This window comes from Eschrichtius robustus, chromosome 16 (assembly GCF_028021215.1).
Source record: "Eschrichtius robustus isolate mEscRob2 chromosome 16, mEscRob2.pri, whole genome shotgun sequence".
NCBI lineage: Eukaryota > Metazoa > Chordata > Mammalia > Artiodactyla > Eschrichtiidae > Eschrichtius > Eschrichtius robustus.
Genome location: NC_090839.1, coordinates 13323988 through 13898732, shown reverse-complemented (window position 1 = coordinate 13898732; position 574745 = coordinate 13323988). Strand labels below are relative to the sequence as shown.

The 574745-nt window shown below is 45.4% G+C and overlaps 3 protein-coding genes across 11 annotated transcripts; 1 reads left to right on the top strand and 2 right to left on the bottom strand.

Moving 5' to 3' along the window:
- Positions 1-122805: 122805 nt before the first annotated feature.
- On the top strand, positions 122806-246488 carry NCOA3 (nuclear receptor coactivator 3). Of its 6 annotated transcripts, XM_068525295.1 has the most exons (24): positions 122806-122920; positions 185257-185338; positions 205975-206059; positions 217382-217486; positions 218371-218543; positions 219166-219266; positions 220467-220641; positions 221304-221492; positions 221667-221768; positions 222612-222752; positions 223024-223171; positions 223920-224311; positions 224492-225363; positions 226376-226511; positions 227492-227686; positions 228842-229099; positions 229198-229324; positions 230594-230765; positions 237775-238068; positions 239146-239250; positions 240836-241067; positions 241873-242047; positions 242538-242679; positions 242998-246488. In XM_068525295.1, the coding sequence occupies exons 4-24, from the start codon at positions 217401-217403 to the stop codon at positions 243007-243009; spliced, it is 4227 nt and encodes a 1408-aa protein (XP_068381396.1). In that variant the 5' UTR covers positions 122806-122920; positions 185257-185338; positions 205975-206059; positions 217382-217400; the 3' UTR covers positions 243010-246488. The 6 variants fall into 6 exon arrangements, with proteins under 6 accessions (XP_068381396.1, XP_068381398.1, XP_068381394.1 ...); XM_068525297.1 differs by lacking the exon at positions 205975-206059 and having other exon boundaries at positions 240839-241067; XM_068525293.1 differs by lacking the exon at positions 205975-206059.
- Positions 214360-214885, bottom strand: LOC137778830 (ubiquitin-ribosomal protein eS31 fusion protein-like). Its single transcript, XM_068566150.1, is given in 1 exon segment — positions 214360-214885. A coding segment is annotated over 1 exon segment (471 nt). The 5' UTR covers positions 214860-214885; the 3' UTR covers positions 214360-214388.
- Positions 246489-247109: 621 nt separating the features above from the next.
- On the bottom strand, positions 247110-390137 carry SULF2 (sulfatase 2). 4 transcript variants are annotated; one of them, XM_068524425.1, is made up of 21 exons: positions 389629-390137; positions 359287-359562; positions 343840-344079; positions 298241-298392; positions 285909-286078; positions 281086-281236; positions 279666-279841; positions 275370-275498; positions 273874-273930; positions 272542-272671; positions 270425-270620; positions 253941-254157; positions 253713-253809; positions 253153-253247; positions 252124-252183; positions 251524-251693; positions 251179-251321; positions 249974-250097; positions 249232-249265; positions 248937-248990; positions 247110-247967 (listed from the first exon to the last, which is right to left on the bottom strand). In XM_068524425.1, exons 2-21 carry the CDS (start codon positions 359459-359461, stop codon positions 247937-247939), a joined length of 2601 nt encoding a protein of 866 aa, XP_068380526.1. In that variant the 5' UTR covers positions 359462-359562; positions 389629-390137; the 3' UTR covers positions 247110-247936. The 4 variants fall into 4 exon arrangements, with proteins under 4 accessions (XP_068380526.1, XP_068380527.1, XP_068380525.1 ...); XM_068524426.1 differs by lacking the exon at positions 389629-390137 and adding an exon at positions 389400-389596; XM_068524424.1 differs by lacking the exon at positions 389629-390137 and adding an exon at positions 388870-388975.
- Positions 390138-574745: the final 184608 nt, after the last annotated feature.

Below are 574745 nucleotides of genomic sequence, written 5' to 3'. Positions count from 1 at the left end.
GAAGCTAAATAAAACACCATTCTTTAGAGGCTGGAGAAAGCTTCCAGAGGTGACACAGCCATATGCCAGGAGGTAAAACTATGGCCCAATAAAGTCTCCCCTTCTCCTCCTAAAATTAGGACTCGTGGGCTTTCTCGTCCCACACGGTTCGTTGCCACAAAGAAGCCACAAAGAAAACGGTGGAGCTGAGGCCCTGCTCACCCTGCCCACCCCCACGTGGACGACAGATGCCCACAGTGTGTACATAAATTCCTCCTGGCTGGGAACTTCTATCAAACAGGAGCAAGCCAAGAATCCAAGCACCCTGTACCGCAGGGGCAGGGCCCAGGCTCTAGGAAAAGGGAGGGGATTCTGTAGCCACTGTTGCTGAATTTTAGGCCGAGGAGGCCGGGACGCAGGGAGGGACACCTCCACCACCACTCGGTGGCCTGACAGAGGTCCAGCATTCAGGACAACAGGCCTGGGCCTCACCAGAAGGGAGGGGCCTCCTCTTCCTGGGGGTAGAACCATGTACGGGGAGACCAAACGGGGGACAGGAGGCCAGAACTAATCAGACTGCGCTCTCCCTCCCGGCAGTGCGGGGCAGCGGCCCGGCACCACCATCCTATAAGGGATACTGTTTGTGTCTGTTGGTGCTGCTCTGGGGAGGACAAACAGGACGACGAGTTTGTGGCGGATCTCGTGTACAACTACCTGACCGAGCCCACGAGGAAATAAAATACAGTGCTGGTTGGCGTGTTGGATTTTAGCCCCGGATTAAAGCCGGTTGCATAAGCAGCTGCAGCATCCTACCCCTCCCTCTCTCCCTCCCCCTGATCACTTGATCACTTGAAATGTTTTCTGGGGCAAAGAGCAGGAAGCTGCCGGCTTATTCTGGCAGCTCTGCTCTGTTTGAGGAATGCTGTTGGCATTCGGGTAGGTCTGAGGTTATCTAGAAAACAGCAATTCGGCTGGGGACAGAGACAAAGGTATGGTGGCAGATGGAATCCTGGGAGGGACACGGATTGAAAAAGGCTGCCCAAGGCAGGCCTACTAAGGGCCAATCCTGGGTTTGATGGAATGTGGCTGATAAGCAGGGAATAAAGAAAACCAAATGTTGCTGGCCTCAATCTAGAGATTGCCCCTCTCAAACCCCCACTGCAGAGAGTAGACCCAGCAGCTTCTGCATGCCTGGCACTGGCTAAATCAGCACTTTACACAGACTGACTCCATGAAGTATGGAGCATTGTTAAGAGAGCTGGAACTGAGCCCAGAGAGGTGAAGTGAGCTGCCCAAGGTCACACAGCAAGCCAGTGCCAGAGGTCAGACTTCCAATCCAGCGACGACTCCACATCCCTAAACCCTGTACTTTTGCCTGCCTCTAAAGAAGGAAAGAAATGAGAAGCCGAACCAAGCAGAGCGGAAACAAGGCTAAAGTCTACTAACAGCAACTGCATGATCTGTGTTTTCTTTTAGGAGCTGGACTCCTTCAAGAATGTTTTAAGTACTGAATGATGAACCTGGGAGATCTTTAGATCAGAATCATTCAAAGGCCCAGAGAAAGCTCCTCTCTCCCTACAAACCTCCAGCAAGATGTCGAGGGGGACACTTTGCCGTCTCTAAAATCAGGAATATAAAAATTCCTTGAGATCAGTGGTTCTCAACCAGGGGTGGTTTTGCCCCCCAGGGGATAGATGGCAATGTCTGGAGACTTTTGGGTTGTCACAACTTGGGGGGAGAGGTGCTATTGGCACCTAATGGGTAGAGACCTGGGATACTGCTAAACATCCTACCGCACACGGGACGGCCCCCAGCAAGGAATTATGTGATCTAAACGTCCACTGTGCCGAGGTGGGAAACCTTGGCTGAAGTGAAAGGAAAAAAATCCGACCATTGTGCCTCTGGATAGCAAAGCCAGCACAGGCCTAAATAAGCAGGTTCCGTGGTGATATGAATAAGCCATGAGCTAATAAAAATAGATTAATACGTGTCTCTCAGTATTTCCAGGAGTCAGAGAGAATCTGGGGATAGAATCTGGCTGAAGGAAGCCAGACAGAGTGTCTCAGTGATAAAGCTGGCCTCCAAGGAGAGCAAAGGGCTGACCCCAGCCCCCTTCCCCAGGCATCTTACTGGCCGAGGCCTGGCCCCACTGAAATGGCCCGCAGCCAGGCCAGCAGCCGGAGCGGCAGCCTCGGCAAGCTGCATCCCAAGATAGTCTGTTCGGCTGACTATGAAAATAAGCACACTTGGAGTTATCTGCCTTCAGTGAGCAACAGGCCTCTCTGTCCGTTACATGAAACGGCCGGGACTGAGGCCGGGAAGTGTCTTAAATATCTTGTTTTGTTTTGTTTCCTTTTGGCCAATTGGAACTGAGGGCAACTTCGGGCACGGTGACAGAAGGGCTCACCTTCAGAGCACGGAGCTGACCGAGTCATGTTACAGCCACAGAGAGGCAGTTAGGACTCGTCCCTGCCTTGGAGACGAGGTGTCCTCTAGAAGATTTTTTTATTTTGTTTTGTTTTTTTCTTCTTTCTAGGAGGGATTGGCAGGATTACGCTAATGGAGAAAGGAGGGAAGGAAGGGCAGGTGGAAAGCGGGGAGGAGATGCTACTTGACCATCAAGCAGATGGCGGCAGTGTGGGTGGGAAGAGATGTAAGGGACGCAAGAAAACACAAATCAAAAGGAAGAAGAGGGACTCCCCTGGCGGTCCAGTGGTTAAGACTCCGCGTTTCCACTGCAGGAGGCGCAGATTTGATCCGTAGCCTGGGAACTAAGATCCCGCGTGCTACGTGGCGCAGCCAAAAAAAAAAAAAAAAAAAGAAGATTCGGGACCTCCCCTGACCTGCTCTTTTTATATCTGAGCAATTACCATTATGGAAAGAAGCACACATATTTATTTGCTCTGTTTGTTTCTGTCTCCCACTAGACCAGTGCTGGTGTCTGGAGACATTTTAGGTTGTCACATTTGGAGGAGGGGTTGGGGGGGGTGCTACTGGCATCGAGAGGGTGAGAATCAGGGATGCTGCTAGATTCCCTACCGGAATCCCACAGCAGAGAGCTAGCCAGCCCCAAATGTCACCAAGGCTGAGGCTGAGAAACCCTGCATTAGCCTGAGACCTTCAACAAGGCAAAGACCTGGTCTGAATCCTTCACCATTGTGCCCTCAGTCTAACACTGCGACCGATATGTGTTAGAGCTCAATTAAACATCATCTCCCACCTGGGTGGTTGCACCTTTCTCCTACCTGAGCCCCCTGCTTCTGCCATTGCAAACGTGTGTGCGCATGCGCGCGCGCGCACGCACGCGCACACACACACAGAGAGGCAGCCAGGAATCCTTGTAAAACAAGCCAGATCTGGGCTTCCTGGGTGGCGCAGTGGTTAAGAATCCGCCTGCCAAGGTGGGGGACATGGGTTCGAGCCCTGGTCCAGCAAAATCCCCCATGCCGAGGAGCAACTAAGCCCGTGTGCTACAACTGAGCCTGTGCTCTAGAGCCCGAGAGCCACAACTACTAAAGCCCTCGAGCCTAGAGCCCGTGCTCCACAACAAGAGAAGCCACTGAAATGAGAAGCCCGTGCAACCCAACGAAGACCCAATGCAGCCAAAAGTAAATAAATAAATAAAATTTTTTTTAAGTTGTGGTTTTAAGAAAAAACAAAAAACAAAAAAACTTTCCAAGGAGGATAATGATAAATACTGATAGCTACCATGTTCCAAGTACTGTGTCAAGTACTGTTAGAAGCAACTTACATGAACTAACCCATTTACCTTCAGAACTCTGTAAGGTGGGCACCATTAGAATCATCAATCCCATTTCCTAGGTGATGAAACTCAGGTAGGAACTATTAACAGTCCAATTCTACTACGAAAAGTTCTCTTCCAGTCTCTTCTGCCTCACTACTCACCCACTCCTTAATGCCTTTCAGTTAACTATTTACTCAGAAGTCACCATGCCAACAGTAAGGGAGTAATTAGAGACTTCCCTGGTGGTCCAGTGGTTAAGTCTCGGTACTCCAAATACAGGGGCCACGGGTTCGATCCCTGGTCAGGGAACTAAGATCCCACATGCCACGCGGCACGGCCAAAAAAAAAAAAAAAGATAATAAGGGAGTGACTAAACAAACATGGTCCTGCTACACAACAGAATACTATGCAGCTGTGAAAAAAAGAATCTGGGACTAAAAAAAAAACAAAACAGAAACAGACTCATAGATACAGAGAGCAAACTGGTGGTAGCCAGAGGGAAGGGGGATGGGAGGGTTGGAAAAACAGGTGAAGGAGATTAAGAGGTACACACTCCCATTTATAAAATAAGTCACAGAGATGTAGTGTACAGCATAGGGAATATAGTCAATAATTGTGCCATAACTTTGTATGGTGACAAATTGTAACTAGACTTATCGTGATGATCAATTCACAACGCATGTAAATGTTGAATCACTGTGTTGTACATCTAAAACTAGTAAAATATTGTATGTCAACTATACTGCAATAAAAATAATCATAAATGATTTTTTTTGGCAGGTTTTTTTTTTTTTTTGGCCAGGCCACATGGCTTGTGGAATCTGAGTTCCTCAACCAGGGCTTGAAGCTGGGCCACCGCAGTGAAAGTGCTGAGTCCTAACCACTGGACCACCAGGGAATTCCCGTTTTTTTTAATCTTAAAAAAAAGAATCTGGGAGCCCTTTTATGGAACAATCTCTAAGACATATTGTTGAGTTTAAAAAACACAAGAACAGAACATGGAATATAATGTCATTTGTTTTTCTTAAATAGACAAACCTGTGTATATCTATCTTTTTCTTAACACGTTTGCTTATTATGCATAGAATCTCTTGGAAGCATACTTAAGAAATTGCTAGCAATGTTTGCCTCTAAGGAGTCCTGGGTGTCTGGGGGTCAGGAGTGGGCAGGAGACTTCACCATATCTTTTTTTTCTTAATTGGAGTATAGTTGATTTACAGTGTTGTGTTCACCATTATAACTTTTGAATTTCAACCATGCGAATCTATTACTTCTTCAAAAATAAATTAATAAATGTAATATTAGGAAAATTGTGAAAGATTGGGAAATGGGCAAAAAAAGATTAACGAACGTGTAGCTTGTCTAGCTTCCCCATTGGGTTACCTGCACCGTTCAGTGTTTTGGAGCTATTTACAACTCTGTAACTTGTAGAAGATAGTTATGCAAATGACTCTTCTCCATAGAAATGCAAATGTAATCCCCTGGAATGCAATTGATTATTGCCTGGTGGATACTGCACTGAGTTTTTGCCAGTTTTTGCATCTATTTGTAAATTCAGCATTCCTTCCTTAGGCTTGCAGTACTTTGAATCCACCTTTGAATTGATCATAACACCTTACAAGTATCCTCATTAATAATGAGTGAGACAAAATCTCTGATGTGTTCATTTTATATTTGCATTATTTTTGAGCAGTAATTTTTTAAAAGAAAAAAAAGTCATCACTGACCTCCAAGAATCTACTTCAACAAGCTTAGTTAGTATTGGGTCCACTTGACCTCTTGCTAACGTTTGATGCTGGACATTTCCGAGTTTGCAAACCACTGCCCCTCCCAGCGACCAGCTCTCCATCTGCACTGACACCTCTAACTCCAGACTCTGCTCTGTCTTTCTAGCCAACGATGCTCCTCATCTGGGCTCTGGAGCCAGCCTGATGGGGGAGAGGGGTCCATTCCGAGATTCCTCTCTTCCTACCTACAGAACTTGAGCAAGTTATTTCATGTTTTTGCGCCTCAGTTTCCAAGTCTGTGAAGTGGGGATTATAGTCCTCGCCTCAGAGACATTGTGAGGATTATTTAACACAGGCACAGCATGCAGGCTCAAGAAATGTTAGATGTTTCTTCTTTCCTCAAAACCTTTTCATGCAGTCATTTCATCCACTGCCACAGCAGATTCCAAATCTAACTACCCAGATCCAACCTCTCCCCTGGGCAGGCATCTTCTTGCTGTGGATCCAGGTGGTCTACAAATATGCAGGGAGCCCTTTTTGTACCTCTAAGATTTATTGTCTGTTGCTCCTGTCTTCCAGGAGCTGACAGCTGAGCAGAAGAGGTAATGAGCTATTAAACAAATATATGAATAACATAAAATATCAAATTATGAATGTTATGAAGAAAAAACAAAGCAGGGTGAGGGTATATGGAAGTGACAGGATGGGGGGGGCAGTCTGCTTTAGACAGGTGGGGGAAGGCTTCCAGTGAGGCTGTGACATAGCAGCTGAAGAAGATGGAGCCTTCCAGGTGGAGCTGGCAGCAAATACAAAGGCCCTGAGGCAGGCCTGAGCTTGGGAGCTTGGTGTTTCATAGGAACAAAAAAAGTCCAAGTGCGGCTGCAGTACTTGAGCATGGAGAAGTGAGACACAGGCTCACTACTTCCTCTGTCATCCTTCCGTTCCTCAGATGCAAAATCTTCCAGAACATTCTTTACCCTTCCACACATACTCACACACCCACACCTGTGCATACCATCTCCAAGTCTACCCCAAATGAGAGCCCCCTGGAACATGTACACTCAGGACCTGAGCTCCTTGGGACTATGTCTGTCACTGTCTAGTGACAAAACCCCAAGTAATTTCCATAACTCTCTACACCTGGCTCTCTACCTATAAAACAAGAACAGTACTTCCTATCTCAAAATGTTGTACTGAACAGTAAATGAATTAAAGGATATGAAGGGATAAATTAGGAGTTTGGGATTGTCAGATACAAACTACTATATATAAAACAGATAGGGACCTCCCTGGCGGCCCAGTGGTTAAGACTCCACGCTTTCACTGCAGGGAGCATGGGTTCCATCACTGGTCGGGGAACTAAGATCCCACATGCCAAAAAGAAACAAATAAAATAAATAAATAAATAAAATAGATAAACAACAAGGTCCTACTGTATAGCACAGGGAACTATATTCAATGTCTTGTAATAACCTATAATGAAAAAGAATATATATATGTATAACCGAATCGCGTTGCTGTTATTAACCAGAAACTAACACAACATTGTAAATCAACTATCCTTCAACTGTAAAAAATTGATTAAAAAAAGTAAAAATAAAGGGTATGAAAACACCTGCCATTAAACAAAACATTCAAAGCAAACGTTGGCTACGATCCTTTTCACTGCTGTTTTCCAAAAACTCTCAGCAATTCTCCACTAACTAAATGCAACCCTGACTTCCCCATCAGCACCCCTTTATCTGGCTCCATACCTGACTTGCCTGCCTCATCTCCCTCTATTTTTCAGTGAAGTTCGGAAGCATGACCCACCGTGGCTCGTTCTCCACGCTTGTTGACATAACAGCCACCCTAGGTGCCACCTCATGTCCAGAGGGTCTTTCCTGATTTCTCACCTGAGAGGCTTCTCAGCTCCCCAACTCCTCCAGCACCAGAGCCTACGTCCCCTGCCTGTGACTCCTCAGCGTGGGGCTCCTGGGACCTCCCAGTGAGCGAGGCAAGCCCATCTTCTACACTCTCCCAAACCGCTCCTCCAAAAGGCTCCCCATCCCAGTCAACAGAATCACCCTTCCACTGGTCGTTTGAAACTCCCACCCTCGACTCCCCACTTCCGCACACACCCTCATCCAAAGCATCAGCAAGAGAGGACTTCCCTGGCGGTCCAGTGGTTAAGACTCTGTGCTTCCACTACAGGGGGCACGGGTTCGATCCCTGGTTGGGGAACTAAGATCCCGCATGCCCCTCCACGCGGGCAAAAATTAAAAAAAAAAAAGACAAACCATCAGCAAGAAACCTGGGCACTCTGCCCCCCGCCTCCCCATCCCATCCCCCCCCCACCCCACCCCCGGCCAGTGTGTTCTGAACCTGGCTCTTCTGCCTGTCACCTAATCCCCTCAATCAGCATCATCGCCCCTGCTCACCCACAGGACCTCTAATGGCTTCTTCCCAGTGGTTACCAATCCTCCAGCCTTCTTCCCTTTAGAATCACCTGGGGATTCAGCTCCAGTTCTGCGGGAGTGCATGTTTCACCTCCCAGAGGTTCACCCTGCGCAGTCAAGACTAGGAATCCTGTTCTAATTGGTCTCCAGCCTCCCCTCCTGCCCTCTCTGGGCTCTTCTCCACACAGCAGCCAGAGGGATCCTGTTAACAAACTATCACCTGCCTGCTCAGAACTTTCTGTGGACAGCACTATTCGCAATAGCCAAAAGGTAGAAACAACCCAACTGTCCATCGACGGACGAATGGATGAACAAATCCAGTGTATCCACACAGTAGAATATCATTCAACTACAAAAAGGAGTGAAGTACTGATACACACATGAATGAACCATGAAAACATAATGCTAAGTGAAAGAACCGAGACACAAAAAGCCACAGATTATATGATTCCATTTATATGAAATACCCAGAAGAGGCAAACCCACAGAGACAGAAAGAACGCTGAGGGTTGCTGGGGGTGGGGGAGGGGAAATATGAGAAGTGCCTGCTTAACGGGTATTGGGCTTTTCTTTTGGGGTGATGAAAAAGTTCTGGAACTAGATAGTGGTGATTCTACAACATTGTGAATATACTTAATGCCACTGGATCGTACACTCCAAAATGGGTAAAATGGTAAATTTTACATTATATGTATTTTATCACAATTTTAAAAAACTTTCCACAGCTTTTTATCTCCCTTAGGATAAAATCACAACTCCTCCACATGCCCTCCAACTCAACTCCTACCAATTTGCCACTGGCTCACTGCACTCCCGCCACCTGTCTGCCCCCTTGCTGTTTTTTCAATGCCACTTTTGCTTTTTTGTGTCTCTCTTTCAGTATTTCTGTCTTGCTCTTGAACCTCTCCTGCTGTTATAAAGTCCGCAGTGTAGAATTGTGATTTACAGATCATGGGTCCCCTCCAGTGGCACCATGACTACCATGGGAAGTCAGTGTTCGTTGAATGACTGCTTGCTCGATTGGAATGGATTCCTTACATCCACTTTCTGGCATCACACCATGTCTTCATACGTTTCCCTCTTAAATCATACTTTTTCATTCCCTGACTCAAAACCCTCCAATGGGTTCCCATGGCTTTAGAACAGTAGTCTGCAAAGTACAGCCTAGGGGCCAAATCCAGCCCACCACCTGTTTTTGTCTGGCCCTGGAGCTAAAAAAGTTTTGTTACATTTTAAAATGGTTGAGGGACTTCCCTGGCCGTCCAGTGGTTAAGACTCCCAGCCCCCAAGGCAGCGGGCACGGGTTCGATCCCTGGTCGGGAAACCAAGATCCCACGTGCTGCGTGGTGCAGCCAAAAAAATAAAAATAAAAGTAAAATGGTTGAAAAAAATAAAAAATGAAAGTAATTTGTAGCATGCATGAATTATAGGGAATTCAAGTTTCAGTGTCCGTAAGTAAAGTTTTATTGGAACACGGCCTCGGGCACCCACTTATTATTCTCCAGGCCTGCTTTTATGCTACAGTGGTAGGGTCGCATAGTTGCAATAGAGTTCGTATATGGCCCTCCAAGCCTAATATAATTACTATCTCATCCTTTACAGAAAACCTCTGCAAATCCCCTTTCAGATGAAAATCCTATCTCTGAACATGGCCTGCAGAGCCGTCCCCAGGCTGGTCCCTAAATCTCTGAGCTCCAAGAGGCCTTTTCTGATTACCCATCTGACGCCAACTCCCTTACATTTCTGGGGCATCACCTGTTATTTCCTTCCTAGGACATAGCACAACACATAAGCACCTTATTTCTTCGTTTACTTACTTTTTGTCTGTGTACAAAGGAAGGAGCTTTGTGAATCTGTTCACTAGTGTTCCCCAGGCTAGCATAGTCCTGGAGCATAGTAGTTGCTCAATAAATATTTGTCCAATGAATGGCATTTTCTTCTTACTTGTAGTTTCTCTACAAGATCTTCAGTAGATCAATCATGGCCCTGATTTGGATTTTGAACCATCTTGCACAGTACGGAGTTATAATTTGTATACAAATAAAGTTGACCACCAGGAATCTCATCTGTGGCAATATATAGAAATGTAAATGAAATAGTTCTCCCCTTCAACTGTTTATTGCACTCCAGCCACCTTACCTACTTTGGGGTCCTGGAAATGTGCCACTTGTCTCCTGTCAAACTAGTTCCCACCCCTTCAGGACCTTTGCGACTGCTCCTTCTGCTTCAAAGCCAGGACCAAACGTCACCTCCTCCAGGAAGCTCTCTGGGATCATTGCATCAGGTTCAAACAACGGTTTGTCTTCCCAGCACTTAGTACATTCTAAAATTAAGTATTGGATCTGCTTTTCAAGGCAGGAAACTTGTTTTCATATATACAGTTTTCACCCCAGAGTCCAGAGCAGGTCCAGCACTCTGGACTCTCTCAATGTTTGTTCATTTGAGTGACTATAAATTCCTTGAGCTTCTGTGCACACTTTTTAAACAGTTTGCTTGTTACTGGGTACAGAAAGATGCTTCACATGTACTTGCTGAGTCGCTGGAGTGACTTCTACGGGCTTTCACCTCCTTCTACAACCACCCCTGCGTCCACCTCCCTCCTGGTCACAAGATATCAGCAGCGTTTGCAGCATCGTCTTTACCTTGAAGAGCGGCCTGCACCTACGGAGTTTACCACGTCCAAGCACTGTACGAAGCACAATTTATGTATCAATTAATCCTCCCAGTAACTCTGAATCAGGCACTATTATTAGCCTCATTTTACAGATGAGAAAACTGAGGCGCAGAGAGATTAAGTAACGTACTCATCTGAAAAAGGAAGACATTCATAAGAAAAATGAAGTCTAAGCCCTCTCAGCCTCTAATATTCCAAGCAACAAATACTTTGGAGAAGAGGAACTAATGTAGACAAGAAACACTCAAAGGTGATCCGAAACCAATTTCCCAACAACAAAAAAAGCGCACCAAAGCCCCAACAGAAATCCCAGACTTGGGCGATTTGGCCAACACTGAATACTCAGATGCTCTCAGGCCACCAAACCTCCTATTTCCCAGTCAGTTCTGCAAGCCCCAAACCTAGTCATTACCCTTGACCTCTCCTCTCCCACCTCCCATCCCGGAGCCCTGTGGGATTTACCTTCTGAGCGTCTTACACTGTCGATTCCGGCCACGTAACTCCATTCTGCAGAGCTGGTGGCCGGCTCCAGATCCACCATTAGCTATTATCTGGGCAGGAAGGCAACAGCCTCCCACCAGCCCCCAGGCCCCAGTCCGCTCCCATCCCCCACCTTCAGCAGCCAGAGGGATCTTTTGAAATTTCAATTTGGACCAGGACACACCCCCATCTCCCTCCCCCTACCTCTAAAAACCCTTCAAAGGTTTCCCATTGTTCTCAAGCCAAAGTCTTTAATTCTTAACTGGGCCTTCTGGGGTCTGCAGGATTCCCTTCCCCAACTTCAGCTTGGGTCTCAGCTCCAGCCTGACCCCAGCCAGCTTGGGAGGCTCTGAAGCCAGCTAGGCTTCTGGCTGGATTCAAATTCTGACTCTGCCATTCACTCACTGTGTGACCTTGTGCAAGTAACTTAACCTCTCTGGGCCTGTAAAATGTGGATAATGACACATCCCCTAGTGTTGACAGGAGTAAATTAGTTCCTTTAGTAATAGTGTTTATTTGGCACAGTGTCTGGCACCACTTAACTATCACTGTTGTTATTAGGTTAACTCCTACTCATCCTTCAAAACCCAGCACAAAATTCATTTCTTCAGGGTACCCTTCCTGGACTCATTTCCCAATAAATCAGACTGCCCCTTGCTATTTGCTGCCCTCATGCTGCTATGGCAATCATAAATGAATACTTAATACAAGTTTAATAACTGGATATAAATTCTTATCATTGACTTCTTATTTAGTGTCTGTTTTGTTCAATTCTGTACCTCCCTCTCAGACAGTAGGTGCTCAAAAATAATTTGGTGAATGTTGAACGAGGACTGGCTGAATGAATCAGCCATAAGGATGCCTGAATCCGCCAAAGAATTCGGAAACTCAAGTTTTAAGAGTCAGGAAAACTGAAGCCAGCCAGGGGGGTAACCAGGTTACAAAAGGAAGCTACAGTGATTGGTAGGTAAAGCAAAAGTTGGTGTGGCCGGAGGAGCTGCGTGCAGGGGCGGGTCAACCTAAACTGACTACTCAGAATTCACAAGAGAGCAGCTCAAACAAAGGAGCAGCTGAGGAGCTGAAGGCCCCCAGGCAGAAAAGGTTTTACCCTGGGGCTGGAAGTTACTTGGGTTTTGGGTCTTCCCATCCTTGCCCCTCTCCCTGCTGTTACTGGTACACACACCCCCACGCCCCCTCTTCCCCATCTCCCACCCCCCCCCCCCCCCCCCCCGGCTCACCAGGACCAGGAGCGCTGACTCGCCCCAACGCTTCTTGTCCCAGCTATACCCCAGGCCTCCATCAGCCTAACATCAGAACCTCTGTAGGGTGGCCAGGTTTAGCAAACAAAAATAGAAGACACACAATTAAAGTTGAACTTCAGATAAACAATGAACAGTCTTATAGTCTAAGTCCATCCTGTATTTAATCCGGCACCCCTAACTCTCTGGTCCCATCAAACTCTCCCCAGTAGGGTTTTCTCTTCCTTACCTTTCTGTTTTGGAGTCCTGAGCCTCCTTGGAAGAGTCACTCAGCCCCTCTGACCTGTTTCTGCCTCTGGGTAAGGAAGATAACAGCAAGAGCCACCCAGGGTGGAGTTGGGACTCCAAGAAAATGAGCTACCCAATTCTTAGCACCCAATACAGATGCCATAAAGAGCAACCAGTAAGGCTATTCTTCTACTGGATGTCATCTCCTAGGGCCTCACGACAAAGCTTTCTGAGTTACACAGCATGAGTGGCTGAACCCATTTAACAGAGAGGAAAACTGAGGACAGTTAATCAGTGGGAGGGCCAAGAAGCAAAGTCCCCGGTCTTTGGAAGGCTCATGCTAAAGCCCTTCTTGGCTCTTTGTCAGATGTGAATGTACAGTAAACTGTAAGCTACAGGAAGGCAGGGACTCATCTTGGGTTCTGATGATGGACTCCCAGAGCCTAACACAGTGCCTGGCCCTCAGGAGGTGCGCCATAAATATCTGTGGAATGAGTGAATACAGATCCACCAGAGTCCCCATGACGTAAGAGAGTGCACACTCTTGTGTGCTTGCTCGCTCTCTCTCTCCCTCTCTCTCTCTCTCTCTCTCTCCATTCTGTGGATCTTGAACCCAGGTCTGCCTTTCTGTACTTTCTCCATAGCCCCAACTACATTGGGTTGGTGGGGGGAGAGAAGGGGGATTAAGCTTAAGGCAGATTTCTGTTTTTTTTTCTGAAACAAAGCAAAATGACAAAATGGAGATTCAGAAGAAAAGAAACATGACCATGGGCATGTCAAAACAGCCACCTTGGTCGCTTTCTACCTGGGAAGAAAGGACTTCCAAGAACGTGATTCAACACAGTTGCATTCTGTGTTCATCAGACACCCCATACTCTCCCACCTGTGGCAAATTGCCCTGAAACAGTTAGGGGATAAAGGAATTTTCAGGAGAAAAGGATGTTCGAGGTTATCTGAGGAGCTGTGTTGAATCCAGCCCAGAGAGCCCACTGAAAATATGGAACCACCTGATGGTCATATGGATTAACTCTCTTTGAGAGTCACCAACGGGTATGCAGGGGCAACCACGGTACCTGTTCTTAACTGCTCCCACCTGGACCTAAAGTCAGACATAAACACTGGGGTCTGACTTACGGAATTATCTTCTATTTCTCACTGATGTTTTCTTTATTAGGAGGTAGGGATGGGATGGGGGATGATAAAAGAAGTCTGGGGTTTGAGACCAATTTGACCAGCATTCATGCTCTTTGTAATTAACCTGAAGTGACTTGCAGGTCTTCTTAGGTTCATTAAATTCTCACCTTTGGGGCACCGCCCCCTTGGCCAATGGCAGCCTAGTCATGGATCTAGACCTGACCAGTGGACCTTTCTCCACGGACGTCCCCTGGAGGAAAGAGACTTTAGCTCCAAGGTCACCTCCTCCAAGAGGCCTTCCTTGATTGCCTTATCTAGTGGCACTGCCCCAGCCCCACCCAGCAATCACCTTCTATGGCATCACCCTGTTGTATTGAGCCCTGTGGTTGTCAGCAATCACACCATAGGCTGTTCTTTGTTTGTTGACTTATTGGTCTCTTGGTCTCCCCCAGCTAGGTGTTCATCCCCAGGAAGACAGGTCGCTGTCTGGCTAGTTCATTCTGGATCCCCAGCCGTAGACGGCTGCCTAGTCCAGAGTAGACACTGAGCCAGAGCCTGTTATTCCTCTGATGAATAATAATAATAGTAATAATAATAATAACTCACATTAACTGCCTGCTAACTATATACTCAGCAGGGCTCTTAACTTTTTGTGTGTGTGTGTGCTCCAGGTGAGGCTCAAATTAACTTTTTTCATATATTAAGCCATTGAATCTTTCCAGCATTGTGAGGTAGGTACCCTGATTATGCTGCTTTGCCCTGGCTATTCCCTCCGCCTGGAATGCCCTTCCCCCAGAAAGCCACAGGACTCACCCCCTCTCTTCATTCTGGACTCTGCTCAAATGCCACCAACTCAGAGGCCCTCCCAGCACCCTTTCATCCCGTGCCCTGCTGATAGGGGCTGAACTTTGTCTCCCCCACCAAGAAGCATAATGAATCCCCCACTAGGTCAGAATGCGGCCTTTGGGGAAATAGGATCTTGACAGAGATCAAGTTAAAATGGGGTCATGAGGGTGGGCCCTCATCTAATAAGAGTAGTGCCCTTATACAAAAGGGACATTTGGACAGACATGCACAGAGAGAAGACAGACGATGTGAAGACACACAGGGAGAAGGCCTTGTGAAGATGGAGGATTGGTCTGAGGCTTCTACAAGCCCAGAAATGCCCAAGAGAGACGAAAAAACCACCAGAAGCTAGGAGGAGGCCAGGAAGGATTCCCATGCAGGTTTCAGACAGATCACATCCTTGCCGACAACTTGATTTCGGACTTCTGGCCTCTAGAACAGCGAAACAATAAATCTCTGCAGTTGTTAAGCCACCCAGTTTGTGGAACTTTGTTCACGGCAGCCTGGGAAACCAGGATATCTGCTTTCTTTTCTTCCTTGCACTTACTACCACCTGCTACTGCACGTATTCATTTGTCTGTTTACTCCCAGCACCCACCCTGGGATGCAAGTCTCTCAAGGTCAAGATCTAAAAGTTTATGCATCTGTTACAAAGCCTGGCATGGATTTGTTCCTTCCAGAAGCATTTACTGAGTGCCTACTGTGTGCCAGGTTTTGCTGTAAGTGCTGGGGATACAGCAATGAATGCAACAGACAAAAATCCTTGGCTTTTTGAGATGTAGGGTCTAATGAGAAGAGACAGATAATATACAGAAAATGGGGATGAGTGCTATGGGGAAAAATACAGCAGGAAAGGAAACGGGGAGTTTGGGGTGGGCAGCAGTGATAATCAGCGTGGACAGAGGCCTCCATAAGGAGGTGACAGCTGAGTGGAGACCCCAAGGAGATGAGAGAGGAGGCACAGGGATGTCTGGGGAGCATGTTACAGGTAGGGCCCTGGTTCCCAGCCTGGCGATTTTGCCCCCCAGAGGACACTTGGAAATTTCTGGAGATACGGAGCTGCTATGGGTGGCTAGTACGTAGAGGCCAGGAATGCACTGACATCCTACAATGCACAGGACAGCCCCCAACGACAAAACAAATTAGCCAGCCCCAAAGATCCAGAGCGTGAGGCTGAGAAGCCCAAAGGCACAGGGAAGAGGAAGCCCCGCGCTGAGAGATGCCTGCATGTGTTGAGTGCTGGGTGCTGGGTGTTGGAGGAATGGCAGGAAGCTCGGCTCGCCCTGCTGGAAGGATTTACACCAGTGGAGGTAATAGTGGTGGAGGAGGTGAGAGGGCACTGAGGAAGGGAGGAACAGGAAGGCCTTTGGGGCCATTTACAAGAGCTCAGTTTTTACTCTAGATGAGATGGGAACTCACTGGCAGCTTGTCAGCAGAGAGAAAGAGACACAGACTGACTTGTCCTGAGTGATCACCTCTGGCTGTGGGGCTGAAAAGAGACCAAATGACAGGGGCGAGGGCAGAAGGAGGGAGACCAGTGGGGAGGCTGTGGGAATATTCCAGGCCCCAGGGGAAGGTGGCTCGGACCATAGTGGAGACTGAGGAGGTGGAGAGAAGGGGTAAGATTCTAGATCTGCTTGGAAAGTCCAAGCAGACAGGATTCATGTGGGTGAGAGAGGCCTGGATGACTTCAGGGTTTTGGGGCCTGAGCTGCTGGAGGATGGAGTCAAAGGGGCCGAGATGGGAAGGCAGTGGGAGGAGCAGGTGGGGAGGAAGCGAGAGGGGGGAGGGACTGTCAGTCACCCAGCTGAGGTCAAGGAAGCAGTTGGATAGCCCAGGGCAGGAGGGGAGTTTGGGCTGGAGATATACATGGGGGAGGGGCACCAGCATATACATGGGACTTAAAGCCATGGTAGGGGATGAGATCACCTAGAACTGGGGGTTCTAAGGGACAAGAAACAGGTCCAGGGACTTTCCTGGTGGCTCAGGGGTTAAGAGTCTGCCTGCCTAACGCAGGGGACACAGGTTCGAGCCCTGGTCCGGGAAGATCCCACATGCTGCGGAGCAACTAAGCCCGTGTGCCACAACTACTGAGCCTGTGCTCTAGAGCCCACGAGCCACAACTACCGAGCCTGTGTGCCACAACCACTGAAGCCCGCGCGCCTAGAGCCTGTGCTCCACAACAAGAGAAGCCACCGCAATGAGAAGCCCGCGCACCGCAATGAAGAGTAGCCCCTGCTCGCCGCGACTAGAGAAAGCCTGTGCGCAGCAACAAAGACCCAACACAGCCCAAAATAAATAAAATAAATAAATTTAAAGCAATAGGTCCAAGGGCCAATCCCTGGGGCTCTCCACAGTTGGAACATTTGGCCCACAAAGATTCCAAGAAGCCTCCGGTGAGGTGGGAGGATAGAGGGGCTTCCTAGAACCCTAGGTAGGAAAGTGTTTGAAGGAGGAAGGCGTCCACCACCTCATCAAATGCTCCTGATCGGGCGAGTTGACTGAGGCCTGATAACTGACCATTGATTGGACTTAGCAACAGGGTGGTCACAGGTGACCATCACAGAGGAGCACTTGATATCATCTTTGTTGATGGAAAGTCTGAGACATCCTCAAAAGATGGGCATTTCAAGCTATGTGAAAGAAGCAGAGAAAGAGATGTGGATTCAGTCCTGGCTAGGGCATTTCCTAATTGTGTGACCTTGGACAAGTTCCTGCCTGCCCCAGTTACCCCCAACACTGTCAGGGTAGATGAGATAATGATAAGTAAAGAGGCTCTCAGCCCTGTAAACTTGGAAACGCCTTACAGGGGCCAGCGATTGTTGCCGACTGAGCATTTCTGTAAAGACACCACCGCTGAAATCAACACTCAAGGTCGTTCAGCTTCTGCTGACATCATTCGGCAGAGAACAGACTGAGAATTCTCAACCTTTCAAGAATTGCACGTGCTGTTAGCATGAGGTCCAAAACCTTCGTGCTTCCTGGCAAGGATATAATGCGTGTATTAATCTAAATGATTTTGAATAGGAAATGAATGCATACAGTAAAGAATTAAAATATAGAAAGGTATCGAGGGAAATAGTAAAGAATTAAAATGTAGAAAGGTATCCAGGGAAAAACTGTCTCCCTCCCATCTCTGATCGTTTGATGCCCTCCCCAGAGGCAACGACAAGCACCAGTTAGCAGAAAGTGCCTGTGCATCTTCCCCAGCGTGAGACCCTCCCCCTCCTCTTTCTGTTGACATAAACAGTGGCATGTCCCCCACACTGCTCTGCTCCTTGCTTTCTGCACTCATCAGTCTGTCTTGGAGAATTGCTCCCTATCCATAGCCAGAGACCTGGTTTACTTTTTTTTTTTTTAATAAATTTATTTACTTATTTATCTTTGGCTGCGTTGGGTATTCATTGCTGAGTGTGGGCTTTCTCTAGCTGCGGCGAGCGGTGGCTACTCTTCCTTGTGGTGCGTGGACTTCTCATTGCGGTGGCTTCTCTCATTGCGGAGCACGGGCTCCAGGCGCACAGGCTTCAGTAGTTGTGGTGCGTGGGCTCAGTAGTTGTGGCTCACGGGCTCTAGAGCGCAGGCTCAGTAGTTGTGGTGCACGGGCTTAGCTGCTCTGCAACATGTGGGATCTTCCCGGACCAGGGCTCGAACCCGTGTCCCCTGCATTGGCAGGCAGATTCTTAACCACTGTGCCACCAGGGAAGTCCCTGGTTTATTCTTTTTAAATGGCTAAGGAGTAGTATACATTGTGCAGCTGTATCATAATTTATTTATTTATTTTTAATATTTTATTGAAGTATGGTTGATTTACAATGTTGTGTTAATTTCTGCTGTACAGCAAAGTGACTCAGTTATACATATATATTCTTTTTTTATATAAATTAATTTATTTATTTTTGGCTGTGTTGGGTCTTTGTTGCTGCGTGCAGGCTTTCTCTAGTTGCAGCGAGCTACTCTTTGTTGCAGCGCACTGGCTTCTCACTGCGGTGGCTTCTCTTGTTGCGGAGTGCGGTCTCTAGGTGCACTGGCTCAGTGGTTGTGGCTCACGGGCTCAGTAGTTGTGGTGCACAGGCTTAGTTGCTCTGTCGCATGTGGGATTTTCCCAGACCAGGGCTTGAACCCGTGCCCCTTGCATTGGCAGGTGGACTCCTAACCACTGTGCCACCAGGGAAGCCCCACATATATATATATATTCTTTTTCATATTCTTTTCCATTATGGTTTATCACGGGATATTGAACACAGTTCCCTGTGCTATACAGGTAGGACATCATTGTTTATCCATTCTATATATACTAATAGTTTGCATCTGCTAATCCCAAACTCCCAGTCCTTCCCTCTCCCACCCTCCCTCCCCCTTGGCAACCACAAATCTGTTCTCTATGTCTGTGAGTCTGTTTCTGTTTCGTAGATATGTTCATTTGTGTCATATTTTACTTTTTTGTTGGCCACACTGTGTGGCTTGCAGGATCTTAGTTCCCTAACCAGGGAGTGAACCTGGGCCACAGCAGTGAAAGCACGGAGTCCTGACCACTGGACCACCAGGGAACTCCTTGTGTTGTATTTTAGATTCCACATATAAGTGATATTATATGGTTTTTGCCTTTCTCTTGCTGACTTACTTCGCTTAGTATGTGTCATAATTTACTTAACCATCTCTCATGGATGGACATTTGAGTTGTTTCCAGTCTTTGGCTATTACGAACAATGCAACAATAAAGATTCTTACTTGTCTGTCTTGGGCAAGGGTTATCCATAGGAAAAATTCCTAGAAGTGGAATTGCCTGATTAATGGGTCTTGGTATATTTCAGCTTTGGTGTAAATATAGGGTGTGTGTGTCTTGAAAATTTGATTTTTTTCTTTTTTTTTTTTTGACCACTCTGCGAGGCTTGCAGGATCTTTTTTTTATATATATATAAATTTATTTATTTATTTTATTTTTGGCTGCGTTGGGTCTTGTTGCTGCGCACGGGCTTTCTCTGGTTGCGGCGAACGGGGGCTACTCTTCATTGCGGTGTGCGGGCTTCTCACTGTGGTGGCTTCTCTTGTTGCAGAGCACGGGCTCTAGGCTCGCGGGCTTCGGTAGTTGCAGCACGCAGGCTCAGTAGTTGTGGCTCGCGGGCTCTAGAGCGCGGGCTCTAGATCACAGGCTCAGTAGTCGTGGCGCACAGGCTCAGTTGCTCTGTGGCATGTGGGATCTTCCTGGACCAGGGTTCGAACCCGTGTCCCCTGCACTGGCAGGCGGATTCTTAACCACTGTGCCACCAGGGAAGTCCGGCTTGCAGGATCTTAGTTCCTGACCAGGAATTGAACCCACACCCTCGGCAGTGAAAGCACGGAGTCCTAACCACTGGACCACCAGGGAAATCCCTTGAAAACTGGATGTTATTGCCACATTGCCAATGTGCATGCTACTTGATCGTATGAGAGAGGTACGTGAAGGCAATGTTTTAGGAGTTTCCTTTTGTATGCATTGGGGTGGGGGCAGATTTGGGGTGACAATCTCTGAGACCTGAGGAGGCTGGGCACTTCTGGAGCAAGTCCACAGCCTGGGGCTGGACATTCTAAGGAAGAGATGCTCCTTCTTCTGATAGAGCTACGGCAGGCCTGCTGGGAAGACAGCAGAAGATATTATCAGAATAGATATTTACCAAACCCACGCTGTATTAGCTCAGAGTTCAGCCCTTAGGACATGCAAAGAGCGATTCCTCAAAAAACAAACAAACAAACAAAGACCAAAAAAAAATCCCTAGCATGTAGTGCAAGGAGATGAAGTCAAAAGTTAATATGGGAATTAGATTAAAAGCTAGAGAACAGTAAGAATGCCAGGATGCACATCTGCTACCCACTGAGTAGCAGACACAGAATACTGGAGGTTTTTTGGACAAGAAATTGGGTGAGTTTGGATGTACAAGCTTATAGGAACAGGTGACATTTGTTCTACGCTGGGCAAAGCAGTGTCATCTCTCGTAAATGTCAGGACAATCCCCTAGGCTTGGAGCGCTTGTTGTCTCCAGCTAGCTATGGGGAAACTGGGGGTCAGAGAAGCTCAGCCAGTGGTGCCCAGCAAGTAAACGGCAGAATCAGGATGTGAACACTGTTCTTTCTGACACCAAGTCCCACTATTTTTTTTAAAAATAAATTTATTTATTTATTTTGGCTGTGTTGGGTCTCCGTTGCTGCACGCGGGCTTTCTTTTGTTGCGTCGAGAGGGGGCTCCTTCTTCATTGTGGTGCGCGGGCTTCTTCTTCTTTTTTTTTTTTTAATAAATAAATAAATATTTATTTATTTTTGGCTGTGTTGGGTCTTCGTTGCTGCGCGCGGGCTTTCTCTAGTTGCAGCGAGCAGGGGTTATGTGGTGCGCGGGCTTCTCATTGTTGTGGCTTCTCTTGTTGTGGAGCACAGGCTCTAGGCATGCAGGCTTCAGTAGTTGTGGCACGTGGGCTCAGTAGTTGTGGCTCGCAGGCTTAGTTGCTCCGCAGCATGTGGAATCTTCCCGGACCAGGGCTCGAACCCATGTCCCCTGCATTGGCAGGTGGATTCTTAACCACTGCGCTAGCAGGGAAGCCTCAAGGCCCGTTTTTTTGTTTTGTTTTTTTTAAAGATTTATTGATTGATTGATTGATTGATTGCTATGTTGGGTCTTCATTTCTGTGCTAGGGCTTTCTCTAGTTGAGGCAAGCGGGGGCCACTCTTCATCGTGGTGCGCGGGCCTCTCACTATCGTGGGCTCTCTTGTTGCAGAGCACAGGCTCCAGACGTGCAGGTTCAGTAGTTGTAGCTCACGGGCCTAGTTGCTCCGCGGCATGTGGGATCTTCCCAGACCAGGGCTCAAACCCGTGTCCCCTGCATTAGCAGGCAGATTCTCAACCACTGCGCCGCCAGGGAAGCCCAAGGCCCGCTTTTAAAGACACCCAAGGAGAGCTTCCTGGAGTGGGTCATGCTTGAGCTGGGAAGGACAGGTCAGTCTTCGAAACTCAGAAAGTACCAGGAGGCCCCTGCCAGGCAGGGGACACTCAGGAGGTCAGACTCCAGAAGGTGGAAACACTTCCTGGCCCAGGACCTGAGAGTGTGCGTGCTAGCACGTGGATGAAGCTCAGAGACATCACACTGAGAGAAATAAGGCAGACACAGGATAAATGTTGTATGATCCACTTATAAGAGGGACCTGGACAGGCAACTTCACAGAGACAGAAGGTAAAAAGGTGGTTACCAAGTTGTGGAGGGATGGGGGATGGCGGATGGGGAGTGAACACTGAATGAGTTTGGAGTTTCATTTTGGGAAGATGAAAAAGTTCTGGAGATGGATGGTGGTGATGGTTATACAACCATGTGAATGTACTTGGGCCTTCCCTGGGGGTCCAGTGGTAAAGAATCCACCCTACAATGCAGGGCACACGGGTTCAATCCCTGGTTGGGGAACTAAGATTCCACATGCTACAGGGCAACTAAGCCCAAGCGCCACAACTACTGAGCTGGAGAGCCTCAACTAGAGCCCGTGTGCCGCAAACTACAGAGCCCATGCGCCCTGGAGCCCGCACGCCACAACTAGAGAGAATCCCACTCGCTGCAACTAAGACCTGATACAGCCAAAAATAAAATAAATAAATAAATAAATAAATAAATCTTTAAAAAAACAATGAGAATGTACTTAATGCCACTGAACTGTACACTTAAAATGGTTAAAATGGTAAATCCATGTTGTGTATATTTACCACAGTTTAAAGAAAAAAGCCTGAATCATCCTTGCCTCCTCTCTTACATGTATACACACACACACACACGCACACACACACACACACCCCACCAGCAGATCCTAAGCCCTTCACTTCAAAATAAATCTGAAAAATAGATAACCAACAAGGGGGACTTCCCTGGTGGTCCAGTGGTTAGGGCTCTGCGCTTCCACTGCAGGGGGCATGGGTTCGATCCCTGGTTGGGGAACTAAGATCCTGCAAGATGCGCAGCACAGCCAAAAAAAAAAAGATAACTAACAAGCACCTACCATATAGCACAGGGAACAATACTAAATATTCTGTGATAACCTACAAAGGAAAAGAATCTGAAAAAGTATATATATATATATATATATATATATATATATATATATATATATATATATATATATATATAACTGGATAACTTTGCTGTACACCTGAAACTAACACAATATTGTAAATCAACTGTACTCCAATAAAAGTCAAACAATCAATCTGAGTCCAGCTTCTCCTCAGCACCGTCCCTGCTCCCTACCATAACACAATCCACACAATCACCATCTCCCGCCTGCCTGGGTGAGGGTGTCAGTTGCCTCAGTGGACCTGTTTCCGCCCCTGGTCAGGCCACAGTCCGTTCTCCACACTCCGGACAGCGGGACAGTCAGATCAGGTTCCTCATCTGATCAGAATCTGCCTGGGTCTCCATCCCACCGTGAAGTTAGAATCTTTACCATGACTTGAAAGTCATGGAAATGCTTTAGAACGAGAGAGAAGTGGAGGGTACACAGCATTGTGAACATACCATGTGCCACCGAATTGTTCACTTTATTTTTTTTTAGAAAGCAATTAATTTTTAAAATATTTCTTTATTTGGCTGCGCCGGGTCTTAGTTGCGGCACTCGGGATCTTCAGCGGAGCATGCGGGCTTCTTAGTTGCGGCATGCATGCAGGATCTAGTTCTCCAACCAGGGATTGGACCCGGGCCCCCTGCATTGGGAGCACAGAGTCTTACCCACTGGACTACCAGGGAAGTCCCCGAATTGTTCACTTTAAATGGTTAATGTTAAGCGAGTTTCACGTCAATAAATTATTTGCCAAAATATTTTGAAAGCTGGCTGCAGTCCAGCTAAAACACTAAGAAGGTTCTATAGTGTAGAAGTGGGGGCCACTGAACTTGTAACTCTAAAGAGGACCAGACAGGAACAAGCCTGCTGGAGAAGGAAGTTTGCACGAGTTAAGAAACAAGGCCCCCAGGCTCTATACGATCTGTCCTCCAAGCCCCATCTCTCTGGTGTCCTCTCCTTCCCACCCTCGCAGCTCACCCCACTCCTTCCGTGATGCGCCTCCACCTGTTCTTTCTCCACATTGAAATCCTCAGGCCTCAGGGCCTTTGCACTTGCCATTCGCTCTCCTTGGAATGCTCTTTTCTCATATACTTCTTGGCACCTCCCTCCTTCATTCAGGTTGTTGCCCAGGAATCACCTCCCTGGTTATTCCGTTTAAAATAGCACCCCCAGCCCACCCCATCATTCCATTCTCCTCTCACCCTGCTTTGTTTCTCTTCCTATACTTATAGTTACGGGCTGATTTGTGTCATCCCCACCCCCTGATTCATATATTGGAGTCCTAACCCCAGTCTCTGTAAATGTGACCTTACTAGGAGATAGGGTCTTTACAGAGGTCATCACGTTAAAATGAGGTCTTTAGGGTGGGTCATAATCTAATATGACTGGTGTCCTTATAAGAAGAGGAAATTTGGACACAGAGACAGACTCACACAGAGGGAAGTTGATAGAAACAGATGCAGGGCTGGGACTTCCCTGGTGGTCCAGTAGTTAAGATTCTGCGCTTCCTTTGCAGGGGGCACGGGTTCGATCCCTGGCTGGGGAACTAAGATCCCACATGCTGCAAGGCGTGGCCGAAAAAAAAAAAGAACCAGATGCAGGGAAAAGATGGCCATCTACAAACCAGGGAGAGAGGCCTGGAAAAAATCCTTCCCTTATAGCACTCAGAAGGAAACAACCTCGCCCACACACTGATTTTGAACTTCTAGTCTGTAGAACTATGAGACAATACATATCTGTGGTTTAAGCCACCCAGTCTGTGGCACTTTGTTATGGCAGCCCTAGCAAAAGAACCCACTTAACCACTATCTGTCCTATTCTGTATCTGTCTGTTTCCCATCTGTCTCCCCACCTGCTCCACCACCACTGGAAGACCAGCTCCATGAGCGCCATGGATTTCTATCTGTTTTGGTCACTGCTGTATGTGCAGGGCCTAGGATGTGTCTGGCAGGTTGCAGTGAGTTGGTACATTTCCGGGAAGGAATGAAAGAATGCATGTGTCTGCTCCATTCCTGGGGGAGTGAGTGTGTTGAGGTGAAGAGTTGTGTAGGGGAGCTGTGAGTTAAGTTTAGACTGAGGGGTGGGTAAGGATAAGAAAAACATGCTGTCTTGTCCTGTGTGGTCACTATTCTCCAAATACATAAAACCCTGTATGAAGTGTTACAGAGGAGAAAATCAAGGTTCAGAGAGGGGAAGTGTAGTAGGTTGATGAATGGCCCCCAAAGATATCAGAACCTGTAAATGTTACCTTGTTTGGAAAAGGCGTGATTGCAGATGTGATTAAATGGAGGATGTTGAGATGCGAGATTATCCTGGATTATCCAGGTGAACCCTGAATGCAACCCCATGTATCCATCCCTCTAAGAGAAAGGCAGTGGGAGATTTGAAGACGGAGAGGTGGAGGCCATGTCACCGGGGAGGCAGAGACTGGAGTGATGTGGTCATAAGCCAAGGAAAGGCAGCAGCCCTCAGAAGCTGGAAGAGGCAGGGAACGGATTCTTCCCTGGAGCCTCCAGTTCTGCTGACATCTTGATTTCGACCCAGTGACACTGATTTTCGACTTCTGGACTCCAGAACTGTGAGAGAATACATTTCTGTTGTTTTGAGCCAAACAAAAACAAAAGCAGCCTAACTCTATATAAGGAGTCTGAGTGTCAGGGACACTCCGCGAGCCTCTACCCCATCCGCTGCCCCCACTCTGGACAGAGCCACCATCATCTCATGCCTGGACCTCCATGTACGGCTTCCTTCCCGGTTCCCTCACATCCATGCTTATCCCCCAACCATACTACCTTCTCCATGCTTAGAGTGACCTGGGGATTGGGTTTCTCCTCACCTCAAAACCCTGCCTTCGGGGAATTCCCTGGCAGTCCAGTGGTTAGGACTCCTCGCTTTCACTGCCAGGGCTGGAGCGTGGTCCTTGGTCAGGGAACTAAGATCCTGCATGCCATGTTGCATGGCCAAAAACCAACCAACCAACCAACCAACCCTGCCTTCTCATTGCACTTTGGATCTCTTCCAAAATTCCTGACATAGCCTCTAAGGCCCAGCCCAGGGGTCAAGAACTTAAATGTTTACAGGGGTCCAACACTTTAAGGCCAATGAGGAACTCAGTTTTCACTTCATAAGTTAAAGCTCCATCTCCAGCCCTCCTCAGCTCCAACTGTTAGCTGCTACTCAGAAATGTGAGCCCAATATGGCCAGATCTTATGTTTTTTTAAGAAAATCTGGAAATTCAGATTTTTATGGAAAACCACTCAAAAAAAAAAAACAAACCACAAAACGCAGCTCAGTCCATTTTTAAAAAATATGGAACAGGCAAAAATTTACATGGCTGCTCCACGGGCGTCTCCGGCCCATGAACCACTGGTTCTTGACTTCAGGGCAGCTGCTATGAGCCCTGCTGGCCTCTCTCTCTTCCCTGCATGTCAGCTGGGCTACTTTTAGTTTTAGTTTTAGTTCCTAAAACTGAGTCCCTGCTTCTGCCTTCCAGCTCTTTCCTCTGCTCTGAACGATGCCCTGCTTTGCCTCCCTCTGAGCCTGACGGTGTACTGACTCATCTGCTTCTCAACTTCCACAGAATTCTCCCGAAAAAGCCTGCTCTGGCCGCCCCCAGCTAAGTTAGCCCCCTTGTCCCAGTTTGAATCTCCCTTTACTCTTTTTTGTTTCCTTTGTAGTGCTTACCGCATTGGGAAGAATCGATTCATTGGGGAAATCACTTATGGAATTCAGGGCTTCCCTGGTGGCGCAGTGGTTACGAATCCGCCTGCCAATGCAGGGGACACAGGTTCGAGCCCTGGTCCAGGAAGATCCCACATGCCACGGAGCATCTAGGCCCGCGAGCCACAACTACTGAGCCCGCGTGCCTAGAGCCCATGCTCCGCAACAAGAGAAGCCACCACAATGACAAGCCCGCACACCGCAACATAGAGTAGCCCCCGCTCACCACAACTAGAGAAAGCCCACATGCCGCAATGAAGAGCCAAGGCAGCCAAAAATGAAATAAATAAATTAAACTTGTGGAATTGAATCTCTCCCTCCCAGGATGTCACTTCTGAAATGCACCTATCTTTCTGCACATCTTTTTCACATCCTTTTGCAGGGCGTCCCTGGCCTGCCTGGCACAGGTCCCTCATGTGGTCCATGCACAGTTAGGTGTGACCATGTGACTAATGTAGGGCCACCTCAGTCATTGGGCTCAGAAGGGAAGTGATTTGCCCGAGGTCACATGGCCTGAAGGTGCCTAAGCTGGGTTTGAATCCAGGGCTGTCTGATTCAGGGCAGAGTTGCTTCTTTCCTGAGCAAAGGAGAGAACTCGTGTGACTCCTTTCTAAGCGTTAAGATGCTCTCCTGCTTGACTGTATCCAGGGTGGACCAAAGATGTGGGGATGGCCTGGCACTGACCACCCCGGGGATGGCAGAGCCACGAGACGGAAGGAACTGAGGGTCCTGAGTGACCATGTGGAGCTGAGCTACCCTTCAGGCTCCCATGAAGCCAGCATCCCTCCCTGCTCCTATGCTGAGCAAGTCTGGGAGCTGACTGATTCCCGGAAATCCTTGCTCCTGGAATATAAGACTGAACCCACTAAATTAGCTTACTTATCAAGGTTGAGACTCACCCTTGCTTTGTTGTGCCCAACCGTCCAAAGCTCTCATGTCAGAATCTGCCAGTTCTAACTAGTTCTCTGTCTGGCAAGACCTGTCGAGAAATCACCTAGTTCAAGGCCCTACGATCCTGTAAGTCTCCTCCCCTGCCTTCTGCCTTCTGAGATACTACTGACTCTCTCAACGTGCTTTGGCTTGAACAACAAGCTTTTTGGTGACTATTTTGAGGAGTCAGAAGCCGGCTCTGGAGTCCCTTGATGAGCAATCTAACTTTTACACCAATCAATCCATTGCCTGATAGAGAAAGAAACTCACATGAGCAAGTTGATGGTGATGTCAGCATATTAAGCATAAATCATATTCTGTAAAATTGCCCTGGGAAACCCTTCCTGGCACCATTGTTGAGAGTCCATACTACCTCTCAGTTAGTCCAGACCTGACAGCTCTCCCTCTTCCATTAGAACAAAATAACTGTTTCTTTGAGCTCTAGATGAAGCAGTTGTTTAGAGGTAAACTGTATGCAAATATGCATCTTTGATGGCTAGAATCACACTTACTATAAGGAGTGGACTGGGGTGACCAACTCCTCCTGGTTTGCTTGGGATTGTCCCAGTTTTCTAAAACTGAAAATCCCACATCCCGAGAACTCCTCAGTCCCAGGCCAACAGGGACCATTTGGTCACCCTGAAACAGAGCTGCCTGGAAGAGGCACACTTAAATCAAGGCCGACCCAAGGACCAAGAGGGATAAGTGTCCATCACTGCCTTCCTCAGATCCTCAAGCTCCAGTGGGTTGGTGGATAGACTCAACTATAAAATTTAAATTTTTTTAAAAAAATAAATTTATTTATTTATTTATTTTTGGCTGTGTTGGGTCTTCATTGCTGCACACGGGCTTTCTCTAGTTGCGGTGAGAGGGCGCTACTCTTCCTTGTGGTGCACGGGCTTCTCATTGTGGTTGCTTCTCTTGTTGCAGAGCACGGGTTCTAGGTGTGCAGGCTTCAGTAGCTGTGGAGAGCGGGCTTCAGTAGTTGTGGAGAGCGGGCTGTAGATAGCAGGCTCAGTTGTTGTGGCACACGGGCTTAGTTGCTCTGCGGCATGTGGGATCGTCCCGGACCAGGGCTTGAACCCGTGTCCCCCGCACTGGCAGGCGGCCTCCTAACCACTGCACCACCAGGGAAGTCCTGGCAGGTGGATTCTTAACCACTGTGCCACTGTCCCTTGTCTGTTTAAGAAAATACACCCAGCTAGAAATAAAATGTTATTTAACACAGATTTCTTTGTAAAGTGTGCAGATCTATGTCTTTGGGTAAATTAAAGGGATTTCGAATGAGGATCCACTACTTTGTCTCTGTAACTACACTCAACCTGCATGTGAGTTCTCGGAGTTAATCTGCTTTTCTTACCAGAAACTCTCCATTTCTTGAGTGTAGACATCAGCTGTGGGTCCCTTTGTTCTCTCCCTCTGTTAGGGGAAACACTGACTGAAACCACCCACCCTGGCCAGGCACCACAGTAACCATTTGCATGAGTTCCTTTAAGACAAGTTACTTTAAGACAAAGAGGTCCTGGTAAGGAACACGTAACTAACAAGCTACCACCAACGGGAAGAATTCGGGGAAAGGTCAAAAGGAGAGAGGAGACGCCAGTCCATATGTCCTATCAACCTCCCAGAGGCACCACAGTAACCATTTGCATGAGTTACTTTAAAACAAGTTACTTTAAGACAAGAGGTCCTGGTAAGGAACACGTAACTAACAAGCTACCACCAACCGGAAGAATTAGGGAAAGGTCAAAAGGAGAGAGGAGACGCCAGCATATGTCCTAGCAACCTCCCAGAATCCTTCTCGCTGGAATCCATCTTGGCTGAGTGATGCATGCACCACCAGGAAGGACCCTGAGTCAGAATTACTGGCCAGAGACAACCCGGAAACTAACCCCATTACCGTAAAACCCGAGACTGTGAGCCACGTGGCAGAGCAGTTCTCCTGGGGTCCCTGACCCTCCTGCTCTCCCCCCCGCCCCGGGCGCCCCTTCCCAATAAATTCTCTTGCTTTGTCAGCACGTGTGTCTCCTCGGACAATTCATTTCCGAGTGTTAGACAAGAGCCCACTCTCGGGCCCTGGAAAGGGTCCTCCTGGAGCTCACATCTAGGTACTTAGTAAACTGTTCCTTTATTTGTTCGTTTGTTCATTCATTCTAGGGACAGTGGAATGTAGACTTTGAAAAGTTTGCCTTAAGGGCCCCAAATTTAAATTTCTAACAGTGGCTACACTGCGGAGTCCACAGTACATCATTATTAATCATTAACTCACCTTCCTGGTGTGCATTTCTATTTTTGTATATTAATTTGTTCTCTGCTGAAGGGGAAGAAAATTCTGTTGCTGTAGCAAAATGTAGGCTTTTTAACAAGGCTGCCTTTGCCTGGCCCTGCCTGGCCACCCCTCCTCCTCCCAGTCCTTCATTCTGAGTGAGATCTACCCTAGTGACTTAGGAAGGCTGCCTCTGGAGCAGGGCTGGGACCTGGGGGAGACCAGAGAGGCCCAGGGCCCCACATTTAAGGAGGCGCTTGCTCTCAGGCACCCGCTCAGCACTCGCATGACCCTGAGTGGCAGCACCTCCTTAAATGCTGCCTTCTGGGTGCCTCCTCACCCCACCCGAGTCCCAGCCTGCTTTTCAGAGTCCAGGGCTGTAGAGACCTGGCTCTGTGACAGACCAGGAGGTGGCCAAGCCCAGTGACGGGGTTTTAGGCTAGAGTGAGGGTCTTGGTGAGGATTAGGGGAGAAGGTGTTTGTAAGGGGATTTGCACTGTGCTTTGCATACTGCAAACGCTTAACTGTTTGCCTCCCTTTTACCAATTCTTCCCCTAGCCAAGGCCCAGGCCAGGAGCCTTCTGGAGTTTCTCTAGTTTCTTCCTCATAAAACCCAGGAGAAGCCTGCATCTCAATTCTCATTCTACAGATGAGGAAACCAGGCTCTGAACCCAGGTCTCCCTCTAACTCCAGCTCTTTCCTAACTACCCAGAGTTGGGGGCTTTGTTATAAATAGCAAGTTAGGTGCTTCTTGGCTGGGGCTTTTCAATCCTCACTGGTGTCAATATCACCTGAGGAGTTTGTAAAAAGCACAGGTGCTTTGGAAAATTCTGAATCAATTGGTCTGGGGAGAGGACCATGCATTGATAACAGTTTTTAAAGAGCTCCAGGGACTTCCCTGGTGGTCCAGTGGTTAAGACTGTTTCAAATGCAGGGGGCGTGGGTTCATCCCTGGTTGGGGACTAGGATCCCACATGCTGCCTGGCACAGCCAGGAAAAAAAAAAAAAAAAGAGCTCCAGCTGATTCTAATGTACAGCTAGAGTTGAGAACAAAAAGCTTTTTAAGCTATCCCTAAAGAGAACTCCAAGAGGTCATTCCGAATTTCAGCCTCTCGTGAGTTGCGTGTGTGTGTGTGTGTGTGTGTGTGTGCGCGCACACATCCATGCAAGCTTTGCAGTTAGGAAGAGATTTTTTTTTTTTTTCCAATTTCAGCTCCACTTTTCAAACAGCTGTGATTTAGGGGAAATCTCTTTACCTCTCTGAGCCAACTTGAGTACCATCAGAGTCACCTAGAGACTATTAAACACTGAAAGACCTGCCCCATAATTTAATCAAAACGTCTTAGTTGGGGCTGAGAATCGCCAAGTCCCCAGGTGCTCTGCTGGTCCAGGGAACACAGTTTGAGAACCATTGCTCTGAGTCCATTGCCGCGGTAATAAACAATCCCTGATCAGGTCACCATCTCCCATTTCAGGCTCAATCCTTGGCACCTGCCAGGTATATTGCATTCCCTCCATGCAGCAATGGGGTCCCATGATTATCATTATTTTATGGAGGAGGTAACCCAGGCTCGCAAATGTGAAGTGACTTGGCCAGGGTCACACAGCTGGAAAGTTGCCAAAGTCTGGGTTTGAACGCTGGTCTATGTAATTAAAGGCAGGAGAGGACCTGTGCCATCAACTTCTTTGCAGGCATCAAGGCAAGCTCTCCCACTAGCTGCTGGAGCTCGCAACGAAATCCGCGCGGCACACTCAAGGCTACAACAGGCAAAAGCCTCCGGGCTTCTTACCTGATTCAGCTGCTTGCAGAGGCCAGCGCTGAACTCCGTGGAGGAATGGCGCCCCCTGGTGTCTGTTTGGAGAGCAGCGTTCCGCTCCCCTAATGGGGCGCTCTGGTCTTCTGAGTCATCGGCATTCTTGGGCCTCATTACTAACATGGAAACTATGATTCAGTTCATTCCATCCACAGAAAGAACTCCGGTTGTTGAAAGGGGGTGGGGACTTAAGAGCTGAGGAATGTGAAGGAAGGGCGGTGGACCGGGCCCTGGGGATCTCAGGGGGCTGGGGTAAAATGGTGAAGATGGTGAAAGCACAGCTGAGAACAATTGGGACTTTCACCTTTTGACCTTCCCCAAGACTCCTGCTGAGGAATTTCCAGTACTAAATCTCCTAGGGTTGTTATCAAAGTCCGGCGTGTTCCCTGAAGGCCAGTGTCCACTTCCTGATCTGGTCCATTTGTTCATTCATTTATTCATTCAACAGATATGTTTTGAGTGCCCACTATGTGCCAGCACTATTCTAGGTTCTGGGAATACAGAAATACGCAGGACAGAAGCCCTAGAATGATCTATGAATGAATGAATAGAACACAAAGAGAAAAATTAAAAGGGGGAATGGAGACCTCACTGAGATGACATTTAAGCAAAAACATGAGAGAGAAAGAGGCAGATATCTGGGGAAAGAATGTTCCAGGAAGAGAGAATGGTAATAAGAGCAAAGGCCCTGGGGCAGGGCAAGTATGTATGTTTGAGGACTTGGACTAAGTTCTTTTTTTTTTTTTTAATTTTTTAAAAATTTTATTTATTTATTTATTTACTTATGGCTGTGTTGGGTCTTCGTTTCTGTGCGAGGGCTTTCTCTAGTTGTGGCAAGTGGGGGCCACTCTAAATCGCGGTGCGCGGGCCTCTCATTATCACGGCCTCTCTGGCTCCACAGAGAGGAGCACAGGCTCCAGACGCGCAGGCTCAGTAATTGTGGCTCACGGGCCTAGTTGCTCCGTGGCACGTGGGATCCTCCCAGCCCAGGGTTCGAACCCGTGTCCCCTGCATTGGCAGGCAGACTCTCAACCACTGCGCCACCAGGGAAGCCCCAGGACTTGGACTAAGTTCTTGATGGCAGATTGGGATATATTTTTTCATATCAAGGAACCACTTGCCCTGTTATGAATGGAATGGTTTTCACTAAATTCCAACATACAAATACTTATTTCAGCCTGATCAGGGCGGGTTGAGGAGAGCGCAGGAGGTGAGAAAGGGGGAGATAGGAGCTATAAACAAGTCTTCGAGAGATTTTACTAAAATAAGGAGCAGAGAAATGGTGCAGTCCCTGGGAATGACATCTAGGAAGGGGTCCAGGTGGAAGACACATAGAAAGACTCATGTGTGTGTTGACCTTGGATGACCCCAGGATTTGGGTCCTGGATCCTGTCCTCCTAGAGGATTTTGTTTAGTGCCAAGATTTTAACTGGCATCTTGATGTTGATGACTTCCCCATTTATGTCTGCTAATTTATGTCCCCTAAGCACGTCCAAATCTACAGACTGGTATCTCCAACCATTGTCAATTGTCTCATTTTGAACGCTTGACCGCTCCATCGAAAACTACCCCCTTCCATTTGGCTTTGATAAGCACAAAAGTGAGGGCTGGTCTTTGTTCTCTCTTCCCTCCCACTCCACATCCAGGAATGGCAAGCCCTGTGGGCTCCAGCTCCCATGCATGCCCTTCCCCACCACTCCCCATCTCTCGGTCTCCTTGCCTCCCACCCTCGCCCACCAGAGTTTCCTACCCAGTAGTCAGGTGGATCTGAAGAAATAAATCATGCCAGACGGCTACTTAAAATTCTCCATTGGTTTTCCATAACAAAGAGAAGAAAACCTCTTTTCCATGGCCTCCAAGATCCTGCATGATGGTGACCTGGCCTCTGATTTCATTTCATACATCCTCTGCCGCCTCCATTACACTAACCCCACCTCGCATTTCTCAAAGATTCCCTTCCAAGGGAATTTTCCTTGAGATACTCTCTTCCAGTGTCTTCGCACGACCAGCTCCTTCTCATCCTGCAGTCTCAGCTTAAATGTCACCTCCTTGAGAGGCCTCCCCTGGTGCCCTTTCTATAGTGGCCTCCCCAGCGGATGCTTTTGTGTAAACGTAGCCTCTCTGCCCCGTAAAACACAATCTCCTACTCTAGTGCTCATTAGTTCCTACCACCTGGTTTCCTGGACTAGCCCCAGGTCCTGGTTTTCTAGAAGCCTGGTTCTTCAGCCTTTCTTTTGAGTCAATGAACTCCCCCACAGCCTACCAATACATTCTTTTGTTTTTGCTTAATTTAGCCTATTTTTGCTTAATTTAGTGGTTTCTGTCACTTGCAACTAAAGAACGCTAAGGATTATAGCCTCCACTATCAGGGTTTGAAGAGAATTCACTGAGCTGTACCTAAGAAGTGCTTTAGGTCAATAAAATAATAATAATGATGATAATTGAGGAGAGAGCAATAATAATAATATGAAATTCACAACCCTTATTGAGCACTGTATTAGCATGTAGGTTCTATAGCTGTACAAAGACCAAAAGAGAATAGGAGACTAAACAATATAGATTTTTATTTCTCACTTAATAGTCCATATGCAAGGAGTCAAGGGCTGTTTGGGTGGCTCTGTCTTGTTGCTCAGTATCATCAATATGTGGTTTCCACCTGATGGCGCAAAATGGCTATTTCAGCTCCCAAGTGGGAAGGGAGAGGTAGGGCGCTGTCTTCTTTAAGGTCTTGATTCAGGATGTTGCATACATTACTTCTGTTCCCATCCCATTGGCTGGAACTTTGTCAGGTGGCCACGCCTAGCTGCAAGGAGAGCTGGGAAATGTAGTCTTTAACTGGGCAGCTGTGTGCTTCCTTCTAGTCACATTCTGCAAGGAAAACGCTATCCTGATTACTAACAGTGTCGGCATACGTTTTGCGTTTACACAGTCTTGTGTAACAGAGTTCATTTTTTTTTTTCACTTTGTTTTTAAGACCTACTCATGTCTCTGTGAACATCTAGTCTGTTCCTTCTGAGTACTTTTCCATACTCTGTGCATCCGTCACATTTTACCAACGCACCGTCCTAATGATGGACCTTCATTCCTGCCTCCACCTCTACACATGTCGTCACAATGGGCATCTTTGTGCATGTCCCCTGTGGAGCAAACGAGCAGCTCTGTGGGTGCTATACTCAGGAGAGGAGACGCCAGGTCCTTGGGTGTGCAGGCGGCAAGCACCCCCAGGTTGCTCTCCAGCACAGCTGCTCCTGGTCTTTATTCCCACCAGCAGCCATGGGGGTTTCTACAGTCCCCAGAAGTTCTTTATTCATCTTTATTATATGTGTAGTTGGACATCTGTTGTTTTTGTCCTGGCCATATCCACTCTTCTTTTTCTGGTCACTGCACCCTAGTGTTCCTTTGGGGAACTACCTCCAATCTTAATCCATGTGATTCGCATGGAACTGACCTTGCTCTTTCACTTCCTGGTTTGACCATGTGACTGTGCACTGGCCCGTCAGCATGTTGCATCGCTCAATCAATCAAGTGAAGGCACCTGACTCAAGCTGGGCCAAATTAGAGCCAATTTAGCACTTCCACTGGAATTGTTGGGCAAAACGCTCTCTCCTTCCCTGGGGCTGGCTAAGCTGGCTAATCATCACTGCTACTATCTTAGGGGAGAAGCTGCTTGAGGGGTGCAGCCTTCACAGAAGAAAGCATAGCTGAGGGTTGAAGACCAAATATTGATGTTGTTGCTTGTGCCCCTGGAACCGACCATGCCTGAAGCTGATGTGCACTGAAACTGACATAAGCCAATAAATTCTTTCTCTGCTGAAGCCAATTTGAGGTGGGCTCAGGTTACTCACAGCCAAAAGGATTCACTCACAGCCCTTGCCGTACCCATCCTGTTGCCAAGCACACAGTGGGTCAGAGAACAAATGTTTGTTGAATGAATGAGTGAGTCCATGTGTGGGAATAAATAAGACATGAAAAACAGCCCCCATGGGCTCTCCAAGAGTTCAGATGAGGTAGTACTACTGGGAAGGCCCATAAATAAGAAAATGGACTTTTAAAAAATTCCTTTTGCTAAAGTCAAATTATAAAGCTGAACAAGACATAGGTAAGCTCATGCACTGCCGTTCACAGTTTTGTTCTTTTTGCTCTTAAACAATCAAGTAATCCTCATTAAACTAGGAAGGTAACTTAAAACCCAGCCACATTCCACCTAGAGGGATGGAGACCAGACAAGCAGGCACAAGACTTTCTCTTCTATAGCTTTCCAGGGATGTTTTCCTTTGTGCTTACTTTTATGAAAAGTGTGTTGGCATAGGTACTAAGAAATCCCAAGAGTGCCACCCACCTGACAATGATTTGAACTAAAAATAAAATTTGAATGTTTTAGTCTTTGAATTTTTTTATTCATAAAAAAGTAATATGTGGGGACTTCCCTGGTGGTCCAGTGAGTAAGACTCCGGGCTCCCAATGCAGGGGGCCTGGGTTTGATCCCTGGTCAGGGAACTTGATCCCGCATGCATGCCACAACTAAGAAGTCCGCATGCCGCAACTAAAGATCCCACAAGCTGCAACTAAGACCTGGCGCAGCCTAAGTAAGCAAGTAAATAAATAAATAAACATTTTCTTCCAAAACAAGGAATCTGGAAGTAGGTAGCTGCTGTCGCTGGGCGAATGATACAGAGCCAGCTACTCTGTGATCATCTTGGGCTTTCTCTCATGGTGCAACAAGATGGCTGTTGTAGCTCCAGGCATCACGTCAGTGTTCAAGGCAGGAAGAAGTAAGGGAAGGGCTGGAGCCAGTTTCATCTGTCCCTTTTATCAGGAAAGCAAACATATTCCTGGAAATACAACAGCATAGCTGGCAACCACAGCTGCAAAGGATCTCTCCAGCTTCTAAAATAGGAGGAAGAAAAGAATCAGAGGTTGGGAACAGTAGCTGGTTCAGCCAGTTGGCTATATCTGGCACAAGAAACATAAAAAAGCCATAGTGTTTTGGAATATTGAAATCTCTTGTCTTTTCTTCAGTTCTTGCACCTAAATGATGGACACTGCCATAATTTTTCATGTCTGTATACATCCCCAGGAGACTTAATGGTAATTCACTACATGAGTTATTAAGGGTTATTAAAATGCGGTATTCATGAACTAAAATAAGCCAATTTATCCACACCAGTGTTCTGCCTAATCCATCTGGCTGCCACTCAATGCTTGGTGGCCTTGCCTTTGCACAAATAGCTGAAATTCCTACAGTTTAAGGAAAAGACACTTTGTTATCAGTGTTATCTTGAATTAGTTATGGTTCTCAATAGCTGCTTCTATTTCCTGTATACAAAAAGATATTACACCCTATTGTGGTTGAACTGTGTCTTCCAAAAAGGTATGTCCAAGTCCTAACCCTCCTCCGTGTAAGTGTGACCTTATTTGGAAATAGGATAATTGCAGATGTCATTAAATAAAGATGAGGTTATACTGGGTTACTGTGGGTCCTAATTCAATGACTGGAATCTTTATAAGAAGAGAAAACAGACCTTTGTGCACTGTTTGTGGGACTGTAAAATGGTGCAGCCACTGTGGAAAATAGTTTGGCACTTCCTCAAAAAGTTAAACATGAAATTACCTTCTGACCAAGGAATTCCACTCCTGGATATACAGTTGGCCCTCCATATCAGTAAGATCTGTATCCTCGGATATGGAGGGCTAACTGTTAGTGACTTGAACATCTTCGGATTTTGGTGTCCAAGGGGGTGGCAGGGGTGGTGGTGGTCCTGGAACCAGTCCCCTTTGGACACTGAGGGTTGACTATATACCCAAGGAAACTGAAAACAAGTTTTCAAATACTTAGACAGGAATGTTCATAGCAGCGCTATTCACACAAGCCAAAAAAAAAGTAGGAACAACCCAAATATCCAACAGCTGATGAATGGATAAACAAAATGTGTTATATTCATACAATAGACTATTATCCAGTCACAAAAAGGAATGAAGTACTGATACATGCTACAACATAGATGAACCTTGAAAACATGCTAAGTGAAAGAATTCACATGCAAAAGGCCACTTATTGTGTGATTCCATTTATATGAAATGATCAGAACAGGTAGATCTATATATAGAGAAAGCAGATTAACAATTGCTGAAGGAGGGAGGAACAGCGAGTGATGCTAATGGGTATGGAGTTTCCTAAATTTTAGGGTGATGAAATGTTTTATTAAAAATTTTTTTTTATTATGAGTTCTTTTTTTTTTTTGGCCACACTGCTCAGCTTGCGAGATCTTAGTTCCCCAACCAGGGATTGAACCCAGGCCCTCAGCAGTGAAAGCACAGAGTCCTAACCACTGGACTGCCAGGGAATTCCTGATGAAAATGTTTTAGAACTAGATAGAGGTGATGGTTACACAACATTGTGATTGTGCTAAATACCACTGATGTTTAATTTTGTGTTATGTGAATTTCATCTCAATTTAGAAAGAGAAAGAGGAAGAGGAAGAGGAAGCAGAAGAGGGAAAGAAAGAAAAAGAAAGTCATAACATTTATTGCTGGTGGCCATATGGAGGAAATCCGTATACATTTGTATATTGTTACAATGGCCTTTGGGCAATATCTTTTAACATTTTGACACTTCTATGGGATAGTTTCCACTCTTAGGAACCAATATGTAAGGATATACATGAAAGATTTATGCAGTATTGTTCATAGTGGCAAAAGTGGCAAACAAAGTAAATACCCGTCCAAAGGGAGTGGTGAATACATTATGGTATAGCCACACCACAGAATACTACACAACCATCAAAAGGCTCTCTGCTATCTCACCTGGAGGGCTTTCCATGTGATATTGTTAAATGAGAAAATCAGGGTGCAGAAAAATGAGGACAATATGATCCTATTTATAAACTCCTCTGTATCCAGTATATATATGTGTGAGTATATATATATGTACTTGTATATGTATATGTATGCAAATACATATGTATATATGTATTTGCAAAAAATTACATAAGCATGAAGAAAAGATAGGACTATATCAACTAGAGGTGAGGAGTAGAGAGGAAAAGGAAAAAAGGGGAGAGAGAAGCCAACCAGAGAAAAGGAAGAAATTTCATTAGAAAAGGGAAGCACCTCAATATATACAATATGGTCACCTCTATGATTTTATGTAAAATTATAAACACGTGTATATACACACATAAAAATGTGAAATCAGTGCTTCCCTGGTGGCGCAGGGGTTAAGAATCCTCCTCCCAATGCAGGGGACATGGGTGGGTGTCCAGCCCTGGTCCGGGAAGATTCCACATGCCGCAGAGCAACTAAACTCGTGCGCCACGACTACTGAGCCTGTGCTCTAGAGCCCATGAGCCACAACTATTGAAGCCCGCGTGTCACAACTACTGAAGCTCCGTGCGCCTAGAGCCCGTGCTCCGCAACAAGAGAAGCCCCCGCTCGCCACAACTAGAGAAAGCCCGTGCACCACAACGAAGAGTAGCCCCCGCTCGCCGCAACTGGAGAAAGCCGGCGTGCAGCAATGAAGACCCAATGCAGCCAAAAGAACAAACCAAAAAACAAAACAAAAAAACGTGAAATCAAAACTTACTTTTAATGCATTATAATCAATTAAGCAGAACTTAATACAAAATTAAAATTACTGTTACTTTGGCTTCAGCATTATCAATTAATACATGACGCCTTCTTCATGTGGAATGTAAAGATGCATATTTGCATGAATATTATTTCTGGTGTATAATTTTCCACTTATCTGGTATTAGAATATGTATGCATTATGATTCAAATATGTATTATTCAGAATCACCCCCAATATATACCCAGAATTTTCCATAGTAATTTATGTGATTAAATAATTAATATAATCTCTTACAGCACCCTCGCCCTCAAAGAAAAGAGCATTCAGTCATTGGCTGCCCAACAACTGAGGCCCTGAGAGCAGATTTGTCTTGGCCGTATAGTTTCCCTGGACTTTTGTCATGTGGAGAACAAACCAGAAGACAGAGAGGGAGCTATGGAGTAGATGTCTGTATTTTTCACCTGCTGAGCATTCCCGTTAGAGGATGATTCCACCCTCCTTGTCATTCCATCCGGTTCTTCTAAGTCCGCACTTGCGTCCCTCAAGTCCCGGTGCGAGCCTGTGCCACAGGCCTAGCCAATCAGAGGACGTTAACCATCTGGCCACTGTGATTGGTTCAGGGCTGGGCACCTGACCCAAGCTGGACCAATCAGGATTCACTTCCTCCCCTAGACGCTGAAACTATCGGAGGACCTCTTTTCTTGGAACTGAGAGTGGGTGTGTTTTGCCACCACTTTGAGAACGAAGCCCAGACAGAGGGAAGCTGAGAGCCTGAGGGGGTAGAAGATCATGGTGGCGTCTTTGAGTACCCGGATCCGCCAGTGATGGAAGATAGGACTACTTTGGACATTTTATTTTAGTTCTACAAGTCATGAATGCCCCGTCCCCCACTTTTTTTCTTTCTTTTTTTTTTCTTTAACCAGTTTGAGTTTGATTCATTTATGGTTCTGGGAAGGAGTCCTGAGACAAGGGAAGAAGGATGAAGAACTAAGACTTAGACCAGTAGTTTTCAAACCTGGCTTCATAATAGTGAAGCATTGGTGCTTAACCACAGATTCTGACTTAATTGGCCTTCGGTGTGGACTGGACATCCAGATTTTTCTAAACTCCTAAGATGTGCAGCCAAAGTTGAGAATTACTGACACAGGTAAGGTGCTTCTTAAAGTTTAGTGTGCATAAGGAACACCTGGGCCCCACTTTCGAGATTCTCATTGAATAGGTCTTGGTGAGCGCAAGAATTTACATTTCAAACAAGCTCTCAGATAATGTTAATACTGCTGGTCCATGGACCACACTTTGAGAACCTCTCATCTAGAGGGCTGAGGGGAAGAAGGAAGAAAAAATCATAGGCTAGGGGGTGAATGAGGGGCTTGGCAAGCCAGGCACTAGAGTAGCTGAGGGGCATAAGGGGACAGGGACTTTTAATTAGTATTGCTGTGAATTTCATTTTATGTTCTTGAGAGATGGGCGTGGGATGGGAAATGTGATTCCTTTTTAATTACTTTCAGCTGTTGAACTGTGTTTCTCACGTGTGACTCCTCCAAGGCTAAGTTTACATGGATCTGTGAGTTCATGAGGGTTACAACTATCCAGTTACCCTCCATTGTTGTCACTAGTATTTCTGTCCATTAGAAAGTGGACACAGGTGAAGGGTGGGCCATGGAGATTTTGTCCTTTAGAGTGGATCACAGTCTAGAGAGTTAGCTCCTGTGGAAATGAGGGGTTTGAGGGGTCTTGTGGAGCCAGACTTACTTCAGAGAGACAACATTAAGTGATTTAACACTCACCAGGTATTGTTTTGTATTGTTTGCAATACATCAGTGCTTCATCTGGGTTCCCTTTGTCTCTCCAGATTAATGGTACATCTATCGTGGACAGGAATCTTGGGTTCTGTTTGTTTTTCCTTTGTTCTTTCTTTCATTAAACATTTCCTCAAAATTTACTATAGCCAAACCCTGTTTGAGGCTCTGCAAATACAGATCAAACCAAGTAATATGGTAGAGACAGCTGGTTGACCACTAATGTCCCCTTTCCCCTTCTTTTTTTCTTTTAAATTAAAAAAATTTTTTGTGGGACTTCCCTGGTGGTCTGGTGTTTGGGACTCCTTGCTCCCAGTGCAGGGGGCCCAGGTTCGATCCCTGGTCAGGGAGCTGGATCCCACATGCTGCAACTAAAGATCCCTCGTGCCCCAACTAGGACCCGGTGCAGCCAAATAAATAATTTAAAAAAAATTTTTTTTATTTTTTATTTTTATATTTTGGCTGTGCCGCGAGGCCTGGGATCGAACCTGTGCCCCCTGCAGTGGAAGCGTGGAGTCCTAACGACTGGACCGCCAGGGAAGTCCCCTCCCCTTCTTTCTTTAATAATAAAACTCATGAGTTTTATTTGGCACATGGTTGTCCAGTTGATGGCTACATTTCTGAGCTTCTTTTGGATCTAAGTGTTCATGTGATTAAGTTCTGAGATGTTCATGTGAGTTTATGTAAGATATGAGCAGAAATGATGCATGCTCCTTCCAGGTCTATTTGAAATATGGAGAAGGAATTCCCTGGCAGTCCAGTGGTTAGGACTCTGCACTCTCATTGCTGAGGGCCCGGGTTCAATCCCTGGTCAGGGAATTAAGATCCCACAAGCTGTGGCCAAAAATAAATAAATAAATTAAATAATGGATATGTTCTCTCTTTGCCCTCCCCTTTACCACTGGCTGGGATGAAGATCCGTTGGCAGGAGCTAAAGCAGCAACCTTGGGCCCAGAGGTTGTGTGTTGAGGTTGTCCATGTTTCTACCCTAGAACCACCTAAGTCTGGATTAGGTGAGAGAGAAATAAACTTGTTTTTGTCTGAGCCTCTGGCAGCCTGGATTGTACCCAGACTAATAAGTCTCTGACCTCCACCTCTAGTGAAAGAAACAAAGAAACAAAAGAGGCAGTTACAAAAAAAAAAAAAAAAAAAGTGTGGCCAGTGCTGAAAATAAAGATAACCCCATGGCGTTGTGGGGCTATAAATTAGGTCATGCTCAGCATAGGCTGAGATGTCCATTGATGAAGGCTAATTGAGAAGGATCCCCGAAAAGGATCCCCACAGATGGAAACTGGAGTAGGGTAGGACACTTGAATCAATTAGGATTCTTTGGCTTTAAGTAACAACAGCAATGAAATCCAACAAGGACTATCTTTAAGGGGTCATACATTTATTCAACAAACATTTACCTATCACCTACTATGTTCCTGGCACTGTTTAGGTGCTGGCGATATGGCAGAGACTAAAACAGACAAAACCTCCAAAATCAAAACAAAACTCTGCCCTCATGGATCTTATGATCTAGTGGGGAGAGATTTATTATCTCACAAAACAAGAAATCCAGAGATAAGTGGTCTTGGGCTGGTGGATACAGTCCCATATTCCTTCCATCTCTTCACTCTGCCATCCTCAGTGTGTAGACTTTGTCCTCAGCCTTGTAACCTCATAGTTGCAAGACTGCTGCCACTGCTCCAGGCATCACATTGCATGCACATTAACCCAGTGGTGTAGAAGAGAGACTGTTTCCTCCCATACAGCTCTTCTTTTATTATCTAGAAAGAAAACTTTCTCAGAAGTCCTCAGCAGACTTCAAGTCCCATTTTCTAGAATTGTATCACAGCCCTGATAAAATCACTGGCAAAGGGAAGGAAACAACGATGATTGGCTTAAGTCAGTGGTCTCAAACTCTTAAAAATTATTAATGACCCCAAAGATCTTTGGCTTGTGTGGTTGTATCAATTAATATTTGCTGTATTCGAAGTTAAAACTGAAAAATTTGAATATATGTGTTTATTAGTTCATTTAAAGTTACCCTTTACATGTTAACATAAGTAACATTTTTTAAATAAAAAAATACTATATTTTCTAAAAGAAAAAAAAGTAGTGAAAAAGTGGCATCATTTTACATTTTTCTGTATCTCTTTAATTTCTGGCTTAATAGAAGAAGCTGGATTCTAATTTCTGCTTTTGCATTCAATTCATTGTGATATGTTGTTTTGGTTGAAATATATGAAGAAATTCTGGCCTCACAAAGATATGTTGTTGCAAAAAGGAAGGCCTTGTGGACCCCTTAGAAGGGGTTCTTGGACCACACTTTGAAAACCAATGGTTTAGATCAATCAAAACTCACTCCCCAGGCTATGAAGCGGCTTAGCTCGCACCCCTAACTCCACACAGCTCAACCTAACTATAACACATGGCTGCTTCCATTCCTGAACAAAATCACAATTCTCTTAGCAAGGAGACAAGAGAGTGACTATTGGGTAGGCAACCCACAATCTTTGCCACAAACTGCTCTGTAGTAGTGTTTTTCAAACTTATTTGACTGTATTCATAGGAAGAAATACATTTTATTTTACTTATTTTTTTACAAATTTATTTATTTTATTTTATTTTATTTTTGGCTGTGTTGGGTCTTAGTTGCTGTGCTCAGGCTTTCTCTAGGTGCAGCGAGCAGGGGCTACTGTTCGTTGTGGTGTGCAGGCTTCTCATTGCAGTGGCTTCTCTTGTTGTGGAGCACAGGCTCTAGGCGCACGGGCTTCAGTAGTTGTGGCTCACGGGCTCTAGAACACAGGCTCAGTAGTTGTGGTGCACGGGCTTAGTTGCTCCGCGGCATGTGGGATCTTCCCGGACCAGGGCTGGAACCCATGTCCCCTGCATTGGCAGGCGTATTCTTAACCACTGCACCACCAGGTAAGCCCAAGAAATACATTTTACATACACTACACACATACATACAACAGAAAGAAAAGTTTTGTAAAATAATACTTAGCTTTACGGCATGCAGTGCACTCTGATATTTTCTATTCCTTCTATTCTATTTCTTTTCTTTTTTTTTTTAAGTGCTGGCTGTAATCCATTAATTCATTTCATGACTCACTATCACTCATGGGTCATAATCGTCAGTGTGAAAAATACTCCTCTCTAAGGACCTGTTGATTGATTGGATAGAGGGGCTGGACTGAGGTATCCAAGAGGAGGGAATTCAATACGAATTGTCTCAAAACTGACCAGAAAAATTTCCTGAGATGCCCGTGTTGACCCTGCCTTTTTCCTTGTTACTTGTAGTAATTTTTTAAAAAATTTATTTATTTTATTTATTATTTATTTTTGGCTGTGTTGGGTCTTTGTTGCTGCACACGGACTTTCTCTAGTTGCAGCGAGCGGGGGCTACTCTCCGTTGAGGTGCGCAGGCTTCTCATTGCAGTGGCTTCTCTTGTGGAGGAGCACAGGCTCTAGGCACGCGGGCTGCAGTAGTTGTGGCATGCGGGTTCAGCAGTTGTGGCTCGCGGGCTCTAGAGCGCAGGCTCAGTAGTTGTGGCTCACGGGCTTAGTTGCTCCGCGGCATGCGGGATCTTCCCAGAGTAGGGATCGAACCTGTGTCCCCTGCACTGGCAGGCGGATTCTTAACCACCGTGCCACCAGGGAAGCCCCTGTAGTAATTTTTATGTTTATTAGGAGGAAGTAGGCTCAACTCAAACAGTCTTAAGTTTAAAAAAAAAAAAAAAAAGAGAAATTTATTGACTCACAGAATTGGAAAGCCCAGGAATTTCATGAGCGTCAGGCCTGGAACCGGGTGCTCAAATGCTGGGTATCTATCTATCTCTAGCTATAAACTCCGACGCCCTCCACATTGACATCAATTTCAGGCAATAGTGGCCCCCTTCAGCTGCTCAACTTTAGAACCCACAGAGGAAAGAATCTTCCCAGTTGTTCTAGAAAAATGTCCCAGTGCTGATGCTCACTGGCCAAGCCTGGGTCGTATGTCCACCTTAGGAAGCGGATGTTGAGGTCAGACTCATCTGAATCACATGGGATGAGAGTGGACGGGCAGGAGCTCTCCAGTGGAGCATTGGGAAGCTGTCGCTTGAAGGAGGGGAGAGGATTCTGAGCAGGCAAAACCAGCAGATGTTCAGTATCCCACGTGTCATGAGGAAAAAGAAGGCATTGGGTCTTGAGCAACGTTATATTCCCAGGGACTGGCACAGACTAGGCTCAGAAAATACTTGTTGTAGGTACAAGTCCTATTTGTTTGCCTGACAGAGAACACTGAGCCAATTTGCATGTTTCAAAAGGTAAAAGAAGTCTGGACAGACCAATGAAAGAGAATAGAGAGGGCAGTTTAGACTGACACATACATGACAAACTTATTTTCAACAAAAGCACCAAGGTAACTCAGTGGGGGAAAAAAGAATTTTATTTTTCAATAAATGTTGCTGGAACAATTGGACATTCATACTGAAAAGAAATGAACTCGATTCGTACCTCGCACCATACATGAAAAATGTTTGAGATAGATCATAGGCCTAAACATAAAAGCAAAAATAAGAAGCTCCTAGAAGAAAATGTAGGACCCACTTGGAATGGACAAAGATTTCTTAGACAGGACATCATAAGCACTAACCTTAAAAGGAAAAATTTATAAATTGGACTTTATCGAAATTAAGAAAATTCTGCTCTTTATAATTCACTGTTAAGAAAACAAAAAGGCCACTGAATTGTATACTTTAAAATGGTTAAAATGGTGAATTTATATAATGTGAATTTTATGCCAATTAAAAAAGTTTAGTAAGTATCATATTGCTTGATTGCAAAACTTTAGGATTCTCAAGTACATAGAATATTATAAATTATATTGTTGTCAAGACGACTAGAGAACAAAATTAAATCACTTCAGGGAAAAAAGAAAGAAAAGGAAAAGGAAAGCCACAGACTTAGAGAAAATATTCGTAATACATAGATTTGATAAAGGAATTGTATCTAGAATATATAAAGAACTCTTACAATTAAATAAAACGAAGATGACCCAACAAAAATACTGGATAAAATGTGAATTCCCTGTCAGTCCAGTGGTTAGGACGTGGTGCTTTCACTGTTGTGGCCCGGATTCAATCCCTGGTTGGGGAACTAAGATCCTGCAAGCTGCATGGTGCAGCCAAAAAAAAAAAAAAAAAAAAAAAAAATACTGGATAAAAGGTTTGAACAGACACTTCACAGAAAAAAAAAAATGTATGTCCAATAAGTACATGGAAAAATACTCAACATCATTGATCTTCAGAGAAATGCAAACTAAAAACATAAATATCATTACATTCCTATTAGAATGACTTAAAAAAAAAAGCAAAACAGACAGTACCAAGAGGTGTCAAGGATATGGAGCAGCTGGAACTCTCATTCATTGCTGGTGGGAATGCAAAATGGTACAGTCACTTTAGAAAAGAGTTCGGCATTTTCTTATAAAGTTAAACGTATAGATACCATATGACTTAGCAGTCCTATCTAGATATTCTGTGTCTTGATTGTGATGGTGGTTACGTGACCATATACACTTGTCAAAACTCACGAAACTAAAAAGGGTGAGTTTTACTGTATGTAAATTGGACCTCAATAAACCTGATGACTTTAAAACAAAACTAACAAATGAACAGACAGAAAACAATTGACAATAACAAGCAATGGTGAGGATGCAGAGTGAGTAAAATCCTCCTATATTGTGATGGGGGTATAAATGGTAAAACAACTTTGGAAAACTCTTTGTTGATTTCTTATCAAGTTAAACATACATCTAACATATAACAGAGCAATTCCACTCCTAAATATGTACCCAAGATAAATGAGTGCATATGTCCACACAGGCTTGGGCAACAATGTTCAGAGCAATTCTTTCCATTGTAGCGAAAACCAGGAAACAACCCAAATGTCCATCAGTTGGTGAGTGAATAAACAAACTGTGGTATGTTAGGGACTTTATTTTATTCACGCCTCTGTCCCCGGTACCTAGGATACTTGCCTGCCCAGCACATAATAGGGTGCTTAATAAGATTATGTTGTGATGGTTATTGATTCTTAAACTTTAGTAAACAATGTCTATATGAATACGATTATGTAAATATTTTCCACCACAGAACAACGTTATTGGACCGACATAAAGGGAAATGGAACTTCCTCTATGGTACCATCTTCTACCACATGGCCCTGGTCCCAGGACTCCCGTAACATCTTATCCCATTGTCTCAAAGTGTGGTGGTACCTTTCCACCAATGGTGTGCTGGAGCTGCGGCGCACCAGCTCACAGAAACTGATTGTACACATCTCTTCCCAACTCCATGCTCAGTGACCTCATGTTTGCAGCTTGAAATTGGCCATGGTATTTACATCCCAAATTGGAAAACAAGACATATCAGGGCTTCCTGCCAGGAGCCAGTTGTTGACCACTTACTAGTACATCACTGCTTAGTCCTGTCCCTAATCCCTGGCCGTCTCTTGGTTTCCTTTTGGCTTCTCAGATCTTCCATCATCTGTGTAACAATTCCTCACACCAAATTCCTACTGTGAGTATTTCTGCCTTCACTAACAGGGCATTAAACTTGTTGAAAGAAGAGATGCATTTCTTTACTTTTTGCTTTTAGAAGATATAGGTCTTTAATAATATAATTTGTATGAAAAAAATCTTTCTTCTTGATGGCATTTTTCATAGAGCCTGTTGACTTCATGTTCTAATTTCTTGTTCTTACGTCTTCCTGGGCCTGGTGCCCATGTGTCATGCATTCTTAGGTTAATTCTACCAACTCTTGCGTACTGCGTCTTCTGCTTGTTTTGGTTTCCACTTTCAATTTTCTGGTGTCTATCTTTTTTTTTTTTTGAAGATTTTTTTGATGTGGACCATTTTAAAAGTCTTTATTGAATTTGTTACAATATTGCTTCTGTTTTATGTTTTGGTTTTTTGGCTATGAGGCATGTGGGGTCTTAGCTCCCAAACCAGGGATTGAAACTGCACCCCCTGCATTGGAAGGTGAAGTCTTAACCACTGGACCACCAGGGAAGTCCCTCTGGTGTATATCTTGAATTCACTTTTTTTATCAGGGTTATGCTTGTTGGATATGGAAATACAGGTTTAAAGCACTTTCTTGCTTAAAAACTTGAGCTCTGTATTCTGAAGGATTTCCTTGTCCTGATTTTTTTTTTTTTAGATATTTATTTATTTATTTATTTTATTTTTGGCTGCATCAGGTCTTAGTTGCAGCACTCGGGATCTTTCGTTGCAGTGCGCAGGCTTCTCTCTGTAGTTGTGACATGCAGGCTCAGTAGTTGCGGCGTGCAGGCTTAGTTGCCCCGTAGCATGTGGGATCTTAGTTCCCTGACCAGGGGTCAAAACTGTGGCTGCTGCATTGGAAGGCAGGTTAGTTTTTTTTTTTTAATTAATTTATTTTTTATTTTATTTTAGTTATTTATTTTTTGGCTGTGTTGGATCTTCGTTGCTGCATGCAGGCTTTCTCTAGTTGCAGCGAGCGGGAGCTACTCTTTGTTGAGGTGCGTGGGCTTCTCATTGCGGTAGTTTCTCTTGTTGTGGAGCACGGGCTCTAGGTGAGTGGGCTTCAGTAGTTGTGGCACATGGGCTTCAGTAGTTGTGGCTCGCTGGCTCTAGATCTCAGGCTCAGTAGTTGTGATGCACAGGCTTCGTTGCTCCGCGGCATGTGGGATCTTCTGAGACCAGAGCTTGAACCCTTGTCCCCTGTATTGTCAGGCAGATTCTTAACCCCTCCGCTACCAGGGAAGCCCGGAAGGCAGATTCTTAACCACTGGACCACCAGGGAAGTCCCTGATATTTCTAAACACTAATTTGGCGTTTGGCATGTTTATTCTATTTTGCAGCGTACACACAGATAGAAAATTGTTTTCAGTAACCGTATTTTTAATTTCCAAATTCTTGTTCTGAGGTGACTTCTTGAAATAAAGTTGGAGATGACTATGCTTGTATCTACAGAAAAAATATGGCAAAAAAGTTTTTTGCACAAACAGCATTGAACAGCAGTAATTAAAATAAGAACTGTCACACATACTGTGTGGGTGAGGCTACAGGAAAAAAGACACTGGCATACATTGATAGTACAAAGTGATACAACTTCTATGGGGATAATTTACCAATCTGTATTAAAAGTACACTGGCATTTACCCTTTGACCTAGCAATTTCACTTTCAAATATTTATATTACACCTGCATACATACAGAAGAAAGTGAGTACAAAGTTTTCATTGCAGTATTATTAGTCATTGCAGGAGTGGAAACAACCAAAGTTTCCATCTATAGGGAATGACATAGCCACACATGGAATAGTATGTAGTGATAAAGAAAAAACCGAGGAAGCTCTCTTTTTATTGATATTGAATGATCTTCAAGATATGATGTTAAGAGAAAAAAGCAGAGTGCAGAAAAAGTCTGTACAGGATGCCACCTTTTGTACAAGGGGACTAAATATTTATGTTTGCTTAAAGAAATACAGGAAGTGTTCACAAGAAACTAACAAAAGTGTTTATCAATGGTAAGGGGGAGAGAGAAGAACTAGGTGAACAGGGATGGGTGGAAGTCAGTTTTTTCAAGGTATGCCTTTCTATATCATTCTGCTTTTTGAACCTTATGAATGTATTTTCTATGAAAAAAAATTAAATGCAAAAAATTTAAAGCCAAAATATATCAATCACTTTTTACATGCCAGGTTCTATGCTGAGGGCATGTCATATAGCAGCTCATTTAAACCTCATGCTGAGAAGCAGGAGTAAAACCCTGACATCACAGTGGGCGAGGCTGACGCTCAGAGAAGTTAAGTTCCACTGTGACTCTGTGATTTGGACACGATATGTCTGACTCCAGAGCTTTGCTCTTACCACGCGGCTGACCACCTCTCAGCCACGTCTCGATTGTATATTTTATTTCCATTGTCCTGTGTCCGCACCCGGCCCAAATGAATATGTAATGCATAATTCTCATTGTAGGATAGATTCAATTTTATAACTAATATTTCTAACCACAGCAAAGAGAGCGGAGGAGAGGGGCAGAATCTGTACTCAAAAGCTTGTCACTTGGGCCACAATGAGAACTGCAGTGGTAATGGCTGATTAAGATAAGATGTCTCCTGAATATCGTATATTAACGCATATATGTGGAATCTAGAAAATTGGTATAGATGACCTTATTTGCCAAGCAGAAATAGAGACACAGACAGAGAGAACAAATGTATGGATACCAAGGGGGAAAGGGGTGGGGTGGGAGGAATTGGGAGACTGGGATCGACACATATACACTTTTTTTTTTTTTTAGAATTTAAAAAAAAATAAATTTATTTATTTTATTTTTGGCTGTGTTGAGTCTTTGTTGCTGCGCGCGGGCTTTCTCTAGTTGCAGCAAGCGGGGTCTACTCTTCGTTGCGGTGTGCGGACTTCTCATTATGGTGGCTTCTCTTGGTGTGGAGCACGGGCTCTAGGCGGTCAGGCTCAGTAGTTGTGGCTCGTGGGCTCTAGAGCGCAGGCTCAGTAGTTGTGGTGCACAAGCTTAGTTGCTCCGTGGCATATAGGATCTTCCCGGACCAGGGCTGGAACCTGTGTCCCCTGCATTGGCAGGCGGATTCCCAACCACTGTGCCACCAGGGAAGTCCCGACACATATACACTATTGATACTATGTATAAGATAGACAACTGATGGGAACATACTGTATATCACAGGGAACTCTACTTAGTGCACTGTGGTAACCGAAATGGGAGGGAAATCCAAAAGGGAGGGGATGGGCTTCCCTGGTGGCGCAGTGGTTAAGAATCAGCCTGCCAATGCAGAGTACACGGGTTTGAGCCCTGGTCTGGGAAGATTCCACATGCTGCGGAGCAACTAAGCCCGTGCACCACAACTACTGAGCCTGCACTCTAGAGCCCATGAGCCACAACTACTGAGCTCACGTGCCACAACTACTGAAGCCCGCGTGCCTAGAGCCCGTGCTCCGCAACAAGAGAAGCCACTGCAAGGAGAAGCTGGTGCACTGCAATGAAGAGTAGCCCCTGCTCGCTGCAACTAGAGAAAGCCCGCGCGCAGCAACGAAGACCCAATACAGCCAAAAATAAATAAATTAATTAAAAGAAAAAACTTATAAAAAACAAAAAACAAAAGGGAGGGGATATATGTATATGTATGGCTGATTCATTTTGCTGTGCAGCAGAAGCTAACACAACATTGTAAAGCAACTATACTCGAATAAAAATTAATTTAAAAAAAGATAAGATGCCTCCTACTAAGTGAAGTAAGTCAGACAGAGAAAAACGAATATCATATGATATCACATAGATGAGGAATCTAGAATATGATACAAATGAACTTATTTACAAAACAGAAACAGACTCACAGACATACAAAACAAATTTATGGTTACCAAAGGGGAAAGACAGGGGAGGGATAAATTAGGCATTTGGGATTAGCAGATATAAACTATTATATACAAAATAGATGAACAACAAGGTCCTACTGTATAGCACAGGGAACTGTAGTCAACATCTCATAATAAGCTATAATGAAAAAATCTGAAAAAGAATATTATATATATGTATTATAAATATATATATAACTGAATCACTTTGCTGTGTACCAGAAACTAACACAACATTGTAAATCAACTACACTTTTTTTGGCTGCGCCTCGAGACTTGCAGGATCTTAGTTCCTGGACCAGGGATTGAACCCAGGCCATGGCAGTGAAAGCACGGAGTTCTAACCACTGGACCGCCAGGGAACTTCCATCAACTACACTTCAAAAAAAATTAAAATTAAAAGAAAAAAAAAGGATAAGATGCCTTCAAGATAGGCATTAAAAAAAATGTGACTGGGGAATTCCCTGGCAGTCCAGAGGTGAGGACTCCACGCTTCCACTGCAGGGGGCACGGGTTCAATCCTGGTGGGGGAACTAAGATCCTGCAAGCCGCAAGTTGTGGCCAAAAACAAAAACAAAAACAAAACAAAACAAAACCAAAATGTGATTGATCTTGACTCAACTTCAGTTTGAATTGATAGTCCAAAAACCAATTCAGTAACACTTTCAGAAGAAAATGTATTTTCATGAACTCAAAAATGGGTCTGAATTCATTGCTCCCTCTTTAGAAATTGTAACAGGTGTGTATCAGTTTCCCGTGGCTGCTATAACAAGGACCTACCACAAACTTGGTAGCTTACAATGACAGAAATTTAGCTTCTCACACTTCTGGAGGCTAGAAGTCCAAAATTAAGGTGTTGCAGGTTTGGTTCCTTCTGGAGGCTCTGAGGGGGAGTCCATTTCATGCCTCTCTCCTAGCTTTTGGTAGTTGTCAGCCATCCTTGGCGTTCCTTGGCTTGTAGCTCCATCACTTCAATCTCTGCCTCCCTCATGCCACGGCCTTCTTCTCTGTGGGTCTGTGTCTCTCCTCTTGTTAGGAAACCAGTCATTGGGTTTGGGCCCACTCCAATCCACTATGACCTCATCTTAATGATACACTACCCCCCAAATATGGCACTTAGGCATATTGAATATTTTAAACTGTAGGAGTTTGAGAAAGAGCAGGAGCAGGAAGGACTCTCTGACCGTCCCTGAAGCAGGTCATGAGACTCTCATGTGAGAGGTACCCTCCCTCTACCTGGAGGAAAGGAGCATCCTTATCTCTGAAGATGGAGCAATCTGAACAAACGGGCTGTACTGTTTCCCCCAGTTTTCTACCTGGTAGAAAAACACTCAAGTTTAACTGTTTGTTTGGGTCTTCACTTCCTTATAAAGGCTTTTGTGTCTCATAAAACTTCTGTTCAGTACATTTTTATGCTTTTCTCTTGTTGATCTGTCTGTTACAGGGACTCCAGCTGAAAACTTAGAGGGGTAAGTTGATTACCTCAGCAAAGACCCTATTTCCAAAGAAGGTCACATTCTGAGGTTCTGGGCGGATATTAATTTTGGGGAGATACTATTCAACCCTTTGCAGGGTGTGACAGTATTAATATGCATTCCATTTTCCTGAAATTCCAGCTTCTGCTTTATGGTGTGTGCGTGTATGTGTGTGTGTGTGTTTGAGTATGGAGGGGCAGAGCTGAGGGGTTATGTTAGTGAAATCTAGAAAATCAAATTCTTTCTCCTGGTACCAGAAATAGTGGCCAGCTTACACCTAGCAGTGTGCTCAAGAAGATTATGTCGTGATGGCCACTGATTCTAAAATTTGAGTAAACAGCATCTGCAATACAATTATGTCGTATCAGCAGCACCCTGATTTGCCTCTGGGAAAATCACCTCCTCTTCACTCTCAATCCGTGCAAGTAGGAGGAGCTGACCCCATGCTTTGGCTCTAGGAGCGGGCATTTGATGAGGCCTGGTCAGTCAGAACATTCTGACATCCTGACCACCGTGATCAGTTCAAGCGGTGAACCCATGACGAGAATTGAACCTATCAGAGCCGTTGAGATTCAGTCCTGGGCTTTTGCCAGAGCCATTAGCACTAAGCTTCCATTTGCAGGGGTTACCAAACTGAATATAAAGTTGGAGCTCCAAGGGGCCCCTGAGTGTCTCTGAGTACGAGTCAAAACAAAGGAAATCAGGCATAAGGGATGGAGAAGACATACTCCTAATGACATTGTCTGAGCTCCTGGATCCAGCTATACCTGAAGTCAGTCCTCCAGCTGGACTACCCAAGGATAAGTCGAAGAACTCTTTTATGCTTAAGCCAGTTTGAGCTGAGTTTCTGTTATTTGCAACGGAAAGAGTTGCAAACTGAACATTCCTTCAATTTCCTTGAGTTTCCAGTTTATGTCTTGAAAGTAGACAAGAAGAGAGGATATGCTAGTGAAGTGTGGAGAAGGAAATTCCTTCCACTTAAAAAAGAACTGGGGAATTCCCTGGCAGTCCAGTGGTTAGGACTCTGTGCTTTCACTGCCAAGGCCCCGGGCTCAGTCCCTGGTCAGGGAACTGAGACCCTGCAAGCTGCACGGCACAACCAAAAAAAAAAAAAAAAAAGCTGGACACAGATTAATGAAGTGGAAGGAAGCTTGCATGAACTGTAAAGGGACTTGGTTTTCAAGGCATTTGTTCTTTGAACTATTATTTATAATTTATTTATTATTATTAATATTCTGTTATTTATCAGGTGCTGTTCTAGGTACCAGGGATACAGTGGTGAACCAGTGAGACAGTATGTCTACCTTCATGAAGCTCATACTCTACACAAAAGACAAGCAAATAAATCCATAAAATAGGACTTCCCTGGAGGGGTTAAGACTCCGTGCTTCTACTGCAGGGGCCATGGGTTCGATCCCTGGTAGGGAAACTAGGATCCCACATGCTGCGTGGCGTGGCCAAAAAAAAAAAAAAAATCCATAAAATAATATTAGTGGTGTCAGGAAAAATAGTAAAGGACTTTGAAATATTAAAAAAAAAAATACTGATTGTCCTTTGGAATGCTAGATATTGTTTAGGGAACCCTTTCAGGTTATCTGATTCTACAGGATTCTGTGCCTTTCTTTGTCTTTAGCTATTTTGCAATGCTATAATTTGTACAAAACTGATAACAATGAAAATGATTTTTGCCTGTAGAGATGCAAGTGAACTTTGTCCAATGGAAATTCAATTGATTTCCACCCTGTGGAAGAGATGGTTTCCACCATTACATGTGACCCATGGACATTGACCTGTTTTGCTTCTACTAGCAGTTTCATTTCAGCATTCTTTTTTCTTTTTTTTTAAATAAATTTATTTATTTATTTATTTATTTTTGGCCGTGTTGGGTCTTCGTTGCTGCACACGGGCTTTCTCTAGTTGCGGCGAGCAGGGGCTACTCTTCTTTGCGGTGTACGGGCTTCTCATTGCCGTGGCTCCTCCTGTTGCGGAGCACGGGCTCTAGAGCACGGGCTCTAGATCACAGGCTCGGTAGTTGTGGCGCACGGGCTCCGCCGCTCCACGGCATGTGGGATCTTCCTGGACCAGGGCTTGAACCTGTGTCCCCTGCATCGGCAGGCGGACTCTTAACCACTGTGCCACCAGGGAAGCCCCAGCATTCTTGACTGCCTAAATATAATTTGTCTTTGGTTTCTCCTTTGATTCAGTATTAACATCTTTCTGATTCTTCTATTAACGCATGAGTTCAATAAAATCTTTCACAGGTATTTGCTTGATATTTTTGAATGAATGTCATGATTTTACCTCTTCAGAGTTATCTTTTAACAGCGATGAGTGCCATGGAGACAAAGCAGATGAGGGGCAGACAGGGGTGGACTGGCGTGTGGGAACTATATTAAATAAAGTGATGAAGATGGCCTCTCTGAGAAGGTGGCATTTAAGCAAGGATGTTGGGCCTCAGTTTTCTCATCTGTAAAATGGCTCCTAGGCTCTCCAGGACTTACTTTCAAGGAATTTATTAATTCTTTCAGTGGAAAGGATAGCTCTACACTGGTCTCATTGGCAGTTTCTTCTTACAGACATTTTTGCGACCAGTAACAATAATTCAGAAGCCAGCTGGCAAGAAGCTGCCAAATCCTTGTTTGCTCATTTTGCCTGCCCAGCATCCCTTTTGTCCTCCCCTGGCAACAGCACCCCAGTTTTCTGCTGGGGAACCAGCCCTTCTCCACTCTTTGTCGTTGTGGTTTGGGAAGATTCCTTCTGTCCCCAGGATTCAGGAGTGAGCACGTGACCCAGGCCTGATGGATAAGAGCATCACATCTTACTGGCCAAAGTGATTGGCTTGGAATGATTCAGGCTGGGCCAGTGAGAGCCCTCCTCAGAACTTTTCTTGGAACTATCGTCAAAAGGGTTCTCTCTTGGGACGTCCCTGGTGTCCAGTGGTTAGGACTCCATGCTTCCATGCAGGGGGCCCGGGTTCGATCCCTGGTCGGGGAACTAAGATCCTGCAAGTCACACGGTGCGACCAAACGACAACAACGACAACAACAAGGGTTTTCTCTTTCCATTGGGGTCGCTGTGCTGGTGGGAGATAATCCTGGAAGCAGCGTGCAGAAAGCGCTTCAGGAGAGTGAAGCCAACATGGGGAGAAAGACCCAAGAGCTGATAGAGAAACTGAATACTGACAACTTTGAGCCTCTGGATTCAACTACATCTGCTATCCCACCAACTTCTGGTTTAAGCTTGTTTAGGCTGGGCTTATATTTCTTACAAACGAGACTCCTGACTCATATAAACCCCAAATCATTGTAGCAAAAGTCTCTGACCAACTGTGCTTCTAAGATCTGATCGGTTTACCTAGATTAGCTCCATAATCATTTTGTTATTGCTTAGTGATTCATAGCCTGCAGTGAAATCAGAAAGAACTAGGTTCATATTATATCTCTATTACCTACTGGTTGGATGACCTTGGAGAAGTTTGATCAAGCATGCAGAACTATTTACTGAGTACCTCCAGGCTCAAGGTGTGGAGTCATGAACAAGACAAAACATTGCCATGCCGGGACTTCCCTGGCAGTCCAGTGGTTAAGCTCCACGCTTCCACTGCAAGGGGTGTGGGTTCAGTCCCTGGTTGGGGAACTAAAATCCCACATGCTGTGTGGCCAAAACAAAAACAAAAATGAAACATTGCCATGCCTTTGGACTAGTGGGGGAATTAACTTTCCTGAATCTCGGTTTCCTCATCTGTAAAATGGGTATAAACACAGTATCTGATTCTCAATGTTGCTATATTAAATATTACTATCTTTTTGCTGTAGATGGGAGTTGAGATGAATTCCAAGTGGTCGAGAATTCTTGTAGATTTCTACACATTGGAACTTTCTTCACTTATTTATTTATTTTTATTTTAAAAAATTTATTTATTTGTTTTTATTTTTGGCTGTGTTGGGTCTTTGTTGCTGTGCACGGGCTTTCTCTAGTTGCGGCGAGTGGGGGCTACTCTTCGTTGCAGTGCGCAGGCTTCTCATTGTCGTGGCTTCTCTTGTTGCCGAGCACGGGCTCTAGGCTCGTGGGCTTAGTAGCTGTGGCTCGCAGGCTCTAGAGCGCAGGCTCAGTAGTTGTGGCGCACGGGATTAGTTGGTCCACGGCACCTGGGATCTTCCCAGGCCAGGGCTGGAACCCGTGTCCCCTGCATTGGCAGGTGGATTCTTAACCACTGCACCACCAGGGAAGCCCCTTCATTTATTTATATACAGTATTTATTAGTCACCCACTACATGCCTGTCAACCTGGTGGAAAGGGGGCTCAGGTTCAAATCTAAGCTCTGCCACTCCTTAGTCAAGGGGCTTAAGCCTCTGAGGCTTAGTTTCTGTAAAGGGGGCTGCCTCAAAGTGAAAATGAAAGGAGAGAAAAATAAGCAAAAGGAAAATTAAAAATGTAAGGAGAAGGTTGAAGAGAAAAATCTACAAAACCCAGGCATCCAGTAGGTGTTTCATGGTTGTTTGTCCCACCCGCCCTGTCTTTGGAACACAGATCAGACCACACTTTGTGTTTGGGATGTTCTTCCTCTGTCCCTTGGCTGAGGTGAACTTGTGCTGCTTCCTCTCTCCTTAAATATCCTCTCCTCTGGACAGGATGTTTCTGAAGGAGGCAGAACATCTCAGCTAACTTTAGTTTGCTATTTTCAGCCTGAATTTGTTCCTGGGCAAATCAACCACGGTCAGAGTATCCTCCCCAGGTTGGACGTTTCTTGCACGATGCCCTGGGGTTTTGTGGAATGCAAAAGCTTAGTTTTACTAAGATCTGAGTCATAAAACCTGGTATGTATCTGGGTTAGGGCAGCTCATCCAGTCTAAAAAAACCCTGAACTGCAGAAGGTATGGCAAGATGGGTGTATTGCTTAGATTCCTTTTTTGATGCAAGTAGAAAAAACCAAAAAAACAAAAACCCTAACCTCCTGAGAATTGTCCCTCTAGGGGACTGAGAAGCTGGGGTACTTATCCACTGACTCCTGTATCCCATCAGTTGAGGATGACCCCTGGTGGCATCAAGTCCCTGGCACTTTTTCTGGGCTGCCCTGCAGCCTGTGCTGAAGACAGTCCTCAGGCTGGGAGACCCAGGTGTGTGAAGTGGGAGGCTGAGAGCAAGCCAGTGCTGTCCACCATAGTTGTAGCTCACCTCAGAGGATTCGGCGTGGGGCACTGAGAGCATCGGATATAAAGAGAATACATATGTCGGCTTGTGGAACTGGAAATATGGGGGGAATTCCAGTTTCAGGCAGTGCTGGATCAGGGACCTCGAATCATGCCAACAGAACTTGGGTTCTCACTACCTTTCAGCTCTTCTCACACTGTGTTGGCTTTATGCTCCACAGAGGGCTCCTGGCAGCCCCAGGCTCAGTCCTCCCGGTCCAGGAACCCCAGAAGAGAAAGCCTCTTTTCTAACACCTGAGCTGACTTTCCTGGCCTGACTTGAGTTACATGCGCTCTATGGCTGGGAAGCTGTGGCCCTCTGATTATCCAAACCTGAGTCATCACATGCAGTGGTGTGCTGATAAATGTCTAACAACTGGCTTTTGGGGAAAACAAACAGTTTGATTTGTAGTGTTTGCCAAGTCCTGTGGTGTAAATACTCCTACCACAGCCAATTCAAGGTACCACCGTGATGTCAGCTAGCTTACAAAACTTTTGTAATTTCACCAGCAGCTCTTGTGAGCCTGTTGGAGCCAGCTCAGGCATAGTGCTTGCTCACATGTCTGCCCTTTAGCCCAGGCAGTTAAACCACCCCGTGCAATCCATGTGGACTGAGAGTGGGAAAGGGGTGGTTCCTTAGAGGAAAATCAGGGTGTGGCTATAAGAATAAGAGTGACTAGATGCTGGAGTGGCAAAAACAACGTATGTCCATCCAATGTCCAATGACATCTGTCCATCGTATTAGTTCACATTTGCAGGCTTAATGCTGAATAAGAAATGTCCTCAAAACCTTAGACTAATAAGCCTTTTTAAAAAAAATTTATTTAATTAAATTAATTAATTTTTGGCTGCGTTGGGTCTTCGTTGCTGTGCACGGTTTTTTCTCTGGTTGCGGCGAGCGGGGGCCACTCTTCGCTGAGGTGCGTGGGCTTCTCATTGCGGTGGCTTCTCTTGTTGTGGAGCACGGGCTCTAGGCGTGCAGGCTTCAGTAGTTGTGGCACATGGGCCTAGGTGCTCCGTGGCATGTGGGATCTTCCCGGACCAGGGCTCGAACCCGTGTCCCCTGCACTGGCAGGCAGATTCTTAACCACTGTGCCACCAGGGGAGCCTGACTAACAACCCTTTACTGTTATGCTCATGGGTCTGCAGGTCTTGGCTGGGCTCAGCTGGCCAGTTCTGCTGCAGGCTGAAGGTGTGCTGGGCTGAGTCGGCCCCACGTGTTCCTCATCCTCTTTGGAGCAGTCGCTACTTGAGACGTTCTTTTTCAGGCACCCACGGGAGCTCCTGAGGCCAAGTCAAACTCATGGAAGGCTCTGCTTGCAGGACATTTGCTAACATTCCATTGGTCAAAGCAAGTCACGTGGCCAAGCTCAGCTTTGGGACTGGGCAGTGCATTCCACCCACAGTGGGAGGCCCTGCAATGTTACTAGTTGCTCACAGGTTAGTGAAAAGCTACTATACATATTATTTATGTTATTCTGCAAATTTCTTTGTTCACTTAAAGCCTTATGGACGTTCATCCAGGTCAGCAGGTGCAGATCGCACTGGTTCTTTTGAACATTTGCATAAAATTCCATCCTATAAGCATACCAAAATTTATCAACCATTCCAGTAATGAACAAATGATGCATGTTTATGTTTTCAGGTATTTTTCCTTTTTTTTTTTTTTTCCGTCTCCCCCTCCTTTTTTGCTTCAAACATTCTGCAATAAACATCCTGGTACCTATATTTGTATATGTTCTTTTTCTAGAGCAGGGGTCAGCAAACCAAGTTTCACAGACCAAATCAAGCCCAGCACCTATTTTTGTAAATGAAGTTTTTTATTGGAGTGCAGCCAAACTCATTTATTTACATAATTTCTATAGCTGCTTTCCCAGTACCCCGGCAGAGCTGAGTCATTGAGACAGAAACTGGATGGGCCACAAAGCCTAAAATATTCACTCTCTGGCTCTTTGCAGAGAAAGTTTGCTAACCCCTGGTCCATAAGATGGAGTCCCCACTGTGGAGACGCTGGCTAAAAGGAAAAGGATATGTGTTTTAAAAATTTTAATAGATATTGACATAATTATTTCCCAGCAGTTAGAATATCCCTGCCTTATTAAAGTTATACATGCTTGTTGTAAAGATAAAATTAAATACAGAAATGTATAAAGAAACCCCACTCCTCCATTGCAGGAGTTATCAGTTTGGTGTGGTACTTCCAGTCAATACAATCAATGCAGACACACACACACAGACACAGTTCCTTCCTTCCTTTTTTTTTTTTTTTTTTTTAAGACAAGAATGAGATCAGTTTGTTCCTGTAGCTATTATCCCTGAAACATTTTTGTATTATCCTGCCCTTTTTCCAATGGCTCATATCCAAAGAGATCACTGCAGGTGTTTGGACACAAAAATCCTAGCAGTCAGTGCCCTTAAAAGTAGAATTTCAGGGGCTTCCCTGGTGGCGCAGTGGTTGAGAATCTGCCTGCCAATGCAGGGGACACGGGTTCGAGCCCTGGTCTGGGAAGATCCCACATGCCACGGAGCAACTGGGCCCGTGTGCCACAATTACTGAGCCTGCGCGTCCGGAGCCTGTGCTCCGCAACAAGAGAGGCCGTGATGGTGAGAGGCCCGCGCACCGCGATGAAGAGTGGTCCCCACTTGCCGCAACTAGAGAAAGCCCTCGCACAGAAACAAAGACTCAACACAGTCATAAATAAATAAATAAATAAATAAAAGAACGTGAATTTCTAAAAAAAAAAAAAAGGCATTGGATGCTGCTGGTGCTGGCCCTTCTTGCCCTTTCTTAAAAAAAAAAAAAAAAAAAAAAAGTAGAATTTCAAGGGACTTCCCTTGTGGTCCAGTGGGTAAGCCTCCGAGCTCCCAATGCAGGGGGCCCGGCTTTGAACCCTGGTCGGGGAACTAGATTCCACATGCATGCTGCAACTAAGAGTTCACATGCTGCAACTGAAAGATGCCGCATGCCGCAACGAAGATCCCGAGTGCCGCAGCTAAGACCTGGCGCAGCCTAAAGAAAAAGAGAAAAAAAAAGTAGAATTTCAATTCATCATGTTGAAACCTAGAATATTTGTTGGCTCTGAGAAAATAATAACCGCATGTTTCAATGCCCTCAGTCCCTGAAGAAGCCATGTTCATATGACTCTCGTGCTTCAGATCATCTGGTGGCTTCCCAATTCAGTGAGTTAAAAATGCAAAATGTATATTGTAGCCCGCAAGGCCTCTGTGACCCAGCCCTCAGCCACTCTGCTGGTGCTCTGCCCCTTGGTCTCTGTGCTGTCTTTCACTTCCTCAAATTTGCACCAAGCCCCTTCCGGGTTTGTCCTGGGTTGGTCAGAATTCTTTCAGTTGCAAGGGACAGAAACCCAATTCAAACTGGCTTATGCCCAAAGGAGTGTATTGACTCATGCGATGGAAAAGCCCCAGAGAAGGTTGGAATGAAGAGTGGACGCCTCATCCGCATTGGTGGCCTCTGGTCTCTACTGTATTATCTTCATTCTCAGTCTCTCCCAAAGGGATGTGAAGACTCAGCTTGCATCCTAATTAGCCACCCTAGTGGAAAGAGTGGTACTTTCACTTCCTCCCAGTGGCTCTAGAAAAGAGCCTGTGGATAACACTGACTGAATCAGTCAGGGTCAAGTGATATCCCTGAACCAATCGCTGTGATGATTCGCTGAGAACTAGGTATCAGGATACACTGATTAGCCAACCCAGGGTCTCGTACCGCCCACCCTCCCCACCAGAACTGGAGGAGAAATCTGCCCCACCTGAAACTCAAGCACTGCAGTCAGGGAGTTCCCCAAATGGAAACCAAGGTGATGTTACCCAAAGAGTGAACATGGCTGCTGGCAGGCAAAAACGACAGTTGTCCATGGCGGGCCCTTTATACATATTGTTCCCTCTGCCAGCAACACCCTTCCCCCACTTTCCACCATGACAACAGGGTTATTCTTTGTAGCTTGGTACAAGAGGCAAAAGATTGAAAGTGGCACAAATGTCTATTGAAATAAGGGATTGGCAAAAATTGTGGCTTTCTTTTTTTTTTTTTTGACATCTTTATTGGAGTATAATTGCTTTACAATGGTGTGTTAGTTTCTGCTTTATAACAAAGTGAATCAGCTATACATATACATATGTCCCCATATCTCTTCCCTCTTGCGTCTCCCTCCCTCCCCAAAATTGTGGCTTTCAAAATGTGGTTCTGAGATCAGCAGCAGCACCTGGAAACTTGTTAGAAATGCATATTCTCAGGCCCCACCCTCAGTCTACTGGGTGGGCCCGGCAGCCTGTGTTCCGATCCACACGTAAGTTTGAGAACCACCGAGTTTGAATATTAATGTTGAATCATAAAATAGAAAGTTATTCGGTATTTCAGTTTCAGAAACCATTCTCTAAGAGGCTGAGAATTTGAATGAGAGCAAGTTGCTCATTAGTTACAAAAGCTGCCATCCTTTTCTGGCGCTGAACTTAGCCATTCAGGTTGTTTGGTGCCATCACTCCCATAGCTTCTGTGGCAGCCACTATAGGTGGGCTGCTCTCCCAACATCCATGCTCAAAACTCTTCTCCCTTGCCTAGAGGCCAGAAGGCTGAGAATGACATTTCCCAGCCCGTTCTCTCCTTAAAGCTAGGGGTGTCTCTATACAAGGAAGCCAGCTGAGGGGTTCTGGAGAACGCTCAACATAAATAGGGACAAATGCAACTATTGTGGCCTTCCCTCAACGTAAATAGGGACAAAGGCAACTACTGTGGCCTTCTTGCCTTCCCCATTGTTCTTGTCTGGAATGTGGATGTGATGACCAGAGGTGCATGGCCACCTTGCAAGCCAGAATATGAAAGCCAACATGTTAAAGATGGTGCAGCAGGAAAGCAGGAACCTGAGATGAGACATTGATAGCCTCACTGAGTCGCTATACCAGCCTTGGACTGCCTTCTCCTAATTTCTTGGGAGAAAAATAAACCCTCTTTTGTTTAAGCCACTGTATGTTGGGCTACCTGTTACTTGCAACCAAGTGCATTCCTAATACATGTACTACAGTCTTTTCTGACCCTGTTTGAGATCTTAAAAAAAAAATGGCGGGGGAATTCACTGGCGGTCCAGTGGTTAGGACTCCGTACTCTCACTGCCCAGGTCCCAGGTTTGATCCCTGGTCTGGGAACTAAAATTCCACAAGCTGAATGGTGTGGCCAAAAAAAGAAAAAAAAAAGACAAATGTATTAACTTTAAACTACAAAAAAGAAAAACATAAAATAGGAATTAATATGACTATAGACCAGAATTTTACAGCAGCATTATTTTTTTTCATTATTTATTTATTTATTTTATTTTTTTTTGGCTGTGTTGGGTCTTCGTTTCTGTGCGAGGGCTTTCTCCAGTTGCGGCGAGCAGGGGCCACTCTTCATCGCGGTGTGCGGGCCTCTCCCGTTGCGGAGCACAGGCTCCAGACGCGCAGGCTCAGTAGTTGTGGCTCACGGGCTCCAGACGCGCAGGCTCAGTAGTTGCGGCTCACGGGCTTAGTTGCTCTGCGGCATGTGGGATCTTCCCAGATCAGGGCTCGAACCCGTGTCCCCTGCATTGGCAGGCAGATTCTTAACCACTGCGCCACCAGGGAAGCCCCTAGCAGCATTATTAACTGTGAAACTCAGTCTTCATAAAAATGCCCCTATATATGGAAAGCAATTTGTTGGTTAGATTACCTCACTTTGCAAGAATGCAAAGTGTTGTGTGGTGACTGCCAAGAAGCTGCAGCCACAGCAAATTCAATGAATAATAATCTAGTCATTTAAATTACAAAATAATGTCAAAATTTTCTACAACCAAATAAATTAATGCGAAATGTGGGTACATTTGAAAATCTCTCATAAGACATGAGGTTGGACATTCCAAAGTCAAAGGCCCTTAAAATAGCTGTGCTCACTGTCACACAGTAAGTGTGCTTCAGGATCATCATAGGACATCTTCTCTAGAGTCTGATGAAGTTGATTATACTTTAAGCCAATTAAATACCCAAGCTCCTAAGATGAGAAAACTTTGCCAAAATGAGCTTTAGGAGCAGGTAGACTGAGTGATTAGCTTTTTTGTTTGAAACATCAACCCTCCAGGGTGGGCATTGTGACTGTCCCCAGTATCAGTTCACTGCCTCCTCTGTTATTTAGGCCATTGTTATTTTGTATCATTTGTCACTCATAGCCAAAATGAGTCAAAACTGATACATAGCTCTGCTTGAGTTTTTAAAAATATATGCAAATGAAAAAAATATTTTATGGATAGTGGTGGTAGTTACACACTTGGATACAGGTGCACAAACTCATATAACTGTACACTTAACATTTTATTGTATGTAAATTACATCTCAAATAAAGTTGGGGAGAGAGAGGAAATAAACAAAAGAATATATATTTTTTAACGTAAAGAAAAAATATCTGTTTTTGTCAGGCTTTTCCAAAGAAACAGACCAATAGAAGATATATGTAGGGAATTCTCTGGTGGTACAGTGGTTGGGACTCTGTGCTTTCACTGCTGAGGGATCAGGTTCAGTCCCTGGTCAGGGAACTAAGATCCTGCAAGCCGTGTGGCACAGCCAAAATAATTAAAAATATATATAAAAAAAGAGGAGATATATATAAAATATATTTATTTATTTTGGCTATGCTGGGTCTTCATTGTGGTACACAAGATCTTTGTTGCGGCATGCAGGATCTTTAGTTGTGGCATGCATGTGGGAACTAGTTCCCTGACCAGGGACTGAACCCAGGTCCCCTGCATTGGGAGCACAGAGTCTTACCCACTGGACCACCAAGGAAGTCCCTATATTTTTAAATAAGGAATGATTATGGAGGCTGGCAAGTCCAAAATCTGCAGAGTTGATGTCCCAGTTCAAGTCGAAAGGCCAGCAGGTTGTTGCAGAACCAGGCAGAGCTGATGTCACAGTTTGAAGGCTGTCAGGCAGAATTCTCTTCTACTCGAGAGAGAGTCAGCCTTTTGTTCTGTTCAGTCCTTCAACTGATTGGATGAGGCCCACGCACACTTTGAAGGGCAGGCAATCTGCTTTACTCAGTCTGCCAATTTAAATGTTAATCTCATCTCAAAACACCCTCACAGAAACACCTGGAATACTGTTCGACCAAATATCTGGGTACCCCATGGCCTGGGCAAGTTGACACTTAAAATTCACTGTCACGCTGTGAGTATATTACCTTAGTATGAAAGCAAAACAGAAAAGGAAACTCACATTTTCTTTGCATGATATGTCTATAAGCTTGCTTTTCTTGTAATTTATCCCTGGAAAAGGTGTGCATATATATGAAAACTATTCAAACTGCAACAAAAAGTTATATAATTAAAAAATAAAAGTCCTAGACCCTCTGACCAGAGTCGTTCCCTGCTTTTTCTGTGTGTTCTTTTGAAATATGTTATGCATGTGCAAGTGTAACTCTGTATGTGTGTGTGTGTGTTTGGAGGATATTAAACCAATGTGTAGAAATACCTGGGTCCTAGGACTAGACACTCCATGGGCCCAAGATCCAGAGCCTGGCCTGGAGTGTGAGGTCACAGGGTCCCTTGCAAGGTGTAGAAAGCCTTCGTCCTTTGAAAGCAGGATCATGCCTGAGGCTGGGAGCCCTTGTGGAAAAGAGTCAGTGAAGAGAGTTTAAGGGGGACTTCCCTGGTGGTGCAGTGGTTAAGAATCTGCCTGCCAATGCAGGGATCACGGGTTCGATCCCTGGTCCGGGAAGATCACACATGCCGTGGAGCAACTAAACCCACGCGCCACAACTACCGAGCCTGCGCTCTAGAGCCCACAAGCCACAACCGCTGAGCCTGTGTGCCGCAACTCCTGAAGCCCGCATGCCTAGAGCCCGTGCTCCGCAACAAGAGAAGCCACCTCAATGAGAAGCCCGCGCACCGCAACGAAGAGTAACCCCCGCTCGCCGCAACTAGAGAAAGCCCGCGCGCAGCAACAAAGACCCAACGCAGCCAAAAATAAGTAAATAAAATATAAATTAATATTTGTTTAAAAAAAAAAAAAAGAGAGTTTAAGGGAATCCGTTTACAGCTCCTCAGCTTCCCTTTGTACCTTTCTCTCCAGTTGTTTTTCTCCTGCTGCCCCTGCACAATAACCTTTCTTTCCCTTTACAAAGGAAAGTCACACTTCTCCTCATTTCTGACTTTTATTATGGTTCATTGTCCCAAGATGTAAAAAATTCCAGGGCACCATGCCAAAGGGCACCTTGAAATATTGGTGACCATTATTATCCTTTAATCAATCCACAACAAAAATGTATTATTATTATTTTTCTAAACAGTAGGACCTTGTTTATCTGTTTTATTTTTATTTTTTAAATTTTATTTTTAATTAATTTTTATTGGAGTATAGTTGCTTTAGAACAAAAATTTAAAAACATCTAAATGTGAACGCTTTATGATCACAGGAAATTTTAAAAAATTTATTTCAATCCTTGAACACATTATTTCCAAGGACAGAAGAGTGATCAATAAAAGACTCTAAGGGCTTCCCCAGCTGTCCAGTGGTTAAGATTCCATGCTTCCACTGCAGGGGGCATGAGTTTGATCCCTGGTTGGGGAACTAAGATCCCACATGCCGCAGGGTGGCCAAAAAAAAAAAAAAAAAGAGAGAGAGAGACTCTAAAGCAAAAAGCAGGACTTCCCTGGTGGTCCAGTGGTTGGGACTTTGTGCTTCCAATCCAATGCAGAGGGCATGGGTTCGATCCCTGGTTGGGGAAGTCCGCATGCCACCCTCCAACCCTGTGCGGCCAAAAATAAATTAAAAAAAAAAAAAAAGCAAAAACATAATATCAATACATTAGGATAAAATTTTGTGGAGGGAGTGGAATGCAAATTAAAGAACCACAGTGGGTGAAGTAAAATTTCCATTCTGTTGTTCGTGGCTTCTTTTTAATGGATGATGGTGGAAATCAAATTATTATGGTATTGATATGCTTTAGGGATAATTACAGGGTGATGAAACTGTCTCAAGATGGCAATACTTGGACTTCCCTGGTGGTGCAGTGGTTAAGAATCTGCCTGTCAATGCAGCGGACACAGGTTTGAGCCCTGGTCCGGGAAGATCCCACATGCCGCGGAGCAACTAAGCCTGTGCGCCACAACTACTGAGCCCATGCTCTAGAGCCCACGAGCCACAACTACTGAGCCCATGCGCCACAACTACTGAAGCCTGCGTGCCCTAGAGCCTGTGCTCCACAACAAGAGAAGCCACCGCAATGAGAAGCCCACGCACTGCAATGAAGAGTAGCCCCCGCTCACCGCAACTAAAGAAAGCCCGCATGCAGCAACGAAGACCCAACACAGCCAAAAATAAATCAATAAATAAATAAACTTATTTTTAAAAAAAAGATGGCAATACTTATGGTATGCAAACATTACATCCTTTTCAGCTATTTTAGCAATTTGATTTTGTAATTGAAGTATAGTTGACTTATAATATTAGTTTCAGGTGTACTGATTTTTCTTTTTTAATTTTTATTTATTTTTGGCTGCATTGGGTCTTCATTGCTGCACGCAGGCTTTCTCTAGTTGCAGTGAATGGGGGCTACTCTTCGTTGTGGTGCACGGGCTTCTCATTGAAGTGGCTTCTCGTTGTGGAGCGTGTGGGCTTCAGTAGTTGTGGCACGCAGGCTCAGTAGTTGTGGCTCGTGGGCTCTAGAGCGTAGGCTCAGTAGTTGTGGCGCATGGGCTTAGTTGCTCCGTGGCATGTGGATCTTCCCGGGCCAGGGATCGAACCCGTGTCCTCTGCATTGGCAGATGGATTCTTAACCACTGCGCCACCAGGGAAGTCTGATTTTTTTTTTTAATGTGCCAAGTATCTGCATAATTTTTGAAAATGCCTTGAGAAAAGAGTGACCAAAAAGCTTGAAGACAATTAAGAGAGGGGAAGAGGAAGCCTGAAGGCCCAGTTTTCTGGCTTAGTGGGCTGTGATGGGGGAATAGACAGAGAGCTGAAAGCCTGGAGGGGAGATGGCGTGAGATGCAGGGAATGCAGGGGAGGAGGGCCTTCGCCCATGCCTGATTTGGACTCTGAGTGGAGGGAGCTCTGTAAAGCTGCCTCTGCTGATGAAAGACAGCACGGAGGCATGGACAGGCAGACACCAGGCACTCCCAAGACATTCCTGCATGCTACCTGTTATGGGGTAGATTATGGCTTGGCTGGAGGTGACCCTGTAGTTAGGCCGTGGGGATGGGCAGCCTCAGCAGGGCCTGGGGGGGAGGCTGCAGTGGAAACTTAGGGAGGTCTCCAGCACTGGACTGAGCCCACAGCCTAGACCTGGGCAGCAGATGCCAGGAGAAAGTCCTGGGATGGGACCCAACCAGTACTCTTCGGAGGATACCCATCCATCCTCAGCTAAAGACCAGCAGAAGGCGAGGGGCCCCCTTGTCCCTGGTGCCCCAACCCATAAACCACACTTCTTCTGAACATCTTAGAGAGGGGTTGTCATATGGACTGAATTGTGTCTTCCCCTCCTCCCCCAAATTCATACGTTGAAGCCCTAACCCCCAATGTGATGGCACTGGGGATGAGGCCTTTGAGAGGTAATAGGTTTAGATGAGGGCATGAGGGTGGGGTCCTCATGATGGAATTAGTGCCCTTATAAGAAGAGAGCTTGCTCTCCCCTGCCCTCAGTAATGGCAAAAGTATTTACACCACGGGAATTGGCAAATGCTATAAATCAGGCTGTTCCCCCTGTCCCTTACCCCAGAAAGCCTGTTTACCAGTGCACTCCTTCCGAAGAGTATTCTAAAGGGTTCCAAAGGTCAGGAGTCAGAGAGCAAAGCCAATTAGTACCAAGAAATCAGAACAAGCTTTGGCCAGAAGGGAGACACTTGTTGGTCAGGGAGGAATTGAGGTCTGGGTAGCTGATTGACTTTTCTTCCAAACTATGGACACTTTGAAGTAAAACCAGGGTACTACGAGGGTGGGGATTCTGTAAAAAAACAAAATTGAAGTATACTTGACCTACAACACTGTTAGTTCCAAGTGTACAACAGAATGATTTGATATTTCTGTATATTACAAAATGATCACCATGGTGGGGGGATTCTTAATCATATAAGGTGCTCACCGATTTTGGTTTAATACCCAAATGCCCTGGTCACTAGGACAGTGGTATTGCCTAGAGCTGAGGTAAAAGAGTATCACACAAGGTCAGAGATTCCTGCCCTGTTTGTGGTAGGGATCAAATAGGAAAATGGATGCTATTTTATGCTCGGAAAAGCATAAAATAGTTTCCCAAAATATTAGGTAAATGTTAGAAAATCCCCACAGGATGATTTCTGCTACAATAAGTACCACTTTTCTGTGGAAAAATCAAATCCTTCTTGCTCCTGGCAGAGTAATGTTGCAATGTACAGTGCTTTGTCTCTGCATTGCCCAAACTACCATCATCTCGTGCCCCCAGGAAAGGAAAGCTACAGGATTAGGAAAAAACCAAGAAGTCCCCACCGTTACTGTTGACTGTACTTGTGGAGGTTAAAGAGGCAGTTTGGCCTCATCTGACTATGAACTCGGTTCTTTTTATTTATTTATTAAGAAAAATTTGTTTTTGGCTGAGCCGTGCAGCTTGTGGTATCTTAGTTCCCCAACCGGGGATTGAACCCGGGCCCATGGCAGTGGAAACGCTGAGTCTTAACCACTGGACTGCCAGGGAATTCCCCTCAATCCTTTTAACAGCAGGAAAAATCACCACATTTTTGTGTAAAGCACGCTTGGCATGAAAAGCCAGAAAACAAAACATTTCTGATTTAAGATGTACTTTTCTCCTGGGATCTCAGTGACTTTCCATCCAATTCCCTGCATCCTTCCTCCTTAGTCCTAAGGACATCCAGGCAGGACAGAGAATCCCTCCCTCCCTCCCTCCTTTCTTCAGAAGCACTGGGAAATGCTAGTAGCTCTTTCTTAGTATGTGAATTGTCCCCACGTAGTAGGGGCTGGAAAGGGAGACAGTGCTGGGGGAGAAAACAGCAGCAATTTCGGCAGCTCTGAAACAAGAGCCATGGCACCAAACCCTGCTGTCTGTTATCACTCAAGCGAGGGGCTGCTCCGGGGGCAGCTGGACACAGCGGTAAGCTGGGTTCCCGAATGTGAGTTCAGGGTGGGTTAAAATGGCCCCTCGTATTATGAGATGTCAGGAGCGGGTAGTTCCTGACCAAGGAGGCCACTCAAGACAGATGACTTTGCTGGTGCGTGGAACCAACATTGTGAGTGGCTGCCGTGTGTCACAGCCCGGGCTTTGCTTCCTTCCTGTCAACCGCAGAAGCACATGGGTTGCTGGGAGACCAGAGGCAGGAAGAGAAGGGTGCCCCAACTCCATTATCAGCTGAAATCAGGTGAAAAAGCTTAACTGGAGGGGCCTGGCTGCTGAGGGGAGAAGGAATGACGTCCAGGCAGCCCCGTCCAGCTCCTCTTCCCTGGCCCTCCTCCCTCTCCCCCGTGGAAGCTCTGACCACTCAGGCCAGATCCTCTGCACAGGGACTAGAAATGTGAACTGTCTCAGGACTTAGCACGGGGCCCCGCCCAGGCCTCCCACTGCGGCCTCCAGACCTCACCGCACGGGGCTGAGCATTGACAGTCAGCGCAGCATGGGAACCCTGTGCTGGTATTTCTTCTGTTTTCTTTTCCATCAGTCGAGAGCCTCAGAAAATGGAAGTGGCTTGGGCTCCTCACAACCTCCGAGGGGCCCTGTGATCCAGAAGCTCCTGGTTTCTTCGCCGGGAAGGTCCAGCCTACTTCCTACTCCACAGCCTCGTTCCAGCTGCCGTCGTCAGCCGCGCAGCGAGATCGCAGGTGGGGCCTTTGGAAAGATGGTGTCTTGGGTGGGGTTCCTCCTCTTTGCCAGAAACAAAGATTCCAGTGCAATGGTTGATTTGGAAGGTGGTTCCACGAGGCTCCATGGAGGAATGAGGACGTAAGGCAGGGGAGGGAAGAAAGCCACCACAGGTGTGTTAATGAACAGGTTACTTCCGTGAGCAAGTGGGATGCAAAACCCTCTGGGGGCTTCTGGGAGACTCCAAGGCATGTAGAACGTATCACCGATTTATTCCACCCGAGGGGTGAGCGCCATCCGTGTCCCTGAGGGCTGCTCCTAGGAGAGCTCCCGAGCACTCACGCCTGCCCAGAACGAGGTCCACACATGCCAGAGAAGATTCTCAGGTGGAGAATCCCAGGTGCGTGCAGTAGGCACCCCCAAAACTCAGTGGCTCAGGTTCCAAGTCCATCACTGGTTTTTAGGGGGGCTCTGGAAATTGCAGTCACTCGTGGACCCCTGAGTCATGAAGTAGCCAGGAAAACCCGTTTACTCATGAAATTACCTATTTATTATAAAAGGATATTAAAGTCCTTCCCTGGTGGCACAGTGGTTAAGAATCTGCCTGCCAATGCAGGGGACACGGGTTCGAGCCCTGGTCCGGGAAGATCCCACATGCCGGGGAGCAACAAAGCCTGTGCGCCGCAACTACTGAGCCTGCGCTCTAGAGCCCGCGAGCCACAACTATTGAGCCCGTGTGCCACAACTACTGAAGCCCGCGTGCCTAGAGCCCATGCTCTGCAACGAGAAGCCACCTCAATGAGAAGCCTGTGTACCGCAACGAAGAGTAGCCCCCTCTTGCCACAACTACAGAAAGCCTGCACGCAGCAACAAAGACCCAACGCAGCCAAAAATAAATAAAATTTAAAAATAAATAAATAAATAAAAGGTTATTAAACGGTATAAGTCAACAGCCAGATGAAGAGATACATGGGGCAAGGTCCCAAACAAAGGAGCTTCTGTCCTCGTGGAGTGTCGGGCCCCGTACGATGGCATGTGGAAGCATTCTGGTTCCCTACATGGAAGCTCTCTGAGAAAGGACCACAGAGTTGTCCTTTGGGGTTTTTATGGAGGCTTCATGACGTAGTCATGATTGGCAAAGTCATTGGCCAATGGCAACTGGTTCAACCTCAAGTCCCTTCTCCCTCCCCGGAAATCAGAGGATGAGACTGAAAGTTCCAACCTTCTGATCACATGGTTGGTGCTCCTGGCAACCAGCCCCCTGCCCTTGAGTGGGGAACTGAGGACAAGAGCCCAAATATTATCCCATTGTTCTTAGCTTTCAGAAATGTCCAAGGGCTTTGGGGGCTGTGAGCCAGGAACTGTGGATGTATATTGGTCATCGAATGACCAAATAGATATTTTTCCTGTAAATTACAATATAGCACACTAACATTCTAAATTTGGGTGAGAGAAGTGGAATTTGCTTCTTAGGACCCCCAAAATCCCAGCAACAATTAAGGCCTGAATAATGCCACTGGTGGTTTTGATGGGGAGAAGGGAGGAACAGTTTCCAAAATCTATCAAAGTTCATTGATATGATTGCACAATTGCTTTCCAGACAAAAGAGCAAATTGAACTCTCTTTTTAATGTCAAGAGCTAAATAGCCTGGAGAAAAATATAATATGTTATAAGCAATAAGCAACAGCCCTAGACATACGTCAACCCCTTTCAACATAACAGCGTGGAGAGCCCTGGCTTAACATTTCCCACTTCCAACCTGTACCCACATGGAGTTAACATTCTCAGTTTGTCTTAACCAGAACCAGGGCTATGCATTCTTAGTCACTGGGGCATCTGATCTGAAAGCCTTCCCTTAAACTTGTCTCAATCTGTGGTTCAAAAAACGCTCAGATTACATATCCAGAGTGTCTGTGTTAATTAATGATGATGATCAGACTTAATGAAAGAGGGGGGACGTCCCTGGTGGTCCAGTGGTTAAGAATCCATCTTGAAATGCAGGGGACGCCGGCCGGTTCGATCCCTGGCCGGGGAACTAAGACCCCACATGCCGCGGGGCAACTAAGCCCGCGCATCACAACTGCAGAGCCCCCGCGCCCTGGAGCCCGCGTGCCACGACTAGAGAGAAGCCCGCATGCTGCAGTGAAGAGCGCGCGTGCCTCAACAAAAGATCCTGTGTGCTGCAACTAAGACCTGACGCAGCCAAAAAATAAAAAAATAAATACATTTTTTAAAGAATGAAAGAGGGAATTTGTAAGCCATTCCCTGGCTGCTTTCATAAAAAGGAAGAGTGCTAACAAGTGCTAATGGCTTGACACGGAGAGTTCACCTCCTTGGGAGCTTTCGACCTTCAGTCACATCCTGAAACATTACCCCCGAGGCTGCTCTAAGCAACTGAGGGTTTGATTTTCCTCATGTAAAGAGGGTCATATATACTCAGATTTCTCTACTGAATTCCCCCTAGAAAATAGAGAGTTTACGCCACAATGGGCAAAGTCCAACCACTCTGCCCCACTGACTTCATAGGTGCATTATCATGTAATATGTATTGTATTCTTATGTGTTGTTACATTGTATTATTTTATAGTGTTACGTTTTATATCGTTGTGTATATTGTATTTTATTTATTAGTTTGTCATCTACCTCACAAGAATTAAAACTCTGAGGGCAGGGGTTGGGTATTGTTCACCTCTGTAGCCTCAGTATATAGTGTACAGTAAGTATTCGTAATATATTTGTGGAATAAATGAGCGATCTGTTTATCATCCAAAATCAAAGAAATTTAAAGAAAATGTCTGAATTCAAAAGTACATTGTTAAATTGAAAAATTGGAGACAACTTAAATGTCCATTAATAGGGGAATGGGTATATAAATTATAGCATATCCATGTTGTGGATTATGGGGTCATTTAGAATATGTTAGGTCGAATGTAACAGAAAATCTAATTCAGAATGAATATGGGAATCATTGAGACAGTTACTCACAAACCTGGAAAGTCCATAGAAACATGTGTGTGTTTGGTTCAATTTCTGGAGTGGGCTTGATGATGTTATCAAGGACAAGGTTTCTTTCAATTTATCTGATCTTCTCCTGTGGCAGCAGCTATAAGCAAAAGCTGACTTTCAACCCCATGATCACAAGATGGCTGCCACAGCTCCAGTAGTTACATGATTCCTCAGTCATGTTCAGAGAGGGAGAAAGAGAGTTCCTCTCCCAGATGCCCCAGAAAGTCTAGATTCTCACTGGCTTAAATTGAGCTATGTACCTACCCTTGATCTGAGAATTGTAGCCAGGATATTGGCTTGTGTGAATTAATTTGGGTCTATGCTACATGCTCACCCCTAGAGGTGGGTGTATACTCAGCTTTCCTAAAGATACATGGGCTGTGCAAGGGCATTGTGGTGATCAGAATGAAAATTCAAGCATTTTCCAAAGAAAATGTGATCTATTTTCTATGGTTAAATTTCTATAGTTAAATGTTTACAGTTATGTGAAAAAATACTATATATTTCCGACGGTGGCATATATGTCTATGGAAATTAATACGAAGAATTCTGGAAGGAACCCCTGCAAACCTATATTAGCAGTTACTTCTGGGGAGGGGCCTCAGACTGCAAATTAGTCAAAGGCTATTTTGGATTTATCTAGAAGACTGTTTCTCAATCAGGGGCGATTCTGTCCTCCAGGGGACACTAGGCAATGTTTCCAGATATTTTTGTTTGTCCCAGTGAGGGGAGGGGTGCCGTTGGTACCTAGTGGGTGGAGGCCAGGGATGCTGTTAAATATCCTATAATGCACAGGACGTCCCCACAGCAGAGGAGCGTTATCTAGCCTAAAATGCCACTAGGGCTGAGGTTGCGAAACCCTGATTTAGAACATTTTACTTTTTATAAGGAGATGCAATGTTACTTGCGTAGCTAAAAACTGATTTTTTAAAAAGGTTGTAGTGCTGTGCTGTCCACATCCCCGTTCAGGACCCAGTCACTTATTCTCCCAGCTGCTGGGAGTGTTGGCTGCTGATGACTCACATTTCTGATGTGTCCCTCTTCAGAAACTGCCCTTAGCTGGAGGAAGCTACCTTGCCCAAGATTAAGAGAACTCTCCAAGGGCAGCCTTTATCTTTGAGAAACCTCAGGGGCTCTGACACTTTGGGATGATACTTCTTTGTGGTGGGGACTGTCCTGTGTGTTTGAGGGTGTGTAGCGGCATCCCTGGTCTCTGCCCAGTAGATACCCCTGCTCCAATTGCAATAATTAAAAATGTCTCCAGACATTGCCAAGTGTCCCCGGGGGGAAAAATTGGTCCCCCTCCCTGCATTATGAACCACCGCTGTATCCAATGCCTGGTTGATGCAGGAATCCAAAGGCTTGGCCCCCAGCCTCAATTCGGAACATCTCTGAGGGTTATCCCAGCTTCAGAGCTCCTCATGGGGCTGGCTGAGATCATTGCAATCGTGTCATTGTTCAATTTCTCCCTCTGTCCCATCCTGCTTCTCTTACCCCTTCCTAGTTGTTGTTTTCAAGAACACTCCCCAGTAAACATTCTACCTGCAAATCATCCTCCCAGGGACTGTTCCCTGGGGCAACTGACCCAAGACCAAGATCAAGGCTCAGAGGGGTTAAGCAGCTTACAGAAGGTCCCACAGCAGGAGCTAAGATGTGAGGTGTGGAGCTAGGACGGTAACCTGTGTCCTTACTTTCAAAATGATGCTCAGAAGTATTAAGCTTCCTGACCTTTTTATTATTGGGCTCTGCTGACACTGTATCTCAGTGAGCTCTGACTTTCCCACCCCCATGCCTACCCCAAGTGTGCTTCTCTCATTGAAGGAGCAGAAAAATGCATAGAATGTTAAACCTAATGGCATGAATTCAGTTGCTCTCTTTCTTGTTCCTAAGCTACATACCTTATAGTGCCTGCCTGCAAACTCTTTTGACTAGTTGACAGGCAGCAAGTCCAAACATGTAGACATTTCAACTACAAGTACTTCAAACAAGTCCATAAAGGCCTTCTGTTCAGAAAACTTTTTTCTTTGGATAAAAATACGGATGTGAGGTAAAAGGCCCCTATAAAGATCATGGTTGGGACAAGGTCATTCCTCCGTGTAATGGTCCATTTTCAATGACAATGGGATGGTTAGAGGATTAGAGTGCCATGGTCTGGCATGAGAGCTTTTACTATATCAATAATAATAATAATAAATATTATATAATAATAATAAGCACTAATTGAGCCATTGCTATATGCCAAGCACTACATGATTTTTATATATATTTATGTATTATATATTATCAAATATATACTATCTTATATTAGAATGTATTTTACATGTATTATATAATATTTATATCATATATAGTATAACATGTAGTATATCATAGATCTATGAAAGAAGTATTGTTATTTTGCCCACTTACTGATGAGGACTCTGGGGCACAAAGAAGTTAAGTAATTTCCTCAAAGTCACACAGCTAGTAACCGGTGCAGCTGCTACAGCCTGCATGACTGCTCGTAGTTTTCAGGAGCTGTGATTCCAACTTGGAGCACATTTATTCAATTGAATACATTTATTAGGGAGAGATGGAAAAATCTGTCTTCCTCCCTCCCACCTCTCCTCCCTCCCTCCCAGTGTATGGTAGGTGCTCAAAAAATAATTGAATGTAAAAAAATTGGATAGTCTTTGTGTTAAAGGGGTCTCTTTAAGCTGGTCAACGAGGTTCCATCAAGGAACATGTATAAATGCTGAAAATGGATCGCTGTCCATTATATCTTTTTTTTTTTTGAGTTTTTGAATTTTATTTATTTATTTATTTATTTATTTATTTATTTATTTATTTATTTATTTATTTATTTATACAGCAGGCTGTCCATTATATCGTAAAAGGAAAATATAATTATGGATTTGTGATATATTTTTAAGCATTGGAACTGGAAAGTCTCTTGTAATGCATGAGTACATTATTCAACTTCTGATCCTTGAAATGTCCCACTTTTTTTTTTTTCCAGTCATGCATTGTATGTAGAAAGCAGGGGAACTGGTCATTTACGCAGTGGTTCAAACACTTTCTGCATTGGATCTTTCTGTTTCTGTGGAAGGAGTATAGTGAGAACTGGGACTGACTTTGTCGCTCATCTTTGTACTCAGAAACTGTGACTCGGGTTTTGTATTGGTTTGTTTGTGCTTTACCACTGGCAAGCAGGATCTGATCAGATGGGGAACTTCCTGTAGAATAATTCACAGAAAAATTATTTATGGCCTCTTAATCTTCCTGATCTGAAATAGTAACTTAGGGTAAAGGAAGAGTGTTGAGGATGTGGAGCATAGGAAAAAAAAAAAAGGAAGAAGAAAGAAGAAAAGAAATAAAAGGTCAGGGTGATAACTAGCCTAGATGTTCTTTATAGGAAGAAACTGTTCGAAATCACATGCCGAGCGATATAGTGTATTTGTGTCTCATAAGTTAAAATCTAACAGAGGAAGGAAAAAAAAAACCCCAAACCTCTTAGTTCTAAAATTGAAAACTTCTGCCATCCTTTTTAGGCTTGCTTATTCAAGAAGCTTAGCTGAGTGGTCTGGAATCAGATCACCTGGGTCCAAATCCTGCCTCTGCCCCTTCCTAGTTGGAAATCCTTGTGCCTTGGTTTATCTTTAAAGGGTTAGCTGAATTAATCCACGTAAAGGGCTTAGAAAAGTGCCTGGCTCTAAGTAAACACTCATAAATATTATATAATAATAGTATGATTATAATAATAATAATATTAGCTGTTACTGTTTTAGAAGGAAACTTCTTTTCCTCACAGTTCATTTCAATTCATCAAATATTGGTTTAGTCCTTTCTTTTTTTTTTTTTAAAGAGTGCTTCACTATTGTCTCTGAGATTGTTTGCCAAGCTGACAACCATTCGGTAGGTCTTTATTTATTTATTTATTTATTTATTTGGCTGCATCAGGTCTTAGTTACTTTACGCGGGATCTTCGTTGCGGCATGCGGGATCTTTTGTTGCGGCATGTGGGCTCTTCATTGTGGCCCACAGGCTTCTCTCTAGTTGTGGCGTGAGGGCTCCAGAGCACACGGGCTCAGTAGTTGCGGTGCTCAGGCTCTCTAATTGTGGCACGCGGGCTTAGTTGCCCTGCGGCATGTGGGATCTTAGTTCCCCGACCAGGGATCGAATCCGAGTCCCCTGCATTGGAAGGCGGATTCTTAACCACTAGACCACCAGGGAAGTCCCTGGTTTAGTCCTTTCTAGATGCCCAAACTTGGGCTTGGAATCGAATCTGCTGAAGCCACCATCCTTTTTTTTTTTTTTTTTAATAAATTTATTTATTTTATTATTTATTTATTATTTTTGGCTGTGTTGGGTCTTTGTTGCTGCGCGCATGCTTTCTCTAGTTGCAGCGAACGGGGCTACTCTTCGTTGCGGTGCGCGGGCTTCTCATTGCGGTGGAGTCTCTCGTTGTGGAGCACGGGCTCTAGGTGCGTGGGCTTCAGTAGTTGTGGCTCGCGGGCTCTAGAGTGCAGGCTCAGTAGTTCTGGCGCACGGGCTTAGTTGCTCCGCGGCATGTGGGATCCTCCTGGACCAGGGCTTGAACCCGTGTCTCCTGCATTGGGGGGTGGATTCTCAACCACTGTACCACCAGGGAAGCCCCCATCTATTTTTATTTTTAATTTATTTTTATTTTGGCCGCACCAGGCGGCTTACAGGGATCTCAGTTCCCCGACCAGGGGCTGAACCCGGGCCACAGCAGTGAAAGCACTGATTCCTAACCGCTAGACCACCAGGGAGCTCCCCTGGAGCCACCATTTTAATTTTATTTGAGTTGTATGTTGGGCTAGGAAAGAAAGTAGACTTGGGGGACTAAAGACATATCTGATGAGCCTATGGTATCTAAATAGTGATGTCTGATTAACACAGTTCATTTGCAATGTAAAATGTGAGCAGATTCCAAATTTTACTGGGTTGAATAACGTCCTTCAAAAATTCAATGTCCGCCCAGAACCTGTGAATGTGACCTTATTTGGAAATAGGGTCTTTGTAGATGTCATCAAGTTAAAAGGAGGTCGTACTGGATTAGGATGGGCCCTAAATACGATATGACTGGTGTGTTTATAAGAAGAGAGAAATTTGGACATAGAGGCACAGACACACAGCAGAGACAGCCATGTGAAGACAGAGGCAAAGATTGGAGGGATGCATCTACAAGCCAAGGAACAGCAAGGATTGCCAACATCATCCAGAAGCTAGAAGTGGCAAGGAAGGATTCTTCCGTAGAGCCTTTGAAGGGCGTGCAGCCCTGCCGACTCCTTGATTTTGGTCTCCAGAACTGTGAAACAATACATTTCTGTTGTTTAAAGCCATCAGCTTTGTGGTAATTTGTCGTTGCAGCCCTAGGAAATGCCGCACGCTCATAATGAGAGAAATGAAAATTAAAATTACACTGACACACCATTTTTAACCTGTCAGTTTGATAAAGATCAAAAAGTCTGATAACACTAAGTCAGCAAGTGCATTGGGAAATTTATTGCTTTCATTTATTGCTGGTGGGAGCGTATGTAAATGGATATAATCTCTTTGGAGATAATTTGGCAATTTCTATCAAAATTACAAATGCACATACCTTTTGACCCAGCAGTTCCACTTCTAGGATACATGTGAGAAATGTGCATGGAAAATTACGCATAGACAGGTTATGCATTGCAGTATTATTTGTAATCACAAAAGACTGGAAACACTAAATGTTAGTGTCAAGTGATGTATGAACAAACTATAAAACACCTACACTAGGAGTCAGCAAACTCTTTCTGTAAAGGGCTAGAAAGTAAACATTCTAGGCTTTGCAGACCAAGAGGTCTCTGGTGCAGCTATAGCTCAAAAGCAGTCATACACTATATAAACAAATGGGCGTGGCTGTGTTCCAATAAAACTTTATTTACAGAAGACAGGCGATGGCCAGATTTGGCCCATGGGCCTTAGTTTGCTAGCCTCTGACTTATACAATGCAATTATGAGCTGAAAATTAATGTGACAGCTTTCTATGTCTTGCTATACAATGACTTCCAAGAGTAAGTGAAGAAAGCCAAGTTCAGAACAACATGGATTTGTAAGAAAAAAAATAACCTGTGTAAAAACAATTTCTTTGTATATTTATTGACAATCTACATAAGGATCCACAAGAAAGTAGACCCCAGTGCTTATTTCTGGGACAGGGAATTGAGTGGCTCAGGGATGGGGTTGGGGGAGTATTTTTCTTTGTACCTTTTGAATTCTGAACCATCGTAAATTACCTGTTCAGAAAACAAAGTAAACATTTAAAATTTAAAAAGTGGGACTTCCCTGGTGGTCCAGTGGTTAAGAGTCTGTGCTCCCAATGCAGGCGGCCTGGATTTGATCCCTGGTCAGGGAACTAGATCCTGCATGCCTCAGTGAAGATCCCAAGTACCGCAACAAAGACCCAGGACAGCCAAAATAAATAAATAAATAAATAAATAAATATTTAAAAAAATAAAATGTTACTAAAAATTATTGAATTGTATGTGTAAAAGGGGTGACTTTTATGGCATGTAAATTATATCACAGTAAAACTGTCTAAAAAATGAAAACAAGAAAGAGAGAATTCAGGAAGAGAGAGAGGAGGATGAAGAATCAGAGTCCAACCAATCAGTCTGCAGGATTTGGGATTCAGCTTTTAGAATCTGTGTACATTTGCCCAAGTCCAATCATCTAGCCGTTCCCACTTTCCACGATATCTCAAAGATTACTGACAGCGTTTCCTCGATCACATCTGCAAATTATTTCAGTCCTTTGGAATGTAATTCATCAGGTTATAAAACCTTTTGACAAGGTGAATATGATAACAGAGTCCAAAAGTTGAACGTTTTTCCGGGGGCTTTCTCAACCTCTCCCCTTCGTGTATGATTCTCCTCTGATTACTTCTCCTTTAGCCTGTGTTTACATTTTGTGATTTCTTAAAAGTGAGTTCCTAGGCAACAGACAGAGCTGGGGTACTTATGGTGCACAGGGAGCTAGGAATTGGGAAACTGGGCTCCTGGTGTGGCCCTGCCCCAATTCACCACATGACTGTAGTAGATGTTTGTAGTTCAGTCTACCTAGCAACTCTTCCTCCTTCTTCTAGAAACTTCACTCCAGGTTTCCTCAGGGAATTTCCCCTCCCCACTTGGTCTCTGCTTATAATGGGGCTGACCCTGCCCTCCCTGCCCCCCGCCCCCACCCCCCACCCTCGGGCTCCAGGATTAAGCAAGTGACTCAGGTCTGCCTGGACCCTAGCATAGCTCATCTCTGGCCGTGGTGATTGGCTCAGAGATGGACATGGGACCCAAGGCAGTCCAGTGAGAGTCAGTTCTGGGATGTTTGCTAGAAATCCTGGAAAAGAGGTGCTCTTTTTCTACCATGATATGATGGGATATAGGGTTGTATTTGCTGTGGGCTTTGGTGGGCCACCATATGAGGAAAGCCTGTCAAAAATGAAGCCAACACAAAGGAAATGACCAAGAGATGAGGAGAGAATCCTGATCTCACTGTTTGAGCCTCTGGATCCATCCATACCTGAAGCTGATCTTTGCAATTGATCAGTGATCTTTGCAATCCAGTGAACCTGTGAATTCTCTTTTCATAAGGCAATTTGATTTGGGTTTCTGTCACTTACTGTCAAGAATCCTGATTCATACAGTCCTTGGGTGAGTTATCTGTTGTTGCCTCTGTTTCCTTATCTGAAAAAAAGGAGTGATAGTGTGAGGAGAATAAAGTGAAGCAATTTATTGAAAAGCAACTGGGAAGAATATAAAGGTCATACCAATTTCTACTGTTGCCAATAATGTATCAGAAGGCCTAGTTACTTCCCAACATCCATTTTTTGGTCTTTCTTCATATTAACAGAACACCAACTTCTACTATAGCATATTATCACCTAGAATAATGGTTAAATTTCCCAACTTCCCTTGCAGTTTGGTATAGTCACGTGACTAAGTTCTGGTCAACCGGATGTAAGTGGAAGTGAGTGGGGGCTTCCAGAAAGGAAAGGGTGTACCTGTCTCTTTCTCTCCCTGCTTCCTGCTGCCAGGGATGCAGATGTGATAGGTGGAGTTCCAGCCACTATCCTGAGTCCTGTGACTTTAAGAATGGCTGGCTAGATGAAGCAGGCAAACAGAAAGAAACCAGGTTCCTTAGGCAAACAGACATACAATACCAGCCCTGGACAGCTGACCTACAGACTTCTTTTACATGATAGAAGAAATAAACGTCTACCTCACTTAAGGCACCAGTTTGTCATGTTTCTGTTACTTGTATCCAAACCTGAGTTCAGTTGACAGTGCCATTTTCCCCACACCCTTAGCAAATTTAAAAAATTTTTCATTTTATCAATTAAAAATTGGTAAAATGTATTAAAAATTATCATTAAATTAAAATTATTATTAAAGTCATTAAAATTTTTTAAGTTATTTAAAATTTATTATTAAAATTATTATTAAAATTTTTTTCATTTTACCAATCTGATAGGTGAAAAAACAATGCCACTTTATAGCTTTAAATACATTTCTCATAAGAGATGATCTTATTTTTATATGTTTATGAGCCATTTGCCCTTTTTTTGTCTGCGAGCTGTCTGTTTTCATTTTTTTCTTGACTCTAATCTCAGGCCGCCTCTTCCCTATGGTTGTAAAATGGCTGCCAGCTGCTCCTAGCTTCTATCTCATCTTCTCAGCAACCTCAGTAGGGAGAATAACACTTTCCTGGATGATCCAACAAAAGCTTAGGAATTGTCAAGGGAATGAGAAGACAAGGCACAGATGGGAGAAAACATTTGAAAAATGATATATCTGATAAAACACTCTTATCCAAAATAGACAAAGAACTCTTAAAACTCAACAGTAAGAAAACTAGGACTTCCCTGGTGGCACAGTGGTTAAGAATCCGCCTGCCAATGCAGGGGACACGGGTTCAGAGCCCTGGTCCGGGAAGATCCCACATGCCGCGGAGCAACTAAGCCCGTGCGCCACAGCTACTGAGCCTGTGCTCTGGAGCCTGCGAGCCACAACTACTGAGCCCGCGTGCTGCAACTACTGAAGCCCCTGCGCCTAGAGCTTGTGCTCCACAACAAGAGAAGCCACAACAATGAGAAGCCTGTGCACCGCAACAAAGAGTAGCCCTCACTCACCGCAACTAGAGAAAGCCCATGCACAGCAACGAAGACCCAACGCAGCCAAAAATAATAAATAAATAATTAATTAAAAAAAAAAAAGAAAGCTAACAACCCAATTACAAAATGGGCAAAGGATCTGAACACATACCTCATCAAAGAAGATATCCAAATGGCAAATAAGCATAGGAAAAGATGCTCCACGTCATATGTCATCAGGGAAATACACAGTCAAACCATAAGTAAATTCCATTACACACCTATTAGAATGGCTAAAATCCAAAACACCGACAATATCAAATGCTGATGAGACTATGGAACCACAGGAACTCTCATTCACTGCTGGCGGGAGTGCAGAAATGGTACAGCCATCTGGAAGAGAGTTTGGCGATTTCTTTCTTTTTTTTTAATAAATTTATTTGTTTATTTATTTTTGGCTGCGTTGGGTTCATCTCTGCGTAGGCTTTCTCTAGGTGCAGTGAGCGGGGGCTACTCCTCGTTGCGGTGCGTGGACTCCTCATTGTGGTGGCTTCTCTTGTTGCGGAGCACAGGGCTCTAGGTGCGCGGGCTTCAGTAGTTGTGGCGCTCGGGCTTAGTTGCTCCGCAGCGTGTGGGATCTTCCCAGATGAGGGCTCGAACCCGTGTCTCGGGCATTGGCAGGTGGATTCTTAACCACTGTGCCACCAGGGAAGTCCCTGCAATTTCTTACCAAATTAGACATGCTCTTACCATACAGTCCAGCAATTGCACTTTTGATATTTAACCCAAATTAGTTGAAAACTTACATCTACACAGAATCTGCACATAAACATTTATAGTTGCCAAAACTTGGAAGCAAGCAAGATGTCCTTTGTTAAGTGAATGGATAAATAACCTGTGGTACATCCATACAGCGGAATATTATTTAGCACCAAAATGAAATGAGTTACCAAGTCACGGAAAGACTTAAATGCATATTACTAAGTGAAAATGAATAGTTTATGTACTGTATGATTACAGTTATATGAAATTCTGAAAAAGGTAAAACTATGGAGACTGTAAAAAATCAGTGGTTGCCAGGGATTTGGGGGAAGGAGGGATGAATAGGTGGAACACAGAGGATCTTTAGGGCAGTGAAGCAATTCTGTATGATGGATGCATGCAATTCTACATTTGTCTAAATCTATACCACCAAGACTGAACCCTAAGGTTAACTATGGACTTTGAGTGACAATGATGTGTCCATGTGGGTTCACCGATAGTAACAAATGTACTATCTGGTGGGGGATGTTGAGGGCGGGGAAAGTATGTGTGTATTAGGAGGGAGGGTATATGCAAACTCCCTGTACTTTCTATTCAGTTTTGCTGTGAATCAAAAACTGCTCTAAAAAAAATAAAGTCTATCAAAAAACAAAACCAAACCAACCCAAACAGAGGGTTTGACTGACTAGATGAACTTAGGTCATGTGTCTCTCTCTGATCCACAGAGTGTGGTCAGGACCCTGAGCGTGCTGGTTGATGAGGCTCAGGTACATGCCCGTCTCTGCAGTGGAATCAACCCTCCAAAAGCAGGTGGGATGGGGGTGGGGAGAGGTAGACCCCTAGAAAGAAAATAAGTGCTTCTTTCCCGAGAAGAGGAGAATGGATATTGGGAGCTTAAATCAATGGACATCAGCTATCTTTGGCAAAGAGGAGAATCTGATCCTATAATCAGGCAGAGCAGAGAGTCCAGAGGCCGGGAGGTGATGAAAGAGATGGAGCTTTGTAGACGACTGACGCATTCTCTTTTTGGTGTCTAATGAACTCCCATTCAAGTCCACAACTTTATTGAGCACCAAATATGGGTCAGAGACTGTGCTAGGAGCTGAAGAGACTTTTGTAAATAATAACTCAGTGTGGACAAGTCCATTAATTTTCAAAGGCTTCCTGTTTGTTCAGTGTAGGAGACAGTTTCACCACTCCAAAATTAAATTACATATGGCCTAATTAGAATATCCATAAGCCTCCTAAATCACTGCGATTTCAGAGAATTCCAGGGTTCAGAAGAAGCCCAAGTAGTCCCATGACTCACCACGATCCCCCCACCCCCAGGCTCCCAGGACACATGGCTAACTTTTGAACTTGACCGACTACAGTGGCCACTTCAAGGAAAGAAAGTGCTCACCAAGTGTTGCCCATGGTTACTCTTGAGGAGCTGGCCCCCAAACTGTGTGTGTCAATCCGGAGATTTTGTAATTGTTCAAACGAGTGAAACATGAACCATACATTAATGAATTGTTTTCACACAGCCTTCAAAGTATTGTTTTTACATAGATCTTTTAAGGCCAACAAAACCAGCTTTTGAATATAATGTGTTAGATGAAACACAAACCCCTTTTCTTCTGAATTTTAGTCTCTGGATACTTTTGAAGTGGTTTTGTTAGTTTTTTACGCTTTGCTTCACCAAGTCCTGCATTGTTCCGTTACTGTCTGTGATAAAGAAGGCAACATCAATTTCTCTGCCCCCACCACCCCGAATTGTTCCAGTTTCTTGGTTAGAGAGACATTTCCTCAAATGAGAGAAAGATCTGCCACATCATTAACCCTTTCAGTCCATCTGCATTTATTAAGCACTTAGTATGGACTCAGTACTATGGAAAACATCAAAGAAATGGACCCTACAGCCTGTCTATTAAGGAATCAAGCCTCCTTCAGTCTCTAGCTGTGTGATCTTCAGCTTGTAACTTAACATCTCTGAGCTTCCATTTCCTGCACGTAAAATAAGGATGAAATATTACTCCTGCAAGAGTCTTATTTACTCATTTATTCGACAAATACAGTTGGAGTTTCTCCTCTGTGCCCCCGTACTCTTTTAGGAAGTAGGGACACCCAATAGCGCTTGGAGTTGTAGAAGGATTTTGGTGCGGATGGAAGCCAGGCTGCAAACAGGAAGCCTTTGTATGTGAGCATTTACGTTAAATTACCTGCAGAGACCTCAGAAGAACATGACTCTTGAAGGCCACTGTATTAGTTATCTATTGCTGTGGAACAAATTGCCTGAAAATTTACGAGTGCAAAACACTAAACATTTCTCGCACGATTTCCGTGGGTCAGGAATCCAGGAGGGCTTGGCTGGGTGGTCACAGTCTCCCATCTGGGGCTGCAGTCACCTGAAGGCTCAGTTAGGGCTGGGGGATGGTGTTTTAGCTTTTTCACGTGGTTGTTGGCAGGAAGTATGGTCCCTCGCCTCGCTGGCCTCTTCATAAGCTTGCTCCTGACAGGGCAGCTGGCTTCCCGCCCTAAGCAAGCGATTTAAGAAAAAGAGAAAGCAACCAAGACAGAAGCATCCATTGTGTCTTTTATAATCTAATCTCAGAAGTGATGATGTATTATCACTTCTGCAGAATTCTCTTGGTCTTGCAGGCCACCCCCGCTGCAATGTGTGTGTGTCTTGGGGGTGTGTGGGGAGAGCTATACAAAGGTGTGAGAGCCAGGGGGCAAAGGATCGTTGGGGCCATTTTGGGGTCTGGCTACTAAACCCCTCACAATTTTTTGATTTAGTTTCTCACTTTAAATCAATATGCACCTTTATACTTAATTTTGTACTCATTATTTTGTTCATTTGCTTTTTTTTTTTTTGAATCTTTTGGCCACGCTGTGCTGCGTGTGGGATCTTAGTTCCCTGACCAGGGATCGAACCCTCACTCACTGTATTGGAAGCACGGAGTCTTAACCACTGGACCGCCAGGGAAGTCCCATCGTTTGCTTGTCTTTATAGAAGCCTCCCCCAGATAGCATAAACTTCAGGTCCCACTAAACCTGGGTCTGTCTCTGGTCCTAAAACAAATCTGTTTTTTGTGATACTGGGAGTGTTAGAGATTTTGCATGCAGGGTTGGAAGCAGGACCCAGTTGCCAGCTGAGGACCTGCCCTGCCTGGGGGGGACCGTGTAGATAGCAGCTCCTCCCTCCCTGCCTTCACTCAACATTCCTTTGGAAGCTTAAACTGCTAGAATCAAACTAGAGGTTTCCATGAGTGGCAAAGAGATAAAGTCCTGTTTGCACACTGTGATGGTGTATTTAAACATTTTGACAATGATAGGTGAAACCTTCCTGGTATTGACTCTGCTCTCCTGTAAATTGACTGTGCCTGGCAGGAGGGCCCATTGGCCCAGTGATTGGAACACTCACTTTCAAGTTAATTGACTTGTTTGGTCTCTTTCTTCTTAAACCATGCAAGTGATGAAATGCAATTTTTTTCTCCTTTGTTTTCTTTCCTAATGCACCAAGAAAAACAAAGCTGGCTTTTAAACCCTAATGCATCTATTAACTTTTGAGGCTCGAGGTATGAATTAACAAAAACAAAACAAAACAAATAAAACAAAAAAACCCCAGCTCTTTTGTTCCTTGATTGAATCTCTATGATCTGAGATAAATTAGGTTTCCCTGACCTCGCACAAGGTAGATAGTGAATGGTGTGTTGTGATTTGTTTTATAAAAGAAATGGCCACCATTTATTGAATGCACACTTCTCGTGTCACGGTGTATGTATATATCGATATTATCTCATTTGCCACTCATTTAACGGGGTAAGTTTGATGATTCCCATTTTGTAGATGAGGCTCAGAGAGGCTATCTGACTTGCCTAAGGTCACACAGCACATAAATGATGAAATTGGGTGTGAATGGAGGTTTGTCTGGCTTAGGAACTCATGTTCTTTCTACTATGTGGCCCTCCTCCATCCCCTGATTAGGCCAGATTCTTCTACTATATGATTTGATAGCATCCAATAGCTTTGCTGCATAGTACGTATTCAGTTTCATTATTATATTACACTGTAACAGTACCTATTGCTGTGTAAAAAACTACCCCAAAACATAGTTGCTTAAAACACAGTAACAAACTACCCCAAAACAATCATTTTTTTCTTACGAGTGTTTGGGCTGGTGTGTGGACCTTCTGTCCCTTACACCTGGGTTTGCTCACGCAGCTGCATTCAGCTGGCGGGTCAGCCAGGACAGCCAGATGCCTGGGTCTCTCTCACCCTCTGGTCTTTCTTTCAGGGCTTTTGCTGGCATGGTAGACTCAGGACAGAGTTCTAAGAGAGTGCAAATAGAAGCTGCAAGGACTTCCAAGGTCTAGGCTCTAGAACTTTTACGGTATCCATTCTACTCATTATATTGATTGAAACAAGTTTCAGTGAGCTTCACTGTTTTTTTTTTTTTTTGGCTGCACTGGGTCTTCGTTGCTGTGTGCGGACTTTCTCTAGTTGCGGCGAGCGGCGGCTACTCTTCGTTGCAGTGCACGGACTTCTCGTTGTCATGGCTTCTCTTGTTGCAGAGCACGGGCTCTAGGCGTGCGGGCTTCAGTAGTTGTGGCTCTCAGGCTCTAGAGTGCAGGCTCAGTAGTTGTGGCACACAGGCTTAGTTGCTCCATGGCATGTGGGATCTTCCTGGACCAGGGCTAGAAACTGTGTCCCCTGCATTGGCAGGTGGATTCTTAACCACTGTGCCACCAGGGAAGTCCCATTCACTGTAGGTTTAAACCATGTCAGTTTTTTTGTTGTTGTTGTTTTGTTTTCTTTTTTTGGCCATGTTGTGTGGCTTGCAGGATCTTAGTTCCCTGACCAGGGATTGAACCTGGGCCCCCATAGTGGAAGCGCAGAGTCCTAACCACTGGACCGCCAAGGAAGTCCCTAAAATCATGTCAGTCTTTTCACAGATGTTTCCCCAGTGCCTAGAACAGAGCTGGTACATAGAATATTTGTTGACATAAATAAGATGATCACAGTGTATTTTTCTCTTAGCACTGTGGTACATAGTATTCAATAGAAGTCCTAAATGGTGGTTAGTATTTTATAGCTTTCCCATGGGAGATAAATCATGTAGATGATTATTTTGCTATGGGGACATCTCCGATTTCCACCGAATGGCACAGAATGATCTTCATGGTTCTCCCCAACCTATCCCCAATTCCCTGTTATCTGATATTCAGTAAATTGCTAGAGATGCATTACCAAATTAATAGAGAGGCAGTGGAAAATAAGGATGAAGAGTATGGTTGTGAAGTTTAAATCCTGGCCCTACCTCTTACTAGCTATGAGACCTTGGGCAAGTCATCAGAACTCTCTGTGCTCTTGTTTTTGCATCTGTAAAATAGGCATAATACTAGAATATATGTCTAAAGATTGATGAAAGAATCAAATGGTTTAATACTTGTGTGAAGTATTTACAAGAGGGGTTGGCATGCCATCACTGTTATATAAGAGTTAACTATTATTATAAATAATCTACAGGGCCTGACTTCAAGTTTCCAATGAGTCACTTTCTTAAGATACCACATGGTCTTTTGAGAGCTGTTGTTCTCTGCCTTATCCAACAGTCTTCAGAGAGTCAGGAAGCCATTGAGATGAGCTCCGAACAAGAGTGAAAGCAATCTTGCCCAGTTCATGGTTGGGTAGCTTTAATTCACCAATTTCTAATTTTATATATAGTGCTTAGATTTTTAACTGTAGTTTTCTATCTGTATGAAGGAAGATGCCTTTGATAGGGAAGTCAGCTTTACAGGTTTACACAGAAAAATTTTATTACAGCCTGGTGCTTTCCTTTATTGTATTATTATCTTATTATGGAAAATTTCAAACATATTCAAAAGGAGGGAAAATGGTATAACCAACCCCTGTATCCATCATCTGATGGTTTGAGAAACACCTAGTCGAATATATGGTGGTCTGTCTATGAAATGGCATACTGCAGTCTTTAAAAAGAGAAAAGTCTACTGGTATGGAAAAGATGTCTAAGAAAATTAAGTAAAAAAATTTGCAAAACTTCCCTGATGGCACAGTGGTTAAGACTCTGTGCTCTCAACGCAGGGGGCCAGGTTCTATCCCTGGTTAGGGAACTAGATCCCATATGCATGCTGCAACTAAGAGTTCGCATGCCACAACTAAGGAGCCCACCTGCCGCCACTAAGACCCAGCACAACCAAATAAATAAATAAATAAATATTAACAAAACAACAGTCTATGCCCTGTGTTTCAGTTTGGTATAAAAACAATGTATTTTACCAGCACATATTTGTAACATTGTCATTTATTCCTGCAGAGCCTGCAAGAGTAGGCTGGGAGACCAAGCAAGCACACCCACACACACACACACACACACACATCGTGCTGTGGATGGGATCAGGGAGGTGGGTCCCTCTTCTCTCTGCCTCTCCCCGACTCCAGCTCAGGCCTGGATGGAGCTTGCAATCTTGGGGTTCTTGGGGATGTTGTGGTTTGAACTGGCAACACTCTTGATTGCATTTTGGAACTGTCTTAGCAGGAGGTTACAGCTTTCTGAAGTTCTCGGAGGGAATGATTTTGTATGACCCACACCTCTTTCTCTTGCTAATGTTGGGTGCCTCCCTGGGCCCCACTTTCTTGCATTATCATTCTGGACCGAGGTGGGGAGAGAAGGAGGTGTGAAATCACTTTTTGCCTCCTAAAGGGCTAGGAGACACTGGAAGTTAACATCTTTGGAGTTAACTTTATACTTAAAAACTCCTTTGCTGTTTGCAACCCCTCTGTGGGATGGGTATTATTACTATGCCCAGTTTAGGGATGAGGTAGCTGCAGAGAGTTCAGAGATGTGCCCAAGGTCACATTGCTAAGTGTGGGCTGCCTTTGAACCTCAATCTCTTAACCACTATAACCCAGCTGCCTAAACACAAAGAATGTTCTAGAAAGACAGCAGAGACTGAGCTCATGGTGGTTACCTCTGGGGATGGAGCCTGGGTTGGGTGGAAGGGTGAGGGGCAGGGTGCAAGGAGGGTTTTAGTTTACACCTAATTCTTTGGCCAAACAGTTGATATAGCTGAGTTGTAGCTAAGGTCAGAGCACAAACTCAGGAGCCAGGTGGCCTGAGCTCCAGTGAGGCTTGACCACTGACTGGCTGGTGACTTGAGCAAGTGACTGCCCTCCTCTGCAATTCAGTGCTCCCCCTGTTCACGTGGAGCTGATGATGATCATAATGTCTGCTTCTTGGAGTTACTTGAGAATTAAATGAGTTAAGGTATTCCTAAGACATTTAGAAGAGTGCCCTGTCACATTGTAAACGCCAAACAAATTTCAACTATTATTATTCTGAACATTGACATTTTCCCATGAATATGTATTTTATTTTTTAATTTAATTTAATTTAATTTTATTTTGGCCATGCCACGTGGCATCTTAGCTCCCCAACCAGGAATTGAACCCACACCCCCTGCAGTGAACGCGTGGAGTCTTCTTTTTTTTTTTTTAGTTGCAGCATGCAGACTACCTAGTTGGGGCATGCTGACTCTTAGTTGCGGCATGCATGTGGGATCTGGTTCCCCGACCAGGGATTGAACTCGGGCCCCCTGCATTGGGAGCACGGAGTCTTACCCACTGGACCACCAGGGAAGTCCCAATATGTATTACTTTTAAAATAATAAAAATAATAGATTAGTTCTTTTGAAAGGCCGACTACAGGGAATTCCTTGGCGGTCCAGTGGTTAGGATTCTGTGCTTTCACTGCCGAGGGCCTGGGTTCGATCCCAGGGATTTAGTCCAGGAACTAAGATTCCACAAGCTGAGCGTGACACAGCCAAAAAAAAAAAAGGGGGGCCAACTACAATGTCTAATACAGTTAGACATATACCTTCCCTATGACTCAGTAATTCCACTCCTGGGTTAAGAGAAATTCGTGCACATGACCAAAAAAGACTTGTTCAAGAATGTTCATTACAGTTTTTTCTCGTAATAGATCAAACTGGAAATGTTCACCAACAAGAGGACAGGTAGGTAAATGGTGGTATAGTCAGAAAAATGGAATATTCAACAATAAAAAGAAATAAACAGTTAAAAAAGAAATTATTGATGCATCCAACAAACAACATGTTTGAATCTGAAAAAACATTGAGTGAAAGAAGCCAGATACAAAAGAATTCATTCTGTATCATTCCATTAATATGAAGTCCAAGAACAGGCCAAACTAAAAGTGATAGAGGTCAGAATAGTGGTTAACCGGTTTGGGGGAGGGGCAGGAGGGAACTTTCTAAGGGATGGAAATGTTTTGTGCCCCAGAAGACATGTGGCAATGTCTGCAGCCGATTTTGGGTGTTGCAGCCAGCAGAGAGGGTCAGTACTACTGGCGTCTGGTGGGTAGAGGCCAGACATGCTGCTAAACATCCGACAGTGCTCAGGACAGCCCCCCACCACAAAGAATTATCTGGCCCCAAATGTCAATAGTACTGAGACTGAGAAACTTTGGTTTAAATTGCTTAAATATGATCAAGGATTTCTGCATCCTAATAGTTACTTGCCATTATTACAGGCAAAATCTGAGCGGCAGAGATGGCTAGTCACCCTTGGGACAGAATTGTCACTGAACAGAAGCTGCTCGGCCGGGAGCATCTCCCAACCCCCTTTGCATCCGGGCACAGTCACTCGATTCATTTTCGCAAATAGAATGAGCAAAGTCATGTATGTTAGCTCAGGGCAAGGCAGTCAAGAAACATGTACGACTTCCCCACTCTCTTTCCTGCCTCCGCTGTATGCAGACAATGATGGAGAGCTGTCAATCAACTGGCAATCCAGCACAGGATAGCCATGTGAGCAGGAGATAAAATTCTGCTATGCAAACCATATGGTTTGCATATCCAGGTTATGCAAACCCTGGAATGTTGGAGTTTATTTGTTACAGTAGCTCATGTGACTCAGAGTGTTCAACCAAAACTATAGACTCCAAAGGGCAGATCTTCCAAGCTGATCTATTAAGGGACAGTTAATCTCACTTGTAAATTCTCTGAGAGCAGAGATCATATGTTCACATTTTCTTTCTTTTTCTAAAAAACAAATTTATTTATTTATTTATTTTTGGCTGCGTTGAGTCCTTGCTGCGCGGGCTTTCTCTAGTTGCAGTGAGCGGGGGCTACTCTTCGTTGTGGTGTGCGGGCTTCTCATGGCTGTGGCTTCTCTTGTTGCAGAGCACGGGCTCTAGGTGCGCGGGCTTCAGTCGGTGTGGCATGCGGGCTCAGTGGTTGTGGTACAAGGGCCCAGTTGCTCTGCGGCATGTGAGATCACATGCGGCTCGAACCTGTGTCCCCTGCATTGGCAGGCGGATTCTTAACCACTGCGCCACCAGGGAAGCGCAATACACATTTTCTTAATCCCCCATAAGGTGAAGCACCATGTTTCTTTGTTTTCCAAAGTCATATGACTCCGTGGATTGGAAGCGAATTTGTGTCCTTTTGTAGTCTTTCCAAGGCATGTTTATTGGACCAGAAAACACCGGCTTCCGCACTCTCATCCCATGTGTTCTGGGGTAGAAGTTACCTTACCAGATGCTCCAGACTTGGGTTCTGATTGACTTAAGCCAATCAATGTATTCTCATTCCCATAACATCAGTCTTTGGGTCACAGATGGGCAAATAACCAAGTCAGAGCCAATGTGATACAGGACAGTAGCTGAGGCTCCTGCAGGGAAACAATTTCTTCTCTTTCAAGAGAGAACCCTGTATATATTCTCTCTTTGCCCAGGTGGTGGTGTAGGTATGTGAGACTTCAGCTACAGTAAGTCCCCTACATACGAACCTTCATGTTGCAAACTTTCAAAGATGCAAACATATCCCTGTATGCCAGCTGTTGTACTGTTCTATTGTACTTTTCAAGGTACTGTAAGATTAAAAATGTTTGCTTTATTTTTGTGTTTGTTTTTATGTATTATTTGTGTGAAAAGTATTATAAACCTATTACTGTACAGTACAGTACTATACAGCCAATTGTGTTAGTTGGGTACCTAGGCTAACTTTGTTGGACTTATGAACACGCTCTCAGAATGGAACTTGTTCATATGTAGGGGACTTACTGTACTGCAGTCACTTTGCTAACAAGAGAGAAATGCTTGGAGCTGTCAAGGAGCCGCAGGTAGAGATGGTTCCCAGGGGCTCAAGCAGGGTCAGGATCTATGTTCTTTCAGCATTTGTTCTCTTTTTTCTCTCAGCATCTTAGCTTTGCTTACTTGTGGTGGCAAAATAATGCCCACGATTCCAAACGTTCTAGTCACAGTGTCACCTATCTCTGTTAATGAGAAACACTTTTCCCAGAAGCACTCAGCAAATTTCTCCTCTGTTGCTCTACAGAGCATCACATGACAATGCCCAACCAATCACTCTAAGGTGTCTGGATCCCCATGATTGGCTGTATCTCTCATGATTGTCTTCTTCAGGCTGAGGCTGGGACTGGGACCCATCTTCCTGAAAATACACGGCCACCAGGAGGAAACCTGATCACAACCAGAATTCTGATTTGAAAAAGGAGAATTTTTTTGAGTAGGCCAACAATAATGTCTGCAATTATAGATATTTAATTACAGATATTTGTATATAGATATATCAGTCAATTGTAAATAACAGAAAACCAAAAAGAACAAAAAAAGTTAGGGAGTAATTGATTGGCTTGCACTTCTCAAAAGTTCAGGTGCATCAGCTTCAGACATGGCTGGATCCAGGCAACAATGTCATCAATACGTGGTCTCACTTTTCATCTCGTCTCTGTTTTCCTGAGTGCTGGCTTTATTCTCAGGTGATGAGAATAAAGTGATGGCCCCAGAAGCTACAAGCTTATTCCCTACTTAACAACTCTTAGGCAGTTGTTCTAACAAAAGTTTAAGAATTGGCTTGGATCACAACGCTGTCCTTGAACCAATCACTGTACCCAAGCTCTCACTGGCCAAGCCTAAATCTTGCGCTTACCTCTTGAACCAGCAAGGTCATCACCATCTCCAAACAGATTAATAACGTGGGAAAAGAAGACAAAATGCTACTACATTGGACTCTGAGTAACTGAATGACCCTAAGGGCACCTCCTGGTCCCAACACGCTTTGCACCAAGGCAGCAGGGTTCTGAAGCTCCTCAGACTTTCTCTGGTTCCTTCACTGATTGCTACCTTAGGATGAGACTTGTTCTCTGTTTCTCTGTACTTAGTTCCTTAGGCCAGTGCTTCTCAAAGCCTACACCTGGGGGTTGGGGGTGGGAGTCTTTTTAAAATTCAGATTCTTTTTTTAAAAAAAAAGTTTATTTATTTATTTGGTGGCACCAGGTCTCAGTTGTGGCTCACCAGCTCCTTAGTTGTGGCATGTGAACTTTTAGTTGCGGCATGCATGTGGGATCTAGTTCCCTAGCCAGGGATCGAACCCAGGCCCCCTGCATTGGGAGCACGGAGTCTTAACCACTGCGCCACCAGAGAAGTCCCTAAAATTCAGATTCTGATTTAGCATATCTGAGTTGGAACCCGAGAATCTATGTTTCCATGGACCACACTCTGAGTAACAAAGGGTCAGCATGCTTCCTGGATATGATCTCAGCCTTCCAAAGGAAACCAATTGGGTTAGGAAGAAAAGCAGATCATATGAACTTTCCTTTTTAAAGAAACTTAAATTAAAAGGTGAATCAACTTAAGAAAAAAAAATTAAATAATTAATAATAAAGTGATTTGTGGCCATGGCAAAATTCCAAAAGGCATTACATGACCGTCTGAAATTTGGGGAACTCTGGTAGAGCCAGTCTTTCTTCTGGACTTTATTGGGCTGAACCAAGCTGGACAAAGATTCGTTGCATGAAAGCTGGTGCTAGAGAAATCTTTCAAAGACAGACAGCTGCTGCTTCCTCCAGGTGGAGCTTCAAAGTCCAAACAGCTTTTATTTATGGCCTCTTTAAACCTGGGGAGCTATTTTTTCAAAATAAGACCTTCATTTTTGGGAGAGAAGGCATTTTGTATACTAACTGCCAGTTGCAAGAACCAAGTGGCCAAGGCATCTGGCTTTTGAAGTCTTGCCAAACAGACTTATAAAAGTTAGCAGCCCAGGCAAGACCCAGAGAGGCATCAAGAATCTAAGGCCTGGAATGATCCTAGCTTGTTTATTTTCAGAAAGCTTGCCTTTGCTCACCAGGCAGATTTAAATCCCACTCAGTGGTGGAAAGATTGTGTGTGTGTGTGTCCCTCTTTCCTCTTCTTTTGCTTCATCCATTATGAACACCTAATTTCAAGGAACTCTGGCTCATGTCACCTAGGATTTACTTTTGATATACCCCCAGAGCATCAAATATTTATTTCAGAGGGGGTTGACAGGCAGAAAGAGTGCCCACCAGCCCCAGAGGGGAAGTTTAAGTATGTTTCTTTTGTCACCTCTGTTCGCACCAGTGTCTCCCTAAAATCACACCTCATTTGGATTAATTTGGTGAGAAGTGAAAACTGACAAAGAAAAAAAAAATGCATCTTTATTCTACAACATGTTTGCTAAATCTGGTTAAGAGAAACATACTGCTAAATCTGGATAATGGGGGATCTTTTTAAAATGCAGATTCTGATTCAGCAGATCTGAGTTGGGGCCTGAGAACCTATACTTCCACACTTTTTATTTATTTATTTATTTATTTATTTATTTTTATTGAACATAGTTGAGTTACAATGTTGTACTAATTTCTGCTCTACAGCAGAGTGACTCAGTTATACACAAATATACATTTTTTTTTTTTTGGCTGTGCTGAGCAGCATGTGGGATCTTAGTTCCCCAACCAGGGATCGAACCCGTGCCCCCTGCAGTGGAAGCGCAGAGTCTTAACCACTGGACCACCAAGGAAATCCCTATACATTCTTTTCATATATTCTTTTCCATTCTGGTTTGTCCCGGGAGATTGGATATATTTCCCTGTGCTAGACAGTAGGACCTTGTTCTTTATCCATTCTAAACGTAATAGTTTGCATCTACTAACCCCAAACTCCCAGTCCATCCCTCTCCCTCCCCGCCTACCCCTTGGCAACCACAAGTCTGTTCTCTATGTCTGTGAGTCTGTTTCTGTTTTGTAGATAGGTTCATTTGTGTCATATTTTAGATTCCACATATAAGTGATACTGTACAGTATTTGTCTTTCTCTTTTTGACTTACTTCACTTAGTATGATAATCTCTAGGTCCATCCATGTTGCTGCAAATGGCATTATTTCGTTCTTTTTCATGGCTGAGTAGTGTTCCATAGTATATATGTACCACATCTTCTTTATCCATTCATTTGTTTTTTTAATTTTTTAAATTTTTGGCTGAGTTGGGTCTTCATTGCTGCACGTGGGCTTTCTCTAATTGTGGCGAGTGGGGGCTACTCTTCGTTGTGGTGCGTGGGCTTCTCCTTGCAGTGGCTTCTCTTGTTGTGGAACACGGGCTCTAGGCATGCAGGCTTCAGTAGTTGTGGCACGTGGGCTCAGTAGTTGTGGCGCGCAGGCTCTAGAGCGCAGGCTTAGTAGTTGTGGTGCATGGCTTAGTTGCTCCGCGGCACGTGGACTCTTCCCGGACCAGGGCCAGGGCTTGAACCCGTGTCCCCTGCACTGGCAGGCAGACTCCTAACCACTGAGCCACCAGGGAAGTCCCTCCATTCATTTGTTGATGGACATTTAGGTTGTTTCCATGTCTTAGCTATTGTGAATAGTGCTGCTATGAACATAGGTGTGCATGTATCTTTTTGAATTATAGTTTTGTCTGGGTATATGCCCAGGAGTGGGATTGCTGGATCATGTGGTAGTTCTATTTTTAGTTTTCTGAGGAACCTCCACACTGTTTTCCATAGTGGCTGCACCAGTTTACATTCCCACCAACAGTGTAGAAAGGTTCCCTTTTCTCCACACCCTCTCCAGCATTTGTTATTTGTAGACTTTTTAATGATGGCCATTCTGACTGGTGTGAGGTGGTACCTCATTGTAGTTTTGATTTGCATTTCTCCAATAATTAGTGATGTTGAGCATCTTTTCATGTGCCTACTGGCCATCTGTATGTCTTCTTTGGAGAAATGTCTATTAAGGTCTTCTGCCCATTTTTCGATTGGGTTGTTTTTTGTTGTTGTTGAGTTGTATGAGCTGTTTATATATTTTGGAGATTAAGCCCTTGTTGGTCGCATCATTTGCAAATATTTTCTCCCATTCTGTAGGTTGTCTTTTCTTTTTTTGTTGTTTTTTTTTTATGGTTTCCTTTGCTGTGCAAAAGCTTGTAAGTTTTGGCATGAACATATATACACTACCAAACGTAAAATAGCTAGCTAGTGGGAAGCAGCCGCATAGCACAGGGAGATCAGCTCTGTGCTTTGTGACCACCTAGAGGGGTGGGATAGGGAGGGTGGGAGGGAGGGAGATGCAAGAGGGAAGAGATATGGGAACATATGTATATGTATAACTGATTCACTTTGTTATAAAGCAGAAACTAACACACCATTGTAAAGCAATCATACTCCAATAAAGATGTTAAAAAGAAAAAAAAAGCTTGTAAGTTTGATTAGGTCCCATTTGTTTATTTTTGTTTTTATTTCTATTGCCTTGGGAAACTGACCTAAGAAAACATTGGTACAATTTATGTCAGAGACTGTTTTGCCTATGCTTTCTTCTAGGAATTTTATGGTGTCATGTCTTAACGTTTAAGTCTTTAAGCCATTTTGAGTTTATTTTTGTGCACGGTGTGAGGGTGTGTTGTAACTTCATTGATTTACAAGCCCATGGGCCACACTTTGAGTAGCAAGCAAGAAAAACTGATCTTGTGCCATCTTCTATGCCTGGAGATTGAGGAAAAAGAAACCCATACTAATCGTTTGGCTTGCTGTGACCAAATCAAATCTCTGCTGGGCTGGCTTTCTCCTTCCCTCCCTCCCTCCCTCCCTCCTTCCCTTTCTTCTTTCCTTCCTTCCTTCCTTCCCCCCTTCCTTCCTTTCTTCCTAAACTTTATTGAATACTTCCTATGGCACTGCTTTTTGTTGGGGTATAGTGAAAACCAAAACAGTAATAATCTCAGTTCAGATGGAGTTCAATTTCTAGGTAGGAGTGACAAACTCAAATGCACGGTAGGAGCCAAGCATGTGATGGATAGAGCTGGCTCCTGTGAAGACAATAGGTGATAACCTTCCGTCAGCCTCTGTGTCTGGGAGACGTTGGGGAATGGTGGGGACCTGGCAAACTGGAGAGCCCATGCCCCTCTCTTGGTCCTCCTATTGGCCATGCAGGAAAGAAGACCCTGTTCTTCCACACCTTCGTATACATATCTCAAAAGGAGCCAGAAGTTGACTGCAAGTCAGATCCTTATATGAAATCTATAAATATTCAAATACTGGCAAGTAATTTAGACTTTTTAACAAGTCTAAAAAATTGTATGGGCCAAACAGAACATGTCTGTGTTCTAGATTTGACCAAATCTAAAAGAGCAGCTTCAAAAAAAAAAAAAGGAATTCCCTAGTGGTCCAGTGGCTAGGATTCAGTGTTTTCACTGCGGGGGCCCAGGTTCGATCCCTGGTCGGGGAAGATCCCACAAAATTGGCAGCCAAGAAACAAACACACAAAAATGAAAAGAGCAGCTTCAAACATTTTTTATCTTGATTCACTGTAAGAAATACATTTTATATCATGGTGGTACACGCAGACACTCGTGAAATGAAAGTTTTCAGAATCCTTTCCTTTACTACTTGTGATGTAGTATTTTCTTTTCTTTCATATCCTATCCTAATCTACTCTTTAAAAGACCGATTGGAAAGATTAAATTGCTTTCAAGACCCATTAATGAGTCTTTGCATGATGTATGGAAAACTGAGTCAGGGCATGAGTCACGATGGAGCTCTGCTCTGGCTACACATGAAATCAATTAACTGGAGAACTTAAAAAGAATACTGATGCTTGGGCTCTACCCCAACCAGTAAAACTAGATTGCCTGGGCATTGGAAGGTTTCCAGCGCTTCAGGTGATTCTAATTTGTGGTCGGTACTGAGTATCCCTGTTCTATATTCGTGGTCAGGACCTCTGACCTGAATTCTAATCAAGTTCTGGTATTTTCTAGCTGTGTGTCCTCTGGCAGTTTGCTTAGCCAGGGGCTCCTTTTCCCCAGCTGTAAGATGGGAATAATGTACAGTACATAGCTTGTGGAGTTGGTCAAGGTTTAAATAAGATATGTAAATAGTTTTGCCCTGGGACCTAGTACTGTACTGTATATGTGGCAGGTGCCCAGTAAATAGGGGCTATTGTTATGCATGGGAAAGACAAACTTAAACAAATGAGTTATTCAGGGCCTCAGTCAGACCTTATATTTAAAGACAACAGCTCCTGATTGCTGTTTTCTACCTGCTGCCTCTGACTATGTGGGCAAGTGCTAGGGCTTGTGGGCGGTACTGGAGTTAGAAGGAAAGATGCTGGCAGAGCTCTGAGTTTAGGTACATACCGCAGATGTGTGATTGTTGTTAAAATAATAATAGTGGTAATAATGGTAACACGTATATGTGGGGTGACCAACTGTCCTGGTGTCCCTAGGACTGAAGGGTTTACCAGAGTGTGAGCCTTATCTAAGTAGGTGTCCAACTCATCTCAATTTGCCCAAGACTTACCCTATTTAAAAAAAATGTTTTATTGAAGTATAGTTGATTTACGTTGTATTAATTTCTGCCTACAGTGAAGTGATTCAGTTATCCATATATATATTCTTTCTCATATTCTTTTCCATTATGCTTTATCACAGAATATTGAATCTAGTTCCCTGTGCTATACAGTAGGACCTCGTTGTGTATCCATTCTCTATGTAATAGTTTGCATCTGCTAACCCCGAACTCCCATTCCTTCCCTCCCCCCTCCCCTTGGCAACCACAAGCCTGTTCTCTATATCTGTGAAGACTTACGCTATTTTAGTACTGTAACCCACAGGCCAAATCCAGCCCACTCCCAGTTTTTGAAAATGTTATTGAGTTAATTGTAGATTCACGTGCAGTTATAAGAAATAATACAGGGAGATCTCTTGTGCACTTTGCCCATTTTCCCCAAATGATAACATTATGTAATACTATAGTATAATATCACATTCAGGGTATTGACACTAATACAGTCCACCATTTTACTTGCTATACTCATTTGTGTGTGTGTGTGTGTGTGTGTGTGTGTGTGTGTGTATTAACTCTAAACAATTTTATCACTCGCGGTTTGTGTATCTACCACCACAGTCAAGATACCACACAGTTTCAACACCACAGGGATCCTTCATTTTTCTCTTTATAACCACACCCACCTCTCTCCCAGGTTATGCCCCAATCCTCGTCCCTAACCACAGGCAGCCACTAATCTGTCCTCCATTTCTAAAAATGTCATTTCAAAAATGTTGTACAATTGGAACCATATAGTATGTAACTTTGGGTTTTTTTTTTTTTTTTTTTTTCTGCTCAGCATAATTCCCTGGAGATTCAGGAGAGTCATCTAAATTATCATGTGTCTCAATAGTTTGTTCCTTTTTATTGCCGAGGGGTATTCAGTGGTAAGGATGTGCCACAGTTTAACTCTTTACCTGTTGAAGCACATCTGGGCTGGTCCCAGTCTTTGTCTCCACCTCCTGTTTCTGTATACAGTTTTATTGATGCACGGTCACACCCATTCATTTACATATTGTCTACAGCTGCTTTCCAGAGTCGACTAGACCACAGACCATAGGGCCTACAGCCTGAAATATTTACTATCTGACTCTTTTTTTTTTTTAAACATCTTTATTGAAGTATAATTGCTTTACAATGGTGTGTTAGTTTCTGCTTTATAACAAAGTGAATCAGTTATACATATACATATGTTCCCACATCTCTTCCCTCTTGCATCTCCCTCCCTCCCACCCTTTTTTTTTTTTTTTTTTTTGGTTGTGCTGGGTCTTTGTTGCAGCACTCGGGCTTCTCTAGTTGCGGCACGTGGGCTCTAGAGCTTGCGGGCTCAGTAGTTGCGGTGCATGGGCTTAGTTGCGATATGTGGGATCTTAGTTCCCTGACCAGGGATCGAACCCGGCACCCCTGCATTGGGAACCTGGAGTCTTAACTGCTGGACCACCAGGGACGTCCCTACTATCTGGCTCTTTATAGAAAAAGTCTGCCAACTACTATTCTAAGCACTTAACATATATTAACCTATTTAACCGTTACAGCATTCCCATGCTATTGTCGGGATCATAATCTTCATTTTGCAAAGGAAGAAACTGAGGCACAGAGAAATGAAGTAATCTGTTGAAGGTCACAGAGTTGAGGCAGATCTTGAACCCAGACGGTCTGGCTCTGGGGGCTGCCCCTTAGCCAGTCCTCTCTCTTAACTCAAGGTATGGGAACACAAACAGGACAGGCAGGAAAGAGGCAGCAGCTGAGCTACCGGGGTTTTTCTTTGAGGGCTGAAAGGATAATAGGATTTAGCCTGTGGTCGTTTGCCTTCTTAGGAGAATAATGCTTGGAACAGAGCTAAAACTTCTCACTAATTTGAATTTAACAATTCAATATAGGGTTTCTTACATTTTCCCAGGATTTAACTAAGGCTCAGGCCCCAGGTCCTGGTCACCTGGTTTCCACAGCTTATTGGCAGCTGGAAAACTAGCACAGCCGTTGTTGTTTTGCTTGCCTCCCAAGGATTTTCAGATAAGTAGAGACCCGATCCTAGAGACAACTCTTTGGACCAGGGGGAAGCTAAATGGTGGCTTTAAAACGAAATACCTTCATTTTATTTTATTTATTTTTTGGCTGTGCTACGCGGCTTGCAGGATCTTAGTTCCCCGACCAGGGATCGAACCCGGGCCCCAGCAGTGAACTTCCTAACCACTGGACTGCCAGGGAGCTCCCGAAATACCTTCATTTTAGCTGGGCATAACATTATGAGATGAGAATATTTGGGTCTCCCTTAGGGCCATAAACTATCCTGATTTTCCCAGGATTGAGGCAGGTTTCTGGCAAGTAAGTGCTAAAACCAGGAAAGGCCCCTGGCAGACAGGGATGAGTTGGTCACCCTAGTCCCAGCCCAGATTTGGAGGGCAGAGGGGGGATTTCTATTTTTTTTTTTTAATTAATTAATTTATTTTTGGTTGTATTGGGTCTTCATTGCTGCGTGCGGGCTTTCTCTAGTTGCAGCGAGCAGGGGGCTACTCTTCGTTGCGGTGCGCAGGCTTCTCATTGCGGTGGCTTCTCTTGTTGCGGAGCACGGGCTCTAGGCGCGTGGGCTTCAGTAGTTGTGGCTTGTGGGCTCAGTAGTTGTGGCTCACAGCCTCAGTAGTTGTGGCTCGCAGGCTCTAGAGCACAGGCTCAGTAGTTGTGGCGCACGGGCTTAGTTGCTCCGTGGCATGTGGGATCTTCCCGGACCAGGGCTCGAACCCGTGTCCCCTGCATTGGCAGGTGTATTCTTAACCACTGTGCCACCAGGGAAGTCCCCAGAGGGGGGAATTTCAAAAGACAAAGATTAGGGACTCCCCTGGTGGTCCAGTGGTTAAGACTTCATGCTTCCAATTCAGGGGGTGCACGTTTGATTCCTGGTGGGGAAGCTAAGATCCCACATGCCACGCGGCCAAAAAATGAAAAAAAAAAAAAAGAAAAGAAAAGACAAAGATTAAAAGAAGCAACATTTCTATTCTTTCAGACGCTTTTGGTTTGTTCTCTTTTCATGGACAATTTGAGAGCTCCACGCACACAGAGAGGCTCTTCACCTGTAAGTAACGCAGCCTCTATCTCCTGAGGAAAAGGGCCCTACCCTACCTCATGGAATAGTCATCATCGTGTTCAGGAGATCCATCATGAACATAAAACTATTTTCTATTACACCCTCTCATGCTCAAATTTCCCCAACTGTCCCAATAAAATTCTTTATAGCTGCTTTAAAAAAACAAAAACAAAAAGAAACAAGAGTCAAGGATCACATATTGCATTTAATTGTCATATCTCCTTTGTGTCTCTTTTAATCTAGATGTAGTCCAGCTCCCTAGCCTTCCTTTGCCTTTCAAGACAATTATTATTATTTTTTCAGAGTCTAGGCCAGTTCTACAGGATGTTGCTTAATTTGGATTAGTCTGATTGTTTTTCCAGGTTTAGATTCAGGTTAAATATTTGGCAAAATACTACAAAGGTGATGGTGTGTGTGTCCTTCTTGGGAATGATTTTTAAATTTATAAGAGCTGGCAGCCCAGCCCCTTAGAGGGGAAAATATTGAAATCACTGAAAGGAGAAGTACCTTGGTCAAGGTCATATCTGCTCCTTTGTTGGTGACCCCAGACTCTAATTCTGGTCTCCGTGTCCCTCTGCACCTATGTAGTTGGTCTGTCTTCTCTGTTCTTAGAAATGGACTTTTTTAAAAAAAAATTATTTATTTTTATTTTTGGCTGTGTTGGGTCTTTGTTGCTGCGCACGGGCTTTCTCTAGTTGTGGCAAGCGGGGGCTACCCTTCGTTGTGGTGTGTGAGCTCCTCATTGCGGTGGCTTCTCTTGTTGCGGAGCACGGGCTCTAGGCACGCGGGCTTCAGTAGTTGCGGCGCACAGGCTCAGTAGTTGTGGCTCATGGGCCCTAGAGCACAGGCTCAGTAGCTGTGGTGCACGGGCTTAGTTGCTCCACAGCATGTGAGATCTTCCCAGACCAGGGCTTGAACCCGTGTCCCCTGCACTGGCAGGCGGATTCTTAACCACTGTGCCACCAGGGAAGCCCAGAAATGTACGTTTTTACCTCCCTCCATCGTATACTTTTTTTTTTTTTTTTTTTGGTCAGATCTCTGCTTTAAAAAACAGCAACAAGGGCTTCCCTGGTGGCGCAGTGGTTGAGAATCTGCCTGCCAATGCAGGGGACATGGGTTCGAGCCCTGGTCTGGGAAGATCCCACATGCCGCAGAGCAGCTAGGCCCGTGAGCCACAACTACTGAGCCTGCGCGTCTGGAGCCTGTGCTCCGCAACAAGAGAGGCCGCGATAGTGAGAGGCCCACGCACCGCGATGAAGAGTGGCCCCCACTTGCCGCAACTAGAGAAAGCCCACGCACAGAAACGAAGACCCAACACAGCCAAAAAATAAATAAATAATAAATAATTAATTTTAAAAATAAAAATAAAGGCTATCAGAAACTTATATTAAAAAAAAAAAAAAACCAGCAACAACAACAGCAAGAAAAACCTTTTTTCCTCATTACTTTTGCACAATAAGGCTTGGACTGCTATTGTTTGCTGCAAACTTCTTTGCATCCAATTCTTCCTCTTTTCAAGATAAGGCCTGTTTTTTTCCCAGGGCTCAGGGAACCACACCTATAAGAGCTGTTCCAGGCACTTCCAGCATTGTTTCGCTTTCACTGATAAGGTTCTTTTGCTAAGAGCCCTCCCTTTGTCTCTTACCTGTCTCCACTCTGAGAGTCACTCCTCTCTTAGTTTGATAGAATGGCCGTTTCTGTGAGGATGCTAGTCAGTCCTTCCTGTGTTGGGCATTCTTGAGAGCCAGTTAGCGACCATCCCCAGAATCGAGGCTTAAACCAAAGGTTCTAAAACTTGAAAATGCATCAGAACCACCCGGAGGGCTTGTTCAATCACTAATTGCTGGGTCCTACATCCAGAATTTCTGATTCAGTAGCTCTGGGGAGGGGTGGAGGATGTGCATTTCTAACATATTCTAGGCGATGCAGACTCTGCTGGTCCACAGGCTGTACTTTAAGAATCGTTGGCCTGGGGCTTCCCTGGCGGTCCAGTGGTTAGGACTCGATGCTTTCACTGCCGTGGCCCCAGATTCGATCCCTGGGCGGGGAACTAAGATCCCGCAAGCCACGCAGCATGGCCAAAAATAAATAAATAAATAAAGGCTTACTGGCTTAAGCTGGTGTTTATATAATATCCAGCTGCTTCGATTGAAGTATTTTAAAGTAAATTACAGACATTATAACACCCTCAAAACCTGACAATGCCCTCTTCCCAGGGGCTCAAAACCTCTACTTTCCCTTCTTCCCACATCTAATCCGTCTTGAAGTTTTCTCTGTTCTAGCATGCATAGATAGCCCAAATCCGTCCCTTTCTCCTACACCATCCAAGTCCAGGCTCACATCCCCTCTCACCTGAATGCTGCAGCCACTTTCTCTCTGGTGTCCTCTCCCACTCCTGCCCCCAACCTCCAGCCGCCCAAGGGATCTTTGAAACGTGCAAGTCAGATCATGTCACTCTGCTGAAAACACATCAGTGGCTATTGCTGTTAGAATAAATTGCAGACTTCTTTTACAACCAGCCAGAACCTGCATATCCCAGCCCCTGCCTCCCTGCCTGGAGTTATCACTTCTCCTGCACTGGAGTCCTCCAGGCCCTGTGCACACCAAACCGTTCGCTTGAAGAAATGGGTAACCCTGGTTGCCTCTAGGGAGGGAACCTCATTAATATATTATCTATTGAAATAAATAAACAAATAAATACAATAAAAAATGAACTAAAGAAGTAGTTCTGTGATTGCTCTCTAGCCTATCATAATAATCCATGTATTTCTTTTCTTTCTTTTTCTTTTTTTGGCCTTAACATGCGGCATACAGGATTCCCCCACCAGGGATTGAACTCGTGTCCCCTGCAGTGGAAGCATGGAGTCTTAACCACTGGACTGCCAGGGAAGTCCCCATGTATTTCTTTTATATAGCACTGATCATAATCTGTAATTAACTTGCTTCTGTATTCAACTTTTATTTCCCACCCCTCCCCCCATCACTAGATTACAAACCCCCTGAGAGCAGGGGGTGTGCTCCCTGGGGCTCACCATTCTCTTCCCAGGGGTTAGTAGAGTGTGTGGTGGGTGGTAGTAACTTCACAAATGTTTGTTGAATGAATGGATCTTGTACAATGGAGGCAAGGTGGGGAGGAACGTGTAATGAAATCACCTGGGGATTCAGAACCTGCATACCTGAACTCTAGACCTGTTGGGACGGAGCCTTCCGGGGTTCATTACTGTGTAATGCACTTTGAATGCCCGAACTTCCTCTGCCAACTCCCGTGCCAAGTGGTTGTGGCTGCTTGAACATGTCAGAGTCAGCAAAATAATGCCGGAATTGTGTTCGCCGCATCAGGCCTTAGGTTTCCTGCCTGCAAAATGGGCAGAGTGAATTGAAGTTGGCTTCAGTCTTTCTTATGCTGTCTTTAGGATTTTTGCCATATCCTTGGATCACCAATAATATTTTTATTTTCTTCGTTTTTATTTTTTTGGCCGAGCCGCTCGGCTTGCAGGATCTTAGTTCCCCCACCAGGGATCTAACCCAGGCCCCAACAGTGAAAGCACAGGGTCCTAACCACTGGGCCGCCAGGGAATTCCCTACCAGTAATATTTTTGTTAGTATTTTTCTTGAAATCAATTCACTTATTTTTACTTACATACATTTTATTTCAAAAGGAAATGCTCTATCAATGTGTAAGCAGAAAACTTGCATCAAAACAAAAAGTAGAGTAAAAATAAAAGCAGTGAAACAACATGTGATTACATTTTAGGTAGCTACTGCTGCCTGCTGGAAGCTTTAGCATTTCAGATGGCGTGTCCTTTGTAAAGAAAAAAGGAAATTACACTGAGATTTCTTACTAAAGGTGGAAGAACTGGAAGGTGATTGAAAAATGGGTGATTTTCTCACAGTGCTATTTAGTGATGTCTGGATATTTTACCAAGAATCATCTCACCTGCCCATGGGGAAATGTCTAATTCAAGCAGCTCATTTCAAAAGTGGAGAAAATGAGGCCAGAATGGGGAATGGAATTTCTCCAGGACACTCATTGGGAATTTATCAAGTAGTTTGGATTGTGAGCTTTGATAATAGGGGCTGCAGGGACTTCCTGGCGGTCCAGTGGTTAAGACTCCACGCTCCCAAAGCAGGGGGCCCGGGTTCGATCCATGGTCAGGGAACTAGATCCCGAGTGTCACAACTAAAGATCCTGCAGGCGGCAACGAGGACCCGGTGCAGCCAAATAAATAAATAAATATTAAAAAAAACAGAAAAAAGGGGCTGCAGCCACATGTGTCTGGGGCAGGGACTGGCACATAGTGTCACCCAAGAAATGTGTCTGCGATTACTAACATTTCTCTTATATAGTCATCATCGACTCCATGTACTTCTGGGGCAATTGACATTTGATCTTTTTTGTCCTTAACTGAACTTTCAGTTCTTTGAGGGCAGGGACTGTATCTCCTATTTTACGTAACAGCTTTTATTGAGATATAGTTCACGTAACATTCAATTCATCCACTGAAAGTGTAAAATTCAAATAAAAAGTATATTTACAAAATTAACATGGTTTTTAGTGTATTCACAGAGCTGTGCAGTTGTCATCACAATGTTACTACACTTTCATCGCCCCGAAAAGAAACCCTGTACCCACTAGCAGTCACTTTCTATCTCTCCCTCCCCTATCCTTTGGTAACCACGAACCTACTTTCTGTCTCTATGGTTTTGCTTATCAGGACGTTTCATATAAATGGAATCACAACATGTGACCTGTGTGACTGGCTTCTTTCACTTAGCATAATGTATCAAGGTTCACCATGTAGCATGTATCAGTACTTTATTCCTTTTTTGTAATGATTTTTAAGAAATTAATTATTTATTATTTTTAATTTTTGGTTGCATTAGGTCTTCGTTGCTGTGTGTGGGCTTTCTCTAGTTGTGGCGAGCGGGGACTACTCTTCATTGCGGTGCTCAGCCTTCTCATTGCGGTGGCTTCTCTCGTTGTGGAGCACGGGCTCTAGGTGCGTGGGCTTCAGTAGTTGTGGCACACGGGCTCAGTAGTTGTGACTTGCGGGCTCTAGAGTGCAGCCTCAGTAGTTGTGGTGCACGGGCTTAGCTGCTCCGGGGCATGTGGGATCTTCCCAGACCAGGGCTCGAACCCGTGTCCCTTGCATCATTGGCAGGCAGGTTCTTAACCACTGCGCCAGCAGGGAAGTCCAAGTACTTTATTCCTTTTTATGACTGGGTAATATTCCATTGATGGATATACCACATTTTATTGATACGTTCATTGGTTGATGGACATTTGGGTGGTTTCTACTTCTGTGCTCCTACGAAGAGTGCTGCTATGAACATTCATGGCCAAGATTTTGTGTGGACACATGTTTTCAGTCCTCTTGGGTAGATATCTAGAAGTGGATTGTGGAGTCACATGGTAACTCTAAGTTTAACCTTTTTAGGGGCTAGATTGTTTTCCAAAGCAGCTGCACTGTTTAAGTTGTACCTCATAATATTTTGTGTCTTATGTTACTTTGGAGCTTTTGGTTGCAAGGTATGAAGACTCACTCAATTGACTTTGGGAAAGGGTGGGTTTGTGGTAAAGATATTTGTAGGAATCTTACCTGTGGCTTCATCTTTATAGAAAGCCAGCAACAGCCAAATAAAGAGGCCTCGCAGGAGAATCAGAATCAGGATCATCTCACCTTATCCTGTTCAGCCATACTGCCTCCCTGCTGCTCCTGGGACGCCCCAAGTAAATTCCTGCCTTTGCTCCCTCTGTCGGCAGTTCCCTTTCCTCAGATATTTTGAGGGCTGCTGTCTTGTCATCACTTGTGGGTCACCTCAAATGTCATCTCCTTTCTGGAGTCTGACCTGACTTCCTAAAGTAGCCTCACCAGTCTCTGTTCGATCACGTGTATTATTTCTTTCATGACATTGATCACTTTCTTATATTATTTATGTGTTTACTTGGGGATTATTCATCCCTCTGCCCAGTCTCTCCACCCCCAGAACCTGAGCTCCCTGGAAACAGGCCTGTCTTGTTCACCCTTCCATCTTCTGTCCTGGAATAAGTGGCTGTGAGTATGTCACCTTACATGGTAGAAGGGACTTGGCAGATGTAATGAAGTCAAGGATTTTGACATGGAGGGATTATCTGGACTTATCCGAGTGGGTCCAGTGTAACCACAAGGGCAATTGTAAGAGGGAAGCTGGAGGGTCAGAATCAGAGATATGACAACAGAAGCAGAGGTGGGAGTGATGTGAGTGCTGGCTTTGAAGACAGAAGGAGGCCATGAGGCAAAGAATGTGGGCAGCTTCTGGAAGCTGGAAAGGCAAGGAAACTGAATCTTCCCTACAGCCTCCAGAAGGACGGCACCCTTTGATTTTAACCCCATAAGTTCTATTCCAAACTTGTGACATCCAAAAATGTAAGATAATTATTTGTGTTAAGCCACTACATTTGTGGCAAGTTGTGAGAGCAGCAGTAGGAAGTAAATACAGCACTCAAAAAGCACTTGGCAAAAAGATGGATGAATGAAGAAGGCCTCACAGACACTTAGGTCCTACAGAGAGCTCTGCTGGCATTGACGGCATGGTCGCAGGGCACCACTTACCACTGGCAAAGTTAGAGCCCTGCCCTTAACCAAACTCTGTTTTTTTCTCTATTTTGGGGTGTCTAGGGGTCATCTTCCTTCCCTTCTTGCCACCTACTAGTTTCCCTTACCCTCTACTGGCTTCCCTTACCCTCTACTCTGCTTGGTTCCTGGTCAAACTGGCTTGATGTTTATATATATATTTATATGTATATATGTGCATATGTGTTGTGTGTATATATATATATTTTTTTTTTCCACATATTTTGGTCCCTTCTGTGTCTTTATTTTATTTTAATTTTTTAAAATTTATTTAAAAAAATTTTTTTTTGGAGTGTAGTTCATTTACAATGTTGTGTTAGTTTCTGCTGTACAGCAAAGTGAATCACTTATACATATACATATATCCACTCTTTTTTAGATTCTTTTCCCATGTAGGTCATTACAGAGTATTGAGTAGAGTTCCCTGTGCTATACAGTATGTTCTTATTAGTTATCTATTTTATATATAGTAGTGTGTATATGTCAATCCCAATCTCCAGGGACTTCCCTGGTGGTCCAGTGGGTGAGACTCTGAGCTCCCAATGCAGGGGGCCATGGTTCGATCCCTGGTCGGGAAACTAGATCCCGCACACTGCAACTAAGACCTGGCGCAGCCAAAAAAAAAACCCAAAAAATTACAATCTCCCAATTTCTCCCTCCCCTCTTCTGTGTCTTTAATAATGATATTCTATCTCTTCCATGGTTTTGATCCTAGCATCCTGTCTGCTGAAGTTCCCGGGGTCTAATACCACCTTTGCTTGGTGTGCTGATTCCAAGGATTGTTTCTGTGGGTTGTAATTTAGTATTGTATGAGCCCAGCGCCTCATTTCCTGTCCTCGAATTTTCATTTCAACCCGAGACCCTTGCTCTCTGAGACATCTCTCTCTCCTGGCCGTCATAGTATCAGTTCGCACTTAACTGGTTTGGTTTTTTGGATCTTTTTTTTTTTTTTTTTTTGGCCTCTGGGAGTTTCCCTTACTTTCTTGCAAACTCAGTTATTCATTTGAAAGAATATTTGTTATCTTTTACCCAGAATTTTCAGATGTGTTTGTAGTCGGGGGTAGGGGGGTAGAGTGTTTCAGGTTATCTAAATCTGCTATATTGCTGGGAAAGAACTGCCTTCACTTTTCTTTTTTTCATATCATTTCTTCGAGTCCTTTTTTAACTAGCTGATTCACTCTATAGTTTCTGATTTACAGTCATCTTCAATGGAAATCTGACAAGTCAACCTGTTTGCTGTTTGGCCAAATATTTTTGTACCCAGCTACATCAGAAATCACTCACCAGCCCATGCATTGGCTGCCTTTGGGGCTGAGGCCCATATATGATCCAGTCAGCCATGGTGCGAGCAGAAGTGTCCAGTCACACAATACCAAGGTCAGTGACCTGCCCTTCCTTTAGAAGTGTCTGTGGGCGGGGCAGGTATCATGATTGGTACGTATGGCAATTTATCTTTAATAGACTCTGCAATCCAGTTGATTAATAATAGCCAGAGAGTTTTTTTTTTTAAAGCTAGAATCTTAAATTGGCTTATCCCTTCACCCCTGGCATAGATATTGTTTTTATGCCCCAACACTTCCATTTCTCTGATGTTCCTACTCTGTAATTACTAAATAATTAGAAGAGGGGTTAATCCTTGTAAATGAGCTCACTGTCATCACTTTAAAACTCAACTTCATTAAAAAAAAGAAACTCGGGCTTCCCTGGTGGCGCAGTGGTTAAGAATCCGCCTGCCAATTCAGGGGACACGGGTTCGAGCCCTGGTCTGGGAAGATCCCAAATGCTGCAGAGCAACTAAGCCTGTGTGCCACAACTACTGAGCCTGCGTGCCACAATTACTGACCCTGCATGCCACAACTACTGAAGCCCGGGCGCTTAGAGCCTGTGCTCCGCAACATAGAGTAGCCCCTGCTCGCTGCAACTAGAGAAAGCCCGCGCGCAGCAATAAAGACCCAATGCAGCCAAAAATAAATAAATAAATAAATAAATAAATAAATAAATAAATAAATAAATTTTAAAAAAAAGAAAAATAATGGGCCGATCCCATGACGTTGATTTCCAAACCCAAGAATGGGTTTTGACCCACCATCTGGAAAACATGATGTGTTCTCATGAAGCCAACTCCAGTATTGCCTTTTGGAGAAACTGATTTGGCCATCTTCAAGGATGTCCTTTCACAACTGAGCCCCAAAGCTCCAGCCTCGGTGATTCTTTCATTTTGAGGCGCTGAACTGCCTTGATCCAAAACACAGCCATTGGGAATTCCCTGGTGGTCCAGTGGTTAGGACCCTGCACTTCCACTGCAGGGGGGCCGGGTTCCATCCCTGGTCGAGGAACTAGGATCCCACATGCTGTGTGGCCAAAAACAAAGAAACAACAGCAAAACAACAACAACAACAAAAAACAACTGCCATTATGCTAAAGAACTTACTTCCTTGTCTCCTCCCCACGCCCCCCTCTGGTCCCATTCCTCTGCTGGTTCTGAGAAGCTCCTAAGCTTGACATCATTGAGGTCATGTAGAAAGAGTTTGTTAGTGAGATCTTTGCTTCCTTCTTTGTATTTTGTGATTACTAATACCTATTAAAACATTGCTTTAAAGTGAGAGGTACAAGGAAATTCACTGTAATAGTAAAGAAAGGAAACAACCTGAATGTCTACTAGTAACATCCACGTACTTATAACAGTGGTTAAAAAAAAAAAAAAGCCAGACAGCTCTCTATGAACCTTACCATAAAGGTCCTTGTGGGGCAATTTCCATGATACATTATTAAGTGATACAACAAGGGTTGAAACATGGTGGACAGTAGGCTCTTGTTTGTACAAGAAGCAACACACATAATAAGGTTGCGTATGCAAAGGACAAGTAAGAAATGGTGACAGTGGTGTCCCTGGAACACAGGTGGGAGAGACTTACTTTCCACTGTTTACCTTTTTATATATACCTTTTGAGTTTCTACCATTATTTAAAATTTCTTCTTTTTCATATCTCTGAACAAGATATGAAACAAGATAGGAAAATTTCACAATTGCATTAACCACAATAGGTACTTTAAAAAAACAGTTTTATTGAGATAGGATTCACATACCATAAAATCCACCCTTTTAAAGTGTACACGTCAGTGTTTTTAGCATATCCATAGAGTCACACAACCATCACCACTTTCTAATTTCAGAATATTTTCATCAGCCTAAAAAGAAACCCAGCACCCCGCCCCCAGCAACTGACCACCAGCCCCCCATCCTCTGATCCCTAGCAACCAATAATCTACTTTCTGTTCTGTAGATTTGCCTGTTTTGAACATTTAACCTAAATGGAATCATATAGCATGAGGCTGGCTTCTTTCACTTAGCACAATGTTTTCAAGGTTCACCTGTGTTATCAGTACTTTGTTCCTTTATTTTTTAAAAAAATTAATTATTTATTTATTTTTGGCTGCGTTGGGTCTTAGTTCCGGCACTCGGGATCTTTCGTTGCGGCGTGCAGGCTCCAGGGTGCGTGGGCTCTGTAGTTTGCGGCATGCGGGCTCTAGTTGAGGTGCGCAAGCTCAGTAGTTGCGGCACGCGGGCTTAGTTGCCCCACGCGATGTGGGATCTTAGTTCCCTGATCAGGGATCGAACCCGCGTTGCCTGCACTGGAAGGCGGATTCTTTAACACTGGACCACCAGGGAAGTCCCTTTGTTCCTTTTTATTACCTAATAATATTCCACTGTACGGAGACACCACTTTGGCTTAACCATTCAACAGTTGATGGTCACTTGGGTTGTTTCCATTTTTGGCCATTACGAATAATGTTGCTATGAAGATTTCTGTACAAGTTTTTGTGTGGACATATGTTTGAAATCCTCTTGGGTATATACCTAGGAGTGGAATTCCTGGGTCATATGGCAACTCTACATTTCACATTTTGAAGAACTGCCAAACTGTTTTCCAAAATGGCTGCACCATTTTATAGACCCACCAGCAGTGTATACACGTTCCAGTTTCTCCTCATCCTTTCATCCTCGCCAACACTTAAAAAATGTTTTTTAAGCATAGGGTAGCAAATTATTTCTTCCTAAAGCAAATGCATTTAAGAAGTAAATCTCAGGGACTTCCCTGCTGGTCCAGTGGCTAAGACTCCACTCTCCCAATGCAGGGTGCCCGAGTTTGATCTCTGGTCAGGGAAGTAGTTCCTGCATGCTGCAACTAAAGATCCCACATGCTGCAACGAAGATCCCGCATGGGGCAATGAAGATCCACATGTGGCAGCTAAGACCCGGTGCAGCCAAAATAAATAAATATTAAAAAAAAAAAAGAAGTAAATCTCAGAAAGATGGGACTTCCCTGGTGGTCCAGTGGTTCAGATTCCGTGCTTCCAATGCAAAAGGCACAGGTTCCATCCCTGGTTGGGGAACTAAGATCCCACATGCCATGCAGCATGGCCAAGAAAATATATTAAAAAAAAAAAAAAAAAGAAGTAAATCTCAGAAAGAAAAAAAGCCAAGAGTTAGCTGGGCTTAAAATTCTTCTAGCTGTGGAAAGTCATTTGCAGGTTGTAGGGAGGGGAAGGTCTGTTGCAGCCAGCTCCGGTGCCAATTTCAACGGGCTCCTGTGCCACCTCTGGCACAAAAATCACAGGTTGCCATCCCCTGATCTTGGTCTAAGGCAAGAGGCATGAATAAGGTTACTCTGGATTGAAAGGTTTGGACAGCTCTGTACTACCAGAAATGTGCCTTAAATGTGATTCTTCACAGAGATGTTTCCTCCATTTTAAGCAAAACAACACACTAAAGCATTCATTGCCTCTAAATCTCTTCTGTCTGTCTGTTCCCCCTCAGCTGTGTGTCCTACCTGGAGAGTGGAGTGGTTCAGAGTACAGTCTGGGCATGGGGCCTGGGCCAGTGCCAGCTCATTTTCAGATTAAGTATTTTGAAACAGAGTTTTAGGCATGTACAGGGTTTAGGTATCCACCCGAGCAATCTATTTTCACTTGCAGGGAAATTTCAGACTGTAATCACTATAATGAGGCAAAATGGGGAGAAAAGGAGGAAATTGTTCCTAACCTTTGGATATTAATCCCTGCAAGCCCCAACTTTGGAACTGCCATCCATAATCATTATTAACATTTATTGAGGGACTTCCCTGGTGGTGCAGTGGTTAAGAATCCGCCTGCCAGTGCAGGGGACATGGGTTTGATCCCTGGTCCGGGAAGATTCCACATGCCGCGGAGCAGCTGGGCCCGTGCGCCACAACTACTGAGCCTGCGCTCTAGAGCCCGTGAGCCACAACTACTGAGCCCATGTGCCACAACTACTGAAGCCCGTGTACCTAGAACCCGTGCTCCGCAACAAGAGAAGCCACTGCAATGAGAAGCCCGCGCATTGCAATGAAGAGTAGCCCCCACTCGCCGCAACTAGAGAAAGCCCGCACGCCGCAACAAAGACCCAACGCAGCCAAAAAAATAAATTAAAAAAATAAAATACATTTAAAAAAAATTTATCAGGGGTGTACTTTGTGTTTGACACTGTTCTTTGGGCTTTTACCGTATTGTTTTATTTAAATTCTCATAATAGTCCTATGAAATAGGTATTATTATCATTGTAGTTCCCATTTTGGGAAGTGGAGGCACAGAAAGTCCAAGTAACTGGTCATCAGCATACAGGTTTATAAGTAGCAGAACCAGCTAAGCAATTCAGGCAGTGAGTGCTAAAGCCCACACTCTTAGCCCCTAGGCTATATGGTCATACAATGAAAGAGGGAAGAATATAGGGGACTGTGAGAAAGGCAGGGACAGAAGCAGAGCCTCTGCTGGCTGGACCAGACAACTGAGAAGCATTCACTCATTCACTTATTTAAAGCCTGTGGCTGAAGTAGTAAATGCTTGGGTTCCCAGATTCCCTTGCAGCGAGGGTCACCCTGTGGCCTATACCTCCACTGTAATGAGGTGGAAGGGGATGTTTGGGGGGTGGGGGACACTGAGAGGGAAGGGAGTAATTTTGGGGAAGAGTTTTATATAGGAAAAAAAATTGAGAGATATAATGTCTCTCTTGACATCTATTCACTCTTCTGCTTCCTGCATTTGGACTTGATGGTGAGTTGATGTGATGTTTCAGCTGTGGCAGCCATCTTGTATCCATGAGGCTGTAAACTAAGGGCAGAAAGCAAATACTCTGAAGATGGTGGAGCAGAAGAGTTGTAATATTCTGTTCCTTAATGAACACACTCTGAAACTCTCTACCTTTAGACAAGTTTGTATGATAATTAAATGTCTTTATTGTTTTTGTGTCTCTGGAGAGGCAGTAAAGCATAATAGTTAAGAACATGAGCTTGTGAGCTCTGGTTTATATCCTCACTCTAGCAATGAGTGCTCATACTCTTGGGCAAATTAATTCCTTGTTCAATTCTCCCCTTTACTCATCTGTAAAACAGAGATAATAAAAGCCCATTGCTTAGGGTTACTGTGAGGGTTAAATGAACTAATATATGTAAAGGATTTGGAATAGTGCCTGGTAAGTATAGGGTTTCTATGAGTGCTGGCTAGTACAATCTTTTTGCTGCTATAAGTACCCCCTCCCCCTCTGCCCAAACTTTTAATTTTTATTTTGGAAAATTTCAGGTCTACAGAAAACTTGCAAGAATAATGAATAAACACCTATGTACCCCTGAAGCTAGATTTACTAATTGATAAAATTGTGTTGCATTTGCTTACATGCACTCTGTGTGTGCATGCGTGCGTGTTTGTGTATGTGTGTGTATTTTTTTTTTTTTCCCATGTGAATCATTTGAGAGTAAGTTGTAGGCAGGCTACTTAGCATTATTATCAGTCTGGTAATGTGTTACTTGCATATACGACATGTGACCCAAGCTAGACCAATTGAACAAATTCATCTTTTGAATTTGAATCTCAGAACAAGGTGATGAGAAGATGGGATAAAATGACTGATCTCTAGATTTACTTGCTGGTCCCAGATAAGATGTTCAGGATCTTCGTTTCCCCTAGTTTTTGACATTTCTGGCCCTGGTCCTTCAGTTGTCCCTTTGATTCTGTGAGTTCCTGTGTATCATTTTACTACATTCCAGAGTCTATCGTTGTTGCTGGCAACCCAGGAAACCTGACTGGCATCGCTGCCCTCGAGGAAGTGAGCACCCCTCCTGGGAACATGGAAGCAGAGGCTTTGTGCAATCAGAAATGCGGTAGGGAGAATCTCTTAATTTTTGGAGGGCTTTAGCTACATGACCTTCTAATCCCATTTGCACCGAGTTTATGCTTCTGTGTCTCCTAGGCCAAACAATTTTATTGGGGGTAATTTCAGAATCTGAGACTACTCTTCCTGCCTACTGAAAGTTCTCAAGCACAGTTCAACAGAAGTCCACACATGTAGACTGTTTGACTTATTAATGTTGCGTAATAAACCACTGCAAACTTTAGTGGCTTAAAGAACAACCATTTTATTATCTCTCATGATATTGTAGGTCGATTGGGCTCAGTGGGTGGTTTTTCTTTTCCAGATCTTATTGATGGGGGCTGTAGGGACTGGAATGTGCAAGAAGGCTGACTCACGTGGCTGGCAGTTACTACTGGCTTTTGCCTGGGACCTTAGCTGGGGCTGTTGACTGGAGTGCCTTAGTTTTCCTCCATGTGGCCTCTACATGTGGCTTGGCTTCCCACAGCATGGCGGCTGGTTTCCAAGAGGAAGGAAATGAAAGCTGCCAATCATCTTAAGGCATGGGCTTGAAAGTCCTACCATGTAACTTCCACCGTTTCCAGTGGTCAAACAGTCATGGGGCAAATCCCATTCAAGGAAGTGGAAATAAGGCTTACCTCTTGATGGAGGAGTGGCTTGTGCAAACAAGGAGGACGGAATGATGGCAGCCATCTTCATAGACTTTTTACTAGAGCGTGTCACTCATTTGCCTTAGATTTTAAGTCTATAGTAGTGTTTCCCAGGTGTCAGTGTGGGATCACGTACAGGTTCCATCCAAACCTTGCCAAGGTCAGCACTGAAGTCGCTTCCTCCTGGAAGCCTTCTCTGACACCCCTTGAGTTACAGGTGTGTCCTTGGGTTCTCAAACAACTTGTGCTTATTTTTTTTATTGTTAATGTCATTTATACTTCCTGTGAACATATATATTAATTAATATTGATAGAATAAATGGTTGATTTCCTTTATTTTTTCCCATTGTTTTCCTCCTCCCTCCTTTCTTCATTCGTTCTTTTTTTCCCCACAAACACTTACTAATTGCCTGCGATAGGTCAGATGCTAATCTAAGTAAGGGAGTCACTGCAGTGAACTAAACAGACAAATTTCCTACCCTCTTGGAGTTTACAGTCTAGAGAGGGAGACGGATAATTAAAAAAAATTCAAATACTGTTGGGACTTCCCTAGTGGCACAGTAGTTAAGAATCAGCCTGCCAGGGGCTTTCCTGGTGGTGCAGTGGTTGAGAATCTGCCTGCTAATGCAGGGGACATGGGTTTGAGCCCTGGTCTGGGAAGATTCCCACATGCCGCGGAGCAATTGGGCCCGTGAGCCACAATTACTGAGCCTGCGCGTCTGGAGCCTGTGCTCCACAACAAGAGAGGCCGCGATAGTGAGAGGCCCGCGCACCGCGATGAAGAGTGGCCCCCGCTTGCCACAACTAGAGAAAGCCCTCGCACAGAAACGAAGACCCAACACAGCCAAAAATAAATAAATAAAAATTAAAAAAAAAAAAAAAAAGAATCCGCCTGCCAATGCAGGGGACATGGGTTCGAGCCCTGGTCTGGGAAGATCCCACATGCCGCAGAGCAACTAAGCCCTTGCATCACAACTACTGAGCCTGTGCCCTAGAGCCCGCGAGCCACAACTACTGAGCCCGCATGCCTAGAGCCCGTGCTGCACAACAAGAGAAGCCACCGCAATGAGAAGCCCGCGCACCGCAACGAAGAGTAGCCCCTGCTAGCCACAACTAGAGAAAGCCCACGCGCAGCAACGAAGACCCAATGCAGTCAAAAATAAATAAATGAATAAATTTATTAAAAAAAAAGATTTCGTTAAAAAAAATTCGGATAGTGTTAATCCTAATGAAGAAATTAAGGCAAGGTTATGTGACTCTGGGCTGTGTGTGTGTGTGTGTTGCTTTAGAAGATCTACCTGAGGAGGAGATATTTCAGCAGAGATCTGAGTGACAGTGGGGAGCAAGACAGGAAGAAAGAAAATTCCAGACGGCAAAGGGAACAGCAAGTGAAAGGCCCTGAGGCATGCTTGGTATGTTCAGGAAACATCAAGAATGTTAGTGTCTGGCATGGGGTAAGAAATATGAAGAGATAGATTATAGCTAGTGGGAAGCAGCCTCATAGCACAGGGAGATCAGCTCAGTGCTTTGTGACCACCTAGAGGAGTGGGATAGGGAGGGAGACGCAAGAGGGAAGAGATATGGGAACATATGTATATGTATAACTGATTCACTTTGTTATAAAGCAGAAACTAACACACCATTGTAAAGCAATTATACTCCAATAAAGATGTTAAAAAAATACAAAACAAAAACAAAATCAAAAAAAAAAAAAAAAAAAGAAGAGATAGATTACTTGAGATCAGAGAGGGAAGCAGAGACCAAATCAGGTAGGGTCTGGGTTTTATCCCAAATGCCATGGGATGCCATTGAAACAGGAGGGAAGGGGGCAGGGCACAACCTCTAAAAGAATGACATAGCCATTGAGGACACGGCAAAAACTGGTTAGAACCAACTAAGTCCAAGACGGTGGAAGATTTGACTTCCAGTAGACCTTGAGCCTCATTATACGCTCATTGTAATACATTGGCATGTTAAATGACACAACCATCAGCGCCATGACAGTTCCTAGGCTAACCATAAAAGGCCAAAAAGTGGGCAGTGGCCCAATTCCTTGAAAACCCTGCCCCTTCTCCAAAAGAGGTGGAATAATCCTCCCACTCATTAGCCTATGAAATTACCCAGCCCATAAAAACTAACCATCCCATATTTTGGGGCCTCTCACCTTGTGAGATGGCCCACACTCTGTCTGTGGAATGTGTTTCTCTCTATAAATAAATCCACTTCTTACCCATCACTTTGTGTTTCACTAAATTCTCTGTGATGAGACATAAAGAACCTGAGCTTCATTAAGTCCTGAGACCAGGTGTGTGATCTCAATTAAAAGACAGTGGGTTCTCAAGAAACAAGAAAAATCTCAAACAATCTAACCCTACACCTAAAGCAACTAGAGAAAGAAGAACAAAGAAAACCTAAAGTCAGTAGAAGGAAAGAAATCATAAAGATCAGAGCAGAAATTAATGAAATAGAAATGAAGAAAACAATAGCAAAGATCAATAAAACTAAAAGCTGGTTCTTTGAGAAACAAAATTGATAAACCCTGAGCCAGACTCATCAAGAAAAAAAGGAAAAAAAGGGAGAGGATGCAAATCAATAATATTAGAAATGAAAATGGAGAAGTAACAACTGACACTGAAGAAATACAAAGGGTTATGAGACTACTACAAACAACTATATGCCAATAAAATGAACAACCACGAAGAAATGGACAAATTCTTAGAAAAGCACAACCTTCTAAGACTGAACCAGGAAGAAATAGAAAATATAAACAGACCTATCACAAGTAATGAAATTGAAACTGTAATTAAAAATCTTCCAACAAACAAAAGTCCAAAAACAGAAAAAAAAAAAAAAAAAAGAAGAGTGGGTTCTGGCTAGGTTCAAGTCCCAGCTCGTGGGTTCAAGTCCCAATCTGGGTTTTGGCTGGGTTTGGGTCCTGGCCTGTGGGTTCAAGTCCCACTCTGTGTTGTGCAGTTTCACCATTGGAACATGTTCAGGTTGGAAGTGACATAATTTAATGTATGGTTTTTGAAAGATCCCTCTGGCTACTGAGTGGGGGAGTGGCTTATGGGATGACTAATGGGAGAAGCAAGGAGAGCAGCTGGGGGATAGCTGCAGTTGTGCAGGTGAAAGGTCACCCAGGGTCTTAGTATTTCATCTCTGGATTCTCAACATATAACATGGTGCTTGGTATCTGTTGTTTGATGAGCAAATATTGACTGCATCCATACTATTGCTAAGCTCTGTTGTGGGTGTTAAGAATATATCAGAGAACAAAAGACACAAAAGCCCTACCTTCATGGAGCTTTCATTCTAGTGAGGAAAAGAGATAATTAGCACCATAAACAAAATTACATGGTGTTTCCAATGATAGAAAGTGCTACAGAGAGAAATGAAGCAAGGAGGAGGGGTAGGGGAAGCTGGGATTGAAGTGGGTGGGAATTTAAAATAGAGGAATTAGGGAAGGTCTCACTGAAGCAGTGACATTTGGACAATGACCATGGGGGAGGTGAGTGATTTGGATTTTCTGGAAAAAAGTGAGCTAGGCAGAGGAAATAGCAAATGCAAGATCTTTGAGGCCAGAGTGTGCTAGGTATGTTGGAGGGACCCCAAGGAGTCCAGTGTTCCTGGAATACAGTAATGAGTGGATGAGAAGTAGGTGATGAGCTTAGAAGGGGGAGGGGAGGGCAGAGACAGGTTGTATGGGGCTCTTCAGGTAACTGCAAAGAGTTTGGAAGACAGACGTAAAGTGACTTGGTTTTTACCAGGATCCCTCTGGCTGCTATGTTGAGAATAGACTCCAGGGGAAAGAGTGGAATGCAAGCAGGGAGAACAGTGAGGAGGCTACTGCAATAGTCCAGACGGGAAATGGCAGTAGTGGAGCTAGCAAGTGGTTATTTATTTTATTCTAGTCATGCTCAAGACATTTAATACTGATTAAATATTATTATCTAGTATACAGTCCATATTAAAATTTCCCCCCAAAATCCTTTTTATAATAAACAAAACCTGGATTCAGCCAAGGCCCACCTATTGCATTTTTTAAATAATTAATTTTTATTTTTGGCTGCCTTGGGTCTTTGTTGCTGTGCGTGGGCTTTCTCTCTCTTCATTGCGGTGCGCGGTCTTCTCATTGCAGGGGCTTCTCTTGTTGCGGAGCACCGGCTCTAGGCACGCAGGTTTCAGTAGTTGTGGCATGCGGGCTCAGTAGTTGTGGCAGGCAAGCTCTAGAGCGCAGGCTCAGTAGTTGTGGTGCACGAGCTTAGTTGCTCCGCCTCATGTGGGATCTTCCCGGGGCCAGGACTCGAACCCATGTCCCTTGCATTGGCAGGCGGATTCTTAACCACTCTACCACCACGGAAGCCCTGCATTTGGTTCTCACCTTTCATGCTTTGATATTTTTACGAGTCCAGGTTAGGCATTTTGTAGCATGCCTCACCATTCCGGATATGCCTAATTGTTTTTTTCATAGTTATGTTCAGGTTACCTTTTTTTTTTTGGCAAGAATACTACGGAGGGGGCGTTACATTTTCCCCACTGCATCATATCAGAAGACGCATAATTTCAGTTTGATCCATTATTGGTGATGCTAAGTGATAGTGACTGGTGATTTGATCGCTTGGTTAAGGTGTTGTCTGCCAGATCGCCCCAGTGCAAAGCCAGCTGTTCCCCTTTGTAGGTGCTGTGTACTCCGTGGGTTGATATTATACTTTGGGACTGAATAAATAGTGAATATACTATTGCCCAACAACCTTTCACCCAGTGACTTTAGCATCTAATGAACAGCCCCGCGGCTTCTGACCTTGTGCCTCAGTTTGCTCATTTGAACACTGAGTCTAATAGTGGTCCCTAAGCGACGCTTGTTTTGAGGATCAGTGCTTGGCACACAATAAACGCTCCATAAATGTTAGATATTACTGTACAAAAACAAGTATGAAAAAATTAAGGGCAAGACTAGGGTTGCACTCCAGTTCCCCTGACCCCGCCGCGGGCCCCAGGTGGTAAGTGAGCGAAAGCGGCCCCAGGGTCCACTCGGCCACGCCCTCGCGCCACGGAAGCCTGACCGGGCGGGACCACCCAGCGCCCCGGCCGCGCAAGGCCCCCTGGGACCGGTAGTGCTGGGCGTGGCCACGAGACTACATATCCCGGCGGCCCCCGCGCCTCGGCTCCCGCGGCTACTGCCTCAGCTCCTCCACAGCAACGGCGGCGGCTGCGGCTGCTGAGTCGGTGGCGGCGGCGGCGGCGGCGGCGGCGGCGGCGGCGCAGCGGCTGCTGGCTGAGCGCTGAGCGGCGAGTTTCCGATTTAAAGCTGAGCTGCGAGGAAAATGGCGGCGGGCGGTGAGTGGAGATAAAGGAAGAGCGGCGGCGGGCAAGGGGGTGGAGTGCGAGGCGGAGGGAAGAGGGCGAGTCTCCCGGGCTGCGGCGAGCCGGCGGCTCCGGCTCCGCCGAGGCGCTGCGGGGCGCGCCGTGCGGGGGGCGCGCGGAGATAGTTTCGGGGTGTCGGGGCCGCGCCGCTTCCCCGCAGCCTGGGGGCGGCCCGCGGCCGGAGGAGGGGTGTCGAGGTAAGGCGGCAGCTGGCTTGGGAGTGCGAGGGGCGTCCCCGCGTGGAGGGGTCACCCCGAGGAGTTTTGGGGGGGACCGCGGGGGTCCACTTTTCCCTCCTGTCCCTAAAGTTTTATCCTCCCGCAGCCCTCGGGGTGCTTTTGAAAGCTCCCCGCGACCCCTCCTCCCGCTGCCTCGGCGTCTCGTAGTTATTCGGAAGAATCAGGGGGAGGGGGAAGCCGCACAGACCCCCCCACTCACCCCCAGCCCAGCCTCCAAGTCGTACTGAGAATCGGGTTGGATTTTGTTGCCGTGTTTCCTCCTGCACTTGGGCATTTTAAATATTTTAACACGAATTATCTGCGGGATTTCCATTTTGGGCACGGGTAGGTTCTCAGCAGTTTTTCTCAGTAAAAAGGCATTTTGCTACCTCGGGTGTGAAGGCTGGGAAATGGCAAGTGGAAGTTAGTGAATTAAATTTGGGATTGGGCTGTCTTTATTATTACTCTTTTTTTCTTTTCTCCATCTCTAATCTTCTTAGGTACATTGATTCAATTTGTGATGGTTTAAGTAGTTTGTCTTGCACATGCTTTAGAAAAACAACCCACGAGTAGTTGGAGGGCTTAGTTGCTTCCTAGGCAGTTTGAGGGCACTCAGGGTGGAAAAGTTAACCAAAAGAGCAGCTGTGAGAGGCAGAGAGCATCGTCTCGAAATCTCACTAGCAGGAGGAGTTCGGGCTTCTCAAATGGAAAGACACGAAAGGTCTGAAATTCTCTCGAAGTCGGAACTTTTTTTTTTTCTCTCCCCTTCCCGAATGTGAAGACTTCCTTCTTGCACTTTTTGAGCAGCAGCGCTTCAAAGCCAACCTGTTTTTGTTATTAAGCCCGTACCGTAAAGAAACAGGAAGGCGAGTACCAGCTGTCTTGCAGCGGTTTGAAATGGAGTTGAATGAGATGAGTGAGAGTGCTAGTAGTATTGAGTGAGATTGCTGCATCTCCTTGATTCAGACGCCTGGTCTCGGATCCACCTAACTGGTCCCTGGCTGCAGGAACGCATCAGTATTTGTTGCAGCAGGTTATTTAGAGGATGATGGAAAAAAAAAAAAAATCGTAAGTCTTGTGATTGCCGCATAAACCAAAATGTTAAATGGAAATGTGTAAGTTTGTGTTCTTGAAAACAAATTCAGTTATTGCTTGTTAGTTTAGGATAGGTTATACCCGATATAACTGGTCTAGGGACAACTGGGCGGGTACAAAAAGAAAACCGAGCCTCTGTCCTACCCTAAACCCTCCAGTTCCCATTCCCAGGAGGCAACGACTGTTAATGGTTTCTAGAGTATTCTTGGTTTTTGGAATAATTAAAGAATTTTCATTCGAAACACACCCCTGTTGGCTACCAAAAGCAGGGAAAAAGAACGAACCAAAGAAAGGGAAGATGGGGTGGGAATACTGCTTTCTCTTTACTGTCTTCAACAATTGTTGATGGCGATTAGAAAAGCTCTTCCAAATTTACTGCTTATGTTGCCTTATCTATTAGCACCCTTAAGGAAATAACAATCTGTCGGGCTTTAGGGTGAAGAACCCTGCCAGGGTTCATTGTTTGTATGTAAGATGAAGCCTCTGTAACATGTAAAATGATATTGAACACTGTAGCTTCTGTTACTGGAGGTTGCTTCAGGTTCTGCATTTAAATGAGCAGTAATCTAGATTGCGATCCTAAATTATAGGGGAATTTTATGTATCGATAGAAATGACTTAACTGTCTAATCAGCATTAAAAAAAAAAAGGGCATAGCTTCTGGTATATATTAGTACATTTTGGACATGAGGATTGTGGACTAAGTGGGAAGCTGTGATGTTTCTAGAGCAGTTATAGGAAATGTTTTTATCATAAACCTTCACTACAGAGGCTTTGAAAATGCATAACAACCGTAGCATAATTAACAGGATTAAAAAAAAGTTTTAGAATGGTGGTTTTAAATTTATCAACACTGTTCATTAAAAAAAATTCAGTGATATTAAAGATTAGGGGATTAGGGATTATATTAAATATATTTTGAAAGTGAGTATGCTGTGTTTTCCCCATATAGAAATTATTTCTATACATTGCCACCCCCCACCCCCAAGCAGATAAATTAGAATTCATTCAATAAAGAGTGAACGTTCTGTTGGACCCTGGACCCTTTTTCTAGGAGACATGTAAATAAAAAATAGTTTCTGAAATGATTACTTACCAATGCCTTCTTGATTGGTCATTTGAAGTAAACTTTCTTACTATGTCAGGGACATATTAAAGATAAAAAGGTTTATTTTTCTTTTAAGTTCAGTCCTTTGAGCATTAGTAGTATGATTCTATATAGAATAGTTCCTTTTAACTTGAAGACTAGTAGGTTTTTGAGAAGCCTTCTAAAAGAATGACTTATATTTTCGTTTGGACAATAGGGTAAGATAAAAAGCCCAAACTACTATTGTACTATCCCTAATTGGTGTTAAAATAAACGGCTTTAGGGTTTCTTTCTACAATTTTTTTAGACTACATAATTTCAAACCTTGGCCAGAGGATGTGGACTACTTTTGAAAACTTTTAATTTGTTGCAAGTTTAGAATGAATATAGCCTCCAGTGACTGTCTACACAGCCAGGTGACCACAATTTAACACAATTGTTACTCTTTAAATGCTACCTAGGACTAGAAAAACAAGAGTTGTTGATCATGATTGAAGAGGAACTGGAGTTTCTCAAGGGTTAAACTAGGGAGTACCTTTTCCAGTTTGGTTTGAATTTACTATACTCTGTGGTGTAGAATATTCCTTTTTTGCATTATTGAGTGGTTAAAGCTCTGGGAGCAGGAAATTAGTATTGGAAATGTATGTTAACTTTCCTTTTTCCTCATAGTTCAACACTTTAAGGAAATAGGTGAGTGTATGTTAGTTTAGATTCTCAGGGATAGCATTGAGGTTGAGTGCTGCAGTAAAATGTAGGCGTTTTCTTTTCTTTTATGAGTGCTTTTTGGGGTGGGAGAAGGGGATTACAAAATGAACCTTTTACAGTTCAGGTGGAGGAGGGGTTCGATTGTAATGAGGTTTATTCCTTCACTTTGTTAATGATAGCTAGGTAAATTCATTTGGCCCATTGGTTTTCTGACAGGGTTTCTGGGAGAAGATTATTTTGGGTTAAGGATGTAATTTATCTAGAGCCTAACCTTATTTTCAGCTCCCTAACAAATGATGGAATTGACTTGAATTTAATCGCCTTTCCCTTTCCTACCTTCTGGTGGAAAGTTGTTAAATGAACAGGAAAATTGCCAGAAGATACACAGCAGGAGTTGAAAGGAAGACCTGCAGTGTCTAGAAGGCTGATTTATCCACAAACCGGATAATCTTAGACTACATACTGCCAGTTCCCAACTTCGTCAGCATTAACTCAGTTTGGTAGGTTCTTCGGTCTACGTCAGTTTACAGGGGGGGCGGTAATAAAGGTTTATTTAACTACCTGTGTAGTAAACTTTGTGGTCTAGAGGAAAAGGAAAGAAGTCCGACCTAACTGGCAGAGGCTTTACCTATTTCAAAGAATGGTCTAAGAGCAAATGGACTAGTGTTTCCTGTTTGTCCCTTTTCCTATTTTTCATTAGGAACATCGGTGTCCTATTTTTTCTTTTCTGTTAATATTTTTTATTGATATGTTCTAGGAAAGAGTGACTTTACTGTTCACCTATGAAGGAATTCTTCAGAAATTTTTAATCTCTTTAGTTAGAGACTGCAAGTGAGGGTTATGAAACTTCACTTTTTGGAAAGTAGGCTGACTAGATTACTAAATTTAACCTCTTCATCATCCACATGATGAGAGAATATTGGCCTGGGTATCCCATAGTAATGGATAATCTACTGCTCCCTGCGGCTTTGCTTTTGGTAGCTATGGCTGCTGAGTAGGAGTGGTAGATGGATAGATGGGAAAGGACTGCAGAGGTCAGCATAATCCTCAATTAGGATAAGCCTCATGGTTAATTGAACGTTGAGTGTACAGGTTAAATCCCATTATAACAAACTCCAGGGGACTAGCTAAATTATTTTGTTGTACTGGGATTGAGCTTTATTGAATATTGTTTGAAATAAATTGGTCTTTTTGTTTTTGTTAGAGATGTGGGAAAATTTTTTATTTGTTGCTTATGGCAAACTGTTTATTGTAACAATTTGACAAGTTGTTACTCATGAGCCAGTGTGTTTCACCTTCATTTTTAATGCTTTTGCCTTTAAAAAGGAACCCACTGTGAGCTAAGCAGATAATTTATCCCCCATCCTCCCCCCATGTCTCTGTCTAGAGTAGCTCCATTAGTTTATCTCAACAACCAAATAAGTTTATTAGTAAGTACTACTGCCAAGATCCAAGTGTGGTCGTAGGAAATGGGAAATTCCCCAGGTTTCCAGGTGACTGCTGCTGGTCATTTTTTTCTGCCCATGAAAACTTTTAAAAATAAAATACCCTTCATTTTAGTGTGAACTATTCTTTGTCAGTAATAATTAAGGTAACCCTTTTCTGTTCAGCTCAATGTAGTTTTAGACCTTTAGATTTCTATATGGTATTGTTAAAAAGCACGAGATGGTAATGTAATCTTCAAGATTCTTCCATATAAATGTGGAATTTTTCAGAAATAAGGTTAATAAACATATGAGAAAAAATACTGTTCTTATGCTTGGCCAGAAATACACTTTTTTCTTTCTGTCCTCTACTTTTAGATTGGTGTTTGTCAAACTTCAGGCATTTACATCCTACCTTCATATCTAAAGCTAACATTTTTAGTTTGCTTAGAGCATTTTGATTGGGTGCAGCAAGACATTTTTGAAGTCATTCTTTTAAATAGATGTCCCATGAAGGAGGGAAAATCTGAAAGAGGGAATTTCAAAGCAACCCAACCAGTGTTTTGAAAGTTCTCAGGTCTGAAGAATAATGACTGACTAGTAGGCAGGAAGCCTGCAGTTGTATTGTGGTATTGTTCCTCCATCTTGTGCATTTGAGAACTTGAGTACAAAAGAGGAGAAAGCTTGGGGAAGGGGAAGAAAGGGTTTTATCATACAAGAAAACGGGAGGGGGGAGACTTTTAGAGTAAATATTCTTTGCTCTTCTGTTTAAGTGAAATCTAAAACCAAGTAATTTTTACTTTGAGAGGAAATTTTATCAAAATCTTAAGTGTCCAAAACCGACATTTTTATAAATGAGAGTTAATTGTTATTGGTGGAAAGAGCAGTGTGATCATATGCTCACAGTTTTAAAACAATTTTAATTAAAAAAAAAACCCTACACGTGAAAACCTTTAAATATTTCCCCCTTTGTTACCTGAGCAGTATCATTTGTTAGCTTGTTATTTTGAAAAGAATAGTACCAGTGAAGAGTTTGAGAATAATTTGCAAGTTTGTACTCTGAGATTACAAATCAACCTCTCTAGGTCTGCTTTTAAATTTATAACACAAAGAGGTGGAGTATATGATCTTACAAGGTTCCTTGTATTAGAAAATCCTATAAACTTAAAACGTCGTATAGATATGTAGAATGGCCTTAAACATTTTTTTTTGGTCAAATATTGAATGGATTGAGCAGTTTATGCCAGATAATGGTGTGAAGATGCAGGTTTCTGTGCTGACTCATGAGTTTGGGGACAGGATGACTTTGAGATCCTGACTTCACTATAGTAATATATGCTACAAGGGCAAAATTTGTGTGTGTGTGTGTGTGTTGGGGGCCGGGAGGGAGAGACTTTTCAACCTCTTCCTTCTGGTGTAAGAAAATGAAGTCATATTTTCTTTACTCTCAGTAAAGCTGTCATCAGTGAAATGGATTATTGAATTTAAGTCACTCTGTAGAGTAGCTACATCAGCTTGGTTTTGTTTCTAGATTGAAATTTGGCAACTGTATTTGAAAATACTTTAAGGGTAACCCAGTTTTCTCTTAACCAGATTGTGTCTAAATTTAGTCTACACACTCTCTGCTCCAACCAGACTCATCTCTCTCCTCTTTTACCTGCCGGGTGGTGGTTGTGTTTTATGGCAGTACTTTCATCCCATCCGAGAGAGTTGGCTCCGTTGCTGTCAGAGCAAATATTTGGCTGCATCTAGGAAAATCTAACTTCACTAAGTGAGCAAAATAACTCCACACACACATTGCATCTATTGGAGGGTCAGTGGTATCTTTTCGTATGAGACAGGACTATTACTATATTAAGTTTTACACATAATTTCACTGGGAACCAGTAACGTTAATTCAGGAAGCTACTTTCAAAGTGCATAACCACATCTAGAATGGTGGAAGCCTTAGGTGTGTGGGCCCCAAATTAGGTGAACCTGAAACCATGAACTTGCCCAGTACCTTCAGTCTCCCCTTTTTTAACCATAGTACAAAATAGCTCCCACATGTGACTTCTAAAAACTGACTTTCATTCCATTGTTCTCTTACCTATGAGGCCTTAAGCGTCAATCATTTTTTTTTTACAGCTTCAATCATCTTTAATTGGCTACTGCTTGGCTGCTGCCCACTCCCCCATAAACACACATACTTAATCAGTGTTTATTAAGCTTGTACTATTTAAGGCACTCTGAGAGTTAAAAAGGTTTTGACCTCCAAGTGCACACAATCAATCAGGTACTCACATCACTTCAGAACAAGGTAATCTGTTTTGCCTGTAAAGATCTTGGAGAAGTTCAGTGGAGGAAAGGGACCAGGTGATCAGGATGCAGGGCTTTGAAGAATGACTGTGATTTTATTATGGAGAGAGCACAGTTCCTCTTGGTGGGAAATCATTAGCAAGAGTGCAGAGATAAAACATTTCAAGACTTGATTATTTAAATATTCAGTTATGGGGGCTTCCCTGGTGGTGCAGTGGTTAAGAATCTGCCTGCCAATGCAGGGGACTCAGGTTCGAGCCCTGGTCCAGGAAGATCCCACATGCTGCGGAGCAACTGAGCCCATGCGCCACAACTACTAAGCCTGTGCTCTAGAGCGGGAGAGCCACAACTACTGAGCTCACATGCCACAACTACTAAAGCCCACGTGCCTAGAGCCCGTGCTGTGCAACAAGAGAAGCCACCACAATGAGAAGCCCGCGCACCGCGACGAAGAGTAGCCCCCGCTCGCCGCAGCTAGAGAAAGCCTGTGCACAGCAACAAAGACCCAATGCAGCCAAAAATAAATAAATTAAAAAAAATGAATTTATATAAAAAAATTCAGTTATGGTATTGAATAAATGATTTTGCTTTTGTAGACTCCTATTGATACATTTTTCTTAAATATATTTTCATTCCAGTTTCTAAAAGTAGTCCAGACCCTTTATTTCTAGATTACTGTAATAGCTTTCCAGTTAGTCTCTGCCCTTTCCCTACTCCTATTCTTCTGCCAGTTTAAACTTTTTAAACATTTTGATCACATTTTTTGCTTAAAAATCTGCAGAGTACAATCCAAATTCCTTAACCTAATGTTCAGTTCTTATCACAGTCTTTTTTTTTTTTTTTTTAAATCAATCTTTCCCACTTTTGTTGCCCCTTGTTTCAGTCATGCTGATTTTTTCTGCTCTTCTCCCTTGCTATCTAGTCTAGTCATAAGGCCCGGCTCAGATCCTGTCTCATATAAGTAAATTTCCCAGACTACCACAACTGAAAATATAATTCTTATTTCCTGATATGAATCTTAATTATCTCCTTCTGTGCATGAGTATTTATTTTTTTAAGGGAGTTTTAAATTTTTTATTTAATTTTATTATTTTTAAAATTTATTTATTTATTTATTTTTGGCTGCATCGGGTCTTAGTTGTTGCGTGCGGGCTTTTCTCTAGTTGTGGCAAGCGGGGGCTACTCTGTTGTGGTGCATGGGCTTCTCATTGCGGTGGCTTCTCTTGTGGAGCATGGGCTCTAGGCACATGGGCTTCAGTAGTTGTGGCACACGGCTCAGTAGTTGTGGTGCATGGGCTTAGTTGCTCCGGGGCATGTGGGATCTTCCTGGACCAGGGCTCGAACCCGTGTCTCCTGCATTGACAGGCAGATTCATAACCACTGCGCCAGCAGGGAAGCCCAAGAGTCAGTATTTATTGATTGGTAGGACGGATTCAGTCAAATTGTCTATTCTTTGAGATAGGGACCATTAGTTTTATAAGCTTTTAAAATCCTTTTTTCAGTGATACTCACTTTAAGTCCCCCCCAAATGCTTGGTGTTTGAATGTGGAAGTTTCTAGAGTTCAACTCTCAAGTCAAACTTTCTACCTGGAAATCGAGATTAAAATTAGAGTCTTAACGATTTGCTTGGGACTTATGTCTCCCTCGAAGAGTTGGCCCAGCTAAATCGTGTCTGGGCCTTAGAATACCACATTCTGATTTGCCACTTGCCCTAGGACAGAGCAGTCCTTCTGTAAGTTGCTCAAATGTTTTTATTCAGTACCACCGTTCTTCAAAGAATTGTGTAAAATGTTGTGGGCATTAAAATCCCTTTGTGATCTAGGAGTTTATAATCTAGTTGAGAACTGAGTATAATTGAAAAAACATATTTGCAGCAACATAAAGTGGTTCAGAAGTTCAGAGGAAGAAAAGGTCATTTTCAGCTGGGATTGTTAAGGAAACTTCATGGAGGAGATGGAGTAGATCTGAACGGAACTAATTGCTGCTTCTAATCTTCTCCCTTGTCCACTTCTTTTATTCTGTAGTGTTTACTTAACATAAAATTATAATGTTTTAAAAATTTCATTTAAAAATATATGTGAAAAAGTGAAAGTAAGGCTCCTGGTACCCCTAGGTCTTTGGTCATTATAGCTAAACCCGGCCCCCCCCCCCCCCCTTCCAAGGCTACTACTGTTAGAGGATAATTCTGTACGTGGGATTATGGATGTCTCTTTAGTTTCATTTTTTCTATTCTCTCCCCCTCCCTTTTTATTTTTAATAAATGGGAGCTCCCACTATTTTTACTTAGCAAAAGAACTTGGAGAGTCTTCTATATCTCATATTTTGAAAAGGCTGTATAATATTCCCTTGTATGAATGGATATAATTTATTTAACCAGTTCCTCATTGCTGTTTCCAATCTTTTATTATTTTGAATGATACTACAGTGAACTATATGTAGATCTGTTTGCTGGTATGAGTATGTCTTAGTACAAAAATCTTGGCAATGAAATTTTTGAATCAAAAGAAACGTACATTTAAAACTTTAATACCTCTTACCCAGTTACCTCCAAAGAGGTTATACTAATGCTCTCACCTTTTGTCCATGAGAGTGACTGTTTCTCCTTTCTTATTTAATCCTTTAAAAGCTTGTCCTTTCATGTTGTTTGACTGCTTGAAGGCATGAAATCTTCTGTTGTTCTTTTGCAACTGAACTCCCATGGAGTTCCCATAGCCTTTCATAATATGACTCTAATCTACATTTCCAGCATCATCTCCTTAATTCTATCTGTATATCTTACACTTTATTTTTATTATTATTATTATTATTTTGGCTGCGCCACATGGCTTGTGGGATCCAAGTTCCCTGACCAGGGATTGAACCCTGGCCCTCAGCAGTGAGAGCTCAGAGTCCTAACCACTGGACTGCCAAGGAATTCCCATATCTGTATATCTTATACTTCAGTTGCTATTGTCTCCTTTGCTCTACATTCCCCCTCTTACCCCAATAAAATTCTCTTCCCTGTGTTCTGATTCATATTCTTAGATATGAAAGATAAAAGCTACCATTTATCGATTGCCTGTGTGCCTGGACATTGTTCTGTGCTGCACGTACATGATCTCATTTAATAGTCAGGTTTTTCGATGCAGAGCCCTTTTTTTCTTCTTCAGATGAAGTCATACACAAAACCCTATTCAACGTAGAAAAGGTGAGTTTTTTAAAATTTATTTTCTAGGTTGAAATTTAAACTGCTTACTGGTTATAAAGACAGTGAAGATGAAACTTGTAATGAGTATAAAATTTGAAATTCGGTTATGAAGAGCTATTATGGACCTAAATCCATCTCTGCCTCGAGTTTATTTCTGTATTAAAAAAAAACCCAACTCATACATAGATACAGTTGCAGATGGTCTCAGTTCAGAAATATTTTTTGAAATATGTAACAGGTGCACATGGGATAAATTCAAAAGGTACCAAAGGATATACAGTGGAAAGTAAGGCAACTTCCTCAGCTGACTTCCCTATCCCCTGCCCAGAGGCAGCCATTGTTACTCTAGGCATATAAATGCATGTGCTTAAAAACTTTAAGTTTAATGAATTTCTCCCATGTTTTGGGGTAAACTTTGTATTGAAGTGTAATATACATTCAGAAAAGTGCACAGTGCAGTCTGATAAATTTTCATAAAATGAACACCAATGTAACTGGCACTCAGAAGCCCTATTCTGGACTGTATACTTTTTAAATGATCTTGGAGAGGTTTCATATCTATATTTATAGCTACTAAGTTCTTTCTAATGGTTACACAGTGTTCCACTGTATGGATATATCATAATTTTTCCAGTTTCATATTACTACAAACAAAGCTGTAAGTGTATTCATACATGTTTCTTTGTTCTCATGTTTTGTTATGAAGTATATAAAAATTTGTAGATGGAGAATGCTACTTTAAAGACTATGAATTTAAACTTTTTATAGATACTGCAGCTCTCTCCCTTTAGGGATTGCATCAATTGACAAATCCACCAGCAGTGTGTGAAGTGCCTGATTCCCTCATCTCTGAGTAGTATATTGTGGCATCAAATTTTTTAGTTTGAGAAATTAAAAAAATCTTTTCATGTGTTTCTTCTAGTGCTTTTTTGTTTTTCTTTAACATAAAATAAAAAAATATAAAAATTAAAAAATGTCAAAAAAAAAAAAAAAACCCAGTTAGGATGTCAAACTGGTAGCATAGATTAATGAGGTGATAGACTATAATATGTTGTAACTGTATATATTTGTTCCTTTTAATATATTTAAAGATGTTTAAAATGTACCTAGATAACATTTGGGTATGCTGTTTTAAATTTTAGAAATCTGCTTTATCTAGGTGTAATTTACTTATAATAAAATTCAATCATTTTAAGTGTGCAGCTTGAGTTTTGATGAACGTAAACGGTTTTACCATCACCACAATCAGGATACAGAACATTTCCATCACCCCAGAAAGTTCTTGCTCATTTGCATTCAGTCCTGTTCGGGGTTTTGTATTCAATCATCCACTGTTCTGCTTTCTATCACTATAGTTTGCTTTTTTCCTTTTTTCTCCAACTTTGAGGTGTAATTGACAGTTAATTAATTGCATATATTTAAATTGTACAATTTGGGTTTTGATGTATATGTCTACCCATGAATCCGTCATAATTACAATAATGGAAATACCTGTTACCTTTGAAGTCCAAAATCTGATCCCTCCTGTATCCCTTTGTAATCCATCCCTCCCCCATCTTCAGGCAATTACTGATCTGCTTGGTGTTACTAAAGATTAGCTTGTATTTTTGAGAACTTTTAATATATGGAATTATACATACAGTATGTACATTTTCTTTGGGGGAGGCTGGCTTCTTTCACTTATAGTTATTTTGAGATTTATTCATGTTGCATATGTTAATAGTTTCATTTCTTTTTATTGTTTAGTACTATTGCGTTGTATAGGTATATCACAAGTTATTTATCCATTCACCTATTGATGAACATTTGGGTTGTGTCTAGTTTTTGGTTATCAAAAATAGAGCTTTTATGACATTTGTGTTGCAAGGCTTTGTGTGAACAAATGCTTTCATTACTTTTGAGTAAATGTCCAGGAATGGAATGGCTGGGTTATATGCTAAGTGTATGTTTAACATTTAAAAATTTTAAGAAACTGCCACCTGTTTCTCAATACGATTGTACCATTATATATTTCTCCCAGCAGTGTATGATAGTTCAGGTTGTTTCACATCCTCATCAGCACTTGGTATGGTCAGTCTTTCTAATGCTTGCCATTCTAGTGGGTATATAGTGGTAGCTCATTGTGGCTTTGAGTTTTCCTAATGACTAATGATGTTGAATATATTTTCATGTGCTTACTTGCCATTGGTATATCTTTTTTGGTGAAGTGTCTGTTCATACCTTTTGCCCATTTTTGAGTTGGGTTTATCTTACTGAGATGTAAGACTTCTTTTATTCCAGATACAAAACCTTTTTTGGATATGTGTTTTAGAGATATTTGAGTCTGTGGTTTGTCTTTCCATTTTCATAAGTGTTTTTGGAAGAGTAGAAGTTTTTAATTGTTATTGGAATTCAATTTATTGATTTTTGTGTTGCATTTAAGAAATCTTTGCTAAAGATTTTTCTCATTTTTTTTCCTGTAAGTTTTATAGTTGTAGCTCTTAAATTTAGGTCTGTGACCTATTTGACGTAATTGTTGTATATGGTGTGAGATAAGAGGTGAGGTTCATATTTTGCTACATTGTATTGAACTTTTCCAGCACCATTTGTTGAAAAGGTTATACATTCCCCATTGAATTGATTTGGCACCTTTGTTGAAATTCAAATAGTCAAATATGTGTAGGTCAATTTTTGGAGTCTCTTCTGTTCCATTGATATATATTTCAATCTGTCTCTACTCCAGCCTTGAAATCAGATAGGGGAAGTCCTCCAACTTTTTCTTTTTTCTTTTTTTTTTTTTTCAAATTATTTTGGGTATTTTAGGTCCTCTGCATTTCCATATATTTGTTAAAATCTTATCGATTTATGCAAAATGTCTGTTGTGATTTTGATTGTGATTGCATTGAATCAGTTGATCAGTTTGGGAAGAATTGATTTCTTAAAAATATTGTCTTCTGTTCCATGAACATGTTATATATATCTCCATTTTTTTTGGGTCTTCTTTAATTTCTCTTTAACAGTGTTCTGTAGTTGTCAGTGTACAATCTTATATAATCTTTTGTCAAATTTATCACTAAGTTTTATATTTTTTTAAATGTGATTGTAAATAGTATTTTTAAAATTTCAATTTTCAATAATTTGTATATATAAATATGATTGATTTTTGTATATTTCCCTAGTATCTTGTAACCTTGCCAAACTCACTTGTTTTAGCATCTTTTAGGTAGTTTGGTTAGGAGGATTGTATACATAGGTGCTCATGTTGTTTGTAAATAACGATAAGTTTTATTTCATCCTTTTCAATCAGTATGCCTCCTCTTCTTTTGTTTTTTTTTCTTTATTGTAATGGCTAGTGCTTCCAGTACAATGTAGGGATTTTGATTGTGATTGCACTGAATCATGTGACCAGTTCGATCAATTTGGGGAGATAGGTAGCTTTGTCTTGTTCTCAACCTTAGGGGGTAAGTATTCAATCTTCCACCATTAAGTAAGATGTTAGTTATTATTTTTAAACTAATTTTTATTGGAGTATAGTTGATTTACAATGTGTTAGTTTCTGCTGTACAGCAAAGTGAATCAGTTATACATACACATATATCCACTCTTTTTTAGATTCTTTTCCCATATAGGTCATTACAGAGTATTGAGTAGAGTTCCCTGTGCTATACAGTGGGTTCTTATTAGTTATCTATTTTCTTTTTCATTTTTTTCGCTGCACAGCATATGGAATCTTAGTTCCCCGACCAGGGATCAAACCCACGCCCCCTGCATTGGAAGCGCGGAGTCTTAACCACTGGACCGCCAGGGAGGTCCTAGTTATCTTTTTTTTTTTTTTTTAATTTTTATTTATTTTATTTATTTATTTATTTATGGCTGCGTTGGGTCTTCGTTGCTGTGCATGGGCTTTCTCTAGTTGCCGCAAGCGGGGGCCACTCCTCATCGCGGCGCGTGGGCCTCTCACTATCGCAGCCTCTCTTGTTGCGGAGCACAGGCTCCAGACGCGCAGGCTCAGTAATTGTGGCTCACGGGCCTAGCCGCTCCGCGGCATGTGGGATCCTCCCAGACCAGGGCTCCAACCCGTGTGCCCTGCATTGGCAGGCAGATTCTCAACCACCGCGCCACCAGGGAAGCCCCTATCTATTTTATATATAGTAGTGTGTATATGTCAGTCACGATCTCCCGATTTATCCCTCCCCCGCCTTTCCCCCTTGGTAACCATAAGTTTGTTTTCTACATCTGTGCCTGTTTGTTTTGTAAATAAGTTCATTTGTACCATTTTTTTAGATTCTACATATAAGCAATGTCATATGATATTTGTCCATCCATGTTGCTACAAATGACATTATTTCATTCTTTTTTATGGCTGAGTAATATTCTATTGCATATATAGACTGCATTTTCTTTATCCATTCATCTGTCAGTGGACATTTAGGTTGCTTTCATGTCCTGGCTAAACACTTTAAAAAAAAAAATTAATTAACTAATTTATTTTTGGCTTCGTTGGGTCTTCGTTGCTGTGCGTGGGCTTTCTCTACTTATGCCGAGTGTGGGCTATTCTTTGTTGTGGTGCGCGGGCTTCTCATTGTGGTGGCTTCTCTTGTGGAGCATGGGCTCTAGGCGCACGGGCTTCAATAGTTGTGGCATGTGGGCTCAGTAGTTGTGGCTCGCGGGTTCTAGAGCTCAGGCTCAGTAGTTGTGGCACATGGGCTTAGTTGCTCCACGGCATGTGGGATCTTCCCGGACCAGGGATCGAACCCGTGTCCCCTGTATGGGCAGGTGGATTCTTAACCACTGCACCACCAGGGAAGTCCCAAGAGGTTTGTTCGTTTGATGTTTTTCATGTTTATTCTGGTTATGTACATCTTTTTATCAGATGTATTTTGCAAATACTTTCTCCCGGTCTCTGGTGGTACAGATCTTTATTAGTTATTAGTGATGTCTTTGTATTAATGCTCAAGTTTTTGGTCATATGTATGTTGTTTTGGGGGATAACAAGTGTTTTAAAGCTTGAGGAACAGTTATACAAACATGTATTATAGATCCCATTCCTTAATTCATATAAATGCAAAGAAACTAAAATTATTAACCTGGGCCATATCAATTCTTAAATATAGTAAATTATTTTCTGCTGTGTTTAACTGTTATGAGTCATTTTTCATTTTTAGATAGTCTGGAACTTGATCTTTTTATCTCTTTAATAAAAATGAAACAAGTCCTTGTCTATTTTCTCATTTATTATTACAAATTAAGATGAAAACATCAAATATTTTGGTCTGGTATAATCCTAATGAGAAGGTGCCTAAGACCTGTATAAAAACTCTGAATCTTACCTGTGAGGCTTGTCATTGTTCTCTCTTTAACCCTTACTGAAAAACCCAATCTTCATGGCTCACCTCGATTAGTATGGAATGTATTCTTTTCTCACCAAGGTGTGCAGTCTTTTCTTTTCATGGTTTCTATGCTTAACTGTTCTACTGGTTGTATTAGCTTTTGAATGCCTCCACTATAAGCTAATGAGAAAATATCAGCTTCACAATGTGCTGTTTGTCACAGTTAGCATTAATATTACATTATTGTAACCTTAAATCACCTAAGTATCTTCCCAGACACTTTTTTTTCTTTACTCAAATAGAGTGACACCTTAATTTACTAACCAGTCCCCTTACCCTAATTTGAACATACGTATTTTAATTCTTTTCTGTCTGATTTATTCTTTTTGTCATGCTGGAATTTTGGAACATTTTGCAACTTACATTTAAGAAGGCTCATTTGAAAAACCAGTGGAAATTTCCAGCTTAAAAAAAAAAATCCAACTACTGGTCTAATAACTGCTTTGCAGGAAGAAAGAAATATGAAAAAGAACCACAGACATTCTGGATGTCAGCCTGTGAAATTTTCCACTATTTCCCGTAATAACATGCAGGCATGCTTATATTGCTGGATTCAGCGCAACTGCAGTTGCACTCTGAGTGGAATTTGAAGCTACTCTATCAATGATAAAATGGCATCTGGCCAGCTTTTAGTGAGCAGTGCATAAATTCACACATCATACTGTATGTTTGTTTCATCTCTGCCTGGATAGCGTGGCCATAAAACTGAACTTGCAAAGTTATTTAAAAATCTTGATTCCAAAATTTCTGTTAGTTTTAAGTGTATTTTGATTTTTAAATATTCAGTAGATTTATTATATAGCTGAGAATATATAAAGTCATTCTTTTAGTCATAATACTGTGTACATTTTTATTTTGGAGGATTTTATACTATATTGAAGAATGCTCAGAAAATTAAAAGAAAGTTTAAAAAATTTGCATAAGCTCAATATTAACTTGGTGTGATTCAAGAAACATTTTAACCTCTATTTCAGGTTCCTATTAATCTTTTCAAAGAGTCAGTAGGCTTTATATTAAAACTGATAACTGTGTTTTTATTTTGCTTTTTCAAATTTAAAGGCAAATAGTATTACACTCTTTTCCTAATGAGGGAAGTCCAGCTTGCCCAGTTCTATAAGCTGGCAAAGCAGAATGATGATGAGTAGATTACAAATGTTGTACTGTAATCACACACTTCTACCTTGTTTCATCACTTCACGGCAAATGCCTAACAGTGGTGTTAAGGAATGAAATAAAAAAATTCAAATTTCATGAATTTAAACTCAAGCGTTTCTGCAGTGGGGAATTTGAGCATTCAAAGTGATATAACAGATGTACATATCTTAGTGTGTTTTAAGACTTTGTAAGTCACGTTTTGGAAATAAAGGCATATGATGTGTATCTTTTTCAGGACTATTAGGTCTTACATTTGAACAAGAACAGTTTTGTGACATAACAGTGGCCTCCACCCCTTCCCTGTGATCTATTCCTCCTCCCTTGTACAGTCTCACCCTTCCTCTTGACCTCTCCTATCTGTAACTCTCCTCCTGTCCTATTCATGCACTTCCTCTTCTCAGCCCTCATGCTATCTGCGACTGTTTTATCCCCTTCCTCTCAGCCTAAATTTTCTTCTGGCCCATAACCTTTTTTTTTCCTTGTCAACTTTCCATCCTTCAAGTCTTGTCACTTTTTCTAGTGTCTCACTGTTAACCAAGTCTCTTCTTTACCTTTGGAAGGCTTCTTTGCTCCAAGTTTCTCTGCGTCTGTCAGGGTGATTTTCTTTCAGTCTTTGAACCATCAAACACACACATCCTCACACTCTCCCAAATCCTTTAACTCTTTATTTCTGCCTCCATGTTTCAATTTATTCTACAGAGATTTACTGAGTGCTAGCCATGTGTCAGGCTTTTCTCTAGATGTTAGGGATATACCAGTGATCAGAATGGCTGTGGGGAAAAAAAAGCTGCATAAGGGGACCGGAAACTGGTGTGTGTGTGTGTGTGTGTGTGTGTGTGTGTGTGTGTGTGTGTGTGTGTGTGTGTGTGTGTGTGTGTGTGTGTGTGTGTGTGTGTGTGTGTTGTGGGGTTTACATTTTAGATGGGTAGTCATGGTAACTGGTAACCTTCTCTGAGAAAGTAACATTTGAGCAAAGAGGCCAGGAAGTAAGCCTTGTGAATATTGGCAGGGTGGGAGCATTGGGTACAGAGGAAACAGCCAGTGCAAAGACCCTTTGCTGTATTTGAAGAATAGCAAGGTAGCCATTGGGCTGGAGCACAGTGAACAAAGGAATAAGTAGTGAGAGAAGAAATCTGAAAGGTAACAGTGGGACCTTGTAGGCAGTTGTAATGTCTTCAGCTTTTACTTTGAGCAAAGTGGGGAACCACTGCGGTTTTTTATTTTTGGTATTCCAAAAAGGTTTTGTGATCATTATCCTTCCCCCGCCCCGTGAAAGCATTTCCTTTTTTAAATTACAAAAGTAACTCATGTTTATGTGGAAAATACAGAAAAATACAAAGGAGAAAGTAAAGAAATCAAAGAACAAATAAAGAGGGACTTCCCTGGCGGTCCAGTGGTTAAGACTTCGCATACCAATGCAGGGGGTTCGGGTTCGATCCCTGGTGGGGGAACTAAGATCCCACATGCCTCAAGGCCAAAACATAAAAAAAAAAAGCAATATTGTGACAAATTCAGTAAAGACTTAAAAAAAAAAAAATAAAGATTACCAGTATAACTCATCATCCATTATTGAAGATTTTGTGTCTTATCTTCCCACTCATTTTTCTCTTTCACACATACCGTGCGTGCATCTCCTGCCCTGTAGGGTTTTAGCGGAGAGCAAATAAACTGAGTTAGGCTTTACAGAGATCCCTCCAGCTGTTTTGTGAAAAATAGCCTATAAGAGGGCAAGAGGTAGGGAGACCTATTAGAAGGATTTTACAGTAATCCAGGTAGGAGGTAATGTGGCTTGGACCTTGGAGGTGGCAGTGGAGGTGATAAGAAGTGATCCTATTCTGTATATATTTGAAGGGAGAGCCAACAGAATTTTGTGATGGATTCAGAGTGGGGCATGGCTGGGTGGGGTGGGGCGGGGCCTGGTGGGAGAGAAGGACGGAAGAGTCAAGGGTGACTCAGAAGTGTTTGGCTTAAGTGACTACAGACCTTTGGTTTCATTTTTCTTTCTTGTCAGACTACCCATCCAAGGTTCAATTCTGGCTCTTTTATTATGTGTTTTTCCTGTTGATTTAAGCTCGTGATTATTTCTTTCACCAAGCTTCTAGTCTGCTCTGCCCAGCTTGGCGCTTGGGATACACCACAAGATGCTATATATAACAAATTATTTCATTAGTATTAGTCTTCCTAACTAGGTAGTGAGCAGCGTTTTATTGGACTGTGCTGAATTTGTGAATCTGCTCTGGGACTCATAACTTTCTGAATACATTGTGGGCATTCAGTTAATGTTGCTTAATTGTACACTCCTCAGGCTTGAGAACAAGATATGAGAAAAATCTTAAAGTAAATGCCCACTTTAGCTTTACTTTGGCATCCTGGCATCTTTGCAGAATGAATTGTTTTGGATAGTTATTTTCTGTCTAAAAATACCATTATTTTTATTTCCATGAAATGTTATGTATTTTCTTGAATTCAGCAGTATGAAGACTTGTTTTTTAAATAATGAATGTTTATTGCTTACCTGATACACGTAAACCTTCTTTGGAGATAGAAAGATGAGTGAGAAAATGTCCCTGCCCAGGAAGGAGCTTATGCTTTGGTATGGACAGCATAACCTGTATACCAATGTATGTCTCCTTTATAACATAACACTGTATTATGATGTAATGCAAAACAAACTGTTATAATGCCTTTGGCATTCTAAAGATTGTAGGAGTTCTTTCCCTCTTTACTAAATGTTGCTAAACTTCTGTGCTTTGGGTTCTTATTTTTAAAAATAGTTTTTCAGACTGTTGCTACCCGCTGATGTCAAGTGTGCTTACCACCCCCTCCCCCGCTTTTTACTTTTATTTGCGTGAGATTTTTTGGGAAGACTTATTTTACATCAATATTCTTTCTTTTTTTTTTAATCCAAGAGAATCTGATGTTTAAATCTTTAACTACAGTTAACAACAAATCTTTAACTACAGGCTTTGGAAAAATGATTTGTTGACATACAATGTAAGATGATTTTTAAAAAATTTGCTTGGAAAATGATTTGCTGACACATCATAAGGTGATTTTTTTGAAATATAATTTGCTCTGTCTCCTTGAGTTGTGTTTTACAAATAACCAAAATTCCTCTCTTTCAAATAAATCTATGTTTTATTTTCAGTAACTAGAGATGACTATCCCCCCCCCCCTTTTTTTTTTTTTAACTTTTAGCATCTGTTCTGGCTCTTCTGCTTTTTCCTAAACCTTTACTTAAATAAGCAAAAAAAAAAAAAAGCTTGGATGCCCTGCTTTGCTTCCAGGACTTCATTTTGTGTTTTCGGTAAGATTTTCTCTGAAAATCTAGGTAGTGTTGCCTAGGAAGTTTTGTGTTTTAGTGTCTTTCTTTTTTTGCTTAGCTTTTTCAATTTTGGGGACAATCTGTTAACTCAGTTGTGCTTTTTGACTTTTTCCTTTTTATGGAAAGTATGTGTGCTAATAGAACGTAAACTCTTTGAGGGCTGGGAGTTATTTTGTTCACTGCTACTATATCTTTAGTGCTTAGAATGGTGGCATGCACATAGTAGGTATTCAAATATTAGTTGAATGAATTCAGAGTAGCAGTAGCAACAGTTCCTATTTATTGAGCATGTAGTATATGGCGAAGTGCTAGGCACTTTGAATGGATTAAGTGGCATGTACATCTTATTGCATGAGCTGTTTCCCAGCCATATGATAGTGTATGAATGGGTGTGAGGGAGGAAGGAGAACAGCTGCCAGCTGTTAACCAAATTTAATCAAGTTTAAGATGCCATGTTATACAATGCATTATTTTATCTACCACTATGTAAAGAAAAGTAAAACTGCCAACTATGGGATATTGTCAATAGCATGACACATTCTGATTTGAAAGATGTAAAAACATGAAAAAAAAATCTAAGAAATTCTGTTGTAAATCAACTATACCTCAATTTTTAAAAAAGTGAAAAAAATCGAAGAATCTCTAAAATAAGGAATATCAGCAGTTTTACATAAACTCTCATTTAAAGATCACAGAGCCTTCAATAGGTAGGCATTATTATTCTCATTTTAGAGATGAAGAAATTGAAGGTTAGAGGATAAGTTCATAGGTTCTCAAGCTAGAGGATCCAAATCGAGGCCATTCTCTTTTTACCACCCCACATTGCTTCAGGAGTCAGGGCAACAAAATAGTGCATTGGGCCATCAGCTCTGGCTTGAAGATTCTTAGTTGGCCTGGCTTTAAATGTTTTCTTAATGTAACTGATTTTTTCTCTTTTCTTTTTTTAAAATCAACAAATATTTTGGTATTTACTATGTGCCAGCTACTCTGTTTGTATTTTTTTTTTTTTTAATTAATTAATTTATTTATTTTTGGCCGTGTTGGGTCTTCGTTTCTGTGCGAGGGCTTTCCCCAGTTGCGGCAAGCGGGGGCCTCTCTTCATCGCGGTGTGCGGGCCTCTCACCACCGCGGCCTCTCCCGTTGTGGAGCACTGGCTCCAGACGCGCAGGCTCAGCAGTTGTGGCTCACGGGCCCAGTTGCTCCGCGGCACGTGGGATCTTCCCAGACCAGGGCCCGAACCCGTGTCCCCTGCATTAGCAGGCAGCTTCTCAACCACTGCGCCACCAGGGAAGCCCCTGTATTTTTATGTGTATACAAAACAATATAAGGCCTTATCTTTTTCTCTCAAGGAATTTACAGTCTATTTGGGAAGATGAGAAATAAACATGAAAGTTAGATAAGTAGAGAAGATTTAAACAACATTTCAGAGAATAATGAAAGAGGTTTAACAAGGCAGTGCAGGATTAATTGCTAAATAAATTGTACAAATAATTGCTTTTGGAGTTCAGAGGAAGGAGAGATCACTTGAGGCCTGAGTAATCCAGGGAAGGATTTAAGTGAATTCCTGGGAGATAGTTTCAGTTAGTGAGATTATTGACTTACTTTAAAATTATATTAATGCATGTTACACATGGAATTGCAAACTGTTGACCATGAAGAATTTTGGTACATTAAGTTTTTTCTCTCTGTATGAGAGTAAAGGAACTGCCTGCCATAGAAAAGTAGAAGGCATCAAGTGTTATCAAGGAGATAGGGAATGTACATTTAAGAAGAAGGACCTTTGGGTGAAAAAGAAGGAACTCTCCTTCCCAAATGCCTTGCGTGCCGTGCCCCTCTTGCCACATTTTTACAGTCAGTTGCACTTTCTGAACCATTACCAAGATACATTCTGTGGCTCCTAGAGTTCATGATAAACTTCTAAAGGTTGGAAGCAAGCATTAACTCCCTTTATGTTATTCATGTTTCCTGTATTTTGAAATAGGAGCTCTTAGTTAAAGATGCACAGTACACAAAGAATAGTCCACTGTGTTTCAGAAGTATATGACTGGCAGTGTTTCTGATTACATTCCTGAATCAGACACAGAACTCAACATTGGGTTGTAAAGTGTGTTACTTGTTTTACAGACCAGTCAAAAGCAAAACAGTAAAGGCTTGGAAAGCAAGAGAATTACATTTGGACCTTGTTGGATAGTCTTGGGCATTTTATTTAACCTTCTAAGTTAGGTCACATCTAAGCTTCTTTCCCTATGTTTTTTGGAACATTTTTTTCTTATTTTTAAAAAAATTGTTAATACATGTAGAAGGCTAACAAAATTCAAACTCTACAAAAGGCTATGAAGTGAGGGTTTCTTCCATTTTCTTTTGTTTCCTAATTCCTTCCTCAGAGGCAATCACTGTTACCTTTTACTTTTGTGTATATTTACAAACATCTATATATATTTTTTCTTTTTGTTGTAGAAGTTTAGTTGATTTACAGTGTTGTGCCATATCTATATGTTTTTATAATTATATATCTACTGTTTTTATAAGCACAAGTAGTAGCATATTAAAAAACATTGTTTTGCACCTTGTTGCATTTAACATTATATTTTGAAAATGGTTTCATATCAGTGCATGCAGATCTAGTTCCTTTTTTTTTTTTAGCAGATTGTTGTTTTATTAATGTGCTGTAATTAATTTAACCAGTTTATCATTGATGGACCAATATGTTGCATATAACAGCAGAGAGTGCTGCAGTGAATTTTCTTATATACATTTTATTGTAGTTTATATTTGCATCTCCAATATTAGGAATGAGATTAAACATTCTCCGCCACCTCCCAAATGTTTAAAGGGCATTTGTATTTTCTTATTCTATAAACTTTTTCTTGTCTACTTTTCTTTAGGTTATCGGTGTTTTTCTTACCAATTATTTTCATAAAATAAATTTTGTATATTGAAAAAAGGCATTTGCCTTTGAAAAATACCTGTTGCAGATACTTCAGTGCCTTTTTAAATAGTAGTTGTACTTTTTTGGCAGATAAATATTGCTTAATTTTACATTAAAATGCCCCTTTTCCCACTATTTTTCATTAAATTCTTTATAGTTCATTTGTACATTTTAAAATATTTATTTATTTATGTATGTATGTATGTATGTATGAATGACTGTGTTGGGTCTTCGTTTCTGTGTGAGGGCTTTCTCCAGTTGCGGCAAGTGTGGGCCACTCTTCATCGCGGTGCGAGGGCCTCTCACTATCGCGGCCTCTCGTTGCGGAGCACAGGCTCCAGACGTGCAGGCTCAGTAGTTGTGGCTTACGGGCCTAGTTGCTCCGCGGCATGTGGGATCTTCCCAGACCAGGGCTCGAACCCGTGTCCCCTGCATTGGCAGGCAGATTCTCAACCACTGCGCCACCAGGGAAGCCCTGTACATTTTTATACAAGATGAAGTTAAACTTTTTAATATACATTTTGTACATAATATCCCTAATTTTACTGTGTAAAATATACATAACATAAAATTTACCACTTTTAAGTGTACAATTCAGTACTATTAAGTACATTCACAGTGTTGTACAACTGTCATCACTATGCATTTCCAGAACTTTTTCATCATCCCAAACAAACCTACTATGTATTTAGGTAGCAGTTTCAGTTTATGACTTAGTAACTACCTCTCATATTTAAAAGGATACATGTGTGCTCTTTTCAACCTAGAGACACAGAACTCTGTATCCTTGCTTGAAGGAGAGGTTTTGAGAAAGAGACACAGCTCTAATTGGGTGAAAGTCTTTTGTACTTTGAAGATTCTCTTCTGATTCTTATCTCCAGTTTAGGTTATTTTCTTGATCCACTTTTAGCAAAACTGCTTTTTTTCTTATGCTTTATATTTTGGAAAATTTCAAACATAAAGTAGAATAGTATATTGTTCCCCATGTACTTATCACTCAGGTTCACCAGTTATCAATGTATGGCCAGTCTTGTTTCATCTGTATCTCAGTTTAATTCCTCCACATTATTCTGAAGCAAATACCAGGCATCAGATGATTTCCTAAGTATCTCTAAAAGATAAGAACTCTCTTTCAAAAAACAAAAAAAAAAAAAGCGTAATCACAATTCCATTATTAAATGATAGTAATTCCTTTAGTAGCACCAAAAATACAGTCACTATTCAGTTTTCCAGTTCTTTCTCTTCTCCTTTTTAAAAAATGTTTGTTTAAATTAGATCCAAACAAGATTCACACATTGCAATTTGGTTGTTATGTATCTTAAACGTGCTTTTAACTATAGGTTGCTTCTCCATCTCTCTTTTTTCCTTTGAATTTGTGTTTTTCCTATAGAATTTCTTATTGCCTAGATTTTGCTGAGTATATCCTTATGATGTTGTTTAAATTGCTCCTCTGTATTTTTTTTATAAATTGGTGGTTGGCTCTCAAGGTTTGATCAGATTAAGGTTCAGTTATTTTGGGCAAATGCATTAGTTATCTATTGCTGTGTAATAAATAATCCCAAGACTTAGCAGTTTAAAACAGCATTTATTATCTTACACAGTTTCTGAAGATTAGTAGTCTGAGAGTGGCTTAGCTGGGTGGTTCTGGTGTAAGGTCTCTCATGGGTTGCAGTGGAGCTGTCACCCGGGGCTGCAGACTTCTGAAGGTTTGACTGGGGCTGGAAGATTGGCTTTCAAGGTGGCTTACTCCCATGGCTATTGGAGGAGGTCTCAGTTTTTTGCCTGAGTATACTCAAGGCACTCTGCCAGAGTGAGTGATCAGGGAGAGAGGGAGATAGGAAAAAAGCTGCAGTGCCTTTTATGATCTCAGAAGTGACATACTGTCATTTCTGCTCTATTCTTTTGGTCCTGCAGACCAACCCTGATACTATGTGGGAGGGGACTACTTAAGGATATGAATTTTAGGAGATGGGCATCACTGGGGACCATCTTGGAGACTGGCGACTGCAGTGAGACTACTTCCGATGTGGTGTGGTTTATCAGGGGACACATGATGTTTGCTTCTCTCTCACTTTGTGATACTTGATGTTATTGATCGGTACCCTTCATCCCCTTATCTATTAGGGGTAGCAAATGCTGATACTCTATCATACCCTTTTCATTTAACAGCTGTAATATTTCTATAAACTTCTTGTAGTCAACTATTTGGTCACCCAGTGTGGGTACAGTTCACATAGGAAGGCAGAATGTTTGGCTCATTTTCTTTATTTACTAGTTTTTAAAATAACAAATTGGTTTCCTAGCATTCTCTAATGGTGAAAAACATTGTTTCTCAAACTTAAAAAATTTTTTTTTTTGCTTTGAAATAACTTTGACAAAAATGTTGCAGAAATACTAGAGTGTTCTGTATACTCCTCATCCAGGTTCCCTTAATGTTAACTGCTTAACCATGGTACAGTGATCAAAATTAAGATGTTAACATTGGTACAGTACTGCTAACTAAATAGCAGATATTACTACATTTTCCACCATTGTCTTTTTTTTTTGGTTCCAGGATCCAGTCCTACTCTTATCTCCATTAAAATTTCTCCTCTTTGGTTTTTTTGGTTTTATTTTTCAATTTTTTAAAAGAATTTTGAATTGGGTATGAAGTGTGAGAGAATATATCTTGTCTTTTATGTAATATTTTGTCTTGTTTGTTTTAGGTTAAAAAAATATTTAACATTTGTACTTTTGTTCTAGCTATTGCCTGTATATTAACTTTCCTGTAATACACTTAGTCCCTCCTTGTTCTTTTTTGGTTTTTGTCTGTTGCTGTCTTTCTTTGAGTACTTCTGAAGTTACCTAGTAATCTCCTTTCTCTTCCCCAGCATTTGATTAAAACTATTATTCTTTTACTTTCAATTAATATCTATAAGGCATTCAGCAAACTTACTCTAATTTTTCTCTTATTTTCCCCTCACTTTTTGACAATTATGTTGTATCTACATAATCAAAGCATACAGCTGTTATTATAACATTTACCTTATAACATCACTTGGTTTTTAATAAGTAAATATGTATTTAATACCCACCACTATTTTTATGCTGATCTGGATTTTCCAGTTATTTGGGTTGTCTAACATTCATTCTCTAATAAATTCCACAGGAAGAGCTTACGGAAACGGTATTCCTTGAGTCCTACTATGTTTAAAAGTTTGTCTGCAGCTCTACTGCTTGAAAGCTGGTTTGGCTGATTGTAAAATTCTTTCTAGAGTGTCTGTGATTCCATTGTCTTCTGGCATAGAGCATTGCTGTTACAGTCTGAGGTCAATCTGATTTTCTTTTTAGGTGACTTAGCTTTTTTGTCTTTGCCTGAATGTCCAAAGGGTCTTTTTCATGGTAGTCTTATGTATTGGTATTGGCCATTCTGACTCATTTTTCTTCAAGCAAGTAGTAAGTCCTTTCAATATGTAGTTTTAAGGCCCTCCTCCTCCCCTTCTCCTTTTTCTCTCAACATCAGGACAGTTTTCTTGACTTGGAGGGTTTGTTCGCCTTTTGTTTTTGTTGTTCTGTTGCCTTGGTTTTCTTCTTCGGGACATATTCCATACATAGTTGGATCTTTGTATGCTGTTTATGTGAGATAAACCTCTCTTCTATTTGTAGACTTGTATATCCACCCGTTTTCTCAGTGTTCCCATTTGGATTTCTGATGAAACCTTGAAGTAAGCATGTCTAAAACTGAACTTGTGACCTTCTCTTCTAAATTTCCTTTAAGAAGCCTTCCACGTCTCCTTTGTTGGTAACTTGATTCTTCTAGTTGTGCAGGCCAAAAAAATGGGCTCCTTTTTCTCACATCTCTATATCTCTCTCTTTAAGATGTATCTAGAATCTAAACGTATCTAGAATCTGACCAAATCTTAATACTTCCACTGAGTCTACTGTTGCATTACTGTATTGACATCCTAATGTGTCTCCTTGCTTTTTTATCCTTGCCTCCTTATTATCTTTTAATAACATAACAGTTGGAGGACTCTTAAAATCCTAAGCCATTTGGCATTCATCTCCTCAATCAGCAGAGGTTTCCCCATTTCACTCAGTAAGAAAGAAAGTCCTTACTTAGCGTATGAGGCCCTGTGTGATTTGCTCCTGATACATCTCTGGTTTCACCTTTCATTCCCCTTTCTGTCTTCCTCACTCTTGATCCAGTGCTGTTCTTTATCTGATGTGGGCACACTCCTGCCTTTGGGCGTGTCCTCTGTGTGGAGTGCTTCTTTCACTGTATATCTGTTTGACTTAACTTCTTATCTCTTTATGTCTCAAATCTCACCCTCTTAGTAAGGCCCATTCTTACCACCCTATTGCAACCTTGCCCCTCATAGTGCTAATCCTCTAACATACCATATAATTTACTTATTTATTGTGCTTAATGGTGTTTTGTTTTTCCCTGATAAAATATAAGCTCCACAAGGACAGGGATCTTAGTCTCTTGCTCACTGATATATCTCAAAAATTTAGGTAAGTGCCTGGCATATGGTAGACATTCATTATTCATTTGTTGAGTGAATAAATATGCCCTATATTTCCTTGAAAGGAGGATGTCCTTCTCAAACTATTCTCCCACCCCTATCTGTGGCATGGTGTTTTTCTGGGGCATAGCCTATCTTTCATCTTCAAACTCCATGGGACTACATTAAGGAAGTCAGTGGTCTCTGTTGGTTTCATTTTAGTTCCTGGTCTGTTTAGTCTGGAACTGGTTCTAGATATCCAGTCAGGATGGAAGTTGACTCTGACATTGGTTAAAGATAGGGCGGTCTGTTAATTTGAAGAATCTGCGAGCAGTAGTTAACCATTTATCATATGTACAGGGGAATTTCTTTTTTATTTTCTTAGTCTGCCAGCACAACAATAAAAGATAAGTATGTTTTACTAAATTTTCAATGGCAGTTTGAGGAAGGGCTTGGTAGGTATAGGCATTCATTAACATGCAACTGAAAATTGCTTTATTAAAAAGTATATATGTATATTATGTCTTCCCAATGTTTCTGTAATTTTGTTTCAGCAAATTAAGAGTTGTAGTAGTCCAGAAAACATTGTATCATGACAGTTTATTGAGTAGTCTCCCCAAGAAAGGATACTCTATTCTATATACTGCTATCAGGTACAAGATGTGGGATATAGCAGTGAGGTCTTCAATTGGAGAACATGATAAAATCAATTAGTGTTTTAAAGGGTCTAAAAAAAATGCAATTTAGTGCGGTTTTAAAAAATATTAGTTATTATTGAAAACGTTTGTTAAGTATTCCTTTTCTCTATTTGGATTGGATATAATGTATAAAAAATTCAAAGGTGTTATAAAAATGTTTCTTATTACAAAGGTAATACATGTTCTCTCTAGGTGATAGGAAATTAAAATGTTAAAAAAAAACCCAGGAAAGATCATTTTGGTGCACACCTTTTCAGTCTTTATCTATGTATACACTGTACATAAGAAATGGAAATGAGATCATATTAATATATGTTACAATATATTGTGAACATTTTAAGAGGCTTAGTGTTTCATTAAGTGAATATATCATAATTTATTCAATTTTCTGATGTTGCTCACTTAGGTTATCTTTATTTTCTATTATAAAATAACGTTGCAGTGAAAGTTTCTCATTACTTGATGTCTTATTTAGCTGATGTGAAACCTTCTTTATGGATGTTTAAGTAATTATCCTTAAGAAATTTATACTTCTTTTTCAAATTGTACATGAAATTAAAATTTTACAGTAACCTTAATGAAAAGAGGACAGAGTTCTAGGAATCATCTAGATTACTGATACTAGTTAAGATAAAATTCTTTAGAAGTTTAATTTGCCATTTTCAGTAATGAGTTCTTACTACAGTCTTTTTGATAAGTAAAACATTGGAATGAAGGTTGCTTTAGGTGAATAACCAACATGCCTTCAACCAACTACAGGGAGTTTTTTTTAAAGTACATGAGACAATGCTTGAGTAGATATTTGTATTGAGAAGTGTGAGAGAAGAAGCCTACTGTAACTTCTCCCTAATGCACTGTTGATTTAGGCAAGAATTAGTACTGTGTTCCCCTTCCTCCTATGCGTACATATTTAAAAATTCTTGTGTGGTACCATGAAGAGCTTATTATTTGCTTTAAAATATTTAATTAAATGAAATAAATTAATGTTACATTATTTATGATATAAATATTAAATTAATTAAATATTTACATATGTGTTTAAAATAGTTATAGAATTTTATTTTTTGAAAAAGTTTCAAAAGTTTCCATCCAATTTCATTTACAGTTTATTTTATGCATATTGTTTCTTAACACAATTAAGGAAAATGATTTGTTCTTTTCTGATTTTTATAAGAAGTAGTATGTTTATTAAAATGGTAGATGCACATTTAAGAGAAATTTAAGCAATACAGAAAAGTATATCTAGAGAAGCTAGCACTAATATTTTTGTATGTATCTTTTTACATTTCTCTATGTAGACTTTATCATGTTAGAAATAAGGAATTTTTGCATGCTGTTCTGTAATCTTTTATTATTCCCTTTTATGTGGTGAACATCTTTCCAGGTTAATAAGTTGAAATCAATATTATTTTTATGGTTTGTACTATGCATTTGACATTTTTTTCCCCTTTTCCATGTATGCACCATCCTTCAGTCTGTTTGCTGATAAAATGTTAGGTTGTTTCCAATTATAAGTTTATGCTTTAAATGCTTCATTAACTTTTTAACAAGACTAAGACTTACATAGTTGGCTTTGTGTTTAAAAATTACTCTCTCTCCTCCACCTTTTTTTTTTCTTTTAATTGAAAAAACCTTAGGGAGTTTATTTGAAATAAAAAAAAAAACCAGGGAAAAAGTGTCTTATTTAATCAATTAATTTATTTTTTATGAATTTATTTTATTTTTGGCTGCGTTGGGTCTTTGTTGCTGCACGTGGCCTTTCTCTAGTTGTGGCGAGCGGGGGCTACTCTTGGTTGCGGTGCGTGGGCTTCTCATTGCGGTGGCTTCTCTTTGTTTCGGAGCACGGGCTCTAGGTGCGTGGGCTTCAGTAGTTGTGGCACGTGGGCTCAGTAGTTGTGGCTCGCGGGCTCTAGAGCGCAGGCTCAGTGGTTGTGGTGCCTGGGCTTAGTTGCTCCATGGCATGTGGGATCTTCCTGGACCAGGGCTTGAACCCGTGTTCCCTGCATTGGCAGGCGGATTCTTAACCACTGTGCCACCAGGGAAGCCCAAAAGGTCTTATTTTATAAAGGTGTATACTGCTGAAGTGAAAAGTGAATTATCTTTGGCTGTGAATGATTTAAATATTTATGCAGTTTTAGTTAAGGTTTTCAATATATTGAATGCTAACTGACCGCAGAACATGTCCAATAGATTATTTTTTCAATTTGTTTCTCTTAAAAGGTTAAACGTGTTTTTAAAATAAAATTGTTTATGTAAGTTTTACACCACTTAACCTGTTAATTGATAAATGTGTTTTCATGTTAAAATAGAGGTAAGCAGGTAGTGGTTTTCTGGTCATATATTGTGGTATAGTCTTTCTAAGTAGTTATCCTGCATCTTGTCTCCAAGTTCTTTGGTATTTTACGTAGGAGAGAGACACACCTTTCCCCTTTAAAAAACTTATTAAAATCAGTAAGGAGACAATTTAAAGTGATGGGACAGTTTTTCTTCACATTGCAATTGTAGTTGGAAATACTGTGTTGTAATTCTTGGAACGTTCAAATACTGCATTTTAAATTTTTATTTATTTATTTATTTTTTATATTTTTGGCTGTGTTGGGTCTTCGTTTCTGTGCGAGGGCTTTCTCTAGTTGCGGCAAGCGGGGGCCACTCTTCATCGCAGTGCGCGGGCCTCTTACTATCGTGGCCTCTTTTGTTGAGGAGCACAGGTTCCAGACGCACAGGCTCAGTAGTTGTGGCTCACGGGCCTAGTTGCTCCACGGCGTGTGGGATCTTCCCAGGCCAGGGCTCGAACCCGTGTCCCCTGCATTAGCAGGCAGATTCTCAACCACTGCGCCACCAGGGAAGCCCTGCATTTTAATTTTAATAAATCTGGATGTCTATCTGTACATATAAAATACAGTTTTCTGTTTTTGAAATTTGACTTTAAGATTGCTTTGATGTGAATTAACAAAGCACTAATGTATAAGATACTTAGTTCTCCCCCTCCATTTTACTTCTTAAGAAAAGTTGTAATAGGAAGTAGGTTTTTGAGTGGTTGTTTAGTCAGAGGTTTATAATGTATTGATGTTGTGTTAGCTTCCACTGTGAGGTAGAAGTTTATATGGCAAGGAATAAAGATAACTAGAATTAATAAAAGGCAAAGTCTTATACTCACTTTGATATGTTATTTTGTTGTCTTAATTCTTTTGTCCTGTTGCTAGCCTTATGTTGGGAGGGTATACTTTAAAAAATGAATATAACTATATATACTTATGTATATAATTCACACATATATTTATATAAATATGCACAAATATATAATCCGTATAAGATTGTTGACAAGTGTTAGACCACTTAAACTTTACCTGTGAGCTGATAAATGTGTTTTCATGTTACAATAAAGATAAGCAAGTAGTGGTTTTCTGGTATATATCTTTCCAATATATGCTAATGCACATTAAGTGATAACATTCAAGAGAAAGTATTATTTGTTCCTCTTTTTGAGGTCTGAGCTTCAGAATTAATGCTGAAAATTTGTAAAGGAAAAGACAATTTTCATAAATGTTCAGAGCCTCAAGGTGCTTCTCTGCATGTTGATCGCCTGACTTCTGTTGGGCAGTTGGAGCTGTTAAAGTTCACTTGCATATGGTGTCTTGATGTGGGTTTGGATCTCACTTGGGGTCCATGAAGACTTCCCAAGGGGTATGTGAGTGCAAATAATTTTAAGAAACTTTTCATTATGAAATTTCAAACACAAAAACTAGGGAGAATACTATAATGAATTCTCATGAAACAGTCTCCTGGCTTCAGCAATTAGTAACTCATGACCAATTTTATTTTTATTCATACTCCTTTTTTTCTGTATTGTCTTGAGGAAGTCCCAGATAACATACTATTCTATCTCTAAAAGTTTTCATAAGTATCTTTAAACAATAATGACTATTAAAAAAATTACCTCACCTTAAAAATTTTTTTAATATCAAATATCCAGGTGTGTTCAGGTTTTCAACTGCTTGAAACATAACTATGTTTTATAGTTTGTTTGAATCAGATGCACATATTGCAATTTGTTGTTGTATCTTCTATGTCTCTCTTTTTTTTAAGTTTGTTATTATTATTTTTTTGTTTGTTTATTGTTTTTATCTTGGGCTGTGCTGCGTGGCTTGCGGGATCTTAGTTCCCTGGCTGGGTTGTGAAAGTGCAGAGTCCTAACCACTGGACGCCAGGGAATTCCCCTTTTATGTCTCTTAATTTAGGTTCCTACTGCTTCTCTTTCTTTCCCTTGCAATTTATTTGTTGGAAAAAGTGAGATTATGTCTTGGAAAACTTTCCATTTTGTATTTGATTGGTGTCATTTAGCACATTCTTCTGAGCTCTGTGTTTTCTATAAATCGGTGGTTGGATCCAGAGGCTTTAACACAGATCATTTAAAGATGATCAGTTTCCAGGTTCATAAACTTTTGTTCTCTTAAATCCTTAAGTTGGTCTGCTTGAGAAAGCTTTGCAGAGTCTTTTCCTCCAGATGTCTCCTTTCACAATTGTTCTTCTCACTGCCAAAAGAAAGGAATAACTCTCTTTTTACTGTGTTGCATCGACACTGGGTGTTAGCCAAAAAAAAATCTGGGGTTTGAAACACATGGGCAATTACAAATATTGGTGTCAGGGTGTAAAAAGTGAAGGACTCTAATGGCTGGGTAACAAGTGGTCTGTCAAGTGCTTCTGAGTCTGTTTTCATCAAAATCAAAATTGAAGGGAGGGTTAATCAAATTGCTCTCTGGGAGATACTGAAGAAATAATTTTTGATGATAGTTCACTGAGATTTTTGTCATATAACTAAGATTGCATTGAAAGAACTGAGTGACATTGCTTTCACATAACTCCTTCCGCCTAATTATCTACTCATGTCAGCAAGTTTTATTTATAATTTTAGAAACAAAATGTAGAAATTGATGAACACTGTTGCAGTTTATGAATATTATTCATTGTGAAATCTGAATGCACCAGGAGGCAGGGGTGGAGAAGAACCCCTGCCTTTGTATCTTAACAGATTCACTTACAATGAAAAATGTACTTTTTACATGTATTTTATCAAAATTTGTAATACACTGTTTATATTTTGAACAATTAACATCCTAATAATGATTATAGTAATAATTCAAAATAAAATGTGTTTTCAAAACTTAGAGCCTGTGATCAGATGGAATTCAGTTTTCAATTTATATATCCTTTTGTTGCAGAGATGGAATGATCAATAAAATACTTCCAAGCATAAAATGATATTCCATTATGATCAAATACTGTGAGAGAAGAAGAATGGAAATTTGTATTCCAGGAGAACGGGACAGTTATAAAATTTCTGGCTGTTAGGGATGATGATAATCCAAGTTCCTTTGAATACTTGAGAGTGATGTAACAGTTTATTAAAATGCTAATACTTATAACATCTTGGAAATTACTGCTTTGTAACTAGTTAAGCTGATGAAAAATTTAAATGTCAGTTTACAAATCTTCTGGGTTACGTAGTTTTTCAAGATTCTTTTGGTAGGTATGTGAGCAAAAAGTTTGAAGTCCTTTGGAACTGACTTATGTCAGGCTCTGTGCTTACTGTGTGGTGATAAAATGACTGAAGTGTTATCCTGGCTTTCAAGGAGTAGATTCTCTAGAAAAACTACATCTGTGTCTGAAGCAAAGACACATAACTTTATATATATCAAAACTCTAAGTGCAAAGAAGCTTGCTTCCCCCGCACACCCCCTCCCCCCATTCTTAGCAAACAAGTGGCTGGCCCTTTAGTGTGTATGTGCAGAATTACAATTTCATATTTTATATTTGGAATTTTAAATCAACCCTCCCTCGTGTTTTCTTTATCAAGGTGCATGTTGGAAAAGAAATGTTCTTATTAAAAGGAAGAAAAATTGACAGTGATTAAAAGAAGATTAGAATAGTGATGATTCTGTTGAAAAATATTAAATGTGCATTTTTAAAAACAAAAATAATTATTCTTTATCTTAGCAATTTATTTTGCCCATATAAGAAACGGATAAAAGAAAGGAAAAGAATTTTTACATGGCTTAATATTTCATCATTAAGATAATTTAATGTGTATGGTCCCCCTCCATGAAGAATAAATAGGAAGGCTAAAATAGAAAGATTAATGTAAACATTTTTAAAACTAATTTCTTCTTCCTTTTTCTTTTGCGGGGGGAGTGGGAGGGGCGCTTGAAGGAAGCTCTGTTTCCCTAGGTTTTTAAATCTTCATGCACCAGGTTGGTCCTTTTGCTGAGGATGAGGCACTTTTGTGGTAGTGTTGCCATGGTGACTGCTTTCCAAGTGCTGCCTCAAGGTCACTCATCACTCATAGCCCTGAATACTTGGATTTTGTTAGAGAAAAAATATCAACCCTCAGTGGATAAAATGAAGTTAATTATCACATTGCATTACTCAATCAAATCTAGCAAAATTATACTTTAAACCATGTTGTGTGTTGACAGTATTGATAAGCTATATTTTCTTTGAATACTGCACTTTAATCTGGTCAGATTAGAAGGCTAATGGTATACCTAAAATTACCCATAGCCTTATATTGTAATAATTTGATTTTATTTCACTTGTAACCCTTTTTTTTTTTTTTTTTTAGATGAAACAACTTTATTTTATTGCTTTTATGTTTGAGTATGTCTAAACATACCTGCCTCAGTATTTGTATTTTTGATATGAGACAAGGGCAGAGATTTCTTAACATTCCTTTTCTTTTTGGTAAACTTGGCCTGAAGTTGCCAGTTGCATCAGCTTTTGTTCATATTAGGATGATCATTTTATTTTCCCCAAACTAGATTTCAGAGATCTGTTGTCTACCTGATTTCTACTTCATGTATTCTTTGTCTTATACTGCTGTTTTCCTTGTCCTTACTTTCTGGATTTTTATCTTTTAGTTAAATATAGATGTTATAGCATCAGAGATTTTCATATATTGCTATCAAACTGGTTTTCAGTGAAGGAAAATATGAAACGAAATACCTCTTTGCATTAATGTTTATTTTCTTATGAATCTTGTTCTAAGGAGAGAAGAATCAGCCATGTGCCTCCATTAGGCTGGAAGGTGACTTTGAAATCAGAAATGAGAAACATTATTTATAAAAAGGAAAGTGCCACCAAAACAAACAAAATGCTATTCAAACACATATGACTAGAAAATTTGGTCTTTCAGCTAATTAGAATCTAACCAGTTGCTCTACCTCCAGGGGAATTGGATGAATTCGTTCTCATAAAGCATTTTCATCTCTGCTTTTGCAGAGCAGACACCTTTGTAATGTCTGATCAAGATATCTTACAAGCTTGAAATTTCAGTGAATGCAGAGCTCCATAGATAGTACTGCAAATATGCCAGGTAGTATATGCCAGCTAACGTTTGTTTCATTTATACATATTTATGAAACCAAGTATGTTATTTGATGCTATTTTTGCTAATTTATTTGGAAAAGGAATTGATTTAAAACTGTTAGCTATGATGTGAGGCAACATGATCTAGAAAAAAGAATTTTAGACTGGGAGGTCAGGGCTCTGCACTGATTACTCCATCTATCTTACTGTGTAAACTTGGTCAAATCACTCTTTGTGCTTCATTTTTCTCATCTTTAGAACAAAGTGGTTCCATTTCCATAGTGACCTTCCATGATTCCAGTCTCAGTATTGTTCTGTGTTTAAATTTGGATTATATCAAGTGGAGGAAGATTGCAGTTCATCCTAATCTAAAATGTTGACTCTTTCTGACTAATTTTGGATGTAGATTTATTTTATGTTTTCTTAGGTCACATTCAAGTAATTTTGTGTTCTAGGTACATATTTAAGTAGATTATTTTGAAAGGAGGGGAGGAAGAGTTTGAGAGTGTGACTGGTTTATGATAAATAGCAGTTTTTAAAATGTTTTGTGACTAACTCCACGGAGTTAGAACTGACTGCAGAAACTGAAAAATGTCAAATAGAAATTGATTTTGAATATCTTCATTGTGTACTTAATATAGATATAGCTTCTAGACGTTTTCAGTGAGGGAGGGTTAGTGTGTAATATGTTTTTCTTCGCAGTTTTCCTTAACATAACTCATTCCATAGCACAGGAAAGCACTAGTCTCAAAAGATGGTGCACATCTGTGTTTCTTTTTTTATTAGAAAAAAATTAATGAGTTAAAAAATTTTTACAATATGTAGGATATATGAACAAAAAGTGAAGGCTATTTGTGTTTTAGTATTGTACCTTTTCATATCCACTTGCATGCATATATAAACACATAGTTTTTACTTCATTGGATTGTATTGTGCTTATTCTGTTATTGCCATCTTTTGGTCAGAACAGAGAGATCTACTTCATTTAAAAATTAATGAAAAATATGGATCTAGTATAGCCTAATACTAAGCCAGACCTCTGGTAAAACAGTGCCACAAAGAACATTCTTTTTCTTCCATTTTACCCACTTGTGTATATATTTCCATAGAACTCTGTCGAATTTCTGGGTCAGAGGGATATCCTTAATGTTCGGGTGGTTATTTCAAGATTGCCTTCCAGAAAGGTTTAAAAGTTTACAGTTCTCATAACAGTAACACCTCCTTTTTGTGTACATTTGGATGATGATCTTATCATAGCTACCATTTATTGAGTACCTACCTTGTGTTAGGAATTGTGCCAGATGCTTAGTTTAGCTCTCACTAATCTGATAATCTGGTAAGATATTATTTTCATCACCATTTACAGTTGAGGAATTTGAGGGTCAGAGAGGTGAAATAACTTCCTTAAGGCCACATAACTAGTAAATGGCAACACTGGGCTTTTAATCCCCATCTCTTTGAATCCAAGGTCTGTTTCCTCTATCGAAAAACAGTATTTCTAAAATTGCTCAGGTTGAGAGGACTGTTTAATAGGTGAGAGGATTGTCTTTAATAGGTGCACATAAAAATTCGGAATATGCATTTTTCCTTCAATACAAGTGATATAGCCACATAATACGTTAACATGTTAATAGTATTTTAGATCAGCCATAGCCCAAATAGTATAGATAATGCATTTTATTTTAAAAGAAGCATATACGGGGACTTCCCTGGTGGTGCAGTGGTTAAGACTCCGCGCTGACAATGCAGGGGCCCGAGTTCAGTCCCTGGTCAGGGAACTAGATCCCACATGCATGCCGTAACTAAGAGTTCGCATGCCACAACTGAGGAGCCAGCATGCTGCAACTAAGGAGCCTGTGTGCCGCAACTAAGGAGCCCGCCTGCCACAACTAAGACCCAGTGCAACCAAAGAAATAAATAAATATTTTAAAAACATATATGATGTACAAATCCTGATTCTGGCTTTAGGTATTTGATTTTTTGACTTTGGAAATGCGTCTGATTCTAAGTGGTATTGAGATTAGCTTGTGGAACCAATGACTATGACTAGAAATATACTCCCAGTCTATAAATCCAATCTGGTTTTAGGAAGAGTAGGCTGCATTAGTTTGGTAGGGCTGCCATAACAAAGTACCACAGACCTGGTGGCTTAAACGACAGAAATTTTGTCACAGTTCTGAAGGCTAGAAGTTCAAGATCAAGGTATCTGCAGAGTTGATTTTTTACGAGAAAGAAATGAAATTTCTCTCCTTGGCGTGTAGATGGCTGTTTTCTCCCAGTGTCTTCACATGGTCTTCCCTCTGTACATGTCTGTGTCCAAGTTCCCTCCTCATATAAGGACACTAGTCATGTTGGATTAGGGCCCTCCCTGATGATCTCATTTTAACTTATTTACCTCTGTAAAACTTTATCTCCAAATACAGTCACATTCTGAGGAAGTAGGAGTTAGAACTTCAACTTATGAATTTGGGGGGATGCAATTCAGTCTGTAATATACACCATATTATATTTTATCTTCCATATTTTAAGGATTTTGGAATCTTTATGTTTCTTATGTTTAAACATGTGATTTTAAATGCCCTTTATACATTTGAAATGACTTTGATTTAGCATTATGAGAATTCTAAATGCTTTGTTAACAAATTTTTCTGTTCTTCTAAAAGCAAACAAAGTTAATTTAGCTGGTAATTATAACTAGTTTTTATAATAAGAAAATTATTGTGGGGGGTAGGCAGTTTAAAAGAAGTAAAGTACTCATGTTAGAAAAGAAGCTAGGGCTTCCCTGGTGGCGCAGTGGTTGGGAGTCCACCTGCCAATGCTGGGGACCTGGGTTCAAGCCCTGGTCCGGGAAGATCCCACATGCCGCAGAGCAAATAAGCCTGTGCGCCACAACTACTGAGCCTGTGCGCCACAACTACTGAGCCTGCGCGCCACAGCTACTGAAGCCCACGCACCTAGAGCCTGAGCTCTGCAACAAGAGAAGCCACTGCAATGAGAAGGCCACGCGCAACAACGAAGACCCAATGTAGCCAAAAATAGAAAATAATAAATAAATAAATAAAGGACTTAACAAATAGTATGTGCTCAATAAATATTTGTTAAAAAGAAAAAAATAAGAAAAGAAGCTAAGGGAGTGAGGAACAGTAAGTAACTGGAAAAGTCTGAATTCTCAGAATATAACTTTGGCTACTTGGATCTTTGCATTCTAAGATTCTTGTATCGTAAAGCAATAATAATATCAATAGTTAACATTTATTGAACACTGGATACATCTATCAGAATCTGAGTATTTTAAATGCTTTATGTAATTCCTTCATGTAATTCTCACGACAACCCCATAAGGTATTCTTTATGCCTGTTTTAGGATGAGGCCCTCAACTGGACAGACTATTCTGTATCCAAAGTTTGTAATCTTTACTGTACTGCCTTCTCATTTTCTACTTACATAAATTTGTCATTTTATGACAGAGCTCTCTACCATATTTTACATGATTTCATCTTTTCTGGGCAGGCTGGTTTCCTCACATACTGCAAAGCATGGAGGAGCCAGAGGTTTTCTCCTCTGTGTTTGGCAGACTTCCAAACATCATTCCTGGAACAGAAAACTGAAGACATTTGGTGTTTTATAGCATGACAATAAGTCATAAGTGTGTGTGTTTTAAATTCCAGAAACTGTAGTAGCTACGTTGGCATGTTTTAATTATATTTTAACCTCTTGAGTCCAAGAGATTTATATCAGTACCACAAATTATTTGATGGCAGAGTTATTCTTGTTATTCTATAGTGCTTTCCATTATTTTCCCTTGTACTTACAATCAAAAAGATAGTCTTCTGTATCATAGTAGAATGTCTTCTTCAGATAATTTCTCAAATGTTATAAAATTTTATGTAAAACCTTTTTTTTTGGCCGCATCTTGCGGCTTGTGGATGGATATTCCCTGACCAGGGATTGAACCTGGGCCACGGCAGTGAAAGCCCGGAATCCTAACCACTGGACCACCAGGAACCCCTGTAAAACCTTCTTATTTGTTGGTAAGCAACTTCTGAGTGTTTTGACCTCTTTATCGGGAATGATTCCTCCAAGATCTCTGAGCATCCTGTACATATTCACTTGAATGTCTCTTTCCTCCCCTCATTCATGAACAAAATTTTGTGTACCTGCTATGTGTTAGGTGCTGTGGCTGAAACAATACAGAGATTCGGGCTCTGCCTTCAGAAGGGAGAAGAGCAAGAAGAGAGGCAGTTACCAGGTGATAAGCACGATAGGGATGTTCAAAGTTGATAGTTATCAAGCTTTTTGCAGGGGACTGTATAACCTAATTTGGGATTGGGAGAGAGAGCTGAAAGAGACAAAGTTGAAGCATCTGAGTAAGCTTTCAGGAGGAGTTGTTATAATGTATAAATTGAAGGTGGGTGATGGGTCAGTAGAATAGCATTCTAACTGGGAGCAGCTTGGGCAAAAAGACTTGGAGCAGTTGGGTTGTCCTCTGGGAAACGGTAAGTTATTTAGTATGGCTGGATCATTACATATAAGGAGAAGTCTTTAGAATAAAGGTAGACTTTTGGAGTAATCCAGGGGAAATGTGCTACCTGGACACTAAAGGGTAGTAGGAATGGGGTTAAAAAGAAATGGATAGATTTGAGAGAGATTAAAAACTATAATGATGCCATGGAATGAGGGAGGTGCAGGACATGAACTCTTAAGAGCATCTTGTGTCTCTGAGTTCCTGGTTTGCTTATAGTAGGCATTTAGTAACTGTTTTGAATAATAAATGAATAAAGTAGATAATTTTGGTGATGATCAGAATTTGTAAGTCTAACATACACCTTTTCTCAGTTCTACATGTTTTTGGATGTCTGAGTATTGCCATTATGGAATGTAGTAGTGGAATTTTCACATAAGTTTATATAAAAAGCTGTTGAAAGACAACTTGTGGGATTTCCCTGGTGGTCCAGTGGTTAAGGATCCGCCTTCCTATGCAGGGGACGCGATTCTATCTGGGGAACTAAGATCCCACATGCCGTGGGGCAACTAAGCCTGCGCGCCGCAGCTACTGAGCCTGCAAGCCACAGCTAGAGAGAGAAGCTCGCTTGCCATAGTTAGAGAAGCCCGAGCACCACAATGAAACATCCCGTGTGCTGCAACTAAGACCCAACGCAGCCAAATAAATAAATAAATAAATAAATAAAATATTAAAAAAAAAAAAAAGACAATGCGTCATTATTTCCTCATATTTCCCTCTAAGGTCACACAAGTGGCAGAGACGAGATCTCAAGTCAGGTGTTCTTTGTGGTATCTCATAGGGATACTCTTGTTGTGGCCACATAACATATTTAATTGAATCATATTAAACTTCCATACAAGCCCTTTTGAAGGTTTTTTTTGGTATTATTTTGTTCTAAAGAGAATAAATTAAATCTTAACTCTAACTTAACCTTGTTGGTGTATTTTGAGAAATGGGATTGAATATACAAAATTGGTTGTGACTTTCAAAAATAATCTTGGAGCAGATTAAGAATCATAGAGGGCAAGCAGGAAGGATGAGAAAGGAAGGATGGAAATGTTCTTCACGTTGGGCTATGTGAAATCTCAAAGAGGATTTGCTCTAGTCCTCTGCTTCTCAAAAGTGTGGTCTGCTTTTCTGCGGTATTTGTATCATCTGGGTGATGTTAGAAGGCCTCTCTCTATCCCAGGCCTACTGAGTTGTAATCTCTGGGGGTGGGGCCTGGGAATTTGTTAAACAACTCCTCTCTCCACAGGTGGTTCTGCTTCCTAAAGTTTGAGAAGCACTGTTCTGGACTAGACAATAGGAAGGGAGGATTAACTCAGTCTGTTTCCTCTTTTTAGGAGTTGATTAACTCCTGTGTGCAAGAGTTTATGCCCTAGGGCGGTCTGTTTTAAAGTCAGGTTTTCTCCTTAGCAGTGGTTCTCAGACTTTAGAGCACACCAGAATCACTTGAATGCTTAAATCACAGATTGCCAGGTCCCACCTTCAGAGTTTACAGTTCTGGCTTAGAGTTCAAGAATTTGCATTCTAAGTTCCCTGGTGTTGGTGATGGGACTGGTCTGGGGACCACAATTGAATAATCACTGCTCTATGACAAATGGAGTGATAAGGGAAGTACTTCAAGCGTTGAGTGGGGAGATGGAGTTTCTGATTCTGGCAGGATCTTGTCACCAACTAATGGTTTTCTAGATCTAAGATTCCTTACTCTGAAATAGAGGGGATGAGACTGTACTTCTGATATCCCCTGGTTACATATTGGAAAAGTTCAGTTTTAGGTAGTTCTTGGGTATCTATTTTCTACCTGTGGGCTCCCCCCCGACCCAATTGCAAAGTAGTTGCTGTTGGGTAATTTTATAGTTGAGATTTATACAATCACAGTGATTAGTATAATTAAAATTTGGGGGAAAGGGTAGTATAAAAAGCATGAACTTGGAATTCAGGTGATGCTGAATTCTAATTAATCCCTGTTCCATCAGTTGTGAGACCTTGAGCAAGTTATTCTACCTACCCAAACTTTAGTTTTCTTATCCATGGACAGTGAAATACTGTGCACCCGCAGGAGTCTAGTAAATGTTTGTTCTGTTCCGTCTCTTTATGGTAGGATCTAGTTTAAAATAATTTAAACAATTTGTTTCTCTAGGTTCAAAATGATGAATGAAAATAATTGGAGTGACAACAGGGGTAAAAGTTGTTTGGGATTACTTGTATTACAAAACACAATCTTTCATATAATAAAGATCAGTTAATATGTGGTGCTACCCAGATTTTCTGAATCTAGTTTTCAATCTAAGGCATCTAGGGAAACACTGAATAAATTCTTTTTGGGCAAGTAATGTATCCCGTATTTTTTAATGAATATGAACTGTAAGATGACATTTAACAGAATAGTTCTAGTTAAAAAAAAATGATTAAGCTTTTTGGTAAATGATGTGGTTGCTAAAAAGATTTTAGGCAGATTACATTAGATATTGCAAAAACTATTTTTAATATAAGGATAAACAAATATTAGGTGATTTGAAAGAATGCAAGTTCAATTTGGGCTATTCTGGGTTAGGGGCTATGTTAGATGCTAAGTAATTGTACTTGTTCAGTATCGTTGGACTTGAAGTTGTCTTATTTTTGAATATTACTTTGCTTTTGCTTTTCATTGATACTTGATAAGAAAGAAGAATGTGATTAGAAAGTTGTTTATAGTTGTTTAGCTTTTTCTAATTAAAATGTTAGTATGGCCATACTTTGTTTTATTGCGCTTCACAGATACTGCCTTTTTTTTTTTTTTTTTTAAACAAATTGAAGGTTTGTGGCAGCCTTGCATCAAGAAAGTCTGTGTGTCCCTGTCACATTTTGGTAATCTCGAAATATTTCAAACTTACTTGTTACTATATTTTTTATTGTGCTCTATGATCAGTGATCTTTGTTCCTATTGTAATTGCTTTGGGGCACCACAAACCATGCCCAGATAATGCGGAAAACTTGACTGAAATGACAACAAAGGATTTAGAATATTACATAAACTTAGTTGATAAAGCAGCAGTAACGTTTGAGAAGGTTGACTCCCAATTTTGAGGGAAGTTCTACTATGAGTAAAATGCTGTCAAACTGCGTTGTATGCTACAGAGAGATCGTTTGTGAAAGGAAGACTTGATTGATGAGGCAAATTTCATTGTTGTTGTATTTTAAGAAATTGTCACGGCCACCCCAGCCTTCAGCAGCCACCACCCTGATGGCCCAGCAGCCACCAACGTGGAGGCAGGACCCTCCACCAGCCAAGAAAAAATTACGATTCGCTGAAGGCTCATATGACAGTTAGCAGTTTTTATCAATAAAGTATTTATTTATTTATTTATTTGCTTACTTTACTTACTGCACTGCTTGTGGGGTTTTAGTTCCCCGACCAGGGATTGAACCCACGACCTCGGCAGTGAAAGCTCAAGTCCTAACCACTGGACCGCCAGGGAATTCCCAGCAATAAAATATTTTTAAATTAAGGCACGTACGTTGTTTTAGATACAATGCTATTGCCTACTTAATAGACTACAGTATAGTGTAAACATAACTGTTATGTGCACTGGGAAACCAAAAAATTCGTGTGACTTTGCTTTATAATGATGGTCTGGAAGTTAACCTGAAATATCTCTGAGGTATGCCTGTATGGGACTTACAGAATTGAGTTTTTGCTGGGTTTTAACCTGAATGAATCCAATTAATGGCTCTAATATAGCTAAATATCAGCAGATTAGCTTAAGCTGATTGCCTTAAATCTACTTAGAATATTTTTATTATGTTAGGAATCTCCACTTAGCACAGACAGTATCTTAGCATACTTGAGGGTGTGCTTCAACAGAATGGACAAATCACAGCTTCTGGAGTCCTTTCTTATCTGCAAAATGAGATACTTTCCTCATAAGTTGATGTATATTATTATTATAATTAATTTATAGTACGGTAAAAATACAAGTGTTATTGCTATATTTTCTACTTGTATTCTGCAAGTCTCTTGGTAATGGAAATTTTAAGTTCTAATTAATGTCTTTATTTTGAAAGCCCGAACATACTTTCCCACTACAGTGCTTGAAAGCACTGCCTTTGTGCAAACTTTTATATTCCCCAAGACTTGTGATAAAGTGGCGTTTCCTGTTTATGCGTGTCTGAAAAGATATTTGTGCAATAAACAGCAAAACCTTAAGTGCTCACTTGGTACTTACAGACTTTGTCATTATTAAGAATTGTCAAGGTCAGTATTGCTTTCCTTTTGTGTGAATCTACCCAGCTACTTCAGGTTATCGATGAGGGTGAGGAGAGCCACCTATGAAAATGGTCTAAAATATTTTCTTCTCTGATTCCTGTTTTTTTTTTTTTTTTTGGCTGTGCTGCTGTGGGATCTTAGTTCCCCGACCAGGGATGGAATCTGGGCCCTGGCAGTGAAAGCACTGAGTCCTAACCCCCCGACCGCCAGGGAATCCCCTTTTCTGATTCATTTTAAGTGCATGGTTGTGCTTATTGTACTTAGTAAGTTAAATTTCTTTTTGGTAAGATAGCTCCGACGTTTTTGTGTGAATCATTAACAATCTATAATTCTGCAGCATGTTTTGGTAACATCTGAATATTGTATTTTCCCGTTACTTAATTAATAGTCCTCAAAAAAATGTTTACTGGAGGAAATTTTCATTGGAAAAATCAGGTAAATTTCCTTGACAAGGCAAAAATGGTTATCACAGTATATTCGGCTTGGTATGTAGTAGGCATTTGATAAATGTTTTTGAATTGGTGGGGAAAATTTTAAAAATCTTTAAACAAAAATGCAGATGATATTGCAAAGACTTAGGACAGTTGTATGAGAATTTTAAAGAAAAATCTTCCCGGGACTTCCCTGGTGGTCCAGTGGGTAAGACTCCCAATGTAGGGGGCCGGGGTTTGATCCCTGGTCGGGGAACTAGATCCCACATTCATGCCGCAACTAAGAAGCCTGAATGCCGTGACTAAGACCCGGCACAGCCAAAATAAATAAATAAATATTAAAAAAAAAAAAAAAAAAAGAAAAATCTTCCCTGTTGAACGAAGTTTAAATTTATTATTGAAGCAAGTTTAAATTCATTATTTAAGCTATTGATTAAACAATTTAACATGTTTGGATTAATGAACCAGACATTGCATTGTCTTCACTGAAAAATTTTCACTTTACTTTTCCTTTTGGGAGCATTGGGTAGCATTATAGAAGTGAGGGTATGGTAAAGAAATTCTGCAGCCTTATTTTTGAAAGTTTTATGCAATTCAATTATAAAAAGACATATTACAAAACTTGGTTGCTTAATTGGTGTTAGATATCCGCTTGATAAAGTAGCATATTTCTTTGTAGTTCTCATGATTTAAAAAAACAGACTATTTTTTAGAATAGTTTTAGATTTATAGAAAAATTGAGCAGATAGTACAGAGTCCCCATTTGCGTCTCTACCACACCCCTCCCTGCCCCCACCCTGTTTCCCCTGTTAGCACTTTGCATTAGTGTGGTACATGGTACATTTGTTGTAATTAATGTACCAATATTAATACAATATTATTAAATAAAATCCATAGTTTATATTAAGATTTACTCTTTGTGTTTATAGTTCTGTAGGTTTTGACAAAGGCATAGTGTCATGTATCTACTATTACAGTGTCATACAGAATAGTTTTACCTCTCTGAAAGCTACCCATGCTTCACCTATTCATTCTCCTCTTCTTCTCCTGAACTGCTGGCCTTTTTACTGTTTCTTTAGTTTTGGCTCTTGCAGAAGATCATATAGTTGGAATCATATAATATGAAGCCTTTTCAGACTGGCTTCTTTTACTTATCATTGTGCATTTATGGTTCTTCCATGTCTTTCTTGGCTTGACCATTTCTTTTTATTTCTGAATAATCCATTGTATGGACATATGACAGTTTATCCATTCACCTGTTGAAGGACATCTTGGTTGCTTCCAGTTTTGGGCAGTTATAAATAAAGCTGCTGTTATAAACATTTGTGTATAGGTTTTCGTATGGACATATTTTTGAGTCAGCTGGGTATTTAAATAGGAATGTGGTTGTTGCATCATATGGTAAGATAATGTTTAGCTTGGTAAGAAACTGCCAAACAGTTTTCTAAAGTGGCTGTACCATTTTGCATTCCCCCAGCAATGAGAGTTCTGTTGCTTCATATTCTTGTCAGTGTTTGTTATTGTCAGTTTTTTAGATTTTAGCCATTCTAATAGATGTGTGGTGGTATCATTTTTGTTTTAATTTGTAATTCCTCAAAGACATGATATTGAGCATCTTTTCATATGCTTATTTGTCATCTGTATATCTTCTTTGGTGAGGTATTTAGATATTTTGCCATTTTATTTTTTTTTATTTTTAAATTTTTAAAACATTTATTTATTTATTTAATTTATTTTTTTGGCTGTGTCGGGTCTTAGTTGCGGCACTCAGGATCTTCATTGAGGCACGTGGGATCTTTCATTGCAGTGCGCAGTCTCTTTGTTGCATTGCTCGGGCTTCTCTTTAGTTGTAGTGTGAGGGTTTTCTCTCTCTTGTTTAGGTGCATGCGGGCTCCAGGGCACGTGGGCTCTGTAGTTTGCAGCGTGAGGGCTCTCTCGTTGAGGCGTGTGAGCTCAGTAGGTGCAGCACGCAAGATTAGTAGTTGCAGCCTGTGGGTTTAGTTGCCCTGCGGTATGTGGGATCTTAGTTCCCCGACCAGGGATCGAAACCATGTCCCCTGCAGTGGAAGACGGATTCTTTACCACTGGACCACCAGGGGAGCCCCGATATTTTGCCATTGTAAAATTGGGTTGTTTGCTTATGTTATTTCTTATTGTTGTTATTTAAGAGTCCTTTGTATATTTTGGATACAAGTCCTTTATCAGATTAATGTTTTGCAAATATTTTCTCCCAATTTGTGACTTGTCTTTTTCTTTTTTGGTTTAAACTGGCAATTGAGGAAGTGGACTTGATATCTGACTTAGGTAAGGAGTTAGTATTTTGTATTTCAAATGTAAAATAAGGTTTAGGAATGTTCATACATAAATAAATTACAACCTTGTCACATGCTCCATATTGTTGTGTGGTTATAAAAGCCAAACAAGCCAATTTTGGAAATTTGTGGGCCATTTCAAAGTGGGAAAAGGTACCTAGTGATCTTGGAGATAATATTTTGGTCCATTTCCTAAATTTTTCTTCTCTCTCCTATGTGTATATTTTCTATATATTTCTGCATCTTTCTTTTATGTGTAACTGTACAGAACTTTAAGTGATATTTAAAAGGCTACTTCTGTTTTATAATTGTTAAAAGTAATGCTGGTGTGAACATTTGGTACATAAGCTTTGTCTGTATTTCTAATACTTCCTTTGGATAGACTCCTGGAAGTAGAATCTGGATCAAGGATTTTTAAGACTCTTGGTGTGTGTTACATAATTGTTTTCCTAATCTGTTCATTTTATATTACATTAGGAAGTTTAACATTTTGTAGAGCTTAATTTTTTAAAATGGCATCTTCTTTAAATTCAGGGTTGGGACTCCCCTGGTAGTCCAGTGGTTAAGACTCCGTGCTCCCAATGCAGGGGGCCCGGGTTCAATCCTTGGTCGGAGAACTAGATTTCCACATGCCGCAACTAAGAGTTTGCATGCTGCAACTAAAGACCCTGCATGCCGCAACTTAAAAAAAGAAAAGTTTCTGAATGCTGCAATGAAGATCCCCGCGTGAGGGGACAAAGATCCCATTTGCTGCAACTAAAGACCCAGTGCAGCCAAATAAATACATAAATAAATATTAAAAAAAATTAGTTTTTACTTAAACATAGTGATAACACAAAGTTAGTCATAATCCCACCTCTCAAAGTGAAATGGAGCCAGGACCCTTGGGGCCCTCCCTGGTACAAATCCTTTCCTTGTCCCCTGTTTCTTGTTTGTAGGAAATAGGCTTCATTTAGCCTCCTTGACCTTCCCTGAGTTCCAAAGGGCAGAATCAAACAGTTGTTAATCAGGGAAGGGAGGGAATGCAGAAAGAAAGGAGGAGCAGTCAAGAAACAATAGTACAGCCTTGGGGCTGGGTCCTGGTTCCTCCTGAAGGAATATACATAATATCTTCTGCAGGAACTAAGTCCCCCACCCAGGTGGAGGATGGTAACTTCTGGCTGAGCACAAGATTCCTGGAACACTGCCCTGTTACCTCACCACCAACCAGTCAGAAGAAAGTCACACACCCTGCAGCTCTCACCCCAAATTTTGCCTATTAAAAACTCCCCTGGGACTTCGCTGGTGGCACAGAGGTTAGGAATCCGCCTGCCAGTGCAGGGGACACGGGTTTGAGCCCTGGTTGGGGAAGATCCCACATGCCATGGAGCAACTAAGCCCTTGTGCCACAGCTACTGGGCCTGTGGCACAGGAACTTCTGTTCCATAATGAAAGTACAGCAGTTAACGTATTCTCGCAGTTTAATCACTCATCAAATTCTGTGTACCTTTCTCTACTTTTCCCCCAGGAATAAGCAGATGTATCTATGTAGACATGTTCTCATACTTTAAAACAATCATGTTATATGTTGCCTGCAAGTTTTTTTTTTTAGTTGTTCCATGGGCATCTTTTTAGGTGATTATTTTGTAGATCTACTGTGTTTGTTTCAATGGCTATATAATACACCATTTTGAGTGTCCTTTCTTTATATAGACTACTTGTCATGTGTCAGTTACTGGGGACAAATATCATTGAACAAAACGTGCTAGTCTTTTACCTCAAGGAGCTTGCATCTAATTAGAGTTTATATTCCCCTATTGATGCTCATTATCTGTTCCCTCCTCCCTTATTTTGCTCTTTTATAGGGTGTTATATTGAATATCCTTGTACATATCTTTTGTATCTTGATGTACTTGTGCTATGGGCTTGTTGAGCCTAAAGGATACTTGCTTAAAATTACTAATTTTTGCCAACTGGTATAATTTTCTTTCATTGTTTTTATTTTACATTTCCCTAATCCTTGGAAGAGGTTGTGCATGTTTTAATGTGTTTATTGGCCATTTGTACTACAGTGAACTGCCTATTTTGATTCTTTGCCCATTTGTCTTCTTGTGTTGTCTTTTCTTACTAATTAGTGAGAGCTCCTGTGTATTCTGGGTTTTCATTCCTTGTCTGTTTGTGCACCACTGCAGGTATTTTCTCCCAGTCTGTTATTTATCTTTTATTTTTTAAAATTTTAATATTTATTTATTTATTATTCTTTTTTTTCTGGCCGCTCTGTGCAGCATGCAGGATCTTAGTTCCCCAACCAAGGATTGAACTTGTGCCCCCTGCATCTTTTATTTTTTATTTCTTCTTAATTTGGGGCTTACCAGAAAAGTTGCAAGATTAATATAAAGACTCCCAGGGTACATTTCACTCACATTTTTCAAATGTTAACATTTTACTATATTTGCTTTGTCCTGTCATTTAAAATAAAAAAAAGTATTTTTTCTGAACCGTTTGAGAGTAAGTTGCAGACATGATTCTCCTTTACTCCTAAATATTTTATTTTCTCAAAACAAGGACTTTTTAAATATTATCACACTATGATTATAAAAATCATGAAATTATTTTTGACACAATCTGTAGATCTTATCCAGATCTCACCAGTTGTCTCAATAATGTCTTCTAGAGGGAAGGGAAGTCCAAGATTGCAAGCACTGCATTCGTTTATGTCTCTTTAGTCGCCTTTAATCTGGGACACTTTCTGCTTGCTTTTTTGTTTCATGACATTGATACTTCAGTTATGTTAGGAAAGCCTCAGTTTGTGCTTGTGTGGTGTTTGCTCATGTTTAGATTCAATTTCTGCACTTTTCAGGGAGGAATACCATGGACATGATGTGCTCTCAGTCCATCCAACCAGATCAGTCCCGTCTTTGACGATGCTAACATTGACCATTTGGTTGCAGTCGTCTCTGCTGCTTTTTCCATTGTAAGGTTATTTTTGGGAGATAACCGTAAAGTTTGCTGTGGGGTTTAGAGGTTTTGAGTCTGTGATTATGGCTATACCCTATTACTCCGTAAACTTATAGCACTAGGTGTAGCTTCCACTGATGATTGTTGCCTCTTGAATGAATGATGATTATGACTTTTCCAAATGGTGATTTTCCAGTTCGATCATTCCTTCTATATTTGTTGGCTCTCTGCTGTAAAGAAGAGCTTTCCCTTTGTGTGTGTGTGTGTATATATATATATATATTTTTTTAAATTTATTTATTTATTTATTTATTTTTGGCTGTGTTGGGTCTTCGTTTCTGTGCGAGGGCTTTCTCTAGTTGTGGCGAGCGGGGGCCACTCTTCATCGCGGTGCGCGGGCCTCTCACTATCTCGGCCTCTCTGGTTGCGGAGCACAGGCTCCAGACGCGCAGGCTCAGTAGTTGTGGCTCACGGGCCCAGTTGCTCCGCGGCATGTGGGATCCTCCCAGACCAGGGCTCAAACCCGTGTCCCCTGCATTTTCAGGCGGATTCTCAACCACTGCACCACCAGGGAAGCCCTGTGTATATATTTTTATATTTATTGTGGTTTTATGAAATTTTAGTTTATTCAGTGGATTATAATTCTTTACCATTATTATCTTGGTGTTCAAATTGTACCAAATCTATCCAGTTGATGTTTAACTTTGTTTTTTTTTTTTTTTTTGGTATAATTTTTAATATGTTTAAAAGTATTGATTTCTTGGAACTTCCCTGGTGGTCCAGTTAAGACTCGGCGCTCCCAATGCAAGGGGCATGGGTTCGATCCCTGGTTGGGGAACTAAGATCCTCATGGCTCATGGTGTGGCCAAAAAAAAAAAAAGAAAAATAAAAAATACTGACTTCTTCTGGCTTCTGGATTTTGTGTTGTACTTAGTGGAAGCCCTTTCTTGCCTAAACTGTTGATCATCTAAGTCCCAGGTTTTCTAACCTTTGCTGCTTGCCTTGTGAATACTTACATTGCTTCTAAGCACCACAATGGGGAGTGGCTGGGAATAGAACAGAACGGTGCAGAGAAGCCCAGATGGTTGCTGTGCATAGCCAAAAACAACCATTATAGCACAAAGCTTGTTTAAAAAAAAAAATTAACCCTCGGAAATTGAAATCCTTAAGCATATTCAAACTTCCCCCTTTCAAGCAGTGTGCTAAGTGTATTTAATCTTTTCTTAACGATTCAGGACATTAGGAATATTATTATTATTTTTTTTTGCTGTGAGTGACACCTCTTCTACCTCCTGAATTAAACAGGAGTGTTTCTCATTAGGCTGGATGACTGAGTCTAGGCCACTTTAATTTTAAGAGCTTTTGTATTTGCTATTCTTAAATTAAAAAAAGTTTTTTTCACCTATTTTCCTTCACTATCTTTTGCCTGCCAGTTAGCTCTGCTTTCTTGTTGTTACTACTTTGTTGCTTCTAATAGTCTCTCCCTTCTAATCTGCTGTAAAGTTGGGAAGCCAGATACCCACAATATTCTAATAATCTGGGTTTAAATAACAAATACACTCAAGTGTGAGGCCCTGGGAGTCTCCCGTAATGAGTGGATGGGCTGTATGTTTTTTTCCACTTAAGAGACATGGCTTTTTCTGACAGTGTTGGTGGCAGTGAGGATCTCAGTCATTCATAACTGCTCTTTGAGATAGGTAGGGCAAGAGATGCTCTCCGTAATTTATAGAGGAAGTAATGGGTGGTGGTGGTAACGTTATTATTAGGAGAGCTGGAATTTGCATCTGTTTTTTTCCTCTATATCTATTAAATGTTTTTAGTAATACTTCCTTGTCCCATCTATTACGAATAATACTTTCTAGAAAGCTATGTTGTATACTGGCTTTAAGTATGGATCTCTCATGGATTTTTATTAAACGTAAGTTTTATTTATTTTTTATGTTTTAAAAATTTATTTATTTTATTTATTTATTTTTGTCTGTGTTGGGCCTTTGTTGCCACGGTGGTCTTTCTCTAGTTGCAGCGAGTCGGGGCTGCTCTTCCTTGCAGCGCACGGGCTTCTCATTGCAGTGGCTTTTCTCTTGTTGCGGAGCACAGGCTTTAGGCGCATGGGCTTCAGTAGTTGTGGCACGCAGGCTCAGTAGTTGTGGCTCGTGGGCTCCAGAATGCAGGCTCGGTAGTTGTGGCGCATGGGTTTAGTTGCTCCGTGGCATGTGGGATCTTCCCGGACCAGGGATCGAACTCATGTCCCCTGCATTGGCAGGTGGGTTCTTAACCACTGTGCCACCAGGGAAGCCCTAAACGTAAGTTTTAAAATGAAGCAGGTTACTAGCACATAATTTTCAAGTTCCCGTTGGCCTGCAGTGTGGGTCCCAGACTAGAAGTGGGAAGAAGGTTGAGACTGTTAGACTTAATCAGTTATCTATTTTATTATCATTAATAATTATTAATTTCGTGGGAATTCCCTGGTGGTCCAGTGGTTAGTACTCCGCGCTTTCACTGCTGAGGACCGCAGTTCAATCCCTGATTGGGGAACTAAGATCCCACAAACCTTGTGGCGTGGCTTTAAAAAAAAAAAAAAAAAAATTATATATCTACCTATGTACAGAGATATATAAATTTCATTATCTGTTAGTGCTATTATATACAATGCTATCTGCCTGGAACCCTCTTTGCATGGTTGGTTCCTTTCAGCTCTCAGATTAAATGTTGCATGTTCAGAGAGCCCTTCCCTGACCTGAAATTACTTCCCTCTTCCTACCTCCCTCCTCTTTTATATCACACACCCTATTTATTTCCTTTATGGCTTAATCACTTTCTGGAAATATCTTCTGGAAATATCTTGTGTATTGTTAATATCCAGTAAAACGTTAGCTCTGTGATTTTATCCTTTGTCCATCTTTAGGGTTTATTTTATCTCATTGCTTAGGTCTTTTTGAACTCCTCTGAGCACCTTCCTTTGCCCAGGAATGAGGCTCTCTGAATTTAAGGGCTTCTGTGAGGGCCTTGTGTCTTGTTTACCATTGTATCCACAGAACCTGGAATAGCAGTCCTGTGGAATATGATATAATTTCAGCAAACATTGTGAAGTGAATGTAATGACAACATATTGGCTTTTTCACTTGAGAGGTGCATTTGGGGCTTATAGTCTAATGTGCTTTTCAAAGAATAAGCATATGGCCATAGCTGCATTATTACTGATTAATAATACCATTTTATGTGTCATACTACTTTGTATTTTTTTTAAACAGAAATTTTCAGTTATGGGATAGCTGGTCCATCTGGTTTGAAGCCATAAAAAATATTTGAATCTTTTTTTTTTTTTAAACACTCTGTGAATCTTAAAGAGTGATTCTCAAACTTATGTCTGTGAACCACTCTGACAGAGCAAGAAGCCATGCAGGCCAATATTTTGTTTATTTTTATTTTATAGTCAGTATTTCCTTTTAGGTTCTATTTTTGGCACAGAAGCTGCATTAGTACGGGAGGAAGACCAGGCAACTACTGCTGTATCCCCAATTTAATTTGTCTTATTTGCCAAGTGAGGACTGCATTGGGTACTTGGATAAAACCAGGGGAGAAGAATGATTTAGTTGGAGATGCGAGGGAAAATTGCACCTTCCATACCCTGGTTGGTCTGTGGCAAGAAGCTAGCTACCTACTGTTTAACTCTATGCTTTGTTCTGAGTTATTTTTGGAATAAGTCATGTGATGGAAAGAAAGAATATAGAGGATAGGAGAAATGGAGGAAAAATTTATTCCCCCTCAGTGTTTCACAAGATGTCCTGGGGAGAAGGAGTATGAATAACTAATTTTACCCTTAGTCTGTTTTTAGAGTTTGTTCCATCTCAAAGGCATATGATTAGGTCTTGTTGAATTCTTCTGAATGCCTTCCTTGGCCATACTACTAAGATACTACTACTAGATTCTCTGAATTCAGGACTTCTCAGTATTTTTTGCTTGGTTGCCTTCCTTTTCCTAAGATGATTTAAAAAAGCCCTTTAGGTATATAGAAAGCTCTGTGCCCATTAAATGATAGCTTTTTTCTGCCAGTCACTGAAAGGTATAAGACTTAAAAAAAAAAAAAAAGCAGCATCAATTTGTTTGAACTTGCACATGTAATATCTGTTTATTTTTGTTGTTGTTGAAGTTGAACCAAACTTTAATCAGAATGAAAGGGTGGGGAGCATAAGGGAGGGACAAAATTATATTCTCAATTTATGTAGAAAATAGAAAATGGCTTTGAACATGTTGATGATTTAAAACAAAAAAAAAGGCCAGGTTTTGTGTTTACTGTACAATCATTAAAAGCACGTTTGCTGATGATATATCTCTGGAAAATCTTGGTTCAGGCATATCTTCCATTTGGTGGGTAGGAAAAATGAGGCACACAAAATCAATCTAATTTGTCCAAGGTTACATACAGAAAATTATAAGGAGCGTGTAGATTTCCAGACTCTACCTAATATTTTATCCAGTTAGTTGAAATGTATATGGACTTCAAAGAGGACAGGTGAAGTACTTAATATAGTTTCCTAGCTGTACATAGTAACTGCTCAGTTAAATTTTGCTATTATTAATTATTCAGGGAGAAGGTTTGTTCTGGTTGCTGATAATATATATTTTGATGATGTTTTTGAGTACAGAGACATAATATTTGTATTCATGCTCGTAAGAAGAAAATTAAATTGAATTACAGTACAAAACTTTTGCAGATGCTTTGCAATACAGACTTTTGTGTTTTGGATTTCTGCTTTCATGACTTTTAGGCCACTGTTAGTTTTAGATAAGAGAAATTTGAATCTCTGATTCTATTTTCTTCAAGGGCCTGTATCTGCCTTTGTAGGCGTTTTGCATAGCAAGTACAGGTTGTTTTGTGTTGAATGCTAAGTTTACTTTAGTGTCTGGTGTTAGATGATTTGTATAGCATTAAGTGAAATGTTTTAATGTATTGTAGTGTTGAGGATATCTTTGATGTAATTTTGACATGAGTATTATATATTGATTAAATTTCTGTTTTTAAATATTAAGGAGTGCAAATATTTTAATCTTTATATGCCAGGAATTCTGGGATCTTCTTGTTCCCCCTCCTTAAATTGCTGCTGGTGGAGATGGAAGCCCATCTCAGTGTTAATAAATGCCATCACCCATTTCCCTTCCCCCAGCTTTACACTGGAGCCTAGTTTGCCTGCAGCTGCAATGGTAGGCATCTTTCAGGAAGTGACCTTGGCTTGTATTAATCAAATTCAGAACACACAAAAAGCTTCTTGCTAACATGCTGACTTGATGTAAAATTTTATCGCATCCATTTTCTTTCAGAATGAGGCCATCTTGTAAAAAGAAGATGTACAGAAGACTCCTCCAATTTAATACATTAAAAAAGCTTCTGCAAACCATGTTTAAAAAAACACCTAGATTTTAAAAGTAAAGACTCTTTATAGACAAATATGCATAAACCTAGATCATGAAGGTTTGGGAGTTGTTACTAGAAAATTACTTGTTTTAATGCTGAATTAAAAAAAAAATCCCTCTACATTAGGATCACGTTTATTTACTATCTTAACTACATTAAATTGCTGTGGAAAATTTATACCTATGAATTTATTTTGGGGCCCTTTAGTAGTTATATGTTAAGTAAGATACTTTTGTATATTGGTTATCTTTGAGTGTTCAGAAATGACTGTGGTGTCTTACTCTGTTGGTTTGGGTAAGAAAACTAATGCCCTACATGGAATCATTTTCTTAGGTAGTGGTACCACCTACAGGGCCTTATAAATATAACTTAAAATTAAGTCAACAAGACTGCTAAAATTCGACCACCTATTGTATTAATGAGAAATATTCTAACTACAAATTCACACAATTGCTTATTAGTATTTAACTGATCATTATGATAGAGCAGTTAATACAGCTTTTTCACTTTTATCATGTAACGTGTCACAGAAATCTAGTTTTTAAATGTAGGGTGGTTAAGGTGTGTATAGTACAGATGTTCATTTTAACCTTGCTCAATGTTAAATATAGAATGTTGGAAAGAGTAATGGATTAGTTTACTGCTGTTTTCTGCATTTGGGAGAAATTTACATTAAAAAAAAAAAGAATTGGAGGGTAGTTGAGTCTATTGCCAAGGGGTTCACTCTTGAGTTTATTGTACATAGTCAGTTCTGTGTACCTAACTGAGGAGAGAAATACAGGAAAAGAAAGCTTAAACCTTAGGAGCTGTACCTGCATTTTGGTAGATGTACAGTATGAAAAGTACAGGCATGTTGCACGTTTATATTAATGATTAGGAGAGGAGGTGGAGAATCTATGCAAATAAAAAATTGGGGTTAGATAAATACTTTGATTAAATGTCTTCAATATCTGAGTTATTTTTAAAGCATTTACTGGAAACATAACCAGCATTATCTTTCATCATATTATAAATTGTTCTTAGAATTGCAGCCTCGTGGAGATAAATCTATCTCTTTAACTTGCCTAAGTTCACTCTTTGTCTCCATACCAGCATTAATGATTGGTTTGTTAGATACTACAGGATAATTTCAAGGAAAATTACCCGATCATTTCTCCCCTCAAATACCTGTTTAAAATACATGGTCTTCAATAAAATCATCACCTTGAACTTAAAATGTTCTTTGCCTCCTCCTCTGCTACCATCCCCCCTCCTCCAAAAAAAAAAAAAAAAAAAAAGGAAAAAGGAAAGCCTTGCAAGAAAAGGAATACAGGCAATCCTGGTGGCCAATGAGTTAATGTTCATTTGCAGCCTGAGGGTCAGCGTACAGTCTTCTGTTTCCTGATTGGCTGCTAAAAGGTGAAATTGAAACCACTGTAAACTTTTGACCCTGTAGCAATTCTTGTGGAACGCCTTCCACTGGTGGAGCCCCTTCCACTGGTGGAGCCCAGAGCTTCAGCTCACCTCTCCACCCAACCCCTCCCACCCCCTTTCCTGTATTTATTTTGTGTGATTGTGCAGCACTGCATGCAGTTTTTCCAGGAGATGGGGGAGAGGGAGGTGGAACAAGCACCAGCAAGCGGCTGGCTTCATGCCTGTTTTAGCAACCATGTCATTACTAACTACAGCTCAGCCAGAGATATGGGGCTTGTTAATAAACTGGTCTGCCAACCGGATTATTTTAGTTTTCTCCTTAATCTCAAGGTAATTTAAAAAATGCAGAATGGTTATATTTACTGCCATTGTTCATCAGTGGATAGTATCTTAGTGCAAGCAAAATGTATGGCATGATTTCCTGAATGTGTTGAGTTAAAAATAGCTTTCATATTCAGCAACCTTTATACACCCCATTAATGTTTCCTCTGTCTCTCATGATTTTTACACAAATAACTAACATTTTACAGAAGTTTTTTCTTCTTTGCTTTTGTCTTTTGTTATAAAGAAACTCAAATGGCATTTCGGTTCTAACTATGGAAAATAATTGCAGAAGTTATCTGTATATTCAAATTTCGTTAATAATTCTTTCTCCCCCCTTTATTTTTTCTTGGCTGAGGTAAATGGTTTTGGATTTGTCTTTCATTCACGTGTAAATAGTGCTTTATAGTTACCACAGCAATCCTATGAAAAAGGCAGGGCTGCCCTTCTCTCTTCTCTCCTTTAATATTATTATCAGACTCTGTGTCTTCATCTTCTGGTTCTTCCTTGTATCCCTGGTCTCTGGTGCAGTGTAGCAGGTTGATGCTCAGCAGATGCTTACTCAATGAACACAGTTTTCATTTCGGAAACTATAGTGGTTATTTGTACCTGCTTCTCCTTTCCTAATTAGCAGCAGGAACCGTATTTTGCTTATACTTTTGAGTGCCTGTGCAGCGCCTGACATCTAATAGGTGCAGAACAAAAATTTAAGTGAATTAGATGCCTCCCACAAGATCACTTTATGAATCTGAACTTCCAAAAACTAGGTTTTCTGAAATCAAGGCTTCTTTTTTAACTGCCTCATTTAAATTTGCAGGTTGGCTCCACATAGAACTAAACATTTATTATAACTTATTAAATGACTGTGTAGAATAAATTACGACAAATCAGCTTGCTCCTTTCTAGTGTACATCACAGGATAGGTGGTAATACATGTCAGGTTTTTTTTTTTTTTTAACACTGTCCTTACTTTACTAGGCCTGTGTATGCTGTAATTTGAAATAATTCCTGCTCCCTTTGTCAAAAAGATTATGGTATTTTTGAAAGTTTGTCATCAGTGTATTACCAATGTTCTCTTGGGTACCAAATACATTTTTCCTTATTTACTTGAACACATAATTATGGGCTAAATAATAAATTTTAAAGAGAAAATTCTTTTTATTGAGTTAAGTTTATACAGCTTCAAAAACAGTAGCATCTTTTTATATAATTTTAAATTTTCTTTTTTTAAAATAAATTTATTTGTTTTATTTATTTATTTTTGGCTATGTTGGGTCTTTGTTGCTGCGCGCGGGCTTTCTCTAGTTGTGGCGAGCAGGGGCTACTCTTCGTTTCGGTGCACGGGCTTCTCATTGTGGTGGCTTCTCTTGTTGCAGAGCAGGGGCTCTAGGCATGCGGGCTTCAGTAGTTGTGGCTCGCAGGCTCAGTAGTTGTGGCTTGTGGGCTCTAGAGCACAGGCTCAGTAGTTGTGGCCCACGGGCTTAGTTGCTCTGCGGCATGTGGGATCTTCCCGGACCAGGGCTCGAACTTGTGTCCCCTGCATTGGCAGGTGGATTCTTAACCACTGCGCCACTAGGGAAGCCCTTAAATTTTCATATGGTATTAAACTTATATCCTTTTTTCCCCTTTCATTATAGCTACAAATTGGTTGCAGTTGATTGTTGCAAGTAAAATCTGGTGTTACAGTTTTGACAAAGGATATATTTATTGCTTGGTAAATAATCTCAACTGCAAAAAAAATTTTTAGTTTATGCCAATATTATGTAATCTTTAAGTAACCTGACATTTAGTTGGTGCACAAACTTACTCTGTAGTGCTTTGAAGATGAGTGGGCAACAGCTGGCTTTTCCCAAAGATGGTGATTCCCCATCTCTATCTATGATTTTAGGGAACTGAGGAGGGAGTACCTGGGAGTCCTGCCTGCAGCAGCATGGAAAGAACAATGAGTTTAATATGATTAGTAGTAGAATCCTTGCCCCCTTCCATGTTCAACAGCAGAAGAAAAACACATTCAGTAATATTCAGTGGCCTCTTTTTGTCCAGTTGATGTTTCCAAGCATCAGCATCATGTAGTTTGGATTTTCCTCTCTGTCATCTCCCCTCCCCCAGTTTGATTCTTTGTTCTGGCCTCAAGGCACACCTTCTCAGACTAGCTATTAACGAAGCTCAGTTTGATCTCCCCCGAGCCCCGATAGCTTTCTAGTGGTGCAGGTTTTGATAATGGGGATCTCATCAGTCACCTTTATGTTATTTATAGTAGAAAAATTAATGTCATACCCTGCCCCCTCCCCCACTGCGATATTTAATATTTTGGGGTTGTGTCATTCAATTTTTATGTCGGTCTGATTTGACTTTGTGTGTGTGATTGACTAAAGTCCAAACTACGAAAAGGGGTAAGGATAAGGTTGTTTTTTGGCTGTGGCGCGTGGCTCGCGGGATCTTAGTTCCCCAACCAGGGACTGAACCTGAGCCCTCTGCAGTGAAAGCGCAGAGCCCTAACCACTGGACCTCCAGGGAATTCCCAGGATAAGCTTATTTTTGATGAAGGTAATAAGTACAGTCCCAGGAAATCTGCTTTGATTGTTGCCTTTGAAGAATCTTGGTTCTAGGCAAGTTAACTGCAGTTCCCCAACAGTTCCATACTTTACGGGATCCTGGTATATAGTACTTTTTAGACCATCTGCTCCTTGCAGGTTCTTGGTAGGCAAGCCAGTCATTGATCTTTGACTATTTGGGGACCTCTCTAATCCAACTGCATACCTCCTGGGAGAGGAGAATTTTGTAGACGGTGTTCCTTTGGGTCCTGGGGGTTATGGGGTACAGATTGGCTGGGTCAGCACTCCTTTGGATAGTTCTCACCAGCAGTACAACAATATTTGAGTATTAAGCTCTCTCGCCAACCTTACACGTTAGGCAGCAGACCTGTTTCCCGGGTCAGTCATTAGGGTACTAGGTACAGTCTGACTCAAATTCCTTTTCCTTCCCACCCCTCTTGTTCTTAGGTACTAATGCCACCCCACTGACCCCCGTTAGACCCCCAAAAGGGGCAACAACAAAAGAACCATTTCTGAAGTGAAACTTGATTTAAAATTAGGGCCAGAAAACCTTGGATTTTCTTTACAGGACTTCTGCCTACCTTTTCCCCCTTCACTGTCCTCTAATTAAATTGGATATAAAAATTCAAGTTATAGGGACTTCCCTGGTGGTCCAGTGGGTAAGACTCCATGCTCCCGATGCAGGAGCCCTGGGTTTGATCCCCGGTCTGGGAACTAGATCCTGCATGCGTGCCGCAACTAAGAAGTCCGCATGCCGCAACTAAAGATCCTGTGTGCCACAATGAAGATCCTGTGGGCCACAACTAAGACCCGATGCAGCCAAAATAAATAAATAAAATAAAAATTAAAAAAAATTCACGTTATAAAACATTGAATTCATTTAAAAACTAAAACTGATGATTGTGTTTTCTCCTATTTTTTTATTTCACTGTGCTTGGTAATTCTTGTTATGTGTCAGATAGTCTTGTTTGGCTAATAATTGTTTTTATTTATTGAGCATTTATATCTAGGTACTAACAAGTAATTTAAGCATTTTCACTTAATGTTCGCAAGAGCCTTAGGAGGTGTGATAGCCATTTTAAGATGAGAAATCTAAGGCTCAAAGATGTCTTTAGTTGACCCAGGGGTACCTAACCAGTAAGTGAAAGAGCTGGGAGTTGGTTGAGTCTAGATCTGGTGGGCTCTGAAGCTTCTGCCCTTTAGCCATTATGCTAACAACTAGCTATACTATTGTGGATTGGAAGATGTAGTCCAAGAACCACCTTACTTCTGGCATGTTTCTCAGTTATAAGCTAGAGACTGCTGTGCTTATCAATAGACCTGGTACTAGATATATCAGTTCCTTTTATAACTTTAATTGCATGGCACTGATATATTACCTGGATTTTCCTCTTCTCCCTTTGTGATCCACATTATAATGTGATGTCCTTCCATCCTCAACCCCCATTCCCCCATTTTCGCACCTTTAATTTGAGTTTCAAAAGTGCAACAGACCCTTCACATCATGCAGCTAGATTGTGGTTGGTTGTCTTCTATATGCTACATGCGGATTGGCCATGGCTGTGATGTATTTGTTACTCGGAACTTGTGAATATATCATTTTTTTCTTCCATCCTTTCTCAACAGACCTGCCAATTCCGCTATTAATTTAAGGGCATAGTTATGGTTCTTGTCTTTATAGATATCTCTAGAATTAGCAATAGTTAGATTGTTGCTTTATTGATACATTTGGAAAATCATAAGGTGATGTTGAATCTTTGAATCTTTGAATGTTTTTATTGGCTCACTTTTTTGTTGCACTACAGCCTGCTCCACATCTCCTCAAGTGCAAAGTCTGCTGTTCTTTATGTTCATGTATTTATTGCAGTTTATTTTGAAGAACTGCCCCTCACTTACCTGTCTCCCATTTAAAATTATTTTTTGTTGATGACTCAAATGATGCACCCTTTCCTAGAGGGGAAGAAAATATCCAGGGCTTTTTTTTGTTTTACCCTTCTCCTTGCTTGCTTTATCCATCCATCTGGTGGGTATTTATCTTTTTTGGACTTCAGTATTTAATTAGCTTCTGACAGGATATTTATATTTAATTAATCGATTAATCAATTAATCGATTAATTAATGGCTGTATTGGGTCTCCATTGCTGCGTGCGGGCTTTCTCTAGTTGCGGCGAGCAGGGGCTACTCTTCGTTGTGGTGCACGGGCCTCTCATTGTGGTGGCTTCTCTTGTTGCGGAGCACGGGCTCTAGGTGCGCGGGCTTCAGTAGTTGTGGTGCACGGGCTTATTAGTTGCTTCGCGGCATGTGGGATATTCCCAGGCCAGGGCTCGAATCCATGTCCCCTGCATTGGCAGGCAGATTCTTAACCACTGCGCCACCAGGGAAGTCCTATATTATTTTAAATTGTTAATTTGTTGAACATTCCTTTTGGACTGGTGGGAACGTCCCAAGTCAAATTACCCAGCTGGTTTCATCACTTTTCAGGACTTGAAGGTGATCTCCTTTATCTCCACTTTGTGTTATCCATGTTTACAAACTGTGACAGACTGTATTGTGTATGCCCTGCCTGATTTTTATTTTTTTTTTATTTAAAAAAATTTTTTTTTAGCAGAAGTAGTAATATATGGCAAAATAAGGCATCGAGCTCAAATTCCCAGGAAGAGGCCTTATACTTGATAGCTTTTTGTTGTTATTGTTTGTTTCTTATGTCCAGGGAAGGGAAAGGTGGGAAAAGTTATTTTGTGTGTGACTAATAATAGTACTTATATAAAGAAAGGGCAATAAAAATCAACACCCTTTTCTTTTTCTTTTTCTTTTTCTTTTTTTTTTGTTCTCAGGATCAAAATACTTGCTGAACAGTGGAGTCAGAGACCAATAAAAATAAACTCCTACTTGAATATCATCTGACTGGTTAGCCAGGTAATTCAGTTTTACTTTGGATCTTTTGTAATTTTCTGACTTCACCCTCTGAAGGTACTGCCCTCTTCGTGATTTATGGTTTAATCTTAAGCTTATTTTATGTGTCATGCTTTCCTCTTTAATAATACTATTAGTTGAATGAAGGGACTTGGAATAAGTGAATATATATGTGTATTCTATATACAAACAAATTTTGGGGGAAGGGTCGGAACTGTATGTTACGGTTTAATATGAGACACTATCACCTGCCCACTGTTTCCTTATGTGTGAATATTTTAATGGCACATAGTCAAAATCTGAATCAGCCCCACCCATTTTGACTATTTCACCTTGTGAAGACCAGTTTCACCGGATGGCTTGTGCTGGTGTGCAACATTTCATCTAACTCCTCTCCTGACTTTTATTATTGCATCAGAATAGGAAAAATGAGAATAGAAAAGTTGTCTGATAGCTAAGAAAGCGGTTATGCTTTTCTTAGCTAGTTAAATTTCTTTTTGCTGGTAACATTATTATTCTCTTGGTTAGCTAGGCTTGAAATGTGAGTTATCTTTGAATCCTACCCCCCTTTGATATTTTTAGTAAACAGGTCTTATCTGGTTTTCTGTTTTCATGTCTCCTGTATTTGTTCAACTTTCTGTTACCAATCTTAGCTTCCTAGGCCAAGACCCCTTAATTTCATGCTTGTGTTTGTCCAAATGTCCCTTAACTGTTTCTTATCTATAGTGTTTCTGCCTACTTGAAAGTTTGCTAGAAAATTTTCTTAAATATACCCCTTTAACCAAGCCTCTTTTCTGTTCTAAGCTTTGTGCTACTGGTCCCTGGCTTACAGAAAAAAAAAGTACAAACTCCCTTCTCTTGTATTTGAAACAGTCCTTTGGGAATTTATCTAAGCCTCCATCCTCAGCTCTTGCTATTTCCCTATAAAATCCTTCAATTAATTATGGTATATACCCATTATATTCTGAACATAGTAGAGAACTATCTCCATAGTATTTATCTTAAAAAAAAAAAACTTTACTTGGAAATAATTTCCAATTTACAAAAGTTACAAAAATAAGAGTATGAAAAACATCTAGATATCCTTTAGCCAGATACACTCTCTGGTTTTATTATTTGCATTCATGTGTGCTTTTACTCTTTCCTTCTCTCTCTCTCTCTCTCTCTTCTGAACTATTTGAGGGTATGTTATGTACAGTGTGCTTCTTTCCCCTAATACTTCTGCTTTATAGGGTCATTCTTTCATATAACCATTGTATAGTTATGAGCTTCATAAGTGGATGTCGATACAAATGTATCCAGACAAAATATTCCAATTTTGTCAGTTGACCTAATAAGGTCACTCACAGCATTTCCCTTGCTTCTTGTAACAGAAACCAGTCTCGGGTCAGATACTGCATGTAGTTATTATTTTTCTTTAGCCTCCCTTTTCCTGGTATATTTCCACAGCCTTTCTTTGTCTTTTATGACATTGACATTTTTGAAGAACACAACCCTTCCCCTCCCTTATTAGAATGTTCTTCATTTTCTGTTTGTCTGAAGTTTTCTTGCAATTAGAATGTGGTTATGCGTTCTTGGCTGCAATACTGCATAGGTGGTGTGATCCCCCGAGAAAGATGCACAACTTCTGGAGGCACATGGTGTCTTCTGTCCCTCATTGGGATGTTAATTTTGATCACTTGGCCAAGGTGTTGCCAGATTTCTCCACTGTATAGTTTTTCCTTCTTTTGCAAGCAGTAAGCAGTCTGTGGGGGAGACAATGCTGGTACCACGATTCTCGTCACAATTTGCCCTAGATTTAGCATTCATTGATGATTCTTGTCTGATCTAATTTTTTACCGTAATGGTTCCAAAATGGTCATTTTCTCATTCCATTCCCAGTGGAGCTCTTTTAATCACGCTCCTGTTCCTTGTGGAGAACAGTATTAGAGACCAAGATCCCTGGGTGGTGGAGGGTAGGTGTCCTTGTTGCTTCTGGGTTGTCTTCTCTTCTTGACCCTTACAGTGGACACAGCTAGGAAATATATGAATGTCTATACACGTACATACATAAACATACTTGTTCGTATATACACGTTCATAGCAACATGAATATATGTAGTTTAGAAATCATGAGTTTATGTCAGTATGTCCAATTTCACTCCACATCTACAGGGTTCATTCTTTGCACCTCTCATTTCATATTTTTATGTCCGTTTTTTTAAAAAAATTTTATTTATTTTTGGCTGCATTGGGTCTTTGTTGCTGCGTGCGGGCTTTCTGTAGTTGCGGCGATCGGGGGCTACTCTTCGTTGCGGCGCGCAGGCTTCTCATTGTGGTGGCTTCTCTTGTTGCGGAGCATGGACTCTAGGGTGCGCGGGCTTCAGTAGTTGCGGCGCACGGGCTCAGTAGTTGTGGTTTGTGGGCTCTAGAGCACAGGCCCAGTAGTCTTGGCTCGCGGACTCTAGAACGCAGGCTCAGTAGTTGTAGGGCATGGGCTTAGTTGCTCCGCGGCATGTGGGATCTTCCCGGACCAGGGATTGAACCCATGTCCCCTGCTTTGGCAGGCGGATTCTTAACCACTGCGCCACCAGGGAAGTCCCTTTATGTTCGTTTTTATGCCATGAGAACTCTGGTTCCCAACATTGTCAGTACATTTACTGTTTTGTTCTATCCTATTAATACATCTAAAGTAATTTCAGAATTGCTTGACCATTTCACTACAGTAAACAAACTTACTTAAGGTGAGTGAAGAATTTGTATATAGTTCTCCACTTCCCCATAACCGTCTTGCCCAAGACTGAGAGTAAATCCTGTATTCTTTTTTAATTATTGATTGATTGATTTATATTTATAGTTAATTTATTTAATTTATTTATTTGGTTGTGCCGGGTCTTAGTTGTGGCAGGCGGGCTCCTTAGTTGTGGCATGAGAACTCTTAGTTGCGGCATGCATGTGGTATCTAGTTCCCTAACCAGGGATTGAACCCAGGCCCCCTGCATTGGGAGTGTGGAGTCTTAACCACTGTGCCACCAGGGAAGTCCCCCCCTACCTTTTTTGTAAGATTTGCATATTTGTATTTCTTTTTTTACTTTTTATTAGAGTAGAGTTGATTTACAATGTTGTGTTAGTTTCAGGTGTAAAATCCTGTATTCTTAAATTACTTGAATTAGTCCTCCCTCCTCCTACCTTCCCTTCCTTCCCCAGTTTTATTTCCCACCCTTACTTTCTGCATAATGTAGTTATGGTATTTGTTTGAAATGAAATGAGATTTATTTATTTGTATGCTTGAGTTTCAGTTTGTTTTAAAATGCTCCTTCCTATTCTGATTGGTTATGTTTTGATTATGTAGAATATGAACACATTTTCCAAAGTCAAAATTTTACAGAAGATACACATTCCCTTCTGTATCCTTTCTACCCCATTTTCCCCATTCTTGGAGGAAACTATCTTCAGTGTTTTCTGAAGTATTTCCTTGTGTTTCTTTTTGTAATGACAAGCAGATATATGTATAATATATTTTATTTTTTCTTTTTGTTTTCACAAAAGGTAGCATACTATATATATTCTTTCGCACTTTGCTCTTTTCACTTACTGATATCTCCTGGAAATAATGCCATATCACGCCAAAGGGATCTTTCCCATTCATTTTTAAAAATCATGGTAAACTTTACATAACATAAAACTCACCATTCTGACCACTTTTAAGTGTGCGGCTCAGGGGCATTAAGTCCCTTCACACTGTTTGCAGCTGTCCCCACCATCCATCTCCAGAATGTTTTCATCTCCCTACACTGAAAACTGTGCCCATTAAACACCAATTCCTCACTGCCTCTTTTCCCAGCCCCAGTCTCATTTATTTTTTACACAGATATATAGTTTCCATTATGTGCATGTAGGTTATTCAGTCAGTTTCCTATGTATGGATATTATCTAGGTTGTTTCCAGTATTTTGCGATTAAAATAATGCTGCAGCGAATAACCTCATGAGTATATATTTTTATATTGTTGGGGTTGTACCTTCAGGATAAATTCTTGGAAGTGAGATTGTTAGGTTGGAGGGTAAATGCATATGTAGTTTTTGTTAGATATTGTCAAATTACACTCTATAAGGATTATACCATATGGATTCCCACCATCATTATGTGAGAGAGCCTGTTTCCCCACAGTCACACTGTAAAAGTTCTTTCCCTCAGCCTGTTTTTTTAGATGGATCCACATTTTTGTGTCAGAAGTTACTTTCTTTTTATTGCTGAGTAGTATTCCATTGTGTTTCCTATTTTTGGCTGCTATGAATAAAGCTTACAGGAACATTAAAGTACAAGTCTTTGTTTGGATTTTTTTTTTTCCTTCTTGAGTAAATACCCAGGAGTGTAATTGCAGGGTCTTCGGTTAAGTGTGTGCTTATATTTATAAGAAATTGAAACTGTTTTCTAAAGTGGCTTACCATTTTATATTCCACCTGCAATATATGAGAGTTCAAGTTCCACATATATCTCTTCTTTTATGAAGTGTCTGTTCAAATTTTGCCCATTTTTTAAATTGGGTGGTTTTCTTATTGTATGAGTTAAAAAAAAATGTTCTGGATACAAATCCTTTTCAGATATATTTTGAGAGTATTTTCTTCTGGCCTTTGTCTTCCCTTTTCATTTTCTTGATTTATCAATTTTTTTTCTTAGGATTAATCCTTTTTTAATGTACTAAGAGATCTTTGCCTATTGTAAGGTTATGAAGATTTTTCTGCTTTGTTTTCTTGTAGAAGTTCTATAGTTTTAGCTTTATATTTAGGTCTGTGATCCATTTTGATTTAATTTTTGCATATGGTGTGAAGAAAGGATTGAGGATCAGTTTTTTAAAATATTGACATTCCGTTCCATGGCTATTTATTGAAAAGACTCTCCTTTTCCATTGCATTGCTTTTGGTAACTTAATCAACTAACTGTGTGTGTGTGTGTGTGTGTGTGTGTGTGTGTGTGTTACATAAATACATACACAAACATATATACATATATATATACATACTTACATATATATATATATGTATATATATAGACACACACATATATACATATATATAAAATCAGGATCTATTTCTGGTCTTTATTCTGGCCATTGATTTGTATATCAGTCCTTATGCCCACATATATTGTCCTGATTCCTGCAGCTTTTATAGTAAGTTTTGAAAGTAGGTAATGTGAGTCTTTCAACTTTTTCTTCTTTGCCATGATTGCTCTGGGTAATCTAAATCTTTTTTTTTTTTTTTTTAAACTTTGGGTTTATTTATTTATTTATTTATTTGTTTGTTTGTTTATGGCTGTGTAGGGTCTTCGTTTCTGTGCGAGGGCTTTCTCTAGTTGCGGCAAGCGGGAGCCACTCTTCATCGCGGTGCGCGGGCCTCTCATTATCACGGCCTCTCTTGTTGCGGAGCACAGGCTCCAGACGCGCAGGCTCAGTAATTGTGGCTCATGGGCCTAGTTGCTCCGCGGCATGTGGGATCTTCCCAGACCAGGGCTCGAACCCGTGTCCCCTGCATTGGCAGGCAGATTCGCAACCACTGCGCCACCAGGGAAGCCCAATCTAAATCTTTTGATACAAATTTCAGGGTCAGTTTGTTAGTCCCTACAATTTTGTCAGTCACTCTGAGAAACTGCCGTGCAGAATATATCCAGCTTGGCCATCCTGAATTCTGGTTATTATCTTGTCCATTCAGCAAGATTGCTGGGCTCTGTTTGGGTTCCTTATCCTTGTGCTGTGATCTGGAAAAATTGCTTCCTGGTAGGAAGCCTGGCTGGTAGTAGGGCTCATGTTGTCATATTGGTCCATCTCCCCCCAACTCCCAATTGTTTTCCTGATCTCAGGGACCACAGTTTTTCACTGCTTGTTCTCTGGTATCTGAATATAGTTTGTTCTTATAATTTGTTCAGTTCATGGTGGGTTGAATCCTATTATTCTCTCTTGGTCTAAAATAGAAGTCCCACAGTTGATTCTTGAGTTCATTTAAAAAAAAAAAAAAAAGCCTCTTTTCATCCTTTGCAAAAAGGTACAGAAAGATGTCTTTATTAACCATATAAGCTTCTTTGAGCGTATTTTATTTTATTTATTTTTTTGGCCGCAGCATGCGGGAATCTTATCAGTAGTTCCCCTACCAGGGATCGAACCTGTGCCCCCTGCAGTGGAAGCGCGGAGTCTTAACCACTGGACCGCCAGGGAAGTCCCTGAGCGTATTTTATTGAACAACTTCTGAGACCAGAGGATTAATTTCTCTCTGGAAGTTTTCCTGAGGAATATAGGATTGCATTTCTAAAGTCTCTTTTATTTGTTCTTGTATATCTTGAGACTAGGAAACCAGTCCAAACAAACTCTTCTAGATTTCACTTGCAGTCCTATAAATATGAGTGAAGTCATCTCCTCTCCCTGTTCCTCAGATTTACTAAGTCTCTGGCCTACTTTTGAGGCTAGTCCCTATAAGCCAAGAATAGGTACCAGGCCCATAGGTATTGACTTATAAAGTGTGAAGTCTTTGCTTGTTAATGATGGGCTTGTCATGCCTGATTAAATGAGAATAATCTCAATTATGACATTCATGATATGGACTTGGTTGTTCAGTTATCGTGATAAATAGGTTGACAGATGTTTATTAAACCTATGCAGTTAATATTATTGACATGAAAAGTAGAGAGACTCAGTTTTTACTTTTTTAAAAAAATTTATTTATTTATTATTATTATTATTATTTTTTGGCTGTGTTGGGTCTTTGTTTCTGTGCGAGGGCTTTCTCTAGTTGTGGCGAGTGGGGGCCACTCTTCATCGCGGTGCGCGGGCCTCTCACTATCGCGGCCTCTCTTGTTACGGAGCACAGGCTCCAGATGCGCAGGCTCAGTAGTTGTGGCTCACGGGCCCAGTTGCTCTGCGGCATGTGGGATCTTCCCAGACCAGGGCTCGAACCCGTGTCCCCTGCATTGGCAGGCAGACTCTTAACCACTGTGCCACCAGGGAAGCCCAGTTTTTACTTTTATATTTATTTTTTTCCCTGAAATTTGAGGACATCGGATCGGGTGCCACTTAAAATGTTTTTCTGTTTATTTTTATTTTATTTTATTTATTTTTACGGCTGCGTTGGGTCTTAGTTGCGGCATGTGGGATCTTTTGTTGTGGCACGCAAGCTTCTCTCTAGTTGTGGCGTGCGGGTTTTCTCTTTTCTAGTTGCGGCGTGCAGGCTCCAGAGCGCGCGGGCTTAGTTGCCCCGCGGCCTGTGGGATCTTAGCTCCCTGACCAGGGATTGAACCCCCATCCCCTGCATTGGAAGGCACATTCTTAACCACTGGACCACCAGGGAAGTCCCTGAAGTATACTTTGAAAAACACCTGTGAACTTGCTACTTGAACTTAAGAACTGGAAGGTTTTTAGGTGTATCCGCTCCCTGTGTGTTTCTTCATGAACTCATCCTGCTTCTATCCCAGAAGTCACAGTTATCTTTAATTGTGGTTGCTTTTTAAAAACATTTGAGAAACCATCACGTGTGTGTTCCTGAACAATGTTTAGTTTTTCTTGTTTTGTAGCTTTACAAAAATATAATGAATGTAATGTACTTGCTTTTTTACTTTTGGTTGCTTGTAAGATTCTACCATGTTGTGTATGATTTATTTATTTTTGCTACTACTATATTGTATTCTTTTGTATGGCTTTGTTAGAATTTATTTTTTAAATTTGGGATTGAACATTAGTTTCCTCTGGCTTTTGATGTATGAATGATATTTCAGTGAACATTTTTGTGTAGGTCTCTTGTTGCATAGAGAATTGTTATTGCTGTAAAGTTTTTAAACATAAACTTGATTTTTAACTGCTGATGTAATAAATTTACTTTTCATGTGGAACTTCTTTAGAAAAAAGTAAATTTTCTTGCTGAAATAGCCCTATGTTTTATAAGCTAATTTATCTCATACTAGTCATTTATTGTTTATCACAGGATTTGCAGTATGCACTGTGATTTTCCTTAACCTAACTTTTTACTCAATTTTTAAACAGCTTTATAAAAAGTGTAATTTACATACAATAAAATTCACCAACCTTAAATTTACAATTTGATGAGTTTCGACAAATGTAACCATTATCACAATTATGATAGAAAACACTTCTACCACCCCCTAAAGTTCTTTTGTGCCCCTCTACAATCTGTCCCCTCTACTGGTAGCTGGTGGCATTGGGCTGCTTTAAGTCACTACAGTTTGCCTTTTCTTGAATTTCATATAAATGGTAATCCCCTTGTGTGTGTATTATTTTGTAATTGTTCTACTGTTCCTGGATATTCCGTTCTTTTTCTTTTTCCTGTTTGTATTTCAGTTTTGGAAGAGAGACAGAAAGAGAGAGAGAGAGACAGTGTGTGTGTATGTGTGTGTGCGTGTGTGTGTGTGTTGAAGCTCACTGATCCACCTCCACCACCCCCACCACACCTCTGTTCATCAAAAGGATTCTTCATTTCTGTTAGTGATTTTGGTTTCTAATACTCCCATTTGCTTTTTTAGAGTTTCCATCTCTCTGCTTACATTACCCATCTGTTCTTGTATGTTGTTCACTTTTACCATTTGAGCCCTTAGTATATTAATCATAGTTAAAAATTGTACAACTGCTTCCACTTAAAAAAAGTTTTAAGAACCTGGCCTTTTTCCTGTTGACTAGCAATCTTTGGAGGCTTCTTTATATATATCATCAAAAGTTGTTTTCATTAGTGCTCATGGTTTCTCATTTAAGAGTATAGGTGGCCACATAAAAACTTGTACTAACTGTTCATAATAACAGTATGTATATTCATAGGTTGGAAACAACCTAAATGTTCATCAAGTGATGAATGGATAAATAAAGTATATCTATATAATGAAGTATTATTCAGAAATAAAAAGAAATGAAGTACTGATATATGCTACAACATGGATGAACTTTTAGGCTAAGCCAGTCACAAAGGACTAGATATTGTATGATTCCACTTGCATGATCTGTCCAGAATAGGTAAATCCATAGAGACAGAAAGTACAGTAGATGAGTGGTTGCCTAGGGTGGGGATGTGAAAGAGGTTTTGTAAGGCGGGGGGAATGGGAGGCTTAGGGGAGTGACAGCTAAGGGGTATTGGGTTTCTTTTTGCAATAATTAAAATGTTCTAAAATTGATTGTGGTGACAATTGTACGACTCCGGATGTACTAAAAGCCATTGAATTGTATACCTTAAGTGTATGATATGTGAATTATATCTTAATGAAGCTGTTAAAGAATGTAGCTGATGTATTGCGGAATACTAAGAGTTCTGTGATGCCATAAAGGAATTTTATGGGAAAATATGATTACTTTTTTCATGACACTGACCTCAGAAGGTATGCTGTCTACCTCAAACTTTTCTGAGTTTCGACAATAACATGTTAATTAAACTCACCTCAATTTTTTGAAAACCTTATCCAGTCTTTGTTAGAGTAAGTAGTCAACTTGTAATTATAGGGTTAATGTTAATTCCAGCACCGTATCGTCTTCATTTGTCAAGAAAGATTATATCAAAAAGACTTTATTCTTTAAAAAAAAGAATTCAAAATTATACCCAGACCCATCTACACTTTTCTATTTGTACATTAAATATTTGTGAGTTACTTATGGATATTTTACAGCAATACACCCAGAAATCAATTTTTGCTCTCAAGCTTATAAGAGCAATTAAAGATTACTAAGAAAGCCATAATTTTGGTGGATCTGCTATTTTGGACTAATGAAGTGCTTTGGTTTTAAGTGGAAAAGCCAAAGTTATTTTAGTTGAGATAATCTGACCACACTTAGTCCCTCACTCCTTTTTTATTTTCTTTTTAGGTTTTAAACTTTTAAGAGATTCCTTCTATGTAAAGAAGATTGATTACTAGTGATATATTTAAAATGTGGAGGTCACTAGTTTTATGATGATATATAGGAGAATATCAGTGCATTTATAATTTTGAAAGCTTAAATAGTTTGAATTTAATGTTGGTGAAACAGCATACTTTTAGAAGATAATATTGTTTTAGCATAGGTCACATGCTATACAGAGATGCTTTTAAAAGAAAATTCCTATTGATAGTTTTGTTCTGTTATTAAAGTAAAAAACTGATGGTTAAGCTGGTTTGCTTTTAAGGATGAAGCTTTCAGAATATGTAGAGAAAACTGTTAAAGTTGTAACATCCGTCTTTGGCATGACCAACAAACTATCTAAACTGCTGTACTAATCTAATCACTGTTTTTTCCCTGCTCTTGGTAAAAATGGATGGAGGTAAGGTTGTAGTAATTGTTCATAGTCATGGCTCGTTAAAAGGACAGTTTTATTAGACTTGGAAAATACAGACATAAAAAATCATCAGATTAGTAATAATGTAGCTCTTGTAGTACCTAATTTTGTAACTTAGTTAAGAAATATAATTGGCCTAAATATCAGCTCAACGATCCAAAAATACAAATAATCCTCTTTATATCACTGTTGTAAATGGCCCTATCTCTCATGTGCCAAACTCTTTAATTACTTTCTTATGACTCTTCTTTTCAAAAACTGTTTTAAAAAGAATATGTTTTGGAATCTGTGTAATATTTAACATATAAAGCCTGCATTATTTTGAAGTTGATATTGAAAACCTCTAAACTTCTGACCTTGAATAGAATTTTCTATGTATAACCATTATGTGCAGCTGGTGGATTCAAAATTGCCTTTTCTGGTACTCTGCTTTGTGAAAAATAGTATGTATTGGACATGAGTGCATGACAGCTGACATTTATCAAGGATAACAGGCTTACTCATTTTCACATTTTAAAGTGACTTTGAAAGCTTTGCATGTGCACACATGTTCCACATATGTTCCTAAGATTTAAGTATATTTTCCATCATGTATCATTCTTTAATGAGCTTCATATATTAAGCTTATATGATGTGAGTCCACAATCATCTAAAGATCAGAAGTGAAGGTTATTTAATTCACTTCCATAGAATTTTATCTTGCATAGTTGAACAATCATTACAAGTAAAAATGTACCTAATGTATTCCAGGTAGGACTCTTGTTACATAATGTGTGATTTGTCATTTCTTTCATTCCCCTACTCTAAAATTTGGCTCTAATGTAGGAAACTGAATTACAGAAATTAATTTTTTTCTACATCAACTGCTAGCATATTGTTCTTCTGTTGAAAAAGATTTTTATAGAGCTAGTTATTTTATTTTACTGGAGGGTGACCATAAATAGAATTGGAATTGAATAATTTTTAGTCTTGGTTCTTAACCTTTTAAAGTTTTCTTTAAAATGAGATCGTGATAATAATTTAAAAAGAATTCTAGCATAGAGCTGCAAAGTTCCTAATGTGTTGGCAAGTTTGTTAATTAAAATAACACCTTTTATGGTTGGAATATAGGTTTCAGATTCTGCAGCCCTTCGATATATTGATATGCAGATCACAGTGACTTGCTGCAAGGTAACAGGAGACATGCTTTGACTTCAGAAGATAAATTGGCCATGCACAGCTGTAATCCTACTGTCTTTTCATTTCCAGACATGATTTAGTGTAGTATAAGGCCTTTGATTCCTAGGCCCTGGGAAGTAAGTTGAAATTTAATTTTTTTGTGTGTATGAGAGTTTTTACTTCGGCTTTTGATAAGCCTGTTTTGTGGTGTGAAGGTATCATGTAAATTGTAGACGTTTCATTACTTAAATAACTCCCAATTCCATTTGAAGTATAAGAAGCCCGAGTTCATCCCTTTCCATTTTCCTTTTGGCAGTTGAAAAGGAAGCCATTTTATTAAGAATGATGAATAGTGAATGGAATTTTAAATTTAGGCTAAATTGCCAGTGTCTTTATATTTTAAAAAATTGCAGAGGAATTATCAATTTTAACGTGATTTTTCAAAGAAGAAATTGTCCTTAAGCACTTGTGACCCAGGTGTCCTTCATAATAAAAGATACTGTTTCTACAAATTCTTTTGACAGAGAAATGTACAATATCAGAGAAGTTTTAAGGAAAATATTTGAAATGTTTACGTAAGAACAGCTTAAGACCACTACCAAAACTGTATTTGTAGATCTTAGCATCTTTGAGAATTCAGTGCTTCTTAAAAGACATCTCTTTAATCTCCTTTTAGGTCCTAAGGTTTAGATTTTCTCAAGTTTATTCAGCTAATATTGGAGTTGGAAAACACACATTGTTTCCTGATTTTATTTGGGTTGTAGACATAGTTATTTTAAAAATTCTCTTTTTAAAATAACTTTGTTTCTGTCTGTAAATCATAAGATTCTTGAGGGAGCCATTTTTCAAGTCTACCATTTGCCCACCACTGAGTTTTTTTTTTTTTCGGTGTGTGGTTTTTTAGATTCTTTCAGCACCCTTGTAAAAGTGATGGTGTAGCCCCTTTTTACTTCACTGTGCTGCATTCTGGTTGGCTTCATCAGTTTTATTTTCCAGTTCACTGATTGTGTGTGTGTGTGTGTTGTGTCCAGTCTAGGAATTAATCCCATCTGTTGAGTTTTGTTTCGGATATGGGTTAAAGTATCCCATGCTAACCAAATCTATTCAGAGTTCAGATATTTGGTGCTCAGATAATGGGCAAATACCATCTTTTTTTGTACTTAATAATTTATGAAGTTTTATAATTCATTCTTTTCACATTCTGTTTCTTTATATGTATGTTTTCATGGCTGTTGATTCTTTATCTCATTAAGGATTGTAAACATTTATTTATTTTTATAAATAATCTATTTTTAATTAATTTTTGGCTGCGTTGGGTCTTCATTGCTGTGCACAGGCTTTCTCTAGTTGCGGTGAGCAGGGGCTACTCTTTGTTGCAGTGTGCGAGCTTCTCTTGTTGCAGAGCATAGGCTCTAGGCACGTGGGCTTCAGTAGTTGCAGCACGCAGGCTCAGTAGTTGTGGCTCATGGGCTCTACAGTGCAGGCTCAGTAGTTGTGGCACACGGGCTTAGTTGCTCCGCGGCATGTGGGATCTTCCCGGACCGGGGCACGAACCTGTGTCCCCTGCATTGACAGGCGGATACTTAACCACTGTGCCACCAGGGAAATCCTGTAAACATTTATTTTAAACTTATTTCAAGATTTCACTTTATTGGGTGGCGAATTCATCTTTTGGAATCGATGCATTTCTTGGCCATCTTTCTTAGTTCAGTTTTTAAATCCACTTGGGAATTTTAGTTTACAATTTGCATCTTGAGTGGGAAATTTTCTTTTTCTTTTTTTGGTGCCCTTCATGTGTCCCCCTCTCCCTGCCCCAGGCAATCCTAGCTTATTTTTGTTGCCTTCACAAACCATATCCACCATACCTTCAGTCTACGTTCAGGATTCTGTTCTGAGGTACTATTGCAATATCAGAGCTATGTGTCACCCAGGTTTTGTATGTACAGATTTTCTTTGATTTACGATGGGGTTACATCCCAGTGAACCCATTGTAAGTTGAAATGGGCTGCAATTGCCACTGCCAGTATTATTAGAGAGTATTATACTGCATATCGCTAGCTGGGAAAATATCAAAATTCAGAATTCGAAGTAGGGTTTGACTGAATGCATATCGCTTTTGCACTGTTGTAAAGTTGAAAGATTGTAAGTTGAACCTCTCTAAGTTGGCGACCAACTATGTAACCCTTTCCTTTTTCTTCTACAACTACAGGTAACAGTTTGATATAATCAGTTATCTAGATAGCTATTGATAGGGCTTTTTTTCATCTCTCTTTCAGAAATTTTCTGTTTGGTTTCTACCTATGAGCCTTGCTTTTGATTCTGTTACGTTGCACATGATTTGATTTCCTGAGTGTCTTTGCTAGTTTCTAATGCTAGAGTTCAGTAGGTTCATAGAGTCATCAACTCATTGCTGTATGCTTGCTCTGTGTCTTGCTCCGTAGACGTATTTGTTATGTTTGAGCATGGCTGTGTCTTTCAAGATTAAAAAAAATACGTATTTTGTCATTATTATATTTAGAGCAAGGGGGGGAGAGTGTGGTTGGTTGAAAGCAATAGTCCACTAAATCATCTTATCAGGAAGTCCTTTGTTCTTTTGATCTCACAACATGGCTTATTCATTTAGGCCTGCGTATAGTAGATACTGAAGTATTTATTAAATGAGTATGTAGAGGATCTGGGAGAAGCCATACCAATTTCAAACCCTCACTCCCTACCTTAATCTAAGACAGTGGTTCTCAGTGTGGTTTGTGAACCCTTGAGAGTCCCTGAGAACCTTTTATGAAGTCCACAGAGTTAAAATTGTTTCCAAAGTAATATATTTTCTGTTTTCATTCTGTTGATGTTTGCACTGATGGTACAAAAGCAGTGATGCATGAAACTGCTGGTGTCTTAGCATGAATCAAGGCAGTGGGACTACCAGACTGTACTAGTAGTCATTGCATTCTTCACTGCCTTGCGTTCTTCACTGCCCTGCACTCAGACTTAAAGGAAAAAACAAAAACAAAAGCCCCCACAAAACCCCACTCGTTTCTCAATTAGGATTGTCCTTGATGAAGGAGCAAACTTTGCTTATTTCATTAAATCTTGACCTTTGAGTACTGTATTTTTAACATTCTGTCTAGTGAGAACGGAAAATATGCAGAAAACACTTCTGCCTACCAAAGTATGATGGTTGTCTTGGGGAAAAGCACTTGTGTGGTTGGCTTGTGTACTGAACAGGCCACTTTTTTCATGGAATATCATTTTTACTTGAAAGAATGACTAACAAACTGTGGTTATTGGAACTTGAGTATTTGGCAGAAAGTTTCTTGAAATTGAGCAAGGTAAACCTATCACTTCAAGAAAAACATCCAAGAGTATTTGTTGACAGTGATAAAATTGGAGTTTTCAAGTAAGAATTATCATGTTAATTTTGAATCTGTCATCATGAGTGTGACAGCTTCTCAGTACTTAAAGACTTTATGAATGAGATGGGTGGTGATATTAATGTGGAGTTTTTTTTTTTTTAATAAATTTATTTTATTTATTTATTTTTGGCTGTGTTGGGTCTTCATTGCTGCACGCGGACTATCTCTAGTTGTGACGAGCAGGGGCTACCCTTTGTTGCGGTGCGCAGGCTTCTCATTGTGGTGGCTTCTCTTGTTGCAGACTACAGGCTGTAGGTGCACGGGCTTCAGTAGTTGTGCACCGGCTCAGTAGTTGTGGCTCGCAGCCTCTAGAGCGCAGGCTCAATAGTTGTGGCACACGGGCTTAGTTGCTCTGCGGCATGTGGGATCTTCCTCGAACAGGGCTCGAATCCGTGTTCCCTGCATTGGCAGGCGGATTCTTAACCACTGCGCCACCAGAGAAGTCCCTGGAGTTTTTGATACTGTATAATGTATGAGTATTTGAAAATCTGCTGAATCAGTGAACTAGTATTATCCAAATGACAATGTTTGATGTTACAAAATCATGCATGGGTTAAAGATCTTTTACAGAGTGTAAGTTTGTGTATTTTAATGTAATAGTATGAAAGTTCATTGATAGGGTTTCAGATTTCACTTTGCAGCTAATCTTTAAGAAAATACCACTTGTCCTTGAATGCCAGGGGTTGCTGGCAACGCCAGAAGGTAGGAGAGGGTGGAGCAGTTCTCCCCTAGAGCCTTCAGAAAGAGTGTGGCCCTGTCGGCACCTTCACTTTGGACATTGAGCCTCCAGAACTTCAAGAGAATATCTGTTGTTTGTGGTAATTTGTTACAGTAGTCACAGGAAACTAATACAGTAACCAAACCTGAGTAAAGGGTATTTAGGGTATGCCTTCTACTGTTATGTTTTTTGCAACTTTTTGTAAGTTTGAAAGTATTTTCAAATAAAAACTGAAAGTACCACTTGTTGTTTTAGCACGATATCAAGGAAAATTATTTATAATTAATTGTTAAAGGCTATTGAAATAGTCCTTCCTTTTACAAGTACGTGTATCTATGAGGCTGAATTTTCTTCATGTGTTTCAATCAATATGAAGTATTGCAGCGGATTGAATGGTGTCGTAGGTAAGAGGATCCATCTGTCTTCTATTAAGTCAGACGTAAGGTTTGTAAAAATGTGAAACAATGCCACTCTCATGGAATTGTTTTGTTTCAGGTTATTTTTCATAAAATTATTTATGTTAACATATAATGGACTTACTTTTAAATGAATTAATATGTCAAATGTTCTAAGTTTTAATTTCTAATACAGTAAATATTGATAGATAATAACCCACATAACCAAAGCTTTTTAGGGTTCCTAGTTTTTAAAAGATAAAGAAATCCTGATATCAAAAAGGTTGAGAACTACTGACCTAGTGAATTTGGTTGGAACTGTAGCAGCCTTTGACTTAAACCATCTCTTTTGGTAGTAAGAACCAGATTGACTGTAGGAGGTTAGGACTTTGAGTAGCTATATGACATGGTGTGCTATGTCTGGTACTCGGTTGTTCCTGCTTTTAAATTACAGATCAACCATTAATTTTCAGTGGAGACCTTTTATAGCACAAAATACAATTTGTGATTCTACATGTACTAGTTTGTTGATTCCTGGCACTGGGTCATTCGCTTGTTGAAGGCAACACACACACACACACACACACACACACACACACTATCAAAACCCCAAAACAAAGAAAAAACAAGCAAACAACAACAGCAAAAAACTTGACTCTTTTGATGAACAGTTCATCCCAGGCGTATTGGTGTAGGGAATGAGATCTCCTTTGTCTCTGTGGACATCACCCAGGCTGCTTAAGAGTGACTGCTTAAAAAAGAAACAACAAAAAAACTTTCCCCCCTCCACAGCTTTATTGAGAAATAATTGACATATGTCCCTGAAAAAGTTTAAGGGGTATATAGCACGATGGTTTGATTTACGTATATTGTGAAATGATCACCACTGTAGGTTCAGCTAACATCCATCATCTCATATAGATATAATGAAAAGAAAAGAAAGAAGAAAGGAAAAAACATTTCCTCCTTGTGATGAGAACTCTTCGGATTCACTCTTTTAACAACTTCCCTGTATATCATACAGCAGTGTTAACCATAGTAGTACATTAGATCCCTATTACTTTGTGACCACTCTCAAGACACTTGCTGAAGTGGGTTTTTGTTTTTGTTTTTTTTCGGGGGGAGGGCAGCTAGTTATATTACTTTTTTTTTCTTTTTTTAATTGAGTTGTTTTACAATGTTGTGTTAGCTTCTACCGTACAGTGGAGTTCCCTGTGCCATACAGTGTCTTCTCATTAGTAATCTATTTTATACATATTAGTGTATATATGTCAATCCCAATCTCCCAGTTCATCTCCCCCGCTTCCCCCTTTGGTGTCCATACGTTTGTTCTCTACATCTGTGTCTCTACTTTTGCCTTGCAAACCAGTTCATCTGTACCATTTTTCTAGATTCCACATATATGGGTTAATATACGATATTTGTTTTTCTCTTTCTGACTTACTTCACTCTGTATGACAGTCTCTGGGTCCATCCACGTCTCTGAAAATGACCCAATCTCGTTCCTTTTTATGGCTGAGTAATATTCCATTGTATGTACCACATCTTCTTTATCCATTTGTCTGTCGATGGACATTTAGGTTGCTTCCATGACCTGGCTATTGTAAATAGTGCTGCAGTGAACATTGGGGTGCATGTGTCTTTCTGAATTATGGTTTTCTCTGGGTATATGCCCAGTAGTGGGATTGCTGCATCATATGGTAGTTCTATTGTTAGTTTTTTTAAAAAAATTAATTAATTAATAAATTTTTTGGCTGTGTTGGGTCTTTGTTTCTGTGCAAGGGCTTTCTCCAGTTGCGGCGAGCAGGGGCCACTCTTCATCGCGGTGTGCGGGCCTCTCACTGTTGCGGCCTCTCTTGTTGCGGAGCACAGGCTCCAGATGCGCAGGCTCAGTAGCTGTGGCTCACGGGCCCAGTTGCTCCGCAGCATGTGGGATCTACCCAGACCAGGGCTCAAACCGGTGTCCCCTGCATTGGCAGGCAGACTCTCAACCACTGTGCCACCAGGGAAGCCCCTACTGTTAGTTTTTTAAGGAACCTCCATACTCTTCTCCATAGTGGCTGTATCAGTTTACATTCCGTGGGTTTTGGTTTTAACCAGTTTAGTTGTATGAATGGTTTTTATAAGAGTTCATAATTAAATTTTTGCCTCAAGTGTTCTCTCACGATAATGAGGTGCCCCCAGCTTTATTTACTCCACATGCATAGGCAGGTTTGTGAAGTACACAGAGAAGCTCTTTAAAGTCATGAGTCATGGAACTGACCTTTGAACAGAAAGAAAAAAAAAAAAAACCACACTATGTTTTATTTTAGATTATTTGCGTGATGATCTTTTCATCCTGTTCCTCAGTAGTTTATAGTCTCGCTTGCTGCAAATTTCTTCCCTTGAACAATCATTACCAGATTTTTAGCTCCACATAGTATAGTAGCTATATTTTGGAGGGGAATAGGGAGGCAGTTGAAGTTAAATTTAGATTTTGATACTTTTTCAACCTTGCTACAAGTGCTACACCACCCTCCAACAGGTAAATGATGTTAGGAGTGCATTCTTATTTTCTTTATGGACTTTGATATATATGCTCTCATTCGCTATTTGTATTATTGTCATCCTGAAGTCAGTAATGACTTTTGGAGATTTATTTGAAGAGATAGCTTCTGTCATCAGACATATAACTTCTAGGGATATGGAAGCATTATTTTTAAAAAAGGATTCTTTTGAATTTAAGGTTATTTAGGCTAGGAGTGGAATTATAATTGCTGAAGGGTAACAAGCTGTGAGGTCAGAAAAAGAAAGAAGACAATGGAAACATCGAGGACTGAGCACAGCCTAACCTGCAGTCTGCACGATGACCCATTCAGGAAGCCTTATGAGTCAGACTTGCCATGCCGGGTTGCTAGCGTAAGAGACCATCTGCCTCAGCCTCTGCTTTTAGAGAAGGAAATCTAGCTAAGATGTGTTTTTCCTTTGATATATCTTTTTCTCTCTTTTTCCACCTTCAGTACCTTTTCTTTGAAAAATTAATTCAGAGTGCTTCATCAGCTTTATATTTCCACATTGTCAATTTTTGAGACGTTAGTGTAGCTTCTTTATGCTTTTGATATTGGTGGACCGGGCTTCAGTACTGTAGGGGAGGTGTCTTGTTACTTCAAGCTTTTTACTCTGCAGGCACTCCATTTTAGGAATACCTGTCTTGTAGTTGACCCATGGTTACCATTCCCTGTATCATTCATTACTTGGTTAGTACTACGTCCTAGAGCAGTTTTGCTGCTCTCAGTCATTTGGTTACCAGGTGGCTAATGGCATCGGCTCTTTAGTTTTAACATTTCTTAAAATTTCTTTTTTCTCCGAGGCAGATAGAAATAATGGATTAGGAGAGAATGGGGCACATGCTGTGATCATCTCTCATTTGTATCTTTATTGCTTATTAATTAAATTTATATCAGATTTTATTTCTGCTCTGTGCACATACTCCTCTAACTCCCCACTGCTTATCTTAATCCAGAGCTTTACCACTTACCTCAAGGGGGTTGGACACTTTCTCTCTCCTCCCTCCCTCCCTCCCTCTCTCCTTCCCTCCCTCCCTCCCTTCCTCCCTTCCTTTCCTGCTTATGTTTTCATTATGTGCCAAGGGACAACCTTTAGGTGTAAATAATACTTTTTTTTTTTCCAAAGTTTTTTTTTTAAATCGCGACTATGAAGGACCTGTTTTTTTAAAATTAATTAATTAATTAATTTATGGCTGCGTTGGGTCTTCGTTTCTGTGCGAGGGCTTTCTCTAGTTGTGGCAAGTGCGGGCCACTCTTCATTGCGGGGCGCGGGCCTCTCACTATCGCGGCCTCTCTTGTTGCAGAGCACAGGCTCCAAACGCGCAGGCTCAGTAATTGTGGCTCATGGGCCTAGTTGCTCCGCGGCATGTGGGATCTTCCCGGACCAGGGCTCGAACCCGTGTCCCCTGCATTGGCAGGCAGATTCTCAACCACTGCGCCACCAGGGAAGCCCTAAATAATACTTTTGATGTAGGGATATTTACGTCTGTCCGAGAAAAATTAAACCACAAATCCAGAAATAAAAAAAGATATAAAAAAGAACCAGCACTGTTTGCTTTACCTAGCACCTTTGAAAGTACTTGGATAACCTCTTCAGAATCTTCTAAAAGGTGCCAACTTATTCTGTAATTATACCTGTTTATCTTAAGGGCACAGACATCTATGACAGTAGTTTTATTCTATTTTCATGGCTTTATGTTAGCTACTAACTGCCACTCACCACACTATTTCAGTGGGAAAATGTTTTAAATTCCAGTCAGCTATCTGTACGCTGAAGATAGCCTGAATAGTTCTGGCTAATTTATTTGTCTGAAGCTTTTTAATTTGTTGCTGTGTGGTATATTTGTAACTATTTGTTTTTCAAATGAGAGCAAAATTGATGTTGCTGTGAACATACACCTTTGTTCTTGGTATCGTGTACCTCAGGGATCACCATTATTCCCTGTTCCAGTTGCTTGCTTTGTATTGCTTTTCATTCTCACAATAAACATAAGAATATGTGAGGTGTGATTATCCCCAATTTTTACAGGTGATAAGCTTTTTAGAGGTGACAAGTTTAATTCTAACAAAGCCCCGTTGTCTTTTTTATTGTATCATAGTACATCAGCCGTGAAGGATTCAAACCCTTGAGTTTTATTTTGATAGATACCTTGAAGCCACCATATTTTTTGGAATGGGAATATCCAAGTGAAAAATGACATGTCAGAAAGAAGCAGAACTGTTCTACAAGGTATTTAGCCCCTTCCCCCCAATCTTCTCTATATTTTAGGAATATTGTAGTTGGTCAAAAGTACACCTAATGGGATGGGAAGGAAAAGGAGAACTGGAGTTGGAAAAAGGAACAAGGGGAATGGTGGTAGTAGGAGTGAAAAGAGAGAGGAAGGAGTTTGTAATAAAAGTCTCTTACAAGTTTTTATGGTTTAGAGCTTATAGCGTAGAAAGTATAAACAGAAAAGTGTACAAGAGTAGAGTGTAATTTGTAAAATGTTGTAATAAACTATGGAAAATGCATTAGGATAAAGAAGGGACAACTTTTTCTAATTGGAGAATTGGGAATGATCTCACCAGAGGTGACAGTCGAGTTTGATCTTGAAGGATGACTAGGTATTCTAGTATTCTAGATAAAAGAGGGATGAAGGGGAGATCTAAAAAGAAATAAATGACTTAAGGTTACATATAAATAGGAAATGTTTCCATGATATCTTTTGTCAGAATCTCTTTTAGCACAAGCCACTTGGGTAGTGGAAGTGGTGGTGAGGAAGAAGTACAACTGGATAGTATGTTGTTCAGGAATGAAGCCAAAATGAAGTTTACGAACTTCGGGTTTAGGTCTGTTCCTGTGAATGAGAGAGATTCAGCGTGTTACATTGTAGGCGTCACTGTAACCTTTAAAACAGCTAAAGAATTACGCAGCTAGTTAGTATGCTGTCAGGAGAGGGTAACTTGATTTCAGCGGAATTGGCTTGCTTAACTCCCTCTGCACAGTGTGTATTTGTGAACTTCAACTCTGTTGCTCATGTAGAGGTTGATAAGTCTCTTGGCAACAAGCTTCCAGTTGTAGCTAACACTTGCCTTGGCTAATTGGTATGCCCAGTTCTGGTCCTAGAACATCTGGGGAGTTTGTGTTTGAGTTCACCGTCATCAGGCTTAAACCGGAGCATAGTGAGAGAGTGGCATGGACATATATACACTACCAAACGTAAAATAGATAGCTAGTGGGAAGCAACCGCATAGCACAGGGAGATCAGCTCTGTGCTTTGTGACCACCTAGAGGGGTGGGATAGGGCGGGTGAGAGGGAGGGAGATGCAAGAGGGAAGAGATATGGGAACATGTGTATATGTATAACTGATTTACTTTGTTATAAAGCAGAAACTAACACACCATTGTAAAGCAATTATACTCCAATAAAGTTGTTAAAAAAAAAAAAAACAACAAAAAAACCCCGGAGCATAAATGTAAAGGGGCTTTTGTGTCATCCTGTTGATTGAGAATGAAAAGGCAAGACATACAACAGGAGAAGAGAGAATGAAACCTTGTGGATGAAATAGCTGTTAATTCATGTTTGGATGCTTCTCAGCTCAACTTGTGTATTAAAAATAAGATATTTTATTTTATTGCTCCCTGCTAGCCCTTTTCCAAATTTGCAGGCATTATTAACTAAAGATAGAGGAAAAGAATGACCAGGACCTGAGATTTACACTGTTTTCTGGCATATGTCTACACCAAGGTAGTTTATTGTAGATACTGTTTATATGCATTTTCTCTGTTTTTAAAAAAAATGTACGCTGGTAGGTTTCCTATCAGCTGTGCCTTCATTTTAACACTTACCAAATAATGTTGTTATAATTGTATGTTCCTCTCTTCTGCTTGCCTGAGAGTTCTAGCAATGTGTGGTGTCATTTCTCTCTCTTTCCTGGTCCTCAGATGGTCTGGGCATGCAGATGTTTGAATGGAAATGGAATTAAATTTAAAAGATGGATTGCATTAGGTGGTTCATACTTTATCCTACTAAACATGACAGGTTATCAACAACACAACAAAAGGATATTGCAAGTTAGCTTTTATTTGAAACTACCCACCCCTGCCTTGTCTCCTTTCAGTTCTTATCCTCTATACCAGGGTTGAATTAGAACATAAAGGTAGGAGATACTCACTGGAAGAGTCATCTGGTTGGTGAGGAAATATCCATAGTGGCTCCGTGTTTATGGACTTTTCTCTTCCCCTGCCTCCTCTTGTCCCCTAAACACACACAGGTTCTATTCTGTTTCCTTTCTTTGCTCCATGGTGCTGGTTCTCTTGGAGCTGCACAGAAGATTGAAATAAACCTCTCATTTTATATTTTGGAAAATATAATCTTGTAGGATTAAACCTAACTGGTGATGACTATATACTAAAATTGTCTTTTGAGTAAGAGCATCAATTTGCAACTTGTATTTTGGGTAGTTCGTTTATGTACGGATGTCTCATAAATCTTTCCCGAGGGTAATTTTTTTTCTAATTGGCTTGATCAGCCTCTGCTTTTACATAATGCTTCAAGCAGTTTTCGGTAAATCAGTTCAAATCCACAGTTGTATGAAAATTTCCTTAAGTTACTGGGATTCTCAGGAGACACCCAGAAATACTCCCTAATTGGCGTATTTAATCATACCTTGTATAAATCAGGCAAACAAGCCTGATGAATAAACTGAATTAGTGGGATATTCAAAAGTTCTTGGCTCCAGCATTTAATCTTAGAAAACCCAAGAATGAAAATATTTGACAGATTATTTTGGGTATAGTTCTTGCTTTTCTGATCTAAGTTTCCTTCTTGCCATGTGAATCACTGACTGTTGGTTTCAATTGGAAATAAAGGTCATGGTTAATAGTAGACCATCTCAGAGGGCCATTTATCTGGTGACCTGTAGAGTAATGGTTGGTTTTTAGGAGCTTGAGGGGAATAGCAGCATTAGTACCTGCTGAGCTGGAGCACCTCCTTGCCTCTGGCCTTAATACTACATGCCCCTAAACCCTGCATGTAACAACTTCTCAATGTTCTTACTGATGACCTGAGAGATTTTCTGGTTAATTGGTTGGAAATGGTGTGACTCAACAGTATAAGTGGTTTATGTTTTTTGGGGGGGAGGGGGTGGATAAAATGCCCAAGGAACATTTGGTACATATTTTGCTGATTATAAAGTCTGAAAATATTGTAATCCCAGCTCTGCCATCTAGTATCTGTGTGTGATCTAGATACTACTTTATCTGTAAAATGGGAGTAATACATACTTTGGAGAGTCGTGAGAAATTATACAGAATATGTGATATGCCCAGCACTGTACTACCACAAAAGTTATCTGTCCCCTTCCCTCTCCCTTATTAATTTAGGAAAATAAAATATTTTAGTTGGTCTTTAGGCCATTTGAGATTTACTGGGTAACTTATCTCCCCCCCATTTTGGCATGGCATGGCTTTTCTTGCGGTCCCCCCCCCCCACCCCCCGCCACCAATAACTTCTTGCTCACCTGATGGACACTAGCATTGTTTATTGATATCTCTTCCTTTTGGACAGGGAGTACTTCCTGTATCTTTGTCCATCTGGCTAGTTTGTTGTACATAATCAAGATTTCCCATCCTGTCTTAACTGAATAACCAAAGGGAAAGCTAGTTAATGCTGCTAAGCCACATATCATCATTTTCATGGCTTTTGAGCTGGTGGATATAATTCTTTGTTGCTTTTAGAGTTAAAGAATGTTCATTTTCTAGCAGTTTATTGTATTCTGTGCACGTCTAAGCTTAAACCTGTACCACAGCATGATTGTTTTATGTAGAAAGCCCTATAGTATTTATAGAGAAATTTTATCCAATTGCTGTAAGATTCTTGCTCATTTTAAATCTGATTTATCATGAATCTGCTTAATGACTTTTCCAAATAATATAGAAATAGGTAGCATTATATTTTGAGAGCATTGAATTTATTGTAAATTGCTATTATTCTGTATTAAAGTAGTTGTATAGAATATGTTGCTTAAATGTAATCTTAAAGTGTGCATTGTCATATTAATATATTTAAGTAGTATAGCATAGAACTTTTAAGTAGAAACATTTTTTAAAAAAAATAATTAATTAATTTATGGCTGTGTTGGGTCTTCGTTTCTGTGCGAGGGCTTTCTCTAGTTGTGGCAAGCGGGGGCCACTCTTCATCGCGGTGCGCGGGCCTCTCACCATCGCGGCCTCTCTTGTTGCGGAGCACAGGCTCCAGACACGCAGGCTCAGTAGTTGTGGCTCACGGGCCCAGCTGCTCCGCGGCACGTGGGGTCCTCCCAGACCAGGGCTCGAACCCGTGTCCCCTGCATTGGCAGGCAGATTCTCAACCGCTGCGCCACCAGGGAAGCCCAAGTAAGAAACATTTTATACAAGGAAAATAATTGTAAAAATGGCTCAAGGATCTAGACAGTTGAGTTCACATTGAAGGATAGAATGCATTTTGGGTCTTTGGATCCGATTCATCTGGAAGTGTGGTTGAGGTGTATCTCCAGTTTAACAGTCAGTTGGGGGACATCTCTTCATTAGCAATGCAAATTAAAACTACAATGAGGTATCACTTCACACTGGTCAGAATGGCCATTATCAAAAAAGCTAGAAGCAATAAATGCTGGAAAGGGTGTGGTGAAAAGGGAACCCTCCTACACTGTTGGTGGGAATGTAAATTGATACAACCACTATGGAAAACAGTATGGAGGTTCCTTAAAAAACTAAAAATAGAACTACCATACGACCCAGCAATCCCACTACTGGGCATATACCCTGAGAAAACCATAATTCAAAAAGAGTCATGTACCACAATGTTCATTGCAGCTCTGTTTACAATAGCCAGGACATGGAACCAACCTAAATGCCCATCAACAGATGAGTGGATAAAGAAGATGTGGTACATATATACAATGGAATATTACTCAGCCATAAAAAGAAATGAAATTGAGTTATTTGTAGTGAGGTGGATGGACCTAGAGTCTGTCATACAGAGTGAAGTAAGTCAGAAAGTAAAACAAACACCGTATGCTAACGCATATATATGGAATCTTAAAAAAAAAAATGGTACTGATGAACCTAGTTGCAGGGCAGGAATAAAGAGGTAGACATAGAGAATGGACTTGATGACATGGGGTGGGACGGCGAAGCTGGGGCAAAGTGAGAGTAGCATCGACGTTATATACACTACGGAATGTAAAATAGTTGGCTGGTGAGAAGCAGCAGCATAGCACAGGGAGATCGGCTCGGTGCTTTGCGATGACCTAGAGGGGTGGGATAGGGAGGATGGGAGGGAGGCTCAAGAGGGAAGGGATATGGGGACATGTGTATGCATGTGGCTGATTTGCTTTGTTGTGCAACAGAAACTAACACGGTATTGTGAAGCAATTATACTCCAATAAAGATGTAGAAAAGAAAATGTGCACACACACACAAAAATACATGTATGCACCTTACTATTGGATAAGAGTACAGGTTGCCCAGGGGTAGGGCAGGTATATATTGTGGTCCTAATTTCTTTTCTACTCAACTGTGTAGATGATAATCTTTAATTGTAAGGAATCAGAATTTAGAAGGGGCTCAATATTAATAGACTGTTCTTATAGTCAGAGGTACTGGGAGACTCTTGTGCTATATTATTTCCCATTTGAATATGGATTTTACCAATTCCATATATTCTTCAAACTAGATGGGTTGTAATTTAAGATGTAAAAATGTAAGCTGTACAGTTACTGATCTGTGTTTCTTAACCTTTTGAACTTCTTTGGGGGGGGGAAATTGATCTACTCATGGGCCTGGTACATGTTCTGTCCCCCTCTCCCACCCTAATTCTTGACTAGTGACTGAAAATGGTCTAGATTTAGTGTGTATATGCTAAGCATTTTACCTATCATACCTGCAAAAGAATAATCTACCAAACTAGATAATATATCCCCCCAGATAAATGTAGTTTGAGTCTGGCTCCGCCAGTGAGTAGACAACAGACTTGGCAAGTAAAACAAATGCTATTTATAATTTTTTATGTTCATAACTAATATTAATGCCAAATAAATAGAAAACTGTACATAAAGAGTTTGTCATAGTCATCTGTGCTCAGGAATTATTATATTATTGTATATGCTGAAACTATTTTTTTGGGGGTGCGGGAAATGCTTCTGTTTATTATTTCTAATGTTGAACATTTTCTTCAGCCAAATGAAATTTAAGGGATATATTTATTGTACTTTGATTTTTTTGTTATACAGTATTTTGTCATTCAAACTTGGACATCATGTGGTTTTTTAGGCATGGTACAGTGATTGTAGTACCAAGGTTTTTCCCTGTCTAATAACTAGAAAAAGAAATCTGTCAAACCTGTTCCTAAAAAAAATAGAATGTGAAAATTATTTTATATCTTAAATAGTTATATTGATATCTTCTTGTTTGAGTAAACACCACTACCGTGGTTTTATTTTTTATTTTTCTATTTTTAAAATATGTATGTATTTATTTATTTATTTTGGCTGTGCCAGGTCTTAGTTGTGGCACGCGGGATCTTTAGTTGCAGCATGCCAACTCGTAGTTGCAGCATGCGTGTGGGATCTAGTTCCCCGACCAGGGATCGAACCCGGGCCCCCTGCATTGGGAGCGTGGATTCTTACCCAGTGGACCTACCAGGGAAGTCCCACTACTGTGGTTTTAAATTAGGATCTTGCATTGGTATATTTCTGGATAATTACCTTTGTTACTAGAGATCGTTGGACTCTGTGAAAGAGTAGACTTGGTAGCATGTAGACTGCACAGTCATGTGCATGTTATAGCTTGTTGTTCTGACACATCAAGAGAAGGAGCCACATGTGTATTTGGACATAGGTAGACATATTTAGGTTTCTCTTATATGCACATAAACATTGACTTAACATGAATGACATGTATGCATTTCTGGTTTACATGATAATTGTGATTATTTTTTTTTCGTACTAAGATTGTCATGGTTTTGATTCTCTATTGATGTAATTTATGGCTCTAAAATTCATTTCAGTGACATCCTATATCAACCATAGCAGTAAAAATTTTAAAAGTTTAAAGTAACCTTTGAACTTTTATAGAAATCAGAATGGAGGAAAATCTGTTTTATAAAATATGACTTGATAAGTTGAATGTTCCATTTACTCAGTACTTTTCAAGGCATACTTATTGATCACCTCTTATATGCTAGGCACCTTAAACTGTACTGGAGATTCAGCTTATGTGTAACAGCAAAGTAAGGGAATAATGCTGAGAACATAGAATAAATTATGTCTTTCAAATGAAATGCTGTTATCCACTAAAGAGTTCATTACTCAGTTTTGAGGATTCAGCTTATGTTTAACGTCAAAGTAAGGAAATAATATCTAGAATGTGGAGTAAATTATATTTTTAAAATAAAATGCTATTATTCACTGGATGGTTGGCCACTCAATTTAAAAATAACCTTTGAATGAAACAAATATAAAACTAATTGTATTGAGACGTGGCTACTCTATTTCTGTTTTTTAAAAATTATTTATTTATTTATGTATTTATTTTTGGCTGTGTTGGGTCTTCGTTTCTGTGCGAGGGCTTTCTCTGGTTGCGGCAAGCGGGGGCCACTCTTCATCGCGGTGTGCGGGCCTCTCACTATCGCGGCCTCTCTTGTTGCGGAGCACAGGCTCCAGACGTGCAGGCTCAGTAGTTGTGGCTCACGGGCCTAGTTGCTCTGCGGCATGTGGGATCCTCCCAGACCAGGGCTCGAACCCGTGTTCCCTGCATTGGCAGGCAGATTCTCAACCACTGTGCCACCAGGGAAGCCCCTATTTCTGTTTTTTTAAAACTAATTTTTATTGGAGTATAGTTGCTTTACAATGTTCTATTTCTGTTCTTAAGGAATCACTTTTTCTTTTTAAATATGAAAATTGGAAATCAAAACTGAACATACTTTTTTTTTCTTTTAAATAGAACTTTATTGGAGTATAATTGCTTCACAATACTGTGTTAGTTTCTATTGTACAACAAAGTGAACCAGCCATATGCAGATGAATTTTTTAACTGGTAACTTGAGAGCTCTGCCACCTTTAAACTTCCTTTGTAGGAAACAAGTGTCAATACATTGTAGCTTCTTTTTAGGCAAGGTTATAATACCAATTCACACAAACCAATGTTTCTCAATCTGGGGGTGAGGGAGGTTCCTCCCCACCCCCAGGGGTCATTTGGAAATGTCTGGATACTTTTGGCTGTGGGGAGGAGGGGTGGTGTGCTACTGGCAGCGAGTGGGTACAGACCAGGGATGCTGTTCATCACCCTATGATACACAGGAAAGTCCCTACAACCAAGAATTATCAGTCAAAAGTGTCAGTACTGCTGAGGTACAAAGAAACTGGCCTGTATCTAGACAGCTGGTATCAAATACAACATAATTCTGCCAAGTACAGGTTACCTATGAAAATAGTGCGATTAACTTGATGCTTAAAACCCACTTTTAAAATCACTGGAATAAAACTCAACATTTAAATGTTAGTTCATTAGTTCATGTCTTTTATTAACCAATATACAATCACTTGTCTTCTGATTTGTTGAAACAATAGGTCAGACAACATTTGCCACAATAATGTCTGTCAAAGTGGCTGGCCATAAAAACTCCAGCACCACATTAATCTGAAGGGCACTCCCGACGAAGGCGACTGATTTTGCCATTCTCATCCACCTTATAGTATTTCAGAACAGCCAGCTTAACCTGCTTTCTCTTATGCTTGTTCTTCCTGGGAGTGGTGTAAGACTTCTTCTTCCTTTTCTTAGCACCACCACGAAGTCTCAACACAAGATGAAGAGTGAACTCCTTTTGAATGTTGTAGTCAGACAAAGTACGTCCATCTTCCAGTTGCTTGCCAGCAAAGATCAGTCTTTGCTGGTCAGGAGGAATTCCTTCCTTGTCCTGGATCTTGGCCTTTACGTTTTCTATTGTATCGCAGGGTTCGACCTCGAGAGTGATGGTCTTCCCTGTCAGGGTCTTCACGAAAATCTGCATATTGGCGGCTGTGCCACCGCAGATGGCGGATCCAAAAAGCTGAACATACATTTAACTTTATTTGGAAATAATTTTAAAGTTAAACCAAAGTTGCAAGAGAAAGAATAGTACAAAGAATTTTAAAATTTCTGCCCAGCTGAGATTCAACCAGTGTCAACAATTTGCTGGCCTCCTTTCTTTTCTCTTCTTCCCTTCCCTTTCCCTCCTCTTCTCCTGTTAACTCACTCACTCACTTGTATGTAATCCACCCCCCCAAACATTGGAGGGTCCTTTGTGTACATAATGGCTTTTTTGTCCTAAATACTAAGAATAGGGATAGTCTCTTAAATAACCATAGTACAGAAATAAACTTCAGTAAATTTTAACATTGGTAAAATACTTTTATCTATTGTCCATATTCTAAATTTTGTTAGTTGATCCAATAGTGTCGTTTATAGCATTTTCCCCCTCTAGTACAGGATCCAGTATAGGATCAAATATTGCATTTAATTGTCATTTCTCTTTAGCTTCCTTTAATCTGGAATACTTAAAGACTTTGTCTTTTATGACATTGCCATTTTTGAAGAATATAGTATTGTGGCATTGTGGGATCTGGTTACACTTTATTTTTAAATTTTATTTTATTTTTAAAAATTTATTTGGTTGCATCGGGTCTTAGTTGTGGCAAGCGGGCTCCTTAGAGTTGTGGCAGGGAGGCTCCTTAGTTGCGGCTCCAGGGCTCCTTGGTTGCAGCACATGGGCTCCTTAGTTGTGGCACGCTGGCTCCTTAGTTGTGGCATGCAAACTCTTAGTTGTAGCATGCATGTGGGATTTAGTTCCCTGACCAGGGACCGAACCTGGGCCCCCTGCATTGGGAGCGCAGAGTCTTATCCACTGTGCCACCAGGGAAGTCCCCGTGGTTACACTTTAAAATCATGACATTAAGCCACATTAGTGGGGGCTTCCTTGGTGGTGCAGTGGTTAAGAATCCGCCTGCCAATGCAGGGGACACGGGTTCCAGCCCTGGTCTGGGAAGATCCCACATGCTGCGGAGCAACTAAGCCCTTGCGCCACAGCTACTGAGCCTGCACTCTAGAGCCCGCAAGCCACAACTACCGAAGCCCGTGCGCCTAGAGCCCGTGCTCCGCAACAAGAGAAGCCACTGCAGTGAGACGCCGGCGTACTGCAACGAAGAGTAGTCCTTGCTCGCCGCAACCAGAGAAAGCCCGCATGCAGCAACGAAGACCCAGCACAGCCAAAAATCAATCAGTCAATCAATAAACAAGTAAATAAATAAGCCACATTAGTGAAAGTTATTTTAACTTCTTTTCTCTTTTATTTTAACTTACGTTGTGAGAAGAAAACCACACCAAGTTCTTAAAACGTATTAGCTTTTCAGCCTTTACATTTTACTATCAAAATTATTCGTAGAATAAATTCCGTTGGTGTTTAATTCATACCTAGAACATCTGAAAGATGATAATGTAATCTAAAACTTCTGATTTTGATTTTTTAAAGCTACATATTTTAAGTGTGATCAGGATCCTGTGTAAAATTTTGCATTTCTGTTAATTTGTCTCTCATTCTGGCAGTATTGTGCCACCTAGTGGAAATTTATGTCCTTCAATGTATGTCTCAGACTCTAGATGGAATGAAAGATGCATTTTAACAAATGAAGAAAAAGTAGTTTGGAGTGTTTGAACTTCTCCGTTGACTTGGAATTCTTTATAACAATGATTGTCTTCGTAAACAAGAGCTTAAGACAAATAAAATTCTTGTTAAGTGAAGGCTTAGTAGATGTCTTAAAATTATGAACCACTGAGTATTAAAATCTGCTCTTTTTTCAACAAGAAATAGCCTACATTTATTTTCTTTATCAATGCAACTTTAACTAAGGCATATTATATTTCCATCAGTTAGTATTAAAATAATTGTTGTTCTGTGGATCTTGTCAAAATTCTTCCACCTGGAGTTTTATTGTTGTACATCTAATTTGTAAGCAGAATGTATTGGAGTTTACATGTTATTTACACAATCTCAGTTTATTTTGAAGTAGCAGAAGAAAAACACATTGGATGATAAATACTAAAGAAATGGTCTAAGGAAAAAATGTGCTACCTTGAAAATAGCCTGAAAATAATTTAGATATTTATCATTTGAAGACTTCTTACCAACTGACAAGATAAGATCTTACTTGTGTATAAGTAAAATTTAGGATTTTATCAGTTGGAGAGTTGACAGTCTCTTTTTCTTATTAACTATGCAGAAGATGCCTTGTTCTTTGTGAGGTATTCAATGTATGCATTTTTACTCAGTCTTGAGAAACATTTGTCCTGGGGTTGGATGGACATTCTGCATAATTAAACTGGAATATGAACTCTTGAGGTCTTCAGAACAGTTGTGTACTATAAGGAGTTTTGAGAATTATCTAACCATTTAGGGAAAGCAGTTCTGAATTACAAAATGCAGCCATTCAAGCATATGACACCTTTATGAGAGTCATGAATATTTTATAATGTTTGTATCTTATTATTCTTTCTTAGTTGCTGACGTATATTCACGATGAGCGGATTAGGAGAAAACTCCTTGGATCCACTGGCCCCTGATTCACGAAAACGCAAGTTGCCATGTGATACTCCAGGACAAGGGTTAGCAGTTTATTTCCTGATACTTCACCAAGGGTGCCTCCCACGCCTTTATTTGTTTTGAAGAAAACATTTCAGCTTTCTGTTATTTGCATTTTCTGGTTAGATTTTGTTTGTTTGTTTGTTTTTGTCTTTGTTTAAGTAATATGATTTTGCTTTGTAGTAAGTACAGTGGTACAATGATGAGATGGGGACATTCTTATGTTATAATAGAGGCTTTATGGCTGATTCAGATAGAAATGAGAATATTATACTAAGTGTGTGATATTGTAAGAAGCATTTCTCAATGGAGGACGTAACAGTTAGGAATAGATAGACAAGGTTATTACAAGTGAGAATCTTTAGTATCCTTTAAAAACATGTTATAAGTTGATATTTTGGCATTTGTGAGGTTTCATCATTCTTTTCCTGAATGAAGTTAGAAGTTTAAAAAATAGAAATAAAATACTCTATTTTATGCAGTGATAGATACTTCCTAGCTTTTTTAGTATTTACCAAGGTCAATATCACTTGAATTTCACTGTGATGGTTGCACATAAAAAACAACCTATAATTCATAAAACCTCATAATTAATAAGTAGCTATTACTGTTCTTATTATTTGTTAATTTTATTGTCTCTTCGTGGTAAAGACTATTCATCCCCATTTTCCAGATGATGAAATGAGACTAATGCCTAAGGCCTAGGCTAACAACAGGTGGACTTGAATTTAGGTTTTTATGAATTTCAACTGTATTGTACTAGGTCTCCAAGACAATGTTTTGGTAGTCTATATGGGCTGAATTTAATTTGTTTATATATGAGTGTAATGGTGTTGTGTAGGTACTGATTCTGCTCATAGCTCCTTTGTGATAGATATGTTTATGGCCTTTTTTCCCCCCCTCCCAGCCTTACCTGCAGTGGTGAAAAGTGGAGACGGGAGCAGGAGAGTAAATATATTGAAGAATTGGCTGAACTGATATCGGCTAATCTTAGTGATATTGACAATTTCAATGTCAAACCAGATAAATGTGCAATTTTAAAGGAAACAGTAAGACAGATACGTCAAATAAAAGAGCAAGGTAATACAAAGTAAGAAAACACTCAAGTCTTTTAGAAGGAACTTGTTAACTGTGTTCACATTTGCCTTTTGCTACCTGTTGGTTAGGTGGGAACTGCTGCTCCTTGAGGGCTAGCCTCTGTGGGGCTAGATGGACAGATGAGTTGACCGGCTTTGCTCTTTTAGGAAACAGTCACCAGAATTGGAAGAAGGCCAGTGTTGCTCGCCCTGTCACTTGTTAGTTCCCTTTCAGGAAGCAATGGGATAGTACATTTAGTAGGGAAAGAAAATTTAGAGGATCTTCTGTCCTCCTGGGTAACTCGGAAGTTTAATTTTAACCTTTAAAAACTGTAGCATCAAGAGTGGCCCCCGCTTGCCGCAACTAGAGAAAGCCCTAGCACAGAAACGAAGACCCAACATAGCAATCAATCAATCAATTAATCAATAAAATAAATAAATCTTTAAAAAAAACAAAACAAACAAAAAAAAAAACTGTAGCATCATTTTCTTATCAGGAAATGTGTATGTGCTTATGCACATCTGTGTGCGTGTCCCTTTGTGTCTGTTTGGGGAACAATTTGAAAGTGGATTTAATCTATAACTGATATATATGCTATTTGTAGTACTGCCTTATGTCTTTCCAGGAAAAGCTATTTCCAGTGATGATGATGTTCAGAAAGCTGATGTGTCTTCCACAGGACAAGGAGTTATTGATAAAGACTCCTTAGGACCACTTTTACTTCAGGCAAGTATAAGGTTCTAGCTGTACGATAAGCTGTGTTGATTTAAAAAGAAAGAAAGAAAGAAAAAAAATTTTGGCTAGGATATGAGAGCAAAAAGAAAATGTTTCTTTTCATGAGATAGAACTCAGTATTCTGAATATGGTGATAAAATGCTCTTATATTTAAAATATACATAACTCTTGAGATCCTGTGGCGCCCTGCCCCCCCGCAATAAAAATGCATTTGGGCATATTTTAGCTAAGACTTTTTTGTGTATTTTTGCATAATTGATAGTAGGGCACACTACAGTTTTATATTTTGGAGGAAGTTTTAAGACTTAAAATATGTGTTTTTTGTAAGTAGTTGTCTTAAATAGATCGAGTTAAGCTTTAGCACTTACAGAATGTTTCTTTTTAAGTCATGACCTGAAGCCCTTTATTCAGGTTCACTTATCAACTGTTTTTGTTCCAATTAGTTTGTTCCAGCTCCTTTTTAGTTGATCAGTTCAGTTCCTCTTTGTAAATTCTCACTAAGGAGTGGTATAGTTCCTGTAGCTTGACTTGATAACAAATGGGAAAATGGGAAGCACTAAGGATGATTTTTCATATTTTTAAAAACTCCTTTGAAGAAGTAATTCTTCAAAAATTAGATTAGATGCTAATTCAGATTTTGTCTTTACTGTCATCTTTTCAAATTGTCTTTTTTATACAACCCTGTATTGATGGTGCTAATGTTAATAGAAATGATGGCTCATAGTTGTTAAATCAACAGTTTTTTTTCAAATTCTAGTTAGTACTAAGGCTGGTGTCTTAGTCTGCTAAGGGTGCCATAACAAAATACCACAGACTGAGTGGCTTAAACAACAGAAATTTATTTCTTACAGTTCTGGAGGCTGGAAGTCCAAGATCAAGGTGTTGGCAGGCTTGGTTTCTCCTGAGACCTACCTCTCTCCTTGGCTTGTAGATGGCTGCCTTCTCCTTGTGTCTTCACGTGACCTTTTCTCTGTGTGTGTGCATTTCTGGTGTCTGTCTCTCTTCTCATAAGAACACCAGTCCTATTGGATTAGAGCTACCCTTATGACCTCATTTAACCTTAATTACCTCCTGAAAGGCCCTATCTCCAAATACAGTCACATGGAGGTTTAGGGCTTCAACATATGAATTTTGGTGGGGGAGGGGATACAGTTCAGTCCATATAGCCAATATTAACATATCCCACTTCAGGCATTGGATGGCTTCCTGTTTGTGGTGAATCGTGAAGGAAACATTGTATTTGTGTCAGAAAATGTCACCCAGTACCTGCAATATAAGCAAGAGGACCTGGTTAACACAAGTGTCTACAATATCTTGCATGAAGAAGACAGAAAGGATTTTCTTAAAAACTTACCAAAATCTACAGGTAGGCTTTTAATGCGTATCTTCCTTTTTAAAAAAAATATTTATTTATTTATTTGGCTGTGCTGGATCTTAGTCGTGGCACGCGGAATCTTTGTTGCCGCATGCGGGATCTTCGTTGTGGCATGGGGGATCTTTAGTTGCGGCATGTGGGATCTAGTTCTCTGACCAGGGATCGAACCTGGGCCCCCTGCATTGGGAGCACGGAGTCTTAGCCCCGGACCACCAGGGAAGTCCCTGTATTTTCTAAGTAAGTTAAAAAAATTTCTTTTTCTTGATCATTTCTTAGAAAATTGAATATACCTTTTAGAAAGCCAAGTGATGATTTATGTAGAACAGGGCAAGTGGTAGATAGCAAAATTTTCAAATACGAATTTAGAGTTTGGTATACATTTCATGGGTCTAGGATATACAGTGAGTTACAAAATATAAGTGAGATACCTGTTGAATTTGAAATTATTCCAGTGTTTTATATATTGCCACTTTGAAATGTTATTGTAGAAATTACTATGGAAGATGTATAATGAGAAAATACGTATAGCTTAAATTCTTCTTCTTTTTTTTTTTTTAATTGGAGTATAGTTGATTTATAGCTTAAATTCTTGATGATAGTCATGGACTGAATTGCCAGCTTTTAAAAAACTCCTTTCAATTTGTTTTCTAAAGTTAATGGAGTTACCTGGACTAATGAGACCCAGCGACAAAAAAGCCATACATTTAATTGCCGTATGTTGATGAAGATACCACATGACATTCTGGAAGACATAAACACTAATCCTGAAATGCGCCAGAAATATGAAACGATGCAGTGCTTTGCCCTGTCCCAGCCACGGGCTATGATGGAGGAAGGAGAAGGTGAGAGTCATCACATGCTTGTGGTGATTATCAAACAATAGCAGCCAAACTTGTAGTTTTGTAATTTCCATTGTTGTAATTCTTCCTACTGAATTCCATGTTCTTACTTGCCTATTGAATAGACACATCCAAAGGTTAAGTATAATCCTTACCTGGTTAAATTTTCTATTGTAGATTTGCAATCCTGTATGATCTGTGTGGCACGTCGCATTACCACAGGAGAAAGAGCATTTCCATCAAATCCTGAGAGCTTTATTACTAGACATGATCTTTCAGGTAAAAACTGTGCGTGTGTGTACGTTTTGTTCATTTTGAAAATTTTTATAAAAGTTAACTTTCTACAGCCTGCACTATCATTTAAGTGCCTACACTGTAACGAATACTTTGCATGGATTATTTCCTATGTTTCTTATAATATTATTATTATTTTTTAAAATTTAATTTTTTATTTTATTTATTTTTGGCTGCGTTGGGTCTTCATTGCTGTGCAGGGGCTTCCTCTAGTTGTGGCGAGTGGGGACTACCCTTCCTTGTGGTGCGTGGCCTTCTCATGGCGGTGGTTTCTCTTTTTGTGGAGCATGGGCTCTAGGCACGTAGGCTTCAGTAGTTGTGACACGTGGGCTCACTAGTTGTGGCGCATGGGCTTAGTTGCTCTGCGGCATGTGGGATCTTCCTGGACCAGGACTCGAACCCGTGTCCCCTGCATTGGCAGGTGGATTCTTAACCACTGTGCCACCAGGGAAGTCCCTTATGTTTCTTACACAACCCTAGGAGAGATTCAACAAAACCCTGGGCATTTAAGTTGGGTGTATTTGACACTTAAAATCCCTCAAATAAACACACAAAAAAATGTAGACGCACCTGGCTTTTTCTCCAAATAGCATTTCAAATCAGAAGCCAGTATTTCTTTTCTGTAACTTCAAATCCATTTTTCATAAAGAAGTGCATTTCAAAAATATGGGTAATTTAATGAGAATTACTGGGAGTAATTCTTGACATCAACATGAATTTCAGTTTTGGTCTGCCCTTTTTTGCCCATGAGAGTAAAGAATTAAAGTCAGTGCAGTTGATAATGCACAATGATGAAATTAAACACAGTGGCAATTTTCTGTTTAATAGGAAAAGTTGTCAACATAGATACAAATTCACTGAGATCTTCCATGAGGCCTGGTTTTGAAGATATAATCCGAAGGTGTATCCAGAGATTTTTTAGTCTTAATGATGGGCAGTCATGGTCCCAGAAACGTCACTATCAAGAAGGTAAAGAATTTGGAGGTTGATTCTGGATCTTGTTTGTCATTGTGTTTGATGTGCTATAGAGCAATAAGTATATACATGACCATAGTTGTTGTTGTCTGTGTTGGGTAGGAAAATGATTCTTGAGCATTCTTATGTTAGCCTAATTTTGGTGGGGTCCAGTCTTTCACTGGATTTTGAAAATGTTGGACTTGTATATTTCCTTTCTGTTTTCTCCTGTATGCATTTGTTTTGCCAGTTGTAGTTACTAGTAATGGGATATTTTCTCCAAAAGCTTATATCCATGGCCATGCAGAAACCCCAGTGTATCGATTCTCTTTGGCTGATGGCACTATAGTGACTGCACAAACAAAAAGCAAACTCTTCCGAAATCCTGTAACAAATGATCGTCACGGCTTTGTCTCAACCCACTTTCTTCAGAGGTAATGATAGATTACTTTGTATTCTCATATTAAATGCAGCAGTGTTCTCGAGATGCTTTATTATTAGTGTAAAAAGGGAGAAAAATTAAGAAGAAAAGCAGGCAGTGCTTGGGTTTGCTGAAGTGCACTTAGATTCCTGAAGTATGTTTTCTTTAAGGTTATATTTTTATGTGTAAATGAGGATTTGTTCATTAAGTAATTAATTCCTGGGAAAGCTGGAGGATGGGAAGGCTAGTGGATAAAAGAATACATAAAATCTGACTACCTCTGTTACTTTTCATTTCTAATGATATATTACATTGCTTTTAGGAATTGAATTTAAAATTTGAAGGTAGACTTCAAGAAGAAATAGTTACTGTTGCTGTTGCTAATGGTAAATGAGCAACACACGAAGGAGCAGGATATTCACCCATTCATCATCTTGAGTAATTTGCAGGCGCCTCCAGGTTAACCCCTTGGTGTATGGGAACTCCTGTAAAGCCCCACTGAGATTCCAGCTAACATAGCTTTGGGCCCTTCGTGGCGCTCTGATGGTGTCACTCATTTAGATTCTGTGGCTTATTAAAAGTATGTTATTAGATTAATAACTGATCAGTGTCTAGATTATTATTGTCACTAGGCATTGGAATGGCACCTAAGAAGTTAAGTTTCTGGGCCACTTAATTCATCCTTAAAAAAAAAAATCTGATTCAGGCTTTTAACGCATGCCTGTAATTTTTTAGTAAAACATTGTTCTGTTTCTTTGCAGGGAACAGAATGGGTATAGACCAAACCCAAATCCTGTTGGACAAGGCATTAGACCTCCAGCGGCTGGATGCAACAGTTCGGTAGGCAGCGTGAACATGTCGCCAAACCCAGGCTTGCAGATGCTGAGCAGCAGGACCTACGGCTTGGCTGAGCCCGGCACCACGGGGCAGATGAGTGGAGCCAGGTATGGGCCTTCCGGTAGCATAGCTTCAATGAACCCTGGGCCAGGCATGCAGTCACCATCTTCCTACCAGAACAGCAACTATGGTCTCAACATGAGTAGCCCTCCACATGGGAGTCCTGGTCTTGGCTCCAGCCAGCAGAATATTATGATTTCTCCTCGTAATCGTGGGAGTCCAAAGATGGCCTCACATCAGTTTTCTCCTGTTGCAGGTATTTGTGTTACATTTCCTTTTCTTTCTTTATTTTTTTTTTTCAGTAATTCTTTTCTTTCCATACCACTGTAATTCTTGTAAAGTTAATTCATTTTAAAACAAACTTTGAAGTGTTAAGTAGTGGTTTGTTACAGCGTATGATAGTCTAATTCTTTTCCTGATTTTTCTCCAAATCCAGGTGTGCACTCTCCCATGGGATCTTCTGGCAATACTGGGAGTCACAGCTTTTCTAGCAGCTCTCTCAGTGCCCTTCAAGCTATCAGTGAGGGAGTAGGGACTTCTCTTTTATCTACTCTGTCTTCACCAGGTCCCAAATTGGATAACTCTCCCAATATGAATGTAAGTCAACCAAGTAAAGTGAACAGTCAAGATTCCAAGAGTCCCCTAGGCTTGTATTGCGACCAGAATCCAGTGGAGAGTTCAATGTGTCAGTCAAATAGCAGAGATCACCTCAATGACAAAGAAAGTAAGGAGAGCAGTGTGGAAGGGCCAGAGAATCAGCGGGGTCCTCTGGAAAGCAAAGGTCACAAAAAATTACTACAGTTACTTACCTGTTCTTCTGAGGACCGGGGTCATTCCTCCTTGACCAACTCGCCCCTGGATTCAAGTTGTAAAGACTCTTCCATTAGTGTCACCAGCCCCTCTGGGGTCTCCTCTTCGACGTCTGGAGGAGTGTCCTCCACATCCAATATGCACGGGTCACTGCTGCAAGAGAAGCACCGGATTTTGCACAAGTTGCTGCAGAATGGGAATTCACCGGCTGAGGTAGCCAAGATTACCGCCGAAGCCACTGGGAAAGACACTAGCAGTACAACGCCTTGTGTAGAAGGAAACTTCAAGCAGGAGCAACTAAGCCCTAAGAGAAAGGAAAATAATGCTCTGCTTAGGTATCTGCTGGACAGGGATGATCCTAGTGACACGCTCTCCAAAGAACTACAGCCCAAAGTGGAAGGTGGCGTAGACGGTAAAGTGAGCCAGTGCAGCAGCTCCACCATCCCGAGCTCAAGTCAAGGGAAGGACGCTAAAATTAAGACAGAAACAAATGAAGAGGTAACCTGTCTTCTGTATATTCCAGCTTAGGCATTGTATTTCAGCATTGCATTTCTGTGTTAGAAAGACAATGTGTTATACACAAATTCTTACCTTCTGTTTTAGGTTTATTTAATGGAAGTTAATCTGGAGCTGTCACTTTTTTGGTAGCTCTTCTGAGCATCAGTAAAGTGTATTATGATGCAGTGTAGAAATAATCAGATATGTATGCTTTCAAATGTGACTATATCTCATTAGTAGCCAATTTGAAATCTTTCATGGAAGTTTTTATTGGAATGAACACATTGGGTCATTAAGTATATGGTAGAAATGGGAAAAACCTTTTGTATTAGGCAACAGAATTTTGATTTTTACCTAAGATCGAGTTTCATATACATGATCACATTCTATACAAGCATTTCCCAGACTCCTCTTGAGGAACACTATCCTGGAAGACGTTAATATGCACCTGAGAAAATTAAATAAAGTCTTGGAGAAGTCCTATTGTTAGGATGTGTGTTTAACTTTGTTTAAACTTTGTTTAGTGTTTCCCAAATGTATTGACCAAAAGCCCTTTTTAAAGCATAGCTATGAATATCTTGTTGAACATCAGCTTATTTTTATTATTATTATTTTAAAAAATTTAAAAAAATTATTATTAATCATACGTGTTTTCAGAAGTATGTGTAGAGGCAGACATCTCTGTCAGCTCATGATTCTGACTAATGTTTGCTGGAAAATATCCTGCAGTTTGAGAATTAAACATATAGGGTAAATTTAAAAATGCCCCTTTGAAATCACCTCCAAACCCACGCATTTATCTCAGTATTTTCAGCTGTTTTTACTTTCAAGGAAGTCGTGTAGGGATAGGGGTCATGATCAGCTAGCTAGCCAGCCTCTAAGTTGGGCGTTACCATTTCAGGTAACTGTTGTGTTTTACTTGTTCCCATTTCATCTCTTGTCCTCTGATGAGTGTGTTTATACCTATGTATCTAGTAATGTTCACAGATTAATTACAAAAAATTATTTTCAGGGATCTGGAGACTTGGATAATCTAGACGCTATTCTTGGTGATCTGACTAATTCTGACTTCTACAATAATTCCATATCCACAAATGGTAGTAATCTGGTAACGAAGCAACAGGTGTTTCAAGGAACTAATTCTCTGGGTAAGAAAGAACTAGATTTTATTCTTGCTGCCTTTGAACTTTTCTGCACACCTGTATGTACTCTTAATTAAAACTAGGATCCAACTTTAAAATGTGTACTCCACCTTAGTTTCTTTTACTAATTTATAATGTAGGTGATTTTAAAAGCTTTTTGGACAGTTTCCCATTTCTAACTAGTATGATGCCAGTAATCACAGGGCTTATAGGAAAATGTTCTTCTCTGGTTGCTGCAGGTGAGTAGTAGGTACTCTGTACCTACTAGTACCTTTATTTGTCTTAGGCACAGAGAATTGGATTAAAAAGCAAATCAAAACCTGTCCTTTGACACTAACTTATTTTGGTGTTTGCTGGTTCTTACCCAACCTCTCTCCTATAGCTGAGTGTTTCTTGATTCATCAGTTTAACAAGGATATATTACATGTATCAATTGAAAAAGAATAATCCACAATTATCTGGAAAGGTGGTTATTCATTATTAGTGGCACTATTTCTGAAACTGAAATGGAAAGTTAGATCAATCAAATAGGTTAGAAAAAACAAAAAGAAAAAGGTTAGGAAATTTTGTTTTATTCCTTGCTTGATTAGAAGGCAACTTGTCTGGTTACATTTAGTTGTAAAATTTTAAACTTTAAATATGCATGTTAAAGAACTTCCAGGAGTTTGAAACATTGATAAAATTTTTACTATTAAGCGAAGCAGAATATGAATGACCATATCAGGCTAGAGAACAGTGCCTAATACTTCAGCCAACACTGAGACTCTTGTTTTTTACTTTATTTGGAATACAAGGCTTTTTTTTTTCTTTTTTCTTTTTCTTTCTTTTTTTGGGGGGCTTAGTTATTTATTTTGTAAAGGAAGACAGTGTTTATTTTGGTAAGAAAGACATTCTTGGGTGGGTGGTATTTATGTCTTGTACTTGATTATTTATGTACTGAATCATCAGAGGATATTTATGTATTGTGCTTTTATGTTTTTTAACAGGTTTGAGGAGTCCACAGTCTGTGCAGTCTGTTCGTCCTCCATATAACCGAGCAGTGTCTCTAGACAGCCCTGTTTCCGTTGGCTCAAGCCCTCCAGTAAAGAATATTGGTGCTTTCCCCATGTTACCAAAGCAACCCATGTTGGGTGGCAATCCAAGAATGATGGATAGTCAGGAAAATTATGGCTCAAACATGGGTATGTTATTTCTTTTCTTTTTTTTTTTTAATTTTATTTTTAATTTTATTTATTTATTTTTGGCTGCCTTGGGTCTTCATTGCTGTGCGTGGGCTTTCTCTAGTTGCAGCGAGCGGGGGCTACTCTTCTTTGCGGTGCGCGGGCTTCTTATTGCTGTGGCTTCCCTTGTTGCGGAGCACGGGCTCTAGGCGCGTGGGCTTCAGTAGTTGTGGCACGTGGACTCAGTAGTTGTGGCTCCCAGGCTCTAGAGGGCAGGCTCAGTAGTTGTGGCGCATGGGCTTAGTTGCTCCGTGGCATGTGGGATCTTCCTGGACCAGGGCTTGAACCCGTGTTCCCTGCATTGGCAGGCGGATTCCCAACTACTGTGCCACCAGGGAAGTCCCTTATATGTTATTTCTAATGAATATTAATGATTAAAAATTTCTTTTGGGAAAAGCAAATTTAAAATACTTAATTAGAATTAATTAACAGGTTTTTGAATAACAGTAGCATGTTTCTTTCATGAGTATTCTTCATTTATTCTGTGTCTTGGTGATTTAAACTCTCAAGGAGACTTTCAGTCCAAGACGTTTTCTTCTTTTTTTCTTTGTTTGCTGCGCTGTGGGGCATGTGGGATCTTAGTTCTCCTACCAGGGATCGAACCTGTGCCCCAGGGAAGTCCCGCAAGACATTTTCTAACCTGTAATGAATACATAGCAATAGAGGCATACCTCAGCAGTATTGCAGGTTCTGTTTCAGCCCACCGCAATTAAGTAAATATCACAATAAAGCGAGTCACGTTAATTTTTTGGTTTCCCAGTGCATATAAAAGGTAGGTTTACCCTATACTGTATTAAGTGTGCAATAGCATTATGTCTAAAAACAAATGTATGTACCTTAATTTAAAAACACTTTATTGCTAAAATATGCTAACCATCATCCGACAACATAGGGTTGCCACAAACCTTCAATTTGTAAAAAACGCAGTGTCTCTGAAGCACAATACAGTGAAGGTATGCCTGTGGTGGCCTATCAGAAATGTCTTAATAGTTGGCCAGCCGTATTTTTAGAATGACAAAGCACTTTTTTGTCAAGGCTGATGTGTCTAATGACTGTACCTGTATGATATAAGAAGAATTTCATTCTAATATGGAAAATACCTAATTTCTGTTTTAGGTGGACCAAACAGAAATGTGACTGTGAATCAGACTCCTTCCTCGGGAGACTGGGGCTTACCAAACTCAAAGGCCAGCCGAATGGAACCTATGAATTCAAACTCCATGGGGAGACCAGGAACGGATTATAACGCTTCTTTACCCAGGCCTGCCGTGGGTGGCTCAGTGCCCGCCGTGCCTCTTCGGTCCGGTAGCATCCCAGGTGTGAGGCCAGTGTTGCAGCAGCAGCAGCAGCAACAGCAGCAGATGCTTCAGATGCGTAAGCATTCCCTTCATAAGGAAAGAAAATTAGTTGTTTTAGGCTAACTTTTGCCTTTGGCTTATTTGAAAATTTATCCTTTCTTTTTGTTCCCCCAGGGCCCGGTGAGATTCCCATGGGGATGGGGGTCAGTCCTTATGGCCAAGCAGCACCATCGAACCAACCTGGTTCCTGGCCAGATGGCATGTTGTCCATGGAACAAGGCCCTCATGGGACTCAAAATAGGTGGGGCTTTATTAAGTGACCCTGTGGAAAATGTAAGCATTGGATTATCTAGAAAAGGGTGAGAGCACAGGAACAAACCTGAAAGAGAATGAGAAAAACTCTGTAATTGAGGTACTCATGGCCATCTGTGTGTAAAAGCGAGGCTGAGTCTGAGACAGCACGCGTTCATGGGAGAGGGAGGAGACAGGACTGTATCTCTCAGCGAGTGGGACTGTTGAGTGGTCACACCTGGGAGCCTCCATGTGCCGTGATCGTCTCTCATAATGTAACAATCCTCCGTGAGGAGAAGGGTAAATTAGCACTAGTTTGACAAGATAAATGGTGCGCAGAGGGTGAGCCTCAGTTTTCTGGAAAGTTCATTTTTTAGGATTGGATAATTCTTTTCTAAAATTATTTAAAACGTTTCAGGGATGAAGGTGAAAGTGAAATATAGCACGCTTTTATTTTTGTGAAAGAAAGATTGTGGATCATGTCTATTTCATTTTTTAAGTTTGGTCAGTAACTCATTGGCATGAAAGAGGCTACCTGTCACTGTCAACTCTGACTTGAGTTCTACAATAAATTAAGCAAAGAAAAATGAATTGATCTGTTGAGTAGACAGAAGTGTAACTACATGAGCTTATTAACTTGAGTGCTTCTCTACCCAGTAGAGAACAAATAGTTTCATCACAGAATTTTTCTGAGACTGGATAAATGTCTAGCTCCATGCCCCTGTCATGTGTTGGAGAACTGTGGCATTGCTGTGGGGTTTGTATTATACTCGTATGGGGTTTGTATTATACTTGTCGATACATGAGCTCTGTGGGCCGTGTATGAAACAAAGTTATTTTGGTAGAACCCTGGGCTCAGTTCAGCATTTCTACCTTTTTTCCCATTCTTTTGTTGATTTCTGCAGCCTGCAAGTATCCTAACTACTACCACTTCTGTTCTTGTAGGGTCTTGAAAACACCACCCTCTTCATCTCTTCAATCTCCTTTCCCAAATCTCTGCTATCCTCTAAATGTCAAGGGATCTAGCAATTGCATTTTGGTGGTGGGACTGGGAGTTGTAATCTAGATATGGTGGTCGAAGATGACCTGGTGAGGTTTAAAATTGTGGGTCTTAAATTTAAATTGATGCCGTTTGTTCTTTTCTGCTACTCTGTTAGTTTATTATTTACACTTGTATTATTTGAGTTATTGCATATTAAAAATACTGTGCGGGGTTACTTTGATCTTTTTTTTTTAAGAGGAAAAGCACCATTGAAATTGAATCTAAGTCTCTTTTTAGGCCACTTCTTAGGAATTCCCTGGATGATCTCCTTGGGCCACCTTCTAACCTTGAAGGCCAGAGTGACGAAAGAGCATTGTTGGACCAGCTGCACACACTCTTGAGCAACACAGATGCCACAGGCCTGGAAGAAATTGACAGAGCTCTTGGCATTCCTGAACTTGTAAATCAAGTAGGTAGCAGTACTGTGGAAGTAGAAATGTGTGTGTGTGTGTGTGTGTCTGTGCGCACGCGTGCTCGCATATATCCATGAAGCCATGTACAATAGTGCCTATATGTGTATCTTTTCTTTATGTACAGCACTATATTCATGGATACCAGCATTAAATTTAGAAAATATACTTTATAATTGTGATAGAACTTCCAGCAACTTACTGTTTTATAAAGATGTCAAATTTTAGGCAACCATAGAAATGATCCAGTAAAACTACTATACAGTTTTTAAAATGCTGCTTTTTGCTTATGTTAGTTGAGTCCTCATTTTTATAATTACCTCTTTCTACTCCCTGGACAACCAATGTATACTCTGAGGAGGCAAGCTTTGTTTGTTTTAAACAAAACCTGTTTACACTGGTAAATCTGTGAATATCCCAACAACATCATCTCCTATTCCTAGTTACCTATTCAGCCTTATGAAAATATGCCATTTACAAATCTGTATTTTTCAAAACATACATTTTGTAGTGGATCTTTTCATTATAGGATGTGTGTTTGGGGGCACCTGTGTAAGTCTGTGTGTTTAATGATAAGTGGGAAAGATCCTCAGGGTTCTCAGGCTTTGTTGGGGAGACAAATGTGTATAAAAAGAATTACACTTCAGTGTGGCAGACACTGCACAGAACTTTTTAAAGGGTGGTTGAGAAACACGGAGCAGTGATGATGTACACCTGGGGGTACCAGCCACCTGTGACCCTGACCGAGGAGCCATGTCTGACCTGGCTGGGGGAGGAAGTGAGGGTTACATGAGGACTGAGAAGCTTTAACTGCCACTAGAATTTTTTTTTTTTTGGTCTGTGTCGGGTCTTAGTTGCGGCACTCGCGATCTTCGTTGAGACAGGCGGTGCAGACTCTTCGTTGTGGCGCGTGCGCTTCTCTCTAGTTGTGGCGTGCGGATTTTCTCTCTCTAGTTGTGGCGCACGGGCTCCAGGGTGCGTGGGATCTGTAGTTTGTGGCACACGGCTCTCTCATTGAGGTGCGTGAGCTCAGTAGTTGCAGCGCGTGGGCTTAGTTGCCTCGCGGCATGTGGGATCTTAGTTCACCGACCAGGGATCGAACCAGCGTCCCCTACATTGGAAGGCGGATTCTTTACCGCTGGACCACCAGGAAAATCACCTAGAATTTTATTTAAGGTGGAAATAGTTTTCTTTGTCTTCATGTAAAATAGTTAACGGTCCTTATATAAAAATCTGACAATCACAAAAGTACATATTTTTTAAAAAAGTTGAAAATCCTCCATAATCTTGGCACAAAGAATCATAAGTAACTTTTGTGTGTATATTTAAAAAAAAAAAAGGAAGCAGACGTTTAAAATACTTTTGTGGCCTGTTTTACTTTATGAAAGTCATAGTCAATCATCTTTTTTGTTTAATGTATACATCTTTAATTTTAATGGCCAAATAGTATCCGTCTTATTGAACACTATTTAACCAGTTATCTACTGATGAAAATTTAATTGTTCCTAAATACTTTGTTATAATTCTATGAATTACTTACATCTTGTTCACTTTGTCTGTTGTCCTAGCTACAATCCAAGAGAAAGGATGATTGGGATGGAGGGCTTATTTTAGAGGTTTATCTACATACTCTCAGGCAGTTTTCCTGGATGATCGTATAGCTGCTTTTCCACAGCAGGGTGTGATGACTCCAGTCCGTCACCCTCACCAGCACTGCTGCCATGGCCCACGAAGACGAAAGAACCCACAGTGTGAAAGAGCAAGTGACGGGACAAATATTGAGCATGATTATTCTTTCAGATCCTTGCCAGTCTGATGGGCAACAAAGATTCTTGTTTTAATTTGTATTTCTTTCGTTAGCAAGATTGAACATATTTTATATTTTTTGGCCATTGAGATGTGTTTAATAGTTTAATAGTTCTGATGGGGTTTTTATTTTGTTGATCTGTAGCGATACTTTAGTTACTGATTGTTGATTCCTTCATTTAACAAATATTTGTCTTCTATATGCCAATCAGTCTTTCCTTAGAGACTGAAGAGCAATAGTGAACAACTTATTTCCTGCTCCCAGAACTCAGGCAAGGAACCACACAGATAGAAGTAGAACTGGTGAAGGAGAGGTTACGAGGAAAGGCATGTGATGCTGTGAGACCTTTAATAAAGGGACCTTTTCTTAGGATAGGGCGGGATGTCAAAAATTTTCTCTAAAAAAGCATGTTTGCAGGATGACTGTTAACCTGTCTATATTGTATATTGTAAATAGTTTGCCCAGTTTCTTTTTTTTTTTATAAATTTATTTTTGGCTGCGTTGGGTCCTCATTGCTGCACGCAGGCTTTCTCTAGTTGGCGGCGAGCGGGGGCTACTCTTCATTGCGGTGTGCGGGCTTCTCATTGCAGTGGCTTGTCTTCTTGCGGAGCATAGGCTCTAGGCATGCGGGCTCTGTAGTTGTGGCTCGCAGGCTCTAGAGCGCAGGCTCAGTAGTTGTGGCGCACGGGCTTAGTTGCTCCGTGGCATGTGGGATCTTCCTGGACCAGGGCTCGAACCCATGTCCCCTGCATTGGCAGGCGGATTCTTTTTTTTTTTTTTTTAATTATTAGCACCTTTAATTATTATTTATTTATTTATTTATTTATTTGGCTGTGTTGGGTCTTCGTTTCTGTGCGAGGGCTTTCTCTAGCTGCGGCAAGTGGGGGCCACTCTTCATCGCAGTGCGCGGGCCTCTCACTATCGTGGCCTCTCTTGTTGTGGAGCACAGGCTCCAGACGCGCAGGCTCAGTAGTTGTGGCTCACGGGCCTAGTTGCTCCGCGGCATGTGGGATCTTCCCAGACCAGGGCTCGAACCCGTGTCCCCTGCATTGGCAGGCAGATTCTCAACCACTGCGCCACCAGGGAAGCCCTGGCAGGCGGATTCTTAACCACTGTGCCACCAGGGAAGTCCATCCAGTTTCCTTTTAGTGGGGGCTTGTTTATAGTTTTGTTCTTTAGTTTAAAAATGTTTGTGTTTTCAAAACCAGGATGATGAGATAAAGAATAACTGGGGACTGACTTGAATAGTCAGGAAAGGTTTTCCTGGAGAGATGACATGTAAGCTGACACCTGAAGGATGAGAAAGAGCTAGCTAGGCAAACAGCCTAGGGAAAGAACAATCCAGAAGAGGTACAGCTAACTCAGAGTTGCTTAGGCAGGAAAGAGCTTGCGGGTTCTGGGAAGTGGCTGAGGTTGGTGAGAACGGAGAGGGAGCCGTGTGAGATGACGTTGGGGAGGTACAGGGAGGCTAGGTTCTACAAAGCTGTCTTAAGAGTTTGGACTTTTTCTGTGTATTGGGAAGCCATGGAAGGATTGTAAGCAGGGTAAGGATGAGACCAGTTTTCCTTTTTTGTTGTAATTAATTTTTATTTTTCAGCAAAGTAATCCATTTTTAATTTAAAAATAAAATGATAGGAAAATATGCTTACTGAAGAACCACAGTTCCTTTGCCCCACTGCGAGATGGTGAAACTCACCTCTTTATTTTGGTAATATTTCTAAGAAATATGATTATGCAGCTATTTCTTTATCAACTTCAGTCTATATCTATTGATTTCCAGATATGATAGTTGACTACGCGTTTGTAGTCCCTTATCTTAGAATCTTGACATCAGATATGCTTTGGAATTCAGGAATTTTTGGATCTTAGAAGGGTAAAATTGTGCATGGGTACCATATATTACAAAATACTCTTGATAGAGTTTCGAGCAATACTGTAATTTTTGGGCAATAGCCTGTGATCAAACGTGCTAATACTTCTACAGCAAAATACATAATCACACTAAGTGGGATATTATAGAGATTATGTGTTGCTTCGTACAAGTTCAGGCCAGGTTTTGCTGTTAAATACATTTGGTGCTAATGAAAAATTGTTAGTCTTTTGTAAAGAATTAAAATTTTTTTGGAATTTTAGGTAAGAAATTGTGGATCTGTATTTATACCCCCTTCCTCTAGTACGTACCCTCACACCCATACCCTCTACATACGCGTGGGCACGTGCAGTCTCTCCCCTCAAGGTGACTATGTCCCTTGTTTTTAAATAAATAGGTACCCTATATTTACATCATTTTGGCTCATTGCTGAGCCAGGTGTAGTTGCATAGGACTTTGTTTTTGGTTTGTTTGTTTGAGTTAATTGCCTTGTCTTTTCATTTGCTTTGTTTTCTACATACTTACTGCTAAAAGTTTCTCTTACTTTTTTCTTCTTCTTCACATGTTCATACACATTAGATAATTCCTCAGTTCTTTCTCTCCCTGTTATAGTTCCATGTCCCTCTGTTTAACTCTGCCCTTTTGAGGCTGCTCTAGAAATTAATAATTGTCATTCTTCTCCTGTGTTGGATCCTCAGTTTCCTGAATCTCAAGTCATTTTCTTTCTTGATTTACTCCTTTGCGGAAACAAAATTTCTGTTAACTTCTCTGTCCCTGCAATTTTTGGGTCCTTCTGTGTTTGAAAATGTCTTTATTCCATCCACCCCACTGCACCTCTGGCTGCCGTGTATTAAATTCTAAGTTGAAAATAATTTCCTCTTAGAATTTTGAAAGAGTAGTTCCATAGTTTTCTGGCATCCAGTGTTGCCATTGAGTCGTATTGCAGTCTGATGGCTGAGGGCTCCCCTGGTCTGTACTCAGCCTCCTAACCAGTCCCCTGTCTGGGCGCCCTCCCTGACCTTCTGCTGTCCCCAGTGGAGTGTGCTGCCTTGGCTCCATGGGAGACATTGACTCAGTCCTCAGGTGGGTTTTCTCTGCAGGCACACAGGTCTCAGTTTCTCTGCTGTGTTGAGTTGCTTACTCCTTCCTACACTTTCTGTCTTCCAGATGCCTGTTGAAATTTTTTATCTTGTTGCCTTCAACATTCTCTTTTTCTTTGGATAAATACTACCTTTTAACTTGTTTGCTGTCATTTTAGCAGGGTTAGCAAGAGAAATATAGAGTATATTATGGTCTGATTTACTTTATAAACAGAAATCTCAGATTGCTGTCTGGAGGAGGGAATTGGTATTATGGCACAGAGTAGACGCACAGATGGCAGGGAGATGTCTTGGGAAGGGTCATGGCAACGGAATGAAAAGAAGGGAAGGCTATGCAACGTGTCACGGAGGAAAAGCTGACAGGACTTGCGCCCTGTGTGCACACATATGCACTTGCACACTTGGGAAGGGAGACTGTGAGGAATCGGAGTTGCTGGCGTTTAGTTCTGGGTGAATGGTGTTGCCATCTATTGTGATGTAGGGAAGATTGGAGAAGAATCAGGGTTTTTTTTTGTTGGAGGGACTGTTGATAATCACACCTTCTGTTCTCTACATGTTAAGTTTGAGATGCCCAAGACGTCCAGGTAAAGATGTTGAGTGGGCGCCCGTATGAGCACAGTTAAGAGTCCGAGGCATTGGAGCTGGAGAAAGAAACTTGGCAGTTGTCACCAGTGGATGAGGAGACCGAGTAGAAAAGGTAGCGAGAGGAAAGAAGAGGGCCTAGGGCGGATGAACTCTTAACATTCCTCCAAGGAAAGGCCTGAGATGGGGGAGAAAATAGAGAATGGTGTCACTGTCGCCGCGGGGTGAGGTGTGCTTTAGGATGAGACTTGGTGAAGGTGTCAACTGCACACTTGGCATCCTGTGCCGAGGACGAGAAGATAAAGGTGGATGCAGCACCTGCCTGGCTCTTCTTGTCTTAACATGGCAGGCTCTCCCCTCCTTCAGAGTATTTATTTTTACTTCTTTTTCTGCTGGACATTACTTTGTATGCATGGTTAGCCTGTAGAGAAGTGGTACCTGGCATATAACACACTTAATAAATACTTGTTGAATTAATAGGTTTCTTTCTCCTTCTTGCGTACAAATAGTGGATGACTGACCACCTTTAGGTTTTTTTTTTTTTTTAATAAATTTATTTATTTATTTATTTTTGGCTGCGTTGGGTCTTCGTTGCTGTGCACAGGCTTTCTTTAGTTGCAGTAAGCGGGGGCTACTCTTCATTGAGGTACGCGGGCTTCTCATTGTGGTGGCTTCTATCATTGCGGAGCATGGGCTCTAGAGCGTAGGCTCAGTAGTTGTGGCGCACGGGCTTAGTTGCTCCGTGGCATGTGGGATCTTCCCGGACCAGGGCTCGAACCCGTGTGCCCTGCATTGGCAGGCGGATTCTTAACCGCTGCGCCACCAGGGAAGCCCCACCTTTAGGTTTTGTTCATGTGGTGAATACACCTCAGGGGACATGGGCTGTTGTTAATTTACCTGTCTCTACTATACTCGCCTCTTGCCACCTTCAAAAGCATTCTTGTGCAGATGACATGAGAATTCATTGACCACAGTGATTTTTAAAAAAATTATTTATTTATTTATTTATTTATTTTTGGCTGTGTTGGGTCTTTGTTTCTGTGCGAGGGCTTTCTCTAGTTGTGGCAAGCGGGGGGCCGCTCTTCATCGCGGTGTGCAGGCCTCTCACTATCGCGGCCTCTCTTGTTGCGGAGCACAGGCTCCAGATGTGCAGGCTCAGTAGTTGTGGCTCACGGGCCTAGTTGCTCCGCGGCATGTGGGATCTTCCCAGACCAGGGCTCGAACCCGTGTCCCCTGCATTAGCAGGCAGATTCTCAACCACTGTGCCACCAGGGAAGCCCAATCACAGTGATTTTAATTGATTTATTTTACACTTGGCATGGGAGGTCAGTGTTGGTACAGAAATCTTGTCTGGAACAAATATTATTTCTCCAGGTACTCAATACATTGTAGATATTTGGCTCAGAAAATATTTGAGTGTCTCCCTGTGTGAGACCCTGTGCTCCATAAGCACTAGTACACAGCTATTAAAAGACGGTTTGGTCTCTGGTCTCATGGAATTTAAGACAATAAATTTGATTTTGCTTTTGGAATTCTGCAACATCATTGTTCACATATATTGACTTATATTTTTCACCTTCTTTAAAGCATTGTATTTCTGTTGCTTTCCCACATGTACTTTATTGTTCATTTATGTGTTTGATGTTTAGGGACAAGCTTTGGAGTCCAAACAGGATGCTTTCCAAGCCCAAGAAGCGGCAGTAATGATGGAGCAGAAGGCGGCATTATATGGGCAGACGTACCCGACACAGGGGCCTCCAGTGCAAGGAGGCTTTCATCTTCCGGGACAATCTCCACCTTTTAACTCGATGATGAATCAGATGAACCAGCAAGGCGGTTTTCCTCTCCAAGGAATGCACCCCCGGGCCAACATCATGAGACCCCGGACAAACACTCCCAAGCAACTTAGAATGCAGCTTCAGCAGAGGCTGCAGGGCCAGCAGGTAACCAGTCACACGCCCGAAGCAACTTTCCCTTCGGCCTCCTCCTCTTTCATTTGTTTTTGGACTGTGTTCTTTCAGGGCTCTTGCCACTGGCTCTCTATCCCTCGTCAACTAAAGAAATTCCTTTCGTTTTCACTTCTGTGTAACATTTTATTTGTATGGATGGTTCCTTGCTAGGGAGTGGTTGTACTAGAATTGGATACCTTTCTATAAGAATATTCTGTTGTACAGGTTGAAAAATAAAAAATGTCAGAGAGGATTGCTCTTGGGGGAGAAGAGTGCTTCTTGATGGCTTCGTAGTCTTAGAGGTAGATAATTTCTATTATTAAAAAAAGTCCTTAATGTTAATAGCCAGATGTTGAAACCTTATTGATTTGAGCAGTTTCTTTAAGGAACCTCTGCTTTCTAGATGTGTTATACAACTTGAGCTCTTTCAGTATTTATTTTTCCGTTGTTTCCTTTGTAACACATTTTTAAAAATTTATTTTTATTTTGTATCTTGAGTGCACTGAGTTCTTAAATGTGGGGGAATCGAACCACATAAGCAGATGATGAGTGAATTGAGAATCCAGTGAGCCGGAGACTCTTCCAGTGTATTAATGTTTCTAAAAGTCAGCGTAGGTACTCAGGAAAGCTGTGTTAATGCGTTCATGGTATCATTTTTTACCATTTCTTTCCACTAAAAATTACCCAGGAAAAGGTAGCAGAAGTAGTTTTTTCCAGTGTTACTTTGATCAAATTAAAGCTATTTCCCTAATAGCCTAAGTAATCCCAGAGAAAATCTGACTTTATAAATCCTTCGAGTTCCTGTGGAAGACATTCTTTAAGCTGCAGAATTGCACTTTCACTTTTCCGCCTGTTGCTGAACATGAAGGCCTCACATGGCAGCCAAGGGCTTTCCAGCACCAACCTTTTTGAAATGTGAAAGTGTGCCGGTTCAGCTTAGCCATGACTTAGCCCGGTTAATGGGTTTAGAGGTGTCATCATGACCTCGCTGGGTGGTGCCAAGGGTGTGGACAGCTGTTTGGGCTCATTAACGTGCTCCACTTGCATTCTCACCACCCTGTGTCTCCCCAGTTTTTGAATCAGAGCCGTCAGGCACTTGAAATGAAAATGGAAAACCCCACTGCTGGTGGGGCTGCGGTGATGAGGCCCATGATGCAGCCCCAGGTCAACTCCCAGGTGAGAATCAGTCTCTCCGTGTTCAGGGCTGAATGCCCCGCACAGGGCTTGGCCCATGCTCGGCTCTCAGTAAATGTTTATTAAACAAAGACAGTACACAATCCCAAATTTCTTGTGTAAGAACCATCCCATGGTCCCATCACACTTTTCTTCTTCCCTTTGTCTCTCCTACTGGTAACTAGGAAGAATCAGAGGAAGAGAGGTTCTTTTATTAAAAACCACTGATTCATGTTTTTAAAGTTAATTCCCTGGGGGTGGGGTGGGATGAATTGGGAGACTGGGATTGACATATATACACTATTGATACTGTGTATAAAAAGGATAACTAATGAGAACCTGCTGTATAGCTCAGGGAGCTTTGCTCAGTGCTCTGTGGTGACCTAAATGGGAAGGAAATCCAGAAAAGAGGGGATATATGTATACATATAGCTGATTCACTTTGCTGTACAGTAGAAACTAACAGAACATTGTAAAGCAACTGTACTCCAATAAAAATTAATAAAAAAAATAATTCCCTTTGTGATCAGTTGCTGTGTTGTGAAAACAGCTACCATTTACTTTTCAGGAATTGCAGATAACAAATCTGTAAACTTTTTTCTGTTCTTGGATTGTGAAACCACATGCTCACTGGGTAGAATTTGAAATTATAAGAAGTATAAAGAAGAAAATAAATAATTTATAATCCCACTCTCAGTGACAGCCTCTGAGATGACCTGATTTCCCATAGTGGAAGGAATGCAGTTAAAGTTCTGTCTGCCTCCAGCGCATGTTGGACACTATATTAAGGCATTTCCTTAGTGTGCACAAGGCAGATGACTACACGAAAATCCCTACTGTGGTTTGAAATATTGTTAAACAACAACAATTCTGAAATGCCTAGTTTTCGCTGTTACACCTACTCGGAAGTACCGATACCTATATATTTTCTTGATAGTCAGACCTCCTGTATAAGCTGAGCTAGAATGCTTTCCAAAAAGAGGACGTAAGTGTTTGCTTTTTGGTGATGATCCCTCCCAGCTGGCAAATCAACAGGTCAGCTTCCTTGTTCAGTGCTTTGATCACGTCACCTCCTTACCCTTCACTTCTTCTGTCAGAAGGTTTAGAGAGACTACAAGAGCTTCTGGGGTGGATTTCCTGCTTCTCTGAGTATAACCCCATCCCTTTGCTTTGTTTTTGGCTTCCCTTTTTGTTTCTCCCCCAAACATAGTCTCATGCCTGCCCCTTTTCTTCTTGCTGTTTTATTTCATAGTTTTTGAAAAGTTTGTCCTCAAATTCTACTCCTAAATGTTCTCTCACTTTGAGGAATGTTTTCTAACTATGGCAAAGCCCGATGACGTGTCTGCTTTCGTCCCCCAGCCCCCAGTAATTTCCACGTCCCTGTTCTGCTCCCCCAACGCCCATACCCACACCGAGCCAGAAAGCCTTTACCATAACGAGAATTTGTGCGTTTCCTTTTTTGTAATTATATAGAAAGGCATTGGGTGTTTTTTCTTTCTGATACCTCATGTGTCATGGGGGCACTGTATGTATGAAATGGGCTAGCTCTTGCCACACGTGTGTAATTGCGTTCTTTCTCGGGGATTAGCAGGGTTTCCTTAACGCCCAGATGGTCGCCCAGCGCAGCAGAGAGCTGCTGAGCCATCACTTCCGACAGCAGAGGGTGGCGATGATGATGCAGCAGCAGCAACAGCAGCAGCAAACCCAGGCCTTCAGTCCACCCCCTAACGTGACTGCGTCCCCCACCATGGACGGAGTCCTGGCAGGGCCTGCCATGCCGCAGGCTCCACCCCAGCAGTTTCCATATCCACCAAATTATGGTAAATTTGTCAGGGATAGCAATGTCTTCCCCAAAGTAACATTCCTGTGGCTGTAAGAGTCACTAGGTCTGTTGTATGTTAAAAACAAATGCCATTCACTCTCTTGTTGTTTCACAAGAGAAACAAAATTAATTAAAAAACAACAGAACAAAAATGTCTACTGCAGTGCACAGGTGATCGTCATTGAGGTAGATGATCTATCATAGTTCAGGTTTTTTCCCCCCGGGTCTTGTTTGTGCAGTTCCCCACATCTTAATTTGGAAGAAGGACTTAACCAGGTCCCCTCCAGTATGTCCCGGCGTAGTAGAACTCTGCCATCTCCGAACAGTGAGAGCAATGCACTGTGTGGGCTTTTTGAGTTCCTTTTCTTGGTGGCTTGGGCATATTAATTACAGCCATGCCTTTGTGAGGTTCCAGGAACGTGGTGGGAGTGGGGCTAGAGGTATCTATTGCAGAGATGACGTTTGAGGATGCGTCCCTGTCAGCTGGGGACACAGCTCTTTGCCCTCTAAAGGGGGTTGGAGTGAGGAGCAGCGTGGTATGGTGTCCTTTTCATACAGAAAGCTCACGGAAGTAACTGCCCTTCGGGGGATCCACCCAGTGTGCATCTCTGGAGTAAGCCTGTTGCTCTAGTTGTCACCTTGGTGAGAAGCAAGAATTACTGGCAGGCAGCATCTTTATACCTTGTACTTAACACATTCCCCCACCTTTACAAAAGAACCTCAAGTTACTATAGAAAGCTGATATTCTAAGGAGGTAGCATTTGAGCATTGTAATTTCTTTTTCTTCTTCTTTCTTTTTGAAGGGATGGGACAACAGCCAGATCCAGCCTTTGGTCGAGTGCCTAGTCCTCCCAATGCGATGATATCATCAAGAATGGGTCCCTCCCAGAATCCCATGATGCAGCACCCTCAGACCGCACCCATGTATCAGTCCTCGGAAATGAAGGGCTGGCCGTCAGGAACCCTGACCAGGAACAGGTGAAGAACAGGGAATTTTTTTTTTTTTTTTGGCTGGGCTGCTTGGCTTGCGGGATCTCAGTTCCCTGATCAGGGATTGAACCCAAGCCCTCGGCAGTGAAATTGCAGAGTCTTAACTACTGGACTGCTGGGGAATTCCCAGAATAGGGACTTCGTAAAAGTCGGCCACATTCTAGTGCCAGAAATTCAGGGAATTAGTCTCTGTTTTTCAGCCAAGCCTGTTTGGATGGGGAGATGAAAGGTCCTAGGCTTACATTAGAGAGTGTGTGATTTGGCTCATCTGTTTTGAGAAGCCTTCCTACTGTGCGCATCTCCACGAGGGTAGTGAGTACAGACAGCTGTGAAAGATAGAAGGCAGGCTGTCAGAGTTTTCTTGCTCATGTTGTTCTCTGCTTGAGTACAGCGACATTGACAAAATTGCGGTAGTCTCTGTGTGCATGTCCTGTGTTATGAAAATGACCCAGGAGGTAATTTCCTACTTTCTTTACAGCTCTTTTTCCCAGCAGCAGTTTGCCCACCAGGGGAATCCTGCAGCATATAGTATGGTGCACATGAATGGCAGCAGTGGTCCCATGGGACAGATGAACATGAACTCCATGCCCATGACTGGCATGCCGATGGGTCCTGATCAGGTACGGGGTGGGGGGATCTGTTCCTTACCTTTCTCAAAAAATTTTTCCAGTTCTCTGGAGAGAACCAGAGCCTCAACTGTAATGTTAAAGGTCCTAGGTAGATTTTAAACTTGGATGTATAACTTAAAAATATATGCAATCATTGAAAAAACTTTTGGTTTGAAGGCATTGGGCCAGTTGATAGTTTCAGAAATCTGGGATCTAAGAACTGAATCAGTCAGCCAGAGCCATGTTGCAAGCCATCAGTGTAGACATAACGGATTCTTTTCTGTTGGGCAAAGTGTGTGTTTTACTCATGTTACTTCTGGTTGCCAACAGAAATATTGCTGACATCTCTACCCCAGGACCTCCGAGGAAATCACTGTACAAATGACACTGCACTAGGATTACTGGGAGTAAAGAATCATTGTCTAGGCACCCAGCTTTGAAGAAAGGACCAGCTTTGATCTCCATCAAGGGTATTTCAAGTGATGTCATTTGAGCAGGCAGGACTGGATTTTAAGCTGAAGCGTGATATCTACCTGTTGATTTTTCCCTCCTCCTATGTATCATGGTGTTTAAAACAGAAAATATTTTTGGCGTTCTGCCTTTTCAGGATGTGATTGTGGAGGCACGGAGTGTTACTGATCACAGAACTGTCCGGTGTCACTTTTTTCTGCTTGGCTATCCAAAGTCTTTGGAAAAAATGTAGGTGGGCCAGAGAACATTGGAGAAATCACGAGATTAGAACATCCGGTTTCTTGATAGTTGCGGTATTGGGTGAAGAGCATGGTCCCAACCTCGAGTGTTTTTGTCACTATCAGGTTCTGTCCCGGGAGTGGGCATTTCAAAGTTCTCCCTTAAGGATAGTGTTGAGTTGCTCTGACCCTACGCTTGGTTGTCCTAGGCTTTTTCCTAAATAGCATTTTTATCTGCCCCTACTGTCCTGTAATACTTCACCTCCAGGAATTGTCCTTGGTGTCAAATGGCTTCGCAGAAGGGAAAATAGATGACAGTATTTAATTGCAGCAGTCAGTGGCAGTCTTTCATATGCTAACGTGCAGCGGAGTGCACTTTATTTAAAAAGTAATGGATAAATGCAATATTCTCCGAGGTCTTGAGGAACGGTGAACCACATACCTAGTTTTTGTCTAAACTAATCTGTTGGACAAGAACTGTGATTTTTGTTGTTGTTGTTGAAAGTACTGGTTTCACCCTTTGCCTATATGGTAGAGCAATAATGCTTTTTGAAAATAAACTGCAGAAAACCCAAGGCCAGGTACTGCATTCTGAATCAGAATTTCGCAGTGTTTCTGTGAATAGAATTTCTTTTGTAAATATGACCTTTAAGATATTGTATTATGTAAAATATGTATATACCTTTTTTGTAGGTCACAACAACTCATTTTTACAGAGTTTGTGAAACTAAATATTTAACATTGTTGATTTCAGTAAGTTCAACATGGTGAGGTTACCAACAGAAGTCATCCCCTGAATTTTGTGGCCTGGGGGATGGGGCAGTGGCCAACAGCTTTTCCTTGCCCCCAGCCTTAGATGCCTCGCTTGTTTTCAGTCTCTTAATCAAAATGCTTTTTAAAGAGATCATTCAGATGTAGACATTTAAATTTTTAAAAAAAATTTCTCTACCAGAACTAAGCACTTTGTTAATTTTGGGGGAGAGAATAGATGCGGGGAAATAAACTTAAAAAAACCCCCCAGATATCAAGGATTTTAAAAGATCAAGCAATTTGATTTCAAAGAAGAATCTTGGATTTTAAGCAGTCCATAAATTAAATGGCAATTCATGGTATTTTTTTAAAAAAGTGAATACGTTGTCTTCTCATCCATTTTAGGAGTGCTCTAAGGTTTTGGTTGCTAGGACCTGAGTCCCACATTGAGATCTCAGGCGTAGAATCCTCAGAGTGTGGTTCCTGGTGTCTGCTCAGCTTGTCTTGTCCTTCCACTACTGTGATGTTTTCCCCCGAGAATTGGAGGAGTAGTATCATGGTTATTTCCTAAGGAGTTCAGTCTCCATAGCAGCCAGTTTCCTGAGATTCAGAGCCGAGGTCTGATTGGGCGCCTTTGCATTCCCTCCCTGCTCTGCCCCCGCCCCTTTCTGCTGCTGCCACTTGTCAGTTGGGAATAGGGAAGCAAGTCAAGTTTAATTCCCTTTACCTGGTTTACTTTATCAGGTTCAAACAGTTGAATGAAATTGGGTTTTTGGACTATCTATGAATTTCAAATGTCTGTTAGCCTTGGTGTCATTTCCTAGCAATAACTGAGAGCCAGTTAAACATTTTTCACACGTTTAGCGAATATTTCTAGGTGTCTCTGAAAGTGAGATCATTTAATTTCTTTGACTTATGGGTAAGTGAAACCTGTCTCCAGAACCACCACTAGAGTGGATTCGAGTTTCACACTCCCCCCACCTGGTTAAAAACAAATCTAAGATGATAAATCCATCAGCTTCCATCCGAGTGGCCTGTACTTTTTAGATAACACATCCTCTGGTCTGGAGACAGAGGCAGAGCTGAATAAGAGTCTCTGTCTTTTTAGACACAGTTGTATCAGATGTATCTGAACCTTTCTCGTTGAAGTCACACGTGTGTGGGAGAAATAGAACGGTGCTCTTACCCTTTCTTGACTTTTAATTAAAAACAAAAAGTTTTATGATTCTTTTCCTCAGTCAGTCCTGACTCCAGGCTAAGTGGAAGGCAGCACCCCCTTTTTATATGGAAGAAAAATGAAGTTTATTATAAGTTTTTATATTTTCTACTTGTTCATTTTATTGGTGCAAATTTGAGATTTTGTTTCCTTTTAATAGATGCAGTCTTTGAGATAATTTGTTGTTTTTACCTTTATTCCTGTTTTATCTTTTTCGGATAAATCTCTTTGTACTCCTCTGCCTACCTCTCCTCACCCCTTCCCTCACCCCCACCGCTTTTTTAAACCTTAGTATCTGTTGGGTGAACAATGTAAGTAATGTTTTCATCTGCTTTTAGAATGTGAGATATTTCCAGTACCTACTTTTTTGCTGAATCCAAAGATATATAAATATAAATATATATATATTTTATAAAGATCAAAATGATACAAAGGAGATACGTTTCTTCCTTTAAAAAAACAAAGAGAAATCCATTGTTAACGTTCATATTATGATGCCACTTTTCTAAACTGTGCATCTTGATGGAAAGGTGTAAATATCAATCAATAGGACTGCTTAGTTGATCAGTATTTAATATCTAAGGTGAGTCGGGGGTGTATAGGGGTGGGGTACTACAGAACATAGCTGGCTTGCTGTCCTATAAGTTCCTTGATCCATAGACAGATGCAGCTGGAAAGTAAACAGAATGGGTTGCCAGCTACCCATATGCCTGTCCAGTTCCCTTTTTATTTGCAGAATCCGTGCATTTGTTCGCAAGTGGGAAATTCATAGGAGTAAAACCTCTTGGGTAGATGAACTTTCCCCTGCTGCAGAGGAGCAGGAACTGTTACGTGGCTCCAAGGCAGACCGTTTAATCATGAGCAGGGTGTTCTCTTTTTCTTTCCTCCTCTTTCTTTCTCTCTTTCCAATATATGGAATTTTGAAGAAGATGGACATGTCATTCTGAGAGCAATATTTAAATTCTCAGGAATTGACTTACAGTATTGAGAATGAATTCACTTTCAATCAAGTTTACATGAAATGTTGTTTTTAAAAAATATAAATCACACTGCAAAGAATCCAAACCACATGGGATAACTTATGAGATGATTGAGTGGTAAGCTGTGACTCCTTTGTTGATCATTTTGGACGTCATTGTAAATAAAGGTTTCTATTTAAAATTGAAGGCTGAGTGTGCCACTTTTTTTTTTTTTAAAATCCCGATTGGATAAAGGGTAAGAGATAAGGCTAAGGAATCCTATTTCAGATAATAGTAGCAGTTTCTGTGAGGTTAAAAGAAATCTTGAAAGCATGGTCCTGTTCTTACACGAGGTAAGTGCTTAGGGGTCGTGTGTCAGGGAGAAACGTGCTGGGCCAGGTGATGGCTGAAGTTCCTTCTCCTCCCAGTCTAGTGTTCCGACAGCTACCTTTACCCGTGGGACTACCCGGTACACGACGAAGGGCTGGATAAGGTGAGTTGCTTTGCAGTTGGTTAATACTTTTAAAAAGTGAGGTCCTAAAGCTGGTGTGATATGAGACTTACCTTTGAGGTCCCTGAAGTATGGTAAATTCTAGTCAACTTATAACCATGTATTGCCTTTTAAAAAACCATCTAAACCCATGGTGTCTCCTTCCAAAAAGGTGTTGACTGGTGGTATCTTGAATGCTTTTTAACAAAAACCAAACAAACACACCAAAAAAACTCCTTAAGAATGGCCTTTTAGAAAATGTCAAAGGTTCTCTCATACCAACTGCTGGTCACTGGCTGGGGTTTTCAACATTGTTTGACAATACTTAGACTACAAAATTTCTTTACAAATACAATTTTATTAAAACTTGGGACATACATCAACTTCATGTCTTTGCAGGACTTTAAAAAACATCAGTTCTGGGACAGATAACAAAGGAATCCTGGGAGAAATGGCATCTGGTCAGGAAGAGGAAAGTCTACAACTGCACGGGGTTTTCTTTTACATGGGCCACAGCGTTTATTGACACCACCACTCTTGAAAATTGGGTTTTCTTATTAGTCAAATTCCCCTAAAAGTTCCCGAGCTGGTTACATGTAAATAGTCACATATATACAGTGAAGTCAGTTTCTTCAGAGGCAACCAGGGTTATCGTGTGAAGTATGAATTTATGACTTTTGTGCTGTTGACTCATTGTGAAACTCGGTCAGCATTTCCTGCCTCTGGCCTGCTTCCTAGTTCCTTCTTTGTGAAGGACCAAAAGAATAAGAGGATTTAAAACAGGGTGGTTCTTCCCAAAACAGGGTGGTTCTTACCCTGTGATTTAAAAAAATTCCAGTGACTTTCACCCTTGGGGAAAATTTCCAAGAAGATCTCTCTGCTGTTCTTCCCTTGTGAGCCTCTCAGAGAGGGTTAGTGGTGACTTTTTGATATGAAAATGCATTTTGCGCAGCTGGTGAGGTATAATCCAAAGCAAAAGCAGGGCAAAAATGGACTTCCAGAAGTCTCACTACTCCTGATGGTTCTCTTCCAGAATCTGCCACGTTGACTGAAAGCGAATTCTGTGTGTCTCAGGCTTCTTGGCTAACATCATAGGTCTGCTGGAAATCAGAGTTTTTCATTGTGCAGGTGATGCCTCTGTTTTTGGAGGTCCAGCTCGTGCTTCTTAACCTTCCCAGCCTTCCCACAGTTGTCCCCTGTAGAACAAAAGCAAACTCGTGTATCACGCTGCTTATGGATTTCTTCATGTGGTCCTACAGCTGAGTAAGCAGCTTTGCTTCAAGGATGTGGCTGCGGAGGAGGATTATTTCTAGGTCCCTCAGGGCTCGCTATCACCTAATCATCTAGATTGTCAGTTGTTGGCTTACACATTCAGTGGCTGGCAAAGATGTCATTTAAAGATCTGGATAGGATAGTGGCTAAGGAGAAAGTGAGATGTAAAGATCAAGTGCTTTCATTCTGGTAGCACCAAAGAAATGCTTAACTGGCTCATTATTTTTCCTGTTAAAGCCACACAGGTTTATATGCATATAAAGACAGAAATGAATAGGCCAGAGGTTGCAAATGGCAGCTCACCAAGGGGGCTGGTTGGCCTGCATGGTAACTTCATGTTAAATTAGTTGCCAGCATTAACAAATTCTCACACATATCTACGTTTCTGGATTTTCTCGATGAAGCAGAGGATTCAAATTGCATCCCATTCCGTTCTCTTTAGACCAAAGCGACCTCTGCAGGTTGCCACAGCCTCCTGGCCCATACCAGCCTCTGTTGGCCCTGGAGTTCGTAGCACGGATGTTTTGGAAACTATTCAGTGAGGCCACCTTGCCGCTGACACTGTGGACCAGGTAGCACCTCTGCAGCCACAGCCTTCAAGACGCCTGGCACTTAGCCGACTGACATGGTTCTCAGCCTCTCAGGAAGGCCTTGAGCTTGCCAAGCACAGATGATGATGTGGAGAACAACGGGGTGTATTAGACAAAGTATTAATCTAGAACATGAAATGTATCCAAGTATGTTATTTTATGGGAAAGACTGACATGACTGCTTCCCCTCTTATGGGAACAGATGAGAGGAATAAGTGAGAAAGGGCACGCATGCAGAACAGCCTCGCCAAAACGAAGCGGATCAGGCCAGATCTCTACTGGTAAACTGGTTCCTCAACTCACAGTGATTTGGAAGAAGGTCTCTTCATTTCTGGCCACTTTCGACGCTGAAACTGCCTAAGTTTTCGAGTGTCAAAAGGAGAAAGAGTGTTAACCATCACCAAGAGAGAAAAAGTGACCCCCCCAAAGAACTAGACAAAGAAGGTCTCAGTGGACACCTATCGCTGGTGGGTGAGCTAGGCCCCTGGCAGACCAGAGAAAGGTAGCATCCCAACCTCACACGTGCAACCTCGAGGTTAGACTACAGGATGGGCCACCATATGGGGCGATTGTCAGGTTTTAAAAGCAAAAGCAATACCTGTATTGCTCATAGCTTCCTCCATCTTTCAGTCCTAAAGGAGAAAGAAATGCACAACATGGAAACAGGTAAATTAGGGCAAAAGTGGCACAAGCAAGGACAAATTTTATAACTGCCTCTTTTTCTTCTTTAAAACACTTCAGGTTTTTTGTCACAAACCCATGATGTTGGTAGTGGCTCCTAGACAGAGGGGACTGAATTACCAGGTGATCTGTCCCTAAGACTCTTGGTAGGTCGCCTACACTCTCGTGGCCTCTTATCGGTTTCAGGCTTCTGTTGCAGTCATTCAGCACTGACCTTGGTCACAGTGGGGGAGCCACACGTGGGCACGGAACACCTATGCTACAGAGGACAGACAGCCGAGGGCAGCGGGGAGATCCCGAGTGTGGGCTCTCGGCAAGTTTCCCAGAGGATGTGGTAGTGTGACCAAGTGCGTGGGCTCTGGACCCAGTCACGTTACTCATCCATAAAACGAGGACAGGCAGATTCACCTCAGAGGGTTGTCAGAAGGCCTGTCAGTTTATGCATGTAAAACACTTAGCACCCTGGCGGGCTTATGGTGATGGGTAAGTGATGGCACTTATCGTAAAAGGAGCACGTGGTTGGTGAATGTTAGGAAGGTGATACTATAGCTACTGGTGAGAATTCACCAACTCCTGGCGATTCTGGGTTCACTCTTCAGACAGGACCTCCTCAATCCCCTCCTGTGGTCACCCTGCACCACGCTGGGGCACCTGCTCACCCAGGTCCATGTTCCGGGTCCGGGGGTTACACTGCTTGTAACCCTTGCAGCTCCTCAGCTCCATGAGCTGCACGTGTAGCTGATTGAGGACGTCCCTGTCCAGGGTGTTCACTGCATTCATCAACTGGTTGGAAAAAAGGTAGGTTATCAACAAGGTGAAGACAGGGACCCACCCACCCCCCCACCCCCTTCTACCAGCTGGGGGACTTCAGGCAGGTGGGGAGTACAAGGTGTGAAGGGATGGTGACCTCTACTTCCACAAGAGCTGGGGTTTGGAACGGTTAGAACTACCTTTTGCCTCTAGCCCCACATGCATGAAATCTCAAAATAAAAACCACCTCTGTGTACGTCACACTGAACTCCTGGAGCCACTGGTCAGGAAATTTACCAAGCTTGGAAAGAAGCCCTTCCCAGCCCTGTATTTTTAAGCAGCCTTCCTTCACAGCCCCTCAGGTCCTCTTGATGGAAAAGCAGCCATCTGGCGAAGGGCTGGGTGAGTGACCTTGTCCTTACCTGGTCTGGGAATCGCTGGTGACCCACTAACCTACCAGCTCTGTCACCCCCTTTTGTAAAATACAGGGATGACCTATCAAAGGAGAAAGACTGGTGGCCTGTATGGTAATTAGAGCAAAACAAGACAATCGAGTTGCTTGCACTTACAAATCATGTAAAAGATTACTTTCAGGCTTTTCTTGAAACATGGAAGACTGGGCAATGCCAAGGCCATGCCACTGAGCAGCTCTAGCGCTGAAGGTGGGTCGTGACCATCTGTTTCAGAAGGGACACGCACGTTCCAGTCACCAGGCCCCGTGGCCGCTTCAGTCCCGCATGTGTTCAGTTGGGTTAATATAGGGGAAGCGCGGAGTAAGGGCTGCCTGAGTGTTAGTTACCGGCCTATCATCTGTAGGGTTTGGCCTGACCCTAAGGACCCCTGAGCCTCCAAAGTTCTAGGCGTCTTCCCAAGATCCCACAAAGCCTGCTGGAACCGTGCCAGGTGCGTAAGTTGGAGGGAAGAGGCTGTACCCGGACGCAGGAAGACCGAGGCAGGAAGGGTGGATGGCACACAAAGTCCCAGCCTTCCTGGTGGCTTCAGCTCACTTCTGCTGTCTTAGGGACTCAGTGGGACTTGAAAAACCGGTTATCACTTCCTGGGGTGGGGGGCTACCTGGCAGGGGCCCCATTTCTCCAGCCTGTGTTGCTCGTACCTGGTAGGGGTCTGTGTTGAGATCAAAGTACTCCAGGAAGCCGGTTGCAAATTCACAGAAGAGGAAGTTGTGGGTCTCATTGATGGTCCTCATGCACCAGTACGTGTTGTTGTTGGCGCTGGTGCAGGCGCAGAAGGGCCCCACTGCCAGGGGAGAGAGCACGCCCTGAGCCGAGGAGGCCCTGGCTGCCAGCCCCCAGCCCCTTCCTGCCGGAGCACTTGACCCCTGAGGTTGCTGGGGGACCTGTTCCCGAAAGACCCTCAGGGTCTGGCCAGGAAGCGCTCACAAGCTGGGGGGCGCTGGGACCCCCAGGAGGAGCCCCCGCCCTGGGCCCGGCTGGCTCACGCGTCCAGAGGGGCGCCGTCTGCCAGTGCTGGTTGTCGTGGGTGAAGCACGTGAGGCCGGGCATGCTGCACGTGTCGTTGTTCCGCAGGCGCCTGAGCAGCTTGCGGAGTTTCTTCTTGCGCTTCTGCTCCCGCAGCAGCCACACCTTGTCCTTCTCCTGCAAGCCCTTCCTAGGGGCACACAGGGCCGCACCCCTCACACCTGCCCCGGCCCCACCCTGGAGCCTCTTCCTGCCCAGGGAGCCAGGGTCGTGGCCCCGGAGGGTTCCCAAAGGGGAGGCCCCCCTTGCCCAGGTCCTTGGCTCCTGTCATCCAATGTTAGCTCCCGAGGCAGCACAGGGTTAGGGCGTGCCGGGCCTCCTGCTCACACCCGTCCCTGGGGCCTGGGGCCTGTGCCCTGTGCCCTGCCCTGCCCTGCCCTGCCCTGCCCTGCCCTGCCCTGCAGTAACCCGCTCCGGCCACAGAGGGGCACCCGGACCCCTGCTCGTTGTTGATCTGGCAGTCGGGCCTCTGCAGGGACTGCTGCGCCTCCCAGGGAAAGGCCAGGACTTGGCTTGTCCCTGTTTGTTTTGGCTTAAGGGAGGGCCGCCTCTGCCCTTACCTGAACGGATGCAGGCTGGAGCCTTTGTGCTTGAGGCGGCCTTTGTGCTGGGCGTGGTAACTGCAACAGACCCCCAGCCTGGCTTTCAGACACTGTGCACAGCGCCACAGCGTGGGGGTGGCTGCGAACTGCGCTTCTCTGGGATCCCTGTTTCTCCTCCTGGGGCGGGGCTGGGGAGGTACTAGACCTGCGTGGCAGCCCCCCGCCTGCCCAGCTCCCTCCTCCATACGTGACCTGGGAGCCCCCCGCTGAAGGCCTCAGCCACACATAGAAGGCCGGGGTAGAGGCGAGTTAGCCAAGTCTGGAGGCTGGGCCTGGCTCTGCGTGGCTTTAGCCTCAGCATCTCCAGGCGGGTTGCCACCCCCCCCCCCCCCCCGCCCCCGCCGCCGCCCCTGCCCACGCCCACCTCACGCTTGGTCAGGGCCAGCCCTGGGGGAACCCATATTTTGTAAGCCCTTTCTGGAAAGGCAGCAGTGACTACAGTAGCCACTAACCACATGTGGCTATTTCAATTTTAATTAAACTACCAATTCGGTTCCTCAGCTCCAGTGGCCGCAGTTCAGAGCTCAACAGCCACGTGTGGTTGGTTGGTGGCCACCATGTGGGGCAGCACAGATACAGCTGCTTCCATCACCAGAGAGGTTCTGTTGGACGGCGCTGCTCCTGAGTTCAGACCCTTGGGCTGGGGGTTCCCTGAGCTGGTAACGTGGGCCTTGGGCCACGTGGGCTGTTCCCAGAAGGGCAGTCAGCAGAGGCACTTTTCCCTCCTGGGAACCGGCTCCACAGTCAAGGGCCTGCCTGTCAGCAGTGCATGAATCTGGGCATCTGGCTGGTACCCGAGGGGCAGTGCTTTCTGCCCAGTGGCTGACAACGGGGATGTGAATTATTACTAATTATGTTTACCCTAAGCAAGGAGACAGGGATATAAAAATAATGAAAGGAGTCACAGAGGAGGGGATGCTATATCCCTAGGAGTGATCCCGCAAGAGCACTCGGGGCCTTCCCAGGGGCTTTCTGCTACCTCCTCACCTGATTTTGTGACAGTCACATTCTTCTGGCCGCTTTTTCTTCAGGTGACCTCGGACTTCCCTCAGGTTCTTAATTTTGTTCTGCAGGGTCTCGATCTGAGGGAGGGAGCAGGAGAGGAGGCCGTGAGCCTCTGGGGGGGCTGGGTCAGCAGGGCTGGCCTGGCGGGGCCTCCCAGCCACTGTGCGCGTCTGTGGGTGCTGAGGCGGGGGTCCTTGGTTCCACCTGCTGAAGGAACTGTGGGTCATTCTCCTGTCTTGTCCTGCCCGAGAACCAGCTGAGCCCATGGGGGACTTCAAAGTCTCCCCCGAGGCCTGTTGGAAGGGCTGAGTGTGGTGTGAGCATCTTGTAGATCACAAAGGGGTACGACGTGGCTGTGCTGTTCCCCCCACCCCAGTCCGGCAGGAGCTGTCTGTCTGAGGCCAGGACCGACACTGCTGGCCCTGGTGAAGGATTCCGCGGGGCCTCCCTCCCCTGGGCCTGGCTTCCCTGCCTCCGGCTGTGGCTGGTGGCCCCGCCAAGCTCGGGGTCGTGAGAACCCTCCCGGCCCAGACTCCCGTTACCTCGTGGTCAATGTGCACCTTGTGGTCCTTCCAGGCCTGCAGGGACTTGTACAGGTCCAGGTCACACTGGACCGTGTCATTCTCCAGGATGTAGCACCTGTTCGAGAGAAGGGGTCATGTGGGGCCCTCGGGGCGTTGAGGGGGCCCAGGCAGGGGCCCGAGAGGTGTGGGCGCCCCTGCCAAGGTCCAGCCCCCTCCCCCCCCCCGACCCCCACCCTAGACTCTCACCGATGTGTGACTTTAATGGGGTTGGGGGCTGAGTAGTCCGGAAGGCCCCCGGTGCCACTGAAGTCCCCGCCGTCCCTGTCGTCTTGGTCCTCAGGGGCGCCTGGCCAGTGCCGCTTGGTGAGGTTGCGGGGCTGGGACCAGTCGTCCAGGCCGACGTGGTGCCCCTCGACGGCCACTGAGCGGATGGAGCGATTCCGGACGTAGCTGGCCTTGTACTCTGTGGGGTCAGAGGGGTGGCTGGGCTGGGAGGCTGCGCAGGCTGGCCAGGCTCGCCAGGCTCCCTGGGCAGCAGACTCTTGATCCAGACAGGGCTGTGCTCCCAAGCCAGGGCCTCAGTGCTGCCCGAGACTGGGGGGCTCAGGAAACCTACCTACCGGGAAAGTGGGCCCTGGACCCCAGTGGAAAGGACCTCAAGGTGATTCACTTGGGGAAACTGAAGTCCCAGAGCTAAGAAGGAATTGGCCTGAGAGAATCTCAAGGAGGAGCTGTGCATAGGTAAACAGGGACATCCACACGATGGCGGATTCGGACACGGAGAACTGAAGCAACAGTGCAGACGGCTGTCAGAAACACTAACGTGTGAAGGGAGTCAGATACAGAAGGCACACATTGTATGATTCTAGTTATATGATATACAGGATAGGTAAAGACGTAGAGACAGAAAGCAAACTAGTGGTTGCCATGGGATGGGGGAGAAGGGTGATGGATTTCCTTTTGGGGTGACGAAAATGTTTTAGAACTAGACGGGATGGTTGCAGTACATTGTAAATGGACTAAATGCTTCTGAATTGTATATTTATAAAATTGTAAAAACGGTAATTTTGTTATGTGACGTTCATGTCAATTAAAAAAAAAAAAAAAGGGAAAAAATTGGATATAATTAAGGAGATTGAATCAGTAATCAGAAACCTTCCAACAAACAAAAAGACTAGGACCAGACAGCTTCACTGGTGAATTCCACCAAACATTTAAAGAAGAATCAATACCAATCCTTCTCAAATGCTTCCAAAAATAGAAAAGGAGGGAACACTTCCAAACTTATTTTTACGAGGCCAGTATTACTCTGATACCAAAACCACACAAGGATGCTACAAGAAAAGTACAGGCTAGTTATCTCTGATGAACATAGATGCAAAAATCCTCAACAAAATATTAGCAAACCAAATAGAACAATACATTAAAAGGATCATATACCATGATCAAGTGGGATTTATTCCAGGGATGCAAGGATGGTTTACCATCTGCAAATCAATGGGATATACCACATTAACAAATGAAGGATAAAAATCATATGGTCATCTCAATATATGCAGAAAAAAGCATTTTACGAAATTCAACATCCACTTAACGATAAAAACTGATAAGCCATTAATATCCAAAATATAAAGACTCATATAATTCAATAGCAAAACCCCTAAACGATCAATTGAAAAACAGGCAGAGGATCAGAACAGACATTTTTCCAAAGAAGACATACAGATGGCCAACAGGTACATGAAAAGCTGCTCCACATCACTAATCATCAGGGAAATGCAAATCAAAACCACAGTGAGATACCATCTCACACCCGTCAGAATGGCTATTATCAAAAAAATACAAAATAACATGCTGGCGAGGATGTGGAGAAAAGGGAGCAATTGTGCACTGTTGGTGGGAATGTAAATTGTTGCAGCCACTTTGGAAAACAGTATGGAAGTTCCTCAAAAAATTAAAGATAGAACACCCTATGATCCAGCAATTCCACTTCTGGATATTTATCTGAAGAAAACAAAAACACTAACTCAGAGACATCTGCACCCCCATGTTCACTGCATTATTTACAATAGCCAAGATATGGAAATAACCTAAGTGTCCACTGATGGATGAATGGATACAGAAGATGCGGCACATACACACACACACACACACACGCTGGACTATTACTCAGCCATCAAATAGAAGGAAATCTCGCTGTTTGTGACAACAGAGGTGGACCTTGAGGGGATTATACTAAGCAAAATAAGTCAGAGAACGACTAATAGCATATGATCTCACTTATCTGTGGAATCTAAAACCAACCAACCAACCAAGCTCATAGAGAACAGATTAGTGGTTGCCAAATGGGGGGGTGGGGGGTAGGAATGGTGGGCGAAATGGGCAAAGGGGGTCAAAAGGTACAAACTTACAGTTACAAAGTCAGGCAGTCCTGGGGATGTAATGTACAGCATGGTGGCTATAGTTAATAATAATACCGTATTGCATATTTGAAAGTTGCTGAGAGAATAGGTCTTAATAGTTCTCATCACCAGAAAAAAAAATTTTTGTAACTATGTTAAGTGGACTTGTTGGTGTGATCATTTTGCAATATATACAAATATCGAATCACAATGTTGTACACCTGAAACTAATGTAATATGTTAATTACACTGCCGTAAAACCCCACAAAACAAGATCAAAAACCCCATTAATTTGAACTGGGGAAAAAAGAGCCAAGCAGCACATTCTCCCAGACAGAAAAGGGAGGGGGGGGGCTTGGGGAGGTCACTGATCTTCTCCGAGTCTATTTCCCCAGCAGTGAGCTGGATGCTCTCCACAGGGTGGGCAGTGAGGTGGGGCTGAGAGGTGTTTTTTTCTAAGCTCTAAGTCACCTATGGAGAACTGAGGGCGTGCAGGTGTTGGGGCTCAGAGCAGGCCACCCCAAGATGCCACAATGGCATATTGATTATTTTGAATTAAAGTTCTTTGAAACACAGCTGGTGGGGAAAAAAATGATATTAAAAAACACTCTGACTCCACCTCTTACCCCCTGAATGCGGGAACCTCTCCTAGGCCTGCAAATGACCAGGAAGAGGCTCAGCTGGAGGCTGACAGTCAAGATTTGACAGGAGCGATATTTGAGGCCTTTCGCCCTAAAGTTAAGTAGTTTAAGGTTGAATTCTGTACTCGGGAGGAAAGCATCCCAAAGCCTTTTTGAACATTTCATGCAAACTTTTCAAAGGCACACTGCCTTTAACTTGGAAGCCCCAGTGCACAGGAATCTCTTCATATCTGCTCTCATGGGAAACTGTCTCCCTGATATCAGAAAGCAAATTCACAATAGTGTGGTTGGTTGGTCTAGGCCACCGCTGATTGTAATAATGGAGGCTGGAGCTCGATTCTTCGAAAATAGTTTCCAGGAATGCAGAAAAAAGAATTAAAAGCGACAATTCTTGCTTTGCAATTTGAACCTTTAGGAAAACAAAAGCATCACACCTACGGTCAATGAATCTTCGACAAAGGAGGCAAGAGTATACAATGGAGAAAAGACAGTCTCTTTAGCAAGTGGTGTTGGGAAAGCTGGACGCCTGCTTGTAAATCAACACCCTCTCACCATACACAAAAATAAATTCGAAATGGCTTAATTAAGACTTAAATGTAAGACATGATACCATAAAACTCCTAGAAGAGAACACAGGCAAAACATTCTCTGACAAATCGTACCAAGGTTGTCTTAGGTCAGTCTCCCAAGGCAATAGAAATGAAAGCAAAAATAAACAAATGGGACCTAATCAAATGTATAAGCTTTTGCACAGCAAAGGAAACCACAAAGAAAACAAAAAGACAACCTAAGGACTGGGAGAAAATATTTGCAAACGATCCTACTGACAAGGGATTAATTTCCAAGATATACAAACAGCTCATACAACTCAGTAACAAAAAACCAAACAACCTGATCGAAAAATGGGCAGAAGACCTAAATAGACATTTCTCCAAAGAAAACATACAGATGGCCAATAGGCACATGAAAGGATGCTCAATATCACTAATTATTAGAGAACTGCAAATCAGAACTACAATGAGTACCACCTCACACCAGTCAGAATGGCCATCATTAAAAAGTCTGCAAATTGGGCTTCCCTGGTGGCGCAGCGGTTGAGGGTCTGCCTGCCAATGCAGGGGACACGGGTTCGAGCCCTGGTCTGGGAGGATCCCGCGTGCCGCGGAGCAGCTGGGCCCGTGAGCCACAATTACTGAGCCTGCGCGTCTGGAGCCTGTGCACCGCAACAAGAGAGGCCGCGATGGTGAGAGGCCCGTGCACTGCGATGAAGAGTGGCCCCCACTTGCCTCAACTAGGGAAGGCCCTCGCACAGAAACGAAGACCCAACACAGCCATAAAATAAAAAAAATAAATAAAATTAAAAAGAAGATGAATGGCAAGTGTAGTTTAAAAAAAAAAAAAGTCTGCAAATAACAAATGCTCGAGGGGGTGTGGAGAAAAGGGAGCCCTCCTACACCGTTGGTGGGAATGTAAATTGGTGCAGCCACTACGGAAAACATTATGGAGGTTCCTTGAAAAACTAAAAATAGAGTTGCCATATCATTCAGTAATCTCACTCCTGGGCATATACCCAGACAAAACTATAATTCGAGAAGATACATGCACACCTATGTTCATAGCAGCACTATTTACAATAGCCAAGACATGGAAGCAACGTAAATGTCCACTGGCAGAGGAATGGATAAAGAACAGGTGGTATGTATATACAATGGAATAACATTCACCCATAAAAAGAATGAAATAATGCCATTTGCAGCAACATGGATGGACCTAGAGATTATCATACTAAGTGAAGTAAGTCAGACAAATACCACACGATATCACTTACATGTGGAATCTAAAATATGACACAAATGAACTTATTTACAAAACAGACTCACAGACAGAGAAAACAAACTTATGGTTACCAAAGGGGAAAGGGGGTGGGGGAGGGATAAATTAGGAGTTTGGGATTAGCGGATACACACTACTATATATAAAACAGATAAATAACATGGTCTTACTATATAGCACAGGGAACTAAATAGAATATATGTATAAAACTGAATCACTATGCTGTACACCAGACGCTAGCACAACATTGTAAATTATAATTCAATAAAAAAAAAGAAAACAAAAGCATGACTCTGAGAGTAACTCCAGGCTCACTCAGAGCTCTTCCTGTTTGCCTCCAGACAACTGCAGATATTATAAGAAATCAGGACAATGGAAGAGAAATTTGTCCTACACTCAAGAGAAAGGAAAGTTTAAGAAACAATCCCCCTAAGCCCCAGCATGCCCAGAAAGTTCATTCTTCTCCTTCTGAGGGACAATTCCTTCTCAAATGACGGGGTCAGCCAATCCTCAGTTGCACCCCAGAGGCTACTTAAAATAGAGGATCAGGATCGGACACTGGATTTCTTAATTGACACCAGTGTGCCTTCCTCTACCATCGCTCAGAGGATTTATCTCAACCTGTCACTGCTGATTCTATCCAAGCAGTCAGAGTCTCTGGACAACCTACTACATTACCCACATCTCAGCCCACCCTCATATCTTTTAGGGCCTCTTAACACCCATCATATCTAATTTCCAACTGCTCACCAGCAAACCTTCTTGGTAGAGATTTGTTACGTAAATTTAATGCTACTCTACAACGTAATGAGAAGGGCGTTTTTATTTCCTTGCCCTCAGACCAAGCCCCAAATCTCCTACTTTCCTTATTAGAAACTCGTCCTGATTTAAATTCCTCTGAAGAGGGTGAGTCTTTAACAGATGTCCCAATTAGTCCCTGGGCCACACATGCCAATGAAGTTGGATTGCTACTAAGTGCTGAGCCTGTATGCATGACCTGGAAGAAAAATAAACAGGTCCCTTCTCTGCAAAGAGATACAAAGCGAGGAATTAACCCTATGACAGACTCTCGTAGAGCTGGGTGTGCTTGTTTTTACTTCCTCACCCTGTCACACTCCAAATAAAAGTAGGTAAATTTGTAATGAAAGAAGGTAAATTTGGCCCAGATGGGAATCAAATCTCTCGATTTGCACAAGCCCTAAGAGCCATAAACTCTTGTAATTCCCGGGCACCCTGTGGTCCCTAACCCAGCTGTTACCCTCACTTCGACTCCTGCTGACCCAGCCTGGTTAAGGTAACTGAGCTCTGCTCAGATTCCTCTTCAATCCCATGCACCTGACGCACACCTTCTCTGCATTTACCTCTCAAGGGAGACCGGTAACAAGGACTGGCATAGCCGTCGGGGAGAAGTTTTCCTTCTACCCTTCTAGGTTCTTCTGGCTGGTCTAAGAATTAAGTTGACTTGAGACACGTTAACAGGAGAAAATCAAAAAAAGTTTAATAACGTATCCATGGGAGAAACCCGGAAAAACCTGGAAGCCCTCACCTGAAACACACCCTCAGCCAAAGACGAAAGAGGATGTAGAGGGTGGGAGATCCAGTCAGGGAAGGCGACCAGGAAAAGCACAGTAAACAAGGGTGACTGTGACACAGATTTAAGCCCTGGCCCTCTCCGCGGAGAAGAGTTTCCAGAGATTTGGTCAACCTCCTCTTCCAGGGACAGAGAGGGAGACACCGTTACAAATGGAGATTTCCCTTACAGACGTCAATGTTTCTTGCAAAAGGGCAACTCCCACTAGGTTTTCAGTTTCCCCTGTGTCTGCTGTTTTCCTAGAAAATAACCAGCTCAAGATAATATGCCAAAGAGATGTATTTTAGGGTAGCAAATTCTGCTCCCCTACGAAGCCTTACATTAGTTCTGTCCACACCTCTGGTTCTTGGCTTACCTGATCGTGATAAACCTTTTCATCTACATGGCCATGAAAATGATGGGATTACTGCTGGCATTCTAGGACAGCCTTTTGCCTCAGTTAAGTCCTACGGCGTATTTCTCATGTCAGTTAGACTCTACGGCACCAGGTACGCCCCCCTCATGTACGTGGCCATGCTGACTACAAAGCCAGTGCTCTAACCATAGGCTCCCCCAGTCACCTCTGTTTCCCATGCTGTGTCTGCCACGTTACAAGTTCACAGGATGCAGCACTTCTCTGCGTGGCGAGAGACCACCTGTGAGCAGGCTCTTAACCTACCCATCACCGTCCATCATTAATACTCTAAATCTGGCTCCTTTACCCCCCTCCCTGATGGTGGAGAGCCCCACTCCACACCACACGAGTGCCTCGCAACTACAGGAACGGTCTCAAAGCCACGAGATGCTCTCTCAGACATCCCTTTAGACAACCCAGACTTACTTCGATTTTGTGATGGCTCCACTAAACGAAGTTTCCAGGGAAACATAATAACTGGTTATGCTGTGGCTCCCCACGTGAACCACTTGAGGCATATTCTGTGCCCACTGTGAGACCAGCCCACGCGGCTGAACTCATCGCTCTTCCTGGAGCACGCACACGAGCAAAGGGGAAACTGCCACCATTTACACAGACTCCAAAGATGCTTTTGGAGTCTGCCATGGTGTTGGTACGATTTGGAGATCCCGTGGATTCCTGACTTCTGCAGGTTCTCCTAGTGCTAACGGGTATATAATTGCTGCCCTGTTATAAGCTAGTCACCTCGCTTCTAACGCTGCTGTTGTTCACTGCTCAGGAGACTGATGCTTTATCTTTAGGAAATGATGGGGTGGAAAGAGCTGCTAAAATTGCAGCTCGAAATGCCCCCTTTATCCTTTCTCCACCCACTTTTTAAACCTGCCTTTATCCCTGACTGATATTAACTATCAGGCAAATGCCCCACAATCTAAATAGGACAAATGGCACAAAAAAGGTACCAAACAATGATCAGATAAATTAGACATTGGGCCACATGTACTTCAGGTGGCTCCTTTTCCTTTGACCTTGTGGCTTGAGCTTACCTCCCATCAAATGAGATGTACTGTGCAGACAGGAGAGTGGTTTTGCCCTGGCAGCCATGGAATTTCTGACCAAATTATTTCCCAGTGCACTACTAGTGAATTGCACCTAACTTCTGGGAGAAATCGGTGTGCCCCAGGAAGTCTTAACCAGGCCCACACTGCCCTTTGTGGCACTCCAAACAGATCTTATAGATTCGCCCCCAGCTTTAGGCTATTCTTGCTATTTGGTTATCTTTTACGTGGTTAGTGGAGGGACTGAATGCCATCCGACTAGATGTGGTGATGCCACACAGTGGTAATGAAATTAATAACTGAGGTTATTCCTAATTTTGACATTCCTTTATGGATTGAATCAGACCAAGGAACTCATTTTATAGCAGAGATAAACCATCTGCTTGCAAAAACTCTGGGGTACTCATTAAAATTCCATACTCTGTACCATAACTCCACCATCAGGGCAAGTGGAACATAAAAATCTAGATATAAAAGGACTTTAGGAAAAGCTCTGGCAAGTAACTGGGCTTAAATGGTCAGAAGCTTTGCGCCTGGCCTGTATAAGGATCAGGAATACTCCAATAGGAGACATGGATTAACCTCTTCTGAAATAGTGCTTGGATAACCCATGCCTACTGGCATCTCTAAACTTTCTATTTCTGGATTAAGTGGACATTGTGGGACCATAAGTGAATAATGTGATGCTCTGACCAGCTGCCTACAAGAACTGACTAGTGTACCTGAAGCTTATTGCCAAGAGGGAAAAGGGGCGCAGCCTCCCTGACACCCTGACATCCCTTTTGACCAGGAGACCAGGTTTACATCAAGGACTTTAGAAGAAAACATGCATTGTCACCTCTCTGGGAAGGACGTTATGAGGTACTGCTACCTACCTACACTCCCTATGTTACCACCAAAATAAAGGGAAAATCGTCTTGGGTTCATGCAAACCATGCCAAATTGGCCTAGACCATCTCTCTCAAGACAGCTGGGAGACAGTCCCCACAGGTGACCTCAGAGTAAGGATTTCCAGGGCCACTTCCCAGGCCTGGAAGCAGCTGGCATCATGAATTAGATAGCTTTTCCCAAGATCACGGATCAAGAAACTTCGCCTGCAATCCCACTCCTGGGCGTATATCTGCGGAAAACTCTAATTCGAAAACATACATGCACCCCTACGTACAGCAGCACTATTTACAATAGCTAAGACATGGAAGCAACCTTAATGTCCATGGACAGATGAATGGATAAAGAAACTGTGGTACATATATACAATGGAATATTACTCAGCCATAAAAAATAATGAAATAATGCCATTTGCAGCAACATGGATGGACCTAGAGATTGTCATACTAAGCGAAGTTAAGTCAGAAAGAGACAAATACCATATGATATCACTTATACGTGGAATCTAAAACACGACACAAATGAACATATCTATGAAACAGAAACAGACTCATAGACATGGAGGACAGACTCGTGGTTGCCAAGGGGTAGAGGGGGTGGGGGAGGGAAGGATGGGGAGTTTGGGGTTGGTAGATGCAAACTATTATATACAGAATGGATAAACAACAAGGTCCTACTGTATAACACAGGGAACTATATTCAGTATCCTGAGATAAACCATAATGGAAAAGAGTATGAAAAAACATGTGTATATATATATAGTGTGTGTGTGTGTGTAACTGAATCACTTTCCTGTACAGCAGAAATTAACACAACATTGTAAATCAATTATACTTCAATAAAATAAATTTAAAAAACTTCGTTTTTACCTATCCCCCCCCTTTAAGACTCCCTACATATTCACACGCTAAACAAACAAACAGTCACCTTCTCTTACTAATGACCACTTTCCCACATTCATTATCATTATCAGGAGGCTGAACGGAGAGTGCTTGTCTATCTAGCCTACTTCTCCTCTAAAAGTCTCCACTATGGGCTCCTTTTCAACCTGTGTCTTGCTTAGTAACCTTTACTTTGTCAACAGGTCAGGCATAAACCAAACACCCCGTTGTGCTGGTTTACCAACGCCTGGCCACGTCAATCAATCAATCTGACTGTTGGTTGTGTCAACATCTAGGCGGTACAAGTGCCCCTGAGCTGGTCTGCGTTCCTGCCAATGTGCGCACCGTGGACTCGGTACAGAAGTTGGTTCAATGACAGGGAATGGTCTCCACGACCGAAAAACATCGCTCTGTCTCTTCTTCTGGGGGGTTATCGGGGCACCGGAAAACCTCTATAGAAGCTCAAGGGCTGTCCCTCGCCCAGGCTAAAAACAATAGGTGAAAAATTTCCCTTTGCATTGAACACAAACACTGGACCTTTCCTGGGTGACAGGCCAGGACAGTACTGCAGTCAGACTCAGGGGTTTGATTCCACAGGTGGCATCTTCAAACCTCTCATGGAGACTGGAGGTGACCCTGCCACTACCCTTTTTAGTATAAACATCTGCCAACTCACGAAGTGTCCTGGGTGGCTCACCAGCCACCCTTGTACAACTTGGGGTATTACAGCTGCTCCCCTGATTAAGCTGCCCAATACCACACTATATATATGGGTGGACCAGAAATCTGGACTTCCTTGGCTCAGTGACAGAACCGAGCTTTAAAGGAGCTCAGCAAGGAGCCTGTGTACCACTGGTGAAAACACTGCTCCTGTGTAACCCGAACGGGACAAGGAGTGCCCACCTTACCTCTAGTAAAAGAGAAGGTTAACTCTTTCTATCAGTGGAGGGAAGCGCGGCCATGTTATTGGACTGACCTACACTATTGGACTGGGGACTGGTTTAATGGGGGTGGAGAAGGGGCTTTGGTTTGTTCTTTTGTTTGTTCATCCTCATTCTAATCTCTGTTCTTTTCTCCCTTCGCAGAGCTCTTAGCACTCAGCTCCTAACCTGATTTCTCTCTCCATGGCCACCAACCCTCCTTTTAAAATGTGAAACTTCCTGGTCAGTTTTAGAGGAGGGAACGGTTGGGGCTCAGAGCAGGTCACCCCAAGATACGCCACAATGGCATATTGGTTCTTTTGAGTTAAAGTTACTTAAGAAACAGCTGGTGGCCAAAGAAAACATAAAAAAACACTGACCCTCCTCTTTCCCCCCTAAAAGTGGGAAATAAATCTCCCATGTGAAGGTCCCTTCCCTATACCAGGAGAAGAGAAAGCATCCTTATCTCCAGAGTCAGGGAATTCAAGGCTAAGAAAGCTGTATAAACTAACTTTACTCCTTCATTAGTCTGCTGCCCCAAGTACCAGCCCCTTTGTTCTTAAATCTTCACAAATAATTGTTTCCTTGTCTAAAAATGATGTGTAAACAACCTGCTTTGGTCGCTCTGGGGTCCCATTTCTATGAGACCTCTGTGTATGAATTAATTTTTTTCTCCTGTTCATCTGTCTTGTGTCAAGTTAATTATCTGACCGGCCAAGAGAACTCGAGAGGGGCAGGGGGTAAATTTCCCCCTCTCAACACAGGCTCAAGTCAGAGCCCAGATCTCTTGTATCTTCTGTATATGAAAAGACAAAATTGATCAAGTTGCTAACACTTCAGAAAAATGGGGTTGGGGGAGGGTGGTCACGGAGGAGCACAGATTTCTAGCTTCTGAAGAGAAAACGGGAGATGCGCCGCCTACATCGGGCCCACAGGCAGCGTGGATGGCGGGGCAGGAGCTGATGTGCTGCCTCTTCCGACGGGGCAGAGTGTTTCCCGTTTGGCCACAGTTCCCGCTCCTCCTTCCATTTTAGGTCTGACCCAGGCCTGCCTCAAGTCTGTAACCCCGCTGCCCTGAAACATCCATCTGTTTTTGGAGCAGGGCCTGGAGCCAGGCCCGAGCCGGGTTTCTGCTGGGCTCCTAATGACCACCAGGTGGCAACCAAAGGTCGAGGACTGGCTGGAGGCCGGGTGGTGGGGCCCAAGAAGGGAGGAAGGGGTTCCCTCTTCCGCATGGCCCGGGGCCAGGGCTCCAGGATCTGGCCTTGCTCCACATCCCCCAACCCCCCGACCCCGGGGCGGTTGCTTGTACCTTTCCTCCTTGTATCAGAGTCTCACGGGCCAAAGGATCTGGGGGTCCAGGTCCAGGAGAGGCATTTCTCTGACAAAGCCTTGGGCCTTTTCTGACTCTGGGCAGCTTTCTCCTTGGTTTTTTCCTCCCTGAGTTCAGTCTCCGTGAAGCCACAGTGCCCGGGCCCGAAACGCACACAGTACTGAGCTGATCTCCCTGTGGGAGGAGGTCACACCTGCCCAAGGGGGCCAGGAAGCAGACCCAACGGGTTCTTTCCGCTCCTTTGTGTTGCTTGCTCTGGAGTTCTCCACCCACCCAGCCATGCACCCAGGGGTCCCCAAATTATGGCCTCCAGGCCCAATCCTGCCCTCTGCCTGATTTTGTACATAAGTTACTCTCAACCATTTGCAGAGTCCTTGGCTGTTTTCTTGCCACAGCGATGGAATGGCGCATTTGACACAAAGATTGTTTAGCTCCCACAGCCTCAAATATTTACTCTCTGGCCCTTTACAGCAAAAGCCTGCCAGCCCTGGTGTACACCTTTTCCGGGACTGAAGCCACACCACTTGCTCTCCTTGTCACCCTAGGTGTCTTTGTTTCCAGGGTCCTGGAGGTGCCCTCCCTACCACATGTACTGGGAACGGGGCACTTCCTAACCCAGTGGCCAAGAGCTGAGGCTCTGGGGGCTTCCCTGGTGGCGCAGTGGTTAAGAATCCTCCTGCCAATGCAGGGGACACGGGTTTGAGCCCTGGTCCGGGAAGATCCCACATGCCGCGGAGCAACTAAGCCCTTGCGCCACAGCTACTGAGCCTGCGCTCTAGAGCCCGTGAGCCACAACTACTGAGCCTGCGTGCCGCAACTACTGAAGGCTGTGCGCCTAGAATCCGTGCTCCGCAACAAGAGAAGCCACTGCAATGAGAAGCCCGCACACCTCAACGAAGAGTAGCCCCTGCTCGCCGCAACTACAGAAAGCCCGCGTGCAGCAACGAGGACCCAACACAGCCAAAAATAAATAAATAAATTTATTAAAAAAAAAAAAAAAAAAGAGCTGAGGCTCTGGACTCTGATTGCCTGAGTGCAAATCCTGAGCCAACGCACAGGCAAGTGAGTTAATTTCCAAGCAGCTGTGTTCTCATGAGATACCTGCCTTCCAGGGCTCTTTGGATTTTGACATGAAACAGACCTGCTAAATATTTCAGCACCTGGAAGCTGGCATCCAGCAGCTGCTCTGCTAGTTAGGGACACTGCAGCTGTGACATCCTCGCCCAAGGTCACAGCTGGGCCCTCCCACCTCCCCAGGCCTGGCAAGCCCAAGGCAGTGTGGCCTGCTCTCTGGGGTGGGACCCACAGGAACTTTGTGCTTCCTCTTCCCCTGACTTAGAGTACTTCCCCTCTGCTAGTCACATGGCCTGTTCCTTCTACATACTTGGCTCTCGTTTAAATGTCAACCGACCACCCATCCTACAGCTGCCGCCCCTCTCTGCCTGGTCACACCACTGTTTCATTTCCTCCATGCATTTTGCACCCAGGGAAGTGACCTTCCCACTTTGTTAACTTGCTGACACCTGGCCTCACCCCCGAGGTCCCATCCATGTCTCTCAAGTTCACCTCTGTAACCTCAGCAGCTGGCATATGGCAGGGCTTGCGGCTTTGTTGGGAGAAGAAATGAATAAACACCGGCCACGTGGACCCATCCCCCGGGTCCTCATCTCCTCCCCCTGGGTCCTGGGTCTCCCCTCTGTTCTGGGTTGGCTGCTCTACCTGCATCCTCACCCCACAACCCACACCCCAGTGGGTTAGGCTGAGCCGGGGTCTGAGCTGCTCTGGGCCGGGGCATCTCAACCTCACAACCGGCAGCACTCTGGGGCCGGTTAAATCTCGGCTGCGGGAGGCTGACCTGTACCTCCCAGGATGCTTAGCAGCGCCCACAGCTTCCACTCCCGGGATGCCAGGGGCATCCCTCCCGCTGCCCATCACACACGATTACGACAGGCAGAAATGTCACCACGCGGCCAAGTGTCCCGGGGGGGCAAACTCACCCCCCGTTGAAAACCCCTGCTCTAGGCTGGCTGCTCAGAAAGGACTGACAGAGACCATCTTGCTGGCAGGCACGTGCAGGAGGAAGAATGTTGGGCCAGGCGACGGGGCCCAAGTCCCCCAGGCGGCCGTGTGAGCTGATCTTTCCTGTCTGCTGTAAGGAAACACCCTCGCCTTGCTCCCAGGATGCTGTGAGGGGCATATCAGACGGGGCTGTGATGTCACACCGTCCTCACAGGAGGGCCTGGGTTGAGCCGAGTCTCAGTTATTTAGGTGCATTTTTCTCTCCTCTAAGAATTAATAGGAAAAACAAAAAGGCTTAACTGAGTCGCAAGTTCTTGTCTTACTTAAACATTACCCAGTGTGCCATATGCTGAAGCAAGATGTTAGCTGTGTAATTCAACCAATCATTTTATCCGCTAAAAAAAGATTAGCTTAGTAGTTACTAATCAGCTTGTGAGGAATCATAATGGGGGACCATCAGTTGGGATGCACCACTTGAGGCAGCAGCCGGGTTGTTATGGAGACACACCTGCTCTGTAACGAAGGTGTCCTCTGCAAAGACAGGAAGAGGCCTCAGCCTGTCGCCAGACACCCAGTCTCTAATTAGGCTACAAGGGAATCTGATTCAGCCTGAAAAAGGAAGGGAATTCTGACACAGGCTACAACAAGGATGAACCTTGAGGACATTATGCCATGTGAAGTAAGGCAGTCACAAGAGGACAAATGGTGTGTGATTCTGCTTACATGAAGTACCTAGAACAGTCAAATTCAGAGAAAGCAGAGGGGTGGTTGCCAGGGGAGGGATGATGGGGAGTTGTTGTTTAATGGGTACTGAGTTTCAGTTTTGCCAGATAAAGAGAGCTCTGGAGATGGACGGTGGTGATGGTTGCACAACGATGTCAATGTACTTAAAGCCACTGAACTCCACAGTTAGAAACGGTTAAGACGGTAAACGTTAGATAATGCATACTGTACCACAATGAAAGAAAACAGAACTAAAATCTCGAATTAGGCTTTGGCTCCCATTAGGTCAGGGAGCAAGACATTCTAGCCAGGGGACTGGATCTCACTGGCACGGAGCCCTTGGCACCCAGAAACGTGCCAAGCATCCTCAAAGCCCAGGCGCATCCTTATTTGAACGTTCGGCAGGGAGCGTGCTTCCCAGGGGAGCTGACCCTCAGAACGGGGTCATGACTACCCAGTGTGACAGCTGAGTCTTGCAGCCAGGTCCACAGGACTTCCCCCTTCCCCTCCTCTGCTTGCTGGTTTTCTAACTTTCTGTCCTTCTTCAGCCCCTGCTGGGGGGAGGGGTGAAGGTTAAGGCAGCTTCTCCAGTTGGGATGGGGGGCTCTTCCTCCCTCCAAAGTACAGTTGACCCTTGAACAACGTGGGGTTCATCTGTGTATAACTTATAGTCAGCCCCCCGTATCCGTGGTTTCTCTGCATCTGTGGATTTAACCAACCACAGACAGTGGAGAACTACAGTATTTTCTATCAAAGAATATCCATGTGCAAGTGGACCTGTGGAGTTCAAACCCGCATTGTTCGGGGTCAACTGTATAGTCGATTCCCGTTATTTGCGGTGGTCCTGTTCTATAGCATCACCTTGATGCTGAACTAGCGAGTACGGAACCAGTGCTCCTGGGGGAAATACGGGGTAAGATTCCTGCGAGCTTCAGGTCACAACACGCTTGTCCACCATCAGTACCGGGTCTTATTGCATGTGTGTCTCTGTCATGTCTGTTTAAAGACACCCGATTTGGGCTTCCCTGGTGGCGCAGTGGTTAAGAATCTGCCTGCCAATGCAAGGGACACGGGTTTGAGCCCTGGCCTGGGAAGATCCCACATGCCGCGGAGCAACTAAGCCCGTGCGCCACAACTACTGAGCCTGAGCGCCACAACTACTGAGCCCACGTGCCACAACTACTGAGCCCACGCGCCTAGAGCCTGTGCTCCGCAACAAGAGAAGCCATCACACGGCCAGTGATAGGCCTGTGCACTGCAACGAAGAGTAGCCCCTGCTTGCCGCAACTAGAGAAAGCCCGTGCACAGCAACGAAGACCAAATGCAGCCAAAAATAAATAAATAAATAAATAAATTAAAAAAAAAAAATAAAGACACCCAATTTAACGCACGTGTTGATTCACTGACATTGAACTCACGGCAGCAGCACCAAGACTCGTGCCTGAACGAAGCTTTCTCACTTACGTGTTCCCCTCCATAAAGCACGTCACAGCCGCCCTGGGCTTGGGGTCCCAACACAGGATGTCAGCGCCACCTTGGGGCCATTTTAGATAGTGAAGTCACCGCAAAAAGATACGAAATACCACAAACATGACACTAAATAGACACGAGGGCTGAAAGGAGAAGGCAGAGCGTCACCTTGGCTCGACCTCGGCTGGGAGCCTGCATGTTGGGTGACTCGAAATTTTGTGCCACTTTGCAAGTGAACCGGTCCAGTGCCTGGAGTGCAGCTGGAGGGATCCTTTGAAAACACAGATCTGACCCTGGCTCCTCTGCTCAAAACCCTCGGGGGGGCTTCCTTCTGGTCCCAGAGGGGCCCCACCCCCTGGCCCGGGGCGCATCCCTCCCTCCTCACTTTCTCTTTGTGGTCCTGCTTTTCTTGGCCCTGGACACAGTCAGCTTACCTTCCTTCTTTATTACTCTCTGCCCCCTGGGATGGGTGCATCGAGAGGAGAGGGGTGCATGTGGATTTGTCTGAATGAACTAATCGGGCTGCCCCGGTGCGGTCCCTCCCCTCCCATCCCCTCCCCTCCCCTCCCGTCCTGCGTACTCTTCTTGAAGAGCTTCCTCCGGCGGCGTCCGGACAGGCTCAGTTGCTCATCCCCGCTGTCACAGACGCAGGCCTCGCCGCCCTGTGCGTAGTACTTGGGCACCAGGTTGGAGAGGGCCCTGCCCCCGGGCCGCGCGGGGCCCTTGCACTTGTGCAGCTTCAGCTTCCCCGAGGCGTCCTCCACGCACTGCCACTTCTGCAAGACACACCGGGGCCTCAGCCTCCCGGGCCTGGGCCAGCCCGCTCGGCCGCTTCTCCTAACTGGCGGCTGCCCCACCGTTCCCGCCCACGCCGAGACCTCCCTCTAGCGGCCTTAGCTGGACGCGGGCTCAAACGGGCTCTGTGATTGGAACGAGCTGCTCCATCACGGATGGACACCTGTCCACCGTGGGAGGAGCACAGAAACGGTACCCAGGGTGATGCGCTGTGGCTGAGGGTGAGGGCGAGCCCAGTCCCAGGGAGGCCCCTCTGAGAGCAGCTCCGGGGCCGGAGGGCATGGCTCGTGTGCAGGGAAGGGCCTTCCTGGAAGGTGCAGCATGAGACGGGCAGTGGCACTGGGGCTGGGGGGCTGGGGGAGGGAGGGCAGCTGAGCAGGGCCGTGACTGCATCCGCCGGCGGGTGAATGTCTGGGCTGGGCTGGGGTCCTGGAGGACCTAGAGCTGTAAGTGTGGGGGCCATGGCTCGATGCCTCCGCTGCCAGTCTAGGCCCCCAACCCACCCCCGGTGCTCCTTTCCTTTGGGTTAAGCAGTGCGCTCAGATAATCTGTTCTGAAGATGCTGATACTTGCCCTCTCCCCTTCCTGGGACGGCCAGACCCTCAATCTGCAGGGAGCGGGGGGGATGGGCCAGCAGGGGGATTCAACAACAATCCCAGGGGGACAAAGGGTCCCTTGGTCTCATCGGCTCATTTCTTGTAGCTCAGAACTGAAATCGGAACCACTTCGGGGATCTGCCCAGATCATCAGCTCCAGGAGGGCAGGGCTTTCTGCCCAGGGCGTCTGAGGCTGTTGCTGCCCCAGTGCCTGGAACAATGCCCGGCTACAGAGGCAGCACTGAACGCTGCTCCAATGTAACCCAAAGCTCTCGCTCAGTGGCACAGACAGGTACTTCCCAGACAAGATGCCCTCCAGAGCACGGGGAGGGGTCGGGGGTTGTGAACAAATGCTGGGCGGCCGAGGGCACAGCCACGAGGACAGGCGGGTGCTAATTCTGAGTCTAGTGATAAGACAGAGCTGCCTGGATGCAGCCTGTGAGACCCACCCAGCTCATGCCCTGGCCTTGGCAGCCTTGGTCTATTAATGAGAAATGGAATGTGGAGGCCCTGGTTTTACTTATTCTTACTGGTGAAACGGGCATGCATCTTCAGGCCTGTGCCACCGTGGATGAGCTCAAAGTCCCAGCTCACAGACCGAGGCAGGGAAGCATCTCCTGTCTGCCCTGCTTGCTCGTCGGCCCTCCCCTCCCCGCAACCTCCGAACCGTGCCTCCTGCTTGGGTCCCTCTTTGCAAGGCTCTGCCCCCACCCCTCCCCTCTCCTCTCCAGAGCCCACCTTGGCCTCCCAGGCCTCAGAAAACCCTAGTTCAGACTCTCCGAAACATCAGTCCCAGTTTCTGCTACCTCTAAATACTGTTTGGATTATAATTTCCTAAATATTTCTCTTGAAATCAATTCACATTTTTAAAACTTAAACTTATTTACTTAAAGAGGTAATTTCCTATTATTCCTATATAAGTGGAAAACCAGCCACAATGATGCTCTGGGAGAGTGAATACACTGGAAATGGCTATTTAACTGTATAAATATTGTGCAGAGGTTGGCTATGTCTTTGTTAAAGAGGGATCGGGCATGAGTCACAGCAGCTAAAGACACACGTGCACCCACAGGAGACTTTGCCTCTAATGTGAGCAGGATTGGAAGAACTTTCTGAGTGTCGCCTGTACCACCTGGCATCACCCTGCGTCTCACACATCGGCAGGGGCACTGGCCCCACTGGCTCCGCTGGTCTGAAGGCCGGGGAGCAGGCCTGGGTCGTGGTTAGCTGGGGTGTTCACTGGGAGGGAGGAAGGGATGGGAGGGGTACCACCCCCAGCCCCAGGGCACCAGCCGACCATCCTCACCTGCCCCAGCTGCTCACACGCGGTCTGGTACTCGGCCCGCTGACACAGGTCTTTCACGCGCTGGTACTTGGGCAGGAAGTTCTCCTCCGGGGCCTCCACCTTGTCACTGTCCCTCTTGTGGAGCAGTTTGCTGTGGGGCAGAGAGCGGAAGTGGGGCTGGCCGCGCAGCTCCGGAGGAGTGCACGGCCCCGCTCAGCCCTGGTGTAGGGTCACCATGGAGCATGCAGGCCCAGCCGGGCCACATCTTCTGATTGTCAACAGACTTAAGAAATGGGGATTTTCTACAAACAACAAATGCTGGAGAGGGTGTGGAGAAAAGGGAACCCTCTTGCACTGTTGGTGGGAATGTAAATTGATACAGCCCCTATGGAGAACAGTATGGAGGTTCCTTAAAAAACTAAAAACAGAACTACCGTACGACCCAGCAATCCCACTACTGGGCATATACCCAGAGAAAACCATAATTCAAAACGACACATGCACCCCAATGTTCACTGCAGCACTATTTACAATAGCCAGGTCATGGAAGCAACCTAAATGCCCATTGACAGATGAATGGATAAAGAAGTTGTGGTACATATATACAATGGAATATTACTCAGCCATAAAAAGGAACCAAATTGGGTCATTTGTAGAGACGTGGATGGATCTAGAGACTGTCATACAGAGCGAAGTGAGTCAGAAAGAGAAAAACAGATATCGTATATTAACGCATATATGTGGAACCTAGAAAAATGGTACAGATGAACCAGTTTGCAGGGCAGAAATCGAGACACAGATGCAGAGAACAAACGTATGGACACCAAGGGGGGAAAGCGGCGGGTGTGTGTGTGATGAATTGGGAGATTGGGATTGACATGTATACACTGATGTGTATAAAATGGATGACTAACAAGAACCTGCTGTATAAAAAAATAAATAAAATAAAATTCAAAAATTCAAAAAAAGAAATAAAAGGAAATGGGGATTTTATAAAAATCCTCCCAAATTACATGAGTTGGCAATAAGTTAAAAAGCATGTGAGACATTATACAGACAGGACAAAATGTGTCTGAAGGATACAGGTGGCCTCCAGATGCAAATTCTATGTCAACCATAGGAAAAGCGAATGGGCTTCCCTGTGTACAGGAGGCTGTGGACACAGATTCCCAGCCCCTGGTGGAAGGTGTCATCGTAGCAGTGGGATCCCTCCTGCCCTCGACAGTGAGATCTTTAATATCATGGGTGCAGGTGGGGCTGCCAGGCGCTTCTTGGGACGGGGCCGATGGGGGTTGCCCGGGTGCTGCTCAGCTCAAATGTCCTGGGGCGGCTCCTCCAGGGCCTGGCACTCACCCTCTCTCCACCAGGAAGGAGTCCCGCCAGACCCTCATCTTCTTTTTCAAGTGAAACCTGGGGGAAAAAAAAAGCACACTTCCATCTCCTCATCAATGTGGGGGGCTCATGTGTCCCTCTGTCCTCCCAGAGGCAGGGATGGTGCTCAGAGCCAGCCTTGATTCACAATCAGCACAGACCCTGGGGGCAGTTGGGGTGAGCAGGGGATGCTCACACCCCCCAGGGCAGAGCTGTATTTCCCCAGAGACCTGGGTCTGAAGGTACATGGGGCAGAAATGACCCAGGTCAAAGTTGCTCTAAGTCACACATTGTCGTGTGTGTGTGTCTCCGTGCCTCCCGGGAAGTCCAACAGTTCCCCGGTGCTGGAAGAGATTGCTTCCTCTTTAGTTGAGCACCAGATGCAACTTGTCCTGACTTCAGGTTAATTACATTGTGTTTTGGCAGGATTTTTTTCCCTTTGATCCTTTGTAGTTGGATTTGTGTAATTTAAGTGTGCATTTCACGTAGTTTCACTCTATCGTTTCCATTTCCCAGATGGGGCCTCAGGCTGAGAGAGGAAGCTTCCATCCTGCACCTGACTCCCAGGTGTCCTGGCTCCCAACCCAGTGCCCCCGCCCCCCAAAACATGCCCATTTTGTACTCTTACAGCTCATAACACCTTCTAGTCAGAGGGAGGAGGCTCAACAGAGGTGGTTCCCCCTACAGGACAATCGGATGTGGACTGACAGTGCCCATCAGGGCTGGACCCGCTGAGCTGCGGGAGATACAAGCTGGAGGCTGCACCAGTGCTGTGAGGCTAACTCAGTGGGCAGTAACACTGGTGGCCCCTAGATGTCGCTGCTGCCACAGCAGTGACAGTGTCCTTCTCCTTTCCTGTCCCAGCCAGACTCAACTCACCTTCCCACCTAGTTTTTGCTCACCATCACTGTTCGTTTTTCTGCCTCCAGGACACCTAGGAATATGTTCCCATCATACCATCCGGCCTTACAGCATGGTGATTAAGAGACTCTAGCCTGTAGCCTAGAGGCTGAATGCCCGGAGTTGGGTCCAGACCTGCCAGGAGACCTCTGACAAGTCACTTGACTTCTCTGGATTCAATTTCCAAATTGGTTAAGATGGGATCATAATAATGCCTACACCTCACTGCATTACTGTGAAGATCAAAATGATAAAATCCCCTACAAAGCATAGCAAAGGCCTGGCATACAGTACGTGCTTAATTAGTGTTAACTGCTGTTGTTATTTTTTCAAGTTTTATACAGTTTTAGCTCTGGAGGGTCCTCGACTGGTCACCGTGGCCACATTCCAGCTGGGAAGGTGGACTCTTAGAGAGGGGGCTTCCTTCTCTCCCACGGCAGGTTAAGTGGTCAGGATGGGGGGCCCTAGAACCCCAGCTCCTGACCTTGGAAATACCCCCCTCTCAGACCCACACGTCTTGGCCATGAGTTCATACAGTTGGGATGCCTGGTACCCCAGCACCCACCCCGGCCCCTCACCGATTTGCCGGCCGCTCTGTGTCCAGCAGCTTGAGGATGGATTTCCCGTCCATATCCGAGGGGATGTCCAGTCCTGCGATGTCCAGGATGGTGGGGGCCAGGTCAATGTTGAGGACAATGTGGGGATTCCTGAGGGAGGCATGGAGAGCAGGACTCAGTCACCTGGGCAGTGATGACCCAGCCTCCCTCGGGAGAGGGGCAGCCGGAGGGATTGAGATCACCAGGGGCTGACGCCCTGAAGGTGGGAAAGCTGCCATTGATCGTGTCACTCTCCTGCACCTCGGCCCTCAAAGCTCCCCTCTGCGCCCCCAATTCAGCTAAACCCCACCCCTAACCTTCTGTGCCCTCCACACCACCACAGGGGCTGCACTTCACAGGCCCCAGCTGGCTTCTGCTTGTCTGTTTCTTCTGCCAGGAATGCCCTCCCTGACCCCACTCCCTGAACAAAGGACACCTTCAAGACACACCCCAAATCCTGGATCTTCCCCCCGACCCTTCTCTGAAACTCTGAGGCAAACACTGGCCCCCTTGCTGTTCCTAGAAGGCCAAGAACAGTCTGGCTTCAGGGCCTTTGTCCTTGTGTCCCCTCTGCCCGGAATGTTCTTCTTCCAGACTCCAGTGAGCACTCTCACTCACCACCTTTAGTTCTTCCCTCAACGATTACCAAGTGGCCCCAAGATCCCCATGCTCTGGGGTTCACACCCCCCTGTGATCCCCTCCCCTTGAAGGTGGGCCAAACTGCTAGAACATGGCAAAGGTGATGGGATGTCAGACCAAGGTGATGTCACGTGACAGACGACTCTGTCTTGTTAGCTGTCCCTCCCTCATTTCTTTGTCTCCCCTGGCTGGCTTTGAAAAAGAAAGCTGCCATAAATTCACCCCAGCAAGGACGCCTGCTGAATACTCTGAGAGGCAGGCTGTGTGAGTTCAAGTCCTCTGTTTGCACTTGAACAGCCCCCGGAGTGGGGAAACAGGTCCTTCCCCAGTTGAGCCTCCAGATGAGACAGCAGCCCTGGCTGACGCCTTAATTTCAGCCTAAGCAGAGGACCAACCTAAGCTACGCCTAGACTTCTGACCCACAGAAACTCTGAGATAAAGCACGTGTGTTGCTTTCAGTTGCTAAGTTTCTAGTAATTTGTTACACAGCACAGATTACTGACACAAGGCCCTTCCTGAGGACCCTATTTAGAACTGCACCCCTCCCCATGCTCTGCCCCTTCTTTGCTCTGTCTTGCTCCTGAAGCCTTGTCACCCTCGCATTTTACTATATTATTTTACTCATTTATCTGGTTGTCTATTGCCCAATTAGAATCTAATGGGAAGGCAGACGTTCTGTCTTGTTCACTTCTCTATATGTAGTACTTCTACACTTAGAGAACACAGTAGGTGCTCAGTAAGTGTTAGTCAAGTGAGTTGTGTTATTTACCGCTGCCATGCATCTGTCACTTTGCCTGTGTCCTGTTTCCACCTGGGGTGTTCCCGACATGGTAGTAAGTGACTTTCAGGCCGTGCCTGGCACGGGGCCTGTACCGGCTGGATGGATCATGGCTGCATGGACACATTGTCCATCAAGGTGGCACAGTGCCCTCCCTGCCCCTGTCTGGTTCCCTGGGGTTGGGGGTCAGGGCCTGGGTCCGAGGGTTTCGGATGTCTTTCACTTCCTCTCTCTCCCTAGCCCAGCACCTTGTGAACACTGGACAGGTAGTCAGGTGTGCTGGTTTCAGGGGAACCACTGACTGAAACTGCCCGTCCTGGCCAGGCATGGTAGTAACCACTTGCGTGAGTTATCTTACAGCAGGAGGTCCTGGTAAGGAACGCGGAACTGACAAGCTACCACCAATCAGAAGAATTCGGGAGAGGTCAAAAGGAGGGAGGAGACGCCAGTCCATATGTCCTACCAACCTCCCAGAATCCTTCTCGCTAGAATCTACCTTGGCTGAGCAATGTGCGGGCCACCAGGAAGGACCCCCTGCGTCAGAATGATCGGCCAGAGACAACCCGGAAACCAACCCCATTACCATACAACCCCAGACTGTGAGCCACGTGGCAGAGCAGTTCTCCTGGAGTCCCTGACCCTGATGCTCTCTGCCTGGGCGCCAGTTTCCAATAAAGTCTCTTGCTTTGTCAGCACCTCTGTCTCCTTAGACAATTCATTTCTGAGTGTTAGACAAGAGCCCACTCTTGGGTTCTGGAAGGGGTCCCCATTCCTGCGACACTGGGGTGGTCATGGGGGTGAGGCTGGGGAAGGTGGGTGAAGCTGCCCGGTGGAGGGGCTTGAAGCTAGCAAGAGGCATGACCACTTAATCAGGCAGGAGGAGGGAGCTGGAAAAGTCCGTTGGTTGAGGGGGCACCAGGGTGAATGTTGGCAACTAGCAGCTGGATTGACCTGAGGTCGTCCACGGGTCCTGCTGCCCCCAGCCTGGGTGGGATGGACAGGACTGCTTTTCCCACCCAGCACCCACACCTTGCTTGGTGGGAACAGTTTCCAGTTCTGCAGGAACTACCTGGCCCCATTCAGATTTCACCACCTGATGTACTCAGCCTGGTCACACAAGGTTTTCTATTACCCTGGCTACAGTGACTGGCTCGGGGATGGACACGTGACCAGTCAGGGCAGTGAGAGTCAGCCTCAGGGCTTCTGTTCAAACCACTGTTTGGTTTCCCAAGCTGAATGGCCTAAAAGTCTGGGGCTGTGGTGACCCTGCCACCATGAGAGAAAAGCTGGCCTGAGAATGAAGCCAATTCAGAGGATGCAGGACTGAGATGGAAAATGAGAGCTTCCTGTTGTCACTGTGTGACTGCTGGATCCCGCCATACCTGAAGCCAGCACTAACCTTGGACTTTCCAGCTACTTTAGTGACTGCATTCCTCATATCTTATTTTATTTGACTTGTTCATTTTGAGAGTCATTTCCGTTCACAACTCAAGGAGTCCTGGCTGTCAGCCCCAAGTCTGACATTAGTACTCTCTTTCTCTGTGGTTTTGGGTCCTAAGAACCAGATCACAGACTCTGAGGCTGACCAATACAATAAAAGATGCGGGATTACAGTTCTGTCCACCTTCGTTTTTCGAAAGCAAATAATCCCAGTGACTTTAATTGTCATATATATTCTTACCTAAAAAGGAAAAACATTTACAAATATCAAAGTCCCAGTTCTGAGATGAATTCCAGCTCCTTCCCTCCTGTGCCATGTAACCTCAGGCAACTTAACCTGTGCCTCTGTTTCCTTGCGTTTAAAACAGGGACAATACTAGCATCTACCTTACAGGGTTGTTGTCATGCGTAAGTGGATTACCTGGATATAAGTGCTTAGACCAAAGCCTGAAGAATAAGCACTATATCAGCACAGCTATCCTTATAATAGCTATTATTATAGGCGGGGACCCTGAAATCCAGACAGGCAGGGATTTGATGAGGTTGGCAGCGGAACAGTGATGAGGCTGGGCTAGAGCTCACACCGTCTGCCTTCCGGAATTTCCACCAAACATCCCAGGCGGTGGGAACATCTTGGTCCTAAGACAGCACCACCAATGCCCTTTCGGGAGGAATTCTGAAGCAAGCTGATTCAGTGCCTGTGTGTGTTCTCGGCTCAGATGGAAGTCAGACCTGATGAGCACCTGAACGGTGATTTATCTGCATTTCAAAACACCTTCGAGTTGGTCTCCATCACGTCTGGGCTGATCCGAGGCTGCTGCTGCTACGATTCCTGGCCTTTCTACCTCTCCCTGCCCCAGACATGGCATTTTTGCTGCCAGAACATGTCATTTCAAAGGTTAACCCAAGGACAATGCTGGCCAAGGGCCCACGTGGCCCTCGAGGAAGGATGGGGGAGGCTGCTTCCCTTAGCGCTGTGGCCGAGCTGGCTCAGCTGATCTCAGCGGATGACGCGGCCCGGGGCCGAGGTGGCCGGGCTCCTCCCTGACAACCCCCAGACCCAAAGACCGCTCGGGCCAGACAGCAGTCGAGGTGGCACCCCCATGCCCTGGCGGTGACACATACACAGTCCAGGTCCCCGATTCCCTGGCACAGTGCCCACCACGGACAGTCTGTTTTCACAGGTGCTAACGGCTCCTGGCCTCTCCTTCCCCAGTAGAGGGGTACGCAGTCCTCCCCGGGTGACATCATCACCATTTCGCTCGGCACCGAGGTCCACCTGCCTGAATCGTGTGCCGCCCCGGGGAGTGGCTCGGGGCCGTCCGCTGAGCTGCCTGCTGCTTGCCCATCCGGGTGCCAGCGGAGCCTGGAGACCTCCCTGGGACTTTGGGGCGCTGGGGAGGGGTGGGTGATGCACTTACAGCGAGCCAGCCTCCACGTTGGGGCCCCTAACGTAGAACGGGACCCTGATGTCGAACTCGTAGGGCATGGACTTCCCTTTCACCAGGCCGAACTGGCCGATGTGGTAGCCGTGGTCGGCGGTGTACACGATATACGTGTTGTCCAGCTCACCCGTCTCCACCAGCATGTTGTAAATCTGAAAAGCAGGCGGGGTGGTGAGGACATGCGGAGGGAAGGCGGGCAGTGCGCCCGGCCCACTGTCCCAAAACACGATGCTGTGCTGGGGTCTCAGGCCCCTGTCCCTCCCGCTTCGGGTCTTCGCTCAACTGTCACCTCTCGGCGGGGCCCCTGGGGCTGACCCATGCATCACCGTAGCCTCCCCACCTCCTGTCCCCCTTTACTTGTCTTCCCAGCACTTCTCACCTCTCTCTCTTCTACTTATGCGTGGGCTGTGTCCCTGCATTAGAATGTATGCCCCATCAGGGCAGGGACTTCTGTCATTTTGTTCCCTGCTGTGTCCCATGTGTGCTGGCACTCAACAAATGCTGTTGGGTGAATGAGTGAATTAGTGAATGAATGAATGGCCTGGGGCAGGAGTCTGTGATCTACAACAGTGCTGTCCAACAGAACTTTCTGCCATGCTGGCAATGTTGACACCTACGGCACCAGCCACACTTGGTTATTCAGCACTTCAAACGTGGCCAGTGCACCTGAGAAACTAAATTTGAAATTTCATTGTATTTTACTGAATTTAAATGGTCATGGATAAAATTTAAAAAATATATCCATGCAATGGAGTATTATTTAGCAATTAAAAAAAAAAATGAAGCACTGAACATGCTACCACCTGGATGAACCTTGAAATCATCATACTGAGTGAAAGAAGCCAGATCCAAAAAACCACATGTTGTAGGACTCCTCTTATATGAAATGTCCAGAATCCACAGAGACACAAAGTACATGAGCAGTTGGCTAAGGCGGAGGGGTGAGGGGAGTTTGGGGTAATGGCTAAGGGCTGCGGGGTTTCTCTCTGGGGTGATGAAACTTCTAAAATCGACTGTGGTGATGATCGTACAACCCTGCAAACATATGAGAAGCACTGAAACATACACTTGAATTGGGTGAGCTCTGTGGTATGTGAATCATATCCCCATAAAGCTGTTAAAAAATGTGCGCAGCTGCACGTGGCTACTACAGTGAACAGATCAGAGCTGGAATACAAGTTCCCCGAGGGCAGGGGTTTCGTCTGGATTGCTCAGAGCTGTTTCCCTGGCCTTGAACGGTGCCTTTTCCTTCTGCCTCTGTTTCCATTCCTCTCCAGCTCATGATGCTCGGAGGTGGGGTGGTGGGGTGGTGGGGGTGGGGTGGGGGTGGAGGGAAGGGCAGGGAGGCTGCGGGCCTGGCGTGGCTGGGAGAATGCTCAGGAGGGGGGCAGCCTACCGTCTCCATGGAGTCATCCACGGACAGGAGGGTCTGCAGGCGCTTCCGCTGCAGCATGTTGGTGAACTGCATGTGGATGGGCTTCATGGGCCCCGTGTAGCGCATGATCCAGTGCTTGTCGGGGTTGGGTGCATAGTTGTAGCTCGGGGTGCTGGCGGGCAGACAGGCACAGAGATCGGGTCAGGCCGGGGTGGGGGGTACCCGGGCCCCGCCCCCAGGTCCCCCCACGCCTCAGGGGAGCAGCCTCCCAGCGCTGGGGCTGCAGCTCAGGGTGAAACCGCCCCCATCCGGACGCCAGCGCGTCGGGGGCTCTGCCCCACGTTAGGTCAGCATCTCTCCACGTGCAGGGCATGAACGTGGGAAGACTGGGGGGCACAGCCGTAGATAACCTGGAGCCCCAAAGGGAGAACGTCCCTCCCATTTAAGCCCGGTCAGCACACCCATCACATCAAGGCCAAAGTCTCAGTCTGTGCTGGGCTCTCCTCAGCACCTCTCTAGAATTTGCTCGCCTCCCTTTTGAAAGAAGGAGAGGGCCTCCTGTGGGCACAGCACCCAACTCTAACTTAATAGCATTGCATTTACTTGTCAGTTACCTTGGGTAGATGGCAAGTGACAGTTACCGTGGTTAATTAAGGCGTGACTACCGAATTTCCTTTTGCAATAGATTTTGGTTAAAAAAAAGGAAACTGGTTAAAAATTAGGTTCATAATAGGCAAAACTGTGAGGATGGTGCCTGAATGTGTCCATTTGGGACACGCCACGTTCTCTGACGTAGCTGTCACAGCTATTCTTCCCGCGTGGTTTAATTTCCCATTTACAAAGGAGGAAACGGGGCCAGAGGAGTTCCGAGACCTGCCCATGGTCTCACTGAGTGGACGGTGGAGCCACTGGCCTCCGTGACTTCTGCTGTGGGGTCAGCTGTGATGCCTAATGATAAACGAACAAATACATGGTAATCTTTGACCAGCCCCGAATGAGCACTGACCACGCGCTGGCCACACCCGGAAGGGTTTGCCTACATCATCTCATTTAATACTCAGAACAGAACTAGGAGCTGGTGCTTTCCTTCTCCTTGTGTGAGAAATGGGGACACGGAGGCTCAGTGAGGGGACAGACTTGCCAAAGGCAGAGCTGGGGTTTGAGCTCCAGGAGTGGGAAACCCCACAAAGCATGGGCGTCCCTCGCACTGGGTCTGATGATCCTCGAGGGTCAGGTTCCCCTCAGGTCTTACCCACCCCCTCCCCAGGCAAAGCTGCAAAGAGAGGAAGTTTCCACTGCTTGAAGACAAAAAGCTTTTCGAGATGGCTCTTCAGGGGGCAAGGGCTGCGGGGCATGGGGGAGGGTAGAAGGGCCCCAGACTCCCTTCCTTCATCAGGACCTCAGCCCCTCCCTCCCCGGGGTAGAAGGAAGGACACTGCAGCTTGTGGTGCAGCCTGATAGCTATGGAGACCGTTGCTATGTAGAGCAGGGGTGAGTCATAAGATTCCTTCTGGACTTTGCTTTGAGTTTCTGGCTGGTCTCCTGCCGCTAAATCCAAGCCGGGCCCGCGGCCTCCTTTGATTATGAGAAACGCCGCTCTCTCCTGCAGGCCGGCTTAGGGCCTGACCCTCGTGTAGAACATCCCAGGAGCAGGGCCACGCCCCCTCGCCGCCCTCCCCCACCGAGGAGCTGGAGGGGTGCTGCTGGGCCAGGGGCTGCACAAAGAGATGCCCTCGGGGCTGTTGGGGGTTTTGGGAAAATTGCTCCCGTGGCCCCAGGGGCCCGGATTCAGGATGTAATTTTGAGCAATCATCCCTGAATCTCTTAGATTCTCCTGGGCTGGTGTCTGCCCTTGAGAACAGGGAGGGGTGAGTCTGTCAAGAGTCTGATTTCGGAGGCCTTTTCTCTGGAGGCGTCTTTCGAGCACGATCTGGAGGCCAGCAGGCTGCGGAGCCTGGGGTCCTGCTTGGGGCCGAGGCCGGCCTGCTGGTCCCCTGCTTGAGGCCAGCCTCCCCCTGCTACCCCCGGATGGTGTCACATTTTCACGTGAACCCAGATGCCTGCTGAACAAAGAGTTGAAACCCTCACGTCCTCAAGAATCCGAGGAATGTCTGCTCATTCACAACCGGCCTGAAGGATAACATCCCCTCTTGGGCTGGGGGCCCTTCCGGCCCCTCCCACCGTGTGTCTGGAGGCCGAGGGGCAGGAACCCTGGCTCCCAGCCCCACCCCAAGGATGTGAGCTCGGGCCTGGCTCCCAGGCGTGATAAAGGGAGAGGCCCGTGAACCCATTCAGATGCCCCGCTTCAGAGGAAGCTCTGGGGGCTGTGGGTGTGTGTGCCTATGTGTCTTTTGTCTGTGTGTGTCTCTGTGTACGTTTGTGTGTCTGTGTATGTTTCTGTGTGTGCGTGTCTGTATGGTTGTATATCTTCATGTTTGTGTGTATCTGTGTCTGCACCTGTGTTTATCTTTATGTGCGTTTGTGTATCTGTGTGTGTGTATATGTGCTTGTATCTTTGTATCTATGTGTGTTTGTGTGTTTCTGTGTATGTCTGCATATCTGTGTGTATGTGTCTGTATCTGTGTGTCCGTATATGTGCTTGCATGTATATGCCTGTGTTTGTATGTGCATTTGTGTGTCTATATATGTCTGTGTATCTGTGTATTTATTTGTATCTTTGTGTGTGTTTGTGTCTGTATCTGTGTTCTGTGTGTCTGTGTTTGTGTGCATTTGTGTATCTGTGTATATATCTGTATGTATCTATTTGTATCTTTGCGTATTTGTGTCTGTATCTGTGTGTGTATGTGTTTGTGTGTGTCTGCGTGCATCTGTTTGCATCTTTGTGTGTGTACGGAGCTGGCTGGGGGGTGGATGGGGCCCTGGGCTGGTGGAGTGGGACCACATCGCAATGAGCAGCATTTTTCAGAACCCACAAGCCCAGCCTGAGAACATGGCACAAGGCTTGATGGGGTGAGAGTCTCTGACAGGAGTCTCGTGATAGAAAGATCTGGAACTCTGTCCCCTCCTCAGCCCCCTGACTGTCATAATTAAACATCCCAGCTGCAGAACTTTCTGGTTTTGGGTTTTGTTTTGAAAATGATTATACCCCAGAGATAAGAGAGCCTTTCAAACACACCCCTAATAAGGCACAGGGGGTGCTCTGGGTAAGTAATGGCAGCAGGCGTTGCTCATGTTCAATTTCTATAATTTTCATTTCAAAGGGAAAATAAATGAGCAGGCAATGTCAAACCATCTCATCATGCAACTCCAGGGCTGCTGGGGGGCGGGGTGCCAGCACCCCTTTTAGAGGAGACGTTGCAGAAGCAAAGTGTACCTTCCCCCACTCCGCGGTTCCTCCCTTAGGGGGACCGAGTTGGCCACATGCCCCCTCCCTCAAAGGTGGGCTGTGGGTGAGGGTGGGAGGCTGGCATCTCAGGCAGGAGGAGTGGGCTGGGGTGGGGGGCAGCCACGGCAGATGGGCAGAGAGGCAGTGCTGCAGTCCCTGGAATGCGGTTCTCCACCATCTGTCAAATCCTGCTCCCCAAAGACCAGGGGATCAGCAGGTTAACACACTGCCTCATCCTCTCAGAGCCACTCTGGGCGCCGTCAGAGAGTAATCACGGCAAGGGGGTTGAGGAGGGCAACGCATTCTGATTGTAATGAAAATTGAACACCCGGAATATTCAGGCGGACTCCAAATTGCCCAGTCCTTGTCGCCCCAATGTCACAGCAAGGGCTGCTGAATATCGCTGCTAAGCAGGAGGCGGTCTGAGGCAGAGAAAAGCAGAAGAACTTTCCAGAAAGATTTACTAGCCAGCTGGAGGGAGGACGACTGGAGGGGTGGGCAGAGAGATGGGAGGCAGGAATGGGCGCCGGATTTGAATTCGAGCTCTGCCATTTACCAGCTGGGTGACCTTAGGGAAGTTACCTCACCTCTCTGTGCCTCGGTTTTCCCATTGGTAAAATGGGAATACCAAGTGTGACAAGCAGCCTCCAAGAGAGCCCTCAATAGCCCCCACTTCCTGGTAATCACACACCTGTACCCCTCCCATACTGTAGGAGCACTGGTCTGTGTAACCAATAGAATGTGGGAGAGATGGTGTGTCACTTCGAGATTAGGTTATAAAAGACTGCATCAGCCCTATGGCGAGATCTGCTGGTTGAGGGGCAGCCGTGTGAGTGAGCCCCAGGCAAGCCTCAGGTGGCAGCAGCCCCAGCTGACACCTTTTTCACAACCTCGGGAGACCCTGAGCTAGAACCTTCCAGATAGGCCACTCCCAGATTCCTGACTCACAGACACTGTGTGGTAATATGCGTTGGTGTTTTAAGCTGCTCAACTTTGGGGTAACTTGTTATGCAGCAATAGATAACTGATACACCAAGGGTCACTGGGAATATTCAGGGATTCAGTGCAACGCACAGGGCTTAGCACAGAGCCTGCCATGGAGTCAACAGCTTATAAAGGCTGTGAATATATTAGTAGTCTGATGAAGCTATGGACCCCTTCTCAAAAGTGTTTTAAAATGTGCAAAATAAAATACACAGATTGCAAAGGAATACTATTATACGGGTATACACCTGAAATGCTGTTCTATCCACAGACCTCTCGGTGGGAGGATGTGGGTCCCAAGTTATAAAAACTCTTGTTGCCTGCTTTGGGTTGTTGTTACTGGATCTGTATCCCAGTTTCCTCAGAGATCAGCTGTGTGTCCCTGGCTTCTTTAAACCGGGAGGATTGGAGACAAGAGGCAGCCCTGTCTCTGTCATTACATCACTGTGACCGAGCCTGACCCTCCCACCTTCGTGCCACCCAGCAGCTCTGCAGGCAGCACCCCGAAGCTTACATGTGCTGAGACGCGTTGGGGAAGAGGCTTGAGTACTGGGGGGCCGAGTCCTCGGGGCCGTGAGGGGCTGCGTGGCTGATGACCATGAGAACGGGCCTGTGCGGGTACATCTTCTTGGATGTACGGAAGAAGCTCACGCTGTCGTTGGTGATCAGGTCTGTCAGGTAGTCCTGGGGGGTGGGGAGAGACAGGAGAAGGTGTGAGGAGCTGGGCATCCGCGCTGAGTGCCTGCCATGTGCCAGGCACCATGCCGGGCACCGGGGACACAGCAGTGACCAAAATAGACAATCCCTCGCAGAGCCGACGGTCTAGGGGCAAACAGACAATAAATAAGCAAGTAAAACAGGGAATGTCAAATGATGTTATGCACAACAGAAAAGAAAAGCAGAGAAGGGGTTAGGGAGGACGGGAGAGGAATTACAATTTGTCATTCAGTTGTGATAGATCTTAAAATAATAATAGCTAACACTATTGAGTGCTTATGGCGCTCCAGGAATTGTTCTGTGTTTACATGTATTAGCTTGTTTAACTCTTATATAGCCCTAGAATGTAGGTCTGATGATAAACCCTGTTTTCCAGAACAGGAAATGAAGGCCCAGAAAAGTTAAGTGAATTGCCTAATGTCACACAGCTGATAAATGTTGCAGCCAGGCCTCCTGAGTCTTGGTCCTTAAGCCTGAAGTCTTTTCAAGGCTCCAGAGATACCATCATGCAGGGTGGATACATCCCTGCAATCTTGGAGGGTCTGTACTGGGGGCGGGAGCAGACGAACATATAAACGAAGAGCCAAGATAGTGACGAGGTGTGACAGAAGAAGGAAATAAGACAAAATGTGGCAAAGAGTAACTGGGACCTGGGGTGGGAGGAATACTTTAGCTGAGGCAATCAGGGAGGGCCTCTCTGAGGAGGTGACATTTGAGCTGAGACCTGAGTGATGAGGAGCTGGGCCTGGGAAAATCTATTGTTATATCACTGGAGTTCACTTTCAGCTGCTTGCTGGAATCCTCAGGGGAGCTTTACTGATGGCTGGGCTCTCTTCCAGAGATTCTGGTTTAATTGGTCTGTGGTTCAGTCTGGGTACTGGACTTTTTAAAAGCTCACCAGAAGATTCCAATGTGCAGCCAGGAGTGAGAATCACTGATCTAGAGGAAGTGTTCCAGGCAGAGGGAACAGAAAATGCAAGGCCTCTGAGGCAGGAATGAACTTGCCTTGTGTTTGAGGAATAGAAAGAGGGTGAACAATCATCAGGTACAATGCTGGGACAATCAAAGAAGCAGCACAAACACAGGCATGCAGTAGTGTCTCCAGAAAAGTGAGACCCACTTAGATACTGGGCAGGAGGAGAGAAGAGTGGGAGGAAAACTGATGGACAGGAAACGAGGGCTTTAAAAGCTCAGCTAAGAAGCTGAGATTTGCCTAAACTCTTCTTGAATTTGGTAAATCTTTAGCTGCTGATTTCTTTTTGAAGGCAATGAGTTCTTAAAAATTTACCTTCTGCTTCTCCAGAAGCAGCTCTGTCCAAAATGATAACTTTCAAAAAGAGATATTATTTTAAAGAAAAGAGAAAGTTGAAGAAGTGGCTACAGCTTCCACCCTGAAGTGAACTGTACCAAATACATACATACTCCAGGTATACCTGTGTCTCTAGAGGTACATGCCTCCAGGGACATTCGTGCTCTAAGTCTATGTGCACAAGGACAGTCACTGCATCACAGTGACCAGTAATGGGAAGATGATTAATGAACTTGCACTGCTTTCATACTGTGCAGCGCTGTGCACACATTAAAAGGGCAGTAGGTCTGTAGTTACTGAGGTAGAAAGTTGTCCAAGATACACTGTTAAGGGAAAGAGCAAGCTACAGAGTCAAACTCTGGAAGATTCTACTTTTTTTTTTTTTTGTGGGAGAGAGTAGGAGGCAGGGTAGAGAGGAGAAACCAAACCCCTACCTTCATATGCTTTTGAGCAGCAAGGGAAAATCCAGGACATATACCAAAGTGCTAACTGGGAACCAGGATAAGGGGAGAGAGGGGAGAAAGTCACTTGCTACTTTATATACTTTTCCTTGAATACTTTTTATGAATAATTTTGGGGAGTAAAAAAAGGCTTTATAAGGGGGTCCTGTAGAACCTATTACCTAAAAATAATATTCTATGTGACATAAATCAAAGAGCTGCTGCTATAGCTGTGGAACATGACCTAAAGGTGTTAGAAATATCCCGTAACTAGTAGTGGATCTAAAAATGGTGCAAAGCACTCTTAGGTGAAAAGGAGGGGTTGGGACCCTGGGTGGGGAGGGGCGGGAAGAGAGCTGCTGTTCTTCATAATAAACCCATTTTCACTATTCGCTTTTAGAACCATATATGTGCTTGTTTGGCTGTGATTAAACATGTTTTTTTTAAAAGCCACCAATAATATCCATCACCAGGGCAATGAAATGATGGAGCAGTGAAAAAGAATAAACTAGCGCTACATGCATCAACATGGATATATCTCACAGACCTGATATGTAGAGGGCTATGTACGATATGATACTATTGATATAAAGTCTAAAAACACAAAACAATATTTTATATTGTTTGAGATGTCTGCATATGGAATAAAAGAATAAATGCATGTGTGGGAATAAGTGGCCACCTTAGGACCTCCCTGAGAGGGGGCAGCGGGACAGGAATGAGAGCTGGAAGGGTGATGGAGGGGCTCCAACAGTCTCTGTGACATTGTACATTTGGAAGCGTGTGGGGTGATTACTGTGTCTGCCCCTCAAGGCTGGTGTGAGAGGGCTTCAAGTGCTGAGATATTAAAGCTCACGACACGGTGCCCTGCATGCAGCCAGCTCTCGGCAGGAGTCAGTGAACATTACGGCCCTCTTGGCGGGGGGGGGGCCGATTTTCTGCACGTCTACGAGCCTCCTATCTTTCCTGGTCCTCCTCAGAGCCACTCCTATGCTAAGCCTTTGCTGGTCCCCTCTGGCTGCATTAGGGCGTCCACAATGACATCTGACACTGGTGCCTGCACCCCCATCCACCCATGTAGACCGGAGGGGACCACACCATCCTGACTCTGGGGGTGGGTGTGAGCCTGGGCTGGCCAGTGAGAAGCAGCCCTGGTCGCAGTACGTGAGCTGAGTCCAGGCTCAGAGGGAGGGCCGAGGGGGCCTGGGCCAGGGCGGGGGTGGCACTGCCCAGTGACGGCTGGGTGTGGACCCTACAGATAGGTCATGTCCACTGACTGGATGTGTGGGGTGCGTGAAAGGGGGCAGTCAGGCTCCCCCGTCACTGCTTTCTGGTTTAGGTGAAGGGTGCAGAGATGTGGGGCCAGGAGAATGTTGGGGCGAGGGTGGAAATGCAGAGTTCAGCCTTGAACAGGTTGAGTCTGGGGTGCCTGGGATCAGTCAGAAATTCAGAGTTATTCACAGAAAGGGGGGAGACAGGTGAGAGGATGATGCAGGTCAAAAGGTGAACTTTCTAGAAGCTGGAGACTGGCCGATAGACCATGAGGAAGTCACCCCCTGCCTCCCTTTGGCTCTGGGCCTGGCGCACTCTGCCTCCCAGGTGAGGCGGGCACACCTGGGTATTCGGGAGCTAGATCTCCCCTCCCCACCTCCGTACTCCTGGCCACACCTGTGCAGGGTGGCGGTGATGCCAGGGTCCTAGGGACTTTGCTCCTGCTCAGAGTTTCGCAACCACAGCTGGCAGACATCCAGGGACAAGGACACCCTGCCGGACACCCAGGAGGGTGTATGCCCCCCTCCCCCTCCACCCTGACCTTCTTCGACAATTTGCTCAGTTAGCCAAGAGGAACCGCAGTGCATCCGAGGAGACTGCTAGCCTGTGGCTCTGGGCTGTCTTCCTCAAGCAGTCATTTACCAGTAGGATTTCTCGGGAAGGAAGAGGGGAGCGTGTGGGGCACTCCTGGGGACTGGGGACCCCAGTGACAGGTGGGCTTGCGAGTCTCCCTGCCTCCTTCCCAGGCTCGGCCTTTGCCACGGTTTCTGTTGCTGAAGCGATGATTTCTGAGCTCACTTAGGTGTTGGGTTCCTATTCCCGGGGTGCTGGGCTCCCTGTTAAGTGTGGGTGTGTGGCCGCGGGTCCCTGTCCCCAGGGTACAGTCCCGTGCAGGGCGCGGAAAGGCTCTGCCGTTAAGAGAGGGGAGAAGGAAGCAGGGGGGCTGGGGAGGGGTGGAGGCGGGGCACAGAGACTGCAAGGACAAGAGGGGGGCGTGGCTGGCAGGAAGCCCCTCCTTCTGTCTGGATCCGGGTGTGGGGAGAAACGTGTCTTCTGTGGGTGCTGGTGGGAGTTGCTCACACTTTGCCCCATGGAAGCCCGAGTTTCTGCCTCTTGTTTGAACTTGGGTGAGATAAGCCAGTTCACCCCATATGTCACGGGACATCTTCCCACATCAGAGTCCCCTGGCTCCCAGGACTAAATTTTCCGCTTGGGAAGCTCCACCCGAGCACCACTGGGTGGCTTTAGGGCTGTGCCAGGAAACCTGTGGCTTTACTCTCAGACAGCTGGTGGAAGGCTGGGTGGGGAGGGGAGCAAGGAGGGGAGGCTGTCTCGGCCTCGGGTGGCAGCTCCCAAGCCCACCTCTTTGTATTTTCTTCACTTGGCAAGTCAACCTTGCGTGACAGAGGGTCTCCTTTCCCGAGCCCTTGGCTTCCCTGGGCAGCAGGTTTTGTCCAACTTTCATTCCCAATCATGATGCTGATCCCTCACCTTCGGAAGCCTCTACAGCCGTTTGTGTTTAAAAGAGAGTCACATCTCTAAGGAGCAATCATTTTACGAAGGGTGAGGGCTCTGGAGTCAGAAACACTGGGTTCAAGTTCCAGCTTTATACCTGCTAGCTGTGGGCAAACAATGCCTTCCTGCACCTCAGTTTCTGCATCTCGAAAATGGGCCCAATAACAGTCCCGTCTTCAGATGGTGACATGAGCACTTGACATGGACTTGCTAAGTGAATAAAGCGTTTAACAAGGAGGCTGGTACTGAGGGAACCCACGATGGACACTGGCTCTTACTGTTATCAGGTGTTTGCTCGACTGACCTTCATAGCAACATTGCGAAGTGGACACCATGCCCATTTTACAGATGGGGAAACTGAGGCCACAAAACTAATAAGCAATTTATTCAGAGCTAGAGCTCAGGCCTTTGTGTTTTTTGTCTGGTTTCTCTTCTTTTTTTTCCCCCCCCACAAACGAAAATATCAATGGGAGGAGTAGATGGTGGTTTACAGCAGGTCTCAACAAACCTTTTCTGTAAAAGGCCAGGTGATAAATATTTGAGGCTTTGCGGGCCAGAAGTCTTAGTTACAATCACTCATTACTGCCATTAAAGCTCAAAAGCAGCAACTGCATAAATGAATGGGCACGTCTGGCTGCAGTAAAACTTTGTCCACGCACACTAAAATCTGAATTTCATGTAATTTTCACGTGTCATGAAAATCGCTGTTCTTTTGAATTTTTTCCGCTAGGTAGAAATGTAAAAACCATTCTAAGCTCAAGGGTTGTAGCAAAACAGTTGGCAGGCTGGCCCATGGGCTGTAGTTTAGAGAATGGATTTTGAAGCCAGATGGCCTGGGTTCGAATCCTGAACGAACCCCTTACTAGCTGTGTGGCCTGGTTACTTGGCCTCAGTTTCCTCATCTGGTGATTGGAAATAGTAACAGCAGACACCTCATAGGCTCTGGTGAGAAATGCATGGGTTAATTCGTGTACAACGATTCCAGCGGTATCTGGTGCGTGATACCCTCTAAAGGAGTGTTAGCCATTATTCCTCAGGAATCACAACGCCTGCATTTTCCTCGTGAAAATTAAAACAGTACAAACAAAGCTGAAGTCCCCTTTGATTTCCTCTCATCCCCACTCCCAATCTTGGCTTCTTTTGTCCTCTACTGAGAAAGAAGTGTCTTTCCAGATGTGTTATTACATATGCTAGAGTATATTGCTTTATGCATATTTTTACATTAATCCTATCACACCGTGTACATTCATTCATTCATCCAACACACAGCAGTGAACAAGACTAACGCACATTCCTGTCTTCATGAGCCTTGTGTTCGAATGAGAGGACAATGAACACGTGAATCCATGATATATACAGGTCTGGCGCATCAGTGGTGATGGGGGGGTCCAGGGGGGGTTACCCTGTATACAGGGTGGTCTAAGAGGGTAACATCTGACTAGGGACCTGAAGGAGTCCTGCAACTTGCTTTTCCCACTCAGCCTTATGTCCTAAGCTTTTCTGATGGCTTTAGGCACAGATCCCCCTTGTCTTTTTCCAGACTCCTCCATGGTCATTCAGTCACTTCCCGCATTAGTGGGCTTTCTTGGTTGATTTCTTTCCATGACAAAGTTGCAGCCAACAGCTTGGCTATACCCCCTCTGCACACACGGAAGGCTTCTCCAGAACAGAGAGAGAGAGAGAAGTGCACATGCTGGGCTGAGGGGTGGGTGCACCCAGGTTCCTGGTGACCGCCGTTTCTGCAGAGCCCCCCGGACTCACCTGGACCCTCCTCCATCTCCTGACCTGGTCACGCCTATCTCCCTTCCGCTGCCTTCTCCAGCCCTCTTCGACCATTAGTGCTGGCTCTACATCATTCTTTTCTCATCATCACTGCCTCTCTTTCCACTCTGCCATGAGGACCCCTGCGGTGGCATCCGCCCACGTTTGGGATTAGCGATGTGGGACAGAATCCTCAGAGGGCCTTTTGAGGGGCTCTTGGGAAGGGCTGTCACTTCCTCCCGACTTGGGCTTCCTGCCAAGGCCCCCAAGGTCAGTGTCAGCATGATGCTCTGACCTGACACAGGCCCTGGGCCTCCCAGAGTGTGGGGCTCCCGCTCTCCAGCTCTGCCCCAGCTGGAAACTCCAAGCTCACTCCTGTTCCCTCCCGGCGCTCCAGCCCCTGCTGCCCACCGTTACCCTTGGGAGTTGAACTCTGGACCTGAGCCAGCTCTGACCCCACAGGGGCCCCCCGTCCCTCCGTTTCCAGGCCTCTGGTAACTGGGGCTCCGGGAATTCTCCCACCTTTGTCACAGGGGCTCCTCTCATTCACAGGTCGAGATGTATGGATGGTAGGAAATGGGGTGACAAAGCAGCCACTGCATGTCCCATCCTCAGCGCCAAGGGGATGGAGTATCCCTGGATAACTTCATTATTGGGCTGTGCTGAGGCCAGGCGTGCACGTGGTGAGGAATTTTAAAAAGGAGGGAGTGGATTTTTCTGGGTATTTGGAGAATCTGCCTGCACTGAGGCTGGGAGGAGAGAAAAGGTGTGTTCTGCATTGAGAGACTGTGCTTTGTATTTCCAAGGAGTCCAGCAGAGTTGCTAAATCCCCCCCAACCAGGACTCTGGAATCAATTCACTCGGGAGGTCCTGAAGGCAGGCCTACTATGTGCAGAGTGAGACACAGGGTCAGGGAGAGGGCACTGGCCAGGTAATGTCACGTGTGGTGTCTGCCACTTGGGGCCTTGACTGATCAGACTTATACTCAGGAAGGGGACACGTGGGCGGTGATTACCTGTCAAAGGTGGGAGGGCTCCCCAGATGTGCTGGTGTTCCCAGAAGGGGAGTGGGATAGGGTGTGTTCTGGCTGTTGAGCATCTAGTCAGCCTCTTTCCAGTGGAAACTCTCCATTTTTATTTGGGGCTTTATTCTCAGCTGATGTTCCAGGGTTGAGTTCAGTGGTAGGGCTCCCGCGACCCCTTCCTCTGGATCAGGAGTGAGCACGTGATTTACAGCCCATCAGAACACTGCATTCCCCTGGCCACACTGGTTGGTTCAGGGACAGACATGTGACTGATCTAGAGCCAATGAAACTAGTTAGGAATCCTGGGAAGGAGACATCCATGCTTGCAGCTGGGCAGGAAGCTGAGAGGATGCAAGGATGGCCATATTGGTACCAGGAGAAGAGAGACAGACATACAGTCTGTGAATGAGGTCGAAGAGAAGAAAACAGAATATAAAGGAGTGAGAAACCACTGCCTAATCCAGCCATGTCTGATGCCATTACTGCTGGATCAGTTAAAAAGGCTGTTTCCTCTTCAATTAAGCCATTTTGATTTGAGTTTTTGTTCATTTCTGCTCACAAACAACTGAAAGAGGCCAGTCTGATTCAAAAAAGGATAACTCCTATAGTTTAGAGTAATCCAGAAACGCTTCATGGAAGAGAAGACAGACAAAACTTGGATAAATTCAGGGCAGGGAAGCACTAGTAAAGGTTTTGAGATGGTTGTAATAACCGACAAGGCTGGTCTGGTTGAAATGGCTCATACTGCGGATGACAAAATAGGAGATTGGGCTGATGTGCTTGTGTGTGTATATGTGTGTGTGTGTGTGTGTGTGTGTATGTGTGCACTTCTACACTGTGTGTGGTGTTCTGACTTTAATACAGGTGCCATCACTTCACAGTTTATAACACACCTCCACCCGCTAGACCACAAACTCCATGAGGACGGTACCTGGGTCTGTTTTTGTTCACCCTTGGATACCCAGCACCTGGCACATAGTAGGCTCTTAATAAATACTTGTTGAGGGAATAAATGACTAATGTAATCAACTCCCACTAGTTCACTCACTTGATATGGTTGTTGTGAAATTAGATATATTGTACATAAAACACCCAGCATAGTGCCTGGACCATAGTAGGTGCTCAGTAAATAGAAATGCGCATTATTAAGATGCTAGGATGTGCCCATTTTCCAGATTTGGGAATTGAGGCTCTTAGGAATAGGTAGCATATCCAACAGCACATAATATGTTCAGAGTCGGGCTTTGAACCCCCAGTCCACTGCACAGCCCCTGGAGGGCAATGGGCAGCAGAACAATACAATGGGCTGCAAATCCATGGGTCAGGCCTGGCCCTCAGGTGACCTTGATTCATGCCGGATTTTAGAAATGTCTGAATTAGCTGCCAATACTTAAAAATCAGACTTCACAGGAAAAAAATACACAAATTTGTGGCTTCTGTTGAAAAATCAGAAAACCTGGCCATCTCGGGCCCACAATGCTACGTGGGACGGACAGGCCTGATCTGAGAGTTTGCTGCCCCGTTTTAGACAGCTAAGTCCTCCACAGTCCCCACCACTCTGTACTGTCTCACCTACTCCCAGCCTGCTCTCCTGTTTGCATGACTGCCTGTTCCCTGGTGACTTCTGCCTAGGAGCCTTGTGTGGCTTTTTAGAGGCAACTAGAGAGCGAGGCCCCAAGGAATCGTCATCAGAGAGCCCTGGTTACGACAGTAAGTCAGGCCCAGGGCTAGTGGCAGCGGGAATGGGGAAGAGAAAGAGGTGGATTTGACAGACCGGAGAAATAATGTATCTGCTGTGGCGGGATGCCGGAGCTGATTCTGAAGATTTAGTTGGGGCAGGAATATTTGTTAGTCTCCAGATTTTTTTTTTTAATGGTAAGTTTGGATGAACCATCAGTGTTAGTCTCTCCTCCTCCTTATCATCATCATCACCATCATCATCATTACTTAAGCCGGGGGTCAGGAGACTACCGCCCACTGGCCAGGTCAGGCCCCCTGCCTGTTTTTGTAAATAAAGTTTTATTGAAACACAGCCATGCTTATCTGTTTACATATCATCTATGGCTGCTTTTGCACTGCAAGGGCAGACTTGAGCAGTTGCAATAGAGACTATGGCTTGTAAAGTCTAAAATATTTAGTATTTGGCCCTTTACAGAGCAAGTTTGGTGTCCTGATCTGAACTAATATGTTCTGAATATTTACTATATATGCAATGGTCTCCTCTCATGCTCTACATGTATTAACTCATGTGATCTTCAAAAACATTTGTGGAAAAACCACAATGAAATACCACTATACCCCCAGCCAAATGGCTATAATAAAAAAGACAATACCTGTGTTGAGGAATGTGAAGCAACTGGAACGCTTAAACATTTCTGGCTGGGAGTGTAAAGTGGTTCAACCATGTTAACACATCCTATATCCCAGCAATTCTACTCCCAGGTGTATAACCCAGAGAAGTGGGTTCATATGTCTACCAAAAGCCGTGTGTAAGGATGCTCACGGCAGCTTAGTTCATAACAGACCCAACCAGAGATAACCAAAATGTCCATCAGTCGTTGAATAGATGAATATCTGTCATCTATTTATACAAGAGAATACTACGTAGCAATGAAAAGGACACATGGCTGATACACACGACCATGTGGATGAATCTCACAGACGTGACGTTGAGTGAAACAAGCCAGATATAAAGAGCACATGTGATATGATCCCATTTATGTGAAGTTCTTGAACAGGCAAAACCAATCCATGGTGATAAAAGTCAAAATAGAGGTGGTGGCAGTTTTGGCTGGAAAGGCATTGGAGGGAACCTGCTGGGGGTTGGAAATGCTCCACAGCTTGACCTGGGCGGCACTTACACAGATGCACAGATGTGTGAAAATTCCCTGAAAATTCACTTAGGATCTATGCTCCTTACCTTATCTCAGTTCAACAAATCAGAACTAGAAAAAGTATGTCCTAGGGAACAAATAGATTAAGGTATAATCACACAATGGAATGCTATATAACAAGAATGAAGGATCTACACTCACACGTAACAACATGGGAATTTCAACAGAGTGTTAAGCAACAAAAGCTGGATACAGAATTAGTCTACAATGCTGGAAGTCTGAGTAATGGGTGTCCTTTTGGGAGGGGTGGTTGCTGGGAGCTACATGGGGGGAACTTCTTGACCTACGTGAGCGCTGGTTACATGTGTCTGCTCAGTTTTTGAAGATTCATTGAACTGTACACTCTATATGCACACTTTCTGTAAGAAAGTTCTGCTTTGGCAAAATGTTATAAAATAATACCCTCATATCACCTGGCACGTGTTAGAATGGTGAGCATCAAGAAGACAAGAGATAACAAGTGTTGGTGAGGACGTGGAGAAAAGGGAAACTTTGTGCACTGTTGGTAGGATGTAAATTGATGCAGCTACTACAGAAAACAGCATGGAGGTTCCTCAAAACATTAAAAATAGAGCTACCCTATGATCTAGGGATTCCACTTCTGGGTACTTATTCAAAGGAAATGAAAACTGGATCTTGCAGGGAGAGCTGCACTCTCATGTTTATTGCAGCATTAGTCTCAGAAGCCCGGATATGTAAACAGCCTAAGTGTCCTCAACGATGAATGGATAAAGAAGATGTGGTGTATATACACACCACACACCGCCCCCCCCCCCCCACCACACACACAACGGAACATTATTCCGTCCTGAGAAAGAAGGAAATCCTGCCATTTGCATCAACATGGACATACTTTGAGGACATTATGCTAAGTGACGTAAGTCAGAGAAAGACAAATACTGTGTGATATCACTTGTATATGGAATCCAAAAGAGCTGAACTCATAAAAACAGAAAGTAGAATGGGTGTTACCAGGGGCGGGGGGTGGGAGAAGTGGGGAGATGTTGTTTAAGGGGACAAACTTAACAACTAGTAAATAAGTAAGTCCTGGAGGTCTAATGCACAGCATAGTGATTCTAGGCAACAGTATTGTATTATAAACATCAGACTTGCTAAGAGAGACTAGGTCTTAATCATTCTCACCACAAAAAGGAAAAGATTATGCAACGTGATAAAGGTTTAGCTAACATGACAACGGCAATAACACTGCGTTATACACATGTATCGAACCAGCATGTTGTACGTGTTAAACTTACACAATGTTATATGTCAAATATACCTCAATTGAAAAAACCCAACACTCTTACATTGCCATTTGCAGCAACAGAGATAAACCTAGCATTACACTTAGTGAAGTAAGTCAGAGAGAGACAAATCTGATGTGATATCACTTATATGTGGAATCTAAAAATAAAACAAATGAATCTAATACAAAACAGAAACAGACTCACAGACACAGAAAAACAAACTTATGGTTACCAAGGGGAACGGGATGGGGGGATGGGGGAGGGATAAATGAGGAGCACGGGGATTAACAAACACTACACATAAAACAGATAAGCAACGAGGATTTACCGCATAGCACAGGGAATTATATGCAATACCTTGAAATAACCTATAATGGAAAGTAATCTGGAAAAATATAACTGAATCACTTTGCTGTACCCCTGAAACTAACACAATATTGTAAATCAACTATACTTCAATTTAAAAAAATGAAAAATAAAACAATACTCTTAGAAACAGAGACTATCGTTTGAGAAATGAGAAGACGGAAGCAGAGGATGTAAGTAAGCTGCTCAAGGTCACACATGTAAGTAAGTGTCGCCATCTGAGCCCAGGTAGTCGGGCTCCCGCGTCGTGACCCTCAGGGCCGAGCCCCACCGCCTCTCCCAGCCAGGAAGGGGCACTCACCTTGGAGTAGTCAAAGCCGTGCTTCTCCTTCACTCCGTTCCGACACAGTGTGTAGTTATAAAAGCGGGAGTTTTTAAGGAGGCCGACCCACTCCTTCCAGCCAGGCGGTACGTAGGAGCCGTTGTATTCATTAAGGTACTTCCCAAAGAAAGCTGGAGGGGGAGAAGGACCAGGAGGCCACATGAGCACACAGAGAGCAAAAGCCTTCTCTGTCCGTCACCCGACAGCGATTTCTAAACCATGGCAGGCCCAGAGCCCGGCGACAGCACTGCCCTCTGAGCCACGGAGCCCTTTGGCAGGCAAGTGCAGCCTATGACCCCCCTTCTCAAATGTTTTCATGTGCAGAAAATAAAATATATAAGATTACAGAGAAAATCAATTATTTTGAAATACAGTTATCAAAATATTAGGAGAATTTGCCATATAGTAACGTGTCCTTAAAAAAAACGAAGATTAAACGCAAGACCTTGCAAGGAATGATCATTTCAAAGTAGTGATGAGTGAGAATATTTGATTTCACGACACCTACAGCAACTGCAACGGAATACTGAAACATCGGCGATTTCTACGATGACAACGGTATAGATTCTGCCGATGCACCGTGGTTAGGGGCCTACATTCAGAACTGAAGCAAATGCCAAGTGTCAGCTGTAGGTCAGTGAAAGCCAGAGCATCAATTTTTCCCACTCAAGTTTATGGACCCCCTTGGATTCTATCTACTACATGGTGTCTAGAAGGGCTAACATTTAACAAAATGGACCAAGGGCTTCCCTGGTGGCGCAGTGGTTGAGAATCTGCCTGCCAATGCAGGGGACACAGGTTCGAGCCCTGGTCTGGGAAGATCCCACATGCCGCGGAGCAACTAGGCCCGTGAGCCACAAAAACTGAGCCTGCGCGTCTGGAGCCTGCGCTCCGCAACAACAGAGGCCGAGATAGTGAGAGGCCTGCGCACCGCGATGAAGAGTGGCCCCCACTTGCCGCAACTAGAGGAAGCCCTCGCACAGAAACGAAGACCCAACACAACCAAATAAATAAATAAATAAATAAATAAGAATTAAAGGGCTAATAATTAAAAAAAAAAAAAAAAAAGGACCAAGACCGATTGTTGGTGGGGGCATGGGGCATCTGGAGCTCGCACACGCTGCCGGTGGACGTGCAGACCGATCCAGGCACGGTGGAAAACTGTTCGGCAGCGTCTGCTAAACTTGACCATAGTCACACCTTCTGACCCAGCATCCTGGGTATTTACTCAGCAGAAATGCATTCCTAGGTTCACCAAAAGTCACAGGCAGGACAGGCTCATAGCAGCACTATTCACAATAGCAAATAACTAGAAACAAAACAGATGTCCACCCACACAAGAATGGAGAAATACACCGCATGTCTGTATACCCGAATATGACATAGAAATAAGAAGGAAAGGACTAGTGCCACGTTCACTAACACGAACGCATCACAACAACCAAACAGTGTTAAGAGAAATAAAGGAGATATAAAAGTATCACTGTATGATCCCATTTACATGAAGTTCAAAAACAGGCAAAAGGAATCTATGGTTTTGAGAAGAAAAGCCGTGGTTATTGCTGGACGTGGGGGAAAGGGGGATGGAAGGGGCACGGGACTTCTCGGGTGATAATGGTCTTGTTCCATTTCTTGCTGGAACACGGGTGGTTCCGTTGGTGAAACTCCACGGAGCTGGGCATTTAGAGCAGCGAAAGTGCACGTCTCTGCAGGCGTGCTTCACACCACCAGCAAAGCTTACTTAAAAAAAGAATCACCCTAAATCATCTGGACGGGGATACACCCCCGAACTTTCTGTGGGTGGTGAGGTAACACAAGATCTTTGCGATACTTTTTTGTTCTTTTTCTTCTCCTCAATGAGCAAGTGTGATTTTTAATAATTATAACCTCTAAAGCCATTTTTTAGCAATGGAAAAATCTGTGAGAGTTTTTCTAGAGACAGAGGCGCTAGGCCAGCCCTCTCTTCCAGATGAGGACACTGGGGCTCCGAGACACTCAGAGAACCACTGCCGAGAGAGCGGGGCTATGGAAGGGATTGGAAGAGATCCCGCAAGCAGAGTGCTTAGCGCCATTCCTGGCAAAAAGTGAGGGTCTAGTGGGTGTCAATTCAGAGCCCAAGGTGAGAAGAGACAGACAGGGGAGGTGAACATGCATAGAGGAAGGAGGAGTGGGCCAGGGTTGCTATGACGCCAGCAGAGGTAAGATGGGCCCTTCCACTTAGAACCTCCTAGAAAGCATGAAGGGCTGCTTGAGACCTGTTGGTCCAGAGAAGAGAGGCTTGGGCCAGGAGAGGCGGCCATGGAGCCGGAGCCCTCTGTGGGGTTTTCCTGGAGACCTGGCAGATGGCTGGCACTGCCCAGGGGTGGGAAGACCCCTCAGACCCCAAGCAGCCAGATTCCAGAATCCCCCAGGCTCTAGGCAAAGGCAAGCATTTCCATGAAATCCTCCCCTGGCACACAGGACCAGGAAGTGAGTGCTCCTGACGGAGGAGCTGATGAACTGCTTCCTAGAAGGATGTGGGCATGAGGAGGAGGTGAAAATAGGAAGGGAAGACCCCCAGCAGCCTCGGGGGAAGGCCCAGGGTGGAGCAACCCTTCACGTGGTAGGACGGTGCAAAAATAAATGGAAAGGAGCCCTGGGCAGCAGGGGAGCTGGGAAACCGGCTGCCCCGGCTCTGAGTCCTGGGTAACATCCAATATGTACAGAGTGAAACATAGTCAGGTGATGGGTGCCCAGTTCAACAGCAACTGCATGTCCTGGCTGGGTGCTGGGGCATCAAGGATGGAGATGCCGGCTGGAGGTAAGAGGCAGCATAAAGGCATCAGGTAAGCTGAAGGCTTGAGCATCTTTCTCTAGAACGTGGCACAGACACTTGCTCCATCCGCCCCCGTAAAGCAGTGGCTCTCAGCCAGACGCAGTTTTGCCCCTTAGACACTTGGCAGTGTCTGCAGACATTTTAGGTTTGTCACACCTTGGGGAAGAGGATGCATCTAGCGGGCAGAGGCCCGGGAGAATGTTAAGCATTTGACAGCGCTCAGGACAGCCTCCACTACAGAGAATCATCCGGCATGAAACGTCAATACCCTGGAGTTGAGAAAAACCCTGATTTAAGTAACTCCACCTGGCCCTCAGCGTCTCCTTCCCATCAGTAAAAGAACCACACTGTGAGAGCTGAGAAGGCCCCTGGAGACCAAGCACAGTCCAGGAAACAAGATCTACCAAACCTCAATAACCTTACTCCCCACTTCTGATGCTTCTTTCCATAGGTAGGGAGCTCTACTCTGATAACACGCCTAGCCTCTTCCCTTCTCTCCTGTTCTGCCTTGGGGAAGACTGACACAGCAGGGGTAGCAAACCTTTCCTGTAAAGGCCCAGAGAGTAAATATTTTAGGCTTCATAGGCCAGACAGCCTCTATTGCAACTATTCAACTCTGCTGTTGCGGGAAACAGTCACAGACAATCCATAGACAAATGGGTGTGGCTGTGTTTCAATAAAACTTTATTTATAAAGGCAGATGGAGGGCCGGATCTGGCTCGTGGGCTGCAGTTTGCTGACCCTTAGCATATGTGTCTGGTGAGTTTGGTGGGACAAATTGGACACACGTAACCCAATCCTTCCGTTGCCTTCCTGTGGGGAGTGATCTACCCTCAGGCACTGCTAGTTCAAGGGGGCTTGGCTCAGTGAGAAGTCTGTCTGACTCTGGAGTTTAGCATCAGGAAGCCCAAATGCCCTCAGAAGGAAGCCAGATCCTCAAACTTGGCCTTTATCAGATTCCTCAAAGTACTATTTTGGCTTCCATCTGCTGACTCCTTAATTTTATTTCTCATTTGGTTCAAAACTTCAACAAGGAAGAAGGTGATCTTAATAAGCATCCCCTCAAAGCTCCCCAACATTTTCTCATGATAAATAATATTGGTGGTGGTGTAAACGTTTTCTTTTGAAACAACTTAAGTAAAAAGGTAAAACAATCGAGAGAAAAATATTAATAATAGAATCAGTGTCCCAGGCATGTAAAGATCAATATATCCATTTAACAACTATTTATTAAACACCTAAGGTATGCCAGGAGCTGTTCTAGTCACTGGAAACACAGCAGTAAAGAAGACCCTCAGGATCCCTGACTTCATGGGGCTCACATTCTAGGGAGGAGGACTGTGACAAATAAAGATGGTGGTGTTGGTGACAACAGTGATGAAGAAAATGAAGGATGATGATGCAACAAAGTGGCCAGAGATGGACCACGGGAGGTACCACTGGGCTGGGTAGTCAGGGTTGAGGAACGATGAGAATGAGTCAGAGGGAATATGGGAATATAAGGAAAACTTCTCCAGGCTGAAAGAACAGCAAGTGCAAAGGTCCTGAGGCAGGAACAAGCTTGGGGGCACACATCCCCTGAAATATTACATGCCAGATTTTTCATTTTGTGTGCATTTTCCTGGAAACACAGCTTTTGACATATTTTGAAGGGAAGACAGGACCACAAGTCATTTCAGAAGCACAGAACTTCACTCTCTTGGTTTGCAGAAGAGTGAACGAAAGCCCAGAGAAGGAGGCTCACTGAATTCCCCACTGGGGGAACAAGGTTCCCTCCCAGGTCTCTCCAGTCCCCAGCTCATGATCCTACTGGTTTGTCCCTGAAGATCTGGGCTAAGGTCTTTCTGATGAATGTGCAACTTGAAATGCTAAAGGCCTAATTCTTGGCCCTGCTGGTGGGATAGATATTTCCTGGGGGTGGGAGGTGGGGTGACTTTGGAAGCCCACCCCTGCCTATTATTGTCCAATGCCATGGGTGTCAACACATCCGGAGCTGCTTCCTCTGCTAGAATCTTTTCTTTCACATCTCCCTCCTCTTTCTAACCCCCAATACTTCAAAACTCCAGAGTTTATTATTCAGCCTCCACAAGGCCCTAAAAAACAGGGCTTCAGTCAAAGGCTTTTAGTGCCAAATTAGATTTTGCTCTCATTTGATTAGATTTCACCAAGGCAGTTTTTAAAATGGTTACTCTGGCACCAGTTGTGGTGGGAGAAGCAAATTAGCATGGGCCCTGGGGCACTGGGACTGGGAGATACAGGCAGGAGAATGAGCTGGAATTAAAATCAAGATTAAAAATACAGCCCATGTCATGGTTGGAGCCTGGAGTCGCTGAGCCTTCGCTGCTGGGATGGTATAAAGGAAGAGCAAATTGGGGGCTGCTGCGGGGGTGTAAAAACTTGGCAGGCAGATTAAGAGGAATTAAATGCCAGGCCAGGAAAGACCACTGACAATGTGCTGGCTGATGGCTGCCCCTAGGATGCAGGGCTGGCATCAACTGAAGGACAGAGCACTTACTGGCTCCTGTGTACCAGGCACTGGGTAGAAATTTACACCTGGCAACAGAGACTTTTGTTTTGCCTGCCTGGTCCTGACTATGATTCTTTGGGTACCACCGCTTCCTTATGTAAGTATGCATGGCTGCTCTTAACTCCTGACTCCAGGGCTGCATGCGTAATCTCAGCCTGACCAATCAGAGCTCTACATTCCTCTGGCTACTGCCATTGGTTCAGGGATAGGCATGTGACCCAAGCTGGGCCAATGAGAGTCAGCCCTGGGATTTTAGGGAGCTACTAGGAAGAAGTTTTTCTTTCATGGGGCTTGAAGCTGGTGGGATATAAGTTTGAAACTGCTGGCAGCCATCTTGCCACCAAGAAGGGGGGAGTCTGTTTGAAGGTGAAGCAACATGGAAGAAAGCAGCAGAGGTGAGTGATGGAGACATGGAGAGAGAGAGAGGTGGAAAGAGAGAGAAATATGCTGGTTTGAGTCCCTGTGTCCACTCTTACCTGAAGCCACTTTTAATGCTAGCATTTTCAGTTACAGTGTTTCCCAATTTTAGGGGACATTGGACAATGGGGACATTTTTAGTTGTCACAACCAGCATCAAGTGGGTAGAAGCAAGGGATGCTGGTAAGCATCCTATAATGCACAGGATGGCTCCCCAGGAAAAAGAATTATCTGGCCCAAGACGTCAGTAGTGCCAAGGGTGAGAAACCCTGAGTTATGTAAACCAATAAATCCCACCACTCCACTTATGTTGTTATTTCGTTTGCTTAATTCACTTTGGGTTGAGGTCTTTCACCTGTAATTAAAAGACCCAAGGAGAAGACAGTGAGATGCTCAGTGTAGAGCAGGGTTTTGGCAAACCAGATCTGGCCCGCCACCTGCTTTTGTAAATAGTTTCACTGGAACACAGCCACGCCCACTTGTTTACGTGCCTTTATGGCTGCTTGCACACTACAATGGCAGAGTTGGGTAGCTGCAACAGAGACCATGTGGCTGCAAGTCCCAAATATTTACTATCTGGCCCTTTGCAGGAAAAGTTTTCTCACCCTGGGTGTAGAGCAAAATCCCCTGCATGGGGTGAAGGATCCCTCTGGGATCTGAAACACGGCTGTGGTGACCTGGAGTGGTGATGCCAGTGCAGCAGAAGTAGACTCTGAACTGGGCCAGGGTGGTGTGGGCTCCAGAGTGCAAAGGAGTGACACAACAAGGGGGATGGCCATGACAACAGAACAGGAGCCGCCAGTTACAGGCTGTCCTCGCCCGTGCACGGTCCTGATATGCACAAATGTCAGTTTCTACACTTTGGTTGAATAATACCAGTCTCCCACAGCATGGTTCAAATTTGGCTATGGCAGCATACTAACTGTAGTTGCATGAAGTACAAATTTCACTACTAGCTCCTCTGTCCACAAATCACAGATGCTCTGTCCACAATTTACACAGATGTGTAAATAACAGATGCTCATCACGATCAGTCACATCACCTCTTGCGAGGTCTATCAGTGACTGGTCACTGCCCACCTGTTGTTCAGTTCACGTGCAGACAGCAACGCAAGTAGTTGTGTTGCCTCCCTGTCTCCCAGTGATAAACCTACAAGACATTTTACAAAAGTGAATTATCAAAAGGAGACAGCTGGCCACCAGAGGCGAAAGTGCAGCAAAGAAATGAAAAGTTTGAATGCTGAAGTTGAAACTTGAGTTGAATGTTAATGGAGTCATAGAGGAGGTGGAGCTGACCGTGGGAATGTTGACACTCACTGGTTGGGAAACTCTAGACAAGTGGCTGAACGAACTTAGCCAAAGGCGAACTTAATCATCGATGTAAATGAGGAAAAGTGGTTGTGATGACAAGGAGGAAGATATCCCAGGGGAAGGGATGTTAAAGGGACTCTTGGAGGTATTTTGCAACACTGAAAGCTGTGCGACCTTCAGTAGGTTGTTTAATCTCTCCATGCCTCAGTTTCTCCATTTATAAAATGGGGATAACAACAGTATCTCCCTCCTGGGGTGGTCGTGAGAACTAATATATGCATATTGCTTAGAAATGGCACATGACAAGTGCCCACTAAGTGTTATAGTTTCATTAGCACCAATGCATCCCCCTTTTTGGCCAACTTCTTGCTCCGTTAATACCATGTCTAATGGAAGCCCTGCAGAGACAGATGTCAGAATCCAGCCTCTCCCCCTCCCCACACAGAGGGGATTCTCATCCCCCAAGTCCTGCCCTATCGCCCTCTCCTGGTCCTGCAGGCCAGGGCAGGCAGCTCTTGTCGGAAAGCTGAGTGCCTTCTTCCCCTCCTGACTGCTGCTTTCTTCATTTGTCTGAGTTTAAGTGCTGCTGGGGAACCATTCAGAGTCTGATGGGAGAACCAGGCCCTTCTGTTATCTCTCCTAGCCCTGATTCTAACTGAAATTGCCTTGTAATGATTGCATTTGTGGTCTGTAAAAACTGTGTCTTGCGGCGACCGGAGACTGATATTAGCTGGCAGTAAACCTGGCACAGGAGGGCAGACGGAGCCATCACTTTGGATATGGGGGAGACGGAGGGTTTCGGCAGCTGGAGTAAAACAGGCATCCCGGGTCATTGTCTGTGCTGGACAGCGGGATCGGGCCAGGGTTGGGGGCACTATTGTTTTGCACCTCCAGGCAGTAATTCCCTTTAGTCTGGGTGGTGACTGTATCACATGGGAGGTGGTACAGGAGAGCAGCCAGGCGTGCCAAACCGTCTGGTCTGCTACCTCCTAACACTCACCCCAGGCAAGTGACTTCACCCCTCTGTGCCTCAGGGGACAAGGATGATAGTACGCCACTGCCTGCTGTCACGTGGAGTGGAGGACCCAACATGTGCACGGAACAGAAAGGTGTACCTGGCACATCCCAAGTACCTGGCAAGTGGCGGTGAGAGGCACTGACAGCACCTCCACCTTTGGGACCCTCCCCTCCCCCCCCACTGTGGGACATCTGGATGCAACTGTCAACAGGGCTGTTTCGAGGACACTGGCGTCTCTGAGCACACATTCAGCCCACACCATCTTCACCCACGTCCTACATTAGAGAGAATCGATAAATAACTGAGTCAAAATATTCCGGAATGGACTGGTTGATCATGCTACATTTCACTATTTATATCCAAATATAAACATTTCATTAAATATCTACTCATTTTGAATGGGTAGCTTCCCCCGTAATTTGGAGCCAATATACCAATATATACACACATGCATGAATACTCACGTGTGCGCATGTGCGCGCACACACACACACACACACACACACACACACTCCCTCTCTCTCCCTATCTCTCTCTCTCTTTCAGGTGACCCCTGAAAAGCCATAGCCACTACACCCCTGGTTCCTCTTAAATACAAAGGTCCCAAGTGTCCATCAAGGTGTCCTTCCCCACCCAAGGGGCAGGTATATGTCTGAACTTGGCCAATCAGACTCTGCCCTGGGACTTTGAATCTTGAGCTAGGAGACTCAAAAGTGGAAGAAAGGGTTGGATTTCTGGAACACCCCCCATGAGACAGTTACTCAAAAGCTTCAATCTGAATCCTCAGATCCAGTGTGTGGGAATCCAAATGAAAGAGGCAAGGCCATCAGGATGATGTAGTCCCCAAAGAGAAACGTGTCTTGCTCCTCCATCCTCATTTCTTTGCGTACAGAGGAAATGGCCTCCACCTGGACTTGGTGCCTCCCCTTTTGTCCCCATAACCCAGACCCCACCCCCAAATGGCCAGAAGGACCCTTCTGAACCCAACACCCTTCTTGTCATTCCCCTTCAGTGACTCCCCGCCTGTCCTGCTACCTCTGCCCACATCTCCCATCACTCACCTCTCTGCTCACTGTTCTGGCCACTCCCAGCCTCTTGTTCCTTAAAACGTTCCAAACTCACTGCCATCTCAGGGCATTTGTACCTGCTCTTCCCTCGGCCTCAGACACTTGCCTTCTCCCTTCTCACATGGACTGGCTCCTTCTCACTGTGACGTCTCAGATTAGATGTCACCTCTTCTGAGAAGGTGTCTCTGATCACCTTGCCTAAGGCCACCCAGCCCTCTCACCAGGCTATTTATCTTCTCCATAGCACTCAGCACTCTCTGAAATTATCCTGTAGGTGTGTTTGTTTTCCTGTTTATCATCATTTCCCCAAGGATGTTGGGTCCACAAGGCAGGGGCCTTTTCTGGGTGCTGTAGCCCCAGCCCAGTACCTGGCTAAGAGTGGGCACACACTGATAGCTGCTGACAGGGTGCCTGGGTCGATGGACTTTAGGAAGGCACACAGGTAGGACAGTGCAAGACTGCCCCTGTCCAGTGTCTTAAGCCTCACACCCTCCCTGGGAGGGCAGGAGGGCTGGAGAAGCGGCAGCCAAATGTTTTATTAGAAGGGATTTCTATCACAACATCTGCAGGAGGGAATGCTACACGTTGGAAAAAGGCTACAGGGAGGTGGTGGAGATGTCAGTCCGAAGCCTGTCTGTGTGCAAAGCACAGGGAACACGTATCAGACCAACTGGGGCGATCTGCAACCCCAGCGGACACTGGCGATGTCTGGAGTCTTTTCTGTTTGTCACAACTAGGGAAGGGGGAGAATGCTACTGGCATCTAGTGGGTAGAGGCCAGGGATGCTGCTAAACACCGTCCAGGGCACGGGACAGCCCCACAGCAAAGAATGATCTGACTTCAAAGCATCAGTGGTGCCGAGGTCAAGAAACTCTGTGCTGGGTATACAGTTTCAAAAGTTACGTGGGTCTCTGGTGATGGAGACGGGGGTGTGGTGTGGCTTTGAGGAACTTGGGTTCCAGAATCTGGAGGGCCAGGGTTTGAGCCCTGCCTCCTTGGGCAGATGAGTGTTCCTCTCTGAGCCTCAGTGACTTCATCTATAAAATGGGGCCACAGCAAATGAGATCATGTCTGTCAAAGAGTAAGAACTCCAAAAAAAGGAACTGTGAGTTCCCAAAATATAGCCCGCTTTCCTTTACGGGGGCAGGGGGGGTGTGTGTGTGATGAGAACTCAGGTCTCTGGAGAAATGAAAATGGTTGTTAGAAACCAGATTCGAGGGCATCTTGGAAAATGACAAGGCTCCTTGGAGACTCCAGTAATGAGCTCAGGGAAGGATGTTTACACTGCACAAAGAAACCGGCTGAGCATGACACACATCTATTAGCAGAGATGGGTCAGAGCGCGGAGCCGAGCCAATGACAATAAACAATGTTTGCCAAAGCGATTCGGAAAGGTCAGTGAAAAATGAAGTAGAACGCTGGAAAAGTCCATCTTTCCCAGGATAAACCACCCCGTTTCACAGGCAAGGAGTTTGGGAAAACACAAAGGGGTCTTCGCCCTCCACGACCTCTTCCAAATTCCAGTTGGCCCGTGCCTCTTTCACACATTTTGCCATTTTTAAATTAAATATTTATTGAACATCTACTATATACCAGGTACTGTTCTATGTCTTAGGGGTGAAATGGTGAACAAGACAGACAAACTTTCCAGTTCCATATTGTTTCACGTTTATCCATCTCCCAGTGAGATGATAACATTTGGCCATTTTTATGGATCGTTTGGATGGTTAACAAAACTTAATCTTTTCCTTCAGATCAATTCATTTGATGCCAAACAGGCATTTCAAACTGGACTTTTGATTGGTTCCCCTAAAGTTGCTTCTCTCCCCACAGTCTGGTAAATGCCAGCTGCTCAGGCCACACACCCCAAAGGGGTCTTCAGTTGCCCTCTCCCCCTCATTGATATATATATTGATGATACACCACAGTAGTTCCATGTTCAGAACAGACTCAGGACTGAGCACCTCCTACATCTCATTGGGACCAGCGTGGTCCAAGCCCCTGCCTTCTCTCGCCTGGACCTTGCTGGGGCCTCCTCCCTGGTCCTGATGCTTCCCTGCCCCAACCTCTAAGCTCCAGCCTCCCATCCAACCTCCACAGTCACCAGAAGGATTCTGTTAAGTCACAGATCAAGCCCAAATTCAAACCCTTCAACGGCTACGTGTCACACTTGAACTAAGATCCAGAGTCCTTGTCGTGTCCCACAAGATCCCACGTGATCTGTCTCCTGCTCCCTCCTGGACCTCGTCTCCCCGCTTTGCCCATTCTGTTCCCGCCACAGTGGCCTCCTTCTGTCCTCCCAGCCCCTGAGGCTCGTTTCTGCCTCAGGGCCTTTGCCCCTGCTGTTCCCGCTGAAGGAAGCATCTTCCTCAGACACCTGCATGGACCACTTCCTCACCTTTCCCAGGTATTTGCTCAAATGTTACCTTATTGGGTTACATCCCTAAGCATCCTATTAAAATGGCCTCTCCCCGCCCCTGGCTCTCCCTCTTGGGACTTTGTTTCTCCACAATATTTAGCACCACCTGACAAATTTGTCTTGTGGCTTTTCCCACCTGCCTGGCCAATTGGAACACCTGCTCCGTGAGGGCAGGGGTTTCTGCCTGCCTTGTTCCCACTGTATCTCTACATCTAGGACACAGCCCACCAAGCACGAAGTTCTCAATAGATATTTGTGGGATAAATGATGAAATGATGGAACCAACGAATGCCCAGGTGATGGGAGGCCTGTGGGAATCCTGTCCAACTGAGGGACTAGCAGATTCCTGTCGCCCAGCACCCAGGGTGCACCGTCTTAGAGCAGAAGAGCAGGTGGAATTGTTCAATTGTCATCTTTCTATTTGATTTTGTGGCGTCTGGTGGGCTGAATCGGGATCTCTTCCATCCACGTGGGGCAGGGCTACCCTGTCGGGGGGGGCCTGCACAACTGAAGAAGGGCCCCAGAAAAACGACAAATAACATACAAGGGAACTCCCATAAGGTTAACAGCTGATTTCTCAGCAGAAACTCTACAAGCCAGAAGGGAGTGGCATGATATACTTAAAGTGATGAAAGGGAAGAACCTACAACCAAGATTACTCTACCCGGCAAGGATCTCATTTAGATTTGATGGAGAAATCAAAAGCTTTACAGACAAGCAAAAGCTAAGAGAATTCAGCACCACCAAACCAGCTCTACAACAAATGCTAAAGGAATTTCTCTAAGTGGGAAACACAAGAGAAGAAAAGGACCTACAAAAACAAACCCAAAACAATTAAGAAAATGGTCATAGGAACATACATAACAATAATTACCTTAAACGTGAATGGATTAAATGCTCCAACCAAAAGACACAGGCTTGCTGAATGGATACAAAAACAAGACCCATATATATGCTGTCTACAAGAGACCCACTTCAGACCTAGGGACACATACAGACTGAAAGTGAGGGGATGGAAAAAGATATTCCATGCAAATGGAAATCAAAAGAAAGCTGGAGTAGCTATACTCATATCAGATAAAATAGACTTTAAAATAAAGAATGTTACAAGAGACAAGGAAGGACACTACATAATGATCAAGGGATCAATCCAAGAAGAAGATATAACAATTATAAATATATATGCACCCAACATAGGAGCACCTCAATACATAAGGCAACTGCTAACAGCTATAAAAGAGGAAATCGACAGTAACACAATAATAGTGGGGGACTTTAACACCTCACTTACAGCAATGGACAGATCATCCAAAATGAAAATAAATAAGGAAACAGAAGCTTTAAATGACACAATAGACCAGATAGATTTAATTGATATTTATAGGACATCCCATCCAAAAACAGCAGATTACACTTTCTTCTCAAGTGCACACAGAACATTCTCCAGGATAGATCACATCTTGGGTCACAAATCAAGCCTCAGTAAATTTAAGAAAATTGAAATCAGGGCTTCCCTGGTGGCGCAGTGGTTGAGAATCTGCCTGCCAATGCAGGGGACACGGGTTCGAGCCCTGGTCTGGGAAGATCCCACATGCCGCGGAGCAACTGGGCCCGTGAGCCACAATTACTGAGCCTGCGTGTCTGGAGCCTGTGCTCCGCAACAAGAGAGGCCGCGATAGTGAGAGGCCCGCGCACCGCGATGAAGAGTGGCCCCTGCTTGCCGCAACTAGAGAAAGCCCTCGCACAGAAACGAAGACCCAACACAGCCAAAAATAAATAAATAAATAAATTAAAAAAAATTGAAATCATATAAAGCATCTTTTCTGACCACAGCGTTGTGAGATTAGAAATGAATTACAGGGAAAAAAAGGTAAAAAACACAAACACATGGAGGCTAAACAATACATTACTAAATAACCAAGAGATCACTGAAGAAATCAAAGAGGAAATCAGAAAATACCTAGAGACAAATGACAATGAAAACACGACGACCCAAAACCTATGGGATGCAGCAAAAGCAGTTCTAAGAGGGAAGTTTATAGCTATACAAGCCTACCTAAAGAAACAAGAAAAATCTCAAGTAAACAATCTAACCTTATACCTAAAGGAACTAGAGAAAGAAGAACAAACAAAACCCAAAGTTAGCAGAAGGAAAGAAATCATAAAGATCAGAGCGGAAATAAATGAAATAGAAACAAAGAAAACAATAGCAAAGATCAATAAAACTAAAAGCTGGTTCTTTGAGAAGATAAACAAAATCGATAAGCCATTAGCCAGGCTCATCAAGTAAAAGAGGGAGAGGACTCAAATCAATAAAATTAGAAATTAAAAAGGAGAAGTTACAACAGACACCACAGAAATACAAAGCATCCTAAGAGACTACTACAAGCAACTCTATGCCAATAAAATGGACAACCTGGAAGAAATGGACAAATTCTTAGAAAGGTATAACCTTCCAAGACTGAACCAGGAAGAAACAGAAAATATGAACAGACGAGTCACAAGTAATGAAATTGAAACTGTGATTAAAAATATTCCAACAAACAAAAGTCCAGGACCAGATGGCTTCACAGGTGAATTCTATCAAACATTTAGAGAAGAGCTAACACCCATCCTTCTCAAACTCTTCCAAAAAATTGCAGAGGAAGGAACACTCCCAAACTCATTCTATGAGGCCACCATCACCCTGATACCAAAACCAGACAAGGATACTACAAAAAAAGAAAATTACAGACCAATATCACTGATGAATATAAATGCAAAAATCCTCAACAAAATACTAGCAAACAGAATCCAACAACACATTAAAAGGATCATACACCACGATCAAGTGGGATTTACCCCAGGGATGCAAGGATTCTTCAATATACACAAATCAATCAGTGTGATACACCATATTAACAAATTGAAGAAGAAAAACCGTATGATCATCTCAATAGATGCAGAAAAAGCTTTGGACAAAATTCAACACCCATTTATGATAAAAACACTCCAGAAAGTGGGCATAGAGGGAACCTACCTCAACATAATAAAGGCCATATATGACAAACCCACAGCAAACATCATTCTCAATGGTGAAAAACTGAAAGCATTTCCTCTAAGATCAGGAACGAGACAAGGATGTCCACTCTCACCACTATTATTCAACATAGTTTTGGAAGTCCTAGCCACGGCAATCAGAGAAGAAAAAGAAATAAAAGGAATACAAATTGGAAAAGAAGAAGTAAAACTGCCACTGTTTGCAGATGACATGATACTATACATAGAGAATCCTAAAAATGCCACCAGAAAACTACTAGAGCTAATCAATGAATTTGGTAAAGTTGCAGGATACAAAATTAATGCACAGAAATCTCTTGCATTCCTATACACTAATGATGAAAAATCTGAAAGAGAAATTATGGAAACACTCCCATTTACCATTGCAACAAAAAGAATAAAATACCTAGGAATAAACCTACCTGGGGAGACAAAAGACCTGTATGCAGAAAACTGTAAGACACTGATGAAAGAAATTAAAGATGATACCAACAAATGGAGAGATATACCATGTTCTTGGATTGGAAGAATCAATATTGTGAAGATGACTATACTACCCAAAGCAATCTACAGATTCAATGCAATCCCTATCAAATTACCAATGGCATTTTTTATGGAACTAGAACAAATCATCTTAAAATTTGTATGGAGACACAAAAGACCCCGAATAGCCAAAGCAGTCTTGAGGGAAAAAAACGGAGCTAGAGGAATCAGACTCCCTGACTTCAGACTATACTACAAAGCTACAGTAACCAAGACAATATGGTACTGGCACAAAAACAGAAAGATAGATCAGTGGAACAAGATAGAAAGCCCAGAGATAAGCCTACGCACCTATGGTCAACTAATCTATGACAAAGGAGGCAAAGATATACAATGGAGAAAAGACAGTCTCTTCAATAAGTGGTGCTGGGAAAACTGGACAGCTACATGTAAAAGAATGAAATTAGAATACTCCCTAACACCATACACAAAAATAAACTCAAAATGGATTCGAGACCTAAATGTAAGACCGGACACTATAAAACTCTTAGAGGAAAACATAGGAAGAACACTCTTTGACATAAATCACAGCAAGATCTTTTTTGATCCACCTCCTAGAGTAATGGAAATAAAAACAAAAATAAACAAATGGGACCTAATGAAACTTCAAAGCTTTTGCGCAGCAAAGGAAACCATAAACAAGACGAAAAGACAACCCTCAGAATGGGAGAAAATATTTGCAAACGAATCAACGGACAAAGGATTAATATCCAAAATATATAAACAGCTCATTCAGCTCAATATTAAAGAAACAAACAACCCAATCCAAAAATGGGCAGAAGACCTAAACAGACATTTCTCCAAAGAAGACGTACAGTTGGCCAAGAAGCACATGAAAAGATGCTCAGCATCACTAATTATTAGAGAAATGCAAATCAAAACTACAATGAGGTATCACCTCACACCAGTTAGAATGGGCATCATCAGAAAATCTACAAACAACAAATGCTGGAGAGGGTGTGGAGAAAAGGGAACCCTCTTGCACTGTTGGTGGGAATGTAAATTGATACAGCCACTATGGAGAACAATATGGAGGTTCCTTAAAAAACTAAAAATAGAATTACCGAATGATCCAGCAATCCCACTACTAGGCATATACCCAGAGAAAACCGTAATTCAAAAAGACACATGCACCCCAATGTTCACTGCAGCACTATTTACAATAGCCAGGTCATGGAAGCAACCTAAATGCCCATCGACAGACGAATGGATAAAGAAGATGTGGCACATATATACAATGGAAGATTACTCAGCCACAAAAAGGAACGAAACTGAGTCATTTGTTGAGACGTGGATGGATCTAGAGACTGTCATACAGAGTGAAGTAAGCCAGAAAGAGAAAAACAAATATCGTATATTAACGCATGTATGTGGAACCTAGAAAAATGGTACAGATGAACCGGTTTGCAGGGCAGAAGTTGAGACACAGATGTAGGGAACAAACGTATGGACACCAAGGGGGGGAAAACCGTGGTGGGGTGGGGATGGTGGTGTGCTGAATTGGGCGATTGGGATTGACATGTATACACTGATGTGTATAAAATTGATGACTGATTAAACCAAAAAAAAAAAAAAATGAAGGGCCCCAGGCCAGTGTTCGTCAATAGCAATCACTCTCAAGTGTTTCAGTATCAGGGTCCCTTCAGACTCTTAACCGTTACTGAGGATGGGAAGGAGTTGGTTATGTCTAGCGATACTTACCATATTAGAAATGAACACTGAGAAATTTAAAACATATGAGTTCATTTAAAAATAGTAATAATAAACCTACTTGTTAGTATTAATATATGTATTTCAAAAGGATAAATAAATATATTTTCCCCCAACAAAATAACATTAGTGAGAAGAGCTGGACTGTTCTACAGTTTAGCAAATATCTTTAAGTGTCTGGTTTAACAGGAGACAGCTGGATTCTCATATCTACTTCTGAATTCGATCTGTCGTGATTCATTGTTCAGGATGTGTTCTGTGAAAAATCCAACCTCATGTAAACATGCACACAGAAAGTGGGGGAGTCTTTTCATACCCTTTTTAGATGGTTGTGGGTATGTTCTGTACCCATGAGAAACACCATGAAGAAAATGAGGGTTAAAAGGCAAATGATGTCTTGGTATTATTGTGCAAATGGTCTGGGGTCCAGGGTTCCTGGGGCACACTTTGAGAACCACTGGGTTAGAAGGTGATGACATACCACAACAACCCAACGAGGCAGATACTATTTCTGTCCCCATTTTACAATTGGAGAAACGGAGGCACAGAGAGGTGAAGTCCCCTTCGGCCCAACATCCCCCAGCTGGCGGGTGGCAGAGCTGAGACTCAAACCCAGGTGGTCCGTCTCCAGCCTGACTTTTGGCTACTATACCTCATCCTGCATCTGGGCAGGGCAGCCATCCAGTCCCTGCAGATTGGAGTATTTCCCATCCGACGGAGTGGGGAGAGGCAGGGAAACCCTTGAGGGAAAAAGGAAACAGCCAGTGGACAGCTCAACGGCCAGAGGCAGGAAGGATAAACGGACCTCGTTATCCGAGGGATTCTGCTCCTTGATGGGCTCAGACTACCCTCCAAGGTGCCTCCTGCCAGAAGTGAAGGCAGAAGAGAGAGGCCACACTGAGGTCGCTCCATCCTTCCAGGATTCATCTGGCCGTGGGCTGGAGGGACGGCCATTCCCAGAGCCTGAGCTCTTTGCCTTTCTTGAAGCACAGGCTTGGGAATCCAGGAGGGAACCACACATCATCAAGATCAGTGTTTCCAGACGTATGGGGTTGGAGGGAGAATTTTTATCCTGGGAGGCAGTCAGGCATGAAGGCTGAGCATGAGCTCTGGAACGGACATCCTGGGTTTAAATCCAGCTAGTTCCACCTGCCAGCCTCAGTGTTCCCATCTGTAAAATGGAGATAATGATATGCCTACCTGACCAAGTTGCTGGGAAGGATTTAGTGAGAAAATGCAGGGAAACTGCTCCCACGTGATAAGTACTGTTATTTTGTTATTTTGTTTTTTGGCTGCATTGGGTCTTCATTGCTGCGCATGGGCTTTCTCTAGTTGCGGCGAGCGAGGGCAACTCTTCGTTGTGGTGCGCGGGCTCCTCATTGCGGTGGCTTCTCTTACTGTGGAGCATGGGCTCTAGGTGCGCAGGCTTCAGTAGTTGTGGCTCATGGGCTTTAGAGCGCAGGTTCCATAGTTGTGGCACATGGGCTTAGTTGCTCTGCGGTGTGTGGGATCTTCCCAGACGAGGGCTCGAACCCATGTCCCCTGCATTGGCAGGCAGATTCTTAGCCACTGCGCCACCAGGCAAGCCCCTGATTACTGTTTTTTATTATAAAACTATGATTTATCAAGATGTTACATATTCATTCATTCAGTCAGTCAGTCAATAAATATTAGAAGAGCACTCTTACGTACCAGGCATGGTTCTAGGAACTGAGGACACCACTGAACAAAACAGAAGAAATTAAGAAACAAACAACCCCAAATTGCACCCTCCTGGAACGTACATTCTACGGTTGGGAACAGTCCGAAGTGGGAAACTGTGATTCTAGGAGGCTGTCCTAGTAATGCAGGAGAGAGACTGGGATGGTTCTAACCAGGTGGGCTCAGAGGGGTTGGTTCGTTTCAGGCTATTTCTGAAGGCAGAACAAACAGGATTTGCAGATGGATTAGATGTGGTGGAGGAAAGAAGTGAGGAGTCAAGGATATTTGAAGGTTTTCGGCCGGAGCTTCAAGGACAGATCCGTCATCATCTAGGAAGGGGCTGCCATGGGAGGGGCAGGTTCCACAGTGGGGGTGATAAAGAGCTCAAGGTCAGACCCGTTAACCTCGAGGTGCCCGACAGACGTTGAGGTGGAGTCAGGGCGGCAACTGGAGATCTGAGTCCAGGTTGAGGGGAAAGGTCTGGGCTGGGGTAGAAATTGGGGAGTTGTCAGCATTTAGACGGCAGTTAATGCCACAGGACTAATGAGAGTGAGATCACCTAAGGAAGGGGTTCTTACTCTGAGGTCCGTGAACTTGGATGGGAAAACTACATCTTTATTTATTTTCATGATCCTCTAACTGGCATTGCCTTCAATTATGAATGAAGGCAACAAGTCGCAGTAACAGTAGTCCCTGTGCCTTTGTTACCCACACAAGACAGATATTTTCATATCACAGTACAGTGAATGCAGACATCTTGAAATATCATTTAAGCCAGCACTACTTCCAAATCACAAACTTATCACACTTATCAGTTATCAGCTAAATAACTACTCCGTTGTGTTATTCAGTGTGTAAAGAAGAACACCTATCACAGCTTAAAAAGTATTTTGGTGAATGTATTTTGACATAACTGGCTTCCTTCGTAATTCTGTGTGTTTTCCTCTATGCATTTAATTTGAAAATATTATTCTGAAAAGGATCCACAGCCTTCACCAGACCCCAAGGGGGTCCCATGGCACTAAAAGGGGTAAAATCCCCAGTTAGGGAATGAGGATAGCTAGAAGAGGGCCCAGGTCCTGGGGCTCTGGAGTAAGGGGTCAGGATGATGAGACACCAGCCCTAGGAGACTTGGGAGGAGCTGCGGGTGGCATAGGAGGAGAACCAGGTGAGAAGCCAGATGTAGGAAGCTATCAGCTCAGCTCCATGCTGCTCGGGATGATGGCCTTTCCTTCCCCAGGATGAGTGAGAATACTGACCAAAATCCCCACCATGTATCATAGCTTCCAGAATGCATCTCTTCCTCTGCCCAGCCCCAGAGCTTTGAGCATTAGATCTGAGAGTGTATTCAGCCCAGCTATTTCCCAGTCACTAGTTTATATAACAAGGGGACACACTGTGCATGATTCCATGCCTGCAACCTTTCCTCTGCCCTTGGAGTTCATCGGCTCCCTTTCTTCCTCTCCCCTGGGAGAGAATGTATGTAATTTACAACAGGGCAAATGTAAACAAGATTCAGGTGCTCCCATGAATGAATGAAATGGACCACGAACAAGAGAAGGAGAGGTGTGCTGTGAACAGAGATCTGGGCCCTGCCGATGAAGTGCCATAGAATCTGCTGTGTCACCCAGTGTCTATGTGTTCCTTCTCCACAGAAAGAGAACTACCAGCTGGGCACAAGGCTGCCAGAACGGAGCTTACAGGCTCAGCCTTGCTTGCAGCTGGATGTGGCCATGACCAACTTTCGGTGGAGATGTGGATAGCTGTGGTATGTGAATTCTAATAATGGCCCTACTGGAAGTGGGTGTGCCTCCTCTGTATCTTCTACTTTGTGCTGGCTGGATGTGGACGTGGTCAGCCATTTTGGACAAGGGCAGTCGCCCAGGAGGGTGGAGCAATGTGACAGGAGCCTGGGTACCAATCCTGTGTGTGCCATATCACACCTGGGCTGTGATGCCCAAACTGTCAAATGAGAGAGAGAAATAAGCATCTATCATCCCTAAACCACTGCTATTTGGGGACTGATGTGCCCTCAGCTGTACCTATATTCTAAAAATACTGGGGGTAGCTGTGATACAAATACAGCTGGCTACTGCCATCCAGGGGGTCAGCAAACCTTTTCTGCAAAGGGTCGAACTGAAAATATTTTCAGCTTTGCGGCCATATGGTCCCCGTTACAAAATCAACTCTACCACTGTAGAGCAAAAGCAGCCACAGACAATACATAAATGGATGGGCATGGCTGTGTTTCAATAAAACTTTATTTATAAAAACAGCTGACAGATCCCTGTGCGCTGTAGTCTGCTGACCCCTACCATTCAGGAATGTTGCCAATATTGGCAAGATCATCATCATCATTTTTTTTTTTTTTTAAAAGAGCTTGCAATCTGAATTTTTGAGTGACATTTCCAGGTTTTAAAAAACACCTTGTAACTCAAACAGAATATATTTAGCATTGAAGTGTGGACCCAAGCTGCTGGCTGCCACTTTGCAAGACCCAAATTTGGTCCTAAGGGTGTAGAATTGAAACTGAGCTGGCCCAGGCCACATTCCCATCCCACCCCTGCTGCCAGTAGAAGGGCCCTGAGCTGGGAGACCATAGCCACCTGTCATTTGGCTTTCGGAGCTCCTGGTCAGAGCAGAATAGAACAATCTCACTAACTTTCTGGGGGTAGAGCTGGGGTCTCCTGAGGAACAAGTGATAAATGAGAAGGAAGCACTTTGGCAAACTCCAGAACGCTATAGATATTAGATGCAAAATGCCACAGGGCTGAAGTCTTTTGTTTTTGTGGCAGACAAATTGGCTGAGGAAGCAGGGCTGGGAAGAAATACATTAAATAAACCCAGAGCCCCAAAGCTCTTAGGACTGGAGCATTTCTGATCTTCTGTAACTGGATCCTTTTAACTTTGGGCTGCTTACAAGGTAACATGAATCTCTTTCTTCTGCTTTTGAAAAGACACCAAACGCAGATTGCTGCATGAAGTGATAAATCAATGCTGTAAAAGTTCTGGTTGCCAGAGATGGGATCGTGCTGAACTGAGAACTGTGGGAAAACGAATGAGGAAGGCGGGGGCATGATTATGCATGAAGGAGGCATCTTGGGCTGGAAGCAGAGAGAGCTGGGGGCTGGAGAAAGGCCTTCTTTCCACTTGCCTCTTGAGGCGGAAGCTGAATTTGGGTTTCTGTAGTAGACATCTGTTTTATTTATCTGCCCAGCATCAATTCTCCTGTCTTTTGGTAACTGTGCTTCTGAAGGAAACAACATTTCCCCTCTCTCAGTGTTACCTGTTCAAGTGAGGCTGCATCTAGCTCCCAGCTCCTGGGCTAGGCACATGATCTGGGCCTGGCCAATCAGGGTATCCCACCTCCCTTGGCCTCTGTGATTGGGTGAGGGAGGGACATATGACTCTAGCTGAGCCAATGAAAGCCTCCCCTGAGACTTTTGCTGGAGCATCAGAAAGAAGCTCTCTCTTTCAGCCAGGGTCACTACCCTGGTAAGATGGGATGTGTGGGGCCATGTTAACATCACAAAGGTGAACTTTCCTAAGAATAAAGCCAACCCAAATGAAAGAAAATCCAAGAAGCAGAAAGACTGGGTTCTGATGACAATATTTGAGCGCTGGGACTCAGCCAAATTTGCCTGAACTAATTTCAATTATATTTCTTAAGGCCGGGAAAGTCAGAGAGTAACCCAAATTCCATTTTGTTTTCATTTTCTGCTTACCTCAAGCTTAACGCCTAAGAGTCATCCATTCATTCAAATTTTTATTGGGTACCCAACACCTGCCAGGAACTGTTCTTGGATCTGGGGATGTATGTAATGAACATAACAGGCGAGAAATAAGTTCAAAACACCTGAGATATAGGTCACAAACAATTGTCAGTTTGAGGACAACATCGTTTTATTTTACTTCATTTCTTTCACCATGAATGCACTCACAGAAGCACCTTTTTATGTTGATCTAGTTTTCAAGACTCGGATGATAAAGATTCATTCTGCTTTATAAAACACCAACAACAAAGCCAACCAAAATCCTACCCTGATCTGAGAAAAAAAAAAAGAGTAATTTTTTCCCTCCCTTAAGCAAATATAAAACTTCTTATACCTATATTGTTGTGTAAAGCACCAGAAAGTTATATCACGGCTTCACACAAAGGCATTACACACATTTTCATAGTGCTTCTTGTAGTAAGATAGAGCAATCTGATGTAGAGTCTCTAGGGGATTATTTGATGTTTCCATTTTACTCAGATCTCCATGAAAGCCTGAGAAACGCTTCATTGAAATCGGCACAGTGTTGAGGAATGTTTAGCAAGGACTCTTAAAGCACATTTGAGCATGTAAATTATTCTTGAAAAACATATGTCACAAGTGGTATATAATTCACATTTTGTATTACTGTTCAAAACACAACCACGTATCAGGAAAATGAATATTTCTATTTTCCCATGAGAAAGCAACAATAACAACAACAAAAGAACACCTGAGATAATTTCAAGGTGAGTGACAAGTCCTACGAAGAACATAAGCAGGGTATCATGGTAGAGAGTGATGGGGGTGGGGAGGACTCACTGACACAGGGAAGCAGCAGGGATGCTAAGACGGAAGTTGAGGGATGACAAGGAACAAGCTGTGTGAGCAGTGCTCTAGGCAGCGGCAACCGAAAGTGCAAAGGCCGTGGGGCAGGTCTGACCTGGGAATGTTTGAGGAACAGCAAAGAGGCCAGGTGGTCTGAATGTTGTCAGAAAGAAGAAAGAGGGGTAGGAGATGTGGACAGAGAAGTGAGGAGGCCGAGGCCATGCAAGGAGCTGTGAGTTTATTCTTAAAGTAGTGGGCAGCCAGTAGAGGGTTGGAAGCAGGGAGTGACATGATTATATGTCCATTTTTCAAAGCCTCGTCTAGCTGCTGAGTAGGGAGGAGGAACGGCTAACCCCTGGGGTGAAGCAGGACAAGCAAATACCCAGAGGGAAGGGTGGGGGCTGCTGCTTGCATGCCCCTTCACCAGCCCCTGTGTTCTCCCTGCTGCTTTTGGCAAGGTCGTTGCTATCAAGGAAGGCTGGGCTGTAGATGACACTGAGGCCCTGGCTGAGCTGTCCTGTTGGAGGCATGGAGGGTGGGCTGCTTGGGCCTCTAATTAATGCTGGCCTCAGCCACCCACTCCCTGGGAGGGTCATGCAGCTTCAGTAAATGAGGACCGGGGCCCATCCGTTCCCTGGAAACTCGATTAGTGGGGAGTGGACCCCTCCCCCACACCTGCCCTCGTTGGGAAGAGCTGTATCTAAAACTCTTTTTGATCCTTTTATTTATTTATTTTGGCCGCACCGCACAGCATTCAGAATCTTAGTTCCCAGACCAGGGATCAAACCTGTGCCCCCTGCAGTGGAAGCGTGGAGTCTTAACCACTGGACCGCCAGGGAAGTCCCTTTTTGGTCCTTTCACAGTATGATTTTGCCCACATTCTCTGACGTAAATCATACCAATGTTTTCTTAGGTCAGTCTCCCAAGGCAATAGATATAGAAACAAAAATAAACAAATGGGACCTAATCAAACTTATAAGCTTTTGCACAGCAAAGGAAACCATAAACAAAATGAAAAGACAACCTATGGAATGGGAGAAAATGTTTGCAAATGATGTGACCGACAAGGGCTTAATTTCCAAAATATACAAACAGCTCATATAACTCAACAAATAAAACCAAACAACCCAATCAAAAATGGGCAGAAGACCTAAATAGACATTTCTCCAAAGAAGACATACAGATGGCCAATAGGCACATGAAAAGATGCTCAACATCGCTAATTATTAGAGAAGTGAAAATCAAAACTGCAATGAGGTATCACCTCACACCAGTCAGAATGGCTATCCTTAACAAGTCTACAAATGACAAATGCTGGAGGTGTGGAGAAAAGGGAACCCTCTTACACTGTTGGCGGGAATGTAAATTGGTGCAACTGCTATGGAAAATAGTATGGAGGTTCCTCAAAAAATTAAAAATAGAGTTGCCATATGATCCAGCAATCTCACTCCCGGGCATATACACAGACAAAACTATAATTCGAGAAGACACATGCACACTTATGTTCATAGCAGCACTATTTACAATAGCCAAGACATGGAAGCAACGTAAATGTCCACTGGCAGAGGAATGGATAAAGAACAGGTGGTATGTATATACAATGGAATATTACTCAGCCATCAAAAAGAATGAAATAATGCCATTTGCAGCAACATGGATGGACGTAGAGACTATCATGCTAAGCAGTCAGTCAGAAAGAGAAAGACAAATACCATATGATACCACTTATAGGTGGAATCTAAAATATGATGCAAATCAACACATCTATGAAACAAAAACAGACTCACAGATATAGAGAACGGACTTGTGGTTGCCAAGGGTTGGGGGTAGGGGAGGGAAGGAATGGGAGTTTGGGATTAGCAGAGGCAAACTATTATACATAGGATGGATAAACAAAAAGGTCCTGCTGTATAGCACAGGGAACTATATTCAATATCCTGTGATAAACCATAATGGAGATAAGCAGAAGATGGCGGAGTAGAAGGAAGTGCTCTCACTCCCTCTTGCAAGAGCACTGGAATCACAATTAACTGCTGAACAATCATCGACAGGAAGACACTGGAACTCACCAAAAAAGATACCCCACATCCAAAGACAAAGGAGAAGTCCCAGTGAGACGGTAGGAGGGGTGCAATCACAATAAAATCAAATCCCATAACTGGTGGGTGGGTGACTCACAAACTGGAGAACACTTATACCACAAAAGTCCACCCACTGGAGTGAAGGTTCTGAGCCCCACGTCAGGCTTCCCAACCTGGGGGTCCGGCAACGGGAGAAGGAATTCCTAGAGAATCAGACTTTGAAGGCTAGCGGGATTTGACTGCAGGACTTCAACAGGACTGGGGGAAACAGAGACTCCACTCTTGGAGGGCACACACGAAGTAGTGTGCGCATTGGGACCCAGGGGAAGGAGCAGTGATCCCATAGGAGGCTGAACCAGACCTACCTGCTAGTGTTGGAGGGTCTCCTGCAGAGGCGGGAGGTGGCTGTGTCTCACCGCGAGGACAAGGACACTGGCAGCAGAAGTTCTGGAAAGTACTCCTTGGCGTGAGCCCTCCCAGAGTCCACCATTAGCCCCACCAAAGAGCTCGGTAGGCTCCAGTGTTGGGTCGCCTCAGGCCAAACAATCAACAGGGAGGGAACCCAGCCCCACCCATCAGCAGACAAGCAGATTAAAGTTTTACTGAGCTCTGCCCATCAGAGCAACAGCCAGCTCTACCCACAAGTCCCTCCCATGAGGAAACTTGCACAAGCCTCCTAGATAGCCTCATCCACCAGAGGACAGACAGCAGAAGCAAGAACTATAATCCTGCAGACTGTGGAACAAAAGCCACGTTCACAGAAAGACAGACAAGATGAAAAGGCAGAGGGCTATGTACCAGATGAAGGAACAAGATAAACCCCCAGAAAAACAACTAAATGAAATGGAGATAGGCAACCTTCCAGAAAAAGAATTCAGAATAATGACAGTGAAGATGATTCAGGACCTCAGAAAAAGAAAAGGAGGCAAAGATCGAGAAGATGCAAGAAATGTTTAACAAAGACCTAGAAGAATTAAAAAACAAACAAACAGAGATGAGCAATACAATAACTGAAATGAAAAATACACTAGAAGGAATCAATAGCAGAATAACTGAGGCAGAAGAACGGATAAGTGACCCGGAAGACAGAATGGTGGAATTCACTATTGTGGAACAGACTAAAGAAAAAAGAATGAAAAGAAATGAAGACAGCCTAAGAGACCTCTGGGACAACATTAAACGCAACAACATTCACATTATAGGGGTCTCAGAAGGAGAAGAGAGGGAGAAAGGACCCGAGAAAATATTTGAAGAGATTATAGTCGAAAACTTCCCTAACATGGGAAAGGAAATAGCCACCCAAGTCCAGGAAACACAGAGAATCCCATACAGGATAAATCCAAGGAGAAACACGCCAAGACACATATTAATCAAACTAACAAAAATTAAATACAAGGAAAAAATATTAAAAGCAGCAAGGGAAAAACAACAAATAACACACAAGGGAATCCCCATAAGGTTAACAGCTGATCTTTCAGCAGAAACTCCACAAGCCAGAAGGGAGTGGCAGGACGTATTTAAAGTGATGAAGGAGAAAAACCTACAACCAAGATTACTCTACCCAGCAAGGATCTCATTCAGATCTGACGGAGAAATTAAAACCTTTACAGACAAGCAAAAGCTAAGAGAATTCAGCACCACCAAACCAGCTTTACAACAAATGCTAAAGGAACTTCTCTAGGCAGGAAACATAAGAGAAGGAAAAGACCTACAATAACAAACCCAAAACAATTAAGAAAATGGTAATAGGAACATACATATTGATAATTACCTTAAATGTAAATGGATTAAATGCTCCAACCAAAATACACAGATTGGCTGAATGGATACAAAAACAAGACCCGTATATATGCTGTCTACAAGAGACCCACTTCAGACCTAGGGACACATACAGACTGAAAGTGAGGGGATGGAAAAAGATATTCCATGCAAATGGAACGCAAAAGAAAGCTGGAGTAGCAATTCTCATATCAGACAAAATAGACTTTAAAACAAAGACTATTACAAGAGTCAAAGAAGGACACTACATAATGATCAAGGGATCAATCCAAGAAGAAGATATAACAATTGTAAATATTTATGCACCCAACATAGGAGCACCTCAATACATAAGGCAAATACTAACAGCCATAAAAGGGGAGATCGACAGTAACACAATCATAGTAGGGAACTTTAACACCCCACTTTCACTGATGGACAGATGATCCAAAATGAAAATAAATAAGGAAACACAAGCTTTAAATGATACATTAAACAAGATGGACTTGATTGATATTTATAGGACATTCCATCCAAAAACAACAGAATACACATTCTTTTCAAGTGCTCATGGAACATTCTCCAGGATAGATCATATCTTGGGTCACAAATCAAGCCTTGGTAAATTTAAGAAAACTGAAATCGTATCAAGTATCTTTTCCGACCACAACGCTATGAGATTAGGTATCAATTACAGGAAAAAATCTGTAAAAAATACAAATACATGGAGGCTAAACAACACACTACTTAATAACCAAGAGATCACTGAAGAAATCAAAGAGGAAATCAAAAAATACCTAGAAACAAATGACAATGAAAACACGACAACCCAAAACCTACGGGATGCAGCAAAAGCAGTTCTAAGAGGGAAGTTTATAGCAATACAATCCTACCTTAAGAAACAAGAAACATCTAAAATAAACAACCTAACCTTACACCTAAAGCAATTAGAGAAAGAAGAACAAAAAACCCCCAAAGTTAGCAGAAGGAAAGAACTCATCAAGATCAGATCAGAAATAAATGAAAAAGAAATGAAGGAAACAATAGCAAAGATCAATAAAACTAAAAGCTTGATCTTTGAGAAGATAAACAAAATTGATAAACCATTAGCCAGACTTATCAAGAAAGAAAGGGAGAAGACTCAAATCAATAGAATTAGAAATGAAAAAGGAGAAGTAACAACTGACACTGCAGAAATACAAAGGATCATGAGAGATTACTCCAAGCAACTATACGCCAATAAAATGGACAACCTGGAAGAAACGGACAAATTCTTAGAAATGCACAACCTTCCGAGACTGAACCAGGAGGAAATAGAAAATATGAACAGACCAATCACAAGCACTGAAATTGAAACTGTGATCAAAAATCTTCCAACAAACAAAAGCCCAGGACCAGATGGCTTCACAGGCGAATTCTACCAAACATTTAGAGAAGAGCTAACACCTATCCTTCTCAAACTCTTCCAAAATATAGCAGAGGGAGGAACACTCCCAAACTCATTCTACGAGGCCACCATCACCCTGATACCAAAACCAGACAAAGATGTCACAAAGAAAGAAAACTACAGGCCAATACCACTGATGAACATAGATGCAAAAATCCTCAGCAAAATACTAGCAAACAGAATCCAACAGCACATTAAAAGGATCATACACCATGATCAAGTGGCGTTTATTCCAGGAATGCAAGGATTCTTCAATATACGCAAATCAATCAATGTGATACACCATATTAACAAATTGAAGGAGAAAAACCATATGATCATCTCAGTAGATGCAGAGAAAGCTTTTGACAAAATTCAACACCCATTTATGATAAAAACCCTGCAGAAAGTAGGCATAGCGGGAACTTTCCTCAACATAATAAAGGCCATATATGACAAACCCACAGCCAACATCGTCCTCAACGGTGAAAAACTGAAACCATTTCCACTAAGATCAGGAACAAGACAAGGTTGCCCACTCTTACCACTATTATTCAACATAGTTTTGGAAGTTTTAGCCACAGCAATCAGAGAAGGAAAAGAAATAAAAGGAATCCAAATCAGAAAAGAAGAAGTAAAGCTGTCACTGTTTGCAGATGACATGATACTATACATAGAGAATCCTAAAGATGCTACCAGAAAACTACTAGAGCTAATCAATGAATTTGGTAAAGTAGCAGGAGACAAAATTAATGCACAGAAATCTCTTGCATTCATATACACTAATGATGAAAAACCTGAAAGTGAAATTAAGAAAACATTCCCATTTACCACTGCAACAAAAAGAATAAAATATCTAGGAATACACCTACCTAAGGAGACAAAAGACCTGTATGCAGAAAATTATAAGACACTGATGAAAGAAATTAAAGACGATACAAATAGATGGAGAGTTATACCATGTTCTTGGATTGGAAGAATCAACACTGTGATAATGACTCTACTACCCAAAGCAATCTACGGATTCAATGCAATCCCTATCAAACTACCAATGGCATTTTTCATAGAAGTAGAACAAAAAATTTCACAATTTGTATGGAAACACAAAAGACCCTGAATAGCCAAAGCAATCTTGAGAAAGAAAAACGGAGCTGGAGGAATCAGGCTCCCTGACTTCAGACTATACTACAAAGCTACAGTAATCAAGACAGTATGGTACTGGCACAAAAGCAGAAATATAGATCAATGGAACAGGATAGAAAGCCCAGAGGTAAACCCACACCTCATCTTTGATGAAGGAGGTAAGAATATACAGTGGAAAAAAGACAGCCTCTTCAATAAGTGTTGCTGGGAAAACTGGACAGCTAGATGTAAGAGAATGAAATTAGAACACTCCCTAACACCATACACAAAAATAAACTCAAAATGGATTAAAGACCTAAATGTAAGGCCAGACACTATAAAACTCTTAGAGGAAAACATAGGCAGAACACTCCATGACATAAATCACAACAAGATCCTTTTTGACCCACCTCCTAGAGAAATGGAAATAAAAGCAAAAATGAACAAATGGGACCTAATGAAACTTCAAAGCTTTTACACAGCAAAGGAAACCATAAACAAGACGAAAAGACAACCCTCAGAATGGGAGAAAATATTTGCAAATGAAGCAACTGAGAAAGGATTAATCTCCAAAATTTACAAGCAGCTCATGCAGCTCAATATCAAAAAAACAAACAACCCAATCCAAAAATGGGCAGAAGATCTAAATAGACATTTCTGCATAGAAGATATACAGATTGCCAACAAACACACGAAAGAATGCTCAACATCATTAATCATTAGAGAAATGCAAATCAAAACTACAATGAGATATCATCTCATACCGGTCAGAATGGCCATCATCAAAAAATCTACAAACAATAAATGCTGTAGAGGGTGTGGAGAAAAGGGAACCCTCTTGCACTGTTGGTGGGAATGTAAATTGGTACAGCCACTATGGAGAACAGTATGGAGGTTCCTTAAAAAACTAAAAATAGAACTACCATACGACCCAGCAATCCCACTACTGGGCATAAACCCTGAGAAAACTATAATTCAAAAAGAGTCATGTACCACAATGTTCACTGCAGCTCTATTTACAATAGCCAGGACATGGAAGCAACCTAAATGCCCATCGACAGACGAATGGATAAAGATGTGGTACACATATACAATGGAATATTACTCAGCCATAAAAAGGAACCAAATTGGGTCATTTGTAGAGACGTGGATGGATCTAGAGACTGTCACACAGAGTGAAGTAAGTCAGAAAGAGAAAAACAAATATATATTAACGCATATATGTGGAACCTATAAAAATGGTACAGATGAACCGGTTTGCAGGGCAGAAATTGAGACACAGATGTAGAGAACGAATGTATGGACACCAAGGGGAGAAAGTGGTGGGGGGTGGTGGTGGTGGTGGTGGTGGGATGAACTGGGAGATTGGGATTGACATGTATACACTAATATGTATAAAATGGATAACTATTAAGAACCTGCTGTATAAAAAAATAAATAAAATTCACAAAAAAAACCCATAATGGAAAATAATGTGAAAAAAATATATGTATAACTGAGTCACTTTGCTGTACAGAAGAAATTAACACAACATTGTTAATCAACTATACTTCAAAAAAAAAAATTATGGTTTTGTCCAGAAGGATGGGACAAAGGAAGGGTAGAAAATCCACAAGAGACCCTTAGAACAAGGCCCGGAAGACCATCAATCAATGGATATTTAATTATCACCTCGGAGGAATGTGACACTAAGCTGATCCTTCAAAGAGCTGTTCTCATCGCCATTAGACTGACGCCCCATTTCTGTGACAAATATTTTGTAATGCTCCTTTATTTTCCTGCAGGGAAACTTACAGGTAAAAAGCTACGTATGCACATCATTTCCAAGAAATCAATATAATGCTCTAACTGCAACCTACAAGAAAAAAAAAAGGAAGGCAATTTATAATAACGAAAAATTTCAGCATGAACTTTCAAGCACATCCATCAAGGAGACAGGATGGAGTAGTCGGATGCGTGCACTTAGATTCACGGGGAGTGTGACAGCTACAAACACAGAGTGGGCGTGGCTGCATGGCGAATGCTTCAGGTGGCCCTGCCATCAGTGAGGAGATTGTCAGCAATAGGGAATAACTCTGGGAAAAGTTCTGCATTCAAGTATAATATACCCTCCATTTACTTATCCTTATGTTCCTGGAAAATTCAGAGTGTATTAAAAGAGTGCAAAAACCCCTTCAGTGTTTATATATAAAATGGACTTATGGTCAAGGCTCAGATAACAGTAAACATCAAATGATCCACTCATATAATGATCTGGTAGAAGACTCAGAAGCCATGTGGAATGCAAGACAATTTGGGGGCTGTGTGGGGCTTTCCTGTGCAGAGCAGGGCACAAAGGTCCCTGGTCCCTGCACCCAGTAGCACCCCTCAACTTTTATAACCACCGGAAATGCCTTCATAGATGTTAAGCCTTAGGGGGAGGTGTGCTCTCTTGAGAACTACCAGGTTAGAAAAGAGTTTGCAAACATGGTGGCCTGTGGGCCAAATCCATCCCACAATTATGTTTGCTTTGGACCTGCCTGGTGCTTTTATTGATTTTTTAGAAAGTAGAGCAAATAATCCACATTAGAAATCTGGGCAATTTCAATAAAGATCTGGATATCGCACTTCCGACAAAATCAGATCTGGGAACTTTGGGCCCATTCATCGTCTAATGGGCACACCTGGGTGGGCTGTACGGTGCTGCCCCCTTTCCCGCCCCGGCCCCTTGATGCCTTAGAGTTTGTCTTTCCCAGGTAGAAAGGGTTCACGCAGACACGGCAGCGGGCAGACCTCTCCTTGGTGCTGGGAGGGCTGACGCCTGCGGTGCCCAGCTCCCCTCCTCTGCTGAAAGCCCTCTCTCCTTCCACTCTGATCCCTGCCACAAAACCACAGATGCATTGTGAAAGGGCTGGACGTGTGTGCTGGAAGCGACCTGCTGCCCAAAGGGTGGGATTTGCCGCGTGCTCAGAGAACCTGTCTACGGACAGGTGGGACCCATAGGCCCCAGGATGGAGGGCTCCTTTGTGGCTGCCCGTGGTCCTGACCCTGAACCATGACACAGCCATAGGATGGCCTGGGAAGGCTTGGAGAGGCAGGTACAGGAACTGGATCCCCGGGCTCGGGACCCGAGGGGGGCACTACGGGAATAGGACGGGGCACAGCTACTTCAAAGGCTTGTGTGAGGATTCAGTAGAATGAATTATGTAAAGCACCTGCCACAAGGTCTGGGCATGGTAAACGCTGCATAATAACAACCTGCATTTTTTTTTTTTTTTTTTTTAGTATTGTTGTTGTAATGATCATATTCCCAAAGGTTTGTGCCCCTTTCCAAGAAGATTTTGCTTGAATTACACTATTCCAAGGCTGTCCAAATAAATAGAACACTTTGCAGTGATGGAAACACTCTATATCTGCACCATCCCACCTGGCACCTACGTGTGTCTACGGGGGCACTTGAAACGTGGCTAGTGCGACTGAGAAATGGAATTTAAAGTCTGATTTATTTTTAATTAATTGAAAGTTAAGTAGCTCCCGGTGGCTAGTGGCTACCGTACTGGGCTCTAGTCTAAACCCTTCCAGAATGTTCAGGGGAATCGCAGTTTGCGCTGGGGAAGGGCCTGCAAAAGGTCACACTTACCCTGAAAACTCCCTCATAGTCTCTTGAGGCTCGATGTGGACAAGGATATATATTCACCCACCACAGTTGTCCTTCCTCTCACTTCTGTTCTGACTTCTAAGGTCACTTGAATGACCTCCGTGAGCAAAACCGAAGCACGGAGCTGACCGGCTGGGTGGCCACAGTGCCCCGCACTTAGGCCCACAGCCCCGGCGGTGACGGGGGAGGCAGCTGGTTTCTGAGCATCCCCGCTCGCCTGCAGGGTTTGCTCCAGCTGGATGTCCCCGCAGCTTAAATGGGGTTAATGCATCACCGAGGATTAAATAAAGTGGCGTGTGGGAAAGAGCCCAGCTGGTGTGGGTTGGATCGTGGACCCCAAAATATATGTTCGAGTTCTAACCCCGAGTACTTGTGAAGGTGACTTTATTTGGAAATAGGGTCTACTGTAGATGTAATCAAGTTAAGATGAGGTCATACCGGATTAGGGTGGGCTCTCATCTGGTGACTGGTGTCCTAAGAGAAGAGGGAAATCTGGATGCAGACACACAGAGAGGAGAAGGCCACGTGAAGAGAGGACACACAGGGAGGTGGCCGTGTGAACACGGCGGCAGAGATGGGAGTGAGGCAGCTACAGGCCAAGGAACGCCAGGGCTTGCTGGCACCCGCTGGAAGCTGGAGGAGGCAAGGAAGGATTCTCCCAGGGAGCCTTTGGAAAGAGCATGGCCCTGCTGACACTCGCTCTTGGGCTTCTGCCCCTCCGAACTGTGAGAGAATACATTTCTCTTATTTTAAGCCACCCAGTTTGTGGCACTTTTGTTACAGCAGCCGTAGGAAAGGAATATACCAGCTAATGGGCTGGGACAGAGGGTGCTCGAAAGTGTATAAATCCTGTCCCATCAGCCTCACACCCAGTTTCTGAAAAGTCGAGGAGAAGCATGACCACCTGCTTCCTCTTTCCTCTTGTGGCCCCCGGGTGGCTCTCCTCCCAAGATTGTGGGCACTGGTCCCATGACCCTGAGGATAGAATCATAGCAAAGAGGCATCGGGTAATTTACACACAGACGGTGCAACTCCACTGCACTGATGGGGAAACTGAGGCCCAGAGGGGGCAGGTCTCAGCTCAAGATTACAAAGAAGTTAGAAGCAGAGCCTAATTCTCTGGGCTCCTGCACCAATGTTTTACTTGTTTTGAAGCCTGAAGGCCTTGGAGGAAGGGAGTGACTATTACACTGGAGTTTAAAGAAATGCAGCTTGAAGGTGTATGTGGAAGGGACAAACGTGTACCCCCTAAGGATGCCCTGGGCCCTGGAAGGGGCTGCTACACCACCACCGAGCCTGACTTTCATGGTGGGGAAGGCGGGGCCGTGGTGCCAGGAGAGGAAAAGCCCCCCGTTTCTTGAGGTGGGCCTACTTCCTGGGGCAAATGCAGACGCTCTAGTGTCCCACCACAGGCTGGAGAGGGGGTGGGCAGGGCGCTGGAGGGGGGCAGCTGGACAGAGGGAAGAAGGGAGCTGTGTGTACACTCAGGGGAGAGGAAGAGAGAGGGGAGCAAAAACAGGAGAAAGGCCAAGCAAAGAGAAGGCTGCCATTGTAAAGGCGGGACAGCTGCACGGGGGCCCGGAGGCATCGTCCCAGGAAGAGTCTAAGTCCTTTCTCCTCTGTGCAGGCAGAAGGGCCAAGGAGAAAGAGGAGGAGAGGCTGAGACGGCGGGACTGGGGGTGGGGAGGAGAGAAACGGGAGAGGAGAAAGGAGCACAGACAAGACGGGGGAGGGTCGGGGGGCGCTGCCAGTTCTGGACAGAATACAGATTCATCCACTCATCCTGCAACCATTCAATGAGCAGCTACTACGGGGCAGGCCCCCTTCCAGCACAGGGATGCTGGAGAGGACAGACCACATATCTCTGCTTCCATGGAGCTGACATTTTAGAAGGGAGACAACCAACAAGATACGTGGCAAAGTGTATCATCAGTGGTGAAAGGGCCAGGGAGGCGGATAAAGCAGGAACCAGGGCAGGGAGAACCAGAGGGGTCAGGGGATGTAACTTAACATGGGAAATTGGACAGACAACATTCCAATATATGTTATGTGGCAACAAGGGCTCTGACTTAAAAAAGCAGGGTGAGGGGAAAAAGGGGGAAGGGGAGCCTCCTTCGGATGGATAGTCAAGGAGGGCTTCCCTGAGGAGGTGGTATTTGAACAAAGGTCTGAGGAAAGTGAGTGATGGCCATGCAGATGTGAGGGGAAGAAGTCTCCAGAAAAGGAAAGAGTAAGTGCCAAGGCCCTGAGATGGGAATGGGCCAGGAATTATTGGATGGTTTGAGGAACAGGAAGGAGGGGAGTGACTAAGGTGGAGGACAAGAAGTGAGGTGGTCAAGAGGTGAGGGACAGGGGGGCAGATCATCAGGACCCTGAGGTGACTGTGGGAGCCTCTGCCCTGAGTGAGGGGGGAGCCTTAGGAGGGCTGTGGGCAGAGGAGAAACAGGATCTGACGTAGGCTGACAGCATCCCTCTGGCTGCTGTGGTGAGAACAGACCCTAGCGGGGTGAGGGCGGAGGCAGGGAGGCCAGAGACGAGAAAGCTGGGGCAGCCCAGGCAAGAGATGATGGAGGTTTAGATAAGGATGGTGGCACCAGAGAGGGTTCTGGTATATTTTGAAGGGAGAGTTGATGGGGTTTGCTGATGGATTGAATGTAGAGTGTGAAAGGGAGAAAAAAACAAACAAACAAGAATAACACTAAGGTTTTGGTCTGAGCGGCTGGGACACTGGAACTGCCAAGGGGAAGACTGTGAGAGGTGCCTGGGAGGGGGAGGAACACGGTCAGGAAGTCAGTTTGGACATGCCAGGTTCGAAATGCCAGGGAGACATCCAAAGGCAGATGTTGAGGCAGCTGGAGGCTGGTGTGTGGGTTTCAGGGCAAGAGGCTAAAAGCAGATCAAAACCGACGGGTGGAAAGAGGGAGGGGTGAGGATTATCTCAGAGAAAAACACCAGCTCTAACGTCTTTGTGGTCCTAAAACCACTTTGGAGAAAAAATAAGTCACACGCGCGCGCACACACGCACACCCCTTTACACGCCAGCAGCAAATCTTTGTCAGGGATGCCCAAATGCCAAGCAGATTCCTTTCCACCCTCCTACATCAGGGGGATGCCCCAGCCTCCACCAATGCCCCAGGCATCCTGCCACAGGAGGTGTCATGGCACAGAGGTTCCCCCCCCCCCCCGCTAAGTAAGGATGGCTGCCCAACGTTGACAGCCAAGTAGTGTAGGTCCTCAGCTGACCTCCCTTCCCCAGCTCTGTACGAGGAGAAGAGTGAAAATAACTGGGGTGCTCAGGGCCTGATTTCAAAACAGCTCTGACCGGGAGCCCTGGCACACCTGGGGCCTGTAATGAGGGGCGTGCTCCCCTCCTCCCACGGTGCATTCTAGAACACGATGAGGGAAAGGGAGGAGGCTCACCCCCAGTGTTCACACCTCTACAAAAGTCTGCACCAGATGGCAGGAGCTGGGTGGGGAAACAGCTTCCGAAATGCCAGACTCAGACGGCAACGTGGAATGAGGAAGCAGTACCCTAACGAGAAGAAAATGGGTACTCCTGTTTAATTCATCAGGAAGGGCCAGAAGAAGTGTATTTTTTTTCCCCCTTCGGTGGTGGTTGTTTTGCCCACGGCAAGGTAGTGGAAATCTGTGAATGTCACTGTAGTATGTGTTTCTTCTTTATCCTTTCCAACAGCTCTTGATTTCTATTTGGGGACCCAGGTGCTGGGTGAAAATGACTCCGTCTGCTGCTTCAGGAACAGGTGACATGGGCTAAGCTAACTGGCACATACCGTCTGCTCTCCGTGGTGATTGGTTCAGGGGTTGGCATGTGACTCAAGCTGGTCCAGTCAGAAAGACTCTCACCACTTGGGCATTCTGGGAAAAAACCCTGCTGAATGCTAAGGTATCATACAAAGGAAGAGGCATGGGGCCCGTCCCAGTGCCGGTCATCCTCTTGAGACCTCAGGCCTTATGATAAAATCGTGACACTGTCAAACCACAGAATCTGTCCCTGTATAAAGCTCGCCTGTATCTTTTTGGTTTAGGGAGCAAAGAATTCAGTCTCTTGTCAAAACCACTTGGGAACTGGGGTTTCTGTCAATTGGATCTGAAGGTTATCTACCAGCCACGAGCATTACCAAGAAATACCCTCTCCTTGCTTAAGCAGAACTACGTACCACCTCCTCAGAACTGAGGGGTGCAGAGCCAGAGAATTGCTGAATGGAAAGAGATGCATGTTTTCAGCTTTGCCAGAAACTGCCAAATTGCTCTTCAAAGTAGAGGTGCTAATGCGCATTCCCACTGCTGGTCTTCCTGTTTTCTCACGTCCTCACCATCATTTGGGGTGACAGGACCTCTGAATACTTGCTGTGGTGATGGGCGAGAGGTGAGAGTGCACTGTTGGCTGAATCTGCGTTTCACTAATTACCGGAGAGGTTGAGCACGTGCTGCTACCTTTTGATCCGTGGGTATAACTTATTTTCATCACATGACGCTACATCTTGTGACATTCATCTGAACGCTGGTGCGGTGCTGTGTCTATCATTGCTAATGTTTCTTAAGTGCTTACTAGGTATCACTGTTCTAACATATTTAATCCTCAGAAAACCCTACGAGCTAAGTAACATTATTATTCCTAGGTGAAGTAACCAAGGCACGGAAGTTAAATAACTTGTTCAAATTCACTCAGCTAGTAAGTGGTGGAGCCCAGATTTGAACCCAGTCAGAGTTCTTGCTCTCAACTGCTTTGCAAAGACCTGGAAGCATCTCATTTCCACGGATGATATAACTTTAACTCGTGGGTATATAAGGGAGCACAGTCAGGGCAGCTGAAATGTGCTAAAAGATGGCTAAGCACATTTTGTAAAAACTTAGGATACAATTTATCCTTTCAAGGGTATTTATATTTGAGATCTGAGTCCCTGAAGTGAGAGGAAGCCAACACACAGAAATACCCATGAACAAATTGATATTTATCCTGCTTAAACTTAGCACCTCTCACTTCACCCTCTGTCAATCTCTACTGCAAACACAGGGAAGCACAGAGCAAGATGATGGCAAAATGAAATGGCAAATCTTATGAAAGATGCAAGGTTTTGTGAAATAAAAGTGATGCGGGAGGACAGCTTAAAGTATGTGCAAATCCACTGACAAACAATAATCTGGTCTATGAGATAACTGAAGAAGAGACCACTGAAAATGATGATGAGGGAATCAGCACTTCACAGGGAAGATTCAGATGTCAAAGGATTAAGAGAGGCCCTTGGGAAAACTGATCAAATCCTCAAACACGTTTGCAAAAATGACCCTTTACGATTTTGCTGTGAAAACTGAAGGTGAAGTAAAGGATATCATATTGTGCTATCACTTAAATTTGTTGAACAAGTTATCCCCCCCCACTGCCTTTAACTGACACTTCATCAATTCATTTGATTAAAGAATCAATCCATTTGGCACAATTATAACCTAACCTTTGTTAAACACTATTAGAATATAACACAGAATAAAGTTATTTTCAAAACTGTGTAGTTTCACTTTTTCAAGATAAAATACCTAATTAAATACATTAAAAGCACTATTTACATGAACTGTTGGTCCACATAAGGAACAGTTTTCTGGTTCCAGTTTTCCACAGTTCCAGCTAACCTCCTGTATTCAAAAGGGTATCACATACACAAACGGGCTAAGAACCATTATTGAGGTTGTGACTTTAATCTTCCCTCACTATCCATTTCTTCTTCTCCCATAGTAATAGAATTTTTAGCTGGGCAAATGGCCACCCAGAATAAAGACTACATTCCCTAGTTTCCTCTGCAATCATGTGTGCTCATGTGACTTGTTTCTCATCAGTGGGAAATAAGGAGAAATAGAAAGCAGTTGAGTCTCTGACCAATTTAAGAGCACCTAAACATATAAAGCAAATATTAATAGACCCAAAGGGAGAAATAGCAATAGAATAATAGTAGGGGACTTTATTACCCCACTTTCATCAATGGATAGATCATCCAGACAGAAAATCAATAAGGAAACATAGGTCTTAAACTATATGTTGATCAGATAGATTTAGCACAAATGTACAGAACATTCCATCCAAAAGCAACAGAATATACATTCTTTACAAGTGCACATGAAATATTCTCCAGGATAGATCATATGTTAGGCCACAAAACAAGTCTTAATAAATTTAAGAAAACTGAAATCATATCAAGCATCTTTTCCAACTACAATGGTATGAAACTAGAAATCAATTACAAGAAGAAAACTGGAAAATTCACAGATACGTGGAGATTAACAACATGCTACTGGATAACCAATTGGTCAAAGAAATCAAAAGAGAAAAAAAAAACTTGAGGCAAATGAAAATGGAAATACAACACACCAAAACATATGGGATGCAGCAAAAGAAGTTCTAAGAGGGAAGTTCCTTGTGACAAATGCCTACATCAAGAAACAAGAAAAATCTCAAATAAATAACCTAATATTACACTTCAAGGAACCAGAAAAAGAACAAAGCCCAAAGTTAGTGGAAGGAAAAAAATAATAGAGATCAGAGCAGAAATAAATGAAATGCAGAGACTAAAAAGACAATGGAAAAGATCAATGAAACTACAAACTGGTTCTTTGAAAAGATAAACAAAACTGATAAACCTTTAGCCAGACTCAACCAGGAAAAAAAGGGAAAGGACTCAAATAAAATCAGAAATAAAAAGGGAGACGTTACAACTGATACCACAGAAATACAAAGGATCATAAGAGACTACTACGAACAATTATATGCCAGTAAATTTGACAAGCTAGAGAAATGGATAAATTCCTAAAAACATACAACCTACCAACACTGACTGATGAAGAAAGAGAAAATATGAACAGACCAATTACTAGAAAGACTGAATCAATAATCAAAAACTTCCCCAAATATAAATGTCCAGTACTAGACAGTTTTACAGGTGAATTCTATCAAAAATTCAAAGAAGAATTAATATCAATCCTTCTCAAACTCTTCCAAAAAATAGAACAGGAGGGAATACCTCCATACTCATCTTATGAGGTCAGCGTTACCCTGATACCAAAACCAGCCAAGGACACCACAAGTAAAGAAAATTATGGGCCAATATCTCTGATGAACACAGAATGCAAAAATCTTCAACAAAATATTGGCAAACTGAATTCAACAATACAGTAAAAGGATCATATACCATCTTCAGATGGGATTTATTCTAGGAATGCAAGGATGGTTCACCATCCCCCAATCAATCAATGTATACAGCACATTAAAAAAATGAAAGATAAAAATCATCTCAACAGATGCAGAAAAAGCATTTGACAAAATTCAACATCCATTTATGAGGAAAACTCTCAAAAAAGTGACTGTAGAGGGAACATGCCTCAACATAATAAAGGCCATACATGACAAGCCCATAGCTAACATCATATTCAAGTGATAAGCTGAAAACTTTTCCTCTAAATCAGGAACAAGACAAGGGTGCCCACTCTCAACACTTTTATTTGACATAGTATTGGAAGTCCTAGCCAGAGCAATTAGGCAAGAAAAAGAAAGAAAAAGCATCCAAATCATAAAGGAAGAAGTAAAACTGTAGCTATTTGCAGGTGACATGACATTATACATAGAAAACCCTAAAGACTCCACCAAAAAACTGTTAGAACTAATAAATTAATTCAGTAAAGCTGCAGGATACAAAATCAATACACAAAAATCTGTTGTGTTTTTATACACTAAGAACAAACTATCAGGAAGATAAATTAAGAAAACAGTCCCATGTACAACTGCATCAAAAAGAATAAAATATCTGGAATAAACTTAACCAAGGTAGTGAAAGACTTGTACACTGAAAACTATAAGACATTAATTAATGAAACAAATAGAAGAAGACACACATACACTTGATCTTAGCCAAAAGGCCGAGAAGTGATTAGGAAGACACAAATAAATGGAAAGGTATTCCATGTTCATGGACTGGAAGAATTAATACTGTTAAAATGCCCATACTATCTAAAGCAATCTACAGATTCAGTGCAATCCCTATTAAATTTCCAATGACATTTTTCACAGAAACAGGAAAAACAATCCTAAAATTTGTATGGAACCACAAAAGACCTCAGAGAGCCAAAGCAATCTTGAGAAAGAAGAACAAAGCTGGAGGCATCATGCTCCCTGATTTCAAACTGTATTACAAAGCAGTAGTAATCAAAACAGTATGGTGTTGGCATAAAAACAGACATAGATCAATGAAACAGAATAGAGAGCCCAGAAATAAACCCACACATATATGGTCAATTAATTTATGACAGAGGAGCTAAGAATGTATGATGGGGAAAGGACAGTCTCTTTAATAAATGGAACTGGGAAAACTGGGCAGCCACATGTGAAAGAATTAAACTGAACCACTATCTTACACCATAGACAAAGGTTAACTCAAAACAGATTAAAGACTTGAACATAAGACCTGAAATCATCATTTGACATGGATCTTGGCAATGATTTTTTCTGGATTTGATACCAAAAACAAAGGCAATAAAAGCAAAAGGAAATAAATGGGATGACTAAAAAGCTTCTGCACAGTAAAGGAACATTGTGCACAACAAAACGAAAAGAAAACCTACCGAATGAGAGAAAATACTTGCAGCTCATACATCTGATAAGGAATTAATTTCCAAAATATACAAAAAACTGATGCAACTCAAGAGAAAAAACCAAAGGATACAATTAAAAAAATGGGCAACAGATCTGCATAGGCATTTTTCCAAAGAAGATATACAGATGGTCAACAGGTACATCAAAAGATGCTTCACATCATTAATCATCAGGGAGATGCAAATCAAAACCACAATGAGATACCACCTCACACCTGTTAGAATGCCTATTATCAAAAAGGCAAAGAATAACAACGTTGGCAAAGATTTAGAGAAAAGGAAACCTTTGTTCACTGTTGGTGGGAAGGTAAGTTGGTACAGCCATTATGGAAAACAGTACGGAGGTTCCTCAAAGATTAAAAATAAAACTACCATATGATCCCGCAATTCTACCTCTTGAGTATCTATCTGAAGAAAATGAAAACACTAACTTGAAAAGATATCGGCACCCCCATGTTAACTGCAGCATTATTTACAATAGCCAAGATACGGAAACAACCTAAGTGTCCTCAATGGATGCAAGGAAAAAGAAAATGTGGTATACACACACTGGAATACTATTCAGCCATGAAAAAGAAGGAAATCTTGCCATGTGCAACAACATGGATGGACCTTGACGGTATCATGCTAAATGAAATAAGTCAGCCAGAGGAAGACAATTACCATATGATATCACTTATATATGGAATCTAAAACAAAGTCGAGCTCATAGATACACAGCACAGATTGGTGGTTGCCAGAGGTGGGAGGTAGTGGGTGGGTGAAATGAGTGAAGAGGTTCAAAAGGTACAAACTTCCAGTTATGAAATAAATAAGTCATGGGGCTATAATGTACAGCCTAGTGACTAGAGTTAATAATATTATGCTGTATATTTGAAAGTTGCTAAGAGAGTAGATCTTAAAAATTCTCATCACACACACACAGACCTTTGTAACTATGTATGATGACAGATGTTAACTAGACTTATTGTGGTTATCCTTCTGCAATATATACAAATATTGACTCATCATGTCGTACATCTGAAACTACTATAATGTTATATGCCAATTATGCCTCAGAAAAAAAGAAAAAAGAAAAGAAAATGGTTGAGTCTCTGATCAATTCATGGGCAGGTCCATCAAAGCAGCACAGACTTTTAGTTGAGAGAGTACTAAATGACTGCTGTCTTGGGTCTCTCACACACAGCCAAAAAACTTAAATCCAATTCAATCAGTTGCCCTAGACACTTATGAGAATGCAGGGTTGAATGTGTCCAAATACCTGGTAAGAACAGTTGACCACTGTTCCCTGGGGAGCTAAAAAGTTATTATTCTAATATGAGTCTAATTATTCTAATGTGAGTCATACAAATCAAGTTAATCTAAAAGGGATTTTGAATTCATTATAGTTTTCGGTTATTTTTCTCAATCAACCTACAATGACCAGCATAACTGGTCATGTTTTCACTTTAAGCAGTGGCTTAATATAAAACTCAAATTTCCATTGACAGATGAATGGATAAAGAAGATGTGGTATGTGTGTATACACACACACACACACACACACACACACACACACAATGGAATATTACTCAGCCATAAAAAAGAATGAAATAAAACTCAAATCTGAGCTTCCTAACTACCAGGGCAAAAAGGGAAAGTATACAGGGTACACAGCTCTTGTTCTTTAATGACAAGAGCACATAAGTTCATCACAGTAAACAGACATTTTCAGGGTCCTGAGTTCTCAAAGTCAGGTTAGAACAGAGTTCCTTGTAGAGAGGGCCATTCTAAACATAACAAATAAAATTCTCAGGACAGTTTTACAACAAACATATATGTTTTATGTATGGCAATTTATACTTGGCATTACACTCCCAGTCTTCATTGAGGGTATAATAGTTAAGCATAGTTGGATGAAAGCAGTTCTTTGGGGAAAGTGCTTTTTGGTGATTTGTTTAAATTCAAGGACAAAGTTTGCAGAAATCAATTTTGAAGAAATGTTAAATCCTGAGAGATGGCTCCTTCCCTGTGCCAGCTACATGATTCTGAAACACCAGGCTTTGGCCCCTATCGTGAGCCTCTAAGATATTGCAGTATGTATGTTTCCTTTCAATTTGATGGATGTAACAACATCCATACTCCCTTTGAAGTCCTACGGTCTTGGTTTCCATTTTGATTATGCCACAAGCACCTGGTTTTATGACTATGAGCAAGTCTCTTTTCTGGGCTGCAGTTGCCCTAGCTGTCAAATGTGGGGGGTTGATGAGTACACTTTTAGGGTCCTTACTGTTCCTTTGGCATCCAAAGCTAAAGGTTTCTACACAGACCTTTCAGCTAGAGGTTCTAAAAGTGGGTCTCACAGCCCTCAGAGACATGTTTTCTTTGTGGGTCCACATTGTATATTAAAAAAACAAAACAAAACAAAACAAACTGGGTTTTGCCAATATTTTTTAAAATCAGCAGATTTTGGCCAAAAATTCATATTAGAAATATTTGAAGGTTGGCAACCCTGAGCATGAATGGCTATGATTACCTGGACCTGAGTGGCAGATGCCCCTTTCAGTAGGTGCCCTGGTCTGTCCTGCTTCCTCCATCTATATCCAGGTCTCTGCAACCAGATGGGTGGTGGCCTGGGGTAAACTCTGACCCATGTGGTTTTCTGCAGAGATCCTGGAACCAACAGGGTTATGTGTATAGGACTGAGGCCTTCCTAGTTCTCTCAGCAGGACCCGCTCGTTAGGTGATTCTGGCAGTGGAAACAGTCTGCAAGACGACACACCTCACCGGCTTGCTCCCCATCCCGATGTGCTCACGCCAGCCACACCGTGTACGTGAGGGGCAGCTGCCCAGCTTCCAGGACGGCTTCAGTGCCGTGAACCCAGCTGAGGGAGGTATCTGTCCTTCTCTCATGTCACTCCTACCCAAAGAAGCCCCTTGTCACTTGAACACAACTTCCCAGGGTTACAACATTCAAGCCACAGTATCTAATTTCACAACTGCCTTGGCTCCTTACCCAAGGTGAGGAGTGTTTGTTTATTTTTCTAAATTAAAGCAAATTTAATTGAGTTTGGAGGATTTTGCAATGGTGCTGCAGATAAGTGACTGTAATTGTGCCTTTGCCTCAGGCAACCAGTCTGGCAGGTGAGTCTTCAGAACGCACCAAAGTACCTCCTGCAGGATAAAGAGACAGGACACCTCGCTCGCTCTCCACCCAGGATGCAACCAACACTGCGGGCACCAACTGCAGGAGGGATGCAGCACCTTGGGCAGTGTAGACGATCAAGTGTAGACAAACAGTCCCTTGCCATCTGTAGAGTGGCCACAGTCCCCACATAACACTCCTCTCCATCCCCCACCCCAATGTTCTTCTGGAAGCTTATTCCATGCTGATGGCCTCAAGTTAACGAAGTAGTCCCCCAACGGCTTAAATAGCACAATTCACAGAGAACTCACACTCCTGCCCGAGTACTTCATGGCCTCTCTGTAGTATATTTCATATTTTAAATGGACTCACTTTTTTTTTTTTTTTAACTCAAATTCCTTTGGAAAGGTCACTTTCTATCACTCCTGTAGGCAAATAAATCTGTATTTTTCGAACACATCTAGAAGTCAGTGCACAACTTTTAAATTAAAGTTGTTCACGCACTACAGGGACCCCTCGCAGTACAGGGACTACAGTGGGAAAGACAGTGGTCCGAGGCAGGACACCGGGTACGACGTCGGAGGTTCCCAGCCCACTCACGTGCCCGCCCGTGGCAGCCTGGCTCCCTCACCTGTGCGGTAGCCCGTGCTGTTGAGGTACACGGCAAAGGTGCGGCTCTCGTGCTGTGCCTGCCAGGAGGGCGAGGAGCAATTCTCATTGTTGGTGTAGGTGTTGTGGTTGTGGACATACTTCCCGGTGAGGATGGAGGAGCGCGAGGGGCAGCACATGGGCGTGGTCACGAAGGCATTGACGAAGTGCGCCCCGCCCTGCTCCATGATGCGCCGCGTCTTGTTCATCACCTGCATGGAACCTGCAACCAGAGCGGAGGTGAGATGTGGGCCAGCAGATTTCCAACGAGTGTGCCCCAGTCGGGCACCAAACAATTAGAGACGGGTGCTGAGTGGTCCTCAACAGGGCAGTACCCCCATCCCGGGGGAGGGGAGTGTATGTTGGAAATCTCCAGGGACAGATTGGGGGGCACCCCTGGCATTTCTGGGCAGCGGCCAGCAATGCACTACTGGATGGTCCTGCGCAATGAGGAAGTATCCTGGGTCCCCAGTTCCACTAGACATTCATGGGGGCGGGTAGGTAAAAACCTGTTTATAAGTTATCTGAGCCTAGTAAAGAACTCTTGTCTTGCATATAAACAGAACATCTTTTTTTGCAGGGTATTAATATATGCTGACTTTTTTTTGGGAAAGCAACCACTATGTAAACAGAGAGAAGATTATACTTTGTTTCATTTGGAACTTCCCCAAGAATTGTTCCCTCTTAATGAAATCCGATCACGTCAACCTGGTAAACCCTCCCCCCCTCCCCCCTTCCCCCTTCCCCCTTCTCTCTGAATACTTCTCAGCTGACGTGCTCTGCATCAGTGGTAACCCACCGTCGCCGCCTTTGTCCACATGGTCCTTCCAGCGTGGAACCCACTTCCCATCTCCCCCCTCCCCCCCCCCCCCCAAATCTGACCCATCAGTATAGTCGCACCTCTTCTCATTGCTCTCTCGGATCACTCTGGCTTCTGATTCCCTTGAGCTCTTATCACGCATGTATTATTAGGACTTAATGATAAACCACTAGGTATGGTGATTTCACTCATGCCTATTCTTGTTTCTCAGTGAAGCTGTGAGCAGAGCAAGGTATAGGAAGGAAAGGAATTTGTGTGGAAACCCTACTGTGCGCTGGTGCCTGCACAATGTCTGCTCCACTGAGGGCTCCAGGAGCTCAAAGACTGTGTGCCTTGCTCAGTGCCGAATCCTCAACGCCCCTATGGTGTGTGACACACAGTAGGCACTCAGTAAACGTGTGAAGGATGGATGTGAAATCGTATACCATGGCTGGTACCCAGACACTTAGTAGGTTTAACAGAAATATTCAGTGGAAATCCTTCTTCTTTTCCTTCTAAGGCCATCCTCCATTTTTTTCTTTTCCTTGCAGTTCTCAGGGTCTATAGTGGGTTGAATGATGGCCCACCCTCCAAAGATAAGCCCCTGTCCCAAGTCCTGGCACCTGTGAATAAGGACCTACTTTGGCCAAGGGTCTTCGCAGAGGTACTAAAGGATCCTGAGGTGAGATCATTCTGGATTACCTGGGTGGGCCCTAAATCCAATGACACGTGTCCTTCCAAGAGACAGAAGGAAGAAGACACACAGACACAGAGGGGAAGGCCACGTGAAGATGGAGGCAGAGATTGGACGGATGCTGCCACAAGCCAAGGAACTCCTTGGCCTCCAGAAGCTGGGTGAACTGAGAAGGATTCACCCCTGAGCCTTTGGAGGAATCAGAGCCCTGCCAACACCTTAATTTCAGACTTCTGTCTCCACAACTGCGAGGGAGCAAATTTCTGTTGTTTTAAGCCACCTGGTTTATGGCAATTTGTTAGGACAGCAGCAGGAAACCAATCCAGGGTCCACCAGGCATTTGAAGTTCTTGCCAGGGAGCCGCTGATCCCAATCAGCAACGAGGTCACCCCCTAGTGACCCGAAAACAACAAATCAGACCCACCTTGGCACTCTGTCCCTAAAGGCTCAGAGTGAAGTGGAGATTTACATGATTCTTTTATCCCATCTTTCCACCAAACAGGGAAGGGAACAGTTAGAGCTTCCCTGAGGCAGACATAGATCATATTTCTTCACTGCTTCAAACCACCTGGCAGCTTCCCATCACACTCAGAAGAAAAGCCCAATTCCTTACTGTGGCCTAAGACTCTTCCAGACCGGCCCTGCCTGCCAACCCACCTCCCGTGTTTCTTTGACCTCATCTCTTCCCTCCCCCTTGCTCACTTGGCTACACTGGCTTCTTCTTTGTTTCTCAAGGGCTCCAAGCTCATCCCTGCCCCAGGATCTTTGCACTTGCTCTTGCCTCTGCCTGGGACTCTTTCTCTGAGACTTCACTTTGCTGGCTTGTCCCATTATTCAGATCTCAACTTAGAGGTCACCTCCTCAACAAGGCCTGGCCGACCTCCCCATCAGAAGGAGCCCCCTGTGTACTTGCTATCACACCAATGTATGTTTCTTCTTAGCATTTCTGTCCTTCTGAAACGGTCTTCTTTACAAGTTCACTTGTTCATGATCTGCCTCTGCTTCTGGACTGAGAGTTCTGGGTGATCCAGGGCCCCGTCCACTCTACCCCCAGGAACACATAGATGATGCTCTGTAACGTCTCACTGAACGACCGAAGGAAACAGAGCAAAGCCTGCCTTTTCGAGCCCAGTGCTGAGGCAGTTTTATAAGGGACGCCCACCTGGAGCCAGCTGTGTTCCCTGAGGCTCTTGGCCGAGGTCAGCCCAGTGGATAGAGGAAAGAATCGGCTTTTTGTCTCAACAGGAATCGTCAGGCCTGCAACTACATGAACATCTGTTGTCAAGGTCACATGCCCTCCCGAGAAGTCCCCAAGGGTCCCATCTGTAACTGGTGGCAATTATAGGGTTTCTACCAGGTGTGAAGTCTCCCTCTGGAGGGGATGGAGGAGGTGAGCTTTCCAAGGCCTCCCTCCACCAGCTGGTGCGAACTCGCCAGAACCTGCAGGGGGAGCGGGCCATGGCCTCAGGGTCCAGCAGAGCCCCGGGCCCCACTGGCGTTGGGGTGCCTCCTTCCAGCCTCCTTCAGGTTATCCATCAAATGTCACAGATCTGATTCCACATATATGTGGAATCTAGAAAAATGGTACAGATGAACCTATTTGCAGGGCAGAAATAGACATGCAGATGTAGAGAATGGACGGGTGGACACAGAGGGGGAAGGGGAGGCTGGATGAATTGGGAGGTTAGGATTTACATATATATGCTGCCATGTGTAAAACAGATAGCTAGCGGGAACCTGCTGCATCGCCCAGGGAGCTCAGCTCGGCGCTCTGTGATGATGTAGATGGGTGGGATGGGGGTGGGGTGGGAGGGAGGTCCAAGAGGGAGGGGATATATGAACACGTAGAGCTGATTCCCTTTGTTGTACGGCAGAAACTAACACAACATTGTAAAGCAATTATACTCCAGTGAAAAAAAAATGTCACATATCTGAGAGGCCTTCCCTGGCCTCACACTGAAACTGCCGCCCCTCCTTCCAGCACCCCTACGCCCCCTCCCTGCTTCACTTGCTCCCCAGCACTTACTGCCCTCGGACGGTTCTCTCATTTGCATGTTGCCCACTGCTCCCACCGGACAGCTCCACGGGGGCAGGGATCTAGGCCTACTTTGTTCACTGTTGTCCTCCCAAGCCCAGAACAGTGCCTGGCACATAGTGACTGCTCAAGAAATATCTGCTAAATTAACAACAACAAATTATCTCACTCTTTGCATTTCCATATAATTCAGGAGCCCAAGCTGGTTTGTGTCCAAGATATGCATGCGTGTGTGTGCGTCTGTGTCGTGTGCAGTGGATTTAAAAAATTTCACTTTAAATAGCACCAAACAGATGATGTGCTCTCTACTGTGCCACACTCCCCACCCCTCCCTATAGTCTTACACCAACTTTGCCCATTCACATTACCTGCCTGGTCCCTGAAGGCCCTGGTTTGGCAACTCTTAATATAACTTAGCTGTTGAGACAGCTCCGACTTGTCCCTGGGGTAGAGGGCAGTGTTCCATGTCAGTAACAATCATTATCATTAATGTGGTGACTGTCACTGGCTGAATGTGTGCTGTATGCACTGTGCTGGGCACACGATGTGCATCGCGTTACTTAATCCTCCCAACAAACCATTTAACAGAAGAGGGAACTGAGCACAGGGAGTTAAATGACTGGTCACAGCCACAGAGCTGGGGAAGTGGGATGTGAGGACTCCAGCCCAAGCTTGTCTGACAGCAGAGGTGGGTGCCGGGTGTCACGTTCAGGAAACGTCCAGTTTATAGCACGCAGGAGGTGGTGATAATGAACCCAGGAAGGGCGCAGAGGTCCCCACACACTTGGTCAACTCTCGGCTTCAATGAGGCTCACAATCATCCCCTGGACTGTCTATCAGGTCCCCTCGTCATCCCAGAGGTGACTTTAGCTGGCACACCAGCAGTGAGACTGGCACAGGGTCACATCGCCAAATGCCAGGGACCCCAGTGGTGGGAAAGTGATTCCCGTTCACTCCTTCTGATCAACTCCAGGAGAAAGTCTCGGGTGGGTGCGGTCACGTGGTCACGTCCTTAACACCCTCACACCTCCTATTTCAACAGGAAGAGCCCCGGCCACCCGGCTGGAGCTCTGGGCGGGCAGCTGTGTTAGCTTATACTGGATTGCCTGGTTTACTTTCCTGTGACTTAGGGCAAGTGATGCTAGCTTCTCTCATTTAGGGCAGTGGAATCCTGTTCTTAAAAAACAATCACGTCTGTTTAAAAAAAGTAAATAGTAGTACAGGTGGCAAGGCGGAAAGGTGAGGGGATGGCTGGCATTTGGCACAATCTGCAACTGTCTACCCGGCGATGTTGCTGGCTAAGAGACACCTCGGGTATACCCTGAGCTCCTCCCCTCTCCTCCAGTTACACAGGCGATGATCTTGGCTACTCCTTGGTCCCATCTTTCTGTTCCCACATCCAATCCATCAGCAAAGCCTGGCGTTCTTTCTTCAAAGAACATCCAGACTCAGAGTCCTGTCGCCTCCTCGCCGGGCAGCAGTCATCCTCTTTCCTCTGAATTAGGTCAGCTGCTTCCTGCCTGGACTCCGGCCGTTTATTCCCCGAGGAGCAGCCAGAAAGCCTCCTCTCCTCAGCGCTCTCCGTGGCTGCCACTCGCTTGGAGAGCGGAGTCCCCGTGGTTGTCCGCAGGCCCTGTGGGATCCGGGCCCCCTTCCGCACCCCGTCTCCGCAGCCACGGCGGCCTCGTCTCTCCTCACACTTGCCAGGCTCACTCCTGCCTCAGAGCCTTTGCCCGTGCTGTTCCTCCTGCTGGGAACGCCTTTCCCCAGCACATGCAGGGTCTGTGCCCTCACCCCCTTCTTGTCTCTACTCAAAAGGTCTCTTCTTGGGGGGAAGGGGGATATATGGGTAGGGGATTGAGAGGTACAAACTATTAGGTATAAAATAAACTACAAGGATATATTGTACAACACGGGGAAATATAGCCCACATTTTATAATTACTGTAAATGGAGTATAACCTTTAAAAATTGCGAATCACTACCTAGTATGCCTGTAACTTAATACGGTACAGCAACTATACTTCAGTTAAAAGAATAAAAGTTCTCTTCTTAGTGAGGCCTGCCCTGCCCACCACATCCACAATTTTACTCCCCTGCCCTTGATATTTCACATCCTCTTCCTTGTTTTACGTTTTAAGCTCTGCACGTGTTGCTCTAACACGTTATACACTTTGGCACATTTACATATTTATCTTGCTGGTCACCCCCCTGCAGCCCTAGATGTCACAGCCATGAGAGCTAGGGCCACTGACCACACCTCACAGCCCTGAAGCCTAGAACAGTGCCCGGCACATAGTAGGTGTTCAATAAATATTTCTCGAAAGCATGAATCTAGGGCGCTCCAGGCAGAATCAAGCCCTTGCCTGCTGTTCACAGACTGAAGAGAAAGAAGGAAGCAGCTGGTAGTGAGGACTTGGCCCTGCTCGGGCTCCAGAGACTGCAGAAAGGACAAAGCTGGCGGTCCACCCGACCTGTCAGACCCTTCTGGAAGGCAGGGGGGCCGCCACCTGGTGAATAATTCACCTGCAGTCAGCAGCCTCGAATGCTGCGTTGGCCAAAGGCAAATTGCCAGAGGAACCGTTTCTTTCTTTTAATGGGCTCCAAACCAGGGCCTCAAAGCCCTTGCACCGCCCTCCTCCTCATTTCAAGGCAAATGAGTGATGGCCCACTCTTTCCAGCAGGTCCCCGCACCTGTCTGCTCGGGGCGCTCACCCCGGCCCAAATAAGCCGGCTGAAGGGGAGCTGTGTCAATCCACTATTAAAGCACAATTTAACGGTGCCCTGAAATGACAGCCACACCTGTGCGTAAGCAGCACGACATGTTAAGCCTCCCCTTGGGGACCGTAACCTGTTTTATTAAAGCTGCCACAGTGACGAGGCTCGATAAATCCACATCTGGAACAGGAAAACATATGATCTAATCTCCTTGCCCAGCACAGCCCTAATGCAGATGGGCAGCTCTGAGGGGAGGGAAGGGCCTGGAAGACCAGGCCACACAGAAATAAAAAGGCCAGCCAACCAAAACTTCTGCCGTCCAACACAAGCCTGGGGACATGCAGCCAAAAACAGACCCGGCTTCTTTCAGTGATCAAACCTTCCGCCCTCGCTGGGCCAGGGTGAGGTCACCCTGACACCTTCCTCGGTGACTCTAATAGACTGGGGAGGCCTCACCGCCACCCTGATGATGGGGACTTAAATTCTGGTGCCCAAACCACTCACCCGCCAGAAACACGGTGCTTCCTCCGCATACTCATTTGCCCGTCCCCTTTCTGATTGCTTTTGCGGGGGGCTCTCAGTGTACCACCTGGGCTACTATTTATTTGATTTGATATTTTTCTCTAATGTGACTTTAAAAAAATAAACTTTCATCTCAACCCAAGTAACTATGTGAAATTCTGGATTTGCTGTGCTACTTAGATTTTTTTTGGGGGGATGCATATCGAAAGAAGTTTGTAAGTAGTAAAATCAATGTTTGTCGACCTGTCACACAAGATGATTTCATGCACGACCTGTGTCCTAAAAAGGCATTTTGGGAGATCCTGATTTAATGTGCTCTTCTAAAGGTTTGGGTCAGGGCAACTACTATCTCTGGGGACTTAGCAGGTGCTGGGGGCTCTCAAGATCCAAAATATGACCCAATTTTGGCCATTCCTGGGACTTAGGTGGCTCACATCTACTTTCTGTCCTAGAGCTCTGTGTCAACTAGGAGAAGACGCACCCTACATGCCACCCCCCCCAAGACAAAGTCCTGCGGCCACCAACTTGGGTGGCATTACATAGGAGGCACTGGTTTTGATGGATAGCTAAAGAGACGATATTTTCTGATGTTTGTTTTCTTAAAGTTATAGGTAAATAATTAGAGTCTGTGATGTCCGACCCTCCTTGGGAAGTAGTGGGAGATGGGACACGATTAGCAAACCCAGGGCCTTGACTTAAATCTATGTTTAACCATCGCTTTTTCTTACCTAGACTATTGCAGAATTTTAATTGAGAAAAGTATATGCAAAGCCTTTAGTTCAATGCTTGGCATACAGAAAGGACTCAAAACATGTTAGCTTTTAAAAATTTAAATTACAGTAGCTCCCAACTATATATGGTGTAACACAGAGTTCACAAATCAAGTGCCTCCGGACAGACTCTTGTCTGCGTGTGTTGGATTTAGGTCTGCTCAGAAGTGTTTAAAAATCTGAATTAATTGCTAACTTTTACTTGGGAGATTTCACATCAATCCCGATTTCAGGCTTTGCATGAAAATACACAGACCTGGGCCTGATGGGCCCACAGGTGGGTGGATCTGAGTAGCAAAGGCTGGCTTTAGAAGGGCTCCCCTCCGGTTCTGCATGGCCCCCATCAGGCCCACTTCCCTCATCTGCGGTACCAGCCTGGCCCTGCAGGCACTGGGTTTGCAACCCGTAGCTGATTCTATTCCAGCTGAACTGACCAGCTAAGTAAACTCGCACAGTAACACTGTGGCCTGGAGACCCACAGAGACCAGGCTTTAAGGGAGCGAAGAGGGGTTGTGGGTTTGGGTAAAGGCTGGTACACAGCCTTGACCAGGACAGGCAGGGGGTGGGGGCCGTGAGCACGGTGGGGAAGCACATGTGCCCTATACCACCTCATGGTGCCCATCATTTAACCACACAGCCCCTGCTGGGGGTGCTGCCCCTTCGGGGTACCCTTGCTCCTGATCTCTGGTGTGGCTGAGACCCCAGGTTGCCCACCAATAACTATTTCCACTTCTTCCTTATTAACAGGCCCTGATTTTAATCTTCAACACACCCAGCTAGGAAACTGCATTTCCCAGACTCTCTTGTAGCTACACGTGGGAGTGGTCTTTCCTTTAACCTTCCAGATCCACTGTCTGCCTCGTTCTCCAGCCCAGGGAGCTGACCTGGATGGGCTGTACCCACAAGTGGCTTTATACTCTGGCTTTGGACTAGGTTTGGCCAATGGGGGACCCTGGCAGGACATCAGCAAAAGGAAGAACTGAAGTTCGGGTATGGATTCCTCCATCTTGCTCCCCGTGGTGTCAACAGAGGGTGACAGCTCCTACTGAATGGCCCTGTGTCATGAGTTTCCAGTAATCATTTGCTGCCCTCACCCTCTTGGTCTTGGAGTGGGGATGACCCCACTGTTACTAACTAGCCTTGAGTGCTGCACTATCACTGGTGATTTCCCCACACTTGCTCATACCTTAGCAAAAAAGTTAAACCCTCCTTGAATAACTCAAGTTTGAATGGGTCTTGTATTTCCTGCTGAGATTGTGTGGCTAATTAAATAAGTTCTGTCCGTGTTGTAGGTGATGTCTGGGATGCGGTTCTTAAAGGGAGCTGACTTAACTTGAAGGTCCATCCTTTTTGCCCTTCTGTTTCCTCCTCCTCCTTGCTGCCTGGAATGTGGCTGTGATAGCTGGAGCTCCAGCAGCTATTCTGAATGGTGAAGGTGACCTTAAAGATGGAAGCCACACAATAAGCATAGTAGAATACAAAAGTAGAGAAGGAGCTTGGGTCCCTCATAACCTTGAAGCCACCAGGCTGGCCCTGAACTGCCAACTTCCAGACGTTTTTATGTGAGTAAGAAGCAAAACTCTGTCTTGTTTAAGCCACTGTTATATTTTCTTTTACATGCAGCCAAACCTAATGCTGATACACTTAGCTTCCAGAATTTAAGTAATCTCCTAAGTGTTGCTGAATTAAAAAAAAAAAAAAATCTTGCAGGAATGTGCTTGGCAAGTTGAACACCAGGGTGGGTCCAAATGAGCCTCTCTTCTTCCTGAGATAACCTGCATCCACATGTTTTTCTAACTCCAGTGAGCAGCGGCAGGAATGTCAGGAGTTGGTATCTCAGAGAGGCTACATTGGAAGTTACCACCGATCTGGCGTCCGGAATCTGGGCACACTATCCTCGGCTTCCAGCCATTTGGCCCCTGCAGAGCACCCAAGCCTGCAATTTAGAATTGATTTCTGGATATCGGTCTGCAGCACAGGGTGTGGTTTCCTTGTGTTCACAGATGGAAAGAGGCAAACAAATGCCTGGCCAGAAGCCCTCCCAAGCCTCTCTCTCAAGAGCCAGCCTCTCCTACAAGACAGCCCTCCAGGCTGAAGGCCTGCCGTTTTCAGGATCACAGGCCCCTCTGAGAATCCAGTGAGGGTCTCTGACCCAGGAAAGCACAAACAGGCACACGATCTGCATATAATTCCCACCCTCTCCCACTCCAGGCCCATCCAGGCCTGGGCCTCCCGCCTGAGCTTCTGACTCTGAAGGCTGGCTGCCTTGGACAGCTCCTCTTGGCTTTTCATGGGCATCTGCAACTTACCAGGTCCAGAACTGAGCTCCAGACCATAGCTTTTCCCCATCTCTGTAAACAGAAAATCCCTCCTTGCAGTTGTTCAGACCAAAACCTTGGAGTTATTCTGGACTCTGCTCTCCCACTCCACATCAGATCCATGAGCACATCTTATCATCTCCACCCTCTGCCTCTGGGCAGAGTCTGACTACTTTTTCCACTCTGGTCTGAACCACCATCATCTTGTGCTTGGACCATTACAGTAGACCCCTCACTTCTCCTATTACATCTCTTCAGTCTATTCTCCATAAAATAGCCAAAGGGGTCACATTAACACGTAAGTCAGGTGATGTCAATGTCCTTGCTCGTGTCCATCTCATTTAGAAAGCCACAGTTCTCCCTCTGGTTCAAAGGCCCTGCATGATCCCCCGCCCCCCCCGCCCCCCCACCATTGCCTCTCAGACCTCACCTCTTCCCGTCTCTTTTGCTCACACTGCTCTGCCATTGTGGGCCATCTGCTGCTCTGGGAGCCTGCCGGGACTGCTTCTGCTTCAGGGCCTTTGCACCCACTGTTCCCTCTGCCTGGAAAGCTCTTCCTGGGGGAGTCTCCTTGACTCATTCCCTTACCTTCTTTGCCCAAATTTCCCTTTCTCAGTGAGGCCGCCCTACATAAAATCACAACTCTCCCTTTCCCCTCCCCTCCTTGCTGACTTCCCTTCCTTTCTTTTTTAATATATTTTTCAGAGCGATTGGGAAAATCCCTGTGTTTGGATGACGCTTGGAGACCGGCAGGGTCTCCTTAACCCTCAGACACAAGAGTTACTGCCAGGTGGTACCACATAAGCGTGGCCCCAACATTCAAAGCCCGTGACTCACACTCGAGAAAGTCCTTCCCTTTTCTAGTCTCCATCCTGCTGATTATGTCAAGGAGAAAGTCTCAGGGAGGGGCTGCTTCACCTTTAACGCCTCTCTCAAAACTGCCCATCACCTTTTATAACAAAGCCATCCAGGCCTCGGCCCCATGGGAGGCAGCATCTTGCTGAAAGGTGAAAGCACTGCTGTTCTCATTAGACTTGGTCTTGCAGTGACCTCCACTGGTATCCACTAGTGAAAAACTAGTGGATACTAGTGTTTCATATACAGTCATAATTAAAGCTTCCTGTTAAAATAATACTTAAGCTTCAAAAGGTAAGTCCAGTTCAAGTAATAGAACAGACGGTCCTGGGATGTCGCAAATATTCTCTTGCTCCAGGCAAGGACCACGTCCAACTCATCTTGGTGTCTCAGAGCCTGTTCCAGCCCTGGAGGCTCACCAAGGGTTTGCCTGGATTGAATTAAACTAGTAAACCTGGCAGAGTCCACCGGTTTCAAGGCCTATTTGAAGGACACGTGCAAACGAGACCTTGGCTTCTGTATTCTTCTCCCTCTTCTACCCTCCTGGTGAAGAGGGCGGCCAAGACCCTGCCGGTCTCCAAGGGTCATCCAAACACAGGGATTTTCCCAATCGCTCTGAAAAATATATTAATAATGGAGGCCACTTACTGACCAATATGCCTTGGAACCTGTTCCCCTGGGCACTGGACCCTTCCAGATGACAACTCAGGGAGGCATGTTAAATGCACCCCACCCCCCCTCACAATTAGGAAACAGAAAGAGCTCCTCTTCTGTGCTGTGTCCCACACCAGCTCTCTCATCCAGACCCTAATTAGGATGGACGGCTGTTCTCCGCCCCGGGACTGGAAGGGAGCCTGCAATCATCTTAGTCGAGAAGTCTCCAGCCCCAAGAACCGTCAGAACTGCCGCCTGGATGAGCAGAAAATAGCAGATGATAAATTTTTTAGGACTACCCTCTGTGCGCCAGTTGTTGCTGACTGTGAGATAATGTGCTGGCCTTTTGGGGAACATGCATTATTGATCTGGGTCTGTCTAGTGGTTTATAAAAATCCCACCCTCCCCCCACTACCACCTTGCCATCATCCTTCACCTCCTAAAAGAAGCACAGCCTCTTCCAAATGCTGTTGGAGGGGCCGGCTCCTTCGCAGGAGGGAAGACTTGTAGGCACCGATCTGTGCAAGTGAGTGCTGCGGGGCGGGAAAGTGCCAGATGCCACCGAACACGAGGGCTCCAAACCTACTGCACCCACTTCCCAGAATTTATCTTTCAGAAATCCTCGCTCACCTATGCAGAGATGCATGTATAAAGACGTTCTCAGCAACGGTATTGGTAATAGTGGAAACTACTAACAAACACACTCTCAATCTGGAAACAACTGAATAGCCATGCCAGGAGACTGGTTAAGTAGAGTAGTGGTTAAGACCACAGGCTCTGGGTTCAAATCTTATTTAGCCACGTTCTAGCTGTGGGACCTTGGACGAGTGACTTCATTTCTCTGGGCCTCAGTCTCTCCATCTAAAATGAAGAGGATGGATCTAGGTGTTGTAAGTTAGCCCTGGTTTTCTCTGCTTTCCTCTCCCACGTCCTCATCACACCCGGAGGCCCGTTCCTTATATTTGCATACGCTGCTGGCTTTATTCGAGAGTCACAGGTGCAAACTTACAATCAGATTCTGACATGAGGCTTAGTTATTAGATCACGTAGCTGCAGCAAAAATGCGGCGCTCCTAAGAGTGCGTGTTCAGTCATTCACCTTGGTTCCAGCCAAAAATCCAGGAGTCGCCACTGATGCTCCTCCTTTCCTCACCACCCACATCCCCCATCCAACCCGTTCATGCATGTCTTTCGGGTTCCACTGTTCCTGCCCTGGTCCAAGCTTCCATCCTCGCCTGCCCCGTTATGGTCCTGTCCTCCTAATGCCATTTAATTTCAACAAAAAAGCCAGAGGGGTCCTACTGGAACCTAAGTCAGGTCACAGCCCCTCCTTTGCTCAAGGCCCATCTTCACTCATGTCTGTTTCACTAAGAATAAAACTCAAAGCCCTCACCATGGCCACAAGGCCCCGCACGACCTGGCCTCATCTCTCTCCACTTATACCCTGGGTCCCTCCACCTGGCTCACAGGCATTCTTTCTGTCCCGACCCACCAAGCTCATTTCTAACTGTCTTTGCCTTTCCTGTTCTCTCCAGCTGGAGGGATCCTTCCCCAGTCCTCCCGCTCCCAGCACAGTGCGCTGCACAGAGTAGATGCTTAATCAGTATCTGTTGAATGCATGAATAAACGTCCGGGGGGGGTCCCAGGCAGAACTACGATGGAAACAGCTTGAGGGGCCCCATGAGGCAAGACCAAGGTGCCCTGAGGTCAGGTGTTGCCTGTGAGCACTCTTTGCAAAATTCTGCCAGAGACAAAACTCACAGTCCTATGGACACTTTCTGTAGGCTCCGCATGGTTATCGAATGCGGCTCATTCTACATGCCGCCTGTGAGATAGGTATCACATGTGTCAAACTGTCAATAAAAGCCCTGGGCTTTGATTGCTTCCTGGCTGCAAATTCTTTTTGCACAGATAAATTCCCCGAGCAACATCTACACTTGTGATCATTAATACAAATCATTATAAGGAATGGCTTGGATGTATATAAATCACCTTTACTTGGTGCTTAAAAGACTGATTCGTATTTTTAATAATGGATCCAAAAAGGGTGCAGACTTGCAGTTGGATCTTCACCTCAATCTTATGTTTGGCTGCAAAGGCTTTTCCGGTAAACCTTTAAATTTGTTGCCACCAACAACAGTCAGTTGCCCTTTGATAGTGGACAGAGGCTAAAGGCCCACTGCTCACCTGGTCAACTACTGGCACGCCTTACCACAACCCACGAGAACCTCCAAGATCTGGCTCCCTTCCTTCTCTCCAGGGTCATGCTGTGACCCTTCCTCAGGCTCCAGCCACATCTGTCTCCTTGGTCCTGCCTCAGGGCCTTTGCACATGCTGTTCCCTCTGCTTGGAAGGCTTTTCCCCAGATCTTCACAATACCCAGTAGTATGTCTATCATCATCACCGATGATGAGAAGGGAAATCTAACTTATAGGAGAAGGAAAATGCAGAGGGGCTTGTATGCTGTCCAGTACGGTAGCCATAAATGGCTACTGAGCACTTGAAAGGTAGCTGGTCCTGAGATGTCCTCTAAGGGTAAAGTACATGCCAGGTTTCAAAAGCAATACAAAAAATGTAAACTATCTCATTAATGATTTTTTATATTGATTACATGTTAAGATGACAATAATTTGGATATATTGGGTTCAGCAAAATATGTCTTTAAAATTAATTTCCCCAGTTTCTTTTTACTTTTTAAAACAGTATAAAAGATTTAGAATTACTTATGTGATTTGCATTTGTGGGTCGCCCCCTAGATGCATCTCTAGGGCAGCGCTGTGTAGGGTTTAATGTGGAGAAATAGAACCGGTAAAATCAGTGAATTCGAAGGGGGAGAAGACACAAGAAAAGAAGAAAGAAGACTGACATTGAGAGAGACCCCCAAAGGTGAGCTGGAAATATAGGTAGAGTTTGACCCCGGGGCACAGAAGGTCCAGCTGAGATTGACTCTGGGGGCCTCCTTCCTGGTGGCCTCATTTATGGGGACTTCTCACTCGAATGAAAATGTGGTGAGAAATGCCTCATGTAAATGAAGACGCCCAGCTGGGTGGAGGAGCCCAGGGCCTTGCTTAGCAGGGAGGGGGAGGAGTCCAGGATGGTTTACACAGTGAAGCGAGGATACGGCTCAGGTAGGAGGCTGTGTGGCGATAAAGGGAGGGTGCCCTTTTCCTGCTTGCCGTCCGTGTAAATGGACTACATCTTGGCAAGGGCCCCGGTCCTCACCCGCTCTACCTGGAGCCCACAGCACTAAGAGGGGAAGCAGCTCAGGACGAGAGGCGGCTGCCCTCACCCTCCTGAAGCACCAAATCTCTGAATTGAGTCGGGTCACTAGCAATAGGGCCCACCTTCCCTGCCCCTAGATGCCACCAAGGAAGGCTGAGCCCACCCAAACCTGTTAAGATTGGTGGAACAGGGGTACGTACACACATACATACATACATACATACACACACACACACACACACACACACACATACACACACACACACACAACGCACGCACATGCCCCAGGCTGGTTTCTTCTTTCTGTTCAGCGTCAGCTCAAATATCACCTCCTCTGAGGAGCCCTCCCTGATAACTAATCCAAAATAGCTCTGACCATCCCTCCCCCGCATCCAGCACCCTCTTCAGTTACCCCAGAGCATTTCTCCCTTCTCGAAATTATCTTCCATGGAAACTAGCAATGATTCTGATTATCTGTCTCCCTCATTCCATGAGAGTAGAGACTGTGCCTGCCTGACTCATTACTGAAGTTCCAGGCCCTAGAATATTGCCTGGAATGTAGTAGGTTCTCAATAGAAATTGGACACAAATAATGAATTGGTCTTAACATCTCTTCTCCTTAAGACTTTGGAGGAATCTAGGAATGGTTCCGCGTTAGAAAAAGGTTGGAGACCCCTAACCTCGAGGACCCAGCTGTGCATTCACGCGTGTGGGACCACCCCAGGACTTGGTTCAATCGATTGGACATGAACTCTGCAGGGTCTACCCGAGCATCCTGCATCAGGATCCTGAGACCCAGCATGGCGAGCTTGGTAGATACCGCCTGCCAGCGGCCAGGGTCTTACCGAGCTCCACATCCTGGTCGTCCGTCAGCACCAGGATGATGTTGGGACGGATGTTTCTGCGGTCCCTCTGAAACCTGCCTTTCAGGCGGTGGTGGGACAGGAACGCCACACTTCCATCCAGGAGAGAGAAGACAGTGGCAGAGAGCAAGCAAAGCAGGACACCGGGGGGTGCCATTTTACGTTTCTGCTGATCCCTTGCTTCTGGCAGGATGCAGGAGTCTGGAGTTGTGTTTTGTGGATTTGTTTCTTTTCTCTCCTCCCTCTCTACTCACGGATCTAAAGTAAGAGGAAAAGAATCAGGTCAATCTTTTTGTAAAGGCTGCCCAACTGCTCAGACTTGCATAATGATTTCTACGATGGCTTCTGGCAGTGACAGTGAGAGTTTCTTTGATCAGGGACAGCTACAGCAGAACAAAAACCCAATTTGGCTGAAGTTATAAGAAAAGTATTTGCAACTGGCTCAGAGAATAGACTGGCAGGAAAGCCTTCGGAGACCACTTCTGCAGACAGAATTCCTCTCTTGGACCCAGCGATCCTCTGGATGTGTTGGTGGCAGCCCAAGTCCCAAGTCAGGTAGTCAGCCTGCCTCTGAACCATCCAACCAATGCAAGACAAATCGCCTCCCAGTGAAAGGAAAGGAAAAAGCCCAATCTGGAGGAGCAGACACTTCTGGTCATCTGTTCTCTGCCAGCACCATGGAGGATGCAGAGCTGAGTGGACGGAGCCCCAGCTCTCAGGTAGCGTGCGATTCGGGGACGGGTCTGGACGAGCCGGGCTGATGCTTTGGGCTGGACAACTCTGTGTTTCAGTCCTGGCTCCGTCACTCACCAGCTGGGTCTCCCCATCAATAAGCCAGCGAGGAACCTCAGTTTCCCCATGAATAAAATGGGGATACATGACTCTTATAAGAACTCAATCCAACAGGGATGTTCGCAAAGGTCCCCCCGCCAACAGATCCTGTAACTGGGCAAGTTATTCATATTGGTTTTATGCTGCAAAATAAACAAAATGACAACAGAGAAAACTGAGAGCTAAAAAGCTGAGGGAGAAGAATTGTCACATTCGACTGCAACCTTGGTCACCCCCTTGACCCCGGGTCAGATGGGGTCACAGGTAAAGGTAGGGGAGGGGAGGCGGGCCAGCTAATCTTGGCTCAGGCGGGTCTCAGGTCTCGCTCTACTCTTTGCTCTCTGCGGTCATTTTTCTACTTCCTGAGGAAATGAGCCTTCAAGTCCTGTCCAGATATAGACTTTTGGTCTCATTTATCTAAAAGGAAAGAAAGAGCAAGCAAGCAGACGTGTTGGGAGGAAACCAAGGTCGTTGGAGTCAGGCTGAGTCACTGTTCCCGTGACCTTGAACGACTCCCTTTGCCCCTGCTGTCATGGGGAACCCCACCCCACCCCAAGCCACAGCTCAGGGGACTCATTGTGGACCCCAGGTTCCGCACAGGGGGATGTGCTGCCTGTATCGTCTCTCCCAGGGACAGCACCAGCCGCCTAAGGGGTCTCCCACTTCCTCCCCTGCCCCCACCCTCCATGCCCCCCGGGGGCAGCCAGCAGGATCGTTCTAAAATTCAAATCCAAACATACAACTCACAGGGCCTGGACTAGGTGAGACCAGGGAGGTGCTCAGGGCACAGGTTTGAAGGGGCACCCACTCCAGGTGGACAGGTGCAAGGCACTCAGCTCACCTGAGTCCCAGACCTGTCATTCACCTGCTCAGACGCTCCCCTGGCTTCTCATGACTGAGGGTATAAAATGCAAACTCCCCACCAAGGCCTACAGGGCAGGAGTGATCCGGCCCCTGCCCACCTCTCCCCGGTCCTCTCAATTGCTCTCAGGCCCGTGGCTCCTTTCTGTCACTTAGACAAGTCAAGCTTGTTCCTGCCCCAGGGCCTTTGCACTTCCTCTTCCTTAAACCTGAAAGAATGTTTCCCCAGATTCTGTTTGATGGGCTCCTTCTCCTCTGCCAGGTCTTGGAACAAATGTCACCTCCTTGGAGAGGCCTGCCCTAACTGCCCTATCTGAGGTGGTGCCCCCGCCCCAGGCACTCTCTGTATTTTATAACCTGTTTTATTTCCCTCATAGTCCCTACTACACCTGCAATTATCTTATTTATTGCCCAGTTCTTCCCATGGGAGGGTCAGCTCCACGAGGGCAGAGGCTGGCTTTGTGTTGCTCACAGCTCTGTCCCCAGCACCTAGTATGATGTCTGGCACAGAACAGTGCCAAATAAATATTCAGATAAATAAAGGAATGGAGATTTTGGTGAGGTTCTCTGTGTTCTACAGAGTGAGGGAGGGCTGAGAATAGAGAGCAAGCTCCACACAGGGCTTCCCACCCCAGGGGCCTCTGAAAGGACATCTGTGCAGAGAGATGAGATGAAGGCAACATTATCGGGGAGCTGACCTGGGAACTGTGAGTTTCATGGGACCGGCGGACAAGCATCGACTTCCACCTCCATCTCCTCATCTGCTAAAGCCCACATCTCGCAATAGCCAGGGTGGCTGCAGTGACATGTGTTGGGCAGCTGCTTTGTGCCCATGTTATATGATACTTAATTCATGGACTTTAAAGTTACTTGCTGGGTGTCCCTAGGCAAGTAACTTAACCCTTCTATGCCTCGGTTTCCCCATCTATAAAATGGGCATGAAGGAGTAAATGAGTTAAGGCAGAATGCTGAGTCCAGAGCCTGGCACATGGTGTGTACTGACTGGAACACATCATTCACAGTGAAAACCATTATTAGATTATTATCAGCACCACTGCAGCTGGGTCCCGCATCAGGAACTCTGCAGCATCTCCCTCAATCGCCCCAACAACTCTTTCACACAGGTACTACTATTATCCCCATTTAAAAACTGAGAACAGGGCTTCCCTGGTGGCGCAGTGGTTAAGAATCTGCCTGCCAATGCAGGGGACACGGGTTCAAGCCCTGGCCCGGGGAAGATCCCACATGCCATGGAGCAACTAAGCCCGTGCGCCGCAACTACTGAGCCTGCGAGCCACAACTACTGAGCCTGTGTGCCACAACTACTGAAGCCCTTGCGCTTAGAGTCTGTGCTCTGCGACAAGAGAAGCCACCACAATGAGAAGCCCGCGCACAGCAATGAAGAGTAGTCCCCGCTCACCGCAACTAGAGAAAGCCCACGCGCAGCAACGAAGACCCAACGCAGCCAAAAATAAAAGCAAACAAATAAATTAATTAAAAAAACAAAACAAAACTGAGAACAACTGAGGCATAATCACTGTCCTAAGGTCACCTGGAGAGAAAACAGCAGGGACAGGGTTTGACCTCTGTTCTCCCTGACAGCTTGGTGAGGGCCTCTCACCACTGAACTCATGTTTCCCAGCTTCTCATATTCAGGGGCCATAGCCCCAATTTCTGCCGGCTCTGCACAACCCTTCCGCTATCATTTGGTTCACATGCTCCTTTAAATAGCCTCATTTAAAAATAAAGACATAAACACATGGTTTTGAAAAAGACGACTTAATATCCAAGAATAAATGGAAAAGCAGCGTCCCTTTCCTGTAGAACTAATCACACAAATAAAGTCAAACAGAGCAGAAACTGTGTTACTCCGTCCATCTAACAGCTTCTAGTTCACATTTAAGGCTCTAAGCTGAGCTCTGGGCTGGCAGCTCTCATACTTGCACTGCCTCTCTGTTTAAGGGAAATTAGCAGGTGTTGAAAGGCAATGAGGCACGTTAGCACCATCCAGAGACTTTCTGCTGGAGGTAATGGGAGGCTTGAGAGGGTTGAAAAGGAGACATGCCCTAGACTCTAATGGGTCCCTGAATTATCCCAAATCATGGGAGGGGGGGGGAATCCTTGAATCATGTTGTTTATCAGTCCATGTCTCCCTACCTTGGGAAACACACTGGGATGCTTTGTGCTTTGCAATTGAAACCGTGAGCTTGACTGACACTCCAGCCAGCCCATTCATAAAACAAACTTCCCAATCGAAAAACAGGCAGAAGACCTAAAGAGACATTTCTCTAAAGAAGACATACAGATGGCCAATAGGCACATGAAAAGCTGCTCCACATCACTAATTATTAGAGAAATGCAAATCAAAACTACAATGAGGTATCACCTCACACTGGTCAGAATGGCCATCATCAAAATTCGACAAATAATAAATGCTGGAGAGGGTGTGGAGAAAAGAGAATCCTCCTACACTGTTGGTGGGAATGTAAATTGGTGAACAGTATGGAGTTTCCTTAAAAAACCAAAAATAGAGCTACCATATGACCCAGCAATCCCACTCCTGGGCATGTATCTGGAAAAGATGAAAAGTCTAATTCAAAAAGATACACGCACCCCAATGTTCACTGCAGCACTATTTACAATAGCCAAGCCATGGAAACAACCTAAATGTCCATCAACAGATGAATGGATAAAGAAGATGTGGGATATATATACAATGGAGTACTATTCAGCTATAAAAAGGAATGAAACATTGCCATTTGCAACAACATGGATGGACCTAGAGATTATCATACTAAGTGGAATAAGTCAGAAAGAGAAAGGCAAATATCATATGATAGCACATGTGGAACCTAAAAAACTGATACAAATGAACTCATTTACAAAACAGAAATAGACTCACAGACAGAAAACTTATGGTTACCCAAGGGAAAAGGGGAGGGGCGAGGGATAAATTAGGAGTATAGAATTAACGGATACACATCACTATATATAAAGTAGATAAACAATAAGGATTTACTGTATAGTACAGGGAACTATATTCAGTATCTTGTAATAACCTATAATGGAAAAGAATCCGAAGCTGTACACCTGAAACTAACACAATATTGTAAACCAACTACAGTTAAATAAAAAAAGATACACATTCATGTTCCTTCAGATAGACATCGAGTGATAAAATAATAGCGAATTTCCGACGGATGCCCTACAAACAGCAACTCTCTTATACCAGAAATAGTAACAGCAAATGCTTATTGAGGGCCTGCAACGCTCCAGTTCCTGCTCTAAGCATTTTATGTATTGATATATCAACTTGTCTAATCCGCATATCCACCCATCGATAGTATACCCATTTTATGGATGAGGAAGCTGAGCCACAGAGAATTAAAAGCACTTTCCCATGATCACATGGGCAAATAAGGGGCAGAGACTGGGTTCAAACCCATTCTGGCTTGAGTCAGCTGCTCAACCAGAACCTCCTGGAAGCAGATCTCCAGGTAAGTTCCTAAGAGTCTCCCAACCTCAGTTTCCTCATTTGCCTCTGAAACAGTAGGAGGCCAGGTGCCCTTGGAGGGCCTTTTTGGCTCTGGGCCTGTGATGCAGAGGTACAGGGCGGCCGGGCCAGATGGTGGGTGGAGCTGGGGGATATGGTCGACTGGACTCTTCCTGGCACCCATGTTGGTCTTCTTAGCAATGCTCCCCCCTCCATTCCCAGGCAGCTGTAACCCTTCAGCCAGGATGCCGCTCCTCTGGATGGAAGTCAAATCTCCATGACCAGAGACTGGAGAATAATAGGAGCTAATTAGTTCATCAGCTCAAGTCATCAGTAGGTCGATTTTTGATGAATTCCCCCAGCTCCCACTTTCCCTGGACTTGTGCCAGCCCCTCTCTGTATGCTGGAGAAATCAATTAAAAATGACACAAGGGATTCTGCCTCCATTTTCCTCCTTCTTAGCAAAGATTCAAAGTGGCTGAACCGCGAGAGTATCTGGTGAATCTGTGCAGCGCTAGCTGAGCAATGCTCTGTCCATCCCGCGGACACCGCCACTTATTCCCACCAGCTTGATGAAAGGTGCATCCCGCTCCTCTCTTCGTCCTGTGTCTTTCTCACAGACCTTGGCAAAGCCCTCCCAGCCCAGGAAGACATCACTGGAAACGCCTAGAATCCTGAGCATTCAGAAACATCACTCCTGCTTCTGGATTTATCTGACCTGCAGAGAGGAGTGGGTCTCAGGCGGACTGTGCACCACAGCTTTGGGGAAACGCCTGGGACCTCACCCAGGCCTGTCCAGAGAGATCCAGATGGCTGTTTTCCTCTGAGGAGCCCCAAATCCAACAAGAGTAGCTGAGAGGAGTTTGGGAGTGATCAGGCAGCCCAGGGAGAGGGAGTGGGAGAGGAAGAAGTGGTCAGAACAAGGCATTGATCAGACGGGAGAAGTTCCCTGGGAGGTGAGAAGAAAGGAAATTGTGGGGTGTGAAGATGCCCTGTGCTGGGGCCAGAGCCCCTGCACCAGACCTGTGGACCTTCCTAGGTGGTCTAGAGAGCCAGACCACTTATGGCTTCCTTCATTTACTTTACAAATATGTATTTAGGGCCTACTATGTCACAGGGTTAGGTAATAGGATAATCCTGCCTGGATTATAACAGCCTCGTAATTGATTTCCCTGCTTCTACCTTCACCTCCTTCTATCAAGCAGGCAGAAGGATCCTGTTAAAACAAGAGTCTGCTTTCCTCTACTGAAAAGTCCTGAAGAGCTCCCATCTAATGCTGAATAAAAACCTCCAAACCCTCCAAAGGACCTACAAGACCCTACGCAGTCTGCCCATCCCTTCCTGACCTCATCACCCTCCACTTTCCCCCTGGCCCACTTGGCTCTGGCCACACGGTGTCTGTGCTGCTCCTTGCACGTGCCAGGCATGTCCCCACCCCAGGGCCTTTGCACGTGCTGTTCCCTCTGCCTGGAGCCTTCATCCAGATCTCTTCACGGCCCTTTCCTCACCTCCTTCAGGTCTTTGCTCAAATTTCGCCTTTGCAGGTTAAAACGGAAATCTCTTTCCTCCCCAGTAGCACCTACCACCTCTGACAGCTAGATGTTTTACTTGTTTCTTTGTCGGTCTCCCCCACTAGAAAGTCAGTTCATAATCTGAGGGTATGGATTTTTGTCAGCTTTGTTCACATCTGTATCCCAACACCTAGAACGGTGCTTCGGACATAGCAGACATTGAAAATACTACTGACTTGGCAAAGAATTTTCTCCCTCCTGCTAACAGTACTCGTACTCCAGCCCTGCTTGGGGGCACTGACAACTCCTTTTTTTCTGCTTACGTGCAGTGTGAATGCAGGACAGAACATGTGACCCAAGTGTAGCCAATCAGCACATCTCATCTCTCTAGCTCCAGTGATTGGCCCAGAGACAGACATGTGACCCAAGCCTGGCCAATGAGAGAGAAGTAAGAAACAGTTGGGTGGGTACCGGGAAGGGGTAAGCCCAGCCCAGCTGCCAATCGGCCCCTGAGAGAGGATGTTCCTGACACTGGACTGAAACAAGTTCCACCTTGTAGCCAGTTACAGGCTCAAACAAGCGCCCTTTGTTGCTGAAGCTAATCTGAATTGGGGTTGTCATTTGCAACAGGAAATGCCCAGACCAACACGGTAAATACCCTACAAGAACAATGAAGAAATAACTAAAATTTATATGATGTGCTTATCACGGACCCTGGGCACTTTTCTAAATTCTAAGCAGTTTTCCTGTGTCAACTCAGGTCACCCTTACAACAACATTATGAGTCAGGATGCTTCATTTGCGGGTGAGGAAGCTGAGGCATGGGGAGGTTCGAGAATTTCCCCGGGGTTGCGCTGCTTGGGTGCTGAATATCGTCGCTTGGATGGACCACATCAATGGGCTCTGTGCTCTCTGGCTCCTGGCTGGATTTGGCTCAGGGAGACACTGCCCAGGGAAGGCAGTATGGGAAGAGAGAGAGGCCTGGGTACTTTCCAGGTGCCTTCTCTGCCCAGTTGCTAGGAACCGACCGTATCCCTCTATTGCTTTACTGAAGGCCACAGCTCCTGTGGGTGGCCCTTGCCAGGTTCCAGCAAATGCTCCCCACTGTTCCCAGCCCTAGAGATCTGTACTATTCATTTTCTTACACTCTGCTCATATCTTTGTTGGAGGCGCCATCTGTTTCCTGCAGGGCCCCTATACTGATAAAGCAAGCGGATAGCATGCCCGAGATTTGCACCCAGATGTTCTGATCCCAAGAGTCCTCTCTCGACTCCCATGCCTACTTGGAAACTGAGAAATGATACAAGAGGCTGAGGTTAAGTGTGTGGTACGCACAGGAAGCAAAAGGGGGGGAACTGCTGGTCTGCGGGCATTCAGGGAGGGCTGCGTGGAGGAGTCCTTACAGAGAAAAGTTTGAGAAGCCTAAGAGGAACAAAGTTCTGAAAAATCCACAGGATTTGGGTAGGCTCTGAAGAAGGCGTGGAGGACAGGGTGCCTCAGGCAGGGGCAATAGCTTTAGCAAGTAGCAGGCAGAGTGGAGGAGTGGAAATGTGTGGTCCCGAGCCTCACAAGCCTAGAAGCTGTCTAGACAGGATGACACATGGACATCTGTTAAACCTTACACTCCCTTGGTATCTCCTCTTCTTCCTGGCCAACAGGTTTTGCCAGCCTCTCTCCTCCTCTCCAGGGCTGTCAAAGAAAGGACAGGAGCTCCGGGAACCTACAGTCCACAGACCCTCCCTGTCTCCGCTACCCAAGTCCAAGGGCATCAGGTGGCTCTCTGTGCCTGTTCCTGGAATTTCAGCTGGAGGCAGAGGACCAAGTCAGCAGGACAGGGGACAAGAGAGGGGTCCTTAGAGGTTGGAGAGAAAGGTCAGGTTTCAAGACAAGGGCTCAGGATCTGGAAAGGAAATTAGGGCATAAAGAGAAGCACGTAAGAATCTAGTTGCCTGCCTAACTATTCACGTGACAAGAAATTCTTGAAGGCTTGCTATGTGCCAGGCATAGTTCTTGGCACGTAGATAAAACAGTGAAAAAAAAAGTACCTGCCCTCATGGAGCTGACATTCTAAAGAGTCAACATATAAGAAGCTGGAGTTGAAAGACTCCCGCTAAAGGTGAGAAGGGTCAGAAAACAGGATTGGAAGTAATGGTAAACCACGAGCGAACTCTTAGAATGGGGTCATGGATTATAGTTAGAGCTCAGAGAAAGTTTAGAAAAGATACATCTGAAGTCTTGGGAAGCTGAGTATCACAATGCTTTGCATGTCAAGTGCGCGACCATATAATTCACACACTCAAATATCTGAGCAGATGCTATGTACCAGGTACTGTATCATGATCAGTGGGGGGGAAAAAAAAAGCAGACAAATTCCTGTTCTCACGGAGCTGACAAAGAGAGTGGAGAAAGGCACGCAGATAGACTGCTAAGTGCTGGGGGGAAATGCAGCAGGGAACAGGCTGGAGAAGGGGTGGAGATGGGAACTAGAGACAGAATGCCTGGGTTCGAGTCTCGGCTCCACTACTTACTAGCTTGTGGGCAAGTAATTTAACCTCTTTTGGCCTCAGTGTCTTTATCTGCGAAGTGGGGCCAATAATAGCACTTAACAGAGTTGCGAGGATGAAGTGGCTTAATGTCTGTGAAGTCCTTAGAACAGAGCTGTATACAGTAAGTGCCTGATAAATGTTGCTTAGTGTTATTTGTTGAGTTTGGGCCACCCTCCTTTCTGTAACAGCACTCAGTTTTCCTTTGGGGATCCTCTTCTCCCAGTTATTGGTCCATAAAGTTCAAATTAGGCCCTAGCTTCAGAGCTCCAAGACTGGGCCACGGCATCCAGACCTGAGCCAATCAGAGCCTTCCAATCCCCCTGCCACAGTGACTGGCCAATCAGAGTAATCCAGGCACTTTGGTCCAACTAGGAAGAGGCACCTCCTCTTTCCAGCTGGCTAACTCGGTCCATGTCAGTCCACCATGAGGATGAGGGAAGACTCTGACCTCATTTTGCCTCACACGGAGTTGCAATGAAGCCAACACACAGAAGAGAACAGAGCTTCGAGATGGAACATACTTGGGTTTTGCCAACATTCGAGACCTGGATCCAGCTAAGCCTGAAGGAGGAAGATTTACTTCTGGGTTCTTTGTTTCAGGACCCTGTAGATTCTTCCATGTCCTTCAACTGCTTTGAGATATTTTCTTTCAGGTCCCTTTCTCATACTTTGACTCTTTAAGGATATGAATCAAATTCTCTTTTTCTCTTAGGTCACTCGGAGTTGCTTTCTCTGTCATTTGCGACCGAATGAGCCCAACTGGCAGAGCAAGCTGGGGGCAGAGTGTTGACCCAGGTGGCTTCCCAGACACTGTCTGCCTCCGTCTATAGAGAGATCTGATGACAAGGCTGCTAACCCTTGGCCTGGGCCCAACTCTGCCTTATCACAGGCAAACCTTCCTCATCCTTATTTGCCAGCTGATAAGAGAAAGGTGGTGCAGAAAGGGGGAAGAAATGTGGGTGTGGGAGTCCTGACTTCTGGTCCTGATTTGGCCTCAGTTTTCCTCACCTGCCAAGAAAAACAGACTGTTCCCTGGGCACGTCCTGGAACTCTGGGATGGGTGGAATCTGAAAGGTGGGGAGAGAGCTCTCCCTCGCCTCCCTCCCTGCGGCAGGGCTCCCTCTGTTATTCCTGGCCTCATCCAAGGTTTGTTCTCTTCAGAGCACTCATCACAACTTCTGATTCCTTGATGCACTCTTCTGTTCGAGTTTGTATCTTGTAGGGGGTCATTTTCCCTGCTGGAAGCTCTGCACAGGTAGGCGCTGTCTCTTCCTCACTCCATAGCCCCAGCCCCTGGCACAGCCTGGGTGCTAATTCTTTGAGTTAGTCAGCAAATATTTACTGAGCACTTACTATGCACCAGGCCCTATTCTACGTGCTGCAGATTCAGAAACCAATACTCTGTCATGGAGCAGACACCAAAATAAATGACGGGCACATGAGGTGATGAGTCCTAAGGTGAGGAACGGGAGGCTGGAAGTGCTGGTGGGGGGAGCTTGCATCCTTAAATAGGAGGGTGGCAAAGCCCTCTCTGAGAGATGACACTTGGGCAGAGCCCTCAGGGAGGTGAAGGAATGTGCCTTGTGGATATTCAGGGGAACAGTATTCCAGGCAGAGGGACAAGTGCAAATGTCCTGAGGTAGGAATGTGGCTGGGGTGTTTGAGGAACATAAAGTGGGCAAGTATGGCTGGAGTGGAGTTGAGTGGGAGTGGGACCTGGAATGTTCTAGCCCAGGAGTGCCGTGATTGGTTGTAGATTTTAACAGGATCCTTCTGGCTGTGTGTGGAGAACAGACTGTAGGCAGTGAGGTGGACACACGGAGGCCAGTGAGATGACTGCCATGGACGGCGCCTGGACCAGGGTGGGGGCCGTGAAGGGGTGAGAAGGGAGATTCCGGATATTGTTGAATAAATGAATAACTTATTGAACAGAGGGAAGACTGGCACACGCCAAGTGTTCCAATGACTACTTCTCTGTAACAGTTTACCCCCAAACTTAGCAGTGGAAATTTTTTTTTTTTTTTTTTTTTTTTTAATGCTCAGGGACTTGGGTTCAGGAATTCCAATGGGACACAACAGGAATGGCTGGTCTCTGCTTTATCATGTCTGAGGCCACAGCTGAAAAGACTCAAGAGCTGGGGACTTGAATCCCCAGTCTGGTGGCTGCTGCTGGCAGTCAGCCGGGGCCTCAGCGGGGGCCTTGCCGTGTGGCCTGGGCTTCCTCACAGCATGGAGGCCTCAGGCTGGGGGCTGATTTCTTACGCAGCGGCTTAGGGTCCAAAAGTGAGCATCCCAGCAGTCAAAGGGGAGCTGCTTCCTCTTTTCTGAATAAACCTCATCTTTTCTGCTGTCCCCAGCATTAACCCCGCCATGCTATTGGTTACCAGCGATACACATGCCAGGCCAGATTCATGGACGGGACAACAGGGGTGCCCCACCTCTAGACGGAGGGGTGAGAAGATCGCACTGGAGATGAGCATGCGGGGTGTTATCTTGTGGCCCCTGGAAAACACAGGGGGGTCCCTGCCAAGTCATGGAGGCCTGGGCTCGGCAGTGGGTGAGAGCCTCTCCCCTGCACACGTCACCCCTTCTAGGAAGTGAAACTTGATCTGAGTCAGATTCCGTCTGTCTGTATCTGCCAAGCTTTGGAGTCTGTGCCCAGGCCCATCTCAAAGATCCCTGAGCCTCAGGAAGCCCTGGGGTGACGAGAAGCCTCCCCCATGCCCACTCCTCTTTCTCGAATGACCCAAAGGGGTTACATCAGTGGGGCCTGTGCTTAGGCGGATCTGAAGGGAGCAGACGAGGCAGAACGCAAGCTTGCCCTGGATGTGAAGGCACAGTGACAGCCTCTCTTCCCCGCTGCAGAGAACGGAGGTGCCCCAGTTACATCTGCATTGAAAACATCGATTTATTTTCACTTTTTAAAAAGTCCCGTCTTTTTAAACAGAAAAGGAAGCCACCTCATACATGCAGAAACCCAAACAGAACTGGGTGACCTGATTTTGGGGAACTGGCCCTCACTTCCCCCAGTCCTTTCCTCCTGCTGATGTGAGCAGTGACCCTCCACAGGGTCAGCCCTTTGGCCCCAGGAGCTCAGGGCCACCGTCCACCGGGAAGCTGCCCGGGCCGGGAGGCTGCCGTCCCTGGTCTCGTTGGGTGGCCGCTGGCTTGTCCTGGGGGGAGACTTCGACTCGGGGGTGCCGGGCTGGGTTTGGGAGGAACGTTAACATAGCCTGGCTGGGCAGGAGAGCTACAAACAGCTCCAACCTTCTAGCACTCAGCCTGAGACATGAAGCTTCTCCCAGAATCAACCGCTGGAGTCTGATAGGCAGCTCCCAGGAATTTTCTGGCGAGATGGGCAGCTTCCAGGGCCGGGGCTTCTGGTGTGAAGCCAACAGTCTGCTCTGCTCCCCAAAAGGGACGACATGACTGACCTTGACCCCAGCATCCCACATGTCAGGGTCTCGGAAGTTCTGCTTGTCCCCTGCACTCTTGTTTGTGCCAGATACAGCTTTCTGTCCACTCTCTTTCTTATTTCAGTAAATTTAGTTACAAAGGCAGTTTTCTCCCTCCACGGGGAATGAGCACCACTGGCCCTAAACCAGGGTCTTTCAACTTGGGCACTGCTGACACCTGGGGCTGCGTCATTCTCTGCAGTTGTGTGCGCTGTAGGGTGTTTAGCGGCATCCTTGGCCTCTACCCGTTAGAGGCAAGTAGCAACCACCCCCAACGATGACAATAAAAATGTCTCCAGGGACTTCCCTGGTGGTCCAGGGGTAAAGAATCCGCCTTCCAATGCAGGGGACACGGGTCCAATCCTGGTCGGGGAACCAGGATCCCACATGCTGCGGGGCAACTAAGCCTGCGCGCCACAACTACTGAGCCCTCGCGCCTCAAGTAGAGAGAAGCCCATGTGCCGCAAACTACAGAGCCCACACACCACAGCTAGAGAGAAGCCTGTGTGCCACAAGGAAGAGCCTGTGTGCTGCAACGAAAGATCCCGCATGCCACAATGAAGATCCCGCGTGCCGCAACTAAGACCTGACGCAGCCAAAAAAAAAAGTCTCCAAGTATTGCCTAATGTCCCCTGGGGGGGGGGGTACAAAATTGCCCCCAGGTGAGAACCCCTGCCATAAATGGATAGCAGCACAAAGAAACAAATGTAGTGACATTACGGTTAAATTCCTGCTTGCCAAGGGCACTGAACATTTTCTTGCAAGGGGAGCAGGCCCCTTTGAAGACCACAACAGAGGGGTTAATGGAATTCCCTCCTTGATGACTCAGAAGGCTCAAGAGAGAGCACGATGAAGTTCAATGCCATTAATGGCCTGGGCACGGACTCCTAAGATGAGGACCACTGGGTCCTGCCCACTGGGAACCATGCCTCAATCCGGTCAATGGGACCGGCTGGGCCGGAGGCCAGTGGACTGCCCCACCGCCTGGGCTCACAGGAATTCTGGATGCTGTTTGGTCACCTGTGGAGAGACACCTGTGTGCAGTGGCCTTTGTCTAAAGTGGGGACACAAACTCAAATGCCTGCAGGGCCCAGGCAAGAGAAGTGAGTGGGGATGCCATTTTCAGAGTAAAAACAGTCAATACATTTTAAACACTGAGCGGGCCAAACAAAGCTCCTCTGGAGCTTGGCTGGGGGCCCATTTGCAACCCTTCGAAGCTACCTGATCTTTTCTGAGCACCTACTTTGTGCTAGGTGCTGTGTGGAATGCTGGGAAACAGCTGTGAACACCAGGCAGGCCAGGCCTCTGTCCTGAAGGAGCTGATATTCTGGTGGGGGAGACACATATTTAACAAATGAAGATGAATTTTAGATGATCGTAAGTGCTTTGAAGGGAGTTGTCAGGATGACAGGATAGAGGAAATCAGGGGAGGCCTCTCGGAGGTGATGTCTGCGCTGACACCAGAAGGTGTGTGAGAAGCCAGTTGTGGGCGCAATGCTTTCTAAGCAAGGGAAAAAGCAAGTGCAAAGGCCCTGTGGTGGGAATGAGCTGGGTCGGTTTGAAGACCGTAATAAAGACCAGAATGGCAGGAGAAGGGAGCAGGAGTGGCAGCCTGGCATACCTGAGGTTGGACGTCACTTGCCCCCCCGCCCATGCCTTCCGGGTAGGCCACACCTGCTGCCCTTCCCGGGTGTTTAGGGGAAACGGGAATCAGATACAGTTCTTCCCACCTCTGTTCTTTGTTGTTTTGTCTTGGCCGCGGACAAAAGCTTCCCTGGCAGCAAGCTACAAAGTTATTTCTGCAAAGGGCTTTTGGCCAAAAGCAATAAAGTCTGACCGTGACAGAGTCATTATTCACGCCTAATTGCGGGCTGGTTCTCGGTGTCGACTGCCTGGCCAGGGCTGGCAATGCCAGTCACTCCCCCTCCCACTTGTTAACCCCACACGTTCTCAGCACTGTTTACCCCCATAGAACCCATATTTAGGTTTCCAGAGACTGTAGTCTCCTTCGAGAAGAACATAAAAGGGATGAAAGGCTATTTTGACTGCTCGGTATTAATAATCCAATTATTTCTTCCCTTTCACCCAATCCAGAGCCATGGGCACCATGCTCACCCATCAGGCCCCTGCTATTAGGAGAGGCACGTCTCATTAGCTCACCTTGGAAATGGCCTGACACTTAGCTATTATTTGAGAAGACTGTACTCACAGGCAGGGGAGGGAGTCTGAAGCAACTTTTACCAAATAACCCACTAAATTTAGAGATGGGAGTCAGAGAGAATTTCGAATGACAGGTCTGTTTCCAACCCTGGAGTGCTGTGCTGTCTAATTAGCAGCTGGAAATAGACTGTCACGTGGCAGGACAGCCTGGGTCACAGGTGTTCTCTGAGCTGGGATCAGTTTCTCTGGGGGACTCACTGGGTGTCACCAGGTGTTACTGTGTGTCCAGGTGCCCAGTGGCTGGAAGAAAGGGAGTGAGGGCTGGGGTCTGGGGAGGCAGGAGCCCACCCACTGCGCAGGCCGGTCCCTTATTACCGTGCACGCTCTCCCTTCCGGGGCCAGCTCCAATCAGCCCCATCTTTGGGGTGAGGATGCTGAGCATATTCTGGGAGCTGGCTTTGGCCCATAAAATGAGGGGGGGCTCCCAAACCCTCAGCAGTGCCTGCACTATGGGGCCCCTGCCCTGGAAGAGCTGCTGCACAGATTTGGGCATTCTACTTATACCAGACTTAAAAAAAAATTCATCTATCCATCCATCCATCCTCCATTCATTCACTCATTCATTCAAAAATGTTAACTGCTCATCCTGGGGCAGAGCCACTTACTCAGGGGCTGTGCAGAGGTTTCTAACTCTTTTTTTCTGTCCAGCATCTGGTCCCCTTCTCTTGACAACAGTACCCCAATTTCCTTCTGAGGATTCTCTCTCCCCTGCCAAGATGCCCCGCCCTCTCCTGCCATGTAACCAAAGGGTGACCCTATGACAAAAGTTGGCCAATCAGACTCTCTCACTGGGCGCCTGACACTCAAATAGAATGTCAAGAGCAGAAAAAAACAAAAAAAAAGCAGGGGTGCATTTATCTCACTGGAACCCCTCCTTCAGGAGGCTGCCAGCCTCTCCTGCTCCTAGGCCCCTAGCACTTCTGAAGCTAAAGCCTTAAGAAGGCCTGGTAGCTTTTACATGTGCGCTCTTAGAAGTCAGGCTATCCTGAGACCACCATACCGTGAGGAAGTACAAGCAGCCATGGGAAAAGGCCCTGTGGAGGAGGATGGAGCCGTTCAGCTGATGGCCCCAAAGGAGCTCCCATCTCTTGATCAACACTAGCTGCCAGCCGTTCGGGTGGAGCCATTTTGGACCTTCCAGCTGATATCATTTGAAGCAGGAGAACCACCTGGCAACTCACAAACTCGTCAGAAGTAAATAATCATTGCTTTCAGCCACTGAGCTGGGGGTGATCCATTACACAGCAGACACACAGCTAAAGAATCCGCAGTGACACTGATTAGAGCCTGTTCCTCCAACGGGAAGGTTTCCAATGACCTATGATGAGTCAGCATTCTTGGTCTCCTGGGGCCCATCAGATGAACACTTAGAGGAGAACATCATTCATTCATTCATTCAATCACCGTTTCAAACAGCGGTAAGCTGGCACAAAGATGAACAAGCTTAAGGAGCTCCTATTCTGGTGGGGGCATCACACACACTGCCTCAGTTTCCTCAGTTATGAAATGGAGATGATAACAGGTCCTGATTAAGAGGATTGTCATGAAGATTAAATGCTTGGCAACAAGTACCCATTAGATACTAGATTTTGTTATTATTATAATAAATTGAAGTTCCCATGCATTGTCCCTAGAAGGGTGGCCATTTGGTATGAACAAAGTGTTACAGCAAAGGAAAAACTCAAATGCCCACGTGGGCCAGGCAGGTAACGTAACCAAGTATAAGAAAAACTTGAAACCCGCACGCCTCCTTCTCTCCATCTCTCACTTTACCACTTTTGATACAGGCATTCGAACGCAGAAATATTGCTCCATGAGAGAGGAACAGCAGGGCAAGTGCAATGATAAATGGCAAATGAACTTGGTTGTACCTTCAGACAATAGGGAATGGGGGTGAGGAGGACTGTGGCAAAGTGGAAAATATACCATCAGTGGGGACAGGAGCCCAGTGCGGCCACATATGGCCCATGTCTATTTTTCAGAAGCTGGAAACTCTCATTTTTAAAATGTGAAGTCTCACAGTTGTTAAAAATCTGCCAACTTCAAAAAATGTTAAAAACAGTGTGTAAGTCAAACAAAACATTTCTGTGAGCGGAATATGGGCACTGGTCAGCCAGCCTGTGATGTCCTATTACTAAGGATGGCGGAGCAAGGAGACCTCTCACTTTGTTCATCTGTAAAACGGGGATTAGAATATCCCTGTGCTACAGACTGAATGTTTGCATCCTCCCCAAATCCCTGTGTTGAAACCTAATCCTCAATGTCATGGTATCTGAAGTTGTGACCTTTGGAAGGTGATTAGGTCATGAGGGTGGAGCCCTCAGGAGTGGGATTAGTGCCCTAATAAAAGACCCCAGAGAGCTCCCTCGCCCCTTCTGCCATGTGAGGACACAGAGAGAAGGTGGTGCCGTCCATGAACCAGGAAGCAGGCTCTCACCAGACACTGAAACTGTTGGCACCTTGATCTTGGACTTCACAGCCTCCAGAACTGTGAGAAATAAATTTTTGTTGTTCATAAGCCACCCAGTCTCTGGTTTTCTAGTACAGCAGCCAGAATGGACTAAGACACCCTGAGCAAGCACTTAGAACACCACCTGGCATGCAGAACTTTCTCAGTTGTGTGTGGGTCCCGGAAAGGAGGTGAGAGAGGCAGGTCTCCTGCACGGTGATAGCTTCTTTCAGGAGGGGACAACTTGGGGAAAGGGGGGGTAGTTGTCATTCCCAGGGCCCAGGGCAGAAATCTTCGATCTAAGAGCCCCTCATTACAAGGTCATGTCACCGATCCCTCATTAGAAGGTCATGCCACTGATCTCACGGATTAACTTACATATCCCACGTGGTCTGAGACTGGTCAGAAGTAGAACATTCCACCAGCCCTTCTGCAGGGCCTGATGTCCCTGCTGTGGCATGAGGGAGGTATCTGCTGCTGTGAAAAGGATGTTAGCACAAAGCCTGGCTCCTCCACTGGGCTGGGTACTGGGAGGGGACAGGGACTGGTGACTAGGTGAGAGCAACCCTCTCCACTCTTACCCGTGCTTTTGGCAGATGACAAACAGGTTTCGACTCCCTTGCCTTGAGCAAGGATCCCCAAACACTAGATTCAGATCCACCAGCACATCTCCAAGCCTCCTTCCTTGATTCTTTCTTCTCCAAAATATTTCCTGAGCACTCAGAGTGCCAGGCCTTGTTCTAGGTACCGGGATACAAACAAGGTCCCCACAACCATGGGGCGTAATTTTTAGCAAGAGGACAAAGGACAAAGAAGCAAATAAGTAAATCCAGGTAATTCCAGAGAGTGAAAAGTGCTATAAACATAAACCGAGGAGGCATTCTTGACATTCTGAGGAGGTGGCATTTGAGCTGAGACCTGAAGGATCAAGAGGAGCCAGACCTGTGATGCTATGAAGAGCGGTCCAGGCCGCGGGAACAGGAAGAGCAAAGGCCCTGAGGTTGGAACAAGCACTGATGCAGCCAAGGAACAGAGAGGAGGCCAGTGTGACTGGGTGTAATATGCTGAGTGGAGTGAGACAGAGGTGGAGGCCAGGCGGTGCAGGGCAAAGTAGACTTTATTATGGGTGCAGCAGGCCCCTGGGGGGAGGGTTTTATTCGAGGAGCTGCCAGCTCCTACAAGACCTTTTGGGGTTTTGCAGAAATGCACCCTTTCTAGCACCTACTCTCCTGCTTCAGCAGCCCTCAGCTTCAGTTGCACATTGGAATCATCTGGGAGCTCTAAAATAGCCTGATGCCTGCCCCTCCCCCCACCCAGGGGTGCTGATTTAATTGGTCTGGGTATGGCCTGGGCACTGGAACTTAAGAGCTCCCCTGGAGATTCTGTTAGGAACCCCGGGTCCACTCACAAGCGTCTCCCTGTGCACATGGTGAGAAGCCCCATCCTGGGCTCCTAGGACACCCTCAGGGCCCTGTCCTATAGGTCCTTCCCCTACAGGTCAGCTCCTTCCCTGAGATGGACTCACTAAGGCCTAAAAGAGGAGGTGGGCGGGGCAGGGTTTGGGGTGGACATGACGTAGCTCATCAGCTCAGGAAGCCACAGAATCAATCTCTAAGCCCAGTTATGCCTTCAGCCTGCTCCTGTCTCTCAGAGCTGGACGTTCCTCATCAGCAGGAGGGAAGCCAGTGGCTTTTCTTATGAACGGAGTGGCTGAAAAGACCATACAGGATGCTAGGTGTAAAAGCACTTCAAAAGCTAAAAACAACTGACGCAGCCACTATAGAAAATAGTGTGGAGGTTCCTCAAAAAATTAAAAATAGAACTACCACATGAGGGACTTCCCTGGTGGCGCAGTGGTTAAGAATCCGCCTGCCAATGCAGGGGACACGGGTTTGAGCCCTGGTCCGGGAAGATCCCACATGCCGTGGAGCAACTAAGCCCGTGCGCCACAACTACTGAGCCTGCGCTCTAGAGCCCGTGAGCCACAACTACTGATGTCTGTGCTCTCTAGAGCCTGCTAGCCGCAACTACTGAGCCCATGCGCTGCAGCTACTGAAGCCCATGCGCCTAGAGCCCGTGCTCTGCAACAAGAGAAGCCACCGCAATGAGAAGCCCGTGCACCGCAACAAAGAGTAGCCCTCGCTTCGCCTCAACTAGAGAAAGCCTGTGCGCAGCAATGAAGACCCAACGCAGCCAAAAAAAACAAAACAAAAAACCAAAAAACTACCACATGATCCAGCAATTCCACTTCTGTGTATTTATCCCAAGGAAATCAAATCACTCGAAAAGCTATCTGCACTGACCACCCCCCCCCCCTTAATGTTCACTGAAGCATTACTTACAGTAGCCATGATATGGAAACAATCTAAGTGTCCACTGATGGATGAATGGGTAAAGAAAATGTGGTATATGTCTATAATGGATTATTCAGCCATACAAAAGAAGGAACTCTTGTCATTTGCGACAACATGGATGGACCTCAAGTGCATTACGCTAAGTGAAATAAATCAGAGAAAGACAAATACTGCATGATCTAAATCTAAAAACAAAAAACAAACCCATAACTGAACTCATAGCTACGGAGAACACACTGGTGGTTGCCAAAGGCGGGGGGTGGGGGATGAGCAAAATGGGTGAAGGTGGTCAAAGATATAAACTTCCAGATATAAAATAAATAAGTCTTGGGGATATAATGTACAGCATGGTGACTGCAGTTACCTATACTGTACTGTACATTTGAAAGCTGCTAAGAGAGTAGATCTTAAAAGTTCTCATCCCAAGGAAAAACTGCAACTATGTGTGGCAATGGATGTTTACACTTACTGGGTAACCATTTTGCAATGTGTACATGTATCAAATCATTACGTTGTATACCTAAAATGAATACAATGTTACATGTCAATTATATCTCAATTTAAAAAAGCTAAAAAGTATCTACAAATATAAGCAATAATAACTATGACAGCAATAACATCTGCCTGTTGAGGCAATTTCCATGCACCCACACACTGTTCTAGTGTTTCACAGTAACTCTAGGAGGAGTCTACTGGGATTGCCCCCATTTTACAGAAGAGGGATCTCAGGCTCAGAGAGGTCAAGTGACTTGCCCAGCTCCACCCAGCTTCTGAGTGGCCAAGCTGGGATCTGAACCAGAAGTCTGGTTCTGGAGTCTACGTCCTTAACCATTATGACACTTGGATTCTCAGGGGGTTATGTTCAATCCTCTGTACCATCTTCATCTCCTGCCCAGGTGGAAACCACTGATACCCAGATTAACCCAAGAACTCATCACCCCATTCACTGGAGAGGCTGGTCCACGCCAACCACATGGGTTTATTTCACTAGCTGGACTGGGACATTTTAGGAACATGTCAACAGGAGGGTGAGGGGCAGAAAGAGGGGCTTGGGGACAACTCTGAGGCAGAAACTGTGGGTGCCTCCCCTTCCGGTCATTCCCTGGTCTACAGGACCCCAGTTTTTTTCAGGGGGTGGATCTTCCCCCACCCTGGCAACAAACCAGCATTAGTCTAAGTCAGTGGTTCTCAAGGGGGTGAAATCATTCCCCAAAGAGGTGTTTCTCTGGAATTTGTGAGGTTTTGGTTGTCACATGACTGGGGGATACTTCTGGTGTCTAGTGGGGTTGCAGGGATGGTGGATAACGCAATGCTCCACGCAGTGAAGAATCGCCCCATTTCCAGCATGACTTTTGGACATCCCACCAGACATTCATGTAGGTGAAAAAGCTTTTACATTGCCTGACCTTAGACATGAACTCCACTTCACATATAAACACCAAAGATGTATTTGTGTGGTTCTACCCTACGCTGAATTTTCCAGGAATGCAACCACTAAGTAAACTGAGGGAAGACTGTAGTTTGTTCCATTTGGAAATTTTGGTAAATTGTTCTATTTTGGAAAATCATATTACTTATGGCCATAGCACTTGTGGTCTTCAACTTGCCAAAACCAAACATCTGTATCCCACTGCGTTTGTAGCTGTCAGATTTATGTGACTCTACACTAGTGTGAGCATCTGACTGCTTCATTACACCTTCTAATGTAGTTGTGTCTAAGTGTTCATAGGCTGCAATATATATGTTTCATTATAAATCACTTTCCTTTTTAGCTTTTCTTTAAATTACAGTCAGGGTACTTTATTGATTAAAATATATGTGTAGACAGATTATATTATCTATGAATTTACTTCAGGTAAACTTGGCAAAATATGTTTGTTATAAGAAGAGAGTGTTTGACCTGCTAATTTGGGGAACCACTAAGCTAGACCAAACATAAAAACCCTATTTCCCTTTGTCAGTGTTTGGCTTAGGGGCTAGTACAAAACCCAACCCCAGGCCAATGAAGCTAAAGCTAAGTCTGCTGGGGTGGGGGTGTTCTTGGAAGGATTTTGCTCTCTAATTAAAAGACAGATGGCAAGGAATCCTGCTCTTTATTCCCATTTTGTAGGGGGATGTGATGTCTGGAGCTGTGGCAGCCATCTTGAGATCATGAAGCAACAAAGACCATGAAGCTGAGGACAGAGGAACAGGCTAGGAACATCCTGGGTCCTTGATGACATTATTTTTTACCAACAAATTGGCCCTTGGGCTCCCCTGCTTTGGATTCTCATTATGTGAGAATTAAGTGTTGCTTCTGCTTAAGCCACTCTCAGCCAGGAATTCTATTACTTGCAGTGAACACATCATGATTCACACTCAAATGATTAGGATTCCAAACCACTAAGACTCTAGTAGGCTTCCCTCCTCTCTGAAATATTAAGGTAAGTAGCCTGCAATCAGAAGTCTGTGGACAGTGCCCGTCTCTAGAACAGGCCAGAAATGCTGCTTTTGGATGATCTGATTTTCACTAGAGCATGAACATCCCCTGGACTTTTGTGGCTAAAAACACTCCCTTTTTTCTGGCTGCTGAGGTGGGTCAAGTCACCCGCTGGGACCCTGGTCTCCAGCCAATGAGAAAAGCTGTTGGCAGCATTCTTCTCCTAACACATCTGGCTTCCACCTGGCCAAACACATCTCGGGTACTGTTCATGGTCCCCGGGGATGGCCCTGTCCATCAACTCACACACACAAGGCCTGCTCATAACGACTCTGAGTTTGGGATAGAACTTATCCAAGTTTCAAGCAAGGCCCAGGTGTATAAAGCAGTGGATACAGGCCTTTCGTAAGATGAAGCTGCATGCCAGAGGCCAGGGCCACTGGGCAGCATGTGTTTTGGAATCACATTAAGAGACTGTGGAAAATTCAAAACAGTAGCGGATGCTGGTTAGAGAAAATTCCACGAAGTCTGGGTCTGGGCTGGAGGAGAAGCTCTGAAGACCATGCGACCAGCTGTTCTACCAAGGAGGCACTGTGCTGCCTGTAAGGCCCAGGATCCCATATGAACTTAAGCAGTTTCCCGAGGGCATCTGTTGCAGAGTAATGACTATTTAGCTCTGTCTGCTAATCACTGAGCAATGAGTAGATGGACAAGGTGGGGTGAAGGGGCTCAGCCTGAGCCTTTGGGAATTTCTCAGGAGCATCATAAAGAGGTGAGCATGTGGGATGTGCTAAAAATATTCATCCAATTGATGCATGACAGGCACTGGAGCGGGGGAGGAGGGAGGAAAGCCCACCAGGGAACAAAATACATTCTCCCTAGATGATCGTGTCCAGTCCCAGGGCTTAAAATAACATGGATGTACTGATGACTCTCAGATTTCACTTGCCAGTACCAACCAGCTCCAGACTTGTGTAGCAGTACCCAGTGAGCTTTCCGCCACCCAGGTCGAGTGTCATCTCAAACCCAACATTTTCACAACTACATCCTGGATCATCCTGCCTCCTCCAAACCTTCTCTCCTCGTCTCCCCTATTTAGGAATCACCATACACCAAGCTGCCCAGTCATCTTTGATCCTCGGCCCTAGAGGTATTTGGGGCTGAGTCATTCTTTGCTGTGGGGCGTGTCCTGCACATTGTAGGGTGTTTAACAGCATCCCTGGCTTCCGCCCACTAGATACCAGTAGCATTTCCTCCCTAGTTGTGACAACCAAAAACATCTCCAGACCTTGCTAAACGTCTCCTGGGGGGCAAAGCTGTCCTTGGTTGAACACTACAGCTCTTCCCTCATTTTGAGTATCCAATCCACCAGAAAGTTCCACTGGCTTTGCCCCCAAAATATATCTCCAATCCACCCATTTCACCCCATCTCCATTACTACCACCAAAATCCTGGTCAATATCAGCTCACCATCCTCATGTCTCTGCTCCCACCTGCAAAGCATCCCTCTCATGGTAGCCACCGAGATCTTTTTAAAACACCAATCCTGTCATTCCCTGACTTAAAACTCTGCAGTGGTTTTCCATTTCATTTGAAATAAAATCTAAATTTCTCACCCTGGCCCCCATTTCTCACCACTGACCTCATCCCTCCCCCTTCCCCCACTGCCCCCGCTTACTCACTACCCTTCACCCCACTGGACTTCTATTTGTGTTTTAAACAGGTGTCTTGAACAGGCCACTCCTCTCCGCCTCCAGGCCTTTGCACTGGCTCTTCCTTCTACCTGGAATGCTCTTCCTCTAGATCTTCCCCAGGTTGGCTCATCTCAAAAGTTAGGTCAAAACTCAAAAGTCACATCCTCAGAGAGGCCTCCCTTGACCACCTGCCAAAAGTTGCCCTCCCCCACTCCCCATCATTTCCCATCACATCACTATCTTGTTTCCACCGTAGAGCCTGTCACTTTCTGAAAGAGCCTCGGACTTGTTTGCTTGTGTATTATCTGCTTTCTCACCCTCTGGAATGTAATCCATGAGAGCAAGTTTCTCTCTTGTTCATCCTAACGCCTAACACAGTGCCTGGCACACAACAGCTGCTCAATAAACACGTGTGCACTGACAAATAAGAAGAATGACCTCTTAATCTGTACTGCAGTTTCCAGAACACCTTTATATGCCCGATCTCACTTAGAGCATTTCCTCTGCCTTCCGGCTACCCCTGCATCAGACAGGAGTACAAGATATGCACACTCGAGGGCCCTCTTTCCACCTCTTTGCTGATGCGGAACACACACACACGCACACACACACACAGGGCACTCTGGTTCCCCTCCAGCAGCCAGGGCCCTCCCTGGGAGTTTGATTCAGCAGGGTCTGGAATTTGAGCTTTTTAACAAATACCTCCGGACGACTCTCGTGGTGGAAGGTTGGGCAAACACTGCCCCACCAGAAATCACAGAATCGTAGAAGTCCCTCGCTGACTGTTTCAAGGACCTGTAGGGACCTGGGCCACTCTCCGCTGGAATGGGTTGAATGCCTTGAGCCGTCATGAGCCTTACTTCAAACTGTTGGAGCCTAGAAGACACTAGGGTCTGTAGCCCATCCAGGAGGAAGAGTTTCAGAAGAAGAGACCTTCAGCCCCTTACCCCTTAAGAATAAAGGTGTAGAGTCTCTCGCGGGAAATGAGACAGGCTGGGACCTGGGACCCTCTGCTGCAGTGCCGCAGTTCTTGCACCTGCTCAAACGTCTCCTCGAGCGACAAAATACAAAGAAACTATAAGGGATTAAAAATAACTGTGTGCATGCACAGTTGGGGCAAATTCTGGACAACAAGATACAAAGAGACCAAAGAGACCAACCGCCACTTCTAAAGAGCCCGGAGCAAAAGCAGGGTACTGCGCATGCCCCCTGCACACAACACCACCTAAGGGGTGGGCAGACCATCTAAGCCACCGCTCCAGCCCGACCCCTGGACACACCCCTACCTTCACCCCATATAAGGAATCAGCTCACACCACCCTGAGGGAGCGAGCTAGCAAGGGAACCTGTTACTTGTTCTTGCTACCCCCTGCAGCAGCAGGGGCCCCAATAAAGCCTTACCTGCAAAAAAAAAAAAAAAAAAAGAAATCACAGAATTCAGGCCAGGTAGCACCTGTCAGACACTAAGGCAGAAAAGTCCAGCCTCCAATGCCTGTTAACCTCAGTGGAGGGGCAGGGGACACTGCCCACTCAGCAGCTGTTTCTGTGGTACCCCCTCGACCAAATTGGAAGCAGGTTCATCTGGCCATCATGTCTCACATTCATGTCCCCCCCTCATCATAGGCATTGGCGGTCTGCCTCCGCAGCAGCCAGGCTCCCTTTCCCTGGTGTCCTCTGGGGCTCTGGGGTCTTAGTTGGTCTTCCCCCAGCTCCAGGGTGGGGCCTGGGAGCCTGGCCTAAGCCCCTGGTCATTGACTCATTTCCATGGCCAGTGACTGATGTGGAGTGAGCACGTGACATAAAACAGTCTAATCGGAGGGACGCTTGGGGCTTGGGTGGGCATTACCAGAAAAGGGGCTTGTTCTTTTCTGGCGGGCTCGAACCAGAGAGGATGAGAGGACAGCTCTTGAGCTCAACTCCTTAATCATGAGAACAGCCGATGTTTCCCCAGGGCTTGCCTGTGTCAGACACCATGATAAGCACTTGACATTGATGATCTCATTTTAGCCTTTCCTACCAGCCAGGAGAGAGGTGCTATGATCATCATCATTTGCTGGATGAGAACACTGAGGCGTAGAAAGGTTAAGTAATGTGCCGTGGATCACATAACTGGGCAGGTAGCCACGCAGCGGGGCTCTCCCGACCACGGTGCTAGAGCCTGCCCGCCTCTCAGAGCTGGAGAGAGAAACCAGCCCCGTGGAAGAAAGAGCAGAGATGGAGAGGAACAGATTCTCAGGGCAAAACCTGAGCCCTGACTCAGCTGCGCCTGAAGCTGTTACCTTAGCATTTTTTGGTCATGAAAGCCAGTAAGTCCCTTTCTCTTCTTAAATTGATTTGAGATTTTTTTCCCCCTACTTTCTGTTGCTTACAAGAGAAAAGATCCCGGTTACTTCCCAGTCCTCCTAGGAAAGTACCCCTAACTGATAATCCACTTGCGACTTGCACACAGCAGCTGCCCAGTAAACACCAGCAGATGCGGGTGAGGACGGCTCTCGCTTCCCACCCGTTAACCCGCTGGGTCTGTAACCCTGACACCCACCTGCAGCCAGCCCAACGCCACTTCCCCTTTCCTCTCCGAGTGAGGCCTGGTTCCCTAGCAACCACCCCAGTTAGGCAAACACGCCATTTATCAGGATGCCAATTAATTATAATGATCTTAATGATCTTCCAATTAGGCAGCGCCTTGCATCTGGATCAGGGGCACTGCAGATTCCCCGCCAGGGCCCATCACAAGGAGGTGCATGGAAGGTAGGCCAGGGTGAGGCCTCCCTCACCTGGAGGTCAGCACTGAGAGGAGGCCCTACCTTCCACACCCACTGGTCACAAAGGGCCCAGGCCTGAAACAAAGGGCCCTGGACCCCCCTCCCCACCTCCCCCACCCCTCCAGGGACAGGCCGATGAGACTCCATCACCAACCACAAGAGGGCCACACCTCTTGGAGAATTTTCACCCTCTTCCATTGTGCCTTCACTGGGCACAAACCCTCCCCTCAGATCTCACGGCTTTCGGCTGTCAGTCCGCGTGATATATCCCTTTGCATCCTGACTCAGGGAGAGTGTGTGTGTACTTGCAGGGAGAAGGGAACGTGGCCAGGCAATCACGTATTTTCCTCAAGGCATCCCTCACCCCTGAAACCAAAATACAAACCCCAGCCTCCCCCATACACTGGAGGTTTTTGGAGAGAAGTGGGATTACTGAGGGGCTTCTGCCTTTCAAAGTTTGATCGTCTAATTGTGTTTTTTTTTCTTTTCCCACTGCACATGTTTCTTCTACACTTGGAATAAAGGCCAAGGAGGGAAGAGAGTACAGTGGGTCAGAGTGGACCCTGGAGGCCCAGGGTCTCGCCAATCCCAGCTCTACCACTGACCAGCTGTTGGAAAGTCACGATCCTCTCAGTGCCTTAGTTTCCTCCTCTTTAACACGATGACAATCACAGGACCTACCTCCCAGGGGTTTTGAGTGAATGAAATGAGTTATTATGCCTAAGGATTTAGAACAGTGCTTGGCCCATGAAACACTACATAAGTGTTAACTATCATATCAAGTCTAGACTAAACCCTTTCTTTTAAATACAAAATGGTCAGAAATGATGATATTCTTCTGCAGGACAAGGCTTTCAGTCTCTTTCTGAGGGAAGGAAGTCTAAGAACAGATTGGATGGAGTTGGGCCAGATTCCCTGTCTGGCTAACTCAGGAGACCAGAAGCTGCCCCCTTGAGGCAGGTCCAAACAGATAAAGTGAACATATCCAGGGAAAGGAAGAGAGAAATATTATTCCCAAATCCAAAGGATCTTCAAGTGTGAGGGTGTGCGACCGCACACCAGCTAGGTCCTAGGGATGGCGGCTAAAGGGAGTTGTTGGGCAGGGGACACACACATGTATATACACCACACACAGTCTCACACACAGCGGCATGGTCCTCCTCCAGGCGGAGGCTTTTTACAATTAACTCATCACTCAACCCTCAAGCTTGAAAACTTAACATGTTATTAAGGTTTCAGACAAAGCCATAAATTCAAATAAAAAAACCCAATAAATATACACAAAGCCCAAAGCCCAAACCCACACTGACTCTCAGCCATGGCAGCCATGCCGACATCATGCATTTATGTGCATAAACTTGGCCCAAGGAAGATCTTTCATGAGCAAACGTCCAACTGCCATCAGCCAAGCCTGCCACTATCTCCCCTCGAGCTGCTTATGAGGACACTAAATTACACACCTGGACAGGCTGTTGTGATGAGTTCTCTCCTCCACATGTGGGACAAGCACAGCTGGGAGAACCTCTCTCACCAGGTGAGTGGTCTTCAGTCTGTCCTCCCCACCCCCTTTCTATATGGAATGAATGCCTTTAATTTAATTAAAACCCTCCAGTGGCTCCGCCATGGGTAGTGGAGATGCAGCAATAGCAAAGCTCTTTCACTATTAACTACAAGATGAGAGTAACTGTTCCTGCTCCGGGGAGAGACACTGGGTGTCCTCCAGGGAAAGCCCATCCTCCCTGCTTCTCTGGCCCCCAGAGAACCCGCTCAAGAGCAGCCTCCCTTCTCTGCCCCAAAGGAAGGGAGAGCGGCACTGTGGGAAAGAGGCAGGGGACAGATGGAGGGGCACGCGGGAGGGTGTCCCGACATGCACAGATGTGCAAATACCCAGATTCAAATGTAAGCTAAATGTAATGACTTGGTTAATTAAATATTGACTTTTAACTCAAAAAGTGATTAAAACAAGCTGCAGGAAAGGCTGTCCAGAGAGGAGAGAGAGCAGGGAATGATTCAGAACTTTCAGGAAGGGCGAAGAGGAGAAGGAAAAAGGGGTCTGTCAAAATGAATGTCTGGGCTTGTCCTACTGTGTGCAGAGGCCATGGTCTTCAGTGTCTACACGGGGAGTTGCGGACAGAGGTCATTGGGCAAAACTAGGATTTGCGGGTGTCGCCTTGCTGTTTCCCACCCTTAGACCGCATCTCTTTCCCTAGCTGCCCTCAAAGTGAAATGAAAGCTGGTGGTGCTCAGAACTCGAGTCTGTTCATCGCTTTTCTCTGGATCATAACGCGGTGCCGGGCACCAGGAGGTGCTCCATAAAGGCTTGCAGAACGAATGAATGAACTACTATAAAGAATATTAAAAAAAAAAAAAAAAGTACACTCCTAGAAATCGCTGCAGCTTCACTGCCACACTTCCGAAATCCTCGGGCGGCTGGACGCGAGCATCTCTCTACAAGGAGATGAGAACTGGTTCTGACCCAGCCTGGGAGAAAATTTGTCTTTATAATCCCATTTGCTTTCAGTATGTGCGAGTTCCCTATCACTCTGAAGATCCGGTCCACTGCTTTCCCGTGTCCTGCCCGGGCAAGCCCCACGTGGTCTGGCTTCTAGCCGGTCCGTTGGGTCTAAACTCAAAGGGGTCAAGGAGGCCATCCCCCTGCGGCCGGCGAGTCCAGGAGCGCTGCCCCCGAGGTCTCCAAGGCTCCGCGAGGCGCGTCGGCGGGTCAGGGGCGCGGTGGAAAGTCCTCGCCCGCTCGCCCAACCCGCCAGAGGGGTCAAACGGGTCGTCCTCCCGCGGCCTGCCGGCGCCGGAGCCACCCTGCAGCCCGCGCTCTGCGCTGGGGCCGGAGCCGGGCGGTGGGGACTGGCCCCAAGCTCACCTGGGAAGCACTCGCGGCCGCGCGCGCCCCGGGGCCGACTCAGGCCGCGGGGAGCCCCCGCCCCGCCCACCTGGCCCCCGCGCCCCACTCACCAGCGCGCACGGCCTCGGCGGCCTCACCGCGCGCGGGGCGCCGCCGCCTCTACCGCAGCCCGGCCGGGCCGCGGGGCGCAGGGGAGTCCGCTCCGCCGCCGCCGCCGCCGCCGCCGCCGCCGCTGCCGCTGCTGCTGCTGCTGCTGCTGCCGCCGCCGCCGCCGCTGCTGCATCCCCAGCGAGTGCTGCTGCCGCTGCCGCTCCTCCTCCCCTCCCTCCGCCTCCTCCCGCCTCTCCGCCCTCTGGCTCCGCCGCCACCGCCCCCCGGCCCCCGCCCCGGCGAGCCGCCTTCGCCAAAGTCCGGGTCCGGGCCCTGCCCGGGCCGCTCTCGCATCGCCCCAGCCTGGCCGGCCGCGCCGCCCGAGCCAGCCCCTTGGCACCGTGCGGCCCGGCCCCCCGACTGCCTGCCTGCCGCCCAGCTCCGCGCGGGGGAGGCGAGCGCGCGCCGGGGAGGGGAGCGGCGGGCCGGCAGCAGCGGGGGCCCCCGCCGCGGCGTCCTCCCGGTGCCCCAGCGCGCGCGAGCTCTTTACCTCTGGCTGGAAGGACGGGCGGCCCGGACGGCCCGGCCCTGCTGTCCCCGGCGTCCGGCCCCGGCCCCGGCCCCGGCCCCGGCCCCGGCCCCGAAGTCCGGCCCCGGACGGCGCAACGGCGGAGAGCGGGGGTCCGAGCAGCCCTCTGCCTCCTGATGCCTCGGGACCCCGCTGGCCGCGCTCCCGGCGCCGAGCGCGCACCCTCGCCGGGCCACAGACGCACACTCACCCGACACACACTCGCTCCAGCTCGCCCTCGGCGGAGAGTTGAAACAGCTGTGGGATTCGCCCAGGAGCTGGAAATGAGGGAGGGACGTGGGCCGGAGCCGTGCGTGCGAGGGGGTGTGTGTGTGTTGACACACACACACACGAGGAGGGCATCTCTAATAACTCAAATATTGCAATAAAGTCAGGAGGGCCATCGATCAGGTCCACTTGGCTGGAAGCGAAGAGAAAGAATCCTTGCCTCTTTTCCGCTTTCTTTTTCTCCTCCCTCTGAGCTGGAAGGAGCCAAGCGTTCCTCGGGACGTGCGACAGTCCCGGCCGGGCGCTCCCCTCGTAATGACACGTTAATAAATGTTTTCTTTTATCTGCTTTCACAAGGGCTCGCCCCGGCCTGCAAACACCCGACAGTCTGCGCTGAAAGCCCCGCGCTCGCCTAGAACCACACACGTTAGCTTTTGGAGACGCCGGCTCGAGCCGTGACCCGCGGCTGGATCGCAGGGTGAACTGCCCACGCGCCCAGGAATCTCCCCGAGACCTTAACTTGAGCTCACGTGAAAATAGCTGCCGTTGCCCAGAAATGCTCCGGGAATAGGAAAGAAAGGAGGAGAAAGTGGCTTCCTCCGAAAGGGGAGGAATTCGACTCAAGGTGGTGCTGTCTACCGCGCTTTCCACTGTCCCCAGCGTCGCAGAAGAGGCCAGAGGGGGACCGGGCTGACAGGGATGGGCAATGAGCCGGTAGAGAACCGACTAGTAGCTGTAGAAAGCCCAGCTGAGCTGCTAAGGGAAAAAAGACTCAGCTGTAGATAGGTATACTTGCAGGCAGTAGTAACTGAGGTAAACCTGGTAACACTCTTACGAGGTATTATTATACCAATATTACACAATTGTAAGTAGTGGAACCAGGATTTGAACCCAACACATTTGGCTTCAGAGTTATGTTGTTTTAAATCCCAGGCCATTGTTACTTTCCAACACAGCATCTCCTTTCTCTGCCGCAGTCGTCTTTCATGCTAGCTGGGGTTGTCATATTTAGTAAATAAAAATACAGAAGGTCCATGAGGATATACTTATACTAAAAAATTCTTCATTGTTTATCGGAAATTCAAATTGAGTGTCCTGACTCCTTTGGGGGCTCTAGGCTCTCCCCGCCATAATCTCCCTTAGCTACCCCAGATCAATTTACAGTCTAAGTAAATCAGAAAAACCTGGAACTTGCTTTTCCAAATCAGATTCTGGTGCCCACCTTTTGGGACCACTGAGGTTGCTGATCCTCTGCCCTCTTTTTGCCTTGAATCAAAATGTGAGGCTTACCTCTTCACCATCAGCAATGAAAAGTAGTGGGGACCCCTACCCTTTCGGCCTCATCTTTGCAGAAGGGTCACATTTGCTGCAGAGCCTCTATTACCGTGCTATCCGGGAGAAGTATAAAGCTGGCTAAGTATGTAATTTTTTTCCTTTTTTTTGTTTGTTTTGGCCGCACCCTGTGGCATGTGGGATCTTAGTTCCCCAACCAGGGATGGAACCCACGCCTCCTGCATTGGAAGGCAGTCTGGACCACTGGACCACCGGGGAAGTCCTAGCTATGTATGTAATTTAACATTTTCTGGTAGCTGCCTTGGGAAAAAAAAAAGCAACAGGTGAAATTAACTTTAATAGTAGTTTATTTAACCTAGTATATCCAAAATATTATCACTTCAACATATAATCAATATACAAATTATTAATGAGATATCTTACATTCTTTTTTCTTACTAAGTCTTTGGAATCCAGTATGGATTTTACACTTACAGCAGCTCTCAATTCAGACCAACCACATGGGGCTAGGGAACCCCATATTGGACAGTGTAGCTCTAGTAGGTTCTGTGGTCCACGGCCGAGTGTTTTCACCAGGTTACCTCACGTAATCCTCTTCATCTTTCAAGAAAACTGATGCTCAGAAAGGTAAAGGGTCTTAATCAAGGTCACAAAGTTGACAAATGGGATTTTGACCCACTTGAGGCTGTGCCTGGCTTTGGGACATGTTTTCCCTGTGGCAGCAATTTTCTAACTGGGACCTCAGAGCCCCATGGGGGTGTCTCAGGGGCCTGGGGTGGACGAGGGAAGTGAGATCTGCCTTTTGCCTACTTGTTATGTTGGGTTCTGGAGAATATTGCAGAGGTAGAGGGGAATTCCACTGAAAACAAGTTCAAAAACACACTGCCTTCCTTCAGGCCTCACATTCATGAGGACTGGTTGGGGATCCCTGGTTGGGGACCTAAGATCCCATATGCCGCAGGGTGCGGCCAAAACAAAAAAAAAAAAAAGAAAGAAAAAGAAAACAAGTTACATACATAGCCAGCTTTATACTTCTCCCGGATAGCACGGTAATAGAGGCTCTGCAGCAAATGTGTCCTTTCCGCAAAGATGAGGCCAAAAGGTTGGGGGGGGGGGTCCCACCATTTTTCGTCGGTGATGGTGAAGAGGTAAGCCTCACATCTTGATGAACGGCTCTCCCTTCCCTAAATGGGCTGTGCCTGCAGTTTTCTCCTCCATCCTTGTCTCCTCATCAGGGAACCCCAGTAGTGGAGGGGCAGCTCACAATCGCCTTTGTGGGGCTATAGGTGGGGCTGAGATGGTGTCATTTGATTATCTTTTTTGGATATTTATTCTTTCCGCTGTTGCTGTTCAAAGACCAAACATGGTGATGCCTGTGACTTGCCCCTTATCCTTTATTAGGAAGGAGATGGATCTTGTGTATGAGTGCCTCTTCATGTGTGTGTACACATGCCCGTGCATGTGTGCAGCCACGTACGTGTGTCCATTGTAGGCAGATGCCGTGGATCGGGCTTCAGGTCAGGACTTCACTCGCCAGCTCAGACACTCACAGGTCTGCAAAGTGCCCTCCGGCCACGTTCTATGTCCTATAATTCTCAGCAAACCCATGGTCCTCTCGGTCCGAGGCCTCGGCCTAAGTTTTCCATGTTCCCTCCAGGCAGGTGGGGACTCCTGGCCCCATTTGGGAGCTCAGGGTCTGCCTGGGAGACACGAGGGGCTTCAGAGGCTCAGATGCCCACCAGCCTGGGAAGTCACTCAGCCATGACTGGGCGGGGACCTGGGTGGGGCCTCAGTGTAAGTCTCAGGTCCTTCCACCTCCTGATTCTGCAGCCCCTGCTGGTCTCCAACCATACCATCTGGGACGGCCTTTCTCCTCCGTGTCCCTCCTCACTCTGGTGGCATCTCTCGCCGTGATCGTCCTGGTCCTGGTTGGATAATCGGGCTTTTCAGGCTTCTCATGCCACTCCCCACCTCCTTGTTGGTTTAACCTCAGGGGACCTTTCCCTTGACACCCACAAGTCCCCTTTCCTCCTCCCGTGTGTTCCCTTTGTGCAGAACGCCCGTCTGGTTCTATCGACCTGGCTCAGCCAGAATGCTCTTCTATTTCTGGGACTCCTATGCAACAATTAAAAAAAAAAATCATTCCTGCCGTGTGTTTATCTCCATCAAGAGGCTGGAACTCAATCTGATTGTCCAAGCGCTTCTGGCTGCATTTGGGTTGGAGTAGATGGGATTTTATGAGATTGTAAAAATCGAGTTTTAACTCTCTCGAACAAATTTGCGTGTCAAGGAGAAACGTTGAGAGTAGAAACAGGACCGCAGAGGGGAGGCTTGGGAATGTGAGTGAGCCTCCGAAGTGGGGCACAGGTGGCTTCAATAATCCACACAAGTTTGGCTGTAATTTGCTTCTACAAAGCCAAAGAGGCGGCAGAGTCACCCCCGGGGAGTTGGGATCCAACTTCTCAGCTCCTCAGTGGGGACAGTTTTGCATGGGTTTTCAAATACAAATCCCAGCATCATCCATAACATGGAGAATTTGCGGTTAATTCTGCTGAGTTTTCACTTAGACCCAAGCTGTCTCGTCTGTAGAACTGCAATTGCATTAGAGAAACACTGTTTACATTTCTTGAGATACTGTGATAATGAAAAACAGCACCATCAACTCCCATTAAGTCAAAAGAACATTAATTGTATATTTCATGCTGCTTCCCTGGGCTGGCAGCTCACACAGACATGCTTTACTTCAGCAAAACAGGGCTCATCTTTGCAATGAGGTACCCATTTCCCTCCTTAATTACACGTAATTGTATAGTCTAATTTATTCTAACGCCCGACGCCTAAAAGTGCACATTCATGAATCAAGGGTTAGATTGGGAGGTAGGAGACTTATGAACGGGTATAATTGCAGTCTCCTGGGGGCTGCTTATGAGTGATCTCAAAGAGCAATGATGTTTATTCTGAATTCTTGCTAATGAAAGACAGGCTGCCTCCAGTTAAGAACACAGATAACAGTGATGATTTGTCTGGTTGCTTAACAATACACCAATAGTTCTCTTTTGGATAAGTGATCAAGAAAGATTAAATACGTGAATTTCATGTAAGTTGTGATGGGATGAAACAGACACACAAACAGTGTTAGTCCTCGTGTAATTGTGTATTAAAATGAGTACTGCAGCCCCAGGCAGCACAGCTGCAGATCTCCTTGGACAAGGCAGAGCTTGTGCGTCTCTGGTGGACCATGGTTTTCTAAAGGGGAAAAGCTGGGTCCATTTGACCATAAGTGCAATTCAATTTAGTCTCTCTCTGTGACAGCACACCTCCTTTTTCCAATTGCTTTCTAGAAAAATCACTTTTGAACTTTGATTGTAATTAATCAATTTATCAATTATGATTAATGCTAGTGGCTGATTTAGGAAAAGTGAAATAATGCCTCAGCGCTGCCCCAGGGCTGAAGTTCTAACTAACCTGGACTCTGCCCCCACTGGCTGATCACCTCAGGTCTCAGTTTCCTCATTTTAAGAATGAGAATAATATTGAGGACATTGCAGGTTTTCATGTGGTCTAAGTGAGATTAATGAAGGTAAATGCACGCACGATGCCTGGCTGGGAGTGTTTGTTGAATCAGAATCGGAAATGTGGGACATGGGTTCGAGCCCTGGCCCGGGAAGATCCCACATGCCACAGAGCAACTAAGCCCGTGCGCCACAACTACTGAGCCTGCGCTCTAGAGCCCGCGAGCCACAGCTATTGAGCCCATGTGCCACCACTACTGAAGCCTGCGCACCTAGAGCCCATGCTCTGCAGCAAGAGAAGCCCGTGCACCGCAATGAAGAGTAGCTCCCGCTCGCCACAACTAGAGAAAGCCCACGCACAGCAACAAAGACCCAACGCGGCCAAAAGTAAATAAATAAATAAATTTATTAAAAAGAAAAAAAAAGAATCAGAAATGTGCTACCATGGGCCTCTAGAGAGACTCCTCCATCATCTGCAAAACCTGACTGTGAAAATCCAAGGCAGCTGCTGTGATGCCAAAGCAAACCAGCTCATGCCACTCCCAGGCTTAAAATCCCTTCCGCTTAGATGAAAATCCAAATTCCTGAGCAGGACCACAAGATCTACATGGTCCCAACCCTGGCCACCTCCCAACATCTTTCTCTGCTCACTTACTTCTCTCTTTATAATGAAAATTTCAAATGAAAAATTGAAAGAATAGTACAGTGGATATGCTATACCCGCCACCTGGAATCAACGGTTGTTAACATTTTGCCACGTGCCCTGATACGTTGCTGAATGATTTGAAAGGAAGTTGAGGACATCATGGCAAATCACCGCTCAGGACTTGAGTGGGCATCTCCTAAGAATAAACTGTTCTTTCAGATGACCTCCCCATCATTATCACACCTAAGGAAATGGACAGTAATTCCATAATCACTCCCTGGCTTGCTCACATTAATGGAGCCCCAAGGGTTTCTTTCTCTTTGTTCCTTAAACCTTTGCCTGCCTCAGGGCCTTTGCACTTGCTGTGCCCTCTGCCTGGAATACTCTTTCCCCAGATTTTGCTCTATCATCTCCTTGTCATCATTCAGATCTCAGCTTAAATGTCACCTCCCTGAGAGTTCTCTCCTGTTTCACCTAAAGGTGTTCCCTGATCTCCCTCACTCTCCATCTTCCCTCCCCATTTTATTGTCTTCATATAGCATGCCACTGTATGAAATTCTGTATTTATTTTGTGTCTGTGACCATGGTCTATTCCCTGCTCCCCACCTCCACCCTACACTAGCTGTGGGAGAGCAGGGGCTGTGTCTGGTTTGCTCACTGTTGTAGCTCCAGTGCCTAGAACAGTGTCTAGCACACAGTCGATATTCAGTAGATATCTGTTAAATGAAGGAGTGAATATCCCTGTGTGTAATGTTTTCAAACAGAAGAAGTGGTAAATAGAAGCGTTGGGATACCAGTGTGTAGAGACAAATCCATAGGGGCTCAACCACAGTGCTACCACTCACCAGCTCTGTGTTACTATGGGCCTCTGTCCCTTTTTAAACTCCTCTGCCAAATGGGGATAATGACGATCATCTCTGCTTCCTAGGGTTGTTGTGAGTTATTAATGAGTTTATCTACAAGGTGCTTAGAACAGTGCCCAGCACATAACAACCAACCTTCCTTGTGTACTTATAAGAGGCCCCATGATTTTAAGCTCCATTGGCCACTCACAGGCTCACATAGAACCGGTCTCCAAACAGGAAGCCCTGGGGAAAACTTCTTGGGAGGGCTGATGCACCATGGGCCACATGCTGCCCTGTGAGAGGCCAGCCAGGTCAACATTTGGCCTGAAAAAAGGCCCTGATTGTTTACAGTGGGCATCTGGGCTGATGGTCCTGGCCCATGGTTAAATATTTTGACTCTCACCCTTGAGACCAGCCCTTGGAGGCTCACACAGGATGGGGGCATGGGAACCCGGGGAGGAGGGGACAAAAGGAGACCCCTCTCCCTGCTGGAGGAGAGTGAACCCAGTGGCCTAGGCTCTGACTCAGTGGGTCCCCTCCACCAACTCCCCTCGGGTAGGTAGGCTCTGTTATGAATTCTACCTTATCACTGGCCTGTACATTTTTTACAAATAGTATTCAGTGCTGGATGTCTAATATGCAGGGGAACATAGGTAAATACATGTTTTTCAGCTAAAGTTGCAATAACAAATGAGTTAGGAAATCAGGAAAAGACATGGGTATTTTTTTTTAAAAAACAAACTTTACAGAGGTATAATTCACATACCATAAAATTCATCCATTTTGAGTGTACCACTAAATCTCCAGAGTTGTGCAACCATCACCATAATCCAGTTCTAGAATTTTCTCATCACCTCTCATAATAGGATCCCTCATGGGCATGGGTCATTTTAAAGCCCTCCAGGTGATTCTCACCTGCGGCCAGGCTGAGAGCCCTGCTCAGGGGTGGGGTCTTGGGAACCAGAGGAGAGTGGCATAAGGTGGCCCAGAGAGTGCTGAGGCACCTGGCTGACACTGAAATAATGAATGTACTTAATTTAAAAGAATGTAAATGAATAGGTATATGTATAACAGAATCACTTTGCTGTACACCTAAAACTAACACAACATTGTAAATCAACTATACTCCAATATAAAATAAAAATTAAAAAAAATGAATGTAAATGAACAGCCACAGGAGCAGTTATGGTTGTGGGGAGGATGGGGTGGGTGTGGATGGAGGCTGGGCTGCTGAGATGGTTTGCTGGAAGCCCAGTCCTTGGTCTAGAAAGGTCCACCTGGGCTGCAGGTAGCGCTGGCGGTGGGGAGTGGAGTGGGGGACACTCCACATTTCCACCTGGAAGGAGAGGCCTGTGTCCACTCCCCAGTCCACACATCGTACCTCCCCTGGAAGTTAGGAGGGGGGAATGGTGGCTGGGAACGGGGGGTGGGTGTGGAGGAGCCTGCAGGACCCCCTGCTTGGCCCAGAGCCAGGCCCACCGGGGTCACTGTTGCCGGGGGGTGAAGCACCATCCCCGAGGACACACGAGGGGCAAAAACAGAGGAGAGGAAAGGACCCAGGGGTCCTGCTCTTTCCATCTTGGTTCAGCTCCCTGAGCCTGGGAGGACTCTGCAGCGCAGCTGGACCAGCTCCGTCCAGCTCAGTGTCCGGGGACCCCCAAAGTGTCCCCTTACCTTCCTTCCATCAGGACCTTGCCCGCCGCTCTGCCCTGAGAGGTGCCTCCTTCTAGCCGCAGCGCCGTCCCCTGCCCCGGCCAGGCAGAATCTCTGCCACTTGGCACTCAAGTTTATCGACACCCTGTGCTTGCTGCTGGTGACTCATCTGTTTGTGCTGGTATCCAGTCGTCTGAGGCTCTGGCAGGCGCCAGCGCCCACCAGGGCTGGGCTGCCGACCAAGACGGCAAGCAGAGGCCTCTGCGAAGAGCTGGTTTATCCTCCGTCCTCTTCACCTTGGAGGGAGGACTTCGGAGTATAACACCTGCCATTTAGAGAACGCTGTCTGGGCTCGGCTGCAAACAATAGACCCACTTTGGCCAGTTAAAGCAAGAAAGGGATTTGTTGAAAGATATTAAGTGTTCCCAGATCCTCGTGTAGGTTGAGGGGAGTGTCAGAATGCGGTCTGCAAGCTAGGCAGCAGGAAAAGACTTCAACCACACCGTGGGAGCTGCTTTGGTAACACACCAAGGCTGCCGTGTCTGTCCTGATGAAATTGGGCCCAGACTTGGAAGTCCCAGCCACTGCTGAGGCCCCAGAAGAACTGATAGCCTTGCCACAGTATTTTCTAGAAGCTCAGATCCCTTGGGCACAGCGGCCACCCCACAAAGAACCATTCTGAATTTTTGTCCCCCACGGGTGTGTCTGATTGGTAGAGAGAGTGTGGGCCATGTGACCGTATCCCAGCCACAAAGAGGTGCGGGAATTGGAGTTTCTGCAGTTGGCTTGGGAAGGCAGGACTCGTTTGTGGGATGTTAGCAAAATGGAGAGAGGGAATTGGATGGCCAAAAAAGGCAAACACCTGCTCCACCTGTAGCATGCCAGCAGGTGGGCTGAGCGCTCAATGCTTCTCATTTAATCCTCCTCCTTATAGTTAGGGAACCAAGGATCAGAGAGGGGAAGTGACTTGTCCAAGGTCTCAGGGAGCTCAGACTCCAGAACCTTCACCAAACCTCCAAAGGCAGGATTAGATGGAAAATGGCACAGAGTTCTCCAGACCCCAGCCATCTGGATGCCCTAATGCTGGCCTGGGGCCTCAGCCACAAATTAACCAATTTCGTGTGGCCAGTGCAGTCACAGGACAGGCTCTGCACCTTTGCTCACTGAGTCCTGATTGAAGCAGGAAACTACTTACATTTCGTCCATTTGTGAACAACCAGATCATGTAAAATTCATCTGGGTGCCCCAGGTCAGAAGACTTGGGCTCTGATTCTGACTTCCTGTTGCATGACCTTGAGCCTCTGTTTGCTCATCTGTTAAATGGGCACCAAAATCTCACCCCACTTCACTCCCTCCATGATTATCATTCAAATGTTAAAATGTGAATGTGAGCTGGAATAAAGGGATAAACTCTATGCAGGACAGTTCTCTTCTTCCTTGATCTTGTTCCACATCAGCAAACTGTGGATAAGGAATCTGTATGGTCTGAGTATAGCTGCATTCACTGGGGCTCATAAGGAATCATAAGCTGGGCAATAGGTGCTTTCTGTTTAGACAGTAAGTGAAGACCTGTATGCAGGAAACTATAAGGCACTGATAAAAGAAATTAAAGATGATACAAACAGATGGAGAAATATGCCATGTTCTTGGATTGGAAGAATCAACATTGTGAAAATGACTATACTACCCAAAGCAATCTACAGATTCAATGCAATCCCTATCAAACTACCAATGGCGTTTTTCACAGAACTAGAACAAAAAATTTCACAATTTGTATGGAAACACAAAAGACCCCGAATAGCCAAAGCAAACTTGAGAAAGAAAAACGGAGCTGGAGGAATCAGGCTCCCTGACTTCAGACTATACTACAAAACTACAGCAACCAAGACAGTATGGTACTGGCACAAAAACGGAATTATAGATCAATGGAACAGGATAGAAAGCCCAGAGATAAACCCATGCACATATGGTCACCTTATTTTTGATAAAGGATATCTTTATCTTTTGAGAAAGAATATACAATGGAGAAAAGACAGCCTCTTCAATAAGTGGTGCTGGGAAAACTGGACAGCTACATGTAAAAGAATGAAATTAGAACACTTCCTAACACCATACACAAAAATAAACTCAAAAAGGATTAAAGACCTAAATGTAAGGCCAGACACTATAAAACTCTTAGAGGAAAACATAGGCAGAACACTCCATGACATAAATCACAGCAAGATCCTTTTTGACCCACCTCCTAGAGAAATGGAAATAAAAACAAAAATAAACAAATGAGACCTAATGAAACTTAAAAGCTTTTGCACAGCAAAGGAAACCATAAACAAGATGAAAAGACAACCCTCAGAATAGGAGAAAATATTTGCAAATGAAGCAACTGACAAAGGATTAATCTCCAAAATTTACAAGCAGCTCATGCAGCTCAATATCAAAAAAACAGACAACCCAATCCAAAAATGGGCAGAAGACCTAAGTAGACATTTCTCAAAGGAAGATATACAGATTGCCAACAGACACATGAAATGATGCTCAATATCACTAATCATTAGAAAAATGCAAATCAAAACTGCAATGAGGTATCACCCCACAGCAGTCAGAATGGCCATCATCAAAAAATCTACAAACAATAAATGCTGGAGAGAGTGTGGAGAAAAGGGAACCCTCTTGCACTGTTGGTGGGAATGTAAATTGATACAGCCACTATGGAGAACAGTATAGAGGTTCTTTAAAAAACTAAAAATAGAATTACCGTATGACCCAGCAATCCCACTACTGGGCATATACCCTGAGAAAACCATAATTCAAAAAGAGTCATGTACCACAATGTTCATTGCAGCTCTATTTACAATAGCCAGGACATGGAAGCAACCTAAGTGTCCATTGACAGATGAATGGATAAAGAAGATGTGACACATATATACAATGGAATATTACTCAGCCATAAATGAAATTGAGTTATTTGTAGTGAGGTGGATGGACCTAGAGTCTGTCATACAGAGTGAAGTAAGTCAAAAAGAGAAAAACAAATACCATATGCTAACACATATATATGGAATCTAAAAAAAAAAAAAGGTTCTGAAGAACCTAGGGGCAGGACAGGAATAAAGATGCTGACATAGAGAATGGACTTGAGGACATGGGGAGGCAGAAGGGTAAGCTGGGACGAAGTGAGAGAATGGTATGGACATATATACAGTACCAAATGTAAAATAGATAGCTAGTGGGAAGCAGCCGCATAGCACAGGGAGATCAGCTTGGTGCTTTGTGAGCACCTAGAGGGGTGGGAGGGACACGCAAGAGGGAGGAGATATGGGGATATATGTATATGTATAGCTGATTCACTTTGTTATAAAGCAGAAACTAACACACCATTGTAAAGCAATTATACTCCAATAAAGATGTTTAAAAGAATTTGCTTCTTTAAAAGGGATTTTTGCTTTCATTTTCAGTACTTTGTGTAAGTTATCATTTATCTGTCAAAATAGAGAGCACTTTTCTAAAGCATTCACATACTTGTTCTAATATTTGAAATGGACTAAAATGTATTCCCTAGCATTTAAAAATCTTATGTCCTTCAGTTTACAAGCAAAACATACCAAAAGAAAAGCCTCTATGTAAGTGAAATGTCTGCTCTTTTCAATAACAAAGTATTTAACATTTCAGAAGTTTGATACCCATACATGTGTAATAATTATATCTTTTAAGCAGAATGAAAAAAAAAAAAGACCGTAAGTAGGTTGAGGGCTTTGTTCTTTGCCTCGAAAAGGGACCATAGGCCTGTGAGCCATTAACAGGCTCTATTTGGGACTGAAGGCCATAGGCTGTCTGCCTCAGCCTGGATATTGAGAGGGAAGCCATGTGAGCTGCTTTGGGGGAAGCCATATGGCTGAGCCTGGTGCGGGAGGGGCTGGCCCTGTGCCTTGGAGCTGCTGAAGAAGGTGCTTTGATCAGGGTTATCAGAGCACACAGCTGCCTTGCGTGGCTTTGGTGAGATGCTCCTTTATTCATTCATTTAACAAATCTGTTTAAATTTGCTACTAAGGCTCAGTAACTAAGTCACAGACCCCAGGACCCAAAAGATGATTTTCATGACTCCAGCTCCCAGCGGCTTAGAGTCTAGTAGGTGAAAAAGATACAACACCAAGTTTGACAGAGCGCTTGTGGCAGAACATCTTGGTTCTTACCCTCTTCTGCTTCTTCTTTTCCCTTGCCAATAGAAACTTGATTTTGTTTGGGTGGCAATATACCCCACTCAAGGGGTGTCTCAGGATTGTGTTAAGCTGGGGTGTTCTCAGAGTGTGGTCCCTGAATCAGCACCATCTGCATCACCAGGGAACTCGTTAGACATGCAAATTCTTCGGCTCCACCCTAGACCTACTGAATCAGAAGCTCCGGGGGGTGGAGCCAGCAATCTTTGTTTTACACTCGCCCAGTCAGTCTTAAAGTGTGGCACATGGCCAGTTCTTGCCCATGAGATGTAAGGAGGTATCTGCTGGGGGCTTTGGGGAAATAGTTTTTTCTCTTCAAAAGGTCGGAGTCTTAGAAGGTGGAGCTCCTGCCTCACGCCCCATTCCTTTGCTCTGGAGGTGGTGGTGTCTGTACATATGCCTGGTGTTAGAGAGAGAGAGAGAGAGAGGCATCGCATGGCCAGGAGCAGGCGATGTCATCGATCGGCTCAGGATGGCAGAGCAGAAAAGAGCCTGCACTGCCCAACCACTTGGGGCCTCGTATGAAGAAGAGGGCAGTGTTGCCCTCACGGCATTGCAGCTTGTAGCCAAGAGCATCCCCAGCAGATCCAGGTTCGCGAGGCTGATGATAATCTAAGTACTGCCACGAAGGTATCCCTGCCTTATAACGTTGCTCAAGTCCCTTTCTTCCTCTGTGCCTTTTCCACATCTGTAATTTAACAGCTCTTTACTACCTCACACCCATTAGGATGGCTAGTGTCAAAAAACCCAGAAAATAACGTGTTGGTAAAGATGTGGAGAAACTGGAACGTCTGTGCCCTGTTGGTAGGGATGTAAAATGGTGCAGCTGCCACAGAAAACAGTATGGGGGTTCCTCAAAAAACTAAAAATAGAATTCACATGATCCAGCAATTCTACTTCTGGGTGTATGCCCCGAAGAATTGAAAACAGGGTCTCAAAGTGGTGTTTGTACACCCATATTTATAGCAGCATTATTCACAATAGCCAAAAGGTGGAAGCAAGCCAAGTGTCTATTGATGGACAGTTAAGACGGTAAGTTTTATGTTGTATTTTACCACAATTAAGAAGAAAATAACACCCCCCCACACACACACCTCTTAAAATCCACCCTCTCCCTCACATCTGCTGGCAGGTGGTCCCTGTTGCTCTTGCCTCTTCTCTGGGTTCTGATACCATATATCCAACAGACTTCTTGACACCTTCACCTGGATCTTTGGACGGCAGCTCAAGTTCAACATGTCTGAGTCTGAACCCATGACCTCCCTCCCTGAACCAGCTCCTCCTGCCATGCTTGTCTTTGGGGTGACTGACAATACCATTCATTATAAGTCAGAAATCACCCTCTTCCTCAACCTCCTCCCCCCAGCCTAATCCACTGCAAGTTCCTGGCGATCGCCCTTCTTAAATGCCTGCCAAGGGCGGGTGGCCACCCCTTCTGATCTCCTCCAGTATCACCTCTGACCACAGCAGTGGGGCCCGACTGGGCTCCTCATGCGTGCCCTGGCACCATCTAAACCCATGTTTCAGGGCAGAGACAGCGTGAGTTTTTCCAGCTGCTGATCTGATTGACCCCATACTAGTTTCACTCTCAGTAATCAATGCCACATGAAAATATTTCGCAGAAAAATCCAGCCCCTCCCAGAGTCAATTACCATGCAGGTTTCTCCTTGAGTTGATTTCACATCCAGTTGTAAGAGCCAGGCTGTCTTCTGGGTCTCTTTGGACTGAGTCTCTCAGATTCCAGGTCTGACACTGGGTGGCAGGGGTGGGACAAATGTCACTGATGATCACTCCCTTAGTTTGGGATGTTCCGGGTACAGACTCTGAGATAAGAATTCATGAGCAAGTTGTTTACTGGGGAGGTGATTCCAGGAAACACTGGCTGGGAGCAGGAAGTGTGAGAGGGAAGGGAGGATGACAATTTGGGCTGAGTTATTAAGCCTGCTGGTACAGAGGATGGCTGGAGTGCAACCCCACGGAGAAAGTCTGGGCGATGGAGTCTCCCAGGTGGACAAGTTACCCCAGGATCGAGGGAGCCCCAAACTCCTGCATGCCATTCTTGGGGGTTGCTGGAGGGAGTGTCAGTCCTCTGGCACCTTCGATCTGCCCCGTGTAGGCACAGTGATCTGCTGAGGTTGTGGATAAACACCTTTAGGCATCGAGAAGCAGATATCAGTGGTTGGAAGTGGTCTGAGCCCATCGGAGGGTTCCAGGGCAACACGCAGGGCACAGACAGTGCCTGCTCCCCCCCGGGGGGTGATGACAGGTGACGTTTACCAAGTGACTCAGACCTTCCTGACATAACATGGAGACACACAGTTAGAAAGTTGGTCCTTTCAAATCCTCCTTTCCCTCAAGCTGAAAAGTCTCACTTTGTGCTAATATGTCTTAACTTCTTTCTCACACTTGATCATCTCTCTTTTGAACCAAGAGAGAGCCAAGCCAGCCTTGGGCTTCAAGCCTACCTGTGCAATTGGACCTCACTACAATTTATAATGTTGCTCTGGGTTCTAATTTATTTTTCCAAGTAAGTCGAGTATATAAGGTTTGCTGTTAAAATAAATTTATGTAATTAAGACATCTGATTTAAGAGAACATTAAGTACAACACACGTTGCGCTGCCTCAGACAGGTGGCAGGTTGTGGCTGGAGCAAGGGGGGCACTGGCCCGAGGCATAAGGTCCCCACTGCATGGCTGTCTCAGGCCCTACCTTCTGGTGTCCAGCCGCCTCTGCGGATCCGACTCTCATTTCTCACTGGCCCTCCATTCACCGAAACCCCCTTCTCGTTCCCACCAAGTATGTTCTTGTCTCCGTCAAGGTCTAAGCTGTTCCCACCACCGCAGCCCCTACCTCCTTCCTCTTTTCAATGCCCAGCTCCACATCCCTCCTCCCAGACCCCTGCCCTGGGACCCCTGACTCTGCTCCACCTTGGAGCTCAGTGCTTCCTGCTGGAGTCGCCTCCCCCAGGATTATTTCATCCAGCCGCGTGTGTTGACTGTTGACAGGTGGGTCCCCTACCGGCCAGGCGTGTGGTGAGAACAGGGCCTGCTTCTCTCTGGTCGGCTAATAAGCGAGTGAAAGAGGGAAAAGAGTGACCACAGCTGTGTCCTCTGTGTCCCCTTGACATCCTTGGGTCTCTGGACAACCAGGGCGCTCAGCCAAGGATGGATAATCATGGGGTGTAACCGTGCCCCCCCACAGCTGGGTGTTGATCTCCCTGCTCAGGCCGTCCCACGTGGGGCTCGCCTCTCTGAGCTCTTCCTATCTGTGACCACGTGGAGCCCATGGCATTCTTGTTTCCAGTCCCAGGTGAGACCAGAGAACAACCTGTGTTGGTGGCCATGGCTGCCGGGCGCCCGTCATGGGGTGACAGCGCTGCCCAGAGTTATGTTGCTGTGAAGGGGACAGAGCTGGGGTGGGCAGGAGGGGGACGTGTGAGGACCGCGTCCAGCCCCTTTGTCCTGAGTGGAGGAGCGGGTCCCAGCAGGTTCCCCTCGCATGTACTGGCAGGTATGGCTGCTCCTGAGCTGGGCAGGTGGGCAGGTGGGAGCCTGGAGGAGGCCAGGGGCAGAGTTTGGGGAGGTGCCTGGGATTCAGACCCTCACGGCGAAAGCTGAGGTCTGCGTGCATCTCAGGGGCTGTGCATGTGCATGCATGTGTGTGCGTGTGTGTGAGAGTGTGTATGTGTGAGGGGGAGAGAGGGTCTTGAGGAGATCGGGGGTGGGGAGATGGGAACAGAGAGAGCAGAGGTGGCCTCAGAGGAGAGACGGTCCAGGTGGACAGAGGAGCCTGGACACGGGGGCCCAGGGGCGTGATGTGAACGCGAGGGAGCGGATGGGTTAGGGCGGCTTCTGGGTCTGGTCTTACATTGTCAGTAAAAATCAGAGCAGCTAAACTTCACAGAGTACTTTTCAAGCACTCTATGAATGTATTTATTTAACAAATACTTACTTTGTGCTTGCTCTGTGGAGGCACTGCAAGAAAATTTTATAAAATAATAAAAAAAAAAAACCCCTGCAAATCCTAATTAATCCTCACAAGAACCCTGTGCGGAGGTGCTGCCATCGTTTCCATCTGCAGACGGTGATTTGTGACGCAACCGGGGTCTTAGAGGGAGCGGGTGGAGGGGCTGGTGGGTTGACCTGCCATCTGGTTCCAGAGTCGGGTCCTCCCCGTGGTGATGCCTGGGTTTCCTCACGCTCATAAAAAGCCACAAGTCAGTTGTGCTTATTACCCATTTTACAGATGGAAAAACTGAGGCACACAGAGGTTAGCAATTTCTCAGCTTGAAAGTGGCTGAGCCAGGACCCAGCCCAGGCTGCTGGCTCAGGCCCACACTGTAACCACCTGTAATCACCCCTTGGTAATGAACCCTTTGAAGAAAGGTGAGTCACTTGCCTTGGCCGTGCCTCAGTTTCCTCATTTGCCAAGTTGGGCTCTAGTAATCCTGTCCTACTGACTCACCAGGAGTAGTGAGGGAAGGGCTTAGGGCCAAGGTTCCCAGAAACTTCCATCAGGAAGGAGCCCTGACCTGGGAGGAAGGTGGTCTTGGCCAGGTCTGTCCCAGCACCCTGAGTCTGTGTTCAGTTACGTCTCCTTGTTGGCCTGCAGTTTCCTTACTTGGAGTGTGGGTGGCCTGAGATGGAATCTCAGGTTCATCAAGCTCTCCACATGCCCCTGACTGTCCGGCTGTGTCCTGGTGGACAGTGGGGCTGCAGTGGTGAGTCTCCAGGAATTGGATCTCTGGAGAGCAGACCCGCCGATCTGAGATTCTTTGTTCTAGGAAAGCGCATTCAGCGAGGCCCGGCTCGGCTCTGGCTTCCACAATGATCCCCGTGGCTACATAATTGCAGAGCGATCCTTTGTGCTGAGAAGTCACAAACATAAGTGGAGCCCAGGCCCTTAGAGACTCCTCCTGCAGGGACGCTGGACAAGGGGTCCAGCGCCGGGGTCAGATGCTCTGGGCCAGGCCAGCTCCTGTCGGTCTCCCCCGAGCTCTCCCTGGAGGCAGTGCTCTCAGAAGAGTCCATCATTCATGCATCCCGTTCATTCATTCAACAGCTCTTCACTGAGCGACTCCTGTGTGCCAGGCACCAGGGAGACAGCTGTGAATGAAACAAACCAAGGCCCAGTTCTCACAGAGCTGACAGTCCAGTGGAGGGGGGAGAGGGGACAGTGAACAGTAAGGCACACCCCCCAACACAAGTACAATCTTTTTTTTTTTTTAACATCTTTGTTGGAGTATAGCTGCTTTACAATGTTGTGTTAGTTTCTGCTGTATAACAAAGTGAATCAGCTCTATGTATACATATATCACCATATCCCCTCCCTCTTGCGTCTCCCTCCCACCCTCCCTGTCCCACCCTTCTAGGTGGTCACAAAGCACCGAGCTGATCTCCCTGTGCTATGTGGCTGCTTCCCACTAGCTATCTATTTTAGATTTGGTAGTTTATATATGTCCATGCCACTCTCTCACTTCGTCCCAGCTTACCCTTCCGCCTCCCTATGTCCTCAAGTCCATTCCCTAAAGCTGCGTCTTTATTCCTGTCCTGCCCCTAGGTTCATCAGAACCACTTTTTTTTTAGATTCCATATATATGTGTTAGCATACGGTATTTGTTTTTCTCTTTCTGACTTACTTCACTCTGTATGACAGACTCTAGGTCCATCCACCTCACTACAAATAACTCAATTTCATTTCTTGTTATGGCTGAGTAATATTCCATTGTATATATGTGCCACGTCTTCTTTATCCATTCAACTGTCGATGGACACTTAGGTTGCTTCCATGTCCTGGCTATTGTAAATAGAGCTGCAATGAACATTGTGGTACATGACTCCTTTTGAATTATGGTTTTCTCAGGGTATATGCCCAGTAGTAGGAATGCTGGGTCATATGGTAGTTCTATTTTTAGTTGTTTAAGGAACCTCTATACTGTTCTCCATAGTGGCTGTATCAATTTACATTCCCACCAACAGTGTAAGAGGGTTCCCTTTTCTCCACACCCTCTCCAGCATTTATTGTTTGTAGATTTTTTGATGATGGCCATTCTGACTGCTGTGGGGTGATACCTCATTGCAGTTTTGATTTGCATTTTTCTAATGATTAGTGATATTGAGCATCATTTCATGTGTCTGTTGGCAATCTGTATATCTTCTTTTGAGAAACGTCTATTTAGGTCTTCTGCCCATTTTTGGATTGGGTTGTCTGTTTTTTTGATATTGAGCTGCATGAGCTGCTTGTAAATTTTGGAGATTAATCCTTTGTCAGTTGCTTCATTTGCAAATATTTTCTCCTATTCTGAGGGTTGTCTTTTCATCTTGTTTATGGTTTCCTTTGTTGTACAAAAGCTTTTAAGTTCATTAGGTCTCATTTGTTTATTTTTGTTTTTATTTCCATTTCTCTAGGAGGTGGGTCAAAAAGGATCTTGCTGTGATTTATGTCATGGAGTGTTCTGCCTATGTTTTCCTCTAAGAGTTTTATAGTGTCTGGCCTTACATTTAGGTCTTTAATCCATTTTGAGTTTATTTTTGTGCATGGTGTTAGGAAGTGTTCTAATTTCATTCTTTTACATATAGCTGTCCAGTTTTCCCAGCACCACTTACTGAAGAGGCTGTCTTTTCTCCATTGTATATTCTTTCTCAAAAGATAAAGATATCCTTTACCAAAAATAAGGTGACCATATGTGCATGGGTTTATCTCTGGGCTTTCTATCCTGTTCCATTGATCTATATTTCTGTTTTTGTGCCAGTACCATACTGTCTTGATTACTGTAGCTTTGTAGTAGAGTCTGAAGTCAGGGAGCCTGATTCCTCCAGCTCTGTTTTTCTTTCTCAAGATTGCCTTGGCTATTCTGGGTCAGTCTTTTGTGTTTCCATACAAATTGTGAAATCTTTTGTTCTAGTTCTGTGAAAAATGTCATTGGTAATTTGATAGGGTTTGCACTGAATCTGTAGATTGCTTTGGGTATAGTCATTTTCACAATGTTGATTCTTCCAATCCAAGAACATGGTATATCTCTCCATCTGTTTGTATCGTTTTTAATTTCTTTCATCAGTGTCTTATAGTTTTCTACATACAGGTCTTTTGTCTCCTTAGGTAGGTTTATCCCTAGGTATGTTATTCTTTTTGTTGCAATGGTAAATGGGAGTATTTCCTTAATTTCTCTCTCAGATTTTTCATCATTAGTGTATGGGAATGCAAGAGATTTCTGTGCATTAATTTTGTATCCTGCTACTTTACCAAATTCATTGATTAGCTGTAGTAGTTTTCTCGTAGCATCTTTAGGATTCTCTGTGTATAGTATCATGTCATCTGCAAACAGTGACAGTTTTACTTCTTTTCTGATTTAGATTCCTTTTATTTCTTTTTCTTTTCTGACTGCTGTGGCTAAAACTTCCAAAACTATGTTGAATAATAGTGGTGAGGGTGGGCAACCTTGTCTTGTTCCTGATCTTAAAGGAAATGGTTTCAGTTTTTCACCATTAAGAACGATGTTGGCTGTGGGTTTGTCATATATGGCCTTTATTATGTTGAGGAAAGTTCTCTCTATGCCTGTTTTCTGGAGGGTTTTTATCATAAATGGGTGTTGAATTTTGTCAATAGCTTTCTCTGCATCTACTGAGATGATCCTATGGTTTCTCTCCTTCAATTTGTTAATATGGTGTATCACATTGATTGATTTGCGTATAGTGAAGAATCCTTGCATTCCTGGGATAAACCCCACTTGATCATGGTGTATGATCCTTTTAATGTGCTGTTGGATTCTGTTTGCTAGTATTTTGCTGAGGATTTTTGCATCTATGTTCATCAGTGGTATTGGCCTGTAGTTTTCTTTTTTTGTGACAGTTTTGTCTGGTTTTGGTATCAGGGCGATGGTGGCCTCATAGAATGAGTTTGGGAGTGTTCCTCCCTCTGCTATATTTTGGAAGAGTTTGAGAAGGATAGGTGTTAGCTCTTCACTAAATGTTTGATAGAATTTGCCTGTGAAGCCATCTGGTCCTGGGCTTTTGTTTGTTGGAAGATTTTTAATCACAGTTTCAATTTCAGTGCTTGTGATTGGTCTGTTTGTATTTTCTATTTCTTCCTGGTTCAGTCTTGGAAGGTTGTGCTTTTCTAAGAATTTGTTTGTTTCTTCCAGGTTGTCCATTTTATTGGCATGCAGTTGCTTGTAGTAATCTCTCATGTTCCTTTCTATTTCTGCAGTGTCAGTTGTTAATTCTTCTTTTTCATTTCTAATTCTGTTGATTTGAGTCTTCTCCCTTTTTCTCTTGATGAGTCTGGCTAATGGTTTATCAATTTTGTTTATCTTCTCAAAGAACCAGCTTTTAGTCTTATTGATCTTTGCTATCGTTTCCTTCATTTCTTTTTCATTTATTTCTGATCTGATCTTTATGATTTCCTTCCTTCTGCTAACTTTGGGGTTTTTTCGTTCTTCTTTCTCTAATTGCTTTAGGTGTAAGGTTAGGTTGTTTATTTGAGATTTTTCTTGTTTCTTGAGGTAGGATTGTATTGCTATAAATTTTCCTCTTAGAACTGCTTTTGCTGCATCCCATAGGTTTTGGGCCATCATGTTTTCATTGTCATTTGTTTCTAGATATTTTTTGATTTCCTCTTTGATTTCTTCAGTGATCTCTTGGTTATTTAGTAGTGTATTGTTTAGCCTCCATGTGTTTGCATTTTTTACAGTTGTTTTCCTGTAATTGATATCTAGTCTTATAGCGTTGTGGTCGGAAAAGATACTTAACATGATTTCAATTTTCTTAAATTTACCAAGGCTTGATTTGTGATCCAAGATATGATCTATCCTGGAGAATGTTCCATGAGCACTTGAGAAGAAAGTGTATTCTGTTGTTTTTGATGGAATGTCCTATAAATATCGATTAAATCCATCTTGCCTAATGTGTCATTTAAAGCTTGTGTTTCTTTATTTTCATTCTGGATGATCTGTCCATTGGTGGGGTGTTAAAAGTCCCCTACTATTATTGTGTTACTGTCGATTTTGCCTTTTATGACTGTTAGCATTTGCCTTACGTATTGAGGTGCTCCTATGTTGGGTGCATAAATATTTACAATTGTTATATCTTCTTCTTGGATTGATCCCTTGATCATTATGTAGTGTCCTCTTTTGTCTCTTGTAATAGTCTCTATTTAAAGTCAATTTTGTCTAATATGAGAATTGCTACTCCAGCTTTCTTTTGATTTCCATTGCATGGAATATCTTTTTCCATCCCCTTACTTTCAGTCTGTACGTGTCTCTAGGTCTGAAGTGGGTCTCTTGTAGATAGCATATATATGGGTCTTGTTTTTGTATGCATTCAGCCAGTCTGTGTCTTTTGGTTGGAGCATTTAATCCATTTATATGTAAGGTAATTATCAATATGTATGTTCCTATTACCATTTTCTTACTTGTGTTGTTTTTTAAAAAAAATTTTATTTATTTATTTATTTATTTTTGGCTGCATTAGGCCTTCGTTGCTGCGCACGGGTTTTCTTTAGCTGTGTCAAGTGGGGGCTACTCTTCATTGCGGTGCGCGGGTTTCTCATTGCAGCAGCTTCTCTTGTTGCGGAGCACGGGCTCTAGGCGTGCAGGCTTCAGTAGCTGTGGCACGTGGGCTCAGTAGTTGTGGCACGTGGGCTCTAGAGCGCAGGCTCAGTAGTTGTGGTACACGGGCGTAATTGCTCCACGGCATGTGGGATCTTCCTGGACCAGGGCTTGAACCTGTGTCCCCTGCATTGGCAGGCGGATTCTTAACCACTACGCCACCAGGGAAGCCCTTGGGTTTGTTTTTGTAGGTCTTTTCCTTCTCTTGTGTTTCCTGCCTAGAGAAGTTCCTTTAGCATTTGTTGCAAAGCTGGTTTGCTGGTGCTGAATTCTCTTAACTTTTGCTTATCTGTAAAGGTTTTAATTTCTCCATTGAATCTGAATGAGATCCTTGCCAGTAGAGTAATCTTGGTTGTAGGTTTTTCCCTTTCATCACTTTAAATATGTCTTGCCACTCCCTTCTGGCTTGCAGAGTTTCTGCTGAAAGATCAGTTGTTAACCTTATGGGGATTCCCTTGTATGTTATATGTTGTTTTTCCCTTGCTGCTTTTAAAATTTTTTCTTTGTATTTAATTTTTTGATAGTTTGATTAATATGTGTCTTGGCGTGTTTCTCCTTGGATTTATCCTGTGTGGGACTCTCTGTGCTTCCTGGACTTGATTGCTTATTTCCTTTCCCATGTTAGGGAAGTTTTCAACTATAATCTCTTCAAATATTTTCTCAGACCCTTTGTTTTTCTCTTCTTCTCTGGGACCCCTATAATTTGAATGTTGCTGCATTTAATGTTGTCCCAGTGGTCTCTGAGACTGTCCTCAATTCTTTTCATTCTTTTTTATTCTGCTCTGCAGTAGTTATTTCCACTATTTTATCTTCCAGGTCACTTACCCGTTCTTCTGTCTCAGTTATTCTGGTATTGATTCCTTCTAGAGAATTTTTAATTTCATTTATTGTGTTGTTCATCATTGTTTGTTTGCTCTTTAGTTCTTCTAGGTCCTTGTTAAACGTTTCTTGTATTTTCTCCATTCTATTTCCAAGATTTTGGATCATCTTTACTATCATTACTCTGAATTCTTTTTCAGGTAGACTGGCTATTTCCTCTTCATTTGTTTGGCCTGGTAGGTTTTCACCTTGCTCCTTCATCTGCTGCATATTTCTCTGTCTTCTCACTTTGCTTAACTTACTGTGTTTGGGGTCTCCTTTTCACAGGCTGCATGTTCGTAGTTCCCATTGTTTTTGGTGTCTGCCCCCAGTGGATGAGATTGGTTCAGTGGCTTGTATAGGCTTCCTGGTAGAGGGGACTGGTGCCTGTGTTCTGGTGGGTGGGGCTGGATCTTGTCTTTCTGGTGGGCAGGGCTGTGTCCGGTGGTGTGTTTTGGGGTGTCTGTGAACTTAGTATGATTTTAGGCAGTCTCTATGCTAATGGGTGGGGTCGTGTTCCTGTCTTGCTTGTTGTTTGGCATGGGGCATCCAGCACTAGAGCTTGCTGGCTGTTGGGTGGAGCTGGGTCTTAGCGTTGAGACAGAGATCTCTGGGAGAGCTCTCGCCGATTGATATTATGTGGGGCTGGGAGGTCTCTGGTGGTCCAATGTCCTGAACTCAGCTCTCCCACCTCAGAGGCTCAGGCCTGATACCAGGCCAGAGCACCAAGACCCTGTCAGCCACACGGCTCAGAAGGGAGAAAAAAAGAAAGAAAAATAAATAAATAAAAAATTAAAAAAATTATTAACATAAAAAAAAGTAATTAAAAAAAATAAGAGAGCAACCAAACCAATAAAGAAATCCACCAATGATAAGAAGCACTAAAAACTAAACTAAGATAAACATAAATATCAGAAAGAAATCAGTTGCAAACAGCAGACCCCAAGTCTACAGTTGCTCCTAAAGTCCACCGCCTCAATTTTGGGATGATTTGTTGTCTATTCAGGTATTCCACAGATGCAGGGTACATCAGGTTGATTGTGGGGATTTAATCCGCTGCTCCTGAGGCTGCTGGGAGAAATTTCCCTTTCTCTTCTTTGCACAGCTCCTGGGGTTCAGCTTTGGATTTGGCCCCGCCTCTGCATGTAGGTTGTCCTCAGGCATCTGTTCCTCGCCCAGACAGGAGGGGGTTAAAGCAGTGGCTGGTGACGGGGCTCTGGCTCACTCAGGCGGGGGGAGGGAGGGGTACGGATGCGGGGCGAGCCTGCAGCGGCAGAGGCCGGCGTGACGTTGTAACAGCCTGAGGCACGCTGTGTGTTCCCCTGGGGAAGTTGTCCCTGGATCACGGGAGCCTGGCAGTGGCGGGCTGCACCGGCTCCCGGGAGGGGCGGTGTGGAGAGTGACCTGTGCTCGCACACAGGCTTCTTGGTGGCAGCAGCAGCAGCCTTAGCATCTCATGCCCGTCTCTGTGGTCCGCGCTGATAGCCGTGGCTCGCGCCTGTCTCTGGAACTCGTTTAGGCGGCGCTCTGAAACCCCTCTCCTTGCGCACCCGGAAACAATGGTCTCTTGCCTCTTCCGCAGGTCCAGACTTTTTCCTGGACTGCCTCCCGGCTAGCTGTGGCGCACTAGCCCCCTTTAGGCTGTGATCACGCAGCCAACCCCAGTCCTCTCCCTGGGATCTGACCTGAGAAGCCTGAGCCTCAGCTCCCAGGCCCTGCCCGCTCCGGCAGGTGAGCAGACAAGCCTCTCAGGCTGGTGAGTGCTGCTCGGTGCCGCTCCTCCGTGCGGGAATCTCTCCGCTTTGCCCTCCGCACCCCTGTTGCTGCGCTCTCCTCCGTGGCTCCGAAGCTTCCACCCTCCACCCCTGTCTCTGCCAGTGAAGGGGCTTCCTAGTGTGTGGAAACTTTTCCTCCTTCACAGCTCCCTCCCAGAGGTGCAGGTCCCATCCCTATTCTTTTGTCTCTGTTTTTTCTTTTTTCTTTTGCCCTACCCAGGTACGTGGGCAGTTTCTTGCCTTTTGGGAAGTCTGAGGTCTTCTGCTGGCATTCAGTGGGTGTTCTGTAGGAGTTGTTCCACATGCAGATGTATTTTTGATGTATTTGTGAGGAGGAAGGTGATCTCCACGTCCCACTCCTCTTCCATCTTGAAGGTCTCCCCCCCACAAGTACAATCTTATAAACATATATATGTGTGCACACATACATGCATACACACTTATACACATGTACATATACATATTTAACTGTGTGTTATTCTAGGTAGTAATAGATGCTATTAAATCAGACAAGGTATTGGGATAGAGAGGTCTTGGGGGGCTACTTTAGACTGGAGGTCCTGGAAGTCCCCTCTGAGGTGTGCCATTTGGGCAGAGGCCTGAGGAATGAAGAGTGTCTTCCATGTGCACATCTGGAGGAAGAATGTTACAGACAGAGGGAACAACATGTGCAAAGGCCCTGTGGTGGGAGTGTGCCTGGCATGAGGGAGCAAGGGGGAGAAGAGCCACAGCTGAGATTAGATATGGCTTTCTAGACCATGGCAAAGAAATTTGTGTCACATTTTAAGGGTCATGGAATGTGATTTGAGAGTTTTGTGCAGAGGACTTTGTAGGTTTTGACATGTTATTTGAAAGGATTCCTCTGACTGCCTGTGGAGGATGAACTGCCAGGGGCGGGGGGTGGTGGCGAGAGTCAATGCAGGGAGACCAGTGAGGAGGCAACTGCAACAGTCCAGTGAGAGAGGATGACTGCTCGGACCATTCGTGGTGGAGGTGGGAGTTGATCAAATTCCAGCCATAGTTTAAAGGTAAAGCCAAAAGGATTGGTTGTTAGATTGGATGTGGGGGAACAAGAGGAAGAGAAGCATTAAGACCAACCTCAAGATTTGGCCTGATCGCCTGGAAGGATGGAGTTGCCTTTTACTACGGGAATGACCAGCTTGGGTGGAAATGGGGGCATTGGAAATCTGCACCTTGGGCCCTGATGCTGAGGGTGTCCTCACCCTTGGTCCCTGTGGCCTCTGCCCATCTGCAGGAGGGCCCTGGAACAGTAACCTTGGATTTAACCTGGAACCAGCATTGCCCTCCTGAAATACCATCTCTAAAGTTTCCAGGGCACTTCTGACTTTCTCTTTTAAAGACTCAGCCTGCATTTTATTCTAATGGCTGGGGTTCATTCCCCCTAAGGACGGGCAGCCCCCGCAGTTAAAGAATAAATGGATGAACATTCCATTAGTGCCCAGAATGCCCCAGGCGCACGGAGGAGATTTAGCGTGCCTGCCACCTGTCCAGATGGGTTGGTTAGAAAGTGCTACATCTGTTAAAGGGAGTTTGAATGTTAAAGAGGGATATCAGTTGTAGGAAGGAAATTACTGAGTCTTTAGATGCCATCAACTGAGAAAAAGACGGATGAAGCTTTTATGGATGTGCAGTTTGTCCCAATACAATAAAACATCTTAAAACCTGTCTTTACTGGCATCAAAGTACTGCAGCGTTGTCTAACGGAACAGTTTACATCTCAGTGATGAGTTTCTTAAAAACAAAAAACAAAGCAGTGCTTTCACCCTTCTATGTGGCTTTCTTTTTTTTTTTTTTTTTTTTTTTTTAAAATTTTTATTTATTTATTTTTATTTATTTATGGCTGTGTTGGGGCCCAGCTGCTCCGCGGCATGTGGGATCTTCCCAAACCAGGGCTCGAACCTGTGTGCCCTGCATTAGCAGGCAGATTCTCAACCACTGTGCCACCAGGGAAGCCCTCTATGTGGCTTTCTAAAGCAACTGCAATACAAACATACGTTTATTTGTGCAATAAAATTTACAAAGCACCTACTAAGTGCAGAGCCCTGGGCTAAGGAGGGGAGAGAGATGAATCAGATCTTTTTCTCAGCAGGTTCATGCCTGGTGGGGGACATAAATAGCACACAGGGTGGAGTGGGTTAGTGCAGTGAGAAAGGTCCTGAGGTTCAGAAGGGGGAGGGATTGCTGGGTGCTGGGGGGTCAGAGTAGGCTTTTTGGAAGGGATGGTGTGTCCATTTACTTGCATTTGCCAGCATGTAACTGAAATCCCTAATGAATCTGATTTACACCGCAAAGGAATTTATCTCCTGTAAGGGAGGCTACCCGTCAGGAGGACTTCAGGGTGGGTCCAGCAGCTGAATCCAGGGATTCAAAGGCTATACACCACCACTAGCCTCTCTGCTTTGCCAGCTGCGGTTCTGGTTTCATACTTAAGTCAATTCCCCTCTTGGTCACGAGATAACCGCCATCGGCAACTGGGACCACGTGTCTCCTTGTCCATGTTTACTGGCATTGAGAGAGAAACCTCTCCTTGGAGTGTGGGATATACAGTCTTCTCTCTGATACAACTGGCCATGTTGGGCCATGTGCCCACCTTGGACCACTAACGATCTCTAGGGGATGGCTGTAGACTAATTACCGTTGACTAATAGGGGTGACCCTGGAGCAGAGGATCCGGTCAGCATCCCCTGAGCCGAGGGGCTGCACGGGCACAGGTGGCCACCAAGGCAAAGTTGGGCCACCATCAGCATGTTTCAATTTAAATAGGTGAGTTGTTTGGTGTGTGAATTACATCTCAATCAAACTGCAGTTAAAAAAAAAAAAACCCAAACAAAAAACAAGGCAAAGTTGGGCTTGTGTTTGAAAAGAGGAATGCGGGAAAGGATATTGGTTAGGCAGTCATCTGAGCAGGGCATTGGTGGATTGGTGGGCTTTTATACTAGCAGAGATAACAACAATCATAATTTAACAATAATAATAATAAGCAGTAGTTTTGAGCACTTTTTGCAATCCATTCATGGCATGTAGGGCTTTAAATGCAGAGCAGGACCTCTCTTACCCAACCTCTCTTACCTGACTCACCTGTTTATCTGAAGCTCGCCATTCCTCTGTAAACATGTATATGGATAAGCCTACAGCTTGGGGCCATCGGCTCCTGTCTGAAACGCACACTGAGTTGCCTGTTTACTGAAAGTCATTGTTTTTGTTCCCAAACCTGTTCAGTCCAGATGTACCTGAGATTGTAATTACATAGCTTAAATAAATATAGCAAATGGATAACTAGGAATACAAAAGGAGAGGGAGAAGCTGCTTCTATGCAAACCAAGTTGAACTGTTGAGAAAGACTTGATGAGGGAAAAAAGCTTAAGTAGAGATTGGAAAAATAGATGAGATATAATACCACTAGCAGTGCACTGCCTAATACACTTGCCACATGTGGCTATGGAGCACTTGACATGTGGCTGGAGTGGCTGAAAAACTGAGGTTTTGATTTTGTTTCATTGTAATCGATTCACATGATTAAAGACAGATACGTGATTCAGTTACTGAAAAACTTTTCAATGTATTTGGGACAAGTTCTTCATATGAATCTACTTTTTCAACTTTAACTTTCCTGAAATCTAAATGCAGATCAACTGTCTCTGATAAACATAGAGAGGCACTGAGTGTAAAATACACACCAGATTTTGAAGATTTATATGAAAAACATGTCAAATATCTTGATTTTTTTTATTTATGATATGTTGAACTGATAATGTTTCAGATATGTTTGGTTAAATAAAATATATCATTAAAATTAACGTCATCTGTTTTTTTAAAGTTTTTTTTTCAAATGTGGCTACTAGAAATTTAAAAATTACATATGTGGTTCACCTTCTTCTGGTCTAGAAGATTCTGCACTCAGATTGCTTTGCAAGCATCTTTAAGTCATGATCCCGCTATCAAGAAACTAAAACTGAACACTGTATGATGATATGAAAGAAAGGAGACAATGGGAGAATCCAACAGCAGACTCACATTAAAACTCATTGTCTCTCTATGCTAACACATATATATGGAATCTAAGGAAAAAAAAAAAAGTCATGAAGAACCTAGTGGTAAGACAGGAATAAAGACACAGACCTACTAGAGAATGGACTTGAGGATATGGGGAGGGGGAAGGGTAAGATGAGACAAAGAGAGAGAGTGGCATGGACATATATTCACTACCAAACGTAAAATAGATAGCTAGTGGGAAGCAACCGCATAGCACAGGGAGATCAGCTCTGTGTTTTGTGACCACCTAGAGGTGTGGGATAGGGAGGGAGGGAGGGAGATGCAAGAGGGAAGAGATATGGGAACATATGTATGTGTATAACTGATTCACTTTGTTATAAAGCAGAAACTAACACACCATTGTAAAGCAATTATACTCCAATAAAGATGTTAAAAAAAAAAAACAACTCATTGTCTCTGTTGTGAATATCTTCACTAATTAATGGACACGTATGTGTTTTCTGTTAACCTGTGTAAGGATGTGACTGTACCTTCCTAAAAAATTCCGCACTTTAGTCAATTTAGTTTTACTAATGGACCCTCTGATGGTCCTAGTTGTCCTGGATAAGAGGGCTCCTCCTGGGTTTTACAGCCACCCTTGGGGGTCAGGGCAGGTATGATGATTCCCATGTTAGAGATGGGAGAAACTGCGGCTCAGGAAGGGAGAACAATGTGCTGAGGGTCCCTCAGGCAGGGAGTCCAGGCACAAGGAGGACTCGAGTCCCGAGCTACCTGACATCACCCCAGGCTTTCACCTTCCCCCACCCCCGACACTGCTGGTGTCCTGGACATGGTGCTCTGGTTACAAGTGGAATAAACCAATTATAACTTACCTTGGGGATTTCATCAGTCTCTCTAACCTGAAGGCTTTCAAGGAGACCAGGGCTGATTTTCTGGGACTCCTGGGTTGTCATCCTGAAGCAGAAATACTCATTGAATGGAGTGCATGCTTCCTTTGGTGGCTTTAACTGTGTGCCATGTGATGGATGTCGTGTGTGTCCATCACTCGCTTCATATGTTGAAGCCTTAATCCCAATGTGAGGGTATTAGGAGGTGGGGCCTTTGGGAAGCAATGAGGTCATGAGGATGGAGCCCTCAGGGTGGGATTAGTGCCCTTATAAGAAGAGATTCCTGTAACAAGAGAGCTTGCTCCTGTTCTCCCTGCTCTGCCATGTGAGGGGACAGCGAGAAGGTGGCTTGTCTACCAGCCAGCAAGTGGGTGCTCACCAGGAGCCGAATTGGCCAGCACCTTGATCTTGGACTTCCCAGCCTCCAGAACTGTGAGAAATAAATGTTTGTTGTTGAAGCTGCCCAGGCTATGGTAATTCGTTATAGCAGCCTGAGCCCACTAAGACTCTATGGTTCCTCCCTTGCACCCTGCTTGACATCTTGGGCAGATCTTGAAGCCTCTCAGACTCGCTCAGCCCTAAGAACAGGTGCATCTTTTAAGAACTAAGGAGTCCAGCGCAGGATATGTCAACGTTCAATCTCACAACAATCTGAGCTGTTCAAATTCACCTGTTGTGAATTCCCTCCCGGGAATCTCCTTCCACATGTCCCTCTTCTCTCACGTGTGGGTGGTGGTCACCGGCTCCCACGGATGTTTCCAGAACCCTCTTTAGAATGAGTGGGTTCCAACGCCTCTAGCTTTGGGACTTCAGCAAAAATTCCAAGTCCTCCAGGAAAGTCTCCTTCAGGGTTCAGTTGCACTGGATTCACTGTCTCAGGAGAGAAGGACCTTCTCCGGGAAAGAGGCGTCGGGAGAAATACTGGTGTCTGGGGCTGTCACTGAAGCCCCTCTTCCACCAGCGAGGACACAGTCAGTGCTCGGCCGGCGGTCCGGGGTCAGTGCTGCGGGCCGGGACTCCCGCTCTGTAGCCCTGCAGCCACTGGCCCCAGGGGGTGTCAACCCTGCCCAGCCTGACTCTGCCCCTGTGACCTGAGGCTCCTGATGGGGCCGTGTGACTGCGTCCAGGTGAGGATTAAGTGAGTTAATGCACAGGAGTGCTCAGGACCCAGGCCCCACGCCGTAAGTGCCTGTGAGGTCAGCCCACTGTCGTCAGCGGGTCGCTAATCAGGCTCACAGATGAGTCTGGTCAAGAGGCTGCCCCGGAATCAGGGCTTTGGGTTTAGGAAAAGAGATTTCTGTAGGGATGCTTGGAGATTTAGCCTGTAATTGGTGGCTTTGCTTCCAATAGCTCTCGAGAGACAAGCCATAAAAGTTGCTTATCCTTAAGCCGAGAGCAGAAAGGGCTGTGGGGAGGAACGGCGGGCTGGCTCCCCGGGGTGCACCCACCCTGAGCTGCTGCCAGGCGGCCAGACACAGACGCACCTTCCAAAGCTCTGGGCTCAGGGCCTGCTTCTCTTTCTCCTCCTGCTTCCTAATTAAAAAAAAAAAAAAAAAAAATCCCAACGCCTCCATTACTACAGATTCCCTGACTCTCTGTTGTGGGTTAATCTTCAGGATAAAGCATAGTCTTTCTCGAGTGCTTTTGTCCTCTGGGTATCCTCTTTGATCTTGAGACCAGGAAGAAACACGTGTTCTCACTCAATGCTGGAAAATGCATCCCTGGCTCATTCTTAAATCTCTCCTTCCTCCCTCTCTTTCTGGCTAAGTGTTTATCTTTCTCTTTCAAGGGCGATGGATGCTTAATTCCTTGAAGTCTGTAAAGCAGGTTGTAAATGTGATGGTGTTATTATTATGAATGTCCACGATGATAACGTCATGCTCCTTGTCTGTCCCAGTGCTGGGCCACTGTGATGCAGCCCCTCTAAGATGACCAACTCCAGCCACTCCAAACAATTACAGAGGACAGCACAGGATCGACCTAGTTGGACGAAGATCTTTTATGGGCAGGCAGAGAAGAAAGCTCTAGAGAGAAAGAAGCATCACCAGGAACCTGGGAGCCTACATCTGCCGGTGCCTCAGTCTCAACTTTGATCAGTTCATTCAGTAAACATTTATCAAGGAATCTCTGTGCGTCGAGGATCAGCTGACGCTGGGAAGGTGAATGAGAAATCACCTGCTCTGCAAACTGTAGAGTTCCGCCACCTGAGGGACGATGGGCTAGCACCTGCCGTGGGCTCAGTGACGTCTGAGGCTGTTGATGGTGATGGCGATGAGGGGGGTGACCTCAGAGCATCCTTCTCAGCCTGCGTTTCTACAGGATAAAGGTGTGAACCAGGGGATGGAACTGGTCCCAGCAAAAAACCACATGGAGCTGATAAGGCCAGGATTGAAGGTCACCAGAGTGTCATCAAATGCAATTGTGATGATGATGGTGATGGTGACGATGATGTCGTCTAACATTTTAAGCCCTGAGTCCTATGGGCAGGCCCTGCTGAGCACTTCATTGCTACTTTCTGCTCTAATCTGTCCCATGATCCTATGCAACAGGGACTCTCATTATCCTCGTTTTTCAGGTGAGGAAACTGAGGCACAGAGAGGTTACATAACTTGCCCGAGGTCACACAGCTAGTAAGTGGTATGACCGGCTGGGATTTGGACCCAGAGAATCCTCCTCCAGGGGCCGTGCTCTCAGAAAGCTAACTGTTGTGATGTGTTGTCTTCCTGCACAGAAGACACTCAGGAACGGTTTCACTCTGTGACCTTCTTAGGTCACATTTCTTGGCATTCCAACATCTGGCCTCCAAAAAGGCAACATGGAAATACTTCACCCAGGTGTCTCCTCTTTTCCAGACTCCATCCGCCCCTTCTGTGACCTCCCGCTCTCTGCCCCTGTCTCATCCACCGCCCCTGCTAAGAACAGGCAAACCCTGAGTCCCCAGTGCCTGCAGAGCGGGGCTGCAGAGCCGGCGGGCGGGGTCTGGGCCCTCGCCTCCAGGGGAGAATGAGCAGGCTCTGTAGCTTTATGACCCGAGGTGGACTGCACTCAAGTTCATGCTACACGCTGGGACCCACCTGCAGCGGGGAGAGCAAGGGGCTTTGCGCTGTTATTCCTGGATTGAGAGGTTTCTCATCTCTCACGTGAGACCGTAAAGCCAGAGATGACAGCAACGGCGGCCCCTCCCAGGGGGCCAGAGAGTAGCTGAACCTGAGCCCCATTCTGTGCCGTGGAGACAGCCCCACCCCCACTGGTTTGGAGCAGTTTCCTGAGCCTTGTCCTGGACCTGCTCACAGCAGTGCCTGCCAGGGACAGGAGGAGCTTGGCGGTGACTCAGTCCCGGAGCAGTAAAGATGGAAACACAGTTTCCAGGGACCAGGCGATTAGATATTCACACCAGGTGAACTCTGCATCTGAGCTGAGCAGAAACCTGCCGTCTGGACATTGCAGGCTGCTGGTGCAGTGTCTACAGGGCACAGCAAACCCTTCTGATCACACGGAGCCCAGTAGCGGCTCCCCGAGACTGAGCTGGCAGGAGAGCTGGGTCCTCCTTGAAATTCTGAGGAATTTATAACTGTGCGGCCTCCCTTCTGCTGCATTCACAATGTCATACGTCCCGGGTCAGACCCTCAGAAGCCCACGTCCTGTGCTGAGACTCTTCTGGCTTCGGGGCTTCACTGCACACAGGGGTGGAGTGGGCCAGTGGGGGAGTTTTCTTGGCCTGGGGCATCCCCTCGGGTGCTGGGAGGGGCTCATCTAAGGGGAACTTGGGGCCCTGGAGCCATGGGTCCCTCTCTCAGGCTGCAGCCAACACTGGGTTCCCCTGAAGATCGGGAAGAAGGTTCCTTGTCATAAAGGCTACACCTGTTCCTCCAACTCCCACCCCCTTTCTTAGCGCCTGGTGGGCTCTGGTCTCCTGGGAAGTGGGTGTTTTCCTTTGCTAAAATCGCTGGATCATGATATTTCATGATATTCATTTGCTTTGGGGGGAAGAGGGTATTGGACCCCACCCCACCCCCAGTAGAATTTTAGCTCCAGGAGGGAAGGGATTTTGTTCACTGTTGTATCCCCAGGGCAGTGTCTGGCTCAGTATGTGTTTGTTGGACTATTAAATTAATAAATGAATGAGGGATCCTATCTGTCTCTTTCAACCCAGCACCTAGCAGAGAACCTGGCACGCAGTAGGACTCAATAAATATTTGTCAGATAAATAAGTGAATGAATGAATGAAACTTCTCAATCCCCTCTCCCCCCTCCCCGCACACCTCTATCGCCTTCAGGACCCCCTCCCCATCTCATCCCAGCATCCCTGTTTCCTGGCCTTCGTCGTGGATTTGGGGCCCCCGTGCACTGCCAGGGCCCTGCTTTAACTGCGTCCCTCCTGCCTGGATGACAAATGACTCTCAGCCCCTCGGCAGCCGATCGCTGATGCCCCCAGCTCCGCAGGCCACCTCCACGTGCGAGGCTGACCCAGGAGCACTGTCCTCCCACCATCGCTCACCCCCCGCTGAGCCCGTGGGGTTGCAGAACCTCTTCTGATTGGCCCGCTGCCGTGGGTCTTACTCCCGGAAACAAGTTCCCGCACAGACAGACCTGGTTCCCTGAGTCCAGGAGTCAGTCATCTACTTGCACCAGTGCTAAAATCGTCGTTATTTCCCCAAACTCAGCTGCACCTGTGGAGATGAAAACACAAGACAGCCTATTTTTAGCAGGTGACAGAGGGCACACAGGGAACTATAATTAGCATCTCGTCCAAAGGGTGGAGTTCCCAACCCAATGCAGAGAGTGACTGCCCTGGGTGGGGGAAGGGAGGGTCCCCTCAGCTCAGCATCCGTCTCTGGTGTCTGATGTGGGATGGAGCCAGCTGCATGGAGGGAAGACCTGGACTCCCCTGGAGTCCCAGGAAGGGGGCGAAGTCCTTTGCGGGTGGTGCTCTTCTTCTTTGCTCCCTGCCTTTCCCCTTCTGGCCTGTTGTTTGCAGAATGCATGACCCGGCCCAGATCAAGTGCTGTCCTCCTGCAGGGACGACCCAGCCAGGCCATTGTGATCAAGATGCCTTGTCACATTGGTGTCGGGCTTGAGGGTCATCTGTCTCCCATCTGTCTTGGTGGGGGACAGGGCAGGGGAACCTGAGCTGCAGCAGAGGCTGTGGGGTGTCCCCCCCCCACCCCCATCCCTCTCAGGTCTCTCATAAAAGCCAGGAATCTGGCTGCCTAGAAGAAAAACTACATTTCCCAGACTCCCTTGTGACAAAAAGTAGCCAATGGGGTGTGAGCATCGTCTCTTTCTCTTTCCATTGGCTGAGAGAGAACAGAGGAGGAATGTCTCAGGTAAGGAGGAAGGCTATAGCCTCAGAAATCAGAGTAAAGAGATAGAAGGAGGTGGAGCTTCAGTTTCCTCACCTGTAAAATGGGAGAGTAATTATGCCTCTGTTTTGTATAAATTAGAATTCTTTCATCTGCTAAGTAACAGGAAATTCAACCTCAAGTATCCAAAGGCCAAGGGAGATTTATCGGCTCAGCTAAGTGGAAAAAAAAGTTAACAAAGAGGCCTGGCTGTTTACCCTTGGCCTGGGGACCCAAGCGTATCTTACCTACACCTGTTATTTTCACAGCAAATTTGTTAAGGTCACAAACAATTCTGCCTTGAAAGGACGACAGAATCTCATTGTAACCCAGGTGTTGGCTGGTAGATGTTCTCGAATCCTGCATTTAGGGGAAGTCCAAGGACGCCATCCTCAAGATTTCTGCCATTCACCGAGCTGAAGTATCTCTTGCTCCTCTCACTCTCATTTCCACCCTCCACTGAGCTACTAGTCTCCTGTCTGCATCTCAGCATTGCCCTTCCCACTTCTGCAGGGGTCCATCTTCCACATGGCATGGGCTCCTTCTTGTTTTTTACCTTCCCAGATTCCGTATCCCGATGGCAGCTGTGATGGGCACATTTTATTCATGATTCTGGAGCAGCACAGAGGAAGCTGATTTTATTGATGTCTCGGTCCCTTTGCATTTCTGCCAACTCCAGCATCAGGATGTGTTGCTTAGCAACACTGCAGTCCCTTCCATGGCTTCTTCTGGACCCTGCTACTGCCCCCCGCCCCGTGCTGCTCACATCCCTTGTGTAGCTTCTCAGCTATTGCTCTGTGGACTCCTTCCAACCTTAGGACCACACAGTCCACACCTTCAGATTGTTTCCCCGCACTATGAAAGTTCCTCTCCTCTGAGAAGCTCTCATCCCAGCTGGTAAGAGATGTGTTTTCTTCCCATCAACACTCGTGATAATTATCGTGGCCACATCTGGACTGTGTGCTCCATGTCAGGCATTGGGCCTGTGGCTTTCCCACATTCTCTCATTATTCTGTACAAGAGCCCCTATGAGGTGGGGTCCGTCTTCCCATTTTACAGATGAGGAAGCTAAGGAGAGGTCAGGAGAAGGGCCTTGATGGTAAGTGATGGAGTTGGGATTTGCCCAGGGCTGTCTCACCCTGTCCAAGCTCCTAGCCATTGCTCACTGCTTTCTCTATTTTATTTTTATTGAGATGTAATTGATGATAACATTGTATTAGGTGTGTAATGTAATGGTCTGATATTTGTATATATTATAAAATGATCACCACGATAAGTTAACATCCATCACCACACATATTTACAAAATTTTTTTTCTTGTGTTGAGAAGTTTTAGGATCTACTCTTAGCAACTTTCAAATATACAATACAGTATTGTTAACTATAGTCACCATGCTGTACATTGCATCCCCAGGACTTATTTATCTGTTAACTGGAAGTTTGTACCTCTTAACCACCTTCACCCATTTTGCCCCCCCCCAAACTGTTTACCCAGTTTTATTCATTCAAAGGCCACTGTCTCCATTTTCCCCACATCCACACACTACCAGAATAATCCTTTGTTTAATATTTTTCTTTAATTAAATCTATTTTTGTTTTTACTAGGAAACTTTTATTTGAAAGGAAAACTCTATCAGCAGTGTAAATGGAAAACCATCATGTCTTGTTGCAGGAGGATGGTAACCATAGAAATAAAAACAATACACCTAAACAGAGGGGCTGCATTCTGCACTAAGCCGGGGCCTGTTCTTTCTTTGTTTCAAAGGATGATGAGCAAGGCTTAGAGAGGTGCTAAAGCACCAAATCAAGATGTTGTCTTTGTGGTAACTGGAAAAAGGAAAGAAGAATCACGATAGGATTCAGTGTTACTGGATGCCGCGTGCACTGGCTCTATCGAATCATCTCACGTTTGCCATTTGGGAGACCTTGAGCTGGACAAAGGGGGTTGGGAGGGGCAGAAGAAGAGCCTTCCAGGGAGGGGGAACAGCATTGCCCAGACCTGAGAAAAGGGAGGAGCCCAAATGGGCAGCAGAGAGAAGGCAGTGCAGAGAGAGGGCAGAGGAGGCTGCAGGAGGGGCCTGGAGGCCAGGGTCAAGAGTTCTGTGGGTGGCAATGGGTAAGCCACGCAAGGGCTGCAAAACCAGGGCGTGGAGGGCTCAGGCGGGTGCTGCTGAAGTCCAGGTGGCCCTGGGAGAGGAAGAGGATGGAGACCTCCAGCCAGATGGGGCCACATCTGACCCATGTGCCATCCCCAGATTGTCACCCGCCTCTCCCTCCCAGCTCCCAGACACCCCTCTCCAGCAGGTGCCCACTGCATCCCCAAGAGGCTGAGCTGAGGGATAAGTGGAGACTCTGAATCTCATTTCCTGAGCCCACGTGTCAGTCTCCCCTTGGCCAGCTCAGGGAAAGGATGCAACGACAGGCTGCAGCAGCCCCTGCCGTTCCCTGTGAAGTACCCTGGGCTGGATTTCTGAGACCTCACCAAGCCCTGAGGACCACACTGATGCCTGGGCCAGGGACCTCTCCCTGCCCGCCTGCTGCTGCCATGATCGAATCCACTGATACCCCTTCTATCAATGCCTTCCCTGAAACAGGCAGGATGTGATGGTTTCAATGATTTACTTATTTCAAGCCCCTGGGTCAGGGCAGAGAAGTCAATAGGTGTGTGTTAGAATGATTTCCCTCAATTATTCAGGCTCTCTAAAGAACAGGGGAGATATTTTAACATGAATTAGCCACTGGAGAGAGAGGGCCTGGGGTAGTGATTGGGGGTCCCTAAACCACCTGCCACCCAGGTGAGTTCTCCAGGACACAGGCAAGGTGTACTTAATTCAACTCTAGGTATGATTATTGATCAAGCATCTTTACCACACTGAGTCCCATTGTAGCCCTAGGGACTCAGTGATGATGTGGCCCTGACCTTCAGGGAGCTCATCTCTAGCGAAGGGGGTTGGGTAGACACAGAAAGGCCTTGCAACACTGCAGCATGATTATGGCTTAATAAAAGGACGACTCGACTGCCTTAGGAGCAGAGTGAAGATGATCTAGGGAGAGATCGCCAGGGACAGAATATTTGATATTTAAATATTTTTTCCTAATCATTCCTTTTTTTTTTTTTTTTTTGCTGTTGTTTCTTTGGGTACAAAGGAAACCTTAACAAAATTTAAAAAATAAAGACTTTTTACAGGTTATGCTCTGATCATAATCAAACAACACTAAAGCAAACCATAAAAAGATATTCAGGCTGGAAGTGTTCTGTGTTTTGATTGTGGTGATGTTTACCCCAGCGGACACATTTGTCCAAACTCACTGAGCCAGACGCTTAAAGTGGGTGCATTTTATTGGAGAGAATCTGCTCCCGAATAACTCCCAGATCAAAGTAGAAATCAAAACTAAAACATTTGTAGGAAAGAATGAAAAAGAGAAGAGTTCATACCCAAGCCTGAGGAAATGGCTAAGCTGGACTTGGAAGAAAAGTTTTGTTTTTAAACGCTTGCATTCTTCCAGAAGAAAGAGCAATGGGAAAGGCACTTCATGCTTAAAAAATAGGGTAGGGAGGAAGAATAAAGTAAATGAAGATAAACTGGGAGAAGGAATTAATAAAGATGAGAACCCAAATCAAATATGCACGTGGGGGCTTCCGTGGTGGTGCAGTGGTTGAGAGTCTGCCTGCCAGTGCAGGGCACACGGATTCGAGCCCTGGTCTGGGAAGATCCCACAGGCCGCAGAGCGGCTGGGCCCGTGAGCCACAATTACTGAGCCTGCGCGTCTGGAGCCTGTTTTCCGCAACAAGAGAGGCTGCAATAATGAGAGGCCCGAGCGCCGCGATGAAGAGTGGCCCCCGCTCGCCGCAACTAGAGAAAGCCCTCGCACAGAAACGAAGACCCAACACAGCCATAAAAATAAATAAAAAATAAATAAATTAAATATGCACGCGGTTGGGTCTAGAAGACGAGGTTTTTAGGGGAGCTAGTGATGTGAGAACACAGGTTATGGAATGTATTTTTCCATTTCAGGAGCTGGAAGGCTTTGAGGTAGGAGAGTGATGTGTCTGGCGCGGAGATGGCTCTAGCTGCAGGGAGGGAAGCGGCCCGAGGCAGGGGAAACTAGAAGCTGAGATAGAGTCTGTATGGCCCCTCCCTCCTCCTTCTCCTGGGCTCAAAGCATCTCTTGTCCTTTTCTGAACTATTACGGAGAGTTTGGGTGCTAGCTCTGTCCTGCCTCTGGGATGCACGAACCAGAAATGAAATTGTGAGAGGGTGGATTCATCTTCCTAAAGCCCCATCATAACTAAAGACATTGGTGACTTGGTGGGGTCCGCAATGAACTTGTATACTGTCCGGGGGAGGCAGGTGGAGTGGCCAGGACAGGCCTGTCTGGATTCTCCATGACGGGAAAGGAGTTTCCCAGAGCGAGTACAGGGAGGGCTGTAGGGAACTCTGGGATGGGAAGGACCAGCCCAGCCAGGTCCCTGGAGGACCTTGACGGTCCAACTACCCTTGATGGGACGTGACAAGGCAGGAAGGCGGGAGGGGAGCCAAGTATGGAATCTTGGAGCATTAGGAGCTGAAGCAAATCCCCTTGGGAGAAGGCCAAGCGTGGTTTCTGGCTGATTGGCTCAGACACCCTTGGGGGGTTGGTGTCTCACCTTTAATAAAAGTCTTTGTCTTCCTCAATCAAAATCTCACTGGGTGTAAACATTTATTGGAGTATAACCTACATGAGAAAAGTACCCAGATCACAAATGCAATCTTGACGAATCATCATGAGGTGAGGTGGGCACACCTGCAGCCAGTCCTCAGGTCAAGAGACAGCGTCACCAGTAAACAAAGGCCATCAGGATGCACTCTTGGGGGGAGGGGGCACATCATCATCTTCAACATAAGGGAGGTTGGATCCCAAAGAGCCTCAGTCTCTCCCAGCTGTTTCATATGAGTATCCTATGTGCAGATTTTTACATACCGGATTTCCGGAAATGGACCTGGTGTTTTCAGGTTGTAGTTTTCATCTTGATTCCACCCCGCTGGGCAACCAGTTCTCCAAATCACAGAATGTGATACTGGAAATCTGGAAAAGATTGAGATATTTGTTTTAACCACCGGAAGAAAAGCTGCCCAGAGAGTTGTGCAACTGAAGCAGGAGCTCAGCTCTCATGATTAGAGGGACAGTCGGCCAACAGTGGGGACAAAGGACTCACAGGTCCCAGGATGGCCACTGTGGCCTGGGAGCTGCTTCCTGGAAGCCCTGAATGGGCTGGGACCTGTGGAGGGGGCCGGTGAGGGCTCAAGGGATGGGTCTGAGCTGGTATTAAAGTTTATCTGTGTCAGAGAAACTCCCACCATGACATCAAGGACAATAAACCCCACATCCCATCATCCCAGCTGCTTCTTTCCCCTCCCTTCCTCTTCCTCTTTCTCTCTATTCTGCCTCAGTAAGAAAATGGATTATGGTTTCTGAAGGTAACCGCTTTCTCATCCTCCCCTGTGGACAGCCGAACAAAGAATTAATTTAGATTTTTGCAGTGTCGGGGCCTCTCTCATTAAATTAGTCCCACTGTCTCTTGGAAGCCCTGGTAACTTAGTTTAATGATCTCTTGTTCTCTATATCCTTGAAAAATGCTTCGTGTGTCTCCCAGCACAGGCAATCTTAAATCTGTCGGCAGCTTTGCATTTCCTTGTCACTGGTCCAGCATCCAAGACCCCATCACCAACCCACCCCCATCCTCGGCTCTGCTTGAGGCTTCCCATCTTCCCCTGTCCCTTGCCTTAGTTTCGCATTCTGTCTGTACTTCCTTGCCCACCGCCATTCCCACGTTTTTCTTCTCCTACTAAAAGCCTGACTATACCCACCGTGCTTTTTTTAAAAATTGAAACGATGATTATCGTTATGCTCTTATCAAGCCATTGCCTGTTGGTTTACATTTGTCAAGATGGGACAGGCAGACAGCAAGGGACGTCGGGCATTCCCTTGGCCTGTGCAGGTTGAATAATGGCTTAGCAACCACTTCATTCACCGACACATAAGGGAACTTTCATTTCCTCACAGGGGCCCCTGATTACATGTGGGGGAATTAAGAATTACACCTGTCCCCTTCTCAGTCTGGAAAATTCAAATGAAGAAGAGGGTTTATGTCTGTTCACGTCAAAGTGAAAAAAAAATCTCTATAAAAAACTCCACCCGATGGGTCATATTACATTTCAAACCTCTGCAGACTCTGCCTCATGTAAATGTCTGTTTTGTTTCCCTGAGTCTTTAGGCAGTCCCTAGAGATCAGTTTCCTGGGGCCCAGCGGCATGTGGAGAGGCTGGAAAGCAAGGAGAAAGTAACCAGCACATGGCATAAGGGGAGAGTGAATAACAGAGGGTCACCCCAAGAAGGCAGTCAGGAAAGGCCACTGTGTGAAGCCACAGCTGAGCTAAGGAGTCAGTCGTGGGGATATCTGGGGTCAGTGGACCAGCCAGGACAGGACCTGAGTGGACGTGAGGGTGAGGAAGATAGTCACAAAGGAGCCGGTGAGCCTGGGCAGGGTAAGCAGTGAGCAGCGAGGCCGGTGATACATTCGGAAAATTAGAAAGACTCCAGACCAGGTGTAGGGACTTGTGGGCCACTGTGAGGAGTCTGGGGGTGACTGGAACTGGAGCCATTGGGGGTTTTGAGCAGAGAAGGGACCTGCTCCAGAGGTTTTCACAGGATCCCTGTGGCTGCCATATGCAAAATGGCCTGTAGGGGGCAAGATGGAGACAGGGGGGCCGGTGAGGAGGTGTGGCAATCATTCAGGAAGACATGATGGGGAGACCTGTCCAGGGTCAATGGAGGTGGGAGAAGGGTCGGATTCAGGATATATTTTCAAAGTAGAGTGAGCAAGGTTTTGCTGATCAGTTGAAAATGCTGTGAGAGAGAGGAACCAAGAACAAATCCAAGGTCATTCTACACAGTTCCTATGGAGATGTGCTCAAAACATGAGAATTTATTAACTATGATCAATTTGCAATTAAGAGTATATTGGCAGATACTTTAAGCTTCCAGGCATTCTTTAGAATGTTCTAAAGATGAAAAACAAAGCTTAGAGTGTGACCCACACCCATCTGATGTTCATCCTCTGACCCATAAGATGTGTGCTTTAATATGGAACATGAATCACTGAAGTTGTCCTCTGGCTATTTATGTGCTGGGAACCGGCCAGACTCTTTGTTACAAATCTGAAGACCGTCTGCGTCAGCAGGGAGACAGGATGGTAACACAGGAAGATGGAGCGTCTTGGGATGAGTAAACCAACGTAGGTTGTCTAGCCGCCCCCATCAACGGAGGGAGGAGCCTCGTGCCCCCAGCCCCTGGCTGGGCGCGGTGACAGCACCCAGACTGCAGTTGTAGTCGGTCAGTTCCGTGGGGAAGCAGAGCCTCGCTGGGCAGAGTTGCTCAGGTGTGCCCGTCCAGGATTGCAGATGCCATGTGGTCCAGAGAAGGGAGGTCAAGGAGGTCTCCAGAGAGGAGCAGACATGTGGACTGAACTGGACGGGGAAGGTGGAAAAATGAGGAAGGGGATCCCAGAAGGAGAAAGAAGACGTGCAAAAGTGCAGCTGGCAAGGCTGGAGGGACTTGTTTTGGACAATGATCCAGGAAGATGTGAGAGCCTGGAGCCACTTAAATCCATGAAGGCCATTTGGCTGCAAGTGACAGATGCCCACCTCAACACAAACAGGGATTCAAGGGACAGCTCCATGGGATGTTCTCAGGCACAGGGAGGGCTGCGGACCAGGTGTGGAAAGGACACTTCCAGGGCCACCCCCAGGAGGTCTCAGCAGCACCAACAGTGGGGCACCCTGGTCCAGGCACTGCCTCTGGAATCCATGACCCAGCCATCCTCAGTCTTGGGACTTGTAGGGGAAGGAACCACAGAGCTTTTGCAACCTCTTAGTGTTACAGATGAGGGGCTGGAGGTCCAAGGAAGCCATTCAGTGTGGCCAGCAAGTGGCAGAGGGAGGGTGTGTATCCAAGCCCACAGGTTCCCAGACTTTTGAATTTTCTCCTGCAACAGAGTTTCCCAAACTTCAGGCATCCCGAAGCTACCTTCATGATTTTTATCATTTGCATTATACCATCTCTTCTATTATTTATCTTTAAATCTATCCACTTAAACTTTTTATTCATACACGTCATGGTCTAATACACATTGAACACTCTTACACTGTTGAAAAAAGAAGCATATTCATCTGAGAAGCATCCGAATAATCTTTGGAGATGCATGTACTGCATTTGGGAAACGCTGTACCAGCTACTTTTCTCTCAGGAGGATGACACAGACTGAATATTTGTTCTGTTGAACAACAAGAGTTCTTTGCTTGTTTGAAGAAAAGCAAATAACCTGAGTCCAGGGTGGCTGGAACGGGTGGGTGAGGGGAAGATGCGGGGATGAGGTCAGAGAGGTGATGGGGGTCGAGATGGCAAGGGCTTTTCCTTCCAGGGAGCTGGGAGCTGGAGGAGTGTTTTGGTAAAGGAGGGACGCGATGTGATTGACGTTCTGGCAGGAGCCCCGCAGCAGCAGTGGGTGAAGAGCAGCGCAAAGGCACAAGCAGGGAGAACTCAGAGGCTGGAGAAATGATGGAGTTGATGGTGGCCTGGAGCAGACAATGGTCATGGAGGTGGAGAGTGCAGGTTGGGTCGGGGTATCGTATTTTGAAGGCTGAGATTTTTACCTTGTCCTGTGCGGTCACTCATGCTGGGCTTGGAGCAGATGGGAGATAGGAATGCTTCTGGTTGAGTGGGTCTTGTCACAGGTACACAACTTCCCATGGTCAGAGGGACCTGAGACCCTCCCTTCCCTCTATAAGTGGGTTAGCAGGTTAGGGGGTCAGGGACCACCCGGCCCCTGTGGGTGGGGTTAGGCTGTTGGCCACCCCTCTCCTCCTCAGGGAAGACCTCTGGGGGGCGTCCGCTGGGCACGGTCCCCAGGGGCCCGGGAATTAGCTGGCCAGCGGGAGCAGGGACATCCCAGAGCACGAATCGCTGCAGGGAGGAGGCGGGACGTTCTCACTGCCCTTTTCCAGCTGGCCGCCAGGGACTCCTCTTTAGTGGGTGGAGAATGGATGATTTCGTTATTTGTGGCCCTCTCCACCGATCTGGGAGTTTGGGTTAAAGCGAGCACTTTCTCCGAGTTGCACCTTCGCTCACTGTTATTCATCACGTTTAACCCTTCGTTCACCTCCAGGAGCCGGGCCCTGGGGCGGAGCAGCTGTTCCTGGCTTGACAGTTTTTACTCTTCAGGGGCTGCGGGGAGGGGACCGGGCACAGGAAGGGACAGGGCTGGGAGGGAGGGTCCCGCTCCAGGTGGGCTGGGGCAACTGAAGCTTCGACAAAGGCAAGAGAACGGCCGGCCGATGAAGGGAGATTACAGGAGGGACCCTCGTGGGGCCTCAAAGCCCAGCCGATTGCCAAGAAAATCCCTCATGGGAGGAGGAGACGGAATGCAGAAAAGAAAATAGCCGGAGTTCTCTGCCAACGGAGTGTCGCAGCTTTTAATTCAAGATGAAATGTGTTCCTGTTTGTGTACAACTAATTTTCCTCCCAAATGAAGGGTTTTGTCTATCACTCGACTGTTTCAATAGCAACTGAGTCTCACTGTAATTAAGCTAGCATGTGCCTCTCTAGTTTGGGAAGCAGGCTGTTTGTGTTAACATGTTGGGGAAGCGAGCAGTCTTGAGTTGCTGCCTGGGTCCAAGAAGGAAAAAGCAACAAAGAAAGGAAGAGAACACCTCCAAATAGAGACTTGGCTCCCACTGGGATGATGTCTTTTGGAAACTGTGAGTAGGTTTCCCTGAATGAAGGGCCTGAAGATTCCTGGTCTCATCATGAGAGCGGAGAAGAGGAGAATTTAGTGTCCAGAGACTCTGGAAACTGGAGTCGCACATTCACATGCCTCTGGGGCCGGGTGGGAGGTGTGTGTGAAGACGGCGGGTGGGCTGTAGTTTTTCACACAAGTGCGTTTTGTTTGCTTAGTAAATACACGGTAAATCCTTCAATTCCACACACACAAATGAACTTATGTTTTTTCTTGAAACATATGGATCTCTTAATTTAACTTTTGTGAGTTTTTTTTGCTTTTAGTAGAGAGACGGTAATTTAATAAATTACCACTAAGTTTGGGCTTTCCTGGTGACTCAGTGGTTAAGAATCTGCCTGCCAATGTAGGGGACACGGGTTCGAGCCCTGGTCCGGGAAGATCCCACATGCCTCGGAGCAACTAAGCCCACGTGCCACAACTACTGAGACTGCTCTCTCGAGCCAGCGAACCACAACTACTGAGCCCGCATGCCACAACTACTGAAGCCCGCGCACCTAGAGCCTGTGCTCTGCATGCAACAAGAGAAGCCACTGCAATGAGAAGCCCGCGCAACGCAATGAATAGTAGCCCCCGCTCACCGCAACTAGAGAAAGCCCCGCGCGCAGCAACAAAGACCCAATGCAGCCAAAATAAATAAATAAATTTAAAAAATAAATACATAAATAAAATAAAATAAAATGGAAGAAGATTAATTTAAAAATAAATAAGTAAATAAATAAATTACCACTAACTTAATGGCTTAAAACAACAGCTATTTATTATCTCATAGTTCTGGAAGTCAGGAGTCCAGCAAGATGTGGTTGGGTTCTCTGTGAAGGGTCGTACCAGCTATAATCTAGGTATCGATGGATGCTGTGATTCTCATCTGGAACTTGGGATCCTCTTTCAAGTTCGTGTGTTGCTGGCAGAACTCATTTCCCCCTCATGCTTTCCATGTGGTCTTTACCATTCTCAAGTGGGCAATGGTGGGTGAGGTCCTCCTCGTGCTTGCCTCTCCATGCCTTCGGTCTTCTGCTTTTCAAGGCTCATGTAATTATGTTGGGCCCACCTGGATAACCCAGGACAACCTCCCTACTTTAAGGTCAGCTGATTAGTAAGCTTAATTACATCTATAAAGTTCCTTTTACATGAAAAGATGGTCAATATTACTAATTATCAGAGAAATGCAAATCAAAACTACAGTGAGGTACCACCTCACACTGGTCAGAATGGCCATCACTAAGAAGTCTACAAATAATAAGTGCTGGAGAGGGTATGGAGAAAAGGGAACTCTCCTATACTGCTGGTGGGAGTGTAAATTGGTACAACCACTATGGAGAACAGTATGGAGGTTCCTTAAAAAATTAAAAATAGAGCTGCCATATGATCCAGCAATCCCACTCCTGGGCATATATCTGGAGAAAACCATAATCTGAAAAGATACATGCAGCCCTATGTTCATAGCAGCACTATTTACAATAGCCAAGACATGAAAGCAACCTAAATGTCCATCGACAGAGGAATGGATAAAGAAGACGTGGTGCATATATACGGTGGAATATTACCCAGACATTAAAAAAAAGAATGAAATAATGCCATTTACAGCAATTTGGACCTAGAGATTATCATACTAATTGAAGTAAGTCAGACAGAGAAAGACAAACATATGATATCACTCATGTGGAATCTAATTTTAAAAAATGATACAAATGAACTTATTTACAAAACAGAAAAAGACTTACAGATATTGAAAACAAACATCGTTACCAAAGGGGAAACGTTGGGGGGAAGGATAAATCAGGAGCTTGGGATGAACATACACACACTACTGTATATAAGATAGATAACCAACAAGGACCTACTATATAGCACAGGGAACTCTACTCAGTATTCTGTGATAACCTATATGAGAAAAGAATCTAAAAAAGAATGAATATATGTATATGTATAACTGAATCACTTTGCTGTACACCTAAAACTAACACAACATTGTAACAACTATACTCCAATACAATTAAAATAAAAGTCCCTTTTGCCATGCAGTGTGACATTATAATGGAAGTCACATTAGATGGTGGAAACTATGGGGGCCAACTCAATACTGAGATGCTAAACCACCTGATAATAAAAGGGCAAAAGATCTGAACAGACATTTCACCACAGATGATATATGAATGGGACTAAGCACATGAAAAGATGCTTAACATCTTTGTTGATGCAAAGCAAAAATCACTATATGATACCACTACTCACCCAATTATATTGCTAAAGTGAGAAAGATTGACAAGAGCAAGCGTGGGCAAGAGCATGTGGAACACTCCTACAATTCTGGTGGTAATTCGAATGGTATTGTTGCTATGTAAATATAGCTTCAGTTTCTTATAAAGCTAAACACACACTTATCGTTTGACTTCAATTCTCACTCCTCAGTATTTATCCAAAAGAAACGAAAACATACGTCCACGTAATGATTGGTCATCAAATGTTCACAGCAGCTTTATTCATAATAACCCCAAATTGAAACACACAAATGCCCATTAACAGGTACTAAGTGAAGAAGCCAGACACAAAAACTATATACTGTCTGATTCCATTTACATGCATTTCTATAAAACTCAAAATCAAAGTGACAAAGAGTAATGGCTTCCTGAGTCTAGTAGTGGGGGGAAGAGATTGATTGTAAAAGGGCAGGGGTGAACTTTTTTGGGGGTAATGGGATGTTCTATATCACGATTGTCATGGTGGTTGCATAACTGCATTCACTTGTCAAAACTCAAAATTTTCACTTAAAATTGGTGCCTTTTATTGCATGCAATTATACGTCAAAAAAGCTTGCCCCTTTCTCTGATTAAGAGTGCCCTGTAGACTATAGAAATGAATCCTTTATTATTTGCTTCGCCCGTAATTTGAGACGTATAGTTTATATACGTAGACTGTTTATATAATATGATGTACAAAATTTATTATTCAAGGGAATTCCCTGGTGGTCCAGTGGTTAGGACTCCGCGTTTCCACTGCAGGGGGCATGGGTTCGATCTATGGTCGGGGATCTAAGATCCTGTAAGATGCGCAGTGCAGCCACAAAAACAAAATGAACAAACAAAAAACCAAAACTTTATTATTCAAATATGTCTTTTTCTTTTTTACCTTCTGGATTCCCATTCTTGATTTGTAAGTTCTCCTTTACAGATTCTATATTGTAACTTGCATTATCCTAGCTTTTCTTTTAAGATTTTTTACTTTTTACAATGAAGTCTTTAACTCATTAGAATTTAACTTTGTGTGAGGCATGAGATGGGATCCATTTAACTTTAATTCTCTTGCATGGGGGAAACCTGTTTTGCTGGCATCGTTTATTAAACAGTTCAGCCTCCAAGGGATTCAAACTGTCCTCTTATGTTTCCTGGTAGTTTTTGGGGGCTCAGCCAGAGAAGCAGCTCTGCCAGAGCCCTGAATTCTGTTTTCTCCACAGGATGGTAAATCTTGGGTATGAACTTTTTTCTCTTTAACCAGCTTGAGTAAGCAGAGCGAACTGGAATGCTTCAGGTTGGTTTTTTTGTCCATTTCACATTACTTGGCATCTACTATGTTCTAGGTTGAAGAACAATGTCCATTCTATGTTCAGTATTTTTTGGTGGAATAGGAGATAAGCATGGGAGGTCCTTGTCAACCAGGAAAAATATTCCCTTCAAGTGAATTTACTGAAGACAGGGACTCCAAAATTCAAAATAAATGAGGGGAAGGAGTGTGCGATTGAGACTTTAACTTCAAAAGTCAAATGGAAAGTTTTAAAGGAAGTATATTTTCTTACACTTAACAAAACTGATGCTTTAATTGCAACCATCCACTGATACTTAGAACAGAGGATGAAGTACTGATTTGGGAGGTGCCATTTTCCTGTAACCTTCCTGCACCTCACACCTCATGGTCAGTTTGAACAAAGGAAGTTTAGCTTTGCAAAATATTTCAGGGCTGATTGATTTCCCCAAAGGACTCTTAATTCTTTCATAGCACAAATAACTCTCTTTGAAAGCACTCATGGGCTGGTGCATTGTTAACTGGTCTAACCGCCCTGTTGCCATGTATCCATGGCTTCACAAACTGTTCTCACCAACACTCAAGAAATTCATGTAAGGCTGCAGCCTTTGCAAATTTGCTTTTGCACTTTGAAATTGGTGCTCATTTACTTACGTTATGTAGGCAGATGTTTTTGTGTCATCCTCAGAGCCACTGGCCTGTGAGAACATGGCTGTGGCTGATACGGGGGAGACGTGCTGGTGTCAACTGGCAGGGGTGGACTTGAGGTTTGATAAGTGGTCAGTTCACGAGCGGGCACTTTTGGACTGTGATGGCTTCGTTGCTCTATACAACTTTGTAATAACTCTGGGGACTCAGCTGATAACGATTTGGATGACGAGGACTCTTTTACACAAATCAACTATAATCTACAAGAGAGGAGAGAAATACCAGGGGACTTCTCTGGTTGTTCGGAGAAAAGATTTTATTTTCAGCTGGGAAGCTCACTGGGAAGTGGTGATGGGGGATCCTAGGGGTGGGAAGAGCAGGCTAAATTGTCCTTGAAGGATGAGTTGGATTTGGACATGCAGAGATGCTGGAAGGGCATCCTAGCTAAAGGAAACAGTATAAGCAGATGGTGAGGAAGGAGGGGACATGCAGCACCGCTGTGTGCTGTGCTCACTGTCCTGGGCTGTCACTCGTTATCTATCTCTTCCTGTAGATCATGAGCTCCTGGAGCTGGGGTCTTTATCTGTTCTGTTCTCTGCTGCATCTCCAGGGACCTCAGCTGTGCCTGGCACATAGTTGGTCCTCCTGACATATGTGCAGAAGGAATGAGTGAAGGCTTAGACATCTACCTCTTTGGCTGCTGAGCTCCATATTTAGAATCCTTAAAAATCCCCAATTCTATGGGCTTCCCTGGTGGCGCAGTGGTTGAGAATCTGCCTGCCAATGCAGGGGACACGGGTTCGAGCCCTGGTCTGGGAAGATCCCACATGCCGCGGAGCAACTAGGCCCGTGAGCCACAACTACTGAGCCTGCACGTCTGGAGCCTGTGCTCCGCAACAAGAGAGGCCGCAATAGTGAGAGGCCCGCGCACCACGATAAAGAGTGGCCCCTGCTTGCCGCAACTAGAGAAAGCCCTAGCACAGAAACGAAGACCCAACATAACAATCAATCAATCAATCAATCAATAAATAAATCTTAAAAAAAAAAATCCCCAATTCTAGACTGAATGATCTGACTCTGTCATTTTGCAGACCTTACTCCCGTTGCTTTCTTGGCTGGTTCTGAGGCTGCTGCCATTTCTGGCCAAGTCTGCTTTCTCAACAGCAGCGGCATTGCAGAGGGGCTCGGACCCACTGATAGAAGCTCCTGTTCCAGCGGGTGCTTGGCTGATGCCCTTTGATGATGTCACAGCCACAGATCCTGATGGCAGCCGTGATGGTAACAGTCCCAGTTACCCCAGCCATCTCGCTTGATGGGGTGACCAAGAGCCCACAAATTGCTCCTGAGTGCGCCTCTCTAGTGACAGAGTATTCTGAAACCAGCCCATCTGGTTTGATCCGGAGAAGAAAACAACAAATATATGTATTTTTCTTTCTTCCTTTTGGTGGAGAAGTTGCAGTCATCTAGAAATCATTTCAAGGTCATCCAAATGCCTGAGACCCCACGGACACAGACTCCTGAGAATCGTCTCCATCCTTGAAGGACAAGGTTCCGTCTCTGCATCTCCAGCACCAGCACAGGGCCTGGCACGAGGCAGAGCTCAAAGCAGGGAGTGTCTGTTGACTGCCCAGGTGAGGTCAGACAGGAGCCGGCCCACTGGCCTGTAGGACGTCCCACAGAATGGGTGAGTGTTTCCTGATAGATTAAGGCCGGGATTTCTGCAGAGGGAGGCTCTGCCCAGCTCATCTCAGGGAGGGAGGCTCATAATGTCTGTTCACTGTCATTGGGATGTCAGGTTTGAGTCCTTGGTAAAGGTGGTGATTGCAAGATTTGTTTTAGGTGATCCTTTTCCCTTTATAATTTTTAAGTAACATGATACCTTGGGATCCTGTAGCTATCCAAGGATTTCCCCAGATCTTTCCCCCAATGGTTTTGGGGTTCACTGATGGTCTGCACTCAGGTTGATTACATTGATAGTTGCAAATAATGATTTTCTACCTCTTTCAACCCTTGTACATTTATTAGCTGGCCTTCCTCCATGAAGGAGAAGGGTCTCTTCTCCTAATCACTATTTTCAGATCACTATGGACAGGATTTTTTTACTCCATGTATTCACATCCATTACTATAATTGTTTTATGTGCAAATATTCCTAAATTTGGCCACCAGTGGGAGTGTTACCCAGCAAGGGCTCACTGCCAGACACACATGGAAGCCAGTACTATGGCTTTTGAGAAAGGAAAGAGCTTTCATGCTTGTTCAACCAGCAAGGAGACAGGAGGCAAGGCTCAATTCTGTCTCTCTGACTCAGGGTGAAATTTAAGGGGTTAGGGGAATTTCAAACTTGGAAGGTGATTGGCTGGTCTTAAATCAGTCCATATAAATTACTCATGCTGCTGGAAGCTAGATTTTCCTCATTGAAGGATTTCTTGCTTCCTAAAGGGCTCTGGTGGCAACATTTCTATTGAGTTTTGCAGACTGAAGATTCTTGGTTTGGGGGTCATCCTGGAGACATGGATTCCTGTGTTACATGTGCACAGTGCTGTCTCTGTAAAATAACTCAAAGTTTGATTAATCAACCTATTTAAGGAGGCAAAACCAGTTTAAGCTGGTCAATGTTTTATGAGCCGTTTCAATCCCTTTTTCTTTGTATATTCCTAAATCTTGAGGGAAATAAGGGCTGACTTCTCTAGCTGCTTCCTGCTGATTAGAGGCATGGATTTTTTAAAAAGAATACACTTATTTATTTTTGGCTGCATTGGGTCTTCATTGCTGTGCACAGGCTTTCTCTAGTTGTGGTGAGCAGGCGTTCTCTTTGTTGCAGTGCGTCGGCTTCTCATTGTGGTGGCTTAGGCTCTAGGCACCTGGGCTTCAGTAGTTGTGGCACGCAGCCTTCAGTTGTTGTGGCTTGTGGGCTCTAGAGCACAAGCTCAGTAGTTGTGGTGCATGGGCTTAGTTGCTCCACAGCATGTGGGATCTTCCCGGACCAGGGCTCGAACCCATGTCCCCTGCATTGGCAGGCGGATTCTTAACCACTGTGCCACCAGAGAAGTCCTGGAGGTGTGGCTCTTTATAAGAGAAATGAAGTTGTTTTGCACTTAATTTTAAATATTTGTGAGTCCCACCCTGAACTCTTAAGTCTTGGGCAATCATCATGCAAGTGGGGGAACGCTTTTTAAATCTAGGAGACAGCCAAGTACAAGATTTGATGAGTAGAGGATTAACACTAAGATGCACAGAACTATGATGCCTAATTGTAACAGTCCTTCAAAAACAGACCTTATTCCTTTGGGAATCCATGCAAACATGTCACAATAATTCCTTTAGAATATGATCATTCGAGACTGCACTACTACTTACTCTTAAGGTAGGGTCTCCTATATAACATTGCATAAGAGCTCAATTAGAGTTTGTTTCTAGGGGTTGCTCTTACTCTAAGCAGGGCAACTGGTAAGACCTTATCCCAAGTTAAGTTGATTTCTTGACATTTAGGCAACTGTCTGTAAGATATGCTCCATCTTTTCAGTCTTTCCTGTAGACTGAGGTCTCCATGACGCATGTCACTTCCATTATATTCTGAGGGTCCCAGACACCCCTTGAGTACCTTGGCCACAAAACCTCCTCTGTCTCTTTGAATTGAAGGAGACAACCCAAAACAAGGGATGATTTCTCTTAGTAGGCCTCTCTTAGTAGGCTTCCAAGGCCTCTGTTCCCTTGGAAGCCTTCTCTGTCCAGCATGGAAAAGCTTTGACTCATCCTGCAAAGATGGCCACAAATACAAGCAGATATCTAACTTCCTGTGGCTCTTGGTGTAACAGTAAAGTCTACTTACCAATCTCTTGTTTTTTTCCCTCGGGTTTACACCGCTTTGATTATTGGGGGTGGCCCAGTTTTAGGATTGTCTCTATTTTGTACTACCTTTTGGATGGTCCTTTGCATTTGTGGGCCAGCAATAAACTTTTGTAGCCAGTGTAAGGTTGCATCCCTCCCAAAAACGGTTCCTTGATACAGATGAGTAGTAATTCTTTCCGCTAAATGCTTGAGCATAAGCACGAGTCCCGGTTTATTATACATCTTATAAATCCAGTCTTCTTTGGTTGTTTGGTACTTTTCACCGTTGAAGTTGACAGTCAGCATGAAATCCCCCATCTGTCTGCCGTCTGTGGAGTACACTTCTGAATACTGAGGCTTAAACAGGGATAGATCCACACTTGGGATGAAAGCTAGGGCCTTAGGATCTGGGTTTTGGTTCTGGCCACCTGTTTTGCAGTCTGATCAGCCAATTTCCTTTAGCTATATAACTATCAGTCTTTAGGTGGCTTGGGCAATGTACTATAGCTACTTCCTCTGGCATTATAACAGTCTAATAAGGTTAGTTAACTCCTCTGCGTGTTTTTCTTTCCTTCCTGATATCAGATCTCTTTCCATACGGCCCCATGAGCATACATGGCAGAGAACGCATACTTAGCAGCAGTATAAATGATAACCTTTTTCTCAGCTCCAAGGTGCAGGGCTCTTGTGAGGGCTCTGTGCTCTGCCTTGTGGGCAGACATAACTGGAGGGAGGGCTTCTGCTTCTAGAACGTCCTGATGAGTTACTGTTGCATCCCTGGCCTTAAAGGCCCCAATCCGTGAAACTGCTCCCTTTCATAAACATTTCCATATCTAGATTTTCTAAAGGCTGATCAGTCAGGTCAGGTCTGCTAGACTAGACTCCCATTATTTGCCTTTTTGATTATATTGAACACCTTATGGCATGTTGCCATCCAGCTTGATGTCTCATCGTTATTTCCTTTAAGGGCCTCACATAGTGGTTTAGCCACGAGTCCAAAGTTAGGAATCCAAATACAACAAGACCCAGCCATTCCTATGAATCCTCGCAATTGCCTTCTGGTGGTGGGTACTGTCACCCTAGCTAACGCTTCCTTTTGACCCACCAGTAAGTTTGTCCTTTTGATAACCCAAATCCTGGATAGTTTACATTTGGTTGAGAAATTTGTGCTTTTTCCCTTGGAGACTTTATACCCCTGGTCTGCCAGAAACTTTAAAGTGAGGATTATATTTTGGTCTGAAGCTTCCTTAGTTTTACTAGCAATTAGTTTATCAGAGTAAGACTCCCTAATTTAATTGGAGATCACTTTAGTCCTTGGCTAATGCTTCCCCTGAAGATGATGGGGGCATTCTTAAATCCCTGTGGGAGTCCCATCCAAAAAGATGGTTTTACATTAGTCTCTGGATCGTTCCTTTCAAAGGCAAATAGTTCCTGAGACTCAGGACTTAAGGGTTTACAGTAAAAGGTATCTTTTAAGTCCAGAACTATAAATCAGCAAAACTTTCCAGATAAAGCTGTAAGCGAAGAGTAAGGATTTGGTACCCCTGGATGTATATCTTCTACAATTTGGCTAATGGCTCTCAAATCCTGTGTACGACGATTATCTCCAGTCCGGGATTTTGTACGGGCAGGATTGGAATGTTACATGGGGATTGACCTGAATGGATTAACTGGCATTTAAGAAATGTGGTTATCAGAGGCTTTATACCTTTCTTTACATGCCTCTTTAAAGGCTATTGCTTTAAATTTGGAGCTTTGGTGCCTGGATGGAGTTTAACCACTGTTGGGTCAGTCAGCTGTCTTGGTTCTTCCTGGCCTCTGTACTTTTTCTAGAATTTTAGGGAATTGCGGTTGAGGCTCATCTCCCAACTGTAATAGCGCAGCTTAGAGAGCATAGGCTTGATCCGCGAGTACTTTAATGCCTACTTTTCCCTGGTGAAAAAGTCATTTAATTTTGTTAGATATTACCCCAACAAAGGAATAGGGCATTCAGGCACATATAGAAAGCTGTGCTTTAAATATGGTTTTTTTTTTTCCGGTTATATAGATTCAGAGGTAGAAAAGGGGGAGTGCACACATACAAATCCCCTGGGTTGACCTTGACTATCTAGACCTGCAGGCATTGGTCTCAAATGATATTGCCCTGCTTGAGGCAGAGGGCTCCCTGGGTTAAATTGAGTACCCCAGCCAGTATGGGGAGGGGAGACGGGTCCCTTTTGACTGTCTGGTAAGGAAGGGCTCAGGGCTCGGGCTGGACCTGTGGCCTGAAGAGGGCTGTTGGAAGCCTCAGCTACTCGCAGGGATTCTCCCGTCATACGGTAGGGGAACTGCAGGAGGCACCCAAGGAGAAGCCAGATGTAATAAGTTGAGGTCATTAGGCTCTGACTCAGGGAAGCCAGGCTCTTTCTGAGGGTCTTCCCCCTGAAGCATAGATCTACGTGCCTTCTGCAAATTCTTATTCTGATGAAGAGCCAGTTTCATTTTGCTGCTGAAAAACATCCAAAATAATTTACACAAGTTGAGGTCGAATGTTATAAGCCCACTACTTGTACCTGCCTTCTCTTGATCTTAGAAAAGGGATAACCACAGTGCAAGGCGGAGCTGATGGTAGGACAGCCAGGAGTTCTCTCTGTGGGAGTCCATCCTCTGAAGAAAAACACACCCTTAGTGGAGTCTGAGCTTTGCAGTTGGATGAGTGGGTTTCCTGCATTGCAGTGCTCAAGAGAATTTACTTCTTGGCCAGCAAAACCACGGAAGAGCCTGAACAGCCACCTTTAGCACGGGTCTCTTCCTCGCCTTCATGAATTGGGCCCAATGTCAACCAGCAGTCTTCCTAGAAACTCACTGCCCATGTGATGCAGCAAAGTTGGCGTCACCTGGAAAACCCTTGAATTCATGGGAGCTGAAGGAAAGCACCAGGGTTTGCCAATCTATGTCTCAGAGCACATTTTATTCCCTTATAGGAAGCACCTGCGCTTCCCCCTCAAGTGCTTTCCACCTTGGCGCTTGTTCTGAGGGGCTAGCTGGCCACTCTGAGAATGGAGGTTTGGAGAAAGCACGAGCTAGCAACCCCTAGGTCAAAGGCTTAGTCAGGATCCTAGGTTTCAAACCCAAGAGCTGAGGACAGTCTATGGATTGCAAGTCTCTAGAAAATGGCCTTCCCTCACTCCCCCCAAATGCAGGGGGAAATCAAACAGCCTCAAGAGGTGTGAGAGCAAGAACGGTAGGATTTTGGAACCAATTCCATCTCCTAGTTAGGTTTCTGGAAAGAAGCAAGCAAATGTAGTAGCGACTATTCACAACTTGGCTGTAAGAATTCCCTGGAGGAGCCCCAAGGAGAATGGACAGTCTCCAAGAAGACCAGCTTGGGTCTGAGGATTCACTTAGGGAACACTGAGAAGCTTTCCATTAGAGATGGTTGTTGAGAACCATGGCCTGAAAGTCACACGTTACCCAACTGCCAAGGAATCTATCCCAGCAGTTCCAAGACTGTAGCCAATGTGGTCAGAGGTTCCTAATAGTTTCCCCCATGTACTTAAGGCAGGCTTGCTTATTGCAGAGGGGCCTATGAGAGTCCAGACGGTCTCACTTGCCACCTGGAAAAACTTACCCCAAGAGGAGGAGGGTAGAAGAGGTGACTGCATCACCTTGAAAAATAAAGTGAGGAGTCTTAGACTCAGCTGAGCTTGAGAGAGGAATTCAAGAGTATAGAGGTTGAAATGCCCAAACCTTCACTTCCTTTCTGAGCAAGTTGATCTTCTTTAATCAATTTGGTCCTCCTGGTAGAGGACCAAAACATTTGCCTCCCCAGCAGACATCACAGACAAGCTAATCTAGATGCCTGGGCAATTTCCAGGTAGAATATACTCAGCCCAAGGCCTCCATAGAGCCCATGGCCTTTAGCACCACCAATGTGTGTCCCTCTTGGCAAAATTTCCCCTTTAATATATATACACACACACACCTAAAAGCAGTTCAATGCTAACTCCCTGCCAGTTTGGCTCATATAAAAGAGGGTTAAAATTCTCAGTGAGGAAAAACCAAAATGTGTCCAATTGTATAAAGGATCTTCCCTTGCAAGAAATGGGGATAAAAATCATTTCTGTCCCCTTTCTCCTCTTTTGCAAAAGAAATTTAATTGGAAAATAGTATTGTAACTCCAAGAACCATTTTCAGGCCATTTTCCCCCAAACTCCAGCTGACATTGGGACTAGGCAGTGTTACAAGAGAACCATTTTCTTTTTCATAACTCAGTATACCATATAGAGTAGGAAGTCACATAAAACACCAAGAAGTTAATATGTTAAGATTTACAGAATAAAAGCATGTAGCTAGAACCACCATATTGTTATCAGCAAGGACACGTACAAACAGAACAAAGCACAAGTTTGCTGATAGAGTCCTATATCCAAATGATTGTTAGATACTACCTGCATTAGAAACATAATCTCCATCTTCAAAATACTTTGACCTTCTCAGGCCACTTTCTAGATGTATAACATTTAAGGGCTATTTTCAGCAAGTCCACTAAAATTCTTACCAAGTTTTCTTTGCATTTTGGAAGACTTCTTGCTTTGCTTTACAGTTGCCTAAATGTAGGCCAAGTTTGACTACCATATTTCTTATTTAAACTGCAAGTAATTACATAAAATCTGGCCTGTTACTGCCTTAATTACACCCTTCTTAAATACCTGTTCATCTAATAACATTGCCCCACCTGTCTTGTTTCTCTCTAATCTCTGCCTTTCGTTAAATCACTCTAAAGACACACAGCTGTGCTTTTTAATCCGTGCTGACCACCCATTTGGAAATAGAGGATTTCTCCTAGCTCCCATTTCACTGATTCTACTTGTTTCCCATTTATTTATTTTTTAAAATGTTTTTTATTGTGGTAAAAGTCACATAATGTAAAACATACTATTTTAACCATATTTATCTGTACAGTTCAGTGGTACTAAGTACATTCATATTGTTGTGCAACTCTCACCATCATCCATCTCCCGAATTTTTCACCTTCCTGAACTGAAACTCTGTCCCCATTAAACGCTGACTCCCCATTCCCCCTCCCCACCCCTGGTACCTGGCATCTACCAATGTACTTTCTGACTCTATAAATTTGACTATTCTCGGTACCTGGTATAAGTGGAATCAAACAGTATTTGTCTGCACCTAATGTATCTTGTAATGCATTTTTAAGGTTAACTTAATATATGTCCTGCAAACAGATTGTACCTTCTTTTTTTTTTCTTCCTATTTATTTTTAATGTGCCTACTCTATTCCTTAGATTGACTGGTACAATCACGTTTTTCTTCCTTTTTTCCTCTTCCTGTTAAAGTAGCAGGTGTACTGTTGACATTCCCCATTTTGGAAAGTTTTTCTCTCAGGATGACCAGAGCAAAATGACACAAAGCAGATTCAATAAAGTTTTGCTGCTGTCATCCAATAGTTAACCACAATTAGCCAATTCCTACCAAATAAAACAATCAGACAAAGATAACCTAGACAAAACCCCCAAAGGCCTGGGAGTCTAACCCAGGGTTTGAATATCTCAGCAGCTAAACCCTTCATATAGTCTCTCTTGGGGTGGGTCTACTGACCCACGATCCTAGCCTTGAGAATCCAACCCAAAGTTTTGACCTCTAACTTGAACAAAATCTCCCCAAGGTGGGCCTCTAACCCACAATCCTGATGAGGTTATTAAATAACTTAGGCACAGGCACATTTTAACGAGGTCACTCACCCAAAAGACCTTTGATGCAGGAGTTATTTCTTCTCTCAAAATTGAAAGTAGCACCAAGGAGCCTGGAGTACTGCGGAGGTGGGGGAAGCAGGAACCTAAAAGCCAACCCTCTAGACAAATTCAGTATCATTGACCACTCAGGGTTGGTCAGTGGCGCACACTCTGCTGGGGGCTATAGTGCCTTGGGCAGGTAGTCACAAGACCTGCCAAAATTGTTGCCAAAATTGTTACCGAGCAACGGCTTGCTGCCCGACACACATAGAAGCCAATACTATGGCACCAGCTTTTGGGAAAATAAAGTTTTTTTTATGAGATTGACTAGCAAGGAAACGGAAGGCAAGACTCTCAAATATCTCTGTGATCCTGGGTTCAGGGGGAAATTTAAGGGTTTAGGGGAATTTCAAACTTGGAAGCTGATTCGCTAGTCTTGAATCAATCTGTATAAGCTACTCATGCTGCTGGAAGCCAGATTTTCCTTATTGAAGGACTTCGTACTTTGTAAATGGCTCAGGTGGCAACATTTCTATTCTTTGAGTTCTGTAGACTGAAGATTCTTGGCTCTGGGGTCATCCTGGAGACATGGGTTCCTATCTTGCACATGCGCAGTGCTGTCTCTGTAAAATAACTCAAGGTTTGATTAATCAATCAACCTACTTAAGGAGGCAAAACCAGTTTAAGCTGGTCCATGTTTTATGTGCTGTTTCAGGAGCCCCTTTATTCCAGCTTCTGTTTCCTTGATTTATCCCCATCCTCCTTTGAGTACTTCCTAGCTTTCTGGTACAAGACAAAAATCTTTAAAAAATGTCAAAATGAAAGACAAGAAAGGAGGGTTCATTGTTCTAGGAGATGAGTCTTGACTACCAAAGGCAAGGTACGATTGTTTATAGGATTACAGAATTAAGGGAAAAAGCTCTAAATTTGGACTGTATATTAAACTATATTTCTGCATCAACATTAAATATTATGAGGGTAAAAATGATTAGACACTTTGCAGGAGATCATTTTTTTAATGACATCTACACTGAAGTGTTTGGGCATGAAATACCGCGTTGTTTGTATCATACTCTCAAATGATTTAGGCAAAAAAAAAAAAAAGGAAAAAAAATCCAGATACATATTATAAATAATACACACAGAGACTGAAGGAAGCATGGCACAGTGTTACCAGCTGGTGACTGAGATAAAGAGGGTATGATATGTGGGTGTCCATTGTGCTACTCTTGAAACTTTTCTGGAGCTTTGACATCTTTCAGAATAATAAGTTGGGGAAAATAAAATAAAATCAAACAAATCAGACAGAGAACAGGAATTGTGGTTGGGGACAAGCCTTTGGCCCTTTGCCTGCCCTGTAAAAATAGCTCCTATCGCTGCTGCCTCTGTGTGACATGAGGAATCACACACCGTTTGCTTTTACCAACCAAAGGATAGGTCTAGACAGATTTGAAGAGCAATTGTTTCCCTATCATTCAGGAGAAGGATAATAAGGCAAAGAGGGAGAGAGGGAAGGAAAAAAAAGGATGGAATGAGGGAGAGATGGAAGGAAGGCAGGAAGGATGGAAGGCAGGAATTTATTGATCAACACATCTGAGGCAGGCCCTGCCATAGATCCGTCTACATTATTCATCTGCTTCTAACAATAACCTTTAAAAGACCAGAAAATTGAGGCTTAGAGAAGTCAAAAACCTGTCCCTTGGCCACAAAATAAAAACTGGTCATCTCAGATGATGATGTCCAGTAAAGAAATACGATTAAACCAATTAGTCATAAGAAGAGAGGGCCAAAAGTTATATGAACATAGAGATTTCTAAAATCCTGACCATGGTTTATTGTTTTTTAAAAGAAAGCTTTGTAGCAGGAAGAATTGCGTCCTTTAGGCTAAAACATCGGTAAAGACACCTGGACCTCTCACCTAGGCTAAACCTTGGGCCCAGAGGGCAAGTCCAGGAAAACTAAGATGCTTCCTCCTCCATTTGAAAAGCTCCTAAGACTGTTAGGACTCACACAGGTCTCTGCTTCCTACTGTATTACAGTGTAGTGGCTGGTGCATGAGAATTAGGATGTTTTGTTTGGGGTGAACGGTGGGGACATGCTCCACCCTTCCCCGGCCCCGCCCCCGCTCCAGGCCACCCGCAGCCATGGAAGGAAAGGACACGCTCGCCAGCCAGCGTAACCAGCATCCTGTGAAGACACTCCCTGATTGCGCTCCGGGAGAGAGAGAAGCAAATTAGCCAATCACGGCAGCTCCACTAACGGCTCCACATTCAGGCAATTTGCTGTCTGCTTCCCACATGGACAAAGAAACTAAGAGAGGGACCAAATCAACATCTCAGAAAGAAAAAATATCTTCGATGAATGAATTAAAACGGAAGATCTCTTGATTATTGAAGGTGATTCTCACTCCGAAGTCAAAAGCCGGCAGCACCTTCCCGAAACAAAGTTTCTGTCATTCCTTCAGGAAACTATGCATTCAGGGCCTGAGACGTGTCAAGTGTGACATGAACAAACTGGAGCAAGGAGAACAAGGAGGCTCTTGATCAAACAGTCAAACAGATGTGGCAGATCTGACCCCTCTGTCCACACCTCCTGGGGTCTGGGGTCTCTTGAGATCCAGGTGACAAGAGTCTGGGAAGGCAGTGGATGCCGTGTGTGAAAGCAGACTGAGCAGGTACAGCCAGTTTGCTGGCAGTTAAAGCCAGCAAGTTGAAGGTGGTGGGTCTGACTGTATTTTAGGTGCTCCTTTCTGAGGTTGCATCATCCTGAGGGACTCCTGTCCTCCTCTCCCCGCCCCATTGCAGTTCTGGACCGGGCGGAGTGACTGACCACTGGCCACTGTGGGGATCAGAAGAGGTGGGGCCTCAGGGTAGGACGAACAGTCCACGGAGGTGGACCCTTGTCCTCTTTTTGTGTGTGCTTGACCCTCAAGGATAGGCCTATTTATTACAAACTGTAACACCCCTTTCCTTGTCTGATAGGTGAATTCAACTAGAGTCATAGGTCTGAGATCTTAGAACCACCCAGCGTCTGATTTCTCCCGAGGCAAATCATTACAGCACCCAGGACAGCTCCTGGCACATAGTGAGCCCTCAAGGCACATCCGTGTAAAGAATGAATTTTTGTCCTAGAACAAAGACCAAGGGGGCTGTTAGTGGATGGAGGGAAGCTGAGGAGGAGAAGCAGTCTTAGTACAGTGGTTTCCGGGCTCATGATCCACTTTTAGTGAAGTGGGTCTGCACAGGGGAGCCCCTGGGAGAGGGGGCCCAAATTTGATAACAGGGATTTCCACCCAAAAGTCAGGGTTGTACACGAGATGAGACTGCAGTGGTATGTTTGTAAACTGGTGCTTTAGGGAAAAAAAAACCCCTGATTTGCTGATTTCCATGGTGTCTATTCTCTTACCATGGCTGATTCCAAGCTACCAGTTAGTAAAATTCCTGAACATTTCACGGTTGGCTCTCAGAGCTGTCTGTCCTCTGCTCACCACTGAGTGTAAGTGATCAGGCGGGTCCCCACTAGGGGGTCTCACAGCAGAGGTTGGGGGGGGCACCGTGGGGCTGTGGGTGAGCTTGTACATATCGTCACACAACAGGGGGTGTTCCTTGAAGGAATCACCCCCAAAGTCACAAACAATGAGGATCTGGCAGATTCAGGCCAATTAACACCGGAGAAGAGAAACCAGCAGGGATGAGGATGAAGCAGGCTCTTCAAGAGAGAATGAGGGCTGAGAGGGTTGGGGGAGACCCCTGGGGGGGGCTCCAGAAGCCCTTGAGTCTTTTTGAAAATGAGGCTCCTTTGATCACGCTGCAAAAGCCAAGCCTGGAGGGAAGGATGTCAAATGTGCTACAATTTTATCAGAAAAATGATGCAAAAAATTTGTGCTTGATTCATTCTTTGATTACTCTGAGAATTAGGGCACATTTGCCACTATCACCTACAAGTTGTTAAATATGAGATAAAAACTTATTTTTCATTGAATTTAGTTTCATTTTTTCTAGACAAGGCCTTTAGTTCAGAAGAGGTGGTTGAGAGCAGGAACTCTGACAGTGCCAATTACTAGCTGGGCAGCCTTCCTGTGCCTCAGTATCCTCACCTGTAAATGGGGATAATAGCACCAGTATCCATGGTATGGAAGATTGAGCAATTCAATATGTGTAGGTTACTGAGAATAGCGCTTGGTCGAAAGTAAATCCCAGATACATATTTGTTAAATTACAAAACATTTGCTATGAAGCTTTGATACCTAATTTAATTGGATTTGCCTCAAATGGCTTTTTATCTGTTTGGATTGTCCTCAGATAATAAAGACCTCATGTCATTACATGTGGTCTTTGTGGGGAAGGAAAGGCACCATGGTGTCATGAGAGGAGCTTCGGGGGAACTGACCTGGTCCCTGGGCCAGGATGTAGGGATGATGAGAGTCACAGAAGAATCCCTCAAGGAGGTGACATTTCATCTGAGACACGGCAGGTGAGCTGTAGGTAACTAGGTGAGGAATTGGGGTGGGGGTGGGGAAACATTCCAGGAGGAGGGAACAGCACGTGCAAAGGCCCTGAGGTGCTAGGAACCTGGTATGTCCAAGGCCGGGACCCAGTGAACACAGAGGTGAGTGGTGGGAGGTGGGACTGGTGAGGGGCAGGGGCCTGGGAGTTTGGGCTCCATCCTAAGGGCTGTGGGCAGCTTCTGGAAGGTTTGAAACAGGGGTGTGACTGGGGTCATATTTGCCTCTTTGGATGTTTCCAGTTGTAACGGGAAGTTCTCCTTGTCTAGGGCTGTTCTTTTCCACCTCATTCCCCACCACAGCCTGCTTCATAGCTCAGAACCTGGGTGGGTTGGCAGACCTCAGTTTTAGGGCCTTGGTCACAACTCCGGAGAAAATCAGAGAGATGGTCAGGAAATATGCAGAAAGGAGCTCTGGCGTGGCCAGCAGGGATCTCAGAGTCAGTCAGCAATGTATCTTGTTCCGGGACTGAGCCTGATGCAGGGCTTTGAGGAGAAGCCTCAGGACCACCTGGAATCACAGGGACCATGGTTGGGGGGACCGGCGAAAGGGTCAGAATGGAAGCCCCCAGCTTTGGGAGTGTCAGCTGGCGAGCACCAGCTGGCCGGGAGGTTTAGGTCCCACTAAACTGCAGGTCTGCGTGGGGAGCGGGGAGACACAGGTGCATCTCTGTGCAAATACCTTCAGTGCCCATGGTTTACATCCCTGCAAAGTGTAAAATTATTAAAATTCCTCGAGCGGATAAACCCAAGCCTCTCTGTTTCATCTGTGCTTACTGTGGGCTGGATTAACTATTTCATTAATTAACACAAGTAGCATTTGGAGTAAAAAAATAGAGAATTAACTAAAAATAGGTGAAGCAGTGGAATTCCATCACAAGGACGTTTATGAATAATTAACAGGCCGACCCAGGGCTGTTTGTCAGCGACACCCTCCCCCTCAGCCTGTTGCTTTTCCCTTCATGGCACAGGCAAGACTTTGTTTTCTAGCATGAAGAGTCTCTTAATTAAATCTCATTTGTCAAGAAGGCGAGATGTGTTTGTGTTTCCTCCGGCTCCCATTGTTATAAACTTTGCAGTGTTTTTTCTGAAAAATGCTCCTTTTCGGCTTGAAAGTGCTGGGTTGTTGCTTTTTCTCTCTTCCACTGTGAAGAGGAAAAGCTACAAGTTCTTTGTCAGGCAATCAGTTATCCTCCTTAAAGGATCCCTGAAGTCATCATCTGAAAATTACGGCTTCTGAAAAATAATAAAACGCCCACTTTAACATATTGTCACGTCAGAGTGATTTTGCCTCCCCCTCAGAGTCATAAAGCCTGTCAGTTGCCTGTGTTAATGACCTCTGGCTCTAGACGTGGTCACTTCTGCCTGTCACTTCTGGGGTTTCGATGTTGATGCTGTATCTCTCTTAGCTTCTCAGAAGCCCTGTAATGATGCCCCAATTAGTAATGCATCCTTCTCTTTCTCCATCTCACTCTAATTGCTCTAATTTATGCCTCCTGACAGTACTCCCACCATGTGTGTCATCCGCACCTCTGTGTGGAGTAGGCAAGTCTCAAGTTCAAGGTCCCTGGCAGGTAAACAACAATCAAAACAATTTCAAGTTCACGGACATCCTCTGCAATCAACATCAACTACTCCATCAAGAAAACAGGACCTTGGTAATTTTGGTGAGTAGCAGATAATTTATGAGCTTGTCAGCATAATCCACAGTCCCTGATCTGTATCAATATGAAATAAGAAAGCATTTAAGAGGTGTCAGGAGAACATGGCATGCCCCCCCCCACCTCCTCCTCCCATTTGACATCAATTCATTCATGTATGAAATTGAGTCTTTGTGATGGTGAAGCATTAAAGATCTTGTGTAGTCAAATTAACATGGAACCAGAGAGTGGAAGCAGGTTATTAAATGTCCCCTACTTTGCCTTCCTTCCAACGGGCAGAAGAAAACAAACAGAAGGCTTAGATGCAAATGTGGATTTATGTCCAAGGATTCATGAAAGCAGCATAGACTGAGAAAGGGAAAGCAGGGTAGATGTCCCAGATAATTCAGGTTAAAAAGACTTTTACTGGAAGCATCATAGTCATCCAGGCGCAGCTTGTTGATTCTGCCATAGTTTCTCCATCCTTTCTTCTTGTGGAAGAACCTCAGGGACATGCCAATGTTTAGTGGAAATGTGGAAGCATCACTGAAATTCCTTGAGCCAAGGGCAGATGTTCAGGTCTCAGCCCTGCCACCACCTGTGGTTTCACTTCCCTGCCGACCCATGGAATTATTCAAATAACTCAGTAACATCCTCCCATGGGAACCAGGGACAACCTCACCCTCTTGTTATTACAAAGCCTGCGTCCCACAGCCCCTGCATGTTCACTCTGTTCCCAGGTGCAGCCCCCATGTGGCTCTGCTTGACATGGAGTGTCCTGCCTCCTGGGCTTTGAGTATATGTGACTAATAAACTGCTGTCAGGCTCATCTGTCCAGTGTCCGGTGTTGTGTGTTTAGCTATTTCAGCAGTTTAGGGTGGGAGATCCCTCCCTCACTGATGGGGTGAATAGGAGGTGATCAGGACACCTGTGGACCTTCAATAAGCCAGTTTCTACAGTGGGAGACGGTAGGGCTGAAAATACCTGAGACGACATGTAACATGTATCTGATACACATCCCTTACATTTTGTGTCTTTGTTTGCCAGTTTCTTTCTACTTGACCATATGCTTTTAAGGGCAGATATTTGAATTGTATGTTTTATTGCTGCATCTCAAACACTTGCACGATTTCTAGCACATAGTAGACCTTCAATAAATATCTATGAAATGAGTAAATGAACAAACGAATGCAGTTACCAGACAACCTTGGCTGGGAACGAATAAGGACATGGTTCTTGATGTTAGGCCTTGTGGGGAAGAATGACCAGAATGTCGTCCGCTTATCACTGCCTTGAAGAAGGCAGTGCGGAGGCAGGACCTCAGGTCTTCACTGAACTGCAGCCACTCACCCTCCTCTGTATCTTGCCTCCCTGTGTGGAGGTGGTGCAGACAGGTGGATAGGGGACGGGGTGACCTGTCTCCTCCTTTCTCCCCGCCCTGTTGCCCCCCCTCCCAGCCTCCTCACTTACCCTGGGGAGAGGCTTTCACAGCTGCTGCCGTTGATCCTTCACTTCAGCACAGCCCAGCTCTCCCACTGAGCCCAGGCCGCTGCTTCACAGTAGGAATGAGGACGCACAGCGTTAAATTGTTGTTATTTATACAGCTCATTCGTCTGTTCTTCAATGAGCTTGGGGAGTCATGTTAAAGAAGTGGGGGCCTGTCTGCTGACCACAGGTCCCACACGGGCGGCAGATCCGTCCTTGAGGGGAGATGGGGGCAGTGCGTGTCCCCATCCTGGACCAGACTGGAGACGGTCACCAGAGGGGCTGAGGTTACATCCCAGGCTTGTCCTCTGGCCAGCAGTGTGTGTGTGAACAGACCAGACCTTGGAATCAGTTTCTGATTCCATAAAATTAAATCTGTAAAATGGGAAGAACACTGAATTGCACTGATTCTAAGGTGCACCCTTTTCACGTGTTAATATCTCTTGAATCTGGTTGTGTCACATAATCGATGGAGTCTCATTGTTGCATCATAATTTAATTGTCAGTGTTTTCTTTCTTAGTGGCACATAAAACAATGGTGCATTATCTGGTCAATTTTGTCTTCGATGTGTGAAATGCAGTGTCATCTGACAGTGACCAACTATCATGAAGGCCAAATGTAACAACAAGGGGTGGAGAGACCTTTGCAAATTATAAAATGCTGCTCGGTCATGCGCCCCGGCTCTGCCTGGAGAGCGTCCTTGGCAGACGTGCCTCCTCTCCAGGTTCCAGCTCCTCATTCTTTCACTGAAGACAGTGGCCTGGAGCCGTGACATTGAGATTTGCTCTGCTGGGTGATGTCTCGAAAAAACCCAAGGCCAGGGAGCCCAGCCCGGGCACTTTGAGCAAAGTTCTCCTGGAAGGAAAGGATGAGATGTCTCCCAGGCACCTTCCAGACTGACATTCTAGGGTGGGTGAGGGTCTCCCTGAGGACTTGAGGAGAGGGAGGCCGGCAGAGGCTGGCACTGCACACCCTTGGCACCACTCACGCCCGCCGCAGTGGGAACGGGGCCCCCTGGAGGTGTGCAGGGAACAAACCGCGTGGTCACATCTGCTGGCCTCAGGGCTGCTCTTGAGGGAATGGGAGGAGAGGCCCTGAAAACGTGCTGCTCGGCCCAAAGCACCAGGGGCCTTGAGGAGAGGGGCCACCAGAGAGCAAGTGGAAATCTGACAACGACACTGTTTCCCAAGAAAGGTCGGCAGCGAGACGTGTGTGTGTGTTGACTGGGTCTACACCAGGCAAATGCGGCAAGTAATTTGTTCCTGATCAATCTCACTGTGGGCAATTTAAGGGACGGTCCGCCCAGCTGGGCCGCTGGAGGCAGGTGTTTCCACGAGACTCACTGTTCCGACCCCCGCACCCCTGGGCACCGACCGTAGTGCTGGAGCCGCCGTGGGGACCAAAAGCGTGCGGATGACTTGATTGGGAGCATTTGTACCCATTAGCCTCGACTTCTGGTGTGCTGCTCGCGGAGACGGTAGCTTTTTAATTTTCTAAATGAAAAATCATTTTTACTATGAAAGTGATAAATATTCATTGTAAAAAGAAATAACCCCGCGAGTACATTGTAGCATTTCAGTTGGAGTCAAGAGTCCCGAGAGCTGCCTTTTCCGTAAAGATCCACCATGTGTCCCCTGCCCCCCGGTGCCCCTATAGGGGAAGCTGACGTTAGCCCGGCACCCAAGGCTCACTGTGGTCCTGTCCCATGTGACACGTGGGGGGCAGGGGTCATTTCCGGCTGCCCGCAATTGAGTCCCCTCGCTGAAGCTGCCACTCGTCCATTTGGGACTCACTCCTCCCCCAGGTAGGAGGGGTGCGGGGGAGCCCCTGGTGACACGTCCCATCACGAAAGCTGAGGGTCGAGCTCCTCCCACTCCACCCGGCTTTCCTGAGGGGTGGGCGCTGGTCTAAGTCTGGCCCCTACACGCTCTTTCCTGAGCTCTGTTTTGAGCAAGTGAAGGAAAGAAGAGGGACTGGAGGGAGGTCACTTCTCCCAGGCGGCGTCCTGATCAGCCCGTTCTGGCGTGAGATGCTCTTTCCTGGCCCCACGGACTCCTGTGGTTTCTGTCTGGTCCTCTGCGTCTCTTCTAGTCTGTGGGGCTCAAGATCCTGCAGGGAAAGCCCACTGTGCGCACGTCACCCACGTGGGTCTCTACAGCTCCCAGCCAAGAACCTTGACTGCCCCGTGGCCCGTCTGGCCATCCAGGTGAGAACACTCTCGCCACCCACCCTCCTGCTGCCAGAAGAAACGACAACCCTCCGGTGCCAGTTCTTACCAGGATCCCTCCTTTGAAACTCTGAGATCTTGTCTCCATGGGAGAAAACAAGGGGACCTGTTGAGGTAACTTCTGTTGGAGCAGGGCAGACATCCAGTCAGACCAGCTGGACCTAAGGCAGGGGATGCATTGCCCGGACGCAGGCCATCTGCAGGAAGAGGGAAGCGGGAGGTGGGGCCCAGGAGGGCAGGACCGAGTCCTTGGGGGCCATCAGGATAGCATGTGGCTCCTCTGTCCCTTGCCCTGGAGCCGCACGTCCTCTCTGGTCATCCACTTCATTCCTCTTCTTTCTGTCCCTCTGAGGACATGGCTGGAAATGGTGGTCCCATGGTAACCCGATGTATGTCTCCTTAGTTCAGTGACCTCAAGCAGATTCTGATTGGTCCTGACCAGGTCAGGAGCTCTGCCCTCATCCAGTCAGCCCTGGGCAGGAGTTTGGGTCAAGCATGGCTGTTGGAGGTGACCCCTGTGAATGTGTGGAGAGGGATGCCAGGGCTGGGCATGTGCCTCAAAGCCTGGCCACCTCAGAGCCCTAAGGTGTGTGCCAGTCTTGGGGATGACGTGTGGGTCATCGACACACAGACCTCCCTCACCAATCAGCTGAATGGATTAACCTTCCCTCCTCTCAGCGGAATCTACAAAATTACTTTTTAATAAATGGTCTCTTTGGAAAATGCTCAGAGGTGAAGGATGATCTCTGGTTCTTACAGTGAAAGTCTGTTTCCCTTTGAGATAAGGACTGATTTGTAACACCTGTCATAAACCATTAATTTTACTTTTGTGGGAAGAACTCCAGAAGAATTTCTCTTTCATAAGCCTATCAAATTATCAGTGGTTTTGAGCAACAGTTGCCTGAGCAGTGTGTCTGGCTAACCCTCAATAATGTGAGAAGTTTCAAAAATAATTTGATTCCCTCCCCTCTACATCCCTGCTGGGCTGGTGATGCCCCTTTAGCTGCTACATCTTGGGATGCCAGCGTAGGTGACTTGGGGATGGAGACAGCAGCTCTATATCAACCAGCGTGGACAGTGGTGTGTCCCCCAGCAGGGACCTGGGGACCCTGTGCCCATGCTGTCAGGGGTCCGTCTGGGGTCTGAGTATAATGATGCTGAAGGTGCCATGAGTCTCCTGTCAGGCTTCCAGGGCAGCTCAGACACTCACTCTGGGCCAATCCAACCCCTAGCCCTGAGAGTGGCCATAACACATCTGCCCACACCCCTGTCTTTGTCACATAGTGGGGCTGACCAGTCAGCATGACACTGACCACAGCTTGGAGTTGTGGGTTGACTCTTTCAGATTATTTAAATAGACGATCATGTCGTTTGCAAACAAGGACAGTTTTATCTCTTCTTTCCAATTTGCATACCTGTTATTTCATTTTCTTGTCTTATTGGATAAGCTAGGATTTCTGAATAGGGATCTCTGCAGAGCACAGCAAGTGCAAAGCTTCTGAGTTGGGTTGAGTCTGTTCTGTTTGAGGAACTGTGATAAGGCTAGTGGGCAGGAGCCTGGCAGCGGAGAAGAGAAGGTGGGGCCAGACCACCCTGGGCGTAGTAAGTTGGTGGAGAGTTGGGATGTGCTAGGGCAATGGGAAAGTATTAAAGGATTTTAAGGAAGAGAGTAACATTCAGGGATACTGCATATTCTGGGACTCAGTAAATTCATAGTTTAAATGTTAAGAAGGTATTTGTATTTGCAGAGACAAATGAGATTGTTTTATAACTGTGTGATAAAATCATGTAAAAAGTATTCAACCCTATTTTTTTTTCTTTTCTTTCTATCTTTCCTTTTTTTTTTTTTTGGTCGCGCGGCATGTGGGATCTTAGATCCCCAACCAGGGTTCGAACCCACACCCCTTGCATTGGAAGCATGGCATCTTAACCACTGGACTGCCAGGGAAGTCCCTCAACCCTATTTTCTAAAGGCTATTCAGAATGATAGATTTACTTCTCAAATTCATGACAGTTATGCATTCTAAAGCTGACAGAGAGCAGAAAATTTGCCAATTGGCATGAATATGTTAGAGATATTGATTTAAAACCAAACCACCAATTTTTACACTTTCCAAAGGAATTCAACTGCTGGGTTTCTTTCTCAAACGCAAATAGAGAATGTTAATGAATGCTTTGAACATTCCTTTCCTCAAATCATTTTATAAGCTTTGATATCAGAATTTTAATTGAAAATGAAATATCAATTATTAAAAGACCTGTATATTTTATGAAAGGTCTTATATTTCGTAGAAACTGCTGAGAATATTGTGCTTTTTACCTGGTGGCTGTTGGCAACTTTAAATAACTTTTTTTCCTTCTGATTTTAAAAGATTTGCTCATTCTAGAAAATTTGGAAAATTACTCTAAAGAAGAAAATGAAAACCAATTATGATTGTACCACTCATATGTTACCACTGCTGCCATCTTGGCTTATCTCTTACTCAAGTTTTTTCTCTGAATATGGGTGTATATGTGACAAGAGCTTAACATAGTTTTTTTTTTAATTTTTATTTTTTATTGGAGTGTAGTTGATTAACAGCATTGTGTTAGTTTCTGGTGTACAGCAAAGTGATTCAGTTATACATATACATGTATCTATTCTTTTTCAACTTATTTTCCCATTTAGGTTATTACAGAATATTGAGCAGAGTTCCCTGTGCTATACAGTAGGTCCTTGTTGGTTATCTATTTTATTTTATTTTAAGCCAAACTATTTTATTTCTGTTTTCTTTCTTTTTTAAAATTGGGGTGTAGTTGTTTTACAATGTTGTGTTAGTTTCTACTGTACAGCAAAGTGGAGTAGAGTTCCCTGTGCTATACAGCAGGTTCTCATTAGTTATCTATTTTATACGTATTAGTGTATATATGTCAATCCCAATCTCCCAATTCATCCCACCCCCCCTTTCCACTCTTGGTGTCCATATGTTTGTTCTCTACATCTGTGTCTCTATTTCTGCCTTGCAAACTGGTTCATCTGTACCATTTCATAGTTTTATATCTTGCTTTTTTTTCACTTCACATGATATCATGAGCATTTTCTATGCTATTAAAAACTTCTTGTAAACATATTATACTATTATCCTTCAATGTTCCCTTGTCTAGACAATTTATGCAATCTTCTCCATTCTTATTTTGTTGGATGCTTGTGTTGTTTCCTTTTGCTCTTAAAATTTACGTTGCAGTAAACATCTTACTGAATAACTTTTGTTCACATTTATGAATCGCTCCTTAAGATAAAGTCTTACGTGTACAATGAGTGCATCTGGAGTTAGTGCTTTTTTAAAAGCTCTTGATATGGCCACCAAATTGTTTTTGGAGACACTGGGACTGAGAGCCCCCGCTGGTGGGCGTTCTGTGTCCATGTGGCTGTGTCCTCACAGGCACAGAGTAGTACGTGTTGAAAAGCGTTTGTGCAAGTCCGATTTAATGTGCTTTGTTGTTCTTTTAACTTGCAGAGAATTCATTGTTGGGACCCGCTAGTCCTGGGTTCCACCTTCTCAGGGTTGGATGGAACCGCCTTCGAACCAATGAGGAAACCAAGTCCCCATCCGACCGAGAGTCATTTGTGCCCCAGCAGCTCCCTCTGACGAGGAACTCCAGCACTTGGAGAAGAATTGCATCAGTGACCCAGAGTGTAGACAGGACCTTCTCTGACCAGGATCCAAACCCGCTCCCTGATGGGAGGCCAAGGATTTCAGCTCTGGTGCTTGGTCGCCCAGAGTGGGGATGCCCGTTAGCATGTGGTCAGTGGGCATCCCAGAGACACCGCAGATTCGCCCATTCCAGCTTCTCGAGGTTGGGGTTCCTGTGGACACAGGCTCCACTGCTGTGCACTGTGGCAGGTTCTCCCGAGCACCGTGTCCTCCTGGCGCCCCGTCTTCTGACACCTCATCAGTCCCTCTGGGTACCAGGCCTTGCCAACTGCTTCACCCTGGAGGCCGGTCCCGGAGCCCATTTCACGGCTCATTCAAAAGGAAAACGAGGAGGACTTTTCCATTTCATCTGTTAAATGATTAAATTCACGAGGGACTTGGTCACCACGGATCCCAGCACGGCCCGGTTCCTGGGTCATTTTCAATTTACCGCTCTGATGAAACCGCACAAACCCCACCAAGGTCTGCGCTGGGCCCCAACAGAAGTTGCACGGCCGGGCCCTAGGGGACATCTGGTCAGGGGACTGAGGCTGGAAGGGGAGGGCAGCAGAGTGTGTCTGATCGTTTCATGCAACTGATGTGTGAAGTGATACCCACAGTGATGGGATCCAATCTCCCCCGAGAAGACATGGCCCCATGGAAACACATCTGATAAACGTCTAATTAAATATTAAGAGGGAGCATTATTCCCGGAGCAGTTTTAGCCCCAGAGGACTTCAAGCTCCTGACCTTGTTCATGCCCATGTTTACAGGCAATCATCGCCCCCTCCTCTTCCCACATCGTCCTGCTCCTTGTGGGGGTCGGTGAGGACAGCCTGGCCAGCCCTCAGGCCAAAACAGGTGACACAGGGCGTGAGCGGGAGAGCCGGGGGCTGGTCTGCTGGAGGGAGAGTCGAGGCAGGGGAACAGAAGCCACTACCTGAATCAACACGCCGAGGCCTGAGTGGTGCCCCCACCCGGCCTATCCCACGGTCCCCAAGGTCCCCATGGTGGTCTCCCAATTGGGTTCCCTCCTGAAGCTCTTGACGCTTCTGAGGGTGTCGAGGTCCTGTGGTTCCTTGGAGGTGCTCCGTCATCCGCAATGTGCCAGGAAGGCTCCTCAGGGGACTGAAGACTCGGGAACCTGTCCTGGTAAAAGGTGGTGGTCGAGTCACTCGGGATCTGAGGTTGCAGGTTGGATTCTGAGGCCAGGACAAGAGGAACCGACCAGAAGGAAATGGGAGCAGAGCAGCGGGCCTCAGAGGAGCAGGAGCCAGGGCGTCCTTGGGGTCTGGGCAGCAGGAGGAGATGGGTAGACAGGTAGGAATCGGGGTGAATTGGATCCTCCAAGGAGGATGGACGGGCCCTTATCCCTAGGAGGAAACAGGGTCAGAGCGCCAGCGCCCACTCCAGGAGCTGGTCCCCAGCCAGATTCTACCCCCTACAACCCTGTCAGGGACCTGTTGAGTAAAGCAGGTCAAAGCTGGTGGGACCTCAGGGGTCGTTTCCTCACAGCTCTCATCCCACAGGCGGCAGCAGCAGCCCCGAGGCCCAGGCGTGATGTGACCTGGCAGGTAGCAGGAGCAGAGGGGCACTAGAGCCCTGGTCACTCCAGGATGGCCCAGCCCCCTGAGTGCTACACCGTGGTCCTCCCAACACAGAGGAGGGCGTTCAGACACTGAACCAACAGTAAAAAAAATCATGTTGTGTCCTAAAGGGGAAACAAGAAAAAGCAAGTAATTGCTATATTCCATCATTACTGGGTGCTTCAATGAACACAGATTCAAAAGAAGGAAATGTAACATTTTTATTGAAGTATAGAAAAGCCTGAGGGGGTGTGGGGAAGCTAATTGGGCCACCCTTCAGTCTTCATAGCTATTTTCACATCAGGCCACATCTAACCCCCCTGGGATGATGGTAAATGCTACTTGCAGGCCCTCAAAGAATTGGTAATTTCCATATTACTTTATAAATCCTCAAAGTGTATGTACACTTGGTTTCCTCTAGCCATTCGTTTCACAAATGTTTATTGAGCACCTACTGTGTGTTGGACCCCGAACAGGGGCTGGGGGTTGTTCAGCAGTGAGCAAGGCAGGCAAGGTCCCCCTCCAAAAGGGGCTGATGTCCTCATGGGGGGTTCAGCGGGAATAAGCGAGTGCATAAAGGAGTGAACCAGAGAAAGTCAGGGAGTGCTGAGCGCTGAGGAATCGAAACCATGCGCGTGATTGGGGGAGGGGGCGTCACGCTGGATCCCGGGGTGGGGAGTGGGCTCTCTGGGGAGCTGGATGTGAGCTGAGCCCCGGGCGATGGGGAGGAGCTGCCTGGGGAGGTGTGTGGGGGGAGGGCTCAGGCAGAGCGGAAACGTGAGCAAGACGCCACACAGCCTCTAAATCGGCAGCACGTGGCTCTGGGGGAGAAGCAGCTGCGCAGATGTCCCTGCTCTTCTGCCCGTGGCTCTGCCCCTGTGCACGGAGGGCGTCACCGTGACGGCCAGTTTGCTGCCAACTCGGGCCCCGGGCACGAGGCCGTCCCACTGGATAACTGTATTTCTTCATCTCTCCCTTCAGCAAATGGAGGGACGTGGATTCTAGAACTTCACCCCTTTAATCAACAAGTTCTTCCAAGTCTCAGGGGTTTGTCCTTCAGGTATGATTTTATTCATTCATTCATGCTTTCACTCACTCATTCATTCATTCCACAGATGTTTATGAAGTGTCCACTGCGTGTCTGACCCGTTCTGAGCACTGGGAACAAAGCCGGGAACAACACGGGAAGATCCCTCCCTACAGGATCCGTACATCCTAACACACAGGGACGAACGCTGACGTCAGCTGGTAAAAGGGATGGTGTCAGTGCTGGTCGGTGCTTTGGCGAGAAGTAAAGCAGGGGGGTGGGCACTGAGTGTGGAGGATGCGGTAGGGGTGTCATTTTAAACGTGGGGTGAGGGAGGCCCCCCGAGAAGGCGACAGAGAGGGAGCAGCCCTAAGACTACCTGGGGGAGGAGCTTTCGTGCAAAGGCCCTGGGGTGGGCGTGGAGCTGGATCTCCAGGCTCAGCAAGGAGGTCAATATAACCAGATAGGAGAGAGGAAGGGGTCGAGGGGCAAGGGGATCAGAGCGGTGAGGAGGGGCCGAGTCAGAAAGGCCCCAAGGTCAGTGTAAGGACTTGGCTTCCACGCTGAGTCAGGTGGAAGCAGCAGAGGGTTTAGATCAGAGGAGTGACAGGATCTGGCTCTTTAATTTCTGCCCCCGTTGTCTCAGTAGAACTCACTTCCTGAACAAGACTTGGCTTTAGCTGTCCCAGAGCCCCAGGGCTGGGCTCCGGCGCGGCGGCTGACACACCCGCTCCAGGCTCCCACGCGGCTGAGTGGCCCCGGGGGCCGCTCTGCCCGGGTCTCTCGTTTGTGGCATTTGTCACGTTCACCCCCTCCCGAGTCTGGCCCGTGTATGAGCCTCATTACAGCTGGCACAGAGAACGAGGCTCAGCAAATGGCTCATGAAGCATCTTTTTAAAGGTTAATGGTCACTGGCGAGGGAAGAAAGGGCCACTGAGCATCTACGCCTCTTTGATGATGTGGATTTTTCAGTTAAGTGAAAATGAGAGTTGTGTCTCCTTACAGGTACCTGGTCTGATTACCAAGCAGCCAAGGAGGCCTCGGGGTGTCTAGGAGGCTGGAACCGTCAGCCCGGGGTGAGCTACGAGCGCTTTACATGAGCTGCTCCCAGGTGAGGGGTGGGGGGGTCAGGCCACCCCCAGCCCCCCTGCCGGCTCCACCCAGGTGAGCCCTGTGTGTGTGGAGAGGCGGTTCTGGAGGATTCCACGCTCAGGCCGGTAAGCTCCGGGAGGGCAGGGGTAAGGTCTCTTCTCGGATTCATGGCGCATGGCGCATGGCTCCTCTGGCCACTGGGAGGGGACAGGCGAGGCCAGAGGCTGGAGAGGGCGGTGGCTGTGAAGTTAGGAACCCCAAGGGCTCAGGGAGGAGGTGGAGGTGGCGCTGGGGTGAGGCTGGGGCAGGTGTTGGGGGGCGGCCCGATCTCGTTACCGTCTCCCCTGTATCTTTGGGTTAGAAATACCTCATTGGGTGCAGAAGGCATTGATTAGGAAGGACTTGCCCCTCCCTACAATGGAGGCTCCTGTGACCATCTTGCTTTACAAAAAGTATTTCACAAATGGACGTGTGAATGAATAAATGAATGAATGAATGAGAATCAGCTGGTCTGATTCTCAGTAGATGTAGAAGCAAATTATGGCCACCTGACCCAGGAGAATATTCAAGGGAACTGGCTCTTTCCTGAGGACAAGGGCGGGCTATTTCCTGTCTGGGCCTCAGTTTCTCTGTGGCTAAAATGAAAGGGTATCTAAATAATCTTAAAGGACATCTCAGGAGCATCTCAGGAGATAAGGAGAGACTAGGCTGTGTGTCTTGCAACGTCCTAAAGGGAAAGTGGGGAAAATCCTATTACTCAGTGGTGGGAGGGGCGCCCACTGGGACTCTCACCTGGAGCAGGTGGGCCCTGGAATCCTTCCTCATTGGTTTCTTCCCTCACCTTGGCCTCCCGGCCCCTGCCTGCCTGTCCAACCCCACCTTTCTACCAAGTGGGTTACAGCCTCAGTGAGCATGACAGGGACCTCAAATTACAGTGGCTTAAATAAGACAGTTTATTTCTTTTTTGCATGAAATCCAAGCCCGTAGGGTGATTCTTCTCTGGAGTTTTCAGGGTCCCAGGCTCCTTCTACCTTGCTGCTGTCACCCTTGGGGTGTGGCTTCTCCCACAAGGTGGATCACATCCCCGTGGCTGGCCAGCAGGGAGGGGCAGAGGGGACAGATGGGCACAAGCCTTCCCTTTAAGGGTGGGGCCCAGCAGCTGAGTACACAGTTCTCTTTCCCATTGGCCACAGCCCAGTCACATGACCACCCCTGACTGCAAAGGGGGCTGAGAAGTGCAGCCTTCATTCTGCCTGGCTGTGTGCTCAGAAAAAAGTCTATTACTGGGAGGGGACAGTGGATGTTGGGAGACAGTATCCCAGTTGGCTCACGTTGCTCCGACCTGGGGTGACCAACTGTCCTGCTCTGCTGAGGCATTTCTTTGGACACAGAACTTGCAGTGCTAGATCTGGGATAGTTATAGGAGGAGTTGTCCACGCTGGCTTCTTTTCTTTTCCCCAAACGGGCCCAGCATGTTCCTGCCTCAGGGCCTTTGCATGTGCTGCTACCTCTGTCTGGAACACACTTTCCACAACTCCTTCCATTCAGAAAGGATTACTGGGTGCCCACCTCATGTATGAGCCGCTGTTCTAAACACTACATGCCAGGCGCAGAGTGAAAATTCCAACCATGCTTTTAACATAACAAGGATAATTCTTTCTACTCCTCCCTGGTCACTTTTGTTTCCAAATCTCCGTGGCTTAGTAATTTTTATTATCCGCAGCTCTGAAAGGAACACCTCTTTCCCTAAGGCTCTGGCTGGGCTCTCACACAGTCTGATAAATCTTACAATAATAATAACCCGAAAGAAGAACATGTATTAAATTCTAAGATTATGATCTAGGAAACAAGGATTTTGAAGAGATGTGTAAGCCTAATAAAAGGAAATGTGGGGTGGAGAAAATTTTCAATAAATAGAACCACATCTCTTGGGTGAGTTCATTGGTACAATCTTTCCGGAGGGCAGTTTGGCATTATATGTAGCAACTGCAACTGCAAATGCACAACTTCAGGCCCCGAAGTCCATTTACAGGAATTTATCCCAATGAAATAATAAGAAAAATATGCAAAGGTGGATCTCTAAGGATTTTTGTAAGAGGAAAAGTATAAAAGCCTAAATGTCCGTTGGCTGGGAAGCACAGATTGTTATCCTCTGCCCTGACACCAATAGGCACTTCAGATGAGGAAACGGAGGCAGAGAGAGTTTAAGCAATTTACCCAAGGTCACACAGCAGGAAGTGGCAGAGCTGGATTTGAACCAGAAAGGCGACTCCAGAGCCCATGCTCTTCCCCAGTCGGCTCTGCCACCTCCTAGGCCTCCAAAGGGAATGACAATGTCTTCCCGGGAATAATATAGAGATTTCTCTGGGAGGTAAGAGGATGGCGCAGGACTCAGAAGTCTGAAGTGTGGGACCCAGAACACCCAGATCAGGTGGGAGGCCTGTGGTGGCCTAGAGTGCTGGCTGTCCCCAGGTGGCCAGGGTGGAACCAGCTCCGCCGCCCCCTTCCCGGGGTGAGGGCTGTGTTATTTGCTCCCCCCTAATCCTCCAAGCCTGCGGCCCAGCCCCAGGCCTCCAAACCCAAGACCACCCAGTTGAGACTGGAAGGAAAACCTGCCCTTGTAAGTGGGATCAGGTGAAATCTGGCTGCAAATTAGTCTATCAGAAACCAAAAGGCTGTGTCACAAGCGTGGCCAGTGTGGCTGTCACTGTTAGCTGCATGGAAATGACGGAGATGAGAGGGACAGCGTCTGTCCAGAGGGGAGCTAGAGGAGGGAATGTCGTGGACGATGGAAGGAGGACAGGCCTGCCCCCAGCAGACATGTCGTCCGCAGAGAACTGGCCCGGGACGGGGAGATGCCCCCGCGGTGGGTAGCATGTGGTCTGAGACCGGAACGTCGGACACACAGGAGCGACTGGTGGTCTGCTGGGAGCTGGGGGGGCATCTTGGCCAGATGGTGGGGTCCTCAGAGGCTCAGCCCCTTTTTGGGGGGGGTGATGGCCCTCTGCCCTGTCCCTCTGAAGGTGGCCATAAGGGAGGGAAGCCAAAGAGCTCAGCGTTGGACAGACTGGGAAGCGAGTCCCACTTCCCTCCAGGCTGGTGACTCTGAGCCTCAGTTTCTCCAGCTGTCGAGTGGGGCTAATATCAACCTATATGGACTGCCTGCTGGTGCGAGGCCCTAGTTAAGCACCTTTAATTCCTAGGGGCGGAGACTTTATTATCCTCATTTACAGCTGAGAAAACAGAGGCACAGAGAGGTTAAGTCACTTACCTGGGGTCACACAGATGTTGTCTGTGGTTAGGACTCCAGACTACCCGGGATCAAGTGGAGCCCTCGGCACCGTGCTGGTGGCCTGGCAGGTGCTCGGGAACATCAGGTGCTGTTTGCCATCCTCATCACTGCTGCTGCCACCAAGAGGACCAGGAGTGAGACCACCGTATCTGCCTCTGAGGGCCGTGGTGAGCAGGAAGCGAGGTGACGCACGTAGGACCCAGTGCACTGGCTGCGGCCAAGTCAGCTGACGGCGACCCCGTGGCAGCAGCAGGAGCAGCTCTTGCTGAGGGTGTCACAGCGGCTTCTGCCTCTTCTCCGGGCCGAGGGCCTGCCTGCCAGCTCCTCTGAGCCTGGTCCCAAGTGCGGGTCGGGGGTGGGGGTCTGGGGTTCTTGGGAAGGGGCGGGCGGGCCCAGCTCAGGCCTCCCTCGGGGGCCTGTCCCCCACAGCCATGCCGGGGGGCTGCTCCTGGTGGGCTTGGGAGGATGCCGGCCTGAGTGGCCACAGGCCAAGTTCCTGCCGTCCGGTCTGTGCCCCCAACCCCAGCCCCCCGGCCTTGCAGGCTGCTGGGCAAACACTGGAGGGGGTGACTTCTCAGGCTCTAGTGGGCACGGCCCTCCTCCTGCCCCCACCCCCCCAGCCTCACTGTGGGACAAACGGCATCTGGTCCAATACACCCACCACCGGATGTTTCCTGGTACAGAGTTTATCAAATTGCAGGTTGTGATGCATGAGTGGGTCTTGAAATCAATTTAGAGGGTGGAGCCCTGCGCTTAAACTCTGCAATAGACCAGAATAGAATAGATGAGGAAATATCAGAGTGCGTGGCGTGCAGTGAAGGGGTGTTTGGGGAAACTTCTGCTTTGTTTTCACATAAATAGGTGTGTGTGTGTGTGTGTGTAACACCGTGTGACATGTGTTTCTTACTGCGGTTGCGTTAAAAAATGATTGACAGACTGTCTCAGGGCCTTCGTGTCACACAAAGTGTGACACTTGTGTGACTAAGTGTGACACTTAGTCACGCCGGGGCCCAGCAGGTCTGGGCTCTGTTGATTTCGGGGAGGAGACTGTAAAGCCTGGAAAATGAAGGTGGGAGAGAATGGGTCACGGGAGATGGCACCAGGGCCAGTGCAGCAATGAGTCCCCGGGCCGCCCCCCTCTTCCCCTCCCTGGCTAAGCCGCTCTGCCCCGTTGTCACTTCTCTGCAGCCCGGGTCCCCGCTTTCTGCTCTTCCCAGTGCCCATCAGGTCAGATGTTACCACGGTGACTTCCGGCTCTTGTTTCTCTTCTGTGAACCTCCCTGGAGTGCCGGCTCCCCCAGGACGGGAGCCCGTTCCCCGATGCACCCCAGCTCGAGCCCAGCGCGGGGCACGGTAGGGACTCACGTGTTGGGAGGATGCCTGGGGTCGGGAGAGGTCTGCCGCGCAGGGGTGAGCCCCAGAGAGCAGCACGGCAGGGGGAGGGGCTCCTCTTTCCGAAAGTCCCCGAGTCCCCCGGCCCCGCCCACCACGTGCCGCCTGTCTGGCTTCCTGCTGCCGCCCCTGCGTCGCTCCTGAGGGTCCCAGCTGCCAGGCTGGGCTGTGTGGGAGCCCCAGAGACCGGAGGGGCTGGAAGTGAACGCCCCGGGCGGCCCAGGCCTGATGGAGTTGGGGCCACGCCCAGCTCTCCTGGCTGCGGTGCCTGTTTGTGCTGCGGGCTCCCCGGCGGGACTGGCCTCTTGATTCCCACGGACGTAACTTGCTGGAGGTGGGCACACGCCCCTTCCCAACAACCTCAGGCCCATCTTCTGACGGCGCTCTGGGGCTGGACTCCACGGGCTGCAGACAACCCCTTGGCTGGTTCCCAGAGGAACAGGCAGAAAGCTCGTGGCCTCCTTCCCTGTCTGGTCTCCCTGCCCCACACCCCCGACCGGTGTTGTTTGTGATCACCCCCCAGAGGAAATCCTTGGACTTGAAGCCTTGCCTCAGGGTCGGCTTCTGGAGAAACCAAAACAGAGACAGAGGATGGAGGGCTTTCTTCTGGTCTGTGTTTACATTCTGTGCATGCGATGCGTGTATGTATGTAAGTATTTTCCCTGAGTTGGGGTGGATTTGCAAGACCGAAAAATGGGCACAAACCGGTGTCGAGGGTTTTATATGGCAGGCAGCAAGGATGTGGTTCTCCTCCCATCATCCGTAATGGGGCGGGGGAGGGGGATTGCAGGACAAAGAAGGCAGCCGTGAGAGAAAATGAGAGAGGGCAGGGGGGAGGCAAGGAGGGTGAATGGAGGGGGAAGAGGAAGGAGAAAAGGGGGGATGGGTGCACGTGAGAGAGAGAAGGGAGCGAGGGGGGTCTTGATGGGGCCAGAGGAGCGGCTTCCTCAGTGCTGAGTCAGCAGCCGCCCTGACTCAGAAACTCGAATTGTCCATCCAGTGACCCCTCAGGCCTCACGGTCTCTGTTAGAACATGAAAGGTGTCCAGCAGATCCTCGGGGCCACTCAGTTTTCATCCCGTATGTGTGGGGCTGTGCGTGCGAACTTACACACATGCACCCACACTCACACATACGTGCCCTGTCTCACCCCTACACACTCGCCGCTCAGACACAGCCAGTCAGTGTCATTAAAATGCCAGGCCATGCCTCTGCCTCCTCGCAGAGCCCACGTGACCCTGCTGATCAGAGGAGGCCACCGGTCCGGAGGGTGAGCCCTGGCATCGGTCCACTGCTCTCCATGGCAACCTGGCTGATACCTGTTTGTAAGTTTAAAAGCTGCAGGACTACAGGATCTCTCACGTTAATTCACGCAGATCAGCTGTTCACTATTCAGTGCTCTCACTGTTAGGCGAGGCAGCGGGGCACAAAATTGGCATCTGCTCTGCGTGTGTGTGTGGGAGTGAGTCTGGCGCACAGTTGAGATGAGGGGCTGGGGGCAAAATAGCATTAAAAATACAGCCAGTAGTAATTGGATTATAGTTGTTGATTGCTTTCAAAGTACTTAACACAGTGTATTAATCCCAAAGATATATTACATCCAGTGAATTCTGAAGTGTCTCACTGATAAAACATGGGCTGTAAGAAGAAAGAACACCCTTGCAAACCTGATCAAATCTCCCATGCGGTCCTGACGTCGCTGGTGGACGCAGGGACTAACATCCAGGTAGGAGATGTGGGAGAAAATAGGGACATGCCCGTCAGACGGGTCGGCAGTGACGGTGGGGTCAGGACAACGGAAGACCCAGGACCCACGTGGCGGGACTCCAGGCTCTGCGTCCCCCGTCCTCTGGGTGTGGGACGAGGTGGGAGGTGGGGCTGGGGGAAGCGGTGGAGATGGAGAAAGCTGGAGAGAAACGGCCACAGCTGCTTCCTCCGTCAGCAGCAGGTCTCAAAGCCAGTGTCCCCATGGGCCTGGCAGGTAACAAAAGGAGTGAAGAGGGCTGGACCAGCCACCAGCCAGCACTTCCTGAGGGTTTCCCACCTGCCAGACACGTTCCAAGCAGGTTCTGGATGCCCCCCAGCCCTGTGGTGTGGTTTTGTTACCGTTTCCCTGTAGAAGGGGAAAGACCCGGGGAGGGACCCAGCAAGTGGCCTGTGGACAATGCAGCACAGGAGTTTGGGTGGCAGATCCTGGGTCTCCATGTGGGGACAATAGGGGGAGGGGTGGAATCGGTGGCAAACTGCGGAGCACGAGCCTGTCTAAAGGGGCTGGTGCCCTGGCCTCGGTGCCACCACAAGCTACCAGGAGCGGATTTGGGCGCAGAGTGGCGCCGTGTCCTGACACCTTAAGAGAATCAAAGTATGAGATGCTCAAGTGAAATCTCAAGTTTTTCACGTGTTGACATCGGATTCACATTTTTCAAAAAACACCAGGAGGGACAAACTCGACACATCTGCTGGCTGGTTTGGGTCCACAGTGTGACCTCTGAGTCACTGAGAGAAAATCGTTCTGGAAAGTCGTGAGCATCAAGGTGTGTGTGGCGCTGGGCTGGCTGGTGTGAGGAGGGCTTTTCCCCCAAGACTCTGTCATGTTCAGGAGGCACCGCCCACCGAGCTGACGCTGCTGGGAGGGGCGCCTGCTTCGCTCCCCCCCGGGGCGGCCGAGGAGGGCTCTCTGCAGGGCAGGGGGGGCGGGGGCGGGGCTACAGGGACCGGACGGGACAGGCCCTGTCCTGACGCAGCTAACAGTCCCGGAGTGGACAGTGGCCTCCACTTCCCCGGGGTTGCCCGGGCGGCTGGAGGGTCGGGCAGTGCTGGGCCTGGATTTCCACGTGGCTTCCACGCTGGAGACGGGCTCATCCTGTGGGCCATGCCCCTCCCCCAGCCTCTGCGGGAGTCCCCTGACCCCCAGGCCTGTGGGCATTTGCATCTGTAGCCCCGCCCCCATGCAAACCCCCTCTCTCCCCCGCAGGCCAGGGCAGGGTCAGGTTTAGGACACTGTCCTCCTGCCCCTACGTGGGCAGAGCGACCCCCCACCCCAGCCTGGATGGAGGCCCCATAACAACCGTCCCCCTCACAATGGCCATCTCTCCTGAAAGGGTCACTTTAAGAATGCCGGGTGGCAGGTGCCAGATTTTGGCATCTGAGGAGCTCCCATAAGCTCCCAGGACCAAAGCAATCCTCTTTTGTCAGCACTGATGGGGAACAACTGGCCCCTGTCCTTTAATTAGGAGGGGACATGCTCAGCTGTGGCCTCCTGCAGGGCTGCATAAACGTCCATTAAATCAGCCTGTGTGCTCTGTCGCTCCCCGCAGACCGTGAGGGCCCACTGAGGCCAAGGGGGAGCCCCCAGCCCCAATCTGGCTCTGGAGTCCAAACAGCGGCCAAGAGAAAACGCCAGTCAGCCCAGATTCCTGGCAGCTGATCAGCTGGGCAAATTATTTCGTGCAAATTAACTCTTAAGACTGAAATCCGGGCAGGACTCTGCAAGTTCATGGGCACCTATTATCTGCTGGTTTCAGGCACCTGGGTGCACCTGAGGGCAGGGTGCTCATCTGCGGGAGGGAGATGTTCTGGAAGCTGTGGCCGCTGGGATGGGCCAGGTGCCTCCTCTTCTGCTTCTCATCCCCTGATGGAAGACGGTTCTGGCCGGGGGATGAGGCTCCAAGGCCTCCTCCTGCGTCTCCAGGAGCCCCGGGGTCAGGCGTGACGGGAGTGACTCAAGCACCATTTCCTATGGTCAGAAGGGGCCACAGGTGGTGTCCTGGCCCCTCCCCATCCCGAGGGGCGCCCGTCTGAGGCCGAGCATGGGCACAAAGTGGGGTCAGGTACGCAGGACACAACCGAGGGAGGTGAGACAACAGGGGGCGGAGCACTCTGCCCTGACCCTGCTTACACTCGCTGTGTCTCACTGTCTGAAGACCCGGTGACATCCCACCCCTGTACATGCGTAATCTGCAGTTTCAGGAAGCCCCTAGGGGTGGGTGGGGGGGCGGCAGAGTGCAGGTTAAACAGGGAGAATAAGGGAGGGGCAAGCACAGGCGTAATTAATTTTTCTTGAAGAGTTGCTGGGATGCTGTTAACTTCCTTGTCTATATAAAAATGTAGGCACAGGTTCTAGGAAAACAGGTGTTCTGGTGCCAACTGTGCTTGTCTTTCATGTACACCCTTTGCATGTCGGATTGGACATCCCGGTCTATTAACATTGCTTTTTTGGAATCCCACGCAACATGCTGGACTTTTCCACCCTAACAGTAACGGTGGACAACACATACTTAGGGTCAGGCACTGTGCTAAGTGTGTTAACCCATCTCATCCTGACAGCAGCCCCGTGAGGTGGGTGCTATTATTATCTCCATTCTATAGATAAGGAAACAGGCACAGAGAGCTTTCACCCAGCTAGTAAGTGGCAGAGGTGCGATTTGAACCCAGGTAGCCTGGCACCAGTGTCTATGGTCTTAATCATTCATTACAGAGGCTCCTAATGACCCCTAGGCTGCAAGTGCAGGGACTTTTGTGCGGGGGCAGGTGGAGCCTGTTTCTCTAAGGGTCCTGCAGGGCCCGCTGGGAAGGGCGGGTTGGCCGTGACTGTCTCTGCCGGGAGCCCCGTCCCTGACCCCTCCCACGATCTGCTCCTTCTCCTCCTTCAGGACTCAGGTCCAATGTCCCCTCCTCATTCCCTGAGTCCCTATTCAGGTCCACCCCCGCCCGCCACTCCATCACTTCAGCCTGGTTAAAGTTCTTCCCAGTACACGTCTCACTCTCTGGAATTGTCTGCAGGGTTGCCTTGATTTCTTGCTCATTGTGTGTCTCCCGTCGCGAGGGCAAGGTCTGGGCTGCATCCCCAGGGCCTGGAACTGTGCCCGGCACAGAGCATGGGCTCCCCAGTGCCTGTGGGATGGATGACATGCGCGCGGAGAAATCCCCAAGGTCACCCCCAACCTGCTCACATGTGCCCTGCCTCCCCGGCTGCACTGCCACGTGGACACACATCCTGGGCACATATGACACAGGTCATCATGGACCCTCCAGCAAGAACAAAGCCGTCTGTGCCCAAGACTCAGCTCAGCCCCCAGATCCCACTTCATGTGTATGCTCCAAACCTAAAACCACGGCCCTGCGCCCCTCAGAGGGACACTGAGCGGGGAGGTGGTGCGTGGACAGGACCCCTCCACACACACCTATACTGGGGGGGATGGAACATAAACGGGGGAGGGGCATGGCTCACGATCCCCAGCCAGGACGGTGTTCAATCCACCCCATTTCGCGTGGCTTTTCTCCTCTGGAAAAAGTCCTGACATTTTGGTTTTTTTTTTGGCTCTTTTAGTCTGAGGAGAGATGATGAGCCAGGGGCTGTGGTGGAATAAAAACCTGGGAGATTTACTCCCTCGTCACATCCTGAGCTCAAACCAGGTGGCGTCCTTGGGGGCTGACAGTCGGTGGCGTTGAACAAAAGTGTCACGGTCACAGGAGGAAGCTTTTCTCCCAGGAGGGGACTGTGGGGAGTTTGTGCCCATGAAGTCTTGGCGGGGGACCTTCCTAAAGCCTACTTGAGTCCTCTCTACCAGCCCGTGGCTTTAATTGCAGAGGCACCTGGAGACAGACGGGTGTGCAGGTCCCAGGCCTGGGGCTTTGGCCTCTTAGCGGGGTGACCTCTGGAGAGTGTCTGGGATGAAGTCTCCTTTTTCTTCATCTTTGCAAGTGGAAAAAAGGTCCTGTCCTGACTGCTTCCAGGTGTGTTGGGGAATTATTCAAACTGATGGACACCAGGACTCTTTGCAGCGTGTGTAGCTGCTCTACACGTGCAAATTATTCCAGAACCCTAACGTTTCTAGTGCATGACGTGTCTTCATGCCTGTTTCTAGTCCATACTGCAAAGGCAGTTTCCTCTGTCGCCAAGGCTGCTACATTACAATTTACTAAACTCTGCACTTTTTTCCGATTTCACTAGTTTTCCTTAATGTCCTTTTTCTGTTCTACAATCCCATTCAGGACACCAAATTATATACACGACGCGGTTCAAACTTTTTTGAACGTGACCGAACATTAGAAATACATTTTATATCACAAGACAATGTACACCTTTACGTAATCCGAAGCAGAATATTAAGAACACGCTACTTATTTTTGCCAACTGGAGTATACTCTGGTATTTTCTATTCTATTCTGTTCCATTCCATTCCACTGTATTCCAATTCATCCCATCCCATCTCATTCTATTCCAACATAAAAATACTCTTCAAGATGTGATCAACTGAACAACTCACAGATGGATCCGTTAGTACCTGCAGTTTAAAAACTCATCTTGCCTAAGGAGGCTCTCTCATTGATTTTGCACAAGTCATAATTCTGTTTATCTTCTGGACCCACTGTGAGCTCCTTGCACTATGGGATGGTGTCTTTCTTCTTCCTCGGGCCCTGACACTGCACACTGTTCCTACTTCAGTGTTTCATAAATGCCCACTGCCTGGATGGCTTGATGCCTGAGTCCCATTTTCTGTTCTCACATTTTGACATAACTGCCTATTTTTCCAGGGTTAAATGCTCAGTAAGTGGCATCCACTTTCTTTGGAGATGTGGCCGTCAGTAATGGAATATTTGCAGGTACCCAAGCTCGGAACTAACCGGTTTGCCACGCTTGTCAAATGGTGCCATGGGGGTAGGGCAGCTCCCCCCACCTTGTCTTTCCCCAGGGTTCTAAGACATTTTAAGGGTTAGATTTGCATGCAAACCCAGTGATTGGAAATGAGTGGGGTGTTTTCAGTTGTTACAATGTTTGGGGTAAAGATCAAAGTCCTTCAATGCCTGGGACAGTCCCTTACAATGTATCACCATGTACAAAGTGCTAATAATGTCCCCATTGAGACACTCTGACCAAGACCAACTGAGATTTGAAATAGAAAGGGTGATGGAGTGTCTGTTTCATCCCGTTAACTTTCCAGTTTTTCCAAATAATCAGTCAACAAGCCTCACACTTGGGGAGGCTAGTCCGGAGACAGCTGGGGGGCACCTTGTAGAGAAGAGCCTGGCCCTGGCCAGCCAGGTTAGGCTGCAGGAGTTGCACGTCCCGACAGAGCCAAGCTCCCAGGCCCTCGGGGGGTGGAATGCGCTGGGGGCTCTAATTACCGTGGGGAGAGGGAGCCTCGCTCCTTCTGGGTAAATCTGCTGCAGTCACACCCCGCACGCCTTCCTAATCGCCACCCAGCCACAAGGGGTACATCCCGCCCTCCCTGCACAGACGTGTCGGGACTCTGGGCTGTCTGGGAGCATTTCCCTGGGAACGGGGTAATGAAAAACTGTCACGCTGCTGCCCCTTTGAGAGCGGGTCCTTTCTGCTCCTCCCCAGGTATCCTCACTCAATCAAGCATCACGTGCCCAGGAGCTCAGGCCGGCACCCTTGGTCTCCCTCATCCCCTCTTTCCTTGGAGATGCCTCCGGAAGGTACATCACATGGGTCCACTTTGCTCCATTTCCCTGCCTCTCCCCAGCACTAGCCACGCTTGCATCTTGACTGCCTCCCTGGTTTCCCCCCTTCTACCCGTGGCCTTTCTCAGCAGCCAGAGGGATGTTGGAAGAGAGTAAATCACACCCTGGTTCTCCGCTGCAAATCCCTTCCATGGCTCCCCTGACATGTACGTTGAAATTCTTCACTCTGGTCGCCCCCTGCCTCTCTAAGCTTCCTCCACGCGGTCCACACAGGCCTTGCTCTTTCCTGCACACTCAGGCCCTCACTTGTGGCTTTTGCTGCATTGTCCCCCCACGCCCTGATGCTCCTTCCCTGGTTCTTGGTACTTTAAGCTCCTACTCATCTTTCGGGTCTCGGCTGAAAAGACACCTCCTCCATGAGGCCTTCTACGACTACCTCGTCTGCAGAGGTCTCCTCTTTACTGTGCATCACACCACCGCATTTTATCCTCTTAATAGTGTTACCAAACCAGGTTCATCTGCACGACGCCCAGCAAGTCAAAGTGCTGAGACGCCAGGATTGGCAGCAAAGACAGGGTTTACTCATAAGGCAGCCAAGCAAAAAAAAACTATAAACACAGAGCCCAAGTCCACCTCCCCCAAAGCACTGGGCTCACGGTACTTATGGGATAACGAAGCTGGGCGGTCCTAGGCGTGGGAGCGTGGGGAGCGTGGGGAGCGTGGGGAGCGTGGGGAGCGTGGGGGGCGTGGGGACTGGAAATAAGAAAAAGGTGCGTTCATCGTAGTTCTGCGCAGGCGTAACTGAACTACAGAGCTCTTCATGGGACACGTGTTCAAAAATGACGCATTTAGCACGATCTGAGGGTGGAGTTTTCAGCCCTCTGAAGTCAAAAGGTCATGAGGAGACACTCACGCATGCCCAGTTGGAGGGTGGGTGGTCCTATGCGGTCTTAACCAGCTTAGCTGGAACTAGACACAGCTGACTCCAAGTCCCTGGAAAACAAAGAACTCAGGCAAACATCTTATTGTTTAGGCTACGCGCTGCTTTGGAGGACATGCCAGTCTTTTGTAGCAACAGCTAAAATGACCTTGATTAGTGAAGGCAGGTTACAGGTGTAATAGATTGAAGTGATTACCCACGGTTTCCATAGTACGATGATTACCTGTCATTGTTGTATCTGTCACCCCAATAAAATGTCAGCTTCATGAGGGTAGGGACCACGCCTGCCTCATTCACAATTGCAGCCTGAACAGGGTTCAGTCACTATTTGGTGAATGGATAGTAATAATAATCACAAATATATCCAGGATGCATATTATATGCCACCACTGTTGTTAAGCCTTTTAGGTACCAAACTCATTTAATTCACGTGGACTCCAGGAGAGAGGCTACTGTCACGATCTCCAGTTTAGACAATGAACATGGAGTCACTGAGAAGTAAACTGACTTGCCCGAGGGGTCACCCCACTGGTCCGTGGCGGGCCAGGACTTGAACTTCGTGCAGACCGAATTGAGACTCTTGGTGCTGCAGCCTCGCCGCGCCAAGGGGATGGACTGAAAACTGGCAGTCGGAGCTGTGATTCGAGAAGGAACATGTTCAAGTAGTGGAGAGAGATAAATCTGTAAATGACACGCGTGTCAGCTGGTAATACACACCGTGGGGAAAATAAAGCAGGAGGGGGATGGGGGGCTTCAGTTTTGTGGGAGGGTGTGTTAGTTTCTAGGCTTGCTGTAACAAATTACCGCAAATGTGGAGGATTAACACAGATTTATACTCTGACAGCTCCGGAGGCCAGAAGCCTGCAGTCAGTCTCACGGGGCTAACGCCCAGGTGTCAGCAGGGCTGGTTGCTTCCAGAGGCTCCAGGGGAGAATCCACTGAGAATCCCACACTAGAATGTGTGGGACCCAGGCAATATGTATATGTATTTATACATAATTTTTGTTTGTTTCGTTTTGATTTTTTGAAGGGTCTTTGTCTACATAAACAATTTGTTCAAAAAATGTATTTTAGGGACTTCCCTGGTGGTGCAGTGGTTAAGAATCCGCCTACCAATGCAGGGGACACTGGTTCCATCCCTGATCTGGGAAGATCCCACCTGCCACGGAGCAACTAAGCCCTGTGCCACAACTACTGAGCCTGTGCTCTAGAGCCTGCAAGCCACAACTACTGAGCCCGTGTGCTGCAACTACTGAAGCCCGCGTGCCTAGAGCCCATGCTCCACAACAAGAGAAGCCACTGCAGTGAGAAACCCGTGCACTGCAACAAAGACCCAACACAGCCAAAAAAAAAAAAAAAAATGTATTTCATAGACCCACAGACATAGAAAACAAACCTATGGTTACCAAAGGGGAAGGGGGGAGGGATAAATCAGGAGTTTGGCATTAATATATACACACTATATATAAAATAGATAACCAACAAGGACCTACAGTATAGCACAGGGAACTATACTCAATATTTTGTAATAAGCTATAAGGGAAGAGAATCTGAAAAAGAAAAAAATATGCATATAACTGAATCACTGTGCTGTACACCTGAAACTAATACAACATCGTAAGTCAACTATACTTCAATTAAAAAACAAGTATTTCAAAATTCCTGGGCCCATGCCAGGTGTAGTGATTTATCCTTAAAGGTACAGAATAATGGGTAGGGAAGAGGTGTTTACATATTTTTTTTGTCCAAACAGAGCATGTGAAGTTTTTTCATAGAGTGTAGATACCATCTCTGCCTGGTCAGGTTCATATTATCTAAGAAAAATGGAGCCAACCAAATGCAAAGCAGCACACCCCCATGTGAACACTATCAACATAATTGTCCACTTAACGAATCCGTTCACTCACGTTAACAAATACTGATGGAACACCTTTATAGCCAAGCTGTTGCGCTTGTTATTGAGATATAGCCATGACTGAGATGGATTCATGACTGAATCCATCTGTTCTCATGAAGTTCCAGTCGATGTGCATAGACATTACACAGGTAAACAAATAAAGACACAGATAATTTCAGATTGTAAAAAAATGCAGTAATATAAACAGATTGGGGATGGGATAAAGAGTATCTTGGGGTGGGGTTACTGCTACATTTTAGGGGGTCTGGGAGAGCCTCTCTGAGGAGGTGACATGTGGGCTGAGTCCTGAAGGATGAGAAGGAGCCGCCATAGGAGGTCTGAGGGAACAGTGTGCCAGGCAGAGGGAACAGCAAGTATAAAGGCCCACAGGAGGGAACAGGCCTGGAGAATCCAGGGACCAGAAATGAGGCCAGTGTGTATAAGGCATAAGGAGTAGGGAGAGTGGTGGGCGATGGGGACATGGATAGACTTTACAAAGTGAAAGAGAAGGTAATAGAGTTGTTGTTATTACTGAAATGACAGTGGTGGTTTTTTTTTGTTTGTTTGTTTGTTTTGTTTTAAGTCTCCATCCCCTTTGAGTCTAGCTGAGGGGTTTCCCATGATTCCAACTCACGAAGAGCCCTCACCTTCTCCCTTAAATCTCCATCAGCCTCAGCAAGTTGGCTCTGGTTGTGACTTCTCTGTTTATCAGCAGCTCTTGCAGGTACATTAAAATACATCCATGGGGCCTCGAAGCAGACTGAAGAATCAGTGTTTTGAATCAAATGGGGCTGCTGACTGATCATCATTACCTTAAAATATGCATTCTTTCTCGTTAAGGAATCAAGGCACCATACTTTAATCTTTAAGAACAAGAAATAAAACTTGATCTTTCTATGGAAACAGGAGCCCGAGGGAAATACATGTTTTATAATTCCAGCATTTTGGGCAATATTTCCGCATTCGCTTTTGTTTGTATCATTTGTTACACTTTGCAAAAATATTTTCTCCTGCACCAGTTCATGTGTACTCATTGAAATGTGTGGAAGGTATTCACATGTCACACATATTTATAATTCTTTTCCTAATCAAATAAAAAAAATAAAAAAAGAAAATGCCTGCAAATTTGCAGTTGTACATTCTTTCTGGTAAGCACAATGAACTCATATTTGCATTCCTTCCTTGTCTCATATTTCATCCTTTTCTTTCTTCATAGTGTGTGTTTAACCCTATAAATGGATTCTTCTCCCACCCTTTTCATTCACAATCATGTGGTGATGGATGTCCATTGTCCTTCTGGTAGCACTGCACTGATTTTATTTTGGGCAAGCAATCCCTCCCCTCTTCAATCCATGTGGGAGAGTTGACTCCACTAGCCTCCAGCTTTAGCTTTGGCCTCATGACCCAGGCCTTGACAAGCAGTGTGTTCTCCCTCTCCGCCCCCACCTCCACTCCCTTAGGTCAAAGTGACTCCTGGATGACACGTGAAACTCAATGCCAGCCACGGTTTGATTTACTGGAGAGAACACCACGCTTTTCTCCAGATTGGTTTCTGTGAGAATATGAACCAGGCCATGGAGCAGAGATCCTCTTGTGTGTGAGGTCAGTACAGAGGAACAGAGGCAAACATTGTAGAGAAATGGAGTCTTGTAGACATGATTTGAGCTCCTGGATCCAGCCGTGCCTGAAGCCATTACTTTTAGAGCATGTTTTCTCAGCCTCAGAACTATTGACAGTTTGGGATTAGATAATTCTTTGTTGTGAGGAACTGTCCTGTGCGTTGTAGCATGTTTAATGGCCAGGTGCCAATAGCACACACTGCCCCTCCCCCTCCAATCACAGCCAAAAATGTCTCCAGCCATTGCCAAGTGTCCCTGGGGGGGAGGAGGGGCAAAATTACCTGTGTTAAGAATCACTGCCTTTGATTGCCCGTAAGTTATGTGGGTCACTAAATGTCCTTTTTTGCCAATTCCTTTTAGAGTTGGGTTCTGTTCTTGTCTCCAAGGGGCTTTCTGCTCAAAGGAAAGCTTGACCTGTAGGATGCAGGGGGACATTTAATAAAAGGGGCTGGATGGCTGCAATGAATGACGGGACACCTCTTACCAAGAAGCCAGTTCTAGACCGAGCTGAGCAGTTTTATAGTCCGCAGCTGTATCCTGAGGGGGTGAGACAGAGAGCCTCTATACCTCAGCCAGCTGGTGATGAGAAACTGCTTCTGATAGCCTCCCAGGGAGAGAGGGAGGCGTGGGAGATGGCCTAGGGGCACCTCCCACACCCTCCCATTCTCGTAAGACAGTTCTGCCAAGGCTCAGATGGGCTGCTGTTCCAGCCTTGTCCTTGAGGCATGCCAGACCCCAGGGTGCCATGGTGGCTACGATCCCTTGCAGCTATTATAGGAAGAAGGGTGATGTCTGTTGGGTGATTAAAAGACCATTTTGCCGCTATAGTAACCAGTCCCAAACATGCACAGGGCTTCAATTGTCTGCAAAAAATGGGGGCAAAGATCACTGACACAAGTAGATATTTCCAGACATACCCCCAAATATACATGTTTGGCAATTTGGAGGCCTGTCTTGCCTGGAAATTCCCCCCCCCCTTCTCCCCAGTCCCTGTGGGGACCCCGATGTGTACACAATGATGATATTGGGATCCTGGCTGATGTTTCACCTGAGAGACCCTCACCCAATGAATGTTCTGGCACTCAACTGGTTTAAACTGGAATGAAGCTGGAGGTGTGACGCTGGCCCCATCTCAGGTCAAGAGAACACAAAGAGAGGGAAGGAAAGAGACTGCAGGAGACGCAAGAGGTTGGCAGGTGATGACATCGAGGTAGCAGGTCATTCGAGATATAATTCCTGGTGTTTAGAAATAATGCAGGAGGCCTGAGTCTGGGGCCTGTCTTAGACTCAAATTTCCCTTTTCTCCAGGGAAGATCCCAATTCACCACCATCTTTGATGTGGGAAAAGTTGAGGCCCCAAAGCTCCTATCCTCAGCTGAGGACTCCTACACTCACCACTTCCTTGATCTTGAAATGGATTCAGGGCTGGGACTAAGGTAAGGCAGGTGAGGCACAAAAATGCTGGGGTAATCAAGATAAATATGATTTTAATGCAATATTAAAAAAATCAAAACCGATGCCAAAAAAATCCTTAAGGAACGAAATACCAAATTTTAAAATAAAGACAGTATCTGTTGTTTTACTAGGAATTAAAATTTGAGATGTCTGCCTCAAATTTCCTGGTTGCTAAACCAATCCTGCTTTTAAGTATCACAATGAGAACCGTGGCTTCTTAAACAAACAAACTAAACCCTCAGAAGCCAGTTTATATCAGAAACAAACCTGTGATTTTTTTTCCCTAAAACAAATGAACCAGATTTTCACAGTATTTTATGATCTGAATAGATATTATGTCTGAGTTGATAGAAATGCCCAACTGAGTTCGTTGGCAACGGGAACAATCAAAACAATCAAACCCTATTCCCGATTGCAACCCTTTTGGGATTTATAAACCCAGCTACCAAAATTCTTGCAGTCAACTCAGGATCCTCACTTCCTCGGGCCCAAAGGACCCTCCCGGCGTCTTTTGACACATTCTAGAAGTGAGGAGTATTTCTCAGGTCTGCGGAAACCCAGAGAAGAAAACTCATTTTCTGATCTGAAGGAAGGTGAAAGGCATATCTTAACAGCACATTTCAAATGCATTTGTGCTCATCACAGAAGCCTCCCCAGTCCCTACATTATTTAGAAAACTGCAGGAGAGGGAATAATGAATGCAGAATATGCGAGCGATTCATTTTGATTTTTCAAACATGCAACTGAGCCAGAGAGTTTCACAAAAGATCTAAAGCCAGAATAAAACCTCTGCTGTTGGCAAAGTCAAGGCAGTAAAGAGATGATGAAGCAAAAACAAACCTGAGATTTAACCTGAAAAAAAATTGAGCATTTAAATTTTTTAAAACATGGAGAAAATTCCATCCAAGGGGGTCTGAGGGTAAGGAAACTGTTCTGAAAATGGGAATTCTGTGCTCTGAGCTGTTCACAGCTCTGTCCCTGGAGAGTGAAATTAGATTTCACAGGCACTTGGGGGAGTGTGCTGGTGCCGCCCAGGATTTGCCACGGGGCCTCTCTACCAAGTCCTGCCCACTTGCAAGTTGCTGTCGTTATTCATGCAAAGCACAGATAATCCTGAGTGTCTGGAGCGTTTTGCATTTATATGGAACGCAGCCTCTCCCTCCTAACAGAGTGAGTCTAGTGCTTGAGTGCACGTTGGGGCGGAGGGTGGCAGGGCGCATCTAGGAGACCAGCATTCTCACCAACCTCCTATTTGCTCTATTAAGAAAAAACCCATCCAGATGGATTACATTCAGTGGAAATGTTGGGAAATGTATAGAAAATAGGAATATGGTTAAAAAAAGTTAAACCTTAAAATATCTCCCAGGGCGACAAAGACTCCTCGAGTCTGGGTTTCAGGTCTGAGACAATGAATCATTGTGTCTGCCTTCCCCATCACGCCACGGTTCTGAGAGTTGGTTTGGGGAAGTTTAACAGGAGAAAATTTGGGAAATGGTGAATTGGGAGATGTGATTGTATTTCCTGATTTTCTCCCTGTCTGTCTTGGTCTCATCTATGTGGTTACACACAAGGCAACCAAACCAAGGTGGAATTGTGACTTTTTACACTTTTACCTGATTGTAGTTAGGTGGGCAGAACTGAGCTCGGCCCCAGGTAAAGGGATCCTCCTTAACTCAGCTAACAGGCCCCAGAATACAGTTACCCCAATAGTCAGAGGAAACGATCGTCTCCAGAGAAAATCTCAGTCACACTGGCATCTTCGGAAGCACTTTGGATGTTACGGAATGAATCAGGTCCTGCTGCTTGTCGCTTACAAAATCAATTACATACAAACGGTAGAAAAGAAAGGTGCTTTCCCCCTATGTTCATAGCAACACTATTCACAATAGCCTAAACAACCTAAATGTCCATCGATGGATGAATGGGTAAAGAAGATGTGGTACATATATACAATGGAATACTACTCAGCCATAAAAAAGAATGAAATAATGCCATTTGCAGCAACATGGATGCAACTAGAGATTATCATACTAAATGAAGTCAGAAAGAGAAAGACAAATACCATATGATATCACATTTATATGGAATCTAAAGTGTCACACAAATGAACTTATCTACAAAACAGAAACAGACTCACAGACACAGAGAACAGACTTGTGGTTGCCAAGGGGAAGGCGGTGGGGGGAGGGATGGAGTGGGAGTTCGGGGTTAGCCGGTATAAGCTTTTATATATAGAATGGATACACAACAAGGTCCTACTGTATAGCACAGAGAACTATATTCCATATACGGTGATAAACCATAATGGAAAAGAATATAAAAATAAGAATGTATATATATGTATAACTGAATCACTTTGCTGTACAGCAGAGATTAACACAACATTGTGAAACAACTATACTTTAATAAAAAGAATTAGAAGGAAAAGAAAGGTGCCTTTAATCAGAATGCCGACAATCTGGAGAGATGGTGGACTCAGGGTCCCCCAAAAGCCACCTCCGAAGATTTGGCTTGGCCATGAAAGTTTTTAAAGGGAAACAGAGAAGTAGTCTCGGTTAATCGTTGAGATGGGGTGTCAGATATGCCGCCAACCCCGTTGCGTGCAGGCTTGCGTGCGGTCTTTTCGACTTCTTGTGGTCTTCCTCTAGATGTTTTCTTATTCCCACAGTTTGGTCACCCAGTTTGTTTGGGAGATTACTGAAGGGGAAGCTAGGGAAGAGGTCTGGTCATCTGTTAATTACTTATTCTGCATTTCTACTTCTTTGATCTACGGAAAGAACTGACAAGTTAGGCAAGGTTTTGTGTGATTCAAAGATTTGAAAGGTGTGCTTGGGCTGGAGATGAGTAGAGCATGGGGGTGCCTGTTTAAAACAATATAGTTTTGCTAAAGTGACAAGAAAAGGGGCTTCCTGCTGAGGGTGGTTTCCTGCAAAGAGCTGCTTACATGGACTGTTTTATTGATTAACTTTTGGGAGCATTGTATTTTCTAAATAAAACACAGCATCAGTCATTAACAAATCAGTTCTCTTTCACATGGAATCTCTCTTTCATAGCCTTCTTGGGGATGGTAGGTGCTTGGTGGCTCCCAAACATGATTTGAACTTTGAACACTCTTGTGGAAAATTTGAGATAAAATAAGAATTGGTGCAGAGCTCTCCAACACACACCATAAATCAACTGTGGATCAGGATGCTTTTGGAACAAATGACAGAAACTCACACTCAAATTGGCTTAAACAATTACAGAGTACGTTGGTTCCCATCAGTCAAAAGGTGAATCAGCTATCTGAAGATGTCTTCAAGGAACAGATCATTTCCTTCTCTGCCCTGCCCTTCTGCATTGGCTTCAGCCTGAGGCTGGAAATCCTCCTGGGTATTGGAAAGCCATTGGTGTCCAGAAATCAGATCAAAGAAAGCTTTGGAAGTTTCTCAGAAGAGCAAGCAGGATCTTTCTTAGAAAGTGCCAGCCTCTTGAATTACCTTGGGACCAACTGTATTACATGTCTGCCCTCGACCAAGTCACTGTCAAGGGAAATGGGTGGGGTGACCCTTAGACCAGCACTCTAGCTGGGGTGGGGTGGGGTTGGCTTCTCTGCGTTCCACGGATTGGCAGGGGAACAGGAGGTTCCTGAGACATCCAGGAACTTGTTCTGTGAGGCTGGGTTGTAGATGCTGGTAGGTATCCATGATATCCGCTACTGTCTAGGAAAAACTCACCGTTCCCTACCCTCACTGAAGGAAAATTCTTTTTTTTTTCCCACTCACTACTCACACAGATGCTTCTGTGACCAGATGTGTGGGGTTTTTTTCCCCACATTGACCAATTCTTCGACACCAGCTGCTTGTCCTACAATTCAGTTCGGTTCTAAAGCCATCTGTATGGCATAAGTGCCAGATCCCACAGACTAAAGGCCCAGTCCCACGGCTGCTGCCACTTCAGGTGCCAATCACAAGTCCCAGGTTGTCACCTGTACTTCTGGCCAACAGGCTATAATTTGGGGTCCTTACAATCCCCTCCTTGGGTTTGATAATTGGTTAGCATGGCTCACAGAACTCAGGGAAATTCTTACTTTTGTTTACTGGTTTATTATAAAGGATATAGTAAAGGATGCAGATGAACAGCCAGATGAGGAGATACATAAGGGAAGGTCCACTGAGCGCAGGAACTTCTGTCCCTGTGGAGTTGTGAGGTGGGGGTACACTACCCTCCCAGCATGTGGATGTGTTTACCGACCCAGAATCTCTCTGGACCTCACAGTTGAGGGATTTGTTAATGGCGGCTTCATCATGTAGGCGTGATCAATTATTAACTCAATCTCCCGTCTCTCTCCTCTCCCCTGAGGATGGGGCATGCCGCTGAAAGTTCCAAACTTCTAATCATGCTCAGTCTTTCTGGTGACCAGGTCCCGTCCAGGAGCTATGCAGGAGCCCACCAAGAGTCACCTCATTAGAACAAAAGGCACTCTTATCACCCAGGAAATTCCAAGGTATTTAGGAGCTCTGTGTCAGGAACCAGGGTCAAAGACTAACTATTAGAACAAACCAGGGAGAACACCCCTTTCAGAATACCCTTTCCCCCCTCTGGGTTGGTGTCTGATACTCAAAACTAATTTCACTTTCTTTTAAACTTTTACAGTGTGTGCCTCGTGTTCCGAGACAAGGACAGATGCCAGAGTTCTGGGAAGTGGATGAGGGCGAGGAGAGCCAGTGGGAGGAGCAGGGCCCAGGGCAGAGGGGGAGGGCATAGACCTGGCTCCCACATGGTTGGGTACCAATCCTGGCTCTGCCACCTCTGGGCTGTGGACCTTGGGTGAGCCATCTCATTTCTCTCCTCCTCAGTTTACCCACCTCTAACCTGAGCATAATTAATAACACCTGACTCAGAAGTTTGATGTAAAGATTATGATAACTTATATATGATACTCCCCAAACAGTGCCTGGCATATAGAAGGCATTTTATGTGTCTTCTACAAGCACTGTCTTACAAAGTGAGGAGACATGAGACACTTTTCCTAGCTGGACAAAGAAATAAAGATGTTCAAGTATTGCTCAAAATGACAAGCAATGACTATTCTTATTGTAGAATAATAGTAGCTCACACGTATTGTTCACTACATATAAGACATTCTTGAAATCGGTGCTCTCAACAATGCTATGGGGTAGGTACTATTATTATCCCATTTCACAGATGTGAAAACAGAGACACAAAGAAATGCAATAACTCATCAAAATTCCCACAGCTAGTAAGGGATAGAGCTGAGCTTCAAATCCATGCAGTTTCCCTTCAAACTCCATCTTTCCTATTTCTACAGTAGGAGGGAAAATTTATGCAGCTGGGGCGGCAGAGCGGAGGGGTGGCAGTGGTGGGATCAAATGCTCAGTCTTTCGGATGTTAAGGCAGGAAGCCAGCAGCTTTATCTAAAGCTGATAAGAGGAGGATGTGGAACAGAAGGCAGTCCCATACATTGATTGTGGGAGTGTAAAATGGTACAACCACTTTGACAAACTCTTTGGAAGTTTAAAAAAATTACCTGTACCTCTGTCCCTGACCCAGTAATTCCACTCCTATGTATGATACAAGAGAAATGAAAACACAAAAAGATGTGAACAAGAATACTTATAGCAGCTTCATTCATAATAGCCCCAAATAGAAACACTCCAAGTGTCCATCAACAGGTAAATGAATAAACAAACCATAGGATATTAGTACAATGGAATACTACTCAGCTATAAAAAGGGACCCACTACTGACGCACGCCACAACGTGGATAAGGGCTATTATTAATTAGAAGTCTTGCTTTCAGAAGTACCAAAGTTCAGAAGCCATCAAAAGTGGTTGATCCCGGATGTGGACTGAAAGTCAGGAGGCGGGACCAAGGACAAGTTGCTACATTTTCAGCCTTTCTGTACTTTTGGTAATTTGAAAAATCATGTACTATTTAATTTACTAACACTAAAAGGGTCTGTTTCCTCTCTCTGCCCATGGACCCTCAGTCAAAGTTTGGTTAAGGAACTGGAAGCTCCACTCACTCAAGTTCAGCTTGGAAATTTTGAGTCCAGTTTGGAAAAGATGGAGATCAAATATGTAGAATTGCAAAACTCAGTTCAAAGCCAAGGACATTCATCATCTAAGTGACCAGGACTTGGTGGCTCTATTCCAAGAGAGGCTCGGCAGAGATGGCTCATTCCTGGGAGGGACAAGCTGGGGGCATCTCACGGGAGAACGGCCTTGAGAATGAAGCCCACCCCCACAGGTCGTGTGTGCCCCCTGAAGGATGCTACTATCAGCCTTGACAGAGCCCCAGCCTGGAGCCTGTAAATGAACTAAAAAAGAGGAGTAGAGGACGTGTGCTGTATTTCATAAATGAAGGACCCTCTAAGCAAATTGTTCCGCATGCTGATGGGCACTGCGGTCTCTGAAGGACTTCAAAATGCAAATGAAAACAAACTTTGCTGAACCAGGGCTCTCCGCTTTTGGAAAGCTTCAGATAGTGAATCCAGAACTTAACAAAAAAAGAGACCGAAAAAAAAAAAAAAATAGGGGTTTGCCATTCACATTACATAAGTATTTATCATTTTACAAAGAAGCAGACCTTAGGATGTGATTTGTTTTACACAAATTCTATTTAGACACCTCCTTCCATAAATATCCTAAGGCCTGTCTGCAGGATTTAACCTGCCCGTTGTCTGTGTCCAGCCCACATCCTGGAGGGGGATGGGATCCTGCCCTGGTTGGTCACTGTTTTATCCCCACTGCTCAGGGCAGGGCCTGCCACATACAGGAGCCCAGCAGATGATTCTTGTGTGAAAGAATGAATGAAAGGGTTTTTTTTTTTGCCCCAAATTAGTTTTTTTTTTAAGTGTTATATTATTAATATTTTGGGTATACATTTGGTAAGACTTGGGTAATCTTTTACTGGTTTTCTGCTTGTTTGTTTACTTCGTTTTGTTTTGTTTTGGGGTCAGAACTCTTTATAAGTAATAGGAACTGACTCTGGTTGCCAGGATAAGCCTGCTTCAAGCGCTTTTGATGTTGTGGTCTCACTGCTTAAGACTCTGCTTCAGGGCTTCCCTGGTGGCGCAGTGGTTGAGAATCTGCCTGCCAATGCAGGGGACACGGGTTCGAGCCCTGGTCTGGGAAGATCCCACATGCCGCGGAGCGACTAAGCCCGTGAGCCACAATTGCTGAGCCTGCGCGTCTGGAGCCTGTGCTCCGCAACGGGAGAGGCCACGATGCTGAGAGGCCCGCGCACCGCGATGAAGAGTGGTCCCCACTTGCCGCAACTAGAGAAAGCCCTCGCACAAAAACGAAGACCCAGCACAGCCATAAATAAATAAATAAATAAATAAATTAAAAAAAAAAAAAAAAAAAGACTCTGCTTCAAAACATGGCTTTTTTTTTTTTTTTTAAGATTTTTTTTGATGTGGACCATTTTTTAAAGTCTTTATTGAATTTGTTACAATATTGCTTCTGTTTTATGTTTTGGTTTTTTGGCCACGAGGCATGTGGGATTTCAGCTCCCAGACCAGGGATTGAACCTGCATCCCCTGAATTGGAAGGTGAAGTCTCAACCACTGGACCACGAGGGAAGTACCGAAACATGGCTTCTGAGAAGAGATGGCAGATTGTCCAGGCCTGGGTCAGTGCCCACCCCTCAAGGGGGACGGGGCATCTTGACTGGCAGGTCCTCCAGACTGTATCCAGTGGGGAAAGCTTTGTTCCCCCAAAGAGAAGTGGGATGTTGTTACTGGAGAAGGAGAAATAGCATTATTGCCTGAAAACAGTGTTTCTCAACCCAACTGACTAACTCAGCACTTCCTTTTATGACCAATATTGTCTAATGCTGCCTTATACTCCTGAAATGAAATTCATGAATAATATGACTTACCTATACGCATACTTTAAAAAAAAAATCAGAATATTGTCCTAGATGTATTATCAAGGAGAAATAAAAGGAAACTAACTTGTAGAATATTGCTTAGAATAAAAAATAACAAAACAATAGAATTATACAAAATTCAAGGATAATAAATACGCGCTTAGGAGTGGCTACCCTATGAGATTTAAAGAATCAGTGAGATGTTTGCTTCTGCTGTTGAAGAATAAGTCTGGATTTAAAAGCAGCGAGATGATCAGAAGCCAGCTCGTACACGAAGTAAGGGAAATGAAAGAACAGATGTGGAGTGGGCCCTGAGGTAAAAACTATTCAAGGTACATTAACAGTTGCCAAGAAACACTTTGTGATCTTATGGAGTTGGGTTTGAGTTACGATGAATTATCCACAGTGTTTTTACTTGAAGGAATATCTAGAGGGGAATTAAAAAGTCATGGGGGACACAGTGGGACTGTCTTGTATGTTGCAGGAGTTGGAGCATCCCTGGGCTCCTGTTCACTAAATGTCAGTGGCCTCTGTAAGAAAAAAATTGGGAAAGATTTTGAAATTCAGAGGGTATTTTGACTACCTCAACAACTCAGGTAGTTTTTGCCTCCCATTGGCTTTGACTAGGCTATTTTACAATCCTGTAAAGCTACAAGTTAATCTGTAGCAAACTGATAGTAATGCATACAATTCCTGTCCATAGAAATGCACATTATATCCAGTAGGGGTTTATGGACTACCCTCCCCCATTATGGAAGAAGCCACTTTTGCGTCCATTAATCAAATTCATTTCAGCCTAGAAATGTGTCTACACTTCGGATTTTCCTTCGAATTGGTTTTAAAACCTTGCCGGTTCCCTCCTTCATAACTGAGTTAAATAAAACCTTTGACATATTCACTTCACGTTTGTAGGACATTCATGATTTTACCTTTTTAAAAAAAAATATTCTTTAACAATCTCTATCATTGTGCAACCAAAGACTAACTTCTTAACTTTGCAAACTCCCCAGATTATATGCATTGTGAGTCACTGCATTCACACACACACACACACACACACACACACACACACACACACACACACACGGCAAACCTAAAGAGTCTTAACCCATTTTCTTTTATCTCTACCTTGTGTCCTTGTGGGGTACTAGTTGACTGATCACTACATTGTCCCTACTTTACAAGTGTCCCACTTGGAGCTTTTAGGGTTTGAGACCCCAACCTCAAATTGGGGTCCTTGAGATCACACTATATTCAGAGCTAATATTTTTATTTAACCAAAATCCTCAGCTTTTTGCCTCTTCTGTGAAGAAAATCACAACTCCAGAGATGACCCGCCACCCCTCCACATTTATGCGAAGGGGAATTACATCCTGTGTAATTCCAATCTTCTCTGTCACGGTTGTTTCTTTGGTCTCGTGGGGTATTTTTAAGCATCAAAAGGAAAAAGAAGGAGAAAATCCAAAGAGACCACCCCCAAAGTCTGAAATCCTGTTAAACCTCAAACAAAAACAAACCCACCAGGGCTTGACGGAGTAAGCTCCTAAACAGAAAAGACCACGGTCTTAGTGGTGAGATTCTGTGGGTTCCTTTGTAACCCCGATTCCTTCCATCTGACAGCAGGGGATGGGGAGAGTCTCCGATTTTCCTGGTATTCTGGTCAGGCTACTTGGAATGGAAGGAACCCTCCCTTTGATCTTTTTAGTGCTTGTTTGTATAGCCCTGGTCCTTTTAAGGGGAAGAGGCAGAAAATCATCACCAAAAGCAAAGAGCAGAAGAGGGAAAGGTGTGTGGACATTTCTGTGCTCTGCTACTTAAAATCAGCGTCCTGACAAGTTAGGGTCGTGCCAATAGATCAGGAGGTCAGGGTGAGGAGAATGAGATATCCTTCAAATCTTTACGCCCTCCTCAATGTAGGACATATTTCCAATACAGAGAAGAGTGTCTCTCGAAAGCACTTTGCTGGAGGGCTTTATGATACCAGAATAGTAATAATTGCTGTCAAAGACTCAAATACTAAAAAATACTAAAATATAACCCAAAGTGTAATCTGAATGCAAGACAGTGTATGACCAAGGCGTTAGTTCCCATATATTGTGTATGTGGGCCTGTCTGTGCTCCTGGCACACCTCTCAGGCTGCATCTGCTTCCCCTCCCCGTCTCCTCCACTCCACTCAGCTGCATGCCCCGCCCCTCATTCACTCAGGTCTCTTCTCTAACATCCTCTCCCTTGCGAGACGGGCCACCCATCTAAAATAACATCTCCATCCCTCTCCATCTTCTTATTCCGCTTTATTTCCTCCATAACATTTTCACTTCTGACATTATATTGAATTTCTATTTTTTTATTGGTTTTTATTGGTTTATTTTTTTATTGGTTCTTGTCATTCTTCCCATTCAAAGGTCAGGTTCAAGAGGTCAGGGATTTCGTTTTGTTCACTGTTGTAGCTCCAGTGCCTAGGACGGACCTTGGCACATGGTCCTCAACCAGTATTTGTTTTTACGTGGGTCCACTATTCTTTAAAGTACCAGCCTTGGACTCACATCCTTCTTGAGCCTCTGGGGATGGTCATCAGAGTCAGTCCCTCTTTCCTCAACGGCCTCATTGGCCTCATTGTATTCGTGCAGCCCACACATGCTTTTTCAGCCTCTGGGCATGAGGTTTTACACTCAGCCAGGGGACCAGATCAGGGAAGACAACAGAATCCCTGCCTCACGGAGCTGCCATCTTCCAGAAGGGCATTGGGGATGAAACATGTTACTTGTATCTCTGTCTAGTTCTTAGATGTCCTTCTAGCTCATCTTATAGTTGCTTTGATCATTTGTTCAAAAAACAATTTTTGTGGGGGAGGGGCTTACCATTTGCCAGAGACTGAGCTAGGCACTAAAAAATGAATAGACGATCAGAATTAATTTCAAAGGACTCACAGTATACTGAGTAGTGAAGTGGTAGAGGCAGACACGACAATGCAAACAGTAGTAAAGTGGGATGTGTGCTATAATAGAGATGGAGGCATTAACTTTTGGGCCAAGGATGGTAGTAGAACAATGAGGGAGAAATCAGAGAAGCCTTCACGGAAGAAGTGACAGATGCAGAGGGATGAGTAGGAGTTAGCAGGGAGAAGTGGGACTGAGAGGGAAAGCCATTTGGGCAGAGGGAAGAGTTTATGCAAAGTCTATGGAGATCAAAGAGCCACTATTGGTGAAACAGTATGACGTCTGGGAAAGCGACCAAGCGCTTTAAATGATGCCTCAACTTCCCATGGCCCTCTCCAATCCAATACTGAGTAATCTTTTAAGAGTTGGCCAAGTGCCATATATACACTACCAAATATAAAATAGATAGCTAGTGGGAAGCAGCCACACAGCACAGGGAGATCAGCTTGGTGCTTTGTGACCACCTAGAGGGGTGGGATAAGGAGGGTGGGAGGGAGATGCAAGAGGGAGGGGATATGGGGATATATGTATATGTACAGCTGATTCACTTTGTTATAAAGCAGAAACTAACACACCATTGTAAAGCAATTATACTACAATTAAGATGTTAAGAAAAAAAAAGAATAAAGGGGGTGACTTAAAAAAAAAAAAGAGTTGGTCAAGTGCAAGGCACTGGGGAGGCTGCAGACGAGCACAAATCACATCCCCTGCCCTCAGGGGCCTCTGAGTCTAGCCAGGAAGGCAGGCAGGCCTGTAAAAGGAAGGGAGAGTCAAAAGAAATGATTTGTGTTCCAGGCATCACTAGATGAGCACTGAGCACACATGGTGTGGATTTGTGCCCAATTCACTTGGTAAGGAAAGACGAGCAAACCTCTTTAGATAGTGACCAGATCGTTCATTCATTCATTCATTCATCCATTCATTTACCCAACAAAGATTTATTGAGCACTTAACATTATGTGCCTGGCACAGTTTAGTTATTTGGGAGAGAGGTGAATAGGAAAGGTGAGATCCCTGCTTTCATGAGCTTACACTGAAAATTCACTCCAAATACGGGTGAACAGATGAATAAGTAGACCTTTTCATCTGGTGACAAGGCTACGAGGAAATCCAGCAGGGCAGTGGACCAGCAGAGGGCGGGGGAAGCATCGGGGCCCCTAAGGCACTGTGTCCCTCTGAGCCGCTGTTAGAGCCGAGGCCGAGAGTGGAGGTGGAGGCCGGTGTGTGAAGATGGGGTGGAGGGAGCAGCAAGGACAAAGTCTGGGGAGGGGGCATCACCTGGCTGTGTCTCGGGGAACAGCAGGGCCCGCGTGGTTGGCAGCAGGGCGTGCAGAGTAAGACGGGGAGGCGGCAGGGCCGGGGTCAGGCTCGCAGCCCTGGTGGGGAGACGCTCTGTCCCCAGAAGGAAAACAAGGGACCGAATCCTTCGTTTTCAACTCACCGCTGGGAGGTGCACACTCCTCCTCTGACTGGAAACTTCTCACAAGAAGAAAGCACTCCCTGCATTTAATTTAATTTGGGTCCTTGGAGCCTATCAAGTTATTCTGTTCCCATCCCCTCGGGTCCTCCTCTTTCTTGCCCCTGACCCTCCGTCTTCCACCTGGTCTGTCCACACAGTGACAGCTCGCCCCCTGACGCCGCATCCCTAAGCCACCCAATTTCCTGTGCATTATTAAAATTGTGAAAACACAAGATCCAGGTGCAGCTGTTATCTGTTGATCCAGACAGGAAAGGAACAGGCAAAGGGAAGAAAAGAATAAAATCCGATGACATTGGGTCATGTCAGCCCAGTGCAGGGAGACAAAGGCTGGCGAGTCTCTGGTTGTGACCGTTCACTGGGCTTTTGGAGCCAGGACGCTGTGAAACAATGACACCAGCGTGACTCTTCTTCAGGAAGGCAGGCAGTGGAGTCGGGGAGGGGCCCACCTATCCTTGGGGCAATAATTATATCAGCCAGCAGGTATTGATCACCTACTGTGTGCCAGGCCTGGCTCTAGCCACTCACGGGTGTCATCTCATTTAATCCTCACAACAGCCCTTGGCGGGGAGGATGCTCGTTAGCCCCATTTCACAGATGAGGACACTGAGGCCCAGAATGGTGAAATGTTTTGCTGTGTGTCACAGAGCTGGTTAAGAGATGGAACCTGGATTTAGCTGCAGTCTGCTTACTGCACACACTGAAACTGAAAAGCCCAGCACTGGCAGAATAAAGCAGATGATGTGCTGGAATTATCAAAGTCAGGATTCCAAGCTCCCTTAGCCGCTCCTTACATAGGCAGAAGTCAGAGGGCTCTGAGCAGGCGAGTAGCATGATTTTATTGACTTTAAAAGGGCACGCTTGTCTTAGTCTACAGTTTACATTTATTTGCGTGGCTGTTTGGTTAATATCTGCCCTCCCCACCTCTACCTCAAATGATGTGCCCCAAATAGGGACCATGACTATATTCTTCTCAGCAGCATTTGTCCAGCTTCCAGCACATTGCTGGGCACATGACAGACACTCAGAAATGATTTGTTACGGAAGGAAAGAAGGAAGGGATAGAAAGTTTCATGTAGACACTAGGGCAGCTCTTTCTTTGCCTGTTTCCTGCTTTCATACGTGTAAACCTGGGTGGACCCTGTGATCTCCCAGGCTGTGTCTATGTCTGATATTTAGCATATAAAACTCTTTCAGGCACAACCACATTGACCCTGAGGTTTACTCCCGGCTGAGCAAGAATAAGTAATGATCAGAGCCATGCTGACAGCAATTCGACCTTCTCCTTGGTGCTTCAAAGGAAAGAGGCTAAGAAGACAAAGGCCTTTGGGGGAAGTCGTTATAGCACAGTCTGTCACTGCAGAGGAGAGAGATAACCAGAGGATGATTTATTACAACCTTCTGGTGTGGTAAGGGCCAGCGGCTTAAAGGAGAAAATAGCTCTGCCATGGCCACCTGCCTGAAGGGTGTAGTGGGCATTTGTACTTTGTTCAGCTGTACAGAAACTGTGAACGACTTTACTGTGTTCAACAAACTTTACACCTTATAAATTGCTGCATCTTACCGTGACTCCAATTACTCAGCTACCCAGACTCCCTTGCAGCTAGAGTGAGGGCAAGTCATCTAGGGTGATTGCACTTGTCATCTGCACCAGTATACGTACATTTTGAATTGGAATCTTGTCACTTTAAGAAATGGGAACCTCGTGAAGTCAATTCAGGGGATGGCCCGTGAATGGGAGGAGCTATATATTAGGGCTTTGAGTAATGGAAGCCATTGAGTCTCCAGGGTACCAGAGGTATCTTCATGTGAAGAACTCTGTGGGATGATTTTTGGGCCAAGTTCTTAGCTATGTGGCCTCTAAGTTTGATTATCTGGCCCTTCTGGGAAATCTCCTAGCCACTCACTATGTTTTAGTAAATTTCTTTTTGGCTTAAATGTACTTATGTGAGTTCTGTTGTTTTCAACGAACCGCCCTGACTCATACACGGTACAGATGTATCGAGCTGCCTGCCAAGTACCAGAGAGGCAGATGGTAAATAAGAGGGTGTGTGTGCTCTGGACTGGGCACCTGGAAACAGGAACCAGGTAAACAAGGCAGGCTGTCCACAACTGATCACACTTACTTTCTCTTAGTCATTCAACAAATACCTATTAAGCTCTGACGATACCAGGCACTGTGCTGGCTGGTGGGGATAAATCACTGAACAAGACAGATGAGGTCTCTGTCCTCATGGAGTTTCCATTCTGGTTGAGGAGACAGCAAGAGATAACAAACAAATGAATAGATGAGATATTTTCAGATTGTGATAAGTGCTATGAAGAAAACGGGATGAGGAGAGAGAAAATGATGACCATGGAAGGCTACCTTCTCCAGGGTGGTCAGGGTAGGGCTCTCTGGGGAGGTGATCTTAGGGATGGGATGCAGCCAGCCAGGACGAAAGCTGGGGAGCACTTGTCTTGGGGGTGGGGCGGGGGGAGAAGTAGTGAATGCAATGGCATTGAGCAAGAAAGGACTTGGCTGTTAAAGGAGCATTAAGGGACCAGATCATGCAGGGCCTCGTGGGCTACAGTACAGAACTGGATTTTATTCAGTGGGAAATCATTGGAGAAACTGAAGCAAAGGAGTGACATGATTTGATACGTACAAGTGGGGGTCGCAGGCAGCACGGAGACCCAGCACACATGAAGTGTTATCTACCAGGGAAGCTCATTAGAGACTCAGCACCCAGGGTGTTTATTGGGGGCTGGTCACATAGGCACATCCTGCTCAGCCAAGATTCCAGACATGCTGAAGGAAAGCAGATGTTCGGCATAAAGCACCTCATGTGCAGTGCGGAAGCTGTTGTACTTTTCCTTCCACCCGAGATGATGGTGGCTTGGGAAAGGTGGGGAGGGGTTGAGAGAGAGAAGTGAGTGGACCCAGAATCTACTCAGGAGGTAGAGCTGTCAGGAGGTGCTGACGGATAGGGTGTGGTGGTGTAAGAAAGGGAGGTGCCAGACTTAGATCATCATCAGAGGAAGAATCGACTATGATCACTAAGCACTTCAGAGTTTAGAAAACAGTGCTGCATCCCTCTCTCACTTAATCACAGAAATTTCACAGTGGAAAGGATCTTAAGGAAAAGATGCTCCACGTGGCTAACTATTCGAGAAATGCAAATGAAAACTATAATGAGGTACCACCTCACGCTGGTCAGAATGGCCATCATTAAAAAGTCTACAGGGACATCCCTGGTGGCGCAGTGGTTAAGAATCCGCCTGCCAGTGCAGGGGACACGGGTTCGATCCCTGGTCTGGGAAGATCCCACACGCCGTGGAGCGACTAGGTCCGTGTGCCACAATTACCGAGCCCGTGTGCCACAACTACTGAAGCCCATGTGCCTAGAGCCCGTGCTCTGCAACAAGAGAAGCCAGTGCAATGAGAGGCCCGTGAACTGCAACAAAGAGTAGCCTCCGCTCGCTGCAACTAGAAGAAGCCCGTGCGTAGCAACAGAGACCCAATGCAGCCAAAAATAAATAAATAAATAAATAAACAAACAAATAAATAAAATTTAAAAAGTCTACAAATAACAAATGTTGGAGAGGGTGTGGAGAAAAGGGAACTCTCCTACACTGTTGGTGGGAATGTAGATTGGTGCAGCCACTATGGAGAATAGTATGGAGATTCCTTAAAAAACTAAAAATAGAACTATCATATGATCCTGTAATCCCACTCCTGGGCATATATCCAGAGAAAACCATAATTCAAAAAGATACATGCACCCCAGTGTTCATTGCAGCGCTATTTACAATAGCCAAGACATGGAAACAACCTAAATATCCACTGACAGATGAATGGATAAAGAAGATGTGGTACATATATACAATGGAATACTACTCAGCCATAAAAAAGAATGAAATAATGCCATTTGCAACAGCATGGATGGACCTAGAGATTATCATACTAAGTGAAGTCAGAACGAGAAAGACAAATACCATATGATATCACTTATATGTGGAATCTAAAATATGACACAAATGAGCTTATCTATGAAACAGGCTCACAGACATAGAGAACAGACTTGTGGTTGCCAAGGGGGAGGGGGGTGGTGGAGAGATGGAGTGGGAGTTTGGGGTTAGCAGATGCAAACTATTATATAGAGAATGGATAAACCAGGTCCTACTGTATAGCACAGGGAAGTATATTCAATATCCTGTGATAAGCCATAATGGAAAAGAATATGAAAAAGAATGTGTGTATATGCATACCTGAATCACTTTGTTGTACAGCAGAAATTAACACAACATTGTAAATCAATTATACTTCAATAAAATAAATTTCAAAAAATGAACAAATAAAAAAGAAGAAGAAAGGACCTTAAGGAGCATGTAGTATACCTGCTTGCTTTGATAGATGAGGAAACTGAGGCCCAGGGAAAGGAAGTGATTCACTCAAGGTTATCTAGAGAGTTAGTTGTAGACACAAGACTGGAATCTATGTTCTTGATTTCCAAGGAAGCGATCTTTCAATATGCCATTTTGATGGGATGACTTGGAAGATCAGAAGTAATATAATGTTAAAGCTTGAAATGATCCTGTGAGGTTATTAAGTTACTATTTTTTAGCCTCAAACCCAACCTTCTCAACTCTGTTCTGTAATGCTGGGGTTGAGACTCTACAAACTCCAATGATACTTTATCTGTGGGCTTCTTGCTGGGTTCCACCTACTGGGGATGGTTCCACCATCTTGGGCTCAGTCAAGAGACAGAAACCATATAGTGATTTAAACAGGGGCAATGTTATATAAAGAATTATTAAACTATGATAAAAGAGTAACTATATGGTATAAGAAAAGTCTGTATGGTTCCCTAGGGCTAAAGGAGATTGCCCAAGGAACGACAAACTTGGAGGGGGGCCCCTTCCCCAGACTAGGGTTCAGATCTCTTTGTAGAAGGTAGTTGGCTGACCCCTGACTTAGCTCACTGGTATCCTGGAGTAGCACCTAATGAAGTCACCAACAGTCTGAAGTCACCAATTCCTTCTCTCCACCTTAACTGTTGCCACTTTGGTCCAAGCCACCGTCATCTCACCTGATTATTGCAATAGTCTCCTAACTGGTCTTTCTTTTGGTTTCCATCTTGACCCTATGTTAGGTCAGGTCCCCTAGAAGCACAGCCTATGATGGAGATCCTTACACATGTGATTTACTGAGGAGATGCTCGTAAGTGAAGGGAGTGAGGGTGCAGAACAGGGCAAGGGAGGGAAGCTAAGCAAGGAAGGACAGTAACTTCAGCCTGACCCCACGGAGAGTCCGGGAGCATGATCTATATCCCAGCGCTGGTCCCGACTTGGGGCAAGGGGGCTTGCATTTACATCTCTGTGTCACTCCATCATTGCCTATGGGCTGCCCTAGGATGTGCAAGTGGGTTATTATCTCCTGGGCAAGGAAGATCCCATTTGGCCTAGGGAAGGGGGCTCCTGTGAGCCTTTATCAGCCTTGACTCAAAGCAGCTGACGCATGAGGTCAGGAAAGGGGTCCAGGCAGGGCACCAACAGCATCACTCCTTCTCCTAATGGTCTACTAAGAGGTAGGTGGTCAAGGTGGTCCTCCTCTTCAGTTTCAGGGAAAAGGCAGAGATGGAATCTGTCGGTCTCCTGCTGGGGGCTTCAGGGTTTCCTGGGCTGCTGCAGCGTGTGCCAAGAGGTGTGACCGAAAATGCAGGAAATTACCCTGGAGGTAGAATTAGACGTCCATTCCAATAGCATTCCATCGAAGCCCCGACCTTGCCTCTCTCCAGCTGTGGGAACTTGGGTGAGTTTGCTCCTCTGTCTGGATTCCTTTCCTGGTCTGAAAATGGGAGACGGACACCTGCCTTAGGGACTAATTCTGGGATCACCCCCTGCGCACACCCCTACTTGTTCTTCATGCATTGGCACTGATTTTGAATGCCCCACTGGATGTTCGTGTAGGTTAAAAAATTCCTTCACATGACATGATCCTGAACCAAATTCCATTTGACTTAGACACACAAGTATGCTTTTCATTGTTTTGAAATATACCAAGTTTTTCAGGGATGAAGCCATGGTGTTAAGTAAAGGAAGATTGTAGTACTTTGTTTTGTTCAGGGCTCATGGAGGTTGGTCACCAGTTAGAAACTTGCATTGTTAATAGCAAAGCCTCTCTTGGCACCTGAATCGCGCCAAACAGCACAGCTGTCACCGCTCTGCGTTTGTAGTTTCTTTCACTGGGATTCTACATCCAGGTCCAAGCATGTGATGGCTTTATTACATCTTCTAGTTGAGTTGTGCCAGAGCATTTCCATGTTGAAATGTTTTATTTTACTATGAATTCCTTTCCTTTTCCCTTTATATTATAGTTGGGATTTTATGCTGATGAAAAATATATGTGCGTAGGTAGGTTATATTATCTCTGAATTTCAGTCCAGTTGAGAAGAGGGGAAATGATAAAATATTTGTTTTAAAAATCAGGCAGTGGCTCTGACTGAGTCGCGGAACACATGTCTGAACAGAATCAGCAACGTCTTCTCTTTCCCCAGGGAAACTGCAGCCTCATTTAGAGACAGCTTTGAGCTATTCGTTAGTTTGTGCCGAATTTTATAATGAAGGGGTTCTCTCCCATCTAGTGCTCCTTTGCAAGGATCAACACCCCTTTCTAAACGAGTCCGCTGGAGACCAGTGTAATTTTTACCCCCACATCCCTGGGCCACGTAAACTCTCCTGGAATGGTACCTACTAACAGCAGTAGGGCTGTCTGGCTCCCCTTGGCCGGAGGTGCAGACCTGAGCTGGTGCCACATTTACATCCCTGCCTGGTGAGCAAGTAATTGCTTTCCTTCATAGGAGACAGAGCAACAATCAAGAAACAAACAAACACATCTTTAAAAAAGGGAAAAAAGCTTAGTCATGCAAATCAGGGCGGAGGAGGGAGGGTAAAGAAAAGGACCTCATTCTTATTCTGCAGCTTCAGCAGGCCCTGGCCCATCCTCTGGTTTCTATTAAAGCACTGGGCCCAGGACAGCCAACGCGCTGGCAAACTAATGCACAGTAATGAAGGTTTGTCCCAATTGGAGTAAACACCACCCGTTCCCAGGACACCGAGAAGCAGAAAATGAACCAGAGGTTAACTGGGTCATTGGCTGCGGCACAATGTGGGTCATTCTAGATGTAATTTAGTTCCCTTCAACTGGAGGCTCCAATACAGCCACCGGTTCTCACAGCGGGGACGGTGACTTAGCAGCAAGCCGAGGTCTCTTGGATACCAGGCCTGGAGCCGTTGCTGTGATTCATGGCACATCTGACATCACTGGGCATTTTTGTCATGCAAAGTGACACGTTGTCTAAACACACAAGGGGCCCAGTGAGTCTGTGTGGTGCTGTATGGCCGTGCTTGCCAGTGGGACATGCAGAGGCTTACTGTCAGGTAGCTGGAATTTGTTTTAATCAGGTAGACACAGAAATGACTCTCACAAAGGAAAAAGTTTACTATACTCACAGATCCATAGAAATAGGAGGCATGACCTTCCATGCAGGGCCACATGAGGAAGCACCAGGGTCAGTCAGGAGGCAGAGGGAGGAGAGAACAGTGACAAGAGTCTGTATTGTGGATTCTGTGGAAGAAACAGGTGAGGCAGCATATGTAGGCTTAGGATTGGCTGTTTGAATGGTTTCAGCAGGCTCTGGGGCATAGGGGCTGTTCCTAGCTGTCTGGTGCGTGGCCCTCCGGTGATTAGGGCAGGTAGATACTGGCCTGGAGCTTGAAAGCCTGATAAAGGAGGTGGTTGGGGGTGTGGGCTCTGGATTGGTTGGTTTACAGGAGAAAAGCACAGGTGAGTTGTTTATTATCTCTCAAAATTGGCTAACTCTGGGAGAGACAGTCCCTCCAGGGGCAGCAAGATTGTCAGTGTCACTGCCACTGGCACAGGGAAGCCCGTCACAGACTGCTACCTGAGTCAGGAAATTTGGAGGCAGGTATTCGCAGTGACAGTCACACTTTCTGCTCCTCATTCTGAGATGCCCCAACCAGACGGTGGAGGCCTGATGAGGAAAGACCCAGCCTGGGCTGAGGCGGGCGGCTTAGGCGGCCTGGGCTTCCCCCAGGGTCATCAGAAACATGTCCTCTACGTCCCCCACTCCTTCCCCGTCCACACAGTGAGCCCTCCCTGCCCCACGTGGGAGTGTTCTCTGCCTGGAAAATACGCTTGAAGACACAGAGATGCTTCCAGAAGCGCAGGCCCTGAGGTCGAAGCACAGGTGGGGCCTGTCCACCCTTCCCCCCTCCTTCTCCTGGACTCACTGCCCTTCCTTCTGTGCCACGAACATGTCAGGTTCTTCCCCACCCAGGGCCTTTGTCCCGGCCGTTCGTCCTGCTGGGAGGCTGTCCCTCAGCGAGCCCCTCCCGACCACCCTGCCCACAGCAGCCCCCTCCCCACTTGAGTGTGAGCTCCAAGGAGGCAGGGGACTGCCTGTTCTAAGCCCCGTGTGCCCAGCCCCTCCAGCTGCCCCTGGCACGGGGCTCTGCCCAGCAAGTGACTGGGGACGACCCAGTGGGTGAGCCTGGCCTCCGGAGTCCTGAGCTCACATCCCGGCCTGGCGGTTTACTGACCGCGTGACTGTGGTCAGCGGTCCGCCACAGTCCTCCTCTCTGGGTCCAGGTTTCCTCCTCCGTGAGATGGGGCTGGTGCCAGAGTACTCACCTCTCATGACTGTTGGGAGGCTCAGAGACAGAGAGACGTGCATCAAAGTGCTTTGCCACTCAGAGAGCTAAGGAAGTGAAGCCACTGAACCACAGTTGCTGCTCACACCGGACAGGAGTCAGGGCTTAGGAAGAGCCCAGGGCGGCCGCCCCCAGGAGCGCTCAGCACATGTATGCGCATGTGCACATAGGCGTAACTGCCACTTGGGCCCCGTAAATAGTAACAGCTAATGCTGACTACCTGCCGAGCGTGTATTCACTCACTTAATCCTCGCAAGCACCTGTAGGTAAGTATTGCTATAATCATCATCATTGCTGCTCTGCAGAGAAAGAGAGCGAGGCACAGGGAGGCTGGATTACCTGCCTAATGTTAGGCAGGTGGAGAGGCTTTGGATTTGAAGCCAGGCACCTGGCTCCAGAGCTGCACTCCCCCGCTTCTATTCTCTGTGTCTTCTCTATTTGTTCTTCTTCCTCCCCCAACGGGGCTGTGGGTGGAGTAGGCTGCACCCCTGCAAGAACCAGGCAGAGAAACACACTTCATCCTTGTGTTCATGCATAGAGGCTCCGTGTCTCTGGCCCACCGTAAAATCTGTGCGAAAGTAGTCTTTGTAAGCCACGTCATTCCTCCCAGGTAAATCCTTTGACTTTGCAGTGACTAAGGATGTATTTGAGAAAGATTTCACCGCCTATGAAACAGGGAGCGTGGACTGTTCCAGACTTATGTCCTGCGTGGGAGGGGAGACCAGTTGGACTCCACTGGGAAAGGCTAACCCCTCCACAGGGTAACATTTGCTGAATTCTCCCCTCACTGTGGCAGGGCCAAGCTTCCTGTAGTTCAACCAGTCAGAAGCTTCTGTTCCGAAGACTGCTGGCTATTCCGCAGTATCCATTCCCCTTCTTTAAGAGGAACAGAATCTGGCTTTGGGGACCAGGCATCGAGCCACTCAGGATAAAGCCTACATTTCCCAGCCTCCCTTGCAGCAGTCTGTGGTCATGTGACCAAGTCCTTTCCGGGGGGATGGACAGAGGAGGGAGATGTGCATTTTTCCAGGCTGAGCCCTTAAAGGTGAGGATCTTCTCCTTTTACCCACTTGCCGATGGCCAGATGCAAACATGGCGCTGAGTCATGGTGGACCATGTGGATGGGAGCAGACCCACGGGGATGGTGAACCGTCTGGACCTTGACACTGTGGAGCTGCCATGCCAGCCCTGGGCTGCCTGCTCTCAGATGATTCCACGAGAGAGACGGAAACTGCAGCTGACCAGTATCTAATTCACAGAGATGGATTCCTCACCATAGGTGCTCACATCCCAGACTCCAAGAGAGGGGTGGCTCAGGCCTGTGTCCTTGGTAGGCAGCCCCTCCCACATTAGGCTTTAGCATAAACCGTAGTTTGAGCTTTGTTGATGGTGCCCCGTTACCAGCTGCCTTTGTTCTTCAGGCTCTAGAAGAGAATTTAGGCACTGGAAGATAAAACTATACTCTCTCTAGATTTTATTTCTGAGCCACACATGAAATTTCCATGTATGACCACATTGTAATTGCTGAAAATATTTCTGTTATCATCTTATACAGGACAAGTAAGAAAAAAATATTACAGCAGACTGACCTAGATAAGACTCCCCCCTCTTCCCTGCATGCGGGTGCACACCCACCCCCCCCCCCCCCGCCCCCGCCAGTCTCATGCTCCCCACCCTGACTCTTTCACCCCAGAACACAGTAGGGAGGGGCAGGATTCTGTTCAGGGCTTTAAATTCGGTCTCTGTACCTGGTTCACCATCAGGACTGAGCCCCTCCCTCCTCCCTGGCATCCTCCCCTGCCGGCCCCGCCCCAGGGTTAAAGCCCTGCCTCCTGCCCCCCTCCCCGCCATTTGTCCTCTGAACCACCATGGTCCCTGCTACAGGGGAGTGTCCAGCCTGTGTGCAGCCTGTGGCCCAGGAGCCCTAGAAGAAGCCTGGGTGTCCCCTCCTGCCCCTTCCCTGGCCATGCCCGTGGCCCCCAATCTGGGACAGAAACCCAAAAGGGACCTTCACCCCAATCTGCAGGAGCCCGCACCTCACCCTCCAGGGGTCTGGGGGTGGAGAGACTCCTGAGGGTCCAGGCAGCTCCGCCCTGGCCTGAGCGCAGTGCCCGCGCCCCAAAGGGCGGCTCTCAGGCCTCCCCGGGGCAGGTTTGTAAGGTTCGCTGCCCAGTTCGATGAGGACATGATTTGTGGGGGACACGACAGGCAGAGCTACTGCAAACCACCCAGTGGCCGAGCGTGGGAAGCCGGGCTGCACGGTGCGGGGAGGGGTGACCCCGAGGGCGGACGCGGCTCCACGCAGAGGAGGGTGGGCTCCGCGAAGGCAGCGGGCTCGGCTCCTCTCTGCGCCCCGCTCTCCTGGCCAACCGAACGGGGCCCATCGGCTAATGACCGCCCAGGGCACGGGGTCCCGGAAGCAGCGGGGGGCTGCCCTCGAGATCTGCGTATGGGATGGAGGGTTGCCTGTCCTCGTCAGGGCCGATGGGCTCGGGGGTCGGTGCCAGCCTGGGGGTCACAGTTCTCGGAGCCCAGATGATGGCCGGAAGCTGCGGGCAGTGCAGCTCCAGGATTTCTCTAGGGCTGAGGCTGGGGGCGGGCAGTCCCACCGGAGGGGGGTCCGGGGGTCCTGCAGAGGCTGCCCCCATAGCAAGCCCCCTGTTTGACAAGGATTCCAGGCTCATCTGGGTGGCCGGGAAGGGGAGTAGAGATCATGACTGCGCCTAAAACGCCCTCCCACACCTTGGTCCCTCCCTGGTGTAGGCAGTGGCCAGGGGGGAGGACTTGAAAGTCCCTGTAGCCTGGGTGTCTGGGGTCCTTTCACCATGACGTGGCCTCCAAGATGGCAAAGCCCCCAAAGAATGATCCACGCCCACCACACAGGGCTCAGTGCAATGCACACAGCAGTCACTCGATAAATGCTCGTGGAGGACAGGACAGTGTTTCCCTGTGGCCCCGTTTATCCCGTCAGACACCACGATGCTCACGTTGGTCCTGGTGAGGGGGTGACGGTGGGGCAGTGGGGATTAGACTCAGCAGAGCCGGGAATTACCCACTTCCTGTGCTTCCAGACCCCTCTCCGCGTTTACAAAGAACATGCACCACTTTTAGTTTTGTTCAATTATAAAACTAACATGCAAGTAAATGACTGTAAAAAACCGCCCAGCAGAGCATGGTGTAAAGGAAAAGTGAAATTCTTCCTTTCCCAAAGGCTGTTTATTTCCTTATAACTTCTGCTGTTTCGGGGCTGTCTGGCGGTTATTGCCACTATTCTAGATGATACGTACGCCGATTTCTAGGGTTGCCATCGCTAGATAATATATATTGGCTCCCCTGCTATGAAAAATGGAAATTTCTGTTCCTTTGTGGCAGCTCACCTTTCTTTCAGCATCCTGAGATGTATTAAGTGCACTTTTATTCTAAATTCTTCTGTTGACCAACTTTACAACCTCGGTAAACGGAACCCCCTCTTTCCCCTTCCATTAAGCTTAGACGTGAGGACCATGTGCCCACAGCTCTCAGTGGAGAAACTGGCATCTCCACGCTGTTCTTGGTCTTTCTTCAAATCCTCCCTCCATGCCCCGCCCCCACCATTGTTGGCTACATGTTACTGTTAAGTCACCCAGGTTTATAAAACGCACACAACACAGGGTGTCTCTGTGCTCTGACCACGGGCTCCACGAAGGGAAAACCAGAAAGTGCATCGATGGGGCCGGGATCATCTGGGTGTGGGGCTCCCGCTCACCTCCCTCCCTCCACTGCGAGCCTGGAGAGGTTGGGGCCGTCCTGTCGGTCACTTCCCCATCTCCAGGGCCATTGCAGCCCAGCAGCAGCTCAACAAATACCTGCAGAAGGAGTGGGAGGACACAGGAGGGGTTTAGAGAAGTGAGGGAGGTCATGTCAGGGGCACCATGTAAAGGCGCCCACGCTTGACCACTCTGACCTTCAAAGTCCATTTGCTCTAAGTAAAGCCTGGAGCACAGAACTTGGCCCTTGGAGGCCCCGGAAACATGAACACCCCTGCTTCTCACTCTCACCTGGGCTGTGAAGTGACCAGGGGCCTCAGATTGGCTTGGACATAAACACGCTGCCTCCTGAGAGCTGTTAGGATGCGACCATCTTTCTCCCAACAGGTGGCAAGAACCACCCGTGAACTGTTGGCAGAAGTGCCTTTGGGTGGAAACATCCTCACGGCTGCGCCCTCCTTGTGTCCTCTGTGGTCAGGACGACGGCACCAGCCCTACGGAGGGAGGGCAGGGGAGCAGGAGACGAAGAACAGGAGGAGGAGGGATGTTTACCATCAGGAGGTGGGTCTGTGAGCCCAGCTTGTCTGATCTGAGTCAGTCCCAGGACTTTTGCTGGAATACTGGGAAAGAGGCCTTTCTTTTTACTGTCCTTGCTGGACCAGTGGGATGGGACTCTGTTGCGCTGGGGCATCTTTGCCCCCTCATGAGAAACATGTGACCAAGAATGGAGCCGACCCAGGAGGAAGGGACCTGAAGGATGGGAGAGCCCACTTCCCGATGAAGTCATTTCGCCCCAGGACCCAGCCGCGCCTGCAGCCAGGTAGCGCTGGACCATGCCGTTTCTGCAGTGAGTAGATTTTTATTTCAGCTCATGTCAGTTTGCATGGTGTTCTGTCCCTTGTGATCCAGAGTCTTGGCCGACACACCTCAGCCCCCCTTTTAGTCTCAGAGATTTCTAGAGCTTTTGGGGTCTTTTGTGGGGAAGCCCAGACGGGCAGAAAGAGGTTCCTATGTGTCCTGTATTCTTGGGAAACCTCTGACCTGAGTCCAGACTGAGATGGCCTCGGAGGCTCTCATCAGCTTGGGGCCTGGTGCCAGGCCCCATGGGCACCTGAACCGGCCCTGAACCAAAGGTGAATGAGGGGCCCGCCTGGCAGGAGGCTGGCGACCCCCAGGCTGAGGATGTGGGATGAGAGCTGGGAGTCTGGACGGGCCAGGCAGGCAGACAGAAGGACAAGATCTAGAGAACACGGCCAGGAATGACCCCGAGGATGGAGTCCTGTGCCATCCTCCACGGTAGCCACTGGCCACTTGTGGCTATTTAAGTTCATATGACTAAAACTAAGTAAATTAAAAAATTCAGCTCCTAAGTCACACTGGCCACATTTCAAGTGCCCTTAGTCATACGTGATTAATGGTTACATATTGGACAGCACGGACATGCGGCATTTTCCTCTTCACAGAAAGCTCTCAGGGACAGCGCTGGCCAGAGCAGGTTTGAGTCCAGCAAGTTATCAGGTTGGAAGGAGGCGCCAGGCAAGAAGGAAATGAGAAATAAACACCAGAGCTTTGACCAAAGGTCCACGCTCACCCACTCACGTGTTCACTCCTTCTGTCAGTCGTCTGAGTCATCCCACACTCGCTGAGCTCCTTCTGGGTACCGACCGCTGCCGTGGGCTCCAGGGAAACAAGAGAGAAGGAGGCAGAGGCAGCCCGACCCCAGGGAGCTCGTGTTCTGGTGTGGGAGGCGGACAATAGAGAAAGAGGTAAATAAATCAACACCCAAGACAATTGCAGAAAATAACAAATGCCACAAGCAGAGAGAGCAGGTAATATGACAGTCGCGGGGTCTGCAGGGGGAGGGCCAGGCCTTAGTTCAGGGCAACATGTCATCTTTGGGCGACCCTAAATTACAGGGCCTGGAATAAGGTGAGGCCGCCCAAAGGGGAGGAGTGTGCTGCTCTAGGGACCCCTTGCTGCCAGGCTGGGAGAGGCCTGGTGCCCGTGAAGCACCGAGTTCTACAATTAGAACGTGGACCCTGCCCCAAGGCCTGAAGTGGACAGGGGCCCCCAGAAAGCAGAGAAACAGCAACCGCAGAAGCGGCCACGGGCTGTCAGTGGAGGTTATTCCGTGGACAGAAACAGAGGGGCTGTTAGGAGCAAGCCCACCCAGCCTCGGCCGGGACCTGACACACGCAGTTTGTGCGGGTCGGTCCTTGAGGCAAGTCCCAGAGGCATTTGCATCTCTCCTGTTGGCGCCCCTGCAGGCGACCATGTCTGGGCTCTCAGCTCATTTTGCCCCTTCAAGGAGGCAGCGGCTTCCATTTAACAAAGAGACAACCAAGACCCCTGCTCCTCGGAGCTCTGCAGACGGAGCTGCCCCGTCATCGCTGCCTTTTTAATCCCCAGAAACAGAGCACTTGGTGGTGGCGCAGGGGGAGCTGAGAGACCCGGGGAAGGGACGGGGCAGAGCCCTGGATGCTGGGATGCAGGGAAGGGCCCCAAGGAGCAGCTGCGACCACAGCGTCTGACCTCCCGGCACAGGGGTCCGAGGTAGGCTTGCTTGCTTACAAACCTCAAAAATCAAGGTGCCTACAATTCCCTCTTCAAGTAAGAACACTCCATTTCTGCACATAGAGGGCACGATGATATTATCCAGGTTTTAAAACAGACCCGAGTGTGTTCTCCCGGCAAGAAGTGGGCAGAGCCAACCCCAGTTACGGTTCCCTGACAGTTCCCTGAATTCAGCCAATGGATGACTCCACGTGGCAGAGGGCAAGCCTTGCAGAGGAAAAGACTGAGCAGGTGTAAATGTCCTCCTGGTTTCTGGGCAGATTGGAAGTTTCCCAAGCGGCCAGGGAAGTCCCTGCCCCAAACGGACTCTTTTCCTGCAGGATTCTCTCGGTGACAAGGGACAGAGACCTGACTCGGGTGGCTCAGGCCGAGGGCATCAACAGGCTGGTGCACGGTGCTTGGCCTTCAGGCAGAGCCGGGTCTGCGTGTCACACGCCGCCCCCTGGACTCGGCAGAGTGTCCCTGACCCCCACCATGGCGCCGGCTCCCCCGAGGCTCCGCGGGGGCCCGGAGGCTGCAGGCGCCCCGTGCGGCTCCAACACAGCTCCTGCCCCGCACTCGCTCAGGTTCAAGTCCAGGGACAAGAGGAGGTGCCACGAGAGCCCCAAGTCACTGACTGGCCAGCTTAGGTCCCATCACTGAGCCCCCCGCTGGCCAGGCCTGGGGTCCTGCATCAGCCCACCCCAAACACGCGGACTGAGGTGAGAAGGCGAATTCTCAAATCATGATCAGGTCTGTTCATTCAAGAAGGGGAAGGGGACGCTGGAGGATGCACGGGGGATGCTCTCTCCACGAAGGGAATGTGCAGGTGTCCCACTTCCAGAGAGTCTTGAAGGATTCAGATGGCGGGGGCAGAAGAAGTTTCCCTAATTCTGGGTTTATTTTTGAAAGCTTCGGCTGACCTGGGAATTTATGCCTGTGAAGGGGGTCGCCGGGTGTCCCGTAATGCTGCATTCTGTCTCCATCCTAGGACAAGTGAGTTTGGGGACCCCCACTGCCGTGAACGCAGTTCCCAGGTGAGCGGACCTCAGGGCCGCGGTTCTCGAGGGCCAGCTGTGACCGCTTCCAGCCAGGACTGCGCTCGGCTCTAACCCACCAGTTCCAGTGGCGTAACCCAGGGTCCCTGGCCTGTTTCCGGCTCAGTGAGGCCAGGGGTAGGCGGTCCGGGCCTGGTGCAGGGCTGCCCGATACACCAAGCGCGTCTCCTTCCGCCGTTCTGCTTCCCCCCTCGGCCTGTGCCTTTACTGCAGGGTCCCTGTGGCTGGAGATGCCGCCGCTCCTCAGCGTCTTGTCTGCCCCCCGCCAGGAGGGAAGGCGGGGCGGCGAGAGGAGGAAGAGGCTGAACCGGGGCAGCCGTGCTTTCCCAGGGTCCCCAGCGGCCGCCGGCCTCCACCTCGGGGCGAGAACGGGGTCACACGGGCACAGCGGCTGGGGGGCTGGACAAGGCTTGGGGAGCGCGTGGCCATCAGGGTCCTGTTAGTGAGAAAGAAGGGCCCTGGGTGCACACCGGGCGGTGTCGGTACAGTCCAGTTAACTGGCGAAAAGGGCTTGCATTTGTGTGCAGCTGTTTTCAATCAAAGGTACATCACTTGCATCTTCGCAAACACACATTCCTGCTCTAGAGAAACGAAGACGCCCAAACCATGTGATTCTGCCTGCAGACGTGCCACCTGGCCTCTGAGTCACCCATTCACCATCACGTGGCTCAAACTCAACAGAAATTTCCCAAATCTCCGCCCTCCGTGGGGTGCGTTTCTCTGCCCGGCGCAGGTCACCCCACCTCCCGGTCACCCCAACTCCCGGTCATCCCGGCAGGCGGAGCCTCGCTGTCCCCCCTCTGCAGACAGGCCGCCGAGGCATGAACAACGTCCCCCCGGCCAGAGCCTGGGATTGTCCTCCAGCAGCTCCGGCCTGGATGCCATCCCGGAGATAAATCACATCTCTTTAAAAAGCTGCAGCGGCCCATTATTTCTGCTTGCAAATACCCTTGGATCCTCACTTGAGAGCTGGGTGACAGGCCCCGGCTGTCGTGCTCAGCTCTGCATAAAATCGCCGTCAGCCGGTGGACTCTGTGATGCGCAAGCTGCTAGCTTCAGATGGAGGGCGAGTAAAATCCCTTCCCGGCGGGCGGGGCTTGGTGGAAGGTTCCAGAGTCCTGTCTGCGGAAGGAGCGGGAACGTGTACAGTCACGGCTCAGGCCTGGGGGAAATGCCCTGTTCCCACCAGTTAACGTGGGGAGGAGCCAAAATGACAGAACGGAGATTCCTGTTGTGCGTTTTGCAGTATCGTGCAATTCTTCCCCAAGTAAACAGCAATCACATAATAAACTGGGTACAATTAAACAATTATTATGGATATTTCAATCAGAATATGATGCACCGCCGCGTACCCATCACCCAGATTCCACAATTACCGGGACCCGCCCCACCCCCTCCAGCTCTCCCCTCTTTCCCGCAACGTATTTAAAGCAAATCGCGGACGTCATGTGGATGTTTTCTAACATGGCTGCAACTTCCTCATCACCTCTGAAGTTCAAGTCCCTCCAGTTGTCTCACAGATGCCGTTTTCTCATTGCTTTTCCAGAATCAGGATTCAAACAAGGGCTGCCCGGCATGTGGTGAAGTCTGTAAAGTCTCTTGGTTGACGTGACCCGCTTCCTTCAGTTGACTTTTCATGCCCCTCCCTTGCTGATTCCAGGATCAGTGGTCCCGTGGGTGCCCCCCTTTCTGGATTTGTCTGTCTGCTGCCTCACGTGTCACATCCGAATTCCCTCCACCCGAAAGGAGAAGTGGCTGCCACTGGGGTCAGGTTTCAACTAAACCCAGCCTGGGGTGTGGGAGCAACGGAGCCAGCTTCAAGCAATTGCTTGAGAAAGTGAATGTGTGTGATTTAAGAACATTTCACGGGTTATTGTTGAACTAGCAAAGCGGGTGTTTGCTCCCAGGCATCACTACCTCGGTTGACATCAGCTCTGTTCTGGGTTGAGTCACATGAATTAGCTGCCTGCCTTTCCCAGGTGAGACGTGAATTGGAACTCAAGTCCCAAAGCCATGGCCCCATGCTCAAGAGTGCCTGTGAGGAATTGCGAACAGCTGTGATGGAATGAAGGCCTCATGAAAGGGGCTGTGTTACACAAGCACATGTACTTAGCCAACCCAAGGGCATGTTATTCTGGCGTCAATTACCTTCTGGGTCCTGGGCATGAGTCTGGGAAGGTTAATGTCCACTTGCTATAGTTACCGAAAGACACATACGCTGTGGGCTGGGCTCCACCACGGGCAGCACCTTATAAAATCCTGGATCATGATTCCTTTATTCCACAGATGAAGATATTGAGGCTCAGAGAAGATAAATTTGCTCAAGATCACACGCATCTTAGAGATCTGGGGATCAGCCTATCACCTCACCACGGGTGGTTCCGCCCAGCAGCCAATCAACGGCTGTTCAGTAATGAAATCAGCCGTGATGTGTCACGCTGTGTAAACTCCCCCAGTCACTCCCCACGGTTGCTCCCATTTCTTGGCCTCTTCTCTGTTCCTTGCACTTGTCTAGCCCCGTCCTGCCTCCAGGCCTTTTTGCACATGCTGTACCCTTGGCCTGGAATGCTCTCCTGACGGCCTCTGCCTGCTGGAATCTTCTGTGTTCATCTCAGTTCAGATGTTACCTCTTCAGAGCGGCCATCCCCGACCTCCCCGTGTAGCTCGGCCTCTATTCCCTTCTTTCCCAACTTCCAGCTTATTTCCTGTCGAGCAGGTTCACCTTCTTTATCAATCTTGTTTATTACTCCCATGTAAATGTGTCTCCTTTACTAGAAAGTTTCCCTCTGAGGGCAAGGACCAGGTCTGCCCGTTCAAACCTCTATCCCCAGCGCTAAGAGAAAGTGATCAATGAATATTTACTCAGAAAATAGTGGATAAATAAATGAAACAGGTTCGAATAAATGAATAAAATTCACAGTAAATGTAAATGATCTTTCTCAAGAAGTCATTAAGGAAAAAAAGAAAAAGAAAAAAGGACAGAAAAGAAAAGAGAGAGTCTGCTCACAGGAAGCTGGGCTGTATGTTTACTTCATTCTATTTGAAGAAGCAGAAATGGGACGTGAGGATTTTAACAGGAAAGTGGCATCTCAGAGATGGTCTCTCTTTCTGATCTGGTTGCTGGAGCAGTGATACACGTTATAAGGGACAGGACCCCGCCTGCCCTGCTGGGAGCACGACCACCCACCTTCTGGCCCTCGTGGGGCATCTGGACCCTTGGCTGTTTGTTCTCTTCTTTATTGTTAAATTCCAAAGCGCCTTGGAGAAACGCTATCTTATTTTTCTGCCCTTCATCTCAGGACCTTCCTTGTCCCCTGCCCACCCCGAGGGCACGTGCTCAGGACTAATTAAGTCACGGGGACACTGACCAGGGCTCTCATCCCTCGGAAGGAGTCGCAGGGGAGCCGGGGCCTGGGAGGTATTTTCTTTTCCTCCCGCCCCTGCGTTTGGAGGCAGATAAAGGCGGCCTTTTCTTCCTGCTTCACTTCAGGTGTCCCTTCTGTGAAGCCAGGTTCACCCGCTGCTTTGTGTCAGTGACCTCGCATCGTTTTCATGATGCTTTTATCCCAGAACCACCTCAGCACCCGAGAGAAAGGGGAACTGGTTATAAAAAGAATACACTACTCTTAATTACTCTCAAACTCCAGAGTGACTCGCCCAAGGGCAGGGAGCCAGGCTGCGAGGTATTTGTGAAAGGAGGGGCCGTAAATCCTGCTGGCCCTGCTGTGGCTAAGCTGCCCCTGGTGGCGTTTAATCAGCGGCCTTTGTGGGACCTCTGAGGGATGCTGTCTCCTATGAAATGAGAATCCACCTGCAGCTGCCTCTGGAGGGAATGTTCCAGAAGGCGGTGGCCCCAGGTTCTCCCTCTGCTGAGTCAGGGAAGAGGTTGAGGGAGATGCTTTGGCTTGTGGGACATCCTTGGGATTCTTCAGACTCCGCGTATGCAGCAACACCACAGAATATTCTGTAGACCAGACCCCCTCCAGGTGGGCAGAAGCAGGGTCGCTGACAAGACCCCCAGCTCCCTCCCTGTCCTCTCATGGTGCTGCTCTGCCGTCACCTCCCTGCAGACCAGCATGCTGTTCTCATTTCCCCCTTTGTCTCTGTTCAGGTCACTCTTCAGAGGAAACCCAGGGCCCAAGTCCACCTCATCCCGACTCGAGCCCCCTCTTAGCCAGTGAGGAGCGCCCTCCCCCCTCCCCTCCCCTGAACCCCCCGGTCCCCGTCTCCATTTGCTCCTCCTCCCCATCCCCTGCCCCCTGCCCCGCTCCCCACTTCTTTTCTCCCCACCCCAAGTCCACCCCCACGCACACTCGGTAACTTATTACTCATTTACTCGTCTGAGTTCTAGAAGGCAAGCTCCTGCCCTCAGAGCTTTTGTCTGCAGGTTTTTATCTCATGTAAATGGGCAGCAGCTCCAGGAAGGGGAGCAGCCCCATTGCCCCCATTTACAAGCAGGGTTCGGAGTAGCCGGCGGCCTGCGTGGAAGAAAGGGCAGGCCCGGGGCGTGGCCGAGCTCTGCACGTCCTTGTCCTTGCTGACCGGGGATGGGAAGGGTGAGGGGACACTCATGGCCTGCAGTGCCGCTGGTCCCAAGAGGGGCCCTGCCCTGAGCACGTGAGGACACCAGGTTTCCCTGCAATCGGGTCGCTCATTAATGCAAAATTCCACCATCCCCAGGAGCCAGGACATCAGTGAGGGGAAAGGGCTCTGAACTCCCAACATGAAAGGTGATTGTAACCGCGACGCTGTCACAGGGCCTTGAAAGCACAAGCCCCCAGCGATCCGCGCTTTTGTCCACTCGATTCTGAGCAGCCGAGGGGCAGCCTCGCCCTGAGGAGGTGAGGGGGTGGCTGTGCCCTACGGTGTGGCCCTGCCACCCCTGCCACGTCCTGTGCCCTCGCAGCTCTGCACCCACCTGGAGGGCCTTGTTTCTGTGGCCCTGATGACCCTGGAGATGCAGCAGAGGACGGTTTGCTCCCTTCGTTGATAACATGAGTAAAGAAGACTCCAGCCCCCGGACTCTAGAGGGACAGATGGATGCTTTAGCTTTTTCTTTCTTTTTTCCCTTCTTTCTCTCTCCCTGTTTTCTTTTGTGGGTTTTTTTTGGGGGGAGGGTTCCCCCAAAGGAAAGCTCTACGTAGAAGGCTGCTCACTGGGTCCTATTGTCTAATAGCAAAAGGCCCGGAACAATCAGGATGGGAAACAGGGGGGTGAGGCTCGTGCAGCTACTCAGTGGGCTTTATATAAACTATGAAGTGAAGTGAACTAATATGAAAACTGTAAAACACAAGCATGAGAAACAGGGTTGTTACGTGAGAAATAAGTATAACACGGCACGGACCTCTGTCAGTCTCCAGGCTGCGCTGGGCTCCCCACCGGGTGCCTGGCCGCCTGGCCGCTGCCTCAGCTCTCAGCTTCTCATGCTCACGTGCACATGAGCCACCTGGGAGCCCTGTTAGAATCGGATTCGGACTTAGTGGGTCTCGGATGGGACTTGAGAGTCTGCATTTGTAGCTTCCAGGTGATGCAGATGCTGCTGGCCTGCAGGCCACACGTGGAGAAGCAAGGGCTCAATTCATTTCGACTTTGAACCTTCATAACAGTCCTCAAACTGACAGAAACTGGTTCGGAGAAGGTAAGTGACCTCTCAGGTGAGTGATATTGTCAGGTAAGTGATGTCCTTGTGCAGGTGTCCCCCCCTGGGTCACACAGCAGGTGCATGATGGAGCCAGGATTTGAATAGGGATCGCCCTGCTTCCAAAGCTCCCAGTTTTAATGACGCCCTCCTGTAACTGTAGCTACATGGATGATCTTTCTATAATTTTTCCTTAAAGTCAGTTTTGCATCATTGTCTTCTTAATTAAACATTGGTTATAAGATGACTTCCCCTCCCCCAAGGACTCGACTGTGAAAATTGCTTTCCGTCTTAAACTGCTCTGGCTGGATTCAGAGGTGAGGGAAAGTCCAGGTCGCTTCGGAAGGAGGGTAAAGGCTGAACATCTCTCACGTTAAGTTCTTACTGTCAATAGCTCAGCAGAAACCAAAAGGCATTTACAGTGGCCTAAAGTTGTAGTCGTTTTTACCATAAAAATTCAACACAGAATCTGTACTTTAAGAGCCGCACAGACTTGAAGGGGCTGCTATTACCTTGATGAGCGTTTTCAACCAGGAGAAACCCTGAGAGAGAGAACTGTCACCCGGATGAGACATGGACCTCGGCAAAGCTGCAGCCTCTCGCCTGGTTCCTGGCTTCTTTGCCCCCAAGTGCTGTACAGTGACCACGCCCCACAGAATCCAGTTTGGGGTCTGCCTCTCACGGTCACCAAGAGAGTAAACGTCAGTCCACGTGTCCCTGCCTTAGGAGAAATTAGGAGAGAGGCGATTACCAAAACAAACAGATAACAGCAACGGAAAGAAAACCCCAATCAGAGTCTGAAAGGGAGTGAGGAGAGAATAAAATGTATGTTCATAATCTATTCTCCATTTGTGTCCCCTTTAAAAATTTTTTGTTGTATGTGGGAACAAGTGCTTAGCCAAACCCTGCAGATCTATACCCAAGCAACACAGTATCAAATAAAAAAAGATTAACTCATCTGATTTAGCAGAGAAAAGAAAAAATACCAGGTAGACAAATACTAGAGTCACCCCCCCAATTTATAATCGGGACTGTCAGGTCTGTGGGGCAGAGGAGGGTTTCTTGCTAAACGGGCTAGGGTTGTGGACATTTGTCACTTCATTTTCGGAGTGCAGACATGAACTTCGGGTTGATAGATGGAGTCCAGGCTGTCCTGTGTCAGGCGGTCTCTTGTACTGTGCTCACCTAGACACACAGGCAGCAGCGGCAGAAGGCCCAGCCCTGCCGCCCCCTCCCTTGTGACCTGGGCCGGTCACTTCTTCCCACCCTTCCTTGGCCTACGGGGCTGTGCTAGGTGACCTTTAGGGATCTTCACTCTGACATTTTGATTTCAAGAACCAGGCTGGCTTTGAGGAGGTATGCCTTGCACACAAAGAATCAGCAAGGGAAGGCCTTGGTTTAATCATCTACCACTTACTATTGTGTGACTCTGAGCAAATAGACAGATGGCTTGGCGTTGCAAGGAACAGAGGATTCGATGCAAACAGGCTTGAACAATAAAGGGATTTATGGGCTCAAGCCTTAGAAAATCCCAGAGATAAAAGGATTCTGGAATGACTGGATCAGGTTGTGGCTCAGTTTCCCTGAAGTTTTCTTGGTTCCTCTCTCTCTCAAGGGTCAATGCTGATTTCAGACTGCCTTCCCTCCCGGTAGCGGGGGAAGGCTGCCGTGGTTCTGAGAGCTGCCTCCGCAGCCCCCTTGTCCAGAGAGAACCTCAGAGGAGCCCAGGAGTCCAGGCAAACATCTCTTCACAGCCCACTGCCCACCTGGGCAGGTGCCTCCCCTTGAGCCAATCAAGGTAGGGGGAGTGCGATGAGCTGACTGGTTAGACCAATCACGGGCCTCTGCTAGAGCTGGCGCCGGGGTAGCAGGCCCCTGGGGCTACTGCGCTGAGCAATTCAGGGTCACATGAAGAAGGGGGTGGTGAAAAGTGGCCTGTAATCCCTTGACAGGTGCCCATGGCAAAGTCACTGGATCTCCTTCTTCGGCAAAACAGGAATAACGATAATGACGATAATCATAACTTCTTCCAACTTTTTCCAATGTTGTCAAATAATCATAGGAGGTCACGGGAGGAAAGTCCTTTGGAATCAGCAAAGCTCTGTATAACTTAGCAGGAGGAGCAGATGTCGTGGTTATTACTGTTACTTTTATTAATGCACCAAAATTTGTTTGTTTACTGTGAAATTGGTTCTTTTGGGATGACAGAGTGCTTGATAGCAGATATCTCAATCAAGGAAGCTGAAAATTCTGTTTCTCTATTGTAAAATCGATATTGCATGACATTGAGTTTTAATTAAAATTAATTTTCATTACACAACCAGTACAAAAGTATATTCCCTCTGTAAGAAAATCAGAATATCAGAGACAAGCCCAAGTCCCTATTGACCTGTTGGCATCCAGCCACTCACACGTAACCACTGTTATCAGTAAGTGTGATGAAAACCCTTACAGGGGTTTTTTTCTATGCAATTGTCCATATGGACACCCAGATAAAATATGTAAATATTCATTCCTTCAACAAATGCTTATTGAGTTCCCACCCTGTGCCAAGCACAACGTCCATGGAGCATACATTCTACCGAATGAGGCAGAAAATGAACAGATAGATACAGAGCAGGGTAAAGAAATGGAGGGAACTGGCGGGTGCATGGCAAGGGAAGGCCTCTGGAGGAGGTGGCGTTTCAGCAGAGGGAGGGGGTCATGAGGCCACCGGAGGAGGACTGGTCCAGCAGAGGGAAAGGCAGGACAGGAGACCTTGGGACAGAACATGCTGCATTTCCAGGGAGCAGAGACAGAGAGGGTGAGAGGGGTGGGAGGGGATTAGGGAGTAGTGGGAGGGGCCGGGTCGGAGGGGCTCTGGGCTGGTGGGTGAACTCTAAAGGCTTTTGGGAAATAAATGTTTTTTCCTAGATGTGTATAGGTCATAGAACTGTGGGTTTTAAAATACATACATATATGTACGTGTATATATGTACGTGTATGTGTTTATATATTGTTTGTACCCTTCTGCACTTTCCCTTTTCCCACGGGCTCTGTCCACGTCTGCTCTGTGTCACCACGTTCTGCCTCATTCCTCCCTGTGCGCAGTGTTTCTCAGGCACGTCTACCGCAGCTGGTTTAGCCCCTCCGTGTTGACGGGCGATTCGGTGGGTTCGGTATTTCTGCCATTAGTCTGTTCTTCACCCACGTGCTCTTGTCCCGGGAATCCCTGAGACAGGCCACCAGGCAGTCATCTCAGAAAGAGGGAGAGTTTCCTTCACCGCTGGGGGCCCACAGCCCAGAGCTCCCTGAAGAGCAGGCGTCAGCAGGCCTCCGTGAACCCCTAAAGAACCCGCCTGTCCCGACTACACTGGACAGTGGGCAGGAGGTGAGGTGGCTATGGCAGAAACTAAGAAACAGAGGTCTGGACCGATTATCTGCTCATAACAGGAGATCCAAATGCTCTCTGAAGGCTTTGGAAACTGACAGGGCTTGCGATAGCTAAAAATAGGTGCTCCAAGTCCCGGCTGGGACCTGAATACAGGCGGGGCCGTGCTATGTGCGGGGCGGGGGGTGGGGGGGGGGCAAGGTAGGGGCGGGGCCAGAGCTGCAAGTGGGGCCAGCTTAGGGTGTGTGGCCACGTGGGGGCGGGGCCAACCTGGGACTGGGGCCAAGACAGGGGCGGGGCCAAGCTGGGGGCAGATCCGTTTAGGACGTGGGGCCGTGGCAGTGGCGGGTGGGGGGGGGCCTTGCTGTAGGCTGGTGAAGGGCTGAGTCCAGGGTCTCGCGTTTCCTCTACTGCTCTGCTGATAATTTTCATCATAGTCTTAACAATTGTCATGACAACACGTTTCTTTAAAAAAACAGAATTGAAAAGGCGCCACTTTAGAGAATTTGCTCAGGAGAATAACCCGGCCCAGAAACTGCTTTTTTTTTTTTTGGCTGTGCTGGGTCTATGTTGCTGTTCGCGGGCTTTCTCTAGTTGCGGCGAGCGGGGTTGGAGCACGGGCTCTAGGTGCATGGGCTTCAGTAGTTGCAGCACGCAGGCTTCAGTAGTTGTGGCTTGCGGGCTCTAGAGTGCAGGCTCAGTAGTTGTGGGACACGGGCTTCGTTGCTCCGCGGCGTGTGGGATCTTCCCGGACCAGGGCTCGAACCCGTGTCCCCTGCGTTGGCAGGCGGATTCTTAACCACTGCACCACCAGGCAAGTCCCCCAGAAACTGCTTCTATCCTTTGCTTCTTGTGAGGGCCTGACCTATGAGGCCCGTGAGTCCCCCGCATATCCATTATATAGTGAATAACAAACACCATGACAGCTCCAGAGAGAGACCGAAGAAGAAAAGAAAAAGCTTAATTTTAGGACTTTTAATGGCATTTGGGTCCTGCTTGTGAGCACATTTTCCCTTTGCCCGGGCCACACAAATTATGTAGTTGGACCTGTCTGGAGCGAAGTGCCTCTCACTCACTCTGTCTTCTCTCCACTGTTTCTCACAGTCAGCAGAGGAACTCTATGGAGGCCCAGTCTCCTCGCAGCCTGCCCCAGCTCCGTGCATATGGCAGCCCCATCCTCACGGCTCTCAGGCCAGCCCCTGGGAGTTGTCCTCCACTCCTTTCCTTCCCCCCTTCTCATCCAGCAGCACATCCTTCCTGCTCTACCTGTATCTACCTGTTTCACTAGCATCTGACCCCCTCTCACCTCCTCCACTGTGGTCACCTGGCTCAGGCCATCATCACCTCCTCCTGGCGTCCCGCAGTCCTCCTGCTCCAGCCCTCATCCCACACCCCCAACCTATTTTCAGCCAGACAATCCTGTTGAAATATAAACCAGATCCTGTTCCAATGACTCTCACTTCCCTCAGAGGAAAAGCTGACCTTCACAGTGGTCCACAGGCCTGAGATGATCTGTCTCCACTCCCGGCCACCACCTGTCACCTCTCTAGACTTATCTTCCCCTTCGCTCCCCTTCACCCACTTGGCTCCTGCCGCACTGGCCTCCTCACTGTTCCTCAAACGTACCCCTCCTCTCCCCTCCGGGAGGCCCTTGCTGTTCCCTCTGCCTGCAACACCTTGTCCCCACAAACCCCAGGCAGCCCCCTCCCCTCCTTACAGCTTCAGCTCAGATGTCACCTCATCAGCCAGGCCTTCCCTGGCCTCCTGGCCAAACTGGAACCCACCCCTGCGCCCCCTCTCCTGTTATTCTGCTTCGTCGTCTCCATGGCATCGACCTGCATTGGGTGTGGTGCCTGTTCCCCCTGTGATCTGTCACCGTCCCTTGTCCTGCCACAGTGTCAGCTCCACGGGACCAGGGCCACCTGCTCTGCTCAGGGCTGAGTCCCCAGTGCTCAGAGTAGGCACCAGGCGCACGTGTGCTGCGTGTTTGGGTGAATGAATGAATGAGATCGTGTGTTCACAGCAGGGCCACACTGCTCCCAGGGGGGCAAACTTGGTTCTAGGGCGTGACAAGATCTTACTCTCTTTATATAAAAACACAGATGTACCTACAGTACATAAACCATTGTCTGGTAGTTCTGTAGTATTAAAATTTCATGAGGGGCAATTAGGAAAAAAAATGTCTGAAATGGCTCCTTAGGGGGTGATAATGAAGTAGAGTTTGAGGAACACTGAATTAAAGGAAAATCAGTTGAAACTGCAGCCTTTTCCTCCCACATTTTGCCAAGGCCCTGGTAGGAACTCGGAAGGCAAATTAAGATAAGTAAAAGTATGTAAAACAGTCACGGGCATTTTCCTGGTGGGGAAAAGTATAGAAGGAGGGCCTCCTTGCTTTGGGGAAACATTTTTTTTTTTTCCTGCCAAGGGACAGACTTACAAAGGATGATATTTACATTTTCCTGAAGCCTCTAATTTTCTCATTTATCATTTGTCAGAGCCCGAGGCCCTTCCACAGCATGTGGAATGTTTGCACACATCTATTGATCCCTTCTACCAAACAAACATCACAGTCACTGGGAGAAATTCGTTACTGTTGCTGAGTGCTAATTTCATCCATGAATGCCACACTGTGCTGTCCTCGCAGGTGGGATCTTGGGGCGTCTCCTACCACCCTGAGCTCTGCGGCTCTTGGCGAACGTGTTTCCCCCGAGCTCGGGCTCCTGTAAGACAAGGGAACCGTGGAAACCTTCCCGCAGCCCGTTCCTGAGAACGTGAGCAGAGCGGATTGCATGAGGGTAGATGTGGACCAGGGCTTCGGGAGTGAGGCCAGGGTTTCTGGAACTCCTGACCCCGCTTGCTGGATTCACCCAATGGGGACCTTTACGGAGGGGCTTTAGCCAGCCAGAGGGAAGGCAGAGCGGGCTGGTGTCTCTGCCCCAGGAGAGGTCTCAGGGCACCAGGGAGGGCTTCCCCAGGGTCCCTGAGAACCCTCTTCCCTTTCCTCACCATCAGCTCACCCCAAGCTGCTGACGAAACACCAGCCTCTTTAGAGAAATTCAGTTCGACCCGCAGGGCAGTGGTTCCCAGGTTCCAGCTGCCCCTGTGGCACTGTCCCCACTTTACAGGTGAAGGACACGAGTGAGAGAACCCCCCGAGGTCACGCGGAGCCGGATGTAACACACGCTTTGGTGCCTGCAGATTTGAGGATGTACAGGAAGGGGTTTAAAATCTCCAGCCAGAATGAAGGTGGAGATCACTGCCTCTGGCGAACCTCCCTTTGCTCCCTAGAAAGTGTCAGACACAGTCAGTAAAGACACCATGTCCCCTTAAGCTTGGGGAGAGAGCACAGTTTAGTAAAAAGGAGTAGTTCATCCTCCCCACTGTTCTGAGATGTCATCCTCTCACGATCTACAATCTACGGAGCATCTGGTCCACTTCTGGACCCTCTCGGGTTCCATGGGGCCCAGGCTTCCTGGGGGCTGCTGGATCGCATAGGAATTCGGGGTCCCTGGAGCGCACCCACCGCCCCAGACTCAGTGGATGCTCGGGATGACCTCTGACCCAAAGCCGGAGGTGGGCATTTGCAGAAACCAAAAGCCAGTGTGCATCTGAGTCAGGCGCTGGGGGACAATGAAGCTTTTGTGCGGATGCAACTGGGGGAGGGGCCAGGGCGGAGGGGGTGGGGATACAGGGCTTCCCTGCAGGGTCTGCAGCACAGGCCTTAGTGAGCAGGTTCAGAAAGGGACCCCCGGAGGTCGGCCGCCGCACAGCAAAGTGGGTGCTGCAATAGGCACCTACCTAATGCGGCAGGTGACCAGAGATGCTGCTCTAGGAGTCAGGCCAGCCCAGCATCTGGCGGCTTCGTGCTGTGCCCCCCACGGTGTCAGGAGCTGAGCCTGCGGGGGCCTCAGTGTTTCCTGGGCTGATGTAGGTTGACTCATGCTGTCCTGAGAGCACATCTGTGCTCTGACCCCTCACCCGGCTGCTCTGCTGCTCCCAGGTCCCTCACGTCACCTTTCCCAAGTGGACGTGGATTCCCGGGACAGGCCACCCACGGAGCCACCAAACAGAAGTCAGGTCCTGTCGGGCACGGTGCTTCCCAAGCTTGGGTCACTCAAGGGCACCTTCACAGTCGTTGCTCACTGTGGCGTCCACGCTGTTATCTTATTTAATATTTAGCTTTAAGCCAGACCAACTCCTAGCTTTCTTAAATAAATCCATTCATTTTTGTGCTACCTACTTTAACCGAATCCCCCATCTTAATGGAATCACAGGTTTGAGGAACAAGCTGGAATTTTCCCCCTAAATCACATTTAAGTGAAAAAATAACAATTAAGGCAAAAATGTACTCTCTCACTTATCGCTGTATAAGCTCACTGGCCATTGCCGATACTACCAAATACCAGTGGCTTAAATGAGGCAGAAGTTTGTTTCTCTCCCGAGGCATGGCCTTGGCATCGAGGCCTAGGGCTGGGTGGCAGCTCCAACAGGATTGACCTTGACCTTCTTCTGTCTTGCTGCTCTGTCTCCTTTGGACCCTATTTTTGTCCACCTGGTCTAAGGGGGCACAGGTCACATCAGGCAGGAGGGGAGGAGAGAAGGGCGGGGGGGTGTATTCATTGTTTGAAGGGGCACTGGGAGGACACACCTGCAAGATGGGATAGGAGATTCAGTTTCAGCCTAGGTGGCCATGTGAGCAGCTGAAAATGGGGATTTCTAATATTCCAGGAAGGGGATGATGGATACCGAGGGACAGCCAGCTGCCTCTGCCCCTTCTGTGGGCTCCTAAGATCATCTCCTCTACCACCAGGGGCGTGAAAACTAGCCTTTTAGGAGAGCATCCTTTCTGACACTGCTCTGGGGGTGGGGATCAGCAATCCCGTGAGTCGTGGCTACAGGACCCCACTCAGCACGGGGAGCAGAGGCTGCCCATGATTCCACCAGCACCGATGGAACCCACACACATTTCCTGACGCCTGCTCTGTGCCTCGTGCTCATGGCGTCGACATTACCTGACGTAGAGACAACGTGAGTCATGCTCAGAATCCTGGGCTACTTCACAGCAAGACGCAGACCCACAGGGCTGAAGGAGAGGTCAGCATAATTTGGCCTGACCTCTAGAGACTGGTCACCTGGAGTCAAAAGCTGGGAAGGGACGTGTTTGAGGTTACACAGCTGTAAGTGATGGAACCAAAAGCCACCTCGGTCCCCAGACTCTTTACAGAGACCCCATCACACCCTCACTGGTCCTGTTCCCCTGCCTGTGAGCCCCCTTTAAAATAAATAGATACATGATCCCAAATCAAACACTGTAGAATCTGTCTGTTCCCTGCCCGTCTCTTTCCAGAGTCATCTACAGTATCCCTTTAGCCGTTTCTGCAAGTTTCTTCCAGATCTTGTAAGAGTGAGCTATTGGTGGAGCTTTCAAACTGTGCTGGTCTCTTTCAAATGTCTGCACCCTTGATGAGGGGTCAGCTCCCTTCCTCCACCCGCACCCACCTCCCACCACCCTCCACAGGCTAATCATGATTTTAATTACGTCATAACCAGCGTTTATGTCACGTGACCAGGTAGATGTTATTCACTGCCGAACCCATTTTTGTGATATGGCTGCATTTTCTTTCTTCTGCATCTTTTGTTTCCCCAGAGTTAATAATTTCCTTGTTCTTTTTACTTGCAAAATTGCTCACAGATACTTCATTCTCTCCAGATCCTCCATCATTCCTTCCAGTCCAATGTTTTTCAAGCTGTTTTGACCACAACCCATGATAAGAAATCTATTTTACAATGAGGCTGGCGTGCACACACACACACACACACACACACACATATAATATAGGAAGCTAGAATTTCACAAAACAATATTCACTTTCATGGTAAGTGATACCCTTTGATAGTTTCCACTCAATTCTGTTATTTCACGTTTTAAAATGCTGGTTGAGACTCATGGAATTGATGTCAGGCCCTGCTAAGGTGGCTGGATCTGCCCTTTGGGAAGCTCTGCACTAGCCCAGCTCAGCCCCACTCTTCCCGGGCCACCAGCTCCTCTCTGGCAGGGGTGACTCTCCTGTGACCGACCAGCTCTCATCTGGAGACTTTTCTTTGCTCCTCTCCACTATTTGATGACTACTTTTTCATCAGTTTTCTGCTTTCCACAAGTCACTTCCAAATTATTTCTTTTTCACTGAGGAAAATAACATTTGGAGTGACTCTTCAGCCTATTTGATTTTTTTTTTCACCTTTTCTCCAGTAACAGAAAAATAAAAGTGGGAAGGAGAAAATTATAACAGGAAGAAGTCAGAGAGCAAACTGGGGAATGGATTTCTGCATGGTTTTGGTTCTGCACGAAGCCAAGGATACTCAGATGAAAAGCCAGGCCTCCAGCCATGTATCATTTCTGGCGACACGCAGACGACGGAATGAAATGTTCACTGTGGCTGGAAAAGCAGTGTCTCGCCCTCAGCAAGCGTGACTGTCTGGGCAGGACGGGTCTTTGCGGTGGAGACTGTCCTGAGCGTTGTGGGATGTTTAGCAGCACCCCTGACCTCTACCCGTGAGATCCCAGTAGCCTCCCTCCCTTAGTTGTGACAACCAAGAGTGTGTCCAGAAATTGCCCAATACGCCCTGAGGGCAACATCACCCCTGGCTGGAATCTCTGCTCTGAAGGTCTGGGCCCCGCCCGTGCCTGTGATTACAGGCAGCATCATGGCCTATTGACGATGCATCAGGCGGAGCCTGAATTGGTCGATCGCATCCTCCAGAAGCCGCAGCAGGTGTAATGAGCAGACGCCGGTCATTTACCGCCTTGGTTGTGTGGGGGACGCCACGGGGACTCGTGCAAACCGGCAGCCCAGGGCCTGTTCCAGGCCAGCTCTCCACTGACTCAGAGCTCCTGAGGACTGGCCTCCTCTGAATTATTATAAAGTTATTAAAAACTAAAATCACTGATGGCGCAGAACTGACTCTGCCTCTTCTTAATAGACTCACTAGCAAATTACAATAAAAATAACCTGGGGCTTATGAAGCTATTAGTAAAATGGGCCATTTACTGCTGAAACAGTACAGTACATGTTACTGTACTGTTTCAGCATCAATATCTGAGATGAGGTCCGTGGGAAAAGGTGACCAGAGATGCCACTGAGACAGTTATTTGGCCAAGATGTGTCACTCACCGAGTTGAAAGCAAAGTCACAACTACGGGTCTAACGTTGACCTAGGAATTCCTTGCAAAAGAGGCAGGAGTGGTTTACTGCAGTGCTGACTGTCCCCTGGGTTCAGAGCAGGCCTGTCCCCGCCCAACAGGCTGAGGCACGGGGAGAGCAGCGGGGGCAGCCGGCTCTCTTCAAGCCAGTGCTGCTGGGACTGAGTCTGGAACCCCAGCGGAGGGACCAAGTCATTCACTCTAATGACTGGATTTCAGCATCATAAACCAGCAGGGGGGCCGATCCGGTGCAGCTCAGCGCAAGTGGCATAAAAACATCCGGCAGCTGCTTAGCAGGGATGCACGGATGTTTGTTTTCTCCTCCTGAGAACTGCCTCTCTGCCTCCTCAAAACAGTGTTCCTGCATTTCCTTTGTCAGCCTGGGGGTGGGTCCCTGGGCTGGAGGCCAGCTTTGGGCCCCTCCATGTGTCACAGTCCCGCAGCCCCTGGTCGGCAATCCCGGAGGTAAATCTCGAGTCTTCCCCAGATCAGGAAACACACCCGAGACCTGATTACACAAGATGCAGGAGGAACTCTGAGCAGAGATGAAATCTGGGAATCGTCCACGTTGTCATTCGTCATCCTGTCTCAGCAAGTTTGTTTTCAGAGAGTAACTTGACAGCCCTTTCAGAATTTGGAGCATCTCAGCGTCATGTGCCCTAGAGGGAGGTATTAATGGATGAGGGGTCAGCCCTGTGGTTCATTTAATTAAAATCACTTGTTGCCGCAATACTTATGGGTTAAACACTCATCCTGCAATTCCTGCACCCAGAGCAGGGCTGGAGGGGGTCCTGGGCTCTCTCTGCAGGAGCTGTTTCACACTTGGGCTCCCCACATACTCGGGACACGTGGTGCTTCAAGTCTCCGTGTTCACGCTTGCACGTGAGTGTGTTGTGCGCTGGGAGAGGATTCACAGGTACGTGCCGGCGGTGGGGTGCTGGCAGGGGGGTGGGCGGCAGGTGGGCTGGGAGGGTGCAGCGGCCGGAGTTCACGTGGTCTCAACTCTAAGCCTTGAGGCTGGGAGACGATAAAGTTCCTTCTCTGCCATCGAGCAGAGCTCAAAGCCAGGCCCACGGACCTGGTCGTTCAGCTTTCCAATCCTTCCCTGTCCGGATTGGCAGAGAGAACTCTGTTCATGGAGGCGGCACAAGGAAGTCCGTTTGTGGCCCCAGGTCAAGCTGCCTTGTCCAAACCCACCTCGGGAGAGACACCACGTGTCCTCGTCCCCCATGCGACCCTCGCATCTCTCCTTCTGGCTTCCGGACCAGGAGCGGGGGAGGCACGTGATTCCTTAGCGTCCACAGATCGCAACACACATTTTAAAAAGTTAAACACGATTCCCAGGTTCTTCTTAGAAGAGTTATTTATGTGATCAGTCCGAGTGCAGTCTAGTGAGTGTCCGTGGTCTTCACAATGTGGGTGGTGGGATCTGGGAGGAGAGGCGTCTTATAGAGACAGTCCTCGCTGGGGAGGCGGAGACCCGGGGCGGCGGGAGCCCATCTCTGGGGCAGGAGAGCCTTTCTGGCGGGGCTGGGGGGAGCCACCGCTGCCTGGCTGGCTCCGCTCCCCGTCCCGGGTGGGATGTGGGGTCCTTGGGGATGTCACTCAGGGGAGGGCAGCCCCCGAGCGGCAGGACAGAGGAACAGAGGCTGCACCACAGCTGAGCTTGACCCTCCCGTTTGTTCTCCGAGAGGCCCTTGCAGGCAGAGGTCTAAACACCCGCCTGCAGGCGGAGAGAGGGAGGCGCTCAGTGAAGAAAGAAACCCCTTCGGAAATGTTGTCTGTGAAACTCAGCCTTTGTTGCAGAAATGCGTCCAGGCCTGAGCTAAACGTGGCCTCCCCTGGGCCCTGGGGGAGCCTGGCCCCAGCCCAGCATCTGTCCTTCACTGAACACAGTGGGCCATGCCCAGATGGCGGAATAAGAGGCCACAGGGGAGATGCAGGACATCTGACTGGTCCAGCCACCTCCTTGCATGTGGGGCAGGTGAGGCTCAGGGGGCAGAGGGACTCCTCCAGGCCCACGGGGGACGGGTGGCAGAGCCGAGGCCCGAGGTCCCAGCGCCAACTCCTCCCTCAGCGCTCTCTCTGCCGCCGGCATCACTCATCACAGGCCAGGCCTGCGCTGAGCGCTTTCTACCTCAACGAGTTTCATCCTGACACAGGAGCCCGACATGATCCCCATTCTACAGACGAGGAAGCGAGGCTCTGAGCGGCCGCGTGACTCGCTAAGATCCACAGCTGCTCGTGGCGGGGGTGGGACTGCAACGCAGGACCGTGTGACTCCACAGGCCCCGTCTTCCTCTACACCCTCCTCAGAGGGAGTATTCGACCCCGTGACAATTAGGTTTTCCTCACATTAAAGAAAGGAACATGTAAATTGTCAGGAGAATGATTCTCTAATGAGATGCTCAAGGGAATTTCTACAACTTTGAGCATTAACAGAAATGTTAATAGCTAATGTTAACATCTGCCCCTCTGTTGTAAGCACTTTGCTGGGATTCACTGTTTAAACTTTAAACAAACCTATGTGATATGATGTTATGTGACATCATTACCCCTGTTTTACAGATGTGGAAATTTCATCAGGGAGAAAAGAAATCACTTGCTCCAAAACCCCGGGTCCGGAATTCTGTTTCCCTGGAAATGCGCCCAGGATGGGGATTTTCACACCTGTGGGAAGTTGCATTGTTGGGCATCATTGTCCAATTCTTCACCCTCCCTTCCCTGGATCCTTGCCCTTTGTCATGTGACTTTGTAGTTTTCCCCTCTAGATGTAGAGTCTCTTGTCTCGTTGAGGTTGGATTTGGTTATGTGATTTGCTCTGCCTGATGGGATGTGGGCAGAGGGTTGAATGTGCTTGCTTAGCTGGTCCTGACCTCCTGTGCTCCGCTTTCTCTATGAAAAGAATATGCCTCTGGTGTCACTGGTCCTGGGAAGATGAGAGACTCGTGGACAGACCCGGACTCAACCCTTAGCTTGAAGCCAAGTAAAGCCAGGCCCGGCCTGGATGTGATGAACCCTGGCAGACGTGTAGACATGAGAATGAGAAATAAATGCTTATTGTTGTTTGCAACTGAGTTTGGGGGTGGTTTGTTATGCAGCTTAATTGGGACGATAGCTAACGGATACAAACCCCTGTGAGTGAACACACTGCAGCCCTCGGACCATCCACGCCACTTGCCCTCAGCACCAGGGAAAGAGCCCATCTTCTCCCCCCCACGCCACATGTCCCACTGCCCCCGAGCATCTTCATGTTAGACGGCACGTCCCTGACCGCTGTCTTGTGTTGGCACACATTCCAGGGGACAGGCACCAGGAGCTTCTTGTCTCTGTTCAAAGAGCTTTACTGTCACGCACATGCGATTTATGTCCAGTGTGGGCTTGGGTTTCTCCTCTTCCCCATTTGGACCTTAAATCATCACAAGAGTGATTCAAGATTCCTAACTAAGGATGTTCGTGGCAATATTATTTATACTATCCAAAAACAAAGAGAAAAAGAAGGGAAAACAACCTTACAGTCCAACAATAGAGGAATCATTGTACATCTATAGGATGGACTATCTCATAGCTGTTCACATTTATGTTTCTGAAGACTACTTTATGGTACTGAGAAATGCATACAATATACTGTGAAGTAACAATCAAGGCAGGATCTGAAGACTGCATATTCAAGCTAAATCATAATTTTATAAACTAAGTAGACTTTTTATATATGCAGTAGAATACTGAAGTTGGATTTTATTTTTTCTCTATTTTGTAGGAATATTTTATAAACTTTGTTACCTTTTGGATCAGAAAATAAATGAACATCATTAAAAATAAAAATATAATAAAGGCATAGAGAAGCCTTGAGCCATGACGTGTCACTTTCTTCTCAGCTGGAACACTTTTTTAGCCCCACGAACTGTCCCTTCCTCCCTGGCAAGCCCCCGGGGCAGGGACCCTGTCTCCTTTCTGTCTTGGTGGCGCCGGAAACATAATCAGGGCTCAATTAATAATTGATAATCACAAAGACCCCAAAAGGAGCCCATTCACTACACCCGGGTGGGCTGGTAACTCCTCAAGGCATTCTCTTAAGTGCATTTCAATTCTTTTTAATTTTTCTCCAACTTAAATGGATGGAAACGAAAGTCAGGAGAGAGCTGCTGGCTTGCTGAGAGCTGGAAAAGAGAAAAATAAATGAATGAGAGCAGTCACTGCAGGGCCCTGCGTGGAGCCTGAACCCCAGGCAACTGCAGGGCTGAATGTCCCTTCTCAGAAGGGGGAGGGGCCTTTCAGGCCCGTCCCCACGCAAGCGAAGACTAGTTTCCTTTTTTTTTTTTAACATCTTTATTGGAGTATAATTGCTTTACAATGGTGTGTTAGTTTCTGCTTTATAACAAAGTGAATCAGTTATACATATACATATGTTCCCATATCTCTTCCCTCTTGCGTCTCCCTCCCTCCCACCCTCCCTATCCCACCCCTCTAGGTGATCACAAAGCACAGAGCTGATCTCCCTGTGCTATGTGGCTGCTTCCCACTGGCTATCTATTTTACGTTTGGTAGTGTAGATATGTCCATGCCACTCTCTCACTTTGTCACATCTTACCCTTCCCCCTCCCCATATCCTCAAGTCCATTCTCTAGTAGGTCTGTGTCTTTATTCCCGTCTTGCCACTAGGTTCTTCATGACCTTTTTTTTCCTTTTTTCCTTAGATTCCATATATTTGTGTTAGCATACTGTATTTGTTTTTCTCTTTCTGACTTACTTCACTCTGTATGACAGACTCTAACTCCATCCACCTCACTGCAAATATTTTGCCCAGCAGTTCTCCGAGGCTCTATGATCTAAGAATCAATAAAGAAGTGGGTGATGTAGGAAACACCATTCAAAATCAACAGGAGAAAGAGGGACCTATGAAATTAGAGGGAAGGGCTCTGCCTCTGAGTCACTTACTAATAGGTATTTACTGAGCACCCGTCCCTGCTGGGCGCTGCTCTGGGTGCCGGGACAGGGCAGGGAACCAAACAAAGTCCCCACTCTCACGGAGGTCACTTCCTAGTCTGGAGGACAAGCAATAGCCATTGGACCAACCATTGTATGACATGTAGGGAGGTGACAGTTGCTAGTCAGGAAAAAGAACTGATGGACAAAGTCGTATAAGTGGGCAGGGACAGCCACTCGGAGGAGGTGAGCAAGCCCTGGGAAGAGCACCCCAAGCAGAGGGAACAGCAGGTGCAAAGGGCCTGAGGCAGGAGAGACCTTGGTGGTCCTTGGTGAGGAGCAGCAAGGAGGCAGTGCAGCTGGAGCTGTGAAAGGGGAGGTGAGGGCAGAGGAGCTGGGGCATCACGTCTACCCCACCCTGCAGGGCCCTGCAGGCAGGAGGGGGTCCCGAGTGAGGTAGAGAATGGACAGGCTTAGTGGAGAGCTGTGGTTCTCGGGGTGTCATTCCAAGGTTAGCAGCATCAGGCTCCCGGGACCCTGTTAGAATTGCTAATTCTCACGCGTCACCCCAGACCCGCTGAATCAGAACCTCTGAGCTGGGACCGGCATCGGAGTTTTAGCAAGCCCTCCAGGGGGTCCAGAGTCTCGCTAGAGTCTGAGAAGCCCCAGTAGTGCTGGACCCCTGGCTCCAGTCTTCCCCCAGGAGACCGGGGGAGTTAGTGTTGAACCGCAGGAGGGGCCGAGGGTCACCCGTGAGCAGGATGGAAAACGGTCCCAGGAAAACAGTCAGGCGGAGGCTGCACATCTGCTTGTCCTGAAATCTCCTTTCTCGGGTGGGAAGTGATGCTCTGGGTGGGGGGGCCTGATTAGAGCTTCTTAGTGACAGAAACTTGGAAAATCAACACAGAGTGAACCCCCGCCTGGGGCTGAAGGGCAGGATGAATGAGAGGGTGGAGCCCAGGCACGTCCTGCGGGACCCCTGTCATCACTCCCCCGGCCCAGGGCCGTGTCCCCACCTCTCCATCCTCGGTCCCTCAGCTTGGACCCCCCGAGCCCTGCCACGTACCGGGTGTGGGCAACGCAGTGGGGAAGGGGCCCCTTCCCCTGGGTTTGTCCACAATGGAGTATGACTCAGGGTGATGGTCCAGAGCCCCCAGGACGGTGTCCCCAACCCTGAGGAGCCCGAAAAGGGGTCTCTGAGGAGGTGACATCTGAGCTGAGACCTGAGGGATGAGTAGCGATGAGCTGGGGACATCAGGGGCTCTGGGACAGGAAATAAAGACCCAATCAAAGGAGCCATTGTCCTGGGTCAGAAGTTCAGATAGATGCAGGAGGGTTTCGGGGCAGCTTGGCCGTGTCAGGGCCCAGGGCCAGCTTCCCAGCCTCGCCCTCGGTTTCCACCTCCTGTCACAGAGGCGGCCTCAGCCTCAGGCACCAGGCGTCCCGTGGGACCCTCTCACCAGGAAGGGGGGCCTGCATGATGTCACCCTCACCAGGAGAGCTTCCCAGCTGCCCCCTGACTTCCCCTGGGTCTCGTCCCCACCCTGAGAGACTCTTCAGGTGTGCCCGGGCGCCCTGCCCTCGCTGTCCCTGTGCCAGGCCACCCTCTCCAGCCGCCGGGGCTGCCTGTCCTCCCGAGGGTCTGCTCTGGCCGCCTGCGTCCACCCCCCACGGCCAGTGGCTGGGAGTGTGGGAGCACCTGCCCCAGCCCCACGGTGAGGGGGACCCTGGGTGTGTCTTCTGCCCAGACCCCCCAGTTCCAGGGGATTAAGTTGGGGTGGGGTCCAGAGGAGGGACCACAAGACCAGAGGCAGGGGAAGCTGGGTGCTCAGGGAACTGCACAGGCTTCCACGTGGCCAGAGTGCAGGCTTGGGGAAGGAGAAGGTGTGACACATCGGGGTGTGACAAGTGGTGACTTGTGTTGCCCCATGAGGAAGCCTCCAGCAAGGCCCTTAGGAAGCAGCTCTCACCCAGCCTTCCTTCTCAGCGAGCCTGGGAGCTGGGAAACCCTCACCAGGAAGGAACAGCACTTTCCCTGATTCAGTGTCAAGGGCGTGAGGCCGGAAGCTCAGCAGCTCACCCGCAGAACCATCTGCTCAGCTTCTGCGTCTCCAGAGCCTGTGGGGCAGGACAGACCCGACATCAGTGTCACTTTAAAAGGAAGCGTGACGAAAGCTCTCTTGTTGGCTCTGGATTGAACACACCAGGGGCCCAAAGAGCTACACGTGACTCTGGGTCAGAGCAAGCGCTTCTAAACACGCGAGCAAATATCCGCGGACAACATTGAATTAAAGACGTATTGTTCCTCCTCCTTTTTCTTCTCCAACTTTCTCATCAACCCCAGGCTCTTGGTGCCTATCTCTGCCCATGGTCCCCTCCTTCCTCCTCATCCCAGGGAGGGAACCAGGGGTGGCCCCTCCTTGTGGAAGTTACCTTCCCGGGACAGGAGCAACAGCCCTTCCTGTCTGGGAAAGACTTTGCTCACTGGAGAGTTTAGGGAGCCTGTTGGGAGGGGAGAGAGAGAGAGAGCCAGGATGAAAGAAGATTCTGGAAGAACAGAAAGGGGATATTCACTGATTCCTAGAGGAAGTGCCAACCGCAGAGGGCGGCTGCGAGGTCCCCATATTTGCAAGAGGGAATCCTTTGGGTCCTACAGTTGGCTGACTTGCTGAACAGTGGTGCGAGCTCAATTTCTTTGGTAGAATCAGGTCTGGTCATGGCTCTCAACCCGGGTTTGTATGTTAGTTAGTCCTGGGAAGCTTGAAAACTTCCTGATGCCCAAGTCAGACCCCAGACTCATTAGATCACCTCTGGGAGGGGGACCCAGACTTTGATAAGTATATTTAATGCCCCTCAGGTCACTGGAATGTATAGTCAGGACAGAGAGCCCTGATCTGAACTGATGCCCACCATCCCAGGAGCCATTATGAGAATCTCAGGACCACAGGCTCCAGAGCAGGAGGGCCCTGAGAATCACCAGCCTAACTCCTGCTCCTCACAGAGGAGGAAGATGGTTTCCAGAGAGGTCATGTTGTTTGCCCAATGCCTCACAGCACACGACTGGCAGAGCCATTTCAAATATTTCCTCCACTACTCAACCTCCCTCAAAGATCAGGTGAAGCTCTAGACTTCTCGGGAACTTTGGGTATGAGTGGCAATGGGATCTGTGACTTCCAGGAAGGAATCCAGGGCATCCTGATGGCTCAGCAAGTCATCCTATTGCAGAGGCCTTGAGGCCCTTCCTTTGTAGGAAAATTCCAGGATGCTTGGAATGCTTTCCAAGATGTAGAAAATGGAGATGTGCCTGGAAACCCAGGAAAAGATTGGGCAACAGATGACAATTTGGGTTTTGTGGCCTTTTCCCCCAAAAAAGAAATAAACATGGCAAAAATGCTCTTCATAGAAAGGGCATCTGGGTTTCATAAATAGACCATAAAGAGGCAACAGAAGAACCAGAATAGCCCCAAATCAACATCCGTCCCCATCATCTGGCTCGCCCCCCATCATCGACATTCTCTCTCTCACCTCAGCTCAAAACAAGCATCCTTGCCTTTTGGAAGGAGGACCAGTGTCTCCTCCCCCATATGCCTGTCTCTTGGCTCCTCCCACAGGTGGAGGAGGGTGTATCCAATTGGTGGGAAGGTGAGGCCTGATCTCCATCCAGTGGGCAGGACTAATATGCAAATGGTTATGAGTCAGGATACTTTTGGCAGCAAACAACAGAACACCCATCTAAACGTGGCTTTCACCCTTGCTACACAAAGTGGGGTCCATGCATCAGCACCATCAGCCTGGAGAAATCTGGAATCTCAGGTTCTACCTCAAACCTACTGAATAAGAATCTGCAGTCTCATGAGAGCCCCAGATAATTCACGTGCACATTAAAGTTTGAGAAGCACTGACTTAAGTTACAAAGACATATTTTTGCTCACTTAACGAGAGGCCCAGAAAAGGCAATTCTGATCTGTTCACCTAAGTATCTCAAGGATCTCAGGTCTTGTCTCACTGCACGTCTCTCTGCATCTCTGAGATTCTCTGGTTTTCACCTCAGGGTTTCAAGATGGCTGCTGTGGCTCCAGTATCATCAGACCATGTCCAAATCAGAGGATGAGAAGAAGCACCGGGTGATTTTCCCGGGGGGTGGGTGGGCATCAGGGCAGCTCCTGGGGTCTCCTGTGCCCCCATCACAGTGAATCTGTTCCAAACTTTTAGGCCCTTGTATCACTCTGCTCATGATTCAGATTCCCAGGGAAGAAACTGACTGGTCTGTGTGGGTCACATGTTGGCCCCTGGGCTGGGGAGGACGTGCTTGTTTGCTGACAGTCCCACCTGGACCACAGCAACAGGGAGGGCGAGTTCCTCCGTGGAAGCCTGAGGACCTGGGGTCAGGAAAGGGAATGGTGCCAGCAGAGAAAACACCCAGCCCTCTGCCCATCCTCACCTGCCTCACTGCCCGTTCAGCTGAGGCCCCCGCCCTCCTTCACACTCCCACCTCTTCATTCTCGCTGGTGCTGTGATCCCCTCCCTCCTGGAAGGCCTCCCTCTCCTGAAAGTTGAAAGACTTCCATTATCTTTCATTATCTTTGAAAGATTTCCATTATCTTCCATTATCTTTCAGTATGATCCACCGCCCTCTCCAATAAGCACCAGCCATTTCTGCTTCTCTTGTCTGAGGGCTTCTGAACCTCAGCGCTGTTGGCGTTTGGGCTTGGATAACCCTCTGCTATGAGGGGCTGTCTTGTGAGTTGTAGGATTTTAGCAGCATTCCCGGTCTCTGCCCAGCAGATACCGGGAGCATCCTCTCCAGTTGTGATAACCAAAAATGTCCCCAGACATTGCCCAGCGTCCCCTGTTTGGGGAGAGGAGGAGCAAATCTGTCCCTGAGAAACGGCGAAACTCTGCCTTTTCTGAGCACAGGTCACTAAGATTTCCTGCCGCAGCATTTAGTGCCATTTTAACATTTATTTGACTTTTCCTGTCCGCTCATTGCCTTCACAAAGGGACTGTGGCCAGCCAGGAGGACAGCCACGCGGCCCCCCATCTGCACTTGGAGTTGCCCTCACACCGTGCGGTGATGGTCAGGGAGAGGAGGGTACTGTGGCCCCGCATTGTGGCTGGTTGGCTTTGAAACCACAGCTAGACTGGGGGCGGGGGGCACTCACGGTCTGGTGTTGCGTCTGCATGCATTGCCAAGTCCCTGACCCAGGACGGTCCTTCTCAGGATGGCATCGCTGACCGCGGCATACGACAGAGTTATCAATAGAACCAGTGGAAACCCACACCTGCCGTGACCCTGAGGTAGTGACGGCCACCACTGTCCCCTCTGTGCTCCAGACACAGCTCTCAGCAGCTGTGGACACACGCTGTCTCATTTACAACGAATTAGGTACGAGTGCCCGGTTAGCCGAGATCAGGAAACTGAGGCACGGAACGTTTCTTTGTCCTGTGCATGTGCAGAGTGAGTAGGGGGCAGAGCCGGCTTTGTGCCGAGGGCTCTGAACCCAGGGGCAGTGTTCACCCCACGATTCTCACACCAGGACCCCAGTCTCCTTGAGTCAACTTGCAGGAAATGAAGGCATTTCCCATCTTCGCCTGTGTCCAACGCTACCTCATCTCCTAATTAGCACAAAGCCTTTATTAAATTAAGTTGCTTAGTGGATGCACTACTTTGCTCCATCATCCCTACGGTGATCAGATCTGCGTGTGTCTCAGAGTCTACAGGATTCTTGATGCGTGGCAGGAACTTGTCATTATTTGCCTCATTTAATGGAATCGCATTATGTATCTTTGCACACTTCATCACATCTAACAGTGTTTTGCACAGAGTAGTTGTTCAAAAAAATACTTAAGTGGTTAAATGTTTGATCAATCAATAGGTTTTCAACTGAGCATCCTTACAAGTGAATATCATAAAGTGACAATAAAAGCGCTTTTATTACCATATGTTGATGACTCCAATTAAATGCTTTTCTGAGCGCTGGAGAACAGGATGATTCAGTTCTTCTGCTTTTAAGCTCAGGTCTTTTCATTTTTGATATATGCATGTTTGAAAACCTGTAAAATTTATACTATAGATGCTGTTAAACTGTGTTGCTAGTGGCCAAATTAAAAAATCCTTATGGAGATTTACATTCATTAGAAATTATGGCGAGTTGTGGAATGGGATTCTGCAGAGTCAATTTAAGGAAATTTGTTTCAGGGACAGCGGCAAGCTGAGCGGCCAACTTGGATGTGACTCCCGAGAAACAGGCTCGCCTTGATGAATGGTGCCGAGTTCCCGTCCCAGAGGCGCCATCTATTTTCTGACAATTGGCAGCTCTATCTGTGTAGTGGGACAGCGAGGAAAATTGTCTTCAGCCTTTAGAGAATAAGGCAGTTGTCCTCTTGATTTCCAAACGATCCTGCTTCTAAGCGACACTTGGGGATTTATCAGGGTGAGATCCTTGGGTATTCATTCGGGTCCACCACCCCAACCAGGGCTGTGATGTCCAGAGGGGAAATATAGATGGGAGGCAGGGAGAAAGGAAGCTGGGAGATTGTTTTGCCCTGGGCACATTCTCCAAAAAGGGTACCTTTGCAGCAACGATCTTCTTGAAGTATTATGTTGACGTGAGTGGTATTAATAGGATGATCAAAAGACTTTCAAGAAAGCTTTCTGAAATATGCCATTACGGCAGGAATGGTCAGGCTGGGAGACTCTCCGTGAAGGAGTCAAAGGTCAGCAGCTCTGTGCGTGCATGTGCTCACTCACCCACCTCCCAAATGACACAGATCCCGTCCAGGTCCACGCTGAGGTTCCCTGACCCAGGAGTAGAACCAGTTTCTGGCTCTGAGACTGGCAAGGCGAAAATGCTGGAAAAATCACCCTCCCCCACCCCCCGGAGGAGGAGGAAGGTTTAGGGACGGGAGAGCTGCAGGCAGGTTCCCCTCTGGGGCTCCACTGATGCTGTTCATGCCACAGCCTGCGGTGAATTTCAGAGCCCAAGCTTGCGACTGCTTAGTCCCTAGAGCTGAGGTTTCTTTGCAAGGGGTCACCTCTCCTGCTGGGAGTGCAAATACATCACACCACCCTCCAGGCAGGGAGTGAGAGGATTAATAGCTGCAGTCGTGGCTGCAAATCACTTCACACAGGCGACAGAACCACAGAAAAGTGCTTTGAAAGTGGAAATGAATGTCATGCCCACATCACAGAGAAAGTCCTTCCTCGTCCTCGGCAGTCTCATCTCTGTGCCGGGGCGATCAGCCAGCTAGGACAAGCCTTTGTCATTGTCTCATTCTGCATTGGGCATCAGCCATGCTCTAACACCATCCTCAAGTTCACGGGCAGCTGGCTCTGCAAGGGTGAGCTGAGCTGGAGCTGGAAAAGCACTTAGTTACGGAGCTTACTCATTTTCTTTGTAGAGGGAAGTTTGAATTTAGAGGCAAGGTGACTCTAGGGACAGAGACCCCAAACTTTAAAAGGTAGGTGATTCCTCATTCCAAGCCTCTATTTACTCATAGAACCACTAAAAAAAAGGGGGAGGGGGAGGGCAGATTGGAGAAGGAACACAGTATTTTCTTCAGGCTCCAAGAGTGAAGACTCCCCCCCACAAAGAGCGTTGAAGCCCCTCAGGTCATACTTGGAAGCTGGACCACAGGGTAGGTGGGCCCAGGCCCACAGCATCAGGCCTCATCCCCTCCCATCTGCCTGGGGCCCTCCAGGCACATTTCCCCCACTCTGCGCCCCTGCTGTAGGAGTGAATCTTCTTTTAAGATGACTTTCTCACTGGACACCATCTCAGATTCCAGTGTTTGTCCAACAGTTTAGGAACCCCACCTCTTACAAAGTTGTCAGAAGTGGATTAATCCACATATAAGATTGTCACCCCACAGCTGAACCAGCGGTGGAGACATTACAAGTTATTGTGGGGCTGGGGTCCCAGGAAGTAGAGGATTATCATCCAGACCCTCCTTACCCAGGTGCGTGTGTGCACTTGTGCATGTGTATTGAGATGTGTGTGTGTGTGTGTGTGCGTGCACGTGTCCTGGGGTGCGTGTGCCTGAAGATACTGGGGCCAGGCCTCTGCATCCATTTCCTCCCTGAATTCTGTTAGCTACGAAACCAGCTGACAAAAGGATTAATATCCCATCACTGAAAACTTTTAATAACCTGGAGATAGGTCCACAGCGTGGCACATTCCGCCCATCACTGTGATTGGTCCAGGGGCAATCGATAACACAGGGCTAAGCCAATGAATGTGTGGCATTCCTCTCGGCCAACAGAACTGGTTCAGAACTGGGCATGTGACCAGGTTGGTCCAATCAGAATGAAGATTGGACATTTAAAAAAATAGACTTTATTTTTTAGAGCAGTTTTATGTTCACAGCAAAACTGAGCGGAAGGTGCAGAGATCCTGACCCCACACACGCACAGCCTCCTTCGTTATCCACCTCCCCCACCAGGCTGGTACCCTCGTTACAACTGATGAGCCTGCGCTGACACATCACTGTCCCCCAGAGTCCATAGTTTACATTAGGGGTCACCCTTGGTGTTGTAAAATCTATAGGTCTGGGCAAATGTATAATACCATGTATCCATTATTATAGTATCGTACAGAGTATTTTCACTGCCCTGAAATCCTCTGTGCTCTACCTAATTCGTCTCCCCTCTACCCAATCCCTGGCAATTACTTTCTTCATAGTTTTGCCTTTTCCAGAATATCATATAATTGGAATCATCCAGTATGCAACCTTTCAGATGGGCTTCTTTCACTTAGTAATATGCATTTAAGCTTTGTTCCTGTCTTTTCATGGCCTGAGAGCTCATTTCTTTTTTAGCACTGAATATTATGCCACTGTCTGGATGTACCACAATCTATTTACCCATCTACCTACTAAAGGACATCTTGGTTGTTTCCAAGGTTTGTCAATTATGAATAAAGCTACTATAAACAGCTATGTGCAGGTTTTTTGTGGATATGTTTTCAACTTCTTTGGGTAACTACCAAAGAGTGCAATTGCTGGGACTTCCCTGGTGGCCCAGGGGTTAAGAATCCGCCTGCCAATGCAGGGGACATGGGTTCGAGCCCTAGTCTGGGAAGATCCCACATGCTGTGGAGCAACTAAGCCCGTGTGCCACAACTACTGAGCCTGTGCTCTAGAGCCCGCGAGCCACAATTACTGAGCCCGTGTGCCACAACTACTGAAGCCCACGTGCCTAGAGCCCATGCTCCTCAACAAGAGAAGCCACTGCAATGAGAAGCCCATGCACCACAACGAAGACCCAACACAGCCAAAAATAAATAAATTAAATAAATTTAAAAAAAAAAGAGTGCAATTGCTGAATCATAAGAGTATGTTTAGTTTTGTGAGAAACTGCTAAACTGTCTTCCAAAGTGCTGAACTATTTTTCATTCCCACCAACAATGAGGGAGAGTTCCTATTGCTCCACATCCCTGTCAGCATTTGATGTTGTTGGTGTTCTGGATTTTGGCCATTCTACTAGGTATGTAGTGATACTTCATTGTTCTTTTAACTTGCATTTCCCTGATGACATATGATGTGGGGCATCTTTTCATATGCTTATTTTCCATCTGTATATCTTCTTTGATGAGGCGTCTGTTAAGGTTTTGCCCATTTTTTAGTTGGGTTGTTTTCTTATTGTTGAACTTTAAGAGTTCTTTATATAATAACAGTCCTTTATCAGATATGTCTTTTGCAAAATTTTCTCCCAGTCAGTGACTTATCTTTTCATTCTCTTGACTGTGCTTTCACAGAGCAGAAATTTTTAATTTTAATAAAGTCCAGCTTATCAACCCTTTTGTTCATAGATCATGGCTTTGGTGTTGTATCTAAAAAGCCATTGCCAAATCCAAGGTCATCTAGATTTTCTCCTGTGTTATCTTCTAGGAGTTTTATAGTTTTGCATTTTACATTTAGGTCTGTTATCCATTTTGGGTCAATTTTTGTGAAGGGTGTAAAGTCTGTGTCTAGATGGATGTCCAGTTGTTCCAGCTCCATTTGTTGCAAAGACAATTTTTGCTTCATTGTATTGCCTTTGCTCCATTGTCAAAGATCAGTTGACTATATTTATATAGGTTTACTTTTGGGCTCTCTATTCTGTTCCATTGATCTATTTGTCTACTCTTTTGCCAATGAAGCATTGTCTTGACTATTGTAGTTTTATAATGTCTTGAAATAGTATCAGTCGTCCAATTTTGTCCTTCTCCTTCAATGTTGAGATAGCTATCCTGGGCCTTTTGCCTCCCTGTAAAAACTGTAGAATCAGTTTGGTGATATTCACAAAATAACTTGCTGGGATTTTGATTGAGATTTCACTGAATCTATGGGTCAAGTTGAGAAAAATTGATATCTTGACAATGTTTCGTCTTTCTATCCATAAACATGGAATATCTCTCCATGTATTCAGTTCCTCTTTGATTTCTTTTACCAGAGTTTTGTAGCTTTTCTCAGAAAAATCTCATACATATTTTGTTAGATTTATACCTAAGTATTTCATTTTGGGGAGTGCTAATGTAAACAGTATTGTGTTTTTAATTTCAAATTTCACTCGTTCATTGCTGATATATTATAGGAAGGTGATTGACTTTTGTATACTATTAATCTTGTAACCTACAACCTTCCTATAATTGCTTATTAGTTCCAGGTTTGTTTCTTTGTTGTTTTTACTTTTTCTATGCTTTTGGATTTTTCTACAAAGAGAATCATGTCAGCTGTGATCAAAGACAATTTTATTTCTTCCTTCCAAATCTGTACATTTTTATTTCCCTTTTTGGTTGATTGCATTAGGTGTTGAAAAGGAGTGGTGAGAGGGGGCGTCCTTACGTCATTCCTGATCTTAGTGAGAAAGCTTCTAATTTCTCACCATTAAGTGTGATTTAGCTGTAGGGTTTTTGTAGCTCTTCTTTATCAAATTGAGAAAGCTGCCCTCTATTCCTAGTTTACTGAGAGGTTTTTTTTTCTATCATGAATAGATGTTAAATTTTGTCCAATGTTTTTTCTGAAGCTATTGATGTGATCTTATGATTTTTCTTCTTTCACCTGTTGATGTGATAGATTACATTAATTGATTTTCGAAGATAGGACTTTTGATTAATGGTTGGGGAATAAGAATGTTTTCCCTTCTAGAAAGTGAGGACAGACAGCAGTCTGTGACCATGAGAAAAGCCAGAGAGAATGAAGACTCCAGAGGACAGAGCAGGACCATCACAAAGAAGTAGAATTGAAGGCTGGTCAAACCTGCCCGAGGTCCATGCTACCCAATTGAAGAAGCCAATGCCATCCCTTTAATGTTTAATTCAATTTGACTTTTCAGTTATTATTTTCAACCCCAGACGTGCTGAGTGATACACTCCCAGGATGCTCAAGGAGAGAGAGACTGAGAAGATGTCAGGGATATTGAGGAAGGGATTTCTGCTGTGGGTAGAAGATGGGGCTGTGAAAAGCTGTATAAGATACCTCCAACTCAATGACATGACAAATGACACGTGTTCTCTGGAAAATGTGCTTGCATGTGCATGTGTGTGAAGGTGGGAGACTAGATGTCATTTCTTAGAGGAATAAAAGAAACACTAATGTGGTTTTAAAATGTCCATCAAGCTGGTTGGGAGAGGAGCTCAGATGCTGCTTCTTGCTGTAGGATGGGGCACACCTGTGGTTTATGGGAAAGCTCCTGGCCTCCTGCCAACCAGAGGAAAGCTCTCCAGGCTGCAACTTGACCAAGGTACAGAGGAGGCAAAGCAACTGCTTCAGTATCTCTGCTTCACTGTGTTTGGGCTTGCCCTTGAAGAGGGCAGTGTAGAATTCAGGACCACAAGCACATCCCCAGGACCAGAGAAGCCGCTGTGTTCTCTCTCCTGACCCCATCATGTCCGGTTGTCACTGGGGCAACCACAGGGGCCCATAGGTCTGGCCTGGCTGGCATGTGTCTGCAGGAGTGCCTCCTTGGGATTCTAGAGCATCCTGGGTCCACGCCATCTTGCCTGCAGCCACCACAATGTGCCCCAGAGCTTATTCCACCCAGCAGCACATCCAAATTATCCACGCTGGAGACCTTGATGTTGGCATAAGTTGGCAGCTGTGATTTGCTAAGAAGCATTATTATTTTTTTTACCATCATTATTCTTCAGCCCAGTTCCTCTGTTTGGCTTCGTGAAACTTAAAAATGCCCCTTGTTGCATCAGACACTGGGGTACAGAGACAAACCATCCTGCTCCACTCAGTCTGAATTCCTGACCCACAGAATCCGTGAGATAATAAAATGGTGATTTTAAACCCTGACATTTTGGAATAATTTTTTATGCATTTTTAGTAAGTGGATCACCAGGCTTGTCTTCTACCAGCTTCACAGCCCTACCGGAAAGAGATTCATTTTCCCAACTGTTCTGAGGCAGGACAGTCATTGGACCAGGCTGGGTCACATATCATCCTAGGCCAATTGCTACGGTCAGGAAATGTGGTGCTTTGATGGGCCGGACCTGGATCACATGCCCTCTGGGAGTGGGGTCAGCCTCAAGGTTTGGGAATGGGGAGAGAGGCTTCCCCAAGGAAAATGGAATGATATGGGAAAAAAATGGTGGTTGGAAGCTGGGCAGGCAGAAACAACAGTTGCTCTTTCAGCAATTTATTATGATAAATGAACTTAATTTGTAGAATTAATAAAAGCCATCTTACCACATGGCTTTGCAGGACACAGCCAGCTGGAGCTCTGGGGGCTCAACACTTTGCACCTTCACCATCATTTCCTCCATGGATCCTACTGCTGGGATCTTATGTTTCCATCCACTGTTCTCTGAGATAACCCAGGGGATGCATGCTAATCTACCCATTTGTTTGATGGGGAGACTGAGCTCCAGGGACAGGAGGTTTGAGTCTACCCCAAGTGGGGGCTGAGCTGCAGGTCCTGAGCACCAGGATGTCTGCAATTATCCACTGCCTTCGTGCTCACCTGCCCACTGGGCCAGTCCTTGACCCCATCTGCGGGGAGGGCCCCTGACGGGCTGAGGAAGACCCCAGGCCCAGATTTCAGCAGGTCCCTGGAGCAGTCAGAGCCACACCAGGACACTAAAGGCAGCTCATGTTAATCCCTCTGGAGTCAGGGCTCCGAGTCCCAGCACATAAGCCGGAGGAGAAATCAATACCCATCGCCTCCAGGACTTGAGTGACTAATATGTTTTTTTTTTTTTTCAAGTTCTATGCAGCTATTTATTTTTTATTAAATTTTTCCATTGAAGCATATTTCATTTATTGGATTAGTTTCAGGTATACAGCTTAGTGAGTCAGTATTTCTACAGGTTATACTCCATTAAAAGTAAAAATACCATATGCTAACACATATATATGGAATCTAAAAAAAAAAAAATGGTTCTGTTGAACCTAGGGGCAGGACAGGAATAAAGACGCAGATGTGGAGAATGGACTTGAGGACGTGGGGAGGGGGAAGGGTAAGCTGGGATGAAGTGAGAGAGTAGCATTGACATACATTCACTACCAAATGTAAAATAGCTAGCTAGTGGGAAGCAGCTGCATAGCACAGGGAGATCAGCTTGGTACTAATATGTTTTTGAAGAGGCCTTGGGCTCGGCTGACTTTTGGCCCTCTCCCCGCTCCTCTCCACGGCACAATCATCTCTTCATAATCCAGTCAAGACCGGAGAAGATGGAGAGAGGGGCAGCAAGCGTTTTTCTCTCTGATTGGGCAGACTGGCTGTGACCCGCTTCAGAAAGGCAGCCTCTCCCCCTTTCTGGAGCGTTGCCTTGAGAGAAATATCCACAGGTTGAGACATTTGCTCAGATGCCCTCAACTCATTAAATCATTTTCAATTTTGACAGGATTCGATGATGACATGGGGCTGTGATCACAGTTTGCTCAGCTGTCTGTCCCCTGAGTAAGAGATGGAGTAGAAGTAGTTCAAATATTAGTAAAAGAAGAAGGTCACTTCCTTTTTTTCATTCTTGAAGATTATAAATCATTTGGAACTCTTTGGGGACAAGGCATTTTATAGACGCTCTATCTGACCAGGTGCACATCGAACATTTACACTCAAATTCAAATGTCTCTCATCCTTGACTTTGACATAAAACCGTGTCATATTTCGCCCATGGGCTGCATGCCTATAAGCAATGTCAGCTTTCAGAGACTAGAACCCCAGTTAAAGGCAAGATAGCTGTTGTGTTAGTTTGCTCGGGCTGCCATAACAAAGTACCACAAATTGGGTGGCTTAAACAGCAGAAATTTATTGTCTCACAGTTGTGGAGGCTGGAAGTCCAAGATCAAGGTGTCAGCAGAGCTGTTTCTTTGGAGGCCTCTCTTTTCGGCTTGTAGATGGCCGTCTTCTCCCTGTGTCCTTACATGGTCTTCCCTTTGTGCATGTCTTAACCTCTTATAAGGACACCAGTCACATTGGATTAGGGCCTGCCCTAATGACTTCATTTACCATTGATTACCTCTTTAAAGACTCTGTCTTTAAATACAGTCCTATTCTGAGGTATTGGAGGTTAGGACTTCAACATATGAATTTTTGGGGGTGGGGGTGGGGCACCATCCGGCCCATAATAGCTATTTCTTTTTTCACAAAAGCAAACTTTTCCTTCTTTTTCAGCCATCCCAGCCTGCACTCAGATTTGTCATCTCCAGATTCTTAGAGTTGTTAATCAAGCTCTCAGCAAGAATCTAGTGAGAACTTCTTGCTCTCAGGTTCAAGGAATAATGAGTGACGCTAAGACCTTAAGAACAAGACACTGATTCTGATTCACAGCACATTTGGTCTACCTGGAAAGACAAAAGATATTTAATTGGAAACCCCCCCCAAACTCCCTTTTCCCATTGCCAGGAAAAACCTGCAAGAGAAAGACCATTCTTGGGGAGGAACAGAAATTCTTTTGGTCAACAGCATTTGTCATTTCTAGTCTCTTAAGGAAGATGCTGAATGTTGCCCGTATACCAGTTCCAGACTCCCCATTTTGCCCACATGTAATTGAAAATTTGGCCGCTCCTATTCTCGTGACTCAGCACGAAAGAAGTCATCAATCTCAGGTTTAAAATCAGCTGCAAAATGTTGAAGAGACAATTCAGCAGAGGGGGAAGGTAAGCAGTAAGCTCATTTTGCAACCATAAAAGTATTTTGGAATAAAAGTCATACTTGGAAAGCTGGAAACTGGAGGAAAATTCTGCCAAGTTTGTTGTTTAAAAAAACCTCATTATGTATCTTGACATTCTTTAGGAATATTTTATCAAATGATCCATTCCCAGCAATGTTATTTTGGGGCTCCATTTGATACCAGCTGACATGCTTCTATTTAGTATTTTACTGACTTTGAAAATCACAGCACCCAAATTATAGTCGCTAACGAAAGAGGGGAGCAGGTCTGTGAGTGGAGACTGATTAATATATTCATTTCTCTACTCGTCTCATTCTTGCCTTAGATGATGGGTAAAAATGTTGCATGAGTTATTTATTTATTTTGGAAGGGAAAAAAAAAAGGAAAATAAGGTGCAGTGGCTCCCGGGTTAGCTGAGTCTTCATCTATGTCTTCCTCCTGGTCATCCATGTAAATGCAGGTCACTGGTTACTGGTCTGGCTCATGGAGATGGCTTGTGAACTTGGCTGATACACTTTTGATGAAAGCCCTGTAGTCCAAGAGATTCTGTTGTCCCTCCCACAGATGGCAAGAGCAGGCCTCCACCTGGTGAGCCCACTTTGAGATGCTTTTGGAAGGCTGATGTCTATTCATGATGTGGCGAGCCCCTTAGGATTTAATTTCCACTGAGAGAAGATAAAGAAGGGCTTATTTTTTAAGTAAGGGATTCACCTACATGGTGTCCCTTTAGGCAGACTTCTTTCCCCAAAAGTTCCACAGTTGACCCAACTTGGGAATTCCTAATGATTCCCTTTGGGCTGAGGCGATGCTTTTCCCAGAGCCCTCCCTGACAACCACTTCTGAAACGCCATTCAAGGACGCTCTGACACAGTAATGTGACCTCCAAGTTGGGTTGTAGGACCCATCCGGGTTCAGGTGTTTCTGGTTCGTTAAGGTTCTCGAATTAGGTTCTTATGTGATTAACCTATAAATACCACGTGCACTGGGGAATTAAAATGTGAAGGGAGTATTTTGTGTTAAACCATCTACAGCTAATGCCTTCCATCTTCAACCAGTGTATCCTAACGTGTGGGGACCACCAGTCATCAGCACCTCCCTCCTCTTCATCCCTACCGTCCCCACCTTCGGCATCATCAGCATCACCTCCATCATCATTGTTTCAGCCACAGTCGGAATCAACAACTGTTACTCTGAGTTGGAGGATGTAGGAAAATGCCTTTGTAAAGCAGACTTCAAATGAAAAAAAAAAAAACTACTGGTAACAAACCAACCAGTGGATCTCTTGGAAATAATTTCTCAATCAGTGAAGATTTAAAGCATGCTAACTTCTCTTTATTATAAAAATGCTGCAGGCTGCTTATAGGAAAGTGCAGGAACACGAGGCCTGGAAATGGCCCTAGTTAATGGAAAATACTTGGAAGTGAGTTGGTGCTCTGTTTGACATATTCTGGATTTTATATGTTCAGAGTGGATGAGCGAAAAGTCGTAGGCAGAGGGGGTAGGGGCTCCCCAGGGAAAGAGAACCAGGCATGGCTTTCTTGACATAAGAGAAGCCATTTTAGGCTGAAGCCGTTTTGTGATCTAAGTCTGGCCACAATGCTCACCCTGGCAGAATAGGTCTCAGTAGTTAATGATTTTAAGGGGACAAAAGAATGTAAAAACAAACAACTCTTACCAGGCCAGGGAGATAATTTAACCATTTTGGAGACAATGTATCAGTTACAGAGACTCTCAGTTCTGTTTTGAAGGTAAAGATTAGCCTGAAACACATTCTTGAGCTGTTTTGCAGGATCCAACCCCCCTCTGCGTGCTCAACCACCAGATTAACTGGAACCTGAGGAATGATGATGCTGACCTTTGCTGACCCTTGTGACTTCAGTCAACTAGAGCCTGGACTCTGTCAACCTTTGCCCCAGTTCTTTTTTTATTTTCAATTTTTCTTTTTATTATTGGTTTCTTTTTTTAAAAATTAACTTATTCTTTTGGCTGCATTGGGTCTTCCGTGCTGCACGCAGGCTTTCTCTAGTTGCAGCAAGTGGGGGCTACTCTTCGTTGTGGTGTGCGGGCTTCTCATTGCGGTGGCTTCTCTTGTTGCGGAGCACAGGCTCTAGCTGTGCGGGCTTCAGTAGTTGCAACATGCGGGCTCACTAGTTGCGGCGCGTGGGCTCTGGGGCACACGGACTCAGTAGTTGTGGCTCGTGGGCTCTAGATCCCAGGCTCAGCAGTTGTGGCGCACGGGCTTAGCTGCTCCGCGGCATGTGGGATCTTCCCGGACCAGGGCTCGAACCCGTGTCCCCTGCATTGGCAGGCAGATTCTTAACCACTGCACCACCAGGAAAGTCCTTGCCCCAGTTCTATGCAGAATTCTCCTCTTCATGAATATGCATGCACCCTTGCCCCTTCATGAATATTCATGCACCCTTAGTTTAAAGGTTCCCCAATTTTGCTGTTCGGGGAGACATTGCTTTGGAAAAAACCCCTGGTGTTCTTACTTGCTGCAAGTAATAAATCCTTCTTTCTCCCGCTCTTTGGCTTGGTTGTGTTTTTTGGCTCAACGCCTACTAAGAGGTGAACGCAGTTTTTGGGTAACAGAGTGAATCTCTTTCAGAGAAAACAAACATAAATTCCCAGAGGATTTTTTTTTTTTTTTTAAATGGGGCCACTCATGCATTTTGAGTCAATCCCAATCCTGCCATGTCGATGCAGGATGTATGACGCCAAATCAAAGGAGGGAGGCATCTTTTACCTCTGTTAATACTCATGTGTACATCATTGTGCTTTCTCTTCACAAAATAGAGAATTTAAGTTATAATAAAGCTCTCCCATGCCTTGTGCTGTCAGGGAAAGCAGACAGGACAAGTACACTCCCAAGGGGGAGAGAAATAAAACTGGATGACCCAAGTAGTCCTATGAAAGAAAGTAGTCCAGGGTGTGTGATTATGTCAGCATATATCCTTGGGTGAGTTTCCTTTGCTCCCAGAGACCATCACAAATTCCAGCTGAAGTGGGCTCAGTTTAGAATTCATTTCTAGCTAAACTCAGTCGCATCTTATAAGCCATTTTCTTTTTGAGGCTGAAGCTATAAACAGTGTCTTTGCTTGGCTTCCCCCAGAGCAGAGCTGGAGACAAGGGTTTGTGTCAGGTAGATGGGGGAAATGAGTCTAGGAACTGAAATGGGATGGGGTTGGGGGTGGGGGTGAGGAAGAGTAAAAGAAAGAAGAGAAGCCAATCCATGGATGTGATCTGAGTTAGTTACTGTGTGTGGTGGTTTTAAAATACGGCTGCAAATTTTGGATGCTCTTTCAACTAAGAGGTGGGATCAATGTCCCGTCTCCTGGCTTGTGACTCTTTTGGCTAGTGGAAGTTATGCTATGTGACCTCCAAGGCTAGGTCAGAAGAGTCCATTCATCTTCCGCCTTGTTTGCTAGAACACTTGCTCTTGGGATCCTGAGCCACCATGCCAGCAGTCTGACTCTGCTGAGGCTGCCATGCTGTGAGGAAGCCCAACTCACATGGTGAGGCCACACGTAGGCCCTCTGGTGGGTAGTCTCACTAGTGACTTTGAGCCTTTCTAAGCAGGCATCAAATAGGTGAATGAAGAAGTCTCCAGACAATTCAATCCCTCAGCGATGTGAGTCACCTCCAGCACTTCAACTCTTCCTAGCAGAGGTCTTCAGACACCCTGGAGCTGTGTTTTATCTGAATTCCTGACCCATATAATCAATGAACGTAATAAACTGGCTGTTGTTTTATGTCAGTAATTTTCAGGGTGGTTTGCTGTGCAGCAAAGCATAACTGGGACATGTGTGTGAGTGACTAACCGGGACACGTGTGTCAGTCCCCCTGGAGTCTCTCTCAGGAACCATTCTTTCCCATTTTCTGCTGAGATGCTGGGAGGGGAATGCTTACCTACTGACTCCAGGCTCACTCTCATCCCACGCTGGCACTAGTTGTATTTATCTTACACTCTGCATGGACTTTTTCTCCAGATAGTTGCATGATGGCATCTTCCATGCTATCAGATCTTTGCACAAATATCACCTTCTTAGGGAGGCTTTTTCTGCCTGTCCTTGTTATATTGTACCCCTTTGGCACTTTTCTCTCCTTCCTGCTTTATTTAACTCCATGGCACCCAATACCCTTTAACAATTATTATTTGGGTTTCCCCTTTCTTCCCCTAATTAGAATGTAAACGCCATGAGGGCAGTAATGTTTGTCTGCTTGCTCAATGATTTACCTTTGGCTCCTAGAAAAGTGCCTGGCATATAGTATGCACTCCAGAAAAATTTATCAAAAGAAACAAACAGGATGTGAGATTGAAAATATTGGGGGTGGGGGACCAACAATGGACACAGTTGTCAGGGAAGGTCTATTGCAGGAGGTGACAATAGAGTTGGACATGGAAGGGCTAGTTAGCTGGAGGTATGGAGTGTTCCATAGTCCACCTAGAGGTATGGAAGGAGCAGCCTGTGCAAAGACCCTGAGGTCACATTCAGGAATTTAAAACCAACATGGCTGGAGTGCCAAGAATGGGAGTCAGATGGCAGGGGCCACATGGTGCAAAGCTTTGAGTCTATCCAAGATCCCTGAGAAATACACATTCTTCTTTATCACAAATATTCAAATAACATTTCCTGATTATCTTTATCACTCATCGAATGATAACTCCCCAGGTTATAGATCTGTTTTTCCTGCTATCCTGTGAGATCCTTTGGGACCAGAGACCAGGCCCGATGTACATGTGCCTCTCGGACACTGAGTGCAATACGCAGCACCCACTCCTCACCCCGTGGGTTTGGCTGAATTGAATTGTGGGTTCACCTCTGAAGCATCCCTCCCAAAAGAGCAAAGAGAAAGTATCTGACAGCAGTGATAACATAACATGTTTGAGAGCTAGTGTGGTATCTGCTGTGTGTCTGCTTAGCATCTGTTCCCCCTTCTTCAAGCATCAGCCCCTCTGTTTTCCTCTAGTGACCCAGCCCTCACCTGTCCTTCAGCAGGTGGCTCAGGTGGCCACTCTTCCCAAGGCCCTAGCCCTCCACAATCAATGGAATTTTAGGTCACATATTCTGCAAGTTAAAATCTCAACTAACAAGGATATTCTTAATTCTTTTTTCCCCTGGCCGAATACTGTGACCTTTTAATAGATCTTGAATGTTTTACTGAAAAATACTGTAAAACTCTTTCAACTGTTTATTGTCAGGGCCTTTTGAAAGCCTCTATAAAGATGCTAATTCATGACCAGGAGGTCCACTCTCCCCTCCCCTGCTTAGCTTCTGCCCCACCTGAGAGCTGCAGTTTCTCTTTTCCAGGCGAACCTTGGAGGGGTCTCAGGTAGACTCAGGTCTAGAAGGAAGCTTGAGGTTTTGCTGTACTGGGGAACTGGGGAGAGTTTCCCTCCTTCCTGTAACACAGCTCTCATAAGGAGCCAAGTCTTGCTTTAGAATTCCGCGAGTGGAGACTTGTCTGCAACATGAAGAGCGTGCCGTTCTCTTGGCCACTGATATTGGCTCAAAGATGGACAAGGGACCCAATTAGAGCTGATGAGACTCTAGTTTTCCATGGAAACCGGGGACTACAAAAGTCATGTTTCTATTGGGGTTGCTGAATTGTGAACCTGGATCTGCCAGGAGACAGGCCAGGAGGAAGGGCTGCCCAAAGGAGATCAACAGACAGGAAGGCAGTGCCAAGGATGGAGAGAGATGCTGCCTGGAGCTGAGGACTGGAATTAGCCATGCCTGAAGCTGGATCGAGATCTGGACTTCTTAAAAGATATGAGCTAGTAAATCTCCATTTTCTCGAGCCATCTGATTTGATTTCTGATACTTGGAATCAAGAGTCCTGATTAATACTGAGACCAACCTGCAAAAGTTCTGAGATGCACTGACAGATGCTAGTCTACTGCTTGAGGACTTCAGCTGTAAGACTTCAAGGAGAATGTCTTCTTTGATAAAAAGAAAATGTTACTTTTTAATGGGGGCTGAGTTAGGCTTTCATCTTAATATTGTTCTCATTTCTACAGGACTTGGTTTGGGTCCTGGTGTGCTGGATGAGCCCCTGATGCCGTGGAAATCCAGCAGAGGCTTCCCGTGCATAGGGAGACTGTGAGGCTAAACCAAGCCTGAAATTCATTGCTTCTTTATCATTTATCTTTTCCTGAAGGACAAAGGACAAGAAATACAGTGTGCATGTGATTGTTCATGTTTGGCAGAAAAAGATACATTATTGAAATTGAAGACACTTAATTTTTTAGAAACTTCAAACGAATCTTGTTTGAGCTGGATTTCCTTTTCTGTATCGACACTTTTCATTCTCATTATGAGCTCAAAATGGTAGCTCCGGTTTAACTTTTTATTCCTTCTCAAATACTTTAATTCCTGGTGGCCTCATTATCTACTAAAGACATTTGAACATGATAACTTCAAAGTTACCGATTATGTTATAAAGATTTCCTTAAAAATTTTTTTGCTTTTGGCAAGAGTCAGGATCCAGAAACACAATTTGTTATGCATTCTCTTACTTGCTGTTTACATATTTCTTTAAAAAACAGTGATTTTCCTTCTGAGAGCTACGTTCATACCCTTCCTTATTTGCCTCATAGTTTGCTGTCACATCACACAAAATTTGTTTAAAAGGAAAGAATAATTCATATCTGCTTCCCAAATGGCTCCTAAATAAGTACTTTCCAACCGTTGATATATCTGCTATTAGCGTCTGAAATCTGCTTTTATCCAGAGGGACACAAATGAATCTTTGCAATACCTGTCACAACGTGTGTATCTTAGGGGAAAAAAGAATTTCAAACATTCGTATCTTTCCAACCAGTGGTTTTCATAAGCTGATGTCACAAGGACCAGGATTGTCTTGAGAGAAAGATAAGGCAGGGTCTTGGCAAACAATGCAAGATGACTTCTTCATTGAAGCTGGGGTTCTGCTCAAAGTGAACAATGATGGTTCAGTGCTTTGTGGAAGTGCCCATGTGTAATAATCAAGAAAGCCCTACAGCATCGTCCATAATGGACTTTTTTGGTTGTAATTCTTTTTATGCCAGGGAACGTGTACAATGGCTCCACAGCAAGGAGGCCTGAGGCTCTTACAGACAGGCTGACTTTGGCTCCTGGATGATGTCGGATGCATCTTGAGGACCAGCTGCCTGTGGCTGTGAGGAAGGATGCACCGCCAGAAGCAGCGTCCATCCTCCACAGCTCTGACCGCGAGGCTGCAGGGCGGGCGGCTGCCTGGGGACAGGGGGCGCGGCACACAAGGGGGCAGCATGGGTCTCACCTGCGGGACTCCGTCCAAAAGCTGGACTCAGCCAGGAAAGCCAGTTCCGCCCAACTTGCAAACCCTCTACTTACATCCAGGTCAGGTCCTCTGAGGGCCGAGGCCAATTCAGGAATGAATCACCTGTTTGCCCAGAACATGAAACAGCTGAGTCCTCCAGGCCGCCTCTTTGGCGAGAGAGGGGCGGGTGGATGGGGAGGTGCTGGGTTATCTTGCTCCCCAGGCCACTGTCCGCCCGGGGAAGTCCTCCGCGTCCGGGCTTTTCCTTCCCTGCCGGGAGCAAGCTCGAGGGCAGCTCCTCTGTCATGGGTCCTGGCAGGGCTGCCCCGGCTACAGGGGCCCAGCTCCGCAAACAGCACAGGGCAGGGCTGTGCGGTCTGAGGTGTGCTTATGCTGGCGATTATTATGACCAGAGGGGAGTTTCTGGTACTGATCTGAGGATGTTACCAATGTCTCAAAAAGGAAAATGCGGGCAAAGGTTGGGTTCATAGAAGGATGCTTGTTTGCCCAAAACCCAACACAAAGCAGCACTAACGTCTCAGAAATTTAAACGAGCAACACTGGCTGAACGTTTGGTGCCGGTCAGCAGAGCATCCAAACAGACCTGAGGATCTTGGATTCTCATCCTGATGTCGAACAGCCTATTTCTCCTTTCTCATGTGTCTCTCCTTCCTTCCTCCCTCCCTCTTTTCCTCTTCCTTTCTTTCAAATTGCCCTGAAAACATGCCTTATCGTATGAAATGAAGGCCCCGTGTCTTCTGAGAAGTAGAAGAGCCGGACAAATGAGAAATGTGTCCTTCATGAAGCCGAGCATCTGATATCTTGACATTTTCCTGTGGTTAAATTCATTCCCAGTTTGTAGCACAGGCTCCTGGAGGAGGCTGGTTGAGGAAGCGGCCTCGTTCAAGTCCAGTGGCAGCCGTGAAGCGCTCTGTTAGGACTGACCATCAGGGCTCCTCCGGCGGTGGTTTGGGGTCATGGAGGATGTGGGAGCGAAGCTCTTAGAAGGATCACGGGCCCCTCAGGGTTCCCTCTGTGAGGCCGGACAGGGCTCTTTCCAGGCTGCCCTGGGCGCCGGGCTTCCTGCTGCCCCCCTGTCTGGGCCGGGTCCGTCCTCAGGCCGAGGTCGGTGCTGGTGACCTGTGCAGGGGTCCCTGTGTTCACAGCCCTGCAGCTCCCGCTGGCCCTGAGGGGGCTCCCCCAGCTGCTTGGGAGGCAGAGGCTCTCAGTCTCTCAGATCTGGCAAGTTCTCAGCGAAGCTCAGATGACCCAGTGCCCCCTTCTCAGTAAGTGACGCCTCCAAACGCCAGTCACTCGGGCCGGTGACCACCCACGTGTCGTCCTGGGGTTCCCCCTCTTTTTCCAGCTACAGTGAATGCACTAAATTCAAACATGCGCTGGTCTGTCTGCCCCTCTCCCCGCCCTGCTCTCACCTGAGTCGGCACCTCCCTCCTCCTGGGGTCACGGCAGTTGCCCCCCCAGTCCTCCTGCCCCCTCCTCTCTCCACCCCAAAATCTACCCTCTCCTCGCACCCAAAGGGAGAGTGAGCTCTGTAAACACAAAGGAGACCCTGTCACCCCTGAGTAAACGTTGCAGTGACTTCCCACTGCGCCCGGGAGAAAGGAGACCCCACCCCTCACTGGTCCCACAAGGCCCAGCCCCATTCCTGCAGGTTCCCCTGAACTGTGTCCCCCACTGCCCCCCTCACTCCCTCCATTCCAGCCCCACTGGCCTCCTGCTCCTCCTCCAGATCCCAGAGCCTTCCTGCCTCAGGGCCTTTGCACGTGCTGCCCCTCTGCTGGAATGCTCCTCCCCAGCTGCTCCTCCTCAGCTCTCCCCATGACCTTCCATTCTCTGCCCAGGGAACAACCCCGTGCACCGTCTAAAGAAGTGTCTGCATCCCTGCGTCACGTCCTATCCCCTGCACAGAACTTGTCACCATCTGAACTTGATTTACTCGTTTTTATACCTTCTATGGTCATTTGCACCCACAGGAATGTCACCCACAGGAGAGAAGGAACATTGTCTGCTTGCTGTTGGATACCTGCCCTAAGAACTGGCCCAACCACACAGTAAGTTCTTGATGTGCATTTGTTGAGTAACTGGATGAGTGAGAAGAATCAGAGAATGGACGCTTAAGAATTCTAAACTAAATATTTAAAACAGAGAACGTTCTAGTCAGACGGGGCCCTTGGAAATTGTTTAGTCAAAGCCATTCATTTTGCGGGAGGGTAAACGGAGGCTCGGGAGGGTAAACGGAGTCTCAGGAGGGTAAATGGAGGCTCAGGAGGGTAAATGGAGGCTCAGGAGGAAAGGGGGTTTACTCACACCTGAGGCTGAGGCTCCTGCGGTATTAGGAGGGGGACCCGCTTAGCGTGGTGTGTTTCGGGGTGATGGGTGGCTGTGGAAGCTTCTTCTACCCTTTGATGCATCACCGAGGAAAGCAGGGACAGAAGGCGCGGACATGCCAGAGGCTAAGTGACTCAGAGCAGCGGCTCAGAGGAGACAGAGCCGGCGGTGGGGCGGGCAGGGCCCTGGAAATGCTCCCCCGAGGACGAGGAGGTCTGAAGGGCGGGAAGAGCAGGGAACCCCCGAATTTGACGTCACCTCACGGGAGGGCCTGAGGCAAGAACTGGGTGAGGCAGATCCCTCAGGAATTGAACCTGGGGACAGAAACGTTACTGACTGCCTGTCACAGCCAGAAGGTCTTTAAAATGCTCATCAGATCAGGTGCTCCCTGCTGAGAACCTTCTGGAGGCTTCAGGATGAGTTTCTCAGGTCTGCCTTAATGAATTACCACAAACTGGGTGGCTTCAGACAGTGGTAACCGGTTTCTCCCAGTTTAGGAGCCAGAAATCTGGAATCAAGGTGTGGGTGTGTTGGCTCCTTCTGGGGGCTCCGGGGAGCATCCGTCCCGCCTCCCTCCCAGCTTCCGATGGCTCCCGGCAGCCCTGGCCTTCCTTGGCTGGGAGCTGCATGCCTCCCGTCTCTGCCTCATGGTCACATGAAGTTCTCCCTGTGCGTCTTCCCATGGCCTTCGTACAACGATGCTCGTCAGCGTATATTTAGGGCCCGTGCTGAGCCGGCGGGACCTCATCTTAACTGATTACACTTGCAAGCGCTGTCTTTCCAAAGAAGGTCACATTCGGAGGTTCCGGGGGGACGTGAATATTGGGGGGAGAGGTTACTCAACCCCAATACAGCTCCCCGTTGCTCCCACATTAAAACCCCTCCCCTCCCCAGACCGCGAGCCCATGCAGGCTGCTGGTTAGAGCGAGGGCGCGGAGCTGGGCTGCCCGGGAGCGCGCGGCTCGGTCGGTCACCAGTCCGACGTGCTCGTGCTCGGTGCGTCGTGGCTCCCAGCTCTTCAAAGGCCTCCCAACGATGCGGGGTGGCCAGGGGACCCGCTTTGGCCAGTGGGGCCCTTGTGGGCTCGATGCAGTGAGAGGCTGTAAGTGCATTTGTGAGGTCTGGCTTGGTTCTTGGCTTCTGGAAGGTCCTGCCCCAGGGGACTGCCCTTCTAAGGCGGGTGAGGGCTTTGCAGGACTGACTTGACCCTGGTCCCCAGCCTGAGGTCCAGCCCAGTAGCTCAGTGATCCTCAGCAGAGACGCCCAAAGGAGCCCAGCTCGGATCAGCTGAATGCAGAGGACTTGCAGCCCTGTGAACTGAGATGTGGGGAGTCACTGAGTTTGGGGGTGTAGTTGTGGATCATTATTGGGACGATGGCTGAGAAATACAGACACAGGGCACTGGGCACTCAACTGCCCTCTCAGTTTCCCCGTCTGTCAAAGGGGCTCATAGCAGTCAGGTGGTTGAGGAGATTCAATGAGCTCCTGTGTGTGAAGCGGCTCCTGGTGAATATCAATGAGCATCAGCTGTGTTATCATCGCGAGGCCCCTCCCAGCTCGTTCTGCCCCGCCCCCCACCCCGGGTCGCTGTGCTGGGAGGTCAGCCCTCCGCCCTGCTTCTGGAAAACTCTAAACCTTTGCCTCTTCCCCAGTCTTCACATGACGGGTTTTTCTTCACGTGATGGGTTTTCCTCGTTCTCCAGAGCTCAGCCCAGACGGGCCCCTCGCAGGAGCGCTTTCCCGAGGGCTCCACTGCGGCTGGTGCTGGTCCCCGCGTGCTGGCTTGTTCGGTGTCCGTCCAGGCGCTGGAGGTCAGGGCAGCCACGAGGCAGGGCTCTTTGTCTCTTGTTCTCTGGTGCATCCCAGGACCTGACCTGGCCCAGCGTATAGCGGGTACTTTGTTAATACTGTGAACTTGTTCTAGAAAGCGTGGTCAGACCTTGCCCTTCGTGTGTGCATTCGTGCAGCCCCGTCGTGTGGGACGCCTGCCCTGTGCGCAGCTCTCCTCTGGGCAGCGGGGAAGGACAGCCAGCCAGGTCCCTGTTCCTGGAGCTCACATGTCAGCGGGAGACAATGATCATGAAAACGGACGGCGTGTGGGTTCTGGAGGTGACGATTGCTGAGCGGAAAGTGCAGCAGGATGAGGAGGGAGTGACGGGCGGGGTGCGAGTCAGACAGGCTGCTGGGGGGACTCGCTGAGACAGTGGCAAGGGACAAGGGTCCTGGAGACAGGAGCCGGGCCTCGTGGATCGCGGGGGAGGTGGCTCCAGGCCGAGGGCACGGCCAGTGCGGAGCCTGCGTGTGAGGAGCAGCGAGGGCCGGAGTGGCTGCGAGGAGGTAACAAGGGGGCCGGTGGGGCTGCGGTCAGGGAGGGGATGGGGCCACATCTGTGTACGACCCTGTAGGCCCCTGCAGGGACGCTGGGTTTCGCTGTGCGTGACCGGAGCCTGGACGGGTCTGAGCAGAGGAGGGCCGTGCTCTGAGTGTGTTTTACAAGGATCCTCAGGCCGTGTGGGGAGACAGACTCTGGGACCGAGGGCCCGGCAGCTGGACCCGTGAGGAAGCCATGCTGGGGGGGCGGGAAGGTACAGGGCGGGATCATCATGGCCCGTCTTTGGGATTCATCTGTGAAGGTCGGGCTGATGGGATTCGCTGATGGAAGGAACATAGCAGGTGAGAGGAAAGCAAACCAAGGTCAACTCCAAGGATTTGGCCTGAGCAGCTGGGAGCATGGAGGTGCTATAGAGTAAGGTGTGTGGGTCTCAGGAGGAGCAGATGGGGGCCAAGGAGGGGCTGAGATGCAGAGAAACCTTCTGGAAAGGACGGAGGGGCCTGAGCTAACTTGCCCTGGGCTCCCGCGCTTCCTCTGTGAGACCTGCAAGGATGACCACCTGTGTCATCAGAGAGCTGGTGCAGCCAGACTCTGCACTGTGTCTCCCCCAGAGGGACAAAGGTCAATGTCACAGCAGTCTGCTCTGATGCTGGCTTCAAGCCAAGACCTTAATATTCAACGAGAAATCTGCATTGATGAAAATTTCATTAAAGAAACATTATCCCTTTCACTCCCCTCGTTATTCTTGGCTTTGAGTATTGGGCTGATTTGGGTTTGATTACCTGATGATCTGAAGATTGGAGCATTATTAAAAATTTAGATGAGCAGTGATGCGTCTGGCCTCCCTCTCGTCTCTCAGCCGGAGCACGAGGGGCTCTGCTAATGATCACAAGCAAGTCGGGCAGACACGGCAATTAGAGAATTACCTATAGTTTGAGGGAGCCTCGACCCCTTTGCCTTCAATGGAAATTAGGTGCTTGGCTTCCAGGGCACACAGATTTAATCGATAAAATGCTCAAGAGGAAATTTCAGTCCTGGACCCAGTTTTAGGACTAACGAGCTGTATGTTTTCAGGTCCCCTCCCCTTTCTGTGCCCCAAACGTGCCCCCATCTGTAGAGCAAAGAGGTTGGATCAAGGCAGGTGCTTAAAACTCGTGCCTTTGAGCTGAAATCAGCTTCCAGAGGGACTCTGTCCTGCAAACTGTTTTGTTTATTTGATTAATGAATACTTTCCTAGACTTATGATCTTGGGTGCTACATGTTTCATGTGTATTAATGTGTCTAATTCTCCCATCCACCCCATGAGTTGATACTCTAATCATTCCCACTTTATGAACAGGGAAACTCTGACCAAGAGGAGTTAAATGACTTAGCCTGGGTCACCTACTCAGGACAAAGGCAGGATTTGAACCTAGGTGTTCTGGCTGTAGAGCTTAGCTCTATGCACTATACCTCTCTGCCAAACTGCTATTGTTATTATCATTTTTGGAAGCACTGTGTTAAAGTAATTTTCAGAATTTTAAAAGTGCATATTTTTATATAAAGCATAGCTTATGTATAAAATGATTGAGTTCTCTTAATTCTCAGTCCAGTTTTCCACTTTGCCACAAGCAGCTGGTACCAACATCCCCTTAGGATGGAATATTCTACCTCAACCCCATCAGTACCACAGTCTGCCCATCACTGTGGCTGAGTTTCACTTGTCTTAGATGATTGAATTTGCCCTTTTAATGATGCTTGAATTGCTTCACTATTTGACTTGGTTGCCTGGTACTGGTAGGCATTTAGGTTTGTAACCTCTAGGCTAGGTGTTCTCTTAATCTTTGTCTGTTGCTGGAGTCCTGGAATTTTTGGTTTCATGAGAAACTAGAAACAAAAACAATTTACCATTTATCAACTTAGGAGGTATGGAACCCCAGCTTTCTAGGTATTTATATCTAGTTCAATAGGCAGGATTTCTATATTTAGGTATGAGGGAATAACTTGTATCCAACCCAAGGAACACCTAGCAGAGCTTAATAAGCTGAAATAAGGAAAGAAAGAAAGAGAAAGAAAGAAAGATGTTTGAAGGCATCAGAAAGCAACCGAGGCTGCCAGGACTGGAGGATCTATTAACACAATTCCAGCGAGAAGTGAAATATACTGCAGTGAGCGCCCTGTTCTCTACTCCTTTTCCCCTTGAGCTAGTTGTAAATTTGTAAGTGGAGCGGGTCCAGAAATCAGAAAGTGGCATTTCAGAGCTCTATGCTAAGTTCACAGATCTGGAGAGACACAAGTTGACATTCAAGGCTACCAAAAAAGCCAGCATTTGAAGACCCAAGACATCAGAGAAAATAGACCCCCGCCTCCCCCAGTAGCGAGTCTGACTTTCTGCAGCACTTTTCCTCTTAAGGTGTTTGCTGATTCCTAAGCTGCACAGAATGAGATGCCTAGAAGCCAAGCTGAAAATGGGCTGCAGAGAAGCTAAGGAACAAAGCAGAGTTTTCTCCAATATCACGTTGTCATAACAACAAATATTAGAGTTCAAGCCTCAAAAAATAGGGGTCCTGGAAAACGTGCAAGTCTTTCAACTGAGACTCTCAAGGGACTTTGGGAGTAAGTTCAAAGCAAAATAGACCAGGCCTTATAAAGACTGGAAATCAGCCTTAAATGATCTTAATCCCAGATATGATTAAGGAAATCTGCCCCTCCCACAGTGGCTATTGGAAGAATGTACTCTCTAGGAAAAGATAACATCATCATGAGACAGTAAATTTTTCAAATAAAATATCCAGCATTCATAAAAATTTGCCAGACATAACAGGAGAAGGAGCCAATGACCAAAAACCAAGTGGTGAAAAAACAGACAACAGGGAAAGACCTGCAGATAACTAGGTGTTGAAATGATTAGAGACAAACATTTAAATAATTATTATTATGTTAATTAAAAAGATGTACAGCTGGAGTATTTTATCAGAGAAATGCAGTTTATAAGAAGAATCAGATGTATAGTCTCAAACTGAAAAATAAGTAAAATTAAAAACACAAGAGATTGGTATATCAGCAATTTAAACCTATTTTCAAGAAGAAAATAGGTTTGTTCAAAATATTTATCCTGAAGCATGGTAAAAAACATTGAAAATAAGGGGAAAAAACATTAGAAAACATGGAATATTGTGAAAAGGTCTAAAATATGTGTAATTGAAGTTTTAAAAAGAGAGGAAAGGGAATATATTGCAGAATCACTATATGAAGAGATAGTAAGTTTTTTTTCCCCAAAGCTGATGAAATATATCAAGTTGCAGATTCAAGAACTCCTAGCATAATAAAAATGAGGAAATAATACACTTAATTACATTCTAGTGAAACTGTCCCCAGCTGAAAACAAAAGGGAAATCTTAAACACATTCAGAGGAAAACCATACATTCCCCTCAAAGGAGAAACAGTACGTAAGTAGCTAACTTCTCAATGAGAACCATGGAGCAGAAGATAATGAAATAAAGAACGGAAAGAAATCAACTGCCAATTCACAATTTTATACCTATCAAAAATATATTTTGAAAGTGAAGTTGAAATAGAGGCATTTTCAGAGAAGCAAAAATTGAGAGGATTTCTTACCAGCAGATCTGCTCTAAAATAATCCCTGAAGGGAGTTATTTAGGCAGAAGGAAAATGATGCGAAATGAAAGTGCAGAAATGCATGAAAGAATAAAGAGCAGTAGAAAAGGTACTATGTGGGTAGATTTAATGAATATGCAAAACAATAATAACAACAATGTCTGCTGGGTTTATAATACATGCAGAATTAAATTACATGATAGTGATGACACGAATATCCAGAGGAATGTTGAGTGGAGTTACTGTGTCCTAAAGGTCTTCATTCTTTGGGAAGTGATAAGGTTCTAATATAGGACAGACTATCATGAGTGAAGGGTATATGTTCTATTCCCTATTACATGCACTAAAATAGTAATGAAGGCATCAACATGAACAGTCTAATTGGAGTTTACTAAATAGAATAATAAAAATACAAAATGAGGCAGGAGAGAAAAATGTGATACACATAGAAAACTGATAGTAAGAAAGTAGACTTAAATCATATGAATAATTACATTAAATGTAAACAGATTAAATTTCCAAAGAGAAGGACCAATCTTATTTTCATCTGCAGGGAAACACAGATCTGTTTCTCTACTATGAGAAGTTTTTCAGTTAGATGTGCTTGTGAATCACCTGAGGAACTCATGGAAATGTCTGATGCCCTGGGCCCGACTTTAATATTTAGGGGTGGGATTTGAGAAGCTGCATTTTTAATAAGCCCCAGACCTGTCTTTGAGGGACAATAACCTATTGTGTGGAATGGGAGGGGGTAGGAAGGAAGATAAATTGAAAGCACATAGTTTAGTTCTTGCAGAACACACAGTAAATGCAATGAAGAATCTATACAATGATTGTCTCAGTGAGGACCTTTGCCCTCGTGCAAATAGGGAGTCAGAGGTCTTTCCCTACATTAACTATTCTGATATTGGCCACTCAGGACGGACCAGCTGCAGGTAGCATCCAAAGCAAGCAGGGGTCCAAGTGTACTCAGATATTTATTTACTGGTGAGCTCAAGCAAAGAACGTTAACCCCGGGCTGGCTGTGTGAGGACAAGAGGCTGCATCTGGTCCAGGACGCTGGCTCTGCTGGGGCCATCTGTGCACTGGGCCAAGGCCCTGCTGGACACAGATCACAGATGAGGAGGCGCTGTGGTTTCAAGGCCAACAGCAGCTGGCCTGTCCTCTGGACCCTGGTCTCCCCGAGGGTTCCGGCCCTTGACATGAAAAAGTGAAATAGGGATTTTATCCCAAGACAGGAGGGGTCTTGCCAGCCCTGTGGTGAGGCGGGCTGTCCCGGGACAGCCCCTGCAGTGCTGGCTGTGCCTGGGGAGTCACAATGGGGGACCTGAAAGGGGTCACCGAGGCAGAAGCCACGCAGGGTGGGGAGCGCAGGCCTGTCCTGCCTCAGGCTGCCCGGGGTGCGTGCCCACAGCTGTGAGGATCTCCTGGTGAGCCTGACGGGGCTGGAGGGGCAGCTCCGGAGTTTGCCCCCAGCACCATGGCCCAGCTCCCAGGTCTGACCCAGGGAGGAGTTGGTGGCAGTGAATCTGGCCACGCTAGCTTTGCTTATTCTACCAAAAAAAAAAAAAAAAAAAAAGATAGGATATAGGTGAATTTCCCCTTTTATCTTTTTCCATTTTTACATTGATAGACTTTATTTCTTTTTATGAGCAGTTTTAGGTTTATAAAAAAAAAACTTGAGCAAAAAGTATGGAGAATTCCCAAATACCCCCTTCATCCCCTCCCTCCTTGACTTTTTCCTACTATTAATATCTGGCATTAGGGTGGAACGTTTATTACAGTTGATGAGCCAATATTGATATGTTATAATTCACTAAAGTCCATAGTTTACATTAGGGTTCACTCTTTGTGTTGTATATTCTATGGGTTTCGACAAACATAAAATGGCATGTATCCACCATTGCAGTTTCATACAGAATAGTTGCACTGCTCTAAAAATCCTCTGAGCTTTGCCTATTCATTCTTCCCTCCCCTGAACCCCTGGCTACAACTGATCTCTGGATCTATGATCTCCACAGTTTTTATCTTTTCCAGGATGTCATATAGTTGGGATCATACTGTATGTAGCCTTTTCAGATTGGCTTCTTTCACTTAGCGATATGCTTTTAAGGTTCTTTCATGCCTTTTCATGGCTTGATAATATTCCATTGTTTGGCTGTACCACACTTTTTATTCATTCACCTATTGAAGGATATCTTTGGTTGCTTCCAAGGTTTGGCAATTATGAATAAGGCTGCTATAAACATTCGTGTGCAGGATTTTGTATGCACTTAAGTTTTCAACTCTTTGGGGTAAGTTTTTCAACTGCTGGATCATATGTTAAGAGTATGTTTAGTTTTGTAAGAAACTACCCAACTGTCTTCCAAAGTCCCTTTTGGCTTTTTCAGAATTTTGAAATGAATTTCTATTACACTGTCTAGGTCCCCATAGTGCTTAGAACAATTAAAAAAAGCACACACACAAAAAACCCAGCACTGGGAACGTCATTGTGAATTCACAAAAATCCAGGAGGAAGGGAAAACTCTAGAAGCCTCCAGAGAGAGGGAGTTGATCTCAAGTTCAGGACCAGGGACTCAGAACGCATCCCTGGAGTGAAGCAGGGCTTCAAACTTCATGGGAAGTTTACTCTAACATGGAGGGTGAACCAGAGCCAGTGTACAGATCAAGGGCAAGGACAGAATAAAGACACTTCAGACCCGCAAGATCACAGGCTTATCTTCTCTGTGACCTTTCTTGGGAAGCTATGGGGGGAGGATGTGCTCCACCAGCAAGGAGTCGGTTAAGAAAGTAGGTGCCATAGGATCCCAGACAAGGACATGGGAGATCCTTCCCGAGGGAGAGGGACAGAGTCTCCAGGATGAATCCAGAGCACCAGGAAAATATCAGGATCACGGCTCTGAAGCAGATCTTGAGGGCAGCCGTTCCCTGGAGGGGTGTGGCCAAGGAAACCATACCCCCCGCCCCCACCATGTGATGGTGTGATCATTTTGAGAGGTTGGTTATAGGCAGGGCAGAGAATTTAGGGATGGATTAATGATCGATACCTAGAAAACTAAGGAGGTGGGAGAGCAAGGTAATTACTCATTTCAGAGGAAAAAAAAACCAGAAAAATTTTAAGGCGAGGCAATTAAGTTTCACATCACACAACTCATCTGTGGATGCTTCTTACCCCGTTATGGTAGTGTGAACACTGTGTGTTTCTTATGTACCATGAGGTCTTGATATGACTCTACCAGGATGATGGGGGAGAGTGAAGGCGAGAGCAGGGTTGGGCTAAGAATGAAATCCTGATGATTTTGTGACAACATAAACATAGTACTTAGAAATATAGAAGTAAATACTCATAGAAACACTAAAATTGCCGAAAATGGTTGTTTCTGGAGAGCAGAAATCGTGAGGGGTGGGGCAGGGATCTGCAGTTTTTCTTGATCAGCCTTCTAATCCTCTACGACTTTGATAAAAATTATAATTAAGTAAAAAGAATAGGTAGCTTTTGCAGTAGATTTTACGTACGTTACTGAACCAGGTTCGTTTTTCCTGGTGCACAGCAAGCCAAAACGCTGAGATGCCGAGGTCTGCAGCAAACAAAGGGTTTATTCACAAGGCAGCCAAAGGAGGAGACAGGAGAACCAGTCTCAGATCTGCCTCCCTGAAGGTGAGGGGCTGGGGTACTTATGGGATAACGAATAAAGCAGCAGGGTGGTCTCAGTGTGGGGAACGTGGGGAAAGGTGATTGGAAAATGGAGCCATCATCATTGTTCAGGGCAGGTATAACTAAGCCAGAGGCCTCTGCACGTTCAGAAGGTCACCGAGCATGGACACTGGCACATGCTCAGTTGGAGGTTCAGTGGTCCCATCCAGTCTTAACCAGCTCAGCTTGAACTAGACACAGCTGACTCCAAGTTCCTGGAAAACACCTCAAGCAAACACCTTATTTAGGCTACATGCAGCTTGGAGGACATGCAAGTTTTAAAATGACCTTGATTAGTGAAAGCAGATGAAACAGATTTAACCCCAAGTTTCACATGTGAATAAAAACATACTCTGCCATTTTCCTAATTTCTTTCTCATTCCATGATACGTTTTTGAGATTCATGGTGAGACACTCAGTTTTGAACTTTTGTTCACTGTATAGTATTCCTTTGTAATGTCACTGCCACCTTGTTTGAATAATACGCATTTGGGTCGTCCTCAAGTTTTCCCTCTTATAGACAAGCCTGCTACGAGCATCTTCCTGTGTGTGTGTGTGTGTGTGTGTGTGTGTGTGTGTACATGTGTGTTTTCCTCAGGTTTAATTCCTAAGACTGTCTTTGCTGGGTCAGAGGGATTCACTGCTTAGTTGTAATGGATAATGCCAAGTCACTAAGCACTTGTCTGAAACAGCCATAATAATAACATGTTTAAAAAAATGTATCTGACTCAAGCTCAATTTTCTTTTCTTTTCTTCCTTATTTTTTATTCTAAACTAAGAACTTTACGGTTGGTTGCATCCACCATATGTCTGCTCAACCTCTCTGTACCCTCTATTTCTTCTTTTTTCTGGATTTTTTTTTTACACATGCTATTTTGTTTTATTTTTTTATTAGTGATCTATTTTATACATATTAGTGTATATATGTCAATCCCAATCTCCCAGTTCATCCCACCACCACCACACCTGTACCCTCTATTTATTTCTTTCACAAACACGGAGTGATTGCTCTATTTTCCAGGCCCTGGCTGTGACACCAGCCACCTGGTGACAGAGGGCACAGGCCCTGTCCTTGAGAACCCAAAGCTTGGAAAGAGACATGTGAAGAGAGGCTGAAAGTACAGGACAAAGAGTGTTATGGGGAAAGAAGGAACAGCTGTGGGATCACATGTCCCATGACCGGCTGGCCTCCTTCTCAGGACATCTTTATCTCAGAACTCCCTCCTTCCAGAGGCTCCATCCAGAAACCTCGGAGCCAGAGTCATCCCCTCATTCCTCTCTGTCTGTCCCTCCCCAGCCCCAGTCTGGCAACAAATCCTGTGGGCTCCCCCTTCAGAACAGATCCAGAATCTCTCTGCTTGTCGACATTTCTGCCTCCACCATGGTGGCCCTGACCATCACAGCCTCCCACTGTGTTCTTGCAGATGCTTCCTCTTGGTCACCTAGTTCCTCCCTGGCTGCCTACAGACACTCCTCACAGGGCCCACGGCTGAGTCCTATCCCCCCACTCCTCAGCTCAGAGTGGCCAATGACTTTCCATCTCCTCAGAGTAAAAGCCTATGACATCACAAGCAGCTATGGACTGAATGCTGGTGTCCCCCAAATCCATATGTTGAACCCCTACCCCCCAACAGAATGGTGTCTTTGGGAAACGATCAGGTTTAGGTGAGGTCGTGAGAGCGGGGCCCTCACGAATGGGATCAGTGCCCTCCTAAGTGTCCCGAGTGAGCTTGCTTCCCCTCTGCCCTCCGCCCAGTGAGGATACAGGGAGAAGTCGGCAGTCTGACACCTGGAAGAGGGCTTGCACCAGAACTCGACCGAGCTGGGACCCTGATTTTGGACTTCCAGCCTCCAGAACTGTGAGAAAGAAATGTCTGTTGTTTATAAGCCACCAGCCTATGGTGCTTTGTTACAGCAGCCCGAACTGACCAAGACGCAAGGGTCTGCAAAGCCCTGTAGAAACTTCTTCCCATCACATTTTCTACCTGTCCTAGAGTCTGATGCCAGGTCAGTGCCGAAGAGTGCTGGAGAGATGAAGAGAGACACTGTTGACTGGAACATGAGAGGAGCTTGCCCCTCAGACACAGGACAGCCGAGGCTCAGGGCAGAACTTTCTTCTTCTCAGTGACCAGGCACATGAGGTCCCTGCTATTGTAGTCACTGAAAACACCACTGTTCTCCAACAGTGAGCATGTGGGACATTGCTGGCTTGTTTGGAGTTTGGCACTAAATTTTCGTACTATTTTGAGTGGCAGCTTTATACACAGGAAGCAGGTTACAACAATTTCTTGTCTTCTAAGGGGGAGGGAAACACAAAATGATGGAGGCTCACTCCTCTTGATCGCCTGACAGGTGAAATGAGGGTGGACCTGAGTCCTTCAAAGACAGCCTTGGAGGAGTCAGTCTGGGCTGGCTGGAGCTGATGTGAGGCTGGGAGGGTCTCAACAGCAATGCTCACTGACAGCCAAGTCCAGCTCGGGGCCTGAGACACCTGCTCTCAGATGCGGGGACTTGGCTGGCAGGGAGCAGACACAGGGTCTGAGCTGGGCAGGACCAGGCAGGACTGAGGACCAGGGGGCCTCCCGACAAGCTGTCTGGAGTGGTATTCTTAGCGGGTTCCAGGCTCCAGCCATGGAGACTGCAGACAGAAGATGGAAAGCCAAGCAGAACTTTTCAGCTTCTGTGCTGCACGTCCAAGGGCCCAACCCGCTTCCTGCCTTTCAGTTTTCTTTCTTTGTTAGGGAATGTTTTGTATTAGGTAGAGCCCAGTTCAAGCAATGCGGATATTTTAGATTTTTTTTTTTTCAGGTTTTAGTTTTAATTTCACAAGTAATAGAAAAACATACTCTTATTGAAATTGAAACAGTTTGGAAGTGTACAGGGTATAAATACCCTCTTTTCCCACAGTTCCATTCCCCTTCTCATACGAAACACTATTATTATTTCCATATGAATTCTTCTAGACTATTTCCTATGCATGTACCTCTATAAATATGTGCAAATATATGCGTGTGTGTAAGACATGCATATGTATAAATATTACTCTTTACTTACTGTTCACAAAATAGATGTCTTGGATATAATTCTCTGTAAGGACATATTGGTCTACCTTATTCCTTTAAATGATGGCATCGCAGTATATAGAATGGATGGGCCACATTTGACTTAACCATTGTGTTGCAGTTATGTGAATATTTTCCATTTCTTTGTGTATTGATTCATTCCTTTACTTTTGCTGTAAAGAATATATATCTTTACATTTTTAATGGCATCCTTTGTTATGCAGAAGTTTTAAAGTAATGTAGTAAATGGCAAGAGAAACTTAACTCTAATGGATTTAAGCAAAAGTAAAATTATTTTGATTCATGTAATTGAAAAACTCAGGTAAGGCTCCAGGTCCCAATGGATTCAGGGGCTTAAAGAGTGTTATCAAGATTTCTTTTATTTCAGCTCTGTTTGTGAGAGCGTCATTCTTGGGGTCTCTGGGGTGGTAGCTCCGGAATTAACCATATTTTTAGTCCACTTAAAATAATTTGACTAATAAAACCTCGGTCTAGAAAGTGGCTTAAATACTAGTGCCCTCCCCCGACCCCACTCCTCCGACACACTTAACAAGAAGACTAAAGGTAGTTAGTTCTGAGAGTGATTCAATAACTCAGAATGAAAGGTTCTGGGCGGATTTCTTTGTGATTCTCTTAGTCTTTCTGGTAGAGTCTCCAAACAGCTGCTGTGTCTCTAAGCATGTTTATATTTTCGAGCAGCATCCAATGAAAGCAGGTAAGGGAACCTCTTGTCAAGGACATCTCTGTTTCTCCAGAAGGGTCAAGTCTTTCCCAGGACCCTCTCCACCTCCCCACCCCCGCAATAGATGCTCCCTGGGATCACTGGCTAGGACTGGGTCATGTGCCCACAACTTGCCGCAAAGGAGGATGGGAGAGCAAGTAATGCATTCTCTGCTTCTAGACTGGAGGCTGGGCTCTGCTGGCAGGAATAAGGGTTAGGGGAGCTCTTGGGTGGACTTCCAGCAGTGCCTGCCCCAGAGAGCATCTCTCCCAGTCACACCCCTTCCAGGGGCAGGATTCACTCTGCTTAGACCAATTCTTGCCATGTGGTCATCCTGAACCACTTCCGGGTGTGGGGTATCTGCCAGCTGATTGGCCAGGCCAGGTCACATGCTCCACACTCAGACATGGTGCTCATCCTGAATCCCACGGATGGAGAGTGATTGTCTATGTATCAGGGTATGGTTACTAGAAGATGGAAGGAATGTGTGCTGGAAACTCAAAATAGGAAATTTACACTGAGAAGCCACATGAACATATAATAATCATTGCTCAGAATAATGTCAGTTCTGAGAGTGAATTTCTGGTGAATGCTGGACTTTTGCTAACTTTCATTCTCTCATCTTCTCGAAGTGAATGGTGAAAAGGACTTGCTGATAAACTCTTTTCCTTTCCCTCTGAGTTTCCCTTGTTCTCAGTCTTCCCACCTGTGCCAATTGCACCTTTGGAAATGCTTGTCTTTTAGGTAAGAATTCAGGGAGCCCTGGCCTAGACCAGTGTCACTGCTGGCTAAGTTGAATGACCATTAAAGCCATAGATGTCTTTAAAGATCTCACTTCCAGGCCATGTCCCCATAGAGCCTCCATAGAGGTAGGTGACCCTGTGAAGTTGAATGGTATCTCCCCATTTTCTATCGGATGCTCCGTTTCTGCCTTCCTAGATGGAAGACGTCCAATCTCGCCTTTATAGCTTATGAAGAGTCAGAGGGGCACAAAGGCTTGAAATTAGTACGTTCCAGCATGGGTTCAGCTATAAAAGCCATTTGAATGTTCACGGCTTTAAAAAGACTTGGCAGTCTGTCTGTAAGACGTCCTGTGTTCTGAAAGGGAGTGACACGTGGACTAATGCCTGCATATGTTAGTGATCCGTTGATTGTTTCTGAAGGTAGGTAACCTTTGTGACCAAAATGGGAGACCAGCTCAGATATGAGCAGTCAAACCAGCCATTAAGAATCCCACCTAGTCCACGGGCCTGCTCCATCTTGGGTTCCCGGGGAGAAAAATGAAAAGGAAAGGGATTTAGCCAGAAACACAGGGAACATGCAGACAGACTGGACAAAGGTTGGCGAGGTTGGGGACTGTTCATTGTGCCGGTGGTTTGCGATTTTCCCTAACCCCCTCCTGGGTTAAATGCAGGGGAGCAAAATGCAAAGCGACACTGGGGCTCTGACACCCTGCAAGGTGACTGGCCTGCCATTTCCTGCAGCTGTGGATCTAAATGCAAGGGCGGGGGCATGTTTGCTGTTAGGGCAAGTACAGGGTGGGGATGGGGACGCCTGGGTTCATCTCTGCTCAGTAAGGGGGTCTCGTCTCTGGGAGCTCCTTCAGGCCAGGTCTGAGGACTCTCCAGCCCGAGCCAACAATGGTGCCGGATTCAACAAAAATGTCATGGGGAGAGCGGATGGCAGTTACCTGGAGCTTGTGTATTAAACTGAGAGGGATGGATTAGTAAGTGGTATTGTGTATTTAGTCTCAGACATTTCAGAACTCTTCAATGACATTTTCTTTAGCAGTTCATTTTCACTACCTAAAAAAGAAAATGATTTTGTGGGAGGCATCCTTTGTTCAAAAATCTAAATTCGAGGAACACCCACATCAAAGAGATGCTTACAAAAAGCATGGGGAGACGTATCAGTTTCCTATTACTGCTGTAACAAATTACCCCAAACTTAGTGTCTTAAAATACAAATTTTTTCTGTTACAGTTGTGGAGGTCCGGAGTCTAAAATGGGTTGGCTTGATGGGAGAATCTATTTCCTTGCCTTTTCTGGCTTCCAGAAGCCACCTGCCTTCCTTGACTCATGGCCAGTCTCCCATCTTCACACCCAGTAGCAGCATAGCCTCTTCCAATCTCTCCACCTCTGTGGTCACATTACCTTTTTTCTTATTCGGATTCTCCTTCCTCCCACTTACAAGGACCCTTGAGATTACACTGGGCCCATCTGCATAAGCCAGGTTAATCTTCCTGTCTCAAGAGCCTTGACATAATCACACCTACAGAGACCCTTTTCTCGCGTAAGGTAGCACATTCATGGGTTCCGGGGATTGGGAAGTGAAGAGCTTTGCGGTCCTTATTCAGTTGACCACAGAGGAATTTGTGTCTGTCAGGACAGAGAAGATGCTGCTGCAGTAACGAACAAATCCGATTGTCACCAGAGCACAAGAAGGAGCCACCGTCACTTGGGTCCCTGAGTGGGGCTGACGTAGAGCAGAACCCTCCTGCTACCTGAGACCGATCTGCAGTATGAGAGAGAGTCAGCCTTCACCACTTAAGCCCCTGGGATTTGGATGGACTTGGAGGATATTATGCTAAATGAGATAAGTCAGACAGAGAAAGACAAATGTTGTATGATATCAGTTATATGTGGAATCTAAAAAATAAAACAGGTTAGTGATTGTAACAAAAAAGAAACAGACTCACAGATACAGAGAACAAACTAGTGGTTACCAGTGGGGTGAGGGAAGGGGGAGAGACAAGATAGGGGTAGGTACAAATTACTATGTGTAAAATAAATAAGTTACAAGGATACATTGTACAACACAGAGAATGCAGCCAGTATTTTATAATAACTAGAGATGGGATATAACTTTTAAAAATTGTGAATCACTGTGTTGTCTGCCTGAAACTTACATAATATTTTACATCAGCTATACCTCAATTAAAAAAAAAACCCCACAGCATAAACAGCAGACAGTATTCAGAGGAATAATGCCTAAGCCATAATCCTTTAAAAACTGTTTTAATTTTGCAATATTTTGAACAGATAAAAAGAAACTCAGCAATGTGTTACAGCGTTAAACAAACAAAAAGAGGCTGATTTAGAAATGCTGAAAGATTCAAACTCTTGACACTTCCTTTAAGCTCTGGGATCCTTTTAAGAAAAGCTTACTGGAAAGAGTTTCTATAATTTCATGAACTTTGGCAAAACAACTGATATAAATGGTGTCTTCCTCTTTTAAAAGAAATAAGTGCTTTGTCCCCTGGTCCCACTCCCTTTCTCGTTAGCATTTGGGTTCTTGGAAAAAGCCCACATCTCAGGACCTGCAGAGAATTCCTTTTCCACCATGACACATGATCTGTGTCATGTGACATGGTCCCTGACTCAGGCTGGGACAATGACCCCTTGCTGTGGCCGCCCTTCAGCGATGGAGGCTGTGCTTTGGTTGAGCTGGGTCCCTAGTAGGTGTTTCCATCCCGCCTGGCTCTGGGTGGGCCTCTGAGGGGAACCAGGTCTTCGCAGCCCCGCCAAGCTGCTGTGGCATCAACCTTTCGGACCCCCCAGATTTAGGGCTCAGGGAATGGCCACTGTTCACATCCCAGACCTCAGCCACCAATGATACAATAAGAGAGAAAAGAGTAATTTGCATAGAAGCAATCAGGCCGATGGGACATGGCGCGTGGTGGAGCTCACAGCTCTCATCAATGCTGTTCTGCTTTTACAACCTGGGGAGAGGTCAGAGGCCACGCAGCTGGAGAGTGGGCAGCTGGACTTCAACTGAGTCCTTGACTGACTCCACAGCCGTTACTTTCCCCAAACCCACGTCCTTCCCACTCCCTTCCATGCTGTTCCTTCGCTCTGAAATTAATAAGTAAATAACAGAGTCGGGCTGAGTCAGGACGCCCTCTGCTCTATTTTCCGGCATCTGCCATAAACCTTTGGAGGTCCACGTTAGTTTTCCTTATTGCTGTTAACCTCACCTTCCAATTATGCAAAAAGTTCCA

Bases quoted from the DNA above. Each gene is read 5' to 3' on its own strand.
- NCOA3 (XM_068525296.1), top strand. From the start codon at position 217,401: ATGAGCGGATTAGGAGAAAACTCCTTGGATCCACTGGCCCCTGATTCA. The intron at 218,544-219,165 runs GTAATACAAAGT...ATGTCTTTCCAG, and splicing joins ACGTCAAATAAAAGAGCAAG to GAAAAGCTATTTCCAGTGAT. The intron at 229,100-229,197 runs GTAAGCATTCCC...TTGTTCCCCCAG, and splicing joins GCAGCAGATGCTTCAGATGC to GGCCCGGTGAGATTCCCATG.
- SULF2 (XM_068524425.1), bottom strand. From the start codon at position 359,461: ATGGCACCCCCCGGTGTCCTGCTTTGCTTGCTCTCTGCCACTGTCTTC. The intron at 254,158-270,424 runs GTACGCAGGACG...CTGACCCCACAG, and splicing joins GAGGAAGCTCTTCAAGAAGA to AGTACAAGGCCAGCTACGTC. The intron at 249,266-249,973 runs GTGAGCAGGTGC...TTTCTCCTTTAG, and splicing joins GACCCGGAACATGGACCTGG to GACTGAAAGATGGAGGAAGC.